Genomic DNA, 503802 nt, shown 5'->3' on the forward strand with positions numbered 1-503802 from the left:
AGGAACACAGCTACAGTGGTCACCTTTAGGTGTTGTTGTAACGCCTTTCCAAATCCATCTTATTTCCTGTATAGGACATGCATTTTTCAAGTTCATCTTCCAGAGCGTAAACCGCACTTCTATAAATAGTCGGAACAATCCAGGCGCCGATTCGCTGCTTATGATACATACAACGTTTGCGGGTTCTTCACCTACGATGTTTTGGAGGGGTGTGTTATCAGTCCAATGCCCAACTCAAGTTTTTAACGTTTTTATGAGTAAACATGCTAGCTCGCTACCCTTAACGGATGTTAATGGTAGCTCTCAAGGTGACTCTGGTGAACTCAGTGTCCATTGGGCCGAGCCGTTTAGGACCAAAAGCAGTATTTTATGTTAGCAAATTTCGAAGTTTCAGATTTCATGAGTAGACCCTATTACATTTTGAAAGCTAAAGGCCTGCGTTCATAAGCTGCCTTGCCTGCTTACCTTGCTTACTTCTGATAAAAGAATAAAAAAGAAAAGGGCAACCCAGTTCGACATTTCCTCGGCCTTCTTTATTCTTTTATTTTTATTATGTCAAAAATGAAGAAGGAAAGCAAGGCAATCAGGCAGAGCAGCTTATGTACGCAGGCCTTAATGGTTTGTTCCATTACTGCAAGAATCTACTAAGTCCCAATTTACATTGGGCGAGTTTACTTGCGGCAATTGTCATTTTGTAGGAGAGAGAGGTGAGGCATATGGTAACCCTTTGCCTCTCAGCACCCTCTTTCACCTACAAACTGACAATTGCCGCAAGTAAACTCGCCCAATGTAAATTGGGACTAATTTTTACTATTTTTTCCGATAACATAAAGGAAAAATGTTGTCATATGATCTGTTCCAGGACCTGCAAGAATCTACTATTTCTTACTACGATAACATTTTTTCCTTTATGTTATCGGAAAAAATAGTAAAAATTAGTAGATTCTTGCAGCTCTGGAACAGACCAATAGTAAAAAATAGTAGCTCTGTTCCTTTACGTTCAAGAATCTTCAAGTTTTACAACTTTTTACTTGAATGCTAAAAATTTGTCTTCCTTAAGGCCTGCGTACATAAGCTGCCGTGCCTGCTTACCTTGCTTACTTCTGATAAAAGAATAAAAAAGAAAAGGGCAACCCAGTTCGAAATTTCCTCGGCCTTCTTTATTCTTTTATTTTTATTATGTCAAAAATTAAGCAGGAAAGCAAGGCAATCAGGCAGAGCAGCTTATGTACGCAGGCCTTTACTGTCTGTGAAAAAATGATGGACAGCTGGGAGACAAACGACAAATGTATGTATGTGTTAGTAAATCAGAGTTGTATTTGAAGACAAACTGTCTGGTGTAAACGCCTAGTTATATAAATATGCCTTGACTTATGCCATGCTCATACCAGCATTTGAATCACGTCGTTCGTTCTCATAATTACGTATACGAATAAAGCCGGGGATCAATTCTGGTTCTATGAAAATGTGAAATGGAAACTTTTATAAAGGAAAAAACTGTCAAATGAAAAAAATTATAAAGGAAATATTTTTCATATCCAATTTTCATAGAACAAGAATCCAGCCCCCGTTCATACCACATGGTACACAATTCATAGCAACATGATTCATATTTTCATAGTTTTTGTTTACTGAATTTAAAGAAAGTTTCAGCCAAAAGACGAGTAAAGTTAATTGATATGAACTGAAAAAAATATTTATCGTTCTTTCAGATATCTATTTAATATTTGGTCTGTTCCAGAACTGCAAGAATCTGCTAATTTTCACTATTTTTTCCGATAACATAAAGGAAAAATTGTTATCGTAGTAAAAATTAGTAGATTCTTGCAGGTTCTGGAACAGAGCAATTATTGGTCTGTTCCTTTACTTTTGAAAATGGTAAAACCGGCAAAAGTAGCAAAAGTTATAAAATGCTCCAATATGAATTGTATTGTGTCTGAAGTAAAGGAACGCTTTTCGAGTATAAAGTGGTAAAAGTTGAAGATTCTTGAACGTAAAGGAACAGAGCTTATTACTATTATTATTTTAATTAATGTTTTCTATTTTTTCTCACAATTTTGGTGTTTTCAGCATATTTTCAAATTTTTCTCTTTTAAAAATTAACGAAAGAGAGACCTAGGGCTGAATTCTTGTTCTATGAAAATTTGAAATGAAAAATATTTCCTTTATAATTTTTTTCATTTGACAGTTTTCTCCTTTATAAAAGTTTTCATTTCACATTTTCATAGAAACAGAGAATTGAGCCCCTGCCAAAATACCTTTTTGGTATACACACTTTCCGGCAGGCATTTGATTTTTGTTTCTAAATTTGCACGCGAATTTGAAACGATGGACAAGAAATGCAAGTGCTATAATTTGAATGTATACTAGTCGTTAAAACGTTTACTTTTCATTCATATTTTGTAGTTTTTCTAAAAATGTTAAGGTTTTTAATAAATTTTTAAATTTTTCCTGTCATAATTAATTTATTTCGATAAATCCTCTCATTTGTTAGAGATGGGACATGTTTTGTCGTCGTTCTGGGATTAATTTAAATTGAACAATGTACAAAAATCGTTGTTCGTTCTAATTTTGTATGGGAAATGAAGTAATTATATCGTAATTTGAGTTCGAACAGAGCGAATTAGCCTTATACTATGTTTACATTTACGAAATCCACTCGATTTTAACTGTCAATTCCATTGCTCAAACGTCAAATGAAATCGAATCGATTTCAGATGAGTTTTCATTTGACGTATACGCAAAGGAATTGACACATGGTACAACAAGAAAGGTAATTTCATGCCAACATATGTTCAAATTTTTTTTTTAAATTTTGAATTTGAAGTACATTCCTTGTCAATGTGAATTTGACACTGAATGAATGTATACCTGCATATGTATTTGTGTGCATATGTACAAATGTCATTTGAATATAAAAATATTGAAACGACAAAATATTTTGTTCAAAATATTCTTTATATCTTATCATCAAAAAGTGAAGTCGATTCCAAAAATGGATGCCTTTGATATGGATGTACTGTCCGCTCTTGGTGTTGAAGTCTTGAAACATCTCCCATGGCTATGAAATGCAAACATTCTGAGAAACGACAAACTTGGTCTGTTCCTTTACTTGTGAAAATGGTAAAACCGGCAAAAGTAGTTAAAGTTGAAAACTGCTCCCATATGAATTGTATTGTGTCTGAAGTAAAGGAACGCTTTTCGAGTAAAAAGTGGTAAAACTTGAAGATTCTTGAACGTAAAGGAACAGAGCTACTGTTTTGTGTATCTTGGGTTAGTCATTTGAGAAACTACAGGAAGCTTTAAAATCTCATGAATCTATGAACATATGTCGATTTCCACAAGAAATTGGGTGAAATATACAGAACAAAACCAGCAGGTCTGTAACAGCAACATGTAGAAGAAACTGCAGCAGCTTCTGAAAGATCTATCCAAACCAAAATATATGCTAATAATAATCAAATTCAACGTTGGTTGCTACAATCGCTGTCACAGGATGGTGAAGGTTGTGCAAATGTTATTGGTGATGATGGTACACGTATTCCTGCTTCTGTATCCTACACCTAAACTGTGCATATCCCGAAACATAAGGTGCCAGTGCGGTTAGTTAAACCGATATTGGAAAATACGCTGTCGGTAAGTAATATGAAGAATGCAGATAATAAATAATGTACATATGTATGTAATGAATTGCGTTTTCTTTCTTTAGTTACAGAAGCAGTTACATGTGCAGACAAAATAACTATGAGAACGGATTATGAATGGCTAATTAAAAAAAAGAAACTTGTATGTCCAACTTCTTTAATAAACATTTACGGTTTTATTAAAAAAAGTAACAAAATCACTAAAAATAGATCTTTCAGTTATCCAGATTCAAAGCTTGATTAGGGATTAGAATTACCCAACGTTAAAATGACGTGCAGTTAAGGAACTTACACACAACATCCCCGAAGGGGCATATCAATAAGTGCACGCCTATTCATATTGGCTCAATGATATTGGATCTACTTTTTATCGTCAAGTCCGAACGGCGTGTGTTACAACACCACTTTGTAGAGAAGTTTGTCATGCCTGTAATACTCAGGAAATTTAATCAAGCATTACACTGATGTGCCACCGCTGTCAGGGATTGAACCGCAGACCTTCTGGGCGGACATGCTTCCCACTGCACAACGATGACTGCCAAGGTATTTGTAGTTTTAAAAGAATCCCCCCTCTGATGTTGTTGATTTTCTGGTGGATGCAACTGTTCTTGTTATTGTTTGGTGTGAACTACTTTCTTGAAATTGTTGTTGATGTTAATGTGGAGCCCAAACTATTGAACTGAAACACCAGTAGTGGGCCGGTGGATGCGCGGAACGTTTTGGATTAAATATACCCCCTCCGTACAGTCGCGGAATCGAAATACATAAAAAAATTGCTTGGCATACAATCTTTATAGCTTCTTGCTGTTGTGGCATCATTTTTATTGCAAATCAAAAATCAAATTCATCTGTGAGGCAACCTGTAGTGGGATTCTGTAACTCATTTTTGCTGTTATCGATAATTGTCGGTAAAATTAAAATGCTTATAATTTCGATAATTAACGAAATTTTTCGGTAAGTTAACGATGAATAAAAAGTAGTCGCTAGCCTCTACCGACAACAACAATGATGCCAACTTTTCTTAATGTTTTTAGTCATAATTTTGCAATTTAATTTTACCGATTTTTGTCGGTAACAGCAAAAATGAGTTACAGAATCCCACTACTGAAGTTGTTAATGCGATTCCAGTGAATACAATGTGCTATCATGCAGGAAAAATGTCCGTTAGCCACCGGAAGCAGTTGCAAATACAGTCCATGTTGTTCGGCAGTTGCAGCTGCTGTTATTCTGTTTGATGCTCCATTTATATAAAGGGTTTGTTGTAGCGAAATTAGTTGATTTGTTGTCTCATACCAGCCGGAAATTTCGTTGTATTATTTGATATTTATTTGTTCACAGACATGGTAGAACAAGAAAAGGTAGCAGCAATACCCAGCTGACTGAACTAGGTTGAAGTGTTAGTGTCAAATTCCATTCGACATTTTATGTATTTATTTCTATGTTCGATGTATATTAGGGATATATATTTTTGAAGAACAAATTTATTCATCAGAAAAAAAAACTATTTCCCATAAAGACGGCTTCATATCATTGACATGTAACCTCTTCCAGGTCCGAACGACATGCCGCACACTAAAACACCGCTTATAGAGGCGGTACAATATTTGTTAATATGTGTGGTATTTTGTTATACTTGAAAAGAATAAAGCCCTAATAAACATGTGATTTTTTGTTTTCAAAAGCAAATGATTGAAACATCTTCTCTTTTTTCAATGAATTACCAGCGACCCGAAACATTTTTGCAAGTATTCTACTTTCTGCGAGAAATTATGCATTTAGTGGAATGATATGGAAACATTCAAATTGAAAATCTAACGAGTTTTCATTCATGTTTTCCAAAATATTCAATCAAATGTGAAAAATTATTAGTTTTTTAAATTCCAATAATTTATAGACATTTCCTTGTTTTGTTTACATTTACGTTGACACTAAGGTTTACAAACAAAAACAAATTCCTTTGTGGTTGTTGTTCGAGTTGTATTTGTTGTAGTATTAACTTTACCTTGTATTTGTTCTACCATGGTTCACAGACTTGAACATTAATAACAAACTTTATTTATTTTTTATGAAATGTCATGGCATTAGTCCCAATTTACATTAGGCGAGTTTACTTGCGGCGATTGTCAGTTTGATTGAGAGAGAGGTGAGGTATATGGTAACCCTTTGCCTCTCAACACCCTCTCTCACCCACAAACTCACAATTGCCGCAAGTAAACTCGCCTAATGTAAATTGGGACTTATTGTTATTCTGTATTTGACAAACTCCCGTACAGACATACAGAGTCGCATTTACCTACATTTGACAGATGGGACTACCTTTTATTATTTTACCATGGAATTGACAGTTGAAATCGAGTGGATTTCGTAAATGTAAACATAAGCATATGTCTTGTTCATACTAACGGCGATTCGCTCTCTATTCGTTGTTCAAACCCAAATTACGATTTAATTACTTCATTTCCCATACAAAATTTTGAGAACGAACAACGATTTTTGTACGTTGTTCAATTCAAATTACTCTACGAACGAAGAAAATATTAGTCCCATCTCTATTTGTCGAAAAAATTAGAGAAGTTATCGAAAAATTAAATATGACTGCCCAAAATAAAAAATAAAAAAGATATTCAAAATACAAAATTTTTTAGAAAATATGCAAAAGATGAATGAAAATTGAGATACCAAAAGGTTAAAATGCATTGAATGGGAAGTTCAAAGTGTTCCCTATGGTGTTCATGGTACGTTTGTGGTCCATGTGTTCATAATTGCCTAAAAACTTGGAAACAAAAACAGTAACAAATAGACAAAAGTCTGTATACCAAAAAGTAATGTTGACATGACTCTCTACTCTTGGTTTTGAAAATAGAGAAATTAAAAATGAATTGAAAAATACCAACAATTGGAAAAAAAATGGAAAACATGAATTAAAATTGTGCAGTTTCATACACAATACATATTTGAAGGAAAGATTATTCACTTTCCTGTTGATTTCAAAAAAAAAAAAATTACGTGGTTTTTGCCTTAAATATCCATTTAAAACTGTTAACAAAAAATAATGAAAAATTAACTTTGTTACTATGAATTATGTATTGTGTAGTATGAACGGGTTAGTTCGTGTACGTAATTGTGAGAGTGAACAACGTAATCCAAACGCCAGTATGAACATGGCATTAGTATGAACAAGACAATTTACCATTATTGTACACTGTTCCAAACCTGCAAGAAGCCACTATTTTTACTACGATAACAATTTTTCCTTTATGTTATCGGAAAAAATAGTAGATTCTTGCAGTTCTGGAACAGACCAAATTAAGGGGAGTACACACTAACAGTCAAAACTGACAGTCAACGTACTTTAAGGACAATTTTCCAGCAAATAACAACTTTTATTTAGCTAAAAACGTTTGAAATGCAATATTTACGGTATTATTTAGAGATTATAAAAGAAATTTTTCAATTAGGCTTTGATATTCACGAAATAGACCTCGATGACTGTCAGTTTTGCTTGTCAATGTGTACTATACTTTAATCACAGCTTTCGATAACGATTAGTGTCGACTAATTTTTCCGTTATATTCTTCTTCTTGATTAATCATTTCCTTTTTTTGATGTTCCTGGCGAAATAGTCGTTCGGTAATGAGTTTTAACCCCCAGTTTTTGTAAAATTTTTTATTCTTCTCACACGAATTGTCAAATTTTGTAGATCGATTTAGTCGCTTTAACGCAAATGTAGAGCTGTGATTTTTAAATGAGGAATACTTAACGATGTATGGAACGGGTATACGAAAAATTAGATGTGTATGTCTTCTGGGGGCTGAGCTATGGATGCCTAAAATATTACGAATATAAACGAACGAACAAAAATAAGTTACAAAAACAGGGGGTTAGTTTCGTTTTGCGCGTAAATTGTTTTCTTAACATCTAATTTCCCAATTGTCGCTGTGTAAAGTAACTAGAAGTGTAGTGCTATTAAATAATAAATACATTTGTAACAATTCATTGACATTTTTCAATTAAAAAATTTACTTTCTATTGCTATAAATTGAAAAAAAAAGAAACCATGATTTGCCTTGTAAATCGATTTGTATTTATGTATTAAACGGTTATGTTCGGCCGAATATAATAAAGTGATGCTAGGTGTTAGTTGTGAATATAAAGTGCACTGTTATGGCTATTGAAATTGTGGAAATTCAATCTAAAAGAAAACGGATATTGGAAAGCAAAGGAGATCTAACGGATAAACCTAAAAACGGATATGATGAGGTAAGTGGCACTAAAAAGTCCTTATTTTGTTTTCGGGACAGTCGTCTATGCAATATGAAATGGCTGAAGTCCCAATCATTCTTTAACAAGAATATATTTGGTCTGTTCCAAAACTGCATGAATCTACTAATTTGTACTATTTTTTCCGAAACATAAAGGAAAAAATGTTATCATAGTAAAAAAACCGCAGCTTCTTGCAAGTTCTGGAACGGATCAATTGTCTTTAAGCGAGACAGATTTTTTTTTTAATTTTTTGTCGATTTTTGTACAGAAAACTGTCCATTTTTTCGTCAAAACCGAAATTTCGACTTTGACGGTTCACTAATTTTTAAAAGAACATATTTTAAAATTCTGCTTCCCTTAAAGACAAGATTAGTATATTCTTAAAACCCCCACAAAATATGTGAAGATCGGTCCATTCATTATACCTTGTAGCACACTGTGGTGTCTTTGTGCATTTGTATGTCATATACAAAAGCAAACGAGATAGACCCATAGTTCCTATATTGATTCAAATAGTTTCAGATTTGGGTATAATCCCCATATATGTATATGTTCGCCCGACTTCATGTAAATGCTGCATTAAACATCCAAATTCCGTTTCAATTTTATGATTTTTTATACCCTCCACCATATGGAGGGTATAATTAAATTTGTCATTCCGTTTGTAACACATCGAAATATTCGTCGGAGACCCTATAAAGTATATATATTATTGATCAGCATAAAATTCTATGTCGATTGGACCATGTCCGTTTGTCCGTCCGTCCGTCTGTCTGTTGAAATCAAGATACAGCTCGCAATTTTAAAGATAGAGAGTCAAAGTTTGGTACAGAAGTTTTTATTACTTGCAGGATGGTTGGTATTGAAAATGGGATATATCGGTCCACGTTTTGATATAGCCCCCATAGAACGGTACCTCCCGATTTTCGGTATTTTTAAGGTTTTAGCTTCATTATCCTACCAAAATGGCTGAAATTTGGTGCATAGTCTTCATTAGGGGTATACAACTTTCCCCCAGAATTTTGTCGGTATCGCTCCACACCTTCATATAGCCCCCATAGAACGGTACCTCCCGATTTTCGGTATTTTAGAGGTTTTAGCTTCATTATCACACCGAAATGGCTGAAATTTGGTACTAAGTCTACGTTGGTGGTATAAAACTTTCCCCCAGAACTTTGTTGGTATCGGTCCATGCCTTCATATAGCCCCCATAGAACCGTACCTCCCGATTTTCGGTATTTTTAAGGTTTTAGCTTCATTATCCTACCAAAATGACTGAAATTTGGTACGTAGTCTTCTTTAGGGGTATAAAACTTTCCACCAGAATTTTGTCGGTATCGGTCCACACCTTCATATAGCCCCCATAGAACGGTACCTCCCGATTTTCGGTATTTTTAAGTTTTTAGCTACATTATCCTACCAAAACTGGCTGAAATTTGGTACGTAGTCTTCTTTAGGGGTATAAAACTTTCCCCTAGAATTTTTTCGGTATCGGTCCACACCTTCATATAGCCCCCATAGAACGGTACCTCCCGATTTTCGGTATTTTGAAGGTTTTAGCTTCTATATCCCACCAAAATGGCTGAAATTTGGTACGTAGTCTTCTTTAGGGGTATACAACTTTCCCCCAGAATTTTGTTGGTATCTGTCCTCACCTTCATATAGCCCCCATAGAACTGTACCTCCCGATTTTCAGTATTTTAAAGGTTTTAGCTTCATTATCACACCGAAATGGCTGAAATTTGGTACTTAGTCTACGTTGGTGGTATACAACTTTCCCCGAGAACTTTGTCGGTATTGGTCCATGCCTTCATATAGCCCCCATAGAACGGTACCTCCCGATTTTCGTAATACTGAAGATTGTGATGTCAATATCCGACCGAAATGGCTGAAATTCGTTATTTCGCCTTCCAAGTGTTATAAAATATTCCAGAAGAGTATTATCAGTATAGGTCCACATCTTCCTATATCCCCATAGAAGCGTACTTCTTGATTTTCGGTATTTTTTAAGTGTTAGCCACATTCTGTTAACGAAATATAGGAAATTTGGTATTTAGTCTTCTTTGAGCCTAAAAACATTCCGTCAGAAATCTGCCGGTATAGATCGACGTTTTGAACTAGCCCCCATAGAATGGTGCCTCACATTGTTTAACCGAAATTGCTGAAATTTAGTATTAAGTCTTCTTCATACACGAAAGGAAACTAATTATTTCATTTTACTTCAATACAACTCGTGGTGGAGGGTATAACAAGTTCGGCCCGGCCGAACTTAACACCGTTCTTACTTGTTTTTAATTGGGTTCGATACTTTTCTTTGTGACATGTTGAGGGTATATTAGGGTTATGACTTTTTTTACAACCTCATATCCCTGTATCATAGCGTGATGAGTTTCTACATAAGATTACATAAAATCTTAGGAGTCGATTATGGATAGCGACCCAACTCCAGTTGCGTTGCCGACAGCTAATTTCAAAATAGTAAGTTCCGTTTCTGCATTGAAATTCATACTTTTTTATAATTAAATTAATAGCTGAAGGTTCAAAACACTGATGTTGACTGAATTTGATGAAAATTTCTGTCGTTTGACTCATTTTAATGTATAATTTTCTCATCTGGCAACGCAACTACAGTTGAGTTGCAATCCATAATCGACGACTTGATTATAAGGTTGTTCGATAAAATAAGCTCATACACGAAAAGCTTTTAAAGTTTTTATATGTGAGCTTTTTTGAAAAAATTTTGGAGTCACTTTTAGCGCATATATAACTAAAAACAAGCTTTAAAGCAGTGGAGACCAACAAAATACAATCAAAACGAAAACATGTGTGAATGTGTGAGTGAAAAAAGCAACAACCAAATGATGTTTGTCGTTTGTCTTTGTTCACATACAGTGTGCTTGAGTGAGAAAAGCAAATGCAAAGAAGTCATTCATTTGTGCAATAGGAAATAATTTTTTGAAAAAAAAAAATCATTTCATAGCATTTTTATCAAAAACATTTTTTAGTGGTTTGTGCTTGACCATTTTAAAAATTAAATTGAATGTTACTTTTGGCATTAATAAGAAAAGTTTATTCATTCTCTCTACAGGAAATCGTTTTAGAGAAAAATGTAAAAAAGTCATAACCCTAGGGTATATATGTCGACAAAGCCGACAGACACCTTGCTTGCTTTCTTATTACAAAGCATGTTCGATGCGTTTTTTACGTTTCTATCTCTCATTCAAATTTGTAAGTAAAACACATTCTATTATTATTAACGTACTTTGGTTTATTGATATTCATTTTCATGTTTATTTTTCTTTTTTTGTTTTTCAATTAAAATCATAAATCTAAAATCTCTGGAAATCAGTATAAATTAGGAAACCATTCCATTGTAATACCTGAAAGAGAGGAAAGGAAAAATAAATATCATTAGAAAGGATTTTAAATAATTTGATTAAATTGCTTTTTATTTAATGTCAGTTATAAATTTTATTTTCATGTTTTTAATGGATCAATGAGATTCCTACATAAATATCATCATAGAAAATTTAAATAAAACTGATGTACATTTTGTTGATTCTTACCTTAAAATGGTGATAATGGTTTTCATTTTCTCCAACTATGAGATTTTTTATCTAAAAATGAAATAAAAAACATTTGTTAACATTGCGACTTTGGTAATATTTTTTTTTTAATTTTTTTAGATCTTCAGCAATGAATGTTTTTTTCATGTTTTTAAATGGATCAATGAGATTCCTACATAAATATCATCATTTTAAAATAAATGTAAAGAATATAAAAGAGATTATATCGATGCTTACCTTTGATCAGTTGGTGAAAGCCAATCTTTTAGGGAAATAGATTTATAATTCGGGCTGAAATGAAATAGAGAGATTATTAGTATTAAGCTTTACATTGTTTAGGTAGGAAACAAAGTATTTTCTAATTGATCAGTTTTAATAAAGTTGTTTTCATGATTTTTTGGATATCAATGAGATTCCTACTAAATATATCATCATTCTATAAAGTACTATAAGTCGGCTAATGTTTCAAGGTTATAATTTTAATAATATAGCATTAAATTTGTTTCACAATGTTGCCAAGAATATTTTTATTAATATTTTTTGCTCTTAAGTTCAAACAATAAAAGAAATTGATGAATTTTTGTTGGTCTTTCTTCTGTTATCATTTTTCATGCTTCAAATACAGTTACAAAAAGTTTTCTTTTCAAAACAAGATGATGAAGAATCAGATTCGATTTCATTCCTCTCCCAACTAAACCAAAAATACCAAGTTTTTCAGAAAGAAAACTTTTAGTAACTGCTTCTTCAGATGAACAAATAGACTACAAAACTACAATTCTAGATTTCTTTTCTAAATAATATTTATTTTTTATAATTACCTTTTTTAAGGGAGATCTTCACAATCACTTGCTGTTCACCATCTCAAATATTCTCCAGAATCCTAAAAAATTAGCTAAAATGAAAAAGAACTGTAAAGAAACAAAAATATTCCCACTGATGTGTGCGCGGTAAAAAAATTCAAACCAATTGAAAAATGAAAATAGAAATTAAAAACAGATTTTTTGTTTTTTTTTTTACACCGTGGTTGACGTTGGTTGTTGGTTCTATTTAGTGATCATCTTTGTTGGTTACTTTTTTATATTATATAAAATTGATTGTGGTTCTTTTAAAAGTAATTCTATTTAAATATAGAAAGTGTAATTATCTCAATATAACAATTAGCATAGCATATAGAGCCGGTAAAGCTGTTTATATGATGCCAATCTTGTTGGCGATGTCAAGAGCATCGTAGTCACGAGCCAAACGAACGTAGGCCTTCTTCTTGCCATCGGGTCTAACCAAGATGTTGACCTTGGCTACCTTAATGTCGTACAATTTACGAGCGGCAGCACGAATGTGATTCTTGTTGGCATTCAAGTGGGTCAAGAAGACCAAAGTGTTGTTATCTTCAATCTTCTTCATGGCTGCTTCAGTGGTCAATGGGTATTTGATGATGTTGTAAGCATCCATGCTGTAAAAGAAAAGAAAAATAAGAGATACAAATAATAAATCAGATTAAGTAAGAAATATGCGATGGGTTTGAGTACTACTTTTTTGGATCTCTAAACAGTTCTTTTTTGGATAGGAAGGACCCTCACAAACAATTATTGAAGGTAAAAAAAAAATCCAGTTTGGAAAAAACTTCGTTTAAGTCCTTGTTAAGGGATACCATTGTCCTGTCCTGTTTATAATATAACGTTAAGTATTTTTGTTGCAAAAGTTCATACTTCCGAGATGTGGACAACTAAGGCAACTGGGTACCACTGTAAAGCTCATGTAATCCAACAAAGCACCATGATAAGTACTACCTATGTTTTAGTTGATACTTGGCTTAGGCCGGGAATACTTTCATCTATGGACACATGTCAAAAAGTCAACGCCATGGACGACCATCGACCGAAAATGTATGAATTTTGACTACGGACAGATTTCAACACCGGCTTTTTGACGGCTCAAGTGCAGATTAGGGAATCCACATAGATCTATTTAAATTCAGTTGAAGAGAGTCCACAATTCTGGAGATGAAGTTGCAAACATTAATTTTGACTAGATTATTCTGAACCGACATTACTGGAATTGAATACTAAGTTAAAATTAAGACTTTCAGAGGTAGTTGGTTTTGATTGGATTATATATAGAACTACAAATTCAAGTCTTGAATACCAAACAGCCATATACCTACAACTTAAATGATGAAAGAGAGTGTCATTCAATTGAAATTCTGCCCATTTGACAAAGACTTTTGAAATACACACTCCAAATCGGGGTATATCAATTCACATTAGATGTACCAAAGGCTGTTTCATTATAGTTTACATTGGGGGTTATTATGAATACAATTTCCCCGTGTGTTTTGTTTTTCCGCCGTTGCAACTTAAGGGTGAACGTGAAAAAATTCACGGGGAATTGCCGTTCATGATAACCCCCATTGAGTTCCATACTATCAGCAGTCTGATTCAAGCAAAAGTTTGTGGGACAATGCTTGTCAAGTTATCATGAGGCTAAACACTTCCATATAAACAATCCTCCCTCTCTTGTATGACATTTAAACCCAACAAGTCCTCTCATTTTCTGTTCTTATTCATAAAAAAATCCTATTTTGATTGAATAAACAGTCCGGTTCTCGTAATTCGGTGGTCAAAGTCTGCAGATATCATGATTCTAAACAATTCTCCCTTTTTTCTATATGACCTTTGTCAGCATATTAAACTCAACAGCCCACACAATTTTTGTTGCTAGTTATAAAAACTCTTTTAATTCAACTTACCGATTCCTGGTGGGGACACACTTGCGTGGGTATTTGGGGTTGCGTGGCAACTTCAAGGTCTTGGGTCTACGGAAGTGGACATTGGTACGGACCTTGCGGGTACGAGTACCGAAAGCACCCTTGATAACCTGTAAACATAATAAACAAAAATCAATAATTAATAAACAATCAACATTTACCATCATCTAATTCTAAACTCACCTTGGTTTGGGCCTTCTTGGCCTTCAACAAAGCAACAGCCTTAGCCTTGGAGGTACCCTTGGTAACCTTGGAGCCGGGTTTGGCGGCAACCTTCTTGCCCTTGGCAGCAGCACGAGCCTTAGCGGACAATTTAGCCAAAACAGATTGGGGCTTCTTGCCAGCGGCAGCCTTCTTCTTGGCATCCTTGGTCTTTGGCTTAGCCTTGGTGGCGACCTTCTTGGCGGGGGCAGCCTTTTTGGTTACAGGCTTCTTGGTGGCAGCAGCAGCGGGCTTCTTGGCAGCTGGAGCAGCCTTCTTGGCGGCAGGAGCAGCAGCCTTGGCTGTTGTTTCCTTCTTAGCACCAGAAGGGGCAGCAGTAGTTGCCTTCTTCTCGGGCTTCTTGTCGCCAGACTTAGCGCCTGCACAAACAACAAAAACAAAATACACATTAGTTATTGTTCGTTCACAAGTCAACAGGAGGCATTAGACGAAGAAAAATCCAAAACAAATTTGAGGTTAGGTTTAACATTCCAATAAACAAATGGTTTGGCAATAAAAATCACTTAATTTCTTTATAAATTACACTTAAAACACACATTTGATTGTTCCATGGTTTTAATTTCATTGTCCACACTTTGCATTCCTTATCATTTCATATTTTATTCATTCATTACTTGCTGTTTTTGTTGTTATTCTTTTCACAACACATTACAACCACACGAACGAATCAATTCACAGTGGAGCCACCATCAACCACGAGGTATTTGCTCAACGTTGTACATGTTTATCATTTTTCCTTTAATTTTTCACAAATTCCACAAAATTATTACGCCAATTTATTTATCTTCGTATTCCTTGCACCTTCCGTCGTAATTTGTTACGTTTTTTGGATTTTTCCACGTTATTTTCAATGAATATTTCTTACCGGATTTCTCGGTTGGCTTTTTGGGTGGCATTTCTACGAGAAAAAGAAATGAAAAGGAAAATTTTTTGTCTTTTTCAACCGGGCGGAAGTTCTTGCTCGAAAATTCGAAGTTCGAATTTTCGAAAATATGGCGATTTTTAGGAAGTGTTTAGAAATTAGAGTTGTATTTCTTTGATAAGTGTTGCCACTCAACAGTGTTGCATGTGAAAGAGGAGATGTTTGTACGATGTTCAGATTGGACAATTTGTTGTACAATATAAATTAAAATACAAAAAAATCATTATTTTTATTAAAAATTATTTTTAGAACATTGGTGGCGTTCTTTATTGGGATAGCTGTTACAATTTTGATTTTTCAAAATAGTCCGGCTTAATCCCATTGTTGTTGTTTTAATATTTAAAACAACTAATTTATTCGTGGAGAGGGTTTGGCATTGTTCGCCAAGGGGTAAGGCAGGGAAGACTAGTTTCAATCCTCGCCACATGATCTCATCGGTTCTCTTGCTTTTTGTTTGAGAATACACTCATACCTCTTTATACGGCATAGGCAACACATTTTGGAGGGAAATTTATCATTTTTGGAATATGGATTGAAGAAATGCCACACATTATTCAATCAAACACGTACACAAGGTGTTCATCGGCAGCAGCAGTTTGGCAGTAAATGTATGGGCCGCATTATATTTCGAGCTGACGATTGAAGTTTGGGTATAAAAAGTTTTTTGTTGAAGAAGTTATTGAATAATAACTTCGGAAGTGGTTAAGTCGATGGTCAGACTAGCAAGGTTTCTTGAAACCAATTTCGTTCTTTATTTTACCATTCGCGTTTGTTGTAAACCAAAAAACAACACAAAATAATTAACATTAATAATTAAATTAATATTAATAGTTAAAATTTCACTATTTCATCCCAGCAAAAAGTTTGCATCCGCGGATGCAGTTAAATCACTAGAACAATTTCCGCTGGAGTACATCTTTTCCTATGAATTCACCTATGAATTTTACAAGAGAGCGCGCAGCTAGGATGCACTCCATTTTCGATCCAGATCACATAGAAGTCCCCTTTAGGGGATCTTCTATGTATAGAAGTCCCCTTTAGGGGATCTTCTATGTATAGAAGTCCCCTTTAGGGGATCTTCTATGTATAGAAGTCCCCTTTAGGGGATCTTCTATGTATAGAAGTCCCCTTTAGGCGATCTTCTATGTATAGAAGTCCCCTTTAGGGTATCGTCTATGTATAGAACTCCTCTTTAGGGGACACTCTATATGTATTGAAGACCCCTTTAGGGGATCTTCTATGTATGGAATAGGGATAGGTAAGTCGACTTTCGGTTAATCGATTAATCGACTTTTTGCAGTCAAAAATCAAAAAATCGTAGTCGACTTTTGTCTGGAGGGAAAATCGCATAATCGATTATCTTGTGATCGATTTTCGAGTTTGCCCATAGATTGTGGACTTGGCGGTTTTACACCTTTGGCGGTTTTACAGTTTCAAAAGAAAACTCGAAAATCGGCAAATAGTCGATTATAATCGATTTTCTGCGGTTATGAAAAAGTCGAAAGTCGAGTTTTAAGACAACTGAAATAATCGCAAGACCGAGAAATCGTATTTTTATTTTTAGACTAAAATCGAAAAGTCGAAAAATCTATTATTGCTTTCCATTACCTATCCCTAATATGGAAGTCCCCTTTAGGGGATCTTGTATGTATAGAAGTCCCCTTTAGGGGATCTTGTATGTATAGAAGTACCCTTTAGAGGATCTTCTATGTATAGAAGTCCCCTTTAGGGGATCTTCTATGTATAGAAGTCCCCTTTAGGGGATCTCCTATGTATAGAAGTCCCCTTTAGGGGATCTCCTATGTATAGAAGTCCCCTTTAGGGGATCTCCTATGTATAGAAGTCCCCTTTAGGGGATCTCCTATGTATAGAAGTCCCCTTTAGGGGATCTTCTATGTATAGAAGTCCCCTTCAGGGGATCTTCTATGTATAGAAGTCCTCTTCAGGGGATCTTCTATGTATAGATGTCCCCTTTAGGGGATCTTCTATGTATAGATGTCCCCTTTAGGGGATCTTCTATGTATAGAAGTCCCCTTTAGGGGATCTACGTATAGAAGTCCCCTTTAGGGGATCTTCTATGTATAGAAGTCCCCTTTAGAGGGTCTTCTATGTATAGATCTCGATTGAATTTATATGCAGTCTAAAGATGCTATAGAATGCAAGCCATTGCAAATATCCCAAACTAAATAAAATACATTGCTTATTGGCGTAAGAAAAGAATATTAACTTTATTACATTAATACAAATTATAAAAACTCTCCATTAAATACGATCGTAACTGTGTTTACTTCCTCTGCTCTGCTTTATATGACACCGAAATTGATATTGCGTCATCATCCAAATGGTTTTTCATTTTTCCTCCTACTCCAGTTCAGATTTCCAAAAAAAAAAAAAACTCCAACTCCACTTCAAAACTAATTTGCGTTTCGTGAATTACAGCAATGTTCGTAAATTTAGTTTGTATTTCTTATTTTTTTAAAACAAATTCTTATAATTTTAGACACTCTTTCTTATGTTCAGAAAAAAAGACTGTGACTTTAGGGATCAAAAAATTGGCTTGCTTGGCTAGGGATCTTTAAGCGAGTGCTTCCAAAATGTATCGAGCGGAGTGCATTTTTATAACTCCGTGTGGATGGCATCGAAAGATGTATTGAAATCATAACTCTGCATTGCACTACTTCCAAACTTTTTTGCTGGGTATTAATTAAATACACTGTGCAACACTGAAAATGCAAACAACTTCTAGTATGCATTTTTTGAAAGTACATATTTATACTACAAAAACCCTAGTTGGGTTTTGTCCTGTCAGATCCAGTTCGGATTTTATGGCCTCATCTAAACCGGGCTAAATCTACACTTTTTTGCATTTATCAGGCCTTTATCTCAGAAACGAATAGGAATTTGGCCTTGCTGTCTTCAGCAATATTGTAGCCATAAACTAGTAGAACTTATCTTTTAAAGAAACCACATAAGAAAAACTCCATTCAGGGCATCAAAATCTATAAAATATAGAACATTTTACATAATTGCTGAAATTCTGGTCGGTATCGGCAAAACTATTGGAAGGTGAACCAAGTAACCTTTTGCAAAAATCTTCCAAATAAAGTTCTCAACAATTCTTTAGAACAATCTGAAACTCTAAAATGCTTACTTCATGTTGTTTCAGCAATATTTTGCATCATATCTTTTACAACACGTATTTCAAACACAGTTCACACCAACAGTTTATTCTCGCATTTTGGACTTCACTACATTATTGACATTTTTATTAAATCGTCGTTGAAAAATGTACTGAAAACAACGGGATAGAGGCATTTTACAACAATGACATGTTCTGAAGAGTTGTGTATTACATTCCAGGGAATATTTTTCCAAAATAAAATATTCAGAAAAAATTAACGGTTTTGGAGATACAATGCGAAATGTATAAATTGTGGTGTTTTTGCATATATTTTGAAATTTGAGGCAATAAATGTAGTTTTTCGAGTTCATTATTTCTCCAAATATTTTATTCTTGTCCTTATCTACAAATTTGCTTCAGAGGTCAGAAGAAGATTCGCATTGGTTTCAGAGATATAGCCCCGAATTTCTTTAAAAACTCAATATTTAACCATGTTTAGATGGGGCCATAAAATCCGAGCTGGATCTGACACAACAAAACCCAACCAGGGCTTCTTGTCGTTTGGGTCTGTACTTTCAAAAAATCCTCAGTTCGAATTGTTTGCACAAGATCACCTTAAAAATGTTGCACAGTGATATTTTTATTAAATATTTTTATGTTTGTTTTGTTGTTAACGTTTGCTTGAGAAAATAAAAATGAAAGAAAATTGAAGAAGAAAATCTTGCAACGAAGAACAAGAAGAGGCAACACAACAAACACAGAAAACCATGTACATGGGTTTCACTACTTCATACCCCTCGCCTATAAACTTGACATCTCCATGTTGAAATTGGGCTAGTCTGACCATCGACTAACAAATTATAGATAATTACAGTAATATAGTTTTTGCTCCCGACACACAGAGGGTTGAAATCTCAAAAAAACGGAGATTAATTCAAAATATGAAATTTAGTTTTTGGTATAACTGTCGTTACTTGGTTATATGGTACAAAATTTCACGTCTTTAACCGAAATGTCAAGATCAAATGTTACTTACTTTTACAGTTAAACGTTGTTAAATTTTTAAATTTAAATTTTTAACAATTTCAAAATTAACATAAAAAATGAAATTTTCTTGTCTTTTTTCTGTGCATCAAAAGTAGCCATTATAGAATGGAATCGTTAACATCAGGTAGTTATCAGAATTTTATTTATTTATTTACAATTAAACTTATAGCGGAAGAAGCCCCTTCACCTACGCTCTCTCCCGAAAGCTGTGAAATTTCGTATGAAAGTTTTAACGTGTGGTTTAAGAGGTGAAGGGGCTCCTTCATCTCCGCCCTCTCACAAAAGCTGTGAAAGTTTCGTATGAAAGTTTCAACGTGTAGCTTTAGAGTAACTGTTGATAAATATTAGTTGTGTTCCATAACCAGCAAAATAGACTACTTTTCAAATTTTGGGCTTCAAAACAGTTCCCGCATTCCAAAAAGAAGAAAATTTGTATTTCTCATTAAACAAAAATGGTGCTGAATGACGCTCTCTTCAGCTTTTTTCAACCGCCCAAATTTGGGTGAGTATAAAGTAGCAGCTTGTTTGCTGCCATCTGATTGACTGATACGTTGATTTTGACATTTCAGACATGTTTGCAAGTTTTGCCATTTCTTCATTCCTGTACATTTTAAATATATGTCTGTGGCAAAGAAAATTTTCACAGTTTTTTTTTTACAGTTTTACCATTAAAAATGTACGAGAACAAATTAATTGTTGATTTGTATTTTGTGATCTAGAAGCGCAATTCTTGTTCTATGAAAATTTGACATGAAAACTGTTATAAAAGGAATAAATGCCAAATGAAAAATTTTATAAAAAAAATCTTTTGCACTTCAAAATTTCGTAGAGCAGCCGCGGTACATAAGCCTCCGGCACATATGGTCCGTTGAGCGTCGCGTTACAACAACCACATGAAAACTTCAAGAGCAAACTTGGCATCACTTACAAATTCTTCACGTGGTTGGTGTTTTCAATGCACAACGCGTCACACAACGGACCGTATGTATTTGGCCTTATAGTCCGTTGAGCGTCCCGTTCAACAACCACATGAAAACTTCAAGAAAAATGTGTAAAGAAAATATTTTTCGTATTTATTGTTTTTCGCTGTTATGCTGTTATGACCTAAGGGCCGGGCCATATACGGCGCGTTGAGCGTTGCGTTACAACAACCACATGAAAACTTCAAGAACAAACTTGGCACCACTTACACATTTTTCATGTGGTTGTTGTTTTCAACGCGCAACGCGTCACACAACGGACCGTATGTATTTGGCCCATAAGTGTTTTTCGTTCGCATTCATTTTCTTTCGACATAGTAAAACAGGTCCTTATTGTTTACATTATACGTAGCATTTATATCGAACTTATTTGAAAAGTGCAAATGGGAATTATATACAAACTACATATGAACGTAAAATTATTTTTGAAAACATAATAATTCCAAAGTCCCCGTCCACACTAGCGTGAATTTCATTAAAAATTTCATGAAATTAGGCGTTCTTAGATCGAATACCCCACTACAACAATTGCAAGATTTTACTCTACTATGTCCCGGTCCACACTAGAATGATTTTATTCAAGAAATTGCATGAAATTATGCGTCTATAGATCGAGTTCCATAGTAGACTAAAATCATGAAATTTATGTAGTGGGGAACTCGATTTAAGAACCCCTAACTTCATGCAATTTTTTCACTGCAATCACCCAAGTGTGGCCCATACGATGGAACTCGATGTAGAAACGCATAATTTTATGAAAATTTGTAATGAAATTCGGTCTTTGTGGACTGGAACAAATTAAAAATGATTCTCGAAATAATTTTTCTTGTGAAGAAAAAAAAACATTTGTCTAATGTTCAAAAATTATATCGTTTTCGAACTTTTGGCGAACAACAAAAAAACATAGGCACATTTAATAAAGTAGATGTAACCGCGAATTACCACGAATTACATGAAAAATGTGTAAGTGATGTCAAGTTTGTTTTTGAAGTTTTCATGTGGTTGTTGTAAAGCGATGCTCAACGGACCGTGTGTGCCTCGGCCTTTTGGGTCAAAGATAATTAATTCGAAAAATACATATTTTCTTTACACATTTTTCATTTGACACCACAAAAATTGAGTACCTGAACATCAAGCCGAAAACACATCCAACATTTGAGTAAAGTTTTACGTCATTTCTTGTAGAAGAATAAAACACAAATTAGTATGAATTTTTCTTCATTCTTTAACCACAAAAATTTGAGTAAAGTGTTGCGATATTTATGTGGTTAAAGAATCAAGAAAAATTCGTTGGATGGCCTTCGGCTTCAATGTGTTTTATTTAAAAATTTGGCATCATTGTTGGGAACTTAATGTTGACACCTAAAAGTATGCTCCATTTTTCATGCATTTTTGTATGATTCGGTTTTAGTTGTTCACCAAAGTTCCCAGCAAAATAAATTGGAAGTAGTGCAATGTAGACTAGTTCTTTCACGGCATGTTTTTATGCAGTTCAAACGGAGTCGTGAAAAAGGCACTCCATTCCCCACATTTTAACCGCATTTGGGAGCAATCCAAAGAATCACATCTATTTGTCACATTTTAACAACATCCGGAGGCAGTTCAACGGAGTCGTGAAAAAGGCACTCCAATTCCTCACAATTTAACAGCATCCGGAAAGTAAAGTAATTAATATTTTTGTTTTACACAAATAATAAATGTATTTTATTTTGTTATTCAAAACATGTGCTCTGGACTGCCTCCTATTCTACCCCAAAGGGTCAGTTAAAATGCAGTGCCAATGGTTCAGTTAAAATGCAATGTCAAAGGGTCAGTTAAAATGCGGTGCAATGTAGTGCCCCTTTCAGTAGTCACTCCCTTGTAAAAATCATGAGTGAAAATGCATAATGCACTTCCAAATCACTTGTACATATCATTTAACTGCCTCTTTGGAGGCAAACTTTTCGCAGGGTTGTTATACCTAATCTATGTTAAATCTACCATAGTTTGTTTCGTATGAGTTATTTAGGATTCTTGCACGTAAAGGAACATACCAAATAATAAACGACCAGTGTCCAATGAACTATATTGTGAACGATTGTGAATTAGGTCGAACTACAGTGCCTGGCAATTACTTTGACAAATTTAAACAAGATGATAGCCACAGTCTGCAGAGTCAAAGATGAATTTTGTTATTTAGATTTTACACCATTTTAAATTTCAAATGTTGAGTTTTCCCAAACGTACATATTTACTTACTCATAGTTTAGTCATATATACCTAAAATGATAAGAAAACCAGTAAGGAAAGGATCAAAGTCGGGCGGGGCCAACTATATGATACCCTATATCACTGTGAATAGGTAAAATATATACACGGTGTGCCTTAACAAATTTAAATGGAAGGTGCTTACACCTCGGAATTTTTTGCTGATTCTGAAACTACAATGCTCGTAGATGAGAAATATCAAGAAACAAAAAAAAAAATCGCCGGAGGGATTTTAAAATAAATCGCGATTTAAGTTCACATTTTTAAGGGTTCTTAAGGTTTTCATAGGCCTAAAGAAAATGTTGTAGCTGTGAAAATTCTCCACAAGATTGGTATTTATGATATTTTCGTAGGTTTTACCGTTTTTGAGATATGGAAGTTCAAATTAGGACAATGCACTGACTGTATCGTCCCCCTATGGGTCTATCTCGTTTCCTTTCCCCTTACCAGAAGGTGGTGTAGGGTATAATTAAATATTTATTATTTTGGTTCAGTTCGCCTTGAGTTAAAAACAAGTAAAAAAGAATCAGTCGGCTTTGCCGACAGAGATATACCCTCAGCCTATGTGAATTGAAATATTAATCTACGGACAGATCGAATGTATTTCGGGTCTTTTTAGAATTTTGTGGCCATTTTGAACCTTTAAACTTGCCGACGATAATGTAGATTAGGATTAAAGTTTTGCGGAGGGGCTACTTAAATGAATAGCCGACATAGGAAGTGGATATGATTTTGAGAGGCATATCTTTTTGATATATATTGACCACACTAGTTATTTCAGTGGATCATCTTATAACTTTTGGACCAGTACGCCAGGAAGCATGGACTTGTCCACGGAAAACATAATATGACTGTTAACAGCAGGACCACAATGAACAGCATCGGCATTCATTTCCAAAGCATCTTCGATGAGACCCTAAACTGCATTTCGTCACGAATGTTGAACTTTTGTGGGGGAGGTACCTTAAGGGGAAGAAGAAGTTTTCGTGTTCTCCAGCGACTACACATACGGGTTTTTACACCTTTAGGGCTGTTTCCTCAAGAAGTACGGACTTTCCCCTGAAAAAACATTTATCGTCGTAATTGTGGTAGCGAATGACAGTTGCTTCAATAGAAATCAAAGTGTCTCGAGAGCAGGTCTTAAAGTGAACCTATCCGAAATTTTGTGTGAGAGGTACCCGAGGGAGTGGACAAATATAGTCCATATTTAAACCTGATCTATATCTGGTAGATGTATTAAGCTGTGTAAAATATGAACCAAATCGTTCACTCCCTTCAAGAGTTATCGTGCGCACAATTTTTCCGAACATTTTTGAACTTTTGTGGGGGAGGTACCTGAAGGAATGGACCGATTTGGATTATCTTCGAACACAAACTATGTTTGGACAAAATATTACGAAAGCCAAATTTAGAACTGAATCGGCAGATCCGTTCGAGAGTTATTTGCGCTCAAACCATTACATACGGTGTCATAGGGGTTTTTTGTACCTTTCAGGCTATTTGCTCACGAAATATGGACGTCCTCCAGATGAAATTTGCACCGTCGTATAAAGGGCACTGAATATAAGTTGCTACAACCAAAATATAATCGATTCGAGACCAGGCCCTAAACCGAACTTTTCCGAAAGTTTGTGTGGGAGGTACCCGACGGAGTGAACCTATTAAGACCATATTGGAACCTCATATTACTCTGGTAGAAAGTTTACGCTATAAAAAGTATGGACCAAATCGGTCTCTCCCTTCAAGAGTTATTGTGTGTACAAACTTTCCGAACATTTTCGAACTTTTGTGGGGGAGGTACCGGAAGGAGTGGACCGATATAACCCATCTTCGAACTTAAACTAAGTTTGGGCAAAATATTACGAAAGCCAAAATTTTAACCGAATCGGTTCATCCGTTCGAGAGTTATCGTGCGCTCCAGCCAGCAGGACAGACAGACAGACGGACGGACATGGCTAGATCGACTCCAAATTGTCTGAAACACATTTCGTCCAAACATACTTGGGGTCTAAAACCATTATTTCGATGAGGCACATTTTCATCGTATCAAAGTGTATATACCCTCCTTAGCCTAAAGGCTGAGGGTATAAAAAGTCATTTGGTATAAAAGGCAGTTAGGTGAAAACTTTAGTATCTACCTAAAAAATGTCACGACTATAGTCTTTTCTCACTTGCTTTTTTTTTGACACCCTAATATACATGTATATAAAAGTTGTAACATACATAGATACATATGTTCCCACAACATCCCCGAAGGGACAAGGGAGACTTCTCTCATATCAATGAGTGCACGCCGATTCATATTGGCTCAATGATATGGGACCTAATTTTTATTGCCGAGTCCGAACGGCATATCTTACGACACCACTTGTAGAGAAGTTTTTCATGACTTAAATACTCAGGAAATGTCGCCAGCATTACTGAGCGGGAATTTTGCCACCGTTGAAAACTTACTGTTCCTTGGCCTGGGATTCGAACCGCAGACCTTCTGAGTGCAAGGCGGAAGTGCTAACCATTGCACCACGGTGGCCCCCATAAAAGATGTAACATTTTTATGAAAAAAAAAACAAGTAAGAACGTCGTTATGTTCGGCCGGGCCGAACTTGGTATACCCTCCACCAGGATTTGTATTGAAGTAAAATGGAACAATTTCCCTTCGTGTATGAAGACCGTTGTATGGGGGCTATATCAAAACGTGGACCGATATATACCATTTTAAATACCAACCATCCTGGAAATAATAAAAACTTCCGTACCAAACTTTGACGTTCTATCTTAAAAATTGCGAGCTGTATCTTGATTTCAACAGACAGACTGACGGACATGGTTAGATCGACTTATTTATGCTCATCAATAATATATATACTTTATAGGGTCTCCGAAGAATATTTCGATGCGTTACAAACGGAATGACAAATTTAATTATACTCTCCATATGGTGGAGGGTATAATTAAAAACATTTCAACATTTACCACAAAAATGTCCCTCGGAGTGCTGTCAATAATATTGCCGAAAACAATAGTATATATGTAAAATATTTTATTATCCGCATTGGTGGATAATATAGATATCTATTTAAGAGGATTTTGTACTATCTTGACAAAAACTACTCATTTTTTATCTGTAATCTCTATATGTATTATGATTATTTAGTTTAAATAGCTTATAATCTTTTGCGAATAGGTCCTCAATTTAAGACTTGATGTGCTTACGATTACAACAAGAATAAGTTGAATTATTTTAAAGTGTAGTTTCTTTTGTTCGAGGTATCGTTTTATTTCTTATTTGGGGGAAGCAGTCAGCCACGAATTCCTCATTATTATTACGAGAGTATTGTTTAAAAAAAATAAGTTGCTGCAAACATTCACACAGCTGTACACATGTACATACATATGCTTGTCCGTAGATTTGTATGTGGTTATAAATTTAACAAATTACACAAATTTATGTCTGGCGAACACGTACCACGTTTTGTAGCACGAGCCACTAGCACCATATACATATTTTGTTGGTACGAACAGCTAGCTACACTACATCAACCTTAACGGAATATAATTAGAATAGGTAGTAAGTAGTAACAGGTTGAGGGGGGATCCCTTTTAACAGAAGCCATTCTTTAACAACAGAAATTATTTTGATTTTAATGATTTGCTGGTGGTGTTGTTCTTATCTTCTTGGGGAGATTTGTTTGCCTTATTAGCATAAAAAGCTTGATGTTGCATGATAATGCGATGAGTGTTAAGCGGAGCGTAAACACAATGATGAGTTAGTTATTCTAATGAAGATCGGTGTCACATAGTGGAGATACGATTAAGAATATATGTATGTATGTAATGTTAGTAACAAAAATAACCCTCATTAGTTCCTTTCACACAAAAACGGAGAAAGTACGTAACTTCAGATTATATACGTAGTTAGTTAGTGCTTCCATCGAGGTCTTCATTTTTAGCTTAAGCCCCGATTTTAAAATATAGTAGTTTGGAAACTATGCAAATTATATAGACTCCAGATTGTGGTCTGATAAGAGATAGATAATTTGTTTTGCTAAGTTTAGCTTAAAGTAAAAAAATGTATCAAAGCGTGAAGTAATAATAAATTAAACCAAAATATGTATATTTATGACGTTTCATGTAAGAGTCAGGGCTGGATTTTACACTAGCAGAAGGCCTTTTGGTACTACAGGACAATGATTGGCACAAAGGTCTTTCTTTCTTAGTCAAGGTATGTTACAAAAGCAATATATACCATTACATGGATGTTGGTAGAATATGAGAGGATTTCCATTTGTCCTGTTCGAAATGTACGTGGAATATTGTTTTTGTTTTTTATGTAGTAAATATAGACTTACCAGCTGCAGGCAAATATATAGATTGATAGATTCTGCCCTTTGTACCAGTAGTTCATCATGCTTATTTTGATGTCTTATAGCGCATTTTCGTTAAACTGGATTTTGGATTAATGTGTCATTTAAGTTGTCATTTCTATTGAATATTTGTAATGTAAATTTCGATTTTTTTAAAGCGACCAATATATTGGGCCTTGAAAATATTTGCCCGTCTCTCCAGTACGGTTTTAAGTGCATTACTCCCTCCCAAAAAATACTATGAACTAATAAAACAACAATAACAACAGAGCGTTGAAATTAATTTGATTCAGTAACTTGCATAAAACGTTCATGTACGGAAAGTATTCATATGTAACACTTAAAATGCAATGTGCTGCAATATGGATAAACAATAGGGTGGTTCAAACAATATCTGCAAACACTTGTGGATTAAACTAGGCGGACAAATTATTTAACCTGGATAATAGTTTTATACACCAGCTTGGGTAATAATTTTATCCACCAACGTGAATAATATGTTTGTATCCTGCAACGTGGATAATATTTTTATCCACCAACGCGGATAACATTTTTATCAATAGTGTTGATAATATTTTTAGTCAACAACGTGGAAAATAATATTTTTATCCACCAGCGAGGATGGTATTTTTATCCACCAACATGGATAATATTTGTGTCCAGCAAAGCGGATAATATGTTTGTCCAGCAACGCGGATAATATGTTTATCCACCAACGTGGATAACATTTGTATCCACCATGGTGAATATTATTTTAATTCACTAACGTGGGTAATATTTTTATGCCACAGCGTTGTTGATATCTTTATCCACCAACGTGGATAATATCTTAATCCACCAACGTGGATAATATCTTTATCCACCAACGTGGATAATGTTTGTATCCAGCAACACGGATAATATTTTTGTCCACCTACGTTGATAATAGGTTTGTATAAAACAACTTGAATTATATTTTTATCCACCAACGTGGATAACATTTGTATCCATCATAGTGGATATTATGTTTATACACCAACGAGGATAATATGTTTATCCACCTACGTCGATAATACGTTTATCCACCAACGTGGATAATATTTTTATCCACCAACGTGGATAATATGTTTATCCACCAGCGTGGATAATATTTTCATCCACCAACGTTGATAATATTTTTATCCACCAACGTGGATAATATTTTTATCCACTAACGTGGATAATATTTTTATCCACTAACTTGGATAATATTTTTATCCACCAACGTGGATAATATTTTTATCCAGAATCGTGGATAATATTTTTATCAAACACGGAAAATATATACATATATCAACTAAAGAGCACAATAATGTTATCCACCAACGTGCATAATAATTTTATCCGTCAACGTGGGATATATGGTTATTCACAAACGGGGATAATATTCACCAAAGTGGATAATATTTTTATCCACCAAAGTGGATAATATTTTTATCCACCAAAGTGGATAATATTTTTATCCACCAAAGTGGATAATATTTTCATCCGCCAACGTGGATAATATTTTTATCCAAAAAAAAAAGTATAATATTTTTTTCCAAAAAAGTGGATAATATTATTATTTTATCCAGAGTCGTGGATAACAGTTTTATACACCAATGTCGATAATATTTTTATCCCCAATGTGGATATTTTTATCCACCAACGTGGAAAATATTTTTATCCACCAACGTGCATAGTATTTTTATCCACCAAAGTGGATAATATTTTTATCCGCCAACGTGCATAGTATTTTTATCCACCAAAGTGGATAATATTTTTATCCGCCAACGTGGATAATATTTTTATCCACCAAAGTGGATAATATTTTTATCCAACAAAGTGGATAATATTTTTATCCACCGAAGTTGATAATACTTTTAATCCAAAAAAGTGGATAATATTTTTATCCACCAACGTGGATAATATTTTTATCCACCAACGTGGATAATATTTTTATCCACCAACGTGGATAATATTTTTATCCACCAACGTGGATAATATTTTTATCCACCAACGTGGATAATATTTTTATCCACCAACGTGGATAATATTTTTATCCAGAATCGTGGATAATATTTTTATCCAGAATCGTGGATAATAATTTTATTCGCCAACGTGGATAATATTTTTATCCAACACGGAAAATATATTTATCAACTAAAGAGCATAATAATTTTATCCACCAAATTGCATAATAATTTTATCCGTCAACGTGGGATATATGGTTATTCACGAACGTGGATATGTTTATCCAACATAGTGGATAATATTTTTATCCACCAAAGTGGATAATATTTTCATCCACCAAAGTGGATAATATTTTTATCCACCAAAGTGGATAATATTTTTATCCACCAATGTGGATAATATTTTTATTCGCCAACGTGGGTAATAATTTTATTCGCCAACGTGGGTAATATTTTATCCAACACGGAAAATATATTTATCAACTAAAGAGCATAATAATTTTATCCACCAAATTGCATAATAATTTTATCCGTCAACGTGGGATATATGGTTATTCACCAACGCGGATCATATTTTTATTCGCCAACGTGCATAATATTTTTATCCACCAACGTGGATAATATGTTTATCCACCATTATCCACATTTGTGGTTAAAAATATTATACACGTTGGTATTTAAAAATATTATCCTCGTTGATGAATAAATATGTATATTATCTAGATTTGTGGAAAAAAATATGTTGTTGTAACATTGTTTATTATTATGTGTGTATGTTCGTTCTTCTGTTCAATCTGGCTCTGGGTCTATCTCCAGTTAAAGGAAAGTGGTTGCTTCGATGGGATGTAACCACAGACCACCTGGAGTTAGATGAGTAGGTTTGGCTGGGCAGTTGAAAAGGTGTTGCGTAGTGCGGGCGCATTCTGGCAGGTTTCAATCATTTTCCAATTCGTATCACATAATTCCGGGGATCAAACTGGCGCCACATAGCTTTATCTGCACCACAAGTGCTGCCGGCTAGGGACTTGAGGACCTTGTTCCTACTTTTCAGTTTATCGCAGATAGATGTGGCGTTCTCGCACGACTTGAAAGTAGTGTCGACCACGACATTCAATTCTCTTCCAAACTGCGCTGTCCATGTGGTGAACAGAGTGGCTGTAGATTTTGTGGCGGAAATCTATATATTCCTAGCGTGGAAAAAGGTGGTAAGATCGGTTAAATAGGAGTTCAGTCTCTCACAGACGTCATCAGGGAAGGTACCTGACGCCAGGATTGTGCAACCATCCGCATAAGTTACGATCTCGATGCCGTCTGGGGGAACTCCCTGTTTCACTCTACGGGGTTTGGACTTCTTGTTCCTGAACTTTAGTGAGATACTCCACTCCCGTCTCATCCAGCTGCTTCAGCATTACCATGGAGATTCAATCAGGGCTCAACGTTTTGGGTGATTTCCTGATGGCATTCGCAACATCATCTATTGTAAACTGTGGTGGTTCATCCTAGGCAGGAAGAGATCTGATGCGACGTAATACTCTCCTCTTCGCCCTGTCACTCTCGAGGTGCTCGTCAAACTGTCGATTGAAATAACTTGCGCACCTCTTCGGGTCAGTCAACGTAACGTCGCCAAATGTGACTGAGGTCCTATCTTCCATCCTTCCTGGGTTCGAGAGTGACTTAACCGTTGCCCACAATTCACTTATACCGGCTCCAATGTTGCAACTCTTCAGATGATTTAACCACTTGTTCCGCTTATGTTCCCCGACCAGCCTGTTAACTTCTAGTGTCAGCTCCCTGACTCTGGGGTCATTGGGGTTGGCTCGACGAAGCTCATCATTTTCTTTTTTAAATCGTCGCCTCTGCTGGGAAGTTTGGTCTTACTTCGGGTATTCGACCATCGGGAATATGGCGAGCGGCTGAAGCAGTGATGAAGGAGTGTAATTTCTGCTACCCGAACATCAGGAGTGTTGGACAGATCTCTGAAGCGGTGATTAGTGAACTCTCTGAAACTAGGCCTATTAGCTTTCCCATGATCAAAGAAAGTTCAGAGGTGATGAAATCGAGCGGTCTGCTGATGGAGACAATTATGGGGAAATGGTCTGATCCAAGGGAAATGACGGGTTGCCAGGTGACGTCATTTGTCAGACCAGGTGACACGATGGTTATGTCTGGCAAACTGTGACACTCTCCTCTAGTTCTGGTTGGCGCGTCCTCATTGACCGTGCAAAACGTAGAGCTATCAATCTGCTCAGCCAGCGCTGTACCCCTCTGGTCGTTTCCGAGGGCCGAATGCCACATCTCATGATGCGCATTAAAGCCCCCAGGACCAGATGATTATGACCTTCCAAAAGCGGGCTAATGTCAGGCTCGTAATCTGAGATACAGTTATTTCTCGGCGGGATGTATACGTTCAGCCACTCTATCTCGGCAGTTCCACACATGACTGCTACCCCCATACATTTCATGTACGGGTCATTAGAGACAGGCTCAAGCGAGATAGGTCTGTATTGGACAGACTGGTGCAATAGGAAAGCTAATTCCCCACCTCCATTTCTGGTGCGATCCTTCCTTAACAAGTTGTAACCATCACAACGTTGTAAGCTACAGTTGTTGTTGAGCTTGGATTCTTTCACCGCCGTGAGCTTGATGTTCTACCGACTCATGAACTCAACTATTTCCTCGATCTTACCAATTAAATTGCAAAAAGGATGCATATTCTGGGATTGGGACAACAACGGCTGGTGTTAAAGGCTGCGTGTGCGGTTGCTGTCAAGGGGACTGCGGGGCAGTTTCATAATCAGACGACGAGGGAGTTTCGTAATCCGATGACGACTCACTGGGGACTGTATCCACGCAGCATGCAGCAACAAAGTCCCTGTCATAGTCCCTCTCGTGGACAAGTCCAGAGCAACCCCCACTCCTGACATTTATTGCATCTCACCGAAGGTTGGATATGGGTGAAGATGCGAATGTGACAAACTGAGCACAAATAAATTGGTCCTGGGCTTTCCTCCGTCCCGGCACGGACCAAAAGAATTCCGGGATATACTGCTCCCAACACAGAAAAACGAAACAAATACAAACATATGTACACTGAGGTGACAGCCGCTGGCCGGAACGATGATGTTGTGTAGTTCCGGGTCAATCCGGTACGAAAGAATCCACGTTGGTGGATAAAAAATATTATCCACATTGGTGTATAAAAATATTATTCACGTTGGTGGATAAAAATATTATCCACGTGGGTGAAAAAAAATATTATCCACGTCGGTGGATGAAAATATTATCCACAATGGTGTATAAAACTGTTATCCACATTGGTGGATAAAAATATTATCCATATTGGTGGATAATACACGTTGGGATATAAAAATTGGTGGATAAAAAATATTATCCACATTGGTGTATAAAAATATTATTCACGTTGGTGGATAAAAATATTATCCACGTGGGTGAATAAAAATATTATCCACGTCGGTGGATGAAAATATTATCCACAATGGTGTATAAAACTGTTATCCACATTGGTGGATAAAAATATTATCCATATTGGTGGATAATACACGTTGGGATATAAAAATATTATCCACGTTGGATAAAAATATTATCCACGTTGGTGGATAAAAATATTATCCACTTAGGTGAATAAAAATATTATCCAAGTTGGTGGATAATATTTGTATTTTTACCGCTAATGTGGATAATATTATTATCCGCTTATGTTTATAATATTACTATCCACATTTGCGGATAATATTTGTATTCACCAACATGGATAATATATTTTATCCACTATCGTGGATAATATTTGTATCCATTAACTTGGATAGTAGTTTTGTCAACCATCATGGGTAATCATGTTTTGTCCATGAACGTGGATAATATTTTTTTTTATTCCCCCCAACGTGGATAACGTGGAGTTTATCCACCAATGTGGATAATATTTTTATCCGCTAATATGGATAATATTAAAATCCCCCACCAAGGTGGTTAAATGTTTCTCTATCCACCCTAATGTCCATAAAAAATTCATACGCTTTTAGCAGGCAAAATTCATGTTGCTCTTTTTCTTCCTCCCTGGCAGATATAACTGCAGTGATACATAATATGTAACCTAACGTAGAGAAGATGTAAGGTGGCTTACGCATTACATAGTTGGCCCATATGCATTTTATTTTAAGTGAACAAGTGGTGATATCGCACACACGTTACCGGCAACGAGTCAGTCAATTCTTGCGCGTTCCCTACATTGTCGTACGTTCGGCATGGGATATTATATTCTCTTAACCCTAGTCAAGAAAAGTGTACACCTGTTTGTTATGTTTTTGTGTTGAACGATAGTGTGGGTTCATAGGATTCACTTTGACTTGATTTCATTGCATTTTTAGGGGAAGATCATCATCGTCACTTGACGTTCTGAACCCCTCTACAGAGCACAGTATAAATTTGTTTCAGTTTTTGTTCTTCATGAACAAAATACTCTCACAGAAATCACTGAACTGAATCCAGCCACATATTCGTAGTGGAGTAACCAACAAGAAGCTGGCGGTAGTGCTTAACCAACCAACCAGACAGTCGTTCAATGAAATATTAAGTAATGAACGAAGAAGAAAACCTACCACCAGCACCACCGACACCAAATAGTTCATTCCTTTGCTATAAACTCCACAAATTTTTTGTGTGGAATTGTTTTTTTTTTTTGGCCAATATCTCTACCTTTGCCATGCGAGCTAAAAACAGAGTAACGTGCTACGTTTTATCACTGAAATCAAAGTGAAGTCAGAAGTGAAGAAAAAAAAAAACGAAACACATATGAAGTAATTATTACAAGTCAGAACTCTTAGCCCTGTTTGAGGCAACCAACAACATTCGTTCGCTACCTATCGCAAGCAACAGACCACCACTCACTACTGACTGAGCTGAAGTGTTTATACTTTCGTTATTCCGGTTATTTGGCATATCGTTTGTTTAATTTGTTTTTTGAAAGTGCGATGAATGAGAGGAAGTGATTTGTCTGGTTTCTAAAGGATATCACCGGAAATCTGTGTTGCCAGATGTTTGAAAAGTGAAGTATATATGTATGTGTGTGTGCTTTTACTAATAAGTAGACATCGGATTTTTGCATGTTTTTTATTTCTCATCCGATTGGACTCAAATTTTGGATCTAGGCGTTTTGAGGGTCAATTTTTCGATATTTGGGGTCATATCAAAAATATGCAAAAAATATGCAAAAAATATGCAAAATATATGCAAAAAATATGCAAAAAATATGCCAAAAAATATGCAAAATATGCAAAAAATATGCAAAATATGCAAAAAATATGCAAAATATGCAAAAAATATGCAAAATATGCAAAAAATATGCAAAATATGCAAAAAATATGCAGAATATGCAAAAAATATGCAAAATATGCAAACAGTTTTTGGTCGAAAATCGTCAAAAAAGTCGTAAAATTTACAATTAAAGTTGGAAAAAATCATCAAAAAAACTTTAAAGTGTCCTAAATATATTGTGGTATTGATACTTCTTACGACGGTGTGGTGTAGGGTATATGGTATTGTAATACTATTTTTATTGTTAAACTATGCAAAAATATAAAATTTGATAAAATATCAATCATTTTATGTAAATTTAATATTTTCTTTGTCTTAATTTGTAGCTTTAGGCTGGTTTTAACTCAAAGGGAAGAAATCGATGTCGGATTTTTTTAGGAGGGGGTGCCGCCTGCACTGTTTACTTAGATTAGATTTTAGATAGATTTAAGATTAAGATTGCCAATTGAGCACCATTGGAATAAGTTAACACGTGCTACTGGAGCCTCGAAGTTATGAAAATCTCGTCTCTCTCGGCGACCTATATCTGTGAAACGGTTAAAGCTATTTGCCAGTATTATGCATTAAATTAAAGGCCATTCTGTTTATTATACCCTATACCACAATGTGGAAAAGGGTATTATAAGTTTGTTTTGGTAAAAATTCATGTAACACCGCGAAATATTCGTCGGAGACCCCCAATGTGGTATACCAATCTTCATATCTCGACGAGATAAAGCGATTTTGAGATGTGTGTCTGTCCGTCCGTCCGTCCGTCTGTCCATTATAAATTGTAAACACGCTACAGGCCGCAATTATGGACCGATCGTCACGAAATTTTGTATGGAGGTCGGGTTCAGACCAGAATAGATCCCTATTCTTATTGGTGATGATCGCGAAATATTTAGCGGGTGAAATTGACCAAAAACATAATATTTTTCCAATTTTCTAGCGGCTCTGTAGGTCGCAATAATACTCCGATCAACGCGAAATTTTAAATAATGTAAGATTATATGACAAAGAAGAAGATTGCAATTTGAGATGGTGATCGGATGATGTTTAGAGGGTTAAATGGACCATAAATTTTGTGTGAAAATTGTGAAAATTTTTAATATACCGGTAATATCTTTATTCCTGGACCACACATTCCGCCCACATAAATAATATTTGGAAGGACAACTCTTGCCCTTTCAATTAATGCCAACTATGTTGATTTATGTGGTCAGATAACAGATTTACAACCTAATATATCCAGTGTTTTGCTTGTAATGTAATCAAAAGCATACTCGAGGTCGCAATTATAGATCAATAGTCACGAAATTTTGCACGAGGTATGGTTTTAGGTCGAAGAAGATGCCAACAATTTTTGGTGATGATCTAATATTATTTAGCGAGTGCAATGGACCATTACTTTTGTATGCTAAATAAAAACATTTTATTTTTGGTCCATACTTGAATCACTGGAGGTCATATACCGGCAAAGTCGCCTATATATGAAAAATTAACTACCGATCTTTCCTCTGATGAAAATTGCAATAATATGTGTGCTTGGTAACGGACATACTACCTAAGATATAATGAGTTTTGTGAAGAGAACCACATCTTCCTCCCATGCTACAAATTGTCTCTATCATGACAGCAAATTCCCAGTTCTTACAAATTGCGTGGAACCCTACCTGTCCAATTGTAAAAAAATTTAAAGATGTAGCAGAAATTGCTAAACAACGCCAATTTTCAAATTTAAGAATATTTCTTAAAATGTACTGTTCCACAAACATCCCAGTAGGGACAAGGGAGCCTTATCTCATATCAATGAGAGCACCCCGATTAATATCAGTTCAATGATATGTATACAGCGGAATTTTATGCAACACCTATTTTTGTAAAATTTGTATATTTTTGGCTTCTAATTAAATTCCAATCGAAATATATTACATATGCAAAAATATGCGAAATGTATAAATTATGCATATGCAAATATTATTTTTGCATATGGAAAATTTCTGCATTTCACATATTTTCGTATGCTAAATATATTTCATTAATAATATCTTCTAAAATGTTTATGTGTACATTTTCCTGTTTGAAATTCACTTCAGACAAGTCAATAAAATAGAGAAATCTGTAACCAGAGCCACAATCTTCAAAATGTCGAAAACGGGGAGCTTTCGTTGTATGGGAGCTATATGAACGCCTAGACCTATACCGACAAATTTCAGATGGAAAGTTTAATACCCCCAATGAAGACTTAATACCAAATTTTAGATAATTCGGAGGGATATTGAGACCAGAACCTTCACAGTACAGAAAATCGGTAGGTTCTGGTTATGGGAGCTATATGAAGACGTGGACATATAACGACAAATTTCAGGTGGAACCTTTTTTTACCTCCAACGTAGACTGAATACAAAATGTCAGCCATTTCAGTTTGATATTGAGGCCACAAACTTCAAAATACCGGATATCGGGAGGTACGGTTCTATGGGAGCTATATGAAGACCTGGACCTATACCGATAAATTTCAGGTCGAAAATTGTGATGAATGAATACTTAATACAAACTTTCAGCCAATTCGGTGGGATATTTAGGACACAAAGTCTTGCATATGGTTTAGCAAATATGTCAAAATATGCAAAAAATTAGGTCCAGACTAAATGTCCATTCTAAAATTACTTATTGGTGCCACCATGGTACAATTGTTTGCACACCCGCCTTGCACGCTGAAGGTCGGGCGTTCGATTCCCGGCCAGCAAACATCAAATTTCCAACGATGGCAAAATACCCCTCAGTAAAGTTGGCGACATTTTCTGAGTATTTCAACCATGTACAACTTCTCTACAGGTGGTGTTTTAAGACATGCCTTTCGGACTCGGCGATAAACAGTAGGCCCCATACTATTGCTTAATATGATAAGGTTGCAGACTCCAAAAATGTATTTCTTACAATGAGCTTATTTGTCCAAAAGAAACTTTGATTTGCTGAAAGCTAACTCGCAGGGTAGTGGTGTAGGGTATCGTATTGTCGGCCCTGTCCGACTATAGCCTTTGCTTACTTGTTTTAATTCTGGTCTCAATATCCCTCCGAATTATCTAAAATTTGGTATTAAGTCTTCATTGGGGGTATTAAACTTTCCATCTGAAATTTGTCGGTATAGGTCTAGGCGTTCATATAGCTCCCATACAACGAAAGCTCCCCGTTTTCGACATTTTGAAGATTGTGGCTCTGGTTACAGATTTCTCTATTTTATTGACTTGTCTGAAGTGAATTTCAAACAGGAAAATGTACACATAAACATTTTAGAAGATATTATTAATGAAATATATTTAGCATACGAAAATATGTGAAATGCAGAAATTTTCCATATGCAAAAATAATATTTGCATATGCATAATTTATACATTTCGCATATTTTTGCATATGTAATATATTTCGATTGGAATTTAATTAGAAGCCAAAAATATACAAATTTTACAAAAATAGGTGTTGCATAAAATTCCGCTGTATACATATCATTGAACTGATATTAATCGGGGTGCTCTCATTGATATGAGATAAGGCTCCCTTGTCCCTACTGGGATGTTTGTGGAACAGTACATTTTAAGAAATATTCTTAAATTTGAAAATTGGCGTTGTTTAGCAATTTCTGCTACATCTTTAAATTTTTTTACAATTGGACAGGTAGGGTTCCACGCAATTTGTAAGAACTGGGAATTTGCTGTCATGATAGAGACAATTTGTAGCATGGGAGGAAGATGTGGTTCTCTTCACAAAACTCATTATATCTTAGGTAGTATGTCCGTTACCAAGCACACATATTATTGCAATTTTCATCAGAGGAAAGATCGGTAGTTAATTTTTCATATATAGGCGACTTTGCCGGTATATGACCTCCAGTGATTCAAGTATGGACCAAAAATAAAATGTTTTTATTTAGCATACAAAAGTAATGGTCCATTGCACTCGCTAAATAATATTAGATCATCACCAAAAATTGTTGGCATCTTCTTCGACCTAAAACCATACCTCGTGCAAAATTTCGTGACTATTGATCTATAATTGCGACCTCGAGTATGCTTTTGATTACATTACAAGCAAAACACTGGATATATTAGGTTGTAAATCTGTTATCTGACCACATAAATCAACATAGTTGGCATTAATTGAAAGGGCAAGAGTTGTCCTTCCAAATATTATTTATGTGGGCGGAATGTGTGGTCCAGGAATAAAGATATTACCGGTATATTAAAAATTTTCACAATTTTCACACAAAATTTATGGTCCATTTAACCCTCTAAACATCATCCGATCACCATCTCAAATTGCAATCTTCTTCTTTGTCATATAATCTTACATTATTTAAAATTTCGCGTTGATCGGAGTATTATTGCGACCTACAGAGCCGCTAGAAAATTGGAAAAATATTATGTTTTTGGTCAATTTCACCCGCTAAATATTTCGCGATCATCACCAATAAGAATAGGGATCTATTCTGGTCTGAACCCGACCTCCATACAAAATTTCGTGACGATCGGTCCATAATTGCGGCCTGTAGCGTGTTTACAATTTATAATGGACAGACGGACGGACGGACGGACGGACGGACAGACACACATCTCAAAATCGCTTTATCTCGTCGAGATATGAAGATTGGTATACCACATTGGGGGTCTCCGAAGAATATTTCGCGGTGTTACATGAATTTTTACCAAAACAAACTTATAATAAATACCCTTTTCCACATTGTGGTATAGGGTATAAAAATGCGTAACTATTACTGAATTCGAGATAGAAAGCCAGTGTCCCGATTAACGTGACTACGTACGCCTTAGGGCGAAAATGGAGCCTATCTGGGTATAGACGACTACTTGGAGAAATCATTGTTTTAGTTATTCGTCCTTTGTAATTAATTGGTTGTAATCTGTGGTGAGCTCGACTCGGAGTTAATGTGATTTTTTTATGAATTTCGAACAGTTGTTCTTTTGTAAGTTTGGGTCGAATATTTCCGGAGAAGTTTCCATCTTCGCTTTGTTAAGATTTTTGTCGCAATTTGACCTTTACGGTGTTTTGTACTGTCGGATCAAACAATGCCAAGCCAACAAGTTCAGGACTAAGATACCACAGGTGATTTATCATTTTTTATTTCCTTTTTCTTTCTATGTTTTCATATTTCAATAGATTTTCAATGAGGTCTAGATCTTCTTTTGATGCTAAACGCTTCGTAGAATCTGAAAAACCATCTGTCCCGAAAATAATCAAGCGCGGCTTCAACAAGAACTCCTAACCGTGAAATTGTCATTGCTGCTGGACCCCTGTAAAGTATAGGAACGGTAGTCGTATCATTTTTTCTACAGTAGAAGCTCTCGGAGAGGACCCACAAAAAATATATGATCTTTAGAAGCTTTATCCGTTTATTTCGGAGAATAAACAGCGAAAAATACTAGCAACAACTTCAAGGAAGATACCCCAAAACAAGGCCATTTGCGTGCACTGGCATGGAAAACTATTACCAGGTATTCCCAAAACAGTGCAGAAAGAACGGGTTGCTGTTCTGGTATGGGGGTAAAGAACAACTCCTGGGCGTTCCTGAAACTGACAGTAGCTCAGGGGAGAAACAAGACTTAGCAGTGTACGAATATCTAGAATAATGGCGTCTTACCACCTTGAGCAGATGTTAAGTCGAGAGTTTCTGTACCTGCGTACAGATTTATAAGAAGTATTGTTGAGAGGGATTTTTGACTGCAAGTTTGGCAGCACGTCCGGACATCACACAAACATATTCACGCGATTTCTATAAGAATAGTCTGCGATTGACAAATCCAAGTTCGATGTAGGCGAGCATGTTTTAAAACTACTTCCCAGCTGACTTCCCAAGAACAAGAGGTCGTAGAAGCACTTTGTGTTTTCATCTTTCGAGCCCGGTTTAACGCGCCCAGAACGTTTCTTATTTTGTTTATTTATTTTGTATCAAAGGACAACAACTGAGTGTTATAAATGAGAGTGTGGGTTATTGATTTTACAAACCCTATAATGAACAATATAATGGTTATGTAGATATAATATTGGATGGATTGGGTAAACATAATCAATAGGTTGAAAAGGATTAGAGACAATAGATTGAGTTTAATACAACAAATAGTGAAAGCGACATTCAGAAATATTTTTAGGTCGAAAAAAAAGACCTAAACCGCATTGAAGATTTATTGAAATACGAAGCAAATATCAGATAAAGGAAATAACAAAATGATATATCATCTGTGGTATCTTAGTCCTGAACTTGTTGGCCTGATCTGATAGTTCAAACCACCGTAAAGAGACAAATGCGACAAAAATCTTAACAAAGCAAGCAGAAGAAGATGGAAAAAACCAAACTAATAGTACGGTTACACTAGAGTTTTTTTGCCGGGTTAACCCACTTTGAGAGGATTTATTTGACTTTTGCGCTATGGAATTGACATTTGAAATCCAAACCCACTGGGTTAATCCGTTTAAGTGTAACCAGGGTATTACAAAAGAACAACTGCCGAAATTTCCAGAAAAAGTCTACCAGGCGTAATTACAGGGTATACTTACTTGTTGTTCAAGAGATTAAGCATTAACTCCGAATTTATTGAAAAAGATCCTGTAACGTGACCGCAGAACATCAATTACCAGGAAGGGTAAAGGATGTTAAACTACTTGAAAGTTGTGAACGACAGACATAGCAGAGCAAGGAGTCGAGTTCATCACCAAGTAGTCATCTTTACCCAGATGTCTCCAAAATCACATTATGTCAGCCCCCTAAATAAATTTAAATATGAACAAAATGTAAAAGACATTTGTTTTCATTCCCAAAAATTGATAATATGGGAAGAAATAAAAAATAATTTAAAAAATTAAGTTACAATGTTTTATTTATAAAAACACTTAAAAATAGAACAAATTTTTAATGATGGATTCTCTCAAATAAAACGCTGGTGGCCGTTTAATATTGCCACAATTTTTAATTCAAATGCAAGCGTTTTATTTGAGAGATTTAATCATTAAAAAATATTTTCTAGTTTTAAGTGCATTTGTAAATAAAACACTGTAACTTATTTTTTTAACTATTTTTTATTTTTATCTTTTCAGCATTTAATTTTTTTGACCACTGGGAACCTCATAACAAAATTATAGCCAATTTAGGCCGAAAATGTAGATAAAAACTTTAAAATACCTGAAATCGTGTTGTACCGTTATATAGGGGCTATACCAAAACCTTGACCTGAGTCCAACATTTTTAGTGAGGAAGTTTCTGTACCATTGGGAACCCCAAATGCCAAGTTATAGCCAATTCGGCCTAAAAATTTTTTCTGAATCCTTAAAATACTTTAAATCGGGTGGTACCGCTATATGGGGGCTCTAAGAAGAAAATTGACCCATATTGGTTTTGGTTTCATATTCATGTATTGTCATCCAAGTCTGAAAAGTGTGCAAAGTTTTAGTTCGATTGGTCAACTACAACTGTGTGGAAAATAAGTTACTAGATTTGAACTAAACAGACACAAAAGCAAGTTAAATTAAACACTATAAAAAGGGTTTTTTCATAATAGACTCCATTTTCACCCTAAGGCGTTTTCGGGCTTTATTATCTTGAATTCAGTATTATTTACTTATTTTGTTGTTCGGCTAGAAATATTAAGAATAGTATGGCATTTAATTTAATGCATAACACGTGCAAATAGTTTTAACCGTTTCATAGATATGGGTAGCTGAAGTCGTCAAATAGCCAAAAAGTCGAGATTTTCATAACTACGAAGACCCAGTGGCATGTGTTAACATATTCCAATTGTGCTCAAACTTTAACAAACTTAAAATCTAACCAAACTAAACACTTTAGGGGAGTGCCGCATAAAAAATCCGACATCGGTGTTTTCCCTTTGAGTTAAAACCAGACTAATGCAACAAATTAAGACAAGAAAATATTGAATTTTAAATAAAATATTTGACAATTTAACACATTTTATATTTTTTAATAGGTTAATAATAAAAAATGGTATTACAATATACATATAACCAAATTTTTATATCCATACTGTGGTAAGGGGTCTCAATAGCATAATAATCTGCTAAAAAAGCGACGTTAAACGGCCAACAATTTTAATTTAGGACACTTTGATGATTTTTCCCAACTTTAATTGTCAATTTTACGACTTTTATGACGATTTTCGGCCAAAAACAATTTGCATATTTTGCATATTTTTTGCATATTCTGCATATTTTTTGCATATTTTGCATATTTTTTGCATATTTTGCATATTTTTTGCATATTTTGCATATTTTTTGCATATTTTGCATATTTTTTGCATATTTTGTGCATATGCAAAATATGCAAATATGCAAAATAAATACAAAATATGACCCTGCCATTGAATTTAGATTTCTCTGAAACGAATTTTGGTCCAATCAGAATCTTCGTATCTCTATTATTAAAAAATATGCAAATATGCAAAATCCGATGTCTACTAATAAGAGAATTAAGTGTTATACTGTTCTTAAATAGTATGATATGAGTGAAAAGTTAATATATTTAAAAATCGATTTGAAACAAGAAACTGGGGAGGAAAAAAAATACACAAATTACGCAGAGCTGTTAATACATGGTAAGCATCAAAACCTGTTGTTAGAGGAGGTTCGGAATCTGCATAGTATTTGCTCTCAAATTCTTGATAATAAACACACTGAAAGTAAGGAGACGAAAAAATTAGCTCAAACAGGGCCTCTTCAGAATTTTGTGACACTTTTTGGACATTTGAACTTGCCGACAAAAATGTGGATTCGGATTAAAGTTCAAAAGTTTTGCTGAGGAGGGAATGGACCCACAAAGTGCATTACGGAAGTGGATCTTATTTTGAGAGTCATATCTTTTCGATAGGTATAAATTTCCACAGGAGCTCCGAACAGGCCCTTAACTGCACTTGGTCACAATTGTTGAACTTTTGTGTTGGAGGTATCCTAAGGAGAGGTCCGATATGGGCCATTTTAGAAGTTAAACTAAGTTTGGACAAAATATGACGAATGCCAAATTTTGGACCAAATCGGTCTATCAGTTCGAGAGTTATTGTCCTCTCCAACTACTAAATATGGTGTTATGGGGTTTTTTACAACTATCAGGCTGTTGCACGTTGCTTCAACAGAAATCAAAGTTAGTCAAGAGCAGGTCTTAAAGTGAACTTATCCGAAATTTTGTGTGGGAGGCACCCGAAGGAATGGGCAAATATAGTCCATATTCAAACCTGATCTATATCTTGTAAATATATTAGGATGCGTAAAGGACGGACCACATCGGTCCGTCCCTTCAAGAGTTATCGTGCGCACAATTTTTCCGAACATTTTTGAACTTTTGTGGGGGAGGTACCTGAAGGAGTAAACCGATATGGCTTATCTTCTAATTTAAACTAAGTTTGGACAAAATATTATGAAGGCCGAATTTTGGATGGAATCGGCAGATCCGTCCGAGAGTTATCTTGCACTCCAACCACTACACACAGTGTTATAGGGGTTTTTGAACCTTTCAGACCATTTTCTCAGGAAGTAGGGCTTTGCCCCTGATTGAAACTTGTAACGCCGTATGTGGGGGGGGGGGGTGAATACAAGATGCTACAACAAAAATCAAAACGATTCGAGAGCAGGTCCTAAATTGAACTTTTCCAAAATTTTGTGTGGGAGGTACCCGAAGGCGTGGTCGATTTAGTCCATATTGGAACCTCATCTAATTTTGGTAGAAATTTCACGATGTGCATACTTTGGACCATATCGGTTACTCCCTTCAAGAGTTATCGTGCGCACAAAATTTATTTATTTTTTATTTTTTTATTTATTTCAAATTCATATATGATACAAAAGCCAAAAAGGCCAAATCTATGTATGTATCTTAATACAAAATAACCTGAGTTAAAGGTATAAAATAATAAAATCAATCAATAAATATACATAAGTTCATGTTTAGTTTCTATCTTAGTGGTCTTCCCAGCCATAAACCAATATACAACATTTCCTTAAACACTACAAAATGTACCCAGTAAGTGACAGAACAGTTAATTATTACCTAGGAAATGTCTCAAAATTTTCAAGCGAAAAGCATTATTACTATGGGAGAAAATCCGTAATCCATCGAGCTACTCTGACCAAAAAAGACCTAGCGTAAACATTTTTACAAATTAAAGGAATAGAAATTTGAGGGTTCCTAGTGAATTGTGAAAAAGATAATATACTTCTAATTGAGCGAGGTGAATTAATAATTTTATAGAACAAGAGTAAGCAACGAGAACGGACAAAAATCTTAAAAGAACATCCGAGAAATTGAGCGACATATCCCGATACATGACTATCACGCCGTAGATTATAAACAAATCGTGTGATAGTATTTATTATTCGCTCTACTCTGTCTAAGTTCACAGTAATAGAAGCATAAATCCTACGCAAAGTACCCCAAACTTTACCAGCTAAAGGCCTGCGTACATAAGCTGCTCTGCCTGATTGCCTTGCTTTCCTGCTTCATTTTTGACATAATAAAAATAAAAGAATAAAGAAGGCCGAGCAAATTTCGAACTGGGTTGCCCTTTTCTTTTTTATTCTTTTATCAGAAGTAAGCAAGGTAAGCAGACAAGGCAGCTTATGTACGCAGGCCTTAAGTGATCGATATGACTTTTAAAGGACAGGTCACAATCGATTAATATACCAAGGCATCTATGTTGTTGCACAAAGTGAAGTTTGTCACGACCAAGAAATATGTTAAAGGATGTGGACATACGGCCATTAGTACAAAATTCTAACGCCTTGGTTTTAGCTGAATTCACATTTAAAGAATTTACAGAAGCCCAGTGTAAGAAGCGATTCAGATGAATATTAATGTTGTATTCAAGCTGCATAGGTTTTTCATGGCTGCCATTAAAAAGTAGAAAATTATCATCCGCAAACATAAATGTGGAGCAGCAGGAAGAATTCATATAGAGCGGGAGATCATTAGCATATAAGATAAATATCAGTGGACCCAGGACTGATCCTTGTGGCACTCCAGAATATAAAGTAAGATAATTTGACTCGATTCCATTTAGAGCAACAAACTGACTTCTCCCGTTCAAGTAAGAAGAAATTAAATCACATGCTGATTTAGAAAAACTAAAATAGTCTTTTAGTTTACATATAACCGGGCATGATCAATAGAATTAAAGGCCTTTGGCAAGTCCAGAGACACTAAAACACTAGCCATATCATTGTTGAAGTCCTCACGAACTGAATCGGTCAGTCTTAAAAGCAAATGTGTGGTATTATGTCCTCGCCGAAAAGCGTATTGAGAGTCATTTACTCTATTTAAGCATGCCTCAAGCATTCGATTTTTAATAATATATTCCATAACCTTAGAGAAAGCAGGTAGAATGGATATGGGTCTTAAATCATCAGGTTCGTGAACGGAACGAGATTTCGGAATGGGCACCACACGAGCCACTTTCCAGTAAGAGGGGAATATAGAGGTAGTTAATATTTTGTTTAAAAAAATCCATGATGATAACAGATATATACGGAAAAACTAGTTTAATAAAAGCAATAGGGATGCCATCGACATCTACCGATTTGGACTTCTCTTTACATATAGCTTCAAAGATCTCAGATTCGTTCACACCACGAAACGCGAAAGTCGAATCTGATTCAGAAAAGTCATCGATATTGAGGGAAGAAGAAACATAAGTACTTTCCGAACATTTTCGAACTTTTGTGGGGGAGGTACCGGAAGGAGTGGACCGATATAACCCATCTTCGAACTTAAACTAAGTTTGGAAAGCCAAATTTTGGACCAAATCGGTTCATCCGTTCGAGAGTTATCGTGCTCTCCAGCCAGACAGACAGACAGACGAACAATGAAAAATCGACTCCAAATTGTCTGAAACACATTTCGTCCAAACATTCTTGGGGTCTAAAACCATTATTTCGATGAGGCACATTTTGCCCGTATGAAAGTGTATATGGCGAAAACCAAAAAAGGTTTAACAATCGATGAATCCGGGTTTCACCCTTACAGAATTCGCGCACTATTAAAATATTATATATATTATGACTGAAATTCTTTAAAATGAAGTGTTTTAGGAGGAATCCCATAATGTTGACCATTAAAATTAATTTTCATGGAAGCTGTGTTGGCCTCAATGTAGAACAAGTAAGAACGGCGTTAAGTTCGGCCGGGCCGAACTTGTTATACCCTCCACCACAAGTTGTATTGAAGTAAAATGGAATAATTAGTTTCCTTTCGTGAATGAAAAAGACTTAATACTACATTTCAGAAATTTCGGCAAAACAATGTGAGGCACCGTTCTATGGGGGCTATTTCAAAACGTCGATCTATCCCGCAAACTTCTGACGGAAAGTTTTTAGACTCAAAGAAGACTAAATACCAAATTTCCTATATTTCGGTAATAGAATGTGGCTAAAACTTAAAAAACACCGAAAGTCAAGAAGTACGCTTCTATGGGGATATAGGAAGACGTGGACCTATACTGATAATAATCTTCTGGAATATTTTATAACTCTTGGAAGACGAAATAACGAATTTCACCCATTTCGGTTGGATATTGACGTCACAATCTTCAGTATTCCGAAAATCGGGAGGTCCCGTTCAAAAAGGGGCTGTATCGAAACGTGGACCTATACCGACGAATTTTAGTCGGAAATGGGGCAATATGAAAGCGTGGACCTGTACAGACAAATTTCTGGCGAACAGTTTTACATCACATTGAAGACTAAATACCAAATTTAGCCATTTTGGTGGAATATTGAAGCCACAACCTTCAAAATACGAAAAATCGGGAGGTACATTTCCATGGGGGCTATATGAAGGCGTGGACCTATACCGATTAATTTAAAGGGGAAGTTTGAGTACCCCCAACGAAGTCTAAACACCAAATTTCAGCCATTTCGGTGGAATATTGAAGACACAACCTTCAAAATACCGAAAATCGTGTGGTATATGAAGGTGTGTACCGATACCGAAAAAATTCTGGGGGAAAGTTTTATACCCCTAAAGAAGACAACGTACCAATTTTCAGCCATTTTTGGTAGGATAATGAAGCTAAAACCTTAAGAATACCGAAAATTGGGAGGTACCGTTCTATGGGGGCTATATGAAGGCGTGGACCGATACCGACAAAGTTCTGGGGGAAAGTTTTATACCACCAACGTAGACTAAGTACCAAATTTCAGCCATTTCGGTGTGATAATGAAGCTAAAACCTTCAAAATACCGAAAATCGGGAGGTACCGTTCTATGGGGGCTATATGAAGGTGTGGACCGATACCGACAAAATTCTGGGGGAAAGTTTTATACCCTTAAAGAAGACTACGTACCAAATTTCAGCCATTTTTGGTAGGACAATGAAGCTAAAACCTTAAAAATATCGAAAATCGGGAGGTACCGTTCTATGGGGGCTATATGAAGGCATGGACCGATACCGACAAAACTCTGGGGGAAAGTTTTGTACCACCAATGTAGACTAAGTACCAAATTTCAGCCATTTCGGTGTGATAATGAAGCTAAAACCTTCAAAATACCGAAAATCGGGAGGTACCGTTCTATGGGGGCTATATGAAGGTATGGACCGATACCGAAAAAGTTCTGGGGGAAACTTTGATACCACCAACGTAGACTAAGTACCAAATTTCAGCCATTTCGGTGTGATAATGAAGCTGAAACCTTCAAAATACCGAAAATCGGGAGGTACCGTTCTATGGGGGCTATATGAAGGTGTGGACCGATACCGACAAAATTCTGGGGGAAAGTTTTATACCCCGTAAAGAAGACTACGTACCAAATTTCAGCCATTTTGGTAGGATAATGAAGCTAAAACCTTAAAAATACGGAAATTCGGGAGGTACCGTTCTATGGGGGCTATATCAAAACGTGGACCGATATATCCCATTTTCAAAACCAAACATCCTGCAAGTAATAAAAACTTCTGTACCAAATATTGACTCTCTATCTTTAAAATTGCGAGCTGTATCTTGATTTCAACAGACAGACGGAGGGACTGACGGACGGAAGGACAGACGGACATGGTTAAATCGACATAGAATTTTATGCTGATCAATAATATATATACTTTATAGGGTCTCCGATGAATATTTCGATGTGTTACAAACGGAATGACAAATTTAATTATACCCTCCATATGGTGGAGGGTATAAAAATGGGTAAAAATGGGTTGAAGCAAACAAGTTTTTTATGCTCCCTTCCAATTTCTGGCTTAACCATACATTTTATAGACCTATGGCCCAAAGAAAGAATGTCAGAATACTGCATGGACAACATAATACTAGTTATGATTTTTTGATATATCCACTGCATCCACCTAAAATTGATGCTGACATTTTGAAGCCGGGGTTTTTTGAATTGTTTTAATAACCCGGATGCGCAACAAGATAATATTCAAAACTCATAATAGAATTATAGAGCTCGTGATTTTACATCGTTTAATGTATATCTCATGAGTGTGCTTCATACAGCATCCTAGTAATTGGAGTCTAAAGACCAAAATTTGATGCGTGGATTTTCTTAAAAAACCTATTTTTTTGCGTGTAAAATTTACAAGTGTCATTGAATTTCCTTTGAACCACGCGTGAATTTAGTTTTTTTACGCAACGGATGTAATGACCTCTTCCGCGATCGAATCCGTCCACTAAAACCGCGGATATAGATACCTTGAAAATAGGAAAATCAGCAAAAATATATTTTGACAAATCCGCATACATAATCGCAATTTTTATTAAAAATTTTTACGTAAATGGAATCCTTTATACGCGATTATAATTGCGAAAACGCGTGTCATAAATTACAGATATACGCGAGCAATATGGGTATTTTACTCAAAATAGAATGTGGAGGCACATCCGCGGTTCTTGAAGAATCTACTTGAAATATGAGTATATTGACGTATTTTTGATGGGTGCTACTGAAACCGGATGCACATCAAAATCGTATGCACATTGTGCGACTTTTACCCACTTTAAGGTTTTTTGCATTGTGTGATGCAACTGGCGGCACACTTTGGCCGCTGAGTGAGACATCGAAATATGCATAAATATTGAAAAAGATTGACTTGCTGTATCCAAAAACGGATGCGCATCAACTGATTTTAACTAATTCGCGAATAATAGGCTTTGTTGAATGATTGTAATTTCAATATTACTCTTAATTCCCTATCCTTATAAGTTATAACAGTAAGCAAATAAGCTATCACGATGGTAAACCATATTTCTTGATGAAGTTTTAGCAGTACACATTAATTATTGTATGGGATTTTAGCAAAATAGCTGGAGAACTCCCAAATACTTTTTCTAAATTTTCGAATCAAACCAAAAAATATATTTGCAACAATATTTTCCAACAATAAGTTTTTCTATTTTGTTGTTGCTATAATATGCAATTGATGTACCCAATCTCAATAAATTTGGTATCGTGTTTTTCTACGCATTGTCTAGATTCCGCATATATTTTTTAATTTATTTTTTGAGGGTTCGTACGAACTCTGGGACAGGATAATTTGTATTTACTTCAAAATTTTTTTATTATTTGTTGATTTTCCGCGAAATTAATAATAAATTTTATAAATATTTAAACATCTACGAATAGATATGGAGTGCCGTTAACGATTTATGCATAAATTTTCTCATAACAACAAATAAGATATTTTTAAATATATTTTTCTTTATAAAAACCGCTATAACTTTTGCGGGCATCGTCCAATTTTGTGAACGCGAACAGATTTTAAATCAGAATTTTTTCCTTAACGTCTATACCAAAAATTTAAGATGTGCTTGGAAAAATTTTTTGAATTTTTTTCAAATGGAATTGCAAAGGAATTTTGGTTTTTCGCCATATACACTTTCATACGGGCAAAATGTGCCTCATCGAAATAATGGTTTTAGACTCCAAGTATGTTTGGACGAAATGTGTTTCAGACAATTTGGAGTCCGTCCATCTGTCCGTCTGGATCGCACGATAACTCTAGAAGGTATGAACCGATTCGGTTCAAATTTTGGCTTTCGTAATATTTTGCCCAAACTTAGTTTAAGTTCGAAGATGGGCTATATCGGTCCACTCCTTCCGGTACCTCCCACACAAAAGTTCGAAAATGTTCATAAAATTTGTGCGCACGATAACCCATGAAGGCAGAAACCGATTTTGTCCATACTTTGCATATCGTGAAACTTGCACCAGATTTAGATAAGGTTTCAATATGGACTCAATCGGTCCACTCCTTTGGGTACCTCCAACACAAAATTTCGGAAAAGTTCAGTTTATGGCCATCTCTCTAAACGCTTTGATTTTTGTTTTAGCAACTTGTATTCACTGCCCCCCCATACGACGGTACAAGTTTCATTAGCGGCAAGTCCATACTTCCTGAGAAAATAGCATGAACGTTGCAAAAAACACCTATGACACAGTGTGAGGTGGTTGGAACGCAAGATAACTCTAGAATGGATCTGCCGATTCGGTCCAAAATTTGGCCTTAGTAATATTTTGTCCAAACATAGTTTAAGTTCGAAGATAAGCCATATCGGTCCACTCCTTTAGGAACCTCCCCCACAAAACTTTAAAAATGTTCGGAAAAATTGTTTGTACGGTAACTCTTGAAGGGATTGGCCGAATTGGTCCATACTTTACACATCCTAATATATCTACCAGATATAAATCAGGTTCAAATATGGACTATATTTGCCCACTCCATCCGGTACCTCCCACACAAAATTTGGGATATGTTCACTTTAAGGCCTGATATCGAATCACTTTGATTTTTGTTGAAGCTACTTGCATTCGCTGCCTCAATTACGACGGTAAACATTTTTTCTAGGGCAAGTAAACACTTCTTGAGAAAACAGCAAGAAGTGGCTGGAGAGCACGAACTGATCAACCGATTGGTCCAAAATTTGGCCTTCGTCATATTTTGTCCAAACTTAGTTTCAATTCGAAAATGGGCAGTACCGGTCCATATCTTCCGGTTCTTCCCCCCAATATTTAAATAATGTCACTAAAATGGTATGCACGATATCTTTTGAACTGGCAACCAATTTGGCCCAAACTTTGGATATCCTAATATTTTGCCCAAATTTAGTTTATCTTCTAAAATGGCCCTTAGGGTACCTCCCCACAAAAGTTAAATATTTGTGTCTTAGTGCAGTTTAGGGTCTGTTCGAGGATCCTTTGGAAATGTATACCGATGCTGTTCGTTGTGGTCCTGTTTACAGCGATATTATGTTTTGCGTGAACAAGTGTATGCTTCTGGATATACTGGTCCAAAAGTTATACGATGACCCACTGAAATGACTAGTGGGCGCAATATCTATCGAAAAGATATAACTCCCATAATAAGATCCACTTCCATAATGGACATCCGCAACACCTTTAATCCTAATCCACATTTTTGTCTGCAAGTTCAAATGTTCAAAAAGGGCTACAAAATTCCGAAAAGGCCCTAAATACATTCGATCTGACCGTAGATGAAAGTTTAAATTCAGATATGCTGAGGGTATATCTCTGTCGGCAAAGCCGACTGATACTTTTTTACTTGTTTTCTTTTCCTCTTCGCTTGCAACGTTAGTTACCAACAACAAAGCATGAAACACACCTGTTTGGCCGCATACACACCACCAAAGCTTTTGCGTCTCCTATTATACCATACACACAGATCTTTATTATAAAACAGCATTCCGCAGCCGCGAGAGCCCTCTTGTTACTCTCTTTGACAAAAATCCTCTCTCCACCCATAAAAAATATGTTCTAACATAGAAAATATGCTGGTACCCAAACAAATAAAATTTAGATATATTAAAAAATTTTGCAAACATATATTTGTTTGCAACCAGTCCCAAACAAATATTTGTTTGAATCCAAACATATTTCTAACATATATATTTTTCTGCATGTATAGGCCCAAAGTTTTAGCCTCAATATCCCACCGAAACGGCTGAAATTTGGTAGTTAGTCTTCGTTGGCGCTATAAAGCTTTCAACCTGAAAATTTTCGGTATAGGTCCAGATCTTCATATAGCCTTCATAGAACGGTTCCCCCCGATTTTCGGTATTTTCAATGTTTTAGCCTCAATATCCAACCGAAATGGCTGAGATTTGGTATTTCGTCCCCGTTGGGGGTATACAACTCACGGTGCTGTTGAAACAATTTTAAATGGAAGGTGCTTACACCTCGGAAATTTTTGCGGATTCTGAAACTACAATGTTTATAGATGAGAACAATCAAAAAACAAAAAAAATCGCCGGAGCGCTTTTTAAATAAATCGCGATTTAAGTTGAAATTTTTAGGGGTTGTTTAGGTTTTCGCGGTTTTGCTTAGAAACCAAATTTTCTATCAAAATGGGACTAAAACAAATGTTGTAGATTTGAAAATTCTCTACAAGATTGGCCTTTATGATGTTCTCGTCGGTTTTACCGTTTTTGAGATATAGAAGTTCAAATTGGGACTATTCAAAATCAATTCAATTCTGTATCGCCCCCTTATAAAACAATGTCATGACTGCAAATTCCCAACTTAAACTTATATATCTAAAAAAATTTTACAACTAAGGATAAGTTACTTAAGCCAGTCTTGTAGAGAATTTTCACAGCTTTAAGATTTTCTCAGGTCACATGTCGATACGACTTACCGTATTCAAGCAAATACGCGAAACCCTAACAAAAAAAAAAACTAAAAATGTAAACTGAGCCTCCTTATCTCAAAAATGGTACAAGCTGGGAACCAATGATAAAGTCAATCCGCTAGAGAATTTTGACAGCTACAACATTTTCTTTAGCTCCATTTCGATTGGACTTGCGGTTTTCAAGCAAAATCGTAAAAACCTAAAAAACACCTAAAAATGTGAATTTTGACCGCGATTTATTTAAAAATCCCTACAGCGATTTTTTCTTGTTTTTGGATTTTTCTCATCTATGAACACTGCACATTTAGAATTCACAAAAACTTTCCCTGTGTAAGCGATTTTCATCAAAAGTTAGTTAAGGCGCACCCTACATGACATTGTTTTATAAGGGGGCGATACAGTCAGTGCATTGTCCCAATTGGAACTTCTATATCTCAAAGATGGTAAAAACTACGAAAATACCATAAAAGTCGATCTTGTAGAGAATTTTCATAGCTACAATATTTGTTTTAGACCCATTTTGATAGTAAATGCGGTTTCTAAGCAAAATCGCGAAAACCTAAACAACCCCTAAAAATGTCAACTTAAATCGCGATTTATTTAAAAAGCGCTCCGGCGATTTTTTTTTGTTTTTTGATTGTTCTCATGTATGAACATTGTAGTTTCAGAATCCGCAAAAACTTCCGAGGTGTAAGCACCTTCCATTTAAAATTGTTTCAAGAGCACCGTGAACTTTCAGTCAGAAATTTGCTATATAAATAGCCATGTCCGTCGGTCCGTCCGTCTGTTCAAATCAAGATACAGATTTTGTACAGAAGTTTCTATTACTCTTAGGATCTTTGGTATTGAAAATAGGCTATATCGGTCATCGATTACGATTTTCAGTATTCAGTATAAAACCGAAGTGGATGAAATTTGGTATCTAGTTTCCATTTATATATTTGTCGGTATAGGCCCATACCTTCATATGGTACCTTCCGATTTCCGACCTGAACATTTTGCAGTATAGGTCCAGATCTTCATTATAGCCTTCATAGAACGGTTCCTCCCGATTTTCGGTATTTTCAAAGTTTTAGCCACAATATCCAACCGAAATGGCTGAGATTTGGTATTTCGTCCTCGTTGGGGGTATACAACTTTCCTGTACCTCCCGATTTTCAGTAATTTGAATGATTTAGCTTCAATGTCCCCTCGAAATGAAAAAATGTCCACCTGATTTGTCGATATATGTTCACGCCTCCTTATAGCCCCCATAGAATGGTACCTTCCGATGTTCGGTATTTTGAAGCCTGCGGCCTCAATATCCCACCAAAATGGCTGAAATTTGGTATTTAGTTCTAGTTGGGGAATATAACATTCCATCTGAAATTTGTCTTTATAGGTCAACGTCTTCATATAGCCCTCATAGGAGGTACCTTCCGATTTCCGTTATTTTGAAGTTTGTGGCCTCAATATCTCAAAGAAATGACTGAAATTTCGTTGGTTGTATAAAACATTCCACCAGAAATTTGTGGGTATAGGTCTCCACACAGAGAATTTTCAGTATAAAGTGATTATAATCAGTTTAAATATTATTCTCCTCCAAGAAATTAGACTTAATGTAGATGAAGAGCTAAAGGCCTGCGTACATAAGCTGCTCTGCCTGATTGCCTTGCTTTCCTGCTTCATTTTTGACATAATAAAAATAAAAGAATAAAGAAGGCCGAGGAAATTTCGAACTGGGTTGCCCTTTTCTTTTTTATTCTTTTATCAGAAGTAAGCAAGGTAAGCAGGCAAGGCAGCTTATGTACGCATGCCTTTAGTAGTTACTAATTGTTCATATTTACTTCAATATAGTTCGTGGCGGTTTTTCTTATTTGTTATTTAAATAAATAATTATGTATGTACATTTCAATTTATCCTATTTTTTATTTCTTTTATTTCAGATTATGTAAAAAATCCTAAATATTGCTGCTAACTCCATCAACAACTAACTATTAATAATTTATTTTTGAATTAAAAAATTCGAATTCATATTAAGTATCAAAACTGATTGGATTAACATTCCGTTCTAAATTATTAAACATAACCATTTAAATAAAAAAGATAACAAAAAGTGTGAAGCGTAAAGTCAGTCAGCACGTGTATTAGATAAAGAGGAATAAATTAGTGACGTAGCGATGAAGTGTTGTAAAACAACTGAATGAAATTTTACGCTACGTTATCGATCGATTAATTACGGTGCGGGTTATGTGTTATGATTTAGTTTTAAATTATAAAAATATTTCAAAAACACAGAAGTGTTAATGTGGTATTTAAAAAAGTGAAATAAATTAAAACAAACGAATTAATAATTTAAAGCGTGTTAGGAGATACAGAGAGAAATACCAAGAAATCATCATTCAAAATGTTGCTGTTCAAAAAGCTGTGCAAGATTCAAAATAACAATGAAACACAAGGTGAGTTTTTTCGAGGAATTTTCAAAATATAAATATTTATTAATAATTTTTACAGTTATGGGTAAATAGAAAACATTAAAAATCATCTGTGGCTTTTTTTATAAAATCCAAATTCAATTTATATTAGTATTGGTATTATTTTATGTAATTAATAAGATAACAAACCCCGCAGTGCAACTTCAACATAAATTTAAAGCTAAAAATATGAATCCTAACAAACTTACCTAAACCCATTAAAATGTAACCCACTCATTTGTCTCCTCCATTCCAAGCACACATAAAAATAAAAATCGGCAGCATTCCTCCTACAGTTGGGATAGACTATATTTTCGATATTTAATTACCGCATAAATTTAATTTTAAAAAGTCCAAAAAAAAAAAAACAACATCGACATCGAATAATAACAAATGTGACAAAATGCCTGTAACAGACACATAAAAATCCAAGTTAATCGATTTCAATGAGCCTTTCTAAAAATAAAAGACAAAATATGTCCGTCTTGTTTTTTGGTTGCAAACATAACACCACCAACCACCAAACTCCAAGCAAACACCATGGAGTCGGGGTATCCATTCCGATGATGGCCAACAATCGACAAAGCATCCCTATAATATGGCTGTCATAAAGTAAACACAGTAATGATGATGATCAGAAGAAGAAAAAGTAAAACAATCAAAAGAATATTTAAAGCCGATTATGTGAAGAAAATTTTTGAAGAAACTGAAAAGACCACCATCAGCTCTCAGAGGCTAGTTAGCTTTGAATGGCTAACGCCTTGGGTAACATTGACAGAGTCTCACTCATTCCACCTTAAATACATTGTATGTATGGTAGGTATGTTTTGGTAGGATATTGTCACATATCTGACAATTTAAGTCACAATAAATTCAAATAAAATTGTTAACATATGTTTACACCATTTCTCAGGGGTGTGATCATTATTTATTTAATTGTTGTTAGGGTCAATAAACTTTAAAAAGGGTAACCCAAAGGAAAATTGGAATAGCTGCAAGAAAAAAAAATAATTTCTTACGTACATACATACGTCATAGTCTGGACAAAGAAACCTTAAAATTACACTATTGGCAAGGTTAGGTTATAGGATGCCCATCACTGCATTGTTGTAGACAACTAGTTCACTCGGAGACCAGAGTATTCTGTCCTTAAAAGACATAAGACAAGGAAATTGGAACGAAGGTAGAATAGAAATCAATCGACGAGTAAGGATGAAGATGAAATTAATCGAGCGAAAATGATCAAAAAGACCAGACCTATAGCCTTTTAACTTAATATTTTAACAGGTTCGCGATCCTATAGAAGAGAAGTAGGAAAAATATACAATGCCATTGACACTAAAAAGCCTGTGTCATTTGTCCTAAGACTAGGACACCGACAGATAAGGCGATCGATCAGGGCTGTTCATTGGTGTCTATCACTCTTTACGTCACGTTGTAACAACATTTGAAAACAAAATTGTGCTTTGGAAATGGTGTCCATCGAATCATGGTGGTCAGTACACATTTTTAATTCTGTCTATCATGCATTTAGTTTGTTTCTTGCTCGCGTAAAGGTGTTGATCATTAGCGTCATCATTAACATCAAATAATCACAACTCAAAATAAAATCGATACTAAATTCTGATCATCATCCTCTGAGAAAAAATCTACAATTGGAAGAACGATTTAAAGAAGAAGAAAAACATGATATAAGTTAATATTATAAACATGACTGGCAAGTGTGAAAAGAGATGATTACAAACTAAAAGCATAAAAAAATGTAACATATGAAATATAAAATACGAAATATAAAACATAAAATATAAAATACAAAATATCTATAAATATAAAAGAGCTTAGTGAGTGAGTGAGTTCGACCTAGAAGGGTACGAAAAGTACTAAAAGGTACTAAATATGGTACCCTTTGTATTATGTAAACGAGAAGCGCTAGAATTCTGAAATTTGGAATTAGAGTAACTGATGGAGATTTAGAAAGATGTACCAAAGGGTTTTTGGAAATTCGACTTATAAGTGTACGAAAAGTTACTAAATTTGGTACCAATTGTATATTTTGAGCGGATATAGCTACAATCTTCATATTTGGTATGGAAATCAAGGTTGGGAAGTGGTGTTGATATAAGGAAATGATTTTGGAAGTTCGTACGAGTAGTACTAAATGGTACTAAATTTGGTACAATTTGGATTTGGGTGAACGGATAGAGCTGAAAACCTGAAATTTGGAATTTAGATTACCGTTGAAGTGTACGAATGAGATATGGGGTAGTATTGAAAATTCATACTTATGTGTACGAAAAGTACTAAATGGTACCAAATTTGGTACAATTTGGATTTAGATAGTCATGGAAACCTGAAATTTGGAATTAAGATTACTGATGGAGTGAAGGAATGAGGTAGTTTTGGAAATTCTTACTTATGGGTACGAAAAGTAGTAAACGGTACTAAATTTGGTACAAATTGGATTTGGGTGAACGGAAAGAGCTGGAATCCTGAAATTTGGAACTTAATTGCTTTTGGAGTGTAGGATTGAGTTAGTCGTGGAAATTCGTACTTATGGAATGTACTAAATGGTACTAAATTTGGTACAATTTAAATTTAGTTGAACGGATAGAGTTGGAATCGTGAAATTTCGAATTAAGGTTACTGATGGAGTGTAGGATTGAGGTAGTTTTGGAAATTCATACCTATGGGTACGGAAAGTACTAAATGGTACTAAATATGGTACAATTTAAATTTAGGTGGACGGATAGAGGTGGAATCCTGTAATTTGGAATTAAGATTACTTATGGAGTGTAGGATTGAGGTAGTTTCGGAAATTCGTACTTATGGGTACGGAAAGTACTAAATTTGGTACAATTTGGATTTGGGGGAACGAATAGAGCTGGGATCCTGAAATTTGGAATTAAGATTACTGTTGGACTGTAGGATTGACTTAGTCTTTGAAATTCGTACTTATGGGTACGGAAAGTACTAAATGGTACTAAATATGGTACAATTTAAATTTAGGTTGACGGATAGAGCTGGAATGCTGAAATTTGGAATTAAGATTACTTATGGAGTGAAGGATTGAGGTAGTTTCGGAAATTCGTACTTATGGGTACGGAAAGTACTAAATGGGTCTAAGTTTGGTACATTTTGGACATTTGTACTTATGGATACGGAAAGTACTAAATGGTACTAAATTTGGTACAATTTTTATTTGGGTGAACGATTAGAGCTGGAATCCTGAAATTTCGAGTTAAGGATACTGTTGGAATGTGAGATTGAGGACGTTTTGGAAATTCGTAATTATGGGTACGAAAATTAATAAATAGTACTAAATTTGGTACAATTTAGATTTGAATGGACAGATAGAGGTGGAATCCTGAAAATCGCAATTACTGTTGGAGATAGTTATTGAAATTCGTACTTTCATACGAAAAGTATTAATGGTATTATGAATAGAGGTGGAATTCGGAAATTTGGTATTATAGCCGCTGTTGGTGTGTAGGGTTGAGATATGGATGTGGTTGTGGATATACGTACAATAAGTGTACGAAAATTACTAAATGGCACAGAATTTGATCCAAATTGTTATTGTGTAGAAGGGTAGAGCTGAAATTGTGAAATTCTGTATTAGTATAGCAGTTGACGTTTAGAGTGGAGATAGAGAGGAGGTTTTGGAAATTCGTACTAATGTATACGAAAAATGGGGGCCACCGTGGTGCAACGGTTAGCACGTCCGCTTTGCACTCAGAAGGTCTGCGGTTCGAATCCCAGGCCAAGCAACATCAAATTTTCAACGGTGGCAAAATTCCCCCTCATGCTCGCGACATTTCCTGAGTATTTAAGCCATGAAAAACTTCTCTACAAAGTGGTGTCGTAAGACACGCCGTTCGGACTCGGCAATAAAAAGTAGGTCCCATATCATTGAGCCAATATGAATCGGCGTGCACTCATTGATATGAGAGAAGTCTCCCTTGTCCCTTCAGGGATGTTGTGGGAACATATGTATGTATGTATGTACATATGTATACGAAAAATACTTAATCGCGGTTTGGATATAGTTTTGGATAAAAGGAAGTAATTTTTTAAACTTATACATACTATAAGTACTAAATTTGGTACCAGTTTGGTGTTGCATGATGGGATATAGGTGGAATTTGGAATTGTTGTATGAGGGATTGTGTTGGTGTTTAGATACGGATTTTTTGAAATGCATACAAATTCTAAAATTAGGCTGAGGGCTGGATGATTCATTGAGAAATACGTAATTTGCTAAATGCTATTAAATTTGACGTTGGGTGTAGCAATGAAGATAGAATTATATCATTAGTGCGGCAAAAGTACAAAATTGCAATAAATTTGGTATAGAAGTTGAATTCTGATATATTATTGATTTGTCAGGTTCATTGTTAGAGGTGGTCGTACAATAAGTGTACTAGTAGTATTAAATAATACTAAATATTGAAGCACTGGTATTGGGTGAATCGATAAATGAAATTTGTTATGAGGATAACTGCTGAGATTGGATCAGAATGTTTATTTAAATCCGCTTTAAACGAATGAAAGGTTTCTACATGTAATACCTTTAACATTGGGTGAACAAGTAGAGCTAAAACTCTAACACTTGAGCTAAGGTCCTGGATTTTAAAAATTGTACTAAATAATGTACTATTGTTTCTAGGTTAACACGAATTCGGTTTCTAAATAATGTACTGAAATAAAAAAATCAAACGTACCTTTTCAACAAAATTGTTTTTATCTTTGTTGTCTATTCTAGACGTTATAGTAAGTTGATTTGAAAAGGTAGATCTATGCGGCTAATGTTTTACAAGAAGGTTTTTACATCCTGAGACAAAAAGGCATAAAATAAAATGCCTCAAAAATTAACTGTTATATAGGATAACATCTTCTGAATAATGGTTTTCTACATTTGGTAATATCACAAATTCCAAAATTCGGTTGGAAAATGTGGATAAAATTTTTAAAATACCCATACCGGTCTTAAAAAACATGGACTGGAATTTAAAATGTAGGCCGCTGTTGAAGTGTAGAGGTCTTTTTTTGAAATTCGAACAAAACGTATACGAGAAGGTATTAATTAGTACATCAAAATGTTCAGTGTTCTCCCTTTAAATATTGTTTATTTGTATATTATTCCTTTTCCGCTTACGAAGTAGCGGGCATATTGCTAGTAAAGTATAAAATATAAAATATACACTAGCGATCATCTGAATAGGTTTGTTTTTTTTTTATTTTTATATGTTAAGGAATCTTCTGATGTGTTCGTATTGCAGATCCATACTATTAACTTTTTGAGAGTCCTATACTATGCCAACATTCCCAAGAAAAAACTTGACGGTGTTGCCATATTTTCGGAAAATATCCCAATTATAATAAAAAATATACAAAAAGTGTCCAGTTTTTGCGATCATCAGAATAGGTTTGAATCAAATAAAATTGAAAAACTGTACTACCCATGCAAATATTGCGCTTTCAGACAATTTTCAAAGCTCAGAAGAGATCTAACGAAATCAAAAAGTAATTTAAAGCAAGTTTATAAAACGTTTTTGTTGGAATATTTCTTGATTTTATCTGTAAGTTCTTGCTAACTTTGCCATGTTTAGAGTTGAACCCACGTTCCTAATAAAGCGGGTCAAATTTGTTGTAGGATTTATCAGAATGTTCCATTTTACTAAACTAAACCAAAAAATTGCGCAATATTTGCATGGGTAGTACAATTTTTCAATTTTATTTGATTCAAACCTATTCTTATGCCATGTCCATACCAGCATTTGAATAACGTCGTTCGTTCTCATAATTACGTACACGAATTAACCCGTTCATACGACATGGTACACAATTCATAGCAACATAATTCATATTTTCATAGTTTTTGTTTACTGATTTTAAAGAAAGTTTCAGCCAAAAGATGAGTGAAGGTAATTCATATGAACTGAAAAAATATTTGTCCTTCTTTCAGATATCTATTTAATATTAAATTATATTAGTTTCATTGATGTTTTCTATTTTTTCTCACAATTTTGGTGTTTTCAGTATATTTTCAAATTTTTCTATTTTAAAAATGAACGAGAGAGAGAGACCTGCCAAAATAACTTTTTGGTATACAGACTTTCCGGCAGGCATTTGATTTTTATTTCTAAATTTATACGCGAATTTGAAACGATGGACAAGAAATGCAAGTGCAATGAAAGAGAAGACACAATTTGCTATGATTTGAATGTATACTACTAGTTAAACCGTTTACTTTTCATTCAAATTTTGCAGTTTTTCTAAAAATGTTTGGGTTTTTAATAAATTTTTAAATTTTCTATTTTTCCTGTCATATTTAATTTATTTCGATAAATTCTCTCATTTGTTAGAGATGGGACATATTTTATCGTCGTTCTGAGAGTAATTTAAATTGAACAATGTACACAAATCGTTGTTCGTTCTCAAAATTTTGTATGGGAAATGTAGTAATTACATCTTAATTTGGGGTCGAACAACGAATAGAGAGCGAATTACCGTCAGTCTGAACAAGGCATTACTTACTTAGCTGGCCCATTACAGAACATTTGTTCCATAGACCGAACTAAGAAAAGATCTCCAATTCTCTCTGTTTCGTGCTTCGCTTTTTGGAATACCGCGCCTTGTCATCTCTTCATCCACTTGTTTGCGCCATATATTCTTTGGCCTGCCAATTCTGCGTGCATCGCCATGTGGCTCGAATTTATACGCCTTTTTAGCGGGTTCATCATCACTCATTCTTATAATATGGGCTAGCCAACGCAATCGCTGTATCTCGAAACGTTTAACTATATTGATGTCATTGTATAGCAGATATAGCTCGTGGTTCATACGACGTCGATATTCACTGTCAACGCAGATCGCTCCGTAGATCTTTCGAAGAATTTTTCTCTCAAACACACCAAGCACTGCCTTATCTGCTTGCGCAAGTACCCAGGCTTCGGAGCCATACATCAGCACGGGTAGTATCAGTGTTTTGTAGAGCGTTATTTTTGTTTGACGAGATGTGGCTTTGTTTTTAAACTGCTTACTTAAACCAAAGTAGCATCTGTTGGCCAATACATTTCTTCTTTTTATTTCACAACTGATGTCGTTTGTTGTGTTTACGGAGGTGCCGAGGTAGACGAAGTCTTTTACTACCTCAATATTATTGGAACCAACTTCCACAGTCGGTCCGAGCTCAATGGACGCATTGCGCGTCGACACCATCAACTTGGTCTTCTCACCGTTTACCGCCAGACCCACTTTAGCAGATTCTCCTTCGACCTTTATAAAGGTATCAGTTACTTCTTTTACTGATCGGCCCATGATGTCTATATCATCAGCATAAGCAAGTAACATGTGACCATTGGTGTAGATTGTGCCACTTCTTTTGACGTTTGCCTCTCGTACAACCTTTTCTAGCAGGATGTTGAAAAGATCACACGAAAGGCTGTCTCCTTGCCTGAAACCTCTTTTGGAACAAAACTCTTCGGAGAGGTTCTTTCCTATTTTAACTGAAGATCTTGTGTCAGTTAGAGTCATTTTACAAAGCCGAAAAAGCTTTGCGGGGATACCAAATTTAGACATTGCTTGGAATACCCTTGAACGTACGGGCTGTCGAAGGCTGCTTTATAATCGACAAAAAGGTAGTAGGTGTCGATCTGCATCTCTTGGGTCTTCTCCAGGATTTTCCGCAGGGTAAATATCTGGTCAATGGTGGACTTGCCAGGTCTAAAGCCGCATTGGTATGGTCCAATTATCTCGTTGACCATTGGCTTTAGTCGTTCGCATAATATCCCTGACACGATCTTGTAGGCGATAGGGCGATGCCCCTATAGTTGGAGCACAAAGTCGTATCTCCTTTCTTATGGACGGGACACAGGATGCTCAGGTTCCAATCGTCGGGTACGCGTTCTTCCTGCCAGATAGAGCTAACTAACTGATGCATACACCTTATCAGCGTGTCACCTCCGGTTATAAACACCTCGGCTGGTAGGCCATCAGCTCCTGCTGCCTTATTATTCTTCAGCCGGTTTATTGCTGTCTTTACCTCATCTTGGCCGGGTGGTATACATTCAATACCATCTTCTGGGATTGGATCTGTGGTATCTTCGTCGACTTCGCTGCTATTGGATACCAACAGTTTGTAAAAATGCTCTTTCCATATCCTTAGCACACTATCTGTATCAGTTACCAGATCACCTTGCTGGTCTCTACAGGAGGATGTGCCAGTTCCAAAGCCATTAGTTTGATGCTTGACTCTTTGGTAGAATTTTCGGACTTCATTCTGTCTCCTGTACATCTCGATTTGTTCACACTCCCGCTTTTCCATCTCTCTCTTTTTTCTGCGGAAAAGACGTTTCTCTTCTCTCCTTTTTAAATATTAAATATAAATATTAAATATTAAATATTAAATATAAATATTAAATATTAAATATTAAATATTAATATATAAATATTAAATATTAAATATTAAATATTAAATATTAAATATTAAATATTAAATATTAAATATTAAATATTAAATATTAAATATTAAATATTAAATATTAAATATTAAATATTAAATATTAAATATTAAATATTAAATATTAAATATTAAATATTAAATATTAAATATTAAATATTAAATATTAAATATTAAATATTAAATATTAAATATTAAATATTAAATATTAAATATTAAATATAAATATTAAATATTAAATATTAAATATTAAATATTAAATATTAAATATTAAATATTAAATATTAAATATTAAATATTAAATATTAATATATTAAATATTAAATATTAAATATTAAATATTAAAATAAATATTAAATATTAAATATTAAATATTAAATATAAATATTAAATATTAAATATTAAATATTAAATATTAAATATTAAATATTAAATATTAAATATTAAAATATTAAATATTAAATATTAAATATTAAATATTAAATATTAAATATAAATATTAAATATTAAATATTAAATATTAAATATTAAATATTAAATATTAAATATTAAATATTAAATATTAAATATTAAATATTAAATATTAAATATTAAATATTAAATATTAAATATTAAATATTAAATATTAAATATTAAATATTAAATATTAAATATTAAATATTAAATATTAAATATTAAATATTAAATATTAAATATTAAATATAAATATAATATTAAATATTAAATATTAAATATTAAATATTAAATATTAAATATTAAATATTAAATATTAAATATTAAATATTAAATATTAAATATTAAATATTAAATATTAAATATTAAATATTAAATATTAAATATTAAATATTAAATATTAAATATTAAATATTAAATATTAAATATTAAATATTAAATATTAAATATTAAATATTAAATATTAAATATTAAATATTAAATATTAAATATTAAATATTAAATATTAAATATTAAATATTAAATATAAATATTAAATATTAAATATTAAATATTAAATATTAAATATTAAATATTAAATATTAAATATTAAATATTAAATATTAAATATTAAATATTAAATATTAAATATTAAATATTAAATATTAAATATTAAATATTAAATATTAAATATTAAATATTAAATATTAAATATTAAATATTAAATTATTAAATATAAATATTAAATATTAAATATTAAATATTAAATATTAAATATTAAATATTAAATATTAAATATTAAATATTAAATATTATTAAATATTAAATATTAAATATTAAATATTAAATATTAAATATTAAATATTAAATATTAAATATTAAATATTAAATATTAAATATTAAATATTAAATATTAAATATTAAATATTAAATATTAAATATTAAATATTAAATATTAAATATTAAATATTAAATATTAAAATATTAAATATTAAATATTAAATATTAAATATTAAATATTAAATATTAAATATTAAATATTAAATATTAAATATTAAATATTAAATATTAAATATTAAATATTAAATATTAAATATTAAATATTAAATATTAATATTAAATATTAAATATTAAATATTAAATATTAAATATTAAATATTAAATATTAAATATTAAATATTAAATATTAAATATTAAATATTAAATATTAAATATTAAATATTAAATATTAAATATTAATATTAAATATTAAATATTAAATATTAAATATTAAATATTAAATATTAAATATTAAATATTAAATATTAAATATTAAATATTAAATATTAAATATTAAATATTAAATATTAAATATTAAATATTAAATATTACATATTAAATATTAAATATTAAATATTAAATATTAAATATTAAATATTAAATATTAAATATTAAATATTAAATATTAAATATTAAATATTAAATATTAAATATTAAATATTAAATATTAAATATTAAATATTAAATATTAAATATTAAATATTAAATATTAAATATTAAATATTAAATATTAAATATTAAATATTAAATATTATTTAAAATATTAAATATTAAATATTAAAATATTAAATATTAAATATTAAATATTAAATATTAAATATTAAATATTAAATATTAAATATTAAATATTAAATATTAAATATTAAATATTAAATATTAAATATTAAATATTAAATATTAAATATTAAATATTAAATATTAAATATTAAATATTAAATATTAAATATTAAATATTAAATATTAAATATTAAATATTAAATATTAAATATTAAATATTAAATATTAAATATTAAATATTAAATATTAAATATTAAATATTAAATATTAAATATTAAATATTAAATATTAAATATTAAATATTAAATATTAAATATTAAATATTAAATATTAAATATTAAATATTAAATATTAAATATTAAATATTAAATATTAAATATTAAATATTAAATATTAAATATTAAATATTAAATATTAAATATTAAATATTAAATATTAAATATTAAATATTAAATATTAAATATTAAATATTAAATATTAAATATTAAATATTAAATATTAAATATTAAATATTAAATATTAAATATTAAATATTAAATATTAAATATTAAATATTAAATATTAAATATTAAATATTAAATATTAAATATTAAATATTAAATATTAAATATTAAATATTAAATATTAAATATTAAATATTAAATATTAAATATTAAATATTAAATATTAAATATTAAATATTAAATATTAAATATTAAATATTAAATATTAAATATTAAATATTAAATATTAAATATTAAATATTAAATATTAAATATTAAATATTAAATATTAAATATTAAATATTAAATATTAAATATTAAATATTAAATATTAAATATTAAATATTAAATATTAAATATTAAATATTAAATATTAAATATTAAATATTAAATATTAAATATTAAATATTAAATATTAAATATTAAATATTAAATATTAAATATTAAATATTAAATATTAAATATTAAATATTAAATATTAAATATTAAATATTAAATATTAAATATTAAATATTAAATATTAAATATTAAATATTAAATATTAAATATTAAATATTAAATATTAAATATTAAATATTAAATATTAAATATTAAATATTAAATATTAAATATTAAATATTAAATATTAAATATTAAATATTAAATATTAAATATTAAATATTAAATATTAAATATTAAATATTAAATATTAAATATTAAATATTAAATATTAAATATTAAATATTAAATATTAAATATTAAATATTAAATATTAAATATTAAATATTAAATATTAAATATTAAATATTAAATATTAAATATTAAATATTAAATATTAAATATTAAATATTAAATATTAAATATTAAATATTAAATATTAAATATTAAATATTAAATATTAAATATTAAATATTAAATATTAAATATTAAATATTAAATATTAAATATTAAATATTAAATATTAAATATTAAATATTAAATATTAAATATTAAATATTAAATATTAAATATTAAATATTAAATATTAAATATTAAATATTAAATATTAAATATTAAATATTAAATATTAAATATTAAATATTAAATATTAAATATTAAATATTAAATATTAAATATTAAATATTAAATATTAAATATTAAATATTAAATATTAAATATTAAATATTAAATATTAAATATTAAATATTAAATATTAAATATTAAATATTAAATATTAAATATTAAATATTAAATATTAAATATTAAATATTAAATATTAAATATTAAATATTAAATATTAAATATTAAATATTAAATATTAAATATTAAATATTAAATATTAAATATTAAATATTAAATATTAAATATTAAATATTAAATATTAAATATTAAATATTAAATATTAAATATTAAATATTAAATATTAAATATTAAATATTAAATATTAAATATTAAATATTAAATATTAAATATTAAATATTAAATATTAAATATTAAATATTAAATATTAAATATTAAATATTAAATATTAAATATTAAATATTAAATATTAAATATTAAATATTAAATATTAAATATTAAATATTAAATATTAAATATTAAATATTAAATATTAAATATTAAATATTAAATATTAAATATTAAATATTAAATATTAAATATTAAATATTAAATATTAAATATTAAATATTAAATATTAAATATTAAATATTAAATATTAAATATTAAATATTAAATATTAAATATTAAATATTAAATATTAAATATTAAATATTAAATATTAAATATTAAATATTAAATATTAAATATTAAATATTAAATATTAAATATTAAATATTAAATATTAAATATTAAATATTAAATATTAAATATTAAATATTAAATATTAAATATTAAATATTAAATATTAAATATTAAATATTAAATATTAAATATTAAATATTAAATATTAAATATTAAATATTAAATATTAAATATTAAATATTAAATATTAAATATTAAATATTAAATATTAAATATTAAATATTAAATATTAAATATTAAATATTAAATATTAAATATTAAATATTAAATATTAAATATTAAATATTAAATATTAAATATTAAATATTAAATATTAAATATTAAATATTAAATATTAAATATTAAATATTAAATATTAAATATTAAATATTAAATATTAAATATTAAATATTAAATATTAAATATTAAATATTAAATATTAAATATTAAATATTAAATATTAAATATTAAATATTAAATATTAAATATTAAATATTAAATATTAAATATTAAATATTAAATATTAAATATTAAATATTAAATATTAAATATTAAATATTAAATATTAAATATTAAATATTAAATATTAAATATTAAATATTAAATATTAAATATTAAATATTAAATATTAAATATTAAATATTAAATATTAAATATTAAATATTAAATATTAAATATTAAATATTAAATATTAAATATTAAATATTAAATATTAAATATTAAATATTAAATATTAAATATTAAATATTAAATATTAAATATTAAATATTAAATATTAAATATTAAATATTAAATATTAAATATTAAATATTAAATATTAAATATTAAATATTAAATATTAAATATTAAATATTAAATATTAAATATTAAATATTAAATATTAAATATTAAATATTAAATATTAAATATTAAATATTAAATATTAAATATTAAATATTAAATATTAAATATTAAATATTAAATATTAAATATTAAATATTAAATATTAAATATTAAATATTAAATATTAAATATTAAATATTAAATATTAAATATTAAATATTAAATATTAAATATTAAATATTAAATATTAAATATTAAATATTAAATATTAAATATTAAATATTAAATATTAAATATTAAATATTAAATATTAAATATTAAATATTAAATATTAAATATTAAATATTAAATATTAAATATTAAATATTAAATATTAAATATTAAATATTAAATATTAAATATTAAATATTAAATATTAAATATTAAATATTAAATATTAAATATTAAATGGCTAATTCGTGCCAATGTGTTGCATATAAATTATGGCCTAAGTCACTGAGTATTCAATTTTCATATTAAACTCCTGCACTTCATGAGAAACTCCTTGACTTCGCTTTATTATTAAAATTAAAAGGCAATAAAAAGTGATAATTTATGTATTTTCAGTCACCATTTACTTGGTGAGCCAGTATTACGCACTTTTATTGATAAACATTTGATATGACACTAAACAAACACAAAAATGTTGAAATATTTTTGTATTTTTTTTAAATCACATTAACTTTTATTGCAAAACAATTTATGTCCCACAATCATTGTGAATTACATACCACCACTTAAAGAAACAAATAAAAATGCCAGAGAAAAAATTATGGCAAATTTTAAAATCATCAAAGAATTTATCATAAAAATTCCTTTCAATTTGTTTGTTTTCTTTTTGTTGTTTTCGCTTGATCTCTTAAGAAAATCGTTAACAAAATTGTTGAAATATTTCATAAAATCATTCGCTTGAAAGGTAAATATAGACGAGGTCACGTCACGCATTTCGTTGAAGTTGTTTTTTTTTTGGTTATTGATATTCTTAAACATTTTCAACTTTCGTAGTCATAATTTAAGCCATAATGCTGGGTACTACTTTTTCCTGCGCGTTTTTTTTTTTTGCGTAAATAACCAATCACATATTTATTAACGATTGCCAGCGAATGATGGGGAGAGGGTGAGAAGCGACGAAGGGAAGACAAAATCCGTAGTAAATGCGCATAAATGCTTAGGTCGTGTAGGGCAAGTTGATGTTGAAATACAGGCAAAAAAATAATCAATCCACGCAATGTGAATATCGATATCCTGACCACGAATCAACCAACTAAATACAACCAGCATCTCAAGACATAGATTGTACAATATTACAAGAAAATAAATTGCCCAAAATTGTTTATGTATGAGGGTGGTATGCAGAGGGAGGGAAAACTCAAATGGTATTTTTTCCATCTTTACTCCTCTTGGGGGCATAATCGTTCCAAAATGGTTCGCATATTCCCATGTATGGTCGTTTGGTCGCCGTCCTATGGAAATCCAATCAAGGGCCCTCCTAGTTGTGCTAAGGATATGAGCCTATGAAAATACATATGCCAGTGCTTAAACTGCACTTTGTATATTAAGGACCCCATCCTTCCAGGATTCGCATGGTCGCCAACATAAGTGGTGCCCATTCGTTCTCTCTTTGTTTTTACAATTAAACCAAGTCATTTAAAGCTTTCATACCTAGGGGAAAGTGGTACTGGATGTTTTAAGGGACTCCACAGACTATTAGCCTTTAAAAGTCCACAAAACTTACTTTGCCTTTCGTACCCCCCTCATATTTGACACTTAAACTCATATTCCTCACTAAGTTCACCTTAACATGTTGTAGTTGTTGTTATATTCGTCGTTGTTGAGCTAAGTAAAAGAGCTACAAATTTATGTCTGAACTTCATGATCAATGTGAACTCTGTAATTTCTTTCCGAAAAAAAAACCTTTTTCAAATTTGCTTCAATAGCCAAGCAAGTCAATTGTGCCACATGGAATGTTGCAAATATTTCTACTTCGTTCAACTTCTCCTCCTCTGATGTTAATGTTGTTGTTGTTGCTGCTGCAGTTTTGTGTGTGTGAATTATTATCTTGGCAACTACATTGGACAGTTCAGGTCACGATTATCGCAATCCAATGATCAATATGGTTCACAGACAACCAAACGCTCACACACACACGTGTGCTATGGATCTTCATCATTATTCGCGCATCATTGATGTTGTCAGGATCACCAATAATGTTTTGTTCCCTTTACCTTCGATTACCTTCTTCAATTTGTGGTTTTTCATTTTGAGTAATGGTGAATATTTTGTTTTGGTCGGGATGGATCAGTGTAGATTTTTTTTCATATAATAAACTAATTTTGATGATTGTTTCTTCGTTTTTATTTTTGTGGGAGTTCAAGGGAATTAGGTACCCTATATCCGGCAAAAAATCCACGAAAATAATAAAAAATAAATATACTTACAAAAATCCTAACTTTTGGCTCTGAAAACTAATCTTTAAAAATCCACGCTTAAGTGTTAATGATCAATGAAAAAATATTCTTAAAAAATCCACGCTTAAGGCTTAATGATCAATGAAAAAATATTCTTAAAAAATCCACGCTTAAGTGTTAATGATCAATGAAAAAATATTCTTAAAAAATCCACGCTTAAGGCTTAATGATCAATGAAAAAATATTCTTAAAAAATCCACGCTTAAGTGTTAATGATCAATGAAAAAATATTCTTAAAAAATCCACGCTTAAGGCTTAATGATCAATGAAAAAATATTCTTAAAAAATCCACGCTTAAGTGTTAATGATCAATGAAAAAATATTCTTAAAAAATCCACGCTTAAGGCTTAATGATCAATGAAAAAATATTCTTAAAAAATCCACGCTTAAGTGTTAATGATCAATGAAAAAATATTCTTAAAAAATCCACGCTTAAGGCTTAATGATCAATGAAAAAATATTCTTAAAAAATCCACGCTTAAGGCTTAATGATCAATGAAAAAATATTCTTAAAAAATCCACGCTTAAGTGTTAATGATCAATGAAAAAATATTCTTAAAAAATCCACGCTTAAGGCTTAATGATCAATGAAAAAATATTCTTAAAAAATCCACGCTTAAGGCTTAATGATCAATGAAAAAATATTCTTAAAAAATCCACGCTTAAGTGTTAATGATCAATGAAAAAATATTCTTAAAAAATCCACGATTAAAGCTTTGATGGTAGACGACAAAAAATCCACTCCAAAAGCTTTGATGGTCGATGAAAACAAAAAACTCTTAAAAAATCCACTCCAAAAGCTTTGATGGTCGATGAAAACAAAAAACTCTTAAAAAATCCATGCTTAAAGCTTTGATGGTCGACGAAAAAAAATCTTAAAAAATCCACGCTTAAGGCTTTGATGGTCGATCACAAAATACAAGGGCGGTTCGGAAACTTCTTAGCCTATCAATGAAAGAGAATAGTTAGTTTTTCAAAAATATTTTTATTTTTCAATATAATCTCCTGAAACTTCAATACACTTAGTCCAATGCTTTTCTAGCAATTCTATCCCTTGATTAAAATAGTTTTCCTCAACGTCTTCAAAATTGTGGTTTACAACTGTAAGGAATTTTTTTTTAGATTTGGGAACAAGTAAAAGTCACTGGGAGCTAAATCAGGAGAATAAGGTGGGTGGTCAAGCAACTCGTACTTTAATTCGTTGATTTTAGCCATTGTTAAAACACTCTTGTGCGCTGGTGCGTTGTCTTGATGAAAAATTATTTTCTTGTGTTGTAAGCCAGGATGTTTTTAATTGATCCAAAAGGTATCAATAGTAATCTGAATTTATTGTTTTACCCTTTTGCAGATAGTCAATCAATAAAATATCTTTGAAGTCCCAAAAAACCGTTGCCATAACCTTACCAGGCGATTGAATTGTTTTTGCCTTTTTTGGGGCACTTCCTCCAGCTTCAGTCCATTGTTTGGATTGTTCTTTTGTCTCTGGAGTATAGTGGAGGATCCATGTCTCATCAACAGTTATGAAACGACGCTTAAAATCCATTTTATTTCGCTTAAAACGATCCAAACAAGCGTGAGAAATGTTCATTCTTATGCGTTTTTGATCGACTGTTAACAAATGCGGCACCCATCTTGCAGAAAGCTTTTTCATCTGTAGTTCTTCATGCAAAATTAAATGGACTCGATCATTTGAGATGCCCATGATATTAGCAATTTCACGCACTTTTATTCGTCGATCATTTAATACCATATCATTCACTTTGGCTACAATTTTTGTTGTTGTTGCTGTTTTTGGACGTCCACTACGTGGTTCATCTTCAATGCTTGTACGACCACGTTTAAATTCAGCAACCCAATTTTGTACTGTTGCATATGAAGGAGCACTTTCACCTAACACATTCACCATATCATTATGAATTTCTTGTCCCGATAAACCTTTTTTATGTAAATATTTAATGACAGCACGCATTTCTAATTTTTCCATTGTAAAAAATTGCGGATGCGTCATTTTTGAACACCTGTTTCTATATGAAGATAGAAGGCCTCCATAGGAGGCTTCTATAGAATAGAAGGCCTCCATAGGAGGCTTCAATAGAATAGAAAGCCTCCATAGGAGGCTTCAATAGAATAGAAAGCCTCCATAGGAGGCTTCTATAGAATAAAGGCCTCCATAGGTAGCTTCTATAGTATAGAAGGCCTCCATAAGAGGCTTCTATAGAATAGAAGGCATCCATAGGAGTCTTCTATAGAATAGAAGGCCTCCATAGGAGGCTTCTATAGAATAGAAGGCCTCTATAGGAGGCTTCTATAGAATAGAAGGCCTCCATAGGAGGCTTCTATAGAATAAAGGCCTCCATAGGTAGCTTCTATAGTATAGAAGGCCTCCATAAGAGGCTTCTATAGAATAGAAAGCCTCCATAGGTAGCTTCTATAGTATAGAAGGCCTCCATAAGAGGCTTCTATAGAATAGAAGGCATCCATAGGAGGCTTCAATAGAATAGAAAGCCTCCATAGGAGGCTTCAATAGAATAGAAAGCCTCCATAGGAGGCTTCTATAGAATAAAGGCCTCCATAGGTAGCTTTTATAGTATAGAAGGCCTCCATAAGAGGCTTCTATAGAATAGAAGGCATCCATAGGAGGCTTCTATAGAATAGAAAGCCTCCATAGGAGGCTTCAATAGAATAGAAAGCCTCCATAGGAGGCTTCTATAGAATAAAGGCCTCCATAGGAGGCTTCTATAGAATAAAGGCCTCCATAAGAGGCTTCTATAGAATAGAAGGCATCCATAGGAGGCTTCTATAGAATAGAAGGCCTCCATAGGAGGCTTCTATAGAATAGAAGGCCTCCATAGGAGGCTTCAATAGAATAGAAAGCCTCCATAGGAGGCTTCAATAGAATAGAAAGCCTCCATAGGAGGCTTCTATAGAATAAAGGCCTCCATAGGTAGCTTCTATAGTATAGAAGGCCTCCATAAGAGGCTTCTATAGAATAGAAGGCATCCATAGGAGGCTTCTATAGAATAGAAGGCCTCCATAGGAGGCTTCCATAGAATAGAAGGCCTCCATAGGAGGCTTCTATAGAATAGAAGGCCTCTATAGGAGGCTTCTATAGAATAGAAGGCCTCCATAGGAGGCTTCTATAGAATAGAAGGCCTCCATAGGAGGCTGCTATAGAATAGAAGGCCTCCATAGGAGGCTGCTATAGTATAGAAGGCCTCCATAGGAGGCTTCTATAGAATAGAAGGCCTCCATAGGAGGCTTCTATATAATAGAAGGCCTCCATAGGAGGCTCCTATAGGATAGAAGACCCCCGCAAGGGTATCCTCAGGAGAGGATAACGGGAGTAACGACCCCGCGGACCCTAGTTTTTGCAGGTGTGGAGAGCGTACTAAAATGGTGCAAGTGCTCTGAGAAACCCTGTGTCGGGGCGAGTGAATACCGCCAACAATTATGTATATGACGACTCCGTGGTTATCCCCAGTCAAACCCTATACATGGAAGAAAGTGAAATCCTGCCGAAAGGCATCAAGATTAAGCCAGCACGATCTTGATTATGGCATTACTGGACTACGTTTTGGAATTGATGAACCCTGGGCTGACGGCTGTGGTATTCTGGAACCTGAGTATGTCGGGGTGGAACCTTACAGAAATGGCTTTCAGGCTAATGCCACAGCTGCCTCCGTCCCGTTAAAACTTGGCAAATCTCAAAGTACGTTCAATGCTCGTCCCATTAAGTTGGCAGTGTAGGTTCGGATGCACATTCCCGATTAACACGGATCTGGCTCTGAACGGGAGATCTCATAAGGATCTCCCGTCAACCCTCGCATGAACCTAGAAATAGGGACCCATGGGATCTTAACGTGACTGCACATTTTGCGAGCGGAGATAGCGGCTTTGAGTTGGGACCACGAAACCTAAAAATGAATGAAGAAAACACAGAAAACAAAAGAACAAATATAGGAGTTGAAGAAACCCCACTGGGAAGATGCTCGGGTCTACGAGTAGAAAATATGGGAAGTGTAGACTCGCCACATGGAAGAAGTTCGGTGATTGTAAAGGCGATATCTGGTAACAATCTAGGTGAGGAAGAGCCCAAAAATAAAAATCCTGGAAGTGAAAATCTGAGGAGACTGGGAAGAAAGATATCACAGTTGGATGAATTCGTTAAATCTAAAAACAATATCCACAAAGATATACAATCAATGATGCGTGAGATACAGGCAATGTATTTAAAAGTGGCTGACGACTTTGATAAAGAAGCCGGGATACGTCAAATGGGTCTGCTAGAGAATAAGGAGACTCAAACAGAAGTATGGCTAAAACCTCAACAACAAGGAACCCCAAAAACGCCTGCGTTGAAAAGAGGTTCCAAAACACAAAGCCCTAAAGAAAATAGCACAAAGAAGAAGAAAGAAACCGTGTACAATACTACACAGCAACAAACTGTAAAAACGGCGGAAGAGGTGACCAATGAATCTGCGGGGAGATCCGATACCGAACACAAGACGAAGGTTTGGAACAAGGTTCCACCAAGGGCTAGAAGGAGAAGGAAACCCAATAAACCAGATGCTTTAATAATCAAAACATGTGGTGACTCCTCATATACAGATATCCTGAGAAAAGTGAAAGGTGAAGCAAAGCTGGCTGTCCTAGGTAAAAATGTAAAAACAATTAGGAAGACAGAAAAGGGTGAGTTATTGTTGGAGCTAAATAAACCGGCACACGAGAACACAAGTGAATTTAGGAAGGAAATTGAAAACGTGCTAGGTCCATCCGCCGAAGTACGTGCTTTAACCCAGGAAATACAACTGGAAATTAAAGATATAGATGGCGTGTCTACTAAAGAAGATATAATCCAAGCTATTATCGACATTTCGGACGAGTTTAAAGAATTGCAACCAAGTGCAATAAAATCTTTAAGAAAAGCCTACAGAGGTACACAAACGGCTACTGTTTTCCTAAGCTCGCCGTTTGCTAATATACTTTTGCAGAAAAGAATAGTACGGATTGGATGGGCGGACTGTCGAGTTCGTGAAAAGTTAATACCAACAAGGTGCTATAAATGTCTAGACTTTGGACATACGGCAGCTAGATGTAAAAACCCAAATGACAATTCAGGACGCTGCATTTGCTGTGGAGAAGCGGGTCACAGGGTTGCTGCTTGTAAAAATCCTCCCATGTGTATGCTGTGCAAAGATCCATTGGTAAACCGTAGCCACGTCACTGGGTCGACTGTGTGTCCGAGATATAAGGAAGCTCTACGCCAACTTAGAGGATCAATATGAAAGTGATACAATTAAATCTAAATCATTGCGAGGCTGCTCAAGATCTGTTAAAACAGACAGTTCGAGAACTAGAGGTGGATCTAGCAATTATCAGCGAGCCCTATCGGAACATTAGTTCATCAAACTGGTATTGTGATACATCTGGCACATCCACGTTGTGGTCCATAAACAAACCAATGCAGAATGTCTTGAATTCTGAACTCGGATTTGTTCGAGCTACTGTCGCTGGTTTAACGGTTTACAGCTGTTACCTACCGCCAAGATATGATATTGAGGAGTATAAACATATTATTACCAAGCTAGTAAATGATGCTTCGTCCAAAAGTCCAATTTTGATAGCGGGCGACTTCAATGCTTGGGCGACAGAATGGGGCAGCCCAAGAACAAACGAAAGGGGTCGAATATTATTAGAATCATTTGCACAACTAGACGTGGAACTTTTAAACTCGGGCAGCACTCCAACATTCAATCGAAATGGTGGAAGTTCTATAATCGATATCACCTTTGCCAGTACAAGCATCTATGACCGGTTTAACTGGCAAATCAGTGACATGTTCACTTATAGTGATCATAGCGCCATAATCATTAAGTATAACGAGGTTGCAACAGTAACATCAACGGTTCGAACGCCAGAAGTAATTGGCTGGAAAAGAGACTCACTAGATAAAGAAATATTCGCCCTATGTATGGAAGGCACAGAACTGCAGGGAACTCCGGAAAACATGGCTAAAAAGCTAATACTACAGACAACACAGGCATGCAACGCATCAATGAAAAAGAGAAAACGAGGAGTAGGTAAAGCCCCAGTATATTGGTGGAACGCTGAAATCGCTGAATTACGCAAGGAGTGTCTTCGTGCTAGAAGACGCTTTGTAAGAACACGAGATAGAGACGATAACGAAACTTATAGACAGATTCTCAAGATGAAAAAGAAAGCTCTCAAAAAAGCCATACAAAGAAGCAAAAGAGCATGTTTCCTAACAATTTGTGATGATGTAGAAAACCATCCGTTTGGATTAGCCTACAAGATTGTGACTAAAAAACTGAAGTGCTTTAGCTCAAATACACCTACAGATGCTAAAACGCTAAGAAATATTGTGAATCACCTCTTTCCTCATCAAAAGGTAGCAACATGGGCAACATACGACCCCGGTGGACAGTTTGTTTACCCCCCTGTCACATCAGCAGAGATAAATCTTGCCGTCTCGAAATTCGATGACTCTAAAGCGCCAGGCCTAGATGGAATTCCCAATTATGTCCTAAAAGAGATTGTGAAGTGCTGTGGTGGACAGTTGCTTAAATTATTCAACAAATGCTTGGAATTTGGATCCTTTCCATCAATATGGAAAAGGCAAAGGCTAGTGCTACTGCCTAAAAATGGCAAGCCTCTGGGAAACCCCTCGTCATATCGCCCACTATGTATGATAGATACATGCGGAAAACTCCTTGAGAGCATTATCCGCGATAGACTGGAGGAGTGCATCGAACGTGCAGAAGGCTTATCCGAATGTCAATTTGGCTTTAGGAAAAGGAGATCTACGATTGATGCAACAAAAATGGTAATCGACATCGCAAAGGCAGCAATTCATGGTCAAAGCTGGAAAAAAGGGACAAAAGAATACTGTGTGGTCGTAACACTAGACGTTAAAAACGCATTCAACTCAGCCAATTGGGAGAATATCTTAAAGGCTCTGCGACGGTTAAATGTCCCGGCATATCTTGTTGCCATAATCCAGGACTACTTCCGCAACAGAATCCTGATATATGAAACTGAAGAAGGTACAAAGGAATACCAAATAACAGGAGGAGTACCACAAGGATCCGTTCTTGGACCGCTTCTATGGAACGTGATGTATGATGGCGTTTTACGGCTCAAACTTCCACAGAAAGCTAATATCATTGGGTTTGCGGATGATATCGCGCTGGTTATTGTTGCAAAAACAACCGAAGAAGCAAGAACAGTAACAGAGGCCAGCATACAGTTGGTCAGATCATGGTTGTTCTCCCAAGGCCTGGCATTAGCCGATCAAAAAACGGAAGCAGTCTTAATTACAAGTCGTAGGGTGGTGGAAAGAATAAATATTCAAATTGGAGAATGCACAATAACAACAGCGGAAAGTCTGAAATACCTCGGCGTTATCATAGACAATCGCCTGTCTTTTAAAGACCACTTAGACTACATAAAGGCAAAAGCCGGAAACGCTTGTAAAGCGCTGTGCCGTATTATGCCAAACACAAGGGGACCAAGATACTTAAGTAGAAAAATTCTTGCAGGAGTAGTCAAAAATATAATTCTCCTACGCAGCACCAATATGGGCACAATCCACGAGGTACGCCACGTACTATGCAAAGATTGGCTCGGTATATAGACTTACAGCACTACGTGTATGCTGTGCATATAGGACTGTGTCTGACGATGCAGCCTATGTTATCGCCGCTATGATACCTATTGATATCCTAGCGAGAGAATCTGAATTCGTATTCAATTCCCGAAGATCGCGGGAAACCGACATAGATCCCGACATAGCAAGAAGACGGAGCATTATCGAGTGGCAAAACAGGTGGACAGTATCTACAAAAGGTAGATGGACGTATTCACTAATACGGAATGTGGATAGTTGGTTAAACAGGCGGCATGGTTATTTAAATTTTTATCTAACCCAATTTCTTTCCGGACATGGATGCTTTAGGTCCTATTTATATCGTTTTGGCCTGGACCACTCCCCTAATTGTCCTTGTTGTGTGGAGCAAGTAGAAGACCCTTATCATGTTTTCTTTTTGTGTCCGCGCTTTATCTTAGCGAGGGCAAACTTAGAGCGGCAAGTTAACAGTGAAGTACATGTTGAAAATATAATTGAAATAATGATGGTGTCTCTTGACAATTGGGAATATGTCTCTGAATATGTGAAGACAATCATATTGGAACTACGCCGACAAGATGAGATTCGAAGGCGAATAATACATAGCAGCGTTCTTTAGAACATTCCCCCCTGCGACGAAATGCTCATACGGCGGTACCGCAGGGATAGAGGATCAGAGTAAAGGGGTTATTTTAGCGTGTTAAAGTCTCGCACACCTGGCGAAATCAGGTAGCCAGAGTCTTTCGAAGATTTTTTCCCCGACTCCTATAGGATAGAAGGCCTACATAGGAGGCTTCTATGGGATAGAAGGCCTCCATAGGAGGCTCCTATAGGATAGAAGGCCTACATAGGAGGCTTCTATGGGATAGAAGGCCTCCATAGGAGGCTTCTATAGAATAGAAGGCATCCATAGGAGGCTTCTATAGAATAGAAAGCCTCCATAGGAGGCTTCAATAGAATAGAAAGCCTCCATAGGAGGCTTCTATAGAATAGAAGGCCTCCATAGGAGGCTTCTATAGAATAAAGGCCTCCATAAGAGGCTTCTATAGAATAGAAGGCATCCATAGGAGGCTTCTATAGAATAGAAGGCCTCCATAGGAGGCTTCTATAGAATAGAAGGCCTCCATAGGAGGCTTCAATAGAATAGAAAGCCTCCATAGGAGGCTTCAATAGAATAGAAAGCCTCCATAGGAGGCTTCTATAGAATAAAGGCCTCCATAGGTAGCTTCTATAGTATAGAAGGCCTCCATAAGAGGCTTCTATAGAATAGCAGGCATCCATAGGAGGCTTCTATAGAATAGAAGGCCTCCATAGGAGGCTTCTATAGAATAGAAGGCCTCCATAGGAGGCTTCCATAGAATAGAAGGCCTCCATAGGAGGCTTCTATAGAATAGAAGGCCTCTATAGGAGGCTTCTATAGAATAGAAGGCCTCCATAGGAGGCTTCTATAGAATAGAAGGCCTCCATAGGAGGCTGTTATAGAATAGAAGGCCTCCATAGGAGGCTGCTATAGTATAGAAGGCCTCCATAGGAGGCTTCTATAGAATAGAAGGCCTCCATAGGAGGCTTCTATATAATAGAAGGCCTCCATAGGAGGCTCCTATAGGATAGAAGACCTTCATAGGAGGCTCCTATAGGATAGAAGGCCTACATAGGAGGCTTCTATGGGATAGAAGGCCGCCATAGGAGGCTTCTATAGGATAGAAGTTTTCCAAATGGGGCTACTATAGAAAAAAAACTTCTAATAAGTTCTCTATAGAAGGGTTCTATAAGATAGAAGACCTCCATAGGAGGCTTCTATAGGACACAAGGCCTTCATAGGAGTCTTCTATGGAAGAGAAGACCTCCAAGGGAGGCTTCTATAGTATAAAAGGCCTCCATATGAGGCTTCTTTAGGACTGAGGAACCCCATAGGATTTTTCTAATGGATAGAAGGCCCCTATATGAGGCTTCTAAAAGATAGACGGCCTCCATTGTGGCCTTCCATAGGATGGAAGGCCTCCATAGGAGGCTTCGATGGAGTAAAATGACTTCATAGGAGGCTTCGATGGGGTAAAAGGTATCCATAGGATGCTTCTGTATGATGAAATGTCTGCACACAAAGCTTATATTCTCCATAGGAGGTTTCTATAGAAGAGGAGGCCTCCATAGTAGTCTTTTTTTCAGCAGAAAGCTAGCTGCGCTTTTTCCGAGGCATCAGACTTTCTACTGCCGCTCCATGTATACCTGATTGTCAAATACACGAATCGAGATCAAATATCTCAGCAGACGCCATATGAGCGTCATAAGCTTCGTCGAAGAAACCCCTATGAGCACAGAATAAGGGAGCTGATAATGGAAGTTAACAGTTTGGTCGACAAGCGAAACAAGTGGGTAGATCATCTGAAGAGTTGAGTCCCTCTGAAACCCTGGGAAAAAGGAAGATACGACTTCAGTCTCGTTTGGCGACGTTACGCCTATGGAGGCATTCTAACCTATAGAGGCCTCATATGGAGACCGTTTTTCCTATAGAAGACTCCTATGAATTTTATAGAAGACTTCTATGGAGGCCTTCTATCCTATAGAAGCCTCCTATGAATCATATAGAAGCCTCCTATGGAGTCCTTCTATCCTACAGAAACCTTCTATGGAGGCTTTCTATCCCATGAAGCATCCTATGGAGGCCTTCTATCCTATAGAGGCCTACTATGGAGACCTAGTAGAAGACTCCTATGAATGCCTTCTATCCTATAGAAGGCTCATATGGGGGCCTTGTATCCTATACCAAAATTCAATGGGGTCCTTCTGTCCTATAGAAGCCTCATATGGATGCCGTCTATGCTATAGAAGCCTCCTATGGAAGCCTTCTATCCTAAAGAAGCCTCCTATGGAGGCCTTCTATCCTATAGAAGCCTTCTATGGAACTCATCTATCCCATAGAAGCATCCTTTATGCCATAGAAACCTCCCGTGGTGGTATTTTATCCTATAGAAGCCTTCTATGAGGACCTCTTTTCCTTAGAAGACTTTTATGGAGGTCTTTTTCATATAGAATCCTCCTATGAAGACCTTCCATTCTATAGAAACTTAGTGTGGAGTCCTTCGACCCTATAGAAGCCTCCTATGGAGGGTTTCCATCCGATGGAGGGTCCCTCAATCCTATATAAGTCTATGGAGGCCTCCTATTCAATAGAAGCCTCGCTATGCAAGCCTCCCATGGAGCTGATGTGGTAGATGCTAACCGGAACTCGCAAAAAGGGGTCGAAGAACCCATTACCGCCATGAAAAGTGTTCTTAAAAAACTATCTTGTTTTTCTGATAGTGGGACCAATGTCATGCTTGACATTGACATCCCGTATTTGATTGCTAGGGTTGCTCGAAATCCATGTAGCAGTTAGACATGTCGTCTCCAACCGCCGTTTCCTCAATCTGCCGCTGGTTAAAGGAAGTCACCGTTTCCTCAATCTGCCGCTGGTTAAAGGAAGTCACTAGACTCTGTCGATATTTTGTGGAAAAATTATTGAACAATTTGTTGATCTGGCAAATCGCATAAATACTGCCAAAATGATTTGTACGAAGGTCCCTTTTAATCCACCCTGAAGATGCTGGTGATGTTGTTATTAGGTGAGATTATGGCCATTATAGGGTTATGACTTAAACTCTTCAATTTGATCTCGAGCACTTTTTGAGGCATATGATGGATGTTCTGTTTGTTGCTGTGGGTGCTAGTCAACTGCCAACCAACCAACCGCCAACCATCCGCCGACCAACAACAATCGATTTATGATCATATTTTACGATTTCTTATTTGTAGCTGTTCCTGATGCTGCAGCAGTAGTTCCCTGGTATGTGTGGTTATCATTCTTCCAATAAAACATAAATTTTACTCTACAAAATCCACTACTTTGGACCATACTACTATTATTCTGTGTGGTTGCTTGGCTGGCTGGCTGGCTGCTTTGCTGCTCCTGCTAAAGTTGATAATAGTCCACTTTATAAGCAATAATAACCTTAAGGGCTTTTTATTTTCCATTTTCTCTCTACAAGAAAAACAAAAAGAAAAAAACATTAAAATGTATTGCCAAATGTCCGCATGCCAAACGATGAAAGTGGATTGACTAGGCCATTTGTTTGTGGCTTGGACTGCCTGGCCAATTCGTACTTACCCACACTGTAGGTGGATTGGCGGCCACAACGCTCCAATAAATAAAGGAAGGAAGAACGGCAGAATGAACTGTAATTCAAATGTAATAAACTGCTGATAACAATATGTTTTAACTGCCTTTATGTGTGTAATTTTATCATTAGTTGCCTTTTGAAGAGATTTTCCACTTAGACGATAGGCTATTTGTGAAATTCTTGCGGGATCTTTCACCGCTGCTTTCAATGATGAAGAAATGTTTGTTGCCGTTTGGGTTGCTTTGCATGGAGTGCATTCCTTGTGTTTTTTTCTTCTTCTTGGGGAGAATTATGAGCTATTTAAATAATCATCGTACGAATGTGGAATGCGTAAAAATTGTATAACAATTTTTTAATGGCATCCGTATTTGGTCCAGGTGGATATCAAGAGGGAGAATTTCCCTGAAGGCTATGGATGGCACGTGTACATATAAATTGTATGTAGAGAGATGCTCGAATTTCAAACAGGATACTGGGCGGAGGCTTCTATGTGATAGAAGGCTCCATAAGAGGCCTCCAAAGCACGCTTTTATGGGATAAAAGGCCTCCACAGGGGGACTTCTACAACTAAGCAGACCTCCATAGGAGGCTTCTACAGGAAAAAAGTCCTTCACAGGATGCTTCTATATGAGGCTTCAATAGGATAGAAGACCCTACAGGACGCTTTTATAGGACAGAAGGCCTCCATATGAGTCATCTATAGGAAAAATTGCCTCTATAGGAAGACTCTTTATGATAGAAGAACTCTATAGGAGGTTTCTATAGAATACAAGACCTTCATAGTAGGCTTCTATAGAATAGAAGACCTCCATAGGAGGCTTCTATAGCATAGAATAGAAGACCTCCATAGGAGGCTTCTATAGCATAGAATAGAAGACCTCCATAGGAGTCTTCTATAGAATAGAAGACCTCCATACGAGGCTTCTATAGAATATAGGACCTCCCTAGGAGGCTTCTATAGAATAGAGCACTCCCTAGGAGGCTTCTATAGAATAGAAGTCCTCCCTAGGAGGTTTCTATAGAATAGAAGACCTCCATAGGAAGCTTCCATAGAATAGAAGACCTCCATAGGAGGCTTCCATAGAATAGAAGACCTCTATATGAGGCTTCCATAGAATAGAAGACCTCCATAGGAGGCTTCTATAGAATAGAAGACCTCCATAGGAGGCTTCTATAGAATAGAAGACCTCCATAGGAGGCTTCTATAGAATAGAAGACCTCCATAGGAGGCTTCTATAGAATAGAAGACCTCCATAGGAGGCTTCTATAGAATAGAAGACCTCCATAGGAGGCTTCTATAGAATAGAAGACCTCCATAGGAGGCTTCTATAGAATAGAAGACCTCCATAGGAGGCTTCTATAGAATAGAAGACCTCCATAGGAGGCTTCTATAGAATAGAAGACCTCCATAGGAGGCTTCTATAGTATAGAATAGGAGACCTCCATAGGAGTCTTCTATAGAATAGAAGACCTCCATAGGAGTCTTCTATAGAATAGAAGACCTCCATAGGAGTCTTCTATAGAATATAAGACCTCCCTAGGAGGCTTCTATAGAATAGAGCACCTCCATAGGAGGCTTCTATAGAATAGAAGACCTCCCTAGGAGGCTTCTATAGAATAGAAGTCCTCCCTAGTGGGTTTCTATAGAATAGAAGACCTCCATAGGAGGCTTCCATAAAATAGAAGACCTCCATAGGAGGCTTCCATAGAAGAGAAGACCTCCATAGGAGGCTTTCATAGAATAGAAGACCTCTATAGGAGGCTTCCATAGAATAGAAGACCTCCATAGGAGGCTTCCATAGAAAGAAGACCTCCATAGGAGGCTTTCATAGAATAGAAGACCTCTATAGGAGGCTTCCATAGAATAGAAGACCTCCATAGGAGGCTTCCATAGAATAGAAGACCTCCATAGGAGGCTTCTATAGAATAGAAGACCTCCATAGGAGGCTTCTATAAAATAGAAGATCTCCATAGAATGCTTCTATACAATAGAAGACCTCCATAGGAGACTTCTATAGAATAGAAGACTTGCATAGGACGCTTCTATAGAATAGAAGACTTCCATAGGAGGCTTCTATAGAATAGAAAACCTCCATAGGAGGCTTCTATAGAATAGAAGACCTCCCTAGGAGGCTTCTATAGAATAGAAGACCTCCCTAGGAGGCTTCTATAGAATAGAAGACATCCCTAGGAGTCTTCTACAGAATAGAAGACCTCCCTAGGAGGCTTCTATAGAATAGAAGACATCCCTAGGAGGCTTCTATTGAATAGAAGACCTCCCCAGGAGGCTTCTATAGAATAGAAAACCTCTCCATGAGGCTTCTATAGAACAGAAGACCTCCCTAGGAGGCTTCTATAGAATAGGAGACTTCCCTAGGAGGCTTCTATAGAATAAGAGACTTCCCTAGGAGGCTTCTATAGAATAGAAGACCTCCCTAGGAGACTTCTATAGAATATAAGTCCTACCTAGGAGGTTTCTATAGAATAGAAGACCTCCATAGGAGGCTTCCATAAAATAGAAGACATCCATAGGAGGCTTCCATAGAAGAGAAGACCTCCATAGGAGGCTTCCATAGAATAGAAGACCTCTATAGGAGGCTTCCATAGAATAGAAGACCTCCATAGGAGGCTTCCATAGAATAGAAGACCTCCATAGGAGGCTTCTATAAAATAGAAGATCTCCATAGGAGGCTTCTAAAGAATAGAAGACCTCCATAGCATGCTTCTATAGAGTAGAAGACCTCCATAGGAGGCTTCTATAGGATAAAACGCCTCCATAGAATGCTTCTATAGAATAGAAGACCTCCATAGTAGGCTTCTATAGAATAGAAGACTTGCATAGGACGCTTCTATAGAATAGAAGGCCTCCATAGGAGGCTTCTGTAGGATAAAACGCCTCCATAGAATGCTTCTATAGAATAGTAGACCTCCATAGGAGGCTTCTATAGAATAGAAAACATCCATAGGAGGCTTCTATAGAACAGAAAACCTCCCTAGGAGGCTTCTATAGAATAGAAGACATCCCTAGGAGTCTTCTACAGAATAGAAGACCTCCCCAGGAGGCTTCTATAGAATAGAAGACCTCCCCATGAGGCTTCTATAGAATAGGAGACTTCCCTAGGAGGCTTCTATAGAATAGGAGACTTCCCTAGGAGACTTCTATAGAATAGAAGACCTCCATAGGAGGCTTCTATAGAATAGAAGACCTCCCTAGGAGACTTCTATAGAATATAAGTCCTCCCTAGGAGGTTTCTGTAGAATAGAAGACCTCCATAGGATGCTTCTACAGAATAGAAGACCTCCATAAGAGGATTCTATTTTTTTCCATAGGAGGCTTCTATAGAATGGAAGACCTCCATAGGAGACTTTTATAGAATAGAAGACCTCCTCAGGAGGCTTCTATAGAATAGAAGACCTCCTCAGGAGGCTTCTATAGAATAGAAGACCTCCTCAGGAGGCTTCTATAGAATAGAAGACCTCCTCAGGAGGCTTCTATAGAATAGAAGACCTCCTCAGGAGGATTCTATAGTATAGAAGACCTCCTCCGGAGGCTTCTATAGAATAGAAGACCTCAAAAGGAGGCTTCTATAGAATAAAAGACCTCCATAGGAGGCTTCTATAGAATAGAAGACCTCCATAGGAGGCTTCTATAGAATAGAAGACCTCCATAGGAGGCTTCTATAGAATAGAAGACCTCCATAGGAGGCTTCTATAGAATAGAAGACCTCCATAGGAGGCTTCTATAGAATAGAAGACCTCCATAGGAGGATTCTATAGAATAGAAGACCTCCATAGGAGGCTTCTATAGAATAGAAGACCTCCATAGGAGGATTCTATAAAATAGAATACCTCCATAGGAAATTTCTATTGAATATGAGGTTTCCATAGGAGAATAAAATGCTTCTATAGGAGGCTTCTATAGAATAGAAGACCTCCATAGGAGTCTTCTATAGAATAGAAGACCTCCATAGGAGTCTTCTATAGAATAGAAGACCTCCATAGGAGGTTTTCATAGAAGAGAAGACCTCCATAGGAGGCTTCCATAGAATAGAAGACCTCTATAGGAGGCTTCCATAGAATAGAAGACCTCCATAGGAGGCTTCCAAAGAATAGAAGACCTGCATAGGAGGCTTCTATAAAATAGAAGATCTCCATAGGAGGCTGCTAAAGAATAGAAGACCTCTATAGGATGCTTCTATAGAGTAAAAGACCTCCATAGAATGCTTCTATAGAATAGAAGACCTCCATAGGAGGCTTCTATAGAATAGAAGACTTGCATAGGACGCTTCTATAGAATAGAAGACTTCCATAGGAGGCTTCTATAGAATAGAAGACTACCATAGGAGGCTTCTATAGAATAGAAGACCTCCATAGGAGGCTTCTATAGAATTGAAGACCTCCATATTAGGCTTCTTTAGAATAGAAGACTTCCATAGTTGGCTTATATAGAATAGAAGGCCTCCAAAGGAGGCTTCTATAGAATAGAAGACCTCCAAAGGAGGCTTCTATAGAATAGAAGACCTCCATAGGAGGCTTCTATAGAATAGAAGACCTCCATAGGAGGCTTTTATAGAATAGAAGACCTCCTCAGGAGGCTTCTAAAGAATAGAAGACCTCCATAGGAGGCTTCTATAGAATAGAAGACCTCCTCAGGAGGCTTCTATAGAATAGAAGACCTCCTCAGGAGGCTTCTATAGAATAGAAGACCTCCTCAGGAGGCTTCTATAGAATAGAAGACCTCCATAGGAGGCTTCTATAGAATAGAAGACCTCCATAGGAGGCTTCTATAGAATAGAAGACCTCCATAGGAGGCTTCTATAGAATAGAAGACCTCCTCAGGAGGCTTCTATAGAATAGAAGACCTCCATAGGAGGCTTCTATAGAATAGAAGACCTCCATAGGAGGCTTCTATAGAATAGAAGTCCTCCATAGGAGGCTTCTATAGAATAGAAGACCTACATAGGAGGCTTCTATAGAATAGAAGACCTCCATAGGAGGCTTCTATAGAATAGAAGACCTACATAGGAGGCTTCTATAGAATAGAAGACCTCCATAGGAGGCTTCTATAGAATAGAAGACCTCCATAGGAGGCTTCTATAGAATAGAAGACCTCCATAGGAAGCTTCTATAGAATAGAAGACCTCCATAGGAGGCTTTTATAGAATATAAGACCTCCATAGGAGGCTTTTATAGAATATAAGACCTCCATAGGAGGTTCCTACAGAATAGAAGACCTCCATAGGAGGCTTCTATATAATAGAAGACCTCCATAGGAGGCTTCTATAGAATAGAAGACCTCCATAGGAGGCTTCTATAGAATAGAAGACCTCCATAGGAGGCTTCTATAGAATAGAAGACCTCCATAGGAGGCTTCTATAGAATAGAAGACCTCCATAGGAGGCTTCTATAGAATAGAAGACCTCCATAGGAGGCTTCTATAGAATAGAAGACCTCCATAGGAGGCTTCTATAGAATAGAAGACCTCTATAGGAGCCTTTGTTACTGTAGAATGCCTCTGTAGGGGACATATATTCAATATAAAACATATATAAAAGACTTCTATAGAAATAAAGACACCCATAGGAATCGTCTATGTAATAGAATAGAAGTCCTCCATAGGACACGTCCAAAAAATAGGCCTTCGTAAAATGTTTCTATAGGGATGAATAGACCACATAAAGGTTTCTAAAGGATAGAAGTCCTCAATAAACGACTTCTACAAAATATACGCGCAGAGAAAAAAATATGATTGATCCAACATTATTCGAAGAGCAAAATAAGTACGAGTATTGTTAGATTCCGCATGTAGTATTGTGAGTCCAACAATCGTTTTTGTTAATTATAACAATTGTTTTTGTCATATCTAACAATAGTCGTTGTCATATCCAACAATAGTTTTTGCCTGCTGGACAATATTATTCTCTTTTTTCGACAATTGCATTCCCTTCTCTAGGTTTTTGATGCTGTGGTGAAAAAAACTATTTGGGTAAGTTTTGTTTGTATGAGTTCTTCTTATCTTTGTTTTTTATTTTATCCTTGTTCTTTTTTTGTGAGATTCTTGTTTTTATTTGTTTCTTCTTTCTCATGCTTCTGTGTGTTTTTATAGTTGAGTTACACCACAATCTGAGAAGTATTTTGGTCGTTATTTATGTTTATTTGTTGTGGTTTTATGGTATTCTTTATGTTGGGGTAGGTGCTTGGAGGATGAGCGCAATGGAGTAGTTTATGTTTCTTCATTCAATTTGTTGTCTTTTTAGTTAGACCCGGCAAAACCTGACCATGTGTAGTGTTTGCTCATCGCTCAATGCTCATAATATTATATGTGCCATTTATACCAAAGTTATGTGGAAAGTGTATATGAGAATTATATACGATTAGATCAAAAATTTCAGTAACAGGTTTTCTGGGCTGACAATAGTTTTCGTAAAAATTATGATAGTTCCTACCATAGGTATTGTCAATGAGTTTTACAATATTGAAGAATTTCGCAAGTTGTTTTTATTTTGTTGGAACAAAAATAGATATTGTTGTTCCAACAAAAGCGAAACATTTTTTTCTCTGCGTATAAGTAGGCTTCTCTGGAATGGAGGGCCTTTACAAGAGACTTATATAGGATAGAAGGCCTTCATAGGAGGATTCTGTGGAATAAAATATCTTCATAGGAGGCTTCAACAGCTTTCTATAAAACCACATTGAATATGTGGCAGACTGCCTTCTTAATGTTTTATTCTATCAGAGTAGTGGATTTTATTAAGCTTATGATGTCACTGGTTTCGCAATAAAGCTATCTTCTGGAAATAATTGATTTCCCATTTTGTCTTCATTCTTTACCCCTGCCTATTTCCCTAACAAAGTTGTTGAAATTTGAACTACTTAAACTAAAAAATACCTGCTGACAAAGACAATGACATTTCAATTTTCCCTCGTCAGACAGTTAGTCAGTCTAGCTGGTTGTTGTTGGCATGTTAAGTACTATAATCCACAACAGGAATTGAGTTGCTAAGATTTTCTAGGTTATTTGATATTTTAACAAACGTTTTAAATAAATTACCATCCCTCCTCTCGCTTATCCTACCCTCAGGTTTCATAGGAAAGAAGAAGAAGAACAAGTTACTGCTTGCCAAGTTTATGTTTTTGAGGATTTACTTCCTTCCCTCCTGGCAACCGAAATACAAACACGTGTTAAAGTAACATTTTTAATTGATTTTGAGTGTTTCCTCTAATTTAAAGTGAAAAATAAAGTCAACGACAGACACACACAGAAACTAAACAGGAAGCCATACACTACATTGTGGTTGGGGCGGCTAGCTAAACACCCACTACTGTAACAGTACAAAAATTTATAACAGTTAACTTGCCAAAAAAGGTCACAGGAGGAGTTGTGCTGCCATAAACACACAGAAATACACACACAGACACTTCCATGCATTGGGGACTTAGTGACTCAGAACCTGACATACCCATCGTAAATATATCAACCGTAAATTATATCTGCTTAAATAACAATGTTGATAATACCCAACAACGACTTGGTAGTTCCTTTTCGGTTTGGTGCCTTCAATGGACGGTGATAGTTCAGCTGAATGGAAGGCAATTCTGTTGGTTTGTTGGTGGTTGGCTGGTTATTGGGTAAACATGATATCACCAAGCCACCAATATCCCCAACAAATTCGTGTGTGTTCATGCCAAATGAGTGCACCTGCTGTCTGTCCTCTTCTTCGACTTCCCCTTCCTCAGTTCATTTCTCCAAGAATGTCATTGTTGGCATGGCTCTGTTGCACCCATTTCACAATGAGCCGTCAATGAAACCAACTTTCTTCCTCTGGGAGCCTGAAATTACTTAGCCCCAAACCTACTACCATTGTTGTGGGGTGGAGTAAGAAGAAAGACCTAACTTTGTTTCCTTGTTGGCTGGCTGCCCTGTTAAAGATGTTAAAATAAATTTCTTTTTAATTTAATTAGTTTCACATTACAAAAAGCCAACCCAACCCAGCCCAAAAAGCAAAGAAGACGACACCTCCTCGAAGGTTTTCTTGCCTCGCATTTGCTTTGAGGAAGATATTTATTTCAATTTTTTTGTTTTAGGAGGAAATTTATTTAACACTCTAAAATTAATATACATAAATGTATGTAGTTGGCCGTCATTGTGTTGTTTTTGTTGTGGCGTAGCCGTTGTTGTAAAAAAAGCGTGTCCATAATTTTCGCCCCCAATAATTCCCAGGGCTTTTGTTTGCTGTTCAGCTTGTATTTTGTCTTTGGTTTTGTTGACTTTTTTTGTAGTTCGGAATTGGGAAATTCAAAAATTACAAAATACAAAAAAAAAGGAATTCCAAAAACAACAAAAACAAAACCTTTAAACGACCAGACTAGTGCATTCGTTGAATTTCCATTATTATTATTACTTTGTGGTGAGGAATTTCGTGTGATACCCTATTGCCGGCGTTTTGGAGGCAAAAGGAAAAAGTAGCAGTAATGTTTATCCGAAGCTTTTGCACAATCAAGAAGCCAGAAAACTTGGAAAAAATATGCTAAATTGAACCTGAACCTCGTTATGGCCTGTTACTATTGTTTTCCAATGAGAAAGGTACAAGCTATGACATAGACCAAGAATGGCGAACTTCCCACAGAAATTGCATCTATGATGGATAAATTGGATTTGGGGTCATAATGGCATAAAGAAAGCTAAGATCTCAATCTGGCTCTGGGTCTATCTCCAGTTCCAGGAAAGTAGCTACTTCAATGGGATGTAACCACGGATCCACTGGAGTTAGATGAGTAGGTTTGGCGGGGCAGTTGAATAGGTGCTTAGTATCGTGCGGGCCCATGCCGCATACTGGGCAGATGTCTTGCACGGTACGATCATTTCCCGCCAAATAGGAATTTAGGCGACTGCAATATCCCGAGCGTAATTGAGCCAAAACTACTCTGGTTTGTCGAGGCAGCTGACGCTCTTCAGCTGCGATAGATGGGGGATGTACTCCGATGACTGCATTCACACAATAATTGCTTATGGCCTTGGCAACTGTGTCCGTGTGAATGATGTTCAAACCTGCCTGATATGCCTGTTTATCTAGAGGTTCTCTCCTATATTGCTGGACCTCCGTCTCTAGAGCATGAATAGCCTTTCTGATATGTCTGGGTGTATCGGTGGCCAGCAGATGGTGATTGGGATGGCTCGAACGGTAACACTGAGCAAGTAGTGCAACGATAGCATCTCATTATGTAGTCGTACTGGAAGAATCTTTGCCTCCTCATGTAGATAGTCCACTGTAGATTTGAGGAGGCACTCTGTTGCTGTTCGCAGGGCGGCGTTCTGACATATTTGAATCTTATCCCACTGCGTGTCACATAAATTCGGGGACCAAACTGGCGCCGCATAGCTTACCACAGACCGACCTATCGCTTTATACGTGGTCAACAAGGTTCTTTATCTGCACCTCAAGTGCTGCCGGCTAGGGACTTGAGGACCTTGTTCCTACATTTCAGTTTATCGCAGATAGCTGTGGCGTGCTAGGACGACGTGAAAGTGGTGTCGAATGTGACCCCTAGAATTTTGGGGCAGTTTGTGATCGGAATTCTGCTACCATCGACCCTGATATTCAACTCTCTTCTATACTGCGCCGTCCATGTGGTAAACAGAGTTTCCTTCGATTTAGCGGCGGATATCTGCATATTCCTCGCGTGGAAAAAGGTGGTAAGATCGGTTAAATAGGAGTTCAGTCTCTCACAGATGTCATCAGGGTAGGTACCTGACGCCAGGATCGTACAATCATCCGCATATGTTACGATCTCAATGCCGTCTGGAGGGGGCGGAATACAGGAAAGGTAGAGGTTAAACAGCTCCGGAGATATCACCCCTCCTTGGGGAACTCCCTGTTTCACTCTACGGGGCTTGGATTTCTTGTTCCGGAATTCCACATACGAGTGGCGAGCACACATATAGTTGATTATCCAACGTTTCAGACTTGGCCGGAGGGTTGTCTGCTTGATGTCCTCGAATAGCGTGGAGTGCTTGACAGTATCAAAGGCTTTTAATAAGACAAGCGCCACCATCACTGTTATATTACATGGCCGCTCCTGGTTGAGTCCTCGACAAATATGTGAGGAGATGGCGTGCTGCGCTTGTGATGATCGGCAACTTGATAGCTATTTCTAATTCTGGGGAGGACTAAGGCTTCAAGGATCTTCACTACAGGTGACAAAAGCGTAATCGGCCTATACGATTCACCTTTGCTGGCATCCTTGCCTGGCTTCAGTAGCGGGACCACTCTGCCCATTTTCCAGACTTCGGGAACAATAAGGGTGGCTAGCGACAGGTTGAGAACTTTAGTGAGATACTCCAGCTGTTTGCCCAACGCTTTGGATGATTTAGCGTTCCTGATGGCATTCGCAACATTGTAAACTGTGGTGTTTCATCCTCGGCAGGAAGAGATATAATGCGACGTTACACTCTTTTCTTCGCCCTGTCACTCTCGGGGTGCTCGACAAACTGTCGATTAAAGTAACTTGCACACCTCCTCGGGTAAGTCAACCTAACGTCGCCAAACGTGACTGAGGTCCTGTCATCCCTCCTTCCAGGATTCGAGAGTGACTTAACCGTTGCCCACAATTTACTTATACCGGCTCCAATGTTGCAACTCTTCAGATGATTTAACCACTTGTTCCGCTTATGTCAGCTGACCAGTCTGTTAACTTCCAGTGTCAGCTCCCTGACTCTAGGGTAGTCGCGGTTGGTTCGACTAAGCTCATAAGGCTCATTTGCTAATCCCGTCGCCTCTGCTGTCAAATTTGGTATTAATTCGGATATTCGATCGGCAGGTATATGGCGAGCGGCTGCAGCATTGATGATGTCTCGGAACGTCCTTTCCGCTACCCGAACATCAGAAGGATTGGACAATTCTCTGAAGCGGTCATTGGTGAACTCTCTGAAACTCGGCCAATCAGCTTTCCCATGATTGACGAATGTGCGTCGTTCAGAGATGATGAAATCGGGTGGTCTGCTGATGGAGACAATTATGGGGAGATGGTCTGATCCAAGGGAAATGACGGGTTGCCAGGTGACGTCATTCATCAGATCAGGTGACACGATGGCGAACTGTGACACGATCATCTAATTCTGGTAGGGGCATCCTCATTGACCGAGCAAAACGTAGAGCTATCAATCTGCTCAGCTAGCGCTATACCCCTCTGGTCGTTTCCGAGGGCCGAACGCCACATCTCGTGATGCGCATTAAAGTCCCCCAGGACCTGACGATTATGACCTTCCAAAAGCGGGCTAATATCAGGCTTATTTCTTGGCGGGATGTATACATACGTTCAGCAACTCTATCTCGGCAGTTCCACACCTGACTGCTACCCCCATACATTCCATGTACGGGTCGTTAGAGGCAGGCTCAAGCGAGATAGGTCTGTATTGAACAGACTGGTGCAAAAGGAAAGCTAATCCCCCACCTTCACATCTGGTGCGATCCTTCCTTATTACGTTGTAACCATCACAACGTACTGAGCTCTGGTCGTTCAGCACGGTTTCCTGCACCACCGCGACCTTGATGTTCTTCCGATTCATAAATTCCACTATTTCATCGATCTTACCACGGAGTCCATTGCAATTAAATTGTAAAAAGGGTGAACGACATTAGGTCTGTCTGGTTACTTTCCAAGCAAGAATTGTCCAGTAATAACTTTCTCAGATAGAAAGGAGTTTTTATTCTCTTTTGCAAGAAAATTCTAAAAAGTAAACAGACATCTTCCCTGCAAAAACCAGCAAGCAATCAGCTGACTTGCCAAAACAGAACAATTTGTCCGCCAATGAAAGAACCAAAGAAAAAAAATGATCAAAAAAAGGATTTTTCCACTTTTCGAAATTGTTTTCCAAAAAAAAAAAAAAAAAAAAAAAACAATACAATTAGGCTTGCTATTTCCACAATAAAATAGTTTTTAATTTTCACAAACATAAATCAACGTAAAATTAAAAACTGATGATTGACTGTTTTAAGAAAGAAGAAGAGTTGCAAGTGGTTGCAAGAAGAAATTTGTCCACAAACTGTCGACTTAAAGCAACAATTGGTACAAATTGTTACAAATTTTAGGGTAACCACACAGACCTATTGTTGTCCCATCTTTCAGTACATTGCTTTCTGTCTTCATGATGTAAAAAAACATTCTTGTATAAAATGTCACATAGGTATACGTTTCCAAATAATTTTGTTGAAAATATAGAAACTGTCTTCGCGTTCACATAAAGCCAATGGCACAATACCAGACCAAAACCCAGGATCTTATCTCAAATTTTACAGCTTTAGTCATATGTATTCGCCCAATACCTGTGGTATTACATGTATACATTAGGGTTATGACTTTTTGAAATTTTTCCTCAAAAATGATTTCCTGTAGCAGGGATGAATGAACTTTTGCCTATTAATCACTATGCTATCGTTTATTCCATTGAAATATAAAAAAAAGTTCACGCACAAATCGATTTTAAAAAAATAATTTTTTGAAAAAATATATGAAACGAAAAAAAATTTTTTTTTCAAAAAATTATTTTTTGTTGCACGAATGAATAAATATAAGCCTACTAATAACTATAATAACGTTTATTTCGTTCAAATAATAAAAAAGCCGCGAAAAAAGTCACTTTGAAAAAATTTTAAATTTTTTGTTAAAAAATTATATTTTAGATTAAAAGCGGTTACGACATTTTTACGATTCTCAGAATTGAATAAAAATAGTGAGAAATAAATTTTATATCATTTTAATTATCTCATGTGGCTCTAAAGTTTATTTTCAATTATATATCTGTTTTCAGTGACTTCAAAAAATTGTCCATAATTTTGATAAATTCAAATTTTAAAATCATTTTGTGCGTGAGGGTTTTTCACCGAATCACCTTATAATTAAGATTTTATGTAATCTTATGGCAAAACTCATCACGCTATGATACAGGGATATGAGGTTGTAAAAAAGTCATAACCCTAGTATACATATGTCATACATTTTATGTGGGAATTTTCATAACCATTCTGATCTGATACCAACAGTTCATTCAATATCAGTGCTTGAATATTTAGTACTATTTAGTACATCTAAAACACTTGTTGTTTACTATTAGTACTTTTCGCAGCCTTATCGTATAGCAGTATTTCATTTCAAATTTCAGAATCTGTACGCAATAACTCTTTATGTTATCGATTATGCAATTCCAAAATGGTACCAAATTTAATGGTACAAATTTCCCCCTTATATCAACCTCATATCCTCATTTCATCTGTTCCTCCAAAACCAATTATAGTACTATTTAGTACTTTACATATAAATACATAAGTAAGAATTTCCGAAACCATCCCCAAATATTTTATAATTTAAGCTAACTCCTTTACACAAAAACAAATTGTACCAAATTCTGTACCATTTAGTACTTTTCAAACTATGTATTTCCAAAGTCATCTCCATATCTTAACAGTGACTGTAAGAACAAATTTTAGAATTCCAGCCAGTACTTATTATGGTACATATTTCGACAACCACATATCTCAACCCACCAAATTTTACCAAACTTAGTACCCTTAGTACTCTTCGTACCCATAAGTACGATTTTCCAAATCGTACCATTTGGTACATTTCGTACCCATAAGTACGAATTTCAGAAACCACCTTCATATCTCAATACTACACACGAACAGTAGTCTTACCAAAATCCAGGATTCCAGCTCTATCTGTTCGCGCAAATCCAAATTGCACCAAATTTAGTACCACATAGTATTTTTTGTAACATTTAGTACTTTTCGTACACTAATAGTTCGAATTTCCAAAAAAAAAAAAAACCTTTGGTATATCTTTCTTACTCTTCATCAGTGACCCTCAGTCCAAATTTCCAGCTCTATCCGTTCACCCAATTACTTTTCGTACACATAAGTACGTATTTCCAAAATACACCTCCATATGTCAATCCTACGTTCCTACAGTGATCCTAATTCCAAAACTCAGGATTCTAACTCTATCGGTTCACCCAAATCCAAATTGTACCAAGTACTAGTACTTTTAGTACTTTTCGTATACAAGAGTACACATTTTCAAAACCACCTCCTTGTATCAACCCTACTTCTCATACCAAATTTGGAACTTTTAACTCTATTCGTTCATATAATGGTTCGTTAGTACTTTTTGTACACTTATAGTTCGAGGTTTTTAAAACCGTTTTGTACGTCTATCCAATGAAGTGAAGTGACGCTCACTCTAAATTTCAGAATTCTAGCTCTACCGGTTCGCCAAATGCAAATGTTATCACATTTAGTACCTTTTAATATACTGCGTAGCCTTCTATTTCGAATTTCCAAAAACCCAGCCATATCTGACCCCTTCGGACCAAGAGTGACCCTCACTTAAAATTACCCTAACCTAATTCAGCCGTTTAGCCTGGGCGTTGATTACCAGTCAGTGAGTGAGTCAGTCATCATTACTCAACTCTTTTATAACTATAGATATTTCTTAACATCTATAAGAAGACCTTAGGGTCATCTATAAGAAGACCTCCGGTTCTTCTATAAGAAAATCTTCAGATGTTTCCGGTCTACTATATGAATACCTTCAGGTCATCAATGGAAAGACCTTGGGTTCAACCTAAAAGAAGACCTTCGGATCAGCAATGAGAGAATGTTCGAGAAAACTATAAGAAGAACTTAGGGTCTTCTATAAGAAAAGCTTTCGGGCATCCAAAGAAGGTATTTCGTTTGTCTATAAGAATACCTTCGGGTCTGTAATGAGAAGATCTTCGGGAAAACTATAAGAATACCTTTGGTTCATATCGACGCCTCCAAACAATAGTATGCTAAGTCGACTTAGCATGTTTTCAAGTTCTTTACATTCTTATATTTAACGTCCTTTAACTTAAATTCTGTCAAATTTTGGTAATGATCGGACAATCCGAACAGAACTTATAAACAAATATTTACTTAGCATAGTACTGAAGGTCAAAGAAATTTTTAAACTTTTAGAGCTTGTCCTGCAAAACTCGCCTTTCAGAATTAGCAAACTATTATTTGGAGGTGTCGAACGTCCTTTAACTTAAATTCTGTCTAATTTTGGTAATGATCGGTCAATCCGAACAGAAGTTATAAACAAATATTGACTTAGCATAGTACTGAAGTTCAAAAAAATTTCCAAACTTTGAGAGCTTCTCCTGCAAAACTCATTTTTTAGACTTAGCATACTATTATTTGGAGGTGTCGATATATAAGAAGAACTTCGGGTCTTCTAAAAGAAGACACTCTGGTCTGGTATAAAAAGAATACCTTCCGGTCTTCAACAAGAAGACATTTGGGCCATCAATAAGAAGACCTTCCTTTCTCTCATCAATAAGAGAATCTACGGTAAAACTAAAAGAAGGCCTAAGGGTCATCTATAAGAAGACCTCCGGTTCTTCTATAAGAAAACCTGCGGGTCTTCTAAAAAAGAACTTCGCGTCTTCTACAAGAAAACATGCGGGTCTTTTATAAGAAAATCGGCGAACTCTTCGGGAAAACTATAAGAATACCTTTGGTTCGTATATAAGAAGAACTTCGGGTCTTCCAAAGGAAGACACTCCGGTCCTCTATAAAAAGAATAACTTCAGGTCTACTGTATGAATACCTTCCGGTCTTCTACAAGAAGACATTTGGGCCATCAATAAGAAAAGCCTTCCTTTCTCTCATCAATAAGAGGATCTAAGGTAAAACAATAAGAAGACCTTAGGGTCATCTTTAAGAAGACCTCCGGTTGTTCTATAAGAAATACTTTGGTCCTTCTAAAAAAACAACTTCGCGTCTTCTATAAGAAAACCTGCGGGTCTTTTATAAGAAAATCTGCGGACTGTTCGGGAAAACTATAAGAATACCTTTGGTTCATATATAAGAAGAATTTCGGGTCTTCTAAAAGAAGACACTCCGGTCCTCTATAAAAAGAATACATTCCGGTCTCCTGTATGAATACCTTCCGGTCTTCTACAAGAAGACATTTGGGCCATCAATAAGAAGACCTTCCTTCCTCTCATCAATAAGAGGATCTAGGGTAAAACTATAAGAAGACCTTAGGGTCATCTATAAGAAGACCTCCGGTTCTTCTATAAAAAAAAAACCTTCGTGCCTTCTAAAAAAGAACTTCGTGTCTTCTATAAGAAAACCTGCGGGTCTTTTATGAGAAAATCTGCGGACTTTCTACAAGAAGATCTTCGAGTCTTCTATAAGATAACCTTCGGGTCCTTCCGGTCTACTGTAAGAATACCTTTCGGTCTTCTATAGAAAGACATTCTGGTCATTAAAACGAAGAACTTCGGGTCATCAATGAGAAGACCTTCAGGTCAACTATAAGAAGACCTTCGGATGATCAATGGGAGGATCTTCGGGAAAATTACAAGAAGGTCTTTAGGTCTTCGATAAGAAGAACTTTGGGTCTTCGATAAGAAGACCTTTGGGTCTTCTAAAGGAAGACCTTCTATAAGAAAACCTGCGGATTTTCTATAAGGAGAACTTCAGGTTTTCTGTAGGAATACCTTCTGGGGTTCTATAAGAAGATCTTCGGGGGTACTATAAGAAGACTTTCGGGTCTTCTATACGAAGACCTTCAGGACTTCTGTAAGAAACCCTTCGGGTCATCTATAAGGGTCTTCTAAAAGTAGACCGTCGGGCCTTCTAAAAAAGGGTCTTCTACATGAAAACCTGCAGGCCTTCTATAAAAAGATATTCGGGTCTTCTATAAAAAGACCGTTGGGTCATGTATAAGTAGGCCTTTGGATCATTCATGAGAAGAGTTACGGGTCTTCTACAAAAAGACCTTTGATTATAGATGAACCTTCGGTTCTTCGGTTAGAGGATCTTCGGGATTTCTAAAGGAAGGCCTTCTGGTCTTCCAAAAGAATGCATTCGGGTCTTCCATAAGAAGACCTTTGGGTTTATTATAAGAAGACCTTCGTATCATCAGTGAGAGGATCTTCGGGAAAACTGTAAACAGAAGATCTTCGTGTCTTCTAAAAGAAGACCTTCGGGTCTTCTATAAGAAAACCTGCTGGTCATCCATAGGATTACCTTCTTGGTTTCCATAAGAAAACCTTCTGTTCTTCTTTAAGAAGATATACTGGTACTATATAAGAAGACCTTCTGGTTTTCTATTAGAAGATCTTCTGGTCATCTATAATGAGACCTTCGGGTCTTCTACACGAAAGACTTTGGGTCTTCTATAAGGAAACATCTTCGGAAAGATGACCTTCTGGTCTTCTATAAGAAGATCTTCTGGTCATCTATAAGGAGACCTTCTAGTCATCTACAATGAGAACTTCTGGTCTTCTACACGAAGGACTTCGGGTCTTCTATAAGAAAACATCTTCGGAAAGATGACCTTCAGGTCTTATATAAGAAAAGTTTTTATAAGAAGATATACCGTTCAGGCCTTCTGGTCTCTATAAGATCTTCGGATCTTTTATAACAAGACCTTCTTGACTTCTGATAATGTGTAAAAAGATTCTATAAAAATAACTTCTTTCTACAAGAGGACCTTCTTGTCTTCTATAAGAAGATTTTCGGGTCTTCTATAAGTGGAAATTCCTCTATAAGGAAGTAATCTTCTAATATATGGCCTCCGGGTCTTATGAAATAAAACATTAGGGGGTTCAAAAAAAGTGTTTCGGGTCTTCTGCAAGAACACTTTCGGGACCTTTACAAGAAGATCCTGGGGTCTTTTTTTCAGACCTTCGTCAAGGAGAGTACCGTTGGGCCTTCGTATGGTCTTCTATGAGAATATCTTTGGGACTTCAATAAGAAGACCTTTCGCTGTTATATAAGTAGGTCTTTGGGTCTTCCGTAAGAAAACTTGCGGTTCATTTATGCGAAGAGCTTCTACAAACGACCGCCGGTTCTTCTTTAAATGACTTTCGATTCTGCTGTAAGAGGTCCTTCTGGTTTTCTAAAAAAGACTCTCAGATCTTCTAAAGAAGACATTCAGATCTTTGATAGGAAGACTTTCTGGCCATCTAAAAGAAAACCTACGAGTCTTCCATAAGAAGATTCGAATCTTCTTTAAGCAGGCCATCATCATCGGGCCTTCTTCGGGTTTTCTATAAGAATACCTTCAGGTCTTTTACTGTTAAAGACCTTCGGGTATTCTATAGGAATACCTTCTGGTTTTCTCTAAAAAAATCCGAACACATTTGTTGATATAAGAAAAGTCTCCCCTTGTCCATTTCGGTATATTGGTAAAGAATGCAATTTTAGTATTGTAATAAGAAAGTCCAAGAGGTAAGTAAGTTTACATTTGAGATTATATTTTAAAAATCCACAATTATAGCTCTTATTGTCCTCTAAATAATATTCTCAACAATTAAAATAAGACTATTTTGGACGGTTTTCCTCCGGGCTTCCTATTTCACCTTTTTTCCGATTTTTTGTTAATTTTTATCATTGAAATTAACCTAAAGGTCGACTCGAAGTCGTCGCACTCCGGCTCCACAATAACCAAAATATTATTCACCAAAATTTGTTGTAGTTATTTTTTGTTGCAGACATATGGCAGATTGTAGAATTTTTGCTTTAAATCGTTTATTAAAATGCAGCAGTTGAGAGCGGTGGAGTAGAAATGAATGATCCTTCGCTGTACCACCAACACCACCGCCACCATCATCAAAAACCATTAACAGCCAACAAACCAGGCAAAGACAACAACAGAGCTTTTGAGAGGATGGATAGATGGATCGGATGCGGTGCGGAGGTGTTGGTGTGGTATATTTTCGGTGCATATTTGCACGCTAACCGATAGTTATCTCAAATAAAATTCGGTCAGAGGTTGCTGATGTTGGATTATGTTTTTTTGTGTGTCTGTCCGTCTGTCTGTCGGTCGCTTGTTCGTCCCTACTGAAATAAGTTTATGCGGCTATTTGAACGCTCATGTTTTGTTATGTTTTTTGTTGGGGGGACTCCTTTGGTTGTTTGACTGCCTGCCTCGATGGCTGCTTGGCTGCTCTAAAGTTAATATGCTGTAACCGCCTTAAATTTTCGCCTGATGCGAAGATTTTTTCAGTTTGGAGTTTTTAACATGACCAGCTTAACAAAATTTCAAAAAACAGATCGCTTTTATTTTTTTCTTTTCAAGTTTGGTTTGGTTTTGTGAGGAATATGTGAATGTTGTTGGCTGGTGGTGATGGGGAGACTTTGAATTTTTTTGGTGGAGCAACCCTGCTTGCGAGATGTCATATCTTATTTTTGCGGCTTAAGTTGTTAAAGTTTTAAACACCTGATAGGGCGTGCAGGTGGAGTTTCTTGTAGTTTGTGATCTTTTTGTTATTGTTTGGTATTTTATTTTTGGTAGTTTTTTTCCTGGATCCACCATAACAACAAAAGTAATGCAGTTGCTTCTTCTTTTGTTGTTGAGCATTTTTTCGCTTTTGAAATCATTTTCACTTTTGTTATAGCCAGCTAATAAGCCAACAAGGATGGATGATGGTTATACAGTTGATATTAGTCATGGTTAGTGTTTGTCTGTGTGTGAGTGCCGATGTAATGTCCTAGATCACATGATGCGTAGAATTTATATTTGATATCCATAACATGTGGGTGTTTTCCAATGTTACAATGCTTGGGTTATTCTTTAGGAATGGATGGCAGACAGATGGTTATGTTTGAGATTCATTATTTCGCATCAACCATCAAGTCGGACCAAAAAATTTTCATATGAAAGGGTTTGTTATGGAAGACCAAAAAGTCTTCTTAAAAAAGAGCAAACAACTTTCTTATCAAAGACTTCTTACGGAAGGTCTTCTTATAGAAGACCAAAAAGACTTTTTATGGATGACCAAAAAGACTTCTTATGGAAGACCAAAGGTCTTCTTATGGAATACCAAAGGTCTTCTTATGGTAGACCAAAGGTCTTCTTAGGGAAGACCAAAGGTCTATTGGGGTCTTCTTATGGAATACCAAAGGTCTTCTTATGGTAGACCAAAGGTCTTCTTAGGGAAGACCAAAGGTCTATTGGAGTAATAAGTGCCGATATTAAGGTATGTCGAGGTTATAAATGCAGATATTAAGGCCTATCGGAGTAATAAGTGCGGATATTGACGACTATCGGAGTAACAAGTGTCGATATTGAGGACTATAGGAGTAATAAGTGTGGATTTCGAAGACAATTGGAGTAATTAGTTTCAATATTGAGGACTATCGTGGTAATAACTATCGGAGCAATAAGAGTGGATATTGAGGACTATCGGAATAATAAATGTGGATTCAGTGCACTATCGGAGTAATAAGTGCGAATATTGAAGACTATCGGAGTAAAAAGTGTGGTTTCTGAGGACTGTCGGGGTAATAATGGTCCATATTGATGACTATCGGAGTAATAAGTGCGCCTACTGAGGACTATCGGAGTAATAATTGCGAATATTGAGAACTATAGTAGTAATAAGTGTAGACTTCTAGGACAATTGGGTAATTAGTTTCGATATTGAGGACTATCGGGGTAATAAGTGTGGATTCAGAGCACTATCGGAGTAATAAGTGCGAGTATTGAAGATTATCGGAGTAAAAAGTGCGGCTACTGAGGACTATCAGAGTAATAATGGTCCATATTGAGCACTATCGGAGTAATAAGTGTGGCTACTGAGGGATATCGGAATAACAAGTGCGGATATTGAGGACTATTAGAGTGAAATGAACGGATATTAAGGACTATCGGAGTAATAAGCTCCCTATTGAGGACAATCGGAGTAATAAGTGAGAAGTTTGATGACTATCGGAGTAATAAGTGCGGTTATTGACGACTATCGGAGTAACAAGTGTCGATATTGAGTACTATAGGAGTAATAAGTGTTGATTTCGAGGAAAATTGGAGTAATTAGTTTCAATATTGAGGACTATCGGGGTAATAAGTATTGATATTGAGAACTATCGGAGCAATAAGTGTGGATATTGAGGACTATCGGAATAATTAATGTGGATTCAGAGCACTATCGGAGTAATAAGTGGGAATATTGAACACTATCGGAGTATAAAGTGCGGTTACTGAGGACTATAGGGGTAATAATGGTCCATATTGATGACTATCGGAGTAATAAGTGTGGCTACTGAGGGATATCGGAATAAAAAGTGCGGATATTGAGGACTATTAGAGTGAAATGAGCGGATATTAAGGACTATCGGAGTAATAAGCACACTATTGAGGACTACCGGAGTAAAAAGTGAGAAGTTTGATGACTATCGGAGTAATAAGTGTGGATTTTAAGGACTATCGGAGTAATAAGTGGGAGTTCGAGGATTATCGAAGTAATAATGTGGCTACTGACGACTAGCGAAGTAATAAGTTTGGATTACGAGGACTATCGGAGAAATAAGTATAGATATTGAAAACTATCGGAGTAATATGTGTGGATTTCGCAGGCTATCGGAGTAATAAGTGTGGATTTGCAGGACTATCGGGGTAATAAGTGTGGATTTTTTGAGGACTATCGGAGTAATAAGTGTGGATTCTGAGGACAATCGGATTACTAATGCGGCTACTGAGGACTAGAGGAGTAATAAATGTGGATTCGGAGGACTATCGGAGTAATAAATATAGATAAACTATCGGAGTAATAAGTGTGGATTCTGAGGACTATCGGAGTATTAAGTATGGATATTGAGGACTGTCGTAGTAATGATGGTCGATATTAAGGACTATCGGTGTAATAAGACTGGATTCTGAGGACTATCGGAGTAATAAGTGTGGTTATTAAGGGCTATCGGGTAATAAGTGTGGATTCTGAGGACTATCGGAGTAATTAGTGTAGATATTGAAAATTATCGGAGTAATAAGTGTCGATATTGTGACTATCGGAGTGATAAGTATTGATATTGAGTACTGTTGCAGTAACAAGTGTCGATATTGAGGACTATCGGGGTAATAAGTATAGATATTGAAAACTATCTGAGTAATAAGTGTTGATTTTGCGGGCTATCGTAGTAGTAAGTGTGGATTTTGAGGACTATCGGGGAAATGTGTGTGGGTTTTGAGGACTTTTGGAGTAATAAGTGAGGATATTTACGACTATCGGTGTAATATGTCTGTATTCTGAGGACTATCGGTGTAATAAGTGTGGTAATTGAGGGCTATCGGCGTAATAAGTGTGAATTCTGAGGTCTATCGGAGTAATAAGTGTCGATATTGAGGACTATCGGAGTGATAGGTATTGATATTGAGCACTATCGGAGTAACAACTGTCAATATTGAGGACTATCGGAGTAATAAGTGTGGATTTTGCGGGCTATCGTAGTAAGTGTGGATTTTGAGGACTATCGGGAAAATATATGTGGGTTTGAGGACTTTTGGAGTAATAAAGGTGAAGTGTGAGCACTTTTGGAGTAATTAGTGACGATATTTACGGCTATCGGTGTAATAAGTCTGGATTCTGAGGACTATCGGAGTAATATGTGTGGTTATTGAGGGCTATCGGAGATATAAGCGTGGACTTGGAGGACTATCGGAGTAATAAGTGTCGATATTGAGGACTATGGGATTGATAAGTATTGCTATTGAGGACTATCGGAGTAACAAGTGCCAATATTGAGGACTATCGGAGTAATAAGTATATATATTAAAAACTATCGGTGTAATAATTGTGGATTTTGCGGGCTATCGTAGTAGTAAGTGTGGATTTTGAGGACTATTGGGAAAATATGTGTGGGTTTTGAGGACTTTTGGAGTAATAAAGGTGAATTGTGAGGACTTTTGGAGTAATTAGTGAGGATATTTATGACTATCGGTGTAATAAGTGTGGATTTCGTAATAAGTGTGGTTATTGAGGGCTATCGGAGATATAAGTGTGGATTTGGAGGACTATCGGAGTAATAAGTGTCGATATTGAGGACTATCGGAGTGATAAGTATTGATATTGAGGACTATCGGAGTAATAAGTGTGGATCCTGAGGACTATCGGAGTAATAAGTCTAGATATTGAAAACTATCGGAGTAATAAGTGTGGATTTTGCGGGCTATCGCAGTAGTAAGTGTGGGTTTGCGGACTATCGGGGAAAATATGTGTGGGTTTGAGGACTTTTGGAGTAATAAAGGTGAACTATGATGATTTTTGGAGTAATAAGTGAGGATATTTACGACTATCGGTGTAATAAGTCTGGATTTTGAGGACTATCAGTGTAATAAGTGTGGTTATTGAGGGCTATCGGCGTAGTAAGTGTGAATTCTGAGGACTATTGGAGTAATAAGTGTCGATATTGAGGACTATCGGAGTGATAAGTATTGATATTGAGGACTATCGGAGTAACAAGTGTCGATATTGAGGACTATCGGAGTAATAAGTATAGATATTGAAAACTATCGGAGAAATAAGTGTGGATTTTGCGGGCTATCGTAGTAGTACGTGTGGATTTTGAGGACTATCGGGGAAATATGTGTGAGTTTTGAGGACTTTTGGAGTAATAAAGGTGGAAGTGTGAGGACTTTTGGAGTAATAAGTGAGGATATTTACGACTATCGGAGTAATAAGTATGTGTATGTGGTTATTGAGGGCTATCGGAGTAATAAGTGTCGATATTGAGGACTATCGGAGTGATTAGTATTGATATTGAGGACTATCGGAGTAACAAGTGTCGATATTGAGGACTATCGATGTAATAAGTATAGATGTTAAAACTATCGGGTGCCACCGTGGTGCAATGGTATGCACACCCGCCTTGCACGCTGAAGGTCGTGGGTTCGATTCCCCGGCCAGCCGACATCAAACATTTTTCAACGGTGGCAAAATACCCCTCAGTAATGTTGGCGACATTTCCTGAGTATTTCAGCCTTGTAAAACTTGAGGACAATCGGAGTGATAAGTATTGATATTTAGGACTATAGGAGTAACAAGTGTCGATATTGAGGACTATCGAATTAATAAATGCGTATTTCAAGGGCTCTCGGAATAATAAGTGGGGACTTTGAGGATTGTCGGAGTGATAGGTGTGGATTCTGAGGACTGTTGGATTAATAAGTTTGGATGTTAAGGACTATCGCAGTAATGACTGTGGATATTGAGGACTATCGGGGTAATCAGGGTGGATATTATGGGCTATTGGAGTAATAGGTGTGTATATTTACGACTACCGGTGTAAAAAGTGTGGATATTGAGGACAATTGGAGTTCTTATGTTCTTATCGAAGACCAAAATTATTTTTATCGATGGTCAACTATTTTTCTTATCCAAAGCAAAAGTCTTCTTATCGAGGGCCAAAAGTTCTACTCATCGAAGACCACACTCAAAGTTTCCATAATAATTTGCCCTAAAGACAAAATTTGTTGTCTAATCGATCAGAAAATTTCATTGCTGTGGCTAGAAAAAAATCCTACAAAAATGTATGTAAATAGGTTAAGATTTTGATATCACTCCAATAGTATATTTGGCCATTTGGGACCCTATAATATGGCCTTATATTAAAATCCAGCCGATGTTTTAAATTTTTGTAGGATTACTTGTTTAGCCACAGAAATGAACTGGTAAAATGTTATCTTCTATTGGAAATAAATGTGGTCTTTAGAACAATTTCGTGAAAATTCACCTTTGGCCCCATACAAATTACTATGGAAACCTTGAGGCCCAAGTGGCACGTGTGAACATATTCCGATTGTGCTCAAACTTTGGCAATCTTAAAATCTAACAAAACTAAACACTTTAGGCGGGTGCCGCATAAAAAAATCCGACTTTGATTTTTTCCCTTTGAGTTAAAACCAGTCTAGTCAGACATATAAGAAAACTTTTATAAAAACCCTAGCTTATTGTCCCAATAGTCCTTAAAGAATATTCCTGCACTAACCACACTTGCTGTTCTGATTATTCACATAAAATTCAAGATTTCAGCAAGAAATGAAATCCCACAATTGCTCAAATTGAAAATGTACTTTAATAAGTAATGATAGAGCTTGGAACAATTGCAAAGAACATAACCATGGAATATTGGCCAACAACAAACATTCTTGCCTACGCAATCAATCACGTTTTTCGCTTTAGAGACGGACCACTTTAATATGTCTGTTCTTTTGGTGTTGCTGTTGTTCTTTTTAGTAGGAATCTCCGTTGTTTTTTTGTTGACTGATAATCGTTTGATCGTGATATGCGTGATTTTTAGCCATCCAAAGTGCAATGATGTTTCACGTTAAGAGCAGCGGATCATCTTAGGACTCCTTCATTAGTATCTACAACTTTGTGTTTGTTGTTGGTGGTGCTGGTGCAAATGAACCAAGTTGTTGCAACAATTGTATGTCTACAACAACACAGCTGCTATTTTGCGAATGATTCGCCGGTGGGAGGTGGAGTGCATAAAAAGAAAAGAATGCCTTGCAATTTCATTTAACCCAAAAGAAAAGGTTTGAAAGAATCCTAATTTCTCATCGTACTCCCAAACAACATGCTTAAGTCGTGCTGCATATGTGGAATTCTGTGATTTTTTAGAAAAGGTAGAAGAAGAAGAGTTCTGTTGAATTGCAGTGAATTCATTTAAAATTAATTTTATGAAGCTATAATTTTGACGGCAATAAAGAGTACTTGCTTGGCTGGTTACTGACTGTTCCAATTGCCACAGGAACAAGGTAATCAAATGAACAAGGGCTTTTGGATTTCCTAAACAATAGTTTTTTTTAAAAATCCACTCTGATTGCTCTGATAAATCCCAGTGGATTTTAAAGGCTATTTGGTGAATAAACGTGGATTCTATAAAATATCGAAACAATTAGCGTGGATTTTTATGCCTAAAGGATGCATTAGTGTGAATATGAAGAACAATCGGAGTAATGAGTGTGGATTTTTAGGAATATTGGAATAATAAGCGTGGATTTACAGGACTATCGGAGTAAAAGTGTGGATTTTAAGGACTGTCTGTTGGAGTAAATATTGTGGATAATATTGATAATATCGGAGAAATAAGTGTGTATGTTGAGGACTATTGGAGTAACAAGTGTGGATTTTGAAGAATATCGGAGTAATAAGTGTGGATTTTGAGGACTGTCAAAGTAATAAGTGAGAATTTTGAGGACAATCGGAGTAATATGTGCGGATATTGAGGTCTATCGGAATAATAGGTGTATATATTGAGGACTATCGGAATTTTGAGGACTATCGCAGTGTGGATTTTGAGGACAATAAGAGTGGATGTTGAGGACTACCGGAGTAATAAGTGCGGATATTGAGGACTATCGGAGTGATAAGTATTGATATTGAGGACTATCGGAGTAACAAGTGTAATAAGTGTATATATTGAAAACTACGACTATCAAAGTATTAAGTGTGAATTTTGAGGTCTATCGGAGTAATCAGTGTGGATATTGATAACTATCGAAGTTATAAGTACTATCGGAGTAATATGAGAGGTTATTGAGGACTATCGGAATAATAGGTGTATATATTGAGGACTATCAGAATTTTGAAGACTATCGCAGCAATAAGAGTGGATTTTGAGGACTATCGGAATAATAAACCTTGATTCTGAGGACTATCGGAATAATAAGCGTGGATTCTGAGGACTATCGGAGTAATAAATGTGGATATTGAGTGGTATTAAGTTTGAATTTTGAGATTTATCGGAGTAATCAGTGTGGATATTGAGAACTATCGGAGTTATAAATTCTATTTGTGAGGACTATCGTAGTATTTAGTGTTAATTATGGTGACTAACGGAGTAATAAGTGAGAATTTTGAGGACTATCGGAGTAGTATGTGCGGATATTGAGGACTATCGGAATTTTGAGGACTATCGGAATAATAAACCCTTATTCTGAGGACTATCGGAATAATAAACCCTTATACTGAGGACTATCGGAATAATAAGCGTGGATTCTGAGGACTATCGGAGTAATAAATGTGGATATTGACGACTATCAAAGTATTAAGTGTGAATTTTGAGGTCTATCGGAGTAATCAGTGTGGATATTGAGAACTATCGAAGTTATAAGTACTATTTGTGAGGACTATCGGAGTACTTAGTGTTAATTTTGATGACTAACGGAGTAATAAATGAGAATTTTGAAGACTATCGGAGCTATATGAGAGGTTATTGAGGACTATGGGAATAATAGGTGTATATATTGAGGACTATCGCAGCAATAAGAGTGGATTTTGAGGACTATCGGAATAATAAACTTTCATTCCGAGGACTATCGGAATAATAAGCGTTGATTCTGAGGACTAACGGAGTAATAAGTGTGGATATTGACGACTATCAAAGTATTAAGTGTGAATTTTGAGATCTATCGAAGTAATCAGTGTGGATATTGAGAACTATCGGAGTTATAAGTACTATTTATGAGGACTATCATAGTATTTAGTGTTAATTATGGTGACTTACGGAGTAATAAGTGAGCATTTTGAGGACTATCGGAGTAATATGTGCGGATATTGAGGACTATCGGAATAATAAATGTATATATTGAGGATTATCGGAATAATAAATCTTGATTCTGAGGACTATCGGAATAATAAGCGTGGATTCTGAGGACTATCGGAGTAATAAGTGGGGATATTGACGACTATCAGAGTATTAAATGTGAATTTTGAGGTCTATCGGAGTAATCAGTGTGGATATTGAGAACTATCGGAGTTACAAGTACTATTTGTGAGGACTATCGGAATATGTAGTGTTAATTATGAGGACTAACGGGGTAATCAGTGAGAATTTTGAGGACTATCAGAGTAACAAGTGTCGATATTGTGGACTATCGGAGTAATAAGTAAAGATATTGAAAACTATCGGAGTAATAAGTGTGAATTTTGCAGGCTATCGTAGTAGTAAGTGTGGATTTTGAGGACTATAGGGGAAATATATGTGGCTTTTGAGGACATTTGGAGTAATAAGGTGAATTGTGAGGACTCTTGGAGGAGGATATATACGACTATCGGTGTAATAAGTCTGGATTCTGAGGACTATCGGAGTAATAAGTGCGGATATTGAGGACTATCGGAGTAACAGGTGTCGATATTGAGGGCTATCGGAGTAACAAGTGTCGATATTGGGGACTATCGGAGTAATAAGTATAGATATTGAAAACTATCGGAGTAATAAGTGTGGAATTTGCGGGTTATCGTAGTAGTAAGTGTGGATTTTGAGGACTATCGGGGAAATATGTGAGGGTTTTGAGGACTTTTGGAGTAGTATGTGAGGATATTTACGACTATCGGTGTAATAAATCTGGTTTCTGGGGATTATCGGTGTAATAAGTGTGGTTATTGAGGACTATCGGAGTAACAGGTGTCGATATTGAGGGCTATCGGAGTAATAAGTGTCGATATTGAGGACTATCGGAGTGATAAGTATTGATATTGAGGACTATCGGAGTAACAAGTGTCGATATTGAGGACTATCTGAGTAATAAGTATAGATATTGAAAACTATCGGAGCAATAAGTGTGGATTTTGCGGGCTATCGTAGTAGTAAGTGTGGATTTTGAGGACTATCGGGGAAATATGTGTGGGTTTTGTGGACTTTTGGAGTAATAAAAGTGAATTGTGAGGACTTTTGGAGTAAAAGTGAGGATATTTACGACTATCGATGTAATAAGTCTGGATTCTGAGGACTATCGGTGTAATAAGTGTGGTTATTGAGGGCTATCGGCGTAATAAGTGTGGATTCTGAGCACTATCGGAGTAATAAGAGTCTATATTGGGTACTATCGGAGTGATAAGTATTGATATTTAAGACTATCGGAGTAACAAGTGTCGATATTGAGGACTGTCGAAGTAATAAATGCGTATTTCAAGGGCTCTCGGAATAATAAGTGTGGATTCTGAGGATTGTCGGAGTGATAGATGTGGATTCTGAGGACTGTTGGATTAATATGTTTGGATGTTAAGGACTATCTGATTAATAAGTGTGGATATTGAGGACTATTGGTGTAATAAGAGTAGATATTGAGGACTATCGGAATAATATGTATGTGTGAATATTGAGGAATATGGGTGTAATAAGTGTGGATATTGAGGGCTATCGGAGTAAAAAGTGTAGATATTGATGACTATCGGAGTAATAAGTGTGGATATTGAGGACTATCGGAATAATAGCTGTAGATGTTGAGGACTATCGGAGTAATAAGTGTAGATATTGAGGACTATCGGAGCAATAAATGTGGATATCGAGGACTATCGCAGTAATAAGTGCGTATATCAACAATTATCGTTGTAATAAGTGTGAATTTTGAGATCTGTCGGAGTAATGACTGTGGATTTTGACGACCTTCGGAGTAAATAGTGTGCGTATTGGAAACTATCGTATTTTAAAGTGTGAGTTTTGGGGACTATCGGAGCAATAAGTGTAGATATTGAGAACTATCAGAGTAATAAGTATGTCGTTGAGGAGTATCGTAGTAATAAGTATGGATATTGAGGACTATCGGACAAAGAAGTTTCGATATTGAGGACTGTCTGAGTAATGTGCGCTGATATTAAGACTATTTGGGCAAGTGTAGATATTAAGGATTAACGGTGCAATAAGTGTGAATAATAGGTACTATCCGATTTATAAGTGTAGAGTTTGAAGACTATCAGATTAATAAGTGGCGCTTTCAAGGACTATCGGAGTAATAAGTGTGGATATTAAGTACTATCGTAGTCATACGTATGTATTATGGGGATTATCGGAGTAGGAAGTCGCGACATTAAGGACTGTCGGATTAATAAGTGTGGATATTGAAGTGGGTCTGAGGAAGTGATATGTGAGTCTGATATTGAGGACTATCGATGTTATAAAAGTGGATGTGAAGGACTATCAGTATAATAAGGGTGGAACTAAAAAACTATCGCAACAACCACCGTAAATTCTAAAGAAAAAATAAGAGTGAATTTTAAGAATTTGCTTAGTAATCAGCAAGGTTTCTAGGACTATCAGAGTAATAAGTATGGACTATCGCTGTGTTAAATGTGAATTTGAAGGACTATCGGAGTAAGAAGCGTGAATTTCAATTATTATTGATGTAATAAGCTTGGTTTTAAGGTCCTCGATAGTCCTTACACCCAAGCTTGTTAAAACATTAACAATAATGTATAAAATCACTTCATTCTCATACACATTCCTTGTCATAAACATAATCCCCGGGTTAAGCTGCAACAGTCATAATTGATTTTTAAAATCATAAAGTAAGTACTTAATAAATCACTTATAATTGAGGGAAAATCGTTAGCGGGAATTATAGCACTCACACGCACCCTCACCCATTCAAGCCAACACCCACCAACAACAAAAATCATTCAATACAAATTAATTGGTTTCATATTATCTGCCAGCATGTTGTTGCTGTTGTATATTTTGTAATTAATTGTTATTGCTATACTTGTTGTTGTTGTTTCTACAATTAAATTATCCCTCCATTAGTTGAGGGCGTAAATCCCGAGTATGAAAACAAATATGCTACAACAACAACCACGCAATGGCTTTAATGCCACAAACAACCCATAATCATTTCACATTAAACCGAATAAATATTTATAACATAACCTCATTTCGATCCCCACTCCCGCTCCCTTGCCTATGCTTGTGGTTCAACAATATGTTACAAATTGAATTGAAATTGGTTGTATTGTAAATTTATATTTTCAATTTAAAACAAAAACAACAATGTAGAACGTAACAATAAAACAAAGTATCAATTTACCCATATTAACACAGAAAGCAGTTGGTCGAATAATTATGGATGGAGTATAACATCAAAATAAATATTTACAAAAATGGCAAATAAATTGGGGGAAGTTTTATAACAAAAGGAGAAGATATGTTTATGATTATGGTCTACATTCATCACTTAAGGATACAATTAGCACTGCAAATTGTAAATTGATATACATACATACATAGGTGAGAAGCAATCATACGAATCAAAATAATCTTATCGGTGTAAGTAGGTGATAAAAATTATGAGCTGAGATATATAGGGGACTTATGTTAGAAGGCTAATCGTTTTGGGTATTTCTGCGTTAGGAGTTGTTGTTGTTGTAGCAACGCAAATGTGGTCGTTCGTGTATTATTTCAGTTTTTAGATTCCTCTGTATCCAGATTCAAGAATTCTGCAACCTGGACTGGTTGCGTCCATAAGGAATCAGGAGACAGGTGAGTGGGGTTAGCTGGGCAGCTAAACAAATGCAGTGTGTCGTGTGGTCCCAATCCACATGCTGGGCATGTGTTGGGTATCGTGGCGTCAATTAACTGGCCTAAAAACACTCGTGTTTGCCTTGGCAGTTGGCGTTCTTCTGCTGCGATGGATGGGGGGTGGTCTCCAAGTACGGCATTCACCTTCTCATTGTGGGGAGGAGTAGTGCCTCTAGGATCTGGCGACAGGAGCGAAATAGGCCTGTACGATTCCCCTCTGCTGGCATCCTTGCCAGGCTTCAGTAACGGGACCACTCTGCCAAATTTCCAGGCTTCTGGTATGATATGGGTGGCTAACGATAGGTTGGGGACACTTGTTAAATACTCAACTCCAGGTTCATCCAGTTGCTTAAGCATTACCATCGATATTCGGTGTGGGCCCAATGCTTTGGATGATTTCGCGTTTCGGATGGCATCTGCAACATCGCTCATCGTAAATTGTGGTGGTGCCTCCTCGGCTGGAAGGTGGTCTAGCTCTTCTTATACGGCGTAGCACACTTCTCTTCGCCCTATCACTCTCGGGGTGATCTATGAACTGCCCGTTAAAATAACACGCGCACCTCTTTGGCTCAGTTACTGTCACGCCGTTGAAAGTAACTGCTGTTCTGTCATTCTTCTTTTCCGGATTCGAGAGTGATTTAACCGTTGCCCACAATATACTTCATCCTGAACCAATGTTGCATTGCTTCCGGTGGTCTAGCCACTTTTTCCGCTTATGTTCACCTACTAACCTGTTGACTTCAAGAGTAAGCTCTCAAACTCTTGGGTCTTCAGGATTCGTACGACGAAGCTCATCACGTTCATTTGCTAGTCCCGTAGCCTCTGTTGGGAAATTTGGTATTATTTCGGGTATTCTACCAGCAGGTATGTAGCGAACGGTTGCTGCAGTGATGATGTCCCGGAAAGTTTTCTCAGCTACCCGAGGATCTGAGCGAGTGGGCAATTCTCTGAAGCGGTGATTGGTAAATTCTCTGAACCCTTGCCAATCAGCTTTCCCATAGTTCAGGAAAATGCGGCTTTCAGAGGTTATGAAATCCGGTGGCCTGTTTACGGAGACGATGATAGGGAGGTGGTCTGAGCTAAGGGAAATTACGGATTGCCAGGATACGTCATTTATCACTGATATGAGAGAAGTCTCCCCTGTCCCGTCTGGGATGTTTGTGGAACAATTGTAAATCCGGTACGTAGAACCGGCCGCCGTGGGACTGCTGAATTAGGAGTTGTAGTCCATTTGTTTGCAGTCTCTCGACAATCGTGTTTTCCGACCATACTCGGATTCGAATGCCGAGCGTAATTGAGCCAAAACTACTCTGGTTTGTCGTGGCAGCTGACGTTCTTCAGCTGCGATAGATGGGGGATGTACTCCTATGACTGCATTCACACAATAAGTGCTTATGGCCTTAGCAACTGTGTCCGTGTGAATGCTGTTCAAACCTGCCTGATATGCCTGTTGATCTAGAGGTTCTCTCCTATATTGTTGGACCTCTGTCTCTAGAGCATATATTGTTCTTGATATGCCTGGGTGTATCGGTGGTCAGCAGATTGTTATTGGGATGGCTCGAACGGTAACACCTGAGCAAGTACTGCAACGATAGAATCTCATAATGTTGTACTGGAAGAATATTTGCCTCCCCATGCAGGTGGTCCACTGTAGATTTGAAGAGGCACCCTGTTGCTGTTCTCAGGGCGGCGTTATGACAAATTTGAATCTTATCCCGTTGCGTGTCAAATAAATTCGGGGACCAAACTGGCGCGCATAGCTTACCACAGACCGACCTATCGCTTTATACGTGGTCAAAAAGGTTTCTTTATCTGCACCCCAAGTGCTGCCGGCTAGGGACTTGAGGACCTTGTTCCTACATTTCAGTTTATCGCAGATAGCTGTGGTATGCGAGCACGACGCACAATGTCGCGAGTTCATATTAACTGTGGCCAAAAATAGAAGGAGCTGTCGTAGGTACATCAATTTTGGTACACGTACCTATTATTGACTTGCAATCTTCAGGACAAAACATTGGGTTGGTCGGTCCACGTTTTGATATAGGCCCCATAGAACCGTACCTCCCGATTTTCGGTAATTTGAATTTTTTAGACACAAAGACCAACCGAAAGTATTCAAATTTTGTGGTTAGCCTACGGTACCTCCCGATTTTCGGTATTTTGGAGGTTTTAGCCTGATTATCACACCGAAATGGCTGAAAATTGGTATTAAGTCTCCGTTGGGGGACTTATAACCTTCCACCAGAAATATGTCGGTATAGGTCCTCGTCTTCCTATAGCCCCCATAGAACAGTGCCTCCTCATTTTCGGTATTTTGAGTGTTTTCGCCTCAATATCCACCCGATATGACTGAAATTTGGTGTTTAGTCTTCATATTGTTTGTGAGCATATTGAATATATCAAACTCTTGTCTTTAAATATTGGAAATTTCCTTTAAAAAAATTTTTGACCGATTAGTGGTCAAAAAACGGTCAATTTTTTGTAAAAATTCGAATTTTGATATTTGCTGCTCACAATTTGTTTAAAGATGGTTTTTTTTTAAGTTCTCTCGTTTGAAAGCAAGATTATTAGGTATCTAATAAGCCCACAAAAATATATGATGATCGGTTCATTCGTTTTCGCGCTATAGCCAACACCGCAAAACGATTTGTTAAAAAAGGGGGTATCCTCTCAGTGAGGTGGTCGCTGAAAAAGAGAAATGACACATTCGTCTGCAAACCTCTGCAGCTGGGACCTTTATATATTTGAAGTACTCATTTTTTACTACTCATACAGCAAAAATATCGATATACACTTTCCGGAGATATCACCCCTCCTTGGGGATCTCCCTATTTCACTCTACGGGGCTTGGATTTCTTGTTCCTGAAATCCACATACGACTGGCGACCAAATATATAGTTGATTATCCAACGTTTTAGACTTGGCCTTAGGGTTGCCTGCTCGATGTCCTCGAACAGCGTGGAGTGCTTGACAGTATCAAAGGCTTTAGATAAGTCAAGCGCCACCATCACTGTTCTATCACACGGCCCATCCTGGTTGAGTCCCCGACAAATTTGTGTGGAGATGGCGTGCAGCGCTGTTGTCGTGCTGTACTGCTTACGGAATCGATGCTGATGATCGGCAACTTGATAGCTATTTCTAATGTTGGGGAGGACTTAGGCCTCAAGGGTCTTCGCTACAGGTGACAAAAGCGAAATCGGCCTGTACGATTCACCTTTGCTGTCATCCTTGCCTCGCTTCAGTAGCTGGACCACCCTGCGCATTTTCCAGACTTCGGGATCAATAAGGGTGGCTAGCGACAGGTTGAGAACTTTTGTGAGATACTCCACTCCCGGCTCATCCAGCTGTTTCAACATTACATGGAAATTCCGTCAGGGCCCAACGCTTTGGATGATTTAGCGTTCCTGATGGCATTCGCAACATCATCCATTGTAAGCCTCGGCAGGAAGAGATCTAATGCGACGTAACACTTCGCCCTGCCACTCTCGGGGTGCTCGACAAACTCTCGGTTGAAGTAACTTGCACACCTCTTCGGGTCAATCAACGTAACGTTGCCAAACGTTACTGAGGTCCTGCCATCCCTCCTTCCGCGGTTCGAGAGTGACTTAACCGTTGCCCACAATTTACTTCAGATGATCTAACCACTTGTTCCGCTTATGTTCTTAGAAAATTAGCGTGATGAGCTTCATCGAACCAACCCCGGCGACCCCAGAGTCAGGGAGCTGACATTGGAAGTTAACAGGCCCTGACTCTGGGGTCGTCGGGGTTGGTTCGATGAAGCTCATCACGCTCATTTGCTAATCCCGTCGCCTCTGCTGTCAAATTTGGTCTCACTTCGGGTATTCGACCGGAAGGTATATGGCTAGCGGCTGCAGCATTGATGATGTCTCGGAACGTCCTTTCCGCTACCCGAAAATCAGAAGGATTGGACAATTCTCTGAAGCGGTGATTGGGTATAACGAGGGTATATACACTTTCATACGGGCAAAATGTGCCTCATCGAAATAATGGTTTTAGATCCCAAGTATGTTTGGACAAAAGCCGTTTCAGACAATTTGGATTTGATTTAGCAATGTCCGTCCGTCTGGCTGGCAGGTGCGAACGATAACTCTCGAATGGACTAACCGATGTGGCCCATACTTTGCACATCGTAATATTTCTACCAGACATAAAGTTCGCATATGGACTATATCGCTACACTCCTTCGGGTACCTCCATTTTTGTTTAAGTGCGGTTAAGGGTATGTTCGAGGATACTGTGGAAAAATTTACCGAAGGTACTCCTAGTGGCCCTGTTTACAGCGATATTATGTTTTTCGTGGGCAAATCCATGTTTCCTGATATAATGGTAATGGAAATGACTGGTGAGCGGAATGACTCCATTCCTATAGGTACCTTCCCCGCAAAGCTTTTCAACTTTAATATAATTCCATATTTTTGTCGGCAGGTTCATACGCCCAAAACCCCCTAAATAAATATTTTTTTTTTTTTTGGAAAAAAGTGATACTTTTTTACTTGTTTCTAATGTTGACTCAGTCAATCATGACTTTAACTAACTCTTTGTAACGGGCAATTCCTTTTTTAAGTCTTCACCCGCAACTCATTTTCAACTTTTCTCTTTTTGTTAACTTTGTTTATTTCAACTGATGACCGCTTTATACTTATGGCCTTTATTGTTATTCCAAAGCTTCTGTTGTGTTGCTGATTCCACAAAATCATATTTAAACAGCCCTTTCTTAATCATTGCATAGCTCGTCGGATTAAATCCATGGTGTTACTCTTAACCAACTTCAGCCAGAGATTTATTTATTTTCAAAATTAAATTTTATTATTTTTTGTGGTATTTTAGAGGCACATTCACAGGAAATAGCAACACATTTCGGCCAAATACATTATCCTTACTAAATTTAAGGATTATTTTGGGTTTTCACTAGTCCCCATTATAAGCACAGTAAACGGCGCGCCGCTTTACATAAAAAGCTAAGTATAGCCTTTTCTATGTGTCCGCCTACCTATCTATACCACTCACGAAAATGTGCGGTTTGGTCAGTTTTTGGTGGAAAAGTTTTTTTCTTTTCAAGGATTAGCCATTACTATTAAAACAAATTTTTAATTTCGTTTTTAATATTTCCACTTACAAAGCAGAATGTTGTGTTGTTATACAGGATGAGATAATGGGGGAAAACTCACCAATAATTTCTTGTTTTTTTTTCTCTACCAACATCTGTTGGCATTTTTTTACGTAACCCGCCAATGAACAACGAGACACAATAAAGGCTGCAGACCAGATACGTTTGAGGAGAAAAAGGAAATAAAAATTACTCAAACAACACAACCTCAGCTGAAAAGAAAGCATGAACGGACTTTTTAGTTGTTGTAAGGGTTTTTCGGTTCGTATGGATAGTCGAAAAAAGGAACAACGACTTATGAAAAGTCTTTCATTAACAGATTTGGGAAAGTATGTGTGGTATTTTTTAATCTTCTTTTTCACAGGAAATATGCTATACTAGGTAATATGTATGTGTTGATGAAGTGAACATAACTGGTTCTAATGTGCTCTAAAAATTTTCGGAGAGATATTATGAACTATTAATGTTGGAGAAGACATAACTGACGTAATTTGTAATGAATGACAAGCAAATTTGCTGATTGGAATGGATGTGACGAAGTCCAAAATATATTTTGGACCCACTTACGTCTCAAGGGAAGCTACAATAAGAACAGTAAGAACTAAAACAACATAACTTCAGTCTATGACTGTAACAAATAATATCAGGACTGGTGGACCTAAACGTACTTTGAACGGATCTCAAAAAAGAAAAAAGAATTTACGCAGGCTACAAAAAAAGGTTTTGTAAGTTTCTAGCGGAAATTTTGGAAGTTCAGAGTGACCGATTTAAGCAACACAGCCTACACTTGCTCACAAAACAAATTATATCGCAGTAATCAGGACTTTAAGGACTATCCTCGATCGTGGTGCAATTGTAAGCACGTCCGCCTTGCACTCTGTATACCCGGATCGATTCCCAAGCTGGGTAAAAACATCATACATTCCAACGGTGGCAAAATACCCCCAGCGTAATGTAGGCGACATTTCCTGAGTATTCCAGACATGTAAAACATGCCGTTCGGACTCGGCGATAAAAAGTATGCCCCAAATCATTAAGCTAATATAAATCGGCGTGCACTCAATAATATGTGAGAAGTTTCATCATCATCAAGTCATTATACCCTACACCACCTTGTGGTAAGGGGAATTATGTCTTTGTGCATTAGTTTGTAACATGCAAAAGGAAACGAGTTATACTCATAGTTCCTTTAGGGATATACATAGAATCACTTTCTGAGTCGATTTACGCATGTCCGTCTGTCTGTCCGTCTGTCCATGTATTTTTGTAAACAAAGTTCAGGTCGCATTTATTGTCCGATTCGCATGAAAACTGGGGAAAATAATTTTTTTTGGCCAAAGGACGAAAGCTATTTATTTTGGTAAAAATCGGTTCAGATTTGGATATAGCTCCCATATATATCTTCGCTCTATTTAAGGCATTTGGTGCACGAAACACGCTATATATGTCCGATTACAATGAAATTTGGAATCTGCGACGGAATTAAGCCTAGAAATAAGTGTGCCAAATTATATAGAAATCGGTTCAGATTTGGATATATCTCCCATATATATTCTCGGCAGATTTGAGGTATTTGATGCACGAAACACGCTATATATGTCCAATTTTGATGAAATTTGGACTATGTAACGGAATTTGGTCTACAAACAAATGTGAAAAATTATATCGAAATCTGTTCTGATTTGGATTTAGCTCCCATATATATTTTACATATTCCCAGTGGTGTAGGGTATTATATAGTCGCCTCCGCCCGACTTTGATCCTTTCCTTACTGGGTTTGGTTGAATCCGGCAGTGTTTATACCCTCAGCATTTATGCTAACGAGAGTATATGTATACAATTTCATAGGGGCAAAATGTGCCTCATCGAAATATTGGTTCTAGGCCCCAAGTATGTTTGGACGAAATCCGTTTCACACAATTTGGAGTTGATTTAGCAATGTCCGTCCGTCTGTCTGTCTGGCTGGCTGGAGCGCACGATAACTCTCGAACAGATCAACCGATTCGGTCTAAACATTTCGTAATATTTTGTCCTAACTTAGTTTAAGTTCGAAGATGATTTATATCGGTCCACTCTCTCCGGTACCTCCCCCACAAAAGTTGAAAAATTTTCGGAAATTTTGTGCGCACGATAACTCTTGAAGGGAGTAAACGATGTGGTCCATACATCGTGAAACTTCTACCAGAATTAGGGGAGGTTCCAATATGGACTCAATCGGTCCACTACTTCGGATACCTCCCACACAAAATTTTCGAAAAGTTCAGTTTAGGACCTGCTTTATAATAACTTTGATTTTTGTTGTAACAACGGGTATTCACCGGTCCCATACGAATGTACAAGATTTATCTGGGGCAAGTCCATACTTCCTGAGAAAATAGCCTGCAAGATACAAAAACCCCTATGACACCGTTTGTGGTAGTTGAAGCGCAAGATAACTCTCGAACGGATCTGCCGATTTGGTCAAAAAATTTGGCCTTCGTCATATTTTGTCCAAACTTAGTTTAAGATCGAAGATAAGCCTTATCGGTCCACTCCTCCACTTACCTCCCTCACAAAAGTTCAAAAATGTTCGGAAAAATTGTTCGCGCGATAACTCCTGAAGGGAGTGACCGACTTGATCCATACTTTACACACCCTAATATAGCTATCAGATGTATGTCAGGTTTGACTATATAAAGTTTTTTTCAGGGACAAGTCCATACTTCTTGAGAAAACAGCCCGAAAGGTGTAAAAACACCTATGGCTGAGAGCACAATATCTCTCGAATGGTCCAAAATTTGGCCGATATGGTCCAAAATTTGGCCTATTTTGTCCAAATTTAGTTTAGCTTCCAAATTGGCCCATATCGGTCCTCTCCTTAGGGTACCTCCCCCACAAAAGTTCAACATTAGTGTCTAAGTGCAGTTTATGGTCTGTTCGAAGATCCTTTGGAAATGTATACTGATGCGGTTTGTTGTAGTCCTGCTTACAGCGTTATTATTTTTTCCGTGGACAAGTCCATACTTGCTGGCGTACTGGTCCAAAAGTTATGAAATAATTACTGGAAGCGATATCAATCAAAAAGATATGACTCAAAAATAAGATCCACTTCCATTTCAGCCCTCCAGGCAGTGAGCAGTGTGGCAGTGAATTTAGCGGCGGATATTTTCAAATTCCTTAGATTTAAGAATTGCACTAAGTCAGCTATGTAGATATTTAACCTATCACATATGTATGCATGTCATTCGCGATAGGACCCGACGCCAAGATCGTACAATAATCCGTTGAGTAGAGTAGAGGACCCTATGACCTTTTACAGTAAAGTAGATGCCCCTATTGGCCGTCTACTGTAGAGTAGATGGTTATATTGACCTTCTACAGTAGAGTAGACGACCCTATTTGCCGTCTACTACAGAGTAGATGATTCTATTGACCGCTTACTGTAGACTAGATTCCCCTATTTGCCGCCAACTGTAGAGTTCATGGAAAAAGGTCTTTCTCAGCAACAGAATAGGTCATTCTCAACAGAGTCCACCTAGAAATCTTTTGATAATCCACGGTTAATTGGTTTTTAAAGTCCACCCAAAGGTGGAGGCTGTTAAATTTTCGGGAGATATCACCTAGTCTTGGGGAACTACCTACAGTTCTTAGGCTTTATGTTTCTGAATTCCACAAAGGACTGGCTTCCACGCATATGGTTGATTATCCACCCTTTGACACCAACAGTCTGGAGGGGAGCCTTCTATCAAAGCCATTCGACAGGGCAAGAGCCATCATGACTGTTCGGTCACACGGAAATCGTTGCTTTCCTTGCCTGGCTTAGCTAACAAAAAATTAGGGACACTTGTTAAATACCCAACTGAGGCTTCATCCACTTGCTTAAACATTATCATTGAGATTCCATGTGGGTCCATCGGGTTCGAATGACACTTCAACACCCTCTTCAGCCTATCGAATTCGGGGTGCTCTATAAATTGCCTGATAAAATAACATGCGCCCCATTCAGGATCTGTCACTGTCACGCCGTTGAAAGTAACAGACGTTCTATAATTATTTTTTAACCGTTTCCAGCAATTTTCTTAATCCTGAACAATGTTGAATTGCTTCAGCTACTTTTTTCGCTTATGCTGGCCTACTACACTGTTGACTTTAAGAGTAATTTCCCTAACTTTTGGGTCTTCAGGGTGCGTGCGATATAGCTCATCACGCCCCGTCGCCTCTGCTGGGTAATTTGGACTAATTTCGAATATTCGCTCGGCAGGAATATATCGAACGACTGCAGCTGTGATGATACCCTGGAAAATTCTCTCAACTACCCGAGAATCTGAGGGAAAGGGAAGGTATCTGAAGCCGTGATTGATAAATTCTTTGAACCCTTGCCAATCAGTTTTTCCAGAAAAGTACAGCGGTCAGAGTTAGGTTTGAGCCAAGGGAAATTAGGTGTTGGGACAGGCCACGTAATTTATCAGACCGGTAGCCACAATGGCGGTGTCTGGCGAGCTGTGCCAATCTCCGACGGTTATTGGGCTCCAAAAGCGAACTAATATCAGACAGGAAACAATTATTCATGGGCGGTATGCACCTCGACAATCCCACTCTAGAGTCAACCTCAAGCGACATAGGTCTGTAATGAACCCCAACTGGTGTATAAGGTAGGCAAGTCATCCTTCTCCTCTGCTTTTTGTGTGGTCCTTCGGCAAAACGTTGTAACCATCGGAACTTTGCAAGCCATAGGTGGGCTTTATTTCCTCAGTAACGGTAACCATTCTGTTTCTTCGACTTTTAAAGTCTACAAATTCGCTGATTTACCAATTGAATTGCAGGAACGATGCATTCCCGGGGCGCTGAACAACAACATACATATATGGTGTAAGATACTGTATTTATTGTTGTTGGGCAGACTGCGAGGATGTCTTTTATCGCGACTTTGATGATGAATCACACGACGAATTTGGGAAGTTGATATGTAGACGGTTATCGTGAACTCGATGAATTCGGCGTTCGGGTGTAGATGATCGGAAACACGATGGGGGTTATTTTAAACGATAATTCACCGTGAGTGAACGTAAAGGAGAAAGTGAAAAAAAACTCACGGGGCATTTACGCTCGGCGTTCGCGCGTAGGGGATCAGAATCGGAATGTGTTCAGTGTTTGGCTGTAGTTGATCGGTTAGTACTAGGACTACGACATACTCTTAACCACTACTAATTTCTATGCACTACTGGTTTCTATACACGGAATAGCAAAACGAAGACCCTGTGTAACAACGACTCGAGATACCAGTGGAACAGTGAACATAATTTCCAGGGGAACAGCTAACCGACGTCACTTTGTATATTGATTGGATTGGTTGGATTAGTTAATGCTAAAATGGCGGATATAGAACAGCTTCTCTGCCAGGAAAAGCTAAACTCCCCGAAGTAGTATCCATTCCCGAAATACAGTCGGACCTCGATTATCCGTGATGGTCGGGACCGGAGGCATTACGGATAATCGATTTTTCCGGATAATGGAGGCAATGCTTTTATGCAGTTTTTGAACATATGTTTAAGTAAAAATGGTATAGTATTGTACAATAATATGAAAATCTGCATTTTTTATTAAATTTGTTACTGTAATCCACCAAATACATAATATCCTCATCATCAGTTTCATCTGAACTAACGTTGTTCCATTTTTTGTGATACCATAAATACACAAATTGTATAATATGAGAGAATTTCCAGTTTTCGTTTGTTTACCTTTTGTTTGCTTAATCAAATTATTTGGAAAGTGTGCTTTTACTCCCGGATAATGAAGTTTATAACGAAAAATAGAGGAAATGAAAAAGTCCACATTTTTTTTTTTTTATCACGGATAAATGAGTTTCCCTGATAATCGATTCACGGATAATCGAGGTTCAACTGTACTTAAGTTGCCTGAGATATAAAGCGAATGAGAATTATTTCTCTTAAGTGGTGTAAATTACACTGAAAATCAATTCTCTTTTGTCCAACAGAGCAAGTGTGAGTTGTTGTATTAGGTACGGTATAATTTTGTCACTTGGATGAGATCCTCATCCAAAAACGGTACAAATCCATGGCCAGGGGTTATTTTGTATGCCGGCAAGGCCTAAATGTGCTCGAAGTAAACATTCCGAGAAATATTGCAGCTCCCATGGTGAAGATATTACTCAAACTCATAATTGTTGAGGTGACGGCCCCTGGTGGGAGATTCCTACGACTCTATCCAGTGTATGGAACCGACCGCCGTGGGATAGTGGTCCATTCGTTGTAGGTGTTCTTGAATAGGTACACATTGTTAAAACCAGAGTTTCGATGTCGAAGTCTGGAGTCAGAATTTTGCTAATTTTCTGGAGTCTGATTCAGAGTCGTGAAAAAAAAACTGGATCTACTGGTCATCGGAAAGAAGATCCACGGATTTTCTCACCTGATCTTCTATAAGAAGTCATTCTTGCATTCTATGAAAGGACCTATTCCAGCAAAAATTATGTAAGCGCATGTCATTACTTCACTCATTACCGTGTAATTAGTGGTCATTACACTCCGCATTATCAGACAGTACATATATAATGGTTTACACATAACTAATTACTTCCTTACTTACTACTTAATTACTAAGTAATGAGTACGCTGGCACAAAACTGGTGTGTCCGCCCAACAAACCATCGTACCGACATCGTAACGAAATCGGAACAAAAATCGGACACTACGTCCGATGTCGGATGCGAAATCCTAACGATATCTTAACGAAGGTTGTATGAAGTGGTTGACATAATTTCGGAACGAAGAATTCGGAACGAAATCGTTAGAATTTTCACGGTGCTCTTGAAGCAACTTTATATGGAAGATGCTTACACCTGGAAGGTGCTTAAACCTACGAAATTATCATAAAGGTCAATCTTGTAGAGAATTTTCATAGCTACAACATTTTCTTTAGTACTATTTCGATAAGACCTGCGGTTTCCAAGCAAAATCGTGAAAACCTAAACAACCCTAAAAATGTCAAACTGAATCGCGATTTATTTAAAAAGCGCTCCGGCGATTTTTTTGTTTTTTTTGATTTTTCTCATCTATGAACGTTGTAATTTCAGAATCCAGGTGTAAGCACCTTCCATTTAAAGTTGCTTCAAGAGCATCGTGTTTTTTCTTCCGAATTTTCGTACAGATTTTTGAACGATTTCGGATTAATGTCGTATGAAAATCGGAGGTACCTTCCGAATCTTCGTAAAGATTTGTGAACGATTTTGGAATAATATCGTATGAATAACATCGTATGAAAAACATTTTCTCTGAACGAAGTCTGAACGAATTCCCCTTCCAAAAAATGTTTAGAAATCGGAGCGAAACCTAAAAAAATGTTCTTCCGAGACTGTTCAGATGTTCAAATCCTAGGGTTGTGTGTTCAAAATTACGAAGAAAAATGCATGTGCATGGATGTGTTTAAACAACCCTTACTGTTCGTTCGGATGGCCTAGTATGTAGTGTGTTTGGCTATAAATCCGATGTTCGTGTGTCCAAAACCAGCATGGAGCAAAATTAAAATTAACAAGTAAGCAAGGTGTTAAGTTCGGCCGGGCCGAACTTGTTATACCCTCCACCACGAGTTGTATGGAAGTAAAAGGGAACAATTAGTTTCCTTTCGCTTACGAAGAAGACTAAATACCAAATACACTGTGCAACACGAAAATTATTAACCATATTCTGACACCGCAGTGTGATAGAACACCAAAAATGAGAAGACACGTGTCTCGCCGTTTTTCCCTATCTCATCAACTTTCGCGGTTATAGGCCTCCAAAGGTTTGAGGCTTTGATGTAGAAAGGGTCATTTAGTCTGGACTATATCTTCCAAACCGTTAGGAAATTTGAATTTATCTCGGAGGCAAAATTGTAGCTCTTGTCTTAAAGAACAAAAATTGTTAACACATATAATCCATCAAGCTTCATCTGCAAGGTCAAAATCGCCATGGTGAATTTTCTTTTAAAAATTTTCTCAAGTTTTGTTATACAGCTATCAAACCGATCAAATTTGAAGCAAACAACCAACTACAAAAATGTACCTCAGATCTCAATAAACATCTTTCTAGAATATACGAACTCTGTAGAAACGGATCTTAATGGTCAAAATAGCAAAACAATTGCGATTTTTATCCTCTTTTCTAGGATTATGCTCCATAGATATTAAACCGTTCAAAATTCAAGAAAGCAATCAACCACAATAGCGTAGCAAAGGCATCAATAAACAACTTTCTGGAATATACGAAATGTCTATGAATGGTTCTTAATGGTAAAAATACCAAATTTTTGTTGAAAATATCCAATTTTTATACTTTTATTCTCCGACTCTGGTCCAACGGCACGCAACCGCCCAAAAATTAAGGATACCGTCAATCACAAAAATGTACCTAAGATTTCAATAAACATCTTTTTAGAACATATGAAGATTCTAGGAATGATATTTAGGGCTGAAATTCACGAACAATTAAATTTTTTTAACATTCCTCCTGCTCAGGTTTGGAAATAACAAACTGTTAAAAACTCAAGGAAATTTGAAAAGTTTGTTATTTACGGACCTGAACAGGAAAGAATGATCTAAAATAATCGAGTTTTGAGCTTGAAGAATCGTTCCTAGAATCTTCATTTGTTTTAGAAACTTGTTTGTTGAAATCTAAGGTACATTTTTGTAGTTGACTGTTTCCTTAATTTTTGGTCGGTTGCGTATCTTTGGACCAGAGTCGGAGAAAAAAGTATAAAAATTGGATATTTTCAAAAGATTTTTGCTATTTTTACCATTAAGAACCGTTCATAGACATTTCGCATATTTCACAAAATTGTTTATTGAAGCCTTTGCTACACTATTGTGGTTGATTGTTTTCTTGAATTTTGAACGGTTTAATATCTATGGAGCAGAATCCTAGAAAAGAGGATAAAAATCGCAATTCTTTTGCTAATTTGACCATTAAGATCCGTCTCTTCAGAGTTCGTATATTCTAGAAAGATGTTTATTGAGATCTGATGTACATTTTTGTAGTTGGTTGTTTGCTTAAAATTTGACCGGTTTGATAGCTGTATAACAAAACTTGAGAAAAATTTTTAAAGAAATTTGACCCTGGCGATTTTGACCTTGCAGATGAAGTTTGATGAATTATATGTGTTCACAATTTTTGTTCTTTAAGACAAGAGCTACAACTTTGCCTCCGAGATAAATTCAAATTTCCTAACGGTTTGGAAGATATAGTCCTGACTAAATGACCCTTTTCACATCAAAGCCTCAAACCTTTGGAGGCCTATAACCGCGAAAGTTGATGAGATAGGGAAAAACGGGGAGACACGTGTCTTCTCATTTTCGGTGTTCTATTACACTGTGGAGTCAGAATAAGGTTAATAAAACATGACTCAAAAAATTACACACAGTGATATTAGCAATTTTGGTAAAACAATGTGGCTAACCTTCAAAATACCGAAGTTCGGGAGATACCCTTCTATGGGAGCTATATCAAAACATCGATCTATACCTACACATTTCTCGCGGAAAGGTTTTAGACTTAAAGATGACTAAGTACCAAGTTTTCTATATTTTGGTAAGATAATGTGGCTAAAACATTCAAAATGCCGGATATAGGAATACGTAGACCTATACTGATAATTCTCTTCTGGAATATTTTATAACCCCATGGAAGACTAAATAACAATTTTCAGTCTTTCGGTGGGATATTGACGTAACAATATTCAGAATTACCAACATCGGGAGGAACCGTTCTATATATAAGCGTGGGCCTATACCGACGAATTTCAGCCATTTCGGTAGGTTTTTGTGGCCACAACCTTTAAAATACCGAAAATCGGGGGGTACCGTTCTATGGGGGCTAAATGCAGTCCTGGACCTGTACCGAGAAATTTCTGGGGGAAAATTTTATACCACCAACGAAGCCTAAGTACCAAATTTCTGCTATTCCGGTGGGTTATTATAGCCACAACCTACAAAATACCGAAAATCGGGAGGTACCTTTCTATGGGGGATATATGAAGGCATCGACCTATACCGACAAATCTCATATGGAAAGTTGTATAGCCCTAACGAAGACTAAGTACCAAATTTAAGCTATTTCGGTGGAATATTGAGGTCACAGCCTTCAAAATACCAAAAATCGAGAGGTACCATTCTATGGGGGCTATATTAAGGAGTGGACATATACCGACGAATTTCATATGGAAAGTTTTGTACCCACAAAGAAGACTAAATAGCAAATTTCGGCCATTTCGATGGGTTATTGTGGCCACAACCTACAAAATACCGAAAATCCTGAGGTACCTTTCTATGGAGGCTATATGAAGGCGTGGACCTATACCGACAAATTTCATATGGAAAGTTGTATACCCCCAACGTAGACTAAATACAAAATTTTAGCCATTTCGGTGTGATAATTATGCTAAAACCTTCAAAATACCGGAAATCGGGAGGTACCGTTCTATGGGGGCTATATTAAGACATGGGCCTGTACTGGCAAATTTCTGGAGGAATGTTTTATACCCCCAACGAAGACTAAATACCAAATTTCAGTCATTTCTGTGGATTCTTGTGGCCACAACCTTCAAAATACCGAAAATCCGGAGGTACCGTTCTATAGGGGCTACATGAAGGCGTGGATCCATACCAACAAAATTCTGGGGGAAAGTTTTATACCCCTAACGAAGATTAAGTACCAAATTTCAGCCACTTAAAAATACCGAAAATCGGGTGGTAGCGTTCTATGGGGGCTATATTAAAACGTGGACCGATATAGCCCATTTGCAATACCACACATCCTAGGAGTAATATAAACTTGTATACCAAATTACAAAGCTCTATCTTAAAAATTGCGAGCTGTATCTTGATTTCAACAGACGGACGGACAGACGGACATGGTTACCTGATCAAGAATATACATACTTTATCAGAGACCCTGATGAATATTTCGATGTGTTACTAACGGAATGACAAATTTAATTATACCCTCCATAGTATAGCGGAGGGTATAAAAACTGAATAAATTCATTGCTTAGTAATGACCTTTTTGCTGGGATTGTACTTCTATGAACGACCTTGTGTTATTTCTCCTTGAATTTCGATGAGAAAGGCTAGCGTCTAGGTGTAGGATAAAAAATTTGTATCCAATCGTTCCTAATGGCTAAATACCGTTCTGAAGTATACTATAAACATAGATCCACGTTTTTATAGTCCTCTCAATTTGATTTAAAGTTTAAATTGTCACCATAGGTTTTAGTTCACATACCTACCGATTAGTATTTAATGGTCCACATAAGCTCTTATACGTTCTGCAGTAATAGACTGAGGGTATAATTCTGTCGACGATACCAAATAATTCTCCTTTGCTTTTTTTAATTTTTGTCTGCAAAAGTAAGTTAGAAAAAGCAACTCCGCTGTTCAACGCATTCATTCCGCTTAGAGGGTATTTAAAAGGCAAACAATTTGGTGGCAAAAACCAAGAGGAAAACCCCCAATTTGTCTGCACGAGCCAGCAACATAGTTGATAACTTGCTTGGCCGGCAAGAAGCTTTTTTGTTTTAGCAATTTATTTGTTTTTTTATTTGGCAAAAATTCTAATACCCCTTCAGGGTAGTTAGTAGGAGGTCATTTACCCATAAATTTTACAACAAGACATATGGCAGTGATGTTGTATTTTTTTCTCTGCTCTACTCTGATGCCTATTTATTGTGGAAATGTTTGAAATTCATTCATTCATTGTCGAGAATTCGACCTTGTTATTAACTGTAGCAGCTCATAAATTGTGATAACATACGTAAGTTTACATACACATGTATGTATGAGTGTGTGTCTGAGTTTTCCTAGGTCCTTTCCCCATATTTCCTGTGGAATGTTAATGTTATACCATTACTGGCAGTCATGTGATTGGCGGGGTTATATCATTAAGGAATCTAGACATTTTTATTGCTTTCGAAAAAATGTCCTTTATGTGGCATTTACTTTGCTACTAATGACCTTGCTTATGGCTTCAATAGGCCAATGCCACTTGCTTGCTTCGTGTTTTTACTGATACACACCAAACATTGGCATTAAATACATACCACTCCTATCACCTTAAGAATCTTTTTGACATTCATGACCCCTATCCAAGGAAAACGATTTGTATGAGAGCGTATGTGACATACATATTTATGAGCATTTTTGCTAAGGGCGCAACATTTGTTGCTGTTGCTGTTGTTCCGTTTAACACAAATTTATATTCATGCTTGTGTTTCCATGTAAAAACCTCTGTTCACACTCTCGCTACCTCTCTCCTCAACATAGACCAATTTGGTGCTTTATGCTTTGCATTTCTTGTAAGACAAGCAACAAAAATTATACCAAATGTCCTTGTTACAACAACAACAATTACAATAATAACAGCAACAATAACAATCACAAAGACATTAGGCAAATACAAAGACAACGAAAACAATTTAGCATAATAATGACAAAAACAAACAATGAACAAATTTTTATAATTCCACTTTACGTATTCCACACGTGAAGGGAGAAATCAGCCGTATTTGAAACAAATCCGAAATAAAAAGCGTATTTTCGGGGAATCCGCTAAAATGGTGAAAAAGGGAATTTTGGGTTTTAACTTGATTTACTGACATGGAGACGCTTTATAGTCGTATCAAAACAGCCACCCATCGTACACCACATTTTTACTACCCGTTCCGATTTGTAACGTGGTTTTGTCGTAGGCTGGGGTAGACTTAGTCATTTCCAGTCGTGTTTCACTGTGGAGACTGAATTTTCCATCTTTTGGTCCCATGTTACGTGGTTTTGTCGTAGCTGGGGTAGATTTAGTCGTGTGCAGGGTCGCCATAAGGGCCCACTAAACCTTACGGAATAATAAGACGAGTAATCTCCCCTTCCTGGGGGGTTAAATCGGATATTTATTGATGTAAAACTAATTTATAATCTACTGATGTTTAAATGCGATTTGAAGATAATCGGTAACTCGGTGATTCGTATTGTAGATGTTCGATTACTCGGGTTTCGTATGTGCTCGGCCACTCGGTGATTCGTGTTGTAGATGTTCGGCCACTCGGAGTTTGTATGTGTTCGGCTACTCGGTGATTCGGTGTTCAGGGTTCGGGCATTCGATGATTCGTGTAGTAGATGTGCGGCCACACGGAGTTCGTATGTGTTTGGCTACTCGGTGATTCGGTGTTAGGGGTTCGGCCACTCGGTGATTCAGTGTTCGGGGTTCGCCACTCGGTGATTCGTGTTGTAGCTGCTCGGCTACACGGTGTTCGTATGGTTGCTCGGGCCCTCGACTCTCGTGTTGTAGGGGTTCGGCCACTCGGTGATTCAGCACTCGGTTTGGTTGTTCGTGTCGCGGTTAGCTAGTGTTAGTTCTAAATTAACCTCTACAGTATACTGCGAGTACTGACTAGTGGAACAAAACCCGAAGGTGGAGTGGAACAACATCCGAAGGTGGAGTGGAACAACACCCGAAGGTGGAGTGGAACAACACCCGAAGGTGGAGTGGAACAACACCCTAGTGGAACAACACCCGAAAGTGGAGTGGAACAACACCCGAAGGTGGAGTGGAACAACACCGTAGGTGGAGTGGAACAACACCCGAAGGTGGAGTGGAACAACACCCGAAGGTCGAGTGGAACAACACCGGAGGTGGAGTGGAACAACACCGGAGGTGGAGTGGAACAACACCCGAAGGTGGATTGGAACAACACCCGAAGGTGGAGTGGAACAACACCCGAAGGTGGAGTGGAACAACACCCGAAGGTGGAGTGGAACAACACCCGAAGTTGGAGTGGAACAACACCCGAAGGTGGAGTGGAACAACACCCGGTGGTGGGGTGGAACAACACCCGGAGGCGGAGTGAAAGTATTAGCCACCGCACAAAGGGGGGTAGCTCTCTGAAATACTTCCCAACACTCTGTACACTCCCATGTAAGTTGGCGGACTACGAATACTTAGTTGTACTCAAGCCCGTGTGACTAGTTCCCTGCAGTAGCAAGCCTGTCGTTCCCACAACAAACTGAAATACTTAAGTATACAGTCATACAAAGTGAATGAGAATTACACCGCAGTTGTTATTCGGTCGATCAACTCAAATTGCACTGTAACGCACTCCTCCCAAAGAAATGTATGTTATTAAGCCAACAGTGTGTATGGGTTGGCTGGTTGTGACGTTGTTTTGGTAGTGGGGCCTTGCTGTTGTTGGTTTTATGTTCGTGATCATTTTGTCACGTTACAGATTGAGATAACATGTTGGATAAAGGAGAATTATATATCAGTGTAATTTACACATCTGTCGATACGACTTATGAGGAATAATTCTAATTTCCCTTATAACTCAGATCACTTAAGTATTTCTGTAATGGATACTACTATTTGTAGATAGCCACATGAAATGAAATACTTTTCTTTAGACATAAGTTGTTCTAGATCCTCCGTCTGACATCTCGGTCTAATTACGTTGGGAATTGTTTTTGGAATGGTACCTGCTAAGTTGTGGTGGCAGCTTCATACACACAGAGGCTTCTCTTCGCTGTCCTACACGGACATTGTTTCGCTGTTTCACTGGGTTTTCGGGTCGATGTACACTGGTCGAAACCACCGATCTAGCGGCGCGAAAGTCGAAAATTCAAATTAAACAAGTAAGAATGGCTTTAAGTTCGGCCGAACTTGTTATACCCTCCATCACGAGTGCTATTTGAATAAAATGGAACAATTAGTTTCCTTTCATTTATGGAGAAGACTAAATACCAAATTTCAGCAATTTGGGTAAAACAATTTTGCTAACCTTCAAAATACCGAAATTCGGGAGGTACTGTTCTATGGGGGCTATATCAAAACGTCGATCTATACCGACAAATTTCTGGCGTAAAGTTTTTAGACTCAAAGAAGGTTTAATACTCAATTTCAACAAAATAATGTGGTTAAAAACTAAACAAGTAAAAAAGTATCAGTCAGCTTTGCCGACAGAGATATACCCTCAGCCTGTGTATATTGAAACAATTTTTCACAAAAAAGTATGTATTTAGGGGGTTTTACAAATGTTGGGCGTATGAACCGACAAAAATTGTTTATTAGGATTAAATATCAAACGTTTTGCGGAGGAAATACTTAAAGGAATGGATCGACATTGACCATTTCCATAATTATAGTGGATCTCCAGCCACTATATATGGTGCCATAGGGGGTTTTTACAACCTTCGAGCTGTTTGCTAAAGAAGTATGGACTTGCCCTTGAAACAAAGTGTACCATCGTAATTGAGGCAGTGAATGCAAGTTGCGTCAACAAAAATCAAAATGATTCGATTGCAGGTCTTAAAGTGAACTTATCCGAAATTTTGTGTGGGAGGTGCCGGATGGAGTGGACAAATGTAGTCCATATTCGAACCTTATCTAAATCCGTTAGATATATTAGGATGTTTTGGACCGAATCGGTTGATCCGTTCGAAAGTTATCGTGCGCTCCAGCCAGCCAGACAGACAGACAGACGGACGGACATTGCTCAATCGACTTCAAATTATCTGAAACACATTTCGTCCAAACATACTTGGGGCCTAAAACCTAACCAGTATATACCCTCGTTAGCATAAATGCTGAGGGTATAAAAATACCGTAAATGAAGATGTACGCTTCTATGGGGGGATAACAAATTTCAGTCATTTCGGTGGGATAGTGACGACACATCTTTCACAATTACTAAAACCGGGAGGTTGTAAAATAACGAAAATCGTGAGGTATCGTTCTGCGGTTGCTATATGAAGGCGTGAACCTATATCGACAAATTTCATATGGAAAGTTTTATACCTCAAATTAGGACTAAATACCAACTTTCAGCTATTTCGGAGGATTATTGAGGCCACAACCTTCAAAATACCGGAAATCGGGAGGTACCGTTCTTTGGGGGCTATATGAAGGCGTGGACACATACCAACAAAATTATGGTGGGAAATTTTATACCCACAGCGTATACTAAGTACCAAATTTTAGCAATTTCGGAGGATTATTGAGGCCACAACCTTTAAAATACCGGAAATCGGGAGGTACCGTTCTTTGGGGGATATATGAAGGCGTGGACCCATACCAACAAGTTTTACACCCCCAACGAAGACTAAATACCAAATTTCAGGCATTTCGAAGGAATATTGAGAACACAACCTTCAAAATACCGAAAATCGGGAGGTACCGTTCTATGGGGGCTATATGAAGGCATGGACCCATGTCAACAAAATTCTGGAAGAAACTTGTATACACCTAGCGAAGACTAAATACCAAATTTCAGTCATTTCAATGGATTATTGTGGCCATAACCTTCAAAATACCGAAAATCGGGTGGTACCGTTCTATGGGGCCTGTATTAAGACGTGGACCTTTACCAACAAGTTCTGGGGGAAAGTTTCGCACCCCCAACGAAGACTAAATACAAAATTTCAGCCATTTCGAAGGAATATTTAGGCCACAACCTTTAAAATACCAGAAATCCGGAGGTACCGTTCTATGGGGGCTATATTAAGATGTGGACCCATGCGGACAAATGTCAGGTGTAATTTTTTATCCCTAACGAAGACCTGATATCACAGGTCTGATAGAGAATTTTCTCTGCTACAACATTTTCTTTAGTACCATTGCGATAGGACTTGCGCTTTCCAAGTAAAACCGTGAAAACTTAAGAAACTCTTAAAAATGTGAGCTTTGATCGCGACTTATTTGAAAATCCCTTCGGCGATTTTTTTGTTTTTTGATTTTTCTCATCTCTGAACATTGTAGTTTCAGAATTCGCCAAAACGTCCCAGGTGTAAGCACATTTCATTTAAATTTAGTTAAGGCGCACCGTAAAAGGCGTTAAGCTGTCATAATGTTAAAATGTGAAGTTTTTACTTTTTATACCCTCAGCATTTATGCTAACGAGGGTATATACACTTTCATTCTGGCAAAATGTGCCTCATCGAAATAATGGTTTTAGACCCCAAGTATGTTTGGACGAAATGTGTTTCAGACAATTTGGAGTTGATTGAGCAATGTCCGTCCGTCTGTCTGTCTGGCTGGAGCGCACGATAACCCTCGCATGGATAAACCAATTCGGTCCAAAATTTGGCTTTCGTAGTATTTTGTCCAGACTTAGTTTAAGTTCGAAGATGGTTATATCGGTCCACTCCTTCCGGTACCTCCCCCACAAAAGTTTGGTAATGTTCGGAAAATTTGTACGTACGATAACTCTTGAAGGAAGTAACCGATTTGCTCCATACTTTGCAAATCGTGAAATGTCTACCAGACTTAGATGAGGTTCCAATATGGACTCAATCGGTCCATTCCTTCGGGTACCTCCCACGCAAAATTTGGGATAAGCTCAGTTTAGGACCTGCTCTCGAATCGCTTCGATTTTTGTTGTAACAGCTTGTATTCACTGCCCTTCATACGACGGTACAAGTTTCATTAGGGGCTAGTCAATACTTCCTGAGAAAATAGCCTGAAAGGTGCAAAACTACCCTATGACACCGTGTGTAGTGGTTGGAGCGCACGATAACTCTCGAACGGATCAGCCGATTTAGTCAAAAATTTGGCTTTCGTAATATTTTGTCCAAGCTTAGTTTAAGTTCGAAGATGGGTTATATCAGTCGACTCCTTCCGGAACCTCCCCCACAAAAGTTCGAAAATGTTCGGAAAATTTGTGAGCACGATAACTCTTAAAGGGCATAACGGATGTGGTCTATACTTTGTATATCGTGAAATTTCTACCAGACTTAGATGATGTTCCAATATGGACTCAGTCGGTCCACTCCTTCGAGTACCTCCCACACAAAATTTCGGAAAATTCAGTTTTGGACCTGTTCTCGAATCGCTTCGATTTTTGTTGTAACAACTTGTATTCTCTACCATTCATAGGGGCCAGTCATTATGGACCAGTCCATACTTTCTGAGAAAATAGCCTGAAAGGTGCAAAACAACCCTATGACACCGTGTGTAGTGGTTGGAGCGCAAGATAGCTCTAGAACGGATCTGCCGATTCGGTCCAAAATGTGGCCTTCGTAATATTTTGTGCAAACTTAGTTTAAGTTCGAAGATAAACCATATCGGTCCACTCCTTCAGGTACCTCCCCCACAAAAGTTCCAAAATGTTCGGAAAAAATGTGCGCGCGATAACCGAAGGGACCGATTTGGTCCATACTTTACACATCCTTATATATTTAACAGATATAGATCAGGTTCGAATATGGACTATATTTCTCCACACCTTCGGGTACCTCCCACACAAAATTTCAGATAAGTCCACTTTAAGACCTGCTCCCGAATCTCTTCGATTTTTGTTGAAGCAACTTGCATTCGCTACCCCAATTACGACAGTAAAAGTAAAAAAAGTAAAAACGGGGCAACCAAATTGGTCCAAACGTTGGATTTCATATTATTTTGTCCAAATTTATTTTAACTTATAAAATGGCCGATATCGATCTTTTCTTTATGGTACCTCCCCCACAAAAGTTTAACAACTGTGTCGATCTGTCCGTAGATGAAAGTTTCAATTCACATAGGCTGAGGGTATATCTCTGTCGGCAAAGCCGACTGATATTTTTTTACTTGTTTACAAATACATCTGCCTCTTTTTGGTGTATTAAAGACATGGAAAATGCTAATCAAGAAGACCAGCAAAGCTTTCAATCAGTACCAAGTAGATGTCGACAGCAGAGCTGCGATTTACTCGCGAGTGAAAACTTTTCTTTTTGTTTGGTGGTGGGGAGGGGGCTAGTTACCTCCCTCAATTTGCTCGAATTCGAGAAGAGTTTCACTCGCAAGTGGAATTCGAGCGCGTATTCGGAGCTCTGGTCGACAGTAGTCAAATATAAAATTTAATATTGATTACTTTGGTTCAATTTGCCTTAAGTTATTTGGTATAAAAGCCAGAAAGGTGAAAACTTTAGTATCTCCCTAAAAGAAATGTTTACGAGTGAAAAGAGGTGGTGGTGTAGGGTATTGCATAGTCGGCCCCGTCCCGACTATAGCATTTGCTCAGTTGTTTTTTATACTCTATCGCCACTTCGCGGATCGTGTTAATATATAATAGCTTGACGTGTGGTCCATTCCTTTTCAAAACACTCACACTATAGGTAGAGTTTTGCGTGGTTCCATTTAGTCTTGTTATTTAAGTACATTGAGTTGGGGTTGGCTATTGTTTTGACACAATTATCAGAAAATCCTGCAAAAGTTATTCTCCATGAGTAAACCAATAGCAGGATATTTTATACAATTTTTCTTTGAAATAAATTTTTCTCGGGTCCAAAGGACAATTAGTGCCCACAATGTATCAATAGGGCTAGTCCGGTCAGGAAAAATATTCGTTATTTTGTTTTTAAATTTCCACATTTGATTGTACAGTAATATGCAATACAAACACACCACTACATTGGAAGCGAGCCAAAAAAGCGGAGCAGAAAAGCCAAACAAATATACTTTTGCAAAAAAAAAAAAACATAAAAGCAATTTTGTTCTTTTTTCTGGCGCTGTCATCGTCATTTTGTTGCTCTGAAGCGTACATAGCCTCTGGTGGTCTCTAATGATTTTATTACAGGGCCCACAACCAAACACACACACACATCATATGCGCATCCAAATCACAGCAACATGTTGAAAGTTTATTTATTTATTTGTTTTTGTTGTTTGCTTAAATTTTTATTTTGTTGTATTCGTTTGTTTGTTTCTTTTTTGCATTCATTTCGTGGTGCGTTGTGTAACGTTTTGTTTCTTTCTTTTTTTTTACATATTTATGCAGACATTTATTGCCCCGAGGTGAAAAAAGGCAAACTCCCGTGCACACACATACACAACTCTCGCACACAACAATATTTTCCATTGAAACATGGAGTTCACATACCAATTTCAAATTCCACTCTTTACTTTTGCAATGTGAATCTCCTCTAGTAACGTTCCGTGGCATACACAGCATGTTGTAATTGTAAGTCAAACGTACGTACATACATGTGGCAGGAAGTTTGTGTGGGGTCCAGTGTGAGTGTATGTATGTCTTCCAACTTAGGATCCTTAAGTAAAAGGTAAATTCCTTTTTATGACAGTAAATTTGCTTTTTTTTGGTCGAGCAAACATCTTGGATTTCTGTTGTTGGCATTTTGTGTTGTTGTTGCTGTCGTTGTTGCTCTGTTCCTCTGCTCATGTTTTAAGTAAAAATTATGACACACGGTTAGCCAGCCATCCATGTTCGTTGGCCTTTTTCCTTCCTGGTTGTAACGGCAGCAATCCTATTTTTTCCAGTGTTTTATTTTCTCCAACTGTCTTTACCATCACATCCTTCCGCATGCAGGATATTTACACACATATGCATGTATGTCATATGTACGTATGTATGTATATATTGTTGTGTGTATTTGTTGCTCTTTGAAATTATGAAACGATTTTTCTTAATAAATTCTCGTCGGTGATTTTCTTATTATTTTCCTGTTACCCAGCTAACTTATTGGGCTTTGAATAGTCTACCATTGGTTTTTGATGTCCCAGCAAATATTTTTACTTAGAAAGTAATAATAAACATTAGTAAAAACTATTTTCTACGAACACCATTTAAAAGGCGAGAAGACACTTATCTCATATCGATCAGTGCAGCCCGCTTCTTCCTTAGGTTTACTACTTTCAATTGAAGGAAAAATCGGTTTAGTGGTTGCTGAAGAATTTGGGGGAATTCCAACATTTATTTTTTTACCTACAAATATTGCATATAGGATGTCCAAAAACAGGTTTTTAAAACAAAACGGTTTTCGGTTAACCGAAATTTTCAATTTTTTTTCAAAACCCTGTTTTCGGTTTGTAAAATAGGTACAAAATTGCTCATAATTGATAAATATTTGATAAAAAATGTGCGGAAAGGGGTAAATAAGGAATGACGATTTAATATTCAACCTCGAAGTGGGCACAGCAAAATTAAGACTGAAATTGTGCTCTAAGAATAGTAAAAACTCTTACATATATAAAATTGTGTAGCAAAAGAATTAAGTTTACATTTTATTAATTCTGAATTCTCCCTCATGCGTTGAGAACCTCAAATTATCGTGCCGGAATCAAACATGCATTTTGTTATCGCTATCGTTTACAACCTTAAATTCGACAAATTCTTAGTTTACTGTACTAATTCAAAAACGTATGAGTAACGTCATTCACACTACATTGTGATCTTACGTATACACAGTTTTTTCACAGATCGTTCAGTTGAAATAGATTGGCACAACTATATATTTTACACAAAATATTTTCCCAAACTGACATTTACAACCTGGGTCTCAATTCTATTTCTACTATTTCTATGAAAATGTGAAATGAAAACTTTTATAAAGGAAAAAACCGTCAAATGAAAAAAATTATGAAGGAAATATTTTTTATTTCAAATTTTCATAGAACTAGAATCCATCCCCCTAGTTTAGTTTACTTTCAAGAATACAATTTTAATTTAATATTAAAAATATGACTATTTTTTTTAACCGACACAAATAACCGGTTTTTCGGTTAACCGAAAATGACGTTTTTGGCGAAAACCGTCTTCGGTTTTGTAACTCAAAGCCGGTTAACCGGTTTCGGTTTTCAACACCCTAATTGCATATATTTTTGGTTTTTTAAGACAAAGCATAATCTTGCATGGAAATTGTGGCTTAAATCCCCAAAATAGAAAAAATTGGGCGGCACAGTAATATGGGGGCTATATCAAAACGTTGACCTATGTTCACAATTTTTGGTGGAAATGTTTAGTGACCACTAGAAACCCTAAGTACCAATTTGCAACTTATTTGGAAGTAAATCCTCAAAATACCGAATATCAGGAGGTACCGTTATATGATGGCTATACCAAAATATTAGCCGATGTTGTTCATATTTAGTCCATTATTACCCTCGGACACATACTACGTTTGTGCAAAATTTCAGAAACATATTTCCATTCGTTTGCTAGTTATTAATTTCGAGCCGCTAAATCAGTGATTTCGACCATTGTGCAGAGAATGCAAGCTGCTTAAACAAAAAATCAGAGTGATTCGGGAGCAGGTCCTAAAGTGAACATATCCAAAATTTTGTGGGGGAGGTACCAGAAGGAGCGGACAAATATAGTCCATATTCGAACCTGAAATTTTGTGTGGAAGGTACCCGAAATAGTGGGCAAATATAGTCCATATTCGAACCTGATATACACCTGGTAGATATATTAGGATGTGTAAAGTATGGACCAAATCGGTCAGTCCCTTCAAGAGTTATCATGCTCAAAATTTTTCCGAACATTTTTGAACTTTTGTGGGAGAGGTATCTGAAGGAGTAGACCGATATGGCTTACCTTCGAACTTAATCTCAGTTCGAACAAAATATTACGAAGGCCAAATTTTGGCAGATCTGTTCGAGATTTATCGTGCTCTCCAGCCACTACAAATGGTATCATAGGGGTTTTTTGCAACTCTGAGGTTATTTTCTCAGGAAGTAAGGACTTGCCCCCTGATGAAACTTGAACCGTCGCACAATGGTTCAGGAATCGATTTTCCTGGCCAAAAATCAAAATTTTGTTTTGTCAAAGATATTTAATTTCTATATGGGATTCGATAGTAAACATATTGAAACTAAGGAAACCAACAAATTAGGTCCCAATATTGGAAGGTGTGGGCGTGACGTGCTCCTAAAGACGAGCATTTTCCCCATTTTTGGGAAACACGTCATTTTTGCAAATTTCTGGAGAAAGACGAAACTATTTCTCTGAAACTATAACAGTTATTGTGTTCGTTGTTTTTTTGTAAGGTAGGTAGGGTTGTGCCCTTTAAAAATCGTTATATTAAATTTTATGAAATTCCAAATTTAGTGAACTAGAACTTTTGTGGAACATCATGGAACAAAGTTCTGTATTCACAGAAAGATGCCCGAAAGTGTCCTCTTCCAGCCCATATATACTTTTGTACCCGTCCCGTTCCGTCCGTTTAAAACTTTTCTCAATTTATTGAAATTACATGGGTAAATATGTGTGTTTTTCTATACTGTTTCCATATGAATTACAAATTACAACTTTTTTGAGTATATGAGTTTTTATACAAGTTATATAAGTTTTACTAAAACCCAAGGAGAATTTTTTAAATTTTGAAAAAATTTAAATTTTTTTGTAAAATTTTTTTTTAAAAATTTTTGAAAAAAAAATTTTGTCGAATTTTTTTCGAATTTTAATACATAGGAAGATATAAAAACCACAAAAATACTCATATTTTGATGAAAAATAGTTTAAAAACTCAAATGTTGAATTTTAACCTTGAATTTCTCTGCAACTACCAGACCGAACTTGACCTTTTATAATTCGTCTGAAAGCTGATTGTGTTCTCTGCCTAACAAAAAATTATGAATATATCTCTATCCGTTCAAAAGTTACAGAATTTTGACCAGGAAAAAACGATTCTGAACCACTGTGCGTCGTATAGGGGGCGGTTAATACAAATTGTTACAACAAAAATCAAAGCGATTCGAAAGCAGGTCCTAAACTGAACTCTTCCGAAATTTTGTGTGGGAGGTACCCGAAGGAGTAAATTGATTGAGTACATATTGGAACCTCATATAAGTCTGATAGAAATTTTACGATGTGCAAAATATGCACCAAATCGGTTACTCCCTTCAGGAGTTAGCGTGCTCACAAATTTTCCGAACATTTTCGAACTTTTGTGGGGGAGGTAACGGAAGGAGTGGACCGATATAAGCCATCTTCGAATTTAAATTAAGTTTGGACAAAAACCAAAGTTTGGACCAAGGTTTGGAAACTGATTTCGTCCAAACATACTTGGTGTCTAAAACCATTATTTCGATTAGACACATTTAATCCGTATGAAAGTGTATATGGTAATATTCAAAAAAGTTTTAAAATCGTTGAAGTTGAGGTTCACCATTTAATAAGTCGCGAACTGTTAATATATTTTATAAAATATGAATATATTTATATTAATGGAAGTGTTTTAGCCACGAGCTCATAATATGGACCATAACAAATAATTTTCGTGGATGCTGCGTTGGTGGTAATATAAAAAAATGGGAAAATGTGTTGAAGTAAACAAGTTTTTTTGTATTCTTTCTTGATTTCTGGCCAAACCACGCAAAATTCAAACCTGTGCTCAAAGAAATAACTAAAGAATACCCCTTGGGCAACATGGTTCTAGTGTATGACTTTTGGATATATACACTGCATCCCCCTAAAATCGATGCTGACATTTTGTAGTTTTGATTTTAGTGTTTTTCGAATTTTTCTTATATTTAGAGGGTGCAACTAGATAATAATCCAAACTAGTTATAGGATTGTAGAACTCGCGATTCCACGTCTTTCGATGTATATCTCATGAGTGTGCTTCGTACAGCTTCCTAGTAATAGGAGCCCAAAGGCGAAAATTTGGCGCGTAACTTTTCTGAAAAAACCTACTTTTTTGCGTGATTTTATTTTTTTTACGTGCCGGATCTAATAAGCTCTTCCGCGTGCGAATCCATCCAATAAAACGCCGGATATAGATACCTTGATAGTAGGAAAATCTGCAAAAATATATTTTGACAATTCCGCGAATTGATCCGTTTTTTTCTTTGATTATTTTTACATAAATGTAATACTTTATACCCGATTATAATATTTACCAAAAAGGTGTGTCACAAATTAGAAAGATTCGGGAGTAATATCCCTATTTATCCCAAAATAGAATGTGGTGGCACATCCGCAGTTGTTGATGAATCTGTCTAAAATTATTTATATTAACGTATTTTTAACAGGCGGCCATTGAAATCGGATGCACCTTATAATCATATGCACATCGCGTAATTTTTGGCCACTTGAAGGTTTTTTGAATAGTAAGATGCAACTGACGGCACACTTTGGCCGCTGAATGAAACATGGGAAAATCCATGCATATTGATAGGCATGGACTCCCTGTATCCGAAAAGCAAATGCACCCCAACTGATTTAAACGGATTCGCGAATTACACGGAAACTGATTTCGTCCAAACATTTGGTGCATTTTAACTTTCGTGTTTTTTCTTTGGCTGTAATTTCAATATCACTCTGTACTTCTTAACTCTATTGCTTATCATTCTAAGCAAATATACTTTAACGATGACATACTATTTTCCTCGAGGAAGTTTTAGCAAAATACTTCAGGTTTTGTATGGAAATTTAGCGAAATAGTAGAATAACACCTTAAAATGTTTCTCCAATCTTTCGTCGTATTAAACCAAAAAATTTATTTTTGAAATAATATTCCCACAATAAGTTTTTGTCTTTTGTTGTTGCTGTAATATGCATGTTATAAACCCAATCTTTATAATTTTGGTCTCACATATACCTATGCGTTGTCTGGATGCTGTAGAGATTTTAAATTTATTTTTTTGAGATATATATGGACTCCGAGTTAGAATAAATTAAATTTACTCTAAGATTATTTCATTATTTGTTGATTTTCCGCGAAAATAAAAACAAATTTTGAAATATTTTAACATCAACGGAAAGATATAACATTCTGTTAACGATTTAAACATATATTTTCTTATTAAAACCCAAAGGGAATTTTTAAATATTATTTCTTTATAAGGGAACACAACCCCCTATAACTTTTGGGTGCAGCATCCAATTTTGTGAACGCGAACATATTTGAAACCACAATTTTTTTTCTTAACCTAAGTACCAAAAATCGCGGATGTGCTCGCAAAAAAAGAAAAATATTTTTTTTCAATGGTATTGAAAAGGAAATTTGAAATGTACCATATACCCTCGTTACCATAAATGCTGAGAGTATACAAATGAACTGGTAAAGTTTTTTTTTATCGATTTGTCCATAATTGCGGCTATCAGAGAATTTTTGTGAATATGGACTCTTGGTCCCATACATATTACTATGGAAACAAAGTTCACTAGGTTGACACGGGTTAACGTTAACCGGTCCATAAAATTTTTATGTAAGGTTCCAATTTTTTTTGGGTCACTCTAGTGTTGAACTATTGTGGAGATGGTAACTGAAGGAATATGTCGACATTGTCCACCTTGGAACTTGATCTTAATTTGGGAGTCACTTCTTTGAATACCACTGTGCAACATTTTTAAGCTAAGCTTTGGTTAAATATTGACTTTATAAAGCAATTCTGGGCTATATCTCTGAAATCGAAAATTTCCATAATTTGTATACATTTCGCCCCATATCTCTAAAACCGTTATTTTTTTCTCAATGTCTTCTTTTGGAAAAATATTCCCTGTAATGTAATACCCAACTCTTCAGAACATGTCTTTGTCGTAAAATGCCTCTGTCACGTTGTTTTCAGTATATTTTTCAATAATATGGTGAAATCCGAAATGCGAGGATAAACTGTTGTTGTGAACTGTGTATGAAATACGTGTTGCAAAATATACAATACAAAATACCGTAGAAGCAACATGAAGTTAGCATTTTAGAGTTTCAGAATGTTCTGAAGAATTGTTGAGAACTTTATTTGGAAAATTTTTGCAAAAAGTTACTTGGTTCAACTGTCATTAGTTTAGCTGATACTGACCAGAATTTCAGAAATTATGTAAAAATGCTACTAGTTTAGGGCTACAATATGTCCAACGACAGCAAGGCAAAAATTCCTAATCGTTTCTAAGATAAAGGTCCGATAAATGCAAAAAAAAAAAAAAAATGAATTTTTAGCCCGGTTTAGATGTGACCATAAAATCCGAACTGTATCTCACAGGACAAACCCCTACTAGGGTTTATGCAGTCTCAATATGTACTTTCAAAAAATCCATACTAGAAGTTGTTTGCATTTTCAGTGTTGCATAGTGTACTTATCGTGCTCTCCAGCAATTTTAGTTGGTTAGAGCTTTCGGACCATCATGTCAGGCAGTATGGACTGGTCCATATTTTGCAGTGGTACAACTATCTTCGAACAGCCCCATGAAGTGCCCATAAGCGAAAATATTGAACTTTTGTATAGGAGAAACTTTAAGAAGTAGGAAGTCCATCTTCGTTTAAGTTTGAGAGAAAGATAATGATGTGCAAAAGTTATATCAGTTTGACACCCTTTTCGATAGTAAACGTGCCCACTAGCCAGTTTAGTTGATGCATGTGTGGACTTGCCGCATTAAATTGATTTATAAAGGTCCATAAGAAATACAAAACAATCCTCGAACAACTCTTAAACTGAAGTTAAACGAAAATTCTGAAGTTTTTGAGGGAGGTAGCTGAGTTGTTCAATATAGCAATTGATGCACGTTGGAATAAATATTACTATTTACAAAGTTTCAGCTAAACGAATACTCACTTCGTAGATTATCGTACTCATAATTCATTTAATTTGTTATTTATTGTGTTAAACTGCCAAACAGTCAGGCAGATAAACCATTATTTCTATGATGCTCATTTCTGATAGTGACAAAGTGTATAGCCATAAGGTTGAGCATATAAAATCGATTTTAGTTTTCTAAAACAGTACAATTTCAGCTAGAACTTTTAGCCGAGTTGCGTATGAATAACATACAATCCGCACCTGTATAAATCATACGCCACATGGACATTAATTAACGCATGATAATTTTACTCACTCGGCTGATATCTAAAACATGTGCTTTTTTTGTAAAAAATAACAAATTTATTTCACACTTATTCAGTAGAATTGACACTTAACTTTGACACTTTGTTAAATTAAAAAAACTTTTAAATACTTTGTTTAATGCTCGTTTCCCTTTTTGGTTTCGTTTTAGGTAATTTTGACTACATATTAAGTAAGTAAACTATGTGTTTGAAAAAGCCAAGATTTGTAACTTTTGCTTTATTCTACTTTAATTTCTGACAACGGCCTTTCTATTTAATTTGGGGATAAACACAATTTTAACTGATATTACAGAATAGACTTTTCAGACTACTCTCTTATTTGTTAATCTGTGGACAAGGCTTATAACACTCTAACAAGGAATGTCCAGAGAAATTCCTACATCAGTTTTAATTTTGACATCTGTTTCGTCCAGCTAAATAAATAATCGGCATTCAGTGTCCTTTAAAAATGGTCACATTCTTAGGGTGTGTAGAAAAATACGAGCAAATAGAAAACAAATAAGAAAGCAGTAGGCAGCTGTGTCGACAAAGTGGCTGAGATTATAGCCTCGGATCTAAAGAGAAGCAAAAGAAGCAAAGACAATAATTAAGACGTGAGACGGAATTTGTTTTGAGTTTTTGGTCCAATTTCTCAGGAATATTGATTTGCCACCGAAAAATATTTTACTGCTTAACTAGGGCCGCTTACAAAAAAAAAAATGTGAAAACTATTCTAGATGAGCCCTTAAACTGCACTCTTTCTAACCTTTGGGAGGTACCCGAAAGAGTGGTTTTATGTAGTCGATATTCGGACATAATTCAAGGCTGTAGGAAATAATACGTTGTACGGGTTCTCTCTTCGAAGTTTATCTTAGGTACTACCCAGTTTAATTAGTACCGGCGGGCTTTTTTGAAGCTTTTGCATCATTATCTCAGGAAGTATGGACTTGCCTCCGAAAAAATTAAGCCGTTGCAGCAGGGCTCGCAAGAACAACTTGTTGCTAGAAATTTCAAAACGATCAGGGACGAGCGTCACAACACAAAGTATACCCATTGAATAAATATTCAAACTTTATTTATGCCTGGAAGTAATATTACCATATGGAAAGTTATTTCCACTTCGGTTACTCCCTTCAAAAGATATCGTAGGCACAATTTTTGCGAAAAATTTTTAACCTTCAAAAATGTGCCTCATCGAAATAAAAGTTTTAGACCACAAATATGTTCGGACGAAATCTGTTTTAGACAATTCCGAGTCGATATATTTATTTCGGTAAAAATCGGTTCAGATTCCCTATATATTTTCGCCTGATTTTAGGTATTTGGTGCACAAATCACGCCATATAAGTCAAATTTTTATGAAATTTGAAATGTGTGACTGAATTTGGTCTAGAAATAAGTGTCACAAATTACATTGAAATCGGTAGAGATTTGGATATACCTCCCATACATATTTCACTTTTTCACAGTGGTGTAGGGTATCACATAGTCGGCCCCGCACGACTTTGATTTTTTCCTAACTGGTTTTTGATTTTCAATTGAATGTAGTCCATGTCATCCCTACGATATAATTATGGCATGTTCTGAAGAGTGACTTTAGGCTAAAAAGGATATATACACTATGATGCGACAAAAAATGTGCGGTTTTGAGCCCAAATATGTTCAGACAAAATTCGTTTCAGACAATTTGAAGTCGATTTAGTAATTTCCGTCCATCTGTCTGGGTGGTGAACACGATAACTCTCGAACGGATGAACTAATTCGAAACAAAGTTTGTCCAAACTTAGTTTAAGTTCGAAGATGGACTATATCGGTCCACTCCTTTGGGTACTTCCCCCACAAAATTTAAAAATTGTCAGTAAAATGGCGTGAACGATAACTCTCGAAGGGAACAATCGATTTGGTTCAAATTTGGCACATCATATTATTCCTTTCAGATATAGATCTAGTTCGAATATCGACTATATCGGTCCACTCTTTCGGGTACGTCCCACACAAAATTTCGGGAAGGTGCAGTTTAAGACCTCCTCTCGAATCTTTATGATTTTTGTTACAGCAGCTTGTATTCGCTGCCCCCGTTACGACGTAATAAGTTTTTTTAAGGGGCAAGTCTATACTTCCTGAGAAAATGACCGAAAGCTGAACAACTTGTGTGTAGTGGATGCAGCGCACGATAACTCTCCAACAGATAAACCAATTCGATCCCAAATGTGGTAATCGTAATATTTTGCGTGAACTTAAATTAAGTTCTAAGTTGGGCCATATCGGTTCACACCTTCGGGTACCTTCCCCACAAACGTTCAAAACTTTTCGCTAAAATGGTGCGCACAATAACTCTTGAAGGCAGTAACCGATTTGATGCACACTTTGCACATCGTAATATTTCTACGGTTAGAATATGGACTGAATATGTCAACTCCTTTGATTTTTCTTGCAACAGGTTGCACTCAAGGCCCCTATTACGATGGTACAAGTTTTTTGAAAGATAAGTCCATACTTCTTGAGAAAGCTATAACAAATACCTACGCCTAGAAATACTACCAAATACTACTTTGGTCCACACTTGGCATATCGTAATATTTCATCTAATCTTAGATAAAATTCGAAGGTGGGGCTTACAGGTCCACTTCTTCTGGAAAATCCCCCAAAAATATTCCCTTAAATATTTCGAAGCAAGTAAAAAGGTATTAGGCGGCTTTGCCGACAGAGATATACCCTCAGCCCTTGTGAATTGAAACTTTCATCTACGGACAGATCGAATGTATTTAGAGTCTTTTCAGAATTCTGTGGCCCTTTTTGGATGTTTGAACTAGCCGACACAAATGGGGATTGGTACTTGAAGGAATGGAACGACATAGTCCATTATGGAATTAGATCTCATGTTGGGAGCCATATCTTTCGATAGATATCGCGCCCACTAGTCTTATCAGTGGGTCATCGTATAACTTTTGGACCAGTAGCCAGGAAGCATGGACTTGAACACGGAAAACATAACATCGCTGTAAAGTGGACCACAACGAACAGCATCGGTATACATTTCTAAAGGATCTTCGAACAGACTCTAAACTTAGGCACAAATGTTGAACTTTTGTGTGTGATTTACCTTAAGGATTGGACCGATATGGGCCATATTAGAAGTTAAACTAAATTTGCACAATATATTAGGACATCCAAAGTGTGGAGCAAAATTTGTTGCCCCGTTCAAAAGATATCGTGCATACCATTTTAGTGATATTTTTAAATATTGGGGGGAAGTACCGGAAGCAGTGGACCAGTATTTCACTAATTTGGACAAAATATGACTCCAAATTTTGGACTAAATCGGTTGACCACTTCGAGAGTTATGGTGGTCTCCAGCCACTACATATGGTTTCATAGGGTTTTTTTACACTTTTCTCAAGAAGTATGGACTTGCCCCTGAAAAAAGTTTACCGTCATAATTGAGCCAGCGTATGTAAGTTGCATAAACAAAAATCAAAGTGATTCGAGAGCTGGTATTAAAGTAAACTTATCCGAAATTTTGTGTTGGAGGTACCCTAAGGGGTGGACCGATATAACCCATCTTCGAACTTAAACTTAATTTCGACAAAATATTACGAAAGCCAAATCGAATCGGTTGATCCGTTCGAGAGTTATCGTGCGCTCCAGCCAGCCAGACAGACAGACGCACTGACATGGCTAAATGAACTCCAAATTGTCTGAAACGGATTTCGTCCAAGCATACTTGGGGTCTGACGCCATTACTTCGATGAGGTACATTTTGCCCGTATGAAAATGTATATACCCTTTTTAGCATAAATGCTGACGGTATAAATAGCCCTGAAATTGAAATATTGTGTTCAAACTTAGTTTATGCTCAAAAGTGGGCCTTATCCCTCACAAATGTTCAATATCATTGTGTGTAATTTTTTGAGTCATGTTTTATTAACTATATTCTGACTCCACAGTGCGATAGAAGACCAAAAAATAGATTACACATGTCTCGTAGTTTTTCCCTATCTCATCAAGACTATATATTCCAAACCGTTAGGAATTTTGAATTTATCTCAGATGCAAAGTTGTAGATCTTGTCTTAAGGAACAAAAATTGTGAACACATAAAATCCATTAAACTTCATCTGCAAGGGCAAAATCGCCAAGGTAAAATTTCTTCTATTTTTTGACCTTCTATCACGCTGCGGTGTCAGAATATGGTTAATAATTTTCGTGTTGTACAGTGTATTATTGTCTAAGTGCGGTTAAGGATCTGTTCGAAGTTTCTTTGGAAATTTTTATCGTAGGTACTCCTAGTGACCCCGTTTACAGCGATAATATGTTTTTCGTGGGAAAGTCTAAATTATGTATGTGGTGACCAACTGAAATAACTGGTAGGCGCGATATCTATCGAAATAAATGTCTCCCCAAATAATACGCACTTCCACAATACATAAGTTTTTTTGGGGAAAAAGTGTTTCAATTAACACAGGCTGAAGGTATATCTCTGTTGACTAAGCATTTATGCTAGCGAGGGTATATACACTTTCATACGGGCAAAATGTGCCTCATCGAAATAATGGTTTTAGACCCCAAGTATGTTTGGACGAAATGTGTTTCAGCAATTTTGAGCAATGTCCGTCCGTCTGTCTGTCTGGCTGGCTGGAGCGCACGATAACTCTCGAACCGACTCAACCGATTCGGTCCAAAATTTGGCTTTCGTAATATTTTTCCAAACTTAGTTTAAGTTCGAAGATGGGTTATATCGGTCCACTCCTTCCTGTACCTCCCCCAAAAAAGTTCGAAAATGTTCGGAAAATTTGTACGTACGATAACTCTTGAAGGTAGTAACCGATTCGGTCCATTATTTGCAACTCGCGAAATGTCTACCAGACTTAGATGAAGTTCCAATATGGACTCATTCGGTTCACTCCTTCGGGTACCTCCCACACAAAATTTCAGATAAGTTCAGTTTAGGACCTGCTCTCGAATCGCTTTGATTTTTGTTTAAGCAACTTGTATTCACTGCCCCCCATACGACGGTACAAGTTTCATCAGGGGCAAGTCCATACTTCCTGAGAAAATAGCCTGAAAGTTGCACAAAACCCCTATGACACCGTGTGAGGTGGTTGGAGCGCAAGATAATTCTCAAACGGATCTGCCGATTGGGCCCAAAATTTGGTCTTAGTAATATTTTGTCCAAACATAGTTTAAGTTCGAAGATAAGCCATATCGGTCCACTCCTTCAGGTACCTCCCCCACAAAACTGTAAAAATGTTCGGAAAAATTTTGAGCACGATAACTCTTGAAGGGAGTGATCGATGTAATCCATACTTTGCACATCCTAATATATCTACCAGATGTAGATCAGGTTCGAATATGGACTATATTTGTCTACTCCTTCTGGTACCTCTCACACAAAATTTCGGATAAGTTCACTTTAAGACCTGTTCTCGAATCACTTTGATTTTTGTTGAAGCGATTTGTATTTGCTAACTCCATTACGGTGGTAAAAGCTTGTTCAGGGGCAAGTCCATATTTCTTGGGAAAACAGCCCGAAAGGTATAAAAAACCCTTATGTCACCATATGTGACGGTCGGAGGACACGATAACTCTCGAACTGTTCAACCGATTTGGTACCTGCCCTACAAAAGTTCAACATTTGTGTCTTAGTGCAGTAAATTCCTAATCCACATTTTTGTCGGCAAGTTCATATGTCCAAAAAGGGCCACAAAATTCTGAAGAGACCTTAAATACATTCGATCTGTCTGGAAGTGAAAGTTTCGCTTCACATTGGCTGAGGGTATATATCTGTCGGCAAAGCTGACTGACACTTTTTACTTGTTTCTTTTACATTTGCAGCGTGAGAGTATTCAACTGTCTGCAAAGTGGGTTGGTTATTTTGTTTTTCATTATTTTTACAAACTGTTGCATACTTAGTGCACCATTTTGTCAGAAACTAAGGCAAATTCAAAGCATCCCTTGACTTCTGTCCACCTTACCCTTATAACTAGATAGCTAACATATTTTAAGTTTTAACCATAAAATATTTGATTTGATTCGATTCGGTATGCGTGCCATATTTCCTTTCCCCATTAACTATGCAAATTATGGCAGGTGGTGCTGTATGAGGTTGGGTATGATCGATGTCAATAGTCATACGCCACACTGTCGTTGTTTCAGTAACCTTATTTTCAATAAAATGAAATGATTTGAAATTTCCATAACATAAACTATTATTTTTTACTTTTGGTGCTTGGCAATTACTTATTGCACATTCAAGCATAACAAATCTATATCATAAGATATGCTTCCAGAACTATGTATATGTTACATACACATGTATTTCTTTTGGTTCAATTACCATTTATTGAACATTGATTCCTTTATCTTCCGAAAATAATATTCAGCTTATAAATTATTCATAACTTTTAACTATGGCATCTTAAATTTGTCAAAAAAATAATATTTATACTGGGAAAATTTATTTTTCAACAATGCAAAAAAATAATGCAAGCAATATATGTTAGACATGTTAGCGAGAGATGCTATTCCGTATGTTTGTATGTGGCAACATAGTTAGGAAAAAATATTCATATGCTTCATAAAAGAAGAACCAAACAAAGGCAACATCTGGAATATATGTTAAGTTGTGTGGAAAAATCTAACAACTTTTTCTTTGTGTTGGAATTTCTCCATATGCATACGCTAACACTCTCTCACACACACTTTACTACATTGCATGCACACATAAACACATCATAAATTTCTCTAGAATAAAGAATGAATAAGTCTGCTAATACCACAACTTAGATCCAGCCATGGAAAGCTATGCAAAAAAGAAATGGCAAGCTCGGAGAAGAAGAAAAAAATATGGTAGAATTTTTTTCTGCTCGTTCACTTTATGCTTCCATTTTTTAAATGGTGTTATTCATTTCCTAAATGAGTAGGTTGTTTTCTCCTAACACTCCTGCTTCCTTTAACTACCCACTTCTGGCTCCTTCTCATTTGACTATGTGGCCACATAGTGTACAAGTGACAATTTCATTGACGTTATAACAGCTGCTTGAATAGCCAGCAATGTAAGCTTATTTAGATTGGCTCTAAGCCAATTGCCATGCATGGAAGGCGGAGAGGGGACCGCAAATGAATGTGAGGAAATTATGTTAGAAAGAAAAAGTGTCATTACATTTCATTTGAGCCACCGCTTAGAGGCAGATTTTCTTCATTTCCCAGTGGCTTCAATTGACGATTGTCCAGCCTAGTGGCATTCACACGCCACCACCATTCATGCCATTCAATTCAAAACAAAAGAAGTTGCTGATTTCATATTCCACTTGAATGGCAGTGTAGCTTGAATAGTTTTCTTGAGGTTGAATAAAAGCTTCCCCGCATGAACGACAACTGATCCTGTAAATTGATTTGACTTTGAAGTTCTTTATCTCAGTAGAGTTAATGGACATTACACAGATTTTCACACTTGTGTTTTCTTTTGGCTTATTTTTGTTTGCGGTTAATTGACTAGTTTGTGATTATCAGGAAATTACACTCGAGAAAAAATGTTGTTGAAGATATTTTTCTTGGGTATATATAAAACATCTATAGAATCGAAAGGACGCTTATGCGGAACACAAGGCCTCTAGAGGAGGCTTCAATGGAACAGGAGGCCGCAAAGGATATGTCTGTCGAATAGAAATCCTTTACAAAAGTCTTTTATAGAATAAAAGTCATATGTAGGAGATTGCTAAGAACAGAGTGCCTCCATAGGAGTCTTCTACACGATAGAAGACCCTCACAGGAGGTTTACGTAGAACAGAAAGCCTCCATAGGAGGGTCCTGTATAATAGAAGACTTCCAAAGGAGACTTTTGCAGGATATAAGGTCTCCATAGGAGGCTTCTATAGGATAGAAGGGCTCCGTAGGAGCCTTCTATAGGATAGAAGACCTCTATAAAAGCCTTCTATAGGAGGGGAAGACCTTCATAGACTTACTTTAGGATAGGAGGCCTCCATAGGAGGCTCCTATAGGCTTCCACTGGAGGCTTCTATAGGATAGAAGGCCTCCACTGGAGGCTTCTATATGAGGTAAGACCTCCATAGACCTCCTTTAGGATAGAAGGCCTCCATAAGAGGCTTCTATAGGATAAAAGGTCTTTATAGGATAGAAGGCCTCCATAGGAGGCTTCTATAGGATAGAAGGCTTCCACTGGAGGCTTCTATAGGATAGAAGGCCTCCACTGGAGGCTTCTACAGGAGACAAGACCTCTATAGGAGGCTTCTATAGGATAGGATGCCTCCATAGGATGCTTCTATACGAAAGAAGGCCTCCAGAGTAGAGAAGACCTCCATAGACCTCCTTTAGGAAAGCAGGCCTCTATAGGATGCTTCTATAGGATAGAAGGCCTTCATAGGAGGCTTCTATAGGATAGAAGGATTCCACTGGAGGCTTCTATAGGATAGAAGGCCTCCACTGGAGTCTTCTATAGGATAGAAGGCCTCCACTGGAGTCTTCTATAGGAGATAAGGCCTCCATAGACCTCCTTTAGGATAGAAGGCCTCTACAGAAGGCTTCTATAGGATAGGAGGCCTCCATAGGAGGCTTCTATAGGATAAAAGGGCCCCATAGGAAGCTTCTATAGGAAAGAAGGCCGCCGTAGGAGAGAAGACCTCCATAGACCTCCTTTAGGAAAGAATGCCCCTATAGGAGGCTTCTATAGGAGGCTTCTATAGGAGGCTTCTATAGGATAGAAGGGCTCCATAGGAGCCTTCTATATGATAGAAGATCTCTATAAAAGCCTTCTATAGGAGAGAAAACCTTCATAGGCCTCCTTTAGGATAGGAGGCATCCATAGGAGACTTCTATAGGAAAGAAGCCCTCCAAAGGAGGCTTCTATAGGATAGAAGGCTTCCACTGGATGCTTCAATAGGATAGAAGGCCTCCACTGGAGGCTTCTATAGGAGATAAGACCTCCATAGACATCCTTTGGATAGAAGGCCTCTATAGGAGGCTTCTATAGGATAAAAGGGCTTTATAGGATAGAAGGCCTCCATAGGAGGCTTCTATAGGATAAAAGGGCTTTATAGGATAGAAGGCCTCCATAGGAGGCTTCTATAGGATAAAAGGCTTCCACTGGAGGCTTCTATAGGATAGAAGGCCTCCACTGGAGTCTTCTACAGGAGATAAGTCCTCTATAGGAGGCTTCTATAGGATAAAAGGGCTTTATAGGATAGAAGGCCTCCACTGAAGGCTTCTATAGGATAGAAGGCCTACACTGGAGGCTTCTGTAGGATAGAAGGCCTCCACTGGAGGCTTCTATAGGATAGAAGGCCTCCACTGGAGGCTTCTATAGGATAGAAGGCCTCCACTGGAGGCTTCTATAGGATAGAAGGCCTCCACTGGAGGCTTCTATAGGATAGAAGGCCTCCATAGGAGGCTTCTATAGGATAGAAGGCCTCCATAGGAGGCTTCTATAGGATAGAAGGCCTCCACTGGAGGCTTCTATAGGATAGAAGGCCTCCACTGGGGGCTTCTACAGGAGATGGTACCTCTATAGGAGGATTCTATAGGATAGGAGGCCTCCATAGGATGCTTCTATAGGAAAGAAGGCCTCCAGAGAAGAGAAGACTTCCTTAGACCTCCTTTAGGAAAGCAGGCCTCTATAGGAGGCTTCTATAGGATAGAAGGCCTTCATAGGAGGCTTCTATAGGATAGAAGGATTCCACTGGAGGCTTCTATAGGATAGAAGGCCTCCACTGGAGTCTTCTATAGGAGATAAGACCTCCATAGACCTCCTTTAGGATAGAAGGCCTCTACAGAAGGCTTCTATAGGAAAGGATGCCTCCATAGGAGGCTTCTATAGGATAAAAGGGCCCCATAGGAAGCTTCTATAGGAAAGAAGGCCGCCGTAGGAGAGAAGACCTTCATAGACCTCCTTTAGGAAAGAATGCCCCTATAGGAGGCTTCTATAGGATAGAAGGCCTGAGGCTTCTATAGGATAGAAGGGCTTCATAGGAGCCTTCTATAGGATAGAAGACCTCTATAAATCCTTCTATAGGAGAGAAGACCTTCATAGACCTACTTTAGGATAGGAGGCATCCATAGTAGACTTCTATAGGAAAGAAGGCCTCCAAAGGAGGCTTCTATAGGATAGAAGGCTTCCATTGGATGCTTCAATAGAATAGAAGGCCTCCACTGGAGGCTTCTATAGGAGATAAGACCTCCATAGACCTTCTTTGGATAGAAGGCCTCTATAGGAGGCTTCTATAGGATAAAAGGGCTTTATAGGATAGAAGGCCTCCATAGGAGGCTTCTATAGGATAGAAGGCTTCCACTGGAGGCTTCTATAGGATAGAAGGCCTCCATAGGAGGCTTCTATAGGATAAAAGGCTTCCACTGGAGGCTTCTATAGGATAGGAGGCCTCCATAGGATGCTTCTATAGGAAAGAAGGCCTCCATAGGAGAGAAGACCTCTATAGACCTCCTTTAGGAAAGCAGGCCTCTATAGGAGGCTTCTATAGGATAGAAGGCCTCCATAGGAGGCTTCTGTAGGATAGAAGGATTCCACTGGTGGCTTCTATAGGAGATAAGACCTCCATAGACCTCCTTTAGGATAGAAGGCCTCTATAGGAGACTTCTATAGGATAGGAGGCATCCATAGGAGGCTTCTATAGGATAAAAGGGCCCCATAGGAAGCTTCTATAGGAAAGAAGGCCTCCGTAGGAGAGAAGACCTCCCTAGACCTCCTTTAGGAAAGAATGCCTCTATAGGAGGCTTCTATAGGACAGAAGGCTACCACTAGAGGCTTCTATAGGATAGAAGGCCTCCACTGGAGGCTTCTATAGGAGATAAGACCTCTATAGACCTCCTTTAGGATAGAAGGCCTCTTTAGGAGGCTTCTATAGGATAGGAGGCCTACATAGGAGGCTTCTATAGGATAAAAGGGCCCCATAGGAAGCTTCTATAGGAAAGAAGGCCTCCGTAGGAGAGAAGACTTCCATAGACCTCCTTTAGGAAAGAATGCCTCTATACGAGGCTTCTATAGGACAGAAGGTCTCCATAGGAGATTTCTATAGGATAGAAGACCTCCACTGAAGGCTTCTATAGTCTAGAAGGCCTCCACTGGAGACGTCTACAGGATAGAAGGCATCCACTGGAGGCTTCTATAGAATAGAAGGCCTCCATAGGAGGCTACTACAGGATAGGAGGCCTCCATAGGAGGCTTCTATAGGATAAAAGGGCTCCATAGGAAGCTTCTATAGGAAAGATAGCCTCCGTAGGAGAGAAGACCTCCATAGACCTCCTTTAGGAAAGAAGACTTCTATAGGATAGAAGGCCTCCATAGGAGGCTTCTATAGTATAGAACTCCTCCATAGGAGGCTTCAGTAGGATAGATCGCTTCTATAGGATAGAACGCCTCCATGGGAGGCTTCTATAGGATAGAACGCCTCCATAGGAGGCTACTCTAGGATAGAACGCGTCTATAGGAGGCTACTATAGGATAGAACGCCTCTATAGGAGGCTTCTATATGATAGAACTCCTCCATAGGAGGCTTCTATAGAATAGAAGGCTTCCATAGGAGGCTTCTATATGATAGAACTCCTCCATAGGAGGCTTCTATAGAATAGAAGGCTTCCATAGGAGGCTTCTATAGAATAGAAGGCCTCCATGGAAGGCTTCTATAGAATAGAAGTCCTCCATAGGAGGCTTCTATAGAATAAAAGGCCTCCATAGGAGGCTTCTATAGAAGAGAAGGCCTCCATAGGAGGCTTCTATAGAATAAAAGGCCTCCATAGGAGGCTTCTATAGAAGAGAAGGCCTCCATAGGAGGCTTCTATAGAAGAGAAGGCCTCCTTAGGAGGCTTCTGTAGAATAGAAGGCCTCCAAAGGAGGCTTCTATAGAACAGAAGGCCTCCATAGGAGGCTTTTATAGAACAGAAGGCCTCCACTGGAGGCTTCTGTAGGATAGAAGGCCTCCACTGGAGGCTTCTATAGGATAGAAGGCCTCCATAGGAGGCTTGTATAGAGTAGAAGGCCTTTATAGGAGGCTTTTATAGAATAGAAGGCCTCCATAGGAGGCTTCTATAGAATAGTAGGCCTCCATAGGAGGCTTCTATAGAATAGTAGGCCTCCATAGGAGGCTTCTATAGAATAGAAGGCCTCCATAGGAGGCTTCTATAGAATAGAAGGCCTCCATAGGAGGCTTCTATAGAATAGAAGGCCTCCATAGGAGGCTTCTATAGAATAGAAGGCCTCCATAGGAGGCTTCTATAGAATAGAAGGCCTCCATAGGAGGCTTCTATAGAATAGAAGGCCTCCATAGGAGGCTTCTATACGATAGGAGGGCTCTATAGCAAGCTTCTATAGAATAGAAAGCATTCATAGGAGGCTTCTAAAGGAAAGAAGGCCTCCATAGGAGGCTGCTACAGGATACAAGAGCTGCGTAGAAGGTTTTTATAGGGTAGAATACCTCCATAGACCTCATTTAGGATAGAAGGCCTCCATAGAAGGCTTCTACAAAATAGAAGGCCTCCATAGGAGGCTTCTATAAGATAAAAGGCCTCTATAGGAAGCTTCTATAGGATAGAAGGCCTCTATAGGAATCTCCTAAAATATAAAGGGCCTCCATTGAAGGCTTTTACAAAATATAGGGCCTCCATAGGAGGCTTATATAGAAAAGAAGACCTCTGGAGGCTTATATAATATAGAAGGCCTCCCTGTTTTGCTTTCAAAATAGATTTGCTCTGATCATAATTATTCTCTGCGTGTACTTATACAATATGTATGTATATATACGTACCTTTTTCATTTGACCAATCAACAAACCAATTTCCTTGAGCTTATCGCAATGTATGGTAACTGCCCCACGTGTTGGTGGTAATTGAAATAAAATTTATGAATATGGGTTACTTGACCTTTTACAGAAAACTTTACATATACACAGCATTGCGGAATATTTATGTTTCATATTTTAAGAAGTTTATCTTTTAATGAAAATCCCCACTTTTCTTCTAAGGACAATTGAATGAGATTCTTCTTGTTGCTGTTGCTTCGTCCCTTTATGCATTTTAGGATGTTTGCCCTTATAAATTATTTCACACACAAAGTAGAGTGTTGGGGTCACAGAAAAGTGACCGACAAGTATAAAACACATATTTTATACACTTAATGACGGTAGGTGTTAATTTTGGTGAAAAAGAAAACTTATGACTTACTTTTCATAAACTAAGTGATTTTTTATCTTATCATTATAAGCGATGTGTATTTTAAACCTAAATAAAAATACCTATGTAATATAAATATATTTCCTGGTTTATCGGCACAATATTTAATTCGCAAGTTATTTTTTTCTGAAAGAAAATAATATTCTAAATTAAATTATTTTTAATTAATATTATTAAATTTAATAAATTATACAATTTTACATTTTATAATTTATATTGTATATTTTATTGTTTTTTTTTTATATTTTATTTTTTATATTTTTTATTTTATTTTTCATATTTTATATTTCATATTTTATATGTTATATTTTATAGTTTATATATTATATTTTATATATTTTATTTTATATATTGTATTTTATATATTATATTTTATGTTTTATATTTTTTATTTTATATTTTATAGTTTATATATTACATTTTATATATTATATATTATAAATTATAAATTGTATTTTATATATTATACTTTATAGTTTATATTTTTTATATTATATTTTATTTTTTATATATTATAATTTATACTTTATATTTTATGTTTAATACATTATATTCTATGTATTTTATATTTCCTATTTTTATGGTATATTATATAATAATTTATATTTAATATATATTTGTATAATATACATGTTTCTATCTGTCTTCGTATAATTGTCAAATTGCTGCAATTTGAAATTTTCTCAATAAAATAAGTAATGTGTAAATTTTGCTAATTAAGTATTCCATAGATTGGAGGCAATTATCTAGATTTGTTGTAACAATAAATTTCTTTAAATTTCAATTTTTCCCTTCTCGCCTTTTGTGAATATTTTATACAAGTCGTTTTCGTATTCCACCAAGTTATGCGTTCTGCATTTATTAACCCAAATACTTTACAAATGTTTTGAAATTCACACAAAATCCCAACAATTATCTGCAGCAGCCGTTTAAAAGGAAAAATGTAAATTTCTCAAACATTCAACAAAAATCTTCCAAAAAATTGACTATGCAACAGTAGCAGCATAATATGAAAATGTACAGAAAGATTCCGAACAATTACTACGAAAAAGGAATTGTAAAAATCTGCACACACTTCAAAAATGAAATGCTAACGGGGTGCGGTATTAAACGACCAACAACAACAACAAAAATCCATTGCTTTGTTGTCTTTGCATCCGATAATTATGCTACAATTTGTTGTAAGGATTTCGTGTAACAGTTTTTGGTTGTGTGTTGGTATGGTAAGCTTGTGTGTGTGTGTCTTCCGAATGAAATAGTGAGAATAAAAGCAACAGGATGAGAGAGAGAATGAAATGAAATCATATAACGAGAGACTTGTATTTCATTCTCAAAAGCTTACGAAAACATGTTCCCAAGGAAGTTTGTTTAAACATGTTTCTTAAATTTGGTTATGTGGCTAAACATGTTGCGGTGATGTTCCCCTACCCCATTCAACAATCATTTCAATTTGTAAAGAACGTAATTTCGTTCTCTTCTCCTCCTCCTTATCCTCTTCTTAATTCAAATTGCAATTATTCTGCATTGCTAAGCTTAAAGCAATACTCCATTTGCTGTGGCAATGGCGGCATAAATTCTCGTTCGCTGTTAGTTTGGTATGCGGTAAATGAAAGGCTAGAAAACATTTTTCAAATATTCTTTTATGCTGTTAACGCATTTGTACAAATCAACGTTCCAGTCAAGTCAAACCAAAGATTCAACATCTTATTTGATGTGGTGGTTGGTTGGCTTGCTGGCTGTTTGGCCACAGCATGAAACCGCCGCTTGACTAGATAGTTGGTTAGGGAATTTCAAAACTAACCCAACCCCACCGCGAAACGTCAACAGCAACAACATTGCCGCAAAAACATCGTCATTATCTTCATTATTAGCGACTTCATTATTTTTATTATGGGCCTGCTGGCAACAGCAACAAGTTATGCTGCAGAAAGTTGATGAAACCTGTAAACGTGAATCTGAACATTTTTGGTAGTAACAAGTTGCCAGTTGTTTTGTTTTGGCCAGCAAACCATCCAACTCCCAGCAGCTGTTATTTACTTCTGCTGTTGCTTCAACTCCTGCCACCACCACCATTATCACCACAGAAATTTCCCCCCATTTGCCGTAGCCACATGAAAATATCAAAACAATTCCAACTGTTCAATCCGACCCGGCGACCGACCGGCTTGTTAGGTTGTTTGTTACTCAATGCTGCCAAAAGGCATTTTATGTTGTCGTAGTTCATTGGACAGTGGTTGAAAACGAGATATGTAGAGAAGAACTAGACAATATATGAATTTTTTGAAGCAATATGTTCAACGTCCCTGGCTTACTTATTTATTTGCATAATGCATAATATTTGTTTTTGGTGTCGAATTCATGGCATGCATGCATGTTATACATACTGCGCTTTGATAAAATTTGATTTCTGAAGAGTATTACGGCAATTCGACAATTTCATCGAGACAAGTTTTTGGGAAAAATTAGCTCATATTATATAAAACATAAAATAAAAAATATAAAATACAAAATATGAAATATAAAATATAAACAAGTAAGAACGGTGTTAAGTTCGGCCGGGTCGAACTTCCTATACCCTCCACCACGGCTGTATTGAAGTAAAATAGAATGAATAGTTTCCTTTCGTGTATGACTTAATACCAAATTTCAGCAATTTCGGTAAAACAATGTGAGGCACGTCGATCTATACCGACAAATTTCTGACGGAAAGTTTTTAGACTCAAAGAAGACTAAATACCAAATATTTCGGTAAGAGAATTTGGCTAAAACCTAAAAAATACCGCAAATCAAGAAGTACGCTTCTATGGGGATATAGGAAGACCTGGACCTAGACTGATAATACTGTTCTGGAATATTTTATAACCTCTTGGAAGACTAAGTAACGGATTTCAGTCATTTCGGTGGGATATTGATCGAAACGTGGACCTATACAGACGGATTTTGGACGGGAATGGGGGCAATATGAAGGCGTGGACCTGTACAGACATATACCTGGGGAACAGTTTTATATCACCATTTCGTTGGAATATTGAGACCACAACGTTCAAAATACCGAAAATTGGGAGATACCGTTGTATGGGGCTATATGAAGGCGTGGACCTATACCGACAAATGTAAAGGGGAAGATTTAGTACCCCCAACGAAGTTTCAATACCAAATTTCAGCTATTTTGGGGTAATATTTAGGCCACAACCTTCAAAATACCGAAAATCGGGAGGTACATTTCTATGGGGGCTACATGATGGCGTGGACATATACCGACAAATTTAGAGGGGGAAGTTTTATACTCCCAAAAAAGGTTATATATCAAATTCGGTGGAATATTGAGGCCACAACCCTCAAAATATCGGAAATTGGGAGGTACCGTTCTATGGGGGCTGCATGTAGGCGTGGACAGATACCAACACAACCCTGTGAGAAAATTGTATATCCCCTACGAAGACTAAGTACGAAATTTCAGCTAATTCGGTGTGATAATGAAGCTAAAACCATCAAAATACCGAAAATCGGGAGGTACCGTTCTATGGGGGCTATATGAAAGCGTGGACCGATACCGACAAAACTCTGGGGGAAAGTTTTATACCCCCAACGAAAACTACGTATCAAATTTCAGCCATTTCGGTGTGATAATGAAGCTAAAACCATCAAAATACCGAAAATCGGTACGTACCGTTCTATGGGTGCTACATGAAAGCGTGGACCGATACCGACAAAATTCAGCCATTTCGGTGTGATAATGAAGCTAAAACCTCCAAAATACCGAATATCGGGAGGTACCGTTCTATGGGGGCTATATCAAAACGTGGACCGATATATCCCATTTTCAATACCAACCATCCTGCAAGTAATTAAAACTTCTGTACCAAATATTGACTCTCTATCTTTAAAATTTCGAGCTGTATCTTGATTTCAACAGACAGACGGATGGACAGACGGACATGGTTAAATCGACATAGACTTTTATGCTGATCAATAATATATATACTTTATAGGGTCTCCGACGAATATTTCGATGTGTTACAAACGGAATGACAAATTTAATTATACCCTCCATATGGTGGAGGATATAAAAACAAATTATAAAATATAAAAAATAAGTTATAAAATGTAAAATATAAAAAAATGTAAAATAAAAAATATGAATATAAAATGTAAAATATAAAATAGAAAATATTTTTACGAAATTAGATTTAACTAATCTCCGTGTAGACGTTGTTTTATTCCCCAGTACGATTTGTATCAAATAAAACAGGGTTCGTTTTAGATTACGTTTCTACAATGCTTCATTTTCTTTATTACACTTATACGGAACCGACTTTAATTACTGAGCACACAGCATGCCTCTAGTTAGCACACAGCTTCTTCTTTAATTAACTGTTTAATGTCTAAAACACAACTCACTCGCCGTTGCTGATCCCACCTGTACTTATCCCAAAATCTCCTTGTTCGGGAATTCTCCAGAAAACATCTTGTAACCCCTGGAATCTGTGCAACGAACATACAGACGCACATTCGCACTATTGAACAACCACACTAATATACACGGGCGAAGATCAATACATGTGGACAAGCACACGAATGACGTAATTACAAAAACAAACATAAAGAAAGTACAACAAATGAAAACAAAAGCACATCAATAACATGTAAAGTAAGAACTGAAATGATTAGGAAAATTCTACCGGGTAGTTGTTGCTGCTTAAATAAAGTAACAGCGTAATAAAACGTTACGTTTAACTTTTAACTTAAACCTATCAGTTACATTCGTAACAATATAAAATATAAAAAATAAATTATAACAGCTTTGTTCCTTTACTTTTTAATGGTAAGAGTGGTAAAAGAGAAAAATATCAAAATTGCTCTCTCATGAACATTTTTACCAGAAAAGTAAAGGAACGGAAAAATGGTAAATCTGGCAGCAATGTAAAAAAGAAACATAAAAAAATCAATTTTCGTCTTTTATTTCACAGTTTTTAATTTAGTTTTGTCAGCGTTCGGCTTTTTCTTCTGTTTTTCGTCCATTTCTTCTTCATTGTGAAATAATCGTCAAACAAAACTCGAAAAATCAATTCTGTCATTTTTTACCTGCAGAAATTTGACTGGTAGCTTGTGGTAGAAGAGAAAGCCATTTTCGCTCTCTCTCCTCTCTCACTCTCTTAAAAATTGCTTCCAGTTTTGCCACTTTTCGGGGTTAAGGAACGTTTTGCAGGTTGAAAATTGTAACAAATGGTAACCTCAGGTAAGTAAAGGAGCACAGCTAATATAAAATATAAAATATAAAAAATATAAAATATGAAATATAAAATATGAAATATAAAATATAATAATTGTTATACAGACATCCCTGAAGGGACGAGGGAGACTTCTCTCATATCAATGAGTGCACCCCGATTCATATTGGCTCAATGATATGGGACCTACTTTTTATTGCCGAGTCCGAACGGCGTGTCTTAATACACCACTTGTAGAGAAGTTTTTCATGGCTTAAATACTCAGGAAATGTCGCCAACATTACTGAGGGGTATTTTGCCACCGTTGAAAATTGTTTGATGACCTGGGAATCGAACCGCAGACCTTTAGCGTGCAAGGCGGGTGTTCATACCATTGCACCATGGTTGCACCTAAAAAATATAAAATATCTATATCGATATATAAAGAGTAACAATGTTTTTATGTTTGTTTGAAGTTTATAGACTCAAAAACCGCTGAACCGATCTTTCTGAATTTTTCAAAGTATATCATTGCATGGCTTGAAAGTAACATAGGCTACAAAAAGTTTTCAGGGGATGTAGCATCAGAATCGGAGGTACCTCCAAAAAATTTAGATTTTGTATGCAAATATCTATAGAAGGGACATAGATACAGTCTACAAATTTGGGGGGTGTGACGGAATTTGGCCTACAAATAATTGTGCCAAAATATATCAAAATCGGTTCAGATATGGATATAGGTCCCACACACAGAAAAAAATTGCCTCTCTAACATATGTCCCAAACATATTTTGCCGCAAACATATATTTGTTTGCAAGCAGTCCCAAACATAACATATGTTTGGGTCCTGCAAACAAATTTTATGTTTGGGTGCAAACAAATACAAACCCAAAAGCCACAAAACAACAAACACATCCACCAGTGGGCGCTTTCTGAGAGCAAGGGTGCGTAAATGTCAATGTGAAACACATTGAAATGTATGCTCACTGGCTCTCAGCAAGCGATCACTGGCTATCCTAACATGTAAACACATTTATAAAAGCAAAGCAACAAAGACACATACATAGGTACATACAAAATTCCAAGGAAATACATAACACACTTAAATAAAAAAAAAAACTGAATGAAATAACCCCCCATACCAAGTGCGGATATTATTCGAATGTCCGGCACAACTTTCGAAAACGATATCACTGTCGAAGGATTGGCAAATGTTTTTCGGGTGTACACAAGCACGTTGTTCTTTTGTTAGTCAAAAGTTAAAAAACGATATCATTTTCGAACATTTTGCGAATGTTTTTTCTTCACAAGAAATATTGTTTCGAGAAACATTTTTTTATACCCTCAGCCTTTAGGCTAAGGAGGGTATATACACTTTGATACGATGAAAATGTGCCTCATCGAAATAGTGGTTTTAGACCCCAAGTATGTTTGGACGAAATGTGTTTCAGACAATTTGGAGTCGATCTAGCCATGTCCGTCCGTCTGTCTGTCTGTCTGTCCTGCTGGCTGGAGCGCACGATAACTCTCGAACGGATCCACCGATTCGGTTCAAATTTTGGCTTTAGTAATATTTTGACCAAACTTAGTTTAAGTTCGAAGATGAGCTACATCGGTCCACTCCTTCCTGTACCTCCCCCACAAAAGTTCGAAAATGTTCGGAAAGTTTGTGAGCACGATAACTCTTGAAGGGAGTTACCGATTTGGATCATACTTTGTCTAGCGTGAACTTTCTACTAGAGTAATATGAGGTTCCAATATGGTCTCAATAGGTCCACTCCTTCGGGTACCTCCCACACAAAATTTCGGAAAAGTTCAGTTTAGGGCCATCTCTCGAATCGCTTTGATTTTTGTTTTAGCAACTTGTATTCACTGCCCTCCATACGACGGTACAAGTTTCATCAGGCGCAAGTCCATACTTCCTGAGAAAATAGCATGAAAGTTGCAAAAAACCCCTATGACACCGTGTGAGGTGGATGGAGCGCAAGATAACTCTCGAACGGATCTGCCGATTCGGTCCAAAATATGGCCTTAGTAATATTTTGTTCAAACATAGTTTAAGTTTTAAGATAAGCAATATCGGTCAATCCTTCAGGTACCTCCCCCACAAAAGTTCAAAAATGTTCGGAAAATTTGTTCATATGGTATCTCTTGAAAGGAGTGGCCGATTTGGTCCATACTTTACATATCCTAATATATCTACTAGATATAGATCAGGTTCAAATATGGCCTATATTTGTCCACTCCATCCGGTACCTCCCACACAAAATTTGGGATAAGTTCACTTTAAGACCTGCTATCGAATCACTTTGATTTTTTTTGGAGCAACTTGCATTCGCTGCCTCAATTACGATGGTAAACGTTTCTTTCAGGGGCAAGTCCATACTTCTTGAGCAAACATCCCGAAGGTTGTAAAAACCCCCTATGACACCATATGTTGTGGCTGCAGATCCACTTCCATAACGGTCAATGTCGATCCATCCCTTTTAGTATCTCCTCCGCAAAACTTTTGATCTTTAATCCTAATCAACATTTTTGTCGGTTCAAACGCCCAAATTTTTTTTAACCCCTTAAATACATAAGTATTTTGGGAAAAAATTGCTTCAATATACACATGCTGAGGGTATAGCTCTGCCGGCAAAGCCGACTGATACTTTTTTACTTGTTATTACAGTGTTTTATTTAACTTGCTTTGGTGTGTGTTTAGTTCAAATCTGGTAACTAATTTTTAACACAGTTGCAGTTTACCAATCAAACTAAAACCTTGCACACTTTTCAGTCGTGAATGACAATACATCAGATTGCGGCACCTCTTTACTCGCGAGCAAGCAAAGAGAGCTTCTCTCTCCACTCACTAATTGAAAAACCATGCACTGACAACAGTGTTTGCTCAAATTGTTGTTGTTGTGTGCCGAATGCTGCAATACATGAATATGAAATCAAAACCAACATTGGTCCATTTTTACACTGTTTTACAGTGTTTTATCTAATTTGCTTTTTAAATCTGGTAACTCATTTTTCACATAGTTGCAGTTGACCAATCGAACTTAAAATTTGCACACTTTTTAGATTTGGATGACAATACCTGAATATGAAATCAAAACTAATATTGGTCCATTCTTACAGTGTTTTTACGGTGTCTAACTTGACCCCCTTTTAAAATCTGGTAACTGATTTTTAACACGGTTGCAGTTGACCAATCGAACTAAAACTTTGCACACTTTTCAGATTTAGATGACAACACATGAATATGAAACCAAAACCAATATGGGTCCATTGTTTCCTATAGCCCCCATATAACGGTACCACCCGATTTCTGGTAATTTGAGGATTTTGTCTTCATTTTTAGCCCGAATTTGCTGTAACTTGGCATTTGGAGTTCTCAATAGTCCAGGAACTTCCCCACTAAAAATTGTGGTTTAATATAGCCTCCATATAACGGTACCACCCAATTTTAATCTACATTTTCTGCTCAAATGGACTGTAATTCGGCATTTGGGCTTCTCAGTGGTCAAAAAAATTTATTTACTAAAAAGTTAAAAATAAAAAATAATTTAAAAAATTAAGTTTCAGTGTTTTATTTAGAAATGCACTTAAAACTAAAAAATAATTTGTCGCTTAGCCTCAATAAATATATTCTTTCTCATGATAGAATCTCTCAAATAAAACGCTTGCCGTTTAATTTTGCCACCATTCATAATTTAAATGCAAGCGTTGTATTTGAGAGATTCTATCATGAGAAAGAATATATTTATTGAGGCTAAGCGACAAATTATTTTTTAGTTTTAAGTGCATTTCTAAATAAAACACTGAAACTTAATTTTTTAAATAATTTTTTTTTACTTAGGAATTTTTTTGCGTTTTATATTTTCGATATAAATGCTACTTATAATATTAACAAGAAGTGATGATAAACACAACATATAGCTTGGTTACAACCCTCCATACCATTGCTATCGCAAACGATTTGTTTTCGAATGTTTTTCGATAGTTTTGCGGATATTTTGTTCGAGAACGACACACGAGAACGAATTGAAAACGATTCATACGTCGCTCAGTTTGTGGCAGGAAAACCCTCGAAATCGAATATCGTTAATAATGTTATTAGCGAATGAAAAATGATAGTTTTTACGATAATGCCGAAAAAGCATTTTTGGCGGAGTTTCGGTGTTATGACGTGTTTAACTTTATCTGACGTCTCTTGATTTTTCTGTTATGTACTTTTTCTTCTTTGTAATGTTTGCTATTCAATGCGTGTAACAGTTTATAAACATTGTTGTCTTGTATTTGTAACCAAGCTACATATATGTTGTGTTTATCATCACTTCTTGTTAATATTATAAGTAGCATTTATATCGAAAATATTTGAAAAAAGCAAATGGGAATTTTTCACGAACTACATAAAATTATTTTTTAAAACGTAAAAAATTTTCGAAGTAAAAAATGTTTCTCGAAACAATTTTTCTTGTGAAGAAAAAACATTCGCAAAATGTTCGAAAATTATATCGTTTTTAAACTTTTGACGAACAAAAGAACAACTTGCTTGTGTACACCCGAAAAACATTTGCCAATCCTTCGACAGTGATATCAGGGACGTACGCAGGATTTCATTTCGGGGGGGGCCCAACTTGACCAAAAATCATGAAAATTGAAAATGGTGTGTAGGGTTACGCAAAGCTTTTTTAAGGTTTTGCTGTAGATTTTATATGAAATATTGACACAAAGTATAAAAATTTAGTAGAGAAAGATCACAATATTTAGGATACAATTTTAACTTTTTACAGAGTATTAAATATAAGTTAAATATAAGATATTTAGAATTGAAATTGAAACCACGTTTGGTATAGTCGCCATATAAAAGTTGCGCCCCGTTTTCAGTATTTTGGACCTATATGATTAAAAAATATAGGTCAACGTTATGGTATATCCCAGCATTTTAAAAGTACAGAGAATTGCCATTATTTCTGCTATCGCAAGATTTTCAGTATTTCAAAGATCTTATCTAATTTTTAAAATATCAGCTGTAATACAGATTTTGGGATTCCTTTTTGTGAAAGTGCCATTCAGAAAATGGTTAAAATATATCCACGTTTTAATCCAATCCCTACTTAACTATATTCGCGAGTAGAACGAATTGAGTTATACAGGAGTTATAGGGTATAGGGGTATAGTTCGACCCGAACATAACGCCTAATTTTTTTAATTACATATCGAAATACCCATACGACTTCTATAAATTAATTACCTTTAAAAAGAATTATAACACAAATCTGCGAGCACAGATTGGTTTTCTATATCTAGCTATTGTGTCGATAAGAATAAACTATTCTTTAATGCCAAAAAAACGCCAAATTTGATTAATTAAAGACTTTAGAAATTTAAAAACGGACGATACAGACTACGATTCATAGACTCCAAATCCTTTTCAGAGTACTGTTTGAGACTACAAAACTCATGTTTGGACTAAGCCACAGCATGGTCGATCAAATATCTCAGAAACCAATTGGCAAACTCTAGCTAAGTCGTGACAAAATAATATAAGTCGAAAATTTTCATGATTGTTGTTCCGGCTGCATTCTTTACTTTTGGTATAATGTTAAAGAATGCCTAGCTAGCTTTAATTGAAAGTTGCTTACACTTGGGAAGTTTTTGCAGTTTCTGAAACTACAATGTTCATAGATGAGAAAAAACCAAAAACAAGAAACAAATCGGTGGATGGATTTTTAAATAAATCGCGGTCAAAGTCCATATATTTAGGTGTCTTTTAGGTTTTCACGGTTTTGCTTGGAAATTGCAAGTCCTATCGTAATGGGACTAAAAAATGTTGTAGCTGTAAAAATTCTCTACAAGATTGGCCTTTACTACTTTTTCCTAAGTTTTACCATTTTTGAGATATAGAAGTTCAAATTGGGACAATGCACTGACTGTATCGCCTCCTTATAAAACAATGTCATGCATGGTGTCCTTAACAAACTTTAGTTGAAAACGGCTTACACCAGGGAAAATAGATGGAGGGAGTTTTAAATAAATCGCGGTCAAAGTTCACATTTTTAGGTTCATTTTAGATTTTCAGGAATTTGCTGGAAGCGGCAAGTCCTATCGAAAGGCAACTAAGGAAAATGTTGTAGCAGTGAAAATCCTCTTTAACATTTTCTTTAGTCCCATTTCGATAGGACTTGTCGTTCCCACGCAAAATCGTGAAAACCTAAAATAACCCAAAAAATGCGAACTTTGATCGCGATTTATTTGAAAAAAAAAAAATCCTCCGGCGATTTTTGTTTGTTTTTTTCTCATCTATGAATAGTTACTGCGCCCACAAGCCATTTTAGTTGGTCTCCTTAGTATTTAGAGCTTTGAAGCATGGACTTTCCCCCTCAAAATTTGATATCGCAGTAAACAAGACTACAAATGTCAAAAACAGTCCAAAGGCTCAGTCTTAAGCTGCACTTATGTTGAATTTTGAGAGGGACGTACATGAAGATGTTGGCCACACATATCCTCTTGGAACTTGTTAAAGAAAAAAATTATTTGAAGAACTGGACCGATATAATCAATTTTGGGTTCGATATATTTCTGGAAGAAATACTGCGATGTGCAAAGTTCAGATCGAATCGATTACTACCATTTTAGCGAAATTTTTTTCTTTGCGAGATCCAAAACTTTGACCAAATCGGTTGATCCGTTCGAAAGTTATCATGCGCTCCAGCCTGCCAGACAACTGAGATACAGACGGACGGGCTGTCCGTCCAAACATATCGCTCATTTACTCAAAGAGTGGCATAAATAAAATAACGGGTTTTTTAAGTTAGCAATTTCTATTTTTCCTACGACTTTTATTTTATCTTGTGTCAAATTTTCATGTTGATATCTCTAAAAATCAACGAGTTACAGCTTGTTTTCTAGGAGTTTGTCATAAATCAACAAAAAGGTTTTTTGAGGTTATAAAGCACTAAAACAATTCGAATCATGCTTGATCTTGCACAGAAATTTAGCACGAATATCTGGCAAGATCTGTACGAAAGATGATCCCAATAGTTATTTTATTTTTTGTGTATTAATCGTTTTAAGTTGGGAAGTCAAATTTCATTCCGCAACTTAAAACGCGTTTTTCTCGAAACTTGATTTTTTGAAATATATATGAGCGATATGTGCAATTATAGGGAAAAAATGCAAGTGAGTATGCTACATATAGCAGATTTTAGCAGTTTTTGACGAACACAAATTCATTTTTCTTCATAATTTTCTCCTCTTGTTTAGCAACAAGTAAAAAAATGTTGGTGAGGGCAGCGAAACAAATTTCTAATTGGCTTTCAATATATAGTCCACGAAGAACGCTTCATACATTTTGTCCAATAGACATTTTTCATGCTCTTCCATTGCCACAATACTGAATTATTTTGGATTCAGGATGAGTGTAAAGCCTCGAGACCTCAACATTAGGGTTAGTCATTTTTTTTAAATTCAAAATCTGTGGAAATAGCATATAGGGCAGGCAAAAACAAGCAGAATTGCGTTTTTACTTTTTCGAAATTGTGAAAAAACGTTCCGCACAAAATGCAATTACTTTAGCTCAAAACCAACTTTTTTATTTGAATTTTTTTGTGATTTTTATTTTTTTTTAATTTTTTTTTTTTTTAGATTTCTCAAGCACTAATCCTCTATATCTTTCAATTATATTGATTTCTTTCGGAAATTCGTATAAATGGTATAGCGGTAAAACAGCTTTTTTATTTCATTCGGTCTTTTTGCTTTAAAATTTTTGACCCAGTTATCACTGTTTGTTGGACATTTTTGCAACTTTTTTTAAACGACATGGCGATGTGAACACAAACTATGAAAAAAATAATTTAAAACTCAAAACGATATAAATTATGTATTATGACATTACTTCTGTATTGTCAAACTTTTATTAGAGCAACTCGTTTAAAATGTTTAAAACTGGGAAATGAAACCGAGTTGCAAGTTTTAAAATCGATGTAGCTTAAAAACTAAGTGACAGATTTTTGATCAAATTGCATATTTGAAATCGATGCACTAACACCAACTAAAAAAAAATATTTCCAAGAACAACTGTTGCAGAAAAAAATTTCTCAAATTTAAAAATTTAAAAAAAGTAAACTACAAAGGTTTGTTTTTAGCTAAAGTAATTGCATTTTGTGGGGAAGGTTTTTTTACAATTTCGAAAAAGTAAAAACGCAATTCTTATTATTTTTGCCTGCCCTACATGCCATTTCCACAGATTTTTGATATTCGAAAAAATATGAAAAAATGACTAACCCTACTCAACATAGCTTGAATAAGACATAACAAATATGGAGCATATTCATTACGGAATTCGTATTTAATAGTGGAATGATGTGGCATGAAGACGTAATTCAGATTTCATTGGAAGTTTTTTCCCAAAAGGAGTATACAAACAAAAAATTTGAAAAAAAATCTTACATAACGTGACTTGATGTACATTTTCTGTACAGTTGTATATAAGTTTTCATTTGAAATCTCCTAACATAAAAAAATTTTATGACGAAGAAAAAATTTAATAATTGGTTACAGTTGCTTAATAAATTTTGTTCGACCTAACCATTTCGGGGGGGGGGGGCCCGGGCCCCCCGTGCCCCCCCCCCCCTGCGTACGTCCCTGAGTGATATCGTTTTCTAAAGTTGTGCCGGAAAATCAAGAGACGTCAGATAAAGTCACAAACACGTAAAAAAACACACGTCATAACACCAAAACTCCGCCAAAAATGCTTTTTCGGCACTATCGTGAAAACTATCATTTTTCATTCGCTAATAACATTATTAACGATATTCGAATTCGAGGGTTTTCCTGCCACAAACTGAGTGACGAATGAATCGTTTTCAATTCGTTCTCGAACAAAATATCCGCAAAACTATCGAAAAACATTCGAAAACAAATCGTTTGCGATAGCAATGGTATGCGGGATATTAAAACATAAATAGTTGCATTCACCTTTTTGATTCAATTACAAAATGTTTGTTTTGGACATTTAATTTACTAAAAAGCACAATTTCTTTAAGAAAAGACAAAACACTGATTTATTCATTCACTTTACCGTCTTTACTCAGCGATGTTCTCTAGACCACTGATGAAAAATACCAACTTAATTAATACAATTTTTTTTTTCTTTTCTCTTTGCTCTTTATTATAAACCAGCATTCCGCAGCTGCGAGAGCCCTGTTGTTACTCTCTTTGACAAAAATCCTCTCCACCCATAACAAATATGTTCTAACATAAAAAATATGTTGGTACCCAAACATATTAAATTGAGATACGTTACAAAATGTTGCAAACATATATTTGTTTGGACACAAGCAAATTATGTTTGGATCAATACATATATTTGTTTGCAATCAGTCCCAAACAAATGTTTGTTTGGATCCAAACGTATTTCTAACATATATTTTTCTGCGTGCATATATATTTTCGTTCGATTTCAAGTATTTGATGTACCAAACACGTTATATACACTCTGTTTCATTTCAATAGTACATTTCAATTTTTTATTTGTTACTTCATTTTAGTTGACATTAGTCGAATATCTGGGGAAATGTTTGTATATCTTGTTTCGCACACTTATAAAGTATCCTTCCACAAAAAGTGTTGCTTCGGTTTGAAGTGTTTCACCGAAATAGCACGTTCTTTAATAATTTGAGTACGATTGCAAATTTTTAATGCTACTGTTACGATTCTTTAAAATTGGAACAAATAAAAACCATTTCAAGTTTAAAACGCTAAAATTGGTCAAACAGTAATACTGAGGAAATAAGACGATTCGAAGGCTTTGGCCTTTAATTGTCTATAATAAGTTTAAAATGTGGCATAAGTTGACGGTTTCTTGTTAGATTTATATAGAATTAATAAAAAACTAATGATAGAAGAGAGATGATGCAAAATAAACTTGAACTTCGACTGAAATTTGGGTACAATTCTTCGTGAAACTTCAAATTCCTATGACTCCTACTCCATAATGGGGTCCAATGTTGGCATTAAGATAAGTTAATAGTTAAAATATTAGGTCTTTTTTATGCTCTAGGTCTGAGCCAACATACTATAAAGAAAAAATTACATCCTTCCTTTACACAGAAAGTAAATAGTTTAAATTTATGGGCAAACATAAACTGGAAATATTCGTAAATTTAGTACAGCAATATTTTGTACCTTTCAATTGCATGAGGCGATCAACACCGCAATATTGATTTTCTATTTAGTTCTTCTCTTTCCGGAGATGCAACAAGTAATAGGTTTTGCCATCGGAAACCTGAAAATTAGGATTATTTTCTTCGGGAAACGACTACTTGCTTTTACATATAATATTCATTATTGTTGCCTCAGAAAATCCAACCTATTTTCTTTCTGTGTATAGGAAGGTTTTTCCTTTATAGTATATTGGCTCAGACCCAGAGCAATAAAAATCGCCCAATATTTTAACGGTTAACTTATTTTAAGGCCAACATTGGAACCTATTATAGAATATGATTCATAGGAATTTGAAGTTTCAGGAAAAAAATGTAACCAAATTTCTGTAGAATCTCAAGTTTATTTTGCACCATTTGTCTTCTATCATTCGCTTTTCTTTAATCTCTATAAACCTAACGAGAAACTGACAACTTATGCCAATTATTTGCTGTTTTTATAGACAATTATGCTTAGTTTACATTTACGAAATCCACTCGATTTCAACTGTCAATTCCATTGCTCAAACGTCAAATGAAATCCAATCGATTTCAGATGAGTTTCCATTTGACGTATACGCAAAGGAGTTGACAGTTGAAATCGAGTGGATTTCGTAAATGTAAACAAAGTATTAAAGGCCACATCCTTCAAATCGACTTATTTCCCCAGTATTAAAGACATCGTTTAACTAATTTTAGCGTTTTAAACTTGAAATGGCTTTTATTCGTTCCAATTTTAAAGAATCGTAACAGTAGCATTCACAATTTGCAGTCGTACTCAAATTTATTGAAGAATGTGCTATTTCGGTGAAACACTTCAAACCGTGCAATTTTGAAAGAAAACAAATAAAAAAGTATCAGTCGGATTTGCCGACAGAGATATACCCTCAGCCTGTCCAAATTGAAACACTTTTTTCACAAAAAACTTATGTATTTAGGAGATTTCAAAATGTTGGTCCTATGAACAGACAAAAATGTTGATTAGGATTAGAGTTCAAAAATTTAGCGGAAAACGTATATAAAGGAATGGACCGACATTGACCATGGGGGTGCCATAGGGGGTTTTTACACCCTTCGGGCTGTTTTCTCAAGAAGTATGGACTTGCCCCTGAAACAACTTTTGCCATCGTAATTGAGGCAGCGAATGTAAGTTGTTTCAACAAAAATCAAAGTGAATCAACTTTTGCCATCGTAATTGAGGCAGCGAATGTAAGTTGTTTCAACAAAAATCAAAGTGAATCAATAGCAGGTCTTAAAGTGAACTTATCCAACATTTTGTGTGGGAGGTACGGGATGGAGTGGACAAATATAGTCCATATTCGAACCTGATCTATATATGGTAGATATTATGAGAATGTGTAAAGTATGGACCAAATCGGTCACTCCCATCAAGAGTTATCGTGCGCACAATTTTTCCGAATATTTTTGAACTCTTGTGGGGTAGGTACCTGAGGGAGTGGACCGATATGGCTTATCTACGAACTTAAAGTAAGTTTGGAAACAATATTACGGAGGCCAAATTTTTGGCCGGAATCGGCATTTCCGTTCGAGAATTATCCTGCGCCTCCACCCATAAACATGGCGTCATAGGGTTTGGTTTTCAACTTTCAGGCTATTTTTTCAGGAAGTATGGACTTGCCCTTGAGGAAACTTGTACCTTCGTATAGGCGCATTGAATACAAGTTGTTACAACAAAAACCAAGGCGATTCAAGATCAGGTCCTAAACTGAACTTTTTCGAAATTTTGTGTGGGAGGTACTCGAAGGAGTTTACCGATTGAGTCCATATTGGAAGCTCATCTAAGTCTGGTAGAAATTTCATAATGTGCAAAGTTTGGACCAAATCGGTTACTCCCTTTAAGAGTTATCGTACTCACAAATTTTCCGAACATTTTCGAACTTTTGTGGGGGAGGTACCGGAAGGAGTGGACCGATTTAATCCATCGAATCGGCAAATCCGTTCGAGAGTTATCTTGCGCTCCAACCACTACACACGGTGTCATAGGGTTTTTTGTAACTTTCAGGCTATTTTCTCAGGAAGTATGGACTTGCCCCTAATGAAATTTTCAGCGTCGTATAGAGGACAGCGAATACAACGTGCGTAAACAAAAATCAAAGCGATTCGAGACCAGGTCCTAAACTGAACTTTTCCGAATTTTTGTGTGGGAGATACCCGAAGGAGTGGATCGATTGAGTCCATATTGGAACCTCATCTAAGTTTGGTAGGAATGACACGATGTGCAAAGTATGGACCAAATCGGTTATTCCAAACATACTTGGGGTCTAAAACCATTATTTCGATGAGGCATATTTTTGGTCGTATCAAAGTGTAAATACCCTCTTTAGCCTAAAGGCTGAGGGTATAATTATAAAAAATATAACGGGACTTTATCGAAGCAACACTTTTTGTGGAAAGATACTTCATAAGTGTACGAAACAAGATATACAAACAAATAAAAATTTGAAATGTGCTATTGAAATGAAACGGAGTGTATGTCCGATTTCAATGAAATTTGGAATGTGTGACGGAATTTGACCTACAAGTAAATGTGCTGCGGGGTAGCGAAGTGCACCGGCTTCAGCTAGTAAAAAATAAAATACAGGATTGAGGGTATTTTACTGCTGAAGGTATTTTACTTGTTTTTATATTTCAATAAAACCACTGTGCATCCATTTTGTTTTTCTCCCCCAAACGATAACCCCACACTGCGTTATTTGGGCAAAGCAAATGCGCTGCTATCAAATATGAGCGGCAAATAAATACATCTGTTATCTTGGGAGGGAGATACAAAAACAAAAATATTGAGTCGTCAGTGTTCGTTTACTCCTTCGTGAATGCTCCTTGAAAACATTCGTATGTTGGTCTGTAGGTTTGTTGTTATCACTTTTTAGAGTAAGGCAAGCAGGCAGGCAGGCGAGCGAATTGGATGTAGCCACAACGACTGCCATCACCTGCTGCATAACAAAGCTCCACTTGCACATGTTGCGCGGGGACGACATACCAATGTTTTCTTCTTCCTATGAATGTAGAAAACTGAGCAATTTTAAGCTTACTGGCGGACTGGTGGTGTGGCAGCAATGTGCGGAACCAACCCAACACGATAATGACATTGATGGCAACGATGGTGATGATGATGACGACGATGATGTTGTCGGCTATGTTGCTGCTCACATTACTGGGTTGCGCGCTCTGTCGTGCTGAGCCGTGCTGTTTTTGTCGTTGCTGTTGTTGTGTGTTGCACAAATCTTTAACCTGTCTGTCATTTGTTTAGGTTTTCAGTCTTCGTTTGGCACTGAATGCGGGTGGTACACACGGGGTAAATGACAACAAGGCAACAGCGAAACATTATCACGAAATAGCCTTAGCGAATATTTGCGAACATTTGTTTTAGTCACGCGACATAGAAGGCGTAAAGTACAGAAAAAAAAAACAAATGACAATTTCTTGGTATTCGTAAACAAAAACAATATTTATTCATCGTCCGTAGTGAGTGAGAGAAACGAAACGGTGTTGTTGAATTTTCAGAAAAAAAAAAATAGAAACGAAAAAACGTAAATAAACGCAAAACGCCTCAACGTCACGTCACCAAACTATCGTCATTTGCGTTGTCGGTCGTGTGTCATTATCATCAACAACAATTTGCGTTAATGTCAAAGAACGTGAGTGATTCCAATCGTAATTTTGCAGTGATGTTGTGTCCCTGAGTGCTTGACTGCGCCAGGCAGGCTGAAGTGGGTGGCGGCAATGAGCCAACCATCTAAACGAAGGAATAAACATGGTTGAATGAGTGCGAGTGTGTGTGTTGGCGTTTTTATGCTACCGGCATTTTATTTTTAATTGTGTGCGTGACTGTAAACATGTGTGTCTGTGTCATTAGTATGCATTTGCCTGTGTGGGGGCGTGTGTTTTGTGTGTGTGTGTGTATGTGATAGATGGGCCCAAACCAGAAACGGAAGTAAACAATGTTGTTGCGACAACGGATTTTGTTTTTATTAACAAGCTTTTCAAACACAAACACCCGTTTGTCGTTCTCCTTTATTTTTCTGTTGAAAGGGAGAAACATGGTGCACTAAAACAACACTACCGTGACAATCGTTAACGTGATGTTTGTTTTGTTTGTTTCAATTTAAAGTGAACTTGTGTGTTGTTGTTGTTTTGATTTTTTTGTGTATTAGTTTGGCTTAATTGAATATCATGTTGATTGAAACATAGAGGAATACGATTTGAATGTGATTAGATGTGCGAATTTGTTGAACGTTGAGATATTTTTATACCCTCAGCCTTTAGGCTAAAGAGGGTGTATATACACTTTGACACGACCAAAAATTTGCCTTATGGAAATAATGCCTTTAAGCCCCAAGTATGTTTAGACGAGATCTGTTTAAGAAAATTTGGAATTTAATTAGCAATGTCCGATGCGCTCGATAACTCTTGAACAAATAAGCAGATTCGAACCTAATTTTACACTTCGTAATATTTTGCATAAACATAGTTTGAGTTGGAAGATGGGTCATATCGGTCTACTCGTTCAGCTACCTCCCTCACAAAATTTCAAAATTTGCAATCGATTTGGTCCAAACTTTGCACATCGTATTATTTCTTCTTAAAATACATAGATGAGGTTCGAATATGGACTATACCGAATAAGGACCACTCCTTCTAGTACCTCCCACACAAAATTCGGAAAAAGTGAAAATTAAGAGCTCCTCTCGTATCGTCTTGAAATTTTTTCAGCAGGTTGTCCTCGCGGCCGCCTTTACGACGGTACAATTCTTTTTGAGGGCAAGTCCATACTTCCTGAGATTATGGCCTAAAAGCTCCAAGAAACCCTGACGGCACCAACTAAAATGGGAAATCTGCAAGATAACCCTCGCAGGTATTTTCTGATTGGTCCCAACTTTGGACATCGTATTATTTTATCCAGTCATGTATTTTGGATTATGTCGTTCCACTCCTTCGGGTACCTCCCACACAAAATTAGAAAAAAGTGAAGTTTAAGAGCTCCTCTCGGATCGTTCTGATATTTTTTCAAAGTTTTTGACCCCAAATATGTTTGGACGGAATCCGTTTCAGTCAATTTGGAGTCGATTTAGCCATGTCTGTCCGTCTGGCTGGCTGGAGTGCACGATATCTCTCGAACGGATTAACCGATTCGGTCCAAAATTGGGCTATCGATATATTTTGTCCAAACTTAGTTTAAGTTCAAAAATGGGTCGGTCCACTGTATCGGGTACCTCCCCCACAAATGTTCGAAAATGTTCGGAAAATGCGCACGATAACTCTTGAAGTGATTAACCGATTTGATCTATACGTTGCACATCGGAAAACTTCTACTAAACATAGATGAGGTTCGAATATGGTCACTATCGGTCCACACTTTCGTGTACCTCCCACCCAAAATTTCGGAAAAGTGCAGTTTAAGGCTTCCTCCCCAATAGTTTTGTTTTTTTGTAGCAACTTGTATTCAACGCCCCCATTACGACAGTACAAGTTTTTTTCTGGGGCAAATCCATGCTCCCTGAGAAAATGGCCCGAAAGCTGTAAAAACACGCTATGCCACCATGAGTAGTGGATGGAGTGCACGATCAATCTCGAACGGAATAAATGATTCTGTCTAAAATTTGGTAGTCCTAATATTTTGAGCAAAATTAAACAAGTTCTAAGATGGGCATTATTTGTCCACTCCTTTGGGTACCTCCCCCAAAAAAGTTCAAAACTTTTCGCTAAAATGGTGCGCACGATAACTCTCGAAGGCAGTAACCGATATTCCATACTTTGCAAAACGTAATATTTCTACGAGACATATATCAGCTTAGAATATGGAGTGTATATGTCAAATCCTTCGGGTACCTTACACGCCTAATTTCGGAATAGTGCAAGTTAGGACCTCCTCTCGAATCGTTTTGATTTTTCTTGCAACAGGTTGCACTCAAGGCCCCTATTACGATTGTACAAGTTTTTTCAGTAGCAAGTCCATACTTCTTGAAAAAAATGACCCAAAAGCTGTAAAAACCCTTACGGCCAGCATGTGTAGTAACTGGTGCGCACGACAACCGAATACTGCGTTGGACCACACATTGCATATCGTAATATTTTTTCGAATATTGGACGAAATTCGAATGTGGTGCTTATAGGTCCCGGACTACCGGTACCTCCCCCACAAAAGTTCGAAAATCTGGCCTAAAATGGTAAGCGCAATATCTCATAAACGGAGCAATCGATTTGGTAAAAACTTTGGATCTCTAAATACTTTTCCATACTTTGTTAATGTTCAAAAGTGGGCCCTATCGGTCCACTCCTTGGGGTACCACTTACACAAATGTTCAACATTTTTGTGCGGTTAAGGGTCTATTCGAAGATCCTTTGTAAATTTTTACCGAAGGTAATCCTAGTGGCTCTGTTTACAGCGATATTATGTTTTTCGTAAGCAAGTACATGTTTCCTTATATAATGGTACAAAAGCTCTAAATTATATGGTGACCAACTAAAATGACAGGTTACATAAAGACCGATAAACACCTTCTTCGAACTTAATTTAAGTTTGAAAGAACTCTTACGATGTGCAAAGTCTGGAACAAATCGGGTGCTCCGTTCGATGCCCCGTCGTTCTTTATAGCTCTAGGGTTATTATTTTCGGAAGTTCGAACTTTCCCTGCAGTACAAGTTTCTGAGCTATCCGGGATCTGGTCTTAAACTGCACTTTTGCGAATAACTAAATATGGGAATTTCTGAGTGAAATCGGATTCTTTTTTTAAAATAAGGGGTTTGATTTTTTTTATTGAATATGTAAAATATACATATATGGGAGCTAAATCCAAATCAGAACAGATTTTGATATAATTTTTCACATTTATTTGTAGACGAAATTCCGTCACATAGTCCAAATTTCATCAAAATTGGACATACTCGTATATAGCGTGTTTCGTGCATCAAATACCTCAAATCGGTCGAAAATATATATGGGAGGTATATCCAAATGTGAACCGATTTCGATATGATTTGCCACAGTTATTTCTAGACTAACCACCGTCACACATTCCAAATTTCATTGAAATCGGACAAAGATTGCGTGTTTCGTGCATCAAATCTGCCTAAAATATATATGAGAGCTATATCCAAATCTGAACCGATTTCGACATAATTTGGCACACTTATTTCTAGACTAAATTCCGTCGCACATTCCAAATTTCAATGAAATCGGACATATATAGCGTGTTTCGTGCTTAATATCGGGTGAATATATATATGGGGGCTATATCCAAATCTGAACCGAAAATGAATAGCGTTCGTCCTTTGGCCAAAAAAACTATCTTCCCCAATTTTCATGCGAATCGGATAATAAATGCGACCTGTACTTTGTTTACAAAAATACATGGACAGACGGTCAGACGGACATGCGTAAATCGACTCAGAAAGTGATTTTATGTATATCCCTAAAAGGAACTATGGGTCTATCTCCTTTCCTTTTGCATGTTACAAACTAATGCACAAAGACATAACACCCCTTACCACAAGGTGGTGTAGGGTATAAAAATTAATGTCAAAATTTTGGTACAACATCTGGCAAATCTGAAAGTTATAACATGGACCTTTTTAAAAATATATTAATTTTTGTTTCATTCGAACGCGATCTTCTTAAGAATAGCTTGAAAAGTCGGAGCATTTGACTAATATTTTTTGTTGTAAGTACAACCTATACTTTACGTGCAAGTAAATATATTCAAAATATCGCGAAACTAATACTTATAGCAAAAAATTATAGTGGATTTTGAAGGAGGAGCTAATAGCCTAATTTTCATTAAAAATAGTGTTTTAGCGTGTTGTGTAATTCTAGTTAGCTGCATATTTTCTTAGTGTATTTGCCCACCAGTGCCCACCTCGGGAATAATTTTCCAAAGTAGGTCATGGGTTTAAGATCATTCAGTATTAAAATCAGCTGCCATCTAGTGCCAGACTATAAATGGTGGGTCGCTGACTAAAGCTGCCCTAGAATAGGGCTTCTATGGATATATTAGCGTATAACTCTGTTATCTGACCACGTACATAAACATAATTGGCATCAGTGGCAAAATGAAGAAATCTTCTTCCAAATGTGTCTTACGTTGGCGGTACGTGCCTTCCAGGAAGAACGCTATTAGATCTATATTAAACATTTTACCAATTTTCAAACAAAAATGTTGATTTTTTTTAATCCACGAAATTGGTTGAATTTTATGTTGTTTTGGAGATTGTTTTGTTTCCCCATGCCTATTTTTACATCATAAGAGAATCGGGACCTTTGTTCATGTAATTTTGTATTAACAGCATACAAAATTTCTTCCCTAGAGGGGAAAGGGGGGAGAATGTTACGCTCGTGGTTTCTTAAAACACTCTTCGCAGCAGTAAAAAATGTTGTTATTTTATATGGGTAGTACCTTAAGGAGTGGACCGAGAGAAAATATCTTCGAATTTAAACTATGTTTAATGTTTAATGCTAATCGGGTATTTCGTTTGAGAGTTATGGTGCGCTTCAGCCACCCATGGCTAAATCGAATCCAAATTGTCCGAAATGGATTTCGTGCAAGCATACAAATTTTGTTTGTTGTTATCGGTCAATACTTTTTGAGACGGAATTTCCTTTCCAAGAAGGACTGTAAAAGACAAATTACGCTTTAAAAATTATCTCCGAACAGGTCTCAACCTGTACTTAAGGAAAATAAACGAGTGGAATTAGATGTAAGTTTGGTAGAACTATTACGTTGTGTAGAGTCTGGACTAAATCGGATACCCTATTCTAAAGTTAAGTTGCGAACTACCAATTTTAGTTAGTGGCCGTAGGTTCCGTACAGCTTTAGGTGTATTATTATGTCAGGAATTAGGGACTCAAAATTTGAATCCAATCGGGACTGAAAAACCTATTAAAGGATAAATGGATCTAAATTTATCTAAATTTTAAACTTTTCTGGATCAGAAACAATTGTTCTAATTATTCCTCTGACATATCCAATTAATACTTCATGTATTACAAGAACCCCATCTTGGTTGTTACTGTTGGACCATTACCATTACATGAAATGGATTTAGGCACAAATTTCATGAAATTTTGTGTATGCGTTACCTGAAGAAATAGTTTTTTTTCGAATCTCTCAAATAAAACGCTTGCATTTAAATAAAAAATGGTGGCAAAATTAAACGGCAAGCGTTTTATTTAAGAGATTCCATCATGAGGAAGAATATACTTATTGAGGCTAAGCGACAAATTATTTTCTAGTTTTAAGTGTATTTATAAATAAAACACTGAAACTTAATTTCTTTTTAATTATTTTTTATTTTTAACTTTTCAGTAGTTAAATTTTTTGACCACTGAGAACCTCATAACAAAATTAAATCCATTTTAGGCCGAACATGTAGATAAAAACTTTTACTCTTTGGTAGAATTTTTGGATTTCATTCTGGCTCATGTACATCTCGATTTTTCCACACCCCCGCTTTTCCATTTCACTTTGTTCCTGCGGAAAAAAACGTTTTTCTGCTCTCCTTTTCTCCCGATTCCTCTCTCGTACGCTACAAGTTGCTACTGATTGTAGAGTAGCCATATATGCCGCATTTTTTCTTCCAGCAGCACGACTCTCCTGGCATACCATGGATTCCTTGGTGGTGGCCTATGGTATCCAAGAGTGAATTGTGCGGGTGTTTGCATGGAGTGGGCAATACTCTCCCACTGTACTGATATGTTATAGGGACAATGGGTGTTTTCATTAAGCAATTTGGCTATTTGAGTACAATATGCAGGGGCTATCTGTTGTGTTTGCAGCCTACCGATGTCCCACTTCCGTATTGTGTTTGTTCGTAATTTATTTGCTACGTGATCTGATCTGGTGACAGCCAGGTGCCCGGGTGCCTTATTTTTTGCTGCTGTGAAGTCTTTCAGCCTCATTCCGTTGTCAGATGTTACATTATGGAGACTGAATTTTCTGACTGTTGGACCAAAGATATTCTACTTTCTAATTTTGGCATTAAAATCGCCTAGAGTAATTTTAATGCCATGGGCAGGACAGCGGTCATATGTTTTTTTCTAAGCGTTCGTTAAATATATCATTAGTCTGGTTCCTGTCCTTGCACTTTGGTCGCAAATGTGAATTCTTTGGTCAAAAGAAAATTTTTCGACATTCTTCTTTTGAGTTTTTTTCTTCGCAATATGGATGTAAACCATAGATGAACAAGATGAGCACTCGCCTTTACGTTTTCGTACGATTCACCATACAAATGCTCTCTTCGTGTTCATCATTGATGTAAACACTCCAAAACAACAAAAACAAAGATTGTTTATTACAAATTTGCATTTACCGTTAGACGAGAAGGAGTCAAAGTAGAGATTTGTTGACTCTGTTATTAATCGAGTTAAGTGCGCAGTATTTTGTGATAATTTGTGGGTTATAAAATCACAATAAGAAAAATGTAAACGTAAAACTCAGATATGGAGAAGAAAAACCAACGTAAATAAGTTCATTCTCCGAAAAGAACAGGAGAAAAATTCGGTCTAAGAACAAAATTATCAACATATTTCTGAAACCCTCTTAAATTCTTAAATTTTGTTAATCAAAATCAAAATAATTTTGATGTGTATACATTAATAAAAAAAATTATTTCATTATTATTATTTATTACATCAAATTCCGAAATATTTTATATTTGGCTGGTACAAATTTAATTCAATTTTGAACCGATTTTCCTGAAAACTTGGTATTTTTATTTTGAAAGTCCAGAGAATATTTCAACCAAAAATTGTCGACATAGGTTTACGTTGGAGTAAGCCCCCATATAAGTGTACCCCCAATTTAAGATAATTTGACAATTTTAGCCATATTTTTAAGCCGATTTATCTGTAATTTTGCATTTTGATTTCATAGAAGATATGAACCCTTCGTAGCAAAAGTTTTAAACATAGGTCGAAGTTTTAGATTAGACCTCATACAATGGGGTTTAATGTATTTTGAGGGCTTTTTGGAAATTCATGGTGAAAATAATTCTGAATTTATATTTTGTGACAGTAATTATAAATAAAACTAAATATCAATACAAAAAGGACGTACAAATAGTTTTGGGCAGAAAAATTTGATTTCAGACCAAGAGCTTTGGTGGGGTCATGGGCGCAAATAAGACTGATGTTGAAAAATTCATCTTTTATGCGAATTATGGAAAGTCTTTCATCCGCGGGAGTGAAACTGGACACCTCCGACTAACAATAAAACCGCAACCAAACCGCAACCATGACAGGTATAATACAGTGCGTCACCTTTGGGTGTTATTGTGACGCCTTTCCCAATCCATCTTATTTCCTGAATGGCAGTTATATCCGCCTTGTAATTTGCAAGTACATCCGCCAGTGCGTAAACTGCACCCTCTCTGTTAAGAGTCCGGACATTCCTGGTGACGATTCGGGGGTCGTCAACTTTATAGGGGTTTGTTTTTCTTTGTTTTTTCATGGTATGATGTTTTTTAACGTTCTTATGGGTGATCACTTGAGATGAAAAGGGACCAAGATAGGTCCAGATCTTGTAAAGCCGATCAGAGCCGTTGCTCGGAAAGTTTCATCCGCTACGTCACCCATTAACATATCACTATTCCTTTAGTAGTTACGTTATTTTGGCCAGGAATATGGATACGAACTGATTTAAAATAAAAATAAGAAAAAAGTTAAGTCGGCCCTAAGCCTGTGTGAATTGAAATTTTCATCTATGGACAGACTAGACTTTTCCCCCAAAAATTATGTTTAGGGGGTTTTCCGATTCTGGGGCCTTTTTTGGACGTATGACCACAAGGGGAAACATTGGTATAATTTTCTGAAGGATCTTCGAACAGACCCCAATTTGCATTTAAACAAAAATTTTGAACTTTTTTGGGGAATGTACCCTAAGTGGAGGACCGATATGGATCACTTTAGAAGTTAAACTGAATATGGACAAAATATTAGGAGATTCAAAGTTTGGACCAAATTTATTGCTCCGTGCAAGATATAACGTGGAAGGGAGGGCTGATGTGGCCCATCTTTGAACTTAATCTAAGTTTGGACAAAATAATTCTAGAGCCAAAAATTGAACGAAATCGATTAAACCGTTCGAGTAATATTGTGCGCACCAGCCAGCTAGAGACGGGCAGGGAGACGGATGGACATGGCTAAATCGACTACAAATAGTCTGGAACACATTTCCTCCAAACTACGAGGTATCAAAGTGTTAAGGTAAGTCACTTCGCTTACTGAGAGCCTAATATGACCTTACATTTAGCCTAAAGGTTCAATCGACTCAAAACTGTCTGAAACGGACTTCGTCCAAAACATACTTAACATCCAACAGCATTATTTCCGATGAGATCGTATCGAAGTGTATAAATTCTCGTTAGACTAAAAACTGAGGGTATAAAGACGAACAGTAATGGACAGTAAGTTCAACTTTGGAGGAACAACCTTTCCAAAATCACATCAAGGCAAAAGACACTCTTTACAAAATACTTCTAATACGATAGGGATCTAAAATATGTGTATTTTTAATGTCTTGCCTTCCTGAAAACCACTTCAACCTAGTGTTGCAAATTGCCAATTTTTTTCTTTCTTTTTATGATATGAACATTCGTTGTTGTACAAGCAACATTAGTATGTTAATATTTGCTGTGGAATGAGTGTGTGCGTGTGTGCCTTTGATTGTTTTGATAGTAAATGTTAATGGGTGAATATTATGTAGCAACAGCTCACGGCTAGTACTTATGCTCGGAATAATGGTCCTTTAGCGTATGTCCTTTATGTTCATGTTGCGGATGGATATTTGTGTAAATTTTCAATGTTTTCATTTTTTTGTGGTAATGGTTAATAGTGTTGTCGATGTTGTTGTCGTTGTGGTTATGGCCGTGCTGGTGGTGTGGTCAGATATTTGCTAGTTTTTTCTGTGTTGTGTGGAATCAGTTTTAAACTTCCTTTGCTATGGTACTGCTACTACCATACAAACAGACATACACCTATTTCCTTTATTCCTTTGATTTGCTGATTGTTGGCTCTGGCTAGCCCATTACCCTCCCTGGCCTGCAATGTGTCGCACCGGTGATTTTTTGGTTCGTTTGTGAGAAAGTTTTTTTTTATAATTTAATTAAATGGTAAATCTTTTAGATTTCATCTACGTTTTGTACGTTGCCAAAAGTGAATACAATAACAACAACAACGACGACAATAACAGATAAATTAAACAACAAATACAAAAGCGAGACAGAAGATTCAATAAAAATAAATACACACCCACTTAACCTGCCCATCCCCGTCACACATAAAGTTTCACACGAGTTCGACTTTTTAAATAATTTATTGCCTATCCAGAGATCCTGAGTTGATAAAAATAAAGGAAGTTTCACCAAACTTCGGCACAAAGTGAATGAAATAAAGAAAAGTGAGAGAGAGAGAAAAAAACTAATTAAAAACAAAAGTAAAACGGGAAACAATTTTCACCATTCGCCAAGTATAAGCAGCTTATCAACCTCACCTGCCCACCCACAAGAATATTAAATTATATTTTATTGGCCCAGAGCAGCGCACTGCCCAAAGCAAGGTAAGTTTGTTTTGCTGATGATGATGATGACAGGCTTTTTAATTTCAAATTAATTTATTTGACCATAAATTATTTATTTATGTCGAGACTAATTGATTTTTGTTCGAAGAGGGTGGATAATTGAAGGGGATTTTGTTCTGCACAAGGGTATAAGCATATTTTATGAAGGAATCTTAGGACTTTAAGAATACTTTTTGGACAACTTACGAGGATAAAATCGACAGGCTCAATGGGAAACCTCTTAAGGTGTCTTCTATGCTATGAAGACCCCCTAAGTCGTCTTCTATGCTATAGGGGATAACTTAAGGCGTCTCCTATTCTCTAGGAGACTTCTTAGGGTGTCTTATATTTTCAAGGAGACCCCTTGAGGCGTCTTCTATGCTATAGGAGACCCCTTGAGGCGTCTTCTATGCTATAAGAGACCACCTAAGGCGTCTTCTATGCAACAGACGCCTTAAGGCGTCTGCTATTATCTAGGAGACCCCTTAAGGCGCCTGTTATTCGATAGGAGACTCCTTAAGGTGCCTGTTATTCGATAGAAGGCGTATGCTATTCGGTAGAAGACCCTTAAGGCGTCTTCTATTCTCTAGGAGACTTCTTGGGAGGTCTTCTATTTCCCAGGAAACCCTTAACGAGGTGATATATTCTCTTCTCTCTGACCCCATTAAGGACGTAGGAGTCTTCTATTCCATAGTAGACCCCTTAAGGTGTCCTCTATTCTATATGAAAAAACACTTTAAGGAGTCCTCTATTGTAGAGGAGACGCTTTAAGGCGTCCTCTATTCTAGAGGAGACGCCTTAAGGCGTCCTCTATTCTAGAGGAGACGTCTTGAGGCGTCCTCTATGCTATAGGAGACGTCTTAAGGCGTCCTCTATGCTATAGGAGACGCCTCAAGGCGTCCTCTATTCTAGAGGAGACGCCTTAAGGCGTCCTCTATTCTAGAGGAGACGCCTTAAGGCGTCCTCTACTCTAGAGGAGACGCCTTAAGGCGTCCTCTATTCTAGAGGAGACGCCTTAAGGCATCCTCTATTCTAGAGGAGACGCCTTAAGGCATCCTCTATTCTAGAGGAGACGCCTTCCTCTATTCTAGAGGAGACGCCTTCCTCTATTCTATAGGAGACGCCTTGAGGCGTCCTCTATTCTATAGGAGACGCCTTAAGGCGTCCTCTATTCTATAGGAGACGCCTTAAGGCGTCCTCTATTCTAGAGGAGACGCCTTCCTCTATTCTATAGGAGACGCCTTAAGGCGTCCTCTATTCTATAGGAGACGCCTTCCTCTATTCTATAGGAGACGCCTTAAGGCGTCCTCTATTCTATAGGAGACGCCTTAAGGCGTACTCTATTCTATAGGAGACGCCTTAAGGCGTCCTCTATTCTATAGGAGACGCCTTAAGGCGTCCTCTATTCTATAGGAGACGCCTTAAGGCGTCCTCTATTCTATAGGAGACGCCTTAAGGCGTCCTCTATTCTATAGGAGACGCCTTAAGGCGTCCTCTATTCTATAGGAGACGCCTTAAGGAGTACACTGTTCTATAGGAGACGCCTTAAGGCGTCTCTATTCTATTAAGGCGTTCTCTATTCAATAGGAGACACCTTAAGGCGTCCTCTATTCTATAGGAGGCGCCTTAAGGCGTCCTCTATTCTATAGGAGGCGCCTTAAGGCGTCCTCTATTCTATAGGAGACGCCTTAAGGCGTCCTCTTTTCTATAGGAGACGCCTTAAGGCGTCCTCTTTTCTATAGGAGACGCCTTAAGGCGTCCTCTATTCTATAGGAGACGTCTTAAGGCGTCCTCTATTCTATAGGAGACGGATTAAGTCGTCCTCTATCCTATAGGAGACGCGTTAAGACGTCCTCTATTCTATAGATGACGCCTTAAGGCGTCCTCTATCTATAGGAGACGCCTTAAGGCGTCCTCTATTCTATAGTAGACGCGTTAAGGCGTCCTCTATTCTATAGTAGACGCGTTAAGGCGGCCTCTATTCTAGAGGCGACGCCTTAAGGCGTCCTCTATTCCATAGGAGACGTCTTAAGGCGTCCTCTATTCTAGAGGAGACGCGTTAAGGCGTCCTCTATTCTAGAGGAGTAGCATTCCAGAGGAGACACCTTAAGGCGTCCTCTATTCTAAAGGAGACGCCTTAAGGCGTCCTCTATTCTATAGGAGACGCCTTAAGACGTCCTCTATTCCATAGGAGACGCATTAAGGCGTCCTCTATTCTATAGGAGACGCCTTAAGGCGTCCTCATTTCTATAGGAGACTCCTTAAGGCGTCCTCTTTTCTATAGGAGACGCCTTAAGGCGTCCTCTTTTCTATAGGAGACGCCTTAAGGCGTCCTCTATTTTATAGGAGACGCCTTAAGGCGTCCTCTATTCCATAGGAGACGTCTTAAGGCGTCCTCTATTCTAGAGGCGACGCCTTAAGGCGTCCTCTATTCTATAGGAGACGACTTAAGGCGTCCTCTATTCCATAGGAGACGCCTTAAGGCGTCCTCTATTCCATAGGAGACGTCTTAAGGCGTTCGCTATTCTAGAGGCGACGCCTTAAGGCGTCCTCTATTCTATAGGAGACGCGTTAAGGCGGCCTCTATTTTATAGGAGACGCGTTAAGGCGTGCTCTATTCTATAGGAGACGCCTTAAGGCGTTCTCTATTCTAGAGGCGTTCTCTATTCTAGAGGCGACGCCTTAAGGCGTCCTCTATTCTATAGGAGAAGCGTTAAGGCGTTCTCTATTCAATAGGGGACGCCTTAAGGCGTCCTCTATTCTATTGGAGACACCTTTAGGCGTCCTCTATTCTATAGGAGACGCCTTAAGGCGTGCTCTATTCTATAGGAGACGCGGACTATGAAAATATCTCTATTCAATAGGGGACGCCTTAAGGCGTCCTCTATTCTATTGGAGACACCTTTAGGCGTCCTCTATTCTATAGGAGACGCCTTAAGGCGTGCTCTATTCTATAGGAGACGCGGACTATGAAAATATCCGCCACCGTGGGCAGTACAAAGGTGCAGTGTGAATGCCGTACTTGGAGAACATCCTCCTTCCATTGTGTCTCGACACAGATGAGCGATACGAACAGATGAGTACGATAACTTGCTAAATCTGTAGCCGATTCGGCCGAAACTGTGCAAATCGTTATACATATTTATTCCAAATGTACATAAAGTTCCAAGAAGGTCTATATTGAAAAACTCTTTTGGATACCGCCCTCACAAAACGTCACAATGTTCGCTTTAGTTTAGCTTAAGGGCTGTTCGAGGATCATTTTGAAACTTTTATCCGAAGGTTGTCTTGCGATACCTATTACAATGATATAACATTTTTCGTGGGCAAGGTTAAGCTGCCGGACATAATTGCTCGAATCTTCTAAAACCCCTACGTCAACCAACTAATATGACTGCTGATGGCCACAGTAACTATCAAAAGGTGTGGCTTCCGAACTTAGATCAAATTCAAGATGCAATTTTGCCCTTAAACTCAGTTTAAAGAAACTTTTCCGATCGTGCTTACATATTAATGGAGGGTAGTTCTTGTACTACCACGACTTTCATCTAGGGGCAGCCGCTTCTTCTCGGGGTTTTGGCGTAGAAATATCCCAACATTTAGGGCCATTTCTTCATACACCACCCGCACATAAGTTAAGCAGGTAAGTCCATCATTTTAAGGCAGATAGATAGTCTTTGTGATCTGTAATACAACGTTATTATTTTATTCTCCATACTTTTCCTTGTAATTTGCGAAGGATTATGGATTTTATTCCTGTATCCCATATTTTTCCAAGGTGCGCCTTAAGCAATCAAACGGAGCACTTCTTTTATGAAATCAAACCACTGACTTTCTGTGTGAGGGCGAACTTGTTAATCAATGTAGCACGATGGCTTCTTCGCCCATTTAAGTTAAAAACTCCTTCAGCCATTCACTGCACTCACATTGTTCTTTTGTTGACTGGTGACATTGCTCTTGACACAGCATCAAATTGCTTCCACTTCATGATTCTGTTTATACTTCATTTTGAAAACTATCTAAGAATCCTTAACATCCGTTTAGTTATTTATTTGTTGCAGCGAACAAAATTAATCATTGAATATCCTGCATTTCTCCGCTGTGTGTGTGTGGAAAAATGTCAATAAACTTTGCTGCTCCTTAAGGAGGAGCAGAGCATTTTCTTTTTGTTTCCACTCAAGCACCGGGAAATATAAATAGGCATTCATTCATTCTATTAGAAATAACTGTAATAGCATTTTAAGATTTTTTTCATTTATTCTTCATTCTGTTGCTTTTGTTTGCTCATTTTCTTCTTGACATTATTTTTTTTTTGCTTAGATTTATATACGGGTTTTCCTTCGTTCGTCCTCAACTTCATATTCAACTGCCGCGTTCTTAAACTTGTTGTTGTCGTTTTGATTTTCTTTCTTCTTCGCCCACAATATTGTCTTAGGTTAGAAGAGCATTTTCTTTTTATGTTATTTTTGTATTCTATTATTCATGGCTTAGTGTAGTAGGAGTAGTAGTTTTTCTGATAATGCTGTTGCAGGAGAACGAACGTGGTATGGTGAAGGTAGCACGAAGCATAAGGAATATGGCTATACAATAATTGTATTCCTGGCCATTATGTTAAGTGGAGCACGTTCATTTTGCATTATTTAAATTTGCTGTGTTATATTTATCGGTAATTGTTTTGCCGTGAGAAAGTAGCAAAAGGTATCAAGGCTGTAAGCGTTACATACACCGGAATGATATTAATTTTGTTCTGAGTAACAAGGTAATGTAATTTTGTGATCTTTCGAGGGAGGAACACGGAAATATTTTAAAATAAATATGTATTCAAGTCCCCATAAATTTTCGAGAATTTTTCAAGAAAGCGAAGATAGCCCACACCAAAACTTCTATGAGGAGGAGAACATCTTCAAAAGTCGTGTCAGTTGGTGTAATACAAAAGACTATCCTGTAAAGTTTGGTTATCTAGTTTCTAGTTTCTAGTTCCTGGTACTAGTTCCTAAACGTATGAGTAACATCATGAAATGTAACGTGTGGTATTAAGTATACGCAGTTTGTTCAAAGAAAAAATGTGGCCATTGAAACTGCGAAGTGAACTAGATAGTTCCATATAGTTCCTTTGGCACAACTCTACTATCCTGGCTATGGCTAAGAGGGCGTTCGTTCTTGCAGATACTGTTTTAGCCAAATGGTTATAATTTAAGTTCACAAAGCTTTAAGTGCGGAAAGCTTCCTTTATACTGATAGAAATCCTTAAGGCTTACGTTGTAAATATCAGTTTTCATAATCAACATGCAACACCCACTTTGTGATGTGGAACGCACAATGCGTCAAACATGTTTTTACAAACATTCCCGCAGGTTTTCTACTTCCATTGAAGTGCTATGTACATAAATAAATTTGTTATTTTTCCAGGTCACTAGTAGCTGAAGTTGCACTCAAGTAACTGCGTGTGTACTGCGCACTTATAGCCCTAATATGCACACATTATTGTTTGCGTTAGAGTGCGTGTTGCAATTGTTATACGGCAGGATTACCATGCGAACGTTTTTTTAATATAAAAGTTAGAATGTAGACATTAAATATTGGATAAACATAAAAAAATCTGTCAGACGTTGTGACACAGGTCATGTTGCTATGTAATGCAACCCTGTAATATTCTGAAGTACTTGTGCGTTTTCATATATCAGATGCATTAAACATGTTACTTAATATTATGTATTGAATTGTATATTTAGAATTTGACCCACTTGTATTATATACAAAGATGTATATAATTAAGGAGGCTGGTTCTATAAAAAGATGTATATAATTAAGGAGGCTGGTTCTACTATCACAACGAACAGCTATGTATATTTACAAATAATTTCCATGGATAAAACTAGAAACTTCTACATAAGGTAATCATTAAATATTAGCCGCATTTAAGCTTTACAGTCAGAAAAAGTTATTAGTGGAAGACATAAAGATGAAATATAAAATACTAGCATGTGCCCGCTACTTCGTTAGCGGAAGTGACAGAATTATAAAGAAAATCTCAAAATTAAAACTATTTTTTTAAAAGAAATTATTTTTGATATTTCTGACCGATTTCTGAATTTAATACCCTAATTTTGTCTTCAACAGCAACTCATATGTTCAACAAACCAAACATTATTGAAAGAATTTTTGTTTTAATTTAAAATTGAAAAATCAAAATTTTTACAAATTCATCGTTTGTAATCATTTTTTGTCTAACTGGATTGTAACGAAAGAAAATCTTTTGTGCGACACCTGTTATGTGAAAACAAAATTATTAAAGAGACGTGAATCAGGATCGGTTAGTATTTTTAGCTTTATACCATTATTATAGTTTATACCATTATCATCAACTGCGACATCTGTTGCAATAGAAAATAACAACCTTCATTGTCTTTCCAATATATATTGGTTTACGATAAAATAAATGCGCCTAGAAGTAAACTACAAAATTTGAAATTGTTTGTGATATTTTACGGTATTAAGAAATTATAGCATTTAATTTGACAAATGTGTTGCCAACTAAGTACATAAGTAAGTGAGTACTAGAGTTGTACAATCTAGTTCAATTGAAAGATCTAGTTCAATTGCTCAGCTCTTTAAACTGAACTAGGTCAGTAATCTAGTTCATAGTTCACTGTCCATTTCAATCATTCGGATCAAAATCGTTCACCGGCTCTGGTCGTTTGATGAAAACAAATACAAACAAAAGACTAATATAATTTAACTACTCCATAACAAAAATATTACAAAAAACAAAAATATTACATTTACATAGTTTTATTGCATTCTTAAATAAAGATTAATTAATTTAAAAAAAAACATCATTTAGGTGGCAGGCAAAAAATCTTATGTTGTGTGTGTGTAGAAATTGTTATCGCGTTGTGCGTGTGTGTTTCTTTTTATTTTTTCCCATTTTCTATCCATCAAGTAAGCTGTTATGTCTCGTATGTTTTTGTAGAAATCGTCATTTTCGGACAGCTATTCCATGTACCTTGATCCAAAACATAAACAAACTGATCACATTACGAAGGCATCCCTTAACATTGACGACGCCGTCACTTTATGTATTTGTGAACGACATGTTGAACTAGATTGTGAATCGTTCGTTGATCGTACCGTCACCGACTGATTATAGTTCAGTGAACTATTGAACTATAATGAACTATATCGACTGATCTAGTTCATACGCTCTTTTCAATGAATCGTTCAATTGAACTAGTTTATACAACTCTAGTGAGTACATAACAGTGAATAAAAAGAATTTTTGTTATTGTTATTTTTTGTGGTTCCAGGACGAATTTTGCAAAACCCGGCCTTATCTCGCACATTTGCACCAACAGTGACCTACTGGTAAAATTTCAAGCTCCTAGCTTTAGCCGTTTTAGCTGGGCGTTGATGATGAGTCAGTCAGTCAGTCACTTATCACCAAACTCAAATATATAATAGATAAATCTATATATAAAATAGAAATTTGTTTGTTTGTGCGTTTGTTTTTTGTTCCTTATAGACTCAAAAATTCTGCAATTTTTAGGGTATATTGCTACATCGCCCGGAATATAGGCTATATCATTTTTTTTTAAATTCCGCCTTGATCTGGAGATATAACATCAAAACCGGAGGTACCTCCAAAAAATTTAGATTTTGTATACAAATATCTTTAGATGTGTTACAGATACAATCTCCAAATGTGGTATATGTAATGGAATTTGATGTAGAAATAAATTTACCAAATGATTTTCAAATCGGTTCAGATTTGGAAATAGCTCCCATTTACATATATATATTTTCGGCCGACTTCCTTATTTCATGCACCAAACACGCTATGTATGTCCAATTTGAATGAAATTTGGAATGTGTAACGGAATTTGCTCTAGAAATAAATGTGCCAAATTATATCGAAATCGGTTCAGATATGAATATAGTTCCCATATATATTTTCGGCCGATATCCTGTATTTGATGCACCAGACACGCTATATATGTCCAATTTCGCTGAATTTTGGAATGTGTGACGGAATTTGGCCTACAAATAAATGTGCCAAAATAAATCAAAATTGGTTCACAATTTGATATAGTTCGATTTGAATGAAATGTGGAAAGTGTGACGGAATTCGGGCTACAAATAAATTTGACAATATTTATCAAAATCGGTTCAGATTTGGATATAGCTCTCATATATACTTTCGTCCGATTTCATGTATTTTGTGCACCAAACATGCTATATATGCCCGATTTCAATGAAATTTGGAATGTGTGACGGAAATTGGCCTACAAATAAATGTGCCAAAATGTATCAAAATCATTTCACATTTGGATGTAGCTCCCATATATATTTTCGTCCGATTTCATGTATTTGCACCAACGACGCCATATATCCCGATTTCAATAAAATTTGGAATGTGTAACGAAATTTGGCCTACAAATAAATGTGCCGAACTATATCGGTTCAACTTTGGATATAGCTCCCATACCTATTTTCGTCCGATATAGCTCCCATACCTATTTTCGTCCGATTTCATGTATTTGATGCACCAGACACGCTATAAATGCGCGATATCAATGAAATGTGGAAAGTGTGTCGGAATTCGGGCTACAAATAAATGTGCCAACATTTATCAAAATCGGTTCAGATTTGGATATAGCTCCCATATATATTTTCGTGCGATTTCATTATATGATGCACCAAACACGTTATATATGCCCGATTCCAATAACATTTGGAATCTGTGACCGAATTTGGCCTTGAAATACATAAATGTGCAAAAATATTTCGAAATCGGTTCAGATTTGGATATAAATAGCTCCCATATATATTTTTGTCCGATTTCATGTATTTTGTGCACCAAACATGCTATATATGCCCAATTCCAATGAAATTTGGAATATGTGACGGAACTTGGACTACAAATAAATGTGCCAAGATATATCGAAATCGGTTCAGATTTGGATATAGCTCCCATATATATTTTTGACCGATTTGAGGTATTTGATGCTCCAATATGGACGTGACGGAATTTGCTCTAGAAATATAATATATATAATTGTTCCACAAACATCCCATAAGGGACAAGAGGACTTCTCTCATATCAATGAGTGCACCCCGATTCATATTAGCTCAATGATATGGGACCTACAGTTTATGTCGCCAACATTACTGAGGGGTATTTTGCCACCGTTGAAAAGTGTTTTGATGTTGCCTGGCCGGGGAATCGAACCCACGACCTTATGTGTGCAAGGCGGGTGTGCATACCATTGCACCACGGTGCTCTAGAAATAAGTTTGCCAAAATACATTGAAATCAGTTCAGATTTGGATATAGCTCGCATATATACTTTCGGAATATTTGATGCACCAACACGCTGAAAGTTTCAAGTGTGACGGAATTAGATATTAATTTGCCACGTTATATTTGAATCGATCGAGATTTGTAAAATGTGTGTAGAATTTGGACTAGAATTTTTTTAAAACATTCCAGATTTCAGGAGTCGGAGTTTACTTCTTAAGTGAGATTTAGGAGGAGTGGTACTTCCTGAAACATACAAAAATACCATAGCCTCAACTCCATAGGCGGCACTGAATGAATAGAAAAATCTTTCATATCTTATATATTTATGCATTAAAATATTTTAAGAATAAAGTTAATATAAGTATAGCATTCCTTTATATTTTTTCTTAGTCGGGGTAGCGAAGCACACTGGGTCCTCCTGTCACAGTGTTAGACTTTAGGTCTGAGAATATGTTTTAGCTTTTTTTTATACTGGTCAGTGGAGTGACCACGGTACCTCCTCCACATGAAATCAGAAATGTTTTTGACGGTATTGTCTTGACCCTGAATGGTCATCGCGGATTTTTTTTTTTTCAAAAATGCATAATTACAGATTATATCCGTAATGTTAGTAAGCGTGGCTTCGAATTTCCTATAAACACTGGCTGCAATAAGTTAGATATCGCGATCAACTTCACAATTTGGAATACAGTAAAATCCCGATAATTTGAAATGGCTCTTGACCAAAATTCCAAAACAATAGATTTTGAAATCAGCCAAAATTCTTCAAAACGTCCAAGTAGCAGCTTTCGATGCAAAATCTCATAGAATAACGGGAAGTTGTGGTCACAAGTGACCTCTCCCACAAAGGTTTTGACCAAAACTCGAAATTTCAGAGATTATTAGACGTATTGGTATACACAATTTTGGTAATTGTGGTCTATATCATTAGCTGCTGTTTTGGGGGTAGAAATCCATGATCGCGTCCGATTTCTTAAAACTTTATAAATTCAGAAAAGATTTTAGTACGTGGGACTTAAAAACCCCGTGAACACTGACTTCAGTGCCCTGCTTAACCACTTCTTTGAGTACAGCAAAGTCTCGATAACTCCAACTTGCATTTAAAGGTCATTTTTTATGAATTACTGAAGGTTTTATGTTTAGGAGAATAAAATAAAAAGGTGTTCAATGAAACAGTTCAACTGGACCGAACATCAGTCATTTCAGTTATATAGTGTTGCTAAAACTTTCAAAATTCCCAAACATCGAGAGGTATCGTTTTATGAGGGATATATCAAAACGTAGGCTTATACCGACAATTTTCTGTCAAAATATTTTATACCTCGAAGGGAGATTTAATACCAAACATAGCTTTTTCGGTTGAATACTGTGGATATATCCTTGAAAATACAGAAAATCGGAAAGTACCAATCTTTTGAAGCTATATATAATACCTGGACCTTTACGAAATATTCCATGTGGGAAGGTTTTTTAACGCACAAAGAAAACTAAATTTCGGTAGGATAATGAAACTAAAAACTCTAAAATATATATAATATATATAATATATAATCGGATGTTAAATATTGCGAGCTGAACCTTGATTTCAGCTTAATGACATCGCTATATTGACTTATTTTTATGCTGATCAAGAATATTTTGAAGTATTACAAACGGAATCAAAAACATTATGAAATTTTCTCTTTTAAATGTGGAGATACCATTACATGAGAGCTGTGCTAATTTTTCGAATTACAAATGAAATGTTTCGAATTAAAAATGGAGCAATTCGGATTACAAATAGAATAATTCGAATTGCAAATAAATAATCCGAACTATAATTAAAAAATTTATAATTACAAATGGAATAATTCGAATTATAATTGAATAATTGAATTCGAATTACAAATTGTAAAATCGGCTGAAGAATAATAAGGCAGCAGGAGCCGATGGAACCTGAGCATACGTCCACAAGAAGGGAGATAAGACTGTATGCTCTAACTATAGGGGCATAAGTCTTCTCCCTATTGCCTACAAGATCGTGTCAGGGATATTGTGCGAACGACTAAAGCCTATGGTCAGCGAGATAATTGGACCATACCAATGCGACTTTAGACCTGGTAAGTCTTCCATTGACCAGATATTTACCCTGCCGCAAATCCTGGAGAAGACCCAAGGGATGCAGATCGACACCTACCACTTTTTTGTCGATTATAAAGAAGCCTTCGACAGCCCGCTGCGTTCAAAGGTATTCCAAGCCATGTCTCAATTTGGTACCCCGCAAAGCTCATTCGGCTTTGTAAAATGACTCTAACTGACACAAGATCTTGAGTTAAAATAGGAAAGAACCTCTCCGAAGAGTTTTGTACCAAAAGAGGTTTCAGGCAAGGAGACAGCCTTTCGTATGACCTATTCAACATTTTGCTAGAAAAGGTTATACGAGAGGCAAACGTCAAAAGAAGTGGCACATTCTACACCAATAGCCACATGTTACTTGCTTATGCTGATGATATAGACATCATGGGACGATCAGTAAAAGAAGTAACTGATACCTTTATGAATGTCGAAAGAGAATCTGCTAAAGTGGGTCTGGCGGTAAACGGCGAGAAGGCCAAGCTGATGGTGTCGACGTGCAATGCGTCCATTGAGATCGGACCAACTGTTGAAGTTGGTTCCTATAATTTTGAGGTAGTGAAATACTTCGTATACCTCGGCACCGCCGTAAACACAACAAATGACATCAGTTGTGAAATAAAAAGAAGAATTGTATTAGCCAACAGATGCTACTTTGGCTTAAGTAAGCACTTCAAAAACAAAGCCACATCTCGTCAAACAAAAATAACGCTGGACAAAACACTGATACTACCCGTGATGATCTATGGCTCCGAAGCGTGGGTACTTGCGCAAGCAGATAAGGCAGTGCTTGGTGTGTTTGAGAGAAAAATTCTGCGAAAAATCTACAGACCAATCTGCGTTGACGGTGAATATCGACGACGTATGAACCACGAGCTATATCAGCTACACAACGACATCAATATAGTTAAACGTATCAAGATGCAGCGATTGCGTTGACTAGGCCATATAACAAGAATGAGCGATGATGAACCCGCTAGAAAGGCGTATAAATACGGACCGCTTGGCGGTGCAAGCAGAATTGGCAGGCCAAGGAATAGATTGTGCAAACAAGTGGATAATGAGATGAAAAGGCGCGGTATTCCAGAGTGCGAAGCAACAAATGGAGAGAAATAAAGATCTTTGCTTAGTTCGGCCTATGGAAGAAATGTTCTGTAATGGGCCAGCTAAGTAAGTAAGTAGGTATAATACTTCCATGGGAAAGCGACAAATTTAAGTTGGTGAGCAAAAACCAAATTCCTCAACTAACTAAGTCATCGGTAGTTGTCAGAGTTTGGGGCAGCAAGTTCGAGACGGAATGCATGCTCGAAGTCTTTGGTCGCCAAAACAAGGACGTGGACGTGAAGAGATGGGAAGTCTTCCACAGGGAGGAGCAGGAGGACGGAACTCTCCTTGTGGTCGGAATTGGCCATCTCTCCATGGCCAGTCTGACAAAGACTACGGGCAGGGCTTTCTACATCTCCAACGCTGTCCGCCTCAAAGCAGGAAAGGCGGTAATCGGCGTAAACGAGGAAGCCAAAACCAAACAGCGAAGAGGTTTTACCTTCTAGCCAAAATTAAAAGGGAGTCGATGCTGTAATCACCGACTCTCATGAAGCCTGTTTACTGGAGGACCAATGATTGAGGTCATTCAGATAAACCTCCATCGGAGCGAGACGGCAACCATGGCCCTGATGGAGCAAATTAATACAGGTAAAATCCATATTGGCTTGATCCAGGAACCTTGGACTATTCAGAACAAGGCCTCTGGGCTAAACCATATAAACTACCAACTGTTTTATGCAAATACGGGGTCTCGACCGATAACCCTAGATAACCTCTGGAAAAAAATGGAAGGGAATTAGCAACAGTAAACTTAAGCTTTGTTCCTTTACTTGTTTAATGGTAAAAGTGGTAAAAGAGAAAAAGTGTCAAAATTGCTCTCTCATGAACATTTTTACCAGAAAAGTAAAGGAACGGAAAAATGGTAGATCTGGTAGCAATGTCAAAAAAGGAACATAAAAATCAATTTTCGTCTTTTATTTCACAGTTTTTAATTTAGTTTTGTCAGCGTTCGACTTTTTCTTCTGTTTTTCGTCCATTTTTTTCTTCATTGTGAAATAATCGTCAAACAAAAGTCGAAAAATCAGTTCTACAATTTTTTTACCTGCAGAAATTTGTTTGGTAGCCTGTGGTAGAAGAGAAAGGCATATGTGATCTCTCTCCTCTCTCACTCTCTTAAAAATTGCTGCCAGTTTTACCACTTTTTGGGGTTAAGGAACGCTTTGCAGGTTAAAAATGGTAACAAATGTTAAAAATGGTAACCTCAGGTAAGTAAAGGAACACAGCTTTAGAAAAAGCAAAGCCGTCTCGTATAGAGTTAAAAACTTGGGCAAAACATAGGAAATAGGGAAAACCACAAAAATCCTATGGGGAGACCCAAATGAGGAAAAAAACTAAAAACCTATTACTGCTAGGTAAGGCAGAGTTGAGTAGACTTACAGGTGTCCTTACAGGTCACCTGGGTTTACAAGCTCATCTGCACAAAATTAATTGTGCAGATAACAGCATATGCAGTACATGCGGAGAGGATGACGAAACATTGGAGCATTTTCTCTGTCAATGCCGCGCTTTCACAAACATCAGATCCCAGTATTTAGGGAACGACACAATACCAGTAATTGTAGACGACCTGAAAAAAATTACGGGATTTTGTTAGAGGCACAGAGTTGCTTAAATAAAATACAGTAGAGTCCCATTCTTCAAAAAAAGCTAGTCTAGAGCGCACAACAGGCCTACTTCTGGCTTATGTGTATGTATGTCCACCAGGGCATGTGACGATTACTCGCCCCTCTTTTCAACCTAACCTTACCATCACTATATGGCCTGAAAGTAACATAGACTATACACATTTCTGAAATTCCGCGTTGATCCGGAGATATTGCATCAGAATCGAAGGTACCTCCAAAAAATTTAGATTTTTTATACAAGTAAGAATGTTAACAGATAATTTCTCCAAATTTTGGAGGTGTAAAGGAATTTGGTCTAGAAATAAAATTTTCAAATTATATTTAAATCGGTTCAGATTTGGATATAGCTCCCATATATATTTTCGGTCGATTTCATGTATTTGATGCAATTAAAATATATTTTTTATTTTTTTCCTTGAGCGTATTTCATTTATTCATAAACAAATGAAAACTCATGCCACGGGCGTAACTCATTATTGCCTCTGGCTGGTGTTTGCATTGTTTTTCCTTTTATGATAACTAAGCCGATCAGAGCCAATAATACCGTACAAAGAAGTGGAGTTGCATAGCCAACATAAAGGTATGTTGTTGTAGTGTTGTTTTTGAATTCCCAATGGAAATTAGAAATCCATTATGAAATTGAATGGCATATTTAGAGTGATGATGGCGACAATGGTAATGGCAGGCATTGCAAACGATTATTTAATTGTTTATTTGAGCCATATTGAAAAACAAAAACGTTTGAATGAGCCATTGATTTATTGGCAAATAAGCAATCAGCATTAGAAAATAAAAATAAAAATATCCAATCAAATATTATTTGCCAATTGGCAACCATCAACATGATTGGCAAAAGAGAGAATGGAAAAAGCGATGCTAATGGCCAAATAGCGTAAGAACAATATCCTGCGAAACTCCCTCAGGTGTTGAAGAAAATGCAGTAATACACTAAGCTTGTTTGTTTCCTTGCATTGTAGTTTGATGGTGGCCGTAAGTGAAAAAGAAGCTGTCACAAATCTCAAGGTGTTACTGCTGCCTGTGTGATAAATATGCATGTGTAAATGTGTTATAAGGGGGCATGGGAGCAAGTGGGCGAATATGATATCCTTGCAGTGCAACACTCAGACAAGAAGAAGACGTCAACAGTGACAACGACAATAGCATACATACTTCTGAGGCACTTGGTCGTACAAAAACACAGATTTTTCTTTTGGCAGACACCTCAACGGAGACACTGACACACTCACTAAGTCTGTGACAATCGCTCGGCCCTCTACACGTCAGGGTGTTAGTAATGCGAACACCAGTGCTTGAATACTGGGGTTTTGACACATTTCTGTGTCTGTTTTTTTTCCTACTCTTTTTTTGCGTTTTTTATTTGTGTGCCTGGCCTTTGTAGTGCTTACTACAGCGACAAAAACGAGAAGCAGCAGCAAAATGGAATCAAAACACTACCTTTGTCTGCTGCAAAGCTGCTAAAAAATAGAATAAAATCCTTACAACAATGTTTTGCCTGTAGCGCTCATTGTTGCAACAAACAACATATTTTCCCACTTTTAGATTTTCTCACGCCATATTTCCCTGGCGAGTTACGAGACCTTTCACCTTTTTGTGTGTACCTTACTATCTACCTTAGGCACGATAACATTTAAATGATGAATGCCTGCATGTATGAATTTTAACACATTATAAATATTTTAAAAGGTCCCTTGCTGCCTTTTGGGCTTATCATTCATTCTTACAAAGAAAGAGGAGACAATAAGGATGCAGAAAAAGAAGAGAAGTGCTATAAGTTATGGGAATATTTCCAACATCAAATGGTCGTAATTCTCTTATCACAGGTTGTCATTACAAAGATAACTGTATGTAATATGTAGATACAGTGGGGAAGAGAAGCCACTGGGGAGGATAGTAAATGAAATGATATATTCTGTTAGCCTATGCAAAAACGTCTTTAGACCTGATCGGTCCACCATAGACTAGATCTTTACTCTGATTCAGATGTTAAATTCCAATCTTGCCTTATAATAAGTTGTTTTTGTGTGGGCTTCATTTATATATAGAAAAATTCCTAAAGGGACCTTCTATAGACGACGTCCTACAGGGGTCTTCTATGGAGGTCTTTCATAGATACAAGCCATCCTAGAAAAGTCCTCTGTAGATAGAAAGCCTCCCCAAAGTGGTCCACTATAGACAGAAGATCTCCTCAAGAGGTCTTCTAAAGATATAAGGCCATATGAAACGGACTTGTAAAGATAGACGACCTCTGAAAGGCGACTTCTATAGATAGAAGAACTCATAAATGGGTCTTCTATATATAGAGAACATTCTTAAGGGGTCATCTAGAGATAGAAGACCTCATGAAGGGTCTCCTGTAGATAGAAAACCTCCTTCCTTGCAGATAGAAGACCTCCTGAAGGCGTCTTCTATTGATAGACGACATCTTCTTTTAAAGGTAGAAGACCACCTAAGGCAGTCTCACGTAAGAGGTCCTAAAAAAGCCGCCTAAAGTGGTCTTCTGTAGATAGATGGCCCACAAAATGTGTCTTCTGTAGGTAGAAAACCTCCTTAAGCGGTCTTCTATGATAGAAGCAATCCCAAAGGTGTCTGCTGTAGATAGAAGTTCGCCTAAAAGGGCGAAATTCGCCTAAAGGGGTCTCCTATACATAGAAGACCTCCTATAGGGGTCTTCTATACACAGAATACCTCCTAAAGGGGTCTGCTATACACAGAAGACCTCCTAAAGGGGTCTTCTGTACCAAGAAGACCTCCTAAGGGGTACATAGAAGACCTCCTAAAGGGGTCTTCTATACATAGAATACCTCCTAAAGGGATCTGCTATACATAGAAGACCTCCTAAGGGGGTCTTCTATACATAGAAGACCTCCTAAAGGGGGCTTCCATACATATAAGACCTCCTAAAGGGGGCTTCTATACATAGAATACCTCCTAAAGGGGGCTTCTATACATAGAAGACCTCCTAAAGGGGGCTTCTATACATAGAAGACCTCCTAAAGGGGTCTTCTACACATAGAATGCCTCCTAAAGGGGTTTTCTATATATAGAAGACCTCCTAAAGGAGTTTTCTATACATAGAAGACCTCCTAAAGGGGACTTCATACACAGAGGACCTACTAAAGGGGTCTTCTATACATAGAAGACCTCCTAAAGGGGTCTTCTATACATAGAAGACCTCCTAAAGGGGTCTTCTATACATAGAAGACCTCCTAAAGAGGTCTTCTATACATAGAAGACCTCCTAAAGAGGTCTTCTATACATAGACGACCTCCTAAAGGGGTCTTCTATACATAGAAGACCTCCTAAAGGGGTCTTCCATACATAGAAGACCTCCTAAAGGGGTATTCTGTACACAGAAGTCCTCCTAAAGGGGTCTTCTATACATAGAAGACCTCATAAAGGGGACTTCTATACATAGAAGACCTCCTAAAGGGGACTTATATACATATAAGACCTACTAAAGGGGACTTCTATACATAGAACACCTCCTAAAGGGGACTTTTATACATAGAACACCTCCTAAATTGGATTTCTATACATAGAAGACCTCCTAAAGGGGTCTTATATTCATAGAAGACCTCTTAAAGGGGACTTCTATACATAGAAGACCTCCTAATGGGGACTTCATATATAGAAGACCTCCTAAAGGGGTCTTCAATACATAGAATACCTCCTAAAGGGGTCTTCTGTACCAAGAAGACCTCCTAAGGGGTACATAGAAGACCTCCTAAAGGGGTCTTCTATACATAGAATACCTCCTAAAGGGATCTGCTATACATAGAAGACCTCCTAAGGGGGTCTTCTATACATAGAAGACCTCCTAAAGGGGGCTTCCATACATATAAGACCTCCTAAAGGGGGCTTCTATACATAGAATACCTCCTAAAGGGGGCTTCTATACATAGAAGACCTCCTAAAGGGGGCTTCTATACATAGAAGACCTCCTAAAGGGGTCTTCTACACATAGAATGCCTCCTAAAGGGGTTTTCTATATATAGAAGACCTCCTAAAGGAGTTTTCTATACATAGAAGACCTCCTAAAGGGGACTTCATACACAGAGGACCTACTAAAGGGGTCTTCTATACATAGAAGACCTCCTAAAGGTTTATTCTATACATAGAAGACCTCCTAAAGGGGTCTTCTATACATAGAAGACCTCCTAAAGGGGTCTTCTATACATAGAAGACCTCCTAAAGAGGTCTTCTATACATAGAAGACCTCCTAAAGAGGTCTTCTATACATAGACGACCTCCTAAAGGGGTCTTCTATACATAGAAGACCTCCTAAAGGGTCTTCCATACATAGAAGACCTCCTAAAGGGGTATTCTGTACACAGAAGTCCTCCTAAAGGGGTCTTCTATACATAGAAGACCTCCTAAAGGGGACTTATATACATATAAGACCTACTAAAGGGGACTTCTATACATAGAACACCTCCTAAAGGGGACTTCTATACATAGAACACCTCCTAAATTGGATTTCTATACATAGAAGACCTCCTAAAGGGGTCTTATATTCATAGAAGACCTCTTAAAGGGGACTTCTATACATAGAAGACCTCCTAATGGGGACTTCATATATAGAAGACCTCCTAAAGGGGTCTTCAATACATAGAATACCTCCTAAAGGGGTCTTCTATACATAGAATACCTCCTAAAGGGGTCTTCTATACATAGAATACCTCCTAAAGGGGTCTTCTGTACATAGGAGACCTCCTAAATGGGTCTTCTATACATATAAGACCTCCTAAAGGGGTCTTCTATACATAGAATACCTCCTAAAGGAGACTTCATTCATAGAAGACCTCCGAAAGGGGTCTTCTATTCATAGAAGACTTCCTAAAGGGGTCTTCTATACATAGAAGACCTCCTAAAGGGGTATTCTGTACATAGAAGACCTCCTAAAGGGGTCTTCTATACACAGAAGACCTCCTAAAGGAGCCTTTATACATAGAAGACCTCCTAAAGGGGTCTTCTGTACATAGAAGACCTCCTAAAGGGGTCTTCTATACATAGAGACCTCCTAAAGGGGCTTTCCATACATAGAAGACCTCCTAAGGGGTCTTCTATACATAGTAGACCTCCTTAGGGGTCTTCTATGCAGAGAAGACCTCCTAAAGGGGACTTCTATACATAGAAGACCTCCTAAAGAGGACTTCTATTCATAGAAGACCTCCTAAAGAGGACTTCTATTCATAGAAGACTTTCTAAAGGGGTCTTCTATACATAGAAGACCTCCTAAGGGGGTATTCTGTACATAGAAGACCTCCTAAGGGGTCTTCTATACATAGAAGACCTCCTAAGGGGTCTTCTATACATAGTAGACCTCCTTAGGGGTCTTTTATACAGAGAAGACCTCCTAAAGGGGACTTCTATACATAGAAGACCTCCTAAAGAGGACTTCTATTCATAGAAGACTTCCTAAAGGGGTCTTCTTTACATAGAAGACCTCCTCAAGGGATATTCTGTACATAGAAGACCTCTTAAAGGGGTCTTCTATACATAGAAGACCTCCTAAAGGGGTCTACTATACATAGAAGACTTCCTAAAGGGGTATTCTGTACATAGAAGACCTCCTAAAGGGGTCTTCCATATATAGAAGACCTCCTAAAGGGGTCTTCTTCTATATATATAGAAGACCTGCTAAAAGGGTTTTCTATACATAGAAGACCTCCTAAAAGGGTTTTCTATACATAGAAGACGTTCTAAAGGGGTCTTCTATACACAGAAGACCTCCTAAAGGGGCCTTTATACATAGAAGACCTCCTAAAGGGGTCTTTTATACATAGAAGACCTCCTGAAGGGGTCTTCTATACATAGAAGACCTTCTAAATGGGTCTTCTATACATAGAAGACCTCCTAAAGGGGTCTTTTACACATAGAAGACTTCCTGAAGGGGTATTCTATACATAGAAGGTCTTCTATACATAGAAGACATCCTAAAGGGGTCTTCTATACATAGAAGACCTCCTAAAGGGATATTCTATACATAGAAGACCTCCTAAAGGGGTCTTCTAAACATAGAAGACCTCCTAAAGGGGTCTTCTATACATAGAAAACCTATTAAAGTTGTCTTCTATACATAGATAACCTCCTAAAGGGGTTTTCTATACACAGAAGACCTCCTAAAGGGGTCATCTATACACAGAATGCCTCCTAAAGGGGTTTTCTATACATAGAAGACCTCATAAAATGGTCTTCTATACAGAGAAGACCTCCTAAAGGGGTCTTCTATACATAGAAAACATATTCAAGGGGTCTTCTAGACATAGATAACCTCCTAAAGGGGTTTTCTATACACAGAAGACCTCCTAAAGGGGTCTTCTATACATAGAAGACCTCCAAAGGGCTCTTCTATACATAGAATACCTCCTAAAGGGGACTTCTATACATAGAAGACTTCCTAAAGGGGACTTCTATACATAGAAGACCTCGTAAAGGGGACTTCTATACATAGAAGACATCCTAAAGGGGTCTTCTATACATAGAAGACATCCTAAAGGGGTCTTCTATACATAAAAGACATCCTAAATTTGGTCTTCTATACATAGAAGACATCCTAAAGGGGTCTTCTATATTTAGAAGACATCCTAAAGGGGTCTTCTATACATAGAAGACCTCCTAAAGTGGACTTCTATACATAGAAAACCTCATAAAGGGGTCTTCTATACAGAGAAGACCTCCTAAAGGGGTCTTCTATACATAGAAAACCTATTAAAGGGGTCTTCTATACATAGATAACCTCCTAAAGGGGTTTTCTATACACAGAAGGCTCCCTAAATGGGTCTTCTATACATAGAAGACTTCCTAAATGGGTCTTCTATACACAGAAGACATCCTAAAGGGGTTTTCTATACACAGAAGACCTCCTAAAGGGGTCATCTATACACAGAATGCCTCCTAAAGGGGTCTTCTATACATAGAAGACCTCATAAAGGGGTCTTCTATACAGAGAAGACCTCCTAAAGGAGCCTTCTATACATAGAAAACCTATTAAAGGGGTCTTCTATACATAGATAACCTCCTAAAGGGGTTTTCTATACACAGAAGGCTCCCTAAATGGGTCTTCTATACATAGAAGACTTCCTAAATGGGTCTTCTATACACAGAAGACATCCTAAAGGGGTCTTCTATACATAGAAGGCCTCCTAAAGGGGTTTTCTCTACGTAGAAGATCTCCTAAAGGGGAATTCTATACATAGAATACCTCCTAAAGGGGACTTCTATACATAGAAGACCTCCTAAAGGGGACTTCTATACATAGAAGACCTCCTAAAGGGGACTTCTATACATAGAAGACATCCTAAAGGGGTCTTCTATACATAGAAGACATCCTAAAGGGGTCTTCTATACATAAAAGACATCCTAAATTTGGTCTTCTATACATAGAAGACATCCTAAAGGGGTCTTCTATATTTAGAAGACATCCTAAAGGGGTCTTCTATACATAGAAGACCTCCTAAAGTGGACTTCTATACATAGAAGACCTCATAAAGGGGTCTTCTATACAGAGAAGACCTCCTAAAGGGGTCTTCTATACATAGAAAACCTATTAAAGGGGTCTTCTATACATAGATAACCTCCTAAAGGGGTTTTCTATACACAGAAGACCTCCTAAAGGGGTCATCTATACACAGAATGCCTCCTAAAGGGGTCTTCTATACATAGAAGACCTCCTAAAGGGGTCTTCTAAACATAGAAGACCTCCTAAAGGGGTCTTCTATACATAGAAGACCTCCTAAAGGGGTCTTCTATACATAGAATACCTCCTAAAGGGGTCTTCTATACATAGAAGACATCCTAAAGGGGTCTTCTATACATAGAATACCTCCTAAAGGGGTCCTTTATACATAGAAGACCTCCTAAAGGGGTCTTCTATACACAGAAAACTTCCTAAAGGGGTTTTCTATACATAGAAGACCTCCTAAAGGGGTCTTCTATACATAAAATACCTCCTAAAGGGGTATTCTATACATAGAAGACCTCCTAAAGTGGTCTTCTATACATAGAAGACCTCCTAAAGGGGTCTTCTATACATAGAAGACCTCCTAAAGGGGTCTTCTATACATAGAAGACCTCCTAAAGGGGTCTTCTATACATAGAAGACCTCCTAAAAGGGTCTTCTATACATAGAAGACCTCCTAAAGGGGTCTTCTATACATAGAAAACCTATTAAAGGGGTCTTCTATACTTAGAAGACCTCCTAAAGGGGACTTCTATACATATAAGACCTCCTAAAGGGGACTTCTATACATATAAGACCTCCTAAACGGGTCTTCTATACATGGAAGACCTACTAAAGGACCTTCTGTAATTTAGTTTTAGGATTTTTGACGTGTAACAAATTGGGCGTGTTTTTGTATTTAGGGTTCTCTATGGATATGTAGCCCCTATGCAACGATAGCGCCTCATTCTAGTTGTCACTCGCTACCCACTGTCAAACTACTTTGAACTCATAAGCGAGTATAATAACACACTTCTAGTACAAATAAGTTGTCAGGGAGATTAATATCATTTTTTGTTCGTTGTTTTTTTTTCTCGTTTTATGGCGGCTGCTGAACAAAGTGCCGAAAGTGCTGACAACATTCCTTTGTGGCGCTTCACAGATAGAGTGGCTCAACAAAATTCCCATAGAGGCAGGACGTTGTTTTTTGGCATCCTTTTGCTGTCTACACAAATATGGTTCAATATCAGCATCATCATAGAATTTGAATTGATGTACATACAAATGTGTATGTATGTATGTTTGGTGATGCAGATGTTGTGCAGGACTATGATGGTGAGGATTTTCATTTTTGGGCGCTAACATTAGATAGACTTGGCAATAGGTTGATGATTCCAATGCATGCGGCGGTGGTCTTTGAGGGTTCATTGCAAATTGCATTTGGTGAAATATATCCACTTCAATTTTATGTGTGTGTTTGTACCCGTGTATATAATAGAGGCTATGATATATCGCTTTTAATTAAGTTTTCAATAACACAAATTAATTAGATTTAAGTCAGTTGGGATGTGTTTGTTTGTGTGATTTCAGAGTTTGTCTGCATAGTTTATGTTGAAAAATTGAAACGTTTATTTGTTAGAATATTACCATATGTGGTGGCAATTATAAATAATTGCCAAAACCAGGGAGAATTCGAAAGCAGGAAATTGTTTTAATGGAAAACTTCTAATGGAAGTTTTTAGCTTTTTGGGGGAAAATTAGGTCAACAATATAATTTTACTAATGATGTTAAAAGTTATTAGAAAACTGTATATTAGATATATTAGAAAATAACAACATCGATACCAAAAACATTAAGTTCCGCTGTTCTTTATACTCTCTAATATGAAGAATCCTTAAAGCTGTGAAAATATGCCAAATGTACCAATAACTTTACAAGTATGGTCCGTTCAGTACACTAAGAACACGACATGCTTCGCATTCACTTTGCGCCACGAAAAGTTTTAACCATATTCTGACACCGCAGCATGATAGAAGACCAAAAATAAGAAGACACGTGTCCCGGCAGGTACTTTTCACTCGCAAGTAAAATCGAGCAAATCCGAGTTCTGATGCAAAGTCGACTAACCGATAGCTTGTAGATACTTGCTCCTTGATGAATGACCCTTATGGTACTTGAGGCTTCACTTAGTGCGGCTTTTCTTGAGTGGGCTATATACACTCAAAAAAATATATGTTTGGGACTGGTTGCAAACAAATATATGTTTGGATCCAAACATAATATGTTTGGGCCTAAACAAATATATGTTTGCAACATTATGTAGCATATCTCAACTTTAATTTTTTTGAATACCAAGACGCTGAAACGGCGACGGGAGAGTGGAGAAATCTGTATTTGCATTGGTGGTGTGCGGTATGCGGCCAAACGGTTACCTTTCGTTCTTTGTGATTTACAGCCTGTTTATGTATGTCTATCGAAAGGTTTCTTGTGCTGCCGATGTGAAAAAAAAAAATCATTTTCTGTTCATGTAAGCACCTTCGAAACGAAAATCTATGCGACCGACAAGCCATACGAAATAACACGTAAACGTACACTTTTTTCATGTAACTCTGGGTTTATGTATTTCGAAAGGACTGTCTTTTGTAGAAAGAGAATGTCAAAACCACTCACTTGTGAAATACATGAACGCCCCTTTAGACAGAAGTGAGTGACTGCTTTCCTTTCACCTTGGTTTTCGTCCGACGTTTATAAATTGGCTGTTATTCTTCCACAAGCAGGTATTCTTTCTGTAACTCACAGACAACCTAACTAGCAATCGTTTTCTTAAAGTAATGGTGATTTTGAGTAAACATTTTATAATTGGAATTTTTATAATTGTATCCAAAAAGGTGAATGAAAATATTTTATTGGACAAAGAAGAAATCGCATTTAATATTGATAATAACATCAATACATTTTTCATATACATAGATACACACATACATATATTTGAAATATGGATGTACCTATTTATTGCATTATATTATCATTTGGTTCCACATACCGATTACCCGCTGACGATTTCGGTCGGGTCTTTAGATCCCAAAGAAGTGCCTAGATTGTAGATTAATCCGTAAATTTTTAAACCGATACATGCCTAATGGCATAGGGAAGTTACCCCGCCCCCTTTGGAATTCAATAAATATGTTTTCGGGGTCCATCCCTGTACATTCCCTGACAATTTCAGCAAAATCGGTTCAGTAGTTTTTGTAGAAAAAATTTCCTTTCTTTTCTTTTCTTTCCATGCTGGTTTATCACGAACATTAAAAAAAAAAAAATTCAAAATCAGTCTAGCCGTTCTCATCTGTTGCCATTACCAACGAATGATATTTGATTTTTATTTATATTTTTTAGTTTAACACACATTATTATTTACTTTTGTTCTATCATAAAACTCTATTATGTATTTCTAGTATGTATTTGGAATTTTGTATGTACCTATGCGTCTGTTGTTGCTTTTGTATTTGGTATTTCTATGCATTTCAATAAAAGAAACCATTTATAAATGTGTGTGTATGTCTGGTATAGCCAGTGAGCGCTTACTGAGATCAAGTGAGCATACACTTCAATGTGTTTTACAGTGAAATTTACGCTCACATGCTCTCAGTAAGCGCCCACTGGCTAGTGATGTGTCCTTTATTGTGGGCTTTGGGTTTGTGTTTATATTACATCTAAACAAATATGTTGGAAACATATATGTATATGTATGTATGTATGTTTGCGGCAAACTATTTTTGGGATATACACTGCCGCTCACTTGAATGGAACCCCCCCTACAAAATGTTGTTCAACCTCAATTTTTTTCCGAATTATTCAAGATATGAAGTTTATAAGTTTTATTATATTTTGCTTCATGTGTCTGGAGTAAACTTAGTCATTCATTTGCATTCAAATCCAATTATACAAGGAAATTATACAAGGAAAACAAAATAAAGTCAAAAATTCAAGTAAAAAATTTGGCTCATTTGAATAGAAACCCCCTTTAAAACTTGGGAATACACTCTATATTGAAATCGAAGTACTTTCAGTAATATTCAGTAAAAGTATACTTACTTACTTAGCTGGCCCATTACAGAACATTTGTTCCATAGACCGAACTAAGAAAAGATCTTCATTCCTTTCTGTTTTTCGCTTCGCTTTTTGGAATACCGCGCCTTTTCATTTCTTCATCCACTTGTATGCTCCATCGAAGCTTAGGCCTGCCGATTCTGCGTGCACCGCCATGTGGCATGTATTCATATGCCTTTTTAGCGGGTTCATCATAGCTCATTCTCATGATATGGCCAACCAACTCAATCGTTGCATCTCGATACGTTAAACTATATTCATGTCTTTGTATAGCTGATATAGCTCGTGGTTCATACGACGTCGATATTCACCGTCAACGCAAATGGGCCCGTAGATCTTTCGAAGAATTTTTTTCTCAAACACACCAAGCACTGCCTTATCTGCTTGCGCAAGTACCCATGCTTCAGAGCCATACATTAGCACGGGTAGTATCAGCGTTTTGTAAAGCGTTACTTTTGTTTGACGAGATGTGGCTTTGTTTTTAAATTGATAACTTAAACCATAGTAGCATCTGTTGGCCAATACAATTCTTCTTCTTATTTCACAACTGATGTTGTTTCTTGTGTTTATGGCAGTGCCGAGGTAGACGAAGTCTTTAACTACCTCAAAATTGTAGGTACAACTTCCACAGTTGGTCCGAGCTCTATGGACGCTTTGCGCGTCGACACCATCAATTTGGTCTTTTCGCCGTTTACCGCCAGAGCCACTTTCGCAGATTCTGCTTCGACCTTCCTAAAGGTATCAGTTACTTCCTTTACTGATCATCCCATAATGTCTATGTCATCAGCATAAGCAAGTAACATGTGGCTATTAGTGTAAATTGTGCTATTTCTTTTGACATTTGCATCTCGTATTACCTTTTCCAGCAAAATGTTGAATAGGTCACACGAAAGGCTGTCTCCTTGTCTGAAACCTCTTTTGGTACAAAATTCTTCGGAGAGGTTCTTTCCAATTTTAACTGAGGACCTAGTATCAGTTAAAGTCATCTTACAAAGCCGGATGAGCTTAGCGGGGATACAAAATTCAGACATTGCATGGAATACCTTTGATCGGAGGGGACTGTCGAATGCTGCTTTATAATCGACAAAAAGATGATATGTGTCGATCTGCATCTCTTGGGTCTTCTCTAGGATCTGCCGCAGGGTAAATATCTAATCAATGGTGGACTTGCCAGGTCTAAAGCCACCTTGGTATGGTCCAATTATTTCGTTGACCATTGGCTTTAGTCGTTCGCACAACATCCCTGACACTATCTTGTAGGCAATAGGGAGAAGACTTATGCCCCTATAGTTGGAGCAGTCTTATCTCCTTTCTTGTGGAAGGGACATAGGATGCTCAGGTTCCAATCGTTGGGTACGCCTTCTTCCTGCCAGATGGTGCTAACTAGCTGATGCATACACCTTATCAGCGCGTCGGCTCCGGTTTTAAACAGCTCGGCTGGTAAGCCATCGGCTCCTGCTGCTTTATTATTCTTCAGCCGGTTGATTGCTGCTTTTACCTCATCTTGGCCGGGTGGTATACATTCTATACCATCTTCTGGGATTGGATCTGTGGTATCATCGTCTTCGCTACTATTGGATATCAGCAGATTGGAGAAATGTTCCTTCCATATTCTGAGCACGCTATCTGTATCTGTTACCAGATTACCTTGCTGGTCTCTACAAGCGGATGTGCCTGTACCAAAGCCATCTGTTTGATGCTTGACTCTTTGGTAGAATTTTCGGACTTCATTCTGGCTCATGTACATCTCGATTTTTTCACACTTCCGCTTTTCCATTTCTCTCCTTTTCTTGCGGAAAGACGTTTCTCTTCTCTCCTTTTCTCCCTGTATCTCTCTCGTGCGCTACGCGTTGCTACGGATTCTAAAGTAGCCCTATATGCCGTATTTTTCTCTTCGGTGGCAGCACGACACTCCTGATCATACCATGGATTCCTTGGTGGAGGTCTCTGGTATCCAAGTATGGATTTTGCGGCTGTTTGCATGGAGTTGGCAATGCTTTGCCATTGCGCTGATATGTTATCAGGACAAGGAGTGCTCGCGTTAAGCAATTGGGCTAGTTGAGTGTAATATGCTGTGGCTATCTGTTGTGTTTGCAGCCTATCGATGTCCAACTTCCGCGTTGTGTCTGTTCGTGCTTTATTTGCAACGTTTATACGGGTGCGTACCTTTGCTACAAGGTAGTGGTCCGAATCAATGATGTGCATCGGAACGATCGTACATCCAACACGCTCGATGAATGTTTTCCATCTATCACAACATTATCAATTTAATTACTTGTTCTTTGATCTGGAGACAGCCAGGTGCCCTTATGAATATCGAGATGATTAAATCTGGTACTGCTAACTACCATGTTTTTTGCAGCTGCAAAGTCTATCAGCCTCATACCATTGTCAGATGTTTCACTGTGGAGACTGAATTTCCCGACTGTTGGGCCAAAGATATTCTCCTTTCCAATTTTGGCATTAAAATCGCCTAGAATGATTTTAATGTGATGGGCAGGGCAACGGTCATATGTTTCTTCTAAGCGCTCGTAAAATATATCTTTGGTCTGTTCGTCCTTTTCTTCAGTGGGAGCATGAACGCAAATAAAGCTGATGTTGAAGAATTTAGCTTTTATTCGAATTGCAGCAAGTCTTTCATTCACTGGGGTGAAGCTGAATACCTGATGTTTTAGTCTCCGACTAACTACGAATCCACAACCAAACTCATGCTTTACTTCATGGCAGCTATAATACAGTGCGTCACCTTTAGGTGTTGTTGTGACGCCTTTCCCAATCCATCGTATTTCCTGTATGGCATTAATATCGGCCTTGTATTTTCAAGTACGTCTGCCAATGCGAAGACTACACCTTCTCTATAAAGAGTGCGAACATTCCAGGTGCAGATTCGCAGATCATGGTCCCTAAAACGTTTGCGGGGTTCGTCAACTTTGGAGGGGTTTGTTTTTTCTTTTCTTTCGTTTTTTCATAGTAGGCTGTTTTTTCTAGGGGAGGGTTACTAACCCGACGCCCAAACCCAAGTTTTTATCGTTCTTATGGGTGAACTCAGTAAAAGTCTATCCCTCCTGATTAAGGATACACCCGATTATCCTACTTTGGCGAGGATTCTTTAAATAACACTGTGCAACAAAATGGAGGTGAAAGTCTGGGGCACGGAAAATTCCTGTTAGGGTCATCTCAAAAATAAGCTAAACCAACAGTGAACAAACATGTAGCGCTAATTCCTGATGCCTTACAGGGTCTTTAGCAAAAACTTCATCAAGCCATAACGCGGAAGTTCGACTCACGGCGGATCTGTCCTTTGGGATTCTTAATATACTCATCAAGGGCTTTCATCTCCAAAAACAAATTATTTCGGCCCCGAAATTTGTGTTCACAGTGTAATCAAGTGCTTAAGCTTTATTTTTTCTTTCAGCAGGTATATATTGGAGTTTTATCATGAGTCATGGCCATATATTTTAGACAATTTTTACAACTGTATAATATGGGTGCCTCTTTAGGAAATCTGCATTTCTTCTGAAAAATTTAAGTTTTGATGACTCAAAGTTTATAAAAGTTTATAATACATGATGAAATTTCTGTTTCGGAACTCCTTGATAAGTTGTCGTGCGCATATAGGGTCCTTCATAATTAGTAATGCGTTCCAACACCATAAAAACATTTCGTAGCTACAAAAACAATTTTGAAGGTGGTCTTCCATTCAATAGACGCGAAAAGAATAGTTATATAGTTATGGAATTGTTTACATAATGAGAGTCCTTAATAATTATGAAGGACTTGGGCGTCAATTTGTTTCATCCTAAATGCGCACGACAGATTACAAAGGGATTCTGAAACAGGCATTTCCAGTAGTAAGAATCATTTTCGGATATCCGGAGTGGTAATTTCATCACGACTTTATAAACTTTTGTACCCTTCGAGTCACCAAAACTTAAATTTTTGAAAAGAAATGGGGATATCCTGTAGGGATCCCCATATTCTACAGTTGTAAATATTCTCTAAAATGTACGGCAATGACTAATGCGTAAAATATACGTCTCTTGGAGATAGTACGCTTCCATAAATTAACTTGCTGAATGAAAATATTATGCTTTGTTAGGCATTACACTTGATTATTTAAAGAATCCTTGCCAAAGCAGGATAATCGGGTGTTTCCTTAATCAGGAGGGATATACTTTTACTGAATATTACTGAAGTTACTTCATTTTCAATATAGAGTGAATATGCATCGATATTTTAATACAATCTTTCTGTATTTCCACGTTTTAAAGGGGGGTTCTATTCAATGAGCCAAATTTTTTACTTCAATTTTTGACTTTATTTTGTTTTCCTTGTATAATTCCTATATAAATTGGATTTGAATCCAAATGAATGACTGTAGGCATAAAGTGATAACGCATTTATTTCTTAATATTTTTCCAAATGCAGAAAAGTTATAACCCTAATACTTTGTAGGGTCTCCGACGAATATTTCAATGTGTTACGAACAGAATGCATGGAGGGCATAAAAAACCAAGACTAGCAACTTTCATTCATTGAATTTCATTGCTATTTGCTTTAATTCATTATTTTCCAGCAACACAGTAGTTGTTCCCGTATTCCTTGGTGATATATTCAGTTGATTGTTCGTTTGTGATGTTGACTTGCATCATCCTCTTTCTATGGTATTCGGTATAGAATTTTTTCACCATAAAAGAAGATGACGATGTAACGCATGTTTATGAATAATTTATTAGCAAACCAGTCAGCCACACTATACCGACGATTTGTTCTTTCTCCCTGGATCTACTACTCGCTGTCATCATTAGTTTCAACATTCAACACCAAAATAACAACATCAGCACCATTTATCTTTGAAAAATCACCACCAAGTTTACTTTACATGACCACTATCACAAACACATTACTGTCAGCAACACTGCCTGTCACCTTAGTTGCAGGGATTAGTGTCAGTAAGGTTGGGAAAATTGTCAAGCATTTGAGATGGACGTACTGGTTAAATTTTGGAATTAGGGTATTTAGTTTGAATTTATGCTGTAAATATTTTATACTTTTAAAATATATTTAATTAAATTAATTAGTAAATTTAAAATGTTCTCTTCCTCTTTCTTTACAGGTATGAATTTATGATTATTGGAAGAGTAAGTTTAATGTTTGCATTTTATTTATTTTGCTACACTTTTAAATATATTTATTTATATTTTAAAAGAAATGTAATTTGGGTCACTTTATTGAAACGCTGCTTTGCCAAACGCTGAATTCAATTTATCTGTGGGAATTAGTCCATATGTTTTTGTTTTCAATACACCATTGAATTGAAATGTTCTATCTTCACTTCAGTTTAAATGTTTGTATGTGTATTTTATTGAAAGTCTGAAATTGGTTTATTTAACGTGTTTGCCTACTGCTGTCAGTTTCCCTATGGGGGAGAATGTGTAAACCGCACTATGATGTGAGTGTGAAGCAATGACATCCCGTTGACACAGCTACATACAATTTGAATAGTTTCATACAGTGAATGCGTTATGCACTCACCCACTTTTTGGACAACAGAGTGGTGTTTAGAGATTTTTTTTTTTCAAAAAATGCAAAAAATCCTCTTGCAGCTTTCCATCTTTCCATCTTCCCATTGCGATTCTGTGTTTATTTTATGAACCAGGAAAACTCAATGAGGGAGCTACCTATTTCCAATACCTTTCCTAATGTGTGTATTCAGGACATCCCAACATTTGATTTTGTCGCTTTTATCACGAATGCATTCATTTAGCTAGATAATCCCAGTTGATGCTTTTTTATTTTTGTTCATTGCTTGAAATTGCAAAATCCAATGTGTTGTGGCTTTACGCAGTTGAGTACCACCATCACCACGATTGAAAGTGGGAAATTAACTGAATGGAAGGACTGAAAAATGGTTGAAAATTAGAAGAGCATGCGTTAACTTCAAATTGTTTAAATACAAATGTAGGTGCTTTAGAAAATCCTGTTAAAAGTTATACAACAAAGTGTTTACTTTTTTACCGTTTTATGCGGAAGATTATAGTAAATGGTGTTGAATTATAACTAGCAGAGTTTATTTAAGGAAGTACTCCTCTTTTGGTAAGGGACGTACATATGTTTTAGAAATTGCGAGCTATGCAACAAATAAAAACTGCGTTAAGACAGCAGGGATGAATTTGTTATAACGAGAGATGGCCTGTCAGAAAGTGTGACGTATGTGACATACTTTTCCAAAATCGATGGTTAAAATGATAGACGATGAAGTGGTTTCAGACAAGGCGAGGATATTTATATCCTACACCACTATGTTGAGAGGGTATTATAAGTTGGTTCTGGCTAAAAAGTTTGTAACGTATCGAAATAATGGACGATCTGAGTCTATCTGGCTATGTGCGCCCGTCCGTCCATCTAAACCTTGTAATCACGCTACAGGTCGTAATTTTGATCGGATCGTCACCAAATGTTTGGTGTTGATGGAGCCCAGGAGGGGAAGAATCCTATTGAATGGACAAAAATCTTATTTGGAGAAAAAGTTAACGTTTTTTTTTCCAAAGCTAATATCTCAGCTTCTATAAGGGGGATATCAAAACCTGACAATGCAATAAGAAAATATCACCTTTCTAACGATGTAACATAGGTTGTCGTAGGTGGTCGCAAATAAAGCCCAACATTTCATTTTTCCGATTTTAATTATAATGGTGAATATCACAGCTTTGGTTGGGGTTCCTTCCGAAAGTAAAGCCTTACTATGAAAGTAGAAAATCCCATCTTTACAATGATGCGACGTAGTTTTGCATAGATATCACAATAGTCGGTAATACGAGGGTCACTAAAAATCCTTCTGGTCTGGACAACACACAGTGTCGCCAGGAGTCATTTGACATTTTTCTAAGAACGTTTGACAGTTTTTATATTAAGAGTACTCAGGACAGTTTGACATACGGCCATGTGTTGTGTTGTTTACAGTGCCTTGATTGAAACACTGCCGTTGTGCCAGACAAAATTAAGCCGTGCATGAGCGGATAATGCAAGATCACCATGTTACACTGCCCGTCACTTGAATAGGACACCCTACAAATTTTTTTCCAACCTTAATTTTTTCCGGAATTTTGCAAAATATGAAGTGTTGAAGATTTTTTATATTTAGTTTTAAGTGTTTGGAGAAAACTTAGTCATTCATTTGTATTCATATCTGATTTATATAAGAATTATACGACGAAAGGAAAATAAAGTCAAAAATTCATGTAAAAAAATTGCGTCATTTGAATAGGACACCCCCTAAAAACTTGGGTATACATAAAGATTGTAGTAGAATATCGACGCACATTCACGCTATATTAAAAACGAAATAATTTCAGTAATATTCAGTAAAAGTATATCCCTCCAGATTAAGGATACACCCCTATATCCTGCTTTGGCAAGGAATCGCACAATTTCCTTTCATAATCACGTGTAATGCTTAACAATGCTTGCACTATTCCTTTAATAAGTTTATTTTTGGAAGCGTACTGTCTATCAGAGTCGTAGATTTTACACAGAAGTCTTTCCTATACATTTTAGAGAATATTTACCACTACAAAATATGGCGGTCCCTTCAGGATATCCGAATTTCTTCTGAGAAATGCTGGTATTCGCTGCTCGAAGTGTTTAAAATGGACCAATATCGTGATGAAATTACCACTCCGGACATCCGAAAATGCTTTCCACTACTGGAAAAGACTTTTTTAGAATTCCTTTGTAAAATATCGTACGCATTTAAGGTGAAAGGAATTGAAGCCAAAGTCCTTCATAATTAGTAAAGAGTTCCAACACGATAAAAGCACCTTCATCGCTACAGAAACAATAAAGAAAGTTATCTTCCATTCAATGAACTCAAAAAAATAGATATATCGTTATGCAATTGTTTACTCGATGAGGAGAGTCCTTAATAATTATGAAGGACTTTGGCGTCAATTCCTTTCACCTTAAATGCGTACGGTATTTTACAAAGGAATTCTAAAAAAGTCTTTTCCAGTAGTGGAAAGCATTTTCGGATGTCCGGAGTGGTAATTTCATCACGATATTGGTCCATTTTAAACACTTCGAGCAGCGAATACCAGCATTTCCCAGAAGAAATTCGGATATCTTGAAGGGACCGTAATATTTTGTAGTGGTAAATATTCTCTAAAATGTATAGGAAAGACTTCTGTGTAAAAGCTACGACTCTGACAGACAGTACGCTTCCAAAAATAAACTTATTAAAGGAATAGTGCAAGCATTGTTAAGCATTACACGTGATTATGAAAGGAAATTGTGCGATTCCTTGCCAAAGCAGGATATAGGGGTGTATCCTTAATCTGGAGGGATATACTTTTACTGAATATTACTGAAATTATTTCGTTTTTAATATAGAGTGAATGTGCGTCGATATTCTACTACAATCTTTATGTATACCCAAGTTTTTAGGGGGGGTCCTATTCAAATGACGCAATTTTTTTACATGAATTTTTGACTTTATTTTCCTTTCGTCGTATAATTCTTATATAAATCAGATATGAATACAAATGAATGACTAAGTTTACTCCAAACACTTAAAACTAAATATAAAAAATCTTCAACACTTCATATGTTGCATAATTCCGGAAAAAATTAAGGTTGGAAAAAAATTTGTAGGGTGTCCTATTCAAGTGACGGGCAGTGTATGTACCGTGAGATAGAGGCATCCTTGGGCATTTATTCCACCAACTAACATTTGATATTGAATGAACGCTTGGCGCCAAAAATGGGAGTTTTCTCGTTGGATCCCGTCTTGGTCGGTGCAAGAAATTTTGAAAAAATACGCGGTGCTTCAAGGACGGTGAAACCAAAATTTTTAAAGTTAATGTTAGCGAAAATTTACTACTTATTTTACTGATGAAATAATTTTCATTACTATTTTTTAATTAAAATGGCGTAATATTTCTTGGCCAATATCCCCTTGTTTTAGGCTTCAATTTTCCACCCCAGAGTATGGTAAATTTTTCAATTTCGGAAGTTCAGGTGTCCAATCGTTTTTATTGTCATAAAGAAATCAACTATCGTTATTTCCCTAAAGATATTTTGGTGTCCAATCGTAGATCTTATCACAAAGAATTTCTTAAGGCCGATAGTGGTTTTCTTGATAAAAAAAAATATTCTGAGAAATAGTGAGTCTATCAATCATGAAATTCTAGCACCTTCTGGTTTCCAATCGTGAATCTTCTCATAAATTGATCAGGAACTAGGAAAACTCTGGCAACCAGTCTTGAATTCTTTTTAAATGAAATTCTGACGTCCAATCCAAGATCAATACATGCAAAAATCCATGAACAAAATGTTTCGCAATCTACATTTTTATACTCTCAGCCTTTAGTCAAAATAAACCTCATCGAAATAATGGTTTTAGGGCCAAAGTGTGTTTGGAAGAAATCTGTTTCAGAAAACTTGAAGTGGACTTAGCTATGTTCGTCCGTCTTGGTGGAGGACTCGATGATTCTCGAACAGATCGGTCCAAAATTTGGCTTTCGTTTTATTTTGTCCAAATTTTGATCAACTTCGAAGATAGACCATATCAATCCATTCTTTCGGTTACCTTCCACAGAGTATTTCAAAAATGTTCAGAGATGTGCAGTTTAAACCTCTCTCGACAATAAATAAGTGGATAAGTGTAAGCTGAAACCTAAGTAGTCATGGCTTCACTTCCTTTTTGCTAATAATTTAGTTATAAGTAAAAATATGATATAAATAAATTAATAAATAACAAGTAAAAAAGTATCAGTCGGCTTTGCCGACAGAGATATACCCTCAGCCTGTGTATATTGAAACAATTTTTTCCCAAAATATGTATGTATTTAGGGGGTTTTAAAAATTTTGGGCATTTGAACCGACAAAAATGTTGATTAGGAATAAAGATCAAAAGTTTTGCGGAGGTGATACTACAAGGAATGGATCGACATTGACCGTTATCGAAGTGAATCTTCAGCCACAACATATGGTGCCATAGGGGGTTTTTACACTCTTCGGACTGTTTGCACAAGAAGTATGGACTTGCCCCTAAAAAAACTTTTACCATCGTAATTGAGGTAGCGAATGCAAGTTGCTTCAACAAAAATCAAAGTGATTCGATATCAGGTCTTAAAGTGAACTTATCCGCAATTTTGTGTGGGAGGTACCGGAAGGGGTGGACAAATATAGTCCATATTTGAACCTGAATTATATCTGGTAGATATATTAGGATGTGTAAAGTATAGACCAATTCGGCCACTCCCTTCAAGAGTTGCCGTACGAACAATTTTTCCGAACATTTTTGAACTTTTGTGGGGGAGGTACCTGAAGGAGTGGACCGATATGGCTTATCTTCAAACTTAAACTATGTTTTGACAAAATATTACTAAGGCCATATTTTAGACCGAATCGGCAGATCCGTTCGAGAGTTATCTTGCGCTCCATCCACCTCACACGGTGTCATAGGGGTTTTTTGCAACTTTCATGCTATTTTCTCAGGAAGTATGGACTTGCCCCTGATGAAACTTCTACCGTCGTATGGAGGGCGATGAATACAAGTTGCTGAAACAAAAATCAAAGCGATTCGAGAGATGGCCCTAAACTAAACTTTTCCGAAATTTTGTGTGGGAGTTACCCGAAGGAGTGGACCTATTGCGACCATATTGAAACCTCATATATGCCTGGTAGAAAGTTCACGATGTGTAAAGTATGGAGCAGATCGGTTACTTACTTTAAGAGTTATCGTTAGCACAATTTTTCCGAATATTTTCGAACTTATATGGGCGAGGTACCGGAAGGAGTGGGCCGATATAACCTATCTTCGAACTTAAACTAAGTTTGGACAAAATATTACGAAAGCCAAAATTTGAACCGAATCGGTTCATCCGTTCGAGAGTTATCGTGCGCTCCAGCCAGCAGGACAGACAGACAGACAGACAGACAGACAGACGGACGGACATGGCTAGATCGACTCCAAATTGTCTGAAACACATTTCGTCCAAACATACTTGGGGCCTAAAACCATTATTTCGATGAGGCACATTTTCATCGTATCAAAGTGTATATACCCTCCTTAGCCTAAAGGCTGAGGGTATAAAAATACCTCTCTGGAAACGCTTTCCTTTTTATACCCTCAGTCTTTAGGCTAAAGAGGGTATTTACACTTTGATACGACCAAAAATGTGCCTCATCGAAATAATGATTTTAGACCCCAAGTATGTTTGTACGATATCCGTTTCAGACAATTTTGAGTAGATCTAGCAATGTCCGTCCGTCTGTCTGTCTGTCCGTCTGTCTGTCTGGCAGGCTGGTGCGCACGATAACTCTCGAACGGATCAATCGATTCGGTTCAAATTTTGGGTATCGAAATATTTTGTCCAGATTCGATTTAAGTTCGAAGATGGGCCATATAGGTCCACTCCTTCAGGTACCTCCCCCACAAATGTTCAAAAATTGTCGCAAAACTTGTGAGCACGATAACTCTTGTAGGGAATAGCCGATTAGGTCCATACTTTACACATCGTGTAATTTCTACCAAACTTAGATGAGGGTCCAATATGGACCCGATCGGCCCACTCCTTCGGGTACATCCCACACAAATTTCGGAAAAGTTCAGTTTAGGACCTGGTCTCGAATCGCTTTGGTTTTTGTTTACGCAAGTTGTATTCGCTGTCCTCTATACGATGCTGTAAGTTTCATTAAGGGCAAGTCCATACTTCCTGAGAAAATAGCCTGAAAGTTACAAAAAAAACCTATGACACCGTGTGTAGTGGTTGGAGCGCATGATAAATCTCGAACGGATCTGCCGATTCGGTCCAAAATTTGGCTTTCGTAATATTTTGTTCAAACTTAGTTCAAGTTCATAGATAGATTATATCGGTCCACTCCTTCCGGTACCTCCCCACAAAAGTTCGAAAATGTTCGGAAAATTTGTGCGTACGACAATTCTTGAAGGTAGTAACCGATTTGGTCCATACTTTGCACATTATAAAAATTCTACCAGACTTAGATGAGGTTCCCATATGGACTCAATCGGTAAACTCCTTCGAGTACTTCCCACACAAAATTTCGGAAAAGTTCAGTTTAGGACCTGCTCTTGAATCGCCTTGGGTTTTGTTGTAACATATTTTATTCACTGTCCCCTATACGAAGGTACAAGTTTCCTCAGGGGCAAGTCCATACTTCCTGAAAAATAGCCTGAAAGTTGAAAAACAAACCCTATGACACCATGTTTATGGGTGGAAGCGCAAGATAATTCTTGAACGGATATGCCGATTCCGGGCAAAAGTTGGCCTTCGTAATATTGTTTCCAAACTTAGTTTAAGTTCGTAGATAAGCCATATCGGTCCACTCCTTCAGATACGTACCCCACAAAAGTTCAAAAATATTCGGAAAAATTGTGCGCACGATAACTCTTGATACCAGATATAGATCAGGTTCGAATATGGACTATATTTGTCCACTCCATCCCGTACATCCCACACAAAATTTTGGATAAGTTCACTTTAAGACCTGCTATTGAATCACTTTGATTTTTGTTGAAGCAACTTACATTCGCGGCTTCAATTACGATGGTAAAAGTTGTTTCAGGGGCAAGTCCATACTTCTTTAGAAAACAGCCCGAAGGGTGTAAAATTCCCCTATGGCACCCCCATGGTCTATGTGGGTCCATTCCTTTAAGTACCTTATCCGCAAAATTTTTGAACTTTAATCTTAATTAACATTTTTGTCGGTTCATACGACCAAAATTTTGAAACCCCCTAAATACATAATTTTTTTGTGAAAAACGTGTTTCAATTTGCACAGGCTGAGGGTATATCTCTGTCGGCAAAGCCGACTGATACTTTTTTACTTGTTTGTTTTTTTTTGTAATCACGCTACAGGTCGCAATTTTGATCGTATCGTCAATTTTGAGGATTAATGGGAATCCCGGAGAAGAAGAAGACTACTGATTTTGGTGATGGCCGTATACATTTCGGGGGTCGGAATGGTCAAAAAACTTAGTTGTAGAAAAAGTCAACGTTTTATTACAAAGCAAATATCTCGGAGTCTATAAGGGGTATACCAAAAGCAAGACCTGACTATTAAAGTAGAAAAAAATCACATTTCTAACGATGTCGTAGGTGGTCAAATAAAGAATATATCGCAATAGTCGCTAATGAAACCCAATTTTTATACCCTCCACCATAATATGAAGGGTATAATTAAATTTTTCATTCCGTTTGTAAAACGTCGAAATATTCATTCTAAGTCCATATAACCATGTCCGTTTTTCCGTCTGTCCGTCCGTCCGTATTTTAATTTGATACAGAAGTTTCTATTACTCCTCGGATGTTTGGTATTGCAAATCGGCTATATCGGCCCACGTTTTGATATAGCCCCCATAGAACGGTAGCACCCGATTTTCGTTATTTTGAAGGTTTTGGCCCCATTATAACACCGAAATGGCTGAAATTTGGTATAAAACTTTCTCCCGGAAATTTGTCGGTATAGGTCCACGCCTTCATATAGCCCCCATAGAACGGTACCTCCCGATTTTCGGTATGTTGGAGGTTGTGGCCTCAATATTCCTCAGAAATGGCTGAAATTTGGTATTTAGTGTTCGTTGGGAGTATAAAACTTGCCCTCAAAAACTTGTCGGTACAGGTCCACGCCTTAGTATAGCCCCCATAGATCGGTACTACCCTATTTCCGGTATTTTGAAGGTTGTGGCCTCAATATTCCACCGAAATGGCTGAAATTTGGTATTTGGTCTTGGTTTTTGGGTTTTCCCGGTTTTTATCATTCCCGGGAAACGAAAATCATAAAATCCGCATTCACGGGAATCCGGGATTTCCCGGGAAATTTTAAAATACGCGAGTGTATCAATATTACCGTTATTTTTTATCTTCCCATAGTAACTTATATGAAATACAATATTTTCAGAGAGTTGCGGGCTCAAAATGCTCCGCTCTATCGATAAAAACGAAAAAATGTGGAAAAATGCACCATGTTGCCTGGATTTTGCCCACACTGACCATTTCCATTATTCAAAGCTAAGGAAATCACAAAAACAAACATTGTTCCACAACATCCCATACGGGACAAGGGAGACTTCTCTCATATCAATGAGTGCACTCCGATTCATATTTAGCTCAATGATATGGGACCTACTGTTTATCGCCGAGTCCGAACGGCGTGTCTTAAGACACCACTTGAGGAGAAGTTTTTCAAGGCTGAAATACTCAGGAAATGTCGCCAACATTACTGAGGGGTATTTTGCCACCGTTGAAAAATGTTTGATGTTGACTGGCCGGGGAATCGAACCACCGACCTTCTGCGTGCAAGGCGGGCGTGCATACCATTGCACCACGGTGGCACCCAATATTAATTAATCGCCCGATGGAAAGTGATTTGGCTCAAACAATGAAGTTGTTGATCTGAAATTACAATTTTGTGGACCTCGAAAGAAAAGAACCAAACACAATACTTCAGACGTTTCTAGGGGCTTTTTGAATTTTTGAACCAATTTCTTAAGAAGTATGGATTTGCCCCGAAAAAAATTGTACCGTTTTAACTAGGGCCGCACACAAAACATGTTGCAAAACATTTAAAAGAGAGTGTGGGAGATTTCTCCCTTAGACGGATATCTTACGTACCACCACGTTGTTTGTACCGGCAGGCTTTTTTGAGATTTTGGGCCTTTACCTCAGGAAGAATGAACTTGCACTCCCAAAGAAATTGTGCAGTCGTAACAAACTATTCAAGATGAGCTGTTAAACTGCACTTTTGGATCAATCAGAAACTTCCTGCGGGAGTTATATTGCCAATTTTCCATTTTAGTTGTTGCCGTCAAGGTTTCGTGGTGCTTTTAAGACATTATCTCAGGAAGTATGGACTTCCGTAAGAAAAAAATTGTACCGTCGCCAAGGGAACGGCATGGACAGCTTACTGAAACAAATTTCAAAATGATCCGAGAGGAGCTCTTAAACTTCACTTTATCCGAATTTTGTGTGGAACCCGTTCTATGCCTGGAACTAATATTACCATATGCAGAATTATGACCGATTCGGTTACTACCTTCCAGAGTTGTCGTGCACACCATTTTAGTGATAATTGTTGAACTTTTGTGGGGAAGGTACCGGAAGTAGTGGACCACCGATATGGTCTCGAATGCCAAATTTTTGACCTTATCGGTGGCTTCGTTCGAGAGTTAATGTGCGCATTAGCCAGCCAGCCGAACCCTCTTTAGCCCAGTAGTGACTGAGGGTATAAAAAATGGGAAATTAAAATAGAAAATATTCTTTCGCACTTAAATGGACCAAAAAAAGAAAATCCGTCGTTGTAGTCCATGTTTTTGATGCGGCTCTTATATTTTTCCCCTGAAACACTTTTGTAGATTAAAGTTATTTCCAAATCGTTTGTAATTTATTGATTCTGTAAAAACCCTAGTTCCATATAAAATTTGTCGGTATAGGTCGACGCCTTCGTATAGCCCTCAGCGAACGGTACCACCCGATTTTCGGTATTTTGAAGGTTTTAGCGTCAATATCACACCGAAGTGGGTGAAATTTGGTATTTAGTCTTTGTTGGAGGTAAAATCCTTTCTGACCATAAAACGGTACCTCCCGATTTTCGTAATTCTGACGGTTGTGACGTCAATGGGGTTATAAAATATTCCAGAAGAGAATTATCAGTGTAGGTCCGCGGGTTCCTATAAATAATTTGGTATTTTGTAGGTTTTACTGAAATATCGAAAATTTGGTATTTAGTTTTCTTGAAGTCTAAAAACTTTCCGCCAGAAATTTGTAGGTATAGATCGACGTTTTGATTAGCCCCTTTATTTAGTCTTCTTCATAAGCGAAAGGAAACTAATTGTTCCATACAACTCGTGGTGGAGGGTATAACAAGTTTGGCCTGGCCGAACTTAACGCCGTTCTTACTTGTTCATTTTTGCGATTTTAATTATAATGACGAATATCACAGCTTTGGTTGGGGTACCTTCCAAAAGCTAAGCCTGACTATAAAAGTAGGAAATCCCAAATTTACAATGATGCAAAGTAGGTTGACGTAGTTGGCCAAATATCGGCAATTTTTCCCATTTTTTTTTTATCACGCTATAGGTCACAATTTTGATCGGATCGTTACCAAATTTTGGGTGTTGATAGGGGTCCCAGAGAGGAAGAAGCCTATTGATTTTAGTGATGGTCGGATAATATTCAAGAGTGGGAATGATCAAAAAACGTATGTGGAGAAAAATTCAAAGTTCTATTCTTGTGTCAATACCTCCGCCAATGGATGAGGAAAATATCACCTTTATTATGATGCAAAATAGATTGGCGTACATCCCACTTTCACATTTTTTATTTGAATTGTACTGACGAGTATCTCAGCTTTGGTTCAGTTCGCCTTAAGTCATTTGATATAAAAAGCCAGATAGGTAAAAACTTTAGTATCTTCCTAAAAGAAATGTTTAAGAGTGAAAAGCTTATGCAAAGTGGTAGTGTTGTAGGGTATAACATAATCGGCCCGTCCCGATTACACCTCGGTTGTTGAAGTGGCTTCTCTGGCAATGTTTCGAATCTTATACTTATACTGTATGTAATTTTTTGAGTTTTATGTTTTATTAACCAGATTCTGACACCGCAGTGTGATAGCAGACCAAAAAGAGAAGACACGGGTCTAGCCGTTTTTCCCTATCTCATCAACTTTCGCGGTTATAGGCCTTCAAAAGTTTGAGGCTTTGATATCAAATGGCATCATTTTGTCAGGATCATATCTTCCAAACCGTCAAAAAATTTGATTTACTCTCAGAGGCATAGTTGTAGCCCTTGTATTAAAGAATAAAACCGATCAAAATTGAAGCAAACAACCAAAATGTACCTTAGATCTCAATAAACAACTTTCTAGAGAATATGCGCTCTGTAGAAACTGTTCTTAAAGGTCAAAATAGCAAAACAAATCTGACTTTTACCTAGTTTGCTCTGGTTTTGGTCCACAGATACTAAACCACTCAATATTCAAGAAAACAATCAACTACAATAATGTTGTCAGCGGACAGATCGAATGTATTTAAGGTCTCTTCAGAATTTTGTGGGCCTTTTTGGACATTTGAACTTGCCGACAAAAATGTGGATTAGGAATTAACTGCACTAAGACACAAAATTTGAACTTTTGCGGGGGAGGTACACTTAGGCAGGACCGATATGGGCCATTTTGGAAGTTAAACTAAATTTTGATAAAATATTAGCATTTTAGTGACATTTTTAAATATTGGGGAGAAGTGGAACGGTATTGCCCCATGAAACTTAGTTTGGATATAATATGACGAAGACCAAATTTTGGACCAAATCGGTTGAACAGTTCGAGAGTTATCGTGGCCGCCACATAAGGTCACATAGGGGTTTTTTACACCTTTCGGGATGTTTTTCCAAGAAATATGGACTTGCACCTGAAAAAAAAACTTTTACCGTCCTAATGGAGGTAGCGAATGCAAATCGCTTCAACAAAAATCAAAGTGATTCGAGAGCAAGTCTTAAAGTGAACTTATCCGTAATTTTGTGTGAGAGGTACCAGAAGGTGTAGACAAATATAATCCATATTCGAACCTGATCTATATATTTTTGAACTTTTGTGGGGGAGGTACCGGAAGGAGTTGACCGATATAACCTATCTTCAAATTTAAACTATGTTTTGATAAAATATTACGGAGACCAAATTTTGGTGTCGATTCGGTCCAAAAATCCGTTCGAGAGTTATCTTTCGCTCCAACCAATACACTGGGTGCCATAGGGGTTTTTTGCAGCTTTCAGCCTGTTTTCTCAGGAAGTATGGACTTGCCCCTGATGAAACTTATACCGTTATACGGTGAATACAAGTTGCTACAATTAAAATCAAAGCGATTCGTGAACAGGTCATAAACTGAACTTTTCCGAAATTTTGTGTGGGAGGTACCCGAAGGAGTGGGGCGATTGAGTCCATATTTGAACCTCATCTAAGTCTGGTAGAAATCTCACGATATAGCAATGTCCGTCCGTCTGTCTGGCTGGCTGGTGCGCACGATAACTCTTGAAGGAAGTAACCGATTTGATCCATACTTTGCACATCGTGAAATATCTACTAGACTTAGATGGGGTTCCAATATGGACTCAATCGGTCCACTCCTTCGGGTACCTCCCACACAAAATTTCTTATAAATTCAGATTAGATCCTGCTCCTGAATCGCTTTGGTTTTTGTTGCAACAACTTGTATTAATTGCCCCCCATACGACGGTACAAGTTTCATCAGGGGCAAGTCCATACTTCCCGAGAAATTAGCCTGAAAGATGCAAAAAGCCCCTATGACACCGTGTGCAGTGGATGGAGCGCAAGATAACTCTGGAACGATCTGCCGATTCGGTCCAAAATTTGGCCTTCGTAATATTTTGTCCAAACATAGTTTAAATTCGAATATAAGCCATATCGGTCCACTCCTTCGGGTACCTCCTCCACAAAAGTTCAAAAATGTTCGGAAAAATTGTGAGCTCGATAACTCTTGAAGGGAGTGACCGATGTAATCTATACTTTGCACATCCGAATATATCTACCGGATATAGATCAGGTTCAAATATGGACTATGTTTGTCTACTCCTTCTGGTACCTCTCACACAAAATTCCGGATAAGTTCACTTTAAGACCTGCTCTTGAATCACTTTGATTTTTTGTTGAAGCAACTTGCATTCGCTGCCTAAATTACGATGGTAAACGTTTTTTTCAGGGGCAAGTACATACTTCTTGAGCAAACATCCCGAAGGGTTTAAAACCCCGCTATGGCACCATATGTGGCGGTCGGAGAGCACGATAACCGATTTGATCCAACATTTGGTCTTCGTCATATTATATCCAAACATAGTTTCATGAGCCAATACCGGCCCACAACTTCCGGTATTTCTCCCCAACATTTAAAAAACTTTCACTAAAATGCTAGGACGATATCACCTGAATGGGGCAAACAATTTGGTCCAAACTTTGGATCTCCTAATATTATGTCAAAATTTAGTTTAACTTCTAAATAGCCCATATCGGTCCTTCCTATGGGTACCCCCCCACAAAAGTTCAACATTTGTGTCTTAGTTCAGTTAATTCCTAATCCACATTTTTGTCGGCAAGTTTAAATGTCCGAAAAGGGCCACAAAATTCTGAAGAGACCTTAAATACATTCGATCTGTCGGGATGTTCATCAGCTCCTGCTGCTTTATTGTCTTTCAGCCGAATAACCTCGCTCTGCCTAGGTGGTAGACATTGAACGTTGTCATTAACGATTGGTTCTGGGGTATCTTCATCGCCACTCATACTCGATACCAAAAGCTTCATAAAGCTTCATGTACCGGTTACCAGATTCCCTTCGTCATCTATGCAGGAGAATGTACCTTCAGTCTGGTGTGTTACACTCTGGTAAAATTTTCGGACTTCATTCTGACTCCTGAACATCCCGAGTTTCTCACGCTCACGTTTTTCTTGCTCCTTCTTTTTCCTCCTGAAAATACGTTTATCCTCTTCTCCCTATAAGTTTCTTTCGCGCTACGTGTTGCTACTGAATGTAGTGTTGCTCTGTATGCCGAGTCCTTCTCTTCTGTAGCTTTACGACAGTCCTGTAGTGCGATTCTCTAACACATTTTTTGAGTTACCGACAAAAATCGTTAAAATTAAAATGCTTATAAATTCGGTAATTAACGAAATTTTTCGTTAAGTTAGCGATTAAACGAAAGTAGTCGTAAAGTTTTACCGACAGCAACAGTGTTGTCAACTTTTATTTGAACTTTTCATTCATAATTGTGAGTTTTAATTTTACCGACATTTGTCGGTAACTCAAAAAATGAGTTAGAGAATCGCACTACTGATCGTACTTTATATCGTCGTACTTAGTTTTTAGGTGGAGGTTGTTGGTACCCAAGTATAGATTTTGCTGATGCAGTCTGGAGGGAGTGGGCTATTCTTTGCCACTGCTCTTCTACATTATCAGGACAAGGAGTGTTGTCTTCCAGCATGCGGGTCAGTTGAGCGGAGTAGGCTTGTACTGTCTGTTGTGTTTGCAGCTTCTCGATATCAAGCTTCCGTCCTGTGTTGGATCACACTTTTGCCGCAATATTAAGACGGGTTGCGTACCTTGGCTGCTACAAGGAAATGGTCCGAATCGAGTCTTTAATCCACGGGGTTGAAATTTGAAACCAGATGTTTTAACCTTCCAATAAATATAAAGCCGCAACAAAACTTATGATTTATGTCCTGGTCCCTAAAGATTTTCAGTATTTTGAGGGTTTTAGCTACAATTTTTAACGAACTGGCTGTAATTTGACATTTGACAAAAAAAAAGTCAACATTGTTCCATGTTCAGATATAGCCCCTATATAACATTACAACCCGATTTTCTATATTTAAATGGTTTTTGCTACTTTTATTGACAGAACTACCCTTAACCTAACAGTTGAAATTCCCCGCAACTTCTCCACCAAAAATTGTCAACATAGGTTCACGTTTAGGTATAGCCTCCATATAACGGTACCTCTCGATTTTTGGCAAGACCTATTGTCCTAATGTGACCTGTCATAGAAGGAAAATAGGTCTTCTTATAAAAGACAAATAGGTGTTCTCATAGGAAACGATAAGGTCCTCTACAGTAGACCACAAATCTACCCATAGATCCACCAAAATTAATGTATAGATGTAACATTGGGTGCCTCATCGTACCTCGTTAGTGAGTAAACTACACCCACTCCGTGTCCGAGTCCGGAGTCATAGTAAATGTCCTATACAATACATCTCTAAAGTCCAACACAAATGTTAATACTTCTTATGAATGATAGCTCTTTTGCTGTAGATATTTTACGGTCGGCTGCATTCCTTTAAAGAAAAATACTTAACTCTCCCTCTCTGGGAAATAAAACAAAAACATCAACTCCAATGAAACATCTTGTTACAGTTGAACTGGAAGTTGAAGAGGAATCAATTTTAAAAAAACTTTTCTTAAAATGTCGTTTGAATTATTATTGTAATTTTATTGTGCAATACATATTTTTGAAGAAGAAAAGTTGCCTCCACCATCACCCACTGCGAAAGTAAAGAACACAAATATCAAATCATCATCTATTTTATATTTCGTTAGTCTAATGGGTGTCTTTAAAGGAAATAAAGTTTGTAAGAAAATGAGGAAATAACAAAGAGCAAAACAAGCAAAGAACGAACACACACACAAGCAATCTAAACAACGGCTGTCAAAAGGATAACGATATCCTGCCAATATAGCTGAAATGGCATACAACACAGGAATGCTATTTCTATGGCGGCATTCCTTTGGCTGCCAAAGATGAGTTTTGTTTGAAATTCTCCTACACTTTGGTTTGTTTGCCACATACAAAGAAGGCAGATGGGAGGTGTTGCAGGAGTTAGGTGCTATTGAGTTGTGTTGGAGTTGTTGCTTCGTTGGTGGGGTGGTTATATGATTTCACCTAAACGGCTTCGTTTCGTTTGCAGTTTGAGGAAAGTCAACGAATCAATAGATAACCGTAGATAATATGTTTTTCTTTTCGCATTTAAGAGAAGCTATTACACAAACTTGGCATTGAGTCTTGCCAAGAAGTGGGGGAGTAGCAGCAATTTTACTAGAAATAACAACAAAACAAACAAAAATGGCAATAACATGCTAAACGAACATTTATCATAGCGTGAAAACAGGATAACAAGGCAAAGATGACACCAACACCACAATCGTCCATAGTCTCAACTAAACGTATAGACATCTGGTGTTGCTGTTGTTGTTTTGTAGAGGGCGTTAGTTGGACATACGATTTCTCCAACTGAATTCCATTGATTCCATTTCAAAGGATATGAAATGACATCCGTTTCCTTGGCTTTCTTTGTAACTACAAAAAAAGAGACAATTGCATTTGTCCTTTGCAGAACAAGTCAATATATCATTCAATTTCGTTTCTTCCTCCTTCCTTTTACTCCCTCACTTGCCAAATTCTTTACAACTTGTTGTTTTTTTATTTATAATAAATCCTTTTTCTGTTTGTTGTCAGTAAACCAATTATATAACATCTGCTGCTGCTATTTCTCCCTTTGAATTTACAATTTTATTTCCTGTTGACCAGTGATTGCCCTTTTGCTTGCCACTGTCACAGGATAAGGAGAAGGAAAGCAAAGGAGAAGCCCTTTAGTTTTTTTAATGTTTGTGTATGGTATCAAAGCTCAAGGCCATGATTGGTCATGACAGAACGACATATAAAAAATCATAGTAATTGGAAGATTTGAGAATAGCAGCTGTTGGCCGTATGTGTTTTGATCTGTGCTTGTTAAATATTTGACCAAAATAATTCGGTCAAATATACAACTGCATTTGGACTGCATAAACGCCGTTTTCGTATGTTTAGCGAATTGGTTATGTATTTTTAATGAGAGACCATGGGTTTTGGAATTGAAGCGAAGTCAGTTATTATGCAGTGGTTTTATTCTGGAGGTGCATTAAACATCTTCCAAACTCCAACAGCTTATTTATAGAAGACTAACAGGATTTAAAAAATCCACGTTTATTGTGGTCTTTGAATGTTGCAAAATTATTTAAAAAAATCCACGTTTATTGTGGTCTTTGGATGCTGGAAAAATTATTTAAAAAATCCACGTTTATTGTGGTCTGTGGATGCTGGAAAAATTATTTAAAAAATCCACGTTTATTGTGGTCTTTGGATGCTGCAAAAATTATTTAAAAAATCCACGTTTATTGTGGTCTTTGGATGCTGCAAAAATTATTTAAAAAAATCCACGTTTATTGTGGTCTTTGGAAACTGCAAAAATTATTTAAAAAATCCACGTTTATTGTGGTCTTTGGATGCTGCAAAAATTATTTAAAAAATCCACGTTTATTGTGGTCTTTGGATGCTGGAAAAATTATTTAAAAAATCCACGTTTATTGTGGTCTTTGAATGTTGCAAAAATTATTTAAAAAATCCGCGTTTATTGTGGTCTGTGGATGCTGGAAAAATTATTTAAAAAATCCACGTTTATTGTGGTCTTTGGATGCTGGAAAAATTATTTAAAAAATCCACGTTTATTGTGGTCTTTGAATGTTGCAAAAATTATTTAAAAAATCCACTTTTATTGTGGTCTGTGGATGCTGGAAAAATTATTTAAAAAATCCACGTTTATTGTGGTCTTTGAATGTTGCAAAAATTATTTAAAAAATCCACGTTTATTGTGGTCTGTGGATGCTGGAAAAATTATTTAAAAAATCCACGTTTATTGTGGTCTTTGGATGCTACAAAAATTATTTAAAAAATCCACGTTTATTGTGGTCTTTGGATGCTACAAAAATTATTTAAAAAATCCACGTTTATTGTGGTCTTTGGATGCTGCAAAAATTATTTAAAAAAATCCACGTTTATTGTGGTCTTTGGATGCTGCACAAATTGTTTAAAAAATCCACGTTTATTGTGGTCTTTGGATGCTGCAAAAATTATTTAAAAAATCCACGTTTATTGTGGTCTTTGGATGCTGCAAAATTTTTTTAAAAAAACCACGTTTATTGTGGTCTTTGTAGGCTGCAAAAATTATTTAAAAAATCCACGTTTATTGTGGTCTTTGGATGCTGCAAAAATTATTTAAAAAATCCCCGTTTATTGTGGTCTTTGGATGGTGCAAAAATTATTTAAAAAATCCACGTTTATTGTGGTCTTTGGATGGTGCAAAAATTATTTAAAAAATCCACGTTTATTGTGGTCTTTGGATGCTGCAAAAATTATTTAAAAAATCCACGTTTATGTGGTCTTTGGATGCTGCACAAATTGTTTAAAAAATCCACGTTTATTGTGGTCTTTGGATGCTGCAAAAATTATTTAAAAAATCCCCGTTTATTATTTAAAAAATCCACGTTTATTGTGGTCTTTGGATGCTGCAAAAATTATTTAAAAAATCCCCGTTTATTATTTAAAAAATCCACGTTTATTGTGGTCTTTGGATGCTGCAAAAATTATTTAAAAAATCCCCGTTTATTGTGGTCTTTGGATGCTGCAAAAATTATTTAAAAAATCCACGTTTATTGTGGTCTTTGGACGTGGCTAAAATTATTTAAAAATCCACGTTTATTGTGGTCTTTGGACGTGGCTAAAATTATTTAAAAATCCACGTTTATTGTGGTCTTTGGTTACTCTAAAAATTATTTAAAATATCCACGTTTATTGGGGTCTTTGGATGCTGCAAAAATTATTTAAACAATCCACGTTTATTGTGGTCTTTGGTTGCTCTAAAAATTATTTAAAAAATCCACGTTTATTGGGGTCTTTGGATGCTGCAAAAATTATTTAAAAAATCCACGTTGGTTGTGGTCTTTGAATGTTCCAAAAATTATTTAAAAAATCCACGTTTATTGTGGTCTTTGGAGGCTGCAAAAATTATTTAAAAAATCCACGTTTATTGTGGTCTTTGGATGTTGCAAAAATTATTTAAAAAATCCACGTTTATTGTGGTCTTTGGATGCTGCAAAAATTATTTAAAAAATCCACGTTTATTGTGGTCTTTGGAGGCTGCAAAAATTATTTAAAAAATCCACGTTTATTGTGGTCTTTGGATGTTGCAAAAATTATTTAAAAAATCCACGTTTATTGTGGTCTTTGGATGCTGCAAAAATTATTTAAAAAATCCACGTTTATTGTGGTCTTTGGATGCTGCAAAAATTATTTAAAAAATCCACGTTTATTGTGGTCTTTGGATGCTGCAAAAATTATTTAAAAAATCCACGTTTATTGTGGTCTTTGGAGGCCGCAAAAATTATTTAAAAAATCCACGTTTATTGTGGTCTTTGGAGGCTGCAAAAATTATTTAAAAAATCCACGTTTATTGTGGTCTTTGGATGCTGCAAAAATTATTTAAAAAATCCACGTTTATTGTGGTCTTTGGATGCTGCAAAAATTATTTAAAAAATCCACGTTGGTTGTGGTCTTTGAATGTTCCAAAAATTATTTAAAAAATCCACGTTTATTGTGGTCTTTGGAGGCTGCAAAAATTATTTAAAAAATCCACGTTTATTGTGGTCTTTGGATGTTGCAAAAATTATTTAAAAAATCCACGTTTATTGTGGTCTTTGGATGTTGCAAAAATTATTTAAAAAATCCACGTTTATTGTGGTCTTTGGAGGCTGCAAAAATTATTTAAAAAATCCACGTTTATTGTGGTCTTTGGATGTTGCAAAAATTATTTAAAAAATCCACGTTTATTGTGGTCTTTGGATGCTGCAAAAATTATTTAAAAAATCCACGTTTATTGTGGTCTTTGGATGCTGCAAAAATTATTTAAAAAATCCACGTTTATTGTGGTCTTTGGATGCTGCAAAAATTATTTAAAAAATCCACGTTTATTGTGGTCTTTGGAGGCCGCAAAAATTATTTAAAAAATCCACGTTTATTGTGGTCTTTGGAGGCTGCAAAAATTATTTAAAAAATCCACGTTTATTGTGGTCTTTGGATGCTGCAAAAATTATTTAAAAAATTCACGTTTATTGTGGTCTTTGGATGCTGCAAAAATTATTTAAAAAATCCACGTTGGTTGTGGTCTTTGAATGTTCCAAAAATTATTTAAAAAATCCACGTTTATTGTGGTCTTTGGAGGCTGCAAAAATTATTTAAAAAATCCACGTTTATTGTGGTCTTTGGATGCTGCAAATTTTTTTTAAAAAATCCACGTTGGTTGTGGTCTTTGAATGTTCCAAAAATTATTTAAAAAATCCACGTTTATTGTGGTCTTTGGAGGTTGCAAAAATTATTTAAAAAATCCACGTTTATTGTGGTCTTTGGATGCTGCAAAAATTATTTAAAAAATCCACGTTTATTGTGGTCTTTGGATGCTGCAAAAATTATTTAAAAAATCCACGTTGGTTGTGGTCTTTGAATGTTCCAAAAATTATTTAAAAAATCCACGTTTATTGTGGTCTTTGGAGGCTGCAAAAATTATTTAAAAAATCCACGTTTATTGTGGTCTTTGGAGGCTGCAAAAATTATTTAAAAAATCCCCGTTTATTGTGGTCTTTGAATGTTCCAAAAATTATTTAAAAAATCCACGTTGGTTGTGGTCTTTGAATGTTCCAAAAATTATTTAAAAAATCCACGTTTATTGTGGTCTTTGGAGGCTGCAAAAATTATTTAAAAAATCCACGTTTATTGTGGTCTTTGGATGCTGCAAAAATTATTTAAAAAATCCACGTTGGTTGTGGTCTTTGAATGTTCCAAAAATTATTTAAAAAATCCACGTTTATTGTGGTCTTTGGAGGCTGCAAAAATTATTTAAAAAATCCACGTTTATTGTGGTCTTTGGAGGCTGCAAAAATTATTTAAAAAATCCCCGTTTATTGTGGTCTTTGAATGTTCCAAAAATTATTTAAAAAATCCACGTTGGTTGTGGTCTTTGAATGTTCCAAAAATTATTTAAAAAATCCACGTTTATTGTGGTCTTTGGATGCTGCAAAAATTATTTAAAAAATCCACGTTTATTGTGGTCTTTGGATGCTGCAAAAATTATTTAAAAAATCCACGTTGGTTGTGGTCTTTGAATGTTCCAAAAATTATTTAAAAAATCCACGTTTATTGTGGTCTTTGGAGGCTGCAAAAATTATTTAAAAAATCCACGTTTATTGTGGTCTTTGGATGCTGCAAAAATTATTTAAAAAATCCACGTTGGTTGTGGTCTTTGAATGTTCCAAAAATTATTTAAAAAATCCACGTTTATTGTGGTCTTTGGATGCTGCAAAAATTATTTAAAAAATCCACGTTTATTGTGGTCTTTGGAGGCTGCAAAAATTATTTAAAAAATCCCCGTTTATTGTGGTCTTTGAATGTTCCAAAAATTATTTAAAAAATCCACGTTGGTTGTGGTCTTTGAATGTTCCAAAAATTATTTAAAAAATCCACGTTTATTGTGGTCTTTGGAGGCTGCAAAAATTATTTAAAAAATCCACGTTTATTGTGGTCTTTGGATGCTGCAAAAATTATTTAAAAAATCCACGTTGGTTGTGGTCTTTGAATGTTCCAAAAATTATTTAAAAAATCCACGTTTATTGTGGTCTTTGGAGGCTGCAAAAATTATTTAAAAAATCCACGTTTATTGTGGTCTTTGGATGCTGCAAAAATTATTTAAAAAATCCACGTTGGTTGTGGTCTTTGAATGTTCCAAAAATTATTTAAAAAATCCACGTTTATTGTGGTCTTTGGAGGCTGCAAAAATTATTTAAAAAATCCACGTTTATTGTGGTCTTTGGAGGCTGCAAAAATTATTTAAAAAATCCCCGTTTATTGTGGTCTTTGAATGTTCCAAAAATTATTTAAAAAATCCACGTTGGTTGTGGTCTTTGAATGTTCCAAAAATTATTTAAAAAATCCACGTTTATTGTGGTCTTTGGATGCTGCAAAAATTATTTAAAAAATCCACGTTTATTGTGGTCTTTGGATGCTGCAAAAATTATTTAAAAAATCCACGTTGGTTGTGGTCTTTGAATGTTCCAAAAATTATTTAAAAAATCCACGTTTATTGTGGTCTTTGGAGGCTGCAAAAATTATTTAAAAAATCCACGTTTATTGTGGTCTTTGGATGCTGCACAAATTGTTTAAAAAATCCACGTTTATTGTGGTCTTTGAATGTTCCAAAAATTATTTAAAAAATCCACGTTGGTTGTGGTCTTTGAATGTTCCAAAAATTATTTAAAAAATCCACGTTTATTGTGGTCTTTGGAGGCTGCAAAAATTATTTAAAAAATCCACGTTTATTGTGGTCTTTGGATGTTGCAAAAATTATTTAAAAAATCCACGTTTATTGTGGTCTATGGAGGCCGCAAAAATTATTTAAAAAATCCACGTTTATTGTGGTCTTTGGATGCTGCAAAAATTATTTAAAAAATCCACGTTTATTGTGGTCTTTGGAGGCTGCAAAAATTATTTAAAAAATCCCCGTTTATTGTGGTCTTTGGATGCTGCAAAAATTATTTAAAAAATCCACGTTTATTGTGGTCTTTGGATGCTGCAAAAATTATTTAAAAAATCCACGTTTATTGTGGTCTTTGGATGCTGCAAAAATTATATAAAAAATCCACGTTTATTGTGGTCTTTGGATGCTGTAAAAATTATTTAAAAAATCCACGTTTATTGTGGTCTTTGTAGGCTGCAAAAATTATTTAAAAAATCCACGTTTATTGTGGTCTTTGTAGGCTGCAAAAATTATTTAAAAAATCCACGTTTATTGTGGTCTTTGGAGGCTGCAAAAATTATTTAAAAAATCCACGTTTATTGTGGTCTTTGGATGCTGCAAAAATTATTTAAAAAATCCACGTTTATTGTGGTCTTTGGATGCTGCATAAATTATTTAAAAAATCCACGTTTATTGTGGTCTTTGGATGCTGCAAAAATTATTTAAAAAATCTACGTTTATTGTGGTCTTTGTAGGCTGCAAAAATTATTTAAAAAATCCACGTTTATTGTGGTCTTTGTAGGCTGCAAAAATTATTTAAAAAATCCACGTTTCTTGTGGTCTTTGGGTGCTGCAAAAATTATTTAAAAAATCCACGTTTATTGTGGTCTTTGGCTGCTGCAAAAATTATTTAAAAAATCCACGTTTATTGTGGTCTTTGGATGCTGTAAAAATTATATAAAAAATCCACGTTTATTGTGGTCTTTGGATGCTGTAAAAATTATTTAAAAAATCCACGTTTATTGTGGTCTTTGGGTGCTGCTAAAATTATTTAAAAAATCCACGTTTATTGTGGTCTTTGGATGCTGCAAAAATTATTTAAAAATCCACGTTTATTGTGGTCTATGGATGCTGCAAAAATTATTTAAAAAATCCACGTTTATTGTGGTCTATGGATGCTGCAAAAATTATTTAAAAAATCCACGTTTATTGTGGTCTATGGATGCTGCAAAAATTATTTAAAAAATCCAAGTTTATTGTGGTCTTTGGCTGCTGCAAAAATTATTTAAAAAATCCACGTTTATTGTGGTCTTTGGATGCTGGAAAAATTATTTAAAAAATCCACGTTTATTGTGGTCTTTGGATGCTGCAAAAATTATTTAAAAAATCCACGTTTATTGTGGTCTTTGGATGCTGCAAAAATTATTTAAAAAATCCACGTTTATTGTGGTCTTTGGATGCTGCAAAAATTATTTAAAAAAATCCACGTTTATTGTGGTCTTTGGAAACTGCAAAAATTATTTAAAAAATCCACGTTTATTGTGGTCTATGGATGCTGCAAAAATTATTTAAAAAAATCCACGTTTATTGTGGTCTATGGATGCTGCAAAAATTATTTAAAAAATCCACGTTTATTGTGGTCTATGGATGCTGGAAAAATTATTTAAAAAATCCACGTTTATTGTGGTCTTTGGATGCTGGAAAAATTATTTAAAAAATCCACGTTTATTGTGGTCTTTGGATGCTGGAAAAATTATTTAAAAATCTACGTTTATTGTGGTCTTTGGATGCTGCAAAAATTATTTAAAAAAATCCACGTTTATTGTGGTCTTTGGATGCTGCAAAAATTATTTAACAAATCCACGTTTATTGTGGTCTTTGGATGCTGGAAAAATTATTTAAAAAATCTACGTTTATTGTGGTCTTTGGATGCTGCAAAAATTATTTAAAAAATCCACGTTTATTGTGGTCTTTGGATGCTGCAAAAATTATTTAACAAATCCACGTTTATTGGTCTTTGGATGCTGCAAAAATTGTTTAAAAAATCCACGTTTATTGTGGTCTTTGGATGCTGCAAAAATTATTTAAAAAATCCACGTTTATTGTGGTCTTTGGATGCTGCAAAAATTATTTAAAAAAATCCACGTTTATTGTGGTCTTTGGATGCTGCAAAAATTGTTTAAAAAATCCACGTTTATTGTGGTCTTTGGATGCTGCAAAAATTATTTAAAAATCCACGTTTATTGTGGTCCTTGGATGCTGCAAAAATTATTTAAAAAAATCCACGTTTAATGTGGTCTTTGGATGCTTCAAAAATTATTAAAAAAAATCCAGGTTTATTGTGGTCTTTGGATGCTGCAAAAATTATTTAAAAAATCCACGTTTATTGTGGTCCTTGGATGCTGCAAAAATCATTTAAAAAATTCACGTTTATTGTGGTCTTTGGATGCTGCAAAAATTATTTAAAAAATCCACGTTTATTGTGGTCTTTGGATGCTGCAAAAATTATTTAAAAAATCCACGTCTATTGTGGTCTTTGGATGCTGCAAAAATTATTTAAAAAATCCACGTTTATTGTGGTCTTTGGATGCTGCAAAAATTATTTAAAAAATCCACGTTTATTGTGGTCCTTGGATGCTGCAAAAATCATTTAAAAAATTCACGTTTATTGTGGTCTTTGGATGCTGCAAAAATTGTTTAAAAAATCCACGTTTATTGTGGTCTTTGGATGCTGCAAAAATTCTTTAAAAATCCACGTTTATTGTGGTCTTTGGATGCTGCAAAAAATTATTTAAAAAATCCACGTTTATTGTGGTCTTTGAATGTTCCTAAGATTTTGTTTGGTTGATGCTGTTATCGAGGCTCTTTTCATTGATGCCAAATAAGTTTTGTACTGTGTTGCTTCCTATCTGATATTTGTGAGAAAATTGAATGGGGACTTGTATTTATTAATATTAAAAGTAAAATAATCCGCACAACATTCAAAGTCTTCCTAGACTCACACACACAGATACATATGGGGAAGCAATTGCTGATCTTACAAAATTTGTGTTGAGATTTGGATTTCCCAGTAGATTATGGGTCTTAGTTTAGATTGGGCTTAGCTTCTTTGACTGTGTATTTGTGCTTCCTTTGCCTTCTTAGCCATCATAATAAGTTCATGCGGTTAAATAAACGTGTTGTGTTTTTTTATTTTCTTTTCTTTAATTTTATTTCTTTTATTTTTGTTGTTTGCTTGCTTAGCTATTCTCCTTTTGTTTTTCTCAGAAAATTAATTTTCATTTTAAAATGAAACGCCAAAGGAATTCTGTGGTTATTTGTGGTAGGTAATGGACTTTGTTTTTCTGACTTCTGCTCTTATGATGCCAGTGGGTTCCCATACTCGTTCAAGTGTTTCCGTTCTTTTTTTTTCAAGTTGGATGTGAGTGCTTGCATGGATGGCTGTGTGAGAGAGTCTTTGTATCTGGTTGGGGAGTTTTTCTAAGTGGAAAAATTCACTGACGTGATTCGTTTCAAAGAAGTCCAGTGCAAATAGAAGAAAACAAAAAAAACAACTTTGGAAAACTTTAAATTCCTTTGAGGTTTGCTTTGCAGTTTTCTAATTTAATTAAATTATCTTTTTTTGAGTGGAAATGCGAAAAAAGTTTTGCAGAAAACTTGAGGGAAGGAATACAAAATTAATGAGGAATGAATATAACAAATTAAAAAAAAAACACACACACACTGTAACATCGAAGAACATGGAAATCAAGAGGAGTTCAATTTGCAAAAATTATTAATAATAAAGAACTGAAATTGGATACGAGTAAAACTGCAACTATTTATTACTTATGCGGATGTAGTTCTTTAAAAATAATACTCTCAGTCCGCTCAAAAATACTCTTCTCAATTTTTCTAATTTCCCCGAACAATTCAATGGAAAAACAAATCGCCTGTTACACTCAATTTTATATTAATTAAAAGTCCGTTTGCTATTATTCTTTAAAAGAATATGTAGATGAAAGAGAAACGCCAAGAATGGAAACATTTAATTTATGCGTAATTATCCTTCAATGGCCTCATTTTTAACTTCTACCATGGAAATAATGTGGCTAAGGCTTTTTAATGGGCCATTTCAAATGTTGCGGAAGTGAAATGGCACAATAGATGAACTAAAGAAATTCACCGTTATTCTCACAGGAGGAATGAAGAAATAATGACGATGATGAAAGGGAAAATAGAAAATTGTTCCTTAAAGTACTTTGAAAGAGGAATGCTAATCTCATGGTGGCTAATGAGGGATAAGTTTGTATATAAGTAGGTACTTCTTCAACAATAAAGTCCTTAAGAGGATTATGAAATAATGTTGGCATAAATAACTTAATTAAAGTGTTTGATTTTGTAATTTAATAGAATTTTTCAAATAATCTTAGGAGCATCCAAAGACTACAATAAACGTGGATTTTTTAAATAATTTTTAGAGCAACCAAAGACCACAATAAACGTGGATTTTTTAAATAATTTTTAGAGCAACCAAAGACCACAATAAACGTGGATTTTTTAAATAATTTTTAGAGCAACCAAAGACCACAATAAACGTGGATTTTTTAAATAATTTTTAGAGCAACCAAAGACCACAATAAACGTGGATTTTTTAAATAATTTTTGCAACATCCAAAGACCACAATAAACGTGGATTTTTTAAATTATTTTTGCAGCATCCAAAGACCACAATAAACGTGGATTTTTTAAATAATTTTTGGAACATTCAAAGGCCACAATAAACGTGGATTTTTTAAATAATTTTTGGAACATTCAAAGTCCACAATAAACGTGGATTTTTTAAATTATTTTTGCAGCATCCAAAGACCACAATAAACGTGAATTTTTTAAATAATTTTTAGAACACTCAATGACCACAATAAACGTGGATTTTTAAAAAAGTTTTTGCAGCATTCAAATACCACAATAAACATGGATTTTTAAAATAATTTTTGGAATATTCAAAGACCACAATAAACGTGGATTTTTTATATAATTTTAGGAACATTCAAAGGCCACAATGAACGTGGATTTTTTAAATAATTTTTGGAACATTCAAAGACCACAATAAACGTGGATTTTTTAAATAATTTTTGGAACATTCAAAGACCACAATAAACGTGGATTTTTTAAATAATTTTTGGAACATTCAAAGACCACAATAAACGTGGATTTTTTAAATAATTCTTAGAGCAACCAAAGACCACAATAAACGTGGATTTTTTAAATAATTTTTAGAGCAACCAAAGACCACAATAAACGTGGATTTTTTAAATAATTTTTAGAGCAACCAAAGACCACAATAAACGTGGATTTTTTAAATAATTTTTAGAGCAACCAAAGACCACAATAAACGTGGATTTTTTAAATAATTCTTAGAGCAACCAAAGACCACAATAAACGTGGATTTTTTAAATAATTTTTAGAGCAACCAAAGACCACAATAAACGTGGATTTTTTAAATAATTCTTAGAGCAACCAAAGACCACAATAAACGTGGATTTTTTAAATAATTCTTAGAGCAACCAAAGACCACAATAAACGTGGATTTTTTAAATAATTTTTAGAGCAACCAAAGACCACAATAAACGTGGATTTTTTAAATAATTCTTAGAGCAACCAAAGACCACAATAAACGTGGATTTTTTAAATAATTTTTAGAGCAACCAAAGACCACAATAAACGTGGATTTTTTAAATAATTTTTAGAGCAACCAAAGACCACAATAAACGTGGATTTTTTAAATAATTTTTAGAGCAACCAAAGACCACAATAAACGTGGATTTTTTAAATAATTCTTAGAGCAACCAAAGACCACAATAAACGTGGATTTTTTAAATAATTCTTAGAGCAACCAAAGACCACAATAAACGTGGATTTTTTAAATAATTTTTAGAGCAACCAAAGACCACAATAAACGTGGATTTTTTAAATAATTTTTAGAGCAACCAAAGACCACAATAAACGTGGATTTTTTAAATAATTCTTAGAGCAACCAAAGACCACAATAAACGTGGATTTTTTAAATAATTTTTAGAGCAACCAAAGACCACAATAAACGTGGATTTTTGAAATAATTTTTAGAGCAACCAACGACCACAATAAACGTGGATTTTTTAAATAATTTTTAGAGCAGCCAAAGACCACAATAACGTGGATTTTTTAAATAATTTTTGGAACATTCAAAGACCACAATAAACGTGGATTTTTTAAATAATTTTTAGAGCATCCAAAGACCACAATAAACGTGGATTTTTTAAATAATTCTTAGAGCAACCAAAGACCACAATAAACGTGGATTTTTTAAATAATTTTTAGAGCAACCAAAGACCACAATAAACGTGGATTTTTTAAATAATTCTTAGAGCAACCAAAGACCACAATAAACGTGGATTTTTTAAATAATTTTTAGAGCAACCAAAGTCCACAATAAACGTGGATTTTTTAAATAATTCTTAGAGCAACCAAAGACCACAATAAACGTGGATTTTTTAAATAATTCTTAGAGCAACCAAAGACCACAATAAACGTGGATTTTTTAAATAATTTTTAGAGCAACCAAAGACCACAATAAACGTGGATTTTTTAAATAATTCTTAGAGCAACCAAAGACCACAATAAACGTGGATTTTTTAAATAATTTTTAGAGCAACCAAAGACCACAATAAACTTGGATTTTTTAAATAATTTTTAGAGCAACCAAAGACCACAATAAACGTGGATTTTTTAAATAATTTTTAGAGCAACCAAAGACCACAATAAACGTGGATTTTTTAAATAATTTTTAGAGCAACCAAAGACCACAATAAACGTGGATTTTTTAAATAATTCTTAGAGCAACCAAAGACCACAATAAACGTGGATTTTTTAAATAATTTTTAGAGCAACCAAAGACCACAATAAACGTGGATTTTTTAAATAATTCTTAGAGCAACCAAAGACCACAATAAACGTGGATTTTTTAAATAATTCTTAGAGCAACCAAAGACCACAATAAACGTGGATTTTTTAAATAATTTTTAGAGCAACCAAAGACCACAATAAACGTGGATTTTTTAAATAATTCTTAGAGCAACCAAAGACCACAATAAACGTGGATTTTTTAAATAATTTTTAGAGCAACCAAAGACCACAATAAACGTGGATTTTTTAAATAATTCTTAGAGCAACCAAAGACCACAATAAACGTGGATTTTTTAAATAATTCTTAGAGCAACCAAAGACCACAATAAACGTGGATTTTTTAAATAATTTTTAGAGCAACCAAAGACCACAATAAACGTGGATTTTTTAAATAATTCTTAGAGCAACCAAAGACCACAATAAACGTGGATTTTTTAAATAATTCTTAGAGCAACCAAAGACCACAATAAACGTGGATTTTTTAAATAATTTTTAGAGCAACCAAAGACCACAATAAACGTGGATTTTTTAAATAATTCTTAGAGCAACCAAAGACCACAATAAACGTGGATTTTTTAAATAATTTTTAGAGCAACCAAAGACCACAATAAACGTGGATTTTTTAAATAATTCTTAGAGCAACCAAAGACCACAATAAACGTGGATTTTTTAAATAATTCTTAGAGCAACCAAAGACCACAATAAACGTGGATTTTTTAAATAATTTTTAGAGCAACCAAAGACCACAATAAACGTGGATTTTTTAAATAATTCTTAGAGCAACCAAAGACCACAATAAACGTGGATTTTTTAAATAATTCTTAGAGCAACCAAAGACCACAATAAACGTGGATTTTTTAAATAATTTTTAGAGCAACCAAAGACCACAATAAACGTGGATTTTTTAAATAATTCTTAGAGCAACCAAAGACCACAATAAACGTGGATTTTTTAAATAATTTTTAGAGCAACCAAAGACCACAATAAACGTGGATTTTTTAAATAATTTTTAGAGCAACCAAAGACCACAATAAACGTGGATTTTTTAAATAATTCTTAGAGCAACCAAAGACCACAATAAACGTGGATTTTTTAAATAATTCTTAGAGCAACCAAAGACCACAATAAACGTGGATTTTTTAAATAATTTTTAGAGCAACCAAAGACCACAATAAACGTGGATTTTTTAAATAATTCTTAGAGCAACCAAAGACCACAATAAACGTGGATTTTTTAAATAATTCTTAGAGCAACCAAAGACCACAATAAACGTGGATTTTTTAAATAATTTTTAGAGCAACCAAAGACCACAATAAACGTGGATTTTTTAAATAATTCTTAGAGCAACCAAAGACCACAATAAACGTGGATTTTTTAAATAATTTTTAGAGCAACCAAAGACCACAATAAACGTGGATTTTTTAAATAATTCTTAGAGCAACCAAAGACCACAATAAACGTGGATTTTTTAAATAATTTTTAGAGCAACCAAAGACCACAATAAACGTGGATTTTTTAAATAATTTTTAGAGCAACCAAAGACCACAATAAACGTGGATTTTTTAAATAATTCTTAGAGCAACCAAAGACCACAATAAACGTGGATTTTTTAAATAATTCTTAGAGCAACCAAAGACCACAATAAACGTGGATTTTTTAAATAATTCTTAGAGCAACCAAAGACCACAATAAACGTGGATTTTTTAAATAATTCTTAGAGCAACCAAAGACCACAATAAACGTGGATTTTTTAAATAATTTTTAGAGCAACCAAAGACCACAATAAACGTGGATTTTTTAAATAATTCTTAGAGCAACCAAAGACCACAATAAACGTGGATTTTTTAAATAATTTTTAGAGCAACCAAAGACCACAATAAACGTGGATTTTTTAAATAATTTTTAGAGCAACCAAAGACCACAATAAACGTGGATTTTTTAAATAATTCTTAGAGCAACCAAAGACCACAATAAACGTGGATTTTTTAAATAATTTTTAGAGCAACCAAAGACCACAATAAACGTGGATTTTTTAAATAATTCTTAGAGCAACCAAAGACCACAATAAACGTGGATTTTTTAAATAATTTTTAGAGCAACCAAAGACCACAATAAACGTGGATTTTTTAAATAATTCTTAGAGCAACCAAAGACCACAATAAACGTGGATTTTTTAAATAATTCTTAGAGCAACCAAAGACCACAATAAACGTGGATTTTTTAAATAATTTTTAGAGCAACCAAAGACCACAATAAACGTGGATTTTTTAAATAATTCTTAGAGCAACCAAAGACCACAATAAACGTGGATTTTTTAAATAATTTTTAGAGCAACCAAAGACCACAATAAACGTGGATTTTTTAAATAATTCTTAGAGCAACCAAAGACCACAATAAACGTGGATTTTTTAAATAATTCTTAGAGCAACCAAAGACCACAATAAACGTGGATTTTTTAAATAATTTTTAGAGCAACCAAAGACCACAATAAACGTGGATTTTTTAAATAATTCTTAGAGCAACCAAAGACCACAATAAACGTGGATTTTTTAAATAATTCTTAGAGCAACCAAAGACCACAATAAACGTGGATTTTTTAAATAATTTTTAGAGCAACCAAAGACCACAATAAACGTGGATTTTTTAAATAATTCTTAGAGCAACCAAAGACCACAATAAACGTGGATTTTTTAAATAATTTTTAGAGCAACCAAAGACCACAATAAACGTGGATTTTTTAAATAATTCTTAGAGCAACCAAAGACCACAATAAACGTGGATTTTTTAAATAATTCTTAGAGCAACCAAAGACCACAATAAACGTGGATTTTTTAAATAATTTTTAGAGCAACCAAAGACCACAATAAACGTGGATTTTTTAAATAATTCTTAGAGCAACCAAAGACCACAATAAACGTGGATTTTTTAAATAATTCTTAGAGCAACCAAAGACCACAATAAACGTGGATTTTTTAAATAATTTTTAGAGCAACCAAAGACCACAATAAACGTGGATTTTTTAAATAATTCTTAGAGCAACCAAAGACCACAATAAACGTGGATTTTTTAAATAATTTTTAGAGCAACCAAAGACCACAATAAACGTGGATTTTTTAAATAATTTTTAGAGCAACCAAAGACCACAATAAACGTGGATTTTTTAAATAATTCTTAGAGCAACCAAAGACCACAATAAACGTGGATTTTTTAAATAATTCTTAGAGCAACCAAAGACCACAATAAACGTGGATTTTTTAAATAATTTTTAGAGCAACCAAAGACCACAATAAACGTGGATTTTTTAAATAATTCTTAGAGCAACCAAAGACCACAATAAACGTGGATTTTTTAAATAATTCTTAGAGCAACCAAAGACCACAATAAACGTGGATTTTTTAAATAATTCTTAGAGCAACCAAAGACCACAATAAACGTGGATTTTTTAAATAATTCTTAGAGCAACCAAAGACCACAATAAACGTGGATTTTTTAAATAATTTTTAGAGCAACCAAAGACCACAATAAACGTGGATTTTTTAAATAATTCTTAGAGCAACCAAAGACCACAATAAACGTGGATTTTTTAAATAATTTTTAGAGCAACCAAAGACCACAATAAACGTGGATTTTTTAAATAATTTTTAGAGCAACCAAAGACCACAATAAACGTGGATTTTTTAAATAATTCTTAGAGCAACCAAAGACCACAATAAACGTGGATTTTTTAAATAATTCTTAGAGCAACCAAAGACCACAATAAACGTGGATTTTTTAAATAATTCTTAGAGCAACCAAAGACCACAATAAACGTGGATTTTTTAAATAATTCTTAGAGCAACCAAAGACCACAATAAACGTGGATTTTTTAAATAATTTTTAGAGCAACCAAAGACCACAATAAACGTGGATTTTTTAAATAATTCTTAGAGCAACCAAAGACCACAATAAACGTGGATTTTTTAAATAATTTTTAGAGCAACCAAAGACCACAATAAACGTGGATTTTTTAAATAATTCTTAGAGCAACCAAAGACCACAATAAACGTGGATTTTTTAAATAATTCTTAGAGCAACCAAAGACCACAATAAACGTGGATTTTTTAAATAATTTTTAGAGCAACCAAAGACCACAATAAACGTGGATTTTTTAAATAATTCTTAGAGCAACCAAAGACCACAATAAACGTGGATTTTTTAAATAATTCTTAGAGCAACCAAAGACCACAATAAACGTGGATTTTTTAAATAATTTTTAGAGCAACCAAAGACCACAATAAACGTGGATTTTTTAAATAATTTTTAGAGCAACCAAAGACCACAATAAACGTGGATTTTTTAAATAATTTTTAGAGCAACCAAAGACCACAATAAACGTGGATTTTTTAAATAATTTTTAGAGCAACCAAAGACCACAATAAACGTGGATTTTTTAAATAATTTTTAGAGCAACCAAAGACCACAATAAACGTGGATTTTTTAAATAATTCTTAGAGCAACCAAAGACCACAATAAACGTGGATTTTTTAAATAATTTTTAGAGCAACCAAAGACCACAATAAACGTGGATTTTTTAAATAATTCTTAGAGCAACCAAAGACCACAATAAACGTGGATTTTTGAAATAATTTTTAGAGCAACCAACGACCACAATAAACGTGGATTTTTTAAATAATTTTTAGAGCAGCCAAAGACCACAATAACGTGGATTTTTTAAATAATTTTTGGAACATTCAAAGACCACAATAAACGTGGATTTTTTAAATAATTTTTAGAGCATCCAAAGACCACAATAAACGTGGATTTTTTAAATAATTTTTAGAGCATCCAAAGACCACAATAAACGTGGATTTTTTAAATAATTTTTAGAGCAACCAAAGGCCACAATAAACGTGGATTTTTTAAATAATTTTTAGAGCAACCAAAGACCACAATAAACGTGGATTTTTTAAATAATTTTTAGAGCAACCAAAGACCACAATAAACGTGGATTTTTTAAATAATTCTTAGAGCAACCAAAGACCACAATAAACGTGGATTTTTTAAATAATTTTTAGAGCAACCAAAGACCACAATAAACGTGGATTTTTTAAATAATTCTTAGAGCAACCAAAGACCACAATAAACGTGGATTTTTTAAATAATTCTTAGAGCAACCAAAGACCACAATAAACGTGGATTTTTTAAATAATTTTTAGAGCAACCAAAGACCACAATAAACGTGGATTTTTTAAATAATTCTTAGAGCAACCAAAGACCACAATAAACGTGGATTTTTTAAATAATTTTTAGAGCAACCAAAGACCACAATAAACGTGGATTTTTTAAATAATTCTTAGAGCAACCAAAGACCACAATAAACGTGGATTTTTTAAATAATTTTTAGAGCAACCAAAGACCACAATAAACGTGGATTTTTGAAATAATTTTTAGAGCAACCAACGACCACAATAAACGTGGATTTTTTAAATAATTTTTAGAGCAGCCAAAGACCACAATAACGTGGATTTTTTAAATAATTTTTGGAACATTCAAAGACCACAATAAACGTGGATTTTTTAAATAATTTTTAGAGCATCCAAAGACCACAATAAACGTGGATTTTTTAAATAATTTTTAGAGCATCCAAAGACCACAATAAACGTGGATTTTTTAAATAATTTTTAGAGCAACCAAAGGCCACAATAAACGTGGATTTTTTAAATAATTTTTAGAGCAACCAAAGACCACAATAAACGTGGATTTTTTAAATAATTTTTAGAGCAACCAAAGACCACAATAAACGTGGATTTTTTAAATAATTTTTAGAGCAACCAAAGACCATAATAAACGTGGATTTTTTAAATAATTTTTAGAGCAACCAAAGACCACAATCAACGTGGATTTTTTAAATAATTTTTAGAGCATCCAAAGACCACAATAAACGTGGATTTTTTAAATAATTTTTAGAGCAACCAAAGACCATAATAAACGTGGATTTTTTAAATAATTTTTGGAGCATACAAAGACCACAATAAACGTGGATTTTTTAAATAATTTTTGGAGCATACAAAGACCACAATTAACGTGGATTTTTTAAATAATTTTTGGAGCATACAAAGACCACAATAACGTGGATTTTTTAAATAATTTTTGGAACATTCAAAGACCACAATAAACGTGGATTTTTTAAATAATTTTTAGAGCAACCAAAGACCACAATAAACGTGGATTTGTTAAATAATTTTTAGAGCAACCAAAGACCACAATAAACGTGGATTTTTTAAATAATTTTTAGAGCAACCATAGACCACAATAAACGTGGATTTTTTAAATAATTTTTAGAGCAACCAAAGACCACAATAAACGTGAATTTTTTAAATAATTTTTAGAGCAACCAAAGACCACAATAAACGTGGATTTTTTAAATAATTTTTAGAGCAACCAAAGACCACAATAAACGTGAATTTTTTAAATAATTTTTAGAGCAACCAAAGACCACAATAAACGTGGATTTTTTAAATAATTTTTAGAGCAACCATAGACCACAATAAACGTGGATTTTTTAAATAATTTTTAGAGCAACCAAAGACCACAATAAACGTGAATTTTTTAAATAATTTTTAGAGCAACCAAAGACCACAATAAACGTGAATTTTTTAAATAATTTTTAGAGCAACCAAAGACCACAATAAACGTGGATTTTTTAAATAATTTTTGCAACATCCAAAGACCACAATAAACGTGGATTTTTTAAATAATTTTTGCAACATCCAAAGACCACAATAAACGTGGATTTTTTAAATAATTTTTGCAACATCAGAAGACCACAATAAACGTGGATTTTTTAAATAATTTTTGCAGCATCCAAAGACCACAATAAACGTGGATTTTTCAAATCATTTTTGCAGCATCCAAAGACCACAATAAACGTGGATTTTTTAAATAATTTTTGCAACATCAGAAGACCACAATAAACGTGGATTTTTTAAATAATTTTTGCAACATCCAAAGACCACAATAAACGTGGATTTTTTAAATAATTATTGCAACATCCAAAGACCACAATAAACGTGGATTTTTTAAATAATTTTTGCAACAACCAAAGATCACAATAAACGTGGATTTTTTAAAAAATGTTTGCAGCATTCAAATACCACAATAAACGTGATTTTTTTAAATAATTTTTGCAACAACCAAATACCACAATAAACGTGGATTTTTTTAAATAATTTTTGCAACAACCAAATACCACAATAAACGTAGATTTTTTTAAATAATTTTTGCGACACCCAAATACCACAATAAACGTGGATTTTTTAAATAATTTTTGCAACATCCAAATAGCACAATAAACGTGGATTTTTTTAAATAATTTTTGCAGCATCCAAAAAAGACCACAATGAATGTCATTGTTTTAACGAACTTTTTTCCAATAAAATTTATTATTGTGTAAATTGTTGTTTTTTTCCTTTAAAAAAATAGCTACAATATATATAATTTCTTTACACAAATGTTCGCAAACACATTCCTGCTCAATTTGAGGATGACAATAATAATTGAACGAGAAAACGAGAATAATTCCGTCAGTAAGCGAAATAAATTAGATTTTTAATTATGTACAAGGAAATTATCCTCCTAAAGGCTATGCCAAATGTCCCATATTGGCCACAAAAACAGAAACAAAATAAACACATTTATCATTCGAATATTTCCATCTGTTGTTACTGCCTGGTCGGTCATAATTCTTGAAAAGCCACTAAAGAGTCATAAAATATGGTTAAATTGTTGCAATGCCATACCACCCATAATACATTCGTCCATCCAGTTGTACTAACTACTATTCGACAGTGAAAGCAGCAATAATAATAATGTCAGAAAATCTAGTAAAATTTTCCTTTAGTTAAATTCTTTTGAAGAATTCTCGAAATGTGAGGGTATGTGTTTTGTGTTGAATTATTCCAGTGCTCCTTTAGTTATAATCGTAGTTCGTAGTTCCTCACGTTTCGTTTGGCATGCCCATGTCCATTTTTATTTCCTTCATTCGTTTATTTCGTACATTATCTCACTGCCATCACTCATCACTCTTAATAAAGCCGGAAAACAAACTTAACGTTATGTTGTTATTATGAATTAGGGTTGCCAAGTAGTTAAATAAAGAAAAAAATAGATATTAGTAAGTCCCGGGCCACACTACAGTAATTTCATTGTAATTTTGATATGAAATTATGCGTCTATAGATCGACGTCCATAGTAGAGTAAAATCATAAAATTGCTGTAGTCGGGAATTCGATTTAAGAACACCTAATTTCATGAAAATTTTTAATGAAATTCACGCTAGTGTGGACCGTGACTAAGGTCTGTGGGGATAAGAGCGTCGACTTTAAAAGATTTGCAGCAGCATCAGAAGTTAAAACAAATAAACGCATAGAGCAAAGAATATTAACCTGGTTTTTCGAAGAAGCAAAACATTCAAATAGAATAATAAACGTGGTTTAGTAGTAACCAAAAAAGGCCAATCAACTTGAAAATGATAAATATGTTTAAAGGGAAACCAAAGAAAACATTAAAAGGGGATCTTTTATGGAATCTAGGGCATTTGAAGCTTACAATATACGTGATATTTTAACATTTAAGAAGGGATAGCTCTTGGGGGGCCGGAGTCGGTCACAGAAATTTATAAAAGCGACCGAGAGAGAGAAAACACGGTTTGTTTGGATTTTAACCAATTTGTGGCTTTATTTTTGGACTGATTGGTGGATTTTCGATTATATATACATATATTGCTTTGTTAATGTGTGTCTTCTAAGTCCACACTAACGGGGGGCGACCTGGATAAGTACGCCCACCGGATTGACCTCTCGTTGGTCCCGATCGCTGTAGGAGACCTGGATAGGCCTTCCAAAGTAGCCCTAGATAGATGCTCCAGTAAGCTGCCCGAAGGAGACCTGGGATAAGTACTCCTTGCCAAGACGTTATCTTTGCTGGCCCTGATGTAGACCTGGATAAGTACTCCCTTCTGCATCGGAGATATGACCTGCCGGAGACCCGGTTCCGGTGGTTAATCTGGGGTTGGAATTTGAGGGAGACCCACGGCCGATCCTAAGGTCAGACGAGGGTTGACGAAAGCAAGTCCGAGAGTTACCGGCACTACTCAGATTGGCACGAGGAAGCCCGAGAGTTACGGGCACTACTCAGATTGGCACGAGGGAATCCCGAGAGTTACGGACACTACTCAGGTAGACACAAAGGGAATCCGAAAGTTACGGACGCTACTCAGATTGGCACGAGGGTAAGCCCGAGAGTTACGGACACTACTCAGGACGACACGGAGGGAAGTCCAAGAGTTACGGACACTACTCATATTATCACGAGGGAAGCCCGAGAGTTACGGACACTACTCAGGTTGACATGAGGGGAATCCGAGAGTTACGGATACTACTCAGATTGGCGCGAGGGAAGCCCGAGACTTACGGACACTACTCAGGTTGACACGAGGGGAACCGAGAGTTACGGACACTATTCAGATTGGCGCGAGAGAATCCCGAGAGTTAAAGACACTACTCAGGTTAGCACGAAGGGATTTCGAGAGTTACGGACACTACCCAGATTGACACGAGTAGATTCCGAGAGTTACGGATACTACTCAGATTGGCAGAGGGGAATCCGAGAGTTACGGACACTACTCAGATTGACACGCGGCTCTGTAAAAGATAAAACACCACTCTAACTCACCTGCTTTACTGGGTTACGGACACTACTCATTTGCCGAACTTTTGTTGGGGAGGTACCGGAAGGAGTGGACCGATACAACCCGTCTTCGAACTTAATCTAAGTTTGCACAAAATATTACGAAAGCCAAATTTTAGACCGAATCGGTTGATCCGTTCGAGAGTTATCGTGGCGCTCCAGCCTACCAGACAGACAGACGGACATGGCTAAATCAACTCCAAATTGTCTGAAACGGATTTCGTCCAAACATACTTGGGGTCTAAAACCATTATTTCGATAAGGCACATTTTGCCCGTATGAAAGTGTATATACCCTCGTTAGCATAAATGCTGAGGGTATAAAAATAATGTAGTTGTAAAAAAAAATACTGATCCCGGTTTCACGTACCAAGGGTATTTTGTATGATATTACAAAATCTTAACAGGATCCGGATGCTATTTTCAAATTGGCAGTTGTCGACTTACATAAACTGGCAATTGTGTAATGCACAAAACTTTCTGTATATTTCGGAGTCGAACTATATTTGCCTCGACACCGACTTCGATTACCACCAAAATTTACTACACTTTGATTTCAGACTCCGACTCCGATACCGTATTTTAGGCGGTAGTGCGAGACAAGACATTAACCCAGAATACCGGATTAAAATTGGAATTATGTATGTAGGTCGAATTGGCCTGACCCACAAATGGATAGGGCGCAAATCTGTGGATTTGGCAGAACATACGAATATATTGTGTGTATCCTGAGGTCCTGCCCGCTCCGTATCCTTAACACTTTGGACTATTTTGGCTTGTTATGTATTGGGAAAAACTGATTAGCCGATCGTAGTTGGTGCGTATTAAAAGGGTTCTCTCGATATTCAAGACCGATGGAGGATGTTGATGTAGGACACGATTTGGTTTATACCCATTTACAGTTTGCTGCACTGCTTTAGTATAAATATACTTCAAAAAGCCACCAGTGTCTCTTGATATCAGATGTTATGACATGCTGGATGTCGAAATTGCATCTATGGTTGTCCTTCCGGAATTACATATATGGTTGTCTAGGGGATGGATCCTGTTCCACGATATAATGGTTGGAATGAGTTGGCTAATGGCATGTCAGCAAGAGTCGAGTGTTGAGTGAGCAACACGTTATGTTGCTTCACTACCAGAGCGTCATTCTGTGTAACCTGTAATGCTTTCTGCAGGTTATCGCTAATAAAAGACCTGTAGTGGGATTCTGTAACTCATTTTTGCTGTTACCGACAAAAGTCGGTAAAAATCAATCGCAATGTTATGACTAATAACATAAAGAAAAGTTGCCATCACTGTTTGTGTCAGTAGAGGCTAGCGACTACTTTTTATTCATCGTTAACTTACGGAAAAATTGCGTTAATTATCGAAATTAAAAGCATTTTAATTTTACCGACAAATATCGATAACAGCAAAAATGATTTACGGAATCCCACTACTGGTCCGCTTTAGATCAACATAGTTTATAACGACTGACAGCTTTGTAAGATGCCAGCAGGACTTCATTGTATTCTAGACGATGGGTACTGCCCGATCTCCGACATTTATTTCCAATGACCTTTTTAACATAAATTTCAAGGAAATACGTTGAAAGTATCGTTTGGGGCAGGGGAAGGAAAGTTGGAGAAATACAAATTAAATAGGAGGGGGAAATAACGACCCTGGCCCTTAGGCTATACCAAAACTTGTACCGTGTATTCGAATTGGACCTGCCTGCGAACACATCTTGCCAAATTTTTTTGCGTCCTGTCTTTATTTTTGTGAATGCAGAGTGTTAACAACAGATGCACGGACGGACATGCGTAGATCGACTTAGAATTTTACCCCGATCAAGAATATACATACATATATATGTATGTATGTACTTTATGATTATTTTAATACGTTACAAACGAAAAAAAAACCAAAATTTATATACACTCCATTCTATGGTGGTTGGTATAAAAATAATAAAAGGAGTTACTCCCAAAGATACATCAAGTTTCAATATGTAAAATGTCCACCCATTTCCATCAGGTATAACACTTTTGCTCTTAATTCAGATTAAGTTTATTTCTCGGGTGGTGCTGAAATTTTAATAGCGGATAGTTATTGTAGTCCTAATTACAGCGTCATATTTATTAATAGGCAAGCTCATGCCTCCTAACATAATGATCCGAAACCTGTAAAACTGCCAACGGTTACGAACTAAAATGGATGGTGTGTACGATAAGTATCGAAAGGAGTGACGTCCAAATTCAGATCAAGTTCCTAATGGACCATGTCGACCCGCTCCTACAAAGTTCATGTTGAGATTTTCAAAGCGGGTATTCCTTGTGATCATGACTACAACAGTATAACTTTACCCGGGGAAGTCAATACTTCTCGAGGTATGAACCCACTACTTCCTACTGCTCCCGAAGTTTTTGGGTACATTTTCATCCGATCTAACTGTAATTTGCCTTCAAGTTATCTATGGAGCGGAAATATCCCTATCAAATTGACAAAGGTCTACATTTATTCGGAAACTCCACAAATGTTGATATGGTAAATGATAAAGGCCCCAAACGAACCTGTATGTCTCCAGCAAGTTCAATTTTCCCAAAAACAAATATGAAAAATACCTAAAAATCTGAACCGCCTATTAATTTTAATTTTTTTTTTAATAATTATTTTTATACCCTCAACATTTATGCTAACGAGGGTATATACACTTTCATACGGGCAAAACGTGCCTCATCGAAATAATGGTTTTTGACCCCAAGTATGTTTGGACGAAATGTGTTTCAGACAATTTGGAGCCGATTTAGCAATGTCCGTCCGTCCGTCTGTCTGTCTGGCTGGTGCGTACGATAACTCATGAACAGATGAACTGATTTAGTCCAAAATTTGGCCTTCGTAATACGTTGTCCAAACTTAGTTTAAGTTCGAAGATGAACCATATCGGCCCACTCCTTCGGGTACTTCCCCCACAAAAGTTCGAAAATGTTCGGAAAATTTGTGCGCACGATAACTCTTGAAGGAAGTAACAAATTTGGTCCATACTTTGCACATCGTAAAATTTCCACAAGACTTAGATGAGGTTCCAATATGGACTCAATCGAGCCACTCCTTTGGAAAACTCCCAGACAAAATTTCGGATAAGTTCAGATTAGGACCTGCTCTCGAATCGCTTCGATTTTTGTTGCAACAACTTGTATTCATTGCTCTCCATACGACGGTACAAGTTTCATCAGGGGCAAGTCCATACTTCCTGAGAAAATAGCCTGAATGGTGCAAAAAAAAAACCCTATGTAGTGGTTGGAGCGCAAGATAACTCTTGAACGAATCTGCCGACTCGGTCCAAAATTTGGCCTTCGTAATATTTTGTCCAAACTTAGTTTAAGTTCGAAGATAAGCCATATCAGTCCACTTCTTCAGGTAGGTTCCTCCAAGAGTTCGAAAATTTTCGGAAAAATTCATGCGCACTCTTGATGGCAGTGTCCGATTTGGTACATACTTTGCACATCCCAATATATCTACCAAATATATATCAGGTTCGAATATGGACTATATTTGTCCACCACTTCGGGTACCTCCCACATAAAATTTTGGATAAGTTCATTTTAAGAACTTCTCTGGAATCACTTTGATTTTTGTTGAAGCAAATTTCATTTGCTGCCCCAATTACGACGGTAAAAGTTTTTTCAGGGGCAAGTCCATATTTCTTGAGAAAACAGCCCGAAAAGTGTAAAAACCCTCTATGGCACCATGTAGTGCTTGGAGAGCACGATAACTCTCGAACCAAATACTGAGTTGATCCACACTTTTTATACCCTCCACCATAGTATGGAGGGTATATTAAGTTTGTTTTTCCGTTTGTAACGCATTGAAATATTCATTTGCGACCCTATAAAGTATATATATTCTTGATCAGGGTAAAATTCTAAGTCGATCTGAGCACGTCCGTCCGTCCGTCCGTCTGTGGTAATCACTCTAGCATCCACAAAAATGGAGATAGGACGCTGAAATTTTGGGAAAATGCGTCTTTTGTTTGCAGGCAGGTCAAGTTCGATGATGGGCTATATCGGTCCACGTTTTGGTATAGCCCCCATATAACGGTACCCCCCGATTTACGGTATTTTGACGTTTTTAGCTACATTTTCAGACCGATTTGGCTATAATTTGACATTTAGGGTTCCTAAGTGTCAATAAACATATATAATAAAACTTGTGGACATAGGTCCACGTTTTGGTATAGCCCCCATATAACGGTACCCCCCGATTTGCGGTATTTTGACGTTTTTAGCTACATTTTTAGACCGATTTAGCTATAATTTGACATTTACATAGGTCACAACACCTCTCCATCAAAAATTGTCAACATAGGTCCATGTTCGGATATACATAGCTCCCATGTAACGGTACCTCCCAATTTTCAGTAATTTGGCAATTTTAGCTACAATTTTTAACAGAACTAACATTTGAAGGTTGTAGTGGTCACCACACATCTGCATCAACAATTTTCAACATAGCCCCAATATAACGATACTTCCCGATTTTCGGTACTTTGAGGATTTTACTTAAAATGTTTAAACGAACGTAGGTCCATGTTTTTGTATAGCCCCAAAACAAACCTCCCGATTTTCCGTACCTTAGCTTTATTTTTTGGACGAACTTTCTGTAATTTGAAATTTAAAAGTCAACAAAAATTCTGCAACAAAAATTGTTCATTTAAGTTCATATTTTCGTATAGCCCAGATACCTCCGAACTAGTTGTTAATGACATTTGAAGTTCCCACGTTATGTACCGATTTTCGATATTTTGAGGATTCTAGCTAAATTTTTTAACCGAATTAGGAGTTATTTGACATTAAAGGCTCCCATCAAAAACTGTCAACATAGGCCCATGTTTTATTATAACCCCTATATAACAGTACCTCCCAATTTCTAGCCCACCAAAAATTGTCAACAGTTAGATATAGGCACCATTAAAAAGGGCCTCCCGAATGAAGCATTTTATGTACATTATCTGACATTTTAACGTACTCACTAAAAGTTGGGGACAGGAATGAATATTTTATGGTTGAGGGTATGAAAAGTTCGGCCCGGCCGAACTTAATGCTTTTTTACTTGTTATATCGTAATATTTCTTCGAATATTACATGAAATTCGAAGGTGGTGCTTGTAGATCCACTCCTTCCGGTACTTCCCCCACAGAGCAACCCGGTTAAGGGTCTGTGCGAGGATCCCTTGTGGTCCTGTTTACAGCGATATCATGTTTTTCGTAGGCAAGTACATGCTTCCTGATATAATGGTCACCGTAAAACATTTTGAGATTGAAAAAAGGCCGAGAGGTGTAAAAAACCCCTATGGCACCATATGTAGTAGTAGTAGATGAAATTCGAAGGTGGTGCTTATAGGTCAACTCCTTGCGGTACCTCCCCTACAAAAGTTTGAAAATATTCGCAATATCTCACAAACGGAGCAACCGATTTGGTCCAAACTTTGGATCTCGAAATATTTTGTCCAAACTTAGTTCATGTTGAAATTTGGGTCTAATCTGTCCAATCGTGCGGGCACCAATCACACAAATGTTCAACATTTTTGTTTGATAAGGGTCCGTTCGAGAATCCTTTGGATATTTTTACCGGGGGTTTGCAAGTGACCCTGTTTACAGCGATATTATGTTTATCGTAGGCTATTATGGTACAAAAGCTCTGTCTATCGATCCAATCCATATTTTTGTCGGTTTATACGCCCAAAATTTTGAAAGCCCCCTAAAATACATAAGCTTTTTTTTGGGAAAAAAACTTATTTCAATCCACACAGACTGAGGGTATATCTCTATTGGCAAAGCCGACTGATACTTTTGTTAATATAACTAATTGTCATATCATGATCTAAAAAGTTGCATTATATCTAGCCAAGTTACATATTCTACCATTATACTAAGACATATTTTGTTACATTCCCATTGCTGGTGAATCCTGGCAACCCTTTTTCCATTACAAACTATCTGCGGAAATAAGAGTTCCTCTTGATTTTTTATAACATTTTTATACATCAATAAATAATAAGGTTTACGAGAGTAATAAGTATGATTGTTCTTGTTCCTGCTATTGTTGTTTTTGTTGCCACCACCACCACTACTTGTAAAACTTCAAACACAAAGAAAGATAGAACGAATATTGAACCATTGAAGTCGGATGGATATTCTTTTGCAAAATATGAAAAATATGTATGTATGTACGTTGGAGATGATGGTGGGCAAAACTTTGCGTTTATTCCTGTAATGCGCAACAAATAAAAGTCAATACCGGAAGACGAACAAGACTTTTTCTTTCCCGCCCAACATGAAATTGTAACATTATTACACACAGCCCAGCCATCCATTGAGCCATTAAAATTCACATTGACTCCCACACGACTATCACAACATCATTATCGTCGTCGTCGTCGATTGTAAATAGCCAAATAATCACATAATGTACACGAGCAAGAAAACAAAGGCAGGGAAGCGAAATGACTCCAAAGGAAGAGCATAAAATGTGAAATGTAACTAATTATGTATTCATTAAATTACAACAACGAACGATTGTAGGGGATATGGCAGATCGGTCTGCTCTCTCGTTCCTTGTTAAGTAAGTTTCATATTTTTAACGGTTCCTGCTTTAATACAATACTTTAGCTGACAAGAGGATTGAAAAAGTTGGTCAGTGTAATGGCAACTGAGTAGGGTAGGAGTAGATAGATTTTGGTTTCCATGGAAAAACCTGTACAATAAAGGAAACAATAGATGTTAACGTTAAAGTAAAGGATAATCTCTTGGCGAGTGCAATTGGCTGAAGAACAAGACAAGTAGAACATCTGTAAGAAAGGAGATAATGAAGAATATCCATATCGCTATTGGGCCCTTTGAAGGAAAATCAACATGTTCAGTAATTAAGAAAAAATATGCAAATAAAACACTGGGTCTCCGATAATGGATAAAACAATGTTTCCTCCATTCCAATATCACATAATGGATGTGATGATGGCGTGTAATGGAAAATTTACATAAATTAAAACAAACAAAATTATTTTTTTTGTTTGTTTATCCATCGATAATTATACCACTGCAAATAATCAACAAAACTGTATTAAATTACATTAAATATTTAAATTACATACACCCACACATCTCACTACAAATAGCGTTTGCCGTTAATACCAGCCAGGCTGATGATTGGTTAGTTAATTGTCCGTTTTTTCTGTTGCATGGCTTCATTTATCTGCGGATTTGTTTTTCCTATGAATCTTCAATAAACTACCAATTTGCGGGTGATTGTTGTAGCTAAAAAAGATACAGAATGAGGAGAAATGGGAAGAAATTGATAATAGGAAACTTTTATCCACATAATTGGATTCGGATGGTTGGTAGACTACCGACGTCTACAGCGGAAACATCTTTAATGTTATTACGAAGTATCGATTGTAATGATGATGATGGTGCTGATTGAAGTTCCGTTTATTGTTTTGTTGCGATATTTTCTGCTGGGAAATTTAAGTCAAGCTAGTTATAGAAAGGAAGCGAGACACAATTTCTTGCTGGTCTCTCGCTCAAGAATAAATGTGTAAGAATTGTTAGTTTTGTCCAAAAATCTTTAACACAACGTAATAATGGAGACTGTTATATTGATTGGCATATATGTATGTATGTATACGCATGTGGTACTATATAATTTAATATAAAATTTAAAATATAAAATATGAAACATAAAATATGAATATAATCTTTAAAATATAGAATATAAAATGTAAAAAGAATATGAAAAATAAAATATAAAAAAATACAAAATATAAATTAAAAAAATAAAATTAATTAAAAAAAATAATAAAATAAAGAATATAAAATGTAAATTGTTAAATATTTTATTTATTGCATTAACTAGTGATAAATACAAAGTTAATAATAGAAGGTAGCATTGGCTACTAAGGCCATCAGCTAGAAATTGTTAAATATAAAATATAATATATGTAAATTATAAAACATCTATATATAAAGTTGAAAAATGTTTGTATGTTTGTTTGAAATTTGTGGACTCAAAAACTGCTGTACCGATATTGCTGAAATTTTCAGGGTATTTTACTACATCGCCTGAAAGTAACATAGGCTAACAAAAGTTTGGAAATTCCGCTCGGATCCGGAGATATAGCATCAGAATCGGAGGTACCACCAAAAAAATGTAAACTTTGTATGCAAATATCTATCGAATGATTAAAGATACAGTCTCGAAATCTGGAATGTGTGACGGAATTGTGCCTACAAATAAATGTGCCAAAAAATATATCGAAATCGGTTCAGATTTGGATATAGCTCCCATATATATTTTCGTCCGATTTTAAGTATTTGATGTAGCAAAAACGATATATATCTCCGATTTCAATGAAATTTGGAATGTGTGACGGAATTTGGCCTACGAGTAAATGTGCTGCGGGGTAGCGAATCGCACCCGGTTCAGCTAGTAAAATATAAAATATAAATTAAAGAATATTAAATAAATATAACAAATAAAATATAAAATACTAGCAAAGTGCCCGCTACTTCGTATGCGGAAAGGGTATAAAAAACAAATAACCAATATTTAGTATGGAAATGGCGAACGCTGAAAATTTTGTTGTACTAATACCAAATTGTAATAAATATTTACTATTTAAGTACTGTTCGTATCAATTCAGTTCGATATTAAAAAAAAACAACAACAGCGACCCACATTTTTGGAGGCATTTTAATTAAGGACTTTAAGTCCTCAGTAGATAAAACATGCTTGTAAAAACATAAACCCAAGACTAATTTCAGTACCATTTAGTACTTTTCGTACCCTTATTTTAGGTATTTCCAATACCATTCTAGCCATTAGCGATCCTCATACCAAATTTCAGAATTTGTATGCATTTCACAAAAAAAAAAAAAACGAAATGGTACCAAATTTACTACTTTTAGTACTCCTTAAAAAACTTCCTTGTTATATGAATCATATATACAATAGGGTTATGACTTTTTACAGCCTCGGATCGCTGTATGATATTTTGATGAGTTTTTACCTAAGATTACATAAAATCTTAATTATAAAGTGATTCGATAAAAAAGCTTTCGCACAAAAAGCTTTTAATGTTTTTATTTTTTTAGAATTTTGAAAATTTCTTCGAAGTCACTGTAAGAAAACATTTATCTGAAATTAAGGTATAGGAGCACACGATATAACCAAAATGACATAATCGTTTGTTTTTCACTAATTTTATCCTCATATCATTAAATATATATCATTTATATTATATATAACTTTATTTCATATATCATAAAAATTAAAAGTGGCTTGTGCGGGACCTTTTTCAAAATTAAAATGGAATAAAAGTTATTTTAGTTATTTTAATAGGCAAATTTTTTGAGAAAAAAATTTCGTATTATAGGATTAAAAAAAAATCAATGTGCTTTGTGCGGAACTTTTTTTTAAAATAAAATGGAGTGAATGTTATTTTAGGCATTAATAGGCAAAAGTTCATTCATTCTCACTACAGGAAATCATTTTTGAGAAAAAATTTCAAAAAGTCATAACCCTAATATACAAACCGAATTATAATAGTTTACATATAAAACATAAACATAAATTTCTGAAACCTCCTTCTGAAACTTTAAAAATTCAAATTCAAAACCATCTCCATATCTTAACACCACATAACACTAAGCACAAATTTTAGAATTCCAGCTCTGTTCGTACAGCCGATATAACATTTAGACCGCTTTAGTACTTTTCGTATTTTTTTGGTACGTATTTCTTAAAACACGTCGATATACCAAGGTTACACTCCCATTCCACTCCAAAAAAAGCAAATTCCAGCTCTGTCCTTACACCCACCAACAAATTGAGTACCATGTAGTAATTTTGGTATACTTTAAAATATATACGTACTTCAACAACCACGTATCTCAACCCTAGACTGACATTAATACAAAATAATAACAGTAATCTTACTTCCAGCTATATTCATTCGTCCAACACCAAATTGTACCAAACTTATTACCATTTACTACTCTTCGTACCCATAAATATGATTTTCCAAAACTGCATCAACTGTTCACTTTCACAGTAATCCTAATTACAAATTTCAGGTTCCAGCTCAATCCGTTCAACCAAATCCAAATTGTACCAAATTTAGTGAAATTTTTTCAAAACTTTCGCAATACTACAGGTCAACATTAATCATAATTTCAAATATCAGAATTCCAGAACTATCCGTTCACCCAAATCCTAATTGTACCAAATTAAGTGTCAATTATCACTCTTCGTACCAATTAGTACGAATCTCCAAAACGTCCTTATTCCTACATTTTTAATTCTATATCTCAAAAATGGTAAAACCTACGAAAATATCATAAAGACCAATCTTGTAGAGAATTTTCACAGCTACAATATTTTCTTAGCCCCATTTCAATAGGGCTTGAAATTTCCAAGCAAAATTGCAAAGAAAAACCTAAAATAAACCTAAAATTGGGAAGTTTGACTGCGATTTATTTAAAAATCCCTATATAATATATAAACATTGCTGTTTCAGAATCCGCAAAAACTTCCCAGGTGTAAGTGGTTTTTATTTAAAGTTAGTTAAGACGCACCGTACATGACACTGTTTTATAAGGAGACGATACAGTCAATCCATTGTCCTAATTTGAAATTCTATATCTCCAAAATGGTACAACCTACGAAAATACCATAAAGGTCAATCTTGTAGAGAACTTGTCATGACTACGACATTTCCTTTTGTCCCATTTCGATAGGACTTGCCGTTTCCAAGCAAAATCGTGAAAACCTGAGAAACCCTTAAAAATGCCATCTTGAATCGCGATTTATTTAAAAAGCGCTCCGGTGATTTTTTTTTTGTTTTTTTATTTTTCTCATATATGAACATTGTAGTTTCAGAATCAGCCAAAACTTCCCAGGTGTTAGCACCTTCCATTAAAAGTTGCTTCAAGAGCACCGTGTAAAGTATAAAAACTAAAATATAAACAAGTAAGAAAAGCGTTAAGTTCGGCCGGGCCGAACCACGAACTGTATTGAAGTAAATACCAAAAATACCGAAAATTGGGAGATATCGTCCGATGGGGGCTATATGAGGGCGAGGACCTATACCGAAAAATTTCAGGCGGAAAGTTGTATATCCGTAACGAAGACTAACTACCAAATTTCAGTAATTTTGGTGGGATATTGAGGTCACAACCTTCAAAATACCGAAAATCAGGAGGTATCGTTCTATGGGGGCTATACTAAGGGGTGGACCTGTACTGACAAGTTTCTGAAGGAATGTTTTATACCCCCAACGAAGACTAAATACCAAATATCAGCCATTTCTGAGGAATATTGAGGACACAACCTTCAAAACACCGAAAATCGGGAGGTAAGTTCTATGGGGTTATATAAAGGCGTGGACCTATACCAACAAATTTCATATGGAACGTTTAATACCCCAAATGAGGACCAAATACTAAATTTCAGACATTTCGGTGGATTAATGTGGCCACAAGCTTCAAATTACCGAAAATCGGGAGTATCCGTTCTATGGGGGCTATACGAAGACGTGGACCTATACCTAAAAAATTCTGAGGTAATGTTTCATACCCCAACGAAGACTAAATACCAAGTGTGATAATGAGACTAAAACCTTCAAAATACCGAAAATCGGGAGATATCGTCCTATGGGGGCTATATGAAAACGTGGACCTATATAAACATTTTATGGTAGAATTGTTTCTTATCCTCTGGAAATACAAAATAAAAATTTACAACCGATTATGTGGTCAAATGGGACAAATACATTAAAAATATCTTAATGTGACACGTACTATATATGGGGCGTTAAATGGGGGCTATTCGAAAACGTCGACCTACATAGCCTGCTTTCAATACCAAAAGTCCTATGTACATATAATAGATTTTACCAACATTTCATTCACCTACTTCAATCCGTTCGGACGCTAGAGTGATTTCCACAGACGGACAGACGGACGGAAATGGCTATATCGATGTAGAATTGTACGCTGATCAAGAATATATATACTTTGTGGGGTCTACAATGATTATTTCGAATAGTTACGGAATGACAAACTTATTATACCCCCCATCTTATTGTGGAGGATATAAAAATTAAATATAGAATATAGAATAGAAACAAGTAAAAAAGTATCAGTCGTGTTAAAAATGTTGGGCGTTTGAATCGACAAAAATGTTGATTAGGATTAAAGATCAAAAGTTTTGCGGAGGAGATACTAAAAGGAATGGATCGACATTGACCGTTATGGAAGTGGATCTCCAGGCACAACATATGGTGCCATAAGGGGTTTTTACACTCTTCGAGTTGAGTATGGACTTGCCCCTAAAAAAACTTTTACCATCGTAATTGAGGCAGCGAATGCAAGTTGCTTCAACAAAAATCAAAGTGATTCGATATCAGGTCTTAAAGTGAACTTATCCGAAATTTTGTGTGGGAGGATGGAGTGGACAAATATAGTCCATATTTGAACCTGATCTATATCTGGTAGATATATTAGGATGTGTAAAGTATAGACCCTTCAAGAGTTACCGTACGAAAAAATTTTCTTAACATTTTTGAACTTTTGTGGGGGAGGTACCTGAAGGAGTGGACCGATATGGCTTATATTCGAACTTAAACTATGTTTGGACAAAATATTACGAAAGCCAAATTTTGGACCGAATCGGCAGATCCGTTCGAGAGTTATCTTGCGCTCGAACCACCTCACACGGTGTCATAGGGTTTTTTTTGCAACTTTGGGCTATTTTCTCAGGAAGTGTGGGCTTGCCCCTAATGAAACTTGTACCGTCGTATGTGGGGCAGTGAATACAAGTTGCTAAAACAAAAATCAAAGCGATTCGAGAGCAGATCGTAAACTGAACTTATCCCAAATTTTGTGTGGGTGGTACTCGAAGTAGTGGACCGATCGAGTCCATATTGGAAACTCATCTAAGTCTGGTAGACATTTCAAGATTTGCAAAGTATGGACCAATTCTGTTACTCCCTTCAAGAGTCATCGTACGTACAAATTTTCCGAACATTTTCGAACTTTTGTGGGGAGGTATCGGTAGGAGTGGACCGATATAACCCATCTTCGAACTTAAACTAAGTTTGGACAAAATATTACGGGAGCCTAATTTTGGATCGAATCGATTGATCCGTTCGAGAGTTATCGTGCGCTTCAGTCAGCCAGATAGACAGACAGACATTACTCAATCGACTCCAAATTGTCTGAAACACAATTCGTCTAAACATACTTGGGGTCTTAAACCATTATTTCGATGAGGCACATTTTGCCCGTATGAAAGTGCATATACCCTCGTTAGCATAAATGCTGATGGTATAAAAATGTGGATACATTTTTCAAAATACCCATACCGTTTTAATAAAACATTGCTGGCATTTAAAATGTAGGCCGCTGTTGAAGTGTAGAGGTGCGAGGTGCGATACGGTATTTTTTGAAATTCGAAAAGAGGTGTACGAACAGTACTTAAATGAAACAAGTAAGCCAAGGCTATAGTCGGACGGGGCCGACCATGTGATACCCTATACCTATACCACTGGGAATTATCTTTTCACAAATCAAAATTTCTTTATGGAACAAATAAACTTATTGTAAGAAATAACTTTGTGGATTCTGGTACCGTATCTCACCAAGCTTAAATAATAATAAAACAAGTAAAAAAGTATCAGTCGGCTTTGCCGACAGAGATATACCCTCAGCTTGTGTATATTGAAACAATTTTTTCCCAAAATACGTCTGTATTTAGGGGGCGTTTTTGGGCGTTTGAACCGACAAAAATGTTGATTAGGATTAAAGATCAAAAGTTTTGCGGAGGAGATACTAAAAGGAATGGATCGACAATGACCGTTATGGAAGTGGATCTCCAGGCACAACATATGGTGCAATAGGGGGTTTTTACACTCTTCGGGCTGTTTGCTCAAGAAGTATGGACTTGCCCCTAAAAAAACGTTTACCATCGTAATTGAGGAAGCGAAAGCAAGTTGATTCAACAAAAATCAAAGTGATTCGGTATTAGGTCTTAAAGTGAACTTATCCGAAATTTTGTGTGGGAGGTACCGGATGGAGTGGACAAATATAGTCCATATTTGGTCCTGATCTATATCTGGTAGATATATTAGGATGTGTAAAGTGTAGACCAATTCGGCCACTCCCTTCAAGAGTTACCGTACGAACAATTTTTCCGAATATTTTTGAACTTTTGTGGGGGAGGTACCTGCAGGAGTGGACCGATCTGGCTTATCTTCAAACTTAAACTATGCTTGGACAAAATATTAATAAGGCCTTATTTTGGACCGAATCGGCAGATCCGTTCGAGAGTTATCTTGCGCTCCCACCACCTCACACGGTGTCATAGGTGTTTTTTTTGCAACTTTTATGCTATTTTCTCAGGAAGTATGGACTTGCCCCTGATGAAACTTGTACCGTCGTATGGAGGGCAGTGAATACAAGTTGCTAAAACAAAAATCAAAGCGATACGAGAAATGGCCCTAAACTGAACTTTTCTGAAATTTTGTGTGGGAGGTACCCTACTCTTGTAGGAAGTTTACGCTATACAAAGTATGGACCAAATCGGTCACTCCCTTCAAGAGTTATCGTGCGCTCAAACTTTACGAACATTTTCGAACTTTTGTGGGGGAGGTACCGGAAGGAGTGGACCGATGTAGCTCATCTTAGAACTTAAACTAAGTTTGGGCAAAATATTACGAAAGCCAAAATTTGAACCGAATCGGTTCATCCGTTCGAGAGTTATCGTGCGCTCCAGCCGGCAGGACAGACAGACAGACAGACGGACGGAGATCGACTCCAAATTGTCTGAAACACATTTCGTCCAAACATACTTGGGGTCTAAAACCATTATTTCGATGAAGCACATTTTCATCGTATCAAAGTGTATATACCCTCCTTAGCCTAAAGGCTGAGGGTATAATAATTGTTTCACAAACATCTCAGAAGGGATAAGAGAGACTTCTCTCATATCATATTCGCTCAATGATATGGGACCCTTAGCTTATATCCGAGTCCGAACGGCGTGCCTTAAGACACCACTTGTAGAGAAGTTTTATATGGCTGAAATACTCAGAAAATGTCGCAAACCTTGCTGCAGGATATTTTGTCACCGTTGAAAATTTGATTTTGCCCCAGCCAGGCAAAAAGGTGGCAAAGCGACCCGTGTTGCAAAGTATGTATAAAAATCCAATTGGACAATTAAATACATGGATTCGCAATAATGAAAAAAAAAAACTGGGAATAGGAAAATGTGGTTCTCTACAAAAAACACATTATATATAAGGCAGTAGGCCCGTTATTTAGCAGACACGTGATTGCAATTTGCATCAGGGGGAAGATCAGTAGTTCTATTTTCACATGTATGTATGTATGTATATGCCCTCCAGGAAATAAAATATATACCAAAGATATTTTTTCTTGTATTTTTCATACAAAAGTAATGGTCCATTTCACCCGCTAAATAATGTCAGATCATCATCTAAAATTGTAAGCATCTTCCTCTACCAAAACTCTTACCTCGGGCAAAATTTCGTGATTATTGAGCTATAATTGCGACCTCTAACGTGTTTATGATCATACTACAAACAAATAACAGGGTATATTAGGCTGCAAATCTGTTATCTTATCATGTACACTAACACAATTGACATCAATAGAAAGGTCAAGCGTTCCTCTTCCATGAATAGCTTACTTTTCCGGAATGTCTCTTCTAGGAATAAAGATATAAACTGTATATTAAAAATTTTCACAATTTTCACACAAAAGTTGTGGTCCATTTAGAGGGTTAAAATATTATCTGATCGCCATCTCATATTGCAAGCTTCTTCTTTGTCATATTCTCTTACCTTATTTAAAATTTCGAGGCGATCGGACTATTATGGCGACCTACAGATCAGCTACAAAATCGGATAAAAGTTATGTTTTTGGTCCATTTCACCCGCTAAATATTTCACGATCATCACCAATTAAATTAGCGATCTATTCTGATGTAAAACCGATCTCCATACCAAATTTCGTGACGATAGGTCCATAATTGCGGCCTGGAGTTTGATTACAATTTATAATGGACAGACGGACACACGGACGGACGGACACACATCTCAAAATCGCTTTATCTCGCAGAAATATGAAGATTGGTATACCACATTGGGGGTCGCAGACGAATATTTCGCGGTGTTACATGAATTTTTACCAAAACAAACTTAAAATACCCTTTCCACATAGTGGTGTAGGGTATAATTAAATATAAATTCAAAAAGGTATTAGTACATCAAAATTTTCAGTGTTTACCATATTACCAACAATTCGTCTTTGGAATTGTCTTCCACCAAATATACAAACCATAAGCAACAACCTGCATTTTAAAACAAAATTAAAGAAATATTTTTCTTAATAATTTATACTTGTATATGAAACTATTACCCACATTATTTTATGCAATTTAAAGTAAACTCATGAGCTCTTATATACTTGCCCTTATACCACTAGCACTAATTCATAAGAATTATAGTATTCTCAATGTGCTAGGATAAAATGAAATAAATAAATAAATAAATAAAATAAATATTGTTTATTTGTATATTATTCATTTTCCGCACACGAAGAAGCGGGAATTTTGCTAGTAGAATATAAACTATAAAATAAAAAATATAAAATCTGTTTCGATTTTGTCCAGTAAAATAGAACGTTGAGCTGTCTGCATCTTCCACAAGTTTTTCTTGGCCGTTTCTACACGATGCCATCCCAAAAACCGCTTTGCTTGAATTTTCAACTCTTTGATAGAATTTCAGAACTTTATTCTGTCCCGTTTTTTTCTAAATTTCTGAATTTTTCTGGCGAAAAAAAACTTTTCTCATATCTCTTTATTTGGTATATTATTTTTTCCGATATACAGCTACCGTGTTACAATTTGCCCTCATGTAAAATTTAACGCATTATCTAACCTGTTTTCAAAGATTTAGGTTTTAAGGTCATATTTGTTTGTTTAAGTTTTTATCTTTGGATTGTTATTTTATTTCTTATTTTTCCCCAAACCTTCTGGCAATGTTAGTATGTTGTTCCCTGTTGCGACTGTCGTCTGGCTGCCCAATCTAATCAATAATTTTCTTTTACAGACATTATCGACCATAAAAGTTTAGCTAAACGCTCATCATGATCATAAACTTAATTACTTGGGGCCACATGATAAAACGAAGCTGGGCTTTGTAGACAAAACCTTGGGGGCTACTGGCCTTTTAAAATATTCTCTGTGTTTTGTGATTATTATTGCATTCTCATGCATAATTCATTAAGAACCACTGTGCCGTTGTTTTAACTCCCTTTTTAGCAGCGAAAGTTATTTACTTTGTTTCTTTATTTTCTTTAAAATGAAATGGAAAAAAAAACTCCCGAGTCATTAGAGAAAACTTAAGAATGACCTACTGGCCAACCAACGAACATCTATCTACCTGTTCCAAAGAAAACAATCATCTGTTTCTGTTGCTACTTCTGTGGATGATGTTCTTCAAAGGTGGTTTGCTTTGGTGGTTTTATGGTTTTCAATGGAGAGTGAAATTCCAATTGAAATGTAGGCACAACAGACACACACACAACTCACAATGGAGCGGATGACCAATAATTTGATGTCAAGTTCTTATCATAGGGCCATTAACCATTGATGGAAACCTTTATCAAGCAACAAGCAACAGGGCACAAGTGGATGGGTTGTTGTTGGTGCTGCATGTGATGCATTTTACAACCCAAAATCATAAATGTAATATAATTGGTGCTGGCTGGCAGTGGATACCTCTTATGATAATTTCTCCCCCTCAAATTTCAATGAATGAAATTGGAAAAAGAAAGACTTTTGTTTTATTTTTCTTTTGAAACAAAAGAACTTGAAATAAATGAAAGGTTGTCTGTCTGCCTGTCTACCAGTCGCAGTCCTAATGGGAAAAAGATGGTCTGGAAGAATTTCAAGAAAATTGAAAAAAAAACTGGAATTCCCTTGCATATAAATATAAAGCTTACATATTCTCGATTGTGCATTAGTTTTATTTTAGAAAACGAAATGGTAAGACCTATCTACCTGTTCGGATTAAAGAAGTTCTTCGTGCAACAAAAAATTGTTTTTATTTTTTCTTCATTTTCTTAGGGTTTTCTAAGAAATTTACGATTTCTTTTAATATGGGCATTTGTGGTGAGTTCTGTGCAAGCCCGTGTCCTACATCGACGGAATGCCGAGGATACGGAAAATTCAGAAAAGAAATTAGAGGATTTAAGAAGCCCACAAAAATATATTATTGAACCAGTGCAAGTTATAACCAAAGATGCGGATAATTCTCCAATACCGCCCTATGATGAAGTGGATTTTGATAATGAAATTCTTAGTGAAGAAGAAAGGGGTGCTTTGCAGGGTGCGAAATCGTTAGTAGATTCCAAGGAAGGCCTAAAAGATGGTGATAAGAATGAGGAGAAAGTATCTGAGGAAAAACCAGTGGAAACACCTACGGAAAAAGATTCGCATCCCACGGAATCTGTGGATAAGTTACCTGTTACTACCTCACTTAAAACCTTAGAAGAAAAGGAAGGTTTTGAAAAAGCCACCGAGAATGTAGAGGACTCCAAGTTAAACGCTGAAGATCAAAATGAAAGCTTGACAGAATCTGATAAATCTAACGGACTACTCAAATCTCTAGCAGAGGACCCAGCAGATTCTCAAGCAAAAGGTCAAGGTGAAAAGAATGATAAGGGGAAGGAAGAAGATTCAAAGCCATGGGAGGAGATTAACATTAATTCGCAAACACTTAAGACCTTGTCTGATAATGAAAACCTTCCAGACAATAACTCGAATGATTCCAAAACGGATACTTTAATTGATTCTAAAGCAGATACTCAAGGAAAACACGAAACAGATGCAGTGACAAATTCAAAGACAAAAGAGACAACTTCATCTAATCAAGTGCCTGATTCAACTAAAGAAGTGGCTTCAGAGAACTCTGAAACTCCATTGAAGGAGAATACCTTCGATGAACTTGTTAAAGGAAATATAAAGACCCTTTTACAAGAGAATTCTACCCCAGAACATAGTGATGAGGCATCGCCAGCTATTTCAAATCAAGAAAATGTTTCAGATTCCGAAAACGAAAAGAATGTGTCTCCTCAAACTTCACTAAAAACTTTGAATGCTGCTTCATTTGATTTCGACAAGGAGGCCTCAAATACTAATCCAGAATCTGAAACCAATAATTCAGCTTCTAACCCAAATGATTCCGACACGGAGGCTTCCAATGCCAAACATGATCAAGAACTCAATAATCCATCCTCTACTTCACAAGAAAAGGAAACTATAAGTGGATTGCTAAAAACTTTAGGTAAGTCTCCATCTGTTGCTTCTCTAAAATCCCCGTAATCCTCTAATAAAATCGGCTTCCAACTTAACCTCCATAAAATTCCAACTTACAGATACTCTCGACGAGAATGAGAAGGAAACCGAAATCTCAAAAATTGGCTCCTCATCGGAAACCACAAATGATATCAAAACATCGAACTCAGCTTTATTAAATTCCCAATCCCCAGAAGCAGAAAAAGAATCAGCTACCTCACCTTTAACTCAAGACAATTCCAACTCCAATGAGAATTCGTTAGTGGGACAAGATAAAACTGATGCATCGAAGTCAACAAATGGCAAGGAATCATCCACAAATCTTCTAAAGAATTTGGCAAATTTAGAAATGTCAGCCGCCGACTTATTGGATACCCAGTCAGCTAAAGAAGAGATAGGAGAAATTGTTTCCTTGACTTTAACTCAAGACAATGCTGCCCCTAATGAGAATTCGTTAGTGGAACAAGAGAAAACTGATGCAACGAAGTCAACAAATGACGAGGAGTCTTCTGTACATTTGCTAAAGAACTTGGCAAAAGTAGAAGCTTCGGACTCAGACTCAGCTAAAGAAGAGACAGGAGAAACTCCTACCTCGGCTTTATCTCAAGACAAATCTAACCCCAATGAGAATTCGTTAGTGGATCAAGAGAAAACTGATGCAACGAAGGAAACTAATAACGAGGAGTCATCCACTACTTTGCTAAAGAACTTGGCAAATTTAGAAACTTCGGACTCAGACTCAACTAAAGAAGAGGCAGGAGAAACGCTTACATCGGCTTTGACTGAAGACAATTCCAGCCCTAATGAGAATTCTTTAGGGGAACAAGAAAAAACTAATGCAACGAAGTCAACAAATGATGAGGAGTCTTCCGTACCTTTGCTGAAGAACTTGGAAAATTTGGAAACATCCGACTCAGAGACTGCTAAAGAAGAGGCAGAAAAAAATTTTCCCTTGGCCCTAACCCATGACAAATCTACCCTCAATGAGAACTCGTTAGTGGAAAAAGAAAAACCAGACACAACGAAGTCAACAAATAACGAGGAGTTATCCACAAATTTGCTCAAGAACTTGGAAAGTTCCGAAATTGCGGAAGAAAATAAATACGAAACGCTTCAAGAGTCAAAAAATTCCTCTCAGGATGCTGAGAAGCAAGGAAATGAAGGAAAAAGTCCATTGGCGCCCAACGTGGAAAATCATTCAAGCCCAAATTTGCTTAAAAATTTGGAAAATTCAGATAATTTGAAGGACAATGATAGAGAATTGAGTCAAGATTTGCAGGATGCAAACAATGACGAAAACGCAAACAAAAAATTGGCGTCCAACGAGGGCAAAGAAGCGGAGACAAATTTATTGAAAACCTTGGAAAACACGGAAATTTTAGATGTCGATGAATCCGAAACAATCCCGGACTCACTAAAATCTTCGGAAGATTTGCAGGAAACAAATCATGATGAAAATGGAAAGGAAGTTCAACCCAATGAGTTGGCGTCCAACGAGGACAAAAAATCTCCAGAAAATCTGTTGAAAAACTTGGAAAATTTCGACATTTCTGAAGTCAAAGAATCTGAATCGAATCAAGACACCATCAAATCTTTACAGGAAAATGAGAATTCTAGGAACCAAGAAGAGGAAAAACCAAACCAAATGGCGCCCAACGAGGAAAATCAGTCATCCACAAATTTATTAAAAAATTTGATTAGCAATGAACAGTCAGGTCAAGAGACAGATTCAAATCAAGATTTAAAGGAAACAAACAATGAAGAAAGTGGAAAGAAAGAAGGTTTAGAGGAGGTGGCGCCCAACGTGGATCAGTCTACAACACAAACTCTGCTAAAGTCTGGCATAAGTTCAACAAACCAAGAAGACCCAAATCCACAACTCTCATTACCGGAGGACTCTGACAAGGGAACCACTGCAGATGGGAAAGACACAAAATTAGATCCTCAAGTACCCAATGAATCCTCTAAAAATTTGGAGGAGGATCAAAATGAAACTTCTAAGAAGGCATCCGGCAATTTGAAGGACAATCAACAGTTACTAACTCGAACTCTGTTGGGAGAAGGAATGGATGAAACCGGTAACGAATCAATGAATTCTGAAACTAAACCCAATCCTTTGCCAGCTGATTCTGAAGATGCCAAGTTAAGTGGGGAAACTGTTAATGAAGTTCCACTACCTATGCCAGAGTTGTTTCAGGAAATAGTGGAAAACTCTGGAGAATCAAATGGTCTTGTGGAAGAGGAAGTGGAGAAAAGTGTTGAGGATTTAGAGAAATCTCAGGATGAGATTTCGCAGAAATTACATGATGAGGTTCTTCAGATTCCTTCAAACAATGAAAACGACTCTTCTTCAGATCATGACGAATTATCGAAGGAAACAATCTCAAACAAACCTCTGGAAGAAGAAACTAAAAATGATGTTGTTACACCTGTCTCTGATGCTCCCTTGGGCGATGAAGAGCCAAATGTGAAAGCTACAACGACTTCGGATGAAAGTTCAGTGGTGAAGGATGATTCCGTTAAAGAAGAACTTTCCAAGCCGGAACTTGATGTTCCATCAGCTGATGAACTGCCAGTGATGGAGCTTTTTATCCCATCTGATGAAAGTTCCGCACTTGAAGATAATTCAGAAAAGGAAATAGACAGAATGGCAGAAAATAAACCTTCGGAAGTAGAAACAAAAGATAGTAAATCTGAACTTGCTTCCGATTTAGAAGTGCCAAAGATGGAGACTATAGCTACAGCTGATGAAACTTCGACAGCAGCAGACAATTCAGAAAAAGAAGAATCTCCTGATACTCCTCAGGGCGAAGACATAATGAACACAAATACTCTCAATTTAGAGCAGAATATTTTACAAGATGAGATTTCAAATGAAAGTGAGAGTCCCGCAGGCCCAGCAGGCCCAGCATCAGCTGCTTCAGAGCCCAACGATGCCGAAGATGTTTCAAATAATGCCCCAGAAGCTCCTGAGAATAATGGACAATTTTCAAGTGAGGAACCTATTATGTTGGATGGTTTGATTTCCCAAAATACGACAAGTGAACCTGAAGACGAAATAAAGGACAGTTCTGCGAATTCCAACCAAAATAAAGCTTCACCAGAAGCAGATATCAAGCCTTCTGCAGAAAAGGAAATCGAAGTCAAGCCAAACGAAACTCCAAATACTGGCTCAGAACAGTTAGCTGAAACAGTTACTACCAACAAATCGGATGATCAATCCAGTGGAGGTAATGAAGAGGAAACCCCTGTAGAGGTCAACGAACCTGTGTCTGCTACAGTCACCCAGAATAAACAGGATGCTCAACTCAATGACGAGGAAATTTCGGCAGAAGACTTAAATCCTGCAACAGCTCAATCTGGAGTCCCGCAAGAGAACGTATCAGAGGATGTTACCTCCAAAATCATGGAAACATTCCAAGAAGAAGGACACTTAAATCCTGCAACAGCTCAATCTGGAGTCCCGCAAGAGAACGTATCCGAGGATGTTACTTCTCTAAACATGGAAATCTCAGTTGACTCTCATGTGGCAATTACTCAAACATTTTCGGGAGTCCCGCAAGAAGATCTAGCAGTCGAAGTTGCCTCTCCGAACAAAGAAATACCTGACAAGAATGATAAACCTAAAGAAAACCTTAACGCTGATAAAAATTCAGCAACATCGGCAGTGCAATCTTTCTCGGGAACCACGCAAGATAACCAACCATTGGAAGTTACCACCGAAAATGGATTGACAAGCAGTCCGGGCGCCGAAAAGCAACAATCGTCTACTTTAAGTTCTGCCAATACAGACAACATGTCAACCGCTGTATTTGCCATCAAAAAACCTACCATCGAAGCTGCTGCCAATACAGTAGAACAAGTACAGACCGCAATATTGCAATCTCAGACATCCAAACCCTCCTCCCTTCAAGCTATCACCGTGTCCAAACCTTCCACAACAATTACAACTAAGGCTCCACAAAGGCAGAAACCAAAACCCTCACAAGCTCAAGCTAATCCACAAAAAGCGCCCACAACAAAACCAAAACCCACACAAGATCCAACAAAATCAAAACCCCGACCTACAAAAGGTTCTGACAGCCCTCAAATAGCTACCCGAAAACCAGTCCAAAGTTCTGTGAACTCTAACAGGCCCTCAAATACAAAACCCCAAAGGAACCCATCAACACCCCCAAAAGCTACCACTAGTCAAACTGCTGGTAAACCTACACGACTTCCGAATAACAACAAGAGACCAGCCAATGCCACACCAACAACAAAACCGTTAAGAAACCCACCAACACCTACAAAAACTTCCGCAAATCAAGGGGCTGGTAAACCTACACGACTTCCAAGCAATAACAATAACAACAAGAGGCCAATCAATCCTACAAACACCAAGCCACAGACCCAACAGCCAGTAAGAAGGCCCCTAATCTCAGCCCTAAGACCCAATCACAATCACAATCCCAACCCAACAAACAGACCATCATCAGCTGAAGCCAACAATCAAAATAAGCCCAACACCAGCAATCGAAAACCATCAGCTTCCGCAACGAATCCCAAACCCACTTCTGGACCCAACAACAACAACAGAAATAAACCTGCCTCAACTACCCAAAGACCACCCTTCAATGTATGGTTTCCAAATTTCCCCGGTGGCATTTTCCCCGCATTTGGTACCACCTCAAATCCCAACAGGGTCAGCGTAACAGGTGAAGAAACAGCTACCCAAAGGCCACCACAAAATTTCTGGTTCCCAGGTTTTGTTCAACCCCCAACGGCAGCTCCATCTGCCGGCACCACCAGCAATCAGAGACCTGCACAAACTTTCTGGTTTCCCAACTTACCCAATCAAGGAGGTAACCTTCCCGTATTACCTTTAAATTTAAGCAACATACCCACCATCGGCAATCGCAATCAAACACTGGGTGTTGGTTTCTTGGCTGTACCATGGAATTGGAGACCTTTGAATTTTACCAATTTAAATTTGTTCTCACCCAATCGTCTCACAGAAACTTCACCAAGTAAAGTGGATTCGGGCAAACTGGAGCAACGTGATTTGGCATTTTGGAATGCCTTGTTTGGTCGGAACTATGACAATCCGCCAAGTCAAAGGCCAGCCACCACCAAAAGTCCCAACCACCGTACAACAACGACCACCACCACAACAACAACAAAAGCTCCAAGTTTCTTTAAACCATTCAGCAATATCCATTACAAGGCCATGTCCATACCAGAATTTATAAGAGCCCTCAAAGAGAATGGCACAATTATTCCGCAAGACCAAGTGGCCACAATTCCATCCGGCACCCAAATCCTGCACTTATATCTTCCCCTCAGATATCCATTTCAAGGGAAATTTGTTACGACCCGGGAACACTTAGAGGCCAGAAAACAAGGTGTCTCAAGTAAAGTAGATAATTATGATGGAAGATCACCCCTAACATCTGTAGATGATAATGATGAAGATGAAACTAAAGAGGAAGCAGAAGACATCGAAACAGATACTGAAACTGCAGATGAGGACAAATCCAATGAATTGACTCCGAAAATTGTGGCCGCCTTAACTGGTGTCCCCAAAGCTGCAGCAAATGAAGAAAAGGCCTCCATGCTATTTGAATTGGAATTGCCCAAATCATTTGTCCAGATGATGAGCTCTGCTATTACCCAAATGCCGGTTAAGAAGTAAGATTGTGATATAGAAATTAATTGATTATAGCGTGACATTTTGTAAACAATAACATAATAAAAATTAAAATTTATTCAAAAATATATATATTAAATTTGAATTTTTATTTTTAAAAACAAAAAAATGCGATAGCGCCATATAATCCACTCAAAATAGACAATGAAGTAGGAAAAATTCCCACAAATCGCTATGGGCCCAATGACAAGTTTTTGAGGCAACAAGTCACTGGAAGCAGCAGGACCTTTAAAATTTTGTTCCGATGTTTATAATGAGCATAAAGACACATTTGCAAATTTGACAGGAATCGGTTTAGATGGGGATTTCTGAGTAAAATCGGACACATTTTCAAAAAGTTGGTTTTGGTTTCCTCTATTTTTTGCTGTGTTGATGCTGCTTCTGAGCAAAACATTTCAGTATATTTTCAGATTTGTATACCCTCAGCATTTATGCTAACGAGGGTATATACACTTTCATATGGGCAAAATGTGCCTCATCGAAATAATGGTTTTAGACCCCAAGTATGTTTGGACGAAATGTGTTTCAGACAATTTGGAGTTGATTTAGCCATGTCCGTCTGGCTGGCTGGTGCGCACGATAACTCTCGAACGGATAGCCTTAGATGCTATTTATACCCTCAGCCTTTAGGCTAAAGAGGGTATTTACACTTTGATATGACCAAAAAGTGCCTCATCGAAATAATGGTTTTAGACCTCAAGTATGTTTGTACGATATCCGTTTCAGACAATTTTGAGTCGATCTAGCAATGTCCGTCCGTCTGTCTGTCTGTTTGTCTGGCAGGCTGGTGCGCACGATAACTCTCGACCCGATCAATCGATTCGGTTCAAATTTTGGGTATCGAAATATTTTGTCCAGATTAGCTTTAAGTTCGAAGATGGGCCATATAGGTCCACTCCTTCAGGTACCTCCCCCACAAATGTTCAAAAGTTGTCGCAAAACTTGTGCGCACGATAACCATTGTAGGGAATAACCGATTTGGTCCATACTTTGCACATCGTGTAATTTGTACCAAACTTAGATGAGGTTCCAATATGGACTAAATCCGTCCACTCCTTCGGGTACCTCCCACACAAAATTTGGGAAAAGTTCAGTTTAGGACCTGGTCTCGAATCGCTTTGATTTTTATTTACGCAAGTTTTATTCGTTGTCCTCTATACGACGCTGTAAGTTTCATTAGGGGCAAGTCCATACTTCCTGAGAAAATAGCCTGAAAGTTACAAAAAACCCTATGACACCGTGTATAGTGGTTGGAGCGCAAGATAACTCTCGAACGGATCTGCCAATTCGGTCTAAAATTTGGCTTTAGTAATATTTTGTCCAAACTTAGTTAAAGTTCAAAGATGGATTATATCGGTCCACTCCTTCCGGTACTTCCCCCACAAAAGTTCGAAAATGTTCGGAAAATTTGTGCGTACGATAGCTCTTGAAAGCAGTAACCGATTTGGTCCATACTTTGCACATTATGAAATTTCTACCAGACTTAGATGAAGTTCCAATGTGGACTCAATCGGTAAACTCCTTCGAGTACCTCCCACACAAAAGTTCAAAAATATTCGGAAAAATTGTGCGCACGATAACTCTTGATGGGAGTGACCGATTTGGTCCATACTGTACACATTCTCAGATATAGACCAGATATAGATCAGGTTCGATTATGGACTATATTTGTCCACTCCATCCCGTACCTCCCACACAAAAATTTGGATAAGTTCACTTTAAGACCTGCTATTGAATCACTTTGATTTTTGTTGAAGCAACTTACATTCGCTGCCTCAATTACGATGGTAAAAGTTGTTTCAGGGGCAAGTCCATACTTCTTGAGAAAACAGCCCGAAGGGTGTAAAAAACCCCTATGGCACCCCTATGGTCTATGTCGGTCCATTCCTTTAAGTACCTTTTCCGCAAAATTTTTGAACTTAAATCCTAATCAACATTTTTGTCGGTTCATGCGACCAAAATTTTGAAACCCCCTAAATACATAAGATTTTTGTGAAAAAAGTGTTTCAATTTGCACAGGCTGAGGGTATATTTCTGTCGGCAAAGCCGACTGATACTTTTTTACTTGTTTTCAAAAAAAATCAGTTCGGATTTGGATATTGCCCCCATATACATATTTCTTTCCCCGAGTTTGCTATAACTTGGTAAATGTGTAATATGTGATATTTTTCTAGGCCCCTGATCAGTTTCATAAATAAATCTGTCAATTTTTTTTAGAAATAGCCTTCAAATTTAACATGGAATGTGTTCTTAGGCCCTTTTGCAATTTTATCGATTTTGACAAAAATCGGTTTGGATTTGGATACAGCTCTCATATATATTTTCGTCCGATTTTCACTAAACACGCAATGTATGTGAAATATTGAGGAAATTTGGAAAATGTGACGCGTTGAAATCAACGTTGTAATTTGTATTGTATATTATAACCTCAGCCTTAAGGATAACGATAAAAATGTACCTCATCGAAACAATGGTTTTAGACTTTTCATATGTTTCGACGAAATCCGTTTCAAACAATTTGGAGTCGATTTAACCAAGTTCGTCCGTCTCTCTGGCTCCAGCGCTTGACAACTGTCGAACGGATCAACCGATTTGGTTTTTGATCTCGCAATATTTCCCCCCATAAGACTTCAAAATGTTGCCCTAAAATGGTACTAACAATAAGTCTTGAGGGTCCAAATCGATTTCTTCGAGATAGATTAGATTCGAATATGGATTATATTGGTTCACACCTTCAGGTACCTTCCACACAAAATGTTAAATATCCGATTTCACCAAAACTTTGAACATCCTAAAATTGCTTTCAGACGTACATATATCAAGTGCCAAGAGGGACAATAAGGGACAAAATCTCCATTACAAAAGTTCAACATAAGTGCAGTTTAAGGGCTGTTCGAGGTACCATTGGACATTTTTACCAATGCACTGTGGTTCCGCCCGTGGACAAAAATCGAAAATTTTATGACGACAAATTTGCTTGCAATTTTAGGAAATATTCTCTAAACACATTAAATGTTTAATATCCAATACTATTTTTGCTAATTTACAGCGGTAATATGTCAAGTTAAGTCGAAGAAGTTGAGACTTGTATGCGGTGCCTTAAAAACGAAAAATAGATCCGCAAAGCATTCGTAGTTTATGAGTGAAATTAAAAAAGATTGAAGAGGTAATTGTACAATTTCCAAAATGAAACTTATAGTTGATGGCATTGACTATGTTTTTATGAAAAAAATATTGAAAATTCGTTTTCTAACTTCCTTAAAAATAAATTCTTTGTAAATGACTTTTTGTGCTATTTTTAATATCATTACTATAAATTTATGTTGAGTTTTACTAATGTTGGCCCCGTAAGGGCAAGTCCATATTTCTTTTAAAATACAGGGGAAAGTCTCTAGTCTACGATAAAACGAGATCCACCTGCCCCCAGCTCCCACCCTGTAAGTTATTCCTCTTATACCACGCCTGTAAAATCGTCAAAATTCCGAAAATCGGGAGCTACGTTTATATGGGAGCTATACCTAAACGTAGACCTATATTGAACATGTTTTGCACGGAGGTATGGTGTTTCCTCCGAAGTCAAAATACAAAATTACAGCCAACTCGGTTAGAAAATTTGGCTAAAATTGTCAAAATACCGAATATCGGGCGGTACGTTTATATGGGACCTATACCTAAACTTGGACTTATAATGAACATTTGTTGCAAGGAGGTATGTTGTTCCCTCAGAACACAAAATGCAAAATTACAGCCAAATCGATTAGAAAATTTTGCTAAAATCGTCAAAATACCGAATATCGGGAGGTACGTTTATATCGGAGCTATACCTAAACGGGGACCTACATTCATTAAAATTGTTTTTCTCTCTTTTGGGCTCGTTATAAAACTATGTTTAAAATTTCGAGGCGGTAGCTCGATTATAACTATTTTTGGCACTCCTTTCCATATAAGTGGGACCACTGTGCAATGGTACTCCTTGAGGTCTTGATTACAGCGATATTATATTTTTTATTCTATTCTTCCTGACATACTAGTCCAAAAGCTCTAAATCTGACGGCTTGACACTACGTAACCTATTTTGTCAGAAGAGCTAAAATTGTGCCGATTTTTTTTCAGAGATATTTTTCCGGCCATGTTTTTGCAAAGCCCCAATATGGGTTTCGTAGCTTCCAACACTACTCGGATTTTTTTTCTTTATGTAATTTTCTGAATTTTTTTAGTTGGCTTGAACGGACTCTATCACTTCTGATAAAATAGTAAAGTGTTGGTTAGACTGGTTTTAACTCAAAGGGAAAAAATCGATGTCGGATTTTTTATGCGGCACTCTCCTAAAATGTTTAGTTTCGTTAAAAATTGAGATTGCTAAAGTTTAAGCTCAATCGGAATATTTAAACACGTGACACTGAGGCCTCAAAGTTTCCATAGGTCCTTTATATAGCTAACTAGCGGACCCGGGGAACTTCGTCTCGCTATTAAGGAATAAAATTTCATAAAAAAACTCATTTTTCGATTTTTCCAATTTTCCGACTTTTCCAGAGAGATTTTCCAAAAATTTTTTCCGTAAAGACCTTCTCCTCGAAAATACGAATAACTGACAAAAAATTTTACAGAAATCGGCCTAGCCGTTCTCATTTTATGAATTACTATACATTTTTTACACCATTTTTATATATATATAGATATTACAATCTGACCCGATTTTCAATTTTTTTTTTTTAGAATTACTTGTTTAGCCACTACAAAGAACTGGTAAACTGTTTTTATCGATTGGACAATAAGTGCGGTCATTGGTGTTTTTATGACATAAGTCCATATTTACATTAGGCGATTTTCCTTGCGGCAATTGTCAACATGGCGGAGAGAGAGGTGAGGCATATGGGAACCCTTTGCCTCTCAACACCCTCTCGCATCGACAAACTGACAATTGCCGCAAGGAAAATAGCCTAATGTAAATATGGACCAAAATAATATTATTTTCTTACAATATACACCCAACTTTGAAAAAATTGTCTACGGCTCAATTTTCGAATGAAAATATTCAATTCAAGTCTAGTCTGCAATCGAGGATTCGAGTTATTCTTCTTTTTTGGTGGTATTTGAAATAATGAGATTGATCTTCTTATTAGAATCAGTCCTCGTGATAAAAAATGTGTTCAATTGAAAACTTAATAAGGCAAAACCAATACACAACTTTTTTAATGGGATTGAAGTTAGTGTGTGATATCTGGATGTGTGCTTTAAAGAAGAAAAAGCACTATGTTCGGACCAAACTGTTTATATCTTCCACCACATTAAAACACTGGACATCTAATCCAAATACAGTAGAAGATACCTTAACATATACAAATACAAAATTGCAAACCTATTCAGATGTTATATTTTTGGGCATTTCAAATTTATGCAACGCAAATCGAGGTATAAGTGTGTGTAGTTGTGCACACAGAGGTTTGCAAATATTTTTATTAATCATTTAATACACAAAAACATCATTTCACTTTATTATGTCACAAAGACAAACAGAAGTAATTCGTAACAGAACTACGTCTATACAAAGTGTCAAGAATACAGTGGATTCAATTGGAAAAAATTATGGCCTGGACATTTTTGTGTTGAAAATCAGTATCAGATTTGTCCCATATACAGACTAATTATTTCTATTTACATGGCGTTATTAAAATTTGGGTACCACTGTGATGCAATGGTAAGCACGTCCGCCTTGCACTCTGTGCATGCCGGGCAGAAACATTATACTTTCCAACCTTGGCAAAATATCCCTCAGCGTAATGTAGGCGATATTTCCTGAGTACTTCAGCCATGTAGACATTTCTATAAATGGTGTCGTAAGACACACCGATCGAAATCGGCGAATCGGAGTACACTCATTGATATGAGAGAAGTCTCCCGTGTCCCTTCTGGTATGTGTTCCCATACAATATGACGTTATAAATATACCGTCAGCATTTATGCTAACGATGGTATATACACTAGGGTTATGACTTGTTTACAACCTCGTATCCCTGTATCATATTTTGATGAGTTTTTACCCAAGATTACACAATGTCTTAATAATAAAGCGATTCGATTAAAAAGGCTTCCGCAAAAAAGCTTTTAAAGTTTTTATTTTTTCAGAATCGTTAGTTTTTCACTAATTTTATCCTCATATCATTATATATCATTTATATTTATATATCTTCATTTCATATATCATAAAAAATAAAAGTGGTTTGTGCGGGATCTTTTTCAATATTAAAATGGAATAAAAGTTATTTTAGTCATTAATAGGAATTCGTGCAATAGGAAATGTTTTTTTGAGAAAAACATTTCTATCATAGGATTTTTTTATAATGAAATGGATTAAACCTTATTTTAGGCATTAATAGGCAAAAATTCAGTACAGGAAATCATTTTTGAGAAAATAATGCCAAAAAGTCATAACCATAATATACACTTTTATAGGGATAAAATGTGCCTCATTGAAATAATGGCTTTAGACTCCAAGTATGTTTGGACGAAATCCTAAAGTAAAAGTTATAGGTTTAAAAATTGTCTACAAGAATGACCTTTATGACTTTTCAAGAGGAATCACCATTCTTGAGATATCGTGATATAAATATCAAATTACACATGGGAAGAAGTAAACCGCGTAAGAATATCATAAGGCGGACAATATCATGTGTTAGGTATTTCCATAAGCTTTCAAACGATACTCAGTTTGCAGTAATCGGTTCAGTCAAATATCCAGCGAACCGGATCCGCCACCAATGAAAATTATATATTTCCGTAATTAGCGCAACAGACCCTATCTTTTCACAAAATCGTAGAGTTTTCGTTTTGGTCGTTCCCGTTGGGCTTTCGATTACACATGTGGGCCAAATGGGTTATTTTTGCATAGAATGACCCAAACATGGAATAACTCTACTAAACACGTTCCGATTTTGTTGAATTTTTTTAAATATAGCTATAATTTCGCTCTTCAAGGAAACATATATTTTTTGGTGCGGCAGACCTGGATACTCTGCTTATTTTAGCCGTTTCACCTGAATATGTGCCTATTTCCCTTATAATTGCATACAAATGATGCGTTTTTAGAACAGCTGTATCTCAAGAACGGTTCCTTTTAGGAAAAAAATTATGAAGCCCAAACTTGTGGAAAATTTTTCTGTCTAAAATATTTGCTCTAGTCACTTCCTGATTCGACCCACCGTTTTCAAGAAAAAATCCGAAAACCTGAAAAGTCCATAAATTTTTACCTTTGACCCCGAATAACTGTTTTTGCACACATGGGATTGATGGGGACTTTTAGGACATTGCTTCTAATGGCTCTAGCCCCAGCTCCAGCTTTTCACCAAAATTCAGCTTTATGCGAATTTTTGCTATTTCAATGTCTATTTTGACTGGACTATATTTGGAGTCGATTTAATAATGTCCGTCTGTCTGGCTGGCTGGAGCGCACGACTCTCGAACGGATTTTGTCCAAACTTAGTTTGCGTTCGAAGATGGTCCATATTGGTCCACTCACTCGGATACCTCCCCCACAAAAGTTCAATTTTTTTCACAAAAATTATGCGCACGATAACTCTGGGAGGGACTAACCTATTTGGTCCATACTTTGCACATCGTTATATTTCTACTAGACATAGATCATGTTCGAATATGGACTTCTTATGCAAAATTTGGGAAAAGTGCAGTTTAAAGACTTTGTTTACGTCTAATCGTAAACCATGGATTTGTGTTTCCATTTCGCATACCTAAAATTATTTGTTACTTCCCCAACTCATCACTGTTAATATGCCAATCAGTGCAGTTATCGAGATAGATATTCTATGTTTTTGATAATTTTCCTTTTTTTATCGACTATCTCTAACTCGGCCATATTGCAAGTTTAATATCCGTTTTTTAAGCTTCTTGTGGCTTCTACTTGGCACTTCACAACCATCGAGTTGAGTTCTACTGGTAACAATCTTATACAAAATGAAATAAAAACCTAAAAGTATTGTATTATTTCCAACACCTCGTTTTTATTTGTTGAGTTAATCCTATTCAGTAAATTCGTTTCTGAGCTATAAAATCAAAACAATAATACTTGTCTTTGATTAACTTTGGCTCGCGAGAACATCTTGTCCACCAATACATTTGAGACAACCAAAAGTGCGGCTCCATCTCTTCCCCGCTGGACACCGTAAACCTCCCGTTCACATAAACATTTTGGTCCACGTCGAACCGGATCGGCAAGGCGCTCTCACGATATTTCGGCTGCAGACATTGTACATTACCAGTAGGTATGTTACTCTTTTCGTTTTTGTTCTAGTTTCAGTAGAACACATGACGCCAGCTGGGCAATGCGATAAATTCCCGAACAAAGTACAAAAATACGCAAATCACTTGGAAAAGACAAAAGCTATTGCCTAATAGAAGGAAGAAGAACAAATTATTAAACAACATCCAACACGTTCTGTTACCCAAGCATTTGGTGTTCTAAAATTGCATACCACCAACAAAAACCGTAAGTGTTTAGTGAAATCGTATTTTGTGGTAAAGATGCGGAATAAATATTTCTTATGAAGCCTGCCAAATGAATTAAGCTATTTTCTACGTTGATCAGTAAATATTTCATAAAAATCTCAGAACACAAATTCCTGAACGAAATATTCTTTTTTTGTTCATTTATGCATCCCGACCCAACTGAGTGTTCAAAATAACTTAATTTTAACAAATAAAACGTGTTCTGCTGGGGCTCTGCTAATAACAGAGCAGTTACATTAACTACCCACTATCTGTAATGTTTAGTCAACAGTGTCAGATATTTTCCTCAGACAAGTGTTTGGTTTTATGTAAATGACACATTGGTAAATTCACTCAACACCTTGTTGAGAGAGTCTGTAAGACTCTCATTACACTGTGGTAAATATCACTCGACCTCTCAAATATTACCATTTGTTGTGCGCATGTCTACTGAGTAACCACATTCCTCCGATTTCTTAAACGAGTCTTTCTTGAATTTCACTCATGTTAGTGATCTCCTACAATCCATTGGTTTCAGTGAGCATGTCCACTCAGCAAACATACTCTCTTGGTTTATCATAGTTGTTTGTATTTATTTCACCGTTGCTCTCCACATACTTTGGTCACTCTCAAAGGGTTAGATTGTTGTTTACTAAATACCAACAGAGAGACAGACTCTGTTGTCTCTATTGATTTCTTCTTCATCCAATTTCTTGGTTTTGGATTTATTCCACACTCACTGGAAGAGGTCTCTCAGAGAAGACTAATTATTCTAAATATTCCAAATTATTTCCATTATCACTGAGTTCAACGAACTCCAGAACGATCATATGTTTTTTTACTTTCACTCGGTCTGCTGTTTTGGGGAATTCCTATTTCTATCGTATCTCCACGCTACAAAGGAAACTGAATGTATCTAGATACGTGTACACAGTGGGTCGAATTGATGTTTCCTCAAAGTGAAAAGTTTCTCTAGATTTTCTAATTTCCTTATCATGTTATTTGCACTTGTTCTGGTATCCAAGCATATATGAATATTTATATTACCGGGCGTGAATACCAACCGAGAGAGACCTGAGATACGAATGCGTGTATTTCACAACCTAGTATAGACATACATTATCTGAATCAATTTATAAATTTTTAAGCGATATTAATCTGAAAATTCTTGGTTGATTTCATACGATTGGACACGCTAATAAATCACATATTGCAAGACTTCATACTGCAGTCCAATTATGTATCATTACTCACATGGATATAACTATATGGCGATTCCCACAGTAGCCAAAGTCACTACTTTTGAACTTATCCTACTTCTATAAAATCCATATAGCTCGAATAGAGGTCCTCTTTATGGTGAACTCGTCTTAACTACGTATCTCTGTTGCAAACCAAGCTATGTTTATACACCTAGCTATACAAAGTACAGAACATTTTCACTATATAGTGCATTAAAATTGTATTTGTGTGTTACAAGGTATCGTTCCACACTTCGATACTATCAGTTCTGCCTACAGTTTAGCTACAAGGTCTCGTCCTTACACATCTAGAGTTCTTGTCTTCGCATTTTCCCACTTTCCGCTGCTCAGATATTACAATCATAGCAACCAATCTTGATCAGGGTAGCGCCAAACGTTGAAATTTGGTGCGAAGTTTTCTAGTGCCGTTTTAGCAAGTACTCCTTACGTAATTTGGGATTGTTATTTCCCTCCAGAACTCCACAGTACCTCCTGTCTACCCCACCTCTAGTTCAATCATGTCCCTCGATAAGTTTATTCGCCTTGCAGATAATTTAGTTGAATTTGAAGCGGGCCTCAACGCTAATGAACACCCCTTGACAACACGTTGTCTGATTTCAACACATATCGAGGAGGTTAAGTCCACTTGGTCACGACTAAAACAATCGTATGACCAATGCTTAGCCGACATAGAAAACGAGGAAGATGAAGAAGAGGGTGAAGAAGAGTCCGACGCAAAAGCCAGTCCGACGGAGACTGTAAAGGAGAAATACAAAAAATCGTACGGCACCTACTGTCGTTGTATTTCGAAGCTCACTGAAGCCCTCGAACTTCTTTCATCAGTACCCTCATCCAGTGGTAGTCCTTCTCCTTCCAACCACAGTTTCAACTTACCACCGATAGAACTGCATACGTTTCATGGCGATTACAAATCATGGCCCACCTTTCGTGACATGTTCACAGCCATTTGCATTCGAAACACCAAACTTAGTGCTGTGGAGAAGCTCTTCTATTTAACGCAAAAAACGAAAGGTGAGGCTCATGACATTGTTCTAAAGAGTCCGCTGACAAATGCTGGGTTTGCTTCAGCTTGGTCTAACCTAACCTCTCGATTCGAGAATAAGCGTGTACTCATCAATGGGCAGTTGAGGAACCTTTTGTCCCTCTCTGCCATCCCTAACGAAACATCAAATTCCATAAAGAAGCTTCAGAGGGAAATAAACTCTTGTATATCCACTCTCAGGCTCTATGATATAGATGTAGAGAGTTGGAATCCAATATTTGTGTTTATTTGCTCCAATTGTCTTCCCGATTCCACTTTAACTTTATGGGAACAAACACTTTCCGACAAAACGGCCATTCCTAAATGGTCCGATCTAGATGTATTCCTCACGAACAGGTATCGAACTCTAGAATCTGTTTCGGATATGAAGAATTCCGCTGAGTCCAAGGCCAACTCAAACAAATCGAAAGTATTGAATTCCAAAAATCCTAATTCTAAAGTTCAGACATATCAAACTAGTGTCGGCAAACCAAAATGTAGACTCTGTCCAAATGATTGTCATATCATAAGGAAATGTCCTCGATTCCTTCAATTCAATCATGCGCAAAGACTGATGGAAATAAAAAACAGTAATCTTTGTTTAAACTGTTTTTCAAGCTCGCATGCTGTAAAGAATTGCAAAAGCAAACACACATGCTTCAAATGTCAGAAGCGCCATAATACTCTCCTCCACAAGGAGACAGAACCTTCGAGTGGTTCCAATACAACAAACAGGCAAAGTACTGGTACTCAACTAGCACCATTTGCCCTCCAAACTCCATCAATACAGTCCACTACTGGTTCGAATGGTGTTATCCAAAATTGCTTTGCCACTAATGCCAAAGGGGTGTTGCTTGGTACGGCTATGGTGAAGATACATCATGCGGGAGTTAGTTATACCGTCAGGGCCCTTATCGACTCGGGCTCCGAAGGTACCCTTATTTCGCAAAAACTTGCAAATTCTCTAAAACTTCCCTCCAAGCGTACCTCAGCCACTATATCAGGCCTCAACAATTCCATCTCAGCTGATGTCCAAAAGGAATGTCGGTTTATTCTGGGTTCACATGCAGATGGCGACTTCCAAGTACAGGTCTCAGCCTTAGTAGTACCTCATCTGTCCAGCAATCTCCCTTCCAAAACCATAGATTCCGATTTCGTCTCTTGTTTACCACCATTGGTATTGGCAGATCCGAATTTTTATAAAAGTTCTAAAATTGACATTCTGCTAGGTGCTGATTTACTTCCGTCAATAATGCTATCAGGATGCCATCATGCGATTTGCGGATCATTATTTGCTCAGGAGACCGTCTTCGGATGGATCCTTACTGGCCCTGTTCCTACGGAAAATACTAAGGCATTTTCCACTTGTGTTTCATTTTTTTGCGAAATATCTTTAGAAAAGACAATCTCTCAATTTTGGGAGGTGGAGAACATTCCACATCAGCGCATAATGTCCATGACTGATCTGTATTGTGAAGAAATTTATGAAAAAACCACCACTCGAGACGAGACTGGGAGGTATATCGTTTCGCTTCCGTTTAAGGAAGGATATCCCGATTCCATAAGTTTGGGTCAGTCGAGGAAAAGCTCCATGGCTCAATTCATCAGAAATGAAAATCGTCTTTTGAAAAATCCAGTACTAAAAGGAGAATACGACCGCAATATTGAAGAATATGTTACATTGAATCATATGACTCCCGTTGATTCCCCCACTCCTTCTGACCCCCCTCATCACTACTACTTGCCACATCACGCCGTTTTGAAACCGGACAGTTCCACTACTAAAGTCCGTGTGGTATTTAATGCTTCTGCTCCTAGTTCTAATGGTACAAGTCTTAATGATATCCTCCATACAGGTCCGTCCCTACAGAATGACTTGACTATCCTTATTCTCAGATGGCGTTTCTTCCGCTATGTCTTCAGTGGAGACATAGAAAAAATGTATCGCCAGATTCTAGTGTGTCCTTCACATACTCGTTTCCAAAGAATATTGTTCCGCAAAGAACTAAGTGAACAAATTTTGGATTACGAGTTAAAAACAGTCACCTTTGGGGTGAACTGTGCTCCATACCTGGCAATCCGAACAATGATCCAACTAGCCAGTGATATTCAACATATCTATCCATTAGCAAGCAATGTCATCAAAAAGTGTATGTATGTTGATGATGCTCTGGCAGGAGCACATGACATTGACACTGCAATCTTAACAGTAAACGAGCTAAATTTGGCATTGAGTTCGGCAGGATTTAAAATGAGGAAGTGGACATCGAATTCTGAAAAGATATTATCAAAGATGTTGCCAGAAGACCTTTTAAATGACGGGTTCATAGATTTTAATGATCATTGTGCAGCTAAAATGTTAGGTATCCGTTGGAACGCGTATTCTGACGAGTTTTATTTCTCCACTATGGCCTTCCCTCATAACGATTTGTGTACAAAACGAGAGGTTTTGTCACAGATATCCAAGTTGTTTGATCCTGCTGGATGGATCTCACCAGTCATAATTCTAGCAAAGATAATTATGCAAAGAATTTGGCTTGATCGAACTGAATGGGATGAACAAATTTCACGTGATTCCTTAGATTTGTGGAAAATGTTCCAATCATCTTTCACGGCGATTAATGAAATTCGAGTTCCAAGATGGATTGATTTTATCCCCGACCACGAAGTTGAGTTCCACGGATTTTCTGATGCATCGGAAAGAGCTTATGCCGCTGCACTGTATATCCGGATTAGTTATCCAAATTCTGTTTCCACCCATTTAATCTCCTCCAAAACAAAGGTGGCACCGATTAAAACTCTATCTATTCCAAGATTAGAACTTTGCGCTTCCACTCTTCTTGCTGAACTGATTGATAGTTTAGTTCCACAATTTGACATCCACCAATACTCTTTGTACTGTTGGACTGATTCCACAATCGTGTTGTCCTGGCTATCAAAACCACCATGCCACTGGAATACGTTTGTGGCAAATAGGGTATCAAAGATAATCCAAACTATCGATCCTTCTAAGTGGCACCATGTTGACTCGGAATATAATCCCGCCGACCTCGCTAGTCGAGGTGTATATCCGCAAGATTTGGTCATGAATGATCTTTGGTGGAAAGGTCCTCCGTGGTTATCCGAATCCAAGACGAAATGGGAGACCATTTCTAATACTGATGTTAATAAAATTGAGTTGGAAGCTAAATCTGTAAAAGTCCACTTTTCATATTTTGACAATTTCCAAGATTACTTAAAGGCATACTCATCCTACCCACGGGCTATAAGAGTAATGGCTTACGTCTATAGGTTCATCAATTGCACACATCCTCGTTATAGATCTAATCATGAACGACATGGTAAATTCATAATGGCTTCCGAAATTATTTATGCTCGTAAGAAAGTAATAACCATATATCAAAAGCTGTTTTATCCCAACGAATACAAAGCTTTGAGTTTCAACAAATCGATTCATTCTTCCAGCAAGTTACTTAGTTTGAACCCCTTCTTAGATTCCGAAGGAGTAATGCGCGTTTGTGGTCGGCTAGAGTCGTGTCCAGATTTAACTAATGCTGAGAAATACCCAATGATTGTCCCTTATCACTGTCATTACTCCAAACTTTTAGTTCAATATATTCACCAAATAAGTCTTCATGGGGGTAATCAACTGGTTCTGCGTTTGGTGCGTACTCGATACTGGATTCCTAAGGTCCAAAATCTCATCAAATCCACCATTCGAAATTGCAAGATTTGTGTAATTTACAAAAAAAGATGTCAAAAACAGCTGATGGCGGCTTTGCCCCCAGAAAGATGTGAAATCTCTAGACCCTTCACCCACACCGGTTTGGATTTTGCGGGCCCCTTCGACATTAAAAGTTATACCGGACGGTACTGTCGAATTACAAAGGGGTATGTGGTTGTATTTGTCTGTTTCTCCACCAAGGCAATACATCTTGAGGCAACATCCGACTTATCCACATCCACGTTTTTGGCGGCATTTAGCCGGTTTGTCTCACGCCGCGGTTGTCCTCTCCATCTGCACTCAGACAATGGAACCACGTTTGTCGGTGCATCCAAAAGAATAGCAAAAGATTTTATGGAAACATCTCATCAAACATTAATTTCACATTACGGCCTACAGAATCTCACATGGCATTTCATACCCCCCGGGGCCCCTCATATGGGTGGGCTCTGGGAAGCCGGCGTGAAAAGCTTTAAGCAACATTTTAAGAAAATCGCTGGGAACACAAAATATACGTTTGAAGAATTTCAGACTCTGCTAACTAGAATTGAATCATGCCTTAATTCCAGGCCCATATCTCCAATGTCGCAAAATCCATCTGATCTCTCTGCCCTGACACCTGGGCATTTTTTAGTAGGCTCTTCTCTCTTAACTCCTTTGGACCCAGAGATCGTCCAATCGTCCATTTCCATACAAAATCGATGGCAACGCACTAAAGCCTTGTACCAACATTTCTGTAGCCGTTGGAAAAATGAGTACTTAAAGGAGCTCCAGAAAAGGACTAAATGGAAGAAGCCGGAAATAGACATAAAGGAAGATATGCTTGTTGTTATTAAAGAGGAAAACCTTCCTCCAAACTTATGGCGACTTGGAAGGGTAACTCGGGTCTATCATGGCAATGATCAAAGAGTCCGTGTCGCAGATGTGTTCACTCAAAAAGGAAAAATTACTCGTCCTATTACTAAGCTTGTACTCCTGCCAAACAATTAAACATATTCAACTTCCAATAATTATTTCGTTTTCCAAATTTTATTTCCCATTCTCAAGTTTTTCCCATTTAATTCACTAATATTCTTCACTTTTTCAGACACGTAACATAGATATTATGAAGAGTAAAAAGTCGAATTACCACTCTAAATTTGCTTGCCGATTGTGTCGAAAACAGCATCCCCTAAGGACATGTTGGAGGTTTCGAGCCATGAACTCCACTGAACGATTGGAAGCCGTGAAGAAATATGGCTATTGTAAGAATTGTCTTGCGCATTCACACTCGCAAGGTACGTGCTTCACCACAACGGGTTGTGGATATTGCCACCAACCACACCACTCCTTGCTACATAAACATCCCAGGCTAGATCAAAATAGGTCAAACTCGAAAGACACATCAACCTCGACGCCATCTTTACCAACTATAAATGCCCCAAAGGCCACTTCCATCGAAAACCGCTCAGCATCGAAATTGCCAACAACTTCAAGCATCACCTCACTCTCAGCGATCTTTAGACAAAATTCCATATCAATTCTTCCTACAGCTTTAATTCAAATAAAGGGATCAGACGCTAGTCACATTGCCCGCTGTTTACTTGACTCGGCAGCGCCCATAAGCTATATCTCCAAAGGATGCGTGGAGAAGTTTGGTTTGTCTACCCTCGAGCTAGATGATGAAGTTATGTGCCCAGTCACCCTGAGGTCCTGTTTTGATATTGCTATTAAGATGGAAGTTACTTTAAGAATGCGGAACAGAATTGGAATCACAACTCCCAAAGAATCACTGCCTGAGTCTTCAGCAAAAACCTTCCAAAATTTTGTCATGGCCGATCGTTATTTCTACAAAGCAGCACCCATTGATATTGTCCTTGGAGTCGATGTCTTTTCAAAAATAATGCTAGATGGTGTATTCGTTCGTCAAGGGCAACCTACTGCACAAAATACTATTTTTGGAATAGTTCTATACGGCACTTTTTCAATTTAGAGTTGATTGTAATAACTATGTATTGCATTTTCAATAACCTCATTTGAATTCGAATAATATCTTTAAACTTTGAAATTCATCAAAATATTTGTATGTATGTACACAATGAATTTTTTAATCTCTTGAATTATAGACATATGTACTTTTATGTAAATTATAAGTATCGGTAAACTTGCAATATGTACTGTTGATTTTTCCATTTGCAATTGTACTGCAACGGGGGCCGGAATGTTTACGTCTAATCGTAAACCATGGATTTGTGTTTCCATTTCGCATACCTAAAATTATTTGTTACTTCCCCAACTCATCACTGTTAATATGCCAATCAGTGCAGTTATCGAGATAGATATTCTATGTTTTTGATAATTTTCCTTTTTTTATCGACTATCTCTAACTCGGCCATATTGCAAGTTTAATATCCGTTTTTTAAGCTTCTTGTGGCTTCTACTTGGCACTTCACAACCATCGAGTTGAGTTCTACTGGTAACAATCTTATACAAAATGAAATAAAAACCTAAAAGTATTGTATTATTTCCAACACCTCGTTTTTATTTGTTGAGTTAATCCTATTCAGTAAATTCGTTTCTGAGCTATAAAATCAAAACAATAATACTTGTCTTTGATTAACTTTGGCTCGCGAGAACATCTTGTCCACCAATACATTTGAGACAACCAAAAGTGCGGCTCCATCTCTTCCCCGCTGGACACCGTAAACCTCCCGTTCACATAAACAGACTTCTTCTCGAATCGTTTGGATTTTTGTTGTAACAACTTGTATTCCCTGTTCCCATTGCGACGGTGCACAGTGGTTCAGAAATCGATTTTCCTGAGATGTAATTTTTATATGGAATTCTATAGTAAACATATTGAAACTAAGGAAAACCAAAATTTAGATCAAAATATTGGAACGTATGGGCGTGGCGTGCTGCTAAAAACAAAAAATATTTCCCAATTTGGGAAAATACGTAATTTTTGCAAATTTCTGGAGAAAGAAACAGCAATTTCTCAGAAACTATAACAGATATTGTGTTCATTAGTTTTTTGTTATGTATGTAGGATTGCTGTCTCTAAAAGTATTTTTAGTAAATTAACGTAGCGTTTACACGAAGTGAACTGTTTTATTTTTCTTCAGGTATAAAATTTTAGTGAAATTCCAAGTTTAGTGGACTAGAACTTTTAGGGAACAGCTTGGAATGATGCCCAAGAGTGTCCTCTTTCAGTCCATATATACTTTTGTACCCGCCCCGTTCCGTCCGCTTAAACTTTTTTACATTTTTTAAAAATACATGAGTAAAAATGGGTGCTTTTCCCCCTACCGTTTCCCATATAGATTATAGCCACGGTGCTCTTGAAACAATTTTAAATGGAAGGTGTTTACACCTCGGAAGTTTTTGCGGATTCTGAAACTACAATGTTTATAGATGAAAAAATCAAAAACAAAAAAAAAAACGCCGGGGCGCTTTTTAAATAAATTGCGATTTAAGTTGAAATTTTTAGGGGTTGTTTAGGTTTCACGATTTTGCTTATAAACCGCAAGCCTTACCAAAATAGGACTAAAGAAAATGTTGTAGCTGTGAAAATTCTCGACAATTCTCGTCGGTTTTACCGTTTTTGAGATATAGAAATTCAAATTGGGACAATTCAAATTCGATTCAATTCTGTATCGCCCTCTTATAAAACAATGTCATGACTGCAAATTCCCAACTTAAACTTATATATCTAAAAAAATTGTACAACTTAGGATAAGTTACTTAAGCCAGTCTTGTAGAGAATTTTCACAGCTTTAAGATTTTCTCAGGTCCCATATCGATAAGACTTACCGTATTCAAACAAAATCGCGAAACCCTAACAAAAAAAAAACCTAAAAATGTAAACTGGGATTCTATATCTCAAAAATGGTCAAGCTGGGAACAAATGATAAAGGCCAATACTCTAGAGAATTTTCACAGCTACAACATTTTCTTTAGCTCCATTTCGATTGGACTTGCGGTTTCCAAGCAAAATCGTGAAAACCTAAAAAACACCTAAAAATGTGAATTTTGACAGTGATTTATTTAAAAATCCCTACAGCGATTTTTTCTTGTTTTTGGATTTTTCTCATCTATAAACATTGCTGTTTCAGAATTCACAAAAACTTTCCCAGTGTAAGCGGTTTTCATCAAAAGTTTGTTAAGGCGCACCCTTCATGACATTGTTTTATAAGGGGGCGATACAGTCAGTGCATTGTCCCAATTTGAACTTCAATATCTCAAAAATAGTAAAACCTACTAAAATACCGTAAAGGTCAATCTTGTAGAGAATTTTCATAGCTAGAACATTTTTTTAGTCCCATTTTGATAGGACTTGCGGTTTCTAAGCAAAATCGTGAAAACCTAAACAACCCCTAAAAATGCCAACTTAAATCGCGATTTATATAAAAAGCGCTCCGGCAATTTTTTTTTTTTTTTGATTTTTCTCATCTATGAATATTGTAGTTTCAGAATCCGCAACAACTTCCAAGGTGTAAGCACCTTCCATTTAAAATTGTTTCAAGAGCACCGTGTAGCATTTTCACACAAATGAGCATGTTTTAAACGTATGAGTTTTTAGAAGAGTTTTATGAAAACCAAAGGAATATTTTTTTCAATTTCGGAAAACAAATTTAATTTTTTGAATTTTTTTCGAACAAAAAACAAAAGGAATTATGAAAATATCTCTATTCGTTCAAAAGTTACAGAGTTTTGACGGAAGGAAGAAACGATTTTGAACCACTGTGCGGTGCACAGGCTCCATACCTTGGGCATACCGATATTTCTACGAGACATAGATTATGTTAGAATATGGACTATATACATATGTCAACTCCTTCGGATACCTTCCACACTAAATTTGCTTGAAAACCGCAATTCCTATGGAAATGGGACTAAAGAAAACATTGTAGCAGTGAAAATTCTCTAAAAAATTTACCTTTATGATATTTTGGTAGGTTTTACCGTTTTTTGAGATATAGAAGTTCAAATTGGGACACTGCACAGTGGTCCCACTTGTATGGAAAGGAGTGCCAAAAATAGTTAAAATCGAGCTACAGCCTCGAAATTTTAAACATAGTCTTATAACGAGCCCAAAAGAGAGAAAAACAATTTTAATGAATGTAGGTCCACGTTTAGGTATAGCTCTCATATAAACGTACCTCCCGATATTCGGTATTTTGACGATTTTAGCCAAACTTTCCAACCGATTTGGCTGTAATTTCGCATTTTGAGTTCTGAGGGAACAACATACCTCCATGCAAATAATGTTCATTATAAGTCCAAGTTTAGATATAGGTCCCATATAAACGTACCTCCCGATATTCGGTATTTTGACGATTTTAGCCAAATTTTCTAATCGATTTGGCTGTAATTTTGTAGTTTGACTTCGGAAGGAACACCATAACTCCGTGCAAAAAATGTACAATATAGGTCCACGTTTAGGTATAGCTCCCATATAAACGTACCTCCCGATACTCGTTATTTTGACGATTTTAGCCAAATTTTCTAATCGATTTGGCTGTCATTTTGCATTTTGAGTTCTGAGGGAACAACATACCTCCTTGCAAAAAATGTTCAATATAGGTCCACGTTTAGGTATAGCTCCCATATAAACGTAGATCCCAATTTTCGCAGTTTTGGCGATTTTACAGGCGTGGTATAAGGGGAATAACTTACGGGGTGACAGCTGGGGGCAGCTGGATCTCGTTTTATCGTAAACTAGAGACTTTGCCCTGTATTTTAAAAAATATGCGAACTTGCCCCTACTGGGCCAACATTAGTAAAACTCAACATAAATTTATAGTAATGATATTAAAAATAGCACAAAAAGTCATTTAAAAAGAATTTATTTTTAAGGAAGTTAGAAACCGCATTTTCAATATGTTTTTTCGTAAAAACATAGTCAATGCCATCAACTATAAGTTTCATTTTAGAAATTGTACATTTACTTCTTAAATTTTTTAATTTCACTCATAAACTACGAATACATTGCGGATCTATTTTTCATTTTTAAGGCACCGCATGCAAGTTTTAATTTCTTCGACTTAACTTGACATATTACCGCTGTAAGTTCGCAAAATTAATATTGGATATTAAAAATTTAATGTGTTTAGAGAATATTTTTTTCAATAGCAATGACATTTGTCGCCAAAAAATTTCGATTTTTGTCCACGGGCGGAACCACAGTGCGCTGCACTGAATATATCTTCTCCTTTTAAAACAATACCATGCACGTACGCCATAACTAACTTTAAATGAAACCCGCTTATACCTAGGAATTTTTTGCGGATTCTGAAACAGCTATGTTTGTAGATGACAAAAAACCAAAAACATGAAAAAATCGCTGGAGGGATTTTTAAATAAATAGCGGTCAAAGTTCACATTTTTAGGGATTTCTTGGGTTTTCACTATTTTGCTTGAGAACGGTAAGTCCTATCGAAATGGGGCTAAAGAAAAAATGGTAGCTGTAAAAATTCTCTAGAGGATTGACCATTATGATTTGTTCGTAGGTTTTACCATTTTGAGATATTGAAGTTTAGGTCATATTTTTAGGTTTTTTGTTAGGTTTTCACGATTTTGCTTGGGAACGGCAAGTCTTATCGAAATGGGACCAGAGAAAATCTTATAGCTGTGAAAATTCTCTACAAGACTGACTTTTGTAATGTTTTCCTAGGTTGTACCAATTTTGAGATATATAAGTTTAATTTGGGAAATTGTAGTCATGGCATTGTTTTGTAAGGAGGCGACACAGTCAGTGCATTGTCCCAATTTAAACTTCTATATTTCTTAAAAACGGTAAAACCTACGAAAATATCATGAAGGTCGATCTTGTACAGAATTTTCAATGCTACAATATTTTCTTTATTCCCACTTCCATAGGACTTGCGGTTTTCAACAAAATCGGTAAAACTTAAAAATCCCCTAAAATGTGAACTTTGACAGAGATTTATTTAAAAAGCCCTCAGGCGATTTTTTTAAATTTTGATTTTTCTCATCTATGAACATTGCAGTTTCAGAATCCGCAAAAACTTCCCAGGTGTTAGCTCCTTCCATTTAAATTTAGTTAAGGCGCACCGTGTTTATGTTCAACATGTTCAACATTTTTGTTTAAGTTCGGTTAAGGGCCTGTTCAAGGATCCTTTGGAATTTTTTATCGAAGGTACTCCTAGTGTCCCTGTTTATAGCGATGTTATTTGTGGGCAAGTCAATGTTTCCTGATAGAATGGTCCATAGGTCTAAATTATATGGAGACCAACGTAAATAACTGGTGGGCGCGATATCTATCGAGAGGAGTGTCTCCCAAAATAAGACCCAGTTCCCTGTTTACAGCGATATGATGTTTTTCGAGGGCAAGCCCTGATATAATTAATGTTCCTATCGAGAGGAATGACTCCCAAAATAAGACACACTTTCTTTTAGGTACCTCCTCCGCAAAACTTTTGAGTTTTAATCCAAATCCACATCTTTATTGGCAAGTTCATACGGCCAAAATTCTGAAAATTTTTTGGGGGAAAAAGTATTTCAATTTACACAGGCTGAGCATACATCTCTGTCGGCAATCCGACTGATGCTTTTGTACTTGCCCAAAATTCTGATAAGTTTTTGGGAGAAGAAAGTGTTTCAATTTACACAGGTAGAGCGTACATCTCTGTCGGCAAAGCCGACTGTTACTTTTGTACTTCTTTTATTTCCACAAAACATTTTCAAGTCACTGTTCCTCATAGCCTGGCTTTGACTTTTTTATTGTGCTATTCTTCATAGAATGTTATCTTAAATAATACAACTTGACATGTTTACTCTTTAAGATCTCTATAATCTGTATCTGTATCTCTGTGTGCCACATTTCTCATTCGTTTTTCCTTTAGGTGAATCAATTTTTTGTTGTTTTCTGTTTGGGACTGCGGCATGCTTTGTGTGACGCTTTGTTCAAAAGGTAATTTGCTGTTAAATTAATTACTTGCAAAGTTATTAAAAATCCACTCAATCATTGTCTGTCCGTCCTTACGTCTGTCTGCCGGTGGCAGGCGAATGGATGGATGAATGAATACCAACTTTAGACGAAGCCCATAAGTCTCGACTATGTAAGTGACTGCTTGCCGTAGATATATCATTCTGTGAATTACATACAACGGATATAGGGATATGTCTTGTGGATCCTAATCGTAAAGGCAGTTCATCGTCTTAGTCGTTGCTACGTCATTGTCATAGTCGTAGTACACATGTTACGTAGTTATTGTTTACAATGGGGCAAAGTAATTGTTTAACAATTTTATGGTTAGCAATGTTGTTGTTGTTGTATGACATTGCTTGATATGTTGTGTAACTTAGAGTGGGTCAGGAAATTTTTAGGAGCAAACAAAAAGGGCACTTCTCAGGTGATTTTAAAGGAGCAATGATAAAAGTCCGTAAGGGAATTTGAAAAGGACAATGGGAAGACCATTACATCAAAGGGTACATACACTTAACTACGATCAAAAATTTGACTTATAGAAATATTGGTTTTTGACCTCACATATGTTTGTTAAGCGCCAATGACAAAAACGTCCAAATTTTTAGTGAATATTGCGAAAGCCCGATTAACCAATTTTCCACGACCCCACCTCATGTAACATATTTTTTGTACATAATTTTTTTTATTGATGTCATGTTAAATTATATCATCTCTAGCCGTCTGTCATTGATGGTGATTTTCATGGTGGATTAACATTGCCGCACAACAAAGGAAATGTCTTCTTTTGTGCTCTTTGTAGTTCATCTTTGTTATTGCATTTTGATTTTGTTGCTGTGTGCGGATCACTGGCAAATCTCTGCTCAATGATATCAAAGTCTCTGACAATCATATCGTACATCACAATATTACATACAATATATTTTATTGTAAAACATGTTTAAAGAATTCATGAAATTGAAAACTGTCTCCTTTGTTGCTGTTGTTGTTTTGTGTAATTATTTCCTCTTTGATGTCTTTGGTTGCTTGCAGTTGCATAAACTAAAATGTTTTATAGATGTGAGTTGGTGTGTGTGCCACACAATTTTCATGTGAAATCCCTCTCTGATGTTGTTACATTTTTCAAATGATTGTTAACATGATTTTGAATTGTGTTCAATGATTGGATGTGTGAGAAAATGTCACATAAAATCTTGTCTTGACAACGACCGCGCGGCAATTTGTCTTTTGTCATAGTCATATCTAAAGGCATTGTATGACAAAGAAACACTCCGCTGTGAGATGAGGTTGAAAATTATTATTTTGGAATGGAAAGTGCAATGAAATCTTAATCAAGACATAAAAATCTCGGTTATTGACTTAAAGTTTCAAAGATATACATAAGTACCATAGAAAAAATTGGAAGCCACCATGGATGATGAATCTATTAGAAAATAATGCAAACAAGTAGAACGTCTACATTACACAGTACAACAAAATTAAACTTTTTAAAATTACAAGAAACCCCGCATAGATTATTAAAGTACACCGAAAAAAAGAAGACACGTGTATCGGCGATTTGAAAGTTTACGTCGGGAAGTAACCTAAATAGGCGTGGCAATTTCCGCCCATTTCTACAGGTTTTCAAATATTCGACACCAGATTCCTTGGAATCCTTGCATTTTAGGTATAAAGTGTCCTTGGCAATATTACTGACAACAATGCGGGGTTTCTTTTTATGAAAAAAATTAACCCTCATGCGAGTCACTAAACGGGTCTTTAAAATGTGATCGTATCAGATCAAAATATTCTACAAAATTATTTGTCATAAAATTTTACTATAGGTCCCCGAATACACCAAAACTCTAAATCGTACCTAAACGCCAGAAATCTGCCAAAAGTAAAATCATGTTTTAGGGTTAATGTTGTACTTTATATGAGTTTATTTCGCTTTGTCCCACAAAACTTCATTCTAGATAGAAGACGTCAAAGACAAAAATATTCTCCATCAAATTTCAATATAAGTCGCCAAATAAAAGAAATATGTATTTACAATATATATCAAGAAAATATATAAATCAAATTTGCCAAAAAAAAAAACCAAAATTTTTTTGAATAAATTTGCTTTGTTCTTTTTTCGAGTTGATGCATGAAAGTAACATGAAATTTAGTTTAAGACGAAAGTTGTTAGAAGAAGAAATATTCTACACAACATTTCACTGTAAGTCCCAGAACAAACTAGATATCTAAGTAAACTACTTTGTTAAGAAAATGAAATTATAAAATTAGATATTATAGGTAGAAATTATTTGTTATACTTTTAAACTCTTAATTAAAATGTGTTCCATTACTTACTTACTTAGCTGGCACATTACAGAACATTTGTTCCATAGGCCAAACTAAGAAAAGATCTCCAATTCTCTCTGTTAAGTGTTTCGCTTTCTGGAATACCGCGCCTTCTCGTCTCTTCATCCACTTGGTTGCACCATCTATTCTATGGCCTGCCAATTCTGCGTGCACCATGGCGGTGGCCCGAATTTGTACGCCTTTTTAGCGGGTTCATCATCGCTCATTCTTATTATATTGCCTAGCCAATGCAATAGCTGCATCTCGATACGTTTAACTATATTTATGTCGTTGTATAGCTGATACAGCTCGTGGTTCATGCGACGTCGATATTCACCGTTAACGCAGATTGGTCCGTAGATCTGTCGAAAAATTTTTCCCTCAAACACACCAAGCACTGCCATGTCTGCTTGCGCAAGTACCCAGGCTTCGAAACCATACATCAGCACGGGTAGTATCAGTGTTTTGTAATGCGTTATTTCTGTTTGACGAGTTGTGGCTTTGTTTTTAAAGTGCTTACTTAAGCCAAAGTAGCATCTGTTGGCCAATACAATTCTTCTTTTTATTTCACAACTGATGTCGTTTGTTGTGTTTACGGAGGTGCCGAGGTAGACGAAGTCTTTTAATACCTCAAAATTGTAGGTACCAACTTCCACAGTCGGTCCGAGCTCAATGGACGCATTGCGCGTCGACACCATCAACTTGGTCTTCTCACCGTTTACCGCCAGACCCACTTTAACAGATTCTCCTTCGCCCTTTATAAAGGTATCAGTTACTTCTTTTACTGATCGGCAAGTAACATGTGGCTATTGGTGTAGATTGGGCTTTTCTAGCAGGATGTTGAAAAGATCACACGAAAGGCTGTCTCCTTGCGTAAATCCTCTTTTGGTACAAACCTCTTCGAAGAGGTTCTTTCCTATTTTAACTGAGGACCTCATGTCAGTTAAAGTCATTTTACAAAGCCGGATGAGCTTTGCGGGGATACCAATTTCAGACATGGCTTGGAATATCTTTGAACGCAGCGGGCTGTCGAAGGCTGCTTTATAATCGACAAAAAGGTGGTAGGTGTCGATCTGCATCTCTTGGGTCTTCTCCAGGATTTGACGCAGGGTAAATATCTGGTCAATGGTGGACTTGCCAGGTCTAAAGCCGCATTGGTATGGTCCAATTATCTCGTTGACCATAGGCTTTAGTCGTTCGCACAATATTCCTAACACTATCTTATAAGCAATAGGGAGAAGACTTATGCCCCTATAGTTGGAGCATACAGTCTTATCTCCTTTCTTGTGGACGGGACATAGGATGCTCAGGTTCCAATCGTCGGGTACGCGTTCTTCCTGCCAGATGGTGCTAACTAGCCTCCAGTTTTGAACAGCTCGGCTGGTAGGCTATCGGCTCCTGCTGCTTTATTATTCTTCAGCCGATTTATTGTTGACTTTATCTCATCTTGGCTGGGTGGTATACATTCAATACCATCTTCTGGGATTGGAATTGTGGCATCTTCGTCGACTTCACTACTATTGGATACCAACAGTTTGGAAAAATGTTCTTTCCATATCCTGAGTACACTATCTGTATCAGTTACCAAATTACCTTGCTGGTCTCTACAGGAGAATGTGCCTGTACCAAAGCCATCAGTTTGATGCTTGACTCTTTGGTAGAATTTTCGGACTTCATTCTGGCTCCTGTACATCTCGATTTTTTTCACACTCCCGCTTTTCCATCCCTCTCTTTTTCCTGCGGAAAAGACGTTTCTCCTCTTTCTGTTTCTCCCGATACATCTCTCGTACGCTACGCGTTGCTACTGATTGTAAAGTAGCCCTATATGCCGCATTTTTCTCTTCGGTAGCAGCACGACACTCCTGATCATACCATGGATTCCTTGGTGGAGGTCTCTGGTATCCAAGTATGGATTTTGCGGCTGTTTGCATGGAGTGAGCAATACTTTGCCATTGCGCTGATATATTATCGGGATGAGGAGTGCTTTGACTAATCAATTGGGCTAGTTGAGTGGAATATGCTGTGGCTATCTGTTGTGATTGCAGTTTACCGATGTCTAACTTTCGTGCTGTGTCTGTTCGTACTTTGTTTGCTACGTTTAACCGGGTGCGTACCTTTGCTGCAACAAAGTAGTGGTCCGAGCCTATGTTTGCTCCTCGAAACGAACGCACATCCCACACGCTCGATGAATGTCTTCCATATATCACAACGTGATCAATTTAATTTCTTGTTTTCTGATCTGGAGACAGCCACGTTCCTTATGGATGTCGAGATGTTGAAATCTGGTGCTGCTAACTACCATGTTTATTGCCGTTGCGAAGTCTATCAGCCTCATACCTTTGTCAGATGTTTCACTGTGGAGACTGAATTTTCCGACTATTGGGCCAAAGATATTTTCCTTTTCAATTTTGGCATTAAAATCGCCTAGAAATTTTTTAATGTCATGGGCAGGACAACGGTCATATGTTTCTTTTAAACGCTCATAAAATATATCTTTGGTCAGTTCGTCCTTGTCTTCAGTGGGAGCATGAACGCAAATAAACCTGATGTTGAAGAATTTTGCTTTTATTCGAATTGTAGCAAGTCTTTCATTCACTGCTGTGAAGCTGGAGACCAGATGTTTTAACCTCCGACCAACTAGAAATCCGCAACCAAACTCATGCTTTGCGTCATGGCAGCTATGATATTGCGTGACCTTTAGGTGTTGTTGTGACGCCTTTCCCGTTCCATCGTATTTCCTGTATGGCAGTAATGTCGGCCTTGTACTTTTCAAGAACATCTGCCAATGCGTAAACTGCACCTTCTCTATAAAGAGTGCGAACATTCCAGGTGCAAATTCGCAGATTATGGTCCTTAAAACGTTTGCGGGGGTCGTCAACTTTTTAGGGATTTGTTTTTCTTTTCCTTTGTTTTTTTAGAGTAGGATGTTTTTTCTAGGGTAGGGTTACTAACCCTGCGCCCAAACACAAGTTTTTAACGTTCTTATGGGTGAACGCGCGGCACATTTTAGCTCACTACATTTAACAGTTGTTAAAGGCAGCTACCCAAAGTGACACCACGGAGAGGTCAGTGTCCACTTGAGATGAAAGAGGGACCAATGTAAATCCTGGACTTTGCCATGTTAAAGCCGGTCAGGACCGTTCCTTGGTATCTTTCATCCCCTACGTCACCCAGAATGCATTACTAGTAAACCGAAAAATAATGGTTTATTTTTTAACATTTTACAAAACCACTTATTTTATTAATTACTAAGTAATGCGTCTGGTTCTAATAGAGCGATGATTTTGACTACATGAGTGGGCGGAGGAGGTAGCCGAAGTGTGGGATATCTGTCAAAAATCACTTGCGGGGAATAGACGGGAGCAGGCATTGTTTTTGCCGGCTTCGTAACATTTTCTCCAAACTTAGTTTAAGTTCGAAGATGGGCCATATAGTTCCATTCCTTCGGATACCTTCCCGATAAAAGTTCAAAATTGTCCGATAAAATGGTGCGCAGAATATCTTTAGAATTAACCGATTTATCCATACTTTGCACCTCGAAATATTTCTAACAGACATAGATCTGGTTCGAATATGGACTATATCGGTCCACTCCTACGGATACCTCCCACACAACATTTCGGAAAAAGTGAAGTGAAGTAAGATCGTTTTGAAGTGTTTCAGCAGATTGTATTGCGGCATCCTTTAAGACGATACAATTTTTTCGCACCATAGTTCCTGAGATAAAGACCTAAAAGCTACAACAAACCCTGACGGCACCAACAAAAATTGAAAATCCGCAGGGAATTTCTGAGTGGTCCAAACTTTGCACATCGTATTATTTTATTCAGCTATGTATCAGGTTGGAATATGGACTATATCGATCCCGTCTTTGGAGTACCATACGCACAAAATTTTAAAAAAATTCCAGTTTGAGGACTCATCTCGGATCTATTCGAAATCGAAAGTTGATTTCGTAGTCCCTATTAAAACAATTTTTACAATTTTTCCGGAGTAAGTCCATACTTCCATAGATAATGGCCCAAAAGCTGCAACGACCCTGCCGGTACATACTGGTATACTGCTGGTGGGCAAGATAACTTTCAAACTTTTTTAAAAACTTCTTCCAAACTTAGTTTAATGTAATTTATAATCTCGAATTCTCTATGAATCGGAAATATGTATGCCTACTAAAATTTTTTATAAATGCATATTTAGATACAGTTTCCAAAAGAATTCTAACAACGTATAAAAAACTTTTTGTTTTAATTTGAAACCACTGTGATATCTCGCCCGCTTCCTAATCCGCCACTAATTTCTCAATTATTTATTCACAGACTTTTGCATTATTCATTACTCTAATTTGTATTTGCATCACGTTCTCTTTCGGAATAGACAATATTAATTATTTGCCTTAATTTTCTCGGAGTTTCGTTTAAGTCAAATCACGTTTTGGCCTCCACCGTTGGTAATGGGCGAAATCAATTACTTTTAAGGTTTGCCTTAGTTTTGGGCATAAATTTTATATGATTTTTCATTCGCACATAGGAATGCATTTGGCAACAATGGCCAATAAAATGAAAGTCCAAAAGAAAAATTCACTTAGTGTCTCATAAAATTTACAGGACAAAAACGAACAAAATGTAGTTGTTTATTTTATTACCCAATTTAGAGACGAAGTCACTCCAACAATAACTGTAGCAGCAGCTACTACAGCTACAGCCACAGCACGAGTTATTCCTTTGGCCAGAAATGTGTGGGCAAATTTGACCAAGAAGTTTGTCTTGCATGTAAAAATTCTAATTTTAGCAAAATAATTGAACATGAAATTTCTTGCCATAAAATGTGGTTACAATTAAGTTGTTGTTGTTACTTACTTCATCCATCCGCCACTGCCTCCTCCTTCATGCAAAAATTTCAAAATAATGTCACAAAGCAGGAAATAGTTGGCAAAAGTTTGCACATTACCATTGCTCAGTACCACTTCCCTTCTTCGTACTTTTTTTTTTCTTTGGTAAGATTTTAATTTCCTTACTTTTACATAACCAAAGCTTCTTTGCTCTGTGAGCCTTTCTCTTGTACACACTCACATACACAAGATCTTTGCGTGTTCCATAAAATATGCAACAAGTCTGAGTACTATTTGTTGTACATTTCTCTCTTAGCACACAACCGGAAGCATTTAACTTTTACTTAGGATGTTACTTCCTTCAGTGTGTTGGTGGCTTATGGGGCTAGCATAATATTCCGTTAACAGAGGAACATGCAATGCGACAACGTAAATCGTAAATTCTCTACTTACCAACGAATTATTTCCTCAATATTTACTTTGAACATAAACTTAAAGTCCTTTGGGGGGAAGTCTTTCATCTTGTGTCCTACGTGATTTGTTGTATACGTGTGTGTGTTTGTCTAACCACCAGTGTATGGGTGTGAGTGGGATTGTGCATGCGTACGTTTTGTTACAAAACTCTTGTAAGAAACTCGTTAAAGTGTCAATAAAGTTTTGGTTTATTGTCCATGTAACCAAAACCTGAAATTATTCCCATTTGTAACAGTGGGGGATTTGTGATAAGAAAAATTAAACAGAATATGTGTTTTATAATCGGATGTTTTATATTTTATTTTATATTCTATATTTTATACTTTAAATTTTACTAGCTGAACATGGTGCGCTTCGCTATCCCCACTAAGATAATATCCCAGCAAAATGTTCGATGCCAAAGATGCTATTCAAGAATGGGTGCAAGTGAAATGGAATGTCATTTTTTTAGCATCTTCACTCATTCTTTTTACAAGAGCGTGACCCCCAAAAGATGCAATTAATTTTCAGATCCTAAGCATGTCATCTTCGCTAACTTGGTGGAATGTCATATTCAACAATTCTTTCATGGCATCTATACCAATCCTTTGGCATGAAATTTTCACGTCTTGTTCGAAAAATTAAAAATGCTGTATTGAAATACGATGTTCATGATTATTAATTCAAAGAAATTTATGAAATAACTATAATTTAATTATCATCAAAAAGTATACATACACAATTGCAGTTTATATGTTTGTAAAGGGTGTTTTTTAAGCTAGATAGAACTTTAAATTGCAAAAAGTAACACAAAAAATTAAATTTTGATGACACTTTTTTTATTTGTTTCAGTATACTCCGACAAATCATCGTGAATAGACTCACGCTTGAACGACGCTACGAAATTATCCAAATTTACTTTGAAAATCAGTCGTCGATTCGCGCAACTTATAGACGACTTCGTCATTCGTATGGCCTACATAATCGTCCATCTGAACAAGCGCATTTTTGGTTTAACGGGTTTGTTAATAAGCAAAATTGCCGCATGGTGGCATCATCAGACCTTATTTCTTCAAAAATGAGGCCGGAGCTCGCGTTACGGTCAATGGAGATCGTTACCGCACCATGATGATTTTTTGTTTGAAAATATGGATGACATTGATCCGGAGGAGATGTGGTTTCAACAGGATGGCGCTACGTGACATACGGCGAACGCAACCATCGACTTATTGAAATCAATTGGCCTCCAAGGTCGTGCGATTTCACACCTCTCGATTATTTCCTGTGGGGCTACGTATAGTCACTGGTTTATGCTGATAAACCTGCAACAATTGGTGCCTTGGAGGCCAGCATTGTTCTTGTTATTCGTGACATACGGCCAGCAGTGCTCGAAAAAGTGGCCAAAAATTGGACGTCCAGAATGCACTTCGTCAAGAACAGCCGCAGTGCCCATATGCCCGAAATCATTTTCAAATGTTAATGTCACGTATTGATCTTTCGAATAAAAACAAATTTTGATTACAATTTAATTTTTTGTGTTATTTTTTACAATTTCAAGTTCTATCGGGCTTAAAAAAACACCCTGTATGTTAATTTTTCTGCTTAATCTGACTCTGGGACTATCAGTTGTAAGAATGTGGCTATTTCGATGGTTTGTAACCAAACGTATACTTAAGTTTATTAGTAGGTTTAGTAAGGCAGTTAAAAAGGTGCAGTGGGTCGTGCGGGCCTGTGCTGCATGCTGGACAGATGTTTAGCACGGTGTCATCAATCCTTGTCCTATAGGAATTTAGACGGCTGCACCATCCAGAGCGCATTAAACAAAAACTGCAGCTGACGCTCCTCAGCTGCTATAGGTGATGGATGTTCTTCGAGGACCGCATTCACACGATAGTTGTTTATTACATCTGCGACAGAATTCATGTAAATGCTACTTAAACCTGTTTAATAGGCTTGTTGATCTAGGGGTTATCTCTTGTAACGTTGGACGTCTCTTTCTAGATCATGAAGATCCCCCTGGCCTACCTGGGTCTGTGGTCTGAATTCTGCTACCATCGACCATGACATTCAACTCTATTCTCAACTCCGCCGTGCCCAGGTGGTGAAACGTGTGGCCGTAGATTTATTGGATGATATTTGTATATTTCGCGTGGAAAAAGTGGTAAGATCAGACAATAAGAAGTTCAGCCATTCACAAATGTCATCAGGGAAGGCAACTGACGCCAGGATCCTACAATCATCCGATAGTAACGTATCTATCTCAATGTCGTCTGCAGCGGTTGGAATTCAAGAGAGGTATAGGCTAGACAGTTCCGGCAATATCACCCCACCTTGGACACCTCCATGTTTCACTCTACGGTTCTTGGACTTCTTGATCCTAAATTCTACGTACGACTGGCGTCCACACATATAATTTATTATCCAACGTTTCAAACTTGGCCGGAGCGAAGTCTGCTCGATGACCTCAAACAGTGTGGATTGCTTGACAGTATCAAAGGGTTTTGATAAATCAAGCGCCACTATCATCGCTCTATCGCACGGCTTACTCTGGACTAATATGTGTGGAGATGGCGTTCAGCGCTGTTGTCGTGCTGTGCTGCCTACGGATCCCATGCTATTGATCGGCAACTAGACAGTTATTTTTGATGCTGGGGAGGACTAAAGCCGCAAGGGTCTTTGCTACGGGCGACAAAAGCGAAATCGGTCTGTACGATTCACCTTGGCTGGTATCTGTGCCAGGCTTGGCTACTTTCCAGACTTCGGGAACGATGTGTTTGGCAAGCGACAGGTTGAACACTTTAGTGAGACCCTCGGCACATCCAGCTGTTGTAGTTTTAGCACCGCCGCTGCTCGCAACAGAGATTACTTCCTTCGCAACTGATTTTGATTCATCTTACAAAAGGTTTTTACTTCGCATCACCAGCAGACTTTGACATGGACTCCAACCGGAAATGTATACTATTTTGTTCTGTAGGGATCTACAAAACGACTTGTAGAGGGGCTCTTCTCTAGAATACCAAAGAGTGCAGTCCGACTCTATTTTTAGCTCAATGATTGGGACTTCCTAGCATAATAAATCTTACATAGCTTTAAACGTATTTAGATATGTAAAAGAAAATATACATGTGTATAAATAAAAACAGAAAATGCATCTCTGTTGGATCGATGGAATGAGTTCAAATGCTGATGAAAAGATCGGATCTTTCACGACTTCATTTGAACCAATGCAAAAGATCCAGTGAAATCATGGCATCTCATGGAACCACTTCCATAAAATGTTGCAGCGATATAAAGGAATTACTATAATTATATTAACTTTAAACGCTACCATTTTTAATACTTTAATGAACAAATAAAGGAGATAAGAAAGCGTTTTCTACCTGTTCAGTGCTGTGTATGGTGGATGAAATCGGCCGAACATATATATGGGAGCTATATCCAAATTTGAACCGATTTCAATATAATTTGGCATACTTATTTCTAGACCAAATTCCGTCACACATTCCAAATTTCAAGGAAATTGGACATTCATATCGTGTTTGGTGCATAAAATACACGAAATCGGCCGAAAATATATATGGAAACTATATCCAAATCTGAACCGATTTCAATATAGTTAGGAAAATTTATTTCTACACCAAATTTCTTTACTTACTTTAAATTTGGAGACTGTATCTGTAAGCATTCGTTAAATATCAGTTTACAAGATCAAAATTTATTGGAGGTACCTCCGATCCTGAGGTGATATTGCCATATACCCTCAAATTTTCAGTAAGTTCGGTTCAGCGGTTTTCGAGTCCATAAATTACAAACAAATACTTCGCGCTTCGCTATTCCGACTAAGATACAATATAAAGGAATGACTATAATTATATTAACTTAAAGGTTAACAGTACTTACTTACTTAGCTGGCCCATTACAGAACATTTGTTCCATAGACCGAACTAAGAAAAGATCTCCAATTCTCTCTGTTTCGTGCTTTGCTTTTTGGAATACTGCGCCTTGTCATCTCATCATCCACTTGTTTGCGCCATCTATTCTTTGGCCTGCCAATTCTGCGTGCACCGCCATGTGGCTCGAATTTATAAGCCTTTTTAGCTGATTCATCATCGCTCATTCTTATTATATGGCCTAGCCAACGCAATCGCTGCATCTCGATTCGTTTAACTATATTGATGTCGTTGTATAGCAGATACAGCTCGTGGTTCATACGACGTCGATATTCACCGTCAACGCAGATCGGTCCGTAGATCTTTCGAAGAATTTTTCTCTCAAACACGCCAAGCACTGCCTTATATGCTTGCGCAAGTACCCAGGCTTCGGAAGCATACATCAGCAAGGGTAGTATCAGTGTTTTGTAAGGCGTTATTTTTGTTTGACGAGTTGTGGCTTTGTTTTTAAAGTGCTTACTTAAGCCAAAGTAGCATCTGTTGGCCAATACAATTCTTCTTTTTATTTCACAACTGATGTCGTTTGTTGTGTTTACGGCTATCGGTTCGGATACTTCTTTTACTGATCGTCCCATGATGTCTATATCATCAGCATAAGCAAGTAACATGTGGCTATTGGTGTAAATTGTGTCATTTCTTTTGACATTTGCATCTCGTATTACCTTTTCCAGCAGGATGTTGAAGAGATCACACGAAAGGCTGTCTCCTTGCCTGAAACCTCTTTTGGTACAAAACTCTTCGGAGAGGTTCTTTCCTATTTTAACTGAAGATCTTGTGTCAGTTAGAGTCATTTTACAAAGCCGAATGAGCTTTGCGGGGATACCAAATTCAGACATTGCTTGGAATACCTTTGAACGTAGCGGGCGGTCGAAGGCTGCTTTATAATCGACAAAAAGGTGGTAGGTGTCGATCTGCATATCTTGGGTCTTCTCCAGGATTTGGCGCAGGGTAAATATCTGGTCAATGGTGGACTTGCCAGGTCTAAAGCCGCATTGGTATGGTCCAATTATTTCGTTGAACATGGGCTTTAGTCGTTCGCACAATATCCCTGACACTATCTTTTAGGCGATAGGGAGAAGACTTATGCCCCTATAGTTGGAGCATAAAGTCTTATCTCCTTTCATATGGACGGGACACAGCATGCTCAGGTTCCAATCGTCGGGTACGCGTTCTTCCTGCCAGATGGAGCTAACTAGCTAGGTTAACATTAATTATATATTTGAATACATAACAAGTAAAAAGGTATCAGTCGGCTTTGCCGACAGAGATATACCCTCAGCCTGTGTGAAGGTACCCTAAAGAGAAGACCGATATGGACCATTTTCGAAGTTAAACTACATTTGGATAAAATATTAGGAGATCTTTGGATCCCCTTGGATCAAATCGGCATGCCCGTTTTAGAGATATAGTGCGTACAATTTTAGTGACATTTTTTAAACTTTTGTGGGAGTGGACCGATATGGATCACCTTCGAACTTAAACCAAGTTTGGACAAAATATTACGAAGGCCAAACTTTGGACCGAATCGGCTGATCCGTTCGAAACTTACCGTGAGCTCCAGCTACTGATGTCGTAGGGGTTTTACAGCTTTCGGGTCATTTTCTCAGGAACTATTGACTTGCACCTGAAAAAACTTGTTCCGTCGCATACAAATTGCTACAACAGAAATCAAATGGATTCGAGAGCAGCTCTTAAACTGCACTTTTCGGAAATTTTGTTTATGTAGTACCCGAAGGAGTTGACAAAAATAGTCCATATTCGAACGTAATCCATGTCTCGTAGAAATATTACGAGAGTTACCGTGCACACCATTTCAGCGAAAAGCTTAGAACTTTTGTGAGGGAGGTACCAGAAGGAGTGGACCGATTTTCTCAGGAAGTATGGACTTGCGCCTGATGAAACATGTATCGTCGTATAGAGGACAGTGAATACACGTTGTTACAAGAAAAATCAAAGCGATTCAAGAGTAGGCCCTAAACTGAACTTGTCCGAAATTTTGTGTGGAAGGTACCCGAAGGAGTTTACCGATTAGAACCTCATCTAAGTCTGGTAGACATTTCATGATATGCAAGGTATGGACCAAATTGGTTAATTCCTTCAAAAGTTATCGTGCGCACAATTTTTCCGAACATTTTTGAACTTTTGTGGGGGAGGTGCCTGAAGGAGTGGACCGATATGGCTTATCTTCGAACTTAAACTATGTTTGGACAAAATATTACGAAGGCCAAATTTTGGAAGGAATCGGTAGATCCGTTCGAGAGTTATCTTGCGCTCAACCACTACACATGGTGTCATAGGGGCTTTTTGCATCTTTCAGGTTATTTTCTCAGGAAAACTTGTACCGTCGTATGCGGGGCAGTGAATACAAGTTGTGCAACAAAAATCGAGAGCATATTTGAACCTCATCTAAGTCTGGTAGAAATTTTACGATGTGCAAAGTATGGGCCAAATCGGTTAGTTTCTTTAAGAGTTATCGTGCGCACAAATTTTCCGAACTTTTGTGGGGGAGGTACCGGAAGGAGTTGACCGATATAACCCATCTTCGAACTTAAACTAAGTTTGGACAAAATATTATGAAAGCCAAATTTTGGACCGAATCGGTTGATCCGTTCGAGAGTTATCGTGGGCTCCAGCCAGCTAGACAGACGGACGGACATGGCTTAATCAACTCCGAATTGTCTGAAACACATTTCGTCCAAACATACTTGGGGTCAATTAAATCGGCGCTGGCGAAGGCGCAACAGTGGCGAAGCTGCCCCATGCTACCCTACGTATGAAGACTGCGCTAACGTTTGTTTTACTTATTAAAGAGGAAAAACGTTAGCTAATGCTTCAAAAGAACTCAAGTGTGGTACTGCTATGTAAGACCTATACCAATGTCCTTAACACTATCTTTCTAGGAGGCACGTGACGTGAATAAAATAGTACGTGACACGTGAATAGTATTACTATAACCTAACCTTCTGTGATAATCTCATAGATTTAAACTCAGCTTCACTAACAATCAGAATGCTAAAAATGGCGTATAAGCTTGGATTTTTGAACTTTTCATACTCTCCGCTATGAGAAATTTCTTTTAATGTGGGCGTGAATTGAATATGTGAATCTATAAACTCAAATGACGGTAACGTGGATCCACGATCACTGAAGGGGCTTAAGTCATATCAAATATCACAGCTGAATTTTGATACAGAGCGCCACAACCCAAAATATGATCCCAACTTTTAAATAAAAAATACAATTGCGCTTTTAAAAAGATTAATGGTGGTTTTATCACTTTTATTACTTTTAAATCACACCCACAATAAAAACATCTTAAGAAATGCTTCATTACTGGCATCCGTAGCCATCCAAAAGACACACATTTGAGCCACATTCCTTCAAAAGTCTGAATTGTTTCCTTCTGAAACGCTTTATGTTTTGTATTCGCGACGAAATAATGTTTTCGCTTCAAAATATATTTTAATTAATATTAAAATATAATATTTGACATTTCCTTCCAATCGATATTCGTCGGTATGAGTTAACGATTTCTACAATCGGTAACATAAAGTTACAGAATAGGACATTCGTTAACTCAACCGAATATTTTCGTTAACTACCGATGTCGGTTCGTTATTAAATCGCACTACTGAGCTCAAAGAAAGAATTGAAGAATATCCCTTGGACAACATGGTTCTACCGTACGACTTCTCGGTATATAACGTGCATCCCCCTTAAATCGATGCTGATATTTTGAAGTTTTGAAATCGGGGTTTTTTGAATTTTTCTTATAATTGGAGGTCGCAACCAGATAATGACCTAAACTATTTATTGGATTGTAGAACTCGTGATTCCACGTCGTTTGATGTATATCTCATGAGTGTGCTCCGTACAGCTCCCTAGTAATAGGAGTCCAAAGTCGAATTTTTGGTGCGTAAATTTTCTTTAAAAACATATTTTTTGGCCTCAAAATTTACAACTGTGACTCAGGTACCCTTGAACCCCGCGTGATTTTAGTTTTTTCCGCGCCGCATTTAATGAGCCCTACCGCGATCGAAAATAGGAAAATAAGCAAAATTTTATTTTGACTAATCCGCATACTAAACAGCGATTTCCTTTAAATTTTTTACATAAATGGAATCCTTTATACGCGATTATAATTTTTGTCAACAAGATATTTCATAAATTACAGAGATTTGGGAGTAGTATTCGTATTTAACCAAAAATAGAATCAGGTAGCACATCCGCGGTTCTTGACGAATCAGTATAAAATTTGTCTTATTGACGTATTTTTAACATGGGGTCACTGAAATCGGATGCGCCTTATAATCATAGTAAGATGCAACTGATGGCACACTTTGGTCGCTGAATAAAATATGGAAAAATGCAAACATATTGACAGAGATGCACTCGCTCTATGCGAATAGCACATGCGCCTCAACTGATTTTAACTATTTCGCGCGTTATACGGTTTTTAACTTTTATGTTTTTTCTTTGATTGTAATATCAATATCACTCTTTATTTCCTAATTCTATTGCTTATCACACTTAGCAAATATACTTTCACGATGATAAACTATTTTCCTTGAAGAGGTGTTAGCAAAATAATTCAGTTTTATTCAGTTTAAATTTAGCGAAATAGTAGAATAACTCCCAAAAAATGTTTTCAAATTTTTCGTATTATACAAAAAATATATTCTTGAAATAATGTTCCAACAATAAACTTTTGTCTTTTGTTGTAGCTGCAATATGCAATTTAAAATCCTAATATATAAAATTTTGGTCTCACATTTTTCTGGACATTGTCTAGATTTTGTACGTATTTTCAATTTATTTTTTTAGAGATTTTTATGGACTCTGAGTTAGAATAAATAAAATTTACTCCAAGATTCCTTCATTATTTTTTGATTTTCCGCGAAAATGAAAATAAATTTAGCAAATATTTAGGCGTCTACGGATAGATATTAAATGTTGTTACCGATTTATATATACGTTTTGGTATTACAACAAATAGGAAATTTTAAAATATTCTTTCTTTATAAGTGTATTAAAACCCCCCATAACTTTTGGGCGCAGCATCCAATTTTGTGAACGCGAACAATTTGAAACCACGATTTTTTTCTTAACCCATGTACCAAAAATCGTGAATTGGCTTGTAAAATTTTTTTTTATTTTTTTTTGGATGGAATTAGCATAAATGCTGAGGGTATAAATACATTTAAAAAATGTATATGGCAAAAACCAAAAATGTTTTACAATCGATGAATCCGAGTTTCACCCATTCAGAATACGCGAACTGTTAACATATTCCATATAGAATGACTGAAATTCCTTAAAGTGAAGTGTTTTAGGATGGATGTCATAATGTCGACCATTCAAATTAACTTTCGTGGAAGCTGTGTTGGCATGGAAAAATGGATAAAAATGGGTTGAAGCCAACAAGTTTTTTTATGTTCCCTTCCGATTACTGGTTTAACCTTACATTTGATAGACCTATGGCCAAAGAAAGAATCACAAAATACTCCATGGGCAACATGATACTAGTGTATGATTTTCGATATATCCACCGCATCCACCTAAAATTTATGCTGACATTTTGAAGCCGGAATTTCGGGGTTTTTCGAAATTTTTTAGTATTCCGGACGCGCAACAAAATAATATTCAAAACTCATAACAGGATTATAGAACTCGTGATTTTGCGTCGTATAATGTATATCTCATGAGTGTGCTCCATACAACATCCTTTCTTAAACACCCTATTTTTGCGTGTAAAATTTACAACTGTCATTCAATTTCCGTTGAACCCCGCGTGAATTTATCCATCCACTAAAACCGCGGATATAGATACCTTGAAAATAGGAAAATCAGCAAAAATATATTTTGACAAATCCGCATACTAAACCGCGATTTTCTATAAGCATTTTTACATAAATGGAATCCTTTATATGCGATTTTAATATTTGCGAAAACGCGAGTCATAAATTACAGAGATACGCGAGTAATATGAGTTTTTACGCAAAATAGAATGGGGAGGCACATCCGCGGTTCTTAAAGAATCGATTTGAAATAGGTATATACTGATGTATTTTTGATGGGCGATAATGAAGCCAGATGCGCATAAAAATCGTATGCACATTCCGCGACTTTTACCCACTTTAAGGTTTTTGCCATTGTGAAATGCAACTGACGGCACACAATGGCCGCTGAGTGAAACACCGAAATATGCATAAATATTGAAAGAGATTGATTCACTGTATCTAAAAACGGATGCGCATCAACTGATGTTAACTAATTCGCGAATAATAGGCTTTTTAATTTCCACAGTTTTTGAATGATTGTAATTTCAATATTACTCTTAATTTCCTATCCTTATAAGTTATCACAATAAGCAAATAAGCTTTCACGATGGTAAACCATATTTCTTGATGAAGTTTTAGTAGAGTACCTTAATTATCGTATGGTATTTTAGCGAAATAGTTAGAGAACTCCCAAATATTTTTTCTAATTTTTCGAATCAAACCAAAAAATATATTTGCAACATTATTATCCAACATTAAGTTTTTCTCTTTTGTTGTTGTTATAATATGCAATTTATGTACCCAATCTCTATAAATTTGGTATCATACTTTTCTACGCATTGTCTAGATTCCGCATATATTTTTTAATTTATTTTTTGAGGGTTTGTACGGACTCTGGGACAGGATAATTTTTCTTCAAATTTTGTGTATTAGTTGTTGATTTTCCGCGAAAATAATAAATTTATTAACTATTTAAACATCTACGAATAGATATGGAATGCTGTTAACGATTTATGCATACATTTTCACATAACAACAAATAAGATATTTCTAAATATTTTTTTCTTTATATGAGAATAAAAACCGCTATAACTTTTGCGCGCATCGTCCAATTTTGTGAACGCGACCAGATTTGAAACCAGAATTTTTTTCTTAACCTCTATGAGAAAAAATTGTAGATGTGCTCGCAAAAAAATTTTTTAATTTTTTTCAAATGGAATTGCAAAGGATTTTTGGTTTTCGCCATATACCCTCGATAGCATAAATGCTGAGGGTATAAAAAACTATAACTGAATTTCTCAGAATTTTGAAAATAATTATTGAACAAAACAAAAAAACATTATATTTTTGAAAATTATGAGAAATTCAGTTATAGTTTTTTTGTAGGGGTTTTAGACTTAAACCACTATAACTTAGCCATTTGTTAACCGATTTAAACAAATAATAACCTGTTCTAAAGATATTATTCATTTCAAATTTTTTAGCACAATGTCATTTATCGAAATTTTCCGAAAAGTTTGCACATTCTTAAGGCCAAAACTGCCTGAAGGAGCGTTCCAATGCTTTTGCGATGTATGTTTGTCTTTGTGTTGGATCGAAAATCTCAATGGTTTGGCTGTTATATGCCAAAATATCCAAAAAAAAAAAAACGTCAATAAAAAACTTAAAGTCAAAATCGGGAGGCTCGATTTTCACGGTAGATATAGGGTCCAGTGGACTTTTTTGCTCAGTTCAATCCCAGGAATAAGAAACGCGAAGGTCCCATGAAGGTTTTCAAATCGCCCCGGCCTAGTATATACACTTTGATACGAAAAATGTCTGTCTGGCTTGTGCGCACGATAACTCTCGAACAGTTCAACCGATTCGAACCAAATTTTGGGTATCGTAATATTTTGTCCAAACTTAGTTTAAGTTCGAAGATGGGTCATATCGGTCCACTCCTTCTGGTACCTCCCCCACAAAAGTTCAAAATTTTTCTGTAAAAGCAATCGAAGGGAGCAATCGATTTGATCAAAACTTTGCATATCGTATTATTCCTTCCACATATAGATCTGGTTCGAATATGAACTATATCTGTCCACTCCTTCGGTTACCTCCCTCACAAAATTCAGATAAAGTGAAGTTAAGGGCTCCTCTCCGATGGTTTTGAATTTTTTTTAGTAAGTTTTCCTTGCGGCAGGTCCTAAACTGAACTTATCCGAAATTTTGTGTGGGAGGTACCCGAAGGTAATTTAAGTTTGGTAGAAATTTAACGATGTGCAAAGTATGGACCAAATCGGTTACTCCTTTTAAGAGTTATCGTGGGCACAATTTTTTCGAACATTTTCGAACTTTTGTGGGGGATGTACCGGAAGGAGTGGACCGATATAACGCATCTTCGAACTTAAACTAAGTTTGGACAAAATATTGCGAAAACCAAATTTTGGACCAAATCGGTTCATCCGTTCGAGAGTTATCGTGCGCACCAGCCAGCCAGACAGACGGAAAGACAGACAGACGGACGGACGTTACTAAATCGACTCCAAAGGGTTTTGAAATTTTTTTTTCAGTAAGTTTTCATTGCGGCTCCCTTTATGACGGTACAATTTTTTTCTTGCGGAAGTCCATACTACCTGAAATATTGGCCTAAAAGCTCCAAGAAACCCTGACGGCACCAACCAAAATGGCAAATCCGCAAGATAATCCTCGCAGGGAGTTTTTGATTGATGTAGGCTTTGCACATCGTATTATTTCATCCAGTCCAGTATGGGATTGAAATGTAGACTATATCGGTCCACTCCTTCGGTGGACCGACGTTACGGTACCTACAGATTTTAAAGCAAACTCGTGATATAAAATCAATATATTTTATATACGGCATAATTATTGTGTTTGGTTTGGTTTTGTTGTTTTTTTCTTGGTCAGTGGCTGAGGGTATTTTTCCGTCAGCACAGCTGACTGATACGTCCTTACTTGCTATATTTTATATTATATATTTTAAATTATTTATTTTGTATTTTATATATATTATTTATATTTTGTATTTTATATTTTGTTGTTTATACTTTATATTTTATCTTTTATATTTTACACTTTATATTTATATGCCTATTCCGAATACTCATTCTCACTTCTTATTTTTTAAATTGTGTGTCCATCTAACTTCGATTTTATTACTGCTCCATCCTCTCCCATAGTTATCTTGTTTCTTCTCCGGACCATATCAATTTAAACAATGTGGCCAATCTGTGTTTTGAACAACACTTTGGCAGCAAATTTAAGACTTGTTAGCTTCCAAAGTATGTATTTGGCGATATAATTGTTGTTGCTGTTCCCATTATTATTGTTGTAGATATTGAACATAAAAAATCAAAATTCATGACCAAAAGTTTGGCTTTACTTTTCATTATAACCTTTCCTTTTCTCGCACATCTTTAAACGTTGGTTCTCCATTAACAATCCTTACAAAAGCAGACACGTGTATCGTTCACACAATAGGTAAACGGAGAGCTACTATATCAGCGTAGCAGCTGCAATAACAAGAAAAACAGTAACGGCTACAGCAACAAGAACAAAAGCTAACAACATTAGAGTATAATAAAATTCTTAGTTGTAACTTTTCCACTTTGTTAGCTTCTTGTGTCTAATATTTTGCAAAGTTATTTTAACTTTTTTTTCTTTCAAATCGGAAGACAGGCCAGATGAATGGGTGGATGGATGGAACAGAAGAATGGATGGCGAACAGACGGACGGATGGCCGCATGGAGGCTCCCATGAAGTTTGTATGTAAGCCGGTAGGCAGTATGGCGTAACATTGAAATACAACATGAAAACTTTTCGCCAATGCTTTCAATTTTCTTGTGCTTCTTCTCCCTTCCTCTCTAACTCCTTACCAAAAAAAAAACTCGAAGAAAATGTACTTTCTTATGAGGTGTAACGAAGCGCAACTGTTTAGAGATTTTTCAAGTCCATGAAATCTAATATTCACTGGAGCACAGCACAAAAACAGTTCCTTCCATCTCTCTTGTAAAATATAAATTAAAAACTGCTTAAGCTATTAATTTGTATGGGCGTTTTATGAAAATTTTTTCTCTCTGCCCGGAAAATAAAATTTAAATGTCAATTAAATAAAATATTAAGACTTGCCATTATTTTTTCGCAACAATTCTGAATGAGAGTTAGAGAAGTGGCTTTTCCAATTCAAGTGCTTGAATTAGTAGTGAAGAGTATTTGATGATAATATTTGTTGTATTTATTTTGTTGTTTTTGCTCTTTGAAGTACCACTTAACAGGTAAAATTGCTGGTGTGTAAAATGCTAATACAACGGAGGGAAAACTGCAATTCCGAATAATTGGATATTCCCCAATGCCATGAAGTTGTAAAATTTTATTTCGTAATAAATAAAATGTGTTATAGTTCAAGTGTATATATGTAGGTTTGTTATATGTATATGTATGTTTCGGTGTATATGTATGTAGGTGATAATATGTAAAGTGGTTTGTTATGGAATTTCGAAATTCCTGAATGTTAAGTTTAAATGAATGTATTAAATACCACTATTTTGTATAATTTAATCGTGAATTGCTTCGGGATGAGCTGATTGAAGATTTATGGCCTTCAATCATTTGAGGGATTTTGGGTGGCCATTCAGTGTAATTGACCACTGAACCAGCGATAGGCCCACGAATAAGAAATGAAGGGATGTGATGAACTGCTTCCTAATTGGGAATATTTGCTAGTAAAATCATACAGAACATTTGGTCCATGACAACGCGAAGCATTTGGTGCATGCAGCAACTGATTTCCATAGGTTGAACACATCTACTATGACACATTCTGGAGATTGTTTGAGCTTTCCATCATTCAAATTGAGCGCGCAGACAAAATAATTTCTGAATGAAGCATTGTGGCGTTTTTTTATTGGGATAGCGTTTACAATTTTGTTTTTTCAAAATAGTCTGGCTTAATCCCATTGTTGTTGTTTTAATATTTTAAAACAACTATTTTATTAGTGGAAAAGATTTGGCATTTTCGCAGACACTTTCGTCGGAGTTGTATGAGGTTGCCAAGGAAAAACTTCTCATTGAACTTTTTTCTTTGCTTACCTTTATACTTCGAGCTGACGATTGATGTTTGGGTATAAAAAGTTTCTTGTTGAAGAAGCTATTGAAAAATAACTTCGGTGGAGAATATCCACAAACAAGAAACAAGGGAACTGATGAGATCCAGTGGCGTGGATCGAAACTATAGTATTCCCTGCCTTACCCCTTGGCGAACAATGCCAAATCTTTTCCACTAATAAAATAGTTGTTTTAAAATATTAAAACAACAACAATAGGATTAAGCCAGACTATTTTGAAAAAACAAAATAATTTCTATAGTTTCATGTTTGAGGACCAGCCCAAAGTTCTCAAAGTATATTTGCCATCAAACAAGTAAAAAAGTGTCAGACGACTTTGCCGACAGATATATACCCCCAGCCAATGTGAAGTGAAACTTTCCCCTACGGACAGATCGAATGTATTTAAGGTCTCTTCAGAATTTTGTGGCACTTTTTGGTCAAATTCAAATTGCCGACATAATTGTGGATTAGGAATCAACTGCACTTAGACACACATGTTGAACTTTTGTGGGGGAGGTACCCTTAGGGAGGACCGATATGGGCCATTTTAAAAGTTAAACTAATTTTTGACAAAATATTAAGAGATCCAAAGTTTGGACCAAATTGGTTGCCCCATTGAAGTGATATCGTCCTAGTATTTTTGTGGCATTTTTTAAATATTGGGAAGAAGTACCGGAAGTTGTGGAGCAGTATTGCCCCATGAAACTAAGTTTGGATATAATATGACGAAGACCAAATGTTGGACCAAATCGGTTGAACAGTTCGAGAGTTATCGTGCTCTCCGACCGCCATAGGGATTTTTTTACACCTTTCGGGCTGTTTTCCCAAGAAATATGGACTTGCCCCTGAAAAAACTTTTACCGTCGTAATGGAGATAGCGAATGCAAATCGCTTCAACAAAAATCAAAGTAATTCGAGAGCAGTTCGTCAAGTGAAATTTTGTGCGAGAGGTACCAGAAGGAGTAGACAAATATAGTCCATATTCGATCTATATCTGGTAGATGTACTAGTATGTGCAAAGTATGGATTATTACATCGGTCACTCCCTTCAAGCGTTATCGTGCGCACAATTTTTCCGAACATTTTTGAACTTTTGTGGGGGAGGTACCTGAAGGAGTGGACCGATATGGCTTATCTTCGAATTTAAACTATGTTTGGACAAAATAATACCAAGGACAAATTTTGGACAGAAACGGCAGATCCGTTCGAAAGCTATTTTGCGCTCCAACCACTACACACGGTGTCATAGGGGCTTTTTGCATCTTTCAGGCTATATTCTCAGGAAGTATGGACGTGCCCCTGATGAAACTTGTACCGTCGTATAGGGGGGCAGTGAATACAAGTTGTTGCAACAAAAACCAAAGCGATTCGAGAGCAGGTCCTAAACAGAAATTTTTCCGAAATAATGTGTTTGGGAGGTACCCGAAAGAAATTTCACGATGTGCGATGATGATGTATGGACGAAATCGGTTACTTCCTTCAAGAGTTATCGTGCGCACAAATTTTCCGAACATATCCGAACTTTTGTGGGGGAGGTACCGGAAGGAGTGGACCGATATAACCCATCTTCGAACCTAAACTACGTTTGGACAAAAGTTATCCGTTCGAAAGTCCAGACAGGCATATCGATCCAGCCAGACAGACAGACTGACGGACATGGCTAAATCAACTCCAAATTGTCTAAAACGGATTTCGTCCAAACATACTTGGGTCTAAAACCATTATTTCGATGAGGCACATTTTGCCCGTATGCAAGTGTTTATACCCTCGTTAGCATTAATGCTGAGGGTATAAAAAATGTTCCACTTTCCCAGATAAAGCGTACCCAGTACTTCTTAACTCGAGCAGCTTCCTTGTAGATATCTTTGTGGATTCCTGACTGACATGTTGTTGGAATTTCTATACACTCAGTGAAAAGCTGGTGGTAGGCAGACCGCTGTTGCTTTTTGGCACGAAAGCTTTGAGTTTATAACAAAGAGTCTTGCAATGTCTATTGGGTTGTACTTTCCTTTTGCTCGGTAATGCCGCATTGTCATTCTCAGAGAAACTATTTCTCCTTGCTACTTTCAGGACAATCAGATATCGTTGGACTGGTAAAAATGGACACAATAGGAGTCTTCTGTTGTCTACAATGAACGCAAACAAACGAAACGATTCTCGTACCATTCGCACAAAGTCACAAACATTTCATTTTTTGTGAAACGTTTCGTTCTCAAAACAAAACAAAAAAAAACACAAACCTTTCAAGTGAAGAAGAAGAAAACTATACGATTGTTGAAATGTGCTTCAGCTCTTCTGTTCCGAGTTGTTTGATTCGCGAACGAAAAAAATTTATCGTTTGCGGTGCGAAATGGTCAGTGGCACATTCAGACACACACACACACATTTGACTGTTTAACAACCCAATAAGCTAACATCACATACTTGAATATACTGGGGTGGATGTTTCAATCACTCAACAAACGTTTGCAGCGTGTATTGTATGGTTTCGTTTTCTATGAGTTGTTGAGAACGTTTTATTTTTCGTTTTGTTCGTACTCACGACTGCCAACGAAACTAAACAGCTTGTTCGGTCAACTTGGATTATGTTTCGTTTTGTTCTTATGAAAAATACGAAACGTCACGTTTGCAAATGTTTCATCAAGTTTATTTCCGTACGCTTGTTGTCTATAGAAGACATCTAGAGGTATTTCAGTGTCTGTGAAATACCTCATAACCTTTTTTTTTCTAAAGCTTACTCCAAGATGTGTTCTCTTGTCTATAGACGATTGCAAGAGGTCTTTTCTTGTCTATAGGAGACCTCAAAAGGTCTTCTCTTGTTTATAGATGTCCTCAAAAGACCTTCTCTTGCCTATAAAAGACTTCAAGAGGCGTTCTATTTTCAATTGAAAATCTCAAGAGGTTTTTTCTTGTCTATCGAAGACTTCAAGAGTTCTTCTCTTATAAACAAAAGCCCCTATCAGGTCCTTCCTTGTTTATTTAAGACCTCAGGAAATCTTCTCTTGTCTATAAAAGACCTCAAGAAGTCTTCCCTTTTCTTTGGAAGGCCTCAAGAGGTCTTTTCTTGTCTATAGAAGACGTCATGAGTTATTTTCTTGTCGACAGAAGACCCTAGCAGCTCTTTCCTTGTTTATTTGAGACCTCAGAAGTCTTCTCTTGTCTATAGAAGACCTCGAGAGGTCTTTTCTTGTCTATAGATGTCCTCAAAAGACCTTCTCTTGCCTATAAACGACTTCAAGAGGCCTTCTATTTTCAATTGAAGATCTCTAGAGGTTTTTTCTTGTCTATCAAAGACTTCAAGAGTTCTTCTCTTATAAACAAAAGCCCCTATCAGGTCCTTCCTTGTTTATTTAAGACCTCAGGAAATCTTCTCTTGTCTATAAAAGACCTCAAGAGGTCTTTCCTTGTCTATTGAAGTCCCTAGCAGGTATTTCATTGTTTATTGAAGAAGTCAAGAGGTATTTTCTCAAGAGATCTTCTCTTGTTTATAAAAGGTCTCAAGACGTCTTCTCTTTTCTATGGAAAACGTAAGGAGGTATTTTTTGACCTCAAGATGTCATTGTCTATAGAAGACCTCTAGAGGTATTTCCGTGCCTGTAAAATACCTCAAACCCCTTTTTTTCTATAGCTGACCCCAATATGTCTTCTCTTGTCTATAGACGATTTCAAGATGCCTTTTTTGTCTATAGAATACCTTAATAGGTCTTTTCTTGTCTATAGAAGACCTCAAAAGGTCTTCTTTTTTCTATAAAAGATCTCAAAAAGTCTTCCCTTTTCTATGGAAGGACTCAAGAGGTCTTTTCTTGTCTATAGAAGACGTAAAGAGTTCTTTTCTTGTCGACAGAAGCCCCTAGCAGGTCTTTCCTTGTTCATTTGAGACCTCAGGAAGTCTTTTCTTATCTATAGAAGACCTCTGGATGTCTTTTCTTGTCTATAGATGTCCTCAAAATGTCTTCTCTTGCCTATAAAAGACTTCAAGAGGTCTTCTCTTTTCAATGGAAAACCTCAAAAGGTTTTTTCTTGTCTATAGAAGACGTCAAGAGTTCTTCTCTTATAAACAAAAGCCCCTACCAGGTCCGTCCTTGTTTATTTAAGACCTCAGGAAATCGTCTCTTGTCTATAAAAGACCTCAAGAGGTTTCCTTGTTTATTGAAGTCCCTAGCAGGTATTTCCTTGTTTATTGAAGACCTCAAGAGGTATTTTCTTGTATATGGAAGACCTCAAGAGATCTCCTCTTGTTTATAAAAGACCTCAAGAGGTCTTCTCTTTTCTATGGAACACGTCAAGAGGTCTTCTTTGTCTATAGTAGACCTCAAGAGGTCTTCTCCAGTCTATAGAAGACCTCAAGAGGTCTTCTCTAGTCTATAGAAGACCTCAAGAGGTCTTCTCTTGTTTATAGAAAATCTCAATAGGGCTTCTGTTGTCTATAAAAGACCTTAAGAGGTATATTCTTTTTTATGGAAGACCTCAAGAGGTCTTTTCTTTCTATAGAAGACCTCAAGATGTCATATCTCGCCTATAGAAGACCTTAAGAGATCTTTTAGGTCTATAATAGACCTCTGGAGGCTTTTCTTGTCTACATTGCTCACTTAAGACCTCAACAAGTCTTCTCTTGTCTATAAAAGACATCAAGAGGTCTTTTCGTTTCTAAAGAAGACCTCAAGTAGTCTTTTCGTTTCTATAGAAGACCTCAAGAGGTCTTTAGAAGACCTTAAGAGGTATTTTTGGTCTATAATAGACCTCTAGAGGCTTCTCTTGTCTACAGAAGCCCCAAGCAGGTCTTTCTTTCTTTATTTAATTCCTCAGGGGGTCTTCTCTTGTCTATAGAAAAGCTTAAGAGGTCTTTAGAATATCTTAAGAGGTATTTTTGGTCTATAATAGACCTCTAGAGGTTATCTTGTCTATATCGGACCTCAAGAGGTCTTTTCTTGTCTATAGAAGACCTCAAGAGTTTTTCTTTTGTCTGCAGAAGCCCTCAGGAGGTTTATCCCTGTCTACAGAAGTCCTTAAGTAGTGTTCTCTTGTCTATAACAGACCTCTTGGGTACGAAAGACCCTAAGAGGTTTTTCTTTGCCTATGAAAGATCTCAAAAGGTCTTTCCTTGCCTATAGAACACCCCAAGAAGACGTTTCTTTCCTATAAAAGTCCTCAAGAAGTGTTCTCTTTTCTATAAAAGACCTCAAGAGTTCTTCTCTTTTCTATAGAAGACCTCAAGAGGGCTTCTCTGGTCTATAGAAGACCTCAAGTGGTCTTTTTTGTATATAGTAGTCCACTAGAGGCCTTCTCTTGTCTATGAAAGACTCAAGAGGTCTTGTTTGTCTATAGAAGACCTAAAGAGGCTTTTTCTTGTCTACAGAAGCCTCTAGCAGGTCTTTTCTTGTTTATTGAATACCTCAGGGGGTCTTCTCTTGTCTATAGAAAACCTTAAGAGGTCTTTAGAAGATCTTAAGAGGTATTTTTGGACTATAATACACCTCTAGAGGCTTCTCTTGTCTATATCGGACCTCAAGAGGTATTTTCTTGTCTATAGAATACATCACGAGTTTTTCTTTTGTCTACAGAAGCCCTCAGGAGGTTTATCCTTGTCTACAGAAGTCCTTACGAAGTGTTCTCTTGTCTATAAAAGACCTCTTGGGTACGGAAGACCCTAAGAGGTTTTTCTTTGCCTATGAAAGACATCAAAGGGTCATTCCTTGCGTATGGAAGACCCCAAGAGGATTTTCCTTTCTTATAAAAGACCTCAAGAAGTGTTCTCTTGTCCATAAAAGACCTCAAGAGGTCTTCTCTTTTCTATAGAAGACCTCAAGAGGGCTTCTCTGGTCTATATAAAAGTAGTCCACTAGAGGTCTTCTCTTGTCTATGACAGACTCAAGAGGTCTTGTTTGTCTATAGAAGACCTCAAAAGGTCTTCTCTTGTCTATAGAAGACCTAAAGAGGCCTCCTATTGTCAAGAGAAGGCCAGGTATTTTCTTTTTTATTGAATACCTCAGGGGGTCTTCTCTTGACTATAGAAAACCTTAAGAGGTCTTTAGAAGACCTTAAGAGGTATTTTTGGTCTATAGTGTGCCTCTAGAGGCTTCTCTTGTCTATATCGGACCTCAAGAGGACTTTTCTTGTCTGTAGAAGATCTCAAGAGTTTTTCTTTTGCCTGCAGAAGACCTCTGGAGGTTTATCCTTGTCTACAGAAGTCCTTAAGAAGTGTTATCTTGTCTATAACAGACCTCTTGGGTACGGAAGACCCCAAGAGGTTTTTCTTTCCTCAGAAGGTCTCTCCTTGTGTATGGAAGACCCCAAGAGGACTTTCCTTTCCTATAAGAGACCTCAAAATATTTTATCTTGTCTATAAAAGACCTCAAGAGGTCTTCTCTTTTCTATAGAAGACCTCAAGTCGAGGTCTTATCTTGTCTATGAAAGACTCAAGAGGTCTTGTTTGTCTATAGAAGACCTCAAAATGTCTTCTCTTGTCTACAGAAGCCCTTAGCAGGGCTTTTCTTGTTTATTGAATACCTCAGGGGGTCTTTTCTTGACTATAGAAAACCTTAAGAGGTCTTTAGAAGACCTTAAGAGGTATTTTGGTCTATAATATGCCTCTAGAGGCTTCTCTTGTCTATATCGGACCTCAAGAGGTCTTTCCTTGTCTATAGAAGATCTCAAACGTTTTTCTTTTGTCTGCAGAAGCCCCCAGGAAGTTTATCCTTGTCTACAGAAGTCCTTAAGAAGTGTTCTCTTGTCTATAACAGACCTCTTGGGCACGGAAGACCCTAAGAAGTTTTTCTTTGTCTATGAAAGATCTCAAAAGGTCTTTCCTTGCATATGGAACAGCCCAAGAAGACTTTCCTTTCCTATAAAAGACCCCAAGAAATGTTCTCTTGTCTATAAAAGACCTCAAGAGGTTTCTCTTTTCTATAGAAGACCTCAAGAGGGCTTTTCTGGTCTATAGAAGACCTCAAGTGGTCTTTTTTGTTTATAGTAGTCCACTAGAGGCCTTCTCTTGTGTATGAAAGACTCAAGAGGTCTTGTTTGTCTATAGAAGACCTCAAAAGGGATTCTCTTTTCTACAGAAGCCCCAAGCAGGTCTTTCCTTGTTTATTTAATACCTCAGGGGTCTTCTCTTGTCTATAGAAAACTTTAAGAGGTCTTTAGAAGATCTTTAGAGCTATTTTTGTTCTATAATAGACCTCTAGAGGCTTCTCTTGTCTATATCGGACCTCAATTTTTTGTATATAGATAGAAGACCTCAAGAGTTTTTCTTTTGTCTACAGAAGCCCTTAGGAGGTTTATCCTTGTCTACAGAAGTCCTTAACAAGTGTACTCTTCTTACGGAAAATCCCAAGAGGTTTTTCTTTGCCTTGAAAGACCTTAAAAGGTCTTTCCTTACGTATGGAAGACCCCAAGAGGATTTTCCTTTCCTATAAAATACCTCAAGAAGTGTTATCTTGTCTATAAAAGACTTCAAGAGGTGTTCTCTTTTCCATGGAAGGCCTCGAGAGGTCTTTCTTGTCTATAGAAGACCTCAAGAGGTCTTTCTTGTTTATAGAAGACCTCAAGAGGTCTTTTCTTGTTTACGGAAGCCATGAGCAGGTCTTTCCTCGTTTAGTTAAAACCTCAGGAGAATTTCTCTTGCCTATAGAAGACCTGAAAAGGAGAAGTCCTGTCTATAAAGGACCTTAAGAAGTCTTCTCTTTTCTTTGAGTTCTTTTCTTGTCTATATAAGACCTCAAGAGGGCTTATCTTGCCTAAAGAAGACCTCCAGAAGTCGTTCTTGTCTGTAGAAGGCCTCAAGGGTGTTTCTTTTGTCTACGGAACCCCTAGGAGGTTTTTCCTTGTCAACAGAAGGCATCAAGAGGTGTTCTCTTGTCTATAATAGAACCAAAGATATCTTTTCCTATCTACGGAATACCTCAAGAGGTCTTCTTTTGTCAATGAAAGACCTCAAGCGGCCTTCTCTGGCTTATAGTTGACCTTACGAGGTATTATTTTGTCCATAGAACACCTGAAGAAGCCTTCTTTTGTCTATAGACAACCTCAAAAGGTATTCACTTTTCTATGGAAGACATCAAGAGGACTTCTCTTGTCTACAGAAGCCCCTAGCATGTATTTTCTTGTTAATTGAAGAGCTCAGTTTTCTCTTGTCTATGTAAATTTCAAGATGTTTTTTCTTGTTTATGGAAGACCTCAACAGTTTTCCTTTTGTCTACAGAAATCCTTATGAGGTTTTTCCTTGTCTACCGAAGACTTCAAGAGGTCTTATCTTGTCAATAAATGTCCTCAAGAGGCCTTTATTTGCCTATATACGACCTCAAGAGATATTCTCTTGTCAAACCTCAGTAGTTCTTTCCTTGTCTATCACAATGGATCTCAGAGTCTCCGAGTGGAGTGGCTGCCAGCACGGCAGTTACGCATCCTAAACCTTCTTTGTCGATAGGAGAAGGTATTCGTGTCTATGAAAGATCTTGTTTGTGGAAGACCCGAAGAAAGTTCGGAAAATACCCTCCCAAGTTGTCTGGATCTGTCAGCGGAATAATTAGATCCAGTGTTGCTTGTACCTACCTCACAAACGCCTACAAATTAACGCTGAAAACTTCTAATCATCTACGAAAATGTTACTTCTTTTAAAAATTCAGGATAGGTTCATAGAAAATTTGGGTTCACCACTCCTGTTATTATTGGTTTTTATACAGGCAAAGGTTGTTGGCATTTATCTGTCAACAGAGCCGATTCTTCTTTTATTTTGTTACAATTGATTTTTAGTTGTAAGACATTCCTTATACTTATTTAGTTTACTATTCTCTTTGCTCCGCCATTTGTTACAATTTCTTTTAAATAATTTATTTTTCTGTTTTCTTTTTCTCTTCTCCTTTTAGGTAACTATCACATATCTGAATACACAATGAATATAGAGTAAGTATATCAACAGACTTGTTTAGAAATCAATATTAAAAATATATTAGTATCCTTAATTGCTATTCCTCCCATTCATCGCCTTCACGTTCATCGTCCTCAATTAGTTCTTCTTCTAAATCGGGGTATTCATCTTCATCCTGTCTTGAAAAATGATTAAATATCATATCGCCATGAGCCAGAGAATCCTCAGGAACAACGCCACCACCGACTCCTCTACCTTCGCCAGTGCCGCCACAATTCGCATTTGTATAATCATCGTAATTAATTTCACCATAACCTTCAGCAGCACCACGATGGCGGTGACCTTGCCTGTAGCTGTGGCTATAACCATGACCATGACGTCCACCTCCTCCTCCACCACCTGGTCCAGCACTGGTGTGATGAGTCGAATAACCCATTATTTTGTAGATAGTCTGCTTGGTGGCACCTTTGGAGCCATCTACAGCATTAACATGCTTGCCACCATCACCCCCACCACCTCCTTCCTGGACTCGGGTATACACGGTATGCATATGATGATGAGTTCGTATCTTTATGGGTACATGAATGATCAAATGTTTGCCATGTGATGATGATTTACGGATACGTTTTGTCATACCACTCGGCACTGATGATGAACACAAAGTAATTAAAAGTAAAACTTTTGCCAGCTGCAGCAGGAATTTTTTTGAACTTGTAACCCTTTGCCAATGTCGTCTACTCCTCGTAGTTCTTTTCTCTCCTGCAGCTATTCCAAAACGACAACGACATAAAACATCTGTATCAGTTGTTTTTAAATTGTTATCCTGAAAATAATATTCCTTTTGACAGTTGTTTGCTATGCTGAATGTCGGAAGAGAGAGAGAAAAAAGCAAAAGGAAAAGAAGAATGATGATGACGATGATGATGATGAATATGTATAGCATTTTGTTTAATTAGTGTAATTAATGTAACTTGTGTTTATTTCAATTTATACACACACTTTATCCATGTTCTCTTCTCTGAGATATGTATATATGGAACACTTATATTTTTCAACTACAACGATATGTGTGTAGGTCCTTGCAACTTCCTTTAGTTGTGGTTCGTCGTCATGTGTGTAGAGAAATTGTCTCAGATCTTATCTGAAGGGTTGTTAACGTCAAACTATTACTTGATTTAAATATTTTACGAGATTATATACCGGTTGTATGAACATTTACAAAGTACTTTACAAAGTTTCCATTTGTTTGCCTACCACATCTCATTGCGTCTGCCCTCTTTCTCCTCTTTTTCGCCCACTCACTTTCCTTAGCCATCATTCCATTTACTTGCTTGTTTATTGTGTAAATTTAATATCTGCACTTGCAAATGAAGCAATTATTCCATAGTTAATCAAATACCAGAGCTACTGCTACTGATAATGTGAAATAGAGTTGCCATTTGGGCTCAAATAAAATATTGAGATGCTCACGAATGGGGGAATGCAATAATCAACGAATGCATACCAAATAACATCAGCCTACAACATATAAGAAAAATATTAACTGGATTACTGGACCTTATGCAGAGATTCCTATATTTAAAGATTTCCAGAGTACATTTTTGGGCGTTTATCATAAACAGTGGGATTAATTATACCATCACTATTGGCGTCCTCAAACAACATCCTTTTAGCACCCGTTAAAGGTAGTGAGCTAACATGTGTCCCGAGTTCAACCATAATAACGTTAAAAAAACACCTTACTATGAAAAACAAAGACAAAGAAAAACAGAGATATACCCTAAGCCTGTGTGAATTGAAACTTTCATCTATCAAATCTAATACCGGCTACGCCGATTTTGTGGTCCATTTTGAAAGATGAACATGCCGACAAAAAATATATTTGGTTTGAAGCTCAAAAGTGTTGCGGAGGTTGTACTTAAGGCATGGGCCGACATAGTCCATTTTGGAAGTGGATCTTATTTTGGGAGTCCTTCTTTTCGATAAATATTGTGCACATCAGACATCGTATAACTTAGAAGTTTTGGGCCTCGATGTCAGGAAGCATGGACTTGCTCACGAAAAACATAACTTTAAACAGTACCACAAGGAGTAGCATCGGTATAATGTTCCAGATCCTTAACTTCACTTAAACAAAAATGTTGAACTTTTGTGGGCGAGGAACCCTAAGGAGAAGACCGATATCGACCATTTCTGAAGTTTGAACGATACAGGTACCAGCAATATTGCCCACCTTCGAACTTAAACGTAGTTTGGACAATGAGATGTAATACCGACAACTGCGATATCTTCGATGTTGGACCGCTTACTCCAACATACTTTGCATCTTTGTATAGGTGGGATTTTCTATTTTCATTGTTAGACTTTGCTTTTGGAACGTGTCCAACCAATGTTGTGATATTCGTCATCCCAAAAATGAAAACTTTGGTTGGATTATAGACTATTGCGATCTCTTCGTTGTTTGACCACCTACGCCAACCTACTTTGCATCATTGTAAAGGCTAAGTTTTTATCAGGCTTTGCCTTTGAAATACTCTTAATAAAAACAAAGATTTTCGCATTAAAGTAAAATCTGGTCTTTTTCTTCACATACGTTTTTTTGCCCATTCCGACCCCTGAATAGAATCTGACCATCGCCAAAATCAATAGGGGGGAAGAACCCTCTCCAGGACCATCATCAACCCCCAACATTTCGTGACCATCCGATCAAAATTGCGACCTGTAGCGTGGTAAGGTTTAGATGAACAGGACGGACGACCCCTGCAAACGTTTTAATTACCATGATTTGCGAATCTCCATTTGACATGTTCGGACTCTTTATAGAGAAAGTGCAGTTTACCCCCTGGTAGATGTACTTGAAAAGTATAAGGCCTACATTACTGCCATGCAGGAAATGGGATGGATTGGAAAAGGCGCCACAACATCACCTAAAGGTGACGGTTGCGGATTTGTAGTTGGTCGGAGGTTAAAACATCTTGTCTCCAGATTCACCCCGGTGAATGAAAGGCTATCTACAATACAGATAAAATTAATATTTTCTAATATCAGCTTTATTTACGCTCATGCTGCCACTGAAGACAAGGACGAAAAGACCATATATTTTACGAGCGCTTAGAAAAAATATAATACCATTGCCCTGCCCATAATATTAAAATTATCATTTTAATGCCGAAATTGGAAAAGAGAAAATCTTTGGCGCAACAGTCGGGAAATTCAGCCTCCACAGTGAAATAAATATCTGACAATGGAATAAGGTTGATAGACTTCGCTGCGGCAAAAAAAAACATGGTAGTTAGCAGTACCAGATTTAATCATCTCGACATTTATAAGGGCACCTGGCTGTCGCCAGATCAAAGAACAAGAAATCAAATTGATCATGTTGTGATAGATGAAAAACATTCATCGAGAGTGTTGGATGTACGAGCGTTCCGAGGCGCAAACATTGATTCGGACTACTACCTTGTTGCAGCAAAGGTAAGTACCCGTCTAAACGTTGCAAATAAAGCACGAACAGACACAACGCGGAAGTTGGACATCGACAGGCTGCAAACACAGCAGATAGCCACAGCATATTCCACTCAACAATCCCAATTGCTTAATGCTATCACTCCTTGTCCCGACAACAACACAATGGCAAAATATTGTCCACTCCATGTAAACAGCCGCAAAATCCGTACTTAGATACCAGTATGGTATCTGGTATGACCAGGAGTGTCGTGCTGCTACCGAAGAAAAAAATACGACATATAGAGCTACTTTACAATCAGTAGCAACGCGTAGCGCACGAGGGAGGTATTGGGAGAAAAGGAGAGAAGAGAAAACTATTTTCCGCAGGAAAAAGAGGGAAATTGAAAAGCGGGAGTGTGAACAAATCGATATGTACTGAATCTAGAATTAAGTCCGAAGATACTACCAAAGAGTAAAACCTCAAACTGATGGCTTTGGTAAAGGCACATCCTCCTGTAGAGACGACCAAGCTAATCTGGTTACAGATACATACAGTATGCTCATGATATGGAAAGATCATTTTCCAAACTGTTGGTATCCCCTACTAGCGATGACGACGAGGAAACCTCTAGACGAGGGGTATGATAGGTACCATCTGGCAGGAAGAACCCATACCCAACTTTTGGGACCTGACCATCCTGTGTCCGTCCAAAGGAAAGTCCGTGTGCTTAACTATAGATACATAGATCTGGTCCCTATTGTTTATAAATTAAATCCTGTAAAACTCATTTGGTTTTTAAAGATGACTTTAACTGACACTCGGTCCTCAGTTAAAATGGGGAAAAATCTCTCAAAAAAAGTTTAGTAACAGCAGAGGTTTCAGACAAGGAAACAGCTTTTCATGTGATCTCTTCAACATCCTGCTGGAAAAGGGATACACAAAATGCGAACTTCAAAAGAAGTGGTACAATATACATACATCAATAGCCACATGTATTGACATCATGGGTCTATTTGTGAAAGAAGTAACTGACACCTTTAAGAAGGCTTAAGTAACCAGTTTAAAAACGAAGCCACATCTCGTCAAACAAAAATAACACTTTAAAAAACACTGACACTACCCGTGTATGGTTCTGAAGCCTGGGTATTCGCACAAGCAGATAAGACAGTGCTTGGGAAAACTTTCTTCGAAAGATCTACGGGGCAATTTGTAATTGCCGTTGGTCGCAGATTTGTAGAGCTTGTCAGATATGTCAGGAAGCATTGAATTATATGTATACTAGCAAATGCCCGCTACTTCGTATGCGGAATGGGAACAAAATATATATAAACAATATTTAATATGGAAATGGTGAACACTGAAAATTCTGTTGTACTAAGACCAATCTTTATTACCAATATTATTTCGATTTAATTGTACATTGTAGTCCCTAAACAGCTACCATATTTTTATTTCGAATTTCCAAAACTACGACCTCATATCACAGACATACACCAACGGCGACTCATATTGCAAATTTCAGACTTGACTCCTGGTTTTACTTTACCCCTTCACTAACACTCCAGTAGGAATTTCCAAACACTAAACTTTATCTCATCCCTTCACAACAACAATAACGCACATTCACAATTCAAGGTTCTAGCTATAGCAGTTTCGCCCAGAACCCGAATATGTCCGTAAAATTTCCGGCATTCAAAATGGCCATAAAAACCCACGTTTTCGTATATCCTCATATAACGGTACCCCTCGACTTAGTGTATCTGAAAAGAAGAACAAATCTATATCGTCCAATTTTCTTTAAATTTGGACCTTGAATACTCAGAGGATATAAAAGACTAATTTTAAAAATGTTCACTTCAATCCACATTTATTAGAAGAGATATTATGGACATTTAGAGTATTTTGAAGATCTTCCAACCGAAATTCGGAATTTGGAAAAACATTTTTAACAAAAAATTTTACTTAATGTGTATGGGTATGTCAACCGTATATAACGGTAAATTTTTTTGAGGCGTTTTAATTTAGGCTTTTTTATTATCAGGGGGTAAATACCTTCTAGTTAACAAAATTGTCGCATTGGACCACGTTTTCAAATTAACATACTAAAGCGGTCAGAACAAAAAACATTTTTTGAAAAGATACTTCACGTTTGACAACTTAATTTCAGTACATTATTTAGAAACGCCTTTGTGTTAACATAAAATCAATGGAACAATATTCAGTACAATTTTTCAACCTCAGAACTTTATCTCAAATTTTAGAGTGATTTTCATAACAAATATTTTCCATTTCGTATTTTTTGTACAAATAGCCTATTTCCAAGCTATATAATCTCAGCTTTGTTCCTACACCCAACACCAAATTTAGTACCTTAACTGTTTACACAATACCAAAATGGTTTTGATACCAATATGTTATCCAACTTTTCGTAAACATACGTAAACGTTTCAAAAATTACTTCCTTATATTCAACATACATATATCCCAACCCCAATTCACTTTTCCAGCTTTATCTGTTGAAACCAATTATAGTACTACTTAGTACTTTTTCTATAAATAACTACGAATTTTCAAAACCCCCTCCCTACCTCCAACCTAAACACCAATTGCTAATATAATACCGAATTTCAAAATTCCAGTTCTACCCCTATACAAAATCACAAATTGTACAAAATTCTATACCATATAGCAAATAACAAAATGTACAAAATTTTGTACCATTTAGCACTTTTCGTACACGACTTTTCAAAAACTACTTTCATATCTTAGCTCTATCCGTTCACCTAAATCCAAATTATAGCCAATGTAGTTCCATTTAGCAATTTTCCATAAGTACGAATTTCCAAAACTACTTCAATCCTACACTCCAACAGTAATCTGTTCACGCAAATACAAATTGTAGCGAATTTAGTACCATTTAGTACTGCTTCGTGCACATTAGTAAGATTTTCCAAATCTACCTCCATATCTCAATTCCATGTTCCAACAGTAATCTTCATTCCAAATTTCAGGATTCCAGTTCCTCAAATCCAAATTGCAAATCATACTAAACTCACTACCATTTAGAACTTTTCGACCTTTGGTACATCTTTCTTACTCTTCATCAGTGACCCCCATTCCAAATTTCAGGATTTCGGCCCTGTTCGTTAACCCATATCAAAATTGTACTAATTTTAGGGTCATTTAGTACTTTTCGTACACTTATTGTTCGAATTTCCAAAAACCTTTCCTTGTTACTCTCCATCAGTGACCTTCATTCCAAATTTCAGGATTCCAACTCTATTCGTTCACCCAAACCCAAATTGTACTAAATTTAGTACCATTTATTACTTTTCGTACACTTATAGTTCGAATTCCAATAAACTTTCGTTGTTACTCTTCATCAGTGACCCTCATTCCAAATTTCAGAATTCCAGCTCTATTCGTTCACCCAAATCCAAATTGTACTAAATTTAGTACCATTTAGTACTTTCCGTGCACTTTTAGTTCGAATTTCCAAAAACCTTTCATTGTTACTCTCCACCAGTGACCCTAATCTTAAATTTCAGGATTCCAGCTCTATCTGTTCACCCAAATCCAAATTCTACTAAATTTAGTGCAATTTAGTACTTTTCGTACACTTATGGTTCGAATTTCCAAAAACCTTTCTTTGTTACTCTCCACCAGTCACACTAATTTCAAATTTCAGGGTTCTAGCTCTATCCGTTCACCCAAATCCAAATTGTACTAAATTTAGTACCATTTGGTACTTTTCGTTCCCTTGTAGTTCGAATTTCCAAAAAACCTTTGGTACATCTTTCTAACTCTTCATCTGTGACCCTCATTTCAAAATTCTAGCTCTTCCCGTTTGCCCAATACAAAGGTTACATTATTTAGTACCTTTTAGTACTTTTAGTACCTTTCTAGTTCGAATTTCCAAAAACCCAGCCTTATCTCAGCAACAACCACCCACACTCAAAATTTCAAGTTTTTAGCTTCAGCCGTTTCGTCTGGGCGTTGTTGAATCAGTCAGCCAGTCAGTGAATCACTCACCTCACTGTTCTTTTATATATATAGATATAGGACGACAGGTTTCCCGAGTTTGGAGATGGAGATATTTTTTCATATTTTCCACATATGTATCTGGGATATCGAGGGATCCAATACATTTGTTGAAGGAGTGGGCTAAGAAGAATGCCGCCCATTCAAATTACAACCACCGTCACGCGGTTGAAAGTAACCGTCGGGTTTTCCCGGGTTCGAGAGTGATTTAACGGTTGGCCACAATTTACTTCAACTGCATCCTTCATCTCTGGCCTAGCCACTTTTTCCGCTTATGTTTGCCCACTAGCCTGTTGACTTCAAGAGTAAGTTCCGTAACTTATTGGTCTTCAGGGTGTGAGGATTTTAGCTATGATTTTCGACTGATTTTTCAACCGAAATTTGATATTTTAGGTTCCCTGCAGTTACGAAACTTCTCCACAATTTATCGGCCACCATATCGGCTCCATAAACTTTATCTCCTGATTTAAGGAATTTTGAGGATTTTAGCTACATTTTTGGCTGAACCACCGATTATTTGACATTTGAGTTTCCCTGTGCTCACAAAAATTGTCAACATAGCACATAGGTTTCAATCAGGAAATTTTTGGCCAAAACCCTATTTTTGAAGTTTCGAAATTTTAATTTGTTTTTGCACAGAATAATAAAACACACATCAAGTCATCTGAAAATAATTAGTTTTTGTAAATAACGTTAGTATTCGTTGATTGGCGCAGTACCAAAGTTGACACTTTTTTATGTAAAAATAAAACAGACTTTGTGCTGTAAAATATACAATTTTTGTTGTATTGCGTCGCTGCATAAATATACAGAAGTGAGACCAAAGTTATTATGAATCGGGAAGCTGTTAATGAGTACTTTCATAACATTTACAAAAAGAACGATGAAATTTGTAAAATTAGCGTAATAAAATCAATGTTTTTATATATATTGAAAATTATTTTTTACAAATATTTTTTAAATATATTTAAACTTTAAAAAAATGTCCAAATTTGTCCACCTCCAAATCGAATTTGGAAGATAGCAGGGGGTCTGTACTAATAAATTCAGAAGTAAAATCGTGCTCGAATTTGCCACAGTTAAAATAAAGTGGATTTTTCTATTTTAAGATGGGAGAATTTTTTGTAAAAACTTGTTGTGACTGTACGTAGTATCCAATTGAAATAGGACGGTAATACGCACATCTATCAACCGAGTTCCCTTAAAATTCATATTTATGGGTTTCAGAGTGTAGAAAACAAGTATGTATAATTTTTTGAAAATAGGTCCATTTTTTGTCATAGCCCCCACATAAAAGTACCGTCCGATTTTAGATATTTTTTGGATTTTAGCGACACTTTATGACCGATTCGGCTGAAATTTGGTATTTTGACCTCTTGGAAGATATGAATCCTTCGTACCAAAAATTATTAACATAGGTCAATGTTTTGGTTTAGACCCCACACAACGGGACCACCCTGTTCAACAAATTTTGGCAGTTTTTGGTCATTTTGCTCGTTAAAACGTAAGAATTGCTGTTTGTTCACATTTATTATAATTAATATTTAATTTCAATACAAAATGGACGTTGAAATAGTTTTGGCCAGAAAATTTGGATTTGGGACCATTGTGCATAGGTGCATGCTTGGTATAGCCCGCATATAAAAGTACAACTCGAGTATCGATATTTATCTATTTTATTTGACTGAGCTATCCGTAATTTAACATTTGGGGTTCCCTGCAGTGACGAAACTCCTCCATCAAAAATTTTCCCATATAACGGTCCCTCCCGATTTTCATTATTTTGAGGGTTTGTTTCATAATTGTTCCACAAACATCCCAGATGGGACAAGGGAGACTTCTCTCATATCAATGTGTGCATCCCGATTCATATTAGTTTTACATGGCTAAAACACTCGGGAAATGTCGCCAACATTAGTGAGGGGTATTTTTCCACCGTTGAAAAAGGTATTGATGTTGCCTGGCCGGGAATCGAACCCACGACCTTACGTGTGCAAGGCGGGTGTGCATACCATTGCACCACGGTGGCACCCGTAATTTCACACACTTTAGTATGGGTGCTATATTAAAAGGTACCGCCAGATTTTAAAACATTTTTAGATTTTTTTGCTGGCTAATTTAGCCATTTTTAAGTATTCGTGGTCGAATAACTTCACCTCCTAAAATTGGGGACAAGAAATGAAACCAATTACTACATTTTAGTTCGCAATATGTTATGGCGGAAGATATAAAAAGTTCGCCTGGCCGCACTTAACAATTTTTACTTGTTTCATTCTCATATTGAATGCGATCATAGTCTTTCCTCTCAGCATTAATCATATTATAACAATAATTTTTGGTCAAATAATTCCAAGGCGACAACCCTTGTGAGTTATATCTGTAATTCATTATGTGCTGGCCTGCCGATATCACTCACCACTACATTCTATATTTGCATTAGTGTTTGCAATGCCTGTCTGCCTGCTAGCCTCCTTGCATAATACATGCCGTGCTTGCAATTTTTGCTGACTTGGTCTCCAATTATTGGGCGTTACCATTTCTCTATGATTTTTTAATTACCCCGCTTTGAAATGCTTTATTTGAGATTTTTGGTGATTATCGCCAACGGCTGGTGTTGACGACGTCCGTCATCGCCATTGAAAGTCGTAATCATCATCATCATCATCATTACGGCCATCAAAATATATGTGGAAAAATTGTTTGCATCTCATTTTGGGGGTTTTCAATAAAAAGAGGCAATTTTATGTTTGTTTGTTTTGTTTACTTCGTACATTTTGCAGTGGCAGCTGCTGTACACAATATTTGCATGCCGTTGGAAATTCAGGGGAAGTAATGCTAACATGAGGAAAATAGAGGAAAGTCAATGGAAGGGATGGGATGAAATATGTAAAGTACACTAAGAAATTCAGACAAGGTAATAAAAGAATTAGAAGGATCTAAGGAGATTTAAGTGCCTGCCCAAAAAATCCTTACTTAGTAAAGACCTGAAACAGCGTAACAGATCGGAGTATTTGAAAGTCTATTTAAAGTTTGTTTTGTGGATGATATATTCTGTCCTGAGCATCCTAAAAGAGGAAAGGAAATCCAGAAAAGTTCGACTCAACAGAATGTCTTTTTCTTTTTCATTTGCAAAAATCTTCTCATTATTCTGCTCATCTCAAAAGAGAAAAACAACAGAAATTATGTCTACTGTTGCTTGAAAATTACTTCCCCAGTCCCTTTAATTAGGAACCCTCCTTGTAATTATTTACTTTCCGAAAACAAGCCACTTCCTTTAAAGCCCACCTGTTATTTGAATGTTGACCTACCTTTTATTCGTGACATTTATCCATCTTAAGTTTAATGGGGGTCTATATTTTCAATATAAAACAAGCTAATTAACACAAGCCTTAACAATTATTTATTTGAAAAGTCATTTACCGCCGGAAACATGTTTCCTGACCACATTTCAACACCTTCAAATTTAACATTAACATGCAACCCTCACCTACAACATGTCAACCAAATTTGAATATTAACCTAAATTTTGGTAGTGGTATGGGGCAATATTTTTGTTTATTTTATTTTGTTGTTTTCGTTCTCTTTAATATCCCTAATTATGCTAATAAATGTTAAACATAATAAAGTAGAATGTCGGTCCCTTAAGTTCGCCCCTATGTAAACACACGAATATCATAAATGTTTTACATTAATTAATTGAAAATAATGTTGAAAATAAAGTACTTGAATTAATAGTTTTTGAAAGGGGACATGAGAATGAAGAACTTAATGCTTCAGTACTATTTTAACTTTAAAGTGGAGGTGATTGTGTACTTAAAAAGCAATCCTCCTATAGCATGGAATGACTTATAAGGAATAGAAGGTATTCATAGAAGACTTCAAAATTTCCAAAAGGAGCTTCTATGAAATATGAGGTCTCCACAGAGATTTTTATAAAATACTTCTTTAGAATGAAATACGTCCTTAGTAGGCTTCTATAACCTGACATTTCCATAACTGGCGTTTATACACAGGTAAAATAGATGGCCTCCATAGAAGGCTTGAAGAATATAAAACTTATGATTTTTAAATTATTTAAAACAAATGAAAACGATTTTACGCTCGGCCGGGCCGAACTTTTGATACCCTCCACCATGAACTGTATTGAAGTTAATAGAAGCAATTACTTTCCTTTCGTTTTTGAAAGAACTATTCCTGGAATCAGAATATCATAACTGATGATATTTCCGGTAAAAGAGCTCATATGGGCATCATTGTTGTTCTCTCCAAAACATGGACCAATTTTTTCAATTTTAAACTTTGGCTAAAACTTTCAAAATAACGAAAATCCGGAGCACCGTTCTATGGAGGCTGTATAAAACGTTTACCTATGTCGATAAATTTCTGGTGGAAAGTTCTATGTCCCCAACGAAGACTAAATACCAAATTTAAATCATTTCGTTGGGATATTTGCAACCAAAATCATCAAAATAGCGAACATTGGGAGGGACAGTGGGTGACGTAGGGGATGGAACCAAGGAATGGTCCTGACCGGCTTTAACATGGCAAAGCCCAGGATTTATCTTGGTCCCTCTTTCATCTCAAGTGTACACTGACCACCCAGTGGTGTCACCTGGGGAACTGCCTTTAACACCCGTTAAAGGTAGTGAGCTAACATGTGCCGCGCGTTCACCCATAAGAACGTTAAAAACTTGGGTATGGGCGTCGGGTTAGTAACCCTCCCCTAGAAAAAACAGCCTACTATGAAAAAACGAAAGAAAAGAAAAACAAATCCCTCTAAAGTTGACGAACCCGGCAAACGTTTTAAGGACCATGATCTGCAAATCTGCAACTGGAATGTTCGCACTCTTTATAGAGAAGGTGCAATTTACGCCTTGGCAGATGTACTTGAAAAGTACAAGGCCGACATTACTGCCATACAGGAAATACGATGGAACGGGAAAGGCGTCACAACAACAACTAAAGGTGACGCACTGTATTATAGCTGCCATGACACAAAGCATGAGTTTGGTTGCGGATTTGTAGTTGGTCGGAGGTTAAAACATCTGGTCTCCAGATGAAAGAACAAAAAAAAAACATTGTTCCACAACATCATATCAATGAGTGCACCCCGATTCATATTTAGCTCAATGTTATGGGACCTACTGTTTATCGCCGAGTCCGAACGGCGTGTCTTGAGACACCACTTGTGGAGAAGTTTTTCAAGGCTGAAATACTCAGGAAATGTCGCCAACATTACTGAGGAGTATTTTGCCATCGTTGAAAAATTTTTGATGTTGCCTGGTCGGGGAATCGAACCCCCGACCTTCTGCGTGCAAGGCGGGCGTGCATACCATTGCACCACGGTGGCACCCAGATGAAAGACTCGCTACAATTCGATTAAAAGCAAAATTCTTTAACATCAGCTTTATTTGCGCTCATGCTCCCACTGAAGACAAGGACGAACAGATCAAAGAAATATTTTACGAGCGCTTAGAAGAAACTTATGACCGTTGCCCTGCCCATGACATTAAAATCATTCTAGGCGATTTTAATGCCAAAATTGGAAAGGAGAATATCTTCAAGAAATTCAGTCTCCACAGTGAAACATCTGACAATGGTATGAGGCTGATAGACTTTGCAGCTGCCAGAAACATGGTAGTTAGCAGTACCACATTTAAGCATATCGATATTCATAAGGGCACCTGGCTGTCGCCATATCAAAGAACAAGAAATCAAATTGATTACGTTGTGATAGATGGAAGACATGCATCAAGCGTGTTGGATGTACGATCGTTCCGAGGAGCAAACATAGACTCGGATCACTACCTTGTTTCAGCAAAGGTACGTACCAGATTAAACGTAGCAAACAAAGTGCGAACAGACACAACACGGAAGTTGGACATCGGTAAGCTGAAATCACAACAGATATCCACAGCATATTCCACTCAACTGGCCCAACTGCTTACTCAAAGCACTCCTCGTCCCCATACCATATCAGGACAATGGCAAAACATTGACCACTCCATACAAACAGCCACAAACCCAGTACTTGGATACCAGAGACCTCCACCAAGGAATCCATGGTATGACCAGGAGTGTCGTGCTGCTACCGAAGAGAAAAATGCGGCATATAGGGCTACTTTACAATCAGTAGCAACGCGTAGCGCACAAGAGAGGTATCGGGAGAAAAGGAGACAGGAGAAACGTCTTTTCCGCAGGAAAAGGAGCGAGATGGAAAAGCGGGAGTGTAAAAAAATCGAGATGTACAGGAGCCAAAATGAAGTCATAAATTCTACCAAAGAGTGAAACATCAAACTGATGGTAACTGATCCAGACAGTGTGCTAAGGATATGGAAAGAGCATTTTTCCAAACAGTTGGTATCCAATAGCAGCGAAGTCGATGAAGATACCTCTGATCCAATCCCAGAAGATGGTATTGAATGTATACCACCCGGCCAAGATGAGGTAAAGGCAGCAATAAACCGGCTGAATAATAAGGCAGCAGGAGCTGATGGCCTACCAGCCGAGCTGTTTAAAAACGGAGGCGACACGCTGATCAGGTGTATGCATCAGCTAGTTAGCTCCATCTGGCAGGAAGAACTCGTACCCGACGATTGGAACCAGAGCATCCTGTGTCCCGTCCATAAGAAAGGAGATAAGACTTTGTGCTCGAACTATAGTGGCATAAGTCTTCTCCCTATCGCCTACAAGATCGTGTCAGGGATATTGTGCGAACGACTAAAGCCCATGGTCAACGAAATAATTAGACCATACCAATGCGGCTTTAGACCTGGCAAGTCCACCATTGACCAGATAGACCCAAGAGATGCAAATCGACACCTACCACCTTTTTGTCGATTATAAAGCAGCCTTCGACAGCCCGCTACGTTCAAGGGTATTCCAAGCAATGTCTGAATTTGGTATCCCCGCAAAGCTTATTCGGCTTTATAAAATGACTCTAACTGACACAAGATCTTCAGTTAAAATAGGAAAGAACATCTCCGAAGAGTTTTGTACCAAAAGAGGTTTCAGGCAAGGAGACAGCCTTTCGTGTGATCGTTTCAACATCCTGCTAGAAAAGGTTATACGAGAGGCAAACGTCAAAAGAAGTGGCACAATCTACACCAATAGCCACATGTTACTTGCATATGCTGATGATATTGACATCATGGGACGATCAGTAAAAGAAGTAACCAAGTAACCTTTATGAAGGTCGAAGGAGAATCTGCTAAAGTGGGTCTGGCGGTAAACGGTGTCGACGCGCAATGCGTCCACTGAGATCGGACCAACTGTTGAAGTTGGTTCCTATAATTTTGAGGTAGTAAAAGACTTCGTATACCTCGGCACCGCCGTAAACACAACAAACGACATCAGTTGTGAAATAAAAAGAGGAATTGTATTGGCCAACAGATGCTACTTTGGCTTAAGTAAGCACTTCAAAAACAAAGCCACAACTCGTCAAACAAAAATAACGCTTTACAAAACACTGATACTACCCGTGCTGATGTATGGTTCCGAAGCCTGGGTACTTGCGCAAGCAGATAAGGCAGTGCTTGGCGTGTTTGAGAGAAAAATTCTTCGAAAGATCTACGGACCAATCTGCGTTGATGGTGAATATCGACGTAGTATGAACCACGAGCTGTATCTGCTATACAACGACATGAATATGGTTAAACGTATCGAGATGCAGCGATTGCGTTGGCTAGGCCATATAATGAGCGATGATGAACCAGCTAAAAAAGCGTATAAATTCGAGCCACATGGCGGTGCACGCAGAATTGGCAGGCCAAAGAATAGATGGCGCAAACAAGTGGATGAAGAGATGACAAGGCGAGGTATTCCAAAAAGCGAAGCACTAAACACAGAATTGGAGATCTTTTCTTCGTTCGGTCTATGGAACAAATGGGCCAGCTAAGTAAGTAAGTAAAGGAGAGACAGTTCTATGGAGCTATATGAAGACGTGAAGCAATACCGAAAAATCTCATGTGGAAAGTTGTGTACCCCTAACGAAGACTAAATACCAAATTTCAGTTGGTGGGATATTGAGGGTCACAGTCTTCAAAATACATACCGAAAATCGAGAGGTACCGTTCTATGGGGGCTATACGACAAATATCAGGTGGAACATTTTATACCCCCAATGAAGACTAAATACCATATTACAGCATTTTCGGAATATTGACACACTGCCTTCAAAATACCGAAAATCAGAAGTTACGCTTCCAACAAATTTCGGGTGTAAATTTTTATACTTCCAACGAAGACCAAATACCAAATTTCAGCAATTTCGGTGTGATATTGTGGCCACAACCTACAAACCACCGAAAATCGGGAGGTTCAATGGGGGCTATATGAAGGCGCGGACAAATTGCCGACAAATTTCATATGGAAATGTTTATACCCCCAACGAATACTAAATACAAAATTGCAGTAATTTCGGTGGGGTATTGTGGCCCCAACATTCAAAATACCGAAAATCGGGAGGTAACGCTCAATAGTGGCTATATAAAGGCGTGAACTTATACCGACAAATTTCAGGTGGAAAGTTTTATACCTTCAACGAATGTAACGTGACTTTCTCGTCGGCTGGGGTAAGTCCAGTCGCGTCCAGGGTCTCCATAAGGACCCACTAAACCTTGAACTAGGGGTTCAATCGGATATTTATTGATCTAAATACTAGTATGTTCTACTTCAATGAAATGCGATATTATTAATTGGCCCTTCTTCGGAGGGGAGGATGCTGATAGGACAGATGCTGACGATTTATAGGTGATCGGGAACTTTTCAACTCGTATGTGTTGGTGTTCGGCAACTAGCAAAAGCTGTTCGGGGACGACGATGGTTGATGAAGCTCGGTGATGTTCGGGAACGGAAATGGTTGACGACGATTCGGCAACTCGGCTAATGTTGTTCGGCAACGACGACGGTTGACGAAGCTCGGTGACGACGATTCAGTGATGTTCGGTAACTCGTCCGAAGCTGTTCGGGAACGGAGACGGGTGACGACTCTCAGTAATGACGTTTCGGGGGTGTTCGGAAACGCCGATGGTTGGCGGGGATCGCTGATGACTATGCTGGCTGATAACGATAGTTGTCGATGATCGGAAGCGACGATCCTGGTTGCTGATTCGTTTTAGTAGTGATCGGGAACGTGTTGATTGATGTCGGGCGGGTTGACGACGATCTGCTGTTCTGTTCGGAACGACTACTATACAACACTAATTACAGCTACAAACCGAAGTCTCCGTGTGGGACCGGAAACCGAAGTCTCTGTGTGGGACGGGAAACCGAAACCTCCGTGTGGGACAGAAAACCGAAGTCGCTGTGGGGGACAGTAAACAGAATTCACTGTGTGCAATTTATTAATGGGACAGCCACAATGGGTAGCCCTTCCAAAATTTGCCAACGCAACAATCCACCCAGGAATGCCTTGGTGGATAGCAAGCCCCCAGCAGTAGCGAGCTGACTTCAACGGCGAAAAGTGGAATACTAAAGTATAAACTGGAATGAAGTGAATGCGAATTATTGTGTATTGAGTACATCAAGCAAATTACTTCAATGCATGACTGGCGTAGATGGAAATGCTGTTGAGTGCATATCGACTCATTGCTACTATGGTGGTAAGGGAAGACCGTAGGTGTTGTTGTATGTATGTGACACTTGTCACGTTACACGAAGACTAAATTACAAATTCCAGCCACTTTGGTGTGATATTGTGGCCACAACCCTGAAAATACCGAAAATCGGGGGTACCGTTCTATGGAGGCAATATGAAGACGTAAACCTATACCGACAAATTTCTGGTGGAAAGTTGTATATCCCCACCGAAGTCTAAATACCAAATTGTAGCCATTTCGGTGGGATATTGTTGCCACAACCTTCAAAATATCGAAAATCGGGAGGTACCGTTCAATGGGGTCTATATGAAGACGTGAACCTATACCGATAAATTACAGGTGGAAAGTTTTATACCTTCAACGAACGTTCTATGGAGACTATATGATGACGTGGACCTATAACGACAAATTTATGGTGAAATGTTTCGTAACCTAAACGAAAACCACAACCTTTAAAAAACCAAAAATCAGAAGATACTGTTCTGTGGGGGCTATATCAAAACGCGGACCGATGTAGCCCATTTTTAGTACCAAACATCCTAGGAGGAATAGAAACTTGTATAACAAATTACAAAGCTCTATGTTAAAAATTGCGAGCTGTATCTTCATTTCAACAGACGGACAGACGGACATGTTTATATCGACATAGAATTATTTCCTGATGCATAATATATGGGGATTTCTGAGTGAAATCGGACACTTTTTCAAGATGAGGTTTTTGATTTCCTTTATTTTTTGCTGTGGTGATGCTGCTGATTAACAAAACATTTTAGTATATTTTCAGATTTTTTTTGACTAACGGTTCCAGAGATATCGCGCCTTGAAAAAGTCAAATTCTGTAAAAACTACATGCAATGAAATACTCATAACTTCTTTAATATTGGTCCAAATTGAAAAAATCTTTTTTTGTATGTTTTGTTGTTTTATCAGAAATCCCCATATATACTTTATAGGGTCTCCGACTAATATTTCGATGTGTTACAAACGGAATGACAAATTTAATTACACCCTCCATATAATGATGGAGGGTATAAAACTATAATATCCGTTTATTTTTTTATTATTTTAAATTAATTTTCTAAGAGGTGTACTTCCCCCCATTTGTAACTTCATTTCCATATCATCACTAACAACGGATGAAATCTAAAGTTACTAACCAAATGGAAGGAAGATTCATTTTATTACCATCTCTTTAAAAGCATATGGCACGAGCCGAAACATAAACTTCACATAAACTGTCGACATCATCACCACCACCAGCAGCAACACATGCAACATGGAAATGAAAAGAGTTTCAATAGCGGCAGCAGCAACAGCCATAATGATGTAGCATTTTAATGCACTATGGTTTGGCGTTTTATTAACACACAAATGAAATTCCGAACACCAGCAGCAGCAGCAGCGGCGGTAGTAGCAATAACTGCCATCTGTAACACCCGCAACCAACCAACCCACAATAACGACGCTTGCCTTAAGCTGCAATGGTATTAAATAGTTCCCATTGCATTTAATTGTGCACATCATCATCTGCTGGCATATTTTGGCAAATGTACTTCCTTCCGTTCATATTTCTAGATTATTTTAATTATATTTTGTATAGAAAACGAATTCGTATTACGTAGACTAATTATTAGCATATTAGGTTGTCTAATTAATACAGAGAAATTTTTATATTTTCTAAACAATTAATTTTCATTGATTAAAATTGAAATAAAGTCAATCTAATATATCAAATTTACATATATCGTGTTTAATTATTTTACTGCTACAATTAAATTACATTTTAAATAGTTTTCATGATTTAAGACACATAAAAATGTAATTTCTCAATCATAAACACACACAATTGCTATTGTATTTAACACATTATTACAATGCAATTAGTTATTACAATTAACACGTTTTTATTTAATATAAATTCAAATGCATTTAACAATACATATATTGGGCCGTTGCCGTTTTTGAGCCGACGTCAATTATATATTTAAAATGTATACAAAATGAAAAACATAAAATATGAAATATAAAATATAAAAAATAAAATAAAATTAAAAATATAAAATATAATATTTAAAATATAAAGTATAAAATAAATTATAATGTTTGAATACTCCACTCAAACAATCGAAAAAAAAAAAATAAATTATAATATATAAAAAATATAAATTATAAAATATAAAATTTAAATTATAAAATATACAAATTTTAAATTATAAAGTATAAAATATAAAAAATATAAAATAAAAAATAAAAATATGAAATGTAAAACATAAAATATGAAAAATATAAACTACAAAATATAAAATATGAAATATTAAATATAAAGTATGAAATATAAAAAAAAAATATATATGTTATAAATTATAAAACATAAAAAATAAAACAAAAAAAGTTAAAATATAATATATAAAATATAGGATATAAAATATAACATTAAATGAAAAGTGCTTACACCTAGAAGTTTTTGCGGATTTTAAAACTACAATGTTCAAAGATGACAAAAATAAAAAAACAAAAACAAAAAACAAACAAGTAAAAAAATGTGGACAAAATCTTCAAAATACCCCAAATACCCCAATATCAAAGAGTATACCTACATATGTCCAGAATATTTGGTGGAGAATGTGTGTGGCCACTGGGGAGTCCAAATACCAAATTACACCTAATTTGGTCGTAAAATGTAGCTTATTTGGTCTGAAAATGTGGACAAAATCCTCAAAATACCAAATATTTGGAGGTACCGTTATATGGAGGTAATATCAAAGAGTATACCTATGTCCACAATTTTTGGTGCACAATGTTTGTGGCCACTGGGAACTCCAAATACCAAATTACACCTAATTTTGGGCGGAAAATGTAGCTTAAATCCCCCAAGATACTGAAAATCGGGAGGTACCTAAAAAGGACCTATACCCAAACGTGGACCTATGTCAACAAATTGTGGTGGACAAGTTTAGTGACCCCTAGAAACCCTAAGTACCAAATTGCAACTTATTTCGAAGGAAAGGATTGCTTAAATCCTCAAAATACCGAATATTAGGAGGTACCGTTATATAGGGGCTATACCGATGCTGTTTATATTTAGTCCATTATTACCCACGGACACATACTATGTTTTTGCAAAATTTCAGAAACATATCTCCATTCGTTTGCAAGTTATTAAAATTTCGCTCCGCTAGATCAATGATTTCGACCATTGTGCGGCGTTTTTTATACCCTCCACCCTTAATATGGAAGGTATAATTAAATTTGTCATTTCGTTTGTAACACATCGAAATATTCATCTGACACCCTATAAAGTATATATATTCTTGATTAGGGTAACATTCTAAATCGATATAACCATGTCCGTCTGTCCGTACGTCTGTTGAAATCAAGATACAGCTCGCAATTTTTAAGATAGAGCTTTGTAATTTGGTATAGAAGTTTATATTACTCCTAGGATGTTTGGTATTGCAAATGGGCTATATCGGTCCACGTTTTGATATAGCCCCCATAGAACGGTACCACCCGATTTTCGGCATTTTAAAGGTTTTAGCCTCATTATCGCACAGAAATGGCTGAAATTTTGAAATTAGTCTTCGTTTGGGGTATACAACTTTCCCCTAGAAACTTGTCGGTATAGGTCAACGCCTTTATATAGCGCCCATAGAACGGTACCTCCCGATTTTCGGTGTTTTGAAAGTTGTGGCCAAAATAATTCACCGAAATGTCTAAAATTTGATACTTAGTCTTCGTCGGGTGTATCAACACGGTGCGCCTTAACTAATTTTAAATGGATGAGAAATTTAAATAGATGAGAAATATCAAGAAACAAAAAAATCGCCGGAGGGATTTTCAAATAAATCGCGATTTAAGTTCACATTTTTATGGGTTCTTTAGGTTTTCACGATTTTGCTTGGAAACCGCGAGTCGTATGTAAATGGGTCTTAGGGAAATGTTGTAGCTGTGAAAATTCTCAACAAGATTGACCTTTACGATATTTTCGTATGTTTTGCCGTTTTTGAGATATAGAAGTTCAAATTGAGAAAATGCACGGACTGTATCGCCTCCTTATAAAACAATTTCATTACTGCAATTTCCCAAATTAAACTTATATATCTTGAAAATGGTACAACCTAGAAAAAAATAAATTATCCAATCTTGTCGAGCTTCAACATTTTCATTAGTCCCATTTGGCGACTGGCGGTTTCCAAGCAAAATAAAAGATAAAAACCTAAAAATTTGAACTGAACCTCAATATCTCAAAAATGGTAAAACCTACGAAAAAACCTGAATCTGAGTCTTGTAGAGATTTTTTCTGTTTATTTTATTTTTTTTATCTATGAACATTGCTGTTTCAGAATCCGTGAAATCTTCCCATGTATAAGCGGTTTTCATCAAAAGTTAGTTAAGGCGCACTGAGCATGATAATGTTTTATAAGGAGGCGTTACAGTCAGTGCATTGTCTCAATTTGAACTTCTATATCTCAAAAACGGTAAAACCTACTAAAATATCATAAAGGTCAATCATGTGGAGAATTTTCACAGCAACAACATTTTCTTTAGGCCCATTAACATAAGATTCGCGGTTTCCAAGCAAAATCGTGAAAAGCTAAAGAACCCCTAAAAATGTGAACTTAAATCGCGATTTATTTGAAAATCCCTCCGGTGCTTTTTTTTTATTTCTTGATATTTCTCATTTATGAACATTGTAGTTTCAGAATCTGCAAAAACTTCCCAGGTGTAAGCACCTTCCATATAAATTTGGTTAAGGCACACCGTGTCAAGCTTCCCCCCGAAATTTGTCGTTATATCTCCACGCATTAATATAGCCCCCATAGAACGGTACATTCCGATTTTCGATATTTTGAATGTTGTGGCCTCAATATTACGCCGAAATGGCTGTAATTTGGTGTTTAGTCATCATATGGGAAGTTTTATACCCCAAATGATGACTAAACACCAAATTACAGCCATTTCGGCGTAATATTGAGGCCACGACCTTCAAAATACCGAAAATCGGGAGGTACCTTTATATAGCCCCTATAGAACGGTAGCTCCCGAATTTCGGTGTTTTGAATGTTATGGCCACCATAATCCATCGAAGTAGCTGAAATTTGGTATTTAGTATTCGTATAGGTACACGCCTTCATATAGCCCCCATAGAATGGTACCTCCCGATTTTTGGTATTTTGAAGGTTGTGGCCTCAATGTTCCTCCGAAATGAATAAAATTTGGTATTTAGTCTTCGCTGGGAGTACTAAACATTCCGCGGAATTTTTCGATATAGGTCCACGCCTTCATATAGAACCCATAGAACGGTATGACTGGATTTTGTTATTTAGTCTTCCAGGAGGTTATAAAGTATTCCTGACAAAAACAAGTAAAAAAATGATCAGTCGGCTTTGCCGACAGAGATATACCCTCAGCCTGAGTGGATAGAAATACTTTTTCCCAAAAAAAAAAAAAAAAAACTTATGTATTTAGGTCGGTTTTCAAAATTTTGGGCGTATGAACCGACAAAAGTATGGATAGGATTATAGCTCAAAAATTTGCGGGGATATCGATAGATAGATCTTTTTTATCACAATAGCCTACGAAAAACATAACCTTCGGGAGGGAGGTACCCGAAGGAGTGGACAAATAAAGTTCATATTCGAACCTGATCTATATCTGGTAGATATATTAGGATGTGTAAGGTGTGGGCGGTCACTCCCTCAAAGACTTGTCGAGACAATTTTTCCGAACATTTTTGAACTTTTGTGGAGGAGGTACCTGAAGGAGTGGACCGATATGGTTCATCATCGAACTTAAACGAAGTTTGGACAAAATATTACGAAAGCCAAATTTTGGACCGAATTGATAGATCCGTTTGAGAGTTATCTTGTGCTCCAATCTCAACACACGGTGTTATACGGTTTTTATACCCTCAGCATTTATGCTAACGAGGGTATATGGTAAATTTCAAATTTCCTTTACAATTACATAGAAAAAAAATTAAAAACTTTTTTGGCGAGCACATCCGCCATTTTTGGTACATGGGTTACGAAAAAAATCGTGGTTTCAAATCTGTTCGCGTTCACAAAATTGGATGCTGTACTCAAAAGTTATATGCGGTTTTACTCTCTTGTAAAGAAAAATTATTTAAAAATTCCTATTGTGTTGTAATATGAACATGTATATATGAATCGTTAGCAGCATTTGATATCTATCCGTAGATGCTAAAATAGTTGCTAAATTTATTTTTATTTTCGCGGAAAATCAAAAAATATTGAAGAAATCTTGGAATAAATTTTATTTATTCTAAATCAGAGTCCAAAAAATCTCTTAAATAATAATTTAAAAATACGTACAGAATCTAGACAACGCGTAGAAAAATGTGAGGCCAAAATTATAAAGATCGTGTTTATAACTTGCATATTACAGCAACAACAAAGAACGGAAACTTATTGTTGGAAATTATTTCAAAAATATATTTTTGGTTAAATACGAAAAATTTGAAAAATAAATGTTGTAAGTTATTCTATTATTTCGCTAAATTTCGATCCAAATCCTGAAGTATTTTGCTTAAACTTCTACGAGAAAAGTAATTAGTCATCGTGAAAGCATATTTGCTTTCTGTGATAAGCAATAGAAATAAGAAGTAGAGAGTAATATTCAAATTACAATCAAAGAAAAACAAAGAAATTAAAAACCGTATAATTCGCGAATCCGTTTAAATCAGTTGAGGTGCATGTGCTTTTCGGATACAGGGAGTCCATGTCTATCAATATGCATGGATTTTCCCATGTTTCATCCAGCGGCCAAAGTGTGCCATCAGTTGCATCTTACTATTCAAAAAACCTTCAAGTGGGCAAAAATTACGCGATATGCATATGATAATAAGGTGAATCCGATTTCAATGGCCCCCTATTAAAAATACGTCAATATAAATTATTTTAGACAGATTCGTCAAGAACTGCGGATGTGCCACCGCATTCTATTTTGGGATAAATAGGGATATTACTCCTGAATCTTTGTAATTTGTGATACACCTTTTTGGCAAATATTATAATCGCGTATAAAGGATTACATTTATGCAAAAATAATCAAAGAAAATCGCGGTTCAATTTGCGGAATTGTCAAAATATATTTTTGCAGATTTTCCTACTTTCAAGGTATCTATATCCGGCGTTTTAGTGGATGGATTCGACCGCGGAAGAGCTCATTAGATCCGGCACGTAAAAAAACTGAAATCACGCGGGGTTCAGGGGTACCTGTACGACAGTTGTAAATTTTAAAGCCAAAAAATAGGTTTTTTTCAGAAAATTTACGCACCAAATTTTCGCCTTTGGACTCCTATTACTAGGAAGCTGTACGGAGCACACACATGAGATATACATCGAACGACGTGCAATCGCGAGTTCTACAATCCTATAAACTAGTTTGGATTATTATCTAGTTGCACCCACTATTTATAAGAAAAAATCGAAAAACCCAGTTTTCAAAACTTCAAAATGTCAGCATCGATTTTAGAGGGATGCAGTGTATACATCGAAAAGTCATACATTAGAACCATGTTGCCCAAGGGGTATTCTTCAATTCTTTCTTTGAGCTTATGTCTGAATTTTCCGTGGTTTGACCAGAAATCAAGAAAGAACACAAAAAACTTGTAAACTTCAACACATTTTTAGCCATTTTTTAATATTACCACCAACGCAGCTTCCACGAAAATTATTTGTTATGGTCCATATTATGAGATCGTGGCTAAAACACTTCAATTAATATAAATATATTCATATTTTATAAAATATATTAACAGTTCGCGACTTATTAATTGGTGAACCTCAACTTCCACGATTGAAAAACTTTTTTGAATATTACCATATACACTTTCATACGGCAAAATGTGTCTCATCAAAATAATGGTTTTAGACCCCAAGTATGTTTGGACGAAATGTGTTTTAGACAATTTTGAGTCGATTGAGCAATGTCCGTCCGTCTGTCTGTCCGTCTGTCTGGCTGGCTGGAGCGCACGATAACTCTCGAAGGGATCAATCGATTCGATCCAAAATTTGGCTTTCGTAATATTTTGTGCAAACTTAGTTTAAGTTCGAAGATGGGTTATATCGGTCTACACCTTCCGGTACCTCCCCCACAAAAGTTCGAAAATGTTCGGAAAATTTGTACTTACGATAACTCTTGAAGGGAGTAACCGATTTGGTCCATACTTTCCTAATCGTGAAAAATCTACCAGACTTAGATGAGTTTCCAATATGGATTTAATCGGTCCACTCCTTCGGGTACCTCCCACACAAAATTTGGGAAAAGGTCAGTTTAGGACCTGCTCTCGAATCGCTTTGATTTTTGTTTTAGCAACTTGTATTCACTGCCCCCCATACGACGGTACAAGTTTCATCAGGGGCAAATCCACACTTCCTGAGAAAATAGCCTGAAAGTTGCAAAAAAAAACCCTATGACACCGTGTGAGGTGGTTGGAGCGCAAGATAACTCTCGAACGGATCTGCCGATTCGGTCCAAAATGTTGCCTTAGTAATATTTCGTCCAAACATAGTTTAAGTTTGAAGACAAGCCATATCGGTCCACTCCATCAGGCACCTCCCCCACAAAAGTTCAAAAATGTTCGGAAAAATTGTTCGTACGGTAACTCTTGAAGGGAGTGGCCGAATTGGTCCATACTTTACACATCCTAATATATCTACCAGAGATAGATCAGGTTCAAATATGGACTATATTTGTCCACTCCATCCGGTACCTCCCACACAAAATTTCGGATAAGTTCACTTTAAGACCTGCAATCGAATCACTTTGATTTTTGTTGAAGCAACTTGCATTCGCTGCCTCACTTACGATGGTAAATTTTTTTCAGGGGCAAGTCCATACTTCTTGAGCAAACAGCCCGAAGGTTGTAAAAACCCCCTATGGCACTATTTGTAATGGCTGAAGATCCACTTCCATAATGGTCAATGTCGATCCATTTCTTTTAAGTATCTCTTTCGCAAAACTTTTGATCTTTAATCCTAATCAATAATCGGTTCATTTCAAATTTTTAAAACCCCCTAAATACATACGTTTTTGTGGGAAAAAATTGTTTCAATATACACAGGCTGAGGGTATATCTCTGTCAGCAAAGCTGACTGATACTTTTTTACTTGTTTTTTGCACCTTTCATGCTAGTTTCTCAGGAAGGATGGACTTGCCCCTTGATGAAACTTTTACCATGATATGAGGGGCAGCAAATACAAGTTGATACAACAAAAATCAAAGCGATTCGAGAGCAGGTCTTAAACTGAACGTTTACTAAATTTTATGTGGGAGGAACCCGAGGGTGTGGACCGATAGAGTCCATATTGAAACCTCATCTATGTATGGTAGAAATTTAACGATTTGTAAATCGCTTACTACCGTTCGCACAATTTTTTGCGAACATTTTCGAACTTTTGTGCGGGAGGTACCTAAAGAAGTGGACCGATATGGCCCATCATCGAACTTAAACTAAGTTTGGGCAAAATATTACGAAAGCCAAATTTTGGACCAAATCGTTTAATCCGTTCGAGAGTTATCGTGCGCACCAACATCGCTAAATCGACTCCAAATTGTCTAAAACGGATTTCGTCCAAACATACTTGGGGTCTAAAACCATTATTTCTATGAGGCACATTTTGTTCGTATGAAAGTGCATATACCATCGTTAGCATAAATGCTGAGGGTATAAAAACACCACATCAATTTGTATGTTCTTGCCAATCAATTGATTTCATTTGATGCCACTTTTACAGTTTCCCCAATTCCATTAATTTAATATAAAATTATTAACAATTTGCTTATCTTGGCAAATTTATTACACAAAACACATATTTACATTAAGATAAAAAGAAGAAAAACCCCTCTCTCATTTGAGCATATAATGTCAATTGATTGACATCTATGCAAACATTTGTGTTTTTGCAGAAACTCAAATCGAAGCTTTTAGTAACCGAATCCAGCCGCTAAGCCACAACCAAACTCTGCAATAAAAATGCAAACATATCTCTGATGGACAAGTTAGCTAGCTGGTGGCTTGCATGTCGTTTGCTTGCTAACTGACTGAATGAATGAGTGACAGTAAATGTCGGCTTGGTCTCTCTCTGTCTGTTTGCCTGCAGGCGTATCACCGCAACCCATGGTTGTGTACTCCCTGACACATCTAACCATCTGTCGTTTTACTCATCTTTAGGCGTTTTAATTGTCACATGTTTTTGGTATGTTTGTGGCTTGTTGTGTTAAAACCACATCTAAAAGTGTCATTTTAGCCATGAAATTACCATAAGATTTGTCAGTATAATAACCAAGTTAAGAGTAGTCCGAATACCCGCACACAGAGATAACCGGAAAATCTACACCACAGCACCATTCACAATTCACATAAACTACTCTGACATGGGTGACCACACCGAAATGTGTGACACTTCTGTTTGTTGTTGAAAAAAAAAAATACAAAACTAAAAATGATAGCAAGTAAAAGCGGCGTAAGTTCGGCCAGGGTGACATTTTTGTACTCTTCACTGCAGAAAGCATCAGTTTTTGAGTATATAAACATATATTATGTGTGTATCACAAAATATCTGGTTGCCACAACAATATATATTTCTAATGTTTAATAAATATGGTTAAACTTTAATGGGGTCGCGATGAATCCCGGACCAATCTGGCCGAAATTTTTTGTTCGGTTATTTATACCTTATGGGGCTTTTTCAGTTGTTAGGTCAGTTTTTAGTAAAGTAAGAGGTGGTTCACATAAAATTATATTTTTCAAACAGATTCGCGATTTAAAATCACCCTTTCGCTGACGTTAAATTGACCACCCATTCTGCCTACTGCACTTTGGATGTACCCTTTTGTTGACTTTTGCTTTTACCCTCCCTTTTCACGCTCTCTCTTTAAAGTGCGTTTTCCAGATATTCATACCTACACATTAGCATCTATACACACACATACTGCAGCAGGGTTAAGTGTACAATTCTGACCGCAGCCAGCCGACTAGCCTCATCACCATAGCCATAATCATTGTTAAAATGCTTATAATTTATGATATATTTTTATAATTTTTTATGAGAGTGTGTGTTTTCTTTTTCCTCCTCTATAAAAAAGATAATTAAGAAAAATGGTTATGTTATGGTCTCCATTCCTATCCACATCCTTTACAGCGGGACAACCAGCCAACCTGCCAGCCACTCAGACAACCACTCTATTTGTCTACAGACCATTTAATATTTCTATGAATGCCACACAAAAAGTGTTTATCAAAATATTATATCCCGATTTTATCAGTTATAAATTAAATATTTTTTTCTTTATTTATTTATATACCGCAAATGTTTGCGTTTACGATTATGTGGCAGAAAATTTATGTTTAGGATTTTTGCGCCATATTCCTGCCTCTCTTTAGGCCACTTGTTTTGTTCAACAGCAAAAATGGAAATCCTGTCTTAAGCTTAAAGAGCCATATTAATGGTTTTGATGTTAACCACAGCAGCAACAACAATATCAACAACAACATTTTTATGACAATTCACCGTCGTTAAATTGTCTTCAAGGATAATAAATACAAATTTATGATAAGTTAGACCGCACATTTACATTCCAAGGATTTTAAAATATTTAATGGAGGTCTGCGAAATTTGTTAGATAATCCACCAAAGTATTTAAATAAGCGGAATAATTTTAATGTCATCAAATAGTCACAAAGGCTTTAAGAAGTCCAGACCTTTTTTACAGATAGAAGAATTCATAAAGGGTTTCAAAAATCCCCCAAAAGTATTCTTTAAAAATATTCACCTCAAAAAAATTCTTTAAAAAATCCAAGTGTAAAGTATTCTTCAAAAACGTCTTATGCTGTGACAGGATCTCAAAAAATATTCTTTAAAAAATCCACAGGACCTCAAAAAATATTCTTTAAAAAATCCACAGGACCTCAAAAAATATTCTTTAAAAATCCACAGGACCTCAAAACATATTCTTTAAAAAATCCACGTCTAATGCTGTGACAGGAGCTCAAAAAATATTCTTTAAAAAATCCACGTCTAATGCTGTGACAGGAGCTCAAAAAATATTCTTTAAAAAATCCACGTCTAATGCTGTGACAGGAGCTCAAAAAATATTCTTTAAAAAATCCACGTCTAATGCTGTGACAGGAGCTCAAAAAATATTCTTTAAAAAATCCACGTCTAATGCTGTGACAGGAGCTCAAAAAATATTCTTTAAAAAATCCACGTCTAATGCTGTGACAGGAGCTCAAAAAATATTCTTTAAAAAATCCACGTCTAATGCTGTGACAGGAGCTCAAAAAATATTCTTTAAAAAATCCACGTCTAATGCTGTGACAGGAGCTCAAAAAATATTCTTTAAAAAATCCACGTCTAATGCTGTGACAGGAGCTCAAAAAATATTCTTTAAAAAATCCACGTCTAATGCTGTGACAGGAGCTCAAAAAATATTCTTTAAAAAATCCACGTCTAATGCTGTGACAGGAGCTCAAAAAATATTCTTTAAAAAATCCACGCCTAATGCTGTGACAGGAGCTCAAAAAATATTCTTTAAAAAATCCACGCCTAATGCTGTGACAGGAGCTCAAAAAATATTCTTTAAAAAATCCACGCCTAATGCTGTGACAGGAGCTCAAAAAATATTCTTTAAAAAATCCACGCCTAATGCTGTGACAGGAGCTCAAAAAATATTCTTTAAAAAATCCACGCCTAATGCTGTGACAGGAGCTCAAAAAATATTCTTTAAAAAATCCACGCCTAATGCTGTGACAGGAGCTCAAAAAATATTCTTTAAAAAATCCACGTCTAATGCTGTGACAAAAAATCCACGTCCTCAAAAAATATTCTTTAAAAAATCCACGTCTAATGCTGTGACAGGACCTCAAAAAAATATTCTTTAAAAAATCCACATCTAATGCTGTGACAGCACCTCAAAAAAATATTCTTTAAAAATCCACGTCTAATGCTGTGACAGGACCTCAAAAAATATTCTTTAAAAAATCCACGTCTAATGCTGTGACAGGACCTCAAAAAGATATTCATTAAAAAATCCACGTTTATTGCTGTGGCGGGACCTCAAAAAATATTCTTTAAAAAATCCACATCTAATGCTGTGACAGGACCTCAAAAAATATTCTTTAAAAATCCACATCTAAAGCTGTGACAGGACCTCAAAAAATATTCTTTAAAAATCCACATCTAAAGCTGTGACAGGACCTCAAAAAATATTCTTTGAAAAATCCACGTCTAATGCTGTGACAGGAACTCAGAAAATATTCTTTAAAAAATCCACGTCAAATGCTGTGACAGGAGCTCACAAAATATTCTTTAAAAAATTCACGTCAAATGCTGTGACAGGAGCTCAAAAATATTCTTTAAAAAATCCACGTCTAATGCTGTGACAGGACCTCAAAAAATATTCTTTAAAAAATCCACGTCTAATGCTGTGACAGGACCTCAAAAAATATTCTTTAAAAAATCCACATCTAAAGCTGTGACAGGACCTCAAAAAATATTCTTTAAAAAATCCACGTCAAATGCTGTGACAGGACCTCAAAAAATATTCTTTAAAAAATCCACGTCAAATGCTGTGACAGGACCTCAAAAAATATTCTTTAAAAAATCCACGTCAAATGCTGTAACAGGACCTCAAAAATATTCTTTAAAAAATCCACGTCTAATGCTGTGACAGGACCTCAAAAAATATTCTTAAAAAAATCCACGTCAAATGCTGTAAAAGGACCTCAAAAAATATTCTTTAAAAAATCCACATCTAATGCTGTGACAGGACCTCAAAAAATATTCTTTAAAAAATCCACATCTAAAGCTGTGACAGGACCTCAAAAAATATTCTTTAAAAAATCCACGTCTAATGCTGTGACAGGACCTCAAAAAATATTCTTTAAAAAATCCACATCTAAAGCTGTGACAGGACCTCAAAAAATATTCTTTAAAAAATCCACGTCTAATGCTGTGACAGGACCTCAAAAAATATTCTTTAAAAAATCCACGTCTAATGCTGTGACAGGACCTCAAAAAATATTCTTTAAAAAATCCACGTCTAATGCTGTGACAGGACCTCAAAAAATATTCTTTAAAAAATCCACGTCTAATGCTGTGACAAAAAATCCACGTCCTCAAAAAATATTCTTTAAAAAATCCACGTCTAATGCTGTGACAGGACCTCAAAAAAATATTCTTTAAAAAATCCACATCTAATGCTGTGACAGCACCTCAAAAAAATATTCTTTAAAAATCCACGTCTAATGCTGTGACAGGACCTCAAAAAATATTCTTTAAAAAATCCACGTCTAATGCTGTGACAGGACCTCAAAAAGATATTCATTAAAAAATCCACGTTTATTGCTGTGGCGGGACCTCAAAAAATATTCTTTAAAAAATCCACATCTAATGCTGTGACAGGACCTCAAAAAATATTCTTTAAAAATCCACATCTAAAGCTGTGACAGGACCTCAAAAAATATTCTTTAAAAATCCACATCTAAAGCTGTGACAGGACCTCAAAAAATATTCTTTGAAAAATCCACGTCTAATGCTGTGACAGGAACTCAGAAAATATTCTTTAAAAAATCCACGTCAAATGCTGTGACAGGAGCTCACAAAATATTCTTTAAAAAATTCACGTCAAATGCTGTGACAGGAGCTCAAAAATATTCTTTAAAAAATCCACGTCTAATGCTGTGACAGGACCTCAAAAAATATTCTTTAAAAAATCCACGTCAAATGCTGTGACAGGACCTCAAAAAATATTCTTTAAAAAATAAACGTCAAATGCTGTAACAGGACCTCAAAAATATTCTTTAAAAAATCCACGTCAAATGCTGTGACAGGACCTCAAAAAATATTCTTAAAAAAATCCACGTCAAATGCTGTAAAAGGACCTCAAAAAATATTCTTTAAAAAATCCACATCTAATGCTGTGACAGGACCTCAAAAAATATTCTTTAAAAAATCCACACTAAAGCTGTGACAGGACCTCAAAAAATATTCTTTAAAAAATCCACGTCTAATGCTGTGACAGGACCTCAAAAAATATTCTTTAAAAAATCCACATCTAAAGCTGTGACAGGACCTCAAAAAATATTCTTTAAAAAATCCACGTCTAATGCTGTGACAGGACCTCAAAAAATATTCTTTAAAAAATCCACGTCAAATGCTGTGACAGGACCTCTAAAAATATTCTTAAAAAAATCCACGTCAAATGCTGTAACAGGACCTCAAAAATATTCTTTAAGAAATCCACGTCAAATGCTGTGACAGGACCTCAAAAAATATTCTTAAAAAATCCACGTCAAATGCTGTAAAAGGACCTCAAAAAATATTCTTTAAAAAATCCACATCTAATGCTGTGACAGGACCTCAAAAAATATTCTTTAAAAAATCCACATCTAAAGCTGTGACAGGACCTCAAAAAATATTCTTTAAAAAACCCACGTCTAATGCTGTGACAGGACCTCAAAAAATATTCTTTAAAAAATCCACATCTAAAGCTGTGACAGGACCTCAAAAAATATTCTTTAAAAAATCCACGTCTAATGCTGTGACAGGACCTCAAAAAATATTCTTTAAAAAATCCACGTCAAATGCTGTAACAGGACCTCAAAAATATTCTTTAAAAAATCCACGTCAAATGCTGTGACAGGACCTCAAAAAATATTCTTAAAAAAATCCACGTCAAATGCTGTAACAGGACCTCAAAAATATTCTTTAAAAAATCCACGTCAAATGCTGTGACAGGACCTCAAAAAATATTCTTAAAAAAATCCACGTCAAATGCTGTAAAAGGACCTCAAAAAATATTCTTTAAAAAATCCACATCTAATGCTGTGACAGGACCTCAAAAAATATTCTTTAAAAAATCCACATCTAAAGCTGTGACAGGACCTCAAAAAAATATTCTTTAAAAAATCCACGTCTAATGCTGTGACAGGACCTCAAAAAATATTCTTTAAAAAATCCACATCTAAAGCTGTGACAGGACCTCAAAAAATATTCTTTAAAAAATCCACGTCTAATGCTGTGACAGGACCTCAAAAAATATTCTTTAAAAAATCCACGTCAAATGCTGTAACAGGACCTCAAAAATATTCTTTAAAAAATCCACGTCAAATGCTGTGACAGGACCTCAAAAAATATTCTTAAAAAAATCCACGTCAAATGCTGTAACAGGACCTCAAAAATATTCTTTAAAAAATCCACGTCAAATGCTGTGACAGGACCTCAAAAAATATTCTTAAAAAAATCCACGTCAAATGCTGTAAAAGGACCTCAAAAAATATTCTTTAAAAAATCCACATCTAATGCTGTGACAGGACCTCAAAAAATATTCTTTAAAAAATCCACATCTAAAGCTGTGACAGGACCTCAAAAAATATTCTTTAAAAAATCCACGTCTAATGCTGTGACAGGACCTCAAAAAATATTCTTTAAAAAATCCACATCTAAAGCTGTGACAGGACCTCAAAAAATATTCTTTAAAAATCCACGTCTAATGCTGTGACAGGACCTCAAAAAATATTCTTTAAAAAATCCACGTCAAATGCTGTAACAGGACCTCAAAAATATTCTTTAAAAAATCCACGTCAAATGCTGTGACAGGACCTCAAAAAATATTCTTAAAAAAATCCACGTCAAATGCTGTAACAGGACCTCAAAAATATTCTTTAAAAAATCCACGTCAAATGCTGTGACAGGACCTCAAAAAATATTCTTAAAAAAATCCACGTCAAATGCTGTAAAAGGACCTCAAAAAATATTCTTTAAAAAATCCACATCTAATGCTGTGACAGGACCTCAAAAAATATTTTTTAAAAAATCCACATCTAAAGCTGTGACAGGACCTCAAAAAATATTCTTTAAAAAATACACGTCTAATGCTGTGACAGGACCTCAAAAAATATTCTTTAAAAAATCCACATCTAAAGCTGTGACAGGACCTCAAAAAATATTCTTTAAAAAATCCACGTCAAATGCTGTGACAGGACCTCAAAAAATATTCTTTAAAAAATCCACGTCAAATGCTGTGACAGGACCTCAAAAAATATTCTTTAAAAAATCCACGTCAAATGCTGTGACAGGACCTCAAAAAATATTCTTTAAAAAATCCACGTCAAATGCTGTGACAGGACCTCAAAAAATATTCTTTAAAAAATCCACGTCAAATGCTGTGACAGGACCTCAAAAAATATTCTTTAAAAAATAAACGTCAAATGCTGTAACAGGACCTCAAAAATATTCTTTAAAAAATCCACGTCAAATGCTGTGACAGGACCTCAAAAAATATTCTTAAAAAAATCCACGTCAAATGCTGTAAAAGGACCTCAAAAAATATTCTTTAAAAAATCCACATCTAATGCTGTGACAGGACCTCAAAAAATATTCTTTAAAAAATCCACACTAAAGCTGTGACAGGACCTCAAAAAATATTCTTTAAAAAATCCACGTCTAATGCTGTGACAGGACCTCAAAAAATATTCTTTAAAAAATCCACATCTAAAGCTGTGACAGGACCTCAAAAAATATTCTTTAAAAAATCCACGTCTAATGCTGTGACAGGACCTCAAAAAATATTCTTTAAAAAATCCACGTCAAATGCTGTGACAGGACCTCTATAAATATTCTTAAAAAAATCCACGTCAAATGCTGTAACAGGACCTCAAAAATATTCTTTAAGAAATCCACGTCAAATGCTGTGACAGGACCTCAAAAAATATTCTTAAAAAATCCACGTCAAATGCTGTAAAAGGACCTCAAAAAATATTCTTTAAAAAATCCACATCTAATGCTGTGACAGGACCTCAAAAAATATTCTTTAAAAAATCCACATCTAAAGCTGTGACAGGACCTCAAAAAATATTCTTTAAAAAACCCACGTCTAATGCTGTGACAGGACCTCAAAAAATATTCTTTAAAAAATCCACATCTAAAGCTGTGACAGGACCTCAAAAAATATTCTTTAAAAAATCCACGTCTAATGCTGTGACAGGACCTCAAAAAATATTCTTTAAAAAATCCACGTCAAATGCTGTAACAGGACCTCAAAAATATTCTTTAAAAAATCCACGTCAAATGCTGTGACAGGACCTCAAAAAATATTCTTAAAAAAATCCACGTCAAATGCTGTAACAGGACCTCAAAAATATTCTTTAAAAAATCCACGTCAAATGCTGTGACAGGACCTCAAAAAATATTCTTAAAAAAATCCACGTCAAATGCTGTAAAAGGACCTCAAAAAATATTCTTTAAAAAATCCACATCTAATGCTGTGACAGGACCTCAAAAAATATTCTTTAAAAAATCCACATCTAAAGCTGTGACAGGACCTCAAAAAAATATTCTTTAAAAAATCCACGTCTAATGCTGTGACAGGACCTCAAAAAATATTCTTTAAAAAATCCACATCTAAAGCTGTGACAGGACCTCAAAAAATATTCTTTAAAAAATCCACGTCTAATGCTGTGACAGGACCTCAAAAAATATTCTTTAAAAAATCCACGTCAAATGCTGTAACAGGACCTCAAAAATATTCTTTAAAAAATCCACGTCAAATGCTGTGACAGGACCTCAAAAAATATTCTTAAAAAAATCCACGTCAAATGCTGTAACAGGACCTCAAAAATATTCTTTAAAAAATCCACGTCAAATGCTGTGACAGGACCTCAAAAAATATTCTTAAAAAAATCCACGTCAAATGCTGTAAAAGGACCTCAAAAAATATTCTTTAAAAAATCCACATCTAATGCTGTGACAGGACCTCAAAAAATATTCTTTAAAAAATCCACATCTAAAGCTGTGACAGGACCTCAAAAAATATTCTTTAAAAAATCCACGTCTAATGCTGTGACAGGACCTCAAAAAATATTCTTTAAAAAATCCACATCTAAAGCTGTGACAGGACCTCAACAAATATTCTTTAAAAATCCACGTCTAATGCTGTGACAGGACCTCAAAAAATATTCTTTAAAAAATCCACGTCAAATGCTGTAACAGGACCTCAAAAATATTCTTTAAAAAATCCACGTCAAATGCTGTGACAGGACCTCAAAAAATATTCTTAAAAAAATCCACGTCAAATGCTGTAACAGGACCTCAAAAATATTCTTTAAAAAATCCACGTCAAATGCTGTGACAGGACCTCAAAAAATATTCTTAAAAAAATCCACGTCAAATGCTGTAAAAGGACCTCAAAAAATATTCTTTAAAAAATCCACATCTAATGCTGTGACAGGACCTCAAAAAATATTTTTTAAAAAATCCACATCTAAAGCTGTGACAGGACCTCAAAAAATATTCTTTAAAAAATACACGTCTAATGCTGTGACAGGACCTCAAAAAATATTCTTTAAAAAATCCACATCTAAAGCTGTGACAGGACCTCAAAAAATATTCTTTAAAAAATCCACGTCAAATGCTGTGACAGGACCTCAAAAAATATTCTTTAAAAAATCCACGTCAAATGCTGTGACAGGACCTCAAAAAATATTCTTTAAAAAATCCACGTCAAATGCTGTGACAGGACCTCAAAAAATATTCTTTAAAAAATCCACGTCAAATGCTGTAACAGGACCTCAAAAATATTCTTTAAAAAATCCACGTCAAATGCTGTGACAGGACCTCAAAAAATATTCTTAAAAAAATCCACGTCAAATGCTGTAAAAGGACCTCAAAAAATATTCTTTAAAAAATCCACATCTAAAGCTGTGACAGGACCTCAAAAAATATTCTTTAAAAAATCCACGTCTAATGCTGTGACAGGACCTCAAAAAATATTCTTTAAAAAATCCACATCTAAAGCTGTGACAGGACCTCAAAAAATATTCTTTAAAAAATCCACGTCTAATGCTGTGACAGAACCTCAAAAAATATTCTTTAAAAAATCCACGTCTAATGCTGTGACAGGACCTCAAAAAATATTCTTTAAAAAATCCACGTCTAATGCTGTGACAGGACCTCAAAAAATATTCTTTAAAAAATCCACGTCTAATGCTGTGACAAAAAATCCACGTCCTCAAAAAATATTCTTTAAAAAATCCACGTCTAATGCTGTGACAGGACCTCAAAAAATATTCTTTAAAAAATCCACATCTAATGCTGTGACAGCACCTCAAAAAATATTCTTTAAAAATCCACGTCTAATGCTGTGACAGGACCTCAAAAAATATTCTTTAAAAAATCCACGTCTAATGCTGTGACAGGAGCTCAAAAAATATTCTTTAAAAAATCACGTCTAATGCTGTGTCAGGACCTCAACAGATATTCTTTAAAAAATCCACGTCTAATGCTGTGACAGGAGCTCAAAAAATATTCTTTAAAAAATCCACGTCTAATGCTGTGACAGGAGCTCAAAAAATATTCTTTAAAAAATCCACGTCTAATGCTGTGACAGGACCTCAACAGATATTCTTTAAAAAATCCACGTCTAATGCTGTGACAGGAGCTCAAAAAATATTCTTTAAAAAATCACGTCTAATGCTGTGTCAGGACCTCAACAGATATTCTTTAAAAAATCCACATCTAATGCTGTGACAGGAGCTCAAAAAATATCCTTTAAAAAATCCACGTCTAATGCTGTGACAGGACCTCAACAGATATTCTTTAAAAAATCCACGTCTAATGCTGTGACAGGAGCTCAAAAAATATCCTTTAAAAAATCCACGTCTAATGCTGTGACAGGAGCTCAAAAAATATCCTTTAAAAAATCCACGTCTAATGCTGTGACAGGACCTCAACAGATATTCTTTAAAAAATCCACGTCTAATGCTGTGACAGGAGCTCAAAAAATATCCTTTAAAAAATCAAAAAATCACGTCTAATGCTGTGTCAGGACCTCAACAGATATTCTTTAAAAAATCCACGTCTAATGCTGTGACAGGAGCTCAAAAAATATCCTTTAAAAAATCCACGTCTAATGCTGTGACAGGACCTCAACAGATATTCTTTAAAAAATCCACGTCTAATGCTGTGACAGGAGCTCAAAAAATATCCTTTAAAAAATCAAAAAATCACGTCTAATGCTGTGTCAGGACCTCAACAGATATTCTTTAAAAAATCCACGTCTAATGCTGTGACAGGAGCTCAAAAAATATCCTTTAAAAAATCCACGTCTAATGCTGTGACAGGACCTCAACAGATATTCTTTAAAAAATCCACGTCTAATGCTGTGACAGGAGCTCAAAAAATATCCTTTAAAAAATCCACGTCTAATGCTGTGACAGGAGCTCAAAAAATATCCTTTAAAAAATCCACGTCTAATGCTGTGACAGGACCTCAACAGATATTCTTTAAAAAATCCACGTCTAATGCTGTGACAGGAGCTCAAAAAATATCCTTTAAAAAATCCACGTCTAATGCTGTGACAGGAGCTCAAAAAATATCCTTTAAAAAATCCTCGTCTAATGCTGTGACAGGAGCTCAAAAAATATCCTTTAAAAAATCCACGTCTAATGCTGTGACAGGACCTCAACAGATATTCTTTAAAAAATCCACGTCTAATGCTGTGACAGGAGCTCAAAAAACATTCTTTAAAAAATCCACGTCTAATCCTGTGACAGGAGCTCAAAAAATATTCTTTAAAAAATCCACGTCTAATCCTGTGACAGGAGCTCAAAAAATATTTTTTAAAAAATCCACGTTTATTGCTGAGATGGTCCTCTGAGAAATATTCTTTAAACAAAATCCACGTTTATTGCTGTGATGGTGCCTTTAAAATCGTTCTACCCTTCCTACCCCCTCGGCCAACCCGGCTCATTCAAATGAACAGCAACAACATCGCTAACTAGTAACGAAGTCAACAACAGCAATTCAGCCTTCAAACTATTTGATGAGCAAAACTTTCAACTACACAAACAAATTTCCCGCATTTCCCCGATTTCAGAGACGTATGTAGTTTTGGCATTTTTTATCCTGTTTCCCAGAACCCCGCTATGCGGTTGTAAGCCGCTTCCTTTATTCATTTCTGTGCTAAATTGTCCATAGTTTTACAGAACTTTGGAGTTGAGAATAATGACGATAGTTCTACCGGTGTGTGTGTGTGTGTGTGATAAACACTCACACACAGCGGAATTCAAAATTGGTCCCAACGCAGTAGGTTGGTTTTCCTACCTCAAGGGTATTCTTTTTTGCTGCGGTAGTAACGACTGACTCTATCAACAATGTCAGCAAATTGCAGTTGCAAATCCTGAAGTGAAGTAGCAAACTTTGTTGTTTTTGTTGTTGTTGAAACCCAGGTCTCAGTTATTTGTTATATTCAGTGCTTTTTAAGTACTTTTTGAATAATACCAGAGTATATTTACTTGATGAACTACTAGTCTATAAATATGTATTTATAAATGTATGCACACATATTTATGTATGTGACAGGACATGTACATACATATGTGTGTCAAAGTAATGCGAGTACTGCATTAACTTTGATACACATATGGGCAAATTTTAAATGCTGTATATTAGAGTGCGGAATAAAAACAAAAAAACATTGTTCCACAACATCCCATACGGGACAAGGGAGACTTCTCTCATATCAATGAGTGCACCCCGATTCATATTTAGCTCAATGATATGGGACCTACTGTTTATCGCCGAGTCCGAACGGCGTGTCTTAAGACACCACTTGTGGAGAAGTTTTTCAAGGCTGAAATACTCAGGAAATGTCGCCAATATTACTGAGGGGTATTTTGCCACCGTTGAAAAATGTTTGATGTTGCTTGGCCGAGGAATCAAACCCCCGACCTTCTGCGTGCAAGGCGGGCGTGCATACCATTGCACCACGGTGGTGGTAGAGTGCGTAATGCAAACATATATTTCCTGAGAATTCTTTCCATACAAGAAAACCTACCTTGTTCCTTTGGGAATGGGTGTGTGGGAGCATATTTAGTAAGATCGTTCAGTAATGTAGAACTATGTGCTAAATATGTAAAAAATCATTGGGTCTTATTCTTGAAGAACCCGAGTTTTGTTTAAATTTTAAATTTAAAAATATTTTTTAACACATATTACATGATTTATTTGCCGTTACACCCCATTATTTACTCACAATATACTATTTACTACTGACAATGCACAATACACCGAGAACAATTGAAGTGATGCTGCCTGAAACGGCTTTTCTCATCACTAAAGTTAAATAATTACTTTGTTCCTATGCTACTACTATTGCTAAGGATATAAGGGTGTACAAAAGGGAGATCAGTTTCCGGATGCCAGGTTATTATGTGTATGTGTTTACTGCGCCTTGTCTGTCTATTATCCCGTTGACAGTTAATGTATTATCCCCCATCCAGATGGGAGATAAATACTAAATACTGTCATAGTAATCTGTGACTGATATCTCGGTAGCAAATACCAGCGGGTAACGAACTTTTTCTATTGACGACAATATGGGTTAGTCAGCATGTGGCGGACGTTACAGTTTTATTTTATGTTATTTACTAAAATTATATTTATATAGAAATAAATTAAATAATAAAAGTTAGCAATTATCAAACGTCATTTGGTAGTAGATAATTAAGATCGGACAACAGTACTTATCCACAAAAGGGAACAGTTTTTTTGTTTCCTATGATTGTTTGTTGTGCTTGGTGCCTACGCCAACTTCTAAGAATCTTCTGGCCTAATAAAATATCAAATTCGGAACTACTACTCCGAACCAATTGTAGCCCTGTCGAGGTAGAAATTCGAAGGAGGAAATGGACTTGGATAGGCCACATCTTTCGGTGACCACACAGTGACATCGCCAGAACAGTTCTAGACTGGAATCCGCAAGGACAACGTAAGAGAGGACGCCCAAGAAACACATGGATCCGTTGTACAAAAAGAGAGCTTGAATCAGCCCATATATCCTGGGGCCAGGCAAAACAAAACAAAACATCTGGCCAATGATAGAAGGAGATGGAGAGAGCTTGTCGATGCCCTATGTTCTACCTGAACTTTTTACATCTGTTTTTATGTAATTAATGCAATTTTTTTTATGTAAGATATACTGATGTAAATAAAGGACATATATACATATGAAAAACCCCACAAAAAACCTATAAAGGAATTTCTCATAATTTTCAAAATAAATATTGAACAAAACAAAAAAACATTATATTTTTGAAAATTATGAGAAATTCCTTTATAGGTTTTTTGTGGGGTTTTTCAGACATAAACCACTATAACTTAGCCATTTGTTAACCGATTTAAAACAATAATAGCTTATTCAAAAGACATTATTCACCACTTTAAAAGGAAGAAAGATCAAAAGAAATCCGTTGTGGAAAAAATAAGATATGCCCGTTTAAATTTGAAAATGTAAGAAAACCAGATTTTCACTACTTTTACCGTTATAAAAAAATAAAACGAAGTGACCCAAACGAAATAAAGGCATTGTCGTTGTCCATGGATCCCAACACGATATAATTTTGCATCAGAACACTTGAATATTTTTCGGGTCAAATTTTGTAGCACAATGTCATTTATCGACATTTTCCGAAAAGTTTGCACATTCTTAAGGCCAAAACTGCCTGAAGGAGCGTTCCAATGCTTTTGCGATGTATTAGAGAGTTTTCAATTACTGTCTTGGCTACAATGTTTGTCTTTGTGTTGGATCAAAAATCTCAATGGCTTGGCTGTTATATGCCAAAATGTCCAAAAAACGTCAATAAAAAACTTAAAGTCAAAATCGGGAGGCTCGATTTTCACGGTAGATATATGGTCCAGTAGACTTTTTTGCTCAGTTCAACCCCAGGAATCAGAAACGCGAAGGGCCCATTAAGGTTTTCAAATCGCCCCGGCCTAATCTATATATATAAAAGAGCTTAGTGATGAGTGAGTGAGTGAGTGACTGACTGACATATCATCGCCCAGACGAAACCGCTGAAGCTAGAAAGCTGAAATTTTGACTGTGGGTTGCTGTCGGTGTGTAGGGGTGAGATAAGGCTGGGTTTTTGGAAATTCGACCTAGAAGGGTACGAAAAGTACTAAAAGGTACTAAATATGGTACCCTTGGTATTAGGCAAACGGGAAGAGCTAGAATTTTTGAAATTTGGAATGAGGGTAACTGATGGAGAGTTAGAAAGATGTACCAACGGGTTTTTGGAAATTCGACCTATAAGTGTACGAAAAGTTACTAAATTTGGTACCAATTGTATATTTTGAGCGGATATAGCTACAATGTTCATATTTGGTATGGAAATCAAGGTTGGAAAGTGGTGTTGATACAAGGAAATGATTTTGGAAGTTCGTACTTATGTGTACGAGTAGTACTAAATGGTACTAAATTTGGTACAATTTGGATTTGGGTGAACGGATAGAGCTGAAAACCTGAAATTTGGAATTTAGATTACCGTTGAAGCGTACGATTGAGATATGGGTGTACTTTTGGAAATTCATACTTATGTGTACGAAAAGTACTAAATGGTACCAAATTTGGTACAGTTTGGATTTAGTTAAACGGATAGAGTTGGAATCCTAAAATTTCGAATTAAGGTTACTGATGGAGTGTAGGATTGAGGTAGTTTTCGAAATTCGTACTTATGGGTACGAAAAGTAGTAAACGGTACTAAATTTGGTACAAATTATATTTGGGTGAGCGGATAGAGCTGGAATCCTGAAATTTGGAATTTAATTACTTTTGGAGTGTAGGATTGAGTTAGTCTTGGAAATTCGTACTTATGGGTACGGAAAGTACTAAATGGTACTAAATTTGGTACAATTTAAATTTAGTTGAACGGATAGAGTTGGAATCCTGAAATTTCGAATTAAGGTTACTGATGGAGTGTAGGATTGAGGTAGTTTTGGAAATTCATACTTATGGGTACGGAAAGTACAAAATGTACTAAATTTGGTACAATTTATATTTGGGTGAACGGATAGAGTTGGAATCCTGAAATTTGGAATAAGGATTACTGATGGAGTGTAGGATTGAGGTAGTTTTGGAAATTCATACTTATGGGTACGGAAAGTACTAAATGTACTAAATTTGGTACAATTTATATTTGGGTGATTGGATAGAGTTGGAATCCTGAAATTTCGAATTCGTACTTATGTACTAAATGTGGTACAATTTGGATTTGGGTGAACGGATAGAGCTGGAATCCTGAAATTTGAAATTTAATTACTTTTGGAGTGTAGGATTGAGTTAATCTTGGAAATTCGTACTTATGGGTACGGAAAGTACTAAATTTGGTACAATTTAAATTTAGTTGAACGGATCGTGTAGGAATCCTGAAATTTCGAATTAAGGTTACTGATGGAGTGTAGGATTGAGGTAGTTTTGGAAATTCATACTTATGGGTACGGAAAGTACAAAATGTACTAAATTTAGTACAATTTACATATAATAGGGTGAACGGATAGAGTTGGAATCCTGAAATTTGGAATTAAGATTACTGATGGAGTGTAGGATTGATGTAGTTTTGCAAATTCATACTTAGGGGTACGGAAAGTACAAAATGTACTAAATTTGGTACAATTTATATTTGGGTGAACGAATAGAGTTGGAATCTTGAAATTTCGAATTCAGGTTACTGTTGGAGTGTAGGATTGAGGAAGCTTTTTGAAATTCGTACTTATGGGTACGAAAAGTACTAAATTTGGTACAATTTGGGGGAACGAATAGAGCTTGGATCCTGAAATTTGGAATTATGATTACTGATGGATTGACTTAGTCTTGGAAATTCGGAAAGTACTAAATGGTACTAAATAAGGTACAATTAAATTAAGGTGGACGGATAGAGCTGGAATCCTGAAATTTGGAATTATGATTACTTATGGGGTGTATGATTGAGGTAGTTTCGGAAATTCGTACTTATGGGTACGGAAAGTACTAAATGGTACTAAGTTTGGTACATTTTGGATTTGGCTGTACAGATAGAGCTGGAATCGTGAAATTTATAATTAGGATTACTTATGGAGTGTTGCATTGAGGTAGCTTTGAAAATTCGTACTTATGGGTACGAAAATTTATAAATGGTACTAAATTTGGTAAAATTTTGATTTGGGTGGACGGATAGAAATTCGCAATTACTGTTGGAGATAGTTATTGAAATTCGTACTTTCATACGAAAAGTATTAATGGTATTCTGTATTAGTATAGCAGTTTATGTTTAGAGTGGAGATAGAGAGGAAGTTTTGTAAATTCGTACTAATGTATACGAAAAATACTAAATCGCGGTTTGGATATAGTTTTGGATAAAAGGAAGTCATTTTTGGAACTTATAACTTACTATAAGTACTAAATTTGGTACCAGTTTGGTGTTGCATGATGGGATATAGGTGGAATTTCGAATTGTTGTATGAGGGATTATGTTGGTGTTTTTGATATCACAAAATTCCAAAATTAGGTTGGAAAATGTGGATAAAATTTTCAAAATGCCCACACCGTTCTAATAAAACATGGACTGGAATTTAAAATGTAGGCCGCTATTGAAGTGTAGAGGTCTTTTTTTGAAATTCGAACAAAACGTATACGAGCAGTACTTGAAAGAAAGTTATTGTTGTTGTTGTATATTATTGTTTATTTGTATATTATTCCTTTTCCGCTTACGAAGTGGCGGGCATTTTGCTAGTATATATATATATGATTGTTTGTTAAGTTATTCTTTCATTATGAAATACAAGTAAAAAAATCAATGGGTCTTTGCCGACATATTAATACCCATAAAAACAACTAGTAACAAGTAAATAAAATCAGTCGGCTTGGCCGACAGAGATATACCCTCAGCCTGTATATATTGAAACAATTTTTCCCAAAAAACGTACATATATATTAAGAGGGTTTTAAAAATTTTAGTCGTATGAAACGACAAAAATGTTGATTAGGATTAAAGAGCAAACGTTTTGCGGAGGAATTACTTAAAGGAAAGGATCGACATTGACCATTATGGAAGTGGATCTCCAGCCACTACATATGGTGCCATAGGGGTTTTACACCCTTCGGGCTGTTTGCTGAAGAAATGTGGATTTGCCCCTGAAAAAACTTTTACTTTGGGAGGTACTGGATGAAGTGGACAAATAAAGTCCATATTTAAACCTGATCTATATCTGGTGGATATATTACGATGTGTAAAGTATGGACCAATTCAACCACTCCCTTTAAAAGTTACCGTACGAACAATTTTTACGATCATTTTTGACATTTTGTGGGGGAGGTACCTGAAGGAGTGGACCGATATGGCTTATCTTCGAACTTAAACTATGTTTGGACAAAATATTATTAAGACCAAATTTTAGACCTAATCGGTCGAGACTTATCTTGCGTTCCAACCACCTCACACGGTGGCATAGGGGTTTTGTGCAACTTTCATGTTATTTTCTCAGGAAGTATGGACTTTCCCCTGATGAAACTTGTACCGTCGTATGAGGGGCAGGGAATACAAGTTGCTAAAACAAAAATCAAAGCGATTCGAAAGCAGGTCCTAAACTGAACTTATCCGAAATTTTGTGTGGGAGGTACCCGAAGGAGTGTACCGATTGAGTCCATATTGGAACCTCATCTAAGTCTGGTAGACATTTAACGAGTTGCAAATTATGGACCAAATCGGTTGCTTTCTTCAAGAGTTATCGTACGTACAAATTTTCCGAACATTTTCGAACTTTTTTGGGGGAGGTACCGGAAGGAGTGGACCGATATAACCCATCTTCGAACTTAAAGTAAGTTTGGACAAAATATTACGAAAGCCAAATTTTCGACCGAATCGGTTGATCCGTTCGAGAGTTATCGTGCGCTCCAGCCAGACAGACAGTCGGACGGACATGGCTAAATCAACTCCAAATTGCCTGAAACACATTTCGTCCAAACGTACTTGGGGTCTAAAACCATTATTTCGATGATGCACATTTTGCCCGTATGAAAGTCTATATACCCTCGTTAGCATAAATGCTGAGGGTATATAAAGTAGTTTTAAGGAAGAACAAGTTTGGGTGGTGATTTTTGGAGATACGGTTCACGTGTTCAGGTTGTGCTCTCACCAGCCAATTCAGATTTCTGATGGTGTTGTAGATTAGAGCTGGTTCCACAGTTGAATGGAAGGTTAGACATGGTAGAAAATGAACACTCACTAATCTAAGCCGCCTGCAAGTCAGGGCTGGGCATCGACATAGGAGCTGCTGGATAGTCTCCTCCTCATCCGCACAGGGTTTGCAGTAGTTACTAACGTCATCGTCGCATTTGATGGTATAGGCCCTGATAAAGCAGTGTCCAGTAATAACTCCCGTCATTACTCTAACTTCAGCTTTACTCAGATTCAACAGAGAGTTCGTTCTTTTGGCTGACAGAGTTGGCCAGATGGATCTTGACACAATGCACCTAGGTTCATTATGCCATAGTTCATAGCTCTTTTGTCAGAGAACGTCTCAATATTTTGGAAAAAGTGACAAATTGGTGGTTTGATAGAGTCAGCGATTGCTAGATCTGTACAATGCGATCCTAGTCTAGCTAATTCGTCCGATTTTTCATTACCCATAAAGTCACAGTGTCCTGGTATCCAGCATAGTCGATAGTTGTTGGTTAGCGTTTCCAAGGCTGTTCTACACTTGATGACGAACTCAGACTTGATGCTATAGGATTTAATGGTTTTAAGAGCCGCTTGACTATCCACAAAGATAGTCACCGGTTCAACAATTTCTGCATCCAGACTTTTTATCAATTCCGCTGCCTTCCAAATCGCGACACTACAGTTGCTATCTAACGTGTAAGTGTACCCACTTTCACAGTAGACGCCAGACCCAGTACTTTCTTCCATCTTGGAACCGTCTGCATACAAAACCAGACCGTCCAGAGGGGTGTTACTGCGGTTCCAGTCGTCTCTACTAGGGATAGCGACATCTATATTGCCAAATCTCAGGACTCGCTTAGTATTCCATGTTGTTTCACATTGATACCTGATTCATTCAGAGTACATCCATGCCCATAGGCACAATCGCGCCAGAGATTATGTTCATGCAGCCTTAGGGCACTACGAATTGCCTGACACTTAATGCTGAGGCTTAGGGGCCTTAAGTTAGGCATTGCGTTCAGAGCAGCCTGGGGTGTGCTCCTGGTGGCTCCAGTTATAAGGATCGAGGCTGCTCTTTGCACCTTGTATATTTTGCTAGATATTTGGCGCAGGGCGTGCCTCCAGACAAGAGATCCATAGGATAACCCATCCTAAACCAAAGTTCAGTTTTCCCTCACGTTCTCTAAGATACACCTTCCCAGGGGGTTCAACCGCCACTCTTGCAATCATCCCACTGTCCTCGTTACAGGGTGCTAGACTGATAACAGTCCAACCCAATGTAGTAAGGTTGGGATTCTGCAAGGTTAACATCTTCAGCAAGAGTTCTTTCTATACAGTAGGTGGGGGAACCCAGGCTGAAAGAATTTTCCTGGACGGAATCTCGGATAAGGAAACCGCAGCAAGATCAGCTCCTTTCCACAGTGCGCCAAAGCCATCCACCGCCCGCACGAGGAAATCTCGCGTTTTCCTGTTCAGACAGTTAATCACCTTGACACCCTTTCGCAGGAACGCGTTGCCGAGCTGACGACCCCCCTGATATTCCGATCCAGATACGATGGCTGACCGAAGACCGATTTCAATGAGCAACCAGTGATTGTCGCTAATTCTCCCATTAGGTTCAGATCTGTCGATGATTGTCACTTGAAGGTCTTCATCAACCGCCACTGTGGCTTTTTGCGCCTTTGACGTCGCTCCTTGGAATTAACTTTTCCAGAGGAGGTAGATGCCTTCTCTGTACTCGGTTGCTTCTCCTTGGTTGTATGTTCAACGGCGGCCGCAAACGAGGTCGATGGGTCAACCAGCCGAGAAGTCATCGTCTTCTTAGATGAAGGCTGTGGACCTTCGGAGGAGCGAATGCACTTCACAGATTTATGCTGTGGAGCATTGTTCGTTCCTCCAGAAGACGATGTTTCCTTGGCTGACTTTACCATCTTCCAGTTCAGACCGACATTCCCATCCGCTTCACCCTTGCTTTTTGGCGCAGAATCGGGCTTTGAGGCAGAGTCCTTCGTCGGTCGATCACTCTTATGTTTGTACGTTGGTTTGGGGGTGCACTCAATAGACTTTTCCAGTACCTTTTGGCTCGGTTTAGGCTTCGAAACAGATTTCGACTCAGCACCTTTGCCAGAGGTATTGGGCTTCGCCGGCTCTACTACTTTATCCGGGAGGAAGATCCTTTCTTTCGAACTTTCTTATAAATTTCAGCTTACCCCTGATGAGGGGGTAAGTATCTTTCGAACTTCCTTATGAATTTCAGCTTACCCCTGATTAAGGGGACCTCCCTATCCGAATGCAGGTTGGCATCCCGCACTACGAACTTGCGAAAATAAGATACGGCACGTTTATAGTGCCTTGTATCAGATGCTTCTCGGGCAGTTGCCCGTTGTCGGGATCTCGTTATATTCCCCGTTGTCGGACATCGTTTCAGTTCCAGTCTGCCTTTGAAGCTTATTGTCGGCATGTGCTGACACAGGACCAGCCGTAATCAGACTTGCCTTCGGTTGGGCATCAAGGTCCATACTCTCTTCGTTAGAGCCACTGCAATCTTCCTGAGTAGACTTGGCCGGAATCACAGTGGTGTCCAGCTCATCATCAATTGGGGTCAGATTGTGTAGCAATTCCTCCGGGAGTATGTCCCCACTATGCTCATCCGGGACAAGTCTGTCCAGCTGGTTGAGTAGTTCCCTACTATGCATCTCTAAACTGTCGTGTATAGTTTTGAGGGTCCCATGCAGGCCGCCCCCGCCCACAACTACGGTCCTGTCTGGATAGACTGGTTTCCGCCAGTCCTGGCTAAATCGTGTTCCATTTGAATTGGGGTTAAAATTGATGCACTTGTAACGGGTACTGCTGTAGGTGTCAAGGTATCCACATCTAAAACCGCCGGATCACAATCTATTGATTTCGACGACATTTGGCCCGTGGTCTCACCAACGCTTGCCGCCGGTACTGGGTTCTTGTCTCCCTGCACCGTAACTTCATTTCTCCTATTTTTTACCCATCTTTGTTGATTTATTTAAGGGAACTACCCCGATCCAATTTTTGGTCCACGGGGGTCCGAAGACCTCCAAGGTTTCCACTATGTGCGGGGCCAGGTCCGGCATGCCATAGACGGTTGCGGTCACCGGAGGTTTAAATGATGGTGGCCTAAGTATTGAGAACACTACTTACGTTAATGCGGCCAGAGGGTTGCGAATAAATATGGCGCTAGGGGAACCAGAGGGTTAAGGATACCACTAAAGTTCTGGCAAGGATGCAGCTGGAAACAATACAGAGGGTTACGGACACAACTAAGGTTCTAGCACGGGTGTAATGCGAGAGAAATCAGAGGATTGCGGACATCGCAAAGGTTCTAGAGATTTTGGGGCACAAGAGAAACCAGATGGTTGTGAACATCACTAAGGTTCTAGTAAGGATGTGACTCATGCGAAACGAGAGTGTTGCTGACACAACGAAGGTTGTAAAGATGGTGTGGCGTGAGGGAATCCAGGGAGTTGTGGACACCACTAACACTCTAGCACGGATGTAACGTGAGGGAAACCAGAGAGCTGAGGACATCACAAGGTTTAAGAGCTGATGTGGTGCGTGGGAAACCAGAGGGTTGCGGACACTACTAAAATTCTACAGAGAATATGGCAAAAACACCAGAAGGTTGCGGACACCGCTAAGGTTCTTTCAAGAATAAGAGTATGTGCAGTGAGGGAAACCAGAGGGTTGTTGACACCACTAAGACTCTAGCAAGGATGTAACGTGAGGGAAACTGGAGGGCTGAAGACATCACAAAGTTTCAAGAGCTGATGTGGTGCGAGGGAAACCAGATGGTTGCGGACACCGCTAAGGTTATACAGATGATATGACACAAGAGAAATCAGAAGGTTGCGGACACCGCAAAGATTCTTGCAAGGAATTGGAGTGAGGGAAACCACAGGGTTGTGGACACCACTAAGGCTCTAGCAAGGATATAACTCGAGCGAAAACTGAGGGTTAAGAGCGTCACAAAACTCTAGCAAAGATGTAGCTTGAGGCAAAACACGGTTCTGGTGAAGAGGCAACTCGAAAGATCGGCGCGATCTCGCGCCGTTAATGCTTCGACCGATCTTCTTTCAGCCGTTTTATAGGAAAAAGTGCATAATTTAATTCAGGCTCGTTTTTGTTAGGGAATACCGTTGTCCCCTATCACTATGTCAACGTTGGTAGTTGTTGTTTGTCAGCTGCTGTTACGTTGCTTTGTCTGTGGTTTTCTCGTCCCTTTTATGTTGCTTTGCATGTTTGTGGTACCATTGCTGTATGGCCTTGACTCCGTTGGTCAATTAACCTATCAGTTAACATTTGACACTTTGGTCATAAGTTGTTTTTTTTCGGTGCCGGTATGGCTTTTATACCAAATTTCAGTTATTCCGGTTGAATAATCCGGCTAAAACTTTCAAAATAACGATAATCTATGGAGGCTGAATAAAACGTTGATCTTTGCCGAGAAATATTTGCAGGAATGTTTTGTAAATCCAACGAAGACCAGATACAAAACTTCAGTTATACCAGTTAAATGTGTGCCTTAAACTTTCAAAATAACCAAAATGGAGGTACAGTTCTATGGGGGCTATAAGAAGACATGGATCAATACCAACAAATTTCAGATGCAAAATGGTATACGACCAACGTAGACTAAATACCAAATTTCAAATATTTCGTTGGGTATTGAGGCCACTACCTTCAAAATACCAAAAATTGGAGGTATCGACCTATGGGGGCTATATAAAGGCATGGACCTATACCGACTAATTTCAGGAGGAAAGTTTAACTAAGGAATCAGTTCAATTTGATTGGCTAAAGGTATATTTATGCATTTTGCCAACTTGAGAAAATATTTTAAAATGTTAAGACGTTTACAACTTTTCTATATTTTCGGCCATTGCTACTGATGATCGAATATCATGCTACGAACAATCTCTGCCAGAGATTAGGTCAAGGGAATTCACCTTCTTCCGGTAAATGAAAATATATTACATTCTTTCAAAACTAAACTCCATCAACAACCCAACTTATTTATTTGCCTTAAGGGAAACGACAGCAGTTTTCCTCTTCTTACAAAATCTCAGTAAATTATTAATCTCAGCAAGTTTGAAATTCAACAAAACTGCCAAAGTATTTCGTTTGCAAATCCCCAGATTTCCAAGGGCAGCATCGTTTTCTTTCATATTTAACAGTGATTTAAACACGTTTCATCAACGTAACGATGAAAACAAATTTACTTTAAAATAATTCCAGGATTTTATTTCTTGGCATGAGATTGGATTACACCAGGGGAGGAAGATTGTCCTGAATATGAAGATAATAATTTATATGGAATAATTCAAGCAGAGTATCAGTTGTTCGTCGTTGTCGTTCACCCACTAAATTGTCTTTAAATAAATTTACATTGTTATTGTTGTTCATATTTGTTGCCAAAAGAAAAAAAGAGAAACGGCGCACAATGGTTCAGGAATCGATTTTCCTGGCCAAAAATCAAAATTTTGTTTTGTCAAAGATATTTAATTTCTATATGAGATTCGATAGTAAACATATTGAAACTAAGGAAACCAAAAAATTAGGCCCAAATATTGGAAGGTGTGGGCGTGGCGAGCCACTAAAGACGAGCATTTTCTCCAGTTTTGGGAAAAACGTACTTTTTGCAAATTTTTGGAGAAAGACGAAGCTTTTTCTCTGAAACTATAACAGTAATTGTATTCATTGTTTTTTGTAAGGTAGGTAGGATTGTGGCCTTTAAAAATCGTTTTAGTAAATTACCGTGGCGTTTACACAACATGATCTATTTTATTTTTCCTCGGGTACTAAATTTTATGAAATTCCAAATTTAGTGGACTAGAACTTTTGTGGAACAACATGGAACAAAGTTCTGTTTTCACAGAAAGATGCCCGAAAGTCTCCTCTTCTAGTCCATACATACTTTTGTACCCGTCCCGTTCCGTCCGTTTAACACTTTTTTCAATTTATTGAAATTACATGGGTAAAAATGTGTGTTTTTCTATACTGTTTACATATCGACGCCTCCAAACAATAGTATGCTAAGTCGACTTAGCATGTTTTCAAGTTCTTTACATGTTTATATTTAAGGTCCTTTAACTTAAATTCTGTCAAATTTTGGTAATGATCGGACAATCCGAACAGAAGTTATAAACAAATATTTCCTTAGCATAGTACTGAAGGTTAAAGAAATTTCCAAACTTTTAGAGCTTGTCCTGCAAAACTCGCTTTTCAGAATTAGCAAACTATTATTTGGAGGTGTAGAACGTCATTTAACTTAAATTCTGTTTAATTTTGGTAATGATCGGTCAATCCGAACAGAAGTTATAAACAAATATTGACTTAGCATAGTACTGAAGTTCAAAAAAATTTCCAAACATTGAGAGCTTCTCCTGCAAAACTCACTTTTTAGACTTAGCATACTATTATTTGGAGGTGTCGATATGAATTACAGTTTTTTGACACAAATTACAACTTTTTTGAGTATATGAGTTTTTAACGAGTTATATAAGTTTTATTAAAACCCAAGGAGAATTTTTTTAATATTTGAAAAAATTTAAATTTTTTTTTGTACAATTTTTTTTACAAATTTTTGAAAATTTTTTTTCGAAATTTTTTTCGATTTTTTTTTTTAGTTTTTTTGGTAATTATTTTGTTTATTTGTTGGTGTTTGACCATCTTTAATACATAGAAAGATATAAAAACCACAAAAACACTCATATTTTGATGAAAAATAGTTAAAAAACTCAAATGTTTAACTTTGACCTTGAGTTTCTCTGCAACTACCGGACCGAACTTTACTGCTTATAATTCGTCTGAAAGCTGATTGTGTTATCTGTCTAACAAAAAAAGAATTGTGAATATATCTCTATCCGTTCAAAAGTTACAGAATTTTGACCAGGAAAAAACGATTCTGAACCACTGTGCGGCGGCCAAATGAAATCTCATCACAAAAAGGAGACAGCATAACAAGGATCTTTGTTAACTCTGCAAAAAAATGCGGGGCAATAAAAATGTTGGACTAAAAACTCTGGGGAGCTTTTGTGATGTGAAAAATATATGTATGCTGATGTTTTATGTTTTGTGTACGTTTTCCTTGTTACTCCTCTGCAGTGTTTTTATTTTATTTATTTATGTACATTTGTTGACATGTGTGTGTGTGTGGTGTTTTCGCCACATCCTTACATCATTTTTATGGCCAACATTTTTCTCTTGCTCGGAATTTTTTTTTATTTTGTTAATTTTTCTTTTCTGTTTTGGTTGTTTTTTGAGCAATGAATGAAATTTTAATATTCGCAAGGATGTGTATTTTTTCTATTTTGAGGCAATCCAAATAAGACATAAAATCAAGAAGAACGAAAGAATGCACAAACAGAAACAACATCCAAAAATAAATACAACATTTTTTTATTTTGTGATGTAAGGAACACAGAAACAAAAAATAAAAAAGCAAACAAGTACAAAATTTCAATTGTATCCTGCTGTAAACAAAGCCAGTATTTCTTCGTAGCATAGAAAAACCAGGAAACGTCAACAACAATAACAGCCTCTGTCAGCATCACAGGCTTTGACAGCTTTGTTTAGACGAAACAAAAAACAATGTATGTATGTATGTATGTGTGTGGGATTTTTAACAACTGTTGCAGGATAACAGCAACAACAACAACGCAAATATACAAACAATGAGAAAAAAACACACCCACATCCTCCTTCTTGTTTTTCTTCATTTTATTTCGACAATAATATACAAATAACGGTTAGTATAAAAACCCCATTTTATTTCATTTTATTCAATCATTCATATATTGTCAAATACAGACGTCGAAACATTTAATCAAATCCCTTCTCCATGTTTGGAAAGAGTTTTTGGGGTTGTTTTTAACAGCGGGGTTCCTGCTTTAAGTAAAAATGAAATCAGCTTTAAGAAAATTAGATAAAGGTTAAAGTAAGGGGTCACAACGATGCTCCCATATTGCAAGAGGATTTTAACTTAAAATTTAATGAGATAATCAAACTGTATGTAACACACCGAAATGTAAAGGGTGTTTGTTTAAGCTCGATAGAAGTTGAAATTGTAAAAAATAACACAAAAAATTAAATTGTAATCAATTTTTTTTTATTCGAAAGATCAATACGTGACATTAACATTTGAAAATGATTTCGGGCATATGGGCACCGCGGCTGTTCTTGACGAAGTGCATTCTGGACGTCCAATTTTTGCCCACTTTTTCGAGCACTGCTGGCCGTATGTCACGAATAACACGAACAATGCTGGCCTCCAAGTCATCAATTGTTGCTGGTTTATCAGCATAAACCAGTGACTTCACGTAGCCTCACAGGAAATAATCGAGAGGTGTCAAATCGCACGACCTTGGAGGCCAATTGACAGGTCCACTTCTCGCCAAATTTTGATTTCAATAAGTCGATGGTTGCGTTCGCCGTATGGCACGTAGCGCCATCCTGTTGAAACCACATCTCCTCCGGATCAATGTCATCCATATTTTCAAACAAAAAATCATTGATCATAGTCCGGCCTCATTTTTGAAGAAATCAGGTCCGATGATGCCACCAGCGTGAAAACCGCACCATGCGGTGCATTTTTCTGGATGTAATGGAGTCTGTAGGGTCTCTTGTGGATTGGTCTCACTCCATATGCGGCAATTTTGCTTATTAACAAACCCGTTAAGCCAAAAATGCGCCTCATCGCTGAACACAATTTTGCGATAAAACAACGGGTCGAATCGACGACTGATTTTCAAAGTAAATTTGGATAATTCCGTAGCGTTGTTCAAGCGTGAGTCTATTCATGATGATTTGTTAGAGTATAGAGAAACAAATAAAAAACGTTTCATCAAAATTTAATTTTTTGTGTTACTTTTTACAATTTAAAGTTCTATCTAGCCTAAAAAAACACCCTTTACTAGAAGCATTTGTTATCACAATACCACACCGGCCAGTTCTATGCACCGGATTCACTCGGAGGAATCCTCGACGAGGTGCTGTCACCTCAACATTTATGTGTTTGTGTTCGTGTATTTGTTCACCATAGGAGTGGTAATTTATCCCGGAATGCCTGCTCCGAGCTCTTTTGGTCCGTGCCGGGATAGAGATGAACCCCTGGCCAGTATGGATCTGTTCCGTTTGCCAGATCCCCATCTACCACATGTCAGCAATGGTGCGATGTAATAGATCTAGGGAATGGGTGCATCTCCGAGGATGTTCTGGCCTTAGTCGCACCCGGGATTACTGCGATAGGTATGTTGCTGCTTGCTGCGCCAGAACATCGCCCTCTGTATCATCAACTTCGTCGTCCGACTTTTCGTCGTCGTCGGAATACGAGACGCCCCCGCAGTCTTCCCAACAACAACAAACGCAGCATCTAACACCACAAGTTGTTGTTCAACGGCCCGGAAATGCATCATTCCTGCAATTCAATTGCAAAGGTCTCCGCAATAAGGTAAGCGAAATTTTTGATTTATGAGTCAGAACAATTAAAAAAGTATCAGTCGGAGGCGGTACTTAAAGGAATGGACCGACATAGTCCATTATCGAACTGGATCTTATTTTGGGAGTCATATCTTTTCGATAGATATCGCGCGCACTAGTAATTTCAGTTGGTCATAGTATAACTTTTGGACCAGTATTCCGGGAAGCATGGACTTGTCCACAGAAAACATAATATCGCTCTAAACCACTGCCGACCAAGAGGAGGGCACACAAAATTCTGAATGCATTTTCAAAGGATTTTCGAACAGACCCCAAACTGCACCTGGACACAAATGTTGAACTTTTGTGGGGGAGGTATCCTAAGGAGTGGACCGATATGGGCCATTTTAGAAGTTTAAATAAATTTTGGACAATTTGTACCAAATTCAATGACCCGTTTAAGTGACATAGTTCATGCCAATTTTTTAAATATTGGGGGAAGTCCCGGAAGCTGTGCAGCGGTATTACCCATCTTCGAACTGAAACTGAAGTTTGGACAAAATATGACGATGGGCAAATTTTGGACCAAATCGGTTGATCAGTTCGAGAGTTATCGTGCTCTCCAGCCACTACATATGACGCCATAGGGTTTATTTCAAGAGGTATGCACTTGTCCCTAAAAAAAACCTTTAACCATCGTAATTGAGGCAGCGAATGCAAGTTGCTTCAACAAAAATCAATGCAGTTCGGAAGCAGGTCCTAAAGTGAACGTATCCGAAATATTGTGTGATAGGTACCCGAAGGAGTGGACAAATAAAGTCCATATTCAAACTTGATCTATATCGGGTAGATATATTTGGATGTTTAAAGTATGGACCAAATCGGTCACTCCCTTCCACAGTTATTGTGCGCACAATTTTTCGGAATATTTTTCAACATTTGTGGGGGAGGTACCTGAAGGAGTGGACCCATATGGCTTATCTTCGAACTAAAACTATGTTTGGACAAAATATTACGAAAGCCAAATTTTGGACCGAATCGGCAAATCCGTTCGAGATTTATCTTGCGCTCCAACCACTACACACTGTATCATAGGAGTTTTTTGCACCTTTCAGGCTAGTATGGGCTCAGGAATTATAGACTTGCCCCTGATGAAACTTGTACCGTCGGATGCGGGGCAGTGAATACAAGTTGTTGCATCAAAAATTAAAGCGATTCGAGAGCAGGCCCTAATCTGAACTTGTCCGAAATTTTGTGTGGGAGGTACCCAAAGAAGTGGACCGATTGAGTCCATATTGGAACCTCATTTACGTCTGGTAGAAATTTCACGATATACAAAGATTGGACCAAATCGGTTCCTCCCTTCAAGAGTTATCGTGTGCAAAAATGTTTCGAACATTTTCGAATTTTTGTTGGGGAGGTACCGGAAGGAGTGGACCGATATAGCCCATCTTCGAACTTAAACTAAGTTTGGAGTTCTCGCTCGAGTTTGACTCTAGTGACTCATACATCGATTGGGGGTAGCAGTAAAGTGTGGTACTGCCGAGATAGAGCTGCTTAATGTGTACATATGCCCGATATTAGATCGCTTTTACAGGACAATAACCGTCTGGTGCTAGGAGACTGCAATGCCCATCATGAGCTTTGGCATTCCATGCAAGGGATAGAAGGTAGGAGCTAGAATTCTGAAATTTGGAATGAGGGTATCTGATGGAGAGCTAGAAAGCTGTACCAAAGGGAAATTCAAACTACAAGTGTACGAAAAGTACAAAAGGGTACTAAATTTAGTACAATTGAGATTTGGGTGAACAGATAGAGCAGGAATCCTGAAATTTGGAATGAAGGTCACTGATGAAGAGTAACGATGAAAGGTTTTTGGAAATTCGAAATATAAGGGTACGAAAAGTACTAAATGGTACTTAATTTAGTACAATTTGGATTTTGGTAAACGGTTGGAGATGGAATCTTGAAATTTGAAATGAGAGTCGCTGATGAAGAATAACGATGAAAGGTTTTTGGAAATTCGAACTATAAGGGTACGAAAAGTACTAAATGGTACTAAATTTAGTACAATTTGGATTTGGGTGAACGGATAAAGCTGGAATACTGAAATTTGGAATGAAGGTCACTGATGAAAAGTAACAAAGAAAAGTTTTTGGAAATTAGAACTGTAAGTGCACGAAAAGTACTAAATTTAGTACAATTTGGATTTGGGTGAACGGATAGAGCTGGAATACTGAAATTTGGAATGAAGGTCACTGATGAAAAGTAACAATGAAAGGTTTTTGTAAAGTCGACCTATTAGTGTACGAAAAGTACTAAATGGTACTAAATTTAGTACAATTTGGATTTGAGTGAACGGATTGAGCTGGAATCCTGAAATTTGGAATGAGGTGTCACTGATGGAGATTAACAAAAATACTAAATGGTACTAAATTTAGTACAATTTGGATTCGGGTAAACGGATAGAGCTGGAATCCTGAAATTTGGAATGAGGGGTCACTGATGGAGAGTAACAAAGAAAGGCTTTTGGGAATTCGAACTATAAGCGTACGAAGAGTACTAAATTGTACTAAATTTAGTACAATTTGGATTTGGGTGAACGGATAAGTACAATTTGGATTTGGGTGAACGGATAAAGCAGGAATCTTGGATTTTTGAATAAGGGTCACAGATGGAGAGTAACAAAGACAGGTTTTTGGAAATTCGAACTAAAAGTGTACGAAAAGTACGACAATTTCGTCCCTTAAAAGAATGACAAAATTATACTTATAAAACAATGTTGATTTGCTTCTGACGTAAAAAAATATTAATTAAAAATAATACAATTAAATATTTTTTAATACTAATTGTAATAATGCATTCACGTCTGTAAGATGATACATATTTTAATCAATTAGCCCCTATAAGCCTTTAAGGCGCTGGGGCAACATTTAATATTTGTAATGTCATATTTTTCAATAAAGCTGAATTTAATAAAAAAAATATAGTACAACTTGGATTTGAATTAACGAATAGTGCTGAAATTTGGAATAAGGGTCACTGATAAAGAGTAAGAAAGGTAGTGAGTTTAGTATGATTTGGATTTGGGTGAAGATAAAGCTGGAATCGTGAAACTTGGAATTAAGATTACTGTTCGAATGTAGAATTGAGATATGAAGGTAACTTTAGAAAATCATACTAATGTGTACGAAGCAGTACTAAATGGTACTAAATTCGGTACAATTTGTATTTGCGTGAACAGATTACTGTTAGAGTGTTGGATTGCGGTTACTTTGGAAATTCGTACTTATGAAAAAGTGCTAAATGAAAGTACATTGGCTATAATTTGGATTTAGGTGAACGAAAGAACTGAGTTATGCAAGTAGTTTTTGGAAAGTCGTGTACGATAAGTGGTAAATGGTACAAAATTTGGTACCTTTTGGTATTTGCTATATCGTCGGTGTCATGCTTAAGTGTTCCATACGCCATTTGCCTGATTCGAGAAAAACTCAAGTTAATGTTTAAGGCCATACAGGATAAAAATGGTGCAATAATCCAATACTTTAAGAGCTCAGTTCTACTTAACTAAACTCATAGAATATATCAGTAGTTTATTTTAGTCAGACATCTGTGATAGTCTAGAAGTTATGGCCAATTTTTATAATTGCAAAAAGTTGCTGAATTGTTCCATGGAATCTTTTTTTCATGTTTTTAGCATCATGGAACACATTTTGTCACATTTTAACCAAAACACTTTTTATCAATCGTGTTCCACCTCCCTTATATGAAGTGCTACTGTGGAGTTTAAAAATCAGGACTTTAAATGAAACATTTATTTTTCTCATATAAATACAATAAGGACCATAACACTGTGCTACAGTGAAAATTTGCAGGGGTTCTAATGCATAAATTCGGTTTTGTGGGAGTCCACAGAAGACGAAAATACCTTTGGTTTCTTTGGGTCACTTCAGTTTTTCATTTTATAACGGTAAATGTAGTGAAAAATGGGCTTTCTTGGATTTTCAACTTTAAACGGACATTACTTCTTTTTACCACAACCGATTTACACACTCTGTTTTTCATTATAAAGGGGAGAGTAATGCCTTTCGAACAAGCCATAGATTTTTAAAATCGATTAACAAATGGCTAAGTAATAGTGGTTTAAGTGTGACAAAAACGCATTAAAAAACAGTAAAATGTTTTTCCTTGTGCTCTAGGCTGCGTAAATGACACCTAGCAGTACAATTATTTGCAGTTAGCAAATATGGAATTTTGTTGGCTTTCCAAAATGGGAAAAAACAACGAAATCGGTTGAAAAATGAATGCGTTATGGCATTTTTTGTATTTCAAAATTTGGTTTTTTTCATATTTTCCTTTATAAAACATTGATACCTTGTGCGTAATTGTTAAGCAGGATAATCACAATTAGAATCATACATGCTAAGATACCCATCGTTTATAAAGGAAAATATGAAAAAAACCAAAAAGTTGAAACACAAAAAATGCCATAACGCATTCATTTTTCAAACGATTTCGTTGGTTTTTCCCATTTTGGAAAGCCAACTAAATTTCCTACTTGTTAACAGTAAATAATTGTACTGTTAGGTGTCGTTTACGCAGCCTAGAGCACAAGGAAAACATTTTACTGTTTTTTAATGCGTTTTTGTCACACTTAAACCACTATTACTTAGCCATTTGTTAACCGATTTTAAAAATCTATGGCTTGTTCGAAAGGCTTTACTCTCCCCTTTATAATGAAAAACAGTGTGTGCTCATCGGTTGCGGAAAAAAGAAGTAATGTCCGTTTAAATTTGAAAATCCAAGAAACCCCATTTTCACTACATTTACCGTTATAAAATCAAAACCCGAAGTGACCCAAAGAAACCAAAGGAATTTTCGTCTTCTATGGACTCCCACAAAACCGAATTTGTGCATCAGAAATCCTGCAAAAAAAATTTGTCCACTTTTGTATCACAGTGTAATTAAAGGTTTCCTTAAGACTTATTTAAGGGATTGCCTCCAGTTATCACTACTTTTTTGTGCTAAAAATTTCGATCGGACAAAACGGATTGATATTTTGCATTTCTAAGGTAACATAAAACATTTAAACGCGATTTTCTTATAATACCATTTTTGTAGTCGGTTAGCTTCAAGTCGAATGAACGTTTTTGCGTATATTTTTGTGGACTTACATCAAAATTTTGTCTGTAAACTGGGGATTTTTTGTTTAAACGATTGATAAATGTTTGTTTTCATGTAACAATACACTATTCAAAAATATTTGAATTTAGATACTATTATTCTTCAGTTTTTAAACCAAGTCGTTTAAAACAATTTGTTCCATACGCCACACTTTTCCGTTACTTGAGCAAAATGGGCAATTTTTTGTTCCAAACGCCATCATTTTTGGTGCGGAACAATTCGTTTTTGTCTATTTTTGTTCCATACGCCAAACAACATGGATATGGAACTAAAAAGTTCAATGTTGTTTTGTTCCATACGCCAGACTTAATGGATATGGAACAAAACGACAAGATTTTTTGGGTCACAAAGCGGATATGGAACATACTGGCATCTGAATATCTCAGAAACTATAGGAGATAGAGAAAAACCCGATAAAAAATCTGAAAGGGCATGGTTCAAAAATTTGTAATGTACCTTTATCTCAAAATTTCAAAAATGGCGTATGGAACACTTAAGCATGACACCGACGATATGGTACAGAATTTTGTACAATTTGTGATTTTGTAAATGGGTAGAACCGGAATTTTTAAATTTCAAATTCGGTATTAGATTAGCAAATGTTGTTTAGAGTGGAGGTAGGGATGAAGTTTTGAAAATTCGCACTTATTTATACAAAAAGTACTAAATAGTATTATTTTTGCTTTCAGCGGAATATATAAAGCTGGAAAAGTGAATTGCGGTCGGGATATACATATGTTGAGTATAAGGAAGTAAGCTTTGAAACGTTTAATTATGTGTTCGAAATGTTTGGTAACATGTTGGTACCAAAACCATTTTGGTATTGTGTAAACGGTTAAAGTGAGAAATACCTACTATAGGTGAACGAAAAGTACTAAATGGTACTAAATTTGGTGTTAGGTGTAGGCACAAAGCTTGGATTATATAATTTGGACAAAAAATACGAAATGGAAAAATATATGTTATGAAGATCACTCTGAACTTTGAGATAAAGATCGGAGTTCGGTTGGAAAATGTGCATAAAATCTTCAAAATATTCTATGTCTTTAAAATATTTTTTCTAATAAAAGTGGATTGAAGTAGACATTTCTTAAATTAAGCTTTTATATTCTCTGAGTATTCAAGGTCCAAATGTAAAGAAAATTGGACAGTATAGAATTGATCTATTTTTAAAAAAACACTAAGTCGTGGGGTACCGTTATATGGGGATATATTCCGAAAATTTTACGACCCCATTCGGGTTCTTGGCGAAACCGCTGAAGCTAGAACCTTGAATTGTGAATGTGCGTTATTGTTGTTGTGAAGGGGTGAGATAAAGTTTAGTGTTTGAAAATTCGTTTTGGGAGGGAATGCTGTGTAAGTGAAGGAGTAAAACCAGAAGTCAAGTCTGAAATTTGCAATATGAGTCGCTGTTGGTGTATGTCTGTGATATGAGGTCGTAGTTTTGGAAATAAAAAATATAGTAGCTATGTAGGGGTGCGATACGCAGATATGTTTTTTTGGAATTAAAGGAATTAAATCGATTAAATGTTGGTACTAAAAATAGGTTTTGATACAACAGAATCGTCAGCGTTCACCACTTCCACATTAAATATTGTTCATATATATTTTATGCCCTTTCCGCATACGAAGTAGCGGGCATTTGCTAGTTACATTATATAATCATTTGATTCCAGATGCCGATTTCCCGCTGATGATTTCAACTTTGAAGAAAATGTGTTTTATTTCACAACTAAGAAGAAGCGTTCAACGATGTTTCTATATAATTTTTTTTCTTTTTAAAAGTGCGACTTTTTATCATTTATTTCATTTAGTTTTTCTTTTATTAAAGTGTGTTATGTATTTCCTTGGAATATTGTATGTACATATGTGTCGTTGTTGCTTTGTTTTTTTCTATGCCTTTCAATAAAAAACACCACCATTTATAAATGTGTTTACATTTTAGAAATAGTCAGTGAGCGCTTGCTGAGAGCAAGTGAGCATACTTTTCAATGTGTTTCACATCGACATTTACGCTCCCTTCCTCTCAGAAAGCGCCCACTGGTGCAGGTGAGTGTGTGTTTTTTGTGGCTCTTGGGTTTGTATTTGTTTGCACCCAAACACATAATTTGTTTGCACCCAAACATATATTTGTTTGCAGGACCCAAACATATGTTATGTTTGGCACTACTTGCAAACAAATATATGTTTGCTGCAAAATATGTTTGGGACATATATTAGAGAGGCCATTTTTTTTCTGTGTGTAATGAGCAGCATCACCACAGCAAAAAATAAAGGAAATCAAAAACCGCTTTTTGAAAAAAGGCCGATTTCACTTAGAATTCCCCACATATTAATGTACTTAAATTCTAATTCAAAAATAAATTCATATTTGCATCCAAACAAATTCTTTTGAAAATGGCTTGATATTAAAATATGTACACGCAAAAAAAAATTGGCCTCTCTAACATATGTCCCAAACATATTTTGCAGCAAACATATATATGTTTGCAACAGTCCCAAACATAATATATGTTTGGGTCTGCAAACAAATATATGTTTGGGTGGAAACAAATATATGTTTGGGTGCAAACATATATATGTTTGGGTGCAAAGATATATATGTTTGGGTGCAAACAAAGATATGTTTGGGTGGAAACAATTTTATGTTTGGGTGCAAAAAAAATACAAACCCAAAAGGCACAAAAAAAACAAACACATGCACCAGTGGGCGCTTACTGAGAGCAAGGGAGCGTAAAATTCAATGTAAAACACTTTAAAATGTGTGCTCACTTGCTCTCAGTAAGAGCTCACTGGATATCTCTATAGTATACACACAAATGTTGTGGTTTTTTATTAAAAGGCAAAAGAACAACAAACACATAGGTACATACAAAATTCCAAAGAAATACATAACACACTTTAATAAAAGAAAAACTGATTGAAATAATTTGTAGTCACACTTTTAAAAAGGAAAAATATATAGAAACGTAGTTGAACGCTTCTCCTTAGTTGTGAAATAAAACAAATTGTCCTCTTAGTTGAAATCATCAGCGGGGAATCGGCATCTAGAATCAAATGATTATGTAATGTAATAAATAAATATGGATATGCCATATTTCAAATATACATAAGTATGTATGTAATTACCAATATTAAATGCGATTTCTTCCTTGTCCAATAAAATAATTCCATTCAACTTTCCGATTCAATTATAAAATGTATTGGGCATTTAATTTACTAAAAACACAATATCTTTAAGAAAACACAAAACACTGATTTATTCACTCACTTTACCGTCTTGACTCTACAAAGGCAACTAAAACACTGAAGAAAGAAAAAAAATATAATTCATATCATTTCTTCTTTTCTTCTTCGTTGGTTAGCAACAACAAAACAAGAAACACACGAGTTTGACGCATACATGCCACCAAAGCCCCCTTCTTCGCTTCTACGTCTTCTATTATACAATACACACAACTCTTTATTATAAAGCAGCATTCCACAGCCGCAAGAGCACTGTTATTACTCTCGTTGACAAACATCCTCTCTCCACCCATGAAAAAAATGTTCTAACATAAAAAATATGTTTTACCCAAACATATCAAATTGAGATATGTTACAAAATGTTGCAAACATATATTTGTTTGGACCCAAACATATTATGTTTGGATCCAAACATATATTTGTTTGCAACCGGTCCCAAACATATATTTGTTTGGATCCAAACATATTTCTAACATAAATTTTTCTGCGTGTACGATTAAGAAATTGAAAACCCATTACTTTTTATAAAGACACTCTGACTGAAAAGGACACAAAACATCACCTCTAATAAGTATTTACAGGCACTGCCTTTTTTATTGTCACACGTTGACAATGGAAGAGACAAGTTCATGGCATAGGTAGGAAGCACATCCATGCATATGTACATACAGTCAACCAAAAAAGTCTACATACACCCTATAAATCTCCGGTTTTATGGGTAAGGAAGCATTTTTATGAAAATCCAAGAACATAGTTCTATCTCATATCCCAAATAAACAATATTACATACATCAAAAATATATTCCATAATACGAATAACGGTAAATTCAATAAAAATTAAAAAATTAATAGGGAAATATTGATATTACCGTAAAATTTATGGAATAAGCAATACAAATTTTACATTTTATTGCTTTATCGAATGTCTTTGGTTGTCTATGACATATTTTAGACAAAATAGGAACATATTTGTGGCTTAATTGCCGTTATTTAATGTCAGACTTCGCGTATAGCTCGTTAAGGCGGACCCTTGCAGATTTCTTTGAGTTTTTCAGTCTATTAGTTTATGAAACCCCAGAAAATACAGTGGGACTAATCATTTTGGGATCCAACAGCGCTATGAAGTTTTTCTTGTGGATAATATATGCACCTGAGCTTCGCTAAATATACGAATTCCTGAGTATTATCATAAATGTTATGGTTTTCACAACATTTCAAGGGGCAAATTACATGCAGAAGCCTTCGAATTACCTTGTAATAAGGTCTGGTACAATCCTCGAGCATCCATTGAATCAGCAATGTAAAAGTTTCCGACATTTAGAGCGCTTCAAGTGACCCTAACGATCATAATACGAGAGCATACTAGTTACCAGTGCAAATTTCATACAAATGTCATGCATTCTTTGGTGGTGCTTTTATTTTGATGCTTTGGAAACTTTAGGAGCGGGTTTGTAGAATAATGTTGTACATTACTGATTGAGTTAATGTCAAAAAATGTATTACAAGGTAATTAAAGGTTCTTGCTTATAATTTGACCCTTGGAATGCTGTGAAAACTATAAAATTTAAGAAAAACTCAGGAACTCGCATATTCAGTGAAGCTCAGGAGCATATATTATCCATAAGAACAACTTCAAAGCGCTCTAGGATATCAAAATAATTAGTCCCACTGTATTTCCTGGGGTTTCATAAACTACCAGACTGAAAAACTCAAAGAAATCTGCAAGGGTCCGCCTTAACGAGCTATACGCGAAGTCTGACCTTAAATAACGTCAATTAAAGCACAAATATGCTCCTATTTTGTATAAAATATATCATAGACAACCAGAGACATTCGATAAAGCAATAATATGTACAATTTGTATTGCTTATTCCATAAATTTTACGGTAATCTTATTATTTCATTGGGTGTATGTACACTTTTTCCCTATTATTTTTTTAATTTTTATAGAATTTACCGTTATACGTATTATGGAATATATTTTTGTTGTATGTAATATTGTTTATTAGGGATATGAAATGGAACTATGCACTTGGATTTTCATAAAAATGCTTCCTTACCCTTAAAACTCGAGATTTATACGGTGTATGTAGACTTTTTTGGTGACTGTATATTTAAAATATTTAAAAACTGTATATGCGAATTTTATAACCAACCATTTTGTTTTTCGACAACAAACTAAAATGTTGCTTGTTTGATATATACAAAAGGTGGTTGTTGTGCGAAGGGAAATTTGTTTCCGACATATCGATCCGAATTCGTAACGAAATCCGAAGAAAAACATTAGCATATTCGAAGGGAAATTTACTTCCTACATTTTCTGCGAAATCGGAAAGAAATCTGAACGAATTCTCCTACGAAAAATCGTATAGAAATCGAAACGAAATCTGAACGATTTTGCTCCCGAAATTGTTCCCATATGTCGGACATCCGACATTTGGTTTGCTGGGTAGGTTGACTTTATAGTAAAAAGGCTTCAAAACTACTTCAGAACTGCAAATTTGCAATAAGCTTATTCTATATTCAAGTTTTCAAACTCAGCCTTTGTCTAGCACCACATATAAATATGCCTGATGAGTTGAATTAAACCACCAGCGAAACGATCGTAGCATATTGGTTGGATGTGTGTGGACTTCAATTCACGCTGAAAAATATATGTTAAAAATATGTTTGGATCCAAACAAATATTTGTTTGGGACTGATTGCAAACAAATATATGTTGGGATCCAAACATAATTTGTTTGGGACTGATTGCAAACAAATATATGTAGGGATCCAAACATAATTTGTTTGTATCCAAACAAATATATGTTTGCAACATTTTGTAACATATCTCAATTTTGTATGTTTGGGTACCAACATATTTTTTATGTTAGAACATATTTTTTATGGATGGAGAGGATTTTTGACAAAGAGAGTAATGACAGCGCTCTCGCAGCTGCGGAATGCAGGTTTATAATAAAGAGCTGTGTGCATGATATAATAGGAGACGCTAATTATGTTGGTCTTTTTTCATCAGTGTTCTAGAGAATATCGTTGAGTAAAGACGGTAAAGTGAGTGAATTAATCAGGGTTTTATCTTTTCTTAAAGAAATCGTGCTTTCTAGTAAATTAAATGTCCAATACATTTTAAAATTGAATCATACATGTGAATCGAAATTTTTTATTGGACAAGGAAGAAATCGCATTTAATTTTGGTAATTACATCAGTACATTTTTCATATACATACATATGTATATTTGAAATATGGATGTACCTATTTATTACATTATATAATCATTTGATTCCAGATGCCGATTTCCCGATGATGATTTGAACTTTGAAGAAAATGTGGTTTATTTCATAACAAAGGAGAAGCGTTTAACGATGTTTCTATATACTTTTTTTTAAAGTGCGACTTTTTATAAGTTATTTCATTCAGTTTTTCTTTTATTAAAGTGTGTTATGTATTTCTTTCGAATTTTATATGTACCTATGTGTCTCTGTTGTTTTGCCCTTTTTCTATGCCCTTCAATAAAAAAAGCACCACCATTTATAAATGTGTATATATGTTAGAAATAGCCAGTGAGCGCTTGCTCAGAGCAAGTGAGCATACATTTCAATGTGTTTCACATTGACATTTACGCTCCCTTGCTCTCAGAAGCGCCCACTGGTGCATGTGTTTGTTTTTTTTTTTTTGTGGCTTTTGGGATTGTATTTGTTGCACCCAAACATATATTTGTTTGCAGGACCCAAACATATGTTATGTTTGGAATTGTTTTGCAAACAAATATATGTTTGCTGCAAAATATGTTTGGGACATATGTTAGAGAGGCAATTTTTTTTCTGTGTGTATCATATTTTTAGCTCTACTTTCATAATCTCCTCAGTTATCCTTGTCATTTTTTTTGTCACACAGTGTAATCTACCAAATATTAAAGTGATATTTTCACCAGTAGATGATTATTTAAATACCAAGGAGGGTTTGAATTTGAAATATTAAATGACGAAACTTATCGCGGGCAGGAAAAAAACTTATATCAGTAATACCCACAAATGCTGGTACAATAATTGCTAACCATTTTCAAAATCAAAAAGTAGAGAAGTTTTTAAGATGTTTAAGATAACTTTTTATTTTATTTTTTTTTTCTGTAAAAAACAAATTTTGCTTAGTAGTATGTAGGAAAAACTTTCTTGGCAAATTTTAAAAAAAAATTTTGTCCGACCGTCCGTCTGTCTGTCTGCCTATCTGGCTGGCTGGAGCGCACGATAACTCTCGAACGGATTAACCGATTTGGTCTATGACTTGGCTTTATATTTTGTGCAAGCTTAGTTTAACTTCGAAGATGGGTCATATCGGTCCACTCCCTCGGGTACCTCCCCCACAAAAGTTCAAAATGTTCGGAAAAATTTCATATTGCATTGTATAACACTAGGATATACTACCTGCTAAAATAATGCATTATGGATTTTTTAGTATTTATTTCAAAAGGTTCCGGTTAAATCTTTATAGTCACTTTGATTTTTTTGGGCATGTGGGTTAGGCCGTTTTGGCGCTGAGCGCCTCATATGTGGACAGGGTTCTGAAGCGTTGTCCCATATTAATGAATAACATGTTGCTATATTAGACTCCTATGTATCTAGAATCACTCATTGACCTCTTTAGACTTCAAATACATTACGTAATTACAGAAAAAAATGGACAGAAAGTTATACCAAAATTATAAATAAGCGGTACCCCGGGTCCAATGGGGGAAATATCAAAAGCCAAATATGCCTTTATTTTGTTAAAGAAATAAAAAATCTAACGTTTAAAATTTCGGGTTATTTTGGTAATCATCATTTATTCCCTAATGAATCTTTAGAAAGGCCTTATATGTTTTGGATTTTAATTCACCACTAAATACTTAAAAAAAGTTGAATTTATACTTTATATGTATACTAGCAAAATGCCCGCTATTTCGTATGCGGAAAGGGAAAAATATAGAAATAAACAATAGGTATTTAATATGAAAATGGTGGACACTTAAAATTTTGATGTACTAATTCCTATTTTTATTGATGTTTAATTTCATTTAAGTACTGTTCGTATACCTTTAGTTCGAATTTCCAAAAAAGACTTTATTACACACCTAAACATCAACAGCGACCCACTTTTTAAATTTCAGTCCACATTTTATAGGACGTACGGCTATTTTGAAGATTTTATGCACATTTTCCAACCGAAGTATCTGTAGTTTCGGCATTTATGATATCAAAATGTAGAAAGCCTTTATTCAAAAAATGTTACTTAAGGGGTTATGGCCACTTACAAATGTTACAAAATCGAATATTTTTATTGGCTCCTTTTAAAGTAGAATAGAATATGTTGCAAAAATTTCGAGTCGATCGGACAAAAATTAGCTGAGATATGAGCGTAAGAAAGAAAAAAATATTGTGATTTGTATGAAACATCGAAGTTTGAAACCCGGTTTTCTCAAAATGAATTTTGGAATGCGGTGCCCACTATAGCTCGAAAACGGATGATCCGATCTTCAAATGGTTTTGTGGGGTTATTATACATATAAAAAGCACGTGCTTAAGCTAGAGACTTTTTAAAATTTTTTGACGGATTTATGGCGAAAAAACTATTAATTTTTTTAGTTAAAATCGAAATTTTAAGTTTGACCGTTCACAATTTTTTTAAATTTATATTTTTAATTCCGCTTCGCTTAAGTACAATATTATTAGGTTCTTAATGATCCCACAAAAACATATGCTGATCGGTTTATTCTTTTTCGAGCTACAGTGGGCACCGCAAATTGCTTTAGTAAAAACAGTGTTTCGTAGGCGGCCATTTGTCAGAACACTGTGCAATATTTTTCAGCAAAAAAAAACGAAAGTAGCTCAAGGTGTGATCTACCAAATGAAAATAAAATCTTTTAAAAAAAAATTAGGTAGATTTCTTGTAAAAAATTATGAAAATGTCATTTTTCGTGATCAATAAGTGGCCATAACCCCTTAATGCGATCGCTTTGACATGGCCTCTATATAACAGCTATTTTTTCACACATTTTAATTTAAGCCTTTTTTTCTCAAGGGGATAAAAACCTTCTTGTAAAACAATAGTCTACGTTTTCAAATGTACTTTCTTAAATGTTCAGAATAGAAAAAAAATTGCTTCAAAAGATACGTTTGACTTTTTTGATTTCAGTGCATTATTTAGAAACCGCTTTCGCGCTAACATGAAATCAGTAGTACACTATTCAGTACATTTTTAAAAATCCTTGGTATTACATGTAGAAACATTCCATACATATTAAAGGCGGATTTTCATTAACATTCTCAATACCAGTGCTTCAATATTTATCACTATTTAATACTTCTAGTACACAATGTACTACCACCTCTAACAGTGAACCTGACAAATAAATATTAAATCACTTCTATTCCTTAGCCCAATACCAAATTTATTGCATTTTTGTACTTTTCGCACACTAATTATACAATTCCAGCTTTACCCATCACCAAATTTAGTACAATTTTGTAATTTTCGTATTTCCAATACCAACCCTATAATCAGTCCTTAAACTTAATTCTATATTACGGGATTTTAGCTCGATGCGTTCACCCATATCCAAATTTTACCAAATTTAGTACCATACAATACTTTTTGTACTCATAAGTACGAATTTCCGACATCTGTCTCAATCCTCCATGCAACGGTAATTATAATTTCACGATTCAGGCTCTATCCGTTCACCTAAATCCAAATTGTACCATTTAGCACTTTTCGTACGAATTTCCAAAAATACCTCAATCCTATACTCCAACAGTAATCTTATCTTTCCAGGTCTATCCGTTCACCCAAATCCAAATTGTACTAAATTTAGTACCATTTAGAACTTTTCGTACACATGAGTACGAATTTCCAAAACCATTTACTTTTATAAACACCACTTCCTTCTCTACCTTGATTTTCATACCAAATTCCAAGATTCTAGCAATATCCGTTGAAAATATACAGTTGGTACTAAATTTAGTAACTTTTAGTACACTTATAGGTCGGATTTCCAAAAACTTTTTGGTACAACTTTCTAACACTCCATCAGTGACCCTCATTCCAAATTTCAGAATTCCAGCTCTTCCCGTTTGACTAATACAAAGGGTACCATATTTAGTACCTTTTAGTACTTTTCGTACCCTTCTAGGTCGAATTTCCAAAAACCCAGCCTTATCTCAGCCCTACACACCGACAGCAACCCACAGTCAAAATTTCAGCTTTCTAGCTTCAGCGGTTTCGTCTGGGCAATGATATACATGTCACTCACTCACTCACTCACTCACTTATCACTAAGCTCTTTTATATATATATAGATATGTCGGTGTTATAATGCTATTGTTGTGAAGTGTAAAGTTTATTTTGATGCTCACTGTATGTGTATTAATGTACTTAAATTCTAATTCAAAAATAAATACATATTTGCATTCAAACAAATTCTTTTGAAAATTGCATTACATTCAAATATGTACGATTAAGAAATTGAAAATCCATTACTTTTTACAAAGAAAGACAGATTGAGAAGAATCCAAAAGGACACAAAGCATCACCTCTAATAAGTATTTACAGGCGCTGCCTTTTTTATTGTCACACGTTGACAATGGAAGAGACAAGTTCATGGCATTGGTAGGAAGTACATATGTCTGTATGCATATAATTCTTCTTGTACTTCCTTTTAAAAAGCAAATGAAAAGCCTAAAGACACCAACAGCACATTAAAGAAATGTGTGACAAAACCAGAGCATCTACAAAAGCCAAAGGCACGTTTCCATACATATGTATGTATGTGTATATTTTTGTAATGGGAACATTGTGTACCCAATGTTTAAAGTCATCATTGCTCTTTTCTTCCTTTTTCCTTTGTGCTGATTGAAATTTGAAAAAGGCAAATGCGAAATCTTTGATGTTTTATTTGTGACAAATAATTTTCCTTTAACTTTTGTCATTTTCCTTCCCTACGCTTGCTGCATTCATTTCCCCCAAAAAATATATATTTTTCTAAAGATTTTTTTTTAATATGTTTTCTCTTAAAGGTTCTTTGGTCCTTTGATTTGCATATTTGCGTCTTTGTGAAATTAAAACTCAAATATTTTATGTCCTTTTATAAAAAGACATTTGCCAAAAAACTGAAATTCATAAAGAATTTCATTCATGTGCATAGCTCTTTAATTGCTGCATTTATTTTGAAATATTTGAAAAGGGATTTGATTTAACCAATTTACGATTTAAAAATGGTTTATGATCATTTTTGGTGGTTATAATAGATTTTACAATCAGTTGTTTTCTTCAGGTGGTCTCTTTGAATCATATTTCTTGTAAGAATTATTGAAAAAATATTATTTTTCTCCATGGCAATATTTACAATATTCGTTTTTTAATCGATGATTTGAACTTGTCAAATTGTTCCAAGAAATTAATATTTTAAATTATCCAAGATATTAAAATCCATATAAGAACTTTTTCCACCTTTTATCGTGGAAATACCTATTTAGGATTTTTTCCATTGAAAAATGAAACCTTTTTTCCTTTCTACATTCTTTTAATAGTTCTTCATGAAGGTGTTGTTACCAATTATGGTATTTAATGTCTTTATTTTGACAACATCTGCTTACACTTTCCTAATTACACGACAGCCTACCACAACAATGTCGTGTTGTGATCTTCTGTGAGTTGTTTTTAATTAAAATTTCCACTCACATCTCTCAATTATATGGTTAATATTTTTAACATGCAGTAATATACGCCCGCCCAACCGTCCGTCTGTCTGTCAATTCAATGTTCGCCGGCGTGTCATCAACTCTACACCTAATGGACCCATTTGGTAAATTTGTCAATCATTAACGTTTATCACGTGCCAATTTAATGATTTTCATCATGATCAGGAATGGCGATAACAACGTTTGCTTCTTCGCTCGATCAATAACAAAAACAATACACATGGCCTACCATAATGAATAACACAAACAGAAGAAGAATGCACCACCATCACCAACTGCAGCAGTAGCTGCCATAATAAACTTGTTTAGCCCTGGCCATAAACTATAAATGAAATAACTCTGGTAGGTAGGTAGGTAAGTAGGTACCCAGCAAACCAATCGTACCGACATCTTAACGAAATCGGAACAAAATTCGGAAGATACGTCCGATGTCTGATCCGAAATCGTAACGATATCTTAACGAAAGTTATATGAAGTGGTTGACAAAATGTCGGATCGAAATATCGGAGCGATATCGTATCGATTTCGTAACGATAACGATAACGAACATCAGAAAGGACATTTCTTTCCGACATTCGTTCCGAAATCGGAACGAAATCGGTACAAAACCTATTTCCGCTCCGAAAAATAGTTTAGAAATCGGAACGAAATCTGAACGACGTTGCTTCCGAAATTGTTCATTGTTGTCGGACATCCGACATTTGGTTTGCTGGGTAGGTACACATTGAGTATGGAAGGCTAGGACCAAATGTGTAACCAAAAACATGCACACAACACAACATGATCAGCAACAACTTGAACTATTAAAGCTCTTGAGGATTGCCGCTTACCCATCAGTTATAAATATGTATGTATACTAGGCCGGGGCGATTTGAATACCTTATTAGGCGCGTCGAGTCACTGATTCCTGGAATTCCGTTGTGTAATAAGGAAGTTATGCCCGTTTAAACTTGAAACCCCGTTTTTCACATTTACCGTTATAAAACAAAAAAACGAAGGAACCAACGGTATTTTCGTTGTCAATGAACCCCAACACGATAGAATTTTTGCATCAAAACGCTTGAAAAGATTCCTGGTCAACTTTTGTATAGTAACATTTATCGAAATTTGCCGAAAAATTTGCACTGTCTCAAAGCCAAAACTGCCTGAAGGAGCATTCCAATGTTTTTCCGATGCTCTAGAGAGTTCTTAATTATTATCTTGGCAACAATTTTTACCATAGTGTTGGATCGAAAATCTCAATGGTTTGGCAGTTATATACCAAAATATTCAAAAAACAGGGAACGCTACGCGCTCATTAAGTTTTTTCCTTTCATACGAATCGCCCCGGTCTAATGTACATATATGTCTGCATGTCAAAAGCACGTGCTGCTTGCTATTAAAATAAAAACGTTTATTTAAATTGGTTTGCTGTTAATTCTAGTTTGAGAATATTTTCCCAGAGGATGTGTATAAGAGAATTAATTACACACTTCCCTTTTAGTATTCTGGGGTTATCTATCATGCTGGTTGGTGAGCACTACAATTGTCGTGGGATCAGATCTCACCAACATTTCTTCCAAACTTACATCAAGTTTAAAAATCGGTTCAATTCTTCGGAGGGGTGACGTAGGGGATGGAAGATACCAAGGAACGGTCCTGACCGGCTTTAACATGGCAAAGTGCAGGATTTATCTTGGTCCCTCTTCCATCTCAAGTGGACACTCACCTCCCCGTGGTGTCACCTGGGGTAGCTGCCTTTATCACCCGTTAAAGGTAGTGAGCTAAAATGTGCCGCGCGTTCACCCATAAGAACGTTAAAAAACTTGGGTTTGGGCGCAGGGTTAGTAACCCTCCCCTAGAAAAAGCAGCCTACTATAAAAAAAGAACAAAATAAAAGAAAAACAAATCCCTCTAAAGTTGACGACCCTTGCAAACGTTTTAAGGGTCATGATCTGCGAATCTGCACCTGGAATGTTCGCACTCTTTATAGAGAAGGTGCAGTTTACTTGAAAAGTACAAGGCCGACATTACTGTCATACTGCAAATACGATGGAACGGGAAAGGCGTCACAACAACACCTAAAAGTGACGCACTGTGTTATAGCTGCCATGACATAAAGCATGAGTTTGGTTGCGGATTAGTAGTTGGTCGGAGGTTAAAACACCTGGTCTCCAGCTTCACACCAGTGAATGACTTGCTACAATTCGAATAAAAGCAAAATTCTTCAACATCAGCTTTATTTGCGCTCAAGGACGAACTGACCAAAGATATATTTTATGAGCGCTTAGAAGAAACATATGACCGTTGTGCTGCCCATGACATTAAAATTATTCTAGGCGATTTTAATGCCAAAATTGGAAAGGAAAATATCTTTGGCCCAACAGTCGGAAAATTCAGTCTTCACAGTGAAACATCTGACAATGGTATGAACCTGATAGACTTCGCAGCGGCAAAAAACATGGTAGTTAGCAGCCCCAGATTTCAACATCTCGACATCCAGATCAGAAAACATGAAATCAAATTGATCACGTTGTGATAGATGGAAGACATTCATCGAGCGTGTTGGATGTGCGTTCGTTCCGAGGAGCAAACAGAGACTCGAACCACTACATTGTTCCAGCAAAGGTACGCACCCGGTTAAACGTAGCAAACAAAGTACGAACAGACACAACACGAAAGTTAGACATCGGTAAGCTGCAATCACAACAGATAGCCACAGCATACAGCACTCCCCATCCTGACAACATATCATCGCAATGGCAAAGTATTGCCCACTCCATGCAAACAGCCGCAAAATCCATACTTGGATACCAAAGACCTCCACCAAGGAATCCATGGTGTGATCAGGAGTGTCGTGCTGCTACCGAAGAGAAAAATGCGGCATACAGGGCTACTTTACAATCCGTAGCAACGCGTAGCGCACGAGAGAGATATCGGGAGAGAGAGATGGAAAAGCGGGAGTGTGAAAAAATCGAGAAGTACAGGAGCCAGAATGAAGTCCGAAAATTCTACCAAAGAGTCAAGCATCAAACTGATGGCTTTGGTACAGGCACATCCTCCTGTAGAGACCAGCAAGGTTATTTGGTAACTAAAACAGATAGTGTGCTCAGGATATGGAAAGGACATTTTTCAAAGCTGTTGGTATCCAATAGCAGTGAAGACGACGAAGATACCACAGACCCAATCCCAGAAGATGGTATTGAATGTATACCGCCAAGCCAAGATGAGGTAAAGACAGCAATAAATCGGCTGAAGAATAATAAAGCAGCTGGAGCCGATGGGTTACCAGCGAGCTGTTCAAAACCGGAGGCGACACGCTGATAAGGTGTATTCATCAGCTAGTTAGCACCATCTGGTAGGAAGAACGAGTACCCGACGATTGGAACCTGAGTATCCTGTGCCCCGTCCACAAGAAAGCAGATAAGACTGTATGCTCTAACTATAGGGGTATATCGGCCTTTTTGTAGAAAATTTACTTCTGTTGAAACTGAGGTATGGGGTATTGTATCTCGCGAATTGTTGTAATATACCATAACTTTTGAACGCATTTAGGTAAAATAAACTGTTTTAGCACGATTCACCGATGGATTTCTTAAAATTATAATTTGAGCGGAAGCTGTGGTCATATTAATGTAAAAAAATAGAAAAAAAATCGTTGAAGGAAACGAGTTTTTTTAGGTCAGTTTTCAATTAGTGGCTTTACAATACAATGTAGAGTATAATGTTCAAAGAAGAAGTTAAAGAATACACTTCAGAGATGAAGTTTCTAATGTATGATTTTTTAATATAACCACCGCATCAATCTCAAACGGATGCTGACATTTTGAAGACTGAAAAATTGCGTTTTTTGAATTTTTGCTCTAATCGGAACGCGCAACTGTACTCGTTTAAAAACTGATTATGATATTGTAGTACTCGCGATTACGCATTTTTTGATGTATAACTAGGGCGTGTAGCCTTCAAAGGTTCACAACAATCTCAGCTTAAAGTCGAAATTTTTGTGCGTATTTTTTTTTTTAAAACCAGTTTTTTGGATTCAAAACTTACAAAGGCCTTTCGATTTCAGTGGAAACCCGCGTGAATTTAGTTTTTTTTTACGTTCTGAATCTAACAAGCCTTTGCGCGTCTAAATCCATCCACTAGATCGGCGAATATGATACCCCTCAAATTTCGAAAATATGCAAAAATTATTTTTGAAAATATCGGGTATTTAGACGCGTTTTAGATGTGTGATTCCTACTTAGATAAATAGAGCGAAACGCATATTTAAAATATGCGAAAACAGATATTGAAAAACGTTCGCGAATCCGGAGATATAATAGATTTTTTCTAAAAACTGAGTGCGATGCTACATCCACGGTTCTTGATGGATCGCATTGAAATGACATAGGATGATGTATTTTTTAATGGTGATCATTGAAATCGGATGCGCATAAAATGTAAATGAACTTCGCGGAAATTATGACCATTTTACTGTATTTTGCACCCTAATATGCAGCAGATGCTACATCGTGGTCGTCAAATGGAATTTCACAAAGTGTATATCAAATAAGAGGGATTGATTCGCTGTTTTGGAAAATCGGATGCGCATCATGTCATTTTCACTATTACGCGGTTTATATGCTTTTCAAATGTTGTAATATTCAATATAACATTATTTTAATGTTATGCCACAATTGGAATTCCTTGTGATTTAATATAATGTTCTAAAAATATTCGCCAATAGGAATACTATAAGTGAAAAAGTTGTTGCAACGGAATATCTTCATTATTGCGTGAAATTTGGACGAAAATGACGAAGAACTCAATCATTTTTTCTTCAACATTTCCTATAAAACCATAAAAAAATAAAATTAGAATAACATAATTTTTATTTTTTTCGTCACATTTTCATTGTATTTTTGCAAATAACACGAATACTATAGCTCCAAACTTCACTACTTAGGTTTCATTTTATTCCTCACAATGTCTGGATGCTGCTATAATTTTTTATATATTTTTTTGTAAGTATAAGCGCTATTGTTTCAAAAATATGTTTGTAAATAAGTGAAATTATTTAATAAATTTAATTTTTCGCGAATCCATTGAAACTTTTTGAATTTTTTTTTGCATATTCTCAAAGGGTGCGAATTCAGTTAACGACAATTGGATATAACAGCTTAATATATTAAGCCGCGATTTTTTTAGAAATTTTTCTAATTAGCATAATTAAAACGGTCATATCTTTTGCGCGCAACAATCAAAGTTGGTAACGAAAACAGATTTGGAATGACGATTTTTTTCTTAATCTATGTACCAAAAATCATAGATGTAGTATCAAAAATTTTTTTTGATTTTTTTGAAATGGAAAAGACGATTTTAGACATTTTTGCTGATATGTCTGCTCCCTATTGCCTACAAGATCGTGTCGGGGATATTGTGCGAACGACTAAAGCGTATGGTCAACGAGATAATTGGACCATACCAATGCGGCTTTAGACCTGGCAAGTCCACCATTGACCAGATATTTACCCTGCGGCAAATCCTGGAGAAGACCCAAGAGGTGCAGATCGATATCGATTTTAAAGCAGCCTTCGACAGCCCGTTGCGTTCAAAGGTATTCCAAGCTCATCCGGCTTTGTAAAATGACTTTAACTGACACGAGGTCCTCAGTTAAAATAGGAAAGAACCTCTCCGAAGAGTTTGGTACCAAAAGAGGTTTCAGACAAGGAGACAGCCTTTCGTGTGATCTCTTCAACATCCTGCTGGAAAAGGTTATACGAGAGGCAAACGTCAAAAGAAGTGGCACAATCTACACCAATAGCCACATGTTACTTGCTTATGCTGATGATATAGACATCATGGGCCGATCAGTAAAAGAAGTAACCGATACCTTTATGAAGGTCGAATGAGAATCTGCTAAAGTCTGGCGGTAAACGGTGAGAAGACCAAGTTGATGGTGTCGACGCGCAATGCGTCCATTGAGCTCGAACCAACTGTGGAAGTTGGTCCCTATAATTTTGAGGTAGAAAAAGACTTCGTCTACCTCGGCACCTCCGTAAACACAACAAACGATATCAGTTGTGAAATAAAAAGAAGAATTGTATTGGCCAACAGATGCTACATTGGTTTAAGTAAGCAGTTTAAAAACAAAGCCACATCTCGTCAAACAAAAATACCGCTCTACAAAACACTGATACTACCCGTGCTGATGTATGGCTCCGAAGCCTGGGTACTTGCGCAAGCAGACATGGCAGTGCTGTGTTTGAGAGAAAAATTCTTCGAAAGATCTACGGACCAATTTGCGTTGACGGTGAATATCGACGTCGCATGAACGACGAGCTGTATCTGCTGTACAACGACATCAATATTGTTAAACGTATCGAGATGCAGCGATTTGCGTTGGCTAGGCCATATCATAAGAATGAGCGATGATGAACCCGCTAAAAAGGCGTATAAATACGGACCGCTTGGCGGTGCACGCAGAATTGGCAGGCCAAGGAATAGATGGCGCAAACAAGTGGATGATGAGATGAAAAGGCGCGGTATTCCAGAGTGCGAAGCAACAAATAGGGAGAATTGGAGATCTTTTCTTAGTTCGGTCTATGGAACTAATGTTCTGTAATTGACCAGCTAAGTAAGTATTGACCTTTATGATGTTTTCGTAATCTCCAAAATGGAATATATTCCGATATTTCTTTCACAAAAGTTAAAATTTTTTTGCTTGAGTTTAGTTTAAGAGCCAAAAGCTCCTAAAACCTTGCCTTAACCACCTAAAACTCACGGTGCGCACGATTATTTCGAAAGGAGTCATTGACTTGGTCCACACGTTCCTCAATCCCATGGCGGCGGGTTCGTTGATATCGGATTGACCCGGAACCAAACCAAACCTCCTGTTACGGCCAGCGGCAGCCACCTCAGTGTACACAGCAGCATATGTCCATATGCCTGCGGTATATTCATTTTATCCGCTCTGAGATGGAGCAAAACGCAGGTGCAATATGGATGGGATCCACATCCGAGGAAATAATGGAATTTATGAGACAGAAGAATATCATGGTCGCAGACGTACAGGAATCCAAGCACAACGGCAGCACTTAGCGATGGTTACACCGTACTGAGGAAGGATCGCACCAGGATCGCACAGACCTATCTCGCTAAGTCTGGCTCTAATGACCTGTACTTGGAATGTATGAGGGTGGCCGTCAGTTGTAAAACTACCGCGGTAGAGTTGCTTGTTGCACCAGTCTGTATAATACCTATCTCGCTTTAGCCTGGCTCTAATGACCCGTACTTGAAATGTATGAGGGTGGCACTCAGGTGTGGGACTACCGAGGTAGATATAGGTAACGTATACATATCACCGATAAAACGATGTACTCCAGGTTATAGGCCCAACATTAGCCCTGTTTTGGAAGGTCATAACCGTCTGGTCTTGGGGAACTTTAATGCTCATCATGAGTTGTGGCATCCGCTCCTCGGAAATGACCAGATGTATAGTGCTGGCTGAGAAGATTGGTAGCTCTATATTTTACACGGTGAATAAGAACGCACTAGAATTAGCTGAGAGTGTCACAGTTCGCCAGCCATAATCATCGTGTCACTTGGTCTGTTTCTTGGGGTCTTCTGTCTGTCGTTTCTCTTGGATCAGACAATCTTCCCATAATTGTCTCCAACATCAGATGCCCGATTTTATCACCTCTAAGCGCCTCACTTTCATCAATAATGGAAAATATAATTTCTGAGAGTTCACAAATAACCGTTTCAGAGATATGAGCAATTCTTCTGATGTTCGGTTAGCAGAAAGGTCGTTCCGATATATCATTAATAATGCAGCCGCTAGCAATGTACCTGCTGGTCGAATACCCGAAGTAAGACCAAACTTCCCAGTAAGCGTCATGAGCTTCGTCGTGTCAGCCCCAGAGTCAGAGAGCTGACACTGAAAACTAACAGGTTGGTGGGTGATCATAAGCAGAACAAGTGACTAAATCATCAGAGGAGCCGGAATAAGTGAATTGTGAGCAATGGTTAAGACACTCTCGAACCCCGAACGAAGTCGATAGGGCTTCCATCACGCTGTTTGAGGACATTGAACATGTTTGAAACGTCTCTTAATCAATTATATGTGTTGACACCAGTCGGACGTGGAATTAAGGAACAAGAAGTTGAAGTCCCCAGTTCCCAAAGGTGGAGTGATATGTCCGGAACTGTTTAATCTCAATGTTTCCTGTATTCCATCCCTTCCAGACGGCAATGACATCGTTACGTATACGGATGATTGTACGATCTTGGCTTCGGTAAATTCCCTAATGTTATTTGTGAAAGGCTGAACCCTATTTAAACGATTTTACCTCTTCCGCGCGAGAAATATGCAAATATATGCCACTACAGTCGCTGTGCTCACGACATGGACTTCGGAGATGAGCACAGAGTTGAGTGTCGCGGTCGTTAGTAAGATAATTCCGGCCACTAACTAACCCTAGATTCTAGGGGCAACACTTGACATCATGTCCACTACGCACAGTGTTGCCGCTTCCTTGTAAACGTGGACAAAAATAGAAGGAGTTGACCTAGGTCGATTAATTTTTATACAAGTACTTATGCAGGCATAGGAATGAAAAATTCCCATTTTGATCCATATCGGTTCAGATTTGGATATATCCCCCATATATAAATTTCTCCGATTCTGCTATAACTCAGCCAATTTTAATTGAACCGCCTTCAAATTTAATATGCGATATTTGCTTGGGCCTCTGATCAGTTTTACCGATTTTGTTAAAAATTGGATCAGATTTCGATATAGCCCCCACATATATATTTCCCCGATTTTGCTATAACTCAGCCAATTTTAATTGAACCGCCTTCAAATTTAAAATGCGATATTTGCTGGGGCCTCTGATCAGTTTTACCGATTTTATTAAAAATCGGTTCAGATTTGGATATATCCCTCATATATATTTCTCTGATTCTGCTATAACTTAGTCAATTTTAATTGAACCGCCTTTAAATTTCATATGCGAATTGTTTATGATGATATGGTTGTGGCTTCGAGAATCGGATTTTATAGGATGTAAACTTTGCATTTTTTAATTCGAAAGGGGTGTCTGTTTCATGTACCAAATGGTCGAAACTGCAATTTGCTGCAATTTTTAGATACACTCCATGAAAGAAGCGAAATTCGTGAGTTTTGTATAACACGTTACTGTTTCAATCAACATAACGGTACTTTATGTATACACACTATATGTAAACTTTTTTTCATAAATTGCAAGACTATCGACCACTCTTTAATTCCCTATTCAAAAAATGTGGAATATGTCAATAACTTCTTTAAAAAATTTCCATGAACATGGGTTTCTTTTTATACCCTCAGCATTTATGCTAACGAGGGTATATACACTTTCATACGGGCAAAATGTGCCTCATCGAAATAATGGATTTAGACCCCAAGTATGTTTGGACGAAATGTGTTTCAGACAATTTGGAGTCGATTAAGCAATGTCCGTCCGTCTGTCTGTCTGCCTGTCTGGCTGGCTGGAGCGCACGATAACTCTCGAACGGATGAACCGATTCGGTTCAAATTTTGGCTTTCGTAATATTTTGTCCAAACATAGTTTAAGTTCGAAGATAAGCCATATCGGTCCACTCCTTCAGGTACCTCCCCCACAAAAGTTCAAAAATGTTCGGAAAATTTGTTCATACGGTAACTCTTGAAGGGAGTGGCCGAATTGGTCCATACTTTACACATCCAAATATATCTACCAGATATAGATCAGGTTCAAATATGGACTATATTTGTCCACTCCATCCGGTACCTCTCACACAAAATTTCGGATAAGTTCACTTTAAGACCTGCTCTCGAATCACTCTGATTTTTGTTGAAGCAACTTGCATTCGCTGCCTCAATTGCGATGGTAAAAGTTGTTTCAGGGGCAAGTCCATACTTCTTGAGGAAACATCCCTGAAGTTGTAAAAACCCCTATGGTACCATATGTAGTGGCTGGAGATCCATTCTTTTTAGTATCTCCTCCGCAAAACTTTTGATCTTTAATCCTAATCAACATTTTTGTCAGTTCAAACGCCCAACATTTTAAAAACTCCCTAAATAAATGCGTTTTTTGGGAAAAAATTGTTTCAATATACACTGGCTGAGGGTATATCTCTGTCGGCAAAGCCGACTGATACTTTTTTACTTGTTTAAATACATTTTAGTAAATGTCACATACGAAAAATGTTCTATGTTTAACGAGCTATAACTTTATAGTAACACCAAATATCGACAACATCTTTGAGGTTTGTCCTATTTGAAGTGTTCTAAATAAAATAAAACCATAAAATTATAAAAAAGTCAAGAACACATTTTTCGATTTTTGTCCACTGAGGCAACACTGTGCTACGCCCGCGCATTCCACAGCTATATGCAACAAGCTGAGATGTAGGAACGAGGTCCTCAAGTCCCTAGCTGGTAGTACATGGAGTACAGACAAAGGAATCTTGTTTTCACCACATGTAACGCAATAGAATGGTGGTGGTAAGCTGTGCGGAACCATTGTGTCCCGCGAACATAACTGCAACGCAATGGAACTTGTTTAAATCTATCGAACGCCGCATCTGCAGACGAACATTCTTCCAATACGGTAACACAATGATATGTTTTCGTTGCAGGACTTGCTCGGTTGTTATTCTGAGAGCCATCCTAATCACAATGTGGTGAGGAGGGATCTTCATGATCTAGAAAGAGAAGTCCAACGTTACTAGAGAGAACCCCTTGATATACAAGCCTATCAAGCAGGTTTAAATAGCATTCACACAGATGCAGTCGCAGATGCCATAAGCAACTATCGTATGAATGCGGTCCTCGTAGAACATCCCCCATTTATCGCAGCTTAAGAGCGTAAGTTGCCATGACAAAACAGAATAGTTTTGAAGTGAATTTGTTAAAGAATATTTTTGAGGGACCATCACAACAATAAACGTTAATTTTTTAAAAAATATATTTGAGGGTCCTTCGCAGCAAAAAACGCGAAAAATTGAAATTGAAAAATTGTTCCGTTTATTTCAAATACTTTAGCGGATTATCTAACAAATTTCAGCGCTTAGTAAAAATGTGTGTTACAATCCAAATTTTTAAATTAATGTAAATTCATCTAAATTAACTTAAATCTACCAGATACTTTCGTAACAGTATGTTGGAAATACCAAATACCATTTTGTTATACAAACAAGTAAAAACGTTTCAGTCGGCTTTGCTGACAGAGATATACCCTCAGCCTGTATAAATTGAAACAATTTTTTGTCAAAAAAAGTATTTATTTAGGGGTTTTTAAAAATTTTAGGGCGACAAAAATGTTGATTAGGATTAAAGATCAAAAGTTTTGAGGAGGAGATATTAAAAGGAATGGATCTACATTGACCATTATGGAAGTGGATCTCCAGCCACTACATATGGCGCCATAGGGGGTTTTTACACCCTTCGGGCTGTTTGCTCAAGAAGTATGGACTTGCCCCTGAAAAAAACTTTTACCATCGTAATTGAGGCAGCGAATGCAAGTTGCTTCAACAAAAATGAAAGCGATTCGATAGCAGGTCTTAAAGTCAACTTATCCGAAATTTTGTGTGGGAGGTACCGGGAGGAGTGGACAAACATAGTCCATATCTGAACCTGATCTATATCTAGTAGATATATTAGGATGTGTAAAGTATGGACCAATTCGGCCACTCCCTTCAAGAGTTACCGTACGAACAAATTTTCCGAACATTTTTGAACTTTTGTGGGGGAGGTACCTGAAGGTGTGGACCGATATGGCTTATCTTCGAACTTAAACTATGTTTGGACAAAATATTACTAAGGCCAAATTTTGGACTGAATCGGCAGATCCGATCTAGAGTTATTTTGCGCTCCAACCACCTCACACGGTATCATAGGGGTTTTTTGCAACTTTCAGGCTATTTTCTCAGGAAGTATGAACTTGCCCCTAATGAAACTTGTACCGTCGTATGGAGGGCAGTGAATACAAGTTGCTACAACAAAAATCAAAGCAATTCGAGAGCAGGTCCTAAACTGAACTTTTCCGAAATTTGGTGTGGGAGGTACCCGAAGGAGTGGGCCGATTGAGTCTATATTGAAACATTATCTAAATCTGGTACACATTTTACGATGGGCAAAGTATGGACCAAATCGGTTACTCCCTTCAAGAGTTATCGTGCGCACAAATTTTCCGAACATGTTCGAACTTTTGTGGGGGAGGTACCGGAAGGAGTGGACCGATATAGCCCATCTTCGAACTTAAACTAAGTTTGGGCAAAGTATTACGAAAGCCAAAATTTGAACCGAATCGGTTCATCCGTTCGAGAGTTATCGTGCGCTCCAGCCAGCCAGAAAGGCAGACAAACAGACAGACAGACAGACGGACGGACATTGCTCAATCGACTTCAAATTGTCTCAAAAACATATCGTCCAAACATACTTGGGGTCTAAAACCATTATTTCGATGAGGCACATTTTGCCCGTATGAAAGTGTATATGGTAATATTCAAAAAAGTTTTACAATCGTTGAAGTTGAGGTTCACCATTTAATAAGTCGCGAACTGTTAATATATTTTATAAAATATGAATATATTTATATTAGTTTAAGTGTTTTAGCCACGATCTCATAATATGGACCATAACAAATAATTTTCGTGGAAGCTGCGTTGGTGGTAATATAAAAAAATGGGAAAAATGTGTTGAAGTTTACAAGTTTTTTTGTGTTCTTTCTTGATTTCTGTCCAAACCACGCAAAACTCAAACCTGTGCTCAAAGAGAGAACTAAAGAATACCCCTTGGGCAACATGGTTCTAGTGTATGACTTTTCGATATATACACTGCATCCCCCTAAAATTGATGCTGACATTTTGAAGTTTTGATTTCAGTGTTTTTCGAATTTTTCTTATAATTAGAGGGTGCAACTCGATAATAATCGAAACTAGTATATAGGATTGTAGAACTCGCGATTCCACGTCGTTCGATGTATATCTCATGAGTGTGCTCCGTACAGCTTCCTAGTAATAGGAGTCCAAAGGCGAAAATTTGGTGCGTAAATTTTTTGAAAAAACCTATTTTTTGGCTTTAAAATTTACAACTGTCTTACAGGTACCCCTGAACCCCGCGTGATTTTAGTTTTTTTACGTGCCGGATCTAATAAGCCCTTCCGCGTTCGAATACATCCACTAAAACGCCAGATACAGATACCCTGAAAGTAGGAAAATCTGCAAAAATATATTTTGAGAATTCCGCGAATTGAACCGCGATTTTCTTTGATTATTTTTACAGAAATGTAATCCTTTATACGCGATTATAATATTTGCCAAAAAGGTGTGTCACAAATTACAAAGATTCGGGAGTAATATCCCTATTTATCCCAAAATAGAATGTGGTGGCACATCCGCAGTCCTTGGCGAATCTGTCTAAAATAAGTTATATTGACGTATTTTTAATAGGCGACCATTGAAATCGGATGCACCTTATACTCATATGCACATCGCGTAATTTTTTCCGACTTGAAGGTTTTTTGAATAGTAAGATGCAACTGATGGCACACTTTGGCCGCTGAATGAAACTTGGGAAAATCCATGCATATTGATAGACATGGACTCCCTGTATCCGAAAATCACGTGCACCTCAACTGATTTAAACGGATTCGCGAATTATACGGTTTTTAACTTCTATGTTTTTTCTTTGATTGTAATTTCAATATTACTCTCTACTTCTTATTTTTATTGCTTATCATAGAAAGCAAATATACTTTCACGATGACTAATTACTTTTCTTGTAGAAGTTTAAGCAAAATACTTCAGGATTTGTATGGAAATTTAGCGAAATCATAGAATAACTCCCAAAATTTTTTTTCAAATTTTTCGTACTTAACCAAAAAATATATTTTTGAAATAATTCCCAACAATAAGTTTCCGTTCTTTGTTGTTGCTGTAATATGCAAGTTATAAACGCGATCTTTATAATTTTGGTCTCACATTTTTCTACGCGTTGTCTAGATTATGTACGTATTTTTAAATTATTTGTTTAGAGATTTTTATGGACTCTGAGTTAGAATAAATACAATTTACTCCATGATTTGTTCATTATTTGTTGATTTTCCGCGAAAATAAAAATAAATTTAACAACTATTTTAGCATCTACGCATAGATATCAAATGCTGTTAACGATTCATATATACATGTTCTTATTACAACACAATAGGAATTTTCAAATATTTTTTCTTTATAAGAGATTAAAACCCTCCATAACTTTTGAGTGCAGCATCCAATTTTGTGAACGCGAACAGATTTGAAACCACGATTTTTTTCGTAGCCCATGTATGGCGGATGTGCTCGCCAAAAAAATATTTAATTTTTTTCTATGGAATTTTAAAGGAAATTTGAAAATTACCATATACCCTCGTTAGCATAAATGCTGAGGGTATAAAAAATGACCCGTTGGCTTTTTGAACGAATTTTTCTATAACTCACACAACGTCAATCACTCTATGTCAATACTATAACGTTTCTTCTTTGCTTCTTGTCGTATTTCTCTGCACATAGTAAACTTCAAAATGTCCAAACTTTCCTTTGAAATGCACTACACAATTATATTTAATTCATTGAATAAGCAATATTCTTCTGCTAAATATGTGATTAGAGATGACATTCATTATACAGAATTATTGTATATGTTTCTGTCATTATGCGTTTATGGATGTATGAGAAATTTTATTGCATGGTCATTAATTTAAGTGCTGAATATTCAAATTCGAACACAATGAATGTTCACTGGTTTGTAAATACAAAATACAAACGTAACTAAACAAATCACTTTCTTTTTACCTCACAGGCATACAGCTTCATACGTTTGACTCTATGAAGAAAAAAATACAACAATTCCTTCCACCTACGGCAGAAGAAAAAAAGCAAAACGGCCAAAAGAAAAAGAATCCATTGAAAATTGTTGATTTTTCAACAACATCACGAAAATTCGATTAAAATACCAAGGAGATTTTTTCTATGCCTTTTTGTTGTTGTTATTGGCGCTGCTGTTGCCATTACAGCATGGTAGTGCAGTTGCTGCAGCAAAGGAATAGAGTATATATTTTTACTGCTGACAGTGTTCATGTACCTATTGCTGTTGTTGCATGTAAGCACATTATTACTGTTACCGATAATCGTAAGACAGTGTTTGGTGGCATATAAAAGCACAAAAATATATGATTTGTATTTTAAAGAAAATTATTATAGCTGCCCTCCTTGCAAAATGAAGGTCGCCGTGTCTCCGCCAGAACAATATCAATAATTTCTTCAGTATAAATAATGTAAGAATTATCTACAAGATAATGTATCCTAAAAATATACTCGGGCTCCACTTGGCCCCTACTCTAACACTGTGTCTAATTTTTTGAGTCATGTTTTATTAACCATGTTCTGACTCCACAGTGTGATAGAACACCAAAAACGAGAAGACACGTGTCTCGCCGTTTTTTCGTATCTCATCAACTTTCGCGATTATAGGCCTCCAAAGGTTTGAGGCTTTGAGGTAAAAAGGGTCATTTATTCAGGACTATATCTTCCAAATCGTTAAGAAATTTGAATTTATCTCAGAGGCAAAGTTGTAGCTCTTGTCTTAAAGAACAACAATTGTGAACACATAAAATCCATCAAACTTCAACTGCAAGTTCAAAACGCCATGGTCAAATTTATTTTAAAATTGTTTCTCAAGTTTTGTTATACAGATATGAAACCGATCAAATTTGAAGCAAACAAGCAACTACAAAAATGTACCTCAGATCTCAATAAACATCTTCCAAGAATATACGAACTCTGTATAGACGGTTCTTAAAGGTCAAATTAGCAAAACAAATGTGATTTTTATCCAGTTTTCTCTGGTTCCGCTCCCAAGATACTAAACCATTCAAAATTCAAGAAAACAATTAACAACAATAATGTACGAAAGATATCAGCAAAGAATTTTCTGAAATATTCGAAATGTCTATTAACGGTTCTCAAATTCGAAAATAGCAGAAATCTTTTGAAAATATCCAATTTTTATACTTTTTTCTCCGATTGTGGTCCACAGATACAGAATCGCCCAAAAATTAAGGATACCGTCAACCACAAAAATGTACCCAAGATTTCAATAAACAACTTTTTAGAATATATGAAGATTCTAGGAATGATTCTTAGGGCTGAAATTCACGAACAATTAAATTATTTTTAACATTTCCCTTGCTCAGGTTTGGAAATAACAAACGGTTAAAAACTCAAGGAAATTTGAAGGGTTTGTTATTTACGGACCTGAACAGGAAATAATAATCTAAAATAATCGAATTTTGAGCTTGAAGAATCGTTCCTAGAATCTTCATTTGTTCTAGAAACTTGTTTGTTGAAATCAAATGTACATTTTTATAGTTGACTGTATCCTTAAATTTTGGGCGGTTACGTATCTTTTGACTGGAGTCGGAGAAAAAAGTATAAAAATTGGATATTTTCAAAAGATTTCTGTTATTTTTACAATTAAGAACCGTTCATAGACATTTCGCATGTTCCATAAAGTTGTTTACTGATGTCTTTGCTACATTATTGTAGTTGATTGTTTTCTTTAATTTTGAACGGTTTAGTATCTGTGGACCAAAACCGGAGAAAACAGGATAAAAATCACATTTGCTTTGCTATTTTGATCTTTAAGAACCGTATATACAGAGTTCGTATATTCTAGAAAGATGTTTATTGAGATCTGAGGTAAATTTTTGTAGTTGGTTGTTTGCTTCAAATTTGATCGGTTTGATAGCTGTATAACAAAGCTTGAGAAAAAATTTTTAAAGAAATTTGACAATGTCGATTTTGACCTTGCAGATGAAGTTTGATGGATTATATGTGTTCACAATTTTTGTTCTTTAAAACAAGAGGTACAACTGTGCCTCTGAGATAAATTCAAATTTCATTACGGTTTGGAAGATATAGTCGTGACTAGACAGCGGAATTTTATGCAACCCCTATTTTTGGCCCGATTTATGTCAAATTTTGGGACTGGGCAAAATTATGCAAAATGTATAAATTTTTGCATATGCAAAATTTATGCATTTTACATATTTTCTTATGCAACAAATATTTCAATAATAGGTACAAAAATGTTTATATGTACAATTTTTCTGTTTAAAATTCTTTTCAGACAAATCAATAAAATAGAGAAATGTATAAGCGCAGCCTCAACCTTCAAAATAACGAAAATCGGAAGGTATCGTTCTATGGGAGCTATATGAAGGCCTGAACCTAAACCGAAAAATTTTTGGTGGAAAGTTGTTTACCCCTAAAGAAGACTTAATACCAAATTTCACCCATTTCGGGAGGGATGTTGAGGCTACAACCTTCAAAATACCGGAAATCGGGAGGTACCGTACTATGGGGGCTATATGAAGACGTGGACCTATACCGACAAATATCAGGTGGAAAGTTTTATACCCCCAAGAAAGACTTAATACCAAATTTCACCCATTTCGGAGAGATATTAAAGCCACAAACTTCTAAATACCAGAAATCCAGAGGGAGCATTCTATGGGGGCTAAATGAAGACGCGGACCTATACCAACAAATTTCAGGTGGAAAGTTTTATACACCCAAGGAAGACTTAATACCATATTTCAGCCATTTCGGAGGGATATTGAGGCCACAACCTTCAAAATACCAGAAATCCAGAGGTACCGTTCTATGGGGGCTATATGAACACGTGAACCTATACCAAGAAATTTCAGGTGGAAAGTTTTATATCCCCAACAAAGACTAAATACCAAATTTCAGTTATTTCGGTGAGGCTACAACTTTCAAAATATCGAAAATCGGGAGGTACCGTTCTATGGGGGCTTATGAAGACGTGGACCTATACTGACAAATTTCAGGTGGAAGGTTTTATACTCCCAACGAAGACTTTATACAAAATGTCAGCCATTTAAGTATGATGTTGAGGCCACAACCTTCAAAATATCGGAAATCGGGAGGTACCGTTCTATTGGGGCTATATGAAAACGTGGACATATGCGGACAAATTTCAGGGGTAAAGTTTCATACCCCTAACGAAGACTTAATACCAAATTTCAGCCATTTCGGTGGGATATTTAGACCACAAATCCTTGAATATATTTTTGCATATGCTCATTTTATGCAAATATGTCAAAATATGCACGATATGCAAACATTCGTTTTATTTTGTGATAAAACTAATTTCTGTCTAATCAGATTTTCTCTACGACCATCCTAACCATATATGCATTTCCATAGGATTTCGCTGTCTAATCATCACTCATTCTTATTATATGGCCTAGCCAACGCAATCATTGTATCTGGATATGTTTAGAATGTGCTGATATCGTTATATAGCTCGTGGTTCATTAGACGTCGATATTCACCGTCAACCCATAATGGCCCGTATATCATGCGAAGAATTATTGTCTGAAACACACAAAGACTTATCCCCTTGCTCATGTTCCATGGCTTCGGAACCTTCTATTAATACGGGTAGTATCGGTGTTTTGCTTACTTAAGCCAAAGCAGCATCTGTTAGCCATGTTTTTTGTGTTTTTGGTGGTACCGAGGTAGACGAAGTCATTTACTACCTCACAATTATAGGAAACAACATCCACAGTTGATCAAAGCTCTATGGACGCATTGCGTGTCGACACCATAAACTTGGTCTTGTTGCCGTATACCGCCAGACCCCTTTAGCAGATTCTCCTTCTACTTTCTTGAAGGTATCAGTTATGATCGAACCACGATGTCTATATCGTCAACATAAATTCGCTCATATCTTTCACGTTTGCATCTTCTTTTCCAGCAGGATGTTGAAGAGATCACACATTTCGATTTGTCTAAAACCTCCTTTGGTACTGAACTGTTCGTAGAGGTCAGTTACAGTCATTTTACAAACCCAAATGAGTTTTGCAGGGATACCAAATTCAGACATGGTTTGGAACATCTTTGAAGGTAGGGGGTTTGTTGAAGGCTGCTTTATAATCGACAAAAAGATGGTAGGTGTCACTCTGCATCTCGTGGGGTTTCTCCAGGATTTTCCACAGGGTAAACATCTGGCCAGGTCTAAAGCCGCATAGGATGACCCAATTATTTCGTTGGCACTATCTTACAAGCAAGACTTATGCCCCTATAATTAAAGCACAGAGTCTTACATCCTTTCTTGTGGACGGGACAAAGTATGCTCAGGTTTCAATCGTCGGGTACGCGCTATTTTTTCCAGATGGTGCTAACTAGCTGATGCGTATCAGCGTATCGCCTGCGGTTCTGAACAGCTCGGCCTGTAAGCCATCGGCTCCTGCTAGGATTGTATCTGTGGTATCTTCGTCGTCTTCGCTAGTATCGGATACCAACAGTTTGTAAAAATACACTTTCTATATCCTAAGCACACACAGATACAGATCTGTTACCAAATTACCTTGTTGGTCTCTACAGAAGAATGTGCCTGTACCAAAACCATCAGCATGAGGGAGGTTTTTCGGACTTCATTCTGGCTCTTGTACATTTCGATTTTTTCACACTCCCGCTTTTTTATTTCATTCATTTTCTTGCAAAAAGACTTTTCTCATCTTCGGTCCAAAATGTAGCTTTCGTAATTTTTAGTCCACACTTATTTTAAGTTCGAAGATGGGTTATATTGCCCCAGTCCTTCCGGTACCTCCCCCACAAAAGTTCGAAAATATTCGGAAAATTTGTACGCACGATAACTCTTGAAGGGAGTAACCGATTTGGTCCATATTTTGCACACGGTGAAATTTCTACCAGGCTTAGATGAAGTTCCAGTATGGACTCAGTCCACAACTCCGTGTACGTCCCACAAAAAATTTCGGAAAAGTTCAGTTTAGGACCTGTTGTCGAATCGCTTTGACTTTTGTTATAACAACTTGTATTCACTGCCTCCCTTCGACGGTACAAGTTTTATCAGGGGCAAGCCTATACTTCCTGAGAAAATAGCCTGAAAGGTGCAAAAAACCCCTATGACGCCGTGTGTAGTGGTTGGAGCGTAAGACTACTCTCGAACGGATCTGCCGATTCGGTCCAAAATTTAGCCTTAGTAATATTTTGTTAATACTTAGTCTCAGTTCGAAGATAAGCCCTATCTGCTAACTCCTTCAGGTACCTCCCCCACAAAAGTTAAAAAATGTTCGAAAAAAACTGTGCGCACGATAACTCTTGAAGGGAGTGGCCGATTTGGTCAATACTTTACACATCCTAATATATCTACCAGGTATAGATCAGGTTTAAATATGGTCTATAATTATCCACTCCTTCATGTACCTCCCACACAAAATTTCGTATAAGTTCACTGTAAGACCTGCTCTCGAATCTCTTTGATTATACCCTCAGCCTTTAGGCTATGGAGGGTATATACACTTTCATACGGGCAAAATGTGCCTCATCGAAATAATGGTTTTAGACCCCAAGTATGTTTGGACGAAATGTGTTTCAGACAATTTGGAGTCGATTGAGCAATGTCCGTCCGTCTGTCTGTCTGTCTGTCTGTCTGTCTGTCTGGCTGGAGCGCACGATAACTCTCGAAGGGTTGAACCGATTCGGTTCAAATTTTGGCTTTCGTAATATTTTGTCCAAACTTAGTTTAAGTTCGAAGATGAGCTATATCGGTCCACTCCTTCCGGTACCTCCCCCACAAAAGTTCGAAAATGTTCGGAAAATTTGTACGCACGATAACTCTTGAAGGGTGTAACCGATTTGGTCCATACTTTGCCCATCGTGGAGCGTGTACCAGACTTAGATCAGGTTTTAATATGGACTCAATCGGTCCACTCCGTCGGGTACCTCCCACACAAAATTTTGGAAAAGTTCAGTTTAGGAACATCTCTCGAATCGCTTTGATTTTTGCTTTAGCAACTTGTATTCACTGCCCTCCACACGACGGTATAAGTTTCATCAGGGGCAAGTCCTTAGTTCCTGAGAAAATAGCCTGAAAGTTGCAAAAAACCCCTATGACACCGTGTGAGGAGGTTGGAGGGCAAAATAACTCTCGAACAGGTCTGCCGATTCGGTCCAAAGTTTGACCTTAGTAATATTTTGTCCAAACATAGTTTAAGTTCGAAGACAAGCCATATCGGTCCACTCCTTCAGGTACCTCCCCCACAAAAGTTCAAAAATGTTCGGAAAAATTGTGCGTACGATAACTCTTGAAGAGAGTGGCCGAATTGGTCCATACTTTACACATCCTAATATATCTACCAGATATAGATCAGGTTCAAATATGGACTATATTTGTCCACTCCATCCGGTACCTCCCACTCAAAATTTCGGTTACATGTTCACTTTAAGACCTGCTTTCGAATCACTTTGATTTTTGTTGAAGCAACTTGCATTGCTACCTCAATTGCGATGGTAAAAGTTGTTTCAGGGGCATGTTCATACTTCTTGAGCAAACATCCCTGAAGTTCTAAAAAAACCCCTATGGTACCATATGTAGTGGCTGGAGATCCATTCTTTTTAGTATCTCCTCCGCAAAACTTTTGATATTAAATCCTAATCAACATTTTTGTCAGTTCAAACGCCCAAAATTCTTAAAACTCCCTAAATACATGCGTTTTTTGGAAAAAAAATTGTTTCAATATACACAGGCTGAGGGTATATCTCTGTCGGCAAAGCCGACTGATACTTTTTTACTTGTTTTTGTTAAAGCAACTTGCATTCGCTGTCTCAATTACGACGGTTGGACGAAGGTTGGAAAAAAACCCTATGACACCATATGTAGTGGATGGCGAGAACGATAACTCTCGAACTGATCAACCGATTTGGTCCAAAATTTGCCTTCGTCATGTTTTGTCTAAACTCAGTTTCAGTTCGAGGATAAGCAATACTGACCCACAACTTCCAGTACTTCCCCCCAATATTAAAAAAATGTCACTAAAATGGTATGCACGATATCCCATTTGGATCTCTGATATGTTGTCTAAATTTAGTTTATCTCGACACGGTCCTCTCCTTAGAGTAAGTATATTTGAGTCTATGTGCAGTTTATTGTCTGTTCGAAGATCCTTTGGAAATGTATACCGATGCTGATCGTTGTGGTCCTGTTTACAGCGGTATTATGTTTTCGTGGACAAATTCATGCTTCTTGGTATACTGATCCAAAAGTTATACAATGACCCACTGAAATGACTAGTGGTCCACTTCCAAAATAGACAAAATTCAGAAAAGACTCTAAATACATTCGATCTGTCAGTAGATGAAAGTTTCAATTCAGATAGGCTGAGGGTATATCGGCAAAGCCGGCTGATACTTTTTTACTTGTTTTATAGTATGTTGATTTTTGGAGAGTTCGATCACTAGCCCAACGCCTAACCCAAATTTTTACGACCTCATGGGTGAAAGTGCGGCACATATTAGATCACTACCTTTAAAGGGTGTTAGACGCAGCTCTCCAGGTGACACCACCGGGAGGTCAGTGTCCACTTAAGATGAAAGAGAAACCGAGATAAATCCTGGTGTTTGTCATGTTAAAGCCGGTCAGGGCCGTTGATTGGTATCTTTCGTATCCTACGTCATGAATATATTCCCCTAATAGTCCCTTAAACAGCTGTAAAGCAGATGACCCCATTTCATCCTCTAGGAGTCCTTTAATACATTCATCAAAAAGTCCACGATTTTGTTTCCCAAGAAATATTTTACTCTTCTTTGATTTTCAAATTCTGCAACACTGTGACCTTACCCAACCAGGCATTCTGGCGTCCATAGCCATCCAAAACCATGACATTCAATTGTAATTATGCCAAAGAGAGTGGATGGATGGATGTACGAAACCAACAAAAACAACCAACATTCAGTCACAACAGAAGTGAAGCGCAACAACAAGGGTTCCTTCGTTCGTTTCATCAACAAAAATCTAATGAAGGCGAATGTTGATGCTCAAACTCAAAGCATTTGCCAAGTGTGTATGTGCGCACGAAGGCTTGTTTGTGGTGCCAGTAGTTGTGGTGATGGGTAGCCAGCCAGCCAACCATACGACAAAATGTTGATGCAACATTTTGTGGCATGTTAGACAAACATCAGAGTGGTTTTCATTGCAATTTTGCAAACTATTGACATTTTCCTAAGGGTAAATCAATGTCCTTAGACATTGATGCCAACAACAACAACAATGACGACCATGACGATGGAAATGATGACGACGACGATGATGGTGATGCTGGTCGTTGAGAACCTAACAAAAAAAAAACACAAAAAAGATCATCATCAAACGTCGTAATAATGTGAATGCTGGTGGCTGACCATAACGTAACAAAGTTTTTTTTTTGTTCTTCGGAAGTGTTGTTGACCATAATACCTCCCCCATCGACATCATCATAGTTGATGGACATAATCAACCCATATTATTAGTATTGGCAGCAACAACATCATCTACCAAGAATGACAAGACAACACAGGTCATGTGGCACTGTTCGCAGCTCCGTTCAGCTGTCAATATTACAAACAACAACATAATGTTGGCCACACGATTTTTCTCCTAGGCCAGGGCAGTGAAGTGAATTCATCCACTTCACGCTGCCTATTTTGTCAACGTTTTTTTTCTTTTGGATTTTTATTGAATTGTTCTTGAGAAATATTAACCATACAATGTTGTTGTCGTTACTGTGATTCAAACAATGACCAAATAGTTGTAATTCATTCTTGGAAATTGGAATATTTTTTGTATGAAAAATAAAATTGAAAAATAAATAGGAAAAACTTATTTTTAAGTTTTTATTATGCGCTACACCACGATGCGATGAGAGTTTGGTTCGGATCAAAAGTATGTTATAGACATGGATTTTTTCATAACTTTTTAGAGGCCGTAAAGAGGAGTGGATAATGTGTGTGTGTGCTTTGTGCACAATTCGCAGGTAAATTGCAACACTAAATAACAAAGATCCCAACCACAACAAAGTTTCTAGACAACGATAGATGACAGCCCCATCATCCAGGACGTGCTACAGCGGAATATAACAATGATATTCGAAACGGGCAAAAGGCGAAATGGAAACGTCCATACATGAAATATAACGCTCATTGCATAATGAAATTAACGAATACTTTGTGAAACATCAAAACTTGCACAATATGAACAGCAAATGAGGCGCTCGGCGCCAAAACGGCCACACCCACATGACAAAAAGTTCAAACTGACTATAAAGATCTAAGCGGAACCTTTTCGATAGGGCTTGCGGTTTCCAAGCAAAATCGCAAACACCTAAAATAAACCTAAAAATTTATTTTATTTATTTAAAAATCCCTCTAGCGATTTTATCTTGTTTTTGGATTTTTCTCATATATGAACATTGCTGTTTCAGAATCCGCAAAAACTTCCCAGGCTTAAGCGGGTTTTATTTAAAGTTACTTAAGGCGCACCGTACATGAAATTGTTTTATAAGGGGCGACACAGTCAATCCATTGTCCTAATTTGAACTTCTATATCTCAAAAAACGGTAAAACGTACGAAAATACCATAAAGGTCAATCTTATAAAGAATTTTCATGGCTACGACATTTCCTTTTGTTCCATTTCGATGGGACTTGCAGTTTCCAAGCAAAATCGTGAATGCCTAAAAAACCTTTAAAAATGCCAACTTGAATCGCGATTTATTTAAAAAGCGCTCCGGCGATTTTTGTTTTTGGATTTTTCTCATCTATGAACATTGTAGTTTCATAATCCGCAAAAACTTCCCAGGTGTAAGCACCTTCCATTTAAAGTTGCTTCACGAGCACCGTGACCCCTCAGTAATGTTGGCGACTTTTTCTGAGTATTTCAGCTATGTAAAATTTCTCTACAAGTGGTGTCTTAAGACACACAGTTCGGACTTAGCGATAAACAGTAGCGAGGACGTACGCAGGATTTTATTTCGGGGAGGGGCCCACTCTGAAAAAATCAAAAATCATGAAAGTTGCAAATATTGTGTAGCGTTACGTAAAGCTATTTTAAAGGTTTTTTGGTTGATTTTATTGACACATATTGACACAAAGTATATAACTTGGGTTCACCATATTTTATATACAAGTCTGAGAGTATAATAGGGGATGAGAGATACCCAGGAACAGTGCTCACCGGCTTTAACATGGCAAAGTCCAGGATTTATCTTGGTCCCTCTCTCATCTCAAGTGGTCACTGAGCTCCCCGTGGTGTCACCTCCCCTATGAAAAAACAGAAGAAAAGAAAAACAAAACCCTCTAAAGTTGACGACCAAGCAAACGTTTTAAGGACCATGATCTAAGAATCTGCACCAGGAATGTTCGCACACTTTATAGAGAAGGTGCAGCTTACGCATTGGCAGATGTATTTGAAAAGTACAAGGCCGACATTACTGCCATACAGGAAATACGATGGAACGGGAAAGGCGTCACAACAACACTTAACGGTAACGCACTGTATTATAGCTGCCATGACATGAAGCATGAGTTTGGTTGCGGATTTGTAGTTGGTCGAAGGTTAAAACACCTGGTCTCCAGCTTCAAACCCGTGAATGAAAGACTTGCTACAATTCGAATAAAAGCAAAATTCTTCACCATCAGCTTTATTTGCGCTCGTGCTCCCACTGAAGACAAGGACGAACAGACCAAAGATATATTTTATGAGCGCTTAGAAGAAACATATCGTCACCATAAATGCCGGAAGACGTAACCCACAAAAATAAAACTTTACAGGAGAAACAAAAAACGTTATAAAATGAAAACGGTGTTATTAAATATCGAAAATTTTTAGTATCGTATTTTAAGACAGAGAAGAAATATATTTTTGGAAAAAAATTAAAATTTTTTCCAGAATGTTAGAAGCTGTGTTGGTTACGTCTTTTGGTATTGTATTTTTCTGAAATGCTAAAAGACGTAACCCACAATTTATTGAGTATACATTTGAAGAAACTAGTATAAATGAAAAATTATAAACAAATTATAACTGGTTTATTGGCATACGCGGTTAAGCGAACTTTAAACTAGCAATCTGATGGTGTTGGGTTCAATTCCCAGTCATGACGTTGATATTTCAATGGACCACAATTAGGTGAACTGTCTATTCCAACCATCACTATAATTACCTATAATTTCAATTGTATTAGACGATATTAAATCTGGAATATTATATTTATCACGGTGCTCTTGAATCAAATTTAAATGGAAGGTGCTTACACCTGGGAAGTTTTTGCGGATTCTGAAACTGCAATGTTCATAGATGAGAAAAATCAAAAAACAAACAAAATCGCCGGAGCGCTTTTTAAATAAATCGCGATTCAAGTTGACATTTTTAGGGGTTGTTTAGGTTTTCACGATTTTGCTTAGAAACCGCAAGTCCTAAATGAGACTGAAGAAAATGTTGTAGCTATGAAAATTCTCTACAAGATTGACCTTTACGATATTTTCGTAGGTTTTACCATTTTTGAGATATTGAATTTCAAATTGGGACAATGCACTGACTGTATCGCCCCCTTATAAAACAATGTCATGAAGGGTGCGCCTTAACTAACTTTTAATGAAAACCGCTTACAAAGGGGAAGTTTTTGTGAATTCTGAAACAGCAATGTTCATAGATGAGAAAAATCCAAAAACAAGAAAAAATCGCTGTAAGGATTTTTAAATAAATCGCGGTCAAACTTCACATTTTTAGGTGTTTTTTAGGTTTTCACGACTTTGCTTGGAAACCGCAAGTCCAATCGAAATGGAGCTAAAGAAAATGTTGTAGCTGTGAAAATTCTCTACAGGATTGACGTTTATGATTTGTTCTCAAGCTGTACCATTTTTGAGATAAAGAAGCTCAGTTTACATTTTTAGGTTTTTTTGTTAAGGTTTCGCGATTTTGCTTGAATACGGCAAGTCTTATGGGTATGGGATCTGAGAAAATCTTATAGCTGTGAAAATTCTCTACGAGACTGGCTTATGTGATTTTTCCTAGGTTGTACCATTTTTTTAGATATATAAGTTTAAGTTGGGAAATTTCAGTCATGACATTGTTTTATAAGGAGACGATACAGAATTGAATTGAATTTGAATTGTCCCAATTCCAACTTCTATATCTCAAAAGTTGTAAAACCTACGAAAATATCATTAAGGTCAATCTTGTAGAGAATTTTGATAGCTACAACATTTTCCCCTTTTGATAGAACTTGCGGTTTCTAAGCAAAATCGCAAAAACCTAAACAACCCTAAACAAAGCGCTCCGGCGATTTTTTTTTTGTTTTTTGATTTTTCTCATCTATGAACATTGCAGTTTCAGAATCCGCAAAAACTTCCTAGGTGTAAGCACCTTCCATTTAAATTTGACTCAAGAGCACCGTGTTATTGTTGTATTTAAGTCAATTTATGGACAAAATATAGTTCATATGAATTAAGTGATCTGTAACAGTTTAAATGTAACTTCTAATTGTCATAAGGAATGTTGTCATAAAAGTAATGACAATCACTTGGAATTAAGCGTTTTAAATCTTGCAGGTGTTGAAATTTCTTTTTTGAAACTTTTAGCCTTTGTGTGTACATCTGAGGAGGATGCACTGCCTCAAAATTTCCGGACTTTCTCTATGGTAGAATCTGGTAGTCGTCTTTGATATCAGTTTTAAAAAAAGATTATACTGCTAGGATCAAAAGCCAATGCTTGCAGTGACTGTAGGATCTCCTGTCTTTTTGTATAAGTAAACCAATACAGACAATTTGCGTTTTTCTCTGGACCTATTTGATTACTACAATCAGTTGATCTCTATTAAACCATGGGTTGGTTGACAAGACCATCTTTTGCAAACTTACAGCCTAATCGTATCCGTCTTCAAAGAATACATCTTTGTACTAGAACGACGTTTTCGTATCAACGCCTCAAATTTTAAATATTTCCGTTCGTTCTTTCTCTTGGAAAAATAAACAATATCGAGACGAGCATTGCTTTCCGAATAACCACTTCCTTTTGTACGGTTAACATATTGTTTTCATATGTGCGTTTTAGATGTTTATTTAAATCAGGGCATAGGTCTTCTGTCATCATCTTCAATTATTTCAATTATGGATTTTTTCTGTAAGACCAGCAAAAACCGTCTAAAGTCAAAGTTATTGCTTTAAAAATTAACTAAAAGAATGGTCTTTGTGATTTTTGAAAAAAGCTTCCATTCTTGAGATATCGTCACTTAAGAGTCAAATTGCACATATGGAGAAGTAAGCCGAGTAAGAGACAAAACTGTTAAAGTAACTACACAATGTAATAGGTATTTCCATAAGCTTTCATACGATACCCTTATCGGTTCAGTAGAAACGGGCCTAACCCGGTTTTGAACCTGGAATTTCGGGTCAAATAACCGGTTAACCGAATCCGCCCCGTGGAAATTATACATTAACTCAATAAGCCCTCCCTCTGACATTATAATTGCAAAGAATACATTGTTTGTACTGCTGTTTAGTTTTGAAATAATGTGGGTTACGCCTTTTGTGTTCTATGAAAATACAGTATGCTGTTACGTCTATTGGCATTTCTTGAATAGGATCGTTATTTTTAAACGTAGAAGCTTGAAATTTTGCCAGAGCATGTATTTTAGCTTAATATATCAGATTCCATCAAAAAACGAATTTCGATTTTCATGTCGGTTACGTCTTCCGGCATTTATGGTGACGATATGACCGTTGTCCTGCCCATGACATTAAAAATATTCTAGTTGATTTTAATGCCAAAATTAGAAAGGAGAATATCTTTGGCCCAACAGTCGGAAAATTCAGTCTCCACAATGAAACATCTGACAATGGCATGAGGCTGATAGACCTCGCACCGGCAAAAAACATGGTAGATAGCAGCACCAGATTTAAACATCTCGACATCCATAAGGGCACCTGGCTGTCTCCAGATCAGAAAACAAGAAATCAAATTGATCACGTTGTGATAGATGGAAGACACTCATCGAGCGTGTTGAATGTGCGCTCGTTCCGAGGAGCAAACATAGACTCGGGCCACTACCTAGTTGCAGCAAAGGTACGCACCCGGTTAAACGTAGCAAACAAAGTACGAACAGACACAACAAGAAAGTTAGACATCGGTAAGCTGCAATCACAACAGATAGCCACAGCATATTCCACTCAACTAGCCCAATTGCTTAATCAAAGAACTCCTCATCCCGATAATATATCAGCACAATGGCAAATTATTGCCCTCTCCATGCAAACAGCCAGAAAATCCATACTTGGATACCAGAGACCTCCACCAAGGAATCCATGGTATGATCAGGAGTGTCGTGCTGCTACCGAAGAGAAAAATTCGGCATATAGGGCTACTTTACAATCCGTATCAAAGCGTAGCGCACGAGAGAGATATCGGGAGAAAAAGAGGAGAGGAGAGACGTCTTTTCGCAGGAAAAAGAGAGAGATGGAAAAACGGGAGTGTGAAAAAATCGAGAAAGGAGCTCGTGTGATCTCTTCGACATTTTGCTGGAAAAGGTTATTCGAGAGGCAAACGTCAAAAGAAGTGGCACTATCTACACCAATAGCCACATGTTACTTGCTTATGCTGATGATATAGACATCATGGAGGTCGAAGGAGAATCTTCTAAAGTGGGTCTGGCGGTAAACGGCTGGAAGATCGGGTCAACTTTTGACGTTGGATCCTATAGTTTTGAGGTAGTAAAAGGCTTCGTCTACCTCGGCACCGCCGTAAACACAACAAACGACATCAGTTGTGAAATAAAAAGAATTTTATTGGGTAACAGATGCTATTTTAGCTTAAGTAAGCAGTTAAAAAACAAAGCCACATCTCGTCAAACAAAAATAACGCTTTACAAAACACTGATACTACCCGTTCTGATGTATGGTTCCGAAGCCTGGGTACTTGCGCAAGCAGATAAGGCAGTGCTTGGTGTGTTTGAGAGAAAAATTCTTCGAAAAATGACCAATCTGCGTTGACGGTGAATAACGACGTCGCATGAACCACGAGCTGTATCTGCTATACAACGGCATCAATATAGTTAAACGTATTGAGATGCAATGATTGCGTGGCTAGGCCATATCATAAGAATGAGCGATGATGAACCCGCTAAAAAGGCGTATAAATATGAAAGAATAGATGGCGCACACAAATGGATGAAGAGATCACAAGGCGCGGTATTCCAGAAAGAGAATCAATAGACAGAGAGAAATGGAGATCTTTTCTTAGTTCGGCCTATAGAACAAATGTTCTGTAATGGGCCAGGTAAGTAAGACCCGATCCGCGTTGCTGGCTCTTGAAATAGTTTTATGTTACCTTTTCTTAAGTCAATTATATTTTTCTTGCATCGCTAATTAGGCGGGTTCTGCAAGTGACTATAAATAAAAAATCTTCAGAAATGTTGGTGCCGATATGCAATTTTAACATACCGCCAAAGAACTGATGACTTGAGTCATGCGTTTATTTCATCTGCTGGAATAGTGTAACTGGAAGTGTTTGTCTGAAATCTTAACGTAAATTGCTTCTTAAATGCTTCAAGAAGCGATCTAAAGCTTGTAGGGAGTTTTTATGTGCCATCGTACATTCGTCTCAGATGATAACTTCATGTGTATCCTTCATGCAAATGAATGCTCAGTTGCAACTATAATAATAATGTATCTTGTATACCTGATGAAACTATTGCTATCAATATGTTGTTTTCTGATCTAAACACTTGCTTTCCAATAAGACCAAAGCTTCGTTATGCATGACATCTGGTATTTCCATTGATTTGTAGCATATTTAAGAAAGTGGGAGTGGTCGGGTCTTGTGGTTAAAATTTGTATCCAGGGTCGGGTAAACGGACACGTTCGTAAGTTTTACATATATAGCGCATTTAAAAAATAGGGCATAGGGGATAACCCGCTTCAACAAAATATACAGCCTATTTCCACCAAAGGCCATCCCTGTACATCATCTGAAAATGACATAGAAATCGATTAGGACGTTTTGGAGATATAACATAGTTAAGGCCGCAAATAAGTGCCTCGTATCGGGGACACAACCATCACTGTCTATCGAATTAATTTTTAAACCCCTCTCTGCCGAAATTCAACAAAATATATAATTTATTTTCACCTGACATTAGTCCAGAAGTTTTGGATATATAACATATTTAAAAAAGGCATTGTCGGGCCATTAGGTCCCAAATAAGGACCTAGGGTGGGAGACACAACCAGCATTGCAAATTCATTTGCAAAACGATACGTTCCCAAGATTAACAAAAATAGCGTTTTTAAAAAATAGGGCAAAATGCAACAAAATTCATTTTACCAGGGTTCATCCCGGTACATTCTCTGAACTTTTTAGGAAAATAGGTTCAGTAGTTTTGGATTTAGAACATATTTAAAAAAGGCATGGTCGGGTTTTTAGGCCGCAAATATGTACCTAGGGTCGGAGACACAACCACCGTTGCCTCGCAAATTAATTTTCTAACCGAGACGGGCGTATGTTTTGCAAAAATATCGTTTTTGAAAAATAGGACCTAGGGGAGTTTCTTTTATATCATAAAAAACAAAAACTTTACTATTTTGCCCGAAGTGATAGAGTCCATGCAAACCAACTAAAAGATTCAAATAATTACATTAAGAAAAAAAAATGTATCAGGTGTCGGGCGATACAGACTACGACGCAGAACTGTTTAAGACTACGAAACCCATATTTGGGCTTTGCAAAAACATGGTCGAATAATATCTGTGAAAAAGCTCGGAAAAAGTTTAGCTAAGTCCTTACCAAATAGGTTAAGTCGTAAAAATCCATTTGATATCCCATCCATTTGGATGTTGTTCCGGCTTATTTTTATCAACGAGTAGTTGTTTATGGACTCGACATTAAAAACTTTGCAAGGACTATACCCAAGATGAATTACTTCGTTAGTAAATAGTCTTAAATTCATCAGTTGGAGCAAACTTATGAAAATACACAACTTTTAATTTTTTAATTTTACGTCTGGAAGTAATTTTATGATATTCCAAGTTTCGGTGAAATCGGATATTTGAAATTTTGTGTGGGCCGATATAATTCATATTCATAATTCGAACCGAATCTATGTCTGACTGAAGTCGATATGGACCAAATCGAGCAATCCCTTCAAAAGTTATTGTGTTCACCATTCTAGCGAAGCAATTAAAAGTTTTGTGGGGGAATTGTCCGAAGGAGTGGACCGATGTGACTTAAAGTTTGAACAAACTATTGCGAGATCCGTTGGATTGGTAATTTCCCGAAGGAGTAGACCGATATGACTTAAATTTTGGGCAAAATATTGCGAGATCCGTTGGATTGGAAATAAGGACCAAATTAGTTGATCCGTTCGAGAGATATCATGCGCTCGAGCCAGACTGACAGACGAAATGGACAAAATCGACTCCAAACAGTTGGAAGCGGATTTCGTCTAAACATATGAAACAAACAAAATAAAACATTTTAAATATTTCTTAGACAACTTGTTAATAACTTCAGAATAATAAAAGTTTTCATTTAAAATATCTAGAAATAAAAATTATTTCAGAGAAGAAACGAAATAATTTACTAAAGTGGCTCAAAATTGTTCATCGAACCAATTTATTTCGGTGGGGTTGGGGGCTGGCCCCTTGGCCCCACCCTGCGTAAGTCCCTGAACAGTAGGTTCCATATCATTGAGCTAATATGAATCAGGGTGCACTCACTGATATGAGAGAAGTCTCCCTTGTCCCGTTCGGGATGTTTGTGGAACAATTATATATAATACGGATGTGCTCAGTTTGTCAAATCCGCATCCACTACACTCGAACTTCGGTGAAACTCAATCGATGCCGAGAGTGGATGCATTTTAGGGTTTTCTCCGGACTCTTCCATGTGAGGAACTACGAGATGGACTATGTCGCTGCGTGAACACAGCCCCAAGGGAGTCGTCGTCATCAGAATACGAGACTCTCCCGTAGTCCTTCCAACCCCTGAAATGCATCCATTTTCCAATTTAATTGAAAAAGACTCTGAGGTCAGTTGGAGGAAATAGTGGATTTCATGAGTCGGAGGAATATCATGGTCCCGGTGGGGCAAGAAACCAAGTTCAACAAAAACTGCAGCTTACAACTTTGTGATGGTTACAACATCCTGATGATGAATCGCACCAGAAGTGGATATGTGGGACCTACCTCGCTTGAGCCTGGCTCTAAGGGTCTACCGATGTAAATTTGCTTAGTGTATACACTATACACCGATAAATATCCATTCTTTGTCTTGCGAACCGATTGGACTGCCACGTCTGTGATTTTTGAGTTCACCTATCTGCGTTGTTTGGTGTATACTTCTCTCATTTTCCGAAGCACATTGTTGCTCTTTGCGAGAGCTTCTTCTGCGGTTGCTCTCATTTGGAGTATGAATTTCTGTTTTGGGGAGTTATAAGTAAGCGGTGCAGCTAAGGTGAGTTGTCAAGTTCGGTCGACGTTGCGTGGACTCCCGGCTGCTTCTACCTCTGCTGTTGTCGAGTTCACGGCTGTGCCCTTTGTTCTCGAACTTACGAGGAATGTACTTTATCTATATTCTGCTTTTGTAGGGGGTTCTGTTTTTGTCATCATTTGATTGATTCCCATATAAGAGCCGTTATCCTTACACGTAAAACAGTTACCCTTTATATGACCTCGAGGTTGCACAAGGTTTGACACAAAGCCTTATGGGAACTTGTGTTCAAAGCCAGGTCGGGAGCTTATCAGGATAGTCTTATCAACTGGTCCCACATTGCCAAGTGAATGGGGACTAAAGTACGGAGCGTTCTTCGAGGTTTTAATAGGACGGAAGGCATTATCACCAGACTGAAAGTCATATCGGTGCGATTTCACTCCCACTTACTGAGGTAACAGAATGCCGTGAAATTCAGCCTGAGGTAATTTTTAATGTATCCGCATCGTGGTACATTGTTACAGCTATGTCGTTATCGTGGGATTTTTCGGGTGGGTATTGTTGGTGTACAACCGTCGTTGAAATGGGAAGTAGACGCTGACCAGAGAGCCGATCGATCCTATGAAGAAGCTCCAAGGATGCACATGGGGTGCGCAGAGTCGTTGAGCCCGTCATTACTTTTTGAGGAACGCCCCGGCAGGCTACATAAAAATAACAAATAAATACGATTTTAGAACTTTCCGCACCACCAGTTTGTTCTTCTTATTCCTTGTTTCATTTCATACAAATTCCATCTAAAGAACCTAATTAACTAGAAAAAAAAAGCTTTTTAAATTTCCAATAAAAAAAACAACGAATTTTATACAATGTCTTTAGAAGCGACCTTTAAAAGTCCTTAACCTGTTAGTAACTGGGGAAAATAGTAACGAAGAAAATTAACTAATTCCGTTTAAATTAATCCATTGTTACAAGAGACTGAAGATTATTGGAAAAGGCAATTCTTACCTAACACAGAAAATAGAACACACAACACTGTCTCTGTTCTGCTGCAGAAGAGTGAACGTGATTTTGCCAGAAATGGAGGGCAATTATTTAAATTCCAATGTTCGACTAATCCACCCAATTGATTTTTAAACTTTTAAACATCTTTACTAGAGAGCACTGAGATGATGAGACTAGGCCATGCCGAATGAATCTTTTATTCCACGGAAAAAATTGTATTACAGATAGTCCAAGGAAATACCATTGGCCTTGTGTGAGTGGGAATCAACTGTGCAAAAAATTATATTAGAAGACAGTAGAATGGAAAGGAAAAGGGTGAGTCCAAGAAACTGCAGCATGTCCAATAAAATTCCAAGACAATAACATGGTCCTGCGTATCTACCATTTTGTTAGTGTTGTTGTTGTTCTTAAGCCAAATAAAATGGCTAAAACGTGACGATATTTCAAATGCAACAACAACAACAAGCTAATAATATTAAGAACAAAAGCCACATCATGTGTTTTTTCATCTGTTTTACTTGTAACTGCCGTAGAGAGTGAGAAAGCTAGTGCTGTTGATGCGGCTGCATCTTCTGGATGTTAATGGTTAATGTTGTTGATGCGTGGTTGTAAGTAGTGCCACAAAACGATCATTGCTTGCTGACAACAACTGCGATGATGCAGATCATAGTGCAGGATTAATAAGAGTTGTTGCTAAAATTCCCCTGATACTACACCATGTTGCGGGGGAAGTCTTAATTAAAGATGGACATATTTCATAAGAATTTTTGAGTTTCTGAAAAAAGAAAATTGTATGTAAAAGAGTTCATTATTCGCTACAATCTCCCAAAAAAATCAAAAATTGCAAATGAACATTTTAACCTTGACCATGACCGATGATTTTCTAATTTTCAATATATTAATTTATATATATGTATATATTTTTTTTATTTTCACATTAAACTCGAAAATGTGATAGTCACACAGGAAATGGTGTAATTCTCCTAATACGAATAGGATTTATGTTTTTTTGCAACTCCTTTTGGTAGAGTTAGTGCAATCGAAATAACTGCCTGCCTGCCAGCCGGAGTGCCTGATGGACAGGGTTCAATCAAAACATTTGCCACAACAATGTTGCAACCGCATAACTATGTAACACTTTGCATTAGAATTGTGAATCGAAGAAATATCAGTTGCATCACATGATTTGCAACACCATACCATGGTGCTGCATCACTGTCAGCAGCAAAAAAGAACACTGCCATTGGCTTGGAATTTAAAGTAGCTAGCCCAGCATGGTGATGAAGAATAAATTTATGAATATTTTATCAAAATGAGGCCATCATTTGAAAATTCTGGTTAAGATTTGTGACACTAAAAAAGGGAAAGAGAACTTATTTTCAGTAGAATGTGATGTCGAATGCTCAGTCTGGAAGAGCTTTGGGGAAATGGATGAACTATGGGGATCATCAAATGGTTTTAGCAATAATATTAATAATAATAATAATAATAACAACAACAATAATTATAATAATATTATAATTGTTCCACATCCCATAAGAGACAAGGTAGACTTCTCTCATATCAATGAGTGCACCCCGATTTGTATAAAGCTCGATGATATGGGACCTACTGTTTATCCCGAGTCCGAACGGCATGTCGTAAGACACCACTTGTAGAGAAGTTTTACATGGCTGAAATACTCAGGAAATGTCGTCAACATTACTGAGGTGTTTTTGCCACCGTTGGAAATTGTTGATGTTGCCTGACCGGGCACCACGGTGGCAATAATAGTAAGAATTAGTAATAATGTAGTAATAATAATAAAAAACAATAATGTAATAATATTCAATATGTAAACATAAATTAAAACAGGTAAAAAAGTATCAGTCAGCTTTGCCGACAGAAATATACCCTCAGCCTGTGTGAATTGAAATACTTTTTCTCAAAAAAAAAACTTATGTATTTAGGGGGTTTCAAAATTTTGGGCGTATGAACCGACAAAAGTATGGATAGGATTAAAGCCTACGAAAAACATAATATCGCTGTGAACAGGGCCACTAAGAAAACCTTCGGTAAAAAAGTCCCAAAGATGCTCGAACAGACCCTAACCATACAACAAGTAAAAAGTCGTTAAGTTCGGCCACGCCGAACTTTTTATACCCTCCACCATAAAATAGTCTTAATTAAAATGGCATACTTAGGGTCCTTTCACAATTTTAGGAGGAACAACTTTTCGACAATGGATAGACTCCTACTGCCTCCTACTATTGCTTAAATTACACTGTGAACACAAATGTTGGGGCAGAGATAATTCCTTTTGGAGATGAAAGCCCTTGGTGTGTGTATATTAAAAACCCGAAGGACAGATGCGCCGTGAGTCGAACTTCCGCGTTATCGCGTGATTAAGTTTTAGCAAGAGACCCTGTAAGCCATCATGAATTAGCATTATATCTTTGTTTGTTGCTTTTGTAGAGCACTTAATACGCTAATTCCTGATGGCCCACAGGTTCTCTAACAAAAATTTCATCACGCCATAACGCGGAAGTTCGACTCACGGCGGATCTGTCCTTCGGGGTTCATAATATACTCACCAAGGCCTTTCTTCCCCAAGAGGAATTTTCTGTGCCCCAGACTTTCACCTCCATTTTGTTGCACAGTGTTATCTAATCTAAAAAAATGTGTTAAGCTAGGTGAAAGGTACCACCTACGGAGCTATATCAAAGAGTCAATCTATCTTTAAATTTTTTGGCGGAAAAGTTTTATTGCTGCAGGGAACTTCAAGAGTCAAATTTAGGGTACTTTCATCAAAACAATGTAGGCCTTCAAAAATGGACCCAAGTTGACGAATTTTAGTGAAGAAATATCATGACCACTGAAAATTCCCGAAAATCGGGAGTTACAGTTATATGGAGGGGGGGGGGGGTATACCAAAACATGGACCTATATTGACGATTATTTTTGAATAGACAAAATTGTAGCTAAAATTCTCAAAATACCGATCATTACAGCTAGTTCGGTTAAAAATTGCAGCTAAAATTCTCAAAATACCGAAAATCGGGAGATACCGTTATATGGGGGCTATACCAAAACATGGACCTATGTTGACGATGTTTCATTGGAGATATTTTATGACCACTGAGAACTTCAAATGTCAAATTACAGCTATTTCGGTTAAAAACTGTAGCTAAAATCTCAAAATACCGAAAATCGGGAGGTACCGTTATATGGGGGCTATACCAAAACATGGACCTATGTTGACGATGTTTGGTGGAGATGTTTCATGACCACTGAGAACTTTAAATGACAAATTACAGCTAGTTCGGTTAAAATTTTGTAGCTAAAATTCTCAAAATACCGAAAATGGGGAGGTACCGATATATGGGCGCTATACCAAAACATGGACCTATGTTGACGATGTTTGGTGGAGATATTTAAAGACCACTGAGAACCTCAAATGGCAAATTACAGCTAGTTCGGTTAAAAACTGTAGCTAAAATTCCCAAAATACCGAAAATCGGGAGGTACCGATATGGGGGCTATACCAAAACATGGACCTATGTTGACGATGTTTCGTGGAGATGTTTCATGACCACTTGGAACCTCAAATGTCAAATTGCAGATAGTTCGGTTAAAAATTGTGGCTAAAATTCTCAAAATACCGAAAATCGGGAGGTACCGATATGGGGGCTATACCAAAACATGGACCTATGTTGACGATGTTTCGTGGATATGTTTCATGACCACTGGGAACCTCAAATGTCAAATTGCAGATAGTTCGGTTAAAAATTGTGGGTAAAATTCTCAAAATACCGAAAATCGGGAGGTACCGTTATATGGGGACTATACCAAAACATTGACCTATGCCCATATCCTTTGGGATATAAGTTTGTAGATCACCAGGAACCCTACGTGCCAATTTATAAAGTGGACCGATATAGCCCATCTTCGAACTTGACTTGCCTATGGAAAAATTTCAGGACTCTATCTCAATTATTGCGGACGCTAGAGTGATTACAACAGACGGACGGACGGACAGACGGGCATGGCTAGATCATCTTAGAACTTTATCCTGATCAAGAATATATATACTTTATAGGGTCGCAAATGATTAGTTCGATGTGTTACAAACGGAATGACAAACTTAATATACCTTCCATACTATGGTGGAGGGTATAAAAATGTTGAACATTTGTGTGGGTGGTAGCACAAGGATTGGACAGATATGGCCCAAATTTGAACATAAACTAAGTATCGACAATATTTAGAGATCCAAAGTTTGGACCAAATCGGTTGCTACGTCTAAGAGAAATCGCGCGTGCCATTTTAGCGAATATTTTCGAACTTTTGTAGAGAGGTACCGGCAGAAGTGGACCTATAAGCACCACCTTCGAAATTCATCTAATATTCGAAGAAATATTACAATGTCCAAAGTGTTGGCGAACGCAGTATTCGGTTCGAACACTCAAGCCACAACATATGGTGCGATAGGGGTTTTTAAACCATTCCCCTCCTGAAAAAAATGTTACCATCGTAATTGAGGCAGCGAATGCAAGTTGCTTCAACAAAAATCAAAGTGATTCGATAGCAGGCCTTAAAGTGAACTTATCCGAAATTTTGTGTGGGAGGTACCGGATGGAGTGGCGAATATAGTCCATATTTGAACCTGATCTATATTTAGTAGATATATTAGGATGTGTAAAGTATGGATCAAATCGGCCACTCCCTTCAAGAGTTACCGTACGAACAAATTTTCCGAACATACATATTTGAACTTTTGTGGGGGAGGTACCTGAAGGAGTGGACCGATATGACTTAAAACTTAAACTTAAACTATGTTTGAACAAAATATTACGAAGGCCACATTTTGGACCAAATTGGTAGATCCGTTCGAGAGTTATCTTGCGCTCTAATCACTACACACGGTGTCGTAGGGGTTTTTTGCAACTTTCAGGAAGTATGGACTTGCCCCTGATAAAACTTATACCATCGTATGGGGGGGGGGGGCAGAGAATACAAGTTGCTACAGCAAAAATCAAACCGATTCGAGAGCAGGTCCTAAACTGAACTTTTCCGAAATTTTGTGTGGGAGGTACCCGAATGAGTGGACCTATTGAGTCCATATTGGAACCTCATCTAAGTCTAGTAGAAATTTCACGATGTGCAAAGTATGGGCCAAATCGGTTACTTTCTTCAAGAGTTATCGTACGCACAAATTTTCCGAACTTTTGTGGGGGAGGTACCGGAAGGAGTGGACCGATATAACCCATCTTCGAACTTAAACTAAGTTTGGACAAAATTTTGGACCGAATCGGTTAATCCGTTCGAGAGTTATCGTGCGCACCAGCCAGACAGACGGACGGACATGGCTAAATCCAACTCCAAATTGTCTGATACACATTTCGTCCAAACATACTTGGGGTCTAAAACCATTATTTCGATGTATATACCCTCGTTAGCATAAATTCTGAGGGTATAAAAATTGTACACACAAACATTTTTGTACCTATTATTGAAATATTTGTTGCATTTTGCATCATTTTGCATACGTCATATGTTTCGATTGCAATTTAATCAGAAGCCAAAAATATGCCCAATCCCAAAATTTTACATGAATCCGACCAAAAATAAGGGTTGCATAAAATTCCGCTGTCTACTTATCAGCACTTTTCCACCATACTTTTCGTTGATAATGTGCCTGTTTGTCCTTCAGTTGTAGCCCAGAGATCAGATCATCGACTGCATAAAGAATGTGTGCTCCGCATTATTTATACAATTATTCCGAGAATGACCTTTAATCCTCCAACCGGGTGCTTGCAGCTAGCCAATCTTAAAAAAATTCTGACATACAACTAAACACGAAGCAGCACCAATTCTGTCCGTTCAAAAAAAAAAAATATAGAAAAAAGAAAAGTCTGTACGACGTTCGGAAGGACCAAAAGCAGGCAAGCACACAATACAAAGAAGCTGAAATTGACGATCGCCCACATATGTCCGGACGAGAACGTTCCCTGACTGATGGCACGAAGCCCACTAAATGTAAGAAGTTGAAGCACAATACCCCAGTCTCATAAAAAATTCGACCCTTCAACAAAGTCGTTAGGGACAACCTGATTGTTGTCGCGATCAAAAATAATAATGCAAAGCTGTACCTTATCATCACCGGGGAATGGGGTAAGGTAGAATCAAAGTTGTCTGAATATGTTCTTACAAATCAAAGTTGTCTGAATATGTTCTAACAAATGATAACATTCCTATGCTTCATTTTAAATGTGTCTCGTGGTTTCAAGGAGATTAAATGCTTAGATGAGTACTCAACGTGATTCTTGGAAAAAACATAACTAAGCTTGGCGATGCTTGGGACGACACCGACTTACCAATTATTTTCTGGATATTCCCTTTGTTTTCAATGCTTCCCATATGATATTTCGCCTCATGGCTTCGGTATGTTTTTCGAAGGAGAGGCCGATGTAATTTTGAAAGAAATATTGCGATGTACAACGTTTAGAGCAAATCTGTTATACCTTTTAAAATTACTCTGAAACGTATTTGGTATGAAAGAGCCTAAAATGATTATTTCAATGAGACACATTTCTGATTGTGACAATGTGCATATAGCCCCTGTTTCCATACTGCTGGTGGTATAGCGAATAAAATTTTATTTTGGGAGATTTTTTGTTGTCTTCATCTTTTGTTATTCCAGTCTTTTTTGTAATACTCTGTTAGCTGAATTACAAAGCTTTCATTTCCTTCTCTGAAATAAAAAATATATCATTACTCATTCTACATGTAAAAAAACTTTCAATTCCAATATTACGCTTCTCACACCTTCCAAATATATCCCTTCCAAATATAATGCAACGTCTCAATACTGCCTGCATTATCTCAATCTAGAATATCTACCGAAGAAAACAAAATAATCAGCAGGCACATCAAAGGATCAGTCGGATGTTTCATTATTTCAAAATTTCACACAAGAGGGGAGGGGGAGTGAAGCAATACTTTGTGAAATAAGTTTGTCGTCGATTCATTCCCTCTTCATTCATTTATGGCCACAACGAAATAATTAAAAATAAAAAGAATTCCACACACTTTACATCCTTTGATTGCAGAAAATTGCCAACGGTAATGGAGGATGGATGATGCATGAATGCATCCTGACTGCTGTTGGTCCTGATGCAATGCTGCAGCGAGAAAGGGAATTGTTGTGGTAATACTTTGTAAGAACTTTTTTGTTTTACTTTATTCACAGTTTTACTTCAATAAATGAGAAAAAAATGTCAACTCCATTTGCAGAATTTCTGTGTGTGTATTTGTCATGTGCATTATGCCAACTACTTACCCTTAACCTAAATCAATAAACCCTGCTTCAAGGCTTATATAATTTAATTGTCGTACTTTTGCGCTTTGCTTTTTATAAAAACAACAACAGCAGCCGCAACAAAGAACACGACACAACAATGTTGCTACAAGAGGTTTCTGCCAGAGGAACAACAGCCGCATCAAAACAACAGCGCCATGGCAGGATGAGTAATGGCAACGACAAAAGCAACCAACGAATGTAAACAATTCAATACCACCAGAGTCCCTTTGTAAATGAGTTGTCAGGATATTTTTTTTTTCTTTCTGTTCAATTTCAGATTTTATCCTTCACCTGGAAAAGAAGGGCTCATTTACTTTGTTTTGTTGGTTTCTTAGGTTTGTAACGGTGGATTTTGTGATTGTGGAAAGGCTGATTGGCTTACTGGGTTGTGATTTCTCCAGTCATCCATTACATTGGGAGAGCTGATTAAAAAATGTCATAAACATTTGTTATATTTTGTCTAAGGATAATATATTTTTGACCATTGTTTGACCAGCAATAAATGAATGAAGGGATTTTATCGAAATTGTACGCTGTTAGGATTGTACAAGAAGCAAAGGTGAGGAACAAAACAGGTACGCTGGAACGTGGAGGGCAATAAACGTGAATTTTTAAAAGATTATTTGGAGCCTCCAAAGAGGACAATAAACGTGGATTTTAAATGGTTAAAATTTATAGTCGTTGTAAGCCTCTAAAGGCTACGTGGATTTTTTAAAGAATTTTTCTTAGCCTCCAAAGGCTACGTGGATTTTTTAAAGAATTTTTCTTAGCCTCCAAAGGCTACGTGGATTTTTTAAAGAATTTTTCTTAGCCTCCAAAGGCTACGTGGATTTTTTAAAGAATTTTTCTTAGCCTCCAAAGGCTACGTGGATTTTTTAAAGAATTTTTCTTAGCCTCCAAAGGCTACGTGGATTTTTTAAAGAATTTTTCTTAGCCTCCAAAGGCTACGTGGATTTTTTAAAGAATTTTTCTTAGCCTCCAAAGGCTACGTGGATTTTTTAAAGAATTTTTCTTAGCCTCCAAAGGCTACGTGGATTTTTTAAAGAATTTTTCTTAGCCTCCAAAGGCTACGTGGATTTTTTAAAGAATTTTTCTTAGCCTCCAAAGGCTACGTGGATTTTTTAAAGAATTTTTCTTAGCCTCCAAAGGCTACGTGGATTTTTTAAAGAATTTTTCTTAGCCTCCAAAGGCTACGTGGATTTTTTAAAGAATTTTTCTTAGCCTCCAAAGGCTACGTGGATTTTTTAAAGAATTTTTCTTAGCCTCCAAAGGCTACGTGGATTTTTTAAAGAATTTTTCTTAGCCTCCAAAGGCTTCGTGGATTTTTTAAAGAATTTTTCTTAGCCTCCAAAGGCTACGTGGATTTTTTAAAGAATTTTTCTTAGCCTCCAAAGGCTACGTGGATTTTTTAAAGAATTTTTCTTAGCCTCCAAAGGCTACGTGGATTTTTTAAAGAATTTTTCTTAGCCTCCAAAGGCTACGTGGATTTTTTAAAGAATTTTTCTTAGCCTCCAAAGGCTACGTGGATTTTTTAAAGAATTTTTCTTAGCCTCCAAAGGCTACGTGGATTTTTAAAGAATTTTTCTTAGCCTCCAAAGGCTACGTGGATTTTTAAAGAATTTTTCTTAGCCTCCAAAAGCTATGTGGATTTTTTAAAGAATTTTTCTTAGCCTCCAAAGGCTACGTGGATTTTCTAAAGAATTTTTCTTAGCCTCCAAAGGCTACGTGGATTTTTTAAAGAATTTTTTCTTAGCCTCCAAAGGCTACGTGGATTTTTTAAAGAATTTTTCTTAGCCTCCAAAGGCTACGTGGATTTTTTAAAGAATTTTTCTTAGCCTCCAAAGGCTACGTGGATTTTTTAAAGCATTTTTCTTAGCCTCCAAAGGCTACGTGGATTTTTTAAAGAATTTTTTCTTAGCCTCCAAAGGCTACGTGGATTTTTTAAAGAATTTTTCTTAGCCTCCAAAGGCTACGTGGATTTTTAAAGAATTTTTCTTAGCCTCCAAAGGCTACGTGGATTTTTAAAGAATTTTTCTTAGCCTCCAAAGGCTACGTGGATTTTTAAAGAATTTTTCTTAGCCTCCAAAGGCTACGTGGATTTTTAAAGAATTTTTCTTAGCCTCCAAAAGCTATGTGGATTTTTTAAAGAATTTTTCTTAGCCTCCAAAGGCTACGTGGATTTTCTAAAGAATTTTTCTTAGCCTCCAAAGGCTACGTGGATTTTTTAAAGAATTTTTTCTTAGCCTCCAAAGGCTACGTGGATTTTTTAAAGAATTTTTCTTAGCCTCCAAAGGCTACGTGGATTTTTTAAAGAATTTTTCTTAGCCTCCAAAGGCTACGTGGATTTTTTAAAGCATTTTTCTTAGCCTCCAAAGGCTACGTGGATTTTTTAAAGAATTTTTTCTTAGCCTCCAAAGGCTACGTGGATTTTTTAAAGAATTTTTCTTAGCCTCCAAAGGCTACGTGGATTTTTTAAAGAATTTTTCTTAGCCTCCAAAGGCTACGTGGATTTTTTAAAGAATTTTTCTTAGCCTCCAAAGGCTACGTGGATTTTTTAAAGAATTTTTCTTAGCCTCCAAAGGCTACGTGGATTTTTTAAAGAATTTTTCTTAGCCTCCAAAGGCTACGTGGATTTTTTAAAGAATTTTTCTTAGCCTCCAAAGGCTACGTGGATTTTTAAAGAATTTTTCTTAGCCTCTAAAGGCTACGTGGATTTTTAAAGAATTTTTCTTAGCCTCCAAAAGCTATGTGGATTTTTTAAAGAATTTTTCTTAGCCTCCAAAGGCTACGTGGATTTTCTAAAGAATTTTTCTTAGCCTCCAAAGGCTACGTGGATTTTTTAAAGAATTTTTTCTTAGCCTCCAAAGGCTACGTGGATTTTTTAAAGAATTTTTCTTAGCCTCCAAAGGCTACGTGGATTTTTTAAAGAATTTTTCTTAGCCTCCAAAGGCTATGTGGATTTTCTAAAGAATTTTTCTTAGCCTCCAAAGGCTACGTGGATTTTTTAAAGAATTTTTCTGAGCCTCCAAAGGCTACGTGGATTTTTTAAAGAATTTTTCTTAGCCTCCAAAGGCTACGTGGATTTTTTAAAGAATTTTTCTTAGCCTCCAAAGGCTACGTGGATTTTTTAAAGCATTTTTCTAAGCTTCTAAAGGCTATGAAGTTTTTTAAAGCATTTTTCTAAGCCTCTAAAGGCTACTTGGACTTTTTTTAAAAAAATTGTATAAGTCTCTAAATGCTACGTGGATTTTTTAAAGAATTTTGGTGAGCATTTAAAGGCTACGTGGATTTTTTAAAGAATTTTTGTAAGCCTTTAAAGGCTACGTAGATTTTTTAAAGAATTTTGGTAAGCCTTTAAAGGCTACGTGGATTTTTTAAAGAATTTTGGTGAGCCTTTAAAGGCTACGTGGATTTTTTAAAGAATTTTGGTAAGCCTTTAAAGGCTACGTGGATTTTTTAAAGAATTTTTCTTAGCCTCCAAAGGCTACGTGGATTTTTTAAAGAATTTTGGTAAGCCTTTAAAGGCTACGTGGATTTTTTAAAGAATTTTTCTTAGCCTCCAAAGGCTACGTGGATTTTTTAAAGAATTTTGGTAAGCCTTTAAAGGCTACGTGGATTTTTTAAAGAATTTTGGTAAGCCTTTAAAGGCTACGTGGATTTTTTAAAGAATTTTGGTAAGCCTTTAAAGGCTACGTGGATTTTTTAAAGAATTTTGGTAAGCCTTTAAAGGCTACGTGGATTTTTTAAAGAATTTTGGTAAGCCAAAGGCTACGTGGATTTTTTAAAGAATTTTGGTAAGCCTTTAAAGGCTACGTGCATTTTTTAAAGAATTTTGGTAAGCCTTTAAAGGCTACGTGGATTTTTTAAAGAATTTTGGTAAGCCAAAGGCTACGTGGATTTTTTAAAGAATTTTGGTAAGCCTTTAAAGGCTACGTGCATTTTTTAAAGAATTTTGGTAAGCCAAAGGCTACGTGGATTTTTTAAAGAATTTTGGTAAGCCTTTAAAGGCTACGTGGATTTTTTAAAGAATTTTGGTAAGCCTTTAAAGGCTACGTGGATTTTTTAAAGAATTTTGGTAAGCCTTTAAAGGCTACGTGGATTTTTTAAAGAATTTTTCTAAGCCTCTAAAGGCTACGTGGATTTTTTAAAGAATTTTTCTTAGCCTCCAAAGGCTACGTGGATTTTTTAAAGAATTTTTCTTAGCCTCCAAAGGCTACGTGGATTTTTTAAAGAATTTTTCTTAGCCTCCAAAGGCTACGTGGATTTTTTAAAGAATTTTTCTTAGCCTCCAAAGGCTACGTGGATTTTTTAAAGAATTTTTCTTAGCCTCCATAGGCTACGTGGATTTTTTAAAGAATTTTTCTAAGCCTCTAAAGACTACGTGGATTTTTTAAAGAATTTTTCTTAGCCTCCAAAGGCTACGTGGATTTTTTAAAGAATTTTTCTTAGCCTCCAAAGGCTACGTGGATTTTTTCTTAGCCTCCAAAGGCTACGTGGATTTTTTAAAGAATTTTTCTTAGCCTCCAAAGGCTACGTGGATTTTTTCTTAGCCTCCAAAGGCTACGTGGATTTTTTAAAGAATTTTTCTTAGCCTCCAAAGGCTACGTGGATTTTTTAAAGAATTTTTCTTAGCCTCCAAAGGCTACGTGGATTTTTTAAAGAATTTTTCTTAGCCTCCAAAGGCTACGTGGATTTTTTAAAGAATTTTTCTTAGCCTCCAAAGGCTACGTGGATTTTTTAAAGAATTTTTCTTAGCCTCCAAAGGCTACGTGGATTTTTTAAAGAATTTTTCTTAGCCTCCAAAGGCTACGTGGATTTTTTAAAGAATTTTTCTTAGCCTCCAAAGGCTACGTGGATTTTTTTAAAGAATTTTCTTAGCCTCCAAAGGCTACGTGGATTTTTTTAAAGAATTTTTCTTAGCCTCCAAAGGCTACGTGGATTTTTTAAAGAATTTTTCTTAGCCTCCAAAGGCTACGTAGATTTTTTAAAGAATTTTTCTTAGCCTCCAAAGGCTACGTGGATTTTTTAAAGAATTTTTCTTAGCCTCCAAAGGCTACGTAGATTTTTTAAAGAATTTTTCTTAGCCTCCAAAGGCTACGTGGATTTTTTAAAGAATTTTTCTTAGCCTCCAAAGGCTACGTGGATTTTTTAAAGAATTTTTCTTAGCCTCCAAAGGCTACGTGGATTTTTTAAAGAATTTTTCTTAGCCTCCAAAGGCTACGTGGATTTTTTAAAGAATTTTTCTTAGCCTCCAAAGGCTACGTGGATTTTTTAAAGAATTTTTCTTAGCCTCCAAAGGCTACGTGGATTTTTTAAAGAATTTTTCTTAGCCTCTGAAGGCGACAGCTTTGTTTAAACATATTAAAATTTATAAGAACAGAAGTTTCCCCTTGTATTCGCCTTCCCATATATACCCCCTATAGGGTAAGCTTAATTTTACCCATTGTTCTTGCATGCACTTGAGCGTAGAAAATACGAAGAGAAAATAAATTTTAGTCACTGATGTTTTTGTTCTTTATTCTAAATCTTGTAGTTTAACTTTTGTTTTATATCCTTCATTGTTCCTCATTTCACAGGGTAATGTTTTTTTCTGTCTTTCATTCATTCATTCCTTTTTTGTATTTTGTAATAATTTCAGGACAGAATCGCTCTCATCCTCATCATCGTTATATTAATACTTCATCGTCCCTTAATAATTCAACGCTTGAAGTAACCTCAAGTGGTGGCGGTGGAGAAATTCCTTCAACATCAGCGCCAGTAACAACAACAAGTACGTCACAGGCAGTAGTGGTGACTGCCTCAAACATACAACAACGGGCAACAACAACAAATCGTCAGCCACGTTTTGCCACATTGAATTGCATCAATGGCGGCAGTAATGATGACGATGTCAACAATGTTGGCAACGAAAATCTTGACGTCCCAGAATTGTTTGTGAATCGACAACTGCAGCAACAACAACGACCCTTTTTGTGTCGAACACCACCGCCAAATTATCATTCATTGTCTGTAACACCACCTCCTTTATATACACCACGTCGTCAAAGAGATAGTCAAGCTGCACAGCAAATAAATGCTCAAGATCTTCTTAATGCTGGAAATCGTATTGAAAATGCAAACCACCAAGAGCTGCAGCAGCACCGACAACATCCACCATTTCAGACGTTGCCACCACCACCGCCACTAGAATTTCCTGCATTGCCTTTAAGGCCTTATCAAGTACCGGAAGTTCTAGGTTCAGGCATTGATGACAACGCTGATGTGGATTATGTTCTCTTAAATGGACATAATATTAACGAAAGAAGCAGAAGAACAAGAAGTCACAGAAGAGGACGTAATAGCTCAAGCATAGCACAGCAATTGCCATTTGAAGCGGTATATGACCATGCTAGAGCAGAGCCATTGTTGGCTAATGGTAGCTATTTGTCGAGAAATGTGGCAACAGTGTCATCATCACAAGCATATCATCCCCAAGAGCAACAACAACAACAGCAGCAGCAAAGACGTAGAAAACAACGTCGTCGAAAATTGCATTTATTGCAGCAACAACACCAACAGCAGTCTTGCCAAAATCTGCCAAACTCTCCAATCATATCTAATCACCGCGATAACATCGACAGATCCACAGATTCTGATAGCACCTCAAGCTTTAGTGATACCAACGAGAATTTCAACGAAGATCCGACCAATATCGGCTCCACTAGAGACCAGAGAAGACGTCGGCGTCAACGTTTATTAAAATTAAGAGGTGAGTTCGTGGTGATTTTTTTCTTATTTTGTTCGGTCTTATTTTGTACGAAGGGGTTCGATATAAGATCGGACTTTTAAAATTTGTTTTGAACAGTTTTTGATGTGCCTGTGGACTGAATATGGAAAAAGCAAGTTGTTCGGAGGTCCAGAGGAGGTTGTTCCGAAGTTCGGACCTCCGACCAACCTCCTACGAACGGAACAACCTCCTCTGGACCTCCGGCCACCCACTCCGAACTTCGGAACAACATCCTCATGACCTCGGACCACCCTCTTCCGAACTTCAGAACAACCTCCTCTGGACCTCCGAAGAACTTGCTCTTTCCATTTTCAGTCCACAGGAACATCAAAACCTGTTCGCTACTAAACACGCAACAACACACAAACAGCAAAAAAAATAATTTTTTCACTCGATTTTGCTCTTCGAACCAACTCGTACTCTATTTCGAGTATTTTCACTCGCACTCTTCTTTTTAAACCAAGAGCACTCGCGAGTGCTCCCAAATAAAACAAAAGAGTGGAGAGTAAACTTCTTGTAACACTAGTACAATTCAAGTACTCCCACTCGCAGGTATTTTTCACTAGCGAGTAAAAACGATCAAATCGGAGTTCTGTCTGCGACTGCATCCGTGTGATTGTCTGCTTGAAACCAGCTTGATAGACTTTTTGATCAGGGGTTCTCTCAGGGGACCTCTCTTTTTAGATCATGGACATCCCTCCTTACATATCTGGGTAGGGGTCCTATTTACCATATGTTGATTAGGATAGTTCTCACGGTAACACCCTAGCAAGTAATGCATCGAATGCAAGCCATTGTGTTGCTGTACCGGATGAATCTTTGTCTCCTCATTTAGATGGTCCACTGGTGAACAGCGTTGTCGTAGATTTAGTGGCGGATATTTGCATATTCCTCTCGTCGAAAAAGATGGTAAGTGCCGTTAAATAGGAGCTCAGCCTTTCACAAGAGACATCAGGGCGCCAAGATCGTACAATCATCCACATAAGTTACGATCTCAATATCGTCTGGGGGGAGGGCGGATACAGGAGGAGTAGATGTTAAACAGTTCCGGAGATATCACCTCACTTTGGGGAACTCCCTGTTTCACTCTACGGGGCTTGGACTTCTTTTTCCACGTTCGACTGGCGACCACACATATAATTGATTCAAACTTGGCCTGAGGGTTGTCTGCTCAATGTCCTAAAACAGCATGGAGTGCTTCACAGGGCTTGCTCTGGTTGAGTCCTCGGTTAATATGTGTGGAGATGGCGTGCAGTGCTGTTGTTATGATGTGATGCTTACGGAACCCATGGTGATGATCGGCAAGTGGATAGCTATTTCTGACGCTGGGTAGGGGGTTTAAAGCCTCAATTTTTAACGATATCGGTCTGTAAAATAAACCTTTGCTGGCATCCTTGCCTAACTTCGGTAACGGGACCACCCTGCCCATTTTCCAGACTTCGGCAACGATGTGGGTGGCTAGCGACATGAGAGGATGAGATCTCTCGTGAGATACTCGACTCCCAGCACATCCAGCTGTTTCAACATTACCATGGAGATTTTATCAGGGCCCAACGCTATGGATGATTTTGCGTTGCTGATGCCATTCGCAACATCATCCATTGTAAATTGTAGTGGTTCCTTCTCGGCAGGAAGAAATCTAATGCGACGTAGTATTCTTCTCTTCGCCCTGTCACTCCCGGGTTGCTTGACAAACTGTTGATTGAACTAATTTGCGCGCATCTTAGAATCAGTCAGCGTAACGTCGCCAAAAGCGACTGAGGTCTTATTCATGGTTCGAGAATTCTGGCGTTATGCTTACGCTTATGTTCACCGACCAACCTGTCAACTTCCAGTATCAGCTCACTGACTCTGGGGTCACTGGGGTTGGCACGAAGCTCATCATGCTTATTTGCTAATCCCGTTGCCTCTGCTGGGAAGTTTGGTCTCACTTCGGGTATTCGACCAGTAGGCTACTGCTACTCACACATCAGAAATGTTGGGTAGATCTCTGAAGCGGCGATTAGTGAACTCTCTGAAACTAGGCCAATTAGTTTTCCCATAATTGATGAAAGTGCGGTGTTCAGAGGTGATGAAATTGAGCATCACTGTTCTATCACACGCTTTGCTCTGGTTGAGTCCTCGACTAATATGTGTGGAGATGCCGTGCAGCGGTGTTACCGTGCTGATGATCGGCAACTTGATAGCTATTTCTGACGCTGGGGACGACTAAACCCTCTAGGGCCAGCCAGGCTCAAGAGATAGTTATGTTAGGTATAGAACAAAATGGTGCAGTGGAAAGCTAATCCCCCACCTCCACTTCTGGTGCGTTCCTTCCTCAGTGTCTTGATAAGCTGATGGAAAATGGATTGAAAGACTTATTTGTAATTGTAAGATTATCCAGTGCCTCAACATGAAGCAGGAGTATGTACAAAAGTTAATTATACAACAGGTGATTAACCTGCTTTATCCTATGAACCACGGGGCTGTCCGCTTTAAGACTCCACCCAAGTTAGACATTCGCTTGTTGTCATTTAGTCGCCGTTTTAAGTGGATAACGACTATCGTTCAAAGGTACCAACCCTTTCGACCTCCGCCTGCCAATGATACTAAGGCGCTACTAAATGTTGGTTATTTCATTTCCCAGCTATTCGTAAATCATGAATAGAACTTTTTTTACCAATCCATACTCATTTGACTATCAGCACAAAGTTGTCTATATTAGGTCTGTACGATAACTTCCCCAGCAATAATTACTAAGCAAGTTCCAGTAACTTGTCTCAGTGAATTTTACTCTCGTAAGCAAGAAAAATTACAGAAAGTTATCGAACAACATTTTGTAAAAACTTCCAAGAAAGTCAGCTGCTTCCGAAAATGTATGAAAATTGTTTTTTTTTTTTTGTTTTTATACCTTCAGCCTTTAGGCTAAATAGGGTATATACACTTTGATACGACCAAAAATGTGCCTCATCGAAATAATGGTTTTAGACCCCAAGTATGTTTGTACGATATCCGTGTCAGACAATTTTGAGTTGATTTAGCCATGTCCGTCCGTCTGTCTCTCTGGCTGGTGCGCACGACAACTCTCGAACGGATCAATCGATTCGATTTTGGGTATCGAAATATTTTGTCCAGATTTGAGTTAAGTTCGAAGATGGGCCATATAGGTCCACTCCTTCAGGTACCTCCCCCACAAATGTTCAAAAATTGTCGCAAAACTTGTGCGCTCGATAACTCTCAAAGGAAGTAACCGAATTGAACGAAACTTTGCATATGGTAATACTACCTCTAGGCATATATCAGGTTCGAATATGGATTATATCGGTCCACTCCTTCAGGTACCTCCCACACAAAATTTGAAATAAGTGCAATTTAGTGACACCTCACGACGCATAACCTCAAAAAAAAAACGCTGCACTATGTCGCGAGTTCAAATAAACGGTGGCCAAATATAAAAGGAGTTCGCGTTGGCAGATGAATTTTGATATAAATACTTATAGTTCACTGACAATGTCGAGAGCAAACAATTGGGAAGGTCGGTCCACGTTTTAGGATAGTCCCCATGCAACGGTACTTCTTAATGTTTCGGTATTTTGAATATTTTAGATAAACTTATCAACCAAATTGGTTGAATTTTGAGATGCGGGGTATTCACTTTACAAAAAACTTTTCCGATAAAAATTATGGACATACATAGGTCCACGTTTTGATATAGACCCCATATAACGGTACCTCCCGATTTTCGGAATTTTGAGGATTTTACATATTTTTCACGCCCAAATACGCCGAAATTTTGCATTGAGGTTTGTGCGCACGATAACTCTTAAAGGAAGTAACCGATTTGGTCCATACTTTGCACATCGTGACATTTCTACCAGACTTAGATGAGGTTCCAATATAGCCTCAATCGGTCCACTCCTTCGGGTACCTCCCACACAAAATTTCGGAAAAGTTCAGTTTATGACCTGCTTTCGAACGCTTTGACTTTTGTTGTAGCAACTTTAAGTCCCTGCCCCCCGTACGACCCTATAAGTTTCACCGGGGCAAGTCCATACTTCTTGAGAAAATAGCCTGAAAGTTACAAAAAAACCCTATGACACCACCGTGTATTGGAGCGCAAGATAACTCCCGAACGGATCTTCCGATTCGGTCCAAAATTTGGCTTTCGTAATATTTTGTCCAAACATAATTCAAGTTCGAAGATGGATTATATCGGTCCACTCCTTCCGGTACCTCCCCCACAAAAGTTCGAAAATGTTTGGAAAATTTGTGCGCACGATAACTCTTGAAGGGAGTAACCGATTTGGTCCATACTTTGCACATTATGAAATTTCTACCAGACTTAGATGAGGTTCCAATATGGACTCAATCAGTAAACTCCTTCGAGTACATCCCACACAAAATTTCGGAAAAGTTCAGTTTAGAACCCGCTCTCGAATCGCCTTGGTTTTTGTTGTTACATCTTGTATTCACTGTCCCCTATACGAAGGTACAAGTTTCATCAGGAGCAAGTCCATACTTCTTGAAAAAATAGCCTGGAAGTTGCAAAAAACCCCTATGACACCGTGTGAGGTGGATAAAGGGCGCAAGATAACTCTAGAACGGATCTGCTGATTCGGTCCACCATTTGGCCTTAGTTATATTTTGTCCAAACATAGTTTAAGTTCGAAGATAAGGCACATCAGTCCACTCCTTCAGGTGCTCCCCCACAAAAGTTCAAAAATGTTCGGAAAAATTGTTCGTACGGTAACTCTTGAAGGGAGTGGCCGAATTGGTCCACACTTTACACATCCTAATATATCTACCAGATATAGATCAGGTTCGAATATGGTCCATATTTGTCTACTCCATCCGGTACCTCCCACACAAAATTTCGGATAAGTTCACTTTAAGACCTGATATCGAATCACTTTGATTTTTGTTGAAGCAACTTGCATTCGCTGCCTCAATTACGATGGTAAAAATTTTTTTCAGGGGCAAGTCCATATTTCTTGAGCAAACAGCCCGAAGGGTGTAAAAACCCCATAGGCACCATATGTAGTGTCTGAAGATCCACTTCCATAATGGTCAATGTCGATCCATTCCTTTTAGTATCTCTTCCGCAAAACTTTTGATCTTTAATCCTAATCAACATTTTTGTCGGTTCAAAAGCACAACATTTTTAAAACACCCTAAATACATACGTTTTTTGGGAAACAAGTAAAAAAGTATCAGTCGGCTTTGCCGACAGAGATATACCCTCAGCCTGTGTATATTGAAACAATTTTTCCCAAAATATGTATGTATTTAGGGGGGTTTAAAAATGTTGGGCGTTTGAACCGATAAAAATCTTGATTAGGATTAAAGATCAAAATTTTTGTGGAGGAGATGCTAAAAGGAATGTATCGACATTGACCGTTATGGAAGTGTATCTCCAGCCACAACATATGGTGGCATAGGGGGTTTTGCACTCTTCGGGCTGTTTGCTCAAGAAGTATGGACTTGCCCCTAAACAACTTTCTTACATCGCAATTGAGGCAGCGAATGCAAGTTGCTTCAACAAAAATCAAAGTGATTCGATATCCGGTCTTAAAGTGAACTTATCCGAAATTTTGTGTGGGAGGTACCGGATGGTGGGGACAAATACGGTCCATATTTGAACCTGATCTATATCTGGTAGATATATTAGGATGTGTAAAGTATAGACCAATTCGGCCACTTCCTTCAAGACTTACCGTACGAACAAATTTTCCGAACATTTTTGAACTTTTGTGGGGGAGGTACCTGAAAGAGTGGACCGATATGGCTTATCTTCAAACTTAAACTATGTTTGGACAAAATATTACGATAGCAAAATTTTGGACCGAATCGGCAGATCCGTTCGAGAATTATCTTGCGCTCCAACCACCTTACACGGTGTCATAGGGGTTTCTGCAACTTTCAGGCTATTTTCTCAGGAAGTATGGACTTTCCCCCCGATGAAACTTGTACCGTCGTATGGAGGGCAGTGAATACAAGTTTCTGAAACAAAAATCAAATCGATTCGAGAGATGGCCCTAAACTGAACTTTTCCAAAATTTTGTGTGGGAGGTACCCGAAGGAGTGAACCGATTGAGTCCATATTGAAACCTTATTTAAGTCTGGTACACATTTCACGATGGCCAAAGTATGGACCAAATCACTTACTCCCATTTTCGAACTTTTGTGGGGGAGGTACCGGAAGGAGTGGACCGATATAGCCCATCTTCGAACTTAAACTAAGTTTGGGTAAAATATTACGAAAGCCAAAATTTGAACCGAATCGGTTTATCCTTTCGAGAGTTATCGTGCGCTCCAGCCAGCCAGACAGACAGACGGACGGACTCCAAATTGTCTGAAACACATTTCGTCCAAACATACTTGGGGTCTAAAACCATTATTTCGATGAGGCACATTTTGCCCGTATGAAGTGTATATACCCTTCATAGCCTAAAGGCTGAGGGTATAAAAATTGTTTCAATATACACAGGCTGAGGGTATATCTCTTTTTTTACTTGTTTACTTGTTTTGTCAACAGGTAGCCATTGTGAGGTACATTAAAGTTATGCAGAAAGAAGTGGTATAATAAACCAATAAAGTACGCAAACAGACTAACCACTACGGGTTCTCCACTTTGAAAGGTCATATCTCAGCCAATTTTACTCCGATCGACTTGCGGCACACTCTATACTACCTGCACTTCAAAATAAGCCAATAACATTTTTTCGATTTTTTTTTTTTTGAAATTGGCAAGTAGGGATAACCCCTTAAATAAAAAATATAACGATAATACAAAGACTTAAGAAACAAACTTTGTTAATTTTTATAACCACAATGGCCCAATGTTGCATAGGGGGGTTCAAAGGGTTATAATTCCATTCAGTCATCTGCGAATGCATGTTTGTATACCGAATCGCTTGTTCCAAGTCAGATATTCGCTTGTTGCGTTCAAAGGTTCCAACCCTTTCGAACTCCGCCTGCCAATGCACACTGGTCTGAAATCCAATTTTTCTGGCCAAAACTATTTGTACATCCTCTGTGTATTGATATTTATTTTTATTTATAAATACGGTCACAAAATATTAATTCAGAATTATTTTCACCCTGAATTTCCAAAAAACTGTTAAAATATATATATATATAAGCCGATTTATGGCTACAATTGTCAAATTATCTTAAATTTGTGGAACCCTTATATGGGGGCTATACCCCAACGGGAACCTATGTCGACAATTTTTGGTTGAAATATTCTCTGGACTCTCAAAATAAAAGTGTCAAGTTTGTAGGAAAATCGGTTCAAAATTGTGTTTCTTAGATGTAAATTTGTACCAGCCGAATATGAAGTAGCCTGAAAAAATTGTGCATCATTTATCGCAACGAATCGCACCTTGAAATGATTTTTTTTTTATTAAAGTACACTCGGTTTCATGTCAATATCACATTTCAAGTTGCTTTTTGTTACTTCAGTTAAGTCGATATCCGTGGAATAACCTCGGGAAAGTTTATATATCTTGGTTTGTAATTTTATGGAGTATCTTTCAACAAAAAGTTTGGCTTCGATAACGTACTGTTATAATTTGTTTTAATTTTCTTTCAAAAAGCCCAAAATTTGTACGGTTTAAAGTGTTTCATCGGAATAGCACATTCTTTAATAACTTGAGTAAAAATGCAAATTTTGAATGCTAATGTTACGATTCTTTAAAATTGGAATAAATAAAAACTATTTGAAGTTTAAAACGCTAAAATTGGTCGAACTCTGACTTTAATAACGGGGAAATAAGAAAGAAAGAAAGCTTATGGAAGCTGTGGACTTTGATTGCCTATAATACGTTAAAAATTTGGGATATAAAAAACTAAAGAAGAAAATAGGAATGAAGAGAGATGGTGGAAAATAAACTTGAAATTCTACTGAAAATTGGGTATTTTTGATCGTGAAACTTCAAATTCCTACGACTCCTATTACATAATACGGCTCAATGTTAGCATTAAGATAAGTTAATCATTAAAATATCAGGTGATTGTTATTGCTCTGAGTCTGAGCCAACATACTATGTATAAAGAAAAAACGAGATCTTTCTTATACACAGAAAGAACAATTTTACCATTAAGAGGGTTCCAGAAATATGTTGATAACTTTGTTCTTAGACCGAATTTTCCTTTTGTTATTTTTGGAAAATGAATCTATTTACATTAGTCTTTCTTCTCCATATTTGAGTTTTACCTTTACATTTTTCTTATTGCGATTTTATAACCCACAAATTATCACAAAATACTGCGCACTCAACTCGATTAATAACGCAGTAAACAAATCTCTGCTTTGAGTCCTTCTCGTCCAACGGTAAATGCAAAATTTGGAATAAACAATCTTTGTTTTTGTTGTTTTGGAGTGTTTACTTCCATATTGCGAAGAAAAAAAAACTCAAAAGAAGAATGTCAAAAAATTGACTTTTGGCCACAGAATTCACATTTGCGACCAATGTGCAATGATACAAAGGCACTTCTGGATTTTGGCCATTTCCCAGCGAAACGTTCTAAAATGTTTGATGGAACTCAGCACACATTGTATTAGAAACATAACTTCTTGTTCTTGTATAACATTTAAATCTTCACACAACGTTCTATACCAAAGAGCCACAAATAGTCGTATCGAGGTCAAGTAAATCATGAATGGAACTTTTCTTACCAAATCCATAATCATTTGGCTATCAGCACAAAGTTGTCTATATTAATTGAATGTTTGAATCAGGGATGAACGAAAGCATACTCTAGCGTCGATTGTTTTTTATTCTCTTGCATTCAGTGGTTGATGAGACGTACGTAATATTTTCTTTATATTGTACTTGAATAGTGTTTGTAAATTAGAATTAAAACACTAAATTTATTTTTTGTTATTTAAAATTACTTTTTTGATCTGACCGTATTAAAACAATAAATAAAATCTACTAGAAACAACATTTTTAAATTTTGTGCTCAATCGGAGAGTAAATTTGGTACTCTTACCACTACAGTCACAGATATTGTTTTGTGCATCCCTGGTTTAACTCAACATATTTCAGCAGCTAAATTCGTTTTGTTACAACTTGTTGGTTCAAACCAAAGATAACGTATACCAAATTCCCTCTCTCTCTCTCTCTCGCCACTTAGTTGTGAAGGTTGACAACAAATTATTTCTTTTAAAATTTTTCAAACTACAGCAAAAACACGTACCTTGTTGTACGTTGTTCCGACTCAGCACAAAATATTTTTGTTGACTAGTGAAATTGATTCACACATGCCGTTGTCTTGAACAGATCTAACCATAACACAAGCGTCGATTTGTTGGTGCTTCTCCATGCAATGCACGCTGCTGCTGGCTAGTCTTCTTTCAGTGTTAATTTTTAGTAGTCGGAAGTAGTTTTGATGAGCGTTGTTATTAACCATAATAACAACAACAAAAACCGGTTGTATGGTTGGTCCAAGCTCTGAGCTAGTCGTACAATGTTTATTATGTCTGCTTGGTGGAGTCACAGCTTGTTTTGGTCAAAACAAAAGCAAGACAACTGTCGTAGAGAGGAATTCAATAGTTGTTAATTTAGCGACGGCTCAAACGATTTTGAAGATTTCAAATGACAATATTTAAATGCCATTAAAAGCGAAAATGAAAACGGCACTTATTTTAATACTCGTTGGTGTGATAATATTTCAGCTAATCCAACCTAGAATTGCCAAAAATACCGTAAGTACCACGTCACAAAGATTTGAAGGGGAGAGTCATTTATAATTCCTCCGCTCTTTGCAGTGTGATCGCGTTATCCAACATGGTTATCCTTGTGAGGTTCACACGGTTACCACAAAAGATGGTTATTTGCTGACCATGTTTCGCATACCAGGATCTCCTCTTATGGCCAGTGGTGATGAAAAGGAAATTTCAACTAAACCCCCTGTTCTACTAATGCATGGTACCCAATGTTCCTCGGACATGTGGGTACTGAATGGACCCAATGATGGTTTACCCTACCTATTGGCCAATGCCGGTTATGACGTTTGGATTGGCAATATACGAGGCAATTATATTCACGCCAGCATAAACCTTGTCACCTAATTCCAAAGAATTTATGGATTTCTCATGGGATGAAATCGGTAACTACGATATGCCGGCAAAAATTGATTATATTTTGGACAAGACCAATCAAAAGAAATTGCATTATATCGGATTTTCCCAAGGCACAAGAGTTTTTATGATTATGTTGTCCACCAAACCTAAATATAGTGAAAAGATCAAAACCGCCCAAATGTTGGGTCCAGGGGTATTTTATGTCATGTCAAAGCTCGTTTGCCAAATATGCTGGCTCCCATTTTTGGTAGACCTGGAATTTTGGCAACTATTTTCGGCTCTCTTCAGGGAAATAGTTTTGGCAATTTAATACGTACGGTGTTTCCCAGTGTTTGTCGCCAGAATGAGGCCTTGTGTGTTAGTTATTTACAAAATGTGGTGGGTCAGGATTCACCCTATATAAATCGGGTAAGTTCACTTTTTCATAGCATTTCACTCTAAAAAAGAAATATAATAACATTTTCTTCTTTCCAGACCCTCTTACCGGAATTTTTCTCCACCTATCCAGCTGGCACCTCACCACGTTTGACCCTACATTTCTTCCAATTGGTTAACACCTGCCAATTTAGGGCCTATGATTTTGGCCCAAATCAAAATCTACAAAAATATGGCAAAACCGAACCACCAGCCTATGATTTGTCGAAAATCAAATTGAAATCACCCATCGAATTGTATTTCAGCGACAATGATTATTTGGCCACCATAGAGGATGTCCGTCACTTGTGGAAGATTATGGGCGATCAAGTGTCCCTACATCGCCTCAATTTGTCAAAATATAATCATTTCGATTTTGTTTTGTCGGAAAATGTGAAAACGATTATCAACGATTGTGTAGTGGATAAAATGCAAGAATACGAAGGCCGGTCCTTTAATGGCAGTTTGTGTAATAATTTTAGAAATAAAGCATTTTAAAGTAACGGAAAACATAATTTGAGTCTTTTTATTAATTTTGGAGTGGTATTGAAGAAGTAGTGAGATACAGTAATATACCGGAACCTACAACATTTTAGTTGAGGATATTTATGTTTTATGCAAAGGAGTATAGTACGAGGGGCTCTAAAAACCCATCTGTAGTGGGATTCTGTAACTTATTTTTGCTGTTATCAATAATTGTCGGTAAAATTAAAATGCTTATAATTTCGATAATTAACGAAATTTTTCGGTAAGTTAACGATGAATAAAAAGTAGTCGCTAGCCTCTACCGACACAAACAGTGATGCCAACTTTCTTTATGTTTTTAGTCATAATTTTGCGATTTAATTTCACCGATTTTTGTCGGTAACAGCAAAAATGAGTTACAGAATCCCACTACTGGCCAAGGCAACACGCAGAGTCGCCACACAGAAAAATATATGTTAGAAATATGTTTGTATCCAAACAAATATTTGTTTGGGACTGGTTGCAAACAAATATATGTTTGGATCCAATTATAATTTGTTTGTGTCCAAACAAATATATGTTTGCAACATTTTGTGACATATCTCAATTTTATTTGTTTGGGTACCAACATATTTTTTATGGGTGGTGAGAGGATTTGTGTCAAAGAGAGAAACAACATGGCTCTCGCGGCTGCAGGACAGGACAGTTAAGTTCATGTATTAATTTCCAAAAACCCAAAACTGACATAGGCGTACCGACAACTTCATAATAATTTTGTGGCAACGGAATCTTAAGGTACAGTCCGCAATCTGCATTTCATTATTAGATAAAATAGAAAGGTTTGTTCTAAAACAAGTAAAAAAGCATGAAGTTCGGCCAGAACCACAAATGCTTAATTAAAGAAAACTGAAAATACCTGTACCATTATAAGAGTTCTATCCAAAACAAAAACTTATGTCTACAATTTTTGGTGAAGAAGCTTTTCATAACATTGAACCCAAAATTCCAAATTGCAGCAAATTCCGACAAATAATGTAGAACAATTTTCATTTTGAAAATAACTGAAATCGGGTGGTGTCACGACCGTGAAAATGGTCAAAACCAAGTACTTCGGAATACAAATTTATTGATGAGAATTGATAGTAAACATTTCAATTTGAAGAAATTTGAATTATGGTATTGATTTGTCAAGTAGTTTTGTCGATGTGAAGGTTCAAACCCGATAATTGTTGGAAACATGCATTTTTGTCCTTATTTTACTAAAATTAATAACTTTTATTATGCACCAATATTTTCATATTTAAAGTAATTTATCGTTCTAAAATAAATTTTTACAGTTGCTTTGGATGTAAAAAACGTGGATTTACTTTTGTTTAGAAGTAAATAGTGATAATATGGTGTTTACAGGCACCCAAGTCTGTAGTACTTAGTACATCGATTTTGTGAACCAAATTTGAAAATTAGTGGAGTGGGAAAAATTGTATAAAAGTATATATCGATATTATTTGCAGTTTGAGTTGCGAAAAGTGAGTACTTCAAATGTATAAAGGTCCCAGCAGCAGAGGTTTGCAGGCAAACATGATATTTCTCTTTTTCCGTGACCATCTTAATAGTTACCCCTTTTTTATATAAATATTTTGCGGTGTGCACTAAAGCTTGAAAACGAATGGACCGATCATCATATATTGTTGTGATCTTATTACGTACCTAATAATCTTGCTTTTAGACGAGAGACTTTTAAAAATATAAATTGAGGGCACAACCTTCAAAATACCGAAAATCGTTAGCTACGGTTCCATATATATATAAATAGGAAGGCAAGGTCCTACTCTGACAAATTTCAGCAATTTCGGTGTGATAATGAGGCTAAAATCTTCAAAATACCGAAAATGTGGAGGTACCGTTATATGGGGCTATATCAAAACGTGGACTTACAATCACAATTCTCTATTGGAATGTTTCATACCTCTGCCGAAGACTAAACACCAAATTTCAATCATTTCGGTTGGTTATTATGAATAAAACTCTCAAAATACCGAAAATCGGGAGGTACGGTTCTATGGGGGCTATATCAAAACGTAGACCGAACATCCCAGTTTTTTGTCCTCGAGATTGTATGTCAACAATAAGTACGTGTACCAAAATTGATTCACCTACGATAACTCCTTCTATTTTTGGCCACAGCTAATATGAACTCGCACTCGACATAGTGCATCGTTATATGGGGGCTATACGAAACATGGACTTTGGAAAAGTTTGTTGGCAAAAAATTATAACAAATTCCGTCTAAAAATTTAGCTAAAGCGAGCCAAATCCAACGAAAGTTGTTCATGGAAGAATACCTTCGAAGCAAACGGTCGCCTGTGTCTTCAGCAAAACTGACCCTGTGGCGACTATACGGCTTGAAAAATGTAGGACGGTTAATTCTGAGTGTGACACTACAATATGTTTACCTGAAGTCTCCTGAAAAATTCTAAAATGAACAAGAGAAGACGAATCGTTCTGCATCATGACAACACGCATAGAAGAGATATTGTAGGAGTAATCATATTCCAAGAGCAAAATAGTGTATTTTAAAATTCTGAAAATATGTATTTTTGGTGCAACAATATATTTTGTGTCATTATGTTTCCTGATAAAAAATATATGGTTGAAACAACAATATATATTTTCAGATTTTACACTATTTACTATTTTGTTCTTAGAATATGATTGCAAACCAGCGCATGTTTAACTTGACTAAACGTGGAATTGATGGGGCATGTGCCGTACAGCCCTGACTGGGAATCCAATGGCTTCATTTGATTCCAGCACATCAAGAAAAAACCATGTTTTGGAGGTGTCTTAATCAAGCCACTGTAAACAACCTAACACATGGTCGTATGTCAAACTGTGCAGAATACGCTTAAAAAACTGTCAAACCTTAAAGAAAAGTCAAATTACGCCTGGCGACACTGCGTGTTAGGCAACACCGCCAGAAGGTTTTCTAGTGCCCCTCGTATAATCCGTTCACAAAAATTACTTACACATTATTCATTTTTATCTTAATAAACCGGACATATTTTTTATACCCTCAGCATTTATGCTAACGAGGGTATATACACTTTCATACGGACAAAATGTGCCTCATCAAAATAATTTTTTTAGACCCCAAGTATGTTTGGACGAAATGTGTTTCAGACAATTTGGAGTCGATGTAGCAATGTGCGTCCGTCCGTCTGTCTGTCTGTCTGGCTGGAGCGCACGATAAGTGTCGAACGGATCAACCGATTCGATCCAAAATTTGGCGTTCGTAATATTTTGTCCAAACTTAGTTTAAGTTCGAAGATGGGTTATATCGGTCCACTCCTTCCGGTACCTCCCCCACAAAAAATCGAAAATGTTCGGAAATTTTGTACGTACGATAACTCTAGAAGAGATTAACCGATTTGATCCATACTTTGCAAATCGTGATATGTCTACCAGACTTAGATGAGGTTTCAATATGGACTCAATCGATCCACTCCTTCGGGTACCTCCCACACAAATTTTCGGATAAGTTCAGTTTAGGACCTGCTCTCGAATCACTTCGATTTTTGTTGTAACAACTTGTATTCATTGCCCCTTATACGACGGTGCAAGTTTCATCAGGGGCAAGTCCATACTTCCTGAGAAAATAGCCTGAAAGTGGCACAAAAACCCTATGACACCGTCTGTAGTTGTTGAAGCGCAAGACAACTCTCGAACGGATCTGCAAATTCTGTCAAAATTTTGGCTTTCGTAATATTTTGTCCAAACTTAGTTTTAGTTCGAAGATAAGCCATATCGGTCCACTCTTTCAGTTACCTCCCCCACAAAAATTCAAAAATGTTGGGAAAAATTGTGTGCACGATAACTCTTGAAGCGAGTGACCGATTTGATCAATACTTTACACATCCTAATATATCTACCAGATATAGATCAGGTTCAAATATGGACTATATTTGCCCACTCTTTCAGGTACCTCCCACACAAAATTTCGGATAAGTTCACTTTAAGACCTGCTCTCGAATCACTTTGATTTTTGTTGAAGCTACTTGCATTCGCTGCCTCAATTACGATGGTAAATTTTTTTTTTCAGGGGCAAGTCCATACTTCTTGAGAAAACAGCCGAAGGATGTAAAAACCCCCTATGGCACCATATGTAGTGGCTGGAGATCCACTTCCTAATGGTCTATGTCTATCCGTTCCTTTAAGTATATCCTCCGCAAAACTGTTGATCTTTAATCCTAATCAAAATTTTTGTCGCTTCATACGCCCAAAATTTTTTAAAACCCCCTAAATACATACGTTTTTGGAAAAAATTTGTTTCAATATACACAGGCTGAGGGTATATCTCTGTCGGCAAAGCCGACTGACACTTTTTTACTTGTTACGTATATATCTACCACTGAAGATGCAATTTTATAATTGCGAAATATTGGGATAAATACCAAATAAAAGTATACTGACCTCAAGATAATTTTATTTTTAATAATTGGATAAAAAGGTCGAAAAACATAACAAAGTCATGAAAATAGTCGACTTTATGAGTCGAAAGAATATCGGCAACAACGGTTGTAATGGTTACAACGTACTGAGGAAGTATCACTCCTAAAGTGGAAGTGGGGGACTAGGTATCCTGTTGCACCAGTCTGTTCAATACGGACTTATATCGCTTTAGCCTGGAATTTATAGAGAATTTATATAGGTAGAGTTTCTTAAAATTAATAAGTGTACCTTGCGTTATACGCCCTGTATAAGTAGCTGTACAACAGGTTATTGGCCCAACATTAGCCCAGTTTTGGAAGGTCATAACCGTCAGGTCTTAGCGGACTTTGATGTTCATCATGAGATATGACCCGATAAATGACGTCAGCTGCCAACCCGTCGTTTCTCTTGAGTCAGACCATCTCCCCATAATTGTCTCCATCAGAAGACCGCTCGATTTCATCACCTCTGAACGCCCGCTTCAGAGATCTGTCCAACACTACTGATGTTCGAGTAGCAGAAAGGAAGGAAGAAGGTTGGTCGGTGAACATACGCGTAAGCATAAAGCCGGAATAAGTGACTTACATATTTGTTGCATAATTTTGCATATGTCATATGTTTCGATTGCAATTTAATCAGAAGCCAAAAATATGCCCTTGGAGAGTTCTGTGACTTAGAACTTGCAAATTTTTGCTGGGAAAATTTATCCCGTAAAATTTAAAAAAGTTGTTAACATTTCAATTTTTCGACCAAGAAAATTTCACAATTTCACATTTTTTAGTTTCTAAAGCGTTGTGATTAGGATTATTGCTTTAAATAAGTAAAATGCAATTTTAAAATTTATGTTTTTGTTTCATTTGGTTTAAAATATATAAAAAACAAAAACAATTTTCATACATTTTCGGAAACAGCTGACTTTCTTGCAAATTCTTACAAAATGTTGTTCCATAACTTTCTGAAATTTTTCGTGCTGGAGAGAGTACAATTCACTGAGAGAGGTTGCTAAAAGTTACTAAGTAATTATTGCTGGAAAAGTTATTATCAAAAAAAAACAATTTTTATACATTTTCGGAAACAGCAGACTTTCAGGCATGTTCTTACAAAATGTTGTTCGATAATTTTCTGTAATTTTTCCTGCCTGAGAGAGTAAAATTTACTAAGGCAAGTTGCTGGAACTTGCTGAATAATTATTGCTGGGAAAGTTATCGTACAGACCTAATATAAACGACTTTATGCTGATAGCCAAATGAGTATGGATTTGGTAAAAAAAAAGTTCTATTCATGATTTACTTGACCTCGATACGACTACTTGTGGCTCTCGGTATAGAACGTTGTGTAAAGATTTAAATTGCATTTCGTTCAAGAACAAAAAGCTCTGTTTCTAATACAAAAATTAATTCTATGTCTGAGTTCTATCAAACATTGTAGAACATTCGGCTTGCAAAAAACCGTGCCAAATACCTGGAAAATGAAATAACCAAAATTTAGAAGCGTTTTAGTATCATTGATAGGCGGAGGTCGAAAGGGATTTACCAACCCAACAAGCAAATGTCTGACTTGGATGGAGTCTTCAAGCTGACAGCCCCAGTGTATCAGAGGATAAAGGAGGTTAATCACCTGTTGTTTAATTAACTTTTGTACATACTCCCGGTTAATGTTGGGGCGCTGGATAATATTACAATTACAAATAAGTCTTTCATTCCATTTTCCATCAGCATTTCAACACACTAAGGAAGGATCGCACCAGAACTGGAGGGGGGGGGGGGGGGGGGGGGATTAGCTTTCCACTGCACCTGTTTGTTCAATACCTAACATACCTATCTCTTGAGCCTGTCTCTAATAAGCCATACGTCCCTACCAGAATTAACGGAGAGTGTCCCAGTTCGCCAGATATAATCATCGTGCCACTTGGTCTGACGAGACATCATCAATGTTTCAGCCGTTCACCATATACATACCTGCTGGTCGAAGTAGAGGCACTGTTAGCAAATAAGCGTGATAAGCTTCGTCGTACCAATCCCAGTCACCCCAGAGTCAGGGTGCTGACCCTGGAACCAACCTGTCAACGTTGGTCGGTGAGCATTAGAGAAACAAATGGTCTGAAGATTTGCAAAATTGGAGCAGGAATAAGTGAATTGTGGACAACGTTTAGTCACACTCGAACCCTGGAATAAAGGAAAATAGGACCTCAGTCACGTATGGCGACGTTACGCTGACTGATCCTAAGATGCGCGCAAGTTATGTCAATCAACAGTTTGTCGAACACCCCGTGTTTGACAGGGTGAAGAGAAGTGTACTACGTCGCATTAGATCTCTTCCTGTCGAGAATGAGCCACTACAATTTTCATTGGATGATGTTGCGAATGACATCAGAAGCGTTAAATAACCAAAAGCTTCTCCATGATAATGCTGAAACAGTTGGGAGTCGAGTATCTCACTAAAGTTTTCAGCCTGTCGCTAGCCACAAGCATCTTTCTCGAAGTCTGGAAAATGGGCAGGTTGGTCCTGCTTCTGAAGCCTAGCTTGGATGCAAGAGAAGGTAAATCGCGCATACCAATTTCGCTTTTGTCGCCCGCAGTGACGACCCTTGAGGCTTTAGTAGTCCCCAGCGTTAGTAATAGCTATCCAGTCGCCAATCATCAGCACGACAACGCCGCTGCACACCACATCTACACAGTGATGGTGGCTGGTGTGATAGATCAGTGATGGTGGCGCTTGCCGTATCAAAAGCCTTTGATACTGTCTTGCACTCCATGCTATTTAAGGGCATCGGGCAGACAACCATCCGTCCAAGTTTGAAACGTTGAATAATTAATGATTTATATGTGTGGACGCCAGTCGCACGTGGAATTCAAGAACGAGAATTCCAAGTCCCGTAGAGTGAAACAGGGAGTTCTACAAGGTGGGGTGATATCTCCGGAACTGTTTAACCTTTAACTCTCCTGTAACCTCCTCCCGTCCTGTTGACATTTAAATCGTAATGTAAGCAGGTGATTGTACGACCTTCGCGTCAGGTACCTTCCCTTATATCATTTGTAAAATGCTGAACTCCTATCTTACTGATTTTACCACCTTTTTCCAGAGAGAAATAAATTCAAATATCTGCCACAAGATCTACTGCCACTATGTTCACCACATGAACGGCAGAGGTGAGAACTGAGTTGAATGTGGTAGTCAATGGTAGCAGAATACCGACCACAAACTACCCCAAAACGCGAGAGCTATCTGCGACAACCTAGATGTAGGATCAAGGTCCTCAAGTCCCTAGTCGGCAGCAGATAAAGGAGCCTTGTTGACCACATATAACGCGATAGGTCGGTCTGTGGTAAACTATGCGATGCCAGTATGATCCGCGAATATAAGTGCAACACAATGGAAAAATATTCAAAGCTGTCAGTATGCCGCCCTAAAAACTGCAACAGGTTGCCTCCTGATGTCTTCAGTGAACCATCTACAAAAGAAGACAAAGATTATTCCAGTACAGTAACATAATGACATGCTTTCCTTGCAGAACTTACCCGGTTGTTACCGTGATAGCCACACTAATCACAATTTAGTGAATGGGGCCCCACACAGGCCTGTCTGGAGGCTTCTTCATGATCTAAAAAGAGAGGTACAACGTTACAAGAGAGAACGTCTAGATAATCAACCCTAAAAAGCAGGTTTGAAAATATCACATAGCTGCAGTTATAGGTCCAATAAACAACTATCGTGTGAATGCGATTCTTGGAGTACATCCCCAATCTATATCAACTGCCAAATTAGAGTGGATTTGGCTCAACTGCGTTGATGGTCTAAATTCCTATAGGGGTAGGATTCTTGACACAGTGCAAAACATCTGCCCAGCTTGCGGTACAGGTGCACTGCACACAACATAGATCACCTTTGAAAGTACCCTGACTAACCTACTCATGTAACTCCAGTAGCTTTGTTATAACAATCCATCGTAGTAGCCACATTCCTAGAACTGGATATAGACCTTCAGCCAGATTATGTATGTTAATACAACAACTACCCTTGTACGATTCTGGTTCCGAAGTAAGGGTAAATGCACCAACAAATACATTAGCACTTGATGTGATTGAGAGGAAAAGAAATCGAAAGATTTAAAAAAAACATTTGGGTTCATTTGGTGAGATTAGACAATAGGTCTGAGACCCATATTCTCTCGGCTTCATTCAGTTATCGTTTTACCTTAAAATACTCCTGTCTATAGTAATATCATTAATACCATCCATCTACCTCCTTTGGGGCATCTTCTATTTAATGGAGGAATACTACACCATTTTCACATGTAATTCGAATAATTTCAGTTGTAATTGTTCCATTTGTAATTTGAATTTGTTTCATTTGAAATTTAAAATGAAAAACTTCGATTTACAAATAGAAAAATTCGAATTACAAAATTAATTATTCGAATTACAAATGAACAAATTCAAATTACAAATGAAATAATTCTAATTTCAAATGGAATTATCAAACTACAAATTAAATAATTCGAAATTCATTTGGGATTCTCAAATTACAAGTGAAATGTTTCGAATTTCAAATGAAATAATCGAATTACATGTGAAAATGGTATAGTTATTGAAAACCTTATTTTATCTTTGGAAAACCTATTCTTTTATCTACAGAAAATTTCTATATTTCCAATGCTTCTACGGATCTCTAATTCCACGTTGTTTCTGATCTTCTCTTTTCAGATGCCTATTGTCCAGACTTGTTGAATGCCTGTTCATTGATTTTATTGCAACAGACTACAAGTGACTCAACAGTGGGCAGTTTCACCGATACACCACCCGAAAGAAACAACAATGATGATGATGCGGATACTTCATCCGATTATGTGGAATTACCATATCAACGAATTCGACAACAACAACAAGGAAATAATCAAAATACAAATGAAATATCGAATAGACTGAATGGCGTTAGGCAACAACAACAACAACTATTACCAAGAACAACAACTACTGAAACAGCACAAGAAAACCAAAGATTACAACAAAACTGTCAACAACAACAGGAAATGGGTCAGAATTTAAGTATACGTCGGCCAAGGATATCACTTACATGGGTACTAAGAGAACAACAACAACAGCAGCACCAACAAACGCCAAATCAAAAGGACTCTCCCACAAAACAAAACGGCAATGACAAAGAAAACAAAGCCGCAAAGGTCCAAGACACCCAGCGTCTGACGAACAACAATCAGGTGAATGGTAAAGGTCTACCCCAGCTTGAGGTAAATCAAAATCAAACCACCACAGTGGTGGAAAAGAAACGGTATCGCCTGAAAAAGACTGCCACCGAAAATGTGGAACCCCTCAATGGCTATGCCACCACACCGACCAGTTACACAAATGCCTCGACGGCACTGGCCTCACAGAAATTCTTTAGCAATCAAAATCTCTTGGATTGCAATCGAGATGACACCGCGACCAAACCACCATCCAAAGATTTGTTGTTTGTGTGCACGCCACAAAGATTGCCGGATGGATTTGCGGCATCCACCGAAGCCCTGGCCTTGGTTAAGAAACGCAATGAAATACGCAAGAAATTGGCAGCTAAAATGGCCCAATTTCGGGCCGAGGCCCAGGCCGCAAATCACCTGAACGGTGGTCTGGTGCCTTTGAAGAAGGAGTCAAAGACCTCCCTGAAATCGGGATCCTATTCTGAACCTAGTCTTATTGCAGCCTCAGAGGGCAATCCGCGCAGGCACAGGCATCGTAAACGCAAAGAAAGGAATCGTCCTCCCAAATTTGGTTACGATATAAAAAATGTCGATGAGTTCTTGACCAAGTGTTCGCTGCCCTCGCCGGCCAATATACCAATGGTTCTGTCTACCTCATGTATTCTCTATCAAACTCGCCCCGGCGGCTATCAGACAGAGGTCTCGCTGCCACTGGGCATGGTGATAAATGCTGTGTTCAAAAATCAAAACTGGCTCTATGTCCAGACACCACATGCCGAAGAGGGTTATGTTAACTATACAACATGTTTGCCGCTGGGCATATTGCCGGCTGAGGCCCGAAAGGAAGGTAAAACGGAGGCTAACCACAAACCCAAGGCCTGTTGGGAAACTATTGGTGATGTTTTTCCCAAACCCTGTGGCAATATGACTGATTCGGAAAAAGAGATCCATTTGCGGGTGGGGGGAACACGTAGTCGCAGTGAGGGTGCAAGGACGCCACATCTAAAAAGTCAAATGACAGATAATACCGATACGGTTACTGTGATCTCTGTAAACACCGATAACACAGATTGCCTGAATGGCAATACATCCTCCATTTATGGTGAGCAGCAGGTGGATAAACTCTATTTGAGAGCAGCTTCACAACCTAAACTCTCGGAAAAAACGTCATATGCCCAGTTGAAGATTATTCGAAATCATTCATCAGCTGCATCGGGAACATCATCGACCCACTATCATCAACTCAATGATGAATATGTTACATTACAACAACAACAAAAGGCTATACAAAAACAGCATGTCCATCATCTACCGGCCCAAAAGACCTACATTACCCGTACCTTTATAACCAATGGTCACAATGGACAACATTTACATCCCAAAGATATGAAACAACCACAGACGACGACGCCAACAACGGCGACTGCGGCGACGGCAATGTTATTGGCAAATAATTGCAATAACCTCAAAAATGCAACAACAACAACACTAATGCAACAGCAACAAAACAATACCGCCGCCACCGCAGCAACCATAACTGTCACATCATATAGTCCAAATCAAATGCAACCGCTGCATTCACCATTGGTAATAACCACAACTAAACAACAACATCAGCAACAACAACACCACCATCTGCAGTCTGCATCACCAATAGCAGCAGTGCCAGCAAAAACAACCTCAACATCCTCAGCCTCATTACATCACATCAATAATCAATCAAATCCTCCATCATCAATGATGACCACCGCCGCCACCACTGTGGCACCACGTTCCATATTGAATGCTATACGCCGTTCCTCGGCCCATTGCGGTCAACGTCAGACACTGGTGGCCATAACCACAGATTATTCAACCGGTGATGGTGGTTTGACATTGCAAAAAGGTGATATTGTTACGTTATGTGAGTGTCGTGAGACCAAAGATCATCGCCAATGGTTCTATGTGAGGACACGTGATGGTCGTCAGGGTTATATACCGGCCGAAGTTGCCGGTCATGGTTTTTTGTAAAGCGTGTGTTTTGTTTTTTTTGCTTATGATGAAAGCTATTTGGTAGAGATGGGGAAGAAATTTTGCATCATAGATGAATGAGAAGTAGAGAGAGAGCAGTAATATACTGGTGATCAGTTGTCAAAAAATAGATGAAAATGGAAAAGAAACAATAGCAATTTTTGTGGCAAATCTTCTATGGATAGAGAAGTTGAGAAGGTCTTTAATCGATAGTAGAACCATGTAAGATCGATAGAAGGCGTGGAGATGGTCTTTTATGAACAGAAAACCTATTGTAGGTCTTCTGTGAAATTAACTAACACTGCCAATATACACATTAGGGCGACACAAAAATTTTTTTTTTTTTTGGAACTCCTACACCATAAATATACTCTCAGGATTTATGCTAACGAGGCACAATGGTCCCAAATCCAAATTTTCTGGCCAAAACTATTTCAACGTCCATTTTGTATTGAAATTAATTATTATTTATAATAAATGTGTACAAACAGCAATTCTTACGTTTTACCGACCAAAATGACCAAAAACTGCCAAAATTTGTTGAACAGGGTGGTCCCGTTGTGTGGGGTCTAAACCAAAACATTGACCTATGTCAATAATTTTTGGTACGAAGGATTCATATCATCCAAGAAGTCAAAATACCAACTTTCAGCCGAATCGGTCATAAAGTGTCGCTAAAATCCACAAAATATCTAAAATTGGACGGTACTTTTATGTGGGGGCTATGACAAAAAATGGACATATTTTCAAAAAAATTATACATACTTGTTTTCTACACTCTGAAACCCTTAAATATGAATTTTAAGGAAAATCGGTTGATAGATGTGGGTATTACCGTTCTATTTCAATTGGATACTACGTACAGTCACAACAGGTATTTACAAAAAATTCTCCCATCTTAAAATAGAAAAATCCACTTTATTTTAACTGTGGCAAATTTGAGCACGATTTTACTTCTGAATTTATTAGTACAGACCCTCTGCTATCTTTCAAATTCGATTTGGAGGTGGACATATTTGGACATTTTTTTAAAAGTTTAAGTATATTTAAAAAATATTTGTAAAAAATAATTTTTAATATATATATAAACATTGATTTTATTACGCTAATTTTACAAATTTCATCGTTACTTTTCTACATATTATGAAAATACTCATTAACAGCTTCCCGATTCATAATGACTTTGGCCTCACTTCTGTATATTTATGCAGCGACGCAATACAACAAAAATTGTATATTTTACAGCACAAAGTCTGTTTTATTTTTACATAAAAAAGTGTCAACTTTGGTACTGCGCCAATCAACGAATACTAACGTTATTTACAAAAACTAATTATTTTCAGATGACTTGATGTGTTTTTTATTATTCTGTGCAAAAACAAATTAAAATTTCGAAACTTCAAAAATTGGGTTTTGGCCAAAAATTTCCTGATTGAAACCTATGTGCGAGGGTATGTATATACACTTTCATAAGGTTTAGACCCCAAGTATATTTGGACGAAATCCGTTCCAGGCAATTCGGAGTCGATTTAGCAATGTCCGTCTGTCTGTCCGGCAGGCTGGAGCGCACGATAACTCTCGAACCGATTAACCTTTTTGGTCCAAAATTTCAAAATGTGTCTTTGGTAATATTTTGTCCAAACTTAGTTTGAGTTCGAAAATGGGCCATATCGGTCCACACTCTGGGTACCTCCCCTACAAAAGTTGAAATGTTTTCGTCAAAATTATAGGCACGATAACTCTCGATGAGAGCTAACCGATCTACCAGACATTGATCAAGTTCAAATATGGAATACACCCTTTTCAGATGTAATTCGAAACATTTTAGTTGTAATTCGTAACATTTCATTTGTAATTCGATTATTCCATTTGTAATTCGAATTATCTAAAAAATTATTCTATTCCATTAATTCCAATTATTCCATTTGCTATTCGAACTATTCTATTTGAACTTCGAATTCTTCCATTTATAATTCGAATTATTTTTTTGTAATTCGAATTATTCAATTTATAATTCGAAACAAAAAAATTACAAATTATTTTTTGTATTGATTTTATATCTGACCTTTTCGAATTATAAATAAAATGATTCGAATTACAAATGGAATAATTCGAATTTCAAATAAAATAATTCAAATTACATATGGAATAATTCGAATTACAAATGGAATAATTCGAAATACAAATGGAACAATTTGAATTACAAATTAAACAATTCGAATTACAAATAGAATATTTCGAATTACAAATGGAATAATTTTCTGATATAATTCGAAACATTCCAGTTGTAACTCGTAACAGTCCATTTGTAATTCGATTATTCCATTAGCAATTCTAAACAATTCAGTTGTAATTCGAGGATTCCATTTGTAATTCGAATTACACAATTTATAATTCGAATTTTTCTATTTGTAACTCGAATGATTTCATTTGTAATTTAAATTATTCCATTTGTAATTCGAATCATTTTTTTTTAATTCGAATTATTCCATTTGTAATTCGAAACAAAAAAATTACAAATTATTTTTTGTATTGATTTTATATCTGACCTTTTCGAATTATAAATAAAATGATTCGAATTACAAATGGAATAATTCGAATTTCAAATAAAATAATTCAAATTACATATGGAATAATTCGAATTACAAATGGAATAATTCGAAATACAAATGGAACAATTTGAATTACAAATTAAACAATTCGAATTACAAATAGAATATTTCGAATTACAAATGGAATAATTTTCTGATATAATTCGAAACATTCCAGTTGTAACTCGTAACAGTCCATTTGTAATTCGATTATTCCATTAGCAATTCTAAACAATTCAGTTGTAATTCGAGGATTCCATTTGTAATTCGAATTACACAATTTATAATTCGAATTTTTCTATTTGTAACTCGAATGATTTCATTTGTAATTTAAATTATTCCATTTGTAATTGGAACTGTTTCATTTGTAATTAGAATTATTTCATTTGCAATTCGAATTATTCCGTTTTAAATTCGTATTATTCCATTTGAAATTCGAAACCAAAAAATTGTGGTTGCATTGGTTTTATATTTAGCTTTTCAAATTACCAATGGAATGACTCGAATTACAAATGGAATGAATCGAATTAAAAATAGAATAATTCGAATTACAAATGAAATAATTCAAATTACAAATACACCTTTTTCAGATGTAATTCGAAACATTACAAATTCGATTATTCCATGTGCAATTCAAAACAATTCAATTGTAATTCGAATTATTCTATTTTTAATTCGATTCATTCCATTTGTAATTCGAGTCATTCCATTTGTAATTCGATTCATTCTATTTGTAATTTTAAATATTTCATTTGTAATTCGAATTATTCCTTTGTAATTCTAATTATTTCATTTGTAATTCGAATTGTTTTATTTATAATTATAATTATTCCATTTAAAATTCGAAAAAATACAAAATTATTGGTCCCATTGGTTTTATATTTGGGTTTTCGAAAGACAATATATTTCGAATTACAAATAAAGTAATTGGAATTACAAATGGAATAATTCGAATTACAATTGAAATGCTTCGAATTACAAATGAAATAATTCGAATTGCAAATGAAATAATTCGAATAAAAATTGATATGTTACGAATTACAAATGAAATTCTCGAATTACAAATAAAATGTTACTAACTACAAATGGAATTCTCGAATTACAACTAAACTGATTCGACTTACATCTGAAAAAAGGTAGAATAATTCGAATTTCAAATGGAATTAGTCAAATTAGAAATGGACTACTACAAATGGATAAATTCGAATTACAAATAGAATAATTCGAATTACAATTGAAATATTTCGAATTACAATGGAAAAATTACACTTTTTATATGTAATTCGAAACATTTTAGTTGTACTTTGGAACATTTCATTTGTAATTCGATTATTCCATTTGTAATTCGATTATTCCATTTGTAAATCGAATTATCTGAAAAATTATTCCATTTGTAATACGAATTATTCCATTTGTAATTCAAAATATTCTTTTTGTAATTCGAATTATTCTATTTGTAATTCGAATTATTCAATTTTTAGTTCAAATTATTTCATTTGAAATTCGAATTACTTTATTTTAAATTCGAATTATTCCATTTGTAATTCGAAACAAAAAAATACAAAATATTTTTTGTATTGATATCTGGCTCTTTCGAATTACAAATAAAAAATTATTCGAATTACAAATGGAATAATTCTAATTTCAAATAATTTAAATTACAAATGGAATAATTCTAATTCCAAATAACTAAAATTACAAATGGAATAATTCGAATTATTCCATTTGAAGTTCGAAACCAAAAAATAAAAAAAATTTGGTTGCATTGGTTTTAGATTTAGCTTTTCAATTTACAAATGGAATAACTCGAATTACAAATGGAGTGATTCGAATTAAATGAAATAATTCAAATTACAAATACACCTTTTTCAGATGTAATTCGAAACATTCCAGTTGTAATTCGATTATTCCATATGCAATTTTAAACAATTCAATTGTAATTCGAAACATTTCAATTGTAATTCGAATTATTCCATGTGAAATTCGAATTGGTTCCAATGGTTTTATATTTGGTTTTTCTAACAATAATTAAAATATTCTGAATTAAAGTAATTCGAATTGCAAATGAAATAATTCGAATTACAATTGAAATGTTTCGAATTACAAATAAAATGTTATGAATTACAAATGGAATTCTTGAATTATAAATAAAATGTTACGAATCACATGTGAAAAAGGTAAAATAATTCGAATTTCTAATGGAATATGTCGAATTAGAAATGGACTACTACGAATAACAAATGGATAAATTCGAATTACAAATAGAATAATTCGAATTACAATTGAAATATTTCGAATTACAATTTAAATATTTCCAATTACAAATAAAATGTTACGAATTACAAACGGAATTCTCGAATTACAACTAAAATGATTCGAATTACATCTGAACAAGGTATATATCGGTCCACTCCTTCGGGTACCTCTCACACAACATTTTGGAAAAGTACAGTTTAAGACCTCTCGAATTGTTTAGATTTTTATACCCTCCACCATATGGAGGGTATTATTAAATTTGTCATTCCGTTTGTAACACATCTAAATATTCGTCGGAGACGGTACCGCCCGATTTTCGGTATTTTTAAGGTTTTAACTTCATTATCCTACTAAAATGGCTGAAATTCCGTACGTAGTCTTCTTTAGGGGTATAAAACTTTCCCCCAGAATTTTGTCGGTATCGGTCCACACCTTCATATAACCACCATAGAACGGTACCTCCCGATTTTCGGTATTTTGAAGGTTTAAGCTTCATTATCTTACCAAAATGGCTGAAATTTGGTACGTAGTCTTCTTTAAGGGTGTACAACTTTCCCCCAGAATTTTGTTGGTATCGGTCCACACCTTCATATAGCCCCCATAGAACGGTACCTCCCGATTTTCGGTATTTTGAAGGTTTTAGCTTCATTATCACACCGAAATGGCTGAAATTTGGTACTTAGTCTACGTTGGTGGTATAAAACTTTCCCCCAGAACTTTGTCGGTATCGGTACATGCCTTCATATAGCCCCCATAGAACGGTACCTCCCGATTTTCGGTATTTTGAACGTTGTGGCCTCAATATTCCACCGAAATGGCTGAAATTTGGTATTTAGACTTCGTAGGGGGTACTCAAACTTCCCCTTTAAATTTGTCGGTATAGATCCACGCCTTTATATAGCCCCGATGGAAAGGCACCTGCCGATTTTTTGTATCTTGAAGGTTGTGTCTTCAATATTCCACCAAAATGGCTGAAATTTGGTATTTAGTCTTCAATGTGATATAAAACTGTTCGCCAGAAATATTTCTGTACAGGTCCATGCTTTCATATTGCCCCATTTCTGACTAAAATTCGTCGGTATAGGTCCACGTTTCGATATAGCCCCCATAGAACGGTACCTCCGGATTTTCGTAATACTGAAGATTGTGACGTCAATATCCAACCGAAATGGCTGAAATTCGTTATTTCGTCTTTCAAGAGTTATAAAATATTCCAGAAGAGTATTATCAGTATAAGTCCACGTCTTCCTATATCCCCATAGAAGCGTACTTCTTAATTTTCGGTATTTTTTAAGTTTTAGCCACATTCTCTTACCGAAATATAGGAAATTTGGTATTTAGTCTTCTTTGAGCCTAAAAACTTTCCGTCAGAAATTTGTCGGTATAGATCGACGTTTTGAAATAGCCCCCATAGAATGGTGCCTCACATTATAATAATTGTTCCACAAACATCCCATACGGGACAAGGGAGACTTCTCTCATATCAATGAGTGCACGCCGATTCATATTTGGCTCAATGATATGGGACCTACTTTTTATTGCCGAGTCCGAAAGGCGTGTCTTACGACACCACTTGTAGAGAAGTTTTTCATGGCTTAAATACTCAGGAAATGTCGCCAGCATTACTGAGGGGGAATTTTGCCACCGTTGAAAATTTTGATGTCGCTTGGCCTGGGATTTTCACATTGTTTTACCGAAATTGCTGAAATTTAGTATTAAGTCTTCTTCATACACGAAAGGAAACTTATTATTCCATTTTACTTCAATACAACTTGTGGTGGAGGGTATAACAAGTTCGGCCCGGCCGAACTTAACGCCGTTCTTACTTGTTATTGAAACAACTTGTATTCGCTACCCTCTTTATGACGGTGCAAGTCTTTTCAGGGGGCAAGTCCATACTGGAGCGCACGATAACTCTCGAACGGATCAACTGATTCGGTTCAAAATTTAGTCTTCGTAATATTTAGTTTATATTTAGTTTAAGTTCAGTCCACCCCTTCAGGTACATCCCCCACAAAGTAACTATCGAACGGATAAAGGCCTCAACACATGAGAAGCATGGCATTCTTGCTGAAGTCATGTCTGATAAAAGACTAAAGACCAAGTTCGACCTAATAAAAAGATTTCAGAATCACATTTGAATTAGGTCGAACTTGATCTTTAGTCATTTACCAGATATGACTTAAGCAAGAATGCCATGCTTCTTATGTGTCGAGGCCTTAAACCTATTCGGTTCAAAATTTGGCAGTCGTAATATTTTGCGCAAACTTAAATCAAGTTCAAATGGGCCATGTATGTCCACTCCTTTGGGTACCTCCCCCACAACAGTTCAAAACTTTTCGCTAGAATGGTGTGCACTATAACTCTCGAAGGCAGTAACATATTTGGTCCATACCATTCACATCCTGATATTTCTACGAGACATAGATCAGGTTACAATATGGACTATATATGTCAACTCCTTCGGGTACCTCCCAAACAAAAATAATCGGCAAAGTGCAGTTTAGGACCTCCTCATGAATCGTTTTGATTTTTCTTGCAACAGGTTGCCCACAAGGCTCCTATTACGATGGTACAAGTTTTTTGAGCGGCAAGTCCATGCATCTTGAGAAAATGACCCGAAAGCTTTAAAAACCCCTACGGCCAGCAAGTGTAGAGGCTGGTGGGCACGACAACTCTCGAACCGAATACTGCGTTGGTCTACACGTTGCATATCGTAATATTTTTATCGTTGGGGTAAAACACATACAAATGTTCAAAAAAAATTTTTTTGTGGCAAGTCCAAAGTTCTGAAGTTCTGGTGGGCGCGATATCTATCGAGACGAATGAATCCCAAAATAAGAACCACTTCCAAAATGGACTATGTCGGTCCATTCCTATAGGTACCTCTCACGCATGACTTTTGAGCTTTAAGCCAAATCCATATTTTTGCGGGCAAGTTCATACGCCCAAAATTGTGAAAAACCTCTAAGTTTTTTTGGTAATGAAGTGTTTCAATTCACATAGGCTGAGGTTATACCACTGTCGGCAATGCCGACTGATACTTTTTTACTTTTTTCATTTTTTTTTTCATTTGATCCAAACCTTATATATGAAATGTTATGGCGATTGGCACGTGTTAGCCAACCAGCGATCTTTGTTCCCACAGTAATTTGTACAGAGGCCAAATGCGGATTTTCAGGAAATCGCTTTATAGGCCACAATTATTTTTCAATCGATAAAAAAATTTTAACAGCTCATTTTTATAGGATTCGTTTTTTGGCCACAATAATAAACTGGTAAAGTGTTTTCATGGGTGTCACCGTGGTGCAATGGTATGCACACCCGCCTTGCACGCTGAAGGTCGTGGGTTCGATTCCCCGGTCAGTAACCATCAAACAATTTTCAACGGTGGCAAAATACCCCTCAGTAATGTTGGCGACATTTTCTGAGTATTTCAGCCTTGTACTACTTCTCTACAAGTGGTGTCTTAGACACGCCGTTCACACTCGGCGATAAACAGTAGGTCCCATATCATTGAGCTAATATGAATCGGGGTACACTCATTGATATGAGAGAAGTCTCCCCTGTCCCGCCTGGGATGTTTGTGGAACAATTATAAAGTGTTTTCATCGATTTGACCATAATTGCGACCTTTAGAGAATTTTCGAGAAAATTCATCTGTGTCCCCATACAAATTACTATGGGAACAAAGATCGCTGGATGGGCACGGGTTAACGTTAACCGATCGCCATAAAATTTCGTATATAAGGATTTTTGATCAAATGAAATAAATTTAGGAAAAGGAGATGCAAAATAAAAAACAAATTGTGTTTTTCCTTTTTTTGGGTCACCCTAATACACATTATATTTCATTGAACGACCATATAATATTGACCACATTCCATTTTTTTTTTTTTTTTTTTTTTTTTGATGAAACTCCAAAAGAAAAATCAAAAACAACGGCATTGTAATATTTTGAAATTTTATAAAAATTTCACAAAATGCAATTACAAACGAAAAAACGAAAAAAGTATTATCGAAAAACAAAACTCTTAAAAAAAACTAGAAACAACAATTTAGCATTCACATTAAGCTCGAATTTAATAATTGAAATGTACAATTTTTTGATAACAAAAATTAAATACAATTTAAAAATAAATAAAGCAAAACAAAAACAGACAAAAAATTACTACGAATTTCACATTAAACATTGTAATTTGTTATATATAAGTTATTATTATTATTATTTTTATAAATATTTTGCATAGCAAACGATCGAGTCGCTTAGTTTGTAGTTATGATTAAAATTTGTAAGTAAAGTAAATTATAAAAAAATCATATTTTCTAAGTTAATCTTTGAAATCAATTTGTAATTATTTATGTTAAAAAATATAAATTAAAATAAAAACAAAGGAAATCAATTCTGCAAAATATTATTCAATTGTTACCTCATATCATCAAAAATTAATTGTAAACATTTTGGGGAACTTATCACAAAAAATATTGTAAAGAAGAATGCAAAATAACATAATTCTTACAAAAACACACACACAAACAACAAACAAAATAAGTCATTATTATAAATAAATAAAATTTACAAAAAAATAATTTAAAAATAGTTTTACTTTTGGTGCTAATGTTTGCCACTTAGTGGGCAATTAGGGAAATAATAAATATTCTACACGGAAAATAAAAAAAAAAAACGCAAGTAAATAAAAGTCATTATATATCTGGTGGATTAAGGAGTTGACTCCACTTGCAACATTCCAAAAACGAAGACGTTTTCTTGGCCGATTTTCAAGTATTACTTACTTAGCTGGCCCATTACAGAACATTTGTTCCATAAGCCGAACTAAAAAAAGATCTCCAACTCTCTCTGTTTAGTGCTTCGCTTTCTGGAATACCGCGCCTTGCCATCTCTTCATCCACTTGTTTGCGCCATCTATTCTTTGGCCTGCCATTTCTGCGTGCACCGCCATGCGGCCCAAATTTTTACGCCTTTTTAGCGGGTTCATCATCGCTCATTCTTATGATATGGCCTAGCCAACGCAATCGTTGCATCTCGATACGTTTATCTATACTGATGTCGTTATATAGCAGATACAGCTCGTGGTTCATACGACGTCGATATTCACCGTCAACGCAGATTGGTCCATAGATCTTTCGAAGAATTTTTCTCTCAAACACACCAAGCACTGCCTTGTCCGCTTGCGCAAGTACCCAGGCTTCTGAACCATACATCAGCATGGGTAGTATCAGTGTTTTGTAAAGCGTTGTTTTTTGTTTGACGGGATGTGGTTTTTTTCCTAAACCGTTTACTCAGCCCGAAGTAGGATCTTTTGCCCAACACTATTTTTCTTCGTATTTCACAAATGATGTTGTTGGTTGTGTTTACGTCGGTGCCGAGGTAGACTAAGTCCCTTACTACCTCAAAATTATAGGAACCAACTTCAACAGTTGGCCCAATCTGTATGGACGCATTGCGCGTCGACACCATCAGCTTGGTCTTCTCGTATTTTGCCGCCAGACCCACTTTAGCAGATTCTCCTTTGACCTTCATAAAGGTATCGGTTACTTCTTTTACTGATCGACCATTGACATCATGTCATGGGCATTAGCAAGTAACATATAACTGTTTGTCTACATTGTGCCACTTCTTTTCGCCTTCGCATCTCGTACAACCTTATCCGGCAGAATGTTGAAAAGATCACACGAAAGGCTGTCTACTTGTCTGAAACCTCTTTTGGTATAAAACTCTTCGGAGAGGTTATTTCCTATTTTAACTGAGGATCGATTGTCAGTTAAGGCCAACCTACAAAGTCTAATGAACTTTGCAGGGATACCAAATTCAGACATGGCATGGAATACCTTTGAAAGTAGTGGGCTGTCGAAGGCTGCTTTATAATCGACAAAAAGGTGGTAGGTGTCGATCTGTATCTCTTGGGTCTTCTCCAGGATTTGCCAGGTCTAAAGCCGCATAGGTATGGTCCAATTATTTCGTTGACCATGGCACAATATCCCTGACACTATCTTGTAGGCAATCGGGAGTAAACTTATGCCCCTATAGTTAGAGCATACAGTCTTATCTCCTTTCTTGTAGACATGGGACAGGAAGCTAAGGTTCCAATCGTCGACTACTGGTTCTTCTTGCCAGATGGTGCTAACTATCAGCGTGTCGGCTTCGGTTTTGAACAGCTCGGTTGGTAAACTATCAGCTCCTGCTGCCTTATTATTCTTCAGCCGACTTATGGCTGTCTTTACCTCATCTTGGCTGAGCGGTATACATTCAATACCATTTTCTGGGATTGGATCTCTGATAACTTCGTCGTCTTCATTACTATCGGATACCAACACTTGGGAGAAATGTTCTTATCCTGAACACCCTATCTGTATCAGTTACCAAATTACCTTGCTCGTCTCTACAGGAGGATGTGCCTTTACCAAAGCCATGGGTTTGATGCTTCACTCTTTGGTAGAATTTTCGGACGTCATTCCGGCTCCTGTACATCTCAAAATTTTCACACTACCGCCTTTATATTTCTCTCTTTTCATACGGAAAAGACGTTTCTCCTTTTCTCCCGATACCTCTCTCGTGCGCCACACGTTGCAGCTGATTGTAGAGTAGTCCTATACGCCGCATTTTTCTCTTCGGTAGCAGCACGACACTACTGGTCATACCATGGATTTCTTTGGTGGAGGTCTCTGGTATCCAAGAATGGATTTTGCTGCTGTTTCCATGGAGTGGACAATATATTGCTATTGTGCTGATATGTTATCGGGACGAGGAGGGCTTTCATTAAGCAATTGGGCTAGTTGAGTGGAATATGCTGTGGTTATTTGTTGTGTTTGCGGCTTACCGATGTCTAACTTTTGCGTTGTATATGTTCGTACTTTGTTTGCTCTGCAATGAGTGTCTTCCATCCATCACAACATGATAAATTTGATTACTTGTTCTTTGATCTGGAGACAGCCAGGTGCCCTTATGGATGTCGAGACGTTTAAATCTGGTGCTGCTAACTACCATGTTTTTTGCTGCTGCGAAGTCTATCAGCCTCATGCCATTGTCAGATGTTTCATTGTGGAGCCTGAATTTTTCGACTGTAATTATACCCTCAGCCTTTAGGCTAAAGAGGGTATTTACACTTTGATACGACCAAAAATGTGCCTTATCGAAATAACGGTTTTAGACCCGAAGTATGTTTGTACGATATCCGTTTCAGACAATTTTGAGTAGATATAGCAATGTCCGTCCGTCTGTCTGTCTGACTGGCTGGTGCGCACGATAACTCTCGAACGGATCAATGGATTCGGTTCAAATTTTGGGTATCGAAATATTTTGTCCAGATTTGATTTAAGTTCGAAGATGGGCCATATAGGTCTACTCCTTCAGGCACCTCCCCCACAAATGTTCAAAAATTGTCGCAAAACTTGTGTGCACGATAACTCTCGAAGGGAGTAACCGAATTGAACCAAACTTTGCATATGGTAATACTATCTCTAGCCATACATTAGGTTCGAATATGGATTATATCGGTCCACTCCTTCAGGTACCTCCCACACAAAATTTGAAATAAGTGCAGTTTTGTGACACCTCACGAATAGTTATGACATTTTTTGTAAAAAGATGTTCGTGCGGCCCCCGTTACGTAATTGTAATGTTTTTCGAGGGCAAGTCCACAGAGAGATAATGGCGCATAACCTCAAAATCGCGCATAACCTCAAAAAACGCTGCACTATGTCGCGAGTTCAAATAAACGGTGGCCAAATATAAAAGGAGTTGGCGTTGTCAGATGAATTTTGGTATAAATACTTACAGTTCACTGACAATGTCGAGACTCAATCGGTCCACTCCTTCGGGTACTTCCCACACAAAATTTCGGTAAAGTTCAGTTTAGGGCCTGTTCAAGAATCGCTTTGCCCCCATATAACGGTATAATCTTCATCAGGGGCAAGTCCATACTTCCTGAGAAAATAGCCTGAAAGGTACAAAAAAGACCTATGAAACCGTGTGTAGTGGTTGGAGCGCAAGATACATCTCGAACGGTTCTGCCAATTCGGTCCACAATTTGGTCTTTGTAATATTTTGTGCAAACTTAGTTTAAGTTCGAAGATAAGTCATATCGTTTCACTCCTTCAGGTACCTCCCCAGCAAAAGTTCAAAAATGTTCGGAAAAATTGTGCACACGATAACTCTTGATGAGAGTGACCGATTTGGTCCATACTTTACACATCCTAAAATATCTACCAGATATATATCAGGTTCGAATATGGACTATATTTGCCCACCCCTTCGGGTACCTCCAACACAAAATTTTGGATAAATTCACTTTAAGAGCTGCTCTCGAATCACTTTTGTTGAAGCAACTTGCATTCGCTGCCTCAATTACGGCAGTAAAAGTTTTTTTAATGTTTTTAGCAGGCTAGTGTGATAAAAAATACCTACATATGTATTCATTCTTTTGTCGGTACATATGGCCAACATTTTGAAAACCCCCCTAAATACATAAGTTTTTTGTTGGGGAAAAAAGTATATCAATCCACACAGGCTGAGGGTATATCTCTGTCGGCAAAGCCGACGGATACTTTTTTACTTGTTTTGGCATTAATTTTGACATTAAAATCGCATAGAACAATTTTAATGTCATGGGCAGGACAACGGTCATATGTTTCTTCTAAGCGCTCATAAAATATATCTTTGGTCTGTTCGTCCTTGTCTTCAGTGGGAGCATGGGCGGATATAAAGCTGATGTTGAAGAATTTTCCTTTTATTCGAATTTTAGCAAGTCTTTCATTCACGGGTGTGAAGCTGGAGACCAGGTGTTTTAACCTCCGACCAACTACAAATCCGCAACCAAACTCATGCTTTGTGTCATGGCAGCTATAATACAGAGCATCACCTTTAGGTGTTGTTGTGACGCCTTTCCCATTCCATCGTATTTCCTATATGGCAGTAATATCGGCCTTGTACTTTTCAAGTACGTCTGCCAATGCGTAAACTGCACCTTCTCTATAAAGAGTGCGAATATTCCAGGTGCAGATTCGCAGATCATGGTCCTTAAAAGTTTTTAACGTTCTTATGGGTGAACGCGCGGCACATGTAAGCTCACTACCTTTAACGGGTGTTAAAGGCAGCTCCCCAGGTGACAGACGGGGAGGTCAGTGTCCACTTGAGATGAAAAAGGGACCAAGATAAATCCTGGGCTTTGCCATGTTAAAGCCGGTCAGGACCGTTCCTTGGTATGTTCCATCCCCTACGTATTATAAATAGCACAAAATATGTGGTAAAAATTTCAAGTTGATCGAAACCCTGCAAAAAAATTTGAAGTCGTGCAATTGGAGTTATGATTTCATAACATCTTTCGATGTAGTCCAACAGAGTTATGAAAAATGCACTCCGTTCGATACATTTTATAAACAGTTGCATTAGTGATCCCTACAAAAAAAAACCAGTGGGTTGATTTCTATTCAGTGTTAGGATTTTTTCTAAAGGCAACAAGAAAATACTGTTTAAATTTCTAAGAATTTGTTATAAAAATTAAGAAATTCGAGCTAAACACGAACATTTTTGGATGATGAAGCAAATTCACTTGGGGTTCTATAAAATGGAGAGTAGAAGGAAGTAGATTCAGTTGTGATTAAATTCAATGACGAATTTTTATAATTTGTGCTGCTGTAATAAAGTTCTTAATATTATTGTTTTAAATAAAGAAAAAATGTATTTTATTTATTCTGGGATATTTCGACATAGCTTGCATTTTTACTGCACCTCTAGATTGAAAAGTGCCTTTAAATTCAATCCAAAACACTACATCAAAAGCTCCGAAAAAATTCATAAGTGAATTCATAGCTTTTTCTATGCTTTTTCCAATGGCACTTGTAGTGATTCAACTTTTTGCTGCGGAACGTAATTGGCTGCCCAGCAAAAAGTTTGCATCCGTCTGACCTCTTTGATAGAAGCGAAATCGGATTCATCTATTTAAATTGGAGGTGATGGGAAAGGAGGCGATGGCCTCATTCTATATCTCACGTCCCCCCGGATCGTCAACCCGATCATGAATATTAACTCCCCGTGAGTTTTCTCACTCTTTCCTTTAAGTTGCAACGGCAGAGAGACAAAACTCACGGTGAGTTTGCATTCATTATTGGGTTGAATTAGTTCGAGGCAACCACCATGACCTCCTTCCCTATCTCGTCTGATGATGTTATAATACCCTGAAGACGAGAGAAAAAAATTACTGATCAAATTTGTCTCTTATTTCTTAAATCACTACAATTCAATTGTATGATTTGAAATTCTGCGACGAGACTACCAACCTGCACGCATTGCTGCTGCGGGTGCTTTTGGATGGACATGGTACAACAATACAAGGTAAAGTAAATAATACAACTAATGGGCCGATTCCGTACAGCGAGGCGAGTCATGTCGCGTCGTCTATCGTCTCTGCGACAAAATTTAAAAAATGCACTACGTACAGCGATAGAAAATAATCGTCGATAACAAGTTATTATACCCTACACCACTATGTGGGGAGGGTATTATAAGTTGGTTTTGGCCAAAAAGTTTGTAACGCATTGAAATAATGGTCGTAGACCCATACTTATATATACCAAAATGAATGTCTCGACGAGCTGAGTCGATCTGGCTATGTGTGTCCGTCCGTCAGTCCGTCCGTCCGTCCGTCTGTCCGTCTGTCCATCTAAACCTTGTAATCACGCTACAGGTCGCAATTTTGATCGGATCGTCACGAAAATTTGCATGTTGATGGGGGTCCCGGAGGGGAAGAAGCCTATTGATTTTGGTGATGGTCGGATAATATTTAGGGGTCGGAAAGGGCAAAAAACTTAGGTGGATAAAAAGACAACGTTTTTTTCCAAAGCGAATATCTCAGCTTCTATATGGGGTATATCAAAAGCAAAACCTGACAATTAAAGTAGATATGATCACCTTTCTAATGATGTAAAGTAGGTGCTGGTAGGTGATCAAACAACGAAGATATCACAATAGTAGCAAATAAAACCCCAATTTTCATTTTTACGATTTTAATTATATTGACGAATATCACAGCTTTTGTTGTAAGCTTTCCAACAGCAAAGCCTGACTATGAAAGTAGAAGATCCCGTCTTTACAATGATGCAAACTAGGTCGGCGTAGGTAACCAAATGACGGAGATATCGCAATAGTCGGTAATACATCCCATTTTTCTATTTTTTTGGAAATCACGCTACAGGTCGCAATTTTGATCGGATCGTCACGAATGGGGGTCTCACAGATGAAGAAGCCTATTGATTTTGATGATGGTCGGATAATATTCAGGGGTCGGAATGGGCAAACACTTATTTGGAGAAAGGTCAACGTTTTATTTCAAAGCCAATATCTCTGTTTCTTTTAGAGGTATATCTAAAGCAAAACCTAGCAAGGAAAGTAGAAAATATCACCTTTACAACGACGTAAAGTAGGTTGTCGTAGGTGGTCACATAGCAGAGATATGGCAATAGTCGATAATGCATCCCATTTTCCGATTTTTTTGTAATCCCGCTACAGGTCGCAATTTTGATCGGATCGTCACGAAATTTTGGGGGTAACTGGGAGTCCTACAGAGGAAGAAGCCTACTGATTTTAATGATGGTCGGATAATATTCATGGATCGGAATGGGCAAAAACTTATTTAGAGAAAAGGTCGACGTTTTATTTCAAAGTCAATATCTCTGTTTTCTTAAGAGGTATATCAAAAGCAAAACCTGGCAAGGAAAGTAGAAATTATCACCTTTACAACGATGTAAAGTAGGTGTAGGTTGAAAATATCACCTTTACAACGATGTAAAGTAGGTTGTCGTAGCTGCTCAAACAACAGAGATATCGCAATAGTCGGTAATGCATCCCATTTTCTGATTTGCTTGTAGTCACGCTATAGGTCGCAATTTTGATCGGATCGTCACGAATTTGGGAGTAGATGCGGGTTCCACAGAGGAAGAAGCCTATTTAGTTTTGTGATGGTCGGATAATAGTCAGGAGTCGGAATAAGCGAAAAGCTTATGTTGAGGAAAGTCAACGTTTTTTTCTTATGCGAATATCTCCGCTTCTGGTTGGTGTATTCCAAAAGGAATACCCATCAATGGAAGAAGAAAAGATCTCGTTTATATTGATGCAAAGTATGCTGGCGTAAGTGAGCAAACAGAGATATTGCAAAATTCAGTAATAAACGAAATTTTTCCATTTTTTGTAATCACCCTACAAGTTCGAATTTTGATCGGATGGTGACGAAATTTTGGGGGTAGATGGGGGCCCCACAGAGGAAGAAGCCTATTGATTTTGGTGATAGATAATATTTAGGGGTCGGAATGGGGAAAAACTCATTTGGAGACAAATTCAAAGCCTGTAAATGGAAGAAGAAAATATTACCTTTACATTGGTGTAAAGCAGGTTGGCGAAGGTGGTCAAACAGGGGAGATACCACAATAGTCGATAATGCATCGAATTCTTCCATTTTTTGAAATCAAGCTACATGTCGTAATTTTGATCGGATGGTAACTAAATTTTGGTTGCTTATTGGGGTCCCAGAAAGAAAGAGGCATATTATTTTTGGTGGTAGTCGGATTATATTCCCTAAAAGAAATGTTTAGCAGTGAAAAGCTTATGCACAGGGGTAGTGGTGTAGGGTATCACATGGTCGGCCTCATCCCGACTATAGCCTTTGCTCACTTGTTTTTATATATATTTTTTTATTTTATTTTATTCGTTAGTAAAAATGAACGGCGACAGCTAATTTGTTGTCGCCGGAAAATGAACATTACGGCGACAAAATTTAACGTCGTCGTGCGACTTTTGCCATACGTAATGGAAAAATTGCAACTGGCAACGCGACACGACTCGCCTCGCTGTACGGAATCGGCCCATAATACAACCACATACAAATTTGTTTTTGTTTTTAAAATATTCAATCAAATGTGAAAAAAGTGTTTCAATATCATTCCACTAAATGGATAATTTCCCGCAGAAAGTAGAATTCTTGCAAAAATGTTTTGGGGTCGCTATGCATTTATCGTAAAAGGAGAGATAAACTGTTTCAATCGTTTGTTTGTAAAATCAAAAAAGCGCATGTTTATTAGGGCTTTATTTTTTTCAAATTTAACAAAATGCCACACATATTAACAAATGTGTACCGCCTCTATAAGTGGTGTGCCACACGTCGTTCAGACTTGAAGGAATTTACATATCATTGATATGAAGAAGTTTTTATGGAAATACATAGTTTATCTGAATGATTTTTTTTCAAAAATACATCTCCCTAATAAGCATCGAAAATAGAAATAAAAATATAAAATGTACGGAATTTGACACTAACATTACAGCCGAGTTCAGCCAACTGAGTATTGATGTTCCCCATGCGACATGGTCCATGCCGGATAGCTAATTAGACGGAATGCTTGTCGTAGTACCCATTGAAAGAACGAGTAGGGCTACCAGCGTCATATTGTGGCTTTCGTTACATAGCATTTTCATTGATAAAATTAGGTCCCTGGGTAAAGTAGGACAAGTATCGACCTTGGTTTATTGTACTGCAGGTCTTGCTTATTCATTTACTTATATGCTAGTACATTTTACTAGCCTTCTATGTAGTAATGAAAACAAAAAAATATTTTTTTTCAAGAATATTTATTTGTATATTATTTTTTTATTTAATACATAATTGTTTAACAATTTCATTTAAAATATTTTTATATACGCGTATATTATTTTTTCTTGTTATAATTGTTATAAATATTTTGTATATAATTTTACTTTTTTACTTATTTAAACTTGTCATCATATGTATATTTGTAATAATAATTGCTTTTGTTTACCGTGAAAAACACTGTGAGCAGTGATTGATTTTTAATCGAATGTTTTTATTTTTTAACAAAAAAATTTGGCCAATAGTTATAGATTGTGTGAATGAATTTTTTTAATTCAAATGAATATTGCTTAGTATGAAATTTTGTGGTTAATGCTAAAGAATATTTTTTTTTAAATTTTTATAATTTAACAATGTGTTTTTATTTTACTTTTTCAGCAATTTTTTTATTTATTATATGACTCTTATTTCTATATATGTATACATACATATTATGTATGTATGGACATTTCCAAAAAAACATAATTGATATCGCATACTTTTCTCACTCATTCTTATATTATTATTCGATGAAACTCGTATGTAATTTATGTATTTTAAAAAATCGTTCAATGGAGAGCAAAAATATCGTATGTCCATTACAATATGAAATATATTTTAATTGAAATAAAAACCTTAACAATAATAGTAGTAATGGACTTACAATTTGTGCTCTCTAATCCGATAATATGCATGTTTCTTTTGTGTATATAAATATGTATGTGTATTTTTAAAATGCTTATTTTATAAATATGGGAAGAATGGATGAAGGTATTTTTTTCCAAAATTTTTTTTAGGGAGGTACTGTTTTGTTATGTTATTTTTTATCAAATGTATTTCAAGTGCTGCAACTCAAGTTAAAAATAGTCATATTAAGGAAGGACTCGCGAAACCCAACACACTGAAGTTGTGTATTTAAAGTGGCATTATTCAAATGTCATTAATGTGGAGGAATATCGAAGACATTATAAAATTTGCAAAAACATATCGCTCATTTACTCAAAGAGTGATAAATGAGTTTTCTAAATTACCAATTTTTTCTACTCTTTCTATTTATTTTGTGTCAAATTTTCATGTTAATATCTCTAAAACTCAACGAGTTACAGCCAGCTTTTATACTGAGAGTTTGGCATAAAACAACAAACAAGCAAAATCCGTCTTCATTTACGTCCCGAAATAACGCTCTTCGAAATGATATGAGTTACAATTGTGGATCATCTTTGCGATAAGACCATAATATTGTCAGTCAGGCAACGTGTTGCTGACTAGACAGATACTGCTGCTGATAACAGCCGATTCACTCTCACCATCACGATGTTATTGAATATACCCCACTTAGACGTATCCGTAAAGACTTCAGTTGCTATAGTGAAGACATCCAGGACCATCCGAACAGTTCACTAACAAACAACGTTTATAACAAGGCGATATATTTAACGTGGATCGTGGATTTAAAAAATATTTTTTAAATCGTGGATTTAAAAAATATTTTTTAAATCGTTGATTGTTTTGAATCGCGGATTTTTAAAAATATTTTTTAAATAGTGGATTTTTAAAAATATTTTTAAAATCGTGGATTTTTAAAAATATTTTTTAAATCGTGGATTTTATAACTATTTTTTAAATCGTGGATTTTTTTAACTATTTTTTAAATTGTGGATTTTATAACTATTTTTTAAATTGTGGATTTTTTTAACTATTTTTTAAATCGTGAATTTTTAAAATTATATTTTTTAAACCGTGGATTTTAAAAATATTTTTTAAATCGTGGATTTTTAAAAACATTTTTTTAAATCGTGGATTTTTAAAAATATTTTTTAAATCGTGGATTTTTAAAAATATTTTTTAAATCGTGGATTTTTAAAAATTTTTTCAGATCGTGGATTTTTAAAAATATTTTTCAGATCGTGGAATTTATAAATATTTTTTAAATCGTGGATTAAAAAAATATTTTTTAAATCGTGGATTTTTAAAAATATTTTTTAAATCTTGGATTTTTAAAAATATTTTTTAAATCGTGGATTTTTTTAAATATTTTTTTAAATCGTGAATTTTTAAAACTATTTTTTAAATCGTGGATTTTTAAAAATATTTTTTAAATCGTGGATTTTTAAAAATATTTTTTAGCCGTTGATTTTTGAAAATATTTTTTAAATCGTGGATTTTTAAAAATACTTTTTTAAATCGTGGATTTTTAAAAATATTTTTTAAATCGTGGATTTTTAAAAATATTTTTTAAATCGTGTATTTTTAAAAATATTTTTTAAATCGTGAATTAAAAAAACATTTTTAATCGCGGATCTTCAAAATATTTTTTAATCGTGGATTTTAAAGAAAATTTTTTAAATCGTGAATTTTTAAAAATATTTTTTAAATCGTGGATTTTTAAAAATATTTTTTTATCGTGGATTTTTAAAAATATTTTTTAAATCGTGGATTTTTAAAAATATTTTTTTAATCGTGGATTATTAAAAAAAAAATTAAATCGTGGATTTTTAAAAATATTTTTTAAATCGTGGATTTTTAAAAATATTTTTTAAATCGTGGTTTTTATAAAAATATTTTTTAAATCGTGGATTTTTAAAAAATTTTTTTAAATCATGGACTTTTAAAAGTATTTTTTAAATCGTGGATTTTTAAAAACATTTTTTTAAATCGTCGATTTTTAAAAATATTTTTTTAAATCGTGGATTTTTAAAAATATTTTTTTAAATCGTGGATTTTTAAAAATATTTTTTTAAATCGTGGATTTTTAAAAATACTTTTTTAAATCGTGGATTTTTAAAAATATTTTTTTAAATCGTGGATTTTTAAAAATATTTTTTTAAATCGTGGATTTTTAAAAATATTTTTTTAAATCGTGGATTTTTAAAAATATTTTTTTAAATCGTGGATTTTTAAAAATATTTTTTTAAATCGTGGATTTTTAAAAATATTTTTTTAAATCGTGGATTTTTAAAAATATTTTTAGTCGTTCATTTTTGTATTTTTAAAAATATTTTTTAAATCGCGGATTTTCAAAAATATTTGTTAGTCGTTGACTTGAAAAAATATTTTTTAAATCGTGGATTTTTAAAAATATTTTTTAGTCGTTTATTTTTGTATTTTTAAAATTATTTTTTTAATCGCGGATTTTCAAAAATATTTGTTAGTCGTTGACTTTAAAAAATATTTTTTAAATCGTGGATTTTTAAAAATATTTTTTAAATCGTGAATTTTTAAAAATGTTTTTTAAATCCTGAATTTTTAAAAATATTTTTTAAATCGTGAATTTTTAAAAATATTTTTTAAATCGTGAATTTTTAAAAATATTTTTAAATTGAGCGGTTTTTTAATGGTGGATTTTTAACGACAACCCGCACATAT

At 36.4% G+C, this 503802-nt stretch overlaps 3 protein-coding genes, 2 long non-coding RNA genes and 1 other non-coding gene across 8 annotated transcripts; 2 read left to right on the forward strand and 4 right to left on the reverse strand.

Annotated features, from left to right (window-relative positions):
- Window positions 1-7296: 7296 nt before the first annotated feature.
- LOC141401725 (uncharacterized) lies at window positions 7297-483807 on the forward strand. Of its 3 annotated transcripts, none has more exons than XM_073982114.1 (4): window positions 7297-7904; window positions 55001-55513; window positions 458188-459297; window positions 479455-483807. In XM_073982114.1, exons 2-4 carry the CDS (start codon window positions 55462-55464, stop codon window positions 481953-481955), a joined length of 3663 nt encoding a protein of 1220 aa, XP_073838215.1. In that variant the 5' UTR covers window positions 7297-7904; window positions 55001-55461; the 3' UTR covers window positions 481956-483807. The 3 variants fall into 3 exon arrangements, 2 of the variants coding, with proteins under 2 accessions (XP_073838215.1, XP_073838216.1); XM_073982115.1 differs by lacking the exons at window positions 7297-7904; window positions 55001-55513 and adding exons at window positions 179017-179398; window positions 188878-189310; XR_012412431.1 differs by lacking the exons at window positions 7297-7904; window positions 55001-55513; window positions 479455-483807 and adding exons at window positions 179093-179153; window positions 189082-189310 and having other exon boundaries at window positions 458188-458308.
- Window positions 11155-12430, reverse strand: LOC141401311 (uncharacterized). Its single transcript, XR_012412310.1, has 3 exons — window positions 12292-12430; window positions 11711-11764; window positions 11155-11287 (listed from the first exon to the last, which is right to left on the reverse strand). It is a non-coding gene; the product is annotated as an uncharacterized lncRNA (long non-coding RNA).
- Window positions 11830-11919, reverse strand: LOC141404435 (small nucleolar RNA Me28S-Am2634). The gene has a single exon (XR_012413034.1). It is a non-coding gene; the product is annotated as a small nucleolar RNA Me28S-Am2634 (small nucleolar RNA).
- Window positions 12574-15468, reverse strand: RpL23A (ribosomal protein L23A). Its single transcript, XM_073981445.1, has 4 exons — window positions 15325-15468; window positions 14421-14818; window positions 14220-14347; window positions 12574-12923 (listed from the first exon to the last, which is right to left on the reverse strand). Exons 1-4 carry the CDS (start codon window positions 15353-15355, stop codon window positions 12662-12664), a joined length of 819 nt encoding a protein of 272 aa, XP_073837546.1. The 5' UTR covers window positions 15356-15468; the 3' UTR covers window positions 12574-12661.
- On the reverse strand, window positions 292444-293115 carry LOC141401726 (uncharacterized). The gene is made up of 2 exons (XR_012412432.1): window positions 292942-293115; window positions 292444-292857 (listed from the first exon to the last, which is right to left on the reverse strand). It is a non-coding gene; the product is annotated as an uncharacterized lncRNA (long non-coding RNA).
- LOC141401539 (lipase 3-like) lies at window positions 468777-470313 on the forward strand. The gene is made up of 4 exons (XM_073981834.1): window positions 468777-469006; window positions 469070-469352; window positions 469548-469792; window positions 469859-470313. The coding sequence occupies exons 1-4, from the start codon at window positions 468911-468913 to the stop codon at window positions 470294-470296; spliced, it is 1062 nt and encodes a 353-aa protein (XP_073837935.1). The 5' UTR covers window positions 468777-468910; the 3' UTR covers window positions 470297-470313.
- Window positions 483808-503802: the final 19995 nt, after the last annotated feature.

Source organism: Musca autumnalis, unplaced genomic scaffold (assembly GCF_047663935.1).
Source record: "Musca autumnalis isolate F117 unplaced genomic scaffold, ASM4766393v1 scaffold_4, whole genome shotgun sequence".
Lineage (NCBI taxonomy): Eukaryota > Metazoa > Arthropoda > Insecta > Diptera > Muscidae > Musca > Musca autumnalis.

Bases quoted from the DNA above. Each gene is read 5' to 3' on its own strand.
- RpL23A (XM_073981445.1), bottom strand. From the start codon at position 15,355: ATGCCACCCAAAAAGCCAACCGAGAAATCCG. The intron at 14,819-15,324 runs GTAAGAAATATT...TTGTTTGTGCAG, and splicing joins AAAGCCAACCGAGAAATCCG to GCGCTAAGTCTGGCGACAAG. The intron at 14,348-14,420 runs GTGAGTTTAGAA...TTATGTTTACAG, and splicing joins CCAAGAAGGCCCAAACCAAG to GTTATCAAGGGTGCTTTCGG.
- LOC141401725 (XM_073982114.1), top strand. From the start codon at position 55,462: ATGTTGCTGTTCAAAAAGCTGTGCAAGATTCAAAATAACAATGAAACA. The intron at 55,514-458,187 runs GTGAGTTTTTTC...TAATAATTTCAG, and splicing joins AAATAACAATGAAACACAAG to GACAGAATCGCTCTCATCCT. The intron at 459,298-479,454 runs GTGAGTTCGTGG...TTCTCTTTTCAG, and splicing joins ACGTTTATTAAAATTAAGAG to ATGCCTATTGTCCAGACTTG.
- LOC141401539 (XM_073981834.1), top strand. From the start codon at position 468,911: ATGCCATTAAAAGCGAAAATGAAAACGGCACTTATTTTAATACTCGTT. The intron at 469,007-469,069 runs GTAAGTACCACG...CGCTCTTTGCAG, and splicing joins CTAGAATTGCCAAAAATACC to TGTGATCGCGTTATCCAACA. The intron at 469,353-469,547 runs GCATAAACCTTG...TATAGTGAAAAG, and splicing joins AGGCAATTATATTCACGCCA to ATCAAAACCGCCCAAATGTT.